Source organism: Balaenoptera acutorostrata, chromosome 12 (assembly GCF_949987535.1).
Source record: "Balaenoptera acutorostrata chromosome 12, mBalAcu1.1, whole genome shotgun sequence".
NCBI classification, from domain to species: domain Eukaryota; kingdom Metazoa; phylum Chordata; class Mammalia; order Artiodactyla; family Balaenopteridae; genus Balaenoptera; species Balaenoptera acutorostrata.
Genome location: NC_080075.1, coordinates 75,288,350 through 75,824,798, shown reverse-complemented (window position 1 = coordinate 75,824,798; position 536,449 = coordinate 75,288,350). Strand labels below are relative to the sequence as shown.

The 536,449-nt window shown below is 39.2% G+C and overlaps 14 protein-coding genes and 1 pseudogene across 37 annotated transcripts; 6 read left to right on the top strand and 9 right to left on the bottom strand.

Annotated features, from left to right (window-relative positions):
• Window positions 1–1,321: 1,321 nt before the first annotated feature.
• Window positions 1,322–155,364, bottom strand: ATAD2B (ATPase family AAA domain containing 2B). 2 transcript variants are annotated; one of them, XM_007183456.3, is made up of 28 exons: window positions 154,810–155,364; window positions 141,590–141,741; window positions 135,407–135,456; window positions 134,900–135,053; window positions 133,543–133,645; window positions 131,342–131,450; window positions 127,939–128,055; window positions 124,347–124,422; window positions 115,904–116,002; window positions 114,215–114,326; window positions 113,699–113,814; window positions 112,045–112,219; window positions 104,235–104,323; window positions 96,069–96,228; window positions 91,055–91,145; window positions 85,298–85,609; window positions 82,830–82,965; window positions 67,802–67,988; window positions 57,406–57,591; window positions 47,648–47,783; window positions 45,414–45,610; window positions 41,698–41,857; window positions 19,465–19,587; window positions 16,138–16,275; window positions 11,684–12,367; window positions 8,672–8,799; window positions 8,259–8,387; window positions 1,322–5,183 (listed from the first exon to the last, which is right to left on the bottom strand). In XM_007183456.3, exons 1-28 carry the CDS (start codon window positions 155,023–155,025, stop codon window positions 5,142–5,144), a joined length of 4,377 nt encoding a protein of 1,458 aa, XP_007183518.2. In that variant the 5' UTR covers window positions 155,026–155,364; the 3' UTR covers window positions 1,322–5,141. The 2 variants fall into 2 exon arrangements, with proteins under 2 accessions (XP_007183518.2, XP_007183519.2); XM_007183457.3 differs by having other exon boundaries at window positions 45,429–45,610.
• On the bottom strand, window positions 98,615–99,281 carry LOC103006983 (28 kDa heat- and acid-stable phosphoprotein-like). The gene has a single exon (XM_057558326.1). The coding sequence runs from the start codon at window positions 99,230–99,232 to the stop codon at window positions 98,684–98,686; it is 549 nt and encodes a 182-aa protein (XP_057414309.1). The 5' UTR covers window positions 99,233–99,281; the 3' UTR covers window positions 98,615–98,683.
• Window positions 155,365–159,980: 4,616 nt separating the features above from the next.
• On the bottom strand, window positions 159,981–161,841 carry LOC103006691 (phosphatidylinositol 5-phosphate 4-kinase type-2 gamma-like). The gene is given in 3 exon segments (XM_057558391.1): window positions 159,981–160,232; window positions 160,537–161,596; window positions 161,598–161,841. Coding segments are annotated over 2 exon segments (1,266 nt in total). The 5' UTR covers window positions 161,823–161,841; the 3' UTR covers window positions 159,981–160,232; window positions 160,537–160,555.
• Window positions 161,842–173,984: 12,143 nt separating this feature from the next.
• On the top strand, window positions 173,985–227,959 carry UBXN2A (UBX domain protein 2A). Of its 3 annotated transcripts, none has more exons than XM_007183452.3 (7): window positions 173,985–174,158; window positions 192,268–192,322; window positions 200,576–200,714; window positions 206,512–206,618; window positions 211,301–211,438; window positions 212,613–212,771; window positions 218,246–221,776. In XM_007183452.3, the coding sequence occupies exons 2-7, from the start codon at window positions 192,282–192,284 to the stop codon at window positions 218,436–218,438; spliced, it is 777 nt and encodes a 258-aa protein (XP_007183514.2). In that variant the 5' UTR covers window positions 173,985–174,158; window positions 192,268–192,281; the 3' UTR covers window positions 218,439–221,776. The 3 variants fall into 3 exon arrangements, with proteins under 3 accessions (XP_007183514.2, XP_057414080.1, XP_057414079.1); XM_057558097.1 differs by lacking the exons at window positions 173,985–174,158; window positions 218,246–221,776 and adding exons at window positions 174,343–174,596; window positions 222,710–227,959; XM_057558096.1 differs by lacking the exon at window positions 173,985–174,158 and adding an exon at window positions 174,343–174,596.
• On the top strand, window positions 226,313–238,998 carry MFSD2B (MFSD2 lysolipid transporter B, sphingolipid). Its single transcript, XM_057557902.1, has 15 exons — window positions 226,313–226,485; window positions 227,479–227,572; window positions 227,951–228,094; window positions 229,270–229,394; window positions 229,917–230,040; window positions 230,356–230,434; window positions 230,525–230,655; window positions 232,519–232,609; window positions 232,726–232,847; window positions 233,277–233,360; window positions 233,661–233,741; window positions 233,970–234,079; window positions 234,448–234,591; window positions 234,981–235,151; window positions 235,973–238,998. The coding sequence occupies exons 1-15, from the start codon at window positions 226,313–226,315 to the stop codon at window positions 235,995–235,997; spliced, it is 1,698 nt and encodes a 565-aa protein (XP_057413885.1). The 3' UTR covers window positions 235,998–238,998.
• A 4,983-nt stretch (window positions 238,999–243,981) lies between these two features.
• On the bottom strand, window positions 243,982–262,240 carry WDCP (WD repeat and coiled coil containing). Of its 2 annotated transcripts, none has more exons than XM_057558793.1 (5): window positions 262,207–262,240; window positions 253,443–255,255; window positions 247,677–247,794; window positions 245,776–245,862; window positions 243,982–245,596 (listed from the first exon to the last, which is right to left on the bottom strand). In XM_057558793.1, the coding sequence occupies exons 2-5, from the start codon at window positions 255,234–255,236 to the stop codon at window positions 245,553–245,555; spliced, it is 2,043 nt and encodes a 680-aa protein (XP_057414776.1). In that variant the 5' UTR covers window positions 255,237–255,255; window positions 262,207–262,240; the 3' UTR covers window positions 243,982–245,552. The 2 variants fall into 2 exon arrangements, with proteins under 2 accessions (XP_057414776.1, XP_057414777.1); XM_057558794.1 differs by lacking the exon at window positions 262,207–262,240 and adding an exon at window positions 262,160–262,176.
• A 1,602-nt stretch (window positions 262,241–263,842) lies between these two features.
• Window positions 263,843–274,214, top strand: FKBP1B (FKBP prolyl isomerase 1B). 2 transcript variants are annotated; one of them, XM_057557886.1, is made up of 4 exons: window positions 263,843–264,006; window positions 267,554–267,601; window positions 272,434–272,546; window positions 273,567–273,753. In XM_057557886.1, exons 1-4 carry the CDS (start codon window positions 263,970–263,972, stop codon window positions 273,609–273,611), a joined length of 243 nt encoding a protein of 80 aa, XP_057413869.1. In that variant the 5' UTR covers window positions 263,843–263,969; the 3' UTR covers window positions 273,612–273,753. The 2 variants fall into 2 exon arrangements, with proteins under 2 accessions (XP_057413869.1, XP_007183512.1); XM_007183450.3 differs by having other exon boundaries at window positions 263,846–264,006; window positions 273,612–274,214.
• A 3,510-nt stretch (window positions 274,215–277,724) lies between these two features.
• Window positions 277,725–285,368, bottom strand: SF3B6 (splicing factor 3b subunit 6). The gene is made up of 4 exons (XM_007183449.3): window positions 285,226–285,368; window positions 282,495–282,613; window positions 278,169–278,307; window positions 277,725–277,994 (listed from the first exon to the last, which is right to left on the bottom strand). Exons 1-4 carry the CDS (start codon window positions 285,253–285,255, stop codon window positions 277,905–277,907), a joined length of 378 nt encoding a protein of 125 aa, XP_007183511.1. The 5' UTR covers window positions 285,256–285,368; the 3' UTR covers window positions 277,725–277,904.
• A 130-nt stretch (window positions 285,369–285,498) lies between these two features.
• LOC103004046 (protein FAM228B) lies at window positions 285,499–357,538 on the top strand. Of its 11 annotated transcripts, none has more exons than XR_009009860.1 (10): window positions 285,499–285,619; window positions 319,526–319,654; window positions 331,959–332,027; window positions 333,819–334,010; window positions 334,673–334,753; window positions 338,653–338,740; window positions 338,835–338,991; window positions 347,942–348,049; window positions 354,313–354,946; window positions 357,432–357,538. XR_009009860.1 is itself a non-coding variant. In XM_007183445.2 (9 exons), exons 1-9 carry the CDS (start codon window positions 319,224–319,226, stop codon window positions 354,317–354,319), a joined length of 921 nt encoding a protein of 306 aa, XP_007183507.1. In that variant the 5' UTR covers window positions 319,095–319,223; the 3' UTR covers window positions 354,320–355,426. The 11 variants fall into 11 exon arrangements, 2 of the variants coding, with proteins under 2 accessions (XP_007183507.1, XP_057413867.1); XR_009009865.1 differs by lacking the exon at window positions 285,499–285,619 and adding an exon at window positions 285,633–288,282 and having other exon boundaries at window positions 319,524–319,654; XR_009009864.1 differs by lacking the exon at window positions 285,499–285,619 and adding an exon at window positions 318,529–318,607 and having other exon boundaries at window positions 319,524–319,654.
• Window positions 286,093–292,363, bottom strand: TP53I3 (tumor protein p53 inducible protein 3). Of its 3 annotated transcripts, none has more exons than XM_057557883.1 (6): window positions 291,885–292,363; window positions 291,461–291,603; window positions 289,530–289,797; window positions 288,146–288,319; window positions 287,062–287,258; window positions 286,093–286,275 (listed from the first exon to the last, which is right to left on the bottom strand). In XM_057557883.1, exons 2-6 carry the CDS (start codon window positions 291,596–291,598, stop codon window positions 286,093–286,095), a joined length of 960 nt encoding a protein of 319 aa, XP_057413866.1. In that variant the 5' UTR covers window positions 291,599–291,603; window positions 291,885–292,363. The 3 variants fall into 3 exon arrangements, with proteins under 3 accessions (XP_057413866.1, XP_028022617.2, XP_007183505.2); XM_028166816.2 differs by having other exon boundaries at window positions 288,146–288,358; window positions 291,885–292,359; XM_007183443.2 differs by lacking the exon at window positions 291,885–292,363 and having other exon boundaries at window positions 288,146–288,358; window positions 291,461–291,616.
• LOC103002756 (chromobox protein homolog 1-like) lies at window positions 309,047–310,307 on the top strand. Its single transcript, XM_057557885.1, has one exon. It carries the CDS (start codon window positions 309,227–309,229, stop codon window positions 309,905–309,907), a length of 681 nt encoding a protein of 226 aa, XP_057413868.1. The 5' UTR covers window positions 309,047–309,226; the 3' UTR covers window positions 309,908–310,307.
• Window positions 313,045–318,564, bottom strand: PFN4 (profilin family member 4). The gene is made up of 4 exons (XM_007183444.2): window positions 317,543–318,564; window positions 317,114–317,251; window positions 316,200–316,305; window positions 313,045–313,190 (listed from the first exon to the last, which is right to left on the bottom strand). The coding sequence occupies exons 1-4, from the start codon at window positions 317,657–317,659 to the stop codon at window positions 313,162–313,164; spliced, it is 390 nt and encodes a 129-aa protein (XP_007183506.1). The 5' UTR covers window positions 317,660–318,564; the 3' UTR covers window positions 313,045–313,161.
• LOC103002755 (protein FAM228A) lies at window positions 355,431–377,059 on the top strand. 2 transcript variants are annotated; one of them, XM_028166813.2, is made up of 7 exons: window positions 355,431–357,500; window positions 358,773–358,964; window positions 360,916–360,996; window positions 362,333–362,420; window positions 362,539–362,695; window positions 365,612–365,755; window positions 374,357–377,059. In XM_028166813.2, exons 2-7 carry the CDS (start codon window positions 358,797–358,799, stop codon window positions 374,520–374,522), a joined length of 804 nt encoding a protein of 267 aa, XP_028022614.2. In that variant the 5' UTR covers window positions 355,431–357,500; window positions 358,773–358,796; the 3' UTR covers window positions 374,523–377,059. The 2 variants fall into 2 exon arrangements, with proteins under 2 accessions (XP_028022614.2, XP_028022613.2); XM_028166812.2 differs by having other exon boundaries at window positions 357,434–357,542.
• ITSN2 (intersectin 2) lies at window positions 369,563–532,251 on the bottom strand. Of its 6 annotated transcripts, none has more exons than XM_057557880.1 (40): window positions 532,109–532,251; window positions 505,966–506,029; window positions 484,350–484,442; window positions 482,235–482,298; window positions 481,095–481,258; window positions 479,545–479,751; window positions 479,316–479,412; window positions 478,348–478,487; window positions 473,183–473,246; window positions 472,501–472,638; window positions 471,767–471,852; window positions 470,809–471,071; window positions 469,798–469,947; window positions 467,418–467,558; window positions 466,897–466,984; window positions 461,019–461,158; window positions 459,884–459,964; window positions 450,138–450,274; window positions 446,385–446,521; window positions 445,239–445,336; window positions 436,958–437,127; window positions 436,505–436,649; window positions 433,725–433,930; window positions 431,690–431,754; window positions 429,493–429,659; window positions 415,844–415,889; window positions 415,642–415,763; window positions 413,826–413,922; window positions 413,205–413,396; window positions 394,555–394,676; window positions 391,928–392,034; window positions 390,470–390,653; window positions 378,282–378,380; window positions 376,444–376,611; window positions 375,824–376,039; window positions 375,131–375,252; window positions 374,324–374,406; window positions 371,592–371,675; window positions 370,966–371,139; window positions 369,563–370,455 (listed from the first exon to the last, which is right to left on the bottom strand). In XM_057557880.1, the coding sequence occupies exons 2-40, from the start codon at window positions 505,994–505,996 to the stop codon at window positions 370,298–370,300; spliced, it is 5,046 nt and encodes a 1,681-aa protein (XP_057413863.1). In that variant the 5' UTR covers window positions 505,997–506,029; window positions 532,109–532,251; the 3' UTR covers window positions 369,563–370,297. The 6 variants fall into 6 exon arrangements, with proteins under 6 accessions (XP_057413863.1, XP_057413862.1, XP_057413861.1 ...); XM_057557879.1 differs by lacking the exon at window positions 532,109–532,251 and adding an exon at window positions 531,993–532,085; XM_057557878.1 differs by lacking the exon at window positions 532,109–532,251 and adding an exon at window positions 531,794–531,868.
• Window positions 384,186–385,781, bottom strand: LOC103003026 (importin subunit alpha-1-like; annotated as a pseudogene).
• Window positions 532,252–536,449: the final 4,198 nt, after the last annotated feature.

Sequence of the window (536,449 nt, the reverse complement as noted above, 5' to 3'; positions counted from 1 at the left end):
CCAATGCAGGGAACACGGGTTCGAGCCCTGGTCTGGGAGGATCCCGCATGCCACGGAGCAACTAGGCCCGTAAGCAACTACTGAGCCTGCGCGTCTGGAGCCTGTGCTCCACAAGAAGAGAGGCCACGGTGGTGGGAAGCCGGCGCACCGCGATGAAGAGTGGCCCCCGCTTGCCGCAACTGGAAAAAGCCCTCGCACAGAAACAAAGACCCAACACAGCCAAAAATAAATTAATTAATTTTAAAAAAAATTAGTCTCTCACTTTACTGTAGCTTTGAGTCCAATAGAAACTAAAACTGGATACATAAACCCAGCTTCATCCTTGGAGCCCTCAAAACTTGACTGAGACTCAAATGCAATTATAAACTCTCTAAGCATTCAGATAAAGCTTTATTTTTTTAAAATAAATTTATTTATTTATGTATGTATTTTTGGCTGAGTTGGGTCTTCGTTGCTGCACACAGGCTTTTTCTAGTTGCAGCGAGCAGGGGCCACTCTTTGCTGTGCTGCATGGGCTTCTCATTGCAGTGGCTTCTCTTGTTGTGGAGCACGGGCTCTAGGTGCGCAGGCTTCAGTAGTTGTGGCATGCGGGCTCAGTAGTTGTGGCTCACGGGCTCTAGAGCACAGGCTCAGTAGTTGTGGCGCAAGGGCTTAGTTGCTCCACAGCATGTGGGATCTTCCCGGACCAGGGCTCGAACCCGTGTCCCCTGCATTGGCAGGCGGATTCTTAACCACTGCGCCACCAGGAGCCCAGATAAAGGTTTAAAAAAATCTGTTTCCCAGGTTTATCATTACCAGTCTTTTGATATAGACAATCAAAAGTAAAAATTAGGGACTTCCCTGGTGGTCCAGTGGTTGAGAGTCCACCTTCCAATGCAGGGGACGTGGGTTTGATCCCTGGTCGGGGAACTGGGATCCCACATGCTGCGGGGCAGCCAGGCCTGTGTGCCACAACTACTGAGCCCACACGCCACAATTACAGAGCCCACGTGCTCTGGAGCCCATGTACCACAACCAGAGAGAAGTCCGTGCGCTGCAACAAGGGATCCTGTGTGCCGCTGCTGGGACCCAATGCAGCCAAAAATAGATAGGTAAATGAATGAATATCAAAAAAAAAAAAAAAAAGTAAAAATTATACAATCTGTAAAACCAAGAAAAACAAAGTCTTACTCAAATTCAAACAGTTCCTTTTTACTGTGAAAAAAAAAAAGGAAAAAGAGAAAATTAAAGATTTATACACAGGAAGATTAGTATACTAATCTTGGGACATGAAAAGGTGTCTCACGGCAGACAGCAGAAACATGGGCAATCTAAAGCCAAGAACATTCTATTCGCTTAAAGCAACAAGCCCCTCAAAATTCTGGTATGAAATCTCTCTCCACATTTAAATTCTATGTATTGTTCAAAATACACTGATAACTACCTGATCAAAGAGAAAACAGTATAGAATAAGTGAACCATACTACCTGATCGTATATTGTAGCATAGTCTTCCAATTAGAAAAACAAATTTCAGAAGTAATCCATTTGCTTCTATACAACGACTTTTAGACAATCTTCAACTGAAGTTAAAACCACACTTTCTCAACAGAAAAACTTTTAGATAAAAAATACTGAGGGCTACTAAAATCTAAAAGAATCATATAACAAGATTTTTGGCGTGCTTAATAAACATCAATACGCCCTAGCTACAAAATGAGTTCAGCTAGAAAAGTAGCATTGCATTTGCAGCCAACAGTAATCGTAATTAAGCTAAAGAAAGACATGTTTTTCTTGTCATCTTTATTCAAGTATTTCACAGCAGTTATATTACAAATTACAGTAAATGTTCAAAATTCCAGAATTCAAAAATTAAATAATTTATTTCAAACTAATGTAAAATGAAGTCAGATGCGAAATATCAACTTAACACAATTCTAAATTAAACTACAAACCCAAAACAGACCATAGTTGATGAAGTCTACTTAATCTGCAAAGTAGACATACATGACTGAAACCGAAGAGGACTCCCAAAGTCTAAATAACCAAATGTACAAAATAACAAAAGATGTAGGTACAAGTCCAAATTCAAGCTTACAATGTGATTACAAATAATAATTATAATAACAATGGCATTCAGCTACGGGACCTGACACTGAAGATACCTACCGAATAGCACCATAGCTGAACCAACTTAATCAAAAAATGGGAAGATATTACCACCCCACTCCCTAAAAATAAAATCCAGTAAACCTACAAATACATTGGCATATGAGAAAAATCAAGTCACGAAAGGACATAAAACAAACAAACAAAAAATTAATCACAGGTGAGATTCAAGCTCAAAAACACAATTCCACAGCCATCAGTTTCAACCCTAGTACGGTTCCATCGTCTTCGAAAGGCTCCTATGGTCCCCACAGCTGAGCATTAACTACTGTTGGGCTGTGCCGTGATACGTATTTTAGTGATCTGAGAGCAAGGTTTTTACACAGGAGCTTATCATTTATAATGCTCACAATAGGAAATAAGAACAGAGGTCAATTTGTACATATTTTTGCCAATGCTATAAGGCAAAAATTAAGAACTTACAGAAAGGTAAACAAAATTGAGTCCACTTGGATAATTTCACAAGCTGCTTTAAACTATAGAACCACCAGGTATCTGTAAAATAAGAAAAACTGGTATAGTATGTGGGGGGAAAGGGGCCAGAGGAGTTGGTACAATTTCACCTCATTTTTCTCCCCTTGGCATTAGATTGGCTTTCTCTTTAAGACCTAAACTGTTCAAAGTGGCAGTTCCTATCATACTGAGGTTGCTGCCTATTTCTCCATCTATATCAAGGTTAAAATTAAAAAGCTTGATCTTTTGGAAGCATTTTAATGCTAAACAGAAATAAATTTCCCTTGTCAAACTCACTGATGGCTAAGATCTTAATTAACTTGTACAAATTTAGTAAACTACTAAGAACATATGCATTTTTTTTTTCCATTCACAAGTGCTGCTGTTACTTGAACAGAATGCTTCTGAATTAGAGTAACTGGAATAAATATTTAAAGAAAAATAGTGCAGCAAGAACCTGAGACTTGCAAAAAACCCTTTTACCAGAAACTTGCTACAAAAAATCTGCTACATCTTATTTCATCAAATCTTTAAATTCTGTAACAATTTCCATCAAAATACAAAATGCTAATGTATTAGACTGTAAAATAGCTTGAACTGGTATGATGGTAATAAATACTAAAGTAAGCATGAAAATCCTCCCAATAATCAAATTAGAGGTTTCAAATAACCTCCCCTTTAAAATTGGTTCATCGTTAATCGCACTTGCCCACCTTAAAATACAGTGTGTCTACATGGGTAGTATCTTGAATTATATATGACTAACTGAATATTATGAAAACTTCCTAGGTATAAAGAAAACAAGTGGCATTATTTAAAAATTAAACTAGAATTAGAAGGCATAAAATGTTAATGTAAATGCAAAGAAGCACTTCAGATTACTGCAGTAGCCTTGGCCCAAGTGTGCTTTCTGCGCTGGCGTCCAGCACCCTACAAAGCCAGAGACGAGGAGACAAGTACCTTAGCTTCAGCATGTAAACGGTGGCAAAGTGAATACAGAACTCTGTAGACACTGTTGGTAACTAAAATACAAAAAGCTGAGGTAGCTCAGTATCTCTGCAGTAGTCCAAGACCGTTTGCTCTAATTAAAACCCAAACTACATGTGTTGCATATATTGTAAAGACACACCTGCAGCTAACAGCTATAATGAATGAAGATATCAAGAAAACTTGTCAAAATTTTCTACTTTTTTGTTTAAAAATCATCTGATAAAAAATGTCACTGCACTCCCTTTGTCTCTTTGCAACTGCCTAGACTGTGTCTCTGAATTTGTAGAAAGTTTGTGTAAAACTAGTAACCCATAATTAATTTTAGATAAGTACAAGTCACAGAAATCGCTTAACAAGATCCAAAACAGGTTCCAATCAAAATGAATAGTTGTGAAGGTAAGCTTATGATAAGGGATTTAAACATTAATACTGTTATTCAAGGACCATACCAGAGCTCACTTGCAACTATGCATATAGAAAATGAATTTTATGGAGCTTCTGACAAATTCCTCTCTTTTCTGTCCATTTGGCAAGTCCTGGCTTTAAACCAAAACTGTAACAATTTAGTATACATGAAAATCATTCTTCTCGGGGAACTCAAACATGAATAACTATTAAACTGCCATTGACAGAAGAAAACAGAATGTCACTCTATTTTCTGACCATCATTGTCATCCATACCAAAAAGGGTGTGTGTTTTTTGATGGCCTGTGAATTTTTTTTTGTTGTTGTTTTATTATATGTTTCTTAAACAGAAACGGACCATACAGGAAAACTTACCATTTTAGTATATTATGTGGCTTAACCACTGTCTTGATCGAGTTTTGAAAACAAGATAGGCATTTTATACCAAAACACTGGTTGCCTCTTAATGATACAGAGTATCAAAACTTATTTTCAGGGTTGTGACCAAAGAAAACATTCTAATTCATTTGCTACAAGTAAGCCCATCCTTGTGTTTAGCCTTATCTTTCTCGAATAAAAAGGCACATTAAAGGCAGTTCTAAAGAGCCTAATCTAATTTTATCCAGTTTCTTCAGTTTCCCACCAGAATATACCATAGCCAACTTTAAAACAGGCTTCAGTCCGTTACCCAGAAGAAAAAATAAAAACAAATACGATAAAAGGGGGGCGGGGGGGGGGGTACAGGTTGCCCACTGTTTAAACAATTCAACACACTTAGAACTGCCCCATCCAGTTTCCTCGTGTTTGCTGGTCTGCTCCCTAAGAGAGGTCTCCAAAAGAGAGTGCACAAAAAGAGGAGCAGAAGTGAGAGCAGTTTCTGTAGCACCAAAATCTCCAATCTGTGGGGTTGTATTTTTTATTTGTGGAAAATACAACATGTTTCTGAAGTTCTGTTTGGTTCTTGTAGGCTGGTTGGTTTCAGGTACCTGAGACAATAGCACCAAATTCAACAGAGAGAAAGAATGAGTGAGAGAGCACTTTACACCAAGGCTCTGCACATAATTGGTGCGATTTGAAATTGAATGGCTCAGAAGACTGCTCTGGCAGGAGCAGATTGGAGAGGATAAACCACTCTTCTTGAAAGGTTCATAGGAATGTCTCAAACATATGAACTGTTCTTTCCATCTCCTATAAGGGGGGAAAAAAGTACATGTTATCTATTAAAGGAAAGACAAAAGCATTACAGAAAAATTCACTTCAAATTAACTTTCTAGATAAAGAATTTTAGATACAAAGTTAAGCTTTAAATATATTCCTGATTACAATACCATAGCTACTGTGTAAGGCTATCTGCCCTAGACACTTCCAAATGCCTCCTATTTTACATTTAGGCTAATGAGGATGATGCCAGCAACGGTGAGTACTTACTGTGCCGAATGCGGTACTAAGAAATTGACACGCATAAGCACTCTGCCAGCTAAAAACAGCAGCCAGGATTTGAATACAGGTAGCCTCACTCCAGAGCCTGCACCCTTCCTGACTCATTATATTCGACTGACTCCCAAAGCAAAATGAATGTATTCAGTATAATAAAACTGGTACCCAAAGTAAAACGCACCCTGCTCCCAGTGCTACTCACTTCAATCAGAGCTGAAATTAAAAAAGAAAAAAAAAAAAAAAAAAGCCAGAAAGAGTCGATGCCATCAACACCAGGAATGCCACTCACTGGTGATTCTGCTATAGATTCCTTCTCTCCTAAATGAGACCCCTAGATTACAGGGTTCCAAGACCCATACTGCAAGATGTTTCAACTGCTGAAGAGTATTCAATCCATTCACGCTCATCAAATGTCAAGCATGTGAACAAAGAAGTTCTAGAATTTTTAAAAAGTAAAGAACTCTACCCCACACATTACATTCAGATGGGCAAATGTCAAATACATCTAAGGGTTTCCCTGGTGGTGCAGTGGTTGAGAATCCGCCTGCCAATGCAGGGGACACGGGTTTGAGCCCTGGTCTGGGAAGATCCCACATGCCGCAGAGCAACTGGGCCCGCGAGCCACAACTACTGAGCCTGCGCGTCTGGAGCCTGTGCTCCACAACAAGAGAGGCCACGACAGTGAGAGGCCCGTGCACTGCAATGAAGAGTGGCCCCCACTTGCCGCAACTAGAGAAAGCCCTCGCACAGAAACGACCCAACGCAGCCAAAAATAAATAAATTAATTAAAAAAAAAAAAAACTAAGACATTTGGTTTTCCCGTCCATCTTTAAACACCTCCAAAGAAATTATATCCTACCTCTCTACAGAACTAACAGGCCATACTAACAGATTATCATCTGATCAAAAAGTTCTTATAAATGACCAATCAAAATTACTTCTGCTAAATGTTTCATCATGTTACTGAGTAGGAGAAAAGTTCTGTTATAAAATACAATATCCAATACTATCCCAATTTTTAAATATATATTCACACTTTTATACACATTATGTACATCTAGACATTTTTAAAGGATGGAAGATATTCTAAAAGATTAACGCTGATTAGTTTCCTCTAACTGGTGGGATATGGGTGACGTTTTTATTTCTGTTATTTCTATATATTGTATAAGGTCAGTATAGATTCGTAAAAATGTGACTCATAAAAATGTGATTACAAAGTAACTTTTAAATGCTCTCTTGCTTTGATTCAAGTCCAATACAGGCATACCCCCGAGATGTTACGTTCCAGACGAAAGCAAATAAAGTAAATCATACAAATTATTTAGTTTCCCAGTGCATATAAAAGTTATGTTTACACTATACTGTGTAATGGCATTATGTCTAAAGAACAATGTATACACCTTAATTTTAAAAATGCTTTAAAAAATTTCTTAAAAAAATGCTAACCATCATCTGGGCCTTCAGCAAGTCGTAATCTTTTTGCAATAACATCAAAGATCACTAATCACAGGGACTTCCCTGGTGGCACAGTGGTTAAGAATCCACCTGCCAATGCAGGGGACATGGGTTCGAGCCCTGGTCCAGGAAGATCCCACATGCCACAGAGCAACTAAGCCCATGCGCCACAACTACTGAGCCTGCACTCTAGAGCCCGTGAGCCACAACTACTGGAGCCCGCGGGCCACAACTACTGAAGCCCGCGCACCTAGAGCCCGTGCTCCGTGACAAGAGAAGTCACTGAAATGAGAAGCCCGCGCACTGCAACGAAGAGTAGCCCCCACTCGCCGCAACTAGAGAAAGCCCGCGGGCAGCAACAAAAAACCAACACAGCCATAAATAAGTAAATAAATAAATAAATAAATTTATTTTTAAAAAATCACTAATCACAGATCACCATAACAAATACAATAATGAAAATGTCTGAAATATTGCAAGAATTACCAAAATGTTAACACAGAAGCACGAAGTGAGCAAATGCTGCTGGAAAATGGCAGTGTTGACACAAACCTTCAATTTGCAAAGAACGCAATATCTGCACAGTGCAATAAAGCAAGGTATGCTTATATTCTTTATTACACATGCAAAATAATCACATCCTCTACACACAAATCTTTTACTAGAAATACTTCTTGAGAGCAGAGACTTTTGTCTTATTTTATTTGCTCAGATGACCTCAAAAAGAAGTGTGACTTAATCATGTAAATTATATGAATAGAGATATAAGCTCGTATTTATAAAAAACTCTCTTATGGCCCAGAGTTGTCCAGAAAGCGAATGGTTCACCTCTAAAGTGTCTAAGCACAAGGACAACCACTCCTTCATGTGGTTATTTCACAGGACTGGATCTGATTAAATGAGATGACTTCTAAGTTCTCTTCCAATCATTAATAGGGTGGCCAGTAAGTCTCATGGCCCATGCCAACTCCTTTTAACCAGCAGTGGCTGCCTAGGGAGCAGTGGTAACACGGACCGTGAGGCCATGCTCACATTCAATAGGCCCAAGTGATATGCTTAATCGGTCAAGTCAGTGATAAGTAAGGGAGGGGAGAGCTGTGACATGCTCACCTGTGTATCTGCCAACCATGAATCTCTGTGTTTTGATAAACAAAGAATCCCAGATTACTTCTGTCGTCCTGAGACAAAATGGTACCAGGAGTATATTTTTGTAACTCTTAATGATTCTTCTAATCTTAAATCTTCAAACCACTCTTCAGTTACTTGGTGAAAGATTTAGACTAAAATAACTTTTTTTTTTCCTCTTTTCTTTGGGACAAGTAAAAGCACATATTTGTTTATTCCACAGATGAACTAATAAGCACTCACCTCTGTAAGTTGTGATTTGTCATAATCTTTACGGTGACGGTAGATGCACTGACTAAGAAGAGAATATAATCTCTCAAGTTGATCAACTGCCAGATTGTTGCTTTTATCTACCAACAAATCAAGCAATTTCTAAGAAAAATTAAGAGAAAAAAGAATAAAATGAAATTTGATTTCATTGTTCAAACTGAAACGGTTCCACATGCTATGGTGTAATAGTGACACCTGAGTTTAGAAGATTCCAGGGCTTAGTTTATTACCAAGAACATTCTCATATTTCTAAACCCCTCAAAACACACACAACTCTTTTTCATTAGCAGCCCTAAAGTACTTATATTCCTAGGTTAAAGCAAAAGATTATCAAAACTAGCTTTATTTCCATTCATTTAAAACTGCCTGGGAAGAGCTAAGCTTACCTTCAATCTCTCATGATCAACTATAAGAGGTGGCACAGGCTCAGATGGCTCTTCTGGAACCAGTTCCAGGCTTGTTGTTTTTGCCTGCTCTAAAATTAACTTACGATATTTCTTTACTTTAGAAGCACCTACAATTGAAAAAAAAAAAAAAGCACCGCAGCAAATAAAAGTTAAGAAAAATCAGACAAACAATTATACATTCTTTTACCCACCACAAATCCTTTTGGAATAAGGGTGTAATTCTTTAAATAATAAATTATTTTTTTGAGGGGGGTAAGACTAAGCATCCCAGATAAAAGAGAACTAGACCACAACTACGAAAGCCAAGTCATACCAGAATATCATCTTAACAAACATATCCCCTAAAAGGAAGATAAGAGTAATCTTCAGCTCTAAGCAGTAACTTATAAACTGTCTTCATTCTCTGTATGATAATCATTTTAAAATCTGGAGCTCTCAGAACTAGAAGAAAGGAAGCAACCTAGAAAAGCAGATACTAACATAAAGTGAGGCCAACCTGCCTCGTATTTGCCTCCCAATGCAAAACATTTTCTTCAACATTGCCTGAAATGTCTTACTTTTCTCTGTTATACTGCCTGTATTACACAAAATTTTCTCTTAAAAATATAAACCCATTAAAAATGCAAAAGGTCTAGTGTCCTTCCCTACTACCTTAGAGTGAATTAGTATAATCTAAATTACTTTCCTCCCAACATCTTGCTGAGACCAGCCACACTGAAAAAACAGAAACTGTGAGGTCGCTGCGTATAACTTGACAGCGCCCGGCACTGTGATGGGTAGGGAGGGCAGGTAAACCATCAAGCCTTACGCTCCCTAAGCAGGAGCACTCTTAGAGGAGGCCGAGGGGGGAGGAACACAAGGACAAACTTGGACTGTTTCAGAACTTGATACAGGATCTGGCCCATGCTCAGGGCCACTAAGGAGACCCTTCCTCCTCCCTCCTCCCTCCTGCATTAGTCCTCTTAGTCCCAAGTCTTTAAACAATTCCTTTTCCTCAATGCCTGCTATATAGATAAATAATAAAAGAACCAAAATGTTGCCTTCAAAAACATATACCCTGGGCTTCCCTGGTGGCGCAGTGGTTGAGAGTCTGCCTGCTAATGCAGGGCACGCGGGTTCGAGCCCTGGTCTGGGAAGATCCCACATGCCGTGGCACAGCTGGGCCCGTGAGCCACAACTACTGAGCCTGCATGTCTGGAGCCTGTGCCCCGCAACAAAAGAGGCTGCGATAGTGAGAGGCCCGCGCACCGCGATGAAGAGTGGCCCCCGCTTGCCACAACTGGAGAAAGCCCTCGCACAGAAATGGAGACCCAACACAGCCAAAAATAAATAAATTAATTAATTAATTAAAAAAAAAAACATATACCCTGATATACCAGAGAAATTTTATATTTCAGAAAGCCTTTAGAGTGAAAGCCTTTATTTATAGTTCAATTAATATATGCTAGGAGTTTTGTTAAGACCATACGGATCCTCATTATTACATCCATGGACTTCTAGAGGCCCAAGAACCTGAATTAGGAACCACTACACTAGGTTACATTGCCCTGACAGTTACAAATGAAAGCTTCCAGTAAAGCTTTTACACAACAAATATCTTTAAAGCTTTTAGATCACCAGTTGAACATAATATTCATTTAAACCTTTTCTGCAGCTTACTAAAATCTCATAGTGAACTAGCATTAAAAAGAACTTCTCCTCCCCACCCACTCTGCCTCATAACAGGAATCTCTCCATTTTCCCCACTCTGCCCCATTCATTACTTAACTCTAGCTTCAACACATTTTTTTAAGTTCTGTCTATATGATAGCCCAGGATAAATAATGCTCTTAAAATTGCTTGCTATTATTAAACATTGGAGAAAAAGAAAAATTCTCAACAGGCAGCATTTAAGAACCGTACCTCTCTCTTTATCCATTAAAAGAATTCTAAGACTTTGAATAATACCATCCTACTCTCTAATTCTACTGGAGGGCTCAAAAAACTGGTATTAAAAAACTTTTCTCACATAGCCCAAATCCCAGGCTAACACTATACACTCCACACAATTTAGAGAGCATGATACAATTTCAAGATAACCTGGTATAAGAAGAGTGCTTATTTGGAAAGGAAATTCAGTACACTGAGCAGAGTAGATCTCTAAATCACCCCATTTCACTATGGGCTAAAGAATAATGATAAACAACAAAGCGGGGCCAGAAACCCTCAACTCCCCCTTTCTGCTGCTTCTTAAAAGAATCATATACCCAAAGCAAGTCAGGAGTGGGCAGAGTGCTCTGACTCTGCGAGAATAAAGTAACTTTGACAGTGAGGATTCTGCTGCTTTCTTCCACCACTGGTCGTATAGATAGAGTCTCCTAGACTAAACATCCCTCAGATTCAACTAACAGTGACCGCCTGGCATGAATATACCTTAGTATGTGCCAGGTACCAGGAGAGACGATTAATATACATGATTTATATAATCCCTGCAGTGACACCATTCTGAAGTTTAATTTAGAAGATAAAGGACACGGGGTTGGAGAATATAAGCAACTAGCTCAGAGTCACATGATTATAATGAACAGGAGTGGTAATTTAATGTGGGTTTATATGACTTTACTATACCATACTGCTACAGTATCCAAGTCTTCTCACCCACCCCCACCCCACCCCAATAATCCTTCTGTTAGAAATCCATCTTCTTAACACTTGTGGATCTACTCAGCTTTTAGTCATACATCCATTAGGACAGGGGTGATAATCAGGTGGGAGGCAGAAGAGGAAGCAGCCAGGTAAGCAATGCATTCTGGACCACAAACCCTCTGAGACATTCACCAAAATTTATTATGCATGTGTACACTTTTCTAGGGAAAGGGGTGAAAACTGCAACAGAGTCTCAAAGGGGTATAATTATTTATCAACTATTGCTACTGGGGGCCAGATAAAATATGCACTTAATTAACTCTGGAGTTAAAACCTTCAGGAAAAATTTTAAAACATTAGCTCTACCTTCTTTATCCAGTTCTGCATCTTTAACCTCCGCATCAGGGCCAGGTTCGAACTTCTCATTATTGCTACATTCCACTGCCTCTAGTTTCTCAGGATCATCTCCATGATTTTCTTTTGAAGTTTCTGGTTTTTCTTTTGACTGGTCCTCCAGAAGATTCTTTTGTTCAGAACTACATTTGTCTCCACTACCACAGAAAGAAACTACTTCAGCTTTGCCATTCTGACACTCCAGAAGTGGTATTCCTTCAAAACTGTCAGTGGAGACCTCGCCGTTTAGACAGCTTCCTTTAAGGAAAGACTCTTTCCTAGATGTCTGTTCTGGATTTAGAGAACTGCTGCTGTTGACGAGTAGAGACTCATTTGAACTTTCCTCTTCAGTAGATGCAAAGTTCTCTTTTGTGCCCGCTCCGTTGTTAAGCCTCTGCCCCTGGTCCATGTCCATGATGTCACACGATGATTCATCATTGGTCATAGATAAGTCTCCAGTCTCCTCTCCATTTTCTTCATGGCAGTCAGTGCTTACCTCAAACTCTCCATTTTCTAGCAATTTCCTGTCCTCCATATGATTCTCATAGTCAGCAAATTTGGTGTCCTCTTCATCTTTTTTTAAATTATTGACTTTCCTTTTCTTAATAATTCCTTTACCCCACTGTGATCGCCGCCTTGATTTTCTCCGAACTCGAACTATTTTACAAAGAAGGGAAAAAGATATGTAGAACTTGGAATGCAATGCTTGTTTTACAAATGTTTATTAAATAAGACCCAAACAAAAGTAAACCCATACTAGCGTAACACAGACAAAAACTACTTAGCTCTTGACATCCATGCTGACTAATCCTCACAAACTACAAGTAAAATGGATATGAAGTCAGGGATGAACTCTGAAGAATGAAAGAAATTTAAATTTATTTCCTATATGAGTTTACTCAGCACTCACTTTTTACCACTGCCCTGGATTCTACTTTATAGCTGTTCCTAATTCCTAACATACAGGGGCCAAGCGTACTATACACACATTTAAGGAATGACCACATTACCAAGCTGCCTGGAAGGTTTGGGGCTATAGCCCTGGACTTCCACCAGGAAGATGAGTGCTTTGCCAGCAACATCACCCAAAAGCTCCTAAACCATGAAAGAAAATTAAAGTATTATCCACTATATGAAGAGAGAATAGTTACAGGTATCCCTACAAAGCAATCTCTACTGCCTCTCCTTCCAGAAGAAATAGAAGCCCTATGAAGGTTATATAGACAATGTGGTTAGCCAGCTGTTAGCCATCTACCACAAATGGTTCACCTATCAGGATCAATTTCTTGCAAAGTTGTTATTTGAAAATATGTAGAAAAATTAAGCCCTCTGCTATCAAGGCAGCAACAACATTAACAAACAATGAAAATAAATATTTGGTCAGTTATGTGAAACGGGAGACCTACAGAAGTTCTAGGGACTACACTCTTAGATGTTAGAAACTATCATGAGCTTTTACGAGTAGATAGCTGGTACTTCCAGGTAATGATGGACCCAGGAATCATTAATTTCCCATGTATGTATCAAAGGTAGCTGGTTATGCAAGTCGATCCCATTGTCCCTTAAATAAAAAGTTAAGTTTTCTTTTGCAATGTGGGACATTTTCACAAAGAAATTTAAATACAAAGTTATTAAAGCAAACTAGTTAAGCTAGAGACCTATCACTTCTGGTGTCGAACACCGAATTCTAAACATTAGTTTGTTGAAAGCCATCAGAGTAAAAATAATTCATTTTTTTCCAAGGCTATAAATGTAATGTCAAATCTGGCTTAATTTTAAAAGAGATAATGTATATTTTTAATATGTCAATGTTGAAAGCTTCCTGGGCAAAGACATTTTAAAAAGAAAATACAAATATGAGACCACTAAGTGTAGATTGTTTAATCCACAGTTTAAGAACTGCTTTTGAGGGCTTCCCTGGTGGCGCAGTGGTTGAGAATCTGCCTGACAATGCGGGGGACACGGGTTCGGGCCTGGTCTGGGAAGATCCCACATGCCGCGGAGCAACTAGGCCCGTGAGCCACAATTACTGAGCCTGCGCGTCTGGAGCCTGTGCTCCGCAACAAGAGAGGCCGTGATAGTGAGAGGCCCGCGCACCGCGATGAAGAGTGGCCCCCACTTGCCATAGCTGGAGAAAGCCCTCGCACAGAAACGAAGACCCAACACAGCCATACATACATACATACATACATACATACATACATACATAAAAATTTAAAAAAAAAACAACTGCTTTTGAAAGGCAAATAGAGGAGAATCTGGTCTTAAGACAACCCTCACTTCTTTACTCTAGCACTTAATATGAACTTGTGATCTAGCAACAGTATATAGTGTGTTTACATACTTTTCCCATCCTTTCATCTTTAATCCTTACTGAGTCTCTGTAAAGACACCAAGGTATTCACAAGTGTTGACAAATTTTGTCATAACTATCACTCTTCTTTCTCATCTAAGAATAAATCTACTAAAGGTTTCTAAAATCATTTCCAAAATTCAAGTTATTTAGTCACTTGGCTCAAAATTTATTTTGCCTTCAAAACTGTACTATCATTACCATCATCTCTCCATTCCTTTATCCCCTATTAATTTCTATTTTTACAATTTACAGTTATAGGGTAATTGGAGATGAAATTTCTATATTAGTCTACTTTTAAAAGCACAGGCTATAGTGATAGGCATTCATAAGCATTCTATTACTTACATGAAAAACTAATCCAGCCCACATTAAAAGTGTAAGAGAAGTATTCAGCTTGCTCTTTCTCTAAAATGTAGAACTGTTAGGTTTTACTACCTGACAAGTCACTCCTGACATTGTGTCCCTGCTTATTCTGCAATAACCGAAGGTACAAGAGGTTCCCTTTTTCTTTCCTCACTACGCCATGGAGCCCTACAGCAAGAGGCTGGACCCTGCCTGATCAGGAGCCAGCTCAATTACTTAAAATGTACTCATACCCTAAGCAAAGGTTAGGAGCCCTTCTGAAGTAAGTTTATTTCTAATGCTTTCATCCCAGCTACGAAAAAGAAAATGTTCTTATTTGGGGAGAGGTCAAACTAGAGATATTTTCCCCGTCCTTTTATAAGCACTTCTAATGCTTAGTATGATTTTGGTAAAATAAGAGGAATTGGTTATATACGTGCCACAAGAATAGGGATTTTTGTTTTAGTCACTGCTCTATCCCCACAGCACCTGGCATGTGGCAGTATATATTTACAGAACTAATCTTTAATATACCCACTTCCTTTTTCAAGGGTGCTTTGTGTGAAAAGCCCATTTAGAGGCACAATCTTTAAAATCAAGTTTTATAACATCTCTGAGTTTGTTTCCAAAACTAAGACCTTAGAAAAGCAACTCTTCCAAAGGGAGATTTAGACATATGATTTAAGTAACTTAATGTAAAACAGACAAATGATGAGTCACATATGCCATCTACTGGTAAGAGAAAACAGGCCTCACATTTGTAGATTACAATAATATTTTAATACTTAAAGGAAATTAAAACTGCTTGAGGCCAATATTCAATGTGTTTTAGTTAGTAAATATTTTTATCAGTTGCAGAGAATGTAGGGATTTCAAGGTTTAAATTAGAGTGCTGTGTTACAGAATCCAGGTCACGATCCAAGGTACAACTAGGATAAATAGCTTAATCAGTTTCATGGAACTAAATGCACCATTAAGTCCTTCAAATGTTCTCACACATGAATGCCACTTATCACAAAGAGAACAAGATAAAAAAAAACTGAGTCTGGTTCATTCATTCAAATTCAATGCCACTGGTGAAAGAACTTATTATGGCCATCTTTACTGACAGTTGGAGCAGAATTACCACCTTTATATCAGAAGAACAGCGTATATCTTCCAAAGATGGCTATCTTTAGTGAAACATAAAGATTGTTATTAGGAAGATGCTGTGTTTATTAACATTTGTCTTTTAGAAATTTTACAGATCACCATGAGTGAGGAAAAGTGAGGAGAACCCAGAACACTGAATTTTCCCCCTCTAAATACATCTGACTTAAACAAAACCAGTTAAAGAAGGCTACACAGATTTTTCTCAGAAAAATCAACTTCCTGCTGTCAATTCAGTCACTCTCCTAAGCCAGAGTTTCCATTTCCTACCATAACAAGAACATTCGCATAACATACAGCAAGGGGTTGGAGGTGGGGTGGATAAAAAAATCTACTGGCTCCACATCTCTATCTAAAAACCAAAGTTTAAAACTGAAGATATTCAAATCTAGTTCAATTACAACAGCAAGCACTGAATGGAGATAGGAGAAAAGCAAATAAGGTTAAAGAAATGTATTCTGATTCAGCATTTTACCCCACAAGCTCTTAGCAGCCCTTTGGTATATGTGCCCAATTCCTAACACATCTGCCTCATTCGCAGTTGTTCCCACTACTGGATAACATGATCTCAAATACTCACATGCACATTTATTTGCAGAGCTGTGCCAGATATCCATTGGATTTCTTTGTTTGTGCCGAAATGCCTCTTCAACTCTAGTTTCCGCCTTTCGAGCTCCAGTACCATGAGGATTTATTTGTTCTGCTGTTACCGATAAGCCTGCAAGCAGAAGATAAGCAATACCTATTTAAATATTCCCAGCTACATAAACCAACAAGGTTAAAAAAAGTCTGAAATACAAAACTGAATTTTAACGTCATTAATTATACTTGGACAGTTTGTAATTCGGATGAAATAGTATCTTTTGATTTAAGATGGGAAAGAAACTAGATATAAAAGCATAAAAATAAAATGGCAGGCCATGCTTATTTACACTTACTCCCCAAAGGGCCCTGTGTTTACTCATTTTACTTTGCAGAGGGATACATTTCACATTTTTATGACTTTGAGACAGTAAGATTATATATAGTCTAAAAATCATGATTCCTGCCATCTTAGAAAGTATAAGCATATATTGGGCCACTGAATCCCATTCATATGAACTGTTTCCATCTGACATTAGCTGGCTGTCACACCACACTGCATAAGTTTGGTTTTCGTGCACTGATCTTCATAAAAATAACCATTCCATCTCAATTCTCTTTACTAGATTTCTTTCTTCTATGCCATCCTTAAATGTTGCCTTCCTTAAATGTTTCTAAGGGCGGTCTCTGGAATCCCTTTTCTTCTCACTTTAATCTACACCTTCCACCACAAATATTCATGCCTTCAGCTCCTACTGGCGTTATATAATTATTCCCAAATTACATCTTTAGTCCAAAACTCTCTTGAGCTTCTGATTCATATCAGTTGCCTACTTGATATCACCAACTGGATATCCTAGAGATAGGTCAAATTAAAGATAACTGGTTTCTCTTTTCCCACCAAAAAAAACCTGTCCTTATATATTCCCTCTCTCTACTGGTGGTATTAGCATCTACTTAAGTCATTAAACCAGTAACATGGCAGCCAATTTTGCCTCTTCCTTTCCTTCACAATGCCCTCCACCCCTGCAGCTGCATCTCTCTCATGTTAATCCTACCTTCATTCCCACTTCACTAATTAAAGCTCTGGACTACTCCAACAGCCCTCCCCCCACCAAAAGCTTTACTGAGGTACAATTTACACAACATAAAAATCACTCATTTTAAGCATACGATTCAGTGATTTTTAGTGAATTCACAGAGCTGTGCAATCACCCCAGCAATCCAATCTAGGTAACTGTTCCAGGCAACCACTGGTCCACTTTTTGTCTCTATAGACTTGCCTTTTGTGAGCATTTCATATAAATGGAATCATGCAATATGTGCTCTTTTGTGACTGCCTTCTTTCACTTAGCATAACATTTCTAAAGTTCATCCATGCTGTACCATGTATCAGTACCTTATTCCTTTTTATAGCTGAGCAGTACGTCACTGTACAATATACCCTGTTTTGCTTCCCCATTCATCAGTTGACGGACATTTGGGTTGTTTCTGGTTTTTAATTGTTGTGAATAATACTGCTATGAACATTCACGTACAAGTCTTTATATGGACATATGTTTTCATCTTTCTTGGGTAGACCCCTAGGAGTAAAATCACTGGGTCGTATGGTAAATATTACGCTTAACTTTTTAGAAACTGCCAAAATGTTTTCAAAACTGGCTCCAACAGCTTTTTAACTGGTCTCTCATCCTCCGACCGAGCCACATTGAGACCTTGCTATTTCCTGCTGCCAAAGCAATTTACCAATCCATTCCACTGTTTCAAATACTTCTATGAATCCTACTGACTATGGCAATTGTTCTCAAACTTTAGTGTACATAAAAACCACTTGAGTTTGCTGAAGCGCAGATTTCTCGGCCTTACTACTCTCAGAGAATCTAATTTGCTAGTTCTAAGCTGATGTGGGTAATAAACACAAACACATTTTAAAAAACATAGACCTGGGCTTCCCTGGTGGCGCAGTGGTTGAGAATCTGCCTGCCAATGCAGGGGACACGGGTTCGAGCCCTGGTCTGGGAGGATCCCACATGCCGCAGAGCAACTAGGCCCGTGAGCCACAATTACTGAGCCTGCGCGTCTGGAGCCTGTGCTCCGCAACAAGAGAGGCCCGCGCACCGCGATGAAGAGTGGCCCCCACTTGCCGCAACTAGAGAAAGCCCTCGCACAGAAATGAAGACCCAACGTAGCCATAAATAAATAAATAAACAAACAAACAAACAAACCCAAAGTTTAAAAAAAAAAAAAACACTGACCTACAGGATAAAGTCCAAGCTCCTTAGCATGACATTGATTCATTCAAATATTTATAAATAGCCTGTTGTATACCAGAGATAGTTCTAGGGACTGCAGTAGAGCTATGAATAAGACATTCACAGCACTTATATTCTAAATAAGGAGGAGAGAGACAACAACAGTAACAAAATACCAAGTGCTATGGTGACCAGAGCCTAATAAGATTAGGTGGCCAGGGAAGGCCTCTCTAAGGCAGTGGAAGAAAAGCGTCTTCACAACTTCAATGTCCTGGACCCAGCTCACCTTCTGAGCTCTGTTTCCCACCATTCTGTACATCTTTAGCAATACCAAACAATTTGCAGTTCTTCCGATACACCACGTTATTTCACGTCTCTGCGCCTGTATACGTAGTGTGCTGTGCTTACAGTACCTCCTCCTTCTCCGTCACTGCCTCCCTTCCTCTACTTCACTAGAGACAACACTTCTATATTCATTCCCCAAACTCTGACCAAAATGCTGGGTTTCCTACCAGGAGGCCTCTCCTCTGTGCTATGAACATGCTTCAATCAGTGCATATGCCACACTATACTCGATTTGTTTTACACTTACTCTCTCCTACTAAAGTGTGAGTTCCTCAAGGACAGGATTATATATAGAACGAACAAAACACATCTGCTAATTCTGTGTTTATACTAACAAAATTGCACATAAATTCCAATAGGTTTAAAAAAAAAGTATTCCTAAAAAAAATTTTTAAGTATCGGTATTAGATATAAACTGATGAAAATAAACCCTCTTCAAATATGAAAGCCTATCTAAATCCTTTAAGAACAGAAATCCATAACTAAAGATATATGCCTGCAAAAGAAATTTCACTAAGAAGTACTTTATTTCTGTAATTTGCACTAAAACTGTTATAGAAAGTAAAATTTTAAAACATCTTTGAGAATTTACATGACATTTTCATATCAGAAATTAAGGATGGGCCTCAAAATACATTTTCATAATACCAGCAACTGTAAAGAAACACCATTCAATGACATTCAATGATCTCTTATTCTTCAGTAGCAAGTTCATTTCTATAACTTACCTCTTTTTATTCTTGCTTCCTTAATTTCTTCACAGAGTTTATTAAATTCTGGATCCAATTCAGCTGCAATGATGGCATGCGCAGTGTCCTTCAGGGTACAAGCCCTGTGCCTAATTATTTTATCTGTTAAAAAGTTGGTATACATTTATTATACATACAAGTGAAATAACATGAACAAAGGGCATCTTAAAAAGGAAAGGAACACAAACATTTAAATAAAACTGTGACTGCAACGAGAAGCCTGGGCACCTCAACGAAGAGCAGCCCCCCGCTTGCCACAACTAGAAAAAGCCCACACACAGCAACACACTCAACACAGCCAACAAAAATTTTTTTAAAAAGACTTTATCAAAATAATTAATTAATTAATTAATTAATTAATTTTAAAAACTGAAAAGCATTTCTAGGCAGGAAGCAAGCTCATTTAAATGATGAGCAAAAAATAAATATAATAAGTTAATCAAGTTGACAATCCTCTGAGAACTATACTTTCAGAACTTCAAAGTACTAAGCCTACTTAACAAATCATTACCTCAAAGATACGGCTTTATTTTATATTTTTCAAAAATGTATGACATTCAATAAAAAATTTTAAAAGATTTACAGGATATTCACCATATGTCCAGCACCAGAGCTACCATACTGAGATTTCAGAAAACCTTACGTAATTTTCTCCATGAGACAAAACTGGTCAAAACTATGCTAAAGTAAGGGTGACTGATTAAAAAGTTGTGACAGAAACAGACAAATACAATAAGGCACTCTAAGATAAGAATGCAAGATGACATAAATTGCAGGTAGATCTAGAAGTGCATACTCTGTTCTAGGTAAACTATACCTAAAATTGGTACTAAAAGAAGAGTCTCTGCTTTACATTAACAGAGAAGTCCTCATTAACTAAAAACACGCATAAACAGTGCTCCCTAGAGCTGTGCAACTCCAAGATATTAAAAGTCAAGTTAATATATCAAGGTCACTTAATTTGTAACAATTTAGCACTAGCATCTAAGTCACAAAATAACATCTGCTTTTTCATCTCTAGTAAAGACAAAAAGTATAAAGATGTATTTTATTTATAACTTTTCTTATTAGAAAGTCTAATAGCTCACTGTAGAAATCTTATAAAAACAAACATGCAGCACTCAAAAAGCAACCCACTGGTATATTTCCTTCCAATGTATTTTCTCTAAACTTTCACTCAATAAATATTGTCAACTGTACCAGGAAGTAAGTCAGGTGATGGCTACACAGTAGTGAACAAAACAGACAGGTCTCCACTTTCAAGGAGCTTTTCAGAATAGTATAGGAAAGAGGTATTTTACCAAATAATCTCATATACACATATAAACACCTCCTACCCCTCCCTCACCCCCCAAAAAACCTGTAACAGCTATGATGAAAATCTACAGGATACTGGTGTGAATACCAATTTTGAATGGGCAAGTCAGGAAAGACTCCTCTGAATTAGTGGCATTTAAGCTGAGACTTAAAGCATGCACTGGGGTAGCCACTGACAAAGGGAAAAACCACTGCAGGTTCAGAAAATACCATGTGAGAAAGTTCCGGAGTAAAAAGATCGTGGAGATTTTAAGAAACTGAAAGGTAGCCTATGTGATTAGAACACAATAAGCAAGAGGCAAACGGGAATCTGACCATATTGAAAGGATTTTACATCTTATCCCAAGAGCAATGAAAAGTCATTGAAAAGATCCAAGCAGAGAAATTACATGATTTAAATGCCCATCTTTGAAAGATCTCTCTGGCTGTTCCCTAGAGACTGGATTGAGAGGGTCAGGCATAAAACCAGGGAGTATAATCGGAAGGCTCTTTTTAGTGAAAAGAGAAGAGAGAACTGAACCAGGTAATGGTGGTGGTAGTGAAGGAAAGGAAGACTACAGCTTTGAAATGTGTTCTCAATGACACAACTTGGTGGTAAAAGAGGGGATGAGATAAGCATCAAGGAAGATTCCCTAGCTTCCTGCATGAAAAATGGGAGGATGGAAGTACCACATACAAAAATAAAAATTAAAAAAAAAGGAAAAAAGAATCCTAGAGAATAAATAGAAAGGAAGTAGGAAAAGAAGTTAGAGATACGTGCTAGTTTAAAGACTTTAGTTTTGACATGACTAATAAATATCCAAGAGAATCTGAGCCAAGATGGCAGAGTAGAAGGACGTGCTCTCACTCCCTCTTGTGAGAACACCAGAATCACAACTAGCTGCTGGACAATCATCCACAGGAAGACACTGGAACTTGGCAAAAAAGATACCCCACATCCAAAGACAAGGGAGAAGCCACAATGAGACGGTAGGAGCGGTGCAATCACAGTAAACTCAAATCCCATAACTGCTGGGTGGGTGACTCACAGACTGGAGAACACTTATACCACAGAAGTCCACCCACTGGAGTGAAGGTTCTGAGTCCCACGTCAGGTTCCCAAACTGGGGGTCCGGCAACGGGAGGAGGAATTCCTAGAGAATCAGACTTTGAAGGCTAGTGGGATTTGATTGCAGGACTTCGAGAGGACTGGGGAAAACAGAGACTCTACTCTTGGAGGGCACACACAAAGTAGTGTGTGCATCAGGACCCACGGGATGGAGCAGTGACCCCATAGGAGACTGAACCAGACCTACCTGCTAGTGTTGGAGGGTCTCCTGCAGAGGCAGGGGGTGGCTGTGGCTCACCGTGGGGACAAGGACACTGGCAGCAGAAGTTCTGGGAACTACTCCTTGGCGTGAGCCCTCCCAGAGTCCGCCATTAGCCCCACCAAAGAGCCCGGGTAGGCTCCAGTGTTGGGTTGCCTCAGGCCAAACAACCAAAAGGGAGGGAACCCAGCCCCACCCATCAGCAGTCAAGGGATTAAAGTTTTACTGAGCTCTGCGCACCAGAGCAACAGTCAGCTCTACCCACCACCAGTCCCTCCCATCAGGAAACTTGCACAAGCCTCTTAGATAGCCTCATCCACCAGAGGGCAGACAGCAGAAGCAAGAAGAACTACAATCCTGTAGCCTGTGGAACAAAAAACCACATTCACAGAAAGACAGACAAGATGAAAAGGCAGAGGGCTATGTACCAGATGAAGGAACAAGATAAAACCCCAGAAAAACAACTAAATGAAGTGGAGATAGGCAACCTTCCAGAAAAAGAATTCAGAATAATGATAGTGAAGATGATCCAGGACCTCGGAAAAAGAATGGAGGCAAAGATCGAGAAGATACAAGAAATGTTTAACAAAGACCTAGAAGAATTAAAGAACAAACAGAGATGAACAATACAATAAATGAAATGAAAACTACACTAGAAGGAATCAACAGCATAATAACTGAGGCAGAAGAACGGATAAGTGACCTGGAAGACAGAATGATGGAATTCACTGCTGAGGAACAGAATAAAGAAAAAAGAATGAAAAGAACTGAAGACAGCCTAAGAGAACTCTGGGACAACATTAAAAGCAACAACATTCACATTATAGGGGTCCCAGAAGGAGAAGAGAGAGAGAAAGTTCCCGAGAAAATATCTGAAGAGATTATAGTCGAAAACTTCCCTAACATGGGAAAGGAGATAGCCACCCAACTCCAGGAAGCACAGAGAGTCCCATACAGGATAAACCCAAGGAGAAACATGCCGAGACACATAGTAATCAAACTGACAAAAATTAAAGACAAAGAAAAATTATTGAAAGCAGCAAGGGAAAAACGACAAATAACATACAAGGGAACTCCCAAAAGGTTAACAGCTGATTTCTCAGCAGAAACTCTACAAGCCAGAAGGGAGTGGCATGATATACTTAGTGATGAAAGGGAAGAACCTATAACCAAGATTACTCTATCCGGCAAGGATCTCATTCAGATTCGATGGAGAAATCAAAAGCTTTACAGACAAGCAAAAGCTAAGAGAATTCAGCACCACCAAACCAGCTCTACAACAAATGCTAAAGGAACTTCTCTAAGGGGGAAACACAAGAGAAGAAAAGGACCTACAAAAACAAACCCAAAACAATTAAGAAAATGGTCATAGGAACATACATATCGATAATTACCTTAAACGTGAATGGATTAAATGCCCCAACCAAAAGACATAGACTGGCTGAATGGATACAAAAACAAGACCCATATATATGCTGTCTACAAGAGACCCACTTTAGACCTAGGGACACATACAGACTGAAAGTGAGGGGATGGAAAAAGATATTCCATGCAAATGGAAATCAAAAGAAAGCTGGAGTAGCAATACTCATATCAGATAATTAGACTTTAAAATAAAGAATGTTACAAGAGACAAGGAAGGACACTACATAATGATCAATGGATCAATCCAAGAAGAAGATAATAATTATAAATATATATGCGCCCAACATAGGAGCACCTCAATACATAAGGCAACTGCTAACAGCTATAAAGGAGGAAATCGACAGTAACACAATAATAGTGTGGGACTTTAACACCTCACTTACACCAATGGACAGATCACCCAAAATGAAAATAAATAAGGAAACAGAAGCTTTAAATGACACAATAGACCAGATAGATTTAATTGATATTTATAGGACATTCCATCCAAAAACAGATTACACTTTCTTCTCAAGTGTGCACGGAACATTCTCCAGGATAGATCACATCTTGGGTCACAAATCAAGCCTCAGTAAATTTAAGAAAATCGAAATCATATCAAGGGTCTTTTCTGACCACAACGCTATGAGATTAGAAACTAATCACAGGGGGAAAAAAAGTAAAAAACACAAACACATGGAGGCTAAACAATACATTACTAAATAACCAAGAGATCACTGAAGAAATCAAAGAGGAAATCAAAAAATACCTAGAGACAAATTACAATGAAAGCATGATGATCCAAAACCTATGGGATGCAGCAAAAGCAGTTCTAAGAGGGAAGGTTATAGGTATACAAGCCTACCTCAAGAAACAAGAAAAATCTCAAACAATCTAACCTTACACCTAAAGGAACTAGAGAAAGAAGAACAAACAAAACCCAAAGTTAGCAGAAGGAAGGAAATCATCAAGATCAGAGCAGAAATAAATGAAATAGAAACAAAGAAAACAATAGCAAAGATCAAGAAAACTAAAAGCTGGTTCTTTGAGAAGATAAACAAAATTGATAAATCATTAGCCAGACTCATCAGGAAAAAGAGGGAGAGGACTCAAATCAATAAACTTAGAAATGAAAAAGGAGAAGTTACAACAGACACAGCAGAAATACAAAGCATCCTAAGAGACTACTACAAGCAACTCTATGCCAATAAAATGGACAACCTGGAAGAAATGGACAAACTTTTAGAAAGTTATAACCTTCCAAGACTGAACCAGGAAGAAACAGAAAATATGGACAGACCAATCACGAGTAATGAAATTGAAACTGTGATTAAAAATCTTCCAACAAACAGAAGTCCAGGACCAGATGGCTTCACAGGTGAATTCTATCAAACATTTAGAGAAGAGCTAACACCCATCCTTCTCAAACTCTTCCAAAAAACTGCAGAGGAAGGAACACTCCAAAACTCATTCTATGAGGCCACCATCACCCTGATACCAAAATCAGACAACGATACTACAAAAAAAGAAAATTACAGACCAATATCACTCATGAATATAGATGCAAAAATCCTCAACAAAATACTAGTAAACAGAATCCAACAACACATTAAAAGGATCATACACCATGATCAAGTGGGATTTATCCCAGGGATGCAAGGATTCTTCAATATACACAAATCAATCAATGTGATACACCATATTAACAAATTGAAGAATAAAAACCATATGATCATCTCAATAGATGCAGAAAAAGCTTTTGACAAAATTCAACACCCATTTATGATTAAAAACTCTCTAGAAAGTGGGCATAAAGGGAACCTACCTCAACATAATAAAGGCCATATACGACAAACCCACAGCAAACATCATTCTCAGTGGTGAAAAACTGAAAGCATTTCCTCTAAGATCAGGAACAAGACAAGGATGTCCACTCTCACCACTATTAGTCAACGTAGTTTTGGAAGTCCTAGCCATGGCAATCAGAGAAGAAAAAGAAATAAAAGGAATACAGATTGGAAAAGAAGAAGTAAAACTGTCACTGTTTGCAGATGACATGATACTATACATAGAGAATCCTAAAGATGCCACCAGAAAACTACTAGAGCTAATCAATGAATCTGGTAAAGTTGCAGGATACAAAATTAATGCACAGAAATCTCTTGCATTCCTATACACTAATGATGAAAAATCTGAAAGAGAAATTAAGGAAACACTCCCATTTACCATTGCAACAAAAAGAATAAAATACCTAGGAGTAAACCTACCTGGGGAGACAAAAGACCTGTATGCAGAAAACTATTAGACACTGATGAAAGAAATTAAAGAGGATATCAACAGATGGAGAGATATACCATGTTCTTGGATTGGAAGAATCAATATTGTGAAAATGACTATACTACCCAAAGCAATCTACAGATTCAATGCAATCCCTATCAAATTACCATTGGCATTTTTTACAGAACTAGAAGAAAAAATCTTAAAATTTGTATGGAGACACAAAAGACCCCGAATAGCCAAAGCAGTCTTGAGGGAAAAAAACGGAGCTGGAGCAATCAGCCTCCCTGACTTCAGACTATACTACAAAGCTACAGTAATCAAGACAATATGGTACTGGCACAAAAACAGAAACATAGATCATAGGAACAAGATAGAAAGCCCAGAGATAAACCCAGGCACCTATGGTCAACTAATCTATGACAAAGGAGGCAAGGATATACAATGGAGAAAAGACAGTCTCTTCAGTAAATGGTGCTGGGAAAACTGGACAGCTACATGTAAAAGAATGAAATTAGAACACTCCCTAACACCATACACAAAAATAAACTCAAAATGAATTACAGACCTAAATGTAAGACTGGACACTATAAAACTCTTAGAGGAAAACATAGGAAGAACACTCTTTGACATAAATCACAGCAAGATCTTTTTTGATCCACCTCCTAGAGTAATGGAAATAAAAACAAAAATAAACAAATGGGACCTAATGAAACTTCAAAGCCTTTGCACAGCGAAGGAAACCATAAACAAGACAAAAAGACAACCCTCAGAATGGGAGAAAATATTTGCAAACAAATCAACAGACAAAGGATTAATCTCCAAAATATATAAACAGCTCATGCAGCTCAATATTAAGAAAACAAACAACCCAATGCAAAAATGGGCAGAAGACTTAAATAGACATTTCTCCAAAGAAGACATACAGATGGCCAACAAGCACATGAAAAGCTGCTCTACATCACTAATTATTAGAGAAATGCAAATCAAAACTACAATGAGGTATCACCTCACACTAGTTAGAATGGGCATCATCAGAAAATCTACAAACAACAAATGCTGGAGAGGGTGTGGAGAAATGGGAACCCTCCTGCACTGTTGGTGGGAATGTAAATTGATACAGCCACTATGGAGAACAGTATGGAGATTCCTTAAAAAACTAAAAAATAGAATTACCATATGATCCAGCAATCCCACTACTGGGCATATACCCAGAGAAAACCATAATTCAAAAAGACACATGCACCCCAATGTTCACTGCAACACTATTTACAATAGCCAGGTCATGGAAGCAACCTAAATGCCGAGAGACAGACAAATGGATAAAGAAGATGTGGTACATATATACAATGGAATATTACTCAGCCATAAAAAGGACCAAAATTGGGTCATTTGTTGAGACGTGGATGGATCTAGAGACTGTCATACAGAGTGAAGTAAGTCAGAAAGAGAAAAACAAATATCGTATATTAACACATATATGTGGAAACTAGAAAAATGGTACAGATGAACCAGTGTGCGGGACAGAAATTGAGACACAGATGTAGAGAACAAACGTATGGACACTAAGGGGGGAAAGCGGCAGGGGGTGGTGGTGGTGGTGTGATGAATTGGGAGATTGGGATTGCCATGTATACATTGATGTGTATGAAATTGATGACTAATAAGAACCTGCTGTATAAAAAAATAAAGTTAAAAAATTAAAAAAAAAAATCCAAGTGGAGATATCATGTAGGCAAATGAATATAGATCTCGACAATTTATGACCAAAAGCCACAATGTGTAATCTGTATTTACTATTTAAAATTTTGTACTTCCCTAAGCCTTAAAAAAAAGAAAAAAGATTATGGCATAAGAGACATATAATAAACTGCACATATTTAACGTATACATTGTGATATGCTTTGACATAAGTACAAATCCATAACATCATCATTATATCAAGATAATGAATATATCCACCATCACCAAAAGTCTCCTTGTGCCCCTCTGTCATCCTTCCTTTCACTCTTTCCACAACCCTCCATTCCCAGGGAACCACAGGTCTGTCTACTGGTACCATAGATTACTTCATATTTTCTAGAATTATGTACACTATAATATATATTGAATCGCATATATATTCTCTATATATTAATGTATATATAATTCTAACATATTTATAAATACATATATAAATGGGGTTATAAAGAATATATTCTTATTTTGTCTGTATTCTTTTACTTGACATAATTATTTTGACATTAATACCTATTGTTTTATATAATATTGTATAGCAAGTACACTTCAATTAAAAATTAATTTTTTAAAAAATAATAAAAATACCTATTGTATTGTATGCATCAACCCTCCATTCCTTTTTATTGCTGAGTAATATTCCACTATTGGATATAACACTATTTATCCATTCACATGTTGATGGACATTAGGGATGGTTCTGGGTTTTGGCAATTATCAACAACGTTACATAAATATTCATGAACAAGTCTTTATATGGACATATGTTTTCATTTCCCTTTAGTTAATATTTAAGAGTGGAATGGCTAGCTCAACAATGGGTGTATGTATGTTTAACAATCTTAAAACTGCCAAGCTTTTTCAAAGTTGTACCATTATATATTCCTACCAGCAGTGCATCACAGTTCCAGTTCCTCCACATCCTTGTCAACACTTGGTATGATCAGTCTTTTTAATTTTAGACATTCTTATAGGTGTTTAGTGGTATCTCATTATGCTTTTGACTTGCATTTTGTTTAAGATTAATGAAGTTGAGTATACCTTCATGTTCTTATTTTCCCTCTGTATATCATCTTTGGTGAAGTGTCTTCAAATCTTATACCTATTAGTTTAATTGGGTTGTTTTCTTATTATTAAATTTTAAAAATAAACTTATTTATTTATTTATTTATTTTTGGCTGCGTTGGGTCTTCTTTGCTTCACGTCAGCTTTCTCTAGTTGCGGCAAGCAGGGGCTACTCTTCATTGCGGTGCGTGGGCTTCACACTGTGGTGGCTTCTCTTGTTGCAGAGCATGGGCTCTAGGCATGCTGGCTTCGGTAGTTGTGGTATGCGGGGTCAGTAGTTGTGGCTCGCAGGCTCTGGAGTGCAGGCTCAGTAGTTGTGGTGCTTGGGCTTAGTTGCTCCACAGCATGTGGGATGTTCCCAGACCAGGGCTCGAACCCGTGTACCCTGCATTGGCAGGAAGATTCTTAACCACTGTGCCACCAGGGAAGTCCCTTATTAAATTCTGAGAATTCTTTTAATAGTCTGGATACAAGACAGCTTTTATATTTAAGGTATATTATCCATTGAGATTCTTTATATATATAAGAAGTCTTTTTTTTTGCATACTTATATCCAATTGTTCTAGCACTGTTTGTTGAAAAGACTACTTTCTCCACTGCACTGACTTTGCACTTTGTCAAAATGCCACTGACTCTATATGTGTGGGTCTCTTTCAGGACTCCATGTTATTCCATTGCTCTATTTGTCATTCTTTATGCCAATATTACACTGTCTAGATTACCCTAACTTTATGTCTTGAAATAAGGTGGTATTAAGTCCTCCAACTCTGTTTTTACTTTACAAAGCTGTTTTGACTATTTTAGATCCTTTCCATTTTCATATGAATTTTAGAATCACCTTGTCCATTTCTATAAAATGCCTTCTGGAATTCCGACTGAGGTGGTTCAATTTGAGAACTGACATCTTCACAATGTTGAGTCTCCCAATCCATGAACACAATATATCTCTCAGTCTATTTAGGTTCTCTTTAATTTTTCTCAGCAATGTTTTATAGTTTTCAATGTATAGGTCTTGCCTATCTTTTGTCAGATTTATCAACATCTCATGTTTTTTCATGTTAATGTAAATAGTAATTTAAAATTTCAATTTGCTATTGTTTGGGGCTAGTATTGTATTTCCATAAATACAACTGAGTTTTGTATATTGATCTTGTATCCTGCAACCTCACTAAACACACCTGCTAGTTCTAACAGTGTCTTTGCAAATTCCATAGGATTTTCTCTGTAGACATCATGTTGTCTACAAATGAAGAGAGTTTTACTTCTTCATTCCCAAACTAGATGCCTCTTATTTCTTTTTCTTACCTTACTGCACTTTCTGGAACCTTCAGTATAATGTTGGGTAGAAGTGGTAAAAGTGGACATCTTTGCCATGTTCTTGATCTTAAGGGGAAGCATTTAGTCTTCGGTCATTAAGTATGATGTGAACTGTAGGCTTTTTGTTCATGTCCTTAATCAGACTGAGGATGGTCCTTTCTACTCCTCGTTTGCTTACACTTTGTACTCAGGAATACCTATTGGATTTGTCAAATGCTTTTGTGCACTAACTGAGATAATCACTTCTTAGTCTGTTAATACAGTGACTTACATCGATTGGTTTTCAAATTTTAAACCAATCTTGCATTCCTTGCATATTCAAGCAGGAATAAACCCTACTTAATCACAAGGTATTATCTTTTTAACATATTAGATATAACTTGCCAAAATTTTATGTTCATGAGGGATACAGGTCTATAGTTTATTTGGTCTTTTTTTTCCCCCCCTTGTAATATCTTTTTCAGAGTAATGCTAACTTTATAGACTAGGTTGGAAAGAATTCTCTCCACTTCAATTTTCTGGAAAAGTTTGTGTAGAACTGGTATTATTATTTTCCCTAAATGTTCAGTAAAATTAACCAGTGAAGGCATCCAGCCCTGAAGTTTTCTTAATGGGAATGTTTTTAACTGTTAGTTCAATTTCTTTAATAGAAAAAGAATTACCTATTCACATTATACATTTCTTCTTTCATGAGCTTTTTTTTTTTTTTTATCTTTCAACAAATTTATCCAATTTACTGAAGTTGTCAAATGTATTGGCATAAAGCTGTTCATAAAGTTCCCTTACTGTTCTCTTAATATCTGTAGAATATGTAGTAATGTTACCTCCTTCATTCTTGTTAATGGTAATTTGTGACTTCTCGTTATCCTGACCAGCTCCACTGGAGATTTATCAATTACCGATCTTCTAAAAGAACCAGCTTTGCATTTCCTTGGTTTTCTCAATTTTTTTTCCTGTTTACTATTTTATTGATCTGCTCAGATCTTTATTATTTCCTTTCTTTTGCTTACTTTGGGTTTCATTTGCTCTCTGTTTCCTAGTTTCTCAAGTTGGGAGTTCAGATCAGTTATTTGAGACTTTTCTTCTTTTCTAATTTAAGTATTTAGTGCTATAAATTTCCGCCTAAGTAATGCATTAGCTGCACCTCATAAGTTTTTATATTTTCATTTTATCCACTTTAATAATTTTTAAACTTCTCTTTTGATTTCTTCCTTGATCCATGGAGTTATTTAGAAGTGTGGTATTTAGTTTCCAAATATCTTTTCCAAATAACCTTTTGTTATTGATTTCTAATTTAATTCCATTGTGGTCAAAGAACATACTTTGTATGATTTGAATCCTTTTATACTTAATAAGACTCATTCTGTGGCCCAGAATATGTTCTATCTTGGTGAACATTCCAGTACACTTGAAAATAATGTGTATATATGTTGCCATTGGGAAAAGTGTTCTATAAATATCACTTAGATAAAGTTGATGGATAGGGTTGTTCAAGTCTTCTATATCTTTACTGACTTTCTGTGTACTAGCCTTATCTAGTTTTAAGAGAGGGATAATAAAGTCTCCAAGAAATTACAAATTTCTCTATTTTTCCTTGCAGTTCTATCAATTTTTGCTTCATGAATTTTAAAGCTCTGTTATCAGAAGCAATAAATATTTAGAATTATTATGTGTACTTGATAACTATGAAATAATCTTCTTTAACCCAGGTATCTTTGGCCTGAAATCAACTTTGATATTTATATAATCACTCCAACTTGGTATGATTATGGTATTTCATGCTTTTAATCTATTTGTAGCTTTATATTTAAAGTGGGTTTCTTGTATAAAAAAACAAAATACTAATTCAAAAAGATATGCACCCCAATGTTAATAGCAGCATTATTTACAATAGTCAAGACACAGAAGCAACATAAGTGTCCATCAACAGATGAATGGATAAGGAAGATGATATATATATATACATACATATATATATACACACACACACAGAACATATATATATATATATATATATATATATATGGACTACTCAGCCATTAAAAAAATGAAATTTTGCAATTTATGACAATATGGACAGACCTGTAGGGTATTATGTTTAGTGAAATGAGTCAGAGAAAGACAAATACTGTATGTTATCAGTTATATGTCGAATCTAAAAAATAAAACAAACAAATGAATATAACAAACCAGAAACAGACTCACAGATATAGAGAACTAGTGGTTACCAGTGAAGAGGGAAAGGGGAGAGACAAGATAAGGGTAGGGGATTAAGAGGTACAAACTACTATGTACAAAATAAGTATGCTACAGGATATAATGTACAGCAAAGGGAATATAGCCAATATTTTATATAACTTTAAATGGAGTATAATCTCTAAGAATTTTGAATCATTATGTTGTATAATACTATAAATCAGCTATGCCTCAATTTTTAAAAAAGTATATGGGAGGAAAGTGAATGAATGAATAAGTTTTTTAAAAAAATAACCTTAAATAAACAAACAAGAAAGTGGGTTTCTTGGAAAGGAACTCATTAGTGCAGTAGGTAGAGTGTCAGCCTCATCAAGTGGGTTTCTTGTAGGGAGCATATGGTTGGGTCTTGCTTTTTTATCCAAAAGACATTCTCTGCCTTTATTTGTGATGTTCAAGCCAGGTATCACCAAGTTTTCCTGTATAAGGCCAGAGAGTAAATATCTTAGGTTTCTCAAGCCATAAGGTCTCTGGCAAGTATTCAAAGCCGCCCCTGTAGCATAAAAGCAGCCCTAGACAACATGTAAACAAAGGGGCATGCCTGTGTTCCAACTATGAAAACTTCATTTACAAAACCAGGCAGTCAGTTTGACTGTAGTTTGTTGATCCCTGGTTTAGCGGATCATTTGGTTTTTATATAATTTATGTGATTATTAATATGCTTGCTATTTACTTTCTACTTGTCCCACATGCTCTTTGTTCCCTTTTTCCTCTTTTTTCTCACTTCTTTTGGATTGTGTACATTTTTATGATTCAGTTTTTCTCCTTGTTGGTTTATCACCTCTAACTATTTGCTACACTACTGCTAGCCCTATATAAACATCAAGGAATGTTCCCTCTCTTTCTCCGGCCTCAGGTAGTTTCCTCACACATATGTGCTGATCATTATTCAGCTAGCTAAAGACTGGAGGAGGCTCTTCTGCAGATCTCCAGAGTGCTCTCTCTGTGCAGCTTTCTCCTTCCTGGTACTCTGCCCTGAGAACTTGATCCACTTTGGCCTCCTTACATTCCCAGCAATTCAGGGAGACTTCCAGGCTCCGCCTGGCTTCTTCCTTCCCGTACCACAGTCTGGAAGCTATCCAGGCAACTATAGTGCTCAACTTGTTATTAGAGTTTCCCATCCTTCACAGATCATTTCCATCGTTTCCTGATATCCAATGTCTTCAAAATTGTTTTTTCAAATATTTTGTTCAGTTTTTTTTTTCCATTGTTTCAGGCAGAAGGGGAAATTCAGTCCCTTTTAATCCATCTTAGCCAGAATCAGAAGTCGCCTGATATTTTAAAACATTCTTTGAAAACCAAATTTTAATGGTTATGTGACAATCCAAAGAAAGATGAACCTTAATTTTTCAAAATTATTGCTCTATTGTTGGAAGTCTAAAGTTCCTTCAAATTCTAACAACTACAAACAAAAAACTACAATGAACATCCTGAGAAGGAGCTATGCTTTCAAGCTGATAATTGTAGCCCAAGCAACTTTCTGCCACTGGCTTTCCATTTCAGCTTGAAAAAAGCTAAAAAAAAGGATAAAATTAAATATAAAGGCCATGTATCTAGCACATTATACTCTAAAATAACTCAGTGATCTTTCTTTTTGTTTTTTTTTAGACACATGCTTCCCACCCACATTCCATTCCCCAATTAAAGGGGGGAGAAGAATGAATTAATTAATTAATTAAGAAAAGAATTCCATAAAAATTTCCCACTGGTCTGAAGGACAAGGAATTTATTCTAAAGAGCATCTGTGAGGACTTCCCTGGTGGCAAAGTGGTTAAGAATCCGCCTGCCAATGCAGGGGACACAGGGTCGGATCCTGGTCTGGGAAGATCCCACATGTCACGGAGCAACTAAGCCCACATGCCACAACTTCTGAAGCCCACGCACCTAGAGCCCATGCTCCACAACAAGAGAGAAGCCACCACAATGAGAAGCCCGCGCACCACAACAAAGAGTAGCCCCCGCTCGCTGCAACTAGAGAAAACCAGTGCTCAGCAACAAACACCTGGCACAGCCAAAAAAAAAAAAAAAAAAAAATTAATAACAAGAAGTTTTTTTAAAAATAAATAAATAAAAGATAAAGAGCCTCTGTAGGAATTCCCTGGCAGTCCAGTGGTTAGAACTCCATGCTTTCACTGCTTAGGGCCCAGGTTCAACCCCTGGTCAGGGAACTGAGGTCCCACAAGCCACACAGAGCGGCCTAAATAAATAAATAAATAAATAAATAGCATCTGCATCTGACAAGGTAATGCTTTTTACATATGCCTATCATTAAAATTCTTTTTAATTATTCTTAGCTTAGAACAGTGTCTAAGTTTATACATAGCATAGAACTGTAAGCTCACAGATTAAAATTAGAAGACATGTCCATATCTTGGATCTTCATCTTTTTTGATGGGCAGGGGAGTCATCCTGGATCTTATAAGCTTGTGATAAAGGTGGAAAAGTATACATGTACACCATTTTGTATGTAGTTGTTCAGAGACCCTCTCATGGCCACCAGACTTAAATTCCTTGCTTTAAAATTATACATGAATAATAGCTACATATTTACCACCAGTTCTTTTATTTTGTCTCATCCGTTAAAATCTTAAGATTCTCCAAATCCATGAAATTTAAAAGTAACATAAGCATAGCAGAAAAACCCCATACATACTGGCTTTGAAGTTAAGACAGATCACAATCCATTCAGTTGTGCCATATGATATTTGTGGGTTTGTTCACAAATCACATAACCTCTCTGAGACCCAATCTCCTGATATCTATAAAATAAAGATATTACCACCTAGCTTTGCCTTCAATAAAAAGTAATGGCTATTAGAATAAACTGGTAAGTATTAATAAAATTAATACAATCACTACTTTTATGAAGGTAACAATTATTTCAATGTGTCTATGTTTCTTTTGTATTTTGGTGAACAGAAGTATATTAGCTGGGTTTTTTTCAACAAAATTATTAAGAAAGATTAATAATATTTTTTTAAAAACTGATTTTTGGGGGATGATTTTTCATCCTAAATCATTTCATAAATAAGAAATTTTACTGTATTTACTGGTTCATATCTGCATTATGTTATTATGTCTCCATTTTATAATTTCTATGTACTCTGAGACTCCTTCAGTTAGTATCTAAGAAGAGGACAATTCATAAAATTTACTCACTGGTCACATTTATTAAGAATATGCTCCATACAAGATGTCTATACAGACCCTGTTCTCAATCAGCTTAGAGTCTAAAATACAGGATAAGGATATGTAAATAAGTAATCACTCCAGGAAAAAAAAGAAAGGAATAAGTGTCTCAGAAAAGTTACATAGTGTTATGATTCCAAGACGAAGGGATTACTTGTAACTGGACGGAAATCGGAAAAAACTTTCATGAGCATAGCATTTAATATTCCTTGAAGGATAAGTGGGATTTTAAAAGATAAGCATGGTTTTAAAATGATGCACTAGGTTTTCTTGTATATAACTTACATCTCAACAAAATTGATTTAAAAAGAAAGAATGAAAAAAAGAAAGAAGAAAGAAAGAACGAATGTACACACTCTCAGCAGAGGCAACACATTTAACAAAGGTACTGGAAGCACCAACAGTTAAGACTACGACTTAAATTGAGAATTGGGACCCATATTCCCTTGAGGAGGGGTCCTTCTAGGCTGCCCTCTCTTTTCATTCTGTATACTGCCTATGTGATCTCATTCACCCCTATACACTTATGACTCCAACCAGGTCTCTTACTCAAACTTCTATCTCTGAACCCCCATATACAACTACTACACAATGTCTGCATTTTATCTGGGTGTACCAGAGGTAACTTACATTAACACATCCAAAATTAAACTTAGCATACTGCCCATAAACCTGTTCCTCCATTGGTTTACTTGTCAGATTCCTAACACCCAGACCACAAAAACTCAGATGTCATTCTAGATTTCTGTCGGTCATACATAATTGGTTGGTCACTAAGCCCCCTATGTTCAATCTATGTTGCCATAGCAAGTGAATCTTTTTTTTTTTTTGGCCGTGCCACGCAGCTTGTGGGATCTTAGTTCCCTGACCAGGGATTGAACCTGGGCCCCAGCAGTGAACGCGCTGAGTCCTAACCACTGGACTGCCAGGGAATTCCCCGCAAGTGAATCTTAATTGGTCTTCCAACCTCCATCTCATCATTCCCTTGACCTTTAATACTGCCTATAATACTATACTCTTAAATGCAAATCAAATCAAATCACTTTCTGTCTCAAAACCACCCAGTGGCCCCTTATCATCTAGAGAATTAACTCTGAAATCCTTACAGAGGATCAAATGAAGATAGGGAACTTACTATGACATTTATTTATCTGCAGGACTCCCCGCTAAGAAGCCTTTAGGCATCTCTCAGGCCAGAGCTGCATATCTCCAGCACTGAACACAATTTACACACAGAAAATATTTCATAAATGCTCAGTAAATGGAGATTCAGTGAGTAGAGAAGTGAATGAATTTCTCACTACTCCTCCACAGACACTCTACTTTCCAGCCATATTCTCTTTTTTTAATACCTTTGTACACTACTTTTCTCAGCCTAAAATGAATGCCCTTTTTAATCCTGTTCATCTCCAGTGTCTTCTCCTCTGTGCTCTACTCACACTGTACATATATCTAATACACACCTTATGAAACTGCATTACAATCGTCTGCTGCTGCCTCAAGACAAAATTCAAAATCGCCACCTCTATGCTATCTCTACACCTTAATAATCTATTACAATTACCTATAGTTAGATATTTGTCATTCCTATAAAACAGTGAGTTTCTAGATAGGAGGGATTGTGGCTTATTTATTAACTGTTATGGGCTGAACTGTGTTCTTCCCCAAAATTCATATGTTGAGACTATAACCCCCAATATCTCAGAATGTGACTGTATTTGGAGTAGAGACTTTAAAGAAGTAATCAAGGTAAAAGAAAGTCATAAGAGTAGGCCCTAATCTAATCTGATTTGCGTACTTATAAGGAGAGGAAATTTGGACACACACAAGAGACACCAGGGGTGCATGGACACAAAGAAAAGACCATGTGAGGACACGGCAAGATGGTAGCCTCCGAAAACAAAGGAAAGAGGCTTCAGAGGAAACCAAATCTGCCGACACCCTGATTTTGGACTTTTAGCCTCCAGAACTATGGGTAAATCAATTTCTGTTGTTTAAGCCACGTAGTCTGTGGTATTTTGTTAAGGAAGTCCTAGCAAATTAATACTATAACATATAGCATAATGTCTGTCACATAGTAATTATTCAATATGTATTACTGATCTGAATATCTCCATCTCAAGAGGCAAGGGCTGTCACAGTACTCTAAGCACTCAGCTCGGTAACAGCACATGATACTTACAAATACTAATAGAAAATATGAATGAGTTTGACTGAAGCATAGCCCTAGAGGGCTCCAAAAGCTGGGGTGAATCTGTGAGCTTTATTCCTAAACAACTGGTACAAAACAGAAGATTTTGAGAATACTACAAGACTAGGGCTGAAATTTCATCAAAATCAGCTAAATGAGGGTATGTATGTGAATGCACTTGAGGGCTAGAGGGGGCATGTGGTACAAGACAAAGAATGGGGAACAGTTAAACATAAAATATACCACATATTTATAAGATAATAATTAGGATCAAATATCTGATACTAGTCACATTTAGAACCTACAAACTAAAACTCTTCTGGCTAACATATTTAATTTTTGTCCACTTTATCCTCAAGGGAGAATCTGGGTAAACACTTAGGCAACATGTACAGCTTCCAGAATGTTGGCTTTTGTCTTCTATGTACATGCTAGTTTTTTTCCCCAAATGGCCAAGTGTTCTGCAAAACAGAACACTGTAAGCTTTCAAATACTCATGGGAACTTGTAAAAGTAATACAACATTCATGTAATTTCCACTTGCTACACAACAGACCCTGAGGTTATTTTCCTAATACATAACAAGTTGTTCTGTTGCTAAGAAGAAAAAAAGGGCTCTTGACTGAAGATATGAAAAAATCTGAACAGAGCCGAAATCATGCTTTTGAATTATATGACATTTTTTGCATCTAAAACAGTGAAGAAATAAAGTTACAAGTGTATCATGTCAACTCTAACTGTGAGATAGAGCCATATTCTTTGATTATACAACTGCATTCTGTAGTAAAAGGTTATTATGCACCAGAAATCATTGCTTCTTTCATAAAAGCAATATTATTTCAATGTGGTTATAATTAAGTTACACGGGGCGGGGTGGGGGGAGAATCTGGATTGACCCTTTCTACTGGCTTTTTCTAAACGCTCAAATTCATTTTTCACTATCAGTCCCTAGATTTGTTCCAAAATAGGATTAAATTTTAAATGTGGTCCAGGGAATATACTAATAAGCACAAAGTACAAAGGGTCATTCTAAAGCAAATATGTAGGTACCCACTAAGGAAACAACTTATAACAAATTAAAGCATAATTTAAATAATAATGATAACAAGAATAAATATATGAATGACTAAACTTTATGGAATACTTCTCACATCTCAGGCACTATGCTAAGGGCCTAACATATTCAAGTTGAACCACATGAAAATGGCAATTTCATAAGGTTTAACCTAATACATTTTCTCATCTAATCCTTACAACTACCCAGTGACAAGAGTACTATAATTATCCCTATTTGCAGATAAGGGAACTAAAATTTAGAGGACTTAACTTGATCAAGTTAAAGAACTAGGAAATAAAACTGGGACTGAAGTCTAGGTGTACGTCCAAAGCCCAGGCTCTCCTTACCTATTGCACAGTTTCAGTAACCTCTATGTCTTGAAAAACTAACAGGATGAGAGCGTAGGCACTCAAGTACTCTCACACACTGCTCAAGGTCACTATATAGACACTTGTGCAACTGTACCTTCACCAAGAACGCAGCAAGGGAATCAAAGGAGACTGACATCCAGCCCATTCTTTACTAGCCAAACTGTGGCCCTGTTGCAGATGCCATCTACACTGAAAAGGAGATTCTCTCAGTCACACAAAACTGCTATATTGGTTAACAAGTGACCCTGATGCTGCTAGAAGATTTTTTAAATTGTGAGAAAATTTTAACAACACAGTTTAAAAGCCTTAAAAGAGATTATTATACAATCTTTGATCCAGAAATTTCACTTCAAGGAATTTATCTTCAGGAAATAATTAAGGATATACATAAAATTTATGCCATATTCATCAGTGTTATAATAGAGAAAAAAGCTAAAAAATCTAATATGTCCAACAATAGGGTAGTAGCTACTATAATACATCCATATGATAAAAATTATGTGGTAAAAATACATTAACTCATAACCTTTTCACAAAATATTACATGAATGAAAATGTTTACAAAAGTTATATTTTCATTTTAGTAAAAATATTATTCATACATGTATTTCATATATAATATCTGTGCATGTGTATGTGTGACAGAGAGAGAGAGAGAGAGAGAGAGGGAGGGAGGGAGGGAAAGAGAAAGAGAGAAAACACTAAATAACAGGATTATAGGTTGCTTTAATTTTCTTAATTTTTATCCTCATAAATTTTTCTATATGATATACAATGAAAAGTAAAAAAAAAAAAAAAAAAACCTAAACAAACAACAACAAGATATAAATGTCCTGATACAAAGCTTAAAAACTGTTAGATACCAAGAGTAGCTATATAAAAGTTTATTCTGCCTCTTAACTTGGAATTAAAGTATGTAATTTACTGTGGTCTAAACTGAGACAAGAAATACTTAACTTCATGTAGAAATGAGAAATCCAGGTCATTCTAACAGGTGGCCTGAGTTAAGAACCACTGCCCATAAATACAGACACAAAGCAGAAACTGTATTCTGAATATCTTTAGATAACTGAAAGTTTGCGTTAATTTTTTAAAAATAAAAAGCATCTTAGTTGTATATCATCTGTGAAAGAAACAATTCTCAACAGAGTAAGAAAAAGAGTAATGACCCCTGCCAGCTGGGAAAGGGCCTAGCACTATCGGCCAGGCCTTGGTGTATTCATATGAAACATAAAAACAATTTTAGGGACTTCCCTGGTGGTCCAGGGGCTAAGAATCTGCCTTCCAATGCAGGGGACGCAGGTTCCGTCCCTGGTCGGGGTACTAAGATCCCACATGCCTTAGGGCAACTAATTCCACGCGCCGCAACCGCACGCTCTGGAGCCCACGTGCCACAACTAGCGAGAAGTCCGCAAAACGCAACGAAGATCCTGTGTGCTGCAATTAAGATGCAACACAGCAAAATAAATAAAATAATTTTAAAAAATGAAAAATTAAAAAAAAAACTTAAACAATATTACAGAACACCACTCTGTGACCATGGTGGATCAAGATAAAAACAAGACCACTCCATAATCATGTCTGAACACAGACAAAGTATGAACGCTGTCCTAACCACAAAAATAACCAAATATAGTCCTATCCTGGGTAAGCTGAATGACTGCTGCTTCTTTACCAATCACAACTTTAGCCCTGCTCCATTCTTCTTGCCTTCCAGGTTCTTAAAATACCTAGTCCCCGAATTATTCCCACTTCCTAAGAGCATCTAATCCACTGCAAAGCCCTACTTCCTTAAACCCTCCCCAGAATCACTTAATGCTAGCTCAAATCCTATATGGCTCCCCATGATATACATTCTCCTTTATTACAATGTATCAATAAATTCATCTTGTTTAACTACAGATTATTCCTGGAGGTCTCCCCTGGAGGGCATTAACAGAGTTGGGACTACAGATTAGAGTACAGGGTGGGATTAGGAGTAAACTAATAAAATTATATAAAAATACATGCAGTCTATAAAACAGATAACATCTATCTACCTAAAGGAGGTCTTTTGATAAGTAAACTTATCCACAATAAGTTTCCACAAATTCGAAATTACCAGTGTTTATCAGCACTGGTGATGTTAACTAAATAAACAAATCTTAAATTCACAACTATTCAGTTTTCCATCTTACCTGAAAAAAACAAGAATCTAAGTATAAAAAGTGAAAGGTAAATCAAGAAACTAAACCCTGAACATAATACTTAGAATAATAAAATCCTCTAATCTAAATATATTATCTAATAATTTAATAAATGAATTAGCAAATATTATATATAGGATGGATAAACAACAAGGTCCTACTGTATAGCACAGGGAACTACACTCAACATCTTGTGATAAACCATAATGGAAAAGAATATGAAAAAGAATATATGTATAACTGAGTCATTTTGCTGTACAGCAGAAATTAAACACAGCATTGTAAATCAACTATACATCAATAAAATTTTTTTAAAAGAATAATAAAATCCTCTAATTTAAATATATCATTTAGTAATTTAACAAATGAATTTAATAATTAAATATTTAAGTATATTATTAGTTCCTCATCAAGAAGTTTCTAAATACAATAATATGTCATTAAGATTAATTTATCTATCTGAAATACAGGCAAGCTTTATTTAAATTTTAAACTATCTTCTCATTGATCACCAAAGTCAACCTTGCCCAGTGCATCCTTACCTCCTGGGTCCTTATCTGGATTGTACTCTAAAGCATTGCTACAGATGAGGTCAATATCTTTCAGGAAATCCTTAGCAGTCAGGTAATTATGCTTATCAATCTTAGTGATTACTGTTGATAAATCCATTGGTTCCTTGATTACTTCAAGATAATCTGAAACCTAAAACAGGATATTTTAATGAAAATTACTTCTGATATTTCATATAATCTACTCATAAAAACATAAAACCATACAGTTATTTTTAAATTAAATCTAGATATCTAGGAAATAATTATAGATAAGGATAAAATTATAGAGCAATTTATGCCACTAAAGATACTATGTCATACTTTCCATGAAAAGCTTCAGTTTCAAGTCACAACTAAATCAACTCTGAAAAGTCTCTCATCTTGAAATATGAAACAAACTGTGTCAGCTGTCTTTTTTTTTTTTTTTTTAAATCCTTTGGATACATCTGAGAAGAAAATGTATCGGTAAAAATACCCAATAAGCATCAATAAATGTTACCTCAAGAAAAAAATTTTTTAAGGAAAATAAAAAGAAACACAGATTTTCTTTTCTTATTATTAGAGATGTTCTCGGGTAAATCTCTTTAAAATCTCTAAACAAAAAAATTATCTCTCTTTTTCAGTTTTCCAGGATGAATCGTTTCATGGAAAGAGTTTTCTGCTCCTTTGGATTCATTACAAACATTCTGAGTCAACTATATAACAAAAGTAAGTATTGCTTTCATAACTAGAAAAAATTTACTGGCCTTGTCCCTAAATATAAACAAATCTACAAGCAAAAAATACATTTTGCTCAGTGTGATTTTCTGGGAGATAACCCAAAATAGAGATATTGGTCATGACTGCCCAATAAGTTGTATGTTTTATATCATTTGACCAATAAGAAAGCTCTTCCAACCTATATATCTATAGGTATACCTTGTTTTATTGCACTTGCCTTTACTGTGCTTTGCAGATATTGCATTTTTTAAGAAATTGAAGGTTTGTGGCAACCCTGTGTTGTCAGATGATGGTTAGCATTTTTTAGCAATAAAGTATTTTTTAATTAAGGTATGTACATTTTTTGTAGATATAATACCATTGCATACTTAAAGAAGACTACAGTGTAGTGTAAACATAACTTTTATATACACTGGGAAACCAAAGAATTCGTGTGACTCACTTTATTGCAATATTCACTTTACTGCAGTGGTCTAGAACTGAACCCACAATATCTCCAAGGTGTGTATGACTGTATTGTCTTCCTTAATACAAATCTCCAATCAAGTAATTAGGTCTGACATAAACACAGTCTTAGAAATGTCTAATTAGTCCGGGGCCAAATTCTGGGAATAGGGTAATTTCTGTTCTATGAAACTAAAGGCTAGTTTTCTCCATTGCAGATGGCACTGATGCTTTTTGGGGATTTTTTTTTTTTTTTTTGGCCTCGGCATGTGGGATCTTCCCCAGCCAGGGATCAAACTCATGCCCCCTGCATTGCGAGCATGGAGTCTTAACCACTGGACTACCAGTGCAGTTCACTGATGCCTTTTTTTAAATTTACATATTGAATATATATTCATATGAATAAATACACATATATGCATATACAAAAACATATGCATATATATACACATACATATTATTTATATGTTTTTAAATTTTTAGGTAGGTGTGTGTGCATGTTTTAATTTATTTTTCATTCTCTAGGAGCTAAAAAGCCCGCCAATCTCCTTATAGGGGAGATAGTGGAGCTATACTCAACAAGGAACAGTTCAGAAGCTATTAGTTGGATCCTTGGCTCTGACAATTGACGTATTGTGTACACATGGAAAACATTTTATAAACTTTTGCACTATAAAAATTTATATTACTAAAGACCATAAAATTTTAGCACCTATGCTTAATTTTAAATTCAACGCTTATTTTCTAAACTTTTGTTTCCTCTGCCATTTGCTTTGGAATTTGATAAAGTTTTTAGACATTTCAAATTCATTATTTTAATACAAGTTTTTGTGTTTTAGGTTATCAAAATGTTATCTTAGTCTCCCCTCTCTATCTGTCCCAGAGACCCCTAAGTTTTCAGCCTTAAAAGTAAACAAAGAAGCAGCAGCAAAATGAACCTGAGAAAGCAAAAAAAAAAAAAGGAAAAAGAGAAAACATAACCCTAAAATTAAAGTTTTAACTGACCAACATCTTCTATCCCCTTCCACTGCCTTACCATCACTTATAAAACTTTCACTCTATCACAGATGGCATTTGAAATCTGACAATCTCTTCTGGTTAGACAGAAAAAGTTTTCCTGGACAAAGGCAAAACTGGTACACTCCCAGCACAGGAGGCTGACTTGGGGGCAAGTTCTTATCAATTAAGTGTCAGAGTTCCCATACCCAATTTGAAATAAAAATAAACATTTATAACAATCTTTAAAGTGGGCTGATAGTTTTAAGACTTTCTGAAAATACCATGAGGGAAAAAATATGCTTCACAAATATAAAATATGTATTAATTGCAAGAGCAAATAGGCAAGTCCTGTCATTCCAGCAGAAAAAGATGACAGCCGTGATATAAAGAATGTGGACTTCGAATTTGAAGAAACATTGAGTGTTGGCTGCGTCACTTGCCAATAAGCCTCAGTTTCTTCAACTGCAACATAATAATGACCTTGTGGGGTTGCTGAAAGGATCAAATGGCTAAAACTATGTATTGTGGATAAACATACAAATAAAATTAAACATAGTCCCTTTATTCCCAAAAGGGGGAGGTGGGGGGAATAGATATTTTCAGGTTTTCCAAGGGGAAAAAACATAATGCTAGCCCACAGGCATAGATGAGGTAATGGTTCCAAAGGAATCTGCTCAGATCCAAGAGTACAGATTTCACAACGAGGACACAACATTAAACTCTGCATCACTTCATAATTCAAATTTAAAAAAAGATGAAGAAAAAAATTAAAACTAAAAACACCAAAGCTGTTCAAACATGGAGTCTGAACTATAAGAAGAATGCCAGTAAAGACTGCATTATGTGCATCCACACACTATATTATCCCAGGATAAAACAAAACAAAATAAAATTTATTCTACAGTATTATAGTAGATTCCAAATGGAAAATTTCTTTTCTCATCATCACAAACCATGCTCCCACAAGGACACAAAACAATACACGTAGAAAGTGAGAAATTTTCCACTCGGAGCGGAGAAAATTCTTGGAGAAAAAACATGTCTTGGAGAGAAAAATAATAGGCTGTGCTTATAACCTCATACAGCATCTTAGTCACAGACATTTCCAAAATATGAAAGACAAATTTCAGGTTTCTCAGCTACCTCTTTCAGTAAGGTATACACAATTTGGGAAATGCCAATTTTAATTGGTATTGATTGGTTAATACCAATATTCTTTTGGAAAGCAGGATTTATCCTGGAATAAAAATAGTCTAGTATGGACATTTCACTAAAGTAACTTTTAATCCTCTTCTTAAATTGAAGAGTAAGAGATCACAAAGATCAATACTAATCAAGAGGACATATACAAATTGTCATTAATTTCATCCAAAAGTCACCAGATGTTTGCTGATGACATCGGTAGTTATCACATGGATTAAAATTTTACAGGCTAGGGGTAATATTCATCCATGCCTTTGTTTTTTTCCTTCCAAAAAAAGATGTCAACATTTTTTTCTTTTAGCCAGTTCAACTTCACTGTTTGCACACTACTGAAACAAGACCTCTTCAATATCCACCGGTTTGCTGAAGATGTTAAAGCGTTTATCTGTGGCCAGCCTCTTGGTTACATCCCTGAGAAACAACCGCAACTCTCTTAAAGTATTTTCCTCCTGGTCCTCCATCCGAATTTTTTCTGATTCTGATAATTGACGAGGTGGAGAAGGTAGTGCAAGTGGAAGAACTTCCATAGCACAAAGACCTAAAGAAAGTAGAAGAAAATGTTAAGATTCCAACATGGCAGGGTCAGGACCTCAATTACTTTTCTGGCACTCTCTCAAAATGTTTTTTTAAGAAAAGGAGAATTCCAAATACATGTGAACCATGTGAATTCAGCAGGTAAAAATTTGAATGGAAACCAAAAGTACATTAGGGAATAGCTTTACTTTTACAAAATAACTTACAACAGGACGTCTTTAAAGCACAAATGATACGATTTTAAATAATTTGATTCTGAGATATTATTTACATACAACTTTAAGAAAAAAATTTCAAATCAATGTAAGTATCTTAAGGCGAAGTACTTGTATACTGATTTGCTGAAGTCAACCTTATTTAAAGATGTTTCTCAAAATGAGGTTGCCTTATATGCATGAAATTTAAACGGGCAAGGAATAATTCTTTGATCCTTCCCATTCCCAAAGACTTCTAACTTTAGACAAGTCTCCTACCCTCATATTCTTACTACAACACAGTTGGGATAGTAAATGGCACCTGCAGGGAGTGGAAAAAAAAAATAGTAACTAAAAAAAGAATCCCAAAGCATGAAGAAGATGGAAAACCCAGGCTTAAGTGTTATATATAAAATCTATGGTATTCACTATCTACTGTAAAACAAACAAAACATCTTCTTAGAAGGTAAAGTATTAACTTGCCTAACCATAATGCTCTCTAATTCCTTAAAAGATTTTCCTGATATCACACTGAAGCTCAGGATTAAAATCCTAAGTATTCTCGTCGATTTCTAAATAGCCCCTAAGATGAAAAATGAAAGTCAACAGGAGCAACTCAAAAAGAAAAAGAATTATGTTCAGCCTTAACATAGCCAATTCAGATATACGGGACTGAAATATGTCTAGGAACATGCAAGATACTTTATTAAAATGAATCATTTTAATAATGAAATATTTTAAATGCTGTTATTTAGATTAACAGAAGGCAACAACGAATAATCAGAAGGTATAACTTCCATGTTGAATATTCCAAGGTTTCTATGGGGAAAACCCCACAGCTACAGTCATTTGATAGATGTTCATCTCAAAAGCACTGAGAAAATGTGAAAAGGAGCCACTAAAGGACAATAGAATTATTGAAGTATTGGATAATATAGCCACTGAAAAACAAAGTATTGGATAATATAACCACTGGAAAACAAAGAAGTATGAAAAAGCAAGGAGTTGGCAGGGATGGGAAATGTATTTAATATCCTATAAGAACAGCTACGAGAAACATAAAAAGCAGAACGAAAAGAAAGAGGCTTAAAATTTTTTTTAACAAACAGGACTGCTATTTTCTAGAAGAGGATGAAAGATTAGGCAAGGGGATCTTATCTTTTTGCACCTTTAGTTTTAAGAAAAGAAACTCTCTTTTGAATGACTTAGCATGCAGTCCTTACTTAAGTCAGGGGACTGAAAATCTAATTTTGAGGCCCCTCTTAATGCTATTAGGCCCAAATCCAAGAAAACTCTAATGCTTAAAGAAAGCCATGATAGATTTCCAAGTGCCTAGCATAATATATCTAACATAATAGGTGCTCAATAAATATTTGAAAAATCAATCAATAAATAAAATAAACCAGAAAAGGCAAATGTTCTAACCAGTTCTTGGCCCAACAAAACCACCCTGGCCCAGAAAGCAATCAGCACAACACCTGTTGTTCACAACCTGACAGTTTGAGTCCTTAGTACTTAAAGTGACTAAAACACAGCAGAACCAAAGACCTTTTTTTGAGCCTCAGAATGTGAAATCTACCCAGAGCATCTGGATTGAAGTGATAAGGAGACTACTTCATAAACAGTCACTCATTAGTAAAGCTTTAACAATGAGGCTGTACTTCCCAATCTCCTCAAGTCAGGTAAACACAATGGCCACTTCCACATGTGTTCATCTAAAGTTAAACAGAACCTGAAAAACTGTCTTCATTTCCACAAAGAAATGGGTTTTTTAAAAAGATGACTGCAAGATAGGGTATCTCTTAACTCCAACCCACCCATTTTCCTAAAGGCTTTAGGAACTTTACCAGTGTGTTTCCTTCGTGGTGGAGCCATTGAGGCCTGATTGAGAATCAGTTCTTGGAAAAACTTTCTTCTGTCCTCTTCAATAGGCCTTTGAATATACAAGACCTCTTCGTACTGTATTCTAAAGATACATTTAACCTACACACATACACACACACACAAAGACATTAAATATTTAGAGAATTAAAAGCTTACATATTATACCAAATTATAATTTCTTCAACTTCGGTACCATTTTCAATGTTCATTGAACATTCATGCGCGGTTAAGGTTAACCTAGTCTTAGGCTATGCTGTTGAGAGGTTCAACCTCATGGAATAAACAAGAATGAAAGAATGATCCAGTTGCTCAAGTCATTAATAAATTATACTATAATATAAAAAAGGATAGTTGATTGTAATAGTCAGATGGCAACAATCTCAAAGAGCTGTTGCATAAGAGCTGAAAAGTAATTATCTACAACTTATTTACAATAGAGAGCTGAGAGGATGCTAACAGCATTGCCTGATCTTAAGCTGTTTCTGTGTACTTCCTATCCACCAACTTCCCTTCCTGGGCTCTTTCCCTACTAAGTCTATTCTACTGTATCCTCTGGAATCCTGAGTTCATTGCAGAAAAACTATACCTCCGATCTCACCAAAGAATGCTCCACAATGACACCACCTTCCATGCAAAACTCCCAAGCAAAATTAAGCCAGTCATGCTCATATCCCTCAACTCCTTCCAGTTAGTGATCGCCACCTCTCCTTTGTTCACCTGCTCTATAAAGACGTTGACACCAGATGTCCCCCTTGCAAGATATGCTGTTTAAATCCTCTTTACATCATCCACATTTGTCGATACACTTTATTTAATTCATGTTTTCCTAGGTCTGTTTCCTTCTTCAAGATACTAAACTCCCTGAGAACAGAACTCATCTGTTTTCCTATACCAACCACCATGCCTGGCACCTAGCAATGCTTAATAAGCATATACTGAATGAATAAAGCTTGTGATTTTGTTACCCAGCCCACATCAAATTGGAAACTGCACATAAAAAAGGGGAAAGGTCACTAATATGGAAAGAAGTACCAACCATGACAGTGTGGAAATACTGGATTAAAATTTAAAACATCAGATCCTAGCCCAAATATAGGTACATATTTCTGGTAGACTTTGGATAGTCCATTCAATTTGTTATGTCTAGCCACTTATTGAACTGCAGACTGTGAAATGAAGAATTACTTAAATATTATTTTAATCTATCTTTGTAACAATGAGGTAGGTAGGGAGTCCCTCATTTTACAGATGAAAAAACCTAGGCTTGGAAAGGTTTAAGTAACTGGCTTGAGGTCACAAAGTGAATAAATAGAGAAGACTAGATTATATAAGCTCTGAAGGTCTTTTCTAACTCTAAAATCCTAAGACAGAGAAGAGACAATGAAAAGTAGCCACCAGAATTCAATATTTAGATGGGAAATTATTTACGTCAACCCAAAACCAAATCCTTAAAGAGTTTACATAAAATTTCACCTTGTGACCTTCCGATATTTTCTTTGAAGACTACCTTCATGTAAAAACCCCTCCAATTCTTCGATCTATATTTTGCTGGCCTTCCCCCTTCAAAGTTCTGGCAAGCAAATTTACCACTGACCATCCATCATGTGTCAAATATCATGCCAAACACTGCAGTCAAAAACCTGAAGAAAATAGGCTTACTTCCTGCTGTCAAGTCTCTTCAGTCTCATAAGAAAGCATTATGATACCATGCCAGAAGTGTTATAACAGAGGTAGTGAAACAGAGGAGACCCTGCAAGGGGCATGGGTGAAGAGGCATTAGATAAGATATAGCAGAAAATGCTAACATTAACTGGGTCTTGAAAAATAAACAGAACACAATACCCTAGAAGTACCAGGATTTTGTTCAAGGGTAGTAAAACATTTAATTTGTTTTAAATACTCTTCCTTCTGATCATTTTTCAACATTGTGTTGAACCTGGTAAATGTAAAAGCATACCAAGAGCAAGTCTACAATAATCCCCCTGATATCAGCTTTTCTGATTATTACCAACAGCTTGTTTTTCTTTAAATTCACTATCTTCTGACATTCCCAGCCTCAAACTTCATACTGCAACAAGACAAACCTTATATAATTCCCTCAACGAATCATGTTCTCTTTCACACTGGTTCACAACAGTCTTTATAGATGCTACTCACTCTTTCCTAAACTGTTTTTTTGGGTTTTTTTTTTTTAACTCTCTACTCAAGCCAGTGCTTTCTGGGTGATGCTTTCTCTGACTTTCCCAGATAAACTTAGACATACCTTCTACTATCTCTCATTAAACTTGTTTTAAGTTCAATAATTTTTAGTAAATTAATTCAGCTGTGCAACCATCACAGGTCAGTTTTAGAATATTTCCATTACCTCCAAAAAGTTCCCTTGTGCCCATTTGCAGTCCATCCACACTTACACTCCCAGCTGACAACCAATGATTTGGTTTCTGTGTCTAGAAATTTGTCTCTTCTAGAAATTGCATATCATAGAATTGGTAGTCTTTTGTGTCTAGTTTCTCTCACTTTTAGCGTAATATATTGAGGCTCACCCACACTGGAAAATGTATCAGTAGTTCACTCCACTTATTGCTGAATAACATTTCACTCTACGTATATATACGACATTTTGTTTTGCCAATCACCAATTAATAAATACTTGGGTTATTTCCACCATGATGAATAATACTAGTAGGAACACTGGCGTACAAGTTTTTGTGTGAACGTATGTTTATATTTCTCTGGAGTAGTTACCTAGGAGTGGAAATGTTGAGTCATATTATAAGTTTACGTCTAACACTTTAAGAACTGCCAACTTTTCCAAAGTGGCTATACCATTTTACAATTCCACCAGCAATACACAAGGATTCAAGTTTCCTACATTCTTGTCAACACTTGGTGTTGTCTGTCTTTGTGATTATAGCTATCCTAGTTGGGTGTGCAGTGGTATCTCATTCCTGAATGACTAATGATATTGAGAATCTTTTCTCATGCTTATTACCCTAAGAATATATATACTCTTTGATAAAATGCCTATTCAACCCTTTAGCCCATTTTTAAATTGTAGTTTTCTTTTTAAATCTGTGGTAAAATGGTCATAACAAAATTTGCCATTTTAACATTTTTAAGTTGTACAGCCTGTTGCATTAAGTGTATTCACATGGTCGTGCAGTCATCACTACCTATCTACCTTCAAAACTTTTTCATCCTCCCCAACTGAAACTCTACCCATTAAACATTAACTCCCTACACTCTCCCTTTCCCCAGGTCCTGTCAACCACCATTCTACTTTCTATCTCTACGAATCTGACTACTGTAGGAACCCTGTAAAGAGGGATCATACAATATTTGTCCTTTTGCGACTGGCTTATTTCACTTAGTATAATGTCCTAAGATTTACCCATGCTGTAGTTACTCTTGTTGTAGAATGTGTCAAAATTTCCTTCTTTTTTAAAGCTAAATAATGTTACACTGTATGTATATGCCACATTATGTTTATCCATTCATCTGTTGATTTCTACCTTTTGGCTACTGTGAATAATGCTGCTAAGAACATGGGTATACAAACATCTGTTTGAATCCCTGCTTTCACTTCTTTTGGGTATATACCCAGAAGTACAATTGCTGGATCATATGGTAACTTTGTTTAATCCTTTAAGAAATCACCACACCAAACCATTTATTTTCAACGGAGGCTGCACAATTTTATGTTTCCATCAGCAATGCAGAAGGGATCCAATTCCCTCACATCCTAACCAACACTTGTTATTTTCTCTTTTTATGACAGTAGCCATCCTATTGGGTATAAAGTGGTATCTCATTGTGGCTTTGATTTGTATTTCCATAATGATTAGTGATGTTCAGCATCTTTTCATGTGCTTTATTGCCATTTGAGTATCATCTTTGGAGAAAATCTATGTAAGTACTTTGCCCATTTTTGAACTAGCTGTTTGGGGTTTTCTCTGTTGCTGAGTTGTAGGAGTTCTTTATATACTCTGGGTATCAACCCCTTATCAGATATATGATTTGCAAATATTTTCTCCCATTCAGTGTATTGTCTTTTCAATCTATTAATAGTTTTATTTTTGATGAAGTCCAATTTATCTATTTTTTCTGTTACCTGTACTTTTGGTGTCTTATCCAAGAAATCACTGACGAATCCAATGTCATGGAGCTTTTCCCCTATGTTTTTTCCTAAGGGTTTTATAGTTTTAGGTCTTTTTTTTTTTAATTTATTTATTTATTTTTAATATAAACATTAGTATTTAACATACCTTAAAATAGTAATAATTCATGTTCATTTACTATACCATTTTTAATTTAAAAAAAAATTTGGGAGGATCACCTTCCTCTTAAATTTTAAGAAATCATAAAATTGTTTTACAACCAAAAATTTAATACTAAGATATTTCTCTTGTATACATGATCATTTATCTGAGTTTTCAATGTCCCTACTTGATGTTTCTACTTAAGTTACTGATTTTTACCTCCCAGATCCCACCATAAACTGAGAGACACAAAATGACATGAAATACTGAGAAGACAAAATACTATATGTAATCTTTACTTTCATCAGTGTAGCTGAGGAGATATTTCTTTAAAATTCACTTCTAATATACTGAATTATACCATTCTGAGCCTGCCCATAATTTAATGCCAAAGTACATACTGTGAATCTCTTCAGAAATTTAAGTGCAATTCCAAAGTCTGCTTTCCTTCCTGCAAATATTTCCACTTTTATCTGCTTCCTTGTTTAAAAGTCTCTTTACTATGCTCAACCTTTGATTCTTTTTTCTAATTCTCCGGAAGAGAAATAACTTGCAATTCTCATATATAGCAATTAAAATTCTCCAAATTCTCAGAAAAGGTCTTCAGGGTCCACAGAAGTAAATTTACTTACACTAGAATGTTGCAAAAAAAAAAAAAAAGACGCATGAGGCTAGGCAGGAGTTACTTAAAGCCTTTGTGATGATTAAACAGTTTCTTTTTTCGTGCAACAAACATTTACTAACCTATTCCACTGTGTCAGGAAGCGAAGGGCAGTAAGACAGTCCCCTCCTCTCAAAGAACTTGTGGTCTAGGTCAGAGAGTCTCAAATGTTTTGGTCTCCACACTTTATTAAACTCTTAAAAATTACTCAAGAACCCAAAAGAGCTTTTGCTTATCTAGATTATATCTGTCAATATTTATGTACTAAAAATTAAAACTAAGAACCTTCCAAATTATGTATTCATTTAAAACCTATTACATTTAATGTTAACATTAAAAAATATATTCTTCTAATGAACTTATCTACGAAACAGAAATAGAATCATAGACATAGAGAACAGACTTGTGATTACCGAGGGAGAGGGTTGGATTGGGAGTTTGGGATTAGTAGATGCAAACTATTACATATAGAATGTATAGGGGTTCCCTGGTGGCACAGTGATTGAGAGTCCACCTGCCAATGCAGGGGACACGGGTTCGAGCCCTGGTCCGGGAAGACTCCACAGGCTGCAGAGCAACTAAGCCCATGCACCACAACTGCTGAGCCTGCGCTCTAGAGCCCGCGTGCCACAACTACTGAAGCCCACACTCCTGGAGCCCGTGCTCTGCAACAGGAGAGGCCACTGCAATGAGAAGCCTGCGCATTGCAGCGAAGAGTGGCCCCTGCTCGCTGCAACTAGAGAGGGCCCGTGCGCAGCAACGAAGACCAAATGCAGCCAAAAATTAATTAATTAATTAATTTTTTTAAATTAATTTTTTAATAAAAGAATGTATAAACAACAAGGTCCTACTGTATAGAACAGGGAACTATATTTGATATCCTGTGATAAAGCATAATGGAAAAGAATATGAAAAAGAACGTATATATGTATAACTGAATCACTTTGCTGTACAGCAGAAATTAACATAACACTAAATCAACTATACTTCAATAAAATAAATATAAAATATATATATATTCTTTTGAAAGACATATTTTTCCAAAATATAAAACATTATATATATATTTTTTAAAAATTTAGTGAGAAAAGTGGCACTGTTTTACATTTCTTCAAATCTCTCTTATGTCTGGCTTAATAAAAGACAACTGGATTCTCATTTTCTGCCTCTGCATTCAATCTGTTATAGTAATGTTGCTCTGATTCGTATACATGAAGAAAACCCATATTCAAGAAGATACATAGTTGCAAAAAAGAGGAATGTGACAAACCTCTGAAAGTCTCGTGGGGCCCACAAGGGTCCTTGGGCCACACTTTGATAACAGCTGGTCTAGAACAATGATTTCCAATGGTTTTTTTTTTTTTTGATGAAACACCTAATCAGTAAAAAAATCTGAAAATACTACCTCCAGACTTGACACTTGTGCATATCAAACTCAATAAATGATACTTTAAAAAAAAGGACTTCCCTGGTAGCACAGTGGTTAAGAATCCGCCTGCCTATGCAGGGGACACGGGTTTGAGCCCTGCTCCAGGAAGATTCCACATGCCGCAGAGCAACTAAGCCTGTGCACCACAACTACTTAAGCCCGCGCGCCTACAGCCTGTGCTCCGCAACAAGAGAAGCCACCGCAATGAGAAGCCCGTGCACCGCAACGAAGAGTAGCCTCCGTTCTCTGCAACTAGAGAAAAGCCGGCGCACAGCAATGAAGACCCAATGCAGCCAAAAATAAATTCATTAATTAATTAAAAAAAAAATACTCCCTCCAGTATATACATACTTACTTAAATGTACTATTCTACTAATATTACTATTTCTATTATGAAACATACACACACATTTTTAAGATAATATGAAAAATAAAAGTGAATAGAAGTTCTAATGTTTTTCTCAATATCCTAATGCATTGTCTTACTTTGGGATTAGAAAAGGGAGAGCTATACAAAGACACATTTATAAGAGAATTTTAAAAGGGCTCCAAAAGATGAGATTGGCACTCTGTCCCACAAAAAGAAAACATTTTTGTATCCCTAATATTAGTCCCATGATGACTAATTTTTTTTGTTTGGTGTCATTTTTAAAAATTGAGTGGAGAACCTTTTCTTTTCATCTCTGAATGAGTTTATTTTCTGATGAGAACAGCAGCACTTATTACAGAAGATTTAGAAAACAGGTAACAAAAATAACTATAATCTTAAGACCCAGAGATAATTACTATTAACATTTCTATTAATAGTTACATATACATAGTTTTTTATATATGACTATATAACATATAATTATTTCTATATAAACCCAGGTAATGCCATATATATTGATTTAATATCTGCAATTATTAGCAATACATTCAAACATCTTTTCATGACATTAAATGTCTTCTATATCAATATTTTTAATGGTCTCATTGTATTTCATGGAAGGAATCCACTAAAATCAATCCCCTACTCTAGGACATTTAGTTTCCAATCGATGAAGAAAGGCTATGATAAGTACTCTTGTACTTTTTGTGTTGCCTGTGCTGTATCTTTATGTTTGTCCATGAAGAAAGGCCATGATACTTTCTGTGTTGTCTGTGTTGTATCTTTTTTATCTATGAAAATCTACTTACCTATAAATGGTATTGCTGAGCTAAAACGAATAGACATATTTAAATCTATTACTATGAACTGTCCTGGAGAGAGTTTATCCAACTTTTTTTTTTTTTTTGGCCTATTTGATAGGTTAAAATCTGTATCTTACTGTTATTTTAACTCATCATTGTATTTTCTTAAATACACTATAGTAACTGGCTATTTCTTTCTTTCTTTTAGAATCACTTAGTTTTTGCTACCCACTGTCTACTTCATGTCTTCTTCCATAGATCTGGCACCTTGCTAACCTACAGTTACTCAGTCTGCAACTCTCCATGCTTTTCATTCATTTACCAAATATTTATCAGTACGCGCTAAGTATTATTCACTACTATTTCAGTCTGTGACCTAAACAAAGCAATATACTAATGGCAAAGCTGAAATTAAAATGAAAGCCTTGTGGGCAGAGGAGGCTTTCCTAAGGACAATTAGTATAAAATGTTATGTAATCAGTAGTCTAAGAAAAACCCCATAATCTTCACCCACAATGTGAATATCCATGATAGCTTTAGTAGCTATTTGCTATAATAAGGGCAAAGAATACAGAAGACAAAGTGGGGGGGGGGGGGACCTGAAATTTCAGGATTCAATGTTAGTAAATTTTTAATATTTTAGCTATTAATTAATGTTATTGGTAAACAAATAATGAAAAAAGCCTACTCACCAGTAGGCTTTTTGAATCCACTAAAAATTATAACAATATAGCAACATTGAAAATATATAGATGCAATGTTAGTTTTTTAAAAAACTAAACCAACAATAAAATCACATATGCAAATAGACAACAAGAATAGGCAAAATTTAAATTGTTGTGTATCAAGAAGATAGGTTCAGTAAGACTTTTATTTACAAATTTTTCAAACAATATAAGGAAACTTCAGGTAAGTATATATTCCTAACTAGAGCCCTTAATTATCCCAATTTTCTTTATTTTTTATAAAGTTATAATAAAACTAGTTGACAGTGAGGATCTAATTTTTAAAAGTGGCTCCTAGGTTATGTCCAGGTTCAGTCCACTCTCCTAAATCAATTTCGAGTGCATTCTTACTTTATAATACTAATATAATACCAAACATATTATAGCTCTGTAGCTTCCAAAATAAACTCACATATATTGTCTCACACCAACAAGCCTGTCTGTTATTATCCACGTTTTATAGGTGAGGAAACTGAAGCTACTCTAGGTTCAAATATTTATCCAAAATCAAAAGACAAGTAAGTCCATACCAAGGTTTTTCTCTTACTACATACATCTTTCCACTAAACTTCATTGCTCCCTGTGATAAAAAATATATTTTTGATAAAAAATATTTTGATTAATGGTCTCGAAATAATATCAGATTCTGAATAACAAAAAATGAACTAGTCTACATTTAATATAATTCTTACAAGAGTAGTAAGTTGTACAAATACAGTTTAGCAACAAGATAGATAAGAGCTAAAACAGAACAAAAGAACTTGGTAAAAAAAAAAAATCTGAATCACAAAATTCTACATAATCAAGATTTATATTATAGCATTTGAAACATGTAAATTTTTTATAAGAACTGTGTTGCCTGGGCAAAATATTTCTAAGCATTTCGAAAGGAGATTATTTCAAAACCTAGTAAGCTCAGAATGTTAAAATAATTTCTTAAAAATCAATTTCATTCACATGAGTTGATCTAATTTTTTTCTGAAACAACTGTGATTTTTATCTTATACTCTACTATTGAGTTGGATTTGAATTCAAACGCTAAATATCAGATTTGAAAAATATGCACAGTCATAATAATCTTCAGCTTAACATGATGCTACCAATGAAAGAGCTGAAAGGTCAAATCTCACCAAATAATCTAACAGGTGATAAGAACGAGAAGGATAATTATAATGGCATTGATGATGATACAGCTAAGATCTTCTTAGTAGGTACTATATATGTCGAGGTCCAGTCTAAGCATGAATTATCTCAAAATTCACATCACCGAGAAATATATCAAAATACATACCAAAAAAAAGAAACTGAAACTTAAAATGTTAACTAACTTAAGTCACATGGCTAATAAGTGGTACAACCAAGGCATGAACCTTGACAGTACTGATTTTATAATAACTAAAATGTGTCAAATTTACAAGGTCATCTATTTTAAAACCATATAATAAGAAAAGATAAATATTTAATGAGTTCTTACCTCTTCAGGCAGTTCACTGTACATGGTTTCAGAGGTAGACAATAAAAATATGGGTGAAAATGACGGTATATCTTGTAGCAAAGTCAGAAAAGTTGCTCTCACAGTTTCACTGACAGCTTCCCACCAATCACCAATGTGAGGCATGTAAACAATACTAGGTACTGTTCTTCGAGCTTCACGAAAAATCTAATTAAGGAAAGAACTGGCATTAAAAATTCAAATAGATATTATTCTGAAGTCTACACAGTAACCCCCAAATACATTAAATGTGTCAGGCCTGTTACTATAATTACTTTCAGCCCCGGTATTTAAGCTGTTCAAGATATGATGCACAAGCCATACATACAGCTTCTATCTACCCTTACCCCACCTAAGAAAAGGAGTATTTTTTTGTTATTTTATTATTCCTATTCAGTATATATTAATAGTATAAAGGCATCAAATTGTTCCACTTATCTATCATATAAATAAAGCAAAACATCACTATAAAATATGCTGCAAATAAAGAGATAAGCATGTACCTATATGTCACCCACTTAAGAGTGATTATCAGGAAGCACAAAGAAGAAAAAGAGACATAGTTTACATGTTCGTGCACATTGGCTAAAATCACTCAACATATGAATTAAATAAATATTTTAACCAAGATGAACCACCCTAGAGCTTAAAATTAATGAACTATCTGCTGAACCACTTATTTACCTCCCATTACCTTAATTCAATCTTCTAAAAAATAGTCACAAAATACCCTTAATCTCTAAAGAAAAATAAATAAATTAGCTAAAAGCTATGAGATACTCCCACTTCAGAAAATAGAAAATAAAGTTCCCTCAGGTGTTAAAAAGAGTCTTAACCATAGCTTCAGTCACAACCTGCCAACACATGCCAATAAAGACCAGGTTGGCTATTAATAAGTTGCCAAACAGAACTACTGCCCTTTACATAAAAGTCAACAACAGCTCAACAGCCCATCAACAAATTCTCACAGATTATTATGACATCTCTTAAATGCTTTTAACGAGCGTAAGAATGTTAAAAATGTCTATCTTTCTTCAATTTAATTTGAGAACTCTACTTCTAAAATTCTCTACTATTTTCTCTTAAACACATTTCAATTAACCTATATAATGTACAAGATACAGAAATAAGAATCAAATAATTTAAATGATTAGGATTATCAGAAACATTCCTAAAATTCAAAAGGATTACTTTTCTTCAATGAGTAAGTCTACCACTTGCATGAATTTTTTTAAATACTATATTTTATATAGCTTTAAATCTCCTGTGTAAAATAAAATGTACTGCCAATTTAATAATAAGCCAGATGAAAGATACTCAAATAAAATTTTCCCCCAAATCGGAAATGTAGATGTTATGATCACTCACATCAAAAGTAACATTTGCTCCTTCCCTTCCTTTAATATTTGCATATCCACCAATCCAGAACAGTTGTACAGTACAACTCCTTCAGGACTCTCAAATTTTGACCTTTTCTGCAAACACGCACCCTCTTATCCTGGATCTTGAAAATCCAAGGATTACTGTTTTCCAAAGTTCATGTAGAAGATTCATAAGAGAAAAACAAGCATAAATATTGGCAAAAGGAAGGAACCACACAGGAGCACAAAGGCAAGAGAGGCATTTGATTCCAAAAAAAAAAAAAAAAAATTTTTTTTTTATTACATGCCACCCAAATCAGGCATGGTATGTGGAAGACAGTGACCAACACCTGTTGCTGATAAAACTAGGGGAAGTCAGCAGGGAGAGAAAGGTGATTATATGAAAAAGACTAACAAACTACACAGCTTACTGAGAAACCTCACAAAACTACCTACCCTAATTCAGCCATGCAAGTTACCACATGCCCAGGGAGAGACGAGACAACATGCCTTTTTTAAAAAATGAAATACTGCCTTGCAGTCTAGTATTTGTAGGTTAGGTTTTCTATATATGTTGAGAACATCTAGCTGCTAGCAAATATCAAAGAGTATGGGCAAAGCAACAGAAGGTTAAGTGATAATAAATAAAAAACTTTACAAAGCCAGAAGTTAAACAATGCAATACTGTAGGTGTTTTAAACTTATGTGCAAGGCTGAACTAGATACATATGGTTTTTTTTTTTTCTTTCCTTTTCTCATCCAAACCTCGCAAAATTAGCAAACTGAACATAATAATGATACTCTAGTAACCTTTTTATTTCCAAAGACTTTAGGAAAGTATCTTTATAAGTAAACTTTTTAAAATTATATTTGAAAACCTAGAGGGGGAAAAAAATCAGGAAAAAAGTCTAAGACAAATATAGAAAAATAAAAAGGCTCTGCCTTTCTGGTCCATGAATATATAATTACATGGACTGAGAATTAATCTAACTATATGCAATACCAACAGCCAGGGAATATTTTCGAAATTTTCTCTGAAGCCTTTAAAGGAAAAACATCCTTAATTTCCAGAAAAATTTAAAAATACTACTAAAACAAGTTTCCTTTTTTAATTCCTTACCCCATGTTATCTCAGAATATTAAAATAAACTTTCATATTTTCTTTAAATAGCCAAGCTATCCTAATTCTCCTGTTTTTGAAATGAAATTTCAGAAAGAATAGAGTCTGAGAATAGTATTTAAAAATTCAGAAAAAAGTTTAAACCTATTGTGATTTTTCTATAATGTAAAATCGGCTCCTCAGCAGTTTGCTGGTAATTTTTGAAGTTATGGAATAAGATACACTCTGTGAAATCAATTAACCAGATATCTCATAGTAGAAAAATAAAGCCTAGTTTTAGTGAAGCGGCAACTGTCTTGGGAACAAGTGATGCCATTTGATAACTAGAAAAATACTCACCTACAGGGTGTCTTGGATTGGTGGATGTGCAAGGTGTAGTAGAAAACAGAAAAACTGTTATAGAGAAAAAAAGACAGTAGGCCAAATTACTGAACCAACCGTTTCAAAATACCTCTGACATGACCAGCACTCTTGCACAAATAAAATGAACGTACACCAGTGTATGTGAATGTTCATTTTGATTCTTTAAACAATGTATTTCTGGCCTCTTCTTGTCCCAGACATCATAGTCCCTTATATAATTTTTTTTAAGTTTCTTTATTTAAAAAATATCAAAAACTACTTTCTCTGAATATTAATGATATGAAAGGCAAAAATCAGGCCACTGAAATTAGAAGTATCCATGCAAGGAAGCACTAACAATATAAACTGCACCTATATTTATAAGCGTCCTTATCTCAAAAGCTAAATTTCAAATCAGTACGTTAGATGCCAAATTAAAATGTTCAGTGCATGAAAATTCACTGTATCTTTAAAAAATGAAGAATATACAGCCCATAATACAGCCATTTTCATTAAAAACTGAAAACTGGAATAATTTTAAATACAGAGGTGCATGAAGCAGAAACCTCCAAGCCAGTACAGCTTTCACTTTCCTAAAAGGGGCTATATGAGAAAAACAACTTTTTGTCATCAATAAATTTCCAGAATTTGTCTTGGTCACGTTACAGTATTAAAATTATAAAACACAGGTAAAAGAAAAATCTTGGGGGCTAAATTTGTTCTCAATTTTTATAAAAATTAAAAAGCACTATTTAAATAAGTTTAACTCCTTAAACCATGCTATCAAAACTGTTAAAATAAATCATATGTCTCCATTACTGATAACTTTATTATATTTGTCACTTACTCCATTTATGTTCTATTGACCTAAGATTTACTGAGCATCTCTGTGAAAAGAAGGCACTGTCTGGGATCTGAAGATTCAGGATTCAAGAAATAAAAAGCTCAATTTCTTTACAAGCATATAAAATCAGCCTGTTTTAAAACACAACTATACTAGAGTTTCTGAACAATGGATTTAATACAAATCAACATTTCTTGAAAATTAAAAACACCCAAATTCCTTTTCTGACATTTTCATTGCTAAAAACGTCAATAATGTCAGTAAATGTGATACAATTTGGGCCAGGATAATTTAATTTGCTTACAATTCAAAAAAAAAAATGTGCTATGGTAAAACACAGATGTGTACCCACGTGCACAAACACAACAGTATCCAAAGTACACACAGACTGTTATGGAGAAACCCAGAAATCCTTTTTCACAAACCAAGAGCATCCAAAGTATACACATAGGTAAGTATATTAATTCCTTAATGCCACATAACCAAAACACATTTCCCCTGAGAATTTCCAGATACAATTTCTTTCTAGGGAACAAAAAATACTAAAGTTTTCACCCCCCAAAATACCTTACTGACCATGTGAAATTACTCATAACACCATATAGTACCCAAACTCCAAAGCTTTGAACAGACCATATTTAAATTTATCAATTCAATCATACCTCTGTATTAATGAAAAAGATTAAATATAACACACTCATCAATCCCTTTTTTCCTAAACCAGCAGTAGAAATAATACAAGAGGGAAAAAATACATATGAAAATGTCAGTAAGGGGACTCACAGTTGTTGCTATTTTTTTTTTTAAGAGTATTAATACAGTAAGTCTTTTACTACAGACACTAACATCTCTGACCTTGTTGTAGGGTTCAATAATTACTTGTGAACTTACTGGGACAACCATAAATCTTCCAGGCTACATCAGTTTCCATTCTCCTTCCAGAGCCTTTGGAAGACTATGAAATGCTCAGTAACATACATACACACATGCTCACACACATACACACACAGAGCTACTTTATGAACTCTGGCAATTGTTTCAGTTATAAATGTCGAACTACTGTCCAGTGATCAGCTGAAGTACTATATTTCAAAGTGTGATTTACTGAAAACCTAGAATAGTAACAACTGGGATGCATGTTTGAAGTGCAGATTTCTGGGCTTATCCCAAATTTCATGAATCAGAATCTCTGGGTGTGGAGCCAGGGAATCAGAAATTTTAATAAGCACCCCCAGGAGATTCTCATGCTCATTAAATTTTAAGAAACAATGAGGGACTTCCCTGGTGGTCCAGTGGCTAAGACTCTGTGCTCCCAGTGCAGGGGGCCCAGGTTCAACCCCTGGTCAGGGAACTAGATCCCACATGCCACAACTTAGAGTTCACATGCCACAACTAAAAGATCCTGCACGCAGCAACAAAGATCCCGCGTGCCACAACTAAAGACCCGGCGCAGTCAAATAAATAAATAAAGATTGAAAAAAAAAAGAAAGTAAGAAAGAAACAACAAGAAAACCCTACAGCAGTCACTAACTCCTCTACCATTTTTCATGCAACTGATAATATTAATCAATAGCTGGGGCATTCAGAAGAAGAAACAGAAGTTTTGTCATATATCTGCTTGTGTGTGGATGCTTTAAAGAATGGCATAGAATTAAACATGGTCTCCATGGTATAAAGAAATATGAAGTAGGGCCCTTCCCCCCTTTCCATCTTATCACACACATAAATACAGATCTTTAAAGGTGATTTAAGACTTCTTTCCTTTAAAACTACCTTTCGTGTTCATGTTACACTATTAAATAACCCAACTTAATTCATATTACATATCTTAGAGGCAGGGGAAAAGAAAATCACAGAAGAATAACTTGCCACAGACCAAACCCTTATATTCCACATCTATTTAGAGATGATTCTACCTATAGAAGGACTAGCTACAAAGAGAAGTAAAGCAAAAGGGAAGAAAAGAAAGGGAATATAGAACTGAAGGGTAGAGAGAAGGGGTTTTTTATCTTTCCAGCATTTCAGCACCTGACTTAGGCGCTCTCTTCTCTGGGACTTTTATACCTACTTATACCCAGGCTTGCCAATCTCTACAAATTAAGAAAAAATTCCTCAGTTTCATTATATAATAGCCTCTTTTTGAAGAATTTTCCAGAAAAGACAGTATTATGTTATATTATATTATAATAAATAATTTTAAGTATGCACTTAAAATACAAACAATCAGGGATTAACCGTGACAGTTTACGTGGTCTCTGGTCAGAGTTCAGGGAAAGTCTGAGCTTCAGCTACCATGACTACAAAATTCTGACTCAGTGCCTCGTTAGATTAGACATCCAGGTGGTGGTCACTCAAGAATAAGCCCTACTTCCAACCCAGAAGCTCAAAGGTGAAAGCAGAGAAGATGAGATGTCTTGACATACTAGATGCAATGTAACACAACCAAAACAATAAATGGAGGGTTTTTGTTGCTTCCCACCACCAAGTGACACTTCTCTCCACCCTCCTCACCAACATGACAGAAAAGTAGTAAAAGCCAAGATATGTGAAAGAGACCAAAGAACATGCAGTCAGAATTCAAATTTAGCCCAATGATGCCAAGTAGGATTCAGAGAAAAAAAAATCCCAGGATTCCAAAAAGATCAACATATAGTTTACTACAGTGCTTCATATTTCCTTACCTAACATTAAGCCAGTATTGTGTTTGTGAATATACACACACATTAGCCATAAGGAACAACTATAGACAGAATGTTCCTCTTTCAAAGTGATTTTATCTTTCAGTTTGTTTGATACTGTCAAGTATACATGTAAAAAGAAACAAAAAATTCTAAACCATAGAGCAGAGTGTAAACTAAAATGACAAAGTTTGTCCATTCCCCAAATCCTCCAAATTCCTTCCCCCAAGCCAAAACAACGATTATTAAGTTTTTTGGGGGTATTCTTGGATAAAATTTCTACTTATATATAAACATTAACATATATTTTTAAGGTTTTTTTTTACATGAAGAAGATCATACTTAGATTGACTTACAACTTGCTTTTTCACTAATATCTCCTTCACCTTTCCATATCAGCCTATGTAAATCTACCTCATTCTTGTTAACGACTTCCTAGTATTCCTTTGTTACTATACTTTATTTTAGCCAGTCCACCATAAAAAGGACATTTAGTTTGTTTCTTTTTGTCTTATTTTGTTTGGTAATTCTACACACAATGCTTTGATGAATAACCTTGTACATTCAGCAGTGAATACTTATAGCTAATATATCTTCAGGAAATGTTTTTTAATGTAAAATTCCTGGGTCAAAAGATACTTGAAAGTTTAAAAGATAGTTCCAAACTACACTCCAAAATCAATAAATAAATTTACATTTCTACTAACCAAGTATGAGCACCCATATCTCCAATATTAGGTTTATCAAGCTTTTCATTTTTACAAGCCTGATAGTTGTTTTAAAATAGCATCTTTCTGCTTTAATATGCTTCTTTTTTTTTTTCACTTATAAGTAAGGCAAAGAATCTTCAAATTTTTATTGGTTGCTTTTGCTACTTTTTTCTCCCTATAAATGTCATGCTCCTATTTTGCCAATTCTTTTATTAGGTTGTTATTCTTTCTTCTTCCTGATTTTAACATATCTTTGTATAGTAAGGAAACTTGTCCTTGACATGTGTTGCAAATACAAATTTTTACCAGGTTATGTCTATTAATCTTATTTAAAGAAAGTTTCTTGTCATGTGTAATTTAAAATTTTATAAAGTCCAATTTGTTCTTATCTTTATATGTTTCCTGGCTTCCATTCATTGCTTTGAAATTAAATACTTTCTCATGTTCAAGATAATATACTGACCTTGTGAATTATCCTAACACTTTTATAGTTCCACTGACAATAGAATTTATTTTGGGGCTAAAGAAAAAGGTAGGAAATCCAGTTTTGTTTTTTCTTATTCCCTTCATAGAGCCAGCCAGTTTTCTAAGACTATTAAATAATCCATCTATTCTATGATATCAAATGTCATCATCATCATCATATACTCAACATCATCTGATACTAAATTCTATTTCTACACAGGCCTAAGCACGATTTCTCACATTTGTTCTATTGTTTTGTCTATCCCTACACAGGTACAAATACTTTATTACCACAGTTCTATTACATGTGTAAACATCTGGTAGGGATTCCTCATTACACTTTTTTCTCTAGAATTCTCCTTGCTGTGCTCATATTTACTTTCTAGAGGAAACAAAGAGCCTTTTTTTAATGTCTCCTCTTAAATTTGGAGGGATTATAATTATAATTGCACTTAATTTATAGAGTAATTTAGAAAAGAACTCATAGCTATCCAATGTTGAGTCTTCCCAGCCATTAGCTGTGAAAGGAGCTGCAGCAGTAGTGACAAACATGATGATAGCTGTCGTTGTTGAGTACTGTATGCCAAGACTATTGGACGAGCTTGTTTTAATAATCACAGTAATCTTATGTGGTATCATTATCTTCATTTCATAGACGAGAAAATTAAGGCTCAAATAGGTTAAGCAACTTGTCCAAGGCCACAACCAATACACAAGTAGCTGAGATTTTAATCTGTGCAATATGACTTGAGACTACACTCTGAATTACAGTAATTAAAAACAAGGTGTGTCTTTCACTTATTCAACTGTCCTCAAGTGACTTTTTAGCTTTCTTCTTTTAGGCCATGCAAATTAATTGTTTAAGTTAATTCCTAGGTAAACTTAGTTGCTATTTTAAATGGGACCTCTTCTTCCATTACACAGTTGACCCTTGAACAAGGCAGGGGTTAATCTATGTATAATGTATAGTCAGGCCCTCTAGATTTGCAGGTTCTGCATCCACAGGGTCAACCAAGCATGGACCTTGTTGTACTGTATTTACTGCTGAAGAATATCCATGTATAAGTGGACCTGTGCAGTTCAAACCCGCAATGTTCAAGGATCAACCATATTTCTAACTTGTTATTGTTTGTATAAAAGAAAACTATTGATTTTATAACATTAACTTTGAAATTGTCTGCCTTAAAGAATTCTCTTATTGGCCCTAACAGTTTTTCAGTTAATACTACAATCATATCATAGGCAAATATTTATAACTTCAGTGTGTTCATTCCAATATTTATATTTCTCCACATGTAACTGAATCAATTTTGCATGCCTTAGTGATGGTATATTACTCTTTCAATGTGCTACTAGATTCCATTTGTAATATTTACTTTATGACCACTGTCTAAGTGAGATTAGACTACAATTTTCTTTGTATTTCTTTCAAAGGTTTAGCATCACTCTTTTTTTGACTTCACATCTTTCCTTCTTTTTCTATGCTTTGGAAAAGTTTAACTGGCATCAAAATAATCTTATCCTAAAAAAAAAAAATAATAATAATAATAATAATCTTATCCTTTAAGATTAAAAGAATTCACCTGTGAAACTGTTTGGATTTAGTGCTTTTTGACACTCAATTTCTTCTTCCACAACTACTGTCTATTTAGATCCTCTCTCCTCTGAAGTCAACCGTGTTAATTTATATTTTCCTAGTAAACCACTTGGATTTATTTTAAATGGTACCAAGTAATTCTCTTACTTGCATAAAAACTGCAATAATTTTGTCTCACTAAAAAGGAAAAATACGAGCAAACATATAAATCAACATTATTGGAAAACACAGCCAGAATAAATTAAATGTACAAAACTTGGAGAAAATTACTGGTATATAGTTTTTTAGGCAGGCCATGGGTTTTGGGAAAAAACCTTTAAATAGGGCTTTAGAAGTAAGTGAAGTACCGCTAGGATGTTCATACCCAAAGAATTGTAAATAAAAGAGAAATAAAACTGACACTATGAACTGTTTAAAAAAATCTATTGCATGCTACAAGGTATAGAATGGTTTTCAATTAGATAGTTTATGTATTAAATATTTATGAACTATAACTGAAAAAACAACAAAACTGCGTGCAGTGCTCTTAAGTGTTACTACTCCAGCCATCTAATGTCTAAAAGTAGGCTAAATATCAAGTAGAAAGTGACATTCAAACACTTAAGGAGCACTTACTATGAGCTGGGCACTGTGTCAGAGACACATAAATGGTGAAGACATGGTCTCTTGGTTCAAAAAACTTATTCCCTTAGCCCCTAGTTCCAACATGACACACTTATAGTAAATTCACAGGTATATATTAAAACGTCAAGAAATATAAACAGCCCCACTAGAATTTTGCTTCACAAGCTAGCAAATATAAAGTAATTGAAAATCAAATATCAAACACACTTGATTATTGATACAAATATATATAATTTTAAAATTGCTATCACTTTTCTATACTAATTTTAAATCCTGGCATTCTCAAACTGGGTATCATTTCCCTTACTATGATAAGGCTGTAAGTACAGACAGAAGTCTAAAGAGGCCCTGAAAAAAGGGTCAGAAAAAGGCAAAAAGAAGCTCCCTTTCTACACTGTTTAATGAAATGAACCTTTAATACAAGAAATAGGATTATTAAAATTTCAGAAAAGAATGAAGTATCACAGGAAAAACAATGAGTTCACTTTAAAAAATCAAAAGGATCCTCTGCCTTAATATTAGAATGTTAATGAATAACCAACAAAAAGTTAATATTCATATTACTGTTTCTCTGTAATCACTACCAAGATATAAACAATAAGAAAGTAGGAAGTACTTTGATACAGTACAAACCTACCTGTGCACATGATTCTTCAGGTGTTTTGGCACTAACTGAATAAAGTGCTGGGAGATCTAGTCTGTGCACAGAGAACTTTTCTAGAGTGTGCAAAAGTGCTGGAGCAAGGTGAGAAGTTTGACCTGAGCCTCGTTCTCCAGACAGCAATAGTCTTGGCCTGTAAGAGGTTGGCTGATGATATGGTGACCTGCAATACACATAAGACATAATAATTATTTCAAAACCATATACTCTGAAGACCAAAATAAAATATTAGGAAAATATTTACATAAAAGAATGTAATACCAAATTAATAGAACTTTTTTTTACCTCTCTCATTTTTTTAAGTACAGCAAATCATTTTTTCAATAATTACAGTTTTAAAATATTGATCTCTCTGGCCATATTAATACCAAGACATGAAAGTATAGAAATCCATCCTAAAAGAAAGTTCATCCTATCATACCACACATATTAACTTGGAAAATGCTTCAGACACTAAGTACGACTTAGTTATTAATTATCCCAGGTCAAATGTTAAGAATTCCACTTCTCCAACAAAGAGGTACATCTAAAGATTACTCAAAATGTAGGACTTTTTTTTTTAATGGTTAAAATGGTAAATTTTATACATATTTTATCACAGTTTTTCTTTCTTTCTTTTTTTTTTTTTAACATCTTTATTGGAGTATAATTGCTTTACAATGGTGTGTTAGTTTCTGCTTTATAACAAAGTGAATCAGTTATACATATACATATATTCCCATATCTCTTCCCTCTTGTGTCTCCCTCCCTCCCACCCTCCCTATCCCACCCCTCTAGGTGGTCACAAAGCCCCGAGCTGATCTTCCCCTGTGCTATGCGGCTGATTCCCACTAGCTATCTATTTTACATTTTACCACAGTTTTTAAAATAGGAAAAAAAAAAAGTAGGACTCTTTCAGTGGTAGCAATTTTGTTTCTAGGCCAAAAAAAACTAACTGTTCTTATCCTAATATATGACATCTAAAGCCCTACACCAGAGAAGGCAAATTTAGGATAACATATTAAAACAAACTCAATTAGTATTTTCAAGATTCTACAGCACCATTAAAAAGATAAATGAAAAAAGTTTATCTAATATCACTATAGATAATGCAGGAAATTCTAAGCAATGCAATAAGAATAAAGCAAATTTAAAAATGCAACTAACGGAAAGAAATTGAACAAACACTGTTACTTGTAAAGAATATGATTATACACTAGAAAATCCAAGAGAATCAACTAATGACTGCCATAGTCTACCAGCAAAATAACAAGACTGAAGATGGAAATAGAAAAACCAAAAGATTTTCCTAAACACTATCAATAACCAATATAAAAAAGGAAAGAAGATTCTATTCACAACTGCAAAAATACAAATGATAAACAATATTAAATAATCTTAACGAGAGAGGTATGAAACTAAATAGAATACATCATGAGCCTGAATATAGATGTCAATTCTTCCCATGCATTTATACCTAGCTATAGTTAACTATATACATATGGTTGGTTTATAGAATTTTATTTTATAGATTTTAAAAATGTAAATCAAAATCCCAAAAAAGATTTGAGCTGGGGGGGAGATTTAAAACTTATTTGCAACATTATATGAAAAAATAATCAAATAAGAACATCAAGGGGACTTCCCTGGTGGTCCAGCGGCTAAGACTCTGCACTCTCAATGCAGGAAGGCTGGGTTCCATCCCTGGTCAGGAACTAGATCCCACATGCTGCAACTAAGAGTTTGCACGTCACAACTAAAAGATCTCGCATGCCACAACTAAAGATCCTGTGTGCCGCAACTAAGACCCAACGCAGCCAAATAAATAAATAAATATTTTTTAAAAAATTAAAGAAAAAGAACATCAAGAAAATTTTGGATAAGTGTGCTAGCTCCAATTTCAGAACATTTAAACCTGTTTTAGTAACTAGAACTTCATACACACTTCTTGTTTAATTTTCTTAACAATTCTATGAAATACATAAGTTTCCTCTTACTAAATAGATAAAGAACCCAAGGCTAAGAGAGGTTAGGTATAAGATTATACAACTGGGTGTCCATATAACTGCAAAGCCCAGGTTCTAAAACACAAAGTTAAGATGCGCCCTACTTTATACGGATACATATTACAGAACAGAATAAAAGAATGAAGAATACACCAAAGAAAAGAAACACAGATCAGTGGAACATAGCAGCCCAGGAAACAAATCATAGTAACTGAAAGAATTTTATATATGATAATAAGCATAAAAATAAATGGAACAGGAAGGGATTAACCAAGATGGCGGAGTAGAAGGACGTGCTCTCACTCCCTCTTGCGAGAGCACCAGAATCACAACTGGCTGCTGGACAATCATTGACAGGAGGACCCTGGACTTCACCAAGGAGGATACCCCATGTCCAAGGACAGAGGAGAAGCCACAGTGAGACAGTAGGAGGGGCGCAATCAGAGTAAAATCTAATCCCATAACTGGTGGGTGGGTGACTCACAGACTGGCGAACACTTATACCACAGAAGTCCACCCACTGAAGTGAAGGTTCTGAGCCCCACGTCAGGCTTCCCAACCTGGGGGTCCGGCAACGGGAGGAGGAATTCCTAGAGAATCAGACTTTGAAGCCTAGTGGGAATTGATTGCAGGACTTCGACAGGACTGGGGGAAACAGAGACCCCACTCTTGGAGGGCACACACAAAGTAGTGTGCGCATCGGGACCCAGGGGAAGGAGCAGTGACCCTGGGGGAGACTGAACCAGACCTGCCTGCTGGTGTTGGGGGGTCTCCTGCAGAGGCGGGGGGTGGCTCTGTTTCACCGTGGGGACAAGGACACTGGCAGCGGAGGTTCTGGGAAGTGCTCCTTGGCGTGAGCGCTCCCAGAGTCAGCCATTAACCCCACCAAAGAGCCCAGGTAGGCTCCAGTGTTGGGTTGCCTCAGGCAAAACAACCAACAGGGAGGGAACCCAGCCCCACCCATCAACAGTCAAGTGGATTAAAGTTTTACTGAGCTCTGACCACCACAGCAACAGTCAGCTCTACCCACCACCAGAGCCTCCCATCAAGCCTCTTAGATAGCCTCAACCACCAGAGGGCAGACAGCAGAAGCAAGAAAAACTACAATCCTGCAGCCTGTGGACCAAAAACCACAGTTACAGAAAGATAGACAAGATGAAAAGGCAGAGGGCTATGTACCAGATGAAGGAACAAGAAAAAACCCCAGAAAAACAACTAAATCAAGTGGAGATAGGCAACCTTCCAGAAAAAGAATTCAGAATAATGATAGTGAAGATGATCCAGGACCTCGGAATAAGAATGGAGGCAAAGATTGAGAAGATGCAAGAAATGATTAACAAAGACCTAGAAGAATTAAAGAACAAACAAACAGAGATGACCAATACAATAACTGAAATGAAAACTACACTAGAAGGAATCAATAGCAGAATAACTGAGGCAGAAGAACGGATAAGTGACCTGGAAGACAGAATGGTGGAATTCACTGCTGCGGAACAGACTAAAGAAAAAAGAATGAAAAGAAATGAAGACAGCCTAAGAGACCTCTGGGACAACATTAAACGCAACAACATTCGCATTATAGGTGTCCCAGAAGGTGAAGAGAGAGAGAAAGGACCAGAAAAAATATTTGAAGAGATTATAGTCGAAAACTTCCCTAACATGGGAAAGGAAATAGCCACCCAAGTCCAGGAAGCACAGAGAGTCCCATACAGGATAAACCCAAGGAGAAACACGCCGAGACACATAGTAGTCAAAGTGGCAAAAATTAAAGACAAAGAAAAATTACTGAAAGCAGCAAGGGAAAAACGACAAATAACATACAAGGGAACTCCCAAAAGGTTAACAGCTGATTTCTCAGCAGAAACTCTGCAAGCCAGAAGGGAGTGGCATGATATACTTAAAGTGATGAAAGGGAAGAACCTACAACCAAGATTACTCTACCCAGCAAGGATCTCATTCAGATTCGATGGAGAAATCAAAAGCTTTACAGACAAGCAAAAGCTAAGAGAATTCAGCACCACCAAACCAGCTCTACAACAAATGCTAAAGGAACTTCTCTAAGGGGGAAACACAAGAGAAGAAAAGGACCTACAAAAACAAACCCAAAACAATTAAGAAAATGGTCATAGGAACATACATACCGATAATTACCTTAAACGTGAATGGATTAAATGCCCCAACCAAAAGACATAGACTGGCTGAATGGATACAAAAACAAGACCCATATATATGCTGTCTACAAGAGACCCACTTTAGACCTAGGGACACATACAGACTGAAAGTGAGGGGATGGAAAAAGATATTCCATGCAAATGGAAATCAAAAGAAAGCTGGAGTAGCTATACTCATATCAGATAAAATAGACTTTAAAATAAAGAATGTTACAAGAGACAAGGAAGGACACTACATAATGATCAAGGGATCAATCCAAGAAGAAGATATAACAATTATAAATATATATGCACCCAACATAGGAGCACCTCAATACATAAGGCAACTGCTAACAGCTATAAAAGAGGAAATTGACAGTAACACAATCATAGTGGGGGACTTTAACACCTCACTTACACCAATGGACAGATCATCCAAAATGAAAATAAATAAGGAAACACAAGCTTTAAATGACACAACAGACCAGATAGATTTAATTGATATATATAGGACATTCCATCCAAAAACAGCAGATTACACGTTCTTCTCAAGTGCGCACGGAACATTCTCCAGGATAGATCACATCTTGGGTCACAAATCAAGCCTCAGTAAATTTAAGAAAATTGAAATCATATCAAGCATCTTTTCTGACCACAACGCTATGAGATTAGAAATGAATTACAGGGAAAAAAACGTAAAAAAGACAAACACATGGAGGCTAAACAATACGTTACTAAATAACCAAGAGATCACTGAAGAAATCAAAGAGGAAATAAAAAAAATACCTAGAGACAAATGACAATGAAAACACGACGACCCAAAACCTATGGGATGCAGCAAAAGCAGTTCTAAGAGGGAAGTTTATAGCTATACAAGCCTACCTAAGAAACAAGAAAAATCTCAAGTAAACAATCTAACCTTACACCTAAAGAAACTAGAGAAAGAGGAACAAGCAAAACCCAAAGTTAGCAGAAGGAAAGAAATCATAAAGATCAGAGCAGAAATAAATGAAATAGAAACAAAGAAAACAATAGCAAAGATCAATAAAACTAAAAGTTGGTTCTTTGAGAAGATAAACAAAATTGATAAGCCATTAGCCAGACTCATCAAGAAAAAGAGGGAGGGCTTCCCTGGTGGCGCAGTGGTTGGGAATCTGCCTGCTAATGCAGGGGACACGGGTTCAGGCCCTGGTCTGGGAGGATCCCACATGCCACAGAGCGGCTGGGCCTGTGAGCCACAACTACTGAGCCTGCGCGTCTGGAGCCTGTGCCCCGCAGTGGGAGGGGCCGCGATAGTGAGGGGCCCGCACACCGTGATGAAGAGCGGTCCCCGCACCGCGATGAAGAGTGGCCCCCACTTGCCGCAGCTGGAGAAAGCCCTCGCACGAACCGAAGACCCAACACAGCCAAAAATAAATAAATAAATAAATAAATAAAAGGAATTATTCTCATGGCCTGTCCAAATTATAAAAAAAAAAAGAGGGAGAGGACTCAAATCAATAAAATCAGAAATGAAAAAGGAGAAGTTACAACAGACACCGCAGAAATACAAAGCATCCTAAGAGACTACTACCAGCAACTTTATGCCAATAAAATGGACAACCTGGAAGAAATGGACAAATTTTTAGAAAGGTATAACCTTCCAAGACTGAACCAGGAAGAAACAGAAAATATGAACAGACCAATCACAAGTAATGAAATTGAAACTGTGATTAAAAATCTTCCAACAAACAAAAGTCCAGGACCAGATGGCTTCACAGGTGAATTCTATCAAACATTTAGAGAAGAGCTAACACCCACCCTTCTCAAACTCTTCCAAAAAACTGCAGAGGAAGGAACACTCCCAAACTCATTCTATGAGGCCACCATCACCCTGATACCAAAACCAGACAAAGACACTACAAAAAAAGAAAATTACAGACCAATATCACTCATGAATATAGATGTAAAAATCCTCAACAAAATACTAGCAAACAGAATCCAACAACACATTAAAAGGATCATACACCACGATCAAGTGGGGTTTATCCCAGGGATGCAAGGATTCTTCAATATATGCAAATCAATCAATGTGATATACCATATTAACAAATTGAAGAATAAAAACCATATGATCATCTCAATAGATGCAGAAAAAGCTTTTGACAAAATTCAACACCCATTTATGATAAAAACTCTCCAGAAAGTGGGCATAGAGGGAACCTACCTCAACATAATAAAGGCCATGTATGACAAACCCACAGCAAACATCATTCTCAATGGTGAAAAACTGAAAGCATTTCCTCTAAGATCAGGAACGAGACAAGGATGTCCACTCTCACCACTATTATTCAACATAGTTCTGGAAGTCCTAGCCACGGCAATCAGAGAAGAAAAAGAAATAAAAGGAATACAAATTGGAAAAGAAGAAGTAAAACTGTCACTGTTTGCAGATGACATGATACTATACATAGAGAATCATAAAACTGCCACCAGAAAACTGCTAGAGCTAATTAATGAATATGGTAAAGTTGCAGGATACAAAATTAATGCACAGAAATCTCTTGCATTCCTATACACTAATGATGAAAAATCTGAAAGAGAAATTATGGAAACACTCCCATTTACCATTGCAACAAAAAGAATAAAATACCTAGGAATAAACCTACCTAGGGAGACAAAAGACCTGTATGCAGAAAACTATAAGACACTGATGAAAGAAATTAAAGATGATACCAACAGATGGAGAGATATACCATGTTCTTGGATTGGAAGAATCAACATTGTGAAAATGAGTATACTACCCAAAGCAATCTACAGATTCAATGCAATCCCTATCAAATTACCAATGGCATTTTTTACGGAGCTAGAACAAATCATCTTAAAATTTGTACGGAGACACAAAAGACCCCGAATAGCCAAAGCAGTCTTGAGGGAAAAAAATGGAGCTGGAGGAATCAAACTCCCTGACTTCAGACTATACTACAAAGCTACAGTAATCAAGACAATATGGTACTGGCACAAAAACAGAAACATAGATCAATGGAACAAGATAGAAAGCCCAGAGATTAACCCACGCACCTATGGTCAACTAATCTATGACAAAGGAGGCAAAGATATACAATGGAGAAAAGACAGTCTCTTCAATAAGTGGTGCTGGGAAAACTGGACAGCTACATGTGAAAGAATGAAATTAGAATACTCCCTAACACCATACACAAAAATAAACTCAAAATGGATTAGAGACCTAAATATAAGACTGGACACTATAAAACTCTTAGAGGAAAACATAGGAAGAACACTCTGACATAAATCACAGCAAGATCTTTTTTGATCCACCTCCTAGAGTAATGGAAATAAAAACAAAAATAAACAAATGGGACCTAATGAAACTTCAAAGCTTTTGCACAGCAAAGGAAACCATAAACAAGATGAAAAGACAACCCTCAGAATGGGAGAAAATATTTGCAAACGAATCAACGGACAAAGGATTAATCTCCAAAATATATAAACAGCTCATTCAGCTCAATATCAAAGAAACAAACACCCCAATCCAAAAATGGGCAGAAGACCTAAATAGACATTTCTCCAAAGAAGACATACAGATGGCCACGAAGCACATGAAACGATGCTCAACATCACTAATTATTAGAGAAATGCAAATCAAAACTACAATGAGGTATCACCTCACTCCTGTTAGAATAGGCATCATCAGAAAATCTACAAACAACAAATGCTGGAGAGGGTGTGGAGAAAAGGGAACCCTCTTGCACTGTTGGTGGGAATGTAAATTGATACAGCCACTATGGAGAACAATATGGAGGTTCCTTAAAAAACTAAAAATAGAATTACCATATGACCCAGCAATCCCACTACTGGGCATATACCCAGAGAAAACCGTAATTCAAAAAGACACATGCACCCGAATGTTCATTGTAGCACTATTTACAATAGCCAGGTCATGGAAGCAACCTAAATGCCCATCGACAGATGAATGGATAAAGAAGATGTGGTACATATATACAATGGAATATTACTCAGCCATAAAAAGGAACCAAATTGAGTCATTTGTTGAGAAGTAGATGGATCTAGAGACTGTCATACAGAGTGAAGTAAGTCAGAAAGAGAAAAACAAATATCGTATATTAATGCATGTATGTGGAACCTAGAAAAATGGTACAGATGAGCCAGTTTGCAGGGCAGAAGTTGAGACACAGATGTAGAGAATGGACATATGGACACCAAGGGGGGAAAACTGCGGTGGGGTGGGGATGGTGGTGTGCTGAATTGGGCGATTGGGATTGACATGTATACACTGTTGTGTATAAAATTGATGCCTAATAAGAACCTGCAGTATAAACAAACAAACAAACAAAACAACTAATACTAAACTTTCACTGGGTTATTTGTATGGAAATATGTTAATATAAATGTTTCAGACATTACATGAAATTTCTAAAAATCTTATATTTGTATTTGTATGGAAATATATATGGAAATATGTTAATATAAATGTTTCAGACATTATATGAAATTTCTAAAAATCTTGTATTTGTATGGAAATATGTATGGAAATATGTTAATATAAATGTTTCAGACATTACATGAAATTTCTAAAAATCTTATATGTTCTGGTATAATGTTGTAAGTAATAATCCTAGTTATTACTTTAAAATGTATATCTCAGAAATAACTAATTTTCTTGTCAACTGCATTATTATGAACTTTCATCAACTCTTTAACTGTGGTCATTTTTAAGTCTTTTGTCATTTACAGACAGTTCTGGGTGTACACTGATGCTTTTGCAAATATGTTCCTATAAAAGGGTTTCATCTTCAAGAAATTCATGGAAAAGACTCTGACAAGTACAGGTTTCTGGTAACTGACTGTACTGCTGAACTGAATGAATAAGCATTTTCAGAACTCTAATGAAAAACTGATGAACTCATAGAAGTGCTAACAAAAGATCAAGATGAAAAAAAAAATTAATTACATGGGACTGAGTGAACTGATGAGGATGAGTATAATTTTTGTGACTTTCTGTCTGAATTAAAAAAAAAAAAATCCCACAAGGACTCAGAGGCAAAGAATATACAAATCAATTTTCACTGCAAAGTAAAGGAGCTGTTACAGTGGAGGATTACTGGACTGAATGTCAATATTATGACATAGTATGAGTGTGTTTCATGTTTGGTAATTGCAATCATTGTTGCTTTTGTTGTGGTCATCCATTTACAATGCTTGGTGTCAGTCTATTTATCTCTTGTAAAAATAAAATACAGTGTGTGTGTGTGTGTGTGTGTGTGTGTGTGTGTGTGGAAAAAAAATAAATAAATAAAAATAAAAATTAAATAAATAAATAAATAAATGGAACAGAGATGAATTATAACACAAATATTGTTTTAAAATAGGGAGGGGGCTTCCCTGGTGGCGCAGTGGTTAAGAATCCGCCTGCCAGTGCAGGGGACACGGGTTCGATCCCTGGTCTGGGAAGATCCCACATGCCGCGGAGCAACTAAGCCCGTGTGCCACAACTACTGAGCCTGTGCTCTAGAGCCCACGAGCCACAACTACTGAAGCCTGCATGCCAGAACTCCTGAAGCCTGCGTGCCTAGAGCCTGTGCTCCACAACAAGAGAAGCTATCACAATGAGAAGCCCTCGCACCTAAATGAAGAGTAGCCCCCGCTTGCCACAACTAGAGAAAGCCCGCGCACAGCAATGAAGACCCAATGCAGCCAAAAAATAAATTACTTAATTAAATAAATAAATCTATTAAAAAAAATAGGGAGGATTCAGATCCTCATTTCACAAAACAAAATGAATTCTAACACAGAAACAAAGAAAAAACAAAAGATTCATGTATTTTTAATTCATAAAAATCTAAAAACTTTTGTTACTCAAAAATTACAGGGGCTTCCCTGGTGGTGCAGTGGTTAAGAATCCGCCTGCCAATGCAGGGCACACGGGTTCGAGCCCTGGTCCGGGAAGATTCCACATACTGCGGCGCAGCTGAGCCCGTGAGCCATAACTACTGAGCCCATGTGCCACAGCTAGTGAAGCCCACGCGCTTAGAGCCTGTGCTCTGCAGTAAGAGAAGCCACGGCAATGAGAAGCCTGCGCACCGCAACGAAGAGTAGCCCCCGCTCGCTGCAACTAGAGAAAGCCCACGCCTGGCAACAAAGACCCAATGCAGCCAAAAATAAATAATAATAAATAAAATAAATATTAAAAAAAAAAAAAAAAGAATTAGGTCTTTAAAAAAAAAAAAAAAAATTACAATCTGAACCAAACAGCAAACACTCAAATGAGACAAATAATTTGCCATTAACAGGATTGGTTCTTAATGCATAAAGAGCTTATATGACAGTATTTTAACAAAAAATACCTTCTTATACAAAGAATGTAGACAATTCAAAAAGAAAATAGAAATAAATAACTTCTTAAAAAATGTTCATTCATTTAACAATTTTAGAATGCTTCCTACGTTGAACGCCTTGGCCTGTGGTATCCAACAATACCAGTTACCATAGAGCTCATAACTCAGTGCATTTATTGGAAAAAGGAAGTAAATTACTATAATTCAGTGTGATTAATAAGCAGCACTCTTTAAGTACAGGGTGCTATCAGAGACTCATAAATGGTTTTCCTGAAAAAGTGTTATGAAAGCACAAACCCAACAGATCGAAGGCAGAAAGGATGAATTTCAAGAAACAAAAACAGGATGTACAAAGGAACAGAGGCTAAAAAAACCTCTTGGCCCTTTGGGGTAGAGGATATAGTTCATTACAGCCAGCTTCTTTTAAGGTTTTAGGGTAATGTAAGGGTAAAGATACTGGGGTAAGGGAGGGGAAGGGGGAAGGAGAATCAGACTGTGAAGGGCTATGAAGGGTTCTGTAAACCACGTTAAAAGTTGGAATGGACACTGAAGACAATGAGGAAGCATTAAGATGCTTAAGCAGGGGAAGTGACGTAAGCATACACATGTCTTTGGATGACAACTCTAACTCAGCATGTCAGTATAGGAAAGGGTTTTGAAAGAAGGTGAAACAATAGGAAAGATGACCAGTTAGGAGTCTGCTATAATAACCCAGGCATGAGATGTTAATAATAGTATAGACAAGAACAGTGTCAGAGGAGGTAGAAGGAAGAGCTTGGAATTAGACTTACTTAGTAAGAAAAATCCATAGGACTTGGTCATTTACTAGATATAGAAGGGAAGAAAGAGGAAAGAGTTGAGAATGATGTCCAATTCTAGTTGGGACAACTGAATGGATGGTAGCTCATAGGACTCATAGGAAGAGAAGGAAAGACACAAGCCAGCATATACCGAAAGATCTGTGACACAACAAAGGGTGATAGGCAACTGGACAAAGTTTAAAGCTCAAGAGTGATCTAGGCTTGAGAAAGACTTGGTAGTTACTAACAAAGATGAAAAATAATGAAAACAAATGAAAATATTGAGAAACATCATTTATCTGTTAGATTGATAAATATTAGAATACCGTTATTAGCAAATAGATGATGGGAAAATTGGTATTCTCATGAATAGTGAGAATGGAAAAAAGTACAATTTTCTGAAATTAAATTTGGCAAGTATGCCAAATATATGCCAAAATGTATATCCAAGGATATTCTGCAATTCATCCCAAAGATTCCCTTACTTCTTAGTGTTCTCTACATTTCTTCCCATACTACTTATCTTCTAACATTTCATCTATCACACTGATTGTTTTATTGTCTGCCTCCATCTAAAATGTAAGCTGAATAAGGGCAGGGATCCTAGTATATTTGGTTCACTGACATATTCCAATTACCTAGGACAACATCTGGCACATGATGGGCACTTTGACAAAATATCTGTATGAGTGAATGAATATATGAAAGTGCAAACGATTCAAATAAATAAGAAGATATTATTTTCATCTATCTAGTTGGCAAAGATTTTAAAAGACAAACAGTGCTCAGAAATGACAAGGGAATAGAAAAAATAATCCTCTCATACATTAGTGATGAAATGTAAATTGGTACAACCTTTCTGGAAGGCAATTTAACAATCTCTATCAGGTTTTGAAATGTATATACACTTTGACACAGCAATCAGTTTTTAAAATCTATCTTAAGGTCTGAATCAGAAAATGTTATAAAGATGTATACTTAGAAAGATGTCTATCACAGCACTGTTTATAAATGAGGAAAACTGGAAATTTCCATTTTTATCAATAAGGTTATATAAATTATGAAACATCCAAAAAAAATACTATGCTGCTATTTTAAAAGAATGACATTAAACGTATACTGACATGAAATAACATTCCCAACATAGTGGGGGTGAAAGCAAGTTACATTAACAACCTTACAGGAGAATATAATTTATATAAGATAATATATGGGTCTGTCTATATGGATAGAGAGAATATGGACGTGTGGTCACCAAAATGTTAACACATATTACCTTCAGGTGCTTGGGCTTTAATTTTTACTTTCTTCTTTATACTCTTCTTTTTTACTTGAATTTTCTACAGAGTATATCATCTTTCTAATCAGAAAAAACAAAGCTATTTTCATTTGGAAAACCTTAAAAAGTTCTGTTTCTAATCCCCTTATGGTAATATACAATAAGAAAGAAAACTTATTTTCCATCATAAGGGTTCTCTACCAGATTGATAGGCCTTAAATAGCTTGACTTCAATTTCATCTTAAATCTAAAGAAAAGGTTGCAACACTGTTTTAGGAAACTATTCCCAGAAAAAGAAACCCATCATCAATGCCGGAGCTAGTGTTACTGACACCAGCATTAAAGTCATGCTTTCTACTTGTCTAGAATCTTTTTTGTATTAATCTGGCATGCTAACACATGTTGCTCGAACAAAAAAGCCAAACCAAACCAAATCAACAACAACAAAATACACGTGTAGTCCTTATTAAAGGCTTATGGTCTAAAGTAAATGCTTCTTGGAAAGTGTGAAAAATCGTATCATCCAACCTACCCTAAAAAACCCTATCTACATATTAAGCTCAGAAATCAATTTGGAAACCACATAGTACAAGAGAAAGAATATGATCCCAAGAAACAAACAGTACCAAGTCTGCCCCCTACTAACAGCATGATCATGGGCAATTTACTTAACTTCTTTGTATCTCAGTTTCCTCATCTATAAAATGATGATACCACAAATGCTAATGACTGTTGAGAGGCCTATATGTATTACTATATACGAAGTCCCAGCTTTATATACCTACCACATGTCTACTTTGTAATGAGCAACAAATGCTAACTCCTGTACCTTCATACTCAAAAGGACAGCAAATGCCACCATTTTTTCTGTGAAGCATTCCTGGACTTCCCTGTGGAAGCTTCTTAGTTCTGCTTTCATAACACTTTAGCCATATCACAATGTTTGTCACCCCCAAGAACAAGAACTCTTCCAGAGTAAGAACTATGTTATATCTTATTCATGCTTCAAGCACCTAGTACAATGCCCGGCACAGGGTAAAAAAAAAAAAAAGGCAGAATGAGTGAATAAATAAATAAAGTAATTTATCAAAACATCTTTAAAAAACAGCTCATTCTAGGATATAGCTGTCTCACTATTAAATCAAAGTCAAAGCAATGAACTAGAAAAGCATATGTGAAAGAGGTTAAAATTAAACCAATTCCTTGAGAAAGGCTAAGCCAACCAAAATAAGCCATACCACTGATATACATTAAATCAGTAACAGAATGTTCTTAATGTAAAATTGAAAAATTGATAGTTTCTTAGCTCCTACTATGTATTTCAATTCAAATAACTAAAATTGTCAAAACAAACAGCATACACATGGCACACAGGCTAGCCAGGTGAAAGTCAGAAAAAAATGATTATTTGGTTTTCCCTTAGCCATCAATAAACAGATCTGTAAAATTACTGAAACAGTTTAAGAAAACTTCCCGGAGGGCATAAAAGAAAGGCTCTGGAGTGAAGAAAAAAGTTTCTAATAGAAGAGCTTGCTGTTAAAGAGTAAATTAAAGTAATTTAGTCTCATTTTAAAAACTAAAAAACAAGGAAGGGTTATCAATGCAAATAATCAAATTAACATTTCACCAAAATCTACATGGGAAAAACTTCGATTAAAGTTAAAGACTTAAATTTGTTCAAAATATCTCTAAAGAAAAATTACTTAAAAGTATACACAATCCAGTGTCTTCTAATAAAAGCCCTATTAGACCTACTTGACTGGAGCATTATGGTTCTTTAACTATCATGATAATTATGTAAATGCAAGTGATGATGCTGTTAGTATTTGAAAACTATTTAGCACTAAAATTGTTTACCCATTGAAGTGCACAGCAAAAGCTGCTTTAGCATAGACAAAGGTAAATATAAATAGAAAAAACATAAAATCTAAATTAGGAAAGTGTAAACTAATGAGGTTCTGGAGAATCAGAAAGTTATTTGTTTAGTTACTGAGCAATTTCTAATTCAAAACCTCTTTAGTACCCTTAGAGTCCTAAATTATCATATGAAACTTATTACAATCAAAATATTCTAGATCATGGTAAATATTTCATTTCTGTCCACTTTAGTTCAAATAAAAAGCAATAAAATTGGGGACATGGGTTTGCTTTCTGAAGGCAACCCTTCCTTCTACCCTACTTTAAAAAAAAAAAAATCCCACAATCATTTTAGGAAAAAATATCTTGAGTTGACCAATGAACTAATTTATTACCACACAAAAACACAGACACAGTAAAGTTTTCCAGAATTGTGTCCAAACAACAGAAAAACGAAGTCCTCCAGGTTACAACTAAAAGTAAAAATATACTGTAGTTCTAACTATAAAGTAGTAAAAATCACTCTAAATTGAAAGAAATTTCAATTTAATTGAAATCAATGATATAAATTGCTTACATTGTAAAATGAAGGTAAGGTTTATGTACAGCAGCAGCTGATGACTGTTTCTTTGGTGATCCTGAGTGACAACTGGTCTCGAAAATTGATAAAGCATTCTCATCTTCACTATCATCTAAAATCAGAGTTTCTATATCTGTTTTAAAAAAAAAATCACAAAGATTATGAGGCTTAAAAAGTCATTTAATATTAGTGCCCTACCAAAGCTAAGAAAAATTGGTTTAAAAATCAAGTGGCAAAAACTAATAAGTTATCCATCAAATAACACAGATTGTCCAGGGAAATTGACAAACTACAGTATTCTGAATAATTTATAAATGGAACCAATGTAATTTTTTCACCTTTACGGACTACTTAAGTGTTATGAGATGCATTTTGGGAGACTACAAGAACAGTGGAAAAGAAATGGCACTCTCATAAAATACTCACCTACTTCGTAAAAATTTCTAAGTTAATTTTGACCAAAACCAGTACATTTAATATAAATAAGATGGTTTAATTAATAGAGTAATTGAGGTATGGCCCAGTTCTTACAAAAGCAACAAGGAACAAACTGACCTTTATTGTTTCACATGGCACACACACACATATTTCAAGGAAAATCTAGTCTTAGTTAAGAAGGGACTCGGGAATTCAGTGGGAAAAAAACCAATCTTAAAAAATGTACTCATTCAAGTAACATTGGGTCTTAAGTTATTGTTCGATGGACTAAGGGGAACTAAAATTCCTATTGAAAGTGCCATACTTCAAAATTTATCTGGACTACAACCTAAAGTATTAATAGCTGTAATTCATACATACCTAACAAAAGTGTCAATTCATTCAATAAAAAGCAATGCTACATGTGTAGGAGAAATGGGAGGAAATTAAGATTGACAGAAATCATACCCTTCCCTAAAAAAACAAAGAAAAAAAAGAGGCATGCTTTCTAAAATGAGATACTGAATTGTGCTGGCAGACACAGATTTCAATGGCTTTTAAAAGCCAAGTATTTAATACAACTAGTATTGTAAAAGTTAATCAGAAAATAATTGAGTACCATGTGATTGATAATTTCATATATAAGGAAAGGATACTTGTCTAAGAAAAATATTAAAGACCAAAACAATCCAGAATACTATATCTAAATAACTAAAAAACAATTATTAATAATCAAAGAAAATTTGGTTTCTTTCCTCCACTGGTATGTGAACAAAAAAAATGAAACTAAAGCATACTTTATACTTATGGGGAAAAAATGGTAAGAAAACACAGATAATAATGCCATAAAAAAATTCTCAAATGCAAGTAAAGAAGTTACAGTCTCTCAGAAGAGAAGGTAAGATTTTTATGACCTTCTAAAGGTGACATAGTCTTTTAAAAATTAAAAAAAACTTGGGAAAAGATACATATCCTTAGTTTTGAAAATCAGAGATAAGAAATGTACAATGCATGGCAGAGTAGCTGGCTCATACATAATATTTGTTCTCCTCCTTATGTGACAGATTTAAGAAATCAAGTAATCGATGTGATATTTCATGAGAATCTACCCTAAAAAAAAGTTTCTGAAAAATATATATATGACAAGCAAAATTCATTGAATATCGGTGATTTTTACTATACATAACAGTTTAACCATTATAATTCATTGGACAATTTTTTATACAGTGCAGACTACATGTTAAACAAAGAAAATGAGGATAATTTTTTAAAATTACTGTCTCTTCTAAGTTCATGGGCTTTTACTTTGATTAGCACAGGAACCTAGAGTTTTCCTGTATATGCGTAACATTTTTAAAAGTAGCTTTCTGTTTTTATCTCAAATCCAAACTACAATCTTGAGGCCAGAACTCAAGACCTTCTATAATCAGGTTCTAATTTACTGCCCTACTAGTAATTTACACTCCATTAGCGCAGCACACTGCAGAGTGCTGTGCCAATAACAACAGTATGATGAGTTGAATCCAGAAGGACATTAGAGCAACATGGTTAAGAGCATGGGCTCTGGAGTCAGGCTCCCTGGGTTTGAGCAAGACCTAGAACTTACTGAGTGACCCTTTACGTAAGTGAACATCTTCATTTTTGATAGAGTAAGAGCACCTACTCCCAGGATTGTTATGAGGATTAATAAATGACAATTTATGTAAGGGCTTTATAATAATAAAAGAAATGTAAGCCAATACTATCATAGCCAACTTTTCTAAAGATGGTAACACTCCCACATTAAGATAGTCAGAATGTCCCAAGAGTGAACAAACAGAACAAACATCCATTCATTCTTTTTACGGACACTGACTAGGCAACTACTGTGTGCTAGACAACATGCTAGGCCTAGAATATACAGTGGCCAAGGAAATGGATACATTTCCTATATTCGTTGCAAATACAAAAGAGTAACACATAAATAACCTTATAAGAAAACTCAGAATTTATTTACTTATGCCTGCACTTGTTTCATTTTAACAATATGAAAAGGTAATTTACACTACCTTCTTTCTTGTCACTCTGGCTAATTTCAGCATGAGGAAACACTTTTTGCAAGACTGCTAGGATGTTGTTGAAGCTTCTTTCCAGCAGCGGTCTTATGATGGGGGATAGTGCATGTCCCGAAGACATGACAGCACGCTGGGAAGCAGGCACAATATTCTGCATTGCGTGGTAAAAATCTTGGGCGTTGAGCACTATTGAGGAAACATCTAGCTGCAGTTTATGACTGCTAACATAGATCTGGGGGTAACGCCTCCGCAGGGCAATCAGGGCAGCTTCAGTGCACAGGGCCTTGATATCAGCTCCGCAATAGCCTAATGCACAAAAGGAAAAGGATAACAAAGGTAAGTCCATTTTTCCAAGTATCAACTCTATTTTGCAAATATGCACATCTTTATCTAAAATAAAATACTAAATCAATCATGTGCAATTTCACTAGCAAAATGAAAAATGACCATTTAAAGTCACCTAATAAAACTGTTTACTCATTAAGACTAAAAATGTTTTGAATATTTTAATTAACAAACACATGAACTAATGATATTAAAAGAAAACAAGTCATATATTTTGTGCCAAAACCACTGATTATAATGTACATCTTTCTTCAGGAAAGGTTTTAAAAAAAATAGTTTTATATCAATCCTTCATCAATATTTCCAATCATTAGTTTAGTCCTCATGACATTACAGTTTTCTATAAATTTTCCTAATATTACTAATTTCCAAACACATATAATGGAGCAGTACAAAGTAGTATACATAAGCGGAAACTTCAAAATCAGAGCTATTCTACTACTAACTCTGAGTGCAACCCACAAGCAGGTTAATATCTTATTACCCCCAAAACTATACTTTAAAGTTATGATCATCCCTGATAGTTCCAAAGGTATTACAGGGAATGAGAATCCATTACATTTCTATATTATCTTCCTTTTTATATATATATTTAGTTTAAAATGATTGATAATCTAGTTCACAGGGCTACAGAGATATGAGGTATCATCCATTACCCATATTTAACTGATCATGTAGTTAAACAACAGATCAAGCCACCAGTGCTCTGAAATCATTTCATTCATTTGAGCAACAAATACACAGAAAAACATATGAACTGTTAGGTCTTTACCACAAATGGGAAGAAAACCTCAAACTAGTCATGGTGTTTTTTTATATCACCAATTAAACCTGCATTTGGCCACCTTTATCAGTTATGCCAGCAGGGGGAACCACTCGAACTAGTTACAGAACATTAGTCCCTCAGCTCTTCAAAGAGTGGTATCAGGTTTATTTATCTTTTTATATATCACAATGACCTTGTAGAACACTTAAATACTGAAATTAAAATGGTGATTAGATAGGAAAACTACGAGCAGAGAAGAAATAGTACCAGACTAACTGGCAGAAAAAGAACATTAAGGAACAAAACCATATAAATCAAACTGACTCACACATTATAATAAATTCTATCCCTATATCCCTCAGTAGGGCAAATGATCACGTTAATCAAGTCCTACACATAACAGAAAACTCCTCACCCTGCTCTCCTTTTTCCCCAGCACTTACCACCTTATCATTTACCTATTATGTTTACTGTCTGCCTTCCCCAACTAGAATGTGACCTCTGTAAGAATAGGGGTATTTGTTTGTTTTGTTCGCTAAATGTATCTCAACTACCAAGAACAATGCCCGGCCTGGCATTCAGTAGATATCCAAAAAATATTTCTTGAGTGAAAGAATGAATGAAAAAAGAAAAGAGTAACTCCAAGGTTATAGTTTGGAAACGTAAAACTATTAGGTTACCATGTATTACAAAAAAGAGGGGGATGAATCATATCTATTAGGCTTTTCTTTTTCTAAGAAATCTAAATTCTTTTATTATTAAACCAACTTCCTCACTGTAACTAAAAATTTCAATGAAAATTATGAAGTACTATATTCATAAACATTTATTCAGAGGTAGGGGAAAACTTAATATGACCTATGAGAATTTAATTCAGAAAACTATAAGCAGATTAAGCATTAACACTGCCCCATGACAGCAATCAATCTCCCAAATTCTTCAGAATAACCAAGTTTACCACGTCTCTCATTTTATTTTCTATTTCTCAATGAATGAACCTGACAAAAAGTATCTTTTCCTGTTCCATGCATATCTGTTACATTAGTTCAACAAAATAACTGTAGAACACCAGCTCAGTTATAAACAGTTAACTAAATAATCCATTTCAGAGGAAGTAAAGAATAAACTACTGTCTTCAAAAAAATATAAACCACATTTCTTTTTCTTCTTTAAAAGTATATATACTTAGTGAACATACTATATGACCCTATTTTTAAGTGCAAAAACCTAAATTAAAAAGGAAAAAACGTTCAAAAACAATGCAGAACAAAAAAAAGCCACTAAAAGGTATTTTATGTAGTAAATGTTGCCCATAATATTTATGTTTGACATAATAATATAAATAGCAATGTATTGTTCATTTTTTCTTAATTTATTAAAGGTAATTTTAAAGCTTATCAACACTAATAGATTCCATTTAAAGAAGTAAATTTTCTTCACTGGGTTAAATAGATGTTTTATATATTGACACATTTTATTAACAATATCAAAAAATCACATTTGTTAATATCATCACCAATCTCATCGCTAAAATCTTTTAAGTGCTGGCAAGCTGTCAGCTCACAATGACAAATATAAGTCATAGAACGCCCTTTGAGAACTGCTGTGTAGCTTATAATCCCTTTTTTGGTTTTAAAAAAATCCTAATTTTTGCTTGCAAGTTTGAATTTCATCATTAGTTATAAACTAATCCTTGAAAAAAATAAAGAAGTAAATTTTCTCATGGATTATCATAACCAACAGACTATAAATGATAGGAATTACCTTCTTTACATTTGTTTGTGAATGAGAATTACTAGTTTATATCTGTGGTTGTCAACCTTGACTAGTCATCCGAATAAACAATGAAAATGAGTCAAAAATAGATTCCCAACAAACTTAGTGAATCAGAATCACTAAGTGGTGGTTTAATATCATAAATATGTATTTTGAGAAAACTTTACAAGTGATTCTGATATACAAAAAATTTGAGAACTACTGAATTAATAATAATACACTTTCCTTACTAGACTCTAAAACAAAATTAAAGGTACATCATAACCATGGCTAAATAGGTTATATTAAGGGTGACCACATGTCCTGGTTTAGGCCATTTGCCTTGTCATAATTAACAGCGTATTTTTTCACTCTCAAAAGGGTCCTGCTTTAGAAAAATAGACGATATGACTATTCCAGAAATACTGAAATACAGCCTTTTGAGAGTCAAAAGCTGATGTTAAATATCAATATCTCTTCCATAAGAATTCCATAACTATACTAGTTCTACCATTACAACTCTAATAGTCTGATGAACACACATAGCTAGATACCAAAGAAAACGCATTCCTGAATACTGCTATTAAGATGGAAATTTGTCTGAAAGAATGAAAATACAAGCTACTCAAAGAGGTTATAAACTAGAGAAAGGTAATAAAATTTTATGAAGTTACTTTTTAAGTAAAATACCAAACAATGAAGGTCCACAAGCTAAGATGCCACATTGACAGATACCCTTTCATTGTTTTGGCCCTCTTAGTGAAAATGAATAGAGAAATATGATTAGATTGAAGTTCTTCATTAAGCTTAAGCGCCTACTATTTGTGCACAGGTTCTGGATACCAAATTATTTGAAGACTACTAAAAATCACACCTATTATGCATGCAAACCTCCAAGTACTTGGGAATTCATTTCAAGGTAAAAGTTACCAAATCCATAACCTCTAACAAGAGGTCAACTATCTTTGCAGTCGTTCATTAAGACTGCATACTCTTTTGTTAGGCATAAATTTCATTCAACTGAACCCATACGTGTTAAAACATCTTTGGGATACGTAAGTGCTAAGCTCATAATGAATTAAAAATTTATTGCTATTTCGTTCCTGTTTGAAGACCTGCATTTTCTTTTTTCTTTTTCTTTAATGTGAACTGGTTTCTTAAATGAAATAAATGTCACAATCAAAATCAGAAGTCAGTTAATTATAATGGATTTTTATGTCACTCTCCAGGAAGAAAATAGAGTATATATAAGCAGATTCTAAACCAGCAACGCCACCCCCAAAAAAGGCAAGAGAAGTTTTTCAGTCCTATAAAAAAGTATGTCTTAAAATTTTTTTAACTTAAGAAACTGACTAAAAGCTAAAATAAATAACTTGGTAAAATGAGAAGGAGTGGCCTTTCGAAATGAAAAAGGAAACTGAGAGTCTAATATTTAGGATGAAGAATTAGAGTATATAATATTTCAGATGGTAGATAGGGTAAAAAAGTAATTTTAAAATTACTCTTAGGGAATTTCCAAAATTATTTGAAGACTTCTGCATATTTCAGTTAAGGATCATTCTGTGACAAATTCACAGACGAATCTACAAATATTTCCCATTCTGATCTGTACTCTAACACAATAATATCATAAAAGTAACAGGAAATAAAAGGGGTCAGATTTCAAAAAGGGCAAAGACTGGATTTTGTACCAAATACCACCCTCTCCCATAAAGCAGCACAAGGCTTTGCAAAGGTCAAGCCAAATTTACATGAAATGGGTTTGGCGCATGCTCTCTTATACCAGGCAAAGCTTAAACTGGAATAGTGCTGGAGAGATTTACGTTTTCTCCTCACCAGAAGATGTCGAGGTCTTTGTGGTTCAAAAGCTGAGGTATGCTGCTTCGGAGATGGAGGTCCCTGTGGATGAAGAGGATAATTCGGATGTAGCTAACTGAATGGACTAATGTTCTATTTAAGTTTTAATTATTTGATGGTGGATCACAATGATTTTTTAACTAAGTTGTTCTTTTTGGTTTTGGTAACTTTAAAGTTTTCCCAAGTAGATTGCTGATTGTTAGTGGACTTATTAGGGAGACTTCTTCATAATGCTTAAAAAAATTTCACGGAGAGATTTTTTAATTTATATTTTTGAGAGAATGAGAGGAAAATAGACAAAAGACAGAAAAAGAATGAAGGAAAAATACCTGTGTGTATATTCAGTTGCTTAATACCACATTCATTTTTATTTCAGACCTAATTAGAGCCAAAACCCTGAATTCTAAAACCTCTGAATTCCGTCTCCTATGTATGATCATGTATGTACATAAAACACTCTCACCGTATCCTTTTAGGACAGTAGTGTTCGTTCACTCTGTAGGAGATCTACTTTGTGCATAACTTAACATTAACTTGGAGAATTTTACATTTGGGGAAATACTAGCAGATGTCATTAAGTATTTTCTTTGAAGACTCCTCTCACTCAACTTCTTTCTAAACCACCGGCATGAGGATGAGTCCATCATGTAATCTGTGAAGTAAAAGACTACAGTCCTGCCCTATACATGGACCTTCACCTCTTGTTTAAGCTTATTTTTCTTAGTAAAACTTCTGAAAGGGAACAATTCCTAAAAGGAGACACTGTAGTAATACTGGAAATCCAGCACTCAATGAAAGGCATATGACCACTGAGCTTTGATAATCAAAACACCTAATGGCAGCTAAAATTCTAATTTAGAAGTGTTCAAACTTCAAGTGAAATGTTTAAAATAATATTTACATTTAAAGGCAAAGCCATCTATTGCACAAAAACACAACTATACTCATTCACATTCCAAACATAAGGGGAAAGGGAGGCTGATCAGAACAAACAATGACAATCAAAAGATTCAAACAGTAGCACTCACCAACACATTTTTCAGCCAATTCACCTAAAAAAGCATCTGACAATTTTGGATTCCAGTCCCTGGTATGGATCTGTAAAATGTGTTTTCTTGCCTAAGAAGAAAAGTACAGATAAATAAAATCTTGCCTAAGGAAAAAAGTACAAATAAATAAAATATCATCAACCCCAAAATGTATTAGATGGAACAAATTTATCAACTAACCATATCCCAGAAAAGCAACTGTTTATTTTAAAAGAAACATAAACAGCTTGGCATCCACATCAACTCTGATTCCCATAATAACCCTGTGAGCTATGTAGCAGAGATCTTTGTTTCACAAACTAAGATAATTAACATCCTGAGAGGTAAAGGAACTTGACTAGTGGCACATATGACTACGTGACTGATATAGGACTAGAACTCAAAACTAAATTTCACTTTCCTCCACGTCATTTCAAGCATTTGAAAACATGTAAACAAAAAAACTTTAATGTGTTATAATAATCATAACTTTTAAACAAACCTTATATTTAGATTTCACAGGCCTTTTGGTCTCATATGCATAAAGTGTCATTAAAGTTTTAAGTTGAAGAAGTTTTCAATTAAGTAAAGAAATATAATAAACATTATCATCTTGTAAGTTAGTTAATGTTTTCACATTTAATATATAACAAGGTAATCTCCATAAATATTAATTGAATTCACTGTAAAACAAAGGTCTAAACAATTTTACCTTGATTTTTTTCTTTCAAAATAGCATTCTTTACCTTAAATCTAACTGTATAGCACAATCAAAATTTTAACATCTTGGTTCCAAATTAAATGAAATTTCTTTTTCTCCCACAGTAAAAAAGAAACACTGAAGTATGAGTCCATAATCACCTGAAAAGTCACATCAGAATTTTTTTTTCACATTTGCCTTCTTTCAGGGGAAAAACAATGCTTTCTAAAATTGAGTATACTTGTTTCCTCAACACTGCTACTTGAGTTTCTTGAGACTATGAAAAAGCAAATTATAACCAAGATGATAATATTATTGCCTTGGTGAGGAATTTGGGGTCTAGCACCAAAACAAAAAGAACTTGAAAGTTGTCAAGATAAACCTTGCTCAAAAAGTTGACAAAATCTGGAATCAATAGCTATTGCTTCAATTCCAAGTTCTAAGTTAGGCGTTCAGCTACCAAAAATAAATCAATGATGTAACAAATATTTTCTTTCGACTTGAAATATCTGCCTGAACAGATACTAAAAAAATATAAAATCAAGGCCCCCAAAAGATATCATTCTGAGAGCTTATATAGTCTAGAAGATGACATTAAGAATCTATATAGACTTCATCAGCAGAAGGGGCGCCACTCATTCAAGACCCTTAGAGAATCAGAAACACGGCAAAAAAAAAAAAAAAAAACTAAGCTGGAAGATATCTCAAAAAAGATCTATCTGTATCCCTTCATTTTACAAAATAAGTAAAGATTTAGAGGAAATGAAATTAATTACCTAAAGTCAAGTTATTGTCAGGTCTCTGAGACATTTAAGTGTCTTTCTCTTTTTCTATATAAAGAGTCTCCTTTCTTTATCATAAAAACAAGAAACAGAAGAAATTATTTAAATCAAGAAATGTTTCATTATGCTTTACTCTATATGGCATATAGAAGAGTAAATCATATGGTTTCTCCTAATAGAAAGTAGCTTCCTCTATTATTAAGAGTCAAAGGCAAACTCAGGTCACTCATTCTTTAGGATTCATGAATATACACATAACATTTATAACAATAATCATACTGCTGCTGATGATAAACAAAAGAAATTAAGCATTACTGCATAAAGAAGGTACGTGCTATTTTATGGTAATAAAGAGTTAACAAAATTATTAAAATCTGGCACCAAGACTTACTTTTACTTTTTTTGTTGTTTGTTTTTTACTTTCACTTGCTCAAATAGCAAGAGTCATGATATTCCACTTCTCAAACTGCATGCTAATATTAGACACTGACTGGTATCAATTTAAATTAACGACCCAAGTGGAGCCTTATGACTGCCCTTAACCCTTCTCTATTCTATTCATGAGGCTATCTTCCAGCAGACTAGTTCATAGCTTCTCTGTCTTCATGCTCAGCCTCTCGTTCAGAACTTGCTTCCTAATCCACTGAGAAAACTGAAGCAATCAGAAGAAAACTTCCAAAGATACCCCATACCAACTCTGTCCACCTGTCAGCATGTGTACCCGCAATATTCTGTCTTCTCCCTATTATAACAGATGAACTATCAAATTCCTATCTATAGTCATTCTCGGGACTTCCCTGGTGGTCCAGTGTCTAAGACTCCACGCTCCCAGGGCAGGGGGCCCAGGTTTGATCCCTGGTCAGGGAACTAGATCCCACATGCCACAACTAAGACCCAGCGCAGAAAAATAAATAAATAAATTTTTTTTAAATTAAAAATAAAGTCATTCTCATCACTCATATATTAAATCCAATCCCCCTTCTCACCTATCAAGGCAAGAAGATAATTCTCCTTTCTCAATTTCACCACCAAAATTTCCTTCCCTACTGGATATTTCTCCCATCTTAAAAATAACAAAACACCTCTCTTGTCCCCAATTTGCTCAACATCTCACCTCAATCCTTTGCTTCTTATTACAGCAAAACACTTTGAAAAATTTATCTCCATTCACTGTCTCCAATTCCTCCCCTCCCATTCTCTTAAACTAACCATATTCGAGTCAAGTTTTTTGCACCCACCACTAATTGAAATTGTTCCCATCAGGTTTCACCAATGACCTACATAATGCTAAATATGATCGCCAATCTTCTGTCATGTGATTTAATTTAGCAACATCTGACACAGTTAATTATACCTTCCCCATTGATATAGTTTCTTCACTTGGCTTCCAGAATCCCACTCTCCTAGTTTTCCTCTTACCTTACTGACTGCTTCTTAAGACAGAGGAATTGTATCATCTAGTCTCATGACCTTAAATATTACCTAAGGAAAAAAAGGTGAACAGCCAGTCTAGGCTTTTTCCACAGACCCAGGCCAAGAAAAATGATCTTAGGTTTAGGTCTCAAGCACCGTTTTCTTGAAACTTAGAAAGTTAAAATTAACATGGAAAACTATGCTCAAGATCCATACTTATACAATATAGTAAGCCACAGAACATTTCCATCGTCACAGAAAATTCAACTGGACAGTACTGTTCTAGACCTCATTTACTGTTAAATCTCTGATTTGTGTGGACTATACCTGAATTGTGAGGACTATGGTTGGCATATGAGGCCTACATGACTAGGACAATATAGAAGAGAATTGGAAAATCAAGGTAATGGCTTTCCTGTGCCAAAATGAACACTGGCTGTGCCCCTTAGAGCTAATAAGCACACTCCCCATCTACTGGTAGAGCCTAAAAGATGTGCTTGAACTGTTGTAAGATGTCCCTAACGAGATAGCTGATGCTTCCCCATGCTGCAGTAGACTACTTCAGTCTTGTCTCCTATAACTAATCGTACCTCTATGCACTGGTACAGCCCTAGAAGCTCACTTGGGTAACAAAAATGATGCTGTATACACTATGTTTCCTATCCTGACAAAGCTAAATAAACTTGGTGCCCAAAAAAAGCCTATAAGTTGGATCGTCAATCCAAAACTGAGACAGATATAGTGGCTGTTCAGACTGTCGAACTGAGGTAGAGACTGCTCTACACAGACTGCTCTATACAGCAGAGCCATTGCCTTCATTTCCCTATAGTCTACTGTACTGTACTAATCACTAAGCTTCTCACATCTATGTACATAAATGAGGCATTTTACAGAGATCCAAAATCAAAGCCATATAACAGCAAGTGCTCGTGTGTGTGTGTGTGTGTGTGTGTGTGTGTGTATAAATATATATAGTCATATGCAGTATCTTCTCTGCTCTCTTTTGGTTATATTTATATAGGTATGTGTTATAAAGGTTCTAATTAGGCTTGATATGTTTAATACATGCAAAGCATTGTCAAATACAGAATCTTCTCTGAATATGTCCCTCCCTCTCAAATATAAATGTGCAGTGAAGACGACAGTCAATGACTAAACTGGTCAAAGACTAACCAAAAAATTGCCAAGTAAAAATAAGGAAAAAGAACTTTGTATAACATATTAAATAACATTTTACATAGTCAATGACTACACATTGCCCTGTTTTAATTATGGTTTTTTTTTATTATGTTCTCTTTAAAACTACACTATAGGGCTTCCCTGGTAGCGCAGTGGTTAAGAATCCGCCTGCCAGTTCAGGGGACACGGGTTCAAGCCCTGGTCCGGGAAGATTCCACATGCCGTGGAGAAACTAAGCCCATGCACCACAACTACTGAGCCTGCGCTCTAGAGCCCACAAGGCACAGCTACTGAGCCTGCGTGCCACAACTACTGAAGCCCGCGTGCCTAGAGCCCGTGCTCCGCAACAAGAGAAGCCACCGCAATGAGAAGCCCGCGCACTGCAACACAGAGTAGCCCCCACTTGCGACAACTAGAGAAAGCCCGTGCGCAGCAACGAAGACCCAAGGCAGCCAAAAATAAATTAATTAATTTAAAAAAAAAAACTACACTATAATGAATAGCGTTTGCTGCTTTTAATTAAATAAGATGTTACAGCCACTTCTATGAGAATTTGCATATTGGGCTCTTATTCATAAAGCCACCGTTACTCTAAAAACGTTATTTTTATGGGAACAAAGCTACTTTGGCAAACAAGAGACATATAACCTGTCATACAAGATAATTAATACAATGTGGAGAACTAAAGAAAAGAGTGAGCATCTACAGTAACCTAAAAATCATACCCTTACTTCCTAAAAATCATAAACTTTCTGATAATTGTTAACAAAAAAGATTATTCAATAATTACAAGAATTTTTTAAGTAGTAACTAAGATATCCAACAAGCACAAAATTTTGAAAATGACCACTCATAAAATACCACTTTCAAAGTATGTATACATATATATATATTTCATAATTAAGTCACAAATAAATCTTAATATATCAAAAACTCTTACCTTTTGATCAGGAAGGTTGAAAAGAAATTCTCTGTCAAAACGACCAGGTCTCCTGAGAGCAGGATCTATAGAATCAAGTCTATTTGTAGCACCAATAACAACAATTTCACCCCTATTGTCTAGTCCATCCATAAGAGCAAGGAGGGTTGACACTATAGAGCTGTAACAAAATTTTCAGACAAAATTTTCAATTTTAAAAAGGGAAGAAAGAAAAAGTTGCAAAAATTGCTGCTTATACTAACTTTTATCAGTCTTAAAGACTAAAAAAATGGATTTTTATATCCATGTTCACAAGTAAAACTAAGTTCCATTTAACTTTCTCATATTACTCTAAACAGGTTTAAGTCTTCTGCAGATATAACTGACATACAATACACTGAATATATTTAAAGTATACAAATTGCTAAGTTTTGAAGTATGTGAAACTATCACCATAATGAAAAAAAGTAATATCCATCATGCTCTTCTTCATGCCCTTCAAAATCCATTCCCCACTGCTCTTCTTTGACCCAATCCCCTGGCAACCACTGATCTGAGTTCTGTCACTATAGATTAGCTTGCATTACCTAAAATTTTATATACATGGGATCACACAGTAAGTACTTTTTTTTTCTGGATTCTTTCCCTCAGCATGATTATTTTGAAATTCACCACATTGTTGGTTTAACACTAGTTTATTCCTTTTCATTGCTAAGCAATATTCCATTTTATGGATGGATCCCAATTTGTTGATTCACATGTTGATGGACATTTAGACTGTTTCCAGTTTTTGGCTATTACCAAAAAAGCTGTGAACATTTATACAGGTCATGAAGATGTTCCCATAGGTTTTTTCCTAAAAGTTTTATACTTTTACCTCTTAAGCTTAGGCCTTCATCCTCTTAACCTTTAATGTTTACAGAATCTAAAATAACATCATATTTTGTATTCCTAAATATTGCTTTATCAGTGTCTTTTTTTATCATGGCCAATTATGCAACAGGTTTGTCAATTTTATTTTTTTCAAAGAAGCGACTTTCTAATTTCCTGATTTCTGCATATCTCTGTTTACAGTTCATATATAGTTAGCTATAATTTTTTATTTTACTAATACCATAGATTACTTAGAACAATAGTTCTTGATAAAAAACAAAATTCTCTGCTTATCTTTTTGTCATTTCTTTTTTTTTTTATAAATTTATTTATTTATTTTTATTTTTTATTTTTTGGCTGTGTTGGGTCTTCATTTCTGTGCGAGGGCTTTCTCTAGTTGTGGCAAGTGGGGGCCACTCTTCATCGCGGTGCGTGGGCCTCTCATTATCACGGCCTCTCTTGTTGCGGAGCACAGGCTCCAGATGTGCAGGCTCAGCAGCTGTGGCTCACGGGCCCAGCTGCTCTGCGGCATGTGGGATCTTCCCAGACCAAGGCTCAAACCCGCGTCCCCTGCACTGGCAGGCAGGCTCTCAACCACTGCGCCACCAGGGAAGCCCTGTCGTTTGTTTCTTATATTTTGTATATTACTAAACTTTGGAAATTAGTTGTGATTTGAGGCACAATGTATGGCCAATTTTTATAAATGCTGTGTTTGTTTGAAAACAGTGTTCATTCTATATTTGCCTTAGATAACTATGCCCATAAGATCAGATTCATATAATATAGTTGTTCAAATAATCTGTAGAGAATTTATTTTATGCTCATTTGGTCTATTAATTACTGAGAGGTACATGATATCTCTCACAATGATTATCAATTTGACTCTCTGCAGTTCTGTCAATTTTTGTTTTATACAGTTTGAAATGTAGTAATTAGGGAATTATAAATTTTAAACTATTACATCTTTCAATAAATTGAAGATTTTATTATTGTAAATTGATCCTCTTTTTATGTATAATAATGCTTTCTGTCTTAGTCTCTTTTGTCTAATATAGCAATAGTAGCTTTCTGTTAGTATTTCTTTTTTTTTTTTTACGATAATGTCAAGTTTAATTTGCCAAATATACAAGTTGGACTTGTGGAGCATGTTTTGCCTGGGTGCTACACAGTAAACAGGTTTCTTGAAATGATCCATGGGCAGGGTTAAGAATGGGCCTGGGGCCTGGCCAGAGTTGGGGGTAGGGAATAGGGTGGGAAGGTCAGGGGGGAAGCCTCAGTCAGAGGGGACTGGCCGGGGATGAGCCATGACCCTCAGAGACCCACGGCCCTGGCTCCCAGGTGACAGCCCCCCTGATCGGGCACCCGGGCAACACAGACAGGGGGCCGTCCATCCCAAACTTGTCAGCAGCTACTGCGGCTCAACTGCCCCCTACCCCGCAATCTACCAGACAAATGGAAGCTCTTCTTACCCCACCTCCCAGGCACCCCCCAACAAGGGTTCTGAATTCTAAAAACAGCCAAAACATTCAAACGGTTACATATGAAATGCTGTCCTGCATCTTTCTGTCTCAAAGATAGCAGCTGCCCCCTCCCCCCACCCACCATCCCCCCAAACGATTTCTGTGCCAAGATGAAGAGGAGCCGTGGGGGGCTCCTCGCCGCAAGGGGCTGCTGCAGTGGCGCCGGGGCACAGGGCGGGTGAGACACATTAGAGGTCCTGGCAGCACGGCCCAGTTCCCTGCTATCTCCTCCCACAGGCCGTGCTACTTATTCAGGGAGAGCAACTGCATTCGTTTTCCTGACAAAGCTGCATCATCTTTTGCTTTCCTCTCTTCTTCTTTCTTCCTGGCAGCCTCCTCCCGCTGTTTCCGGATGATCGCCAGCCGGGCAAGGTCGGCCTTGGCTTGCTCCGTCTTCTCCGCTAAATGCATTTTCATGTAACGCTCTTTTGCCTTCTGCTTCTCGATTTCTTCTCTTTCTCTCCTTGAAAGTTCCTTGGGCCCGTCCAGGTCCAGCTGTGTGACCTTTTTGGTTGTCTGTGCCACCCGGTTGGGGTTCTCAATGCCGATGAGCCCTTCTACACCTTTGCGCTTTTGCTGGTAATCATCTTCTTCATCCTCGCTCTCATCTGAGTCTAGGGACATTTTCTCCTTTTTGGGGTCACCTGCAGCCCCATCTCCACCTTCTTCTCCTTGTTCCTCTTCTTCCCTGGCCTTCTGCTTTTCAGCCTGGAGCTGTGCGCCGATCTCCTCGGGGCTCGTGTACTGCCTAGCCCGGCCTTTGTGGCCTCCCTTTCTCCCTCCTTTAGGCATCGCGGCTCCGGTGGCTGCGGCGGCGGCGCCTCAAACTGACACTGGAACCGGAAATACCTCCGCTTTCTGTTAGTATTTACTTGACACACTTTTATACCATTTTATGACTTTGACTATTTTGGGCATTTTACATAAATGAAACAGTACAATATGTTATCTTTTGTGTCTGGCTTTGTTTCAACTAGCATAAAGTATGTGAGGTTCACCAATGTTACATGTATAAGATAAACACATGTAGCATGTGTCAGAATTTTATTCCTTTTGGAGGCTGAATGATATTCTACCATGTGGATATACCACATTTTATTTAACCATTCATCCGCTAATGGACATTTGGGTTATTTCCATGTTATGGCTATTATGAATAACACTAATGTGAATATCTGTGACTAAGCTTTTGCATCCCTTTTTCCCACCATTTGGAACCTTTCTTATATGTATCCTTATATGTATTGATAGTTACAGTTTCACAAGTAAATACATATGTTAAAATTACCAAGTGTACTCTTTAAGTATATCAATGAGTATATATAGTATTCTGTATCAATTATACCTCAATAAAAGAGCTTTAAAAAAAATCAGTAGTAGGGCTTCCCTGGTGGTGCAGTGGGTAAGAATCTGCCTGCCAATGCAGGGGACACAGGTCCGATCCCTGGTCTGGGAAGATCCCACATGCCATGGAGCAGCTAAGCCCATGCACCACAACTACTGAGCCTGCGCTCTAGACCCCGCAAGCCACAACTACTGAAGCCCGCACGCCTAGAGCCCGTGCTCCACAACGAGAGAAGCCACCGCAACAAGAAGCCCATGCACCACAACGAAGAGTATCCCCCGCTCGCCACAACTAGAGAAAGCCTGCATGCAGCAACGAAGACCCAACGTAACCAAAAATGAAAATAAATTAATTAAAAATTTTTTTTAAAAATCAGTAGTAAAATAAAAAGGAGATTCTAAAGTATCTCCAAATATTCTCTTTAGAAAAGCAAGAAATGAAAAACATAAACAGAAAACACACATAAACAGAAAACAAACATGAAATGGTATTCCCCAAATCATTTGTGTCAATGATTACATAAACATTAATGGATTAAACTTTCAAATTAAAATGAAGAGATTGTCCAGTTAGGAAAACAAGACCCAACTATATATTATCCACAAAAGTAATACTCTAAATATTAAGACACTGAAAGGTAGGTAGTAAGTTAATGGGAAAAAAAATGTACCAAGCAAAAAACATCAGAAGTCTAGATTAGCTTAATCATTATCTAATCATTAGATAATCATTTCATTAGATTCTAATGAAAATAGATTTCAAAATAAAAAGTATTAACAAAGATAAAGAGGGGCATTCATAATAAGAAGGCAACTTCAAAATAAAGACATCCAGAATAATAAATGTGTTTGCACCCAAAACAAAACTTCAAAATAAATGAAACAAAAACTGGCAGAATTAAAGAGACAATTCTACAATCATAGTTGGATATTTTACCACATCTCTCTAATGTTCATAAAATAACTAGACAAAAAAAATCAGTAAAAACACAAAAGATCCTGCATAACATTATTATAACCCTGCCTTACTTGATATATAGAGAGAATATTATACCACAAATAGCAGAATACAAATTCACAAGACAGACAATACCTGGGACATAAAGAAAACTGCAGTGAATTTAAAATGACTTTAAGAGTTATTGTTTCTGACCACAATAAAATTAAATTAGAGAAACTAATACAGTGTTTTATGTTAATTATACTTCAATTAAAAAATTAATTAGAAACAGTAAGATAAAAAACACAACTTGTAAACTAAACAACACACTTCTAAATATTCATTGTGTCAAAGAAGAAATGACAAGAGGAATTGGAAATTATTTTGAACTATAGGACACTGATTATATAAGAGGTCAAAAACTGGGATGCAGCTAAAGCAGTGCTTAGAAAGAAATTTATAGCTTTCAATGCTTATATTAGAAAAGAAAGTTTCAAAGTCTAAAATTCCATCTGAATAATCTAGAAAAAAAGAAAACTAAACCTAAAGCAAACAAAAAACAAACAAACAAAAAGCTAAGAAAAGTCATAATGCATATTGCTAAATGAAAGAAGCTAACCTGAAAGATTACATGCTGGGTGATTAAAACTACATAGCATTATGGAAAGGGCAAGGGTAGATAGTAAAAAAAATCATTAGTGCCAGGGACTGAGGGGGTGGGGTGGGGAGGGAAAGGAGGGATGAGTTGGTAGAGCACAGAGGATTTTTAGGACAATGAAAATACTCTGTATGATACTATAATGACATATGCACATTATTATACATTTGTCCAAACTCATAAAATGCAAAACACCCAGAGTGACTACAGACTTTGTGTGATTATGATGTGTCAATCAATGTAGGTTCCTCAATTGTAACAAATGTACCCTCTCTGATGAAAGATGTTGATAATGAGGGAGGCTGTGCATCAGTGCGGGCACAGAGTAAATGGAATAATCTCTGTACCTTCCTCTCAATTATGCCGTAAACCTAAAACTGCCCTTTAAAAAAGATTTTTTTTAAAAATTACAAAGAACAAGGTTGGGGACTTATACTAATAAGACTCTATAAATCTCTCAAGTAATTAAGTCAATGATATAATGATAAACCTAAAGATCAACGGAACCAACAACATTGTAAAGCAATTATACTCCAATAAAGATGTTAAAAAAAAAGAGTTTGGGATTAGCAGATACAAACTACTATATATAAAATAGATAAACAACAAGGTCCTATAGATAGCACAGGGAATTAGAGTCAATATCTTATAATAAACTATAATGGAAAAGAATATGAAAAAGAATATATATATGTATAACTGAATCACTTTGCTATATACCAGAAACTAACACAACATTGTAAATTAACTATACTTCAATAAAAAATATAAAAATTATTTTAAAAATTTGTCAGAAAAAAAACAAAAAAAATCATGAATACGAGCAGGGATGTAGATATAAGGCTATTCATTGCAGCAAAGCCTAAAGACTGAAAAATAGAAACAATCTACATATCTAACATTAGAATATTATTTAAAGGTTTATTCTTCCATAAAATGGCATAGAATATAGTCAATCAATTTATTGTAGATTAATGCTTAATAACATGACAGTTGTTTACAATAATTATTACAAATACAGTATGTTACAAAGCAGAATTCACAGTTTGATCTAATTTTGATTAAAGAGTAATGTAACACAATGTTAAGAGTGATTATTTCTGTGTGCTAATTTTACTTAAATTTTCCATATTGTCTTACTTTGCTTATTTTTTTAAATGTTCAACTTATGAGGTGATTTAACTTAATAATGAGAAAATATTTCTAAAACCAACATAGCAAGTTAATTTTTTATCTGCTTGCTAACAATTGCTTACAATTATACCTGAAATTTAATGAACACATAAATAAATTCTGATGACTCACTGAAAAAAAAATTACAAAGAACAAGGTTGGGGGCTTATACTAATAAAACTCAATAGAAATCTACCAAGTAATCAAGTCAGTGATACAAGGATAAACCTAAAGATCAATGGAACCAACTAACAAGTCTAGGAATAGACAACTTGATGGTCAATTTCTGACAAAGATGCCGAGTAATTCAATGGAGACAAGGTAACCTTTTCAATAAATGGTCTTGGAACAACTGGAAAAAAAATATGGAAAAAGTAAACCAGTCCATACCTTGCACTAGCTATAAAAATTAACTCAAACCCTTACCTTATACTGACATATGAATGTTAACTTTAAAACGAATCATTGACCAAAATTTAAGGGCTAAAACTACTAGTATTTTAGAAGAAAATATAGAATTGTTGACAAATTGGTTTAGGCAATTATTCTCAAGACACAAAAATATATACCAAAAAAATTTACATTTACATGGGCTTCATCAAGACTAAAACCTTTTGATTTTCAAAAAGTCATATTTAAGAAAAAGGCAAGCCAGACTAGTAGAAAACTTTTCAAAACATAGATCTGACAAAGGGCTTGTTTTAAGAGCACATAAAAAAAATCTTACACTACAATGAGACATTCAATATGATTTCTCTTTTTTTTAAAGGGTAAAATATTATAACAGACATTTCACAAAAGAAAATATGTAAATGAGCAATATGTGCGTGCAAAGATGCTCAATATTATTAGTCATCAGAAAAATGAAAATTAATCCACTACTACACACTCATTACAATAGCAACAGTTAAAGAGAGTAAAAATATGAAATGCTGGCAAGAATGAGAAGCATCCCAAATCCTCATACATTACAGTTAAAAACAAAAAATGGTAAACCACTTTGGAAAGTAGTATCAATTTAAACAAACATTTACCATAGGATTCAGCCATTTCTCTCTAAGGTATTTACCCAACAGAAATGAAAACATATGGTCCCATGAAAATGTGTATGCAAATGTTCACAGCAGCATTATCATAATAGCCAAAAATAGAAGCAAACCAAATCTCTATCAGATGAATTAAACAAATTGTGGTACACATACAGACACACACATACACACAGAGACACACATGTTGCCCAAGGACTACTACTCAGAAATTAAAAGGAACAAAATATTAGTGTATGTGACATGGATAAATTTCAAAAACATTACGCTAAATCAGGATTAGGCATCTTTTTCTGTAAAGGGTCAGAAAGCAAATGTGTTAAGGCTTTGCAAGTCATATGATCTTTCTCTCACAACCCCTCGCTCAGCTCTGCTCTTGTAGTGCAAAAGGAGATATATATAATGCAAAAAGCAATGAATATGGCTGTGTTTCAATAAAACTTCATTTACAAAAACAGGGAGAAAATTCGGCTCATGGGTCGTGGTCTGCTGACCCCTGTGCTAATGAAAGAAGTCTTCCCCAAGGACAGAGGTCACACCTTATAAGCCTCATAGCACTTATCCAAGGGCTAAATCTAAATACGATGTCAACAAATGAAAAGAATTCAACATAATCAGATTAGGAAAAATTACCTGTGGATCTGATCTTGCCTGCTAGAGCGAACTGGAGCTAATCCATCTATTTCGTCAAAAAATATTATAGAAGGTCTCATCAAATATGCCTAGTATAAAAAGAAAACAAACATTATTTATTGTATTAGTTTTCATTTTTAATTTAATTACTGTATTTTCTTAATAGGTAATATAAGGAAATGGTACAACATGCAGCAGGTAAGAAAGATTATACAGGAAAAAGGAAAGCTCCTTATCACCCCAGACTCTAACCACAAGGTCTCCACCCAGTAGACAACTACTGTTTTCAGTTTGTTTATTCTTCCATACATGTCATTTATACACATAACACAAACATGTATTTTTAAACACACAATTTTTTAAACACATTTAAACACACTATACATATTGCTTTTATTGTATAACACAGCCTATTTTATGTTATTGATATATTTTAATTAGCTTACATGTAAGTACATAAAGATCTGCTGCATCCTTTTTTAACAGCTACAAAATGCCCCACTGTATGGATGTGCCGTAATTAAACGAGTCCCCTACTCATGGACATTTAAGCTGTTTTCAATCTTTTCCTATTATCAATAATGCTTGAACAAATATCTGTGTACATTTAACATTTCACATGAGTATAAACATATCAATATAAAAAATTATAAAAGTGGAACTAATGGTTCAAAAGGCATGTGTCATTCCTAATTTAAAAACTTGCAAATTACCTTCCATTGATGTATCAATTTACCCTTCTCACCAGAAATATTTAAGACTGCTCACCAACAATTTATTATCAAACTTCTTGTTCTTGACTAACTTCTTAAGATAAAAGATGTTACCTCATTTTCATTCTAATTTTTATTTCTATTATCAAGGAAGATGAGCATTTTTCATATCTTAAAAGAGCCATTAATATTGCTTTTTCTACACAAGTTCTGTTCATATCCTTTGCCAATTTTTCTATTGGATCATTGGTCTTCTGCTTACTGATTTCTAGGAGCTGTATTTACTTAAAAATTAGACTCTCTCTATGAAGGGAAATGAAAATATTTTTCTACAAAGGGTATCATCTTTTGGTTTTGCTTCCCATATTCTGTTGCCATGCAGAATGTAAAAAAAAGATTTTATATAGTGGATTCTTTTCTTCCATAGTTAGACTTTCCCTACTCTGAGATTAGAAACGAAATTCTCCTGAGTTTTCTTCTGGTACTTTCACAGTGTTATTTTTTCTCACTAAATCTCGGATCTATGTAGGAACTTGATTTAAGGTAAATAAATATTAGATTACAAATGAAAACTGTTATATAACTTACTCAAATTAATATAGTTTATTTTCATTTCAAAATTACTTAAAGCAAATTCTTAGTTCACAGGAAGGTCAGCTTATTAAAGAATGGATACAAATTTTTCATTTCTCCCTTACTGATAACGATATTCATTAAACTTCCAGTGTTCTCTAATAATTTTTTTTAATTAATTAATTTATTTATTTATTTTTGGCTGCATTGGGTCTTTGTTGCTGCGCGCGGGCTTTCTCTAGTTGCAGCGAGCAGGGGCTATTCTTCATTGTGGTGCACGGGCTTCTCATTGCAGTGGCTTCTTTTGTTGTGGACAGAGCATGGGCTCAGTAGTTGTGGCTCACGGGCTCTAGAGCACAGGCTCAGTAGGTGTGGTGCATGGGCTCAGTTGCTCCGCGGCATGTGGGATCTTCCCGGACCACGGCTCGAACCCATGTCCCCTGCATTGGCAGATGGATTCTTAGCCACTGTGCCACCAGGGAAGTCCCTCTAATAACTTTAAATGAAAGACAGTTCAACCACAAAACTTCGGTTTTTTTGAAAAAAAAAAACTTTATGAGGCTAGAATTACGTAATAAGAGAAGAAGAGTAAAGATTTAATCATTACTTTTACATATATGAAACACAGCTCTTTTTTAGAACTATGGCCTCACACAATTGCAAAAAGGAAGTACAGTGTATTTAACACCAGTTATTGTGATAAGCACTTTACAGTTGACCTTTGTATACATGGATTTTTTTCAGTAAATATATTGAAAATATTTTGGGGGAGATTTATGACAATTTGAAAAAACTCACAGATGAACTGGGTAGCCTAGAAATAGTGAAGAAATTAAGAACAAAGTATGTCATGGGTGTATAAAATATACGTAGATACTAGTCTATTTTATCATTTACTACCATAAAATATATACAAATCTATTATAAAAAGTTAAAATTTATCAAAACTTACATGAATAAACACTGTACCTGCTCCATTTACAGTCGAGAGAAATGTAAACAAAGATACAGTATTAAATCATAACTGCATAAAATTAACTGTGGTACATACTGTACTACTGTAATAATTTCATAGCCACCTCCTGTTGCTATTGCGCTGAACTCAAGTGTTGCGAGTATCCACTTAAAATGCCGTGTGATGCTAATCTTCTCCTCGTGAGCAGTTCCTCTCTCCAGTAAATTACATATCACAGTAAAAAGTGATCTCTCTTTACTTAAAGTGATGTTGCAAATTTTTCTTTGTGTTTACTGCAATATGGTAAACTTTAAATAACACCATGGGACCTATACAAAGTGCCACTACTGATGCTGGAAGTGCCCCCAAGAAGCAAAGAAAAGGCATGACATTACAAGAAAAAGTTGAATTGCTTGATATGTACTGTAGATTTAGGTCTGCAGCTGCAGTTGCGGCCATTTCAAGATAAATGAATCCAGCGTAAGGGGTATTTAAAAAAAAAGAAGAAGAAAAGGAAATCCCTGAAGCTCTTGTTGCAGCTACACCAACAGGTGTGAAACCTTGAACTTCTTGCAAAATACCTTTTTATCTCATATTGAAAATGCAGCTTTTATGTGGATGCAGGATATAAGAAAAGCATTCTTGTATACTCTACTCTAACTCAAGAAAAAGCAAGGTCATTCTATGAAAACTTAAAGCAAAAGGAAGATGAAACATCTAAACCTGTAGAAATTAATGCCAGCAAATAATTTTAGATAGAGGTATGTGCATAGGATAGGGAGGATGAATTACAAGGATTTATGGTGCTGGATCATATTACCAGGAACACAGGAGTGAATTCCTGCCCCAACCAAAAGGCATTCGTGCGGATTTTTTTTTATTCAAGTTAACTGGCTATTCCAAAGTTGTTTTTTTTTTTCCTATTTTTGATGATTGGAGCCCTTCAGATGCATGATGGAACTGTGTTTTGCATTTTTTGGTAAAAGGAGCAAAGCGAGGACCTGGAGATATACGCTGGAGCAATCTCCTTGGAAGGATTCAGCATAAGTAGATGGTAAACATTTACAGGGAAAAGGGAGGGTTTGTTTGTTTTTAAACATTTATTTATTATTTATTTATTTTATTTTTGGCTGCATCGGGTCTTAGTTGCGGCACGCAGGATCTTCGTTGAGGCATGAGGGACCTTTTGTTGCGGCACGGGGGCTCTTCGTTGCAGCGCACAGACTTCTCTCTAGTTGCAGCATGCGGGTTTTTCTCTCTCTAGCTGTGGCGCATAGGCTCCAGGGCTCATGGGCTCTGCAGTTGTGGCGCACAGGTTCCAGAGCGCATGGGTTCTGTAGTTTGCGGCATGCAGGCTCTCTAGCTGAGGCACAGGAGCTCTGGCAGGGGCTTAGTGGCCCACGACATGTGGGATCTTAATTCCCTGACCAGGGATCAAACCCGTGGTCCCCTGAACTGTAAGGCGGATTCTTTACCACTGGACCACCAGGGAAGTGCTGGGGTTTGTTTAAAATAGTAAATCAGTAAGTCACTTCTAAATTTAAAGAAAACAAAATTGGAGTTGAAGAATAAGTAGGTTTCCAATTGGCTATTGCTATTTTTCTTTGAAAAAAATAAACATTTTTTTAAAAATTAAAAAAAAAAAAAAGTCAAGGTAACAGAAGCACCGTCTGCTGACCAAGAGGCAGCAAACAAGTTTCCAGACACAATTAAGAAAACCATTGATGAGAAAGGGTATCTATCTGCCTGAACAGGTTTTTAATGCAGACAATAGTGCCCTATTCACATTTATTCGTAAAGAAGAGAAATGAGCACCAGGATCTAAGGCTGGAAGGGATAAGTTAACTCTAATGTTTTGGGCAAATGCAGTCGGGTTTACGATCAGGACTGCCTTTATCTATAAAGCTGCTAACCCCCGAGTCTTGAAGGGAAAAGATAAACACCAGCTGCCAATCTTTTGGTTGTACAACCAAGCCTGGACAATGAGAACTCTTTTTCTGGATTGGTTCCATCTATGCTTCATCCCTGAAGTGAGGAAGCATCTTTCCAGTAAGAGACCCACTTTTAAAGTTCTTTTGATATTGGACAATGCCCCTGGCCACCCAGAACTCGATGAGTTCAACACCAAAGATGTCGAAGTGGTCTACTTGTCCCCAAACATAACAACTCTAATTCAGCCTCTAGATCAGGGGTTCATAAGGACTTTTAAGCCTCATTACAGACAGGACACTATGGAAAGGATTGTCAACACTATGGAAGAGAGCCCCAATAGAGAGAACATCATGAATGTCTGGAAGGGTTACACCATTTCTCTCCATTATTGTTAGAAAAAGTCATGAAAGCCACCAAGCCCAAAACAATAAATTCCTGCTGGAGAAAACTGTGTCCAGATACTGCGGGTGACTTCACAAGATTTATGACAGAGCCAATTAAGTAAATCACAAAAGAGATTGTAGATATGGCAAAAAAAAAGGTGGGGCATGAAGGGCCTCAAGATATGAATCTTGGAGAAACTCAAGAGCTAACAGACATAACACCGGAGGCACTCACAGAAGACGAAATATCCGGAAGATGGATATGAGTGCTTCTGAACTAGTGCCAGGCAATGAGAAAGAAGATGAGAAGAAGCAGTGCCAGAAAACAAATTGACCTTAGACAATCTGGCAGAAAGGTTCCAATTACTCAAAACTGCTTTTGACTGCTTTTACCACATGGACCCGTCTATGATATGGGCACTGAGACTAGAGCAAACAGTGGAAGAAGGATTGGTACCATACAGAAACATTTTTAGAGAAATGAAAAAGCAAAAAAGTCAAGCAGAAATTATGATGTATTTTCATAAAGTTACACCAAGTGTGCCTGTCTCTCCTGCCGCCCCTTGCATCTCCTCCACCTCTTGCACCTCTGCCACCCCTGAGACAGCAAGTCCAACCCCTCCTCTTCCTCCTCCGCCTCAGCCTGCTCAACATGAAAGTGACAAAGATGAAGACCTTTATGATAATCCACTTCCATTTAATGAATAGTAAACAATCATCATTCTGTACAGTTAATAAACTTTCTATTATGTATGTGTGCCAGTGTCTTCATGTGAAAATCTAGTAACTGTACAGCGAGAACTGTATGAGACATTTTTGTCATAATTACCACTTAAAGTATTCATTGTGTAGACTATCGTGTGCAAGACTTGTACTGAAATGGCCAGCATATCCTTACATAGGTATAAGGTGAGTGATATTTAATAAAAAATTAATAATGTGTTCATTTTCTTACAGTTTTATACCTTTGCTTTCGGAGAACTATATTACTATACAGCATGCCCTTCTCTCGTAATTGGAGAAGCTGCATATCAGCCAATCATCACAGGTAAGAGTTTTTTTCCTAATATAACATTTCCATTACTGTATTATGAATATGACTGTAATTTGTGTATGCCATAAAAATTCTATAACAATTCATTCACTAGTGTATAGGCTAGGCTACCATGAAACAATCATACTGCTGCTTCTTTGTTATCAATGCATGAATCATTATACCTGTAATAAATATGAATTTCTTTTTCATATTATCTTTTCATTCTTGATGTCTAGTGTTAGTAATATGTATAACATCTACAGTGTTTTGTATCATATAAGACAATACTGATGTAGGTTGAGAGAGAGAATTCATCTTGTATTCAGGCAACGTAAAATTTTGGTTGTGATAAATATAGTACAGTACTGTAAATCTTTTATGATTTTCTTAATAACATTTTCTTCTCTCTAGCTTACTTTATTGTAAGAATACAGTATATAGTACATAATACAAAACATACGTGCTGTTTATATTATTGGTAAGGCTTCCTATCAACAGTAGGCTATTAGTAGTTAAGTTTGCGGGGAGTCAAAAGTTATACACAGATTTTCAAATGCACAGAGATTAGTGCCCCTAACCCCTGTATTGTTCAAGGGTCAACTGTATACACTTCCTTCCGGTGAAAACTCACAGTAGTCCAGTTAGATAGGTATTATTTCCCCCATTTTATAGAGGAGGCAAATAAGGATCAGATGCTTTCATTTACTTAAAGTTACATACTTACTAGTAAAGCTAGATATAAACTAACACTTTTCTGACACCAAAGGCCTAACTCTTAGCCAATATATTGTACAGTCATCCCTCAGTATCCATGGGAGACTGGTTCCACGACTCCCCGCAGATACCAAAATACGAGGATGCTCAAGTCCCCTATATAAAATAGCATAGCACAGTCAGCCCTACATACCCATGGATTCCACACTTGTGGATTCAACCAACCGGAGATGAAATTGTTGCCTGAATCCATGGATGTGGAACCAGCAGATATGGAAGGCCGACTGTACCTCCTTCATTTCATTTAGTGAATAGATCATATACTTAATTTAGGAATGTAGACTCTTTACATTTAAAAAGACAAAAATGACTATGAGCAGTTTTTTTAAAAAGAAAGCAAACATTTCAAATACTCTTACCCACAAAGAAAACTATGAAACAAATAAAGTAAATATAGATTTAAAAAACAGATTTATGCTATGGTTTTGAATGAAACCAAGAGACATTCCTATCCCAGTAGGAAGTGGTAAAAGGAATAACTCTGTCAAAAATTTAAAATTAAGTCATGGACAATTTGCCAGCATTCCCAAGCTAACTCTTCCCTAATCCACCGATGTTATTTTATATTATTTTCCAATTATTATTAAATTCTCTTGAAACATGAAGACTGCATATGTTTGACTTCCCAATAGACATTGAGCACCTTGAGGCTAAGAATTTTACTTTATTCCTCTTTCTAGAGCCCCCATTACCTAGAACACAGCAGTTTTTAATACTAATATAACTAAAAATAATATTTGAAGTGCTTTACCAATTACAAAGGACTTTGATACACATCAACTCAGTAATGGGTCTTCAACAAACGCTTGCTGAAAGCATTTTTTTAAATGTCATGTGAATTTCCTTAGACATAACAAAATATAAGTTGCATTACCAAGTATGACTGACTTCCTTCAGTAGCTCAAACAATTAAAAGTAAATTTATAACAGGACTAATTTTTATAAGTATTAGGAAATGATATTTTTAAAGTTACAGCCTACATGATATTATTCACTTACCTTACTCTGCCTTTTAAAAGCATTCACTTAATACTGAGTTCTTCCAGTACCATATTTACAACTCATGAAAATAAATAATATACTGCTTGCTGAGATTTTCTTGCACAGATATTTAACTTTTTATGCTTGTTCTACTTCCTCAGTTAGATTATAATCTAGTGATATACATGTTATATCCAGGGTTCTCAAAAGCACTTAACATGGTATTATATGCCTAGTAGCCACCTCAGTAAATATTTTGTGAATCATCTTAAATTAGTACTAGTGAAACTGCTATTAAGTACCTCTAAGGCATACAAATTCATATTACTGATCCTAAATTTAACATTGGAAATTGACTGGAATTGATTGGAAAATATGACTCGTCATGAACAGTTTGTATTTATAGACCAAACGTGTGAAGTATTCTAAAGAAGATATTCTCGTATTACCTGACTTCACTTACCTGATCAAAAAGAAGCCTAAGTTGCCGCTCAGATTCGCCAACCCACTTACTTAGACAGTCTGCTCCTTTTCGCATAAAAAAAGCCACCTTTTTGTCTCCTTGACTGCACTCATTAGCTAACGCTCTGGCAACCAAGGTTTTACCTGTGCCAGGAGGGCCATAAAACAAACAGCCCCTAGAGGAATAAAGAATCAATAAAAGTAGATAAATGTTACCACCAGCACTAATAACCAATACAAAAGCATGCACCTCCCATATAATTTTGTACTAATGTATATTTTTTTATTATTAGACACTGATATAGCTTTTTGTAGTATACAGACAAAAGTTTCACTTTGTTGAGAGTCCTCAAGGATGTTCTCAAAGAACCAAGCTTTGGTACACAAGAAATAGTTCAATCAGAGTAGAGAGTAATTTGGCAAGCTACATCAAAATTTTAAAGGTACTTTCCCTATGACCCAGAAATTTCACATTTTAGATTATATCATGTAGAAATAATCAAAAGAAAGTGATAAAGATAGATTTTTTAAAAAACCTAAATGCTATCTACTAACAAGGGACAGATAAATACACCACTACATCTGTAATTTAAACACTAGTATGATGTCAAAAAGAATAATACATTATTTATTGATATGGAAAGGTGTCTATAATACATTGTAAAGTGAAAAATAAAGTTACATAAGGGTATTATTGAATAATCTCATTTATATTAAATGTTTAAATGTGCATAACACAGGCAAAATATAAACTTAATATATGCATACATATATAAAAGAAAGCTGTTCATCCCTAAGGAGTAGGATTACTTTCTGCTTATAATACTTTTTGTTTATCACTCTATTTTTTAAAGTTTCTCCCAAGGCTATACTACTTTAATGGCTTTGAAAAAAATAACAATTATTTTTAAAATTCAAGTTATATCATATAAGAAGTAAATAAATTGCTACTATGATTTCTAAAAGCCACTGCAGAATTACAGGCCAACTCTTAACCCACTCAAATAGAAGATGACTCTTTAACAAGATTTTCTACATCCTTAAACACATGAATAATAAATTAGAAACACATGAATAATAAATTAGAAATAAAAAAGGATATTTCGCAGTTTAAGTCTATATGCACATCTTCAAAGTATTTTATTCTGCCCAATTTCCTTTGACATAATTTCTCAGCCTTTCCTAATAGTTAACTAGCTAACCACCTCATGATCAAACACAATTAACCTGATCATAAAAATAAACTATCAAGCTTACCATTTCAAAAATACCACATCAATGAGTCAAAGAAACACTTCGCTGAAACTGTGCTTTCAAAGACTAACCAGTATACCGTATCAAACTGAATGCTATTAGGAGACCAAATTAAGGAAAATCCACTTAGGCAATCCACTTGTAAATTCAAGGCCTGCGTAAAGAATCTCATTCTGTGTCTGACTCTTAAATGCTGAAATATAAACTTCAAGAACACACTTAGTACCACAGCTTTTGAGCCCTAAATAATAAAATTTCATTCCTAATTCTCATTGCTATAACACATCAAATAAATACATATGAAATATTTATAAATAATATTTAGATTTATAATCATCTACTAATTGAAATTTGATAAATTAACAGTAATAAAAATAATAAACATCTAGGACATTACTCACCTTGGAGGCTGAATTTTAAATTTTTCAAAAATTTCTGGATATAAAAGTGGAAATACTACCATTTCCTTTAGTGCATGAATATGATGGCTCAATCCACCTATGCTATCAAACCGCACCTTGGAAAGAAGTGGAAAAGTTTATTACAAAATAATTTTAACCGTATATAGATTTCTTTTTAATTTATGAGATAATCTTATGATTCCAAAATACATGCCTGCAGCAGGAACTGAAGCTTAAACATAAAGTTCATATATAAAGTTAAACAGAGTTCAAAAAACTATACTTTGGGGAATTCCCTGGAGGTCCAGTGGTTAGGACTCTGCACTTCCACTGCAGGGGGCACGGGTTCAATCCCTGGTTGGGGAACTAAGATCTCGCTTGCCGCGTGACTAAAGAACAAAAAAAAAACCCCACTAACAATGGTGATCTTCTACTTCTATTGTGTGTTGCGTTAGAAACAAGTAATGACCTTTAAAAAAAAAAAACTATTTATAGAAAAACATTTACAAAACTTACTGATTTATCAATGTTCATTGGATCAACATCAGCCAAGCTTGCACCCACTTTGACACGTTCTCGGAGAATACCACTAGCTAAATCTTCTGCTCTTAAGTTCATAGGCAAACATCTGAAATTCATAAACATTCAAGTACATAGCATTAAAAGTTTCATATTCTTAATGTCATAAGCAAGTTTAAATCTTTGTTGACACATTTTCATCTTCCTCCCTTTTCTCATAACCCAGAAAATGCCAAGAGATTTCATATTTTTAAACTATTTTTCCTAAATTCTTTTCAACAGGACAGAAATAAATTTATTCACTAGAGAAAGCAAATAAGATCATGAATCTCTTTGTCCAAAAAGCCCAATCTAGTCTAAATTAGAAAACTTAACAAACCTGATATTCCACATTATATAAGCATAAAATAAAAAGACCTACTATAAATACTAAAATACATGGCATTAAATGAACTCAAGCTTTATCATAACATTTAAATTTATCCTCAGATATTATGTGGGTATGTCTACTCAGTTTACATGATTGAAGAAATAAATTTCCCTCCCTTTTATTCAAGGGAAACCAATTTTAGACTCTATTTTGAAAACTAAGCATTATCTTTTGTGTAACTACCTTAAAATACATTTTTAGCTACTTAAAATCCTATACGATATTAATGTAATTACCCCTAAGAAAATATAATCTACTTCCTGTTTTAACACTGCATAAACACCAAAAGATGACATAAATAGCCTAAAAAAAGTATAGCTTCTACAATGAATGTACTTTCACTGACATTTCTGAATCCTAACTTACTTTAAAAATCTATTTCCAAAGCAGGTAACAGAATAATTCAGATTAAAGAGGCATTAAATTCTTTTATTTAAACTTAGATTTTTCTCTTACATTTTCTTTCCATCATCCACATGTGGAACTCTTTTTAGCATACAATCTACACCAACCCAAACTTGTTTCCAAGACCAGCTAACTGAAAACTTGGTATTTCTACAATAGATATATAATGCCAAATTATAGAAATGCTTTCCTAAACGTAAAATTTCTAAATAAAATGTACCGCTAGTATTATAAATATAAGCTAGAAAATTAACTTAAATTTTAAAGAATAAATTATAATTTGATGCTTTAATAACTTACTAGACAAAATACTGATTCTCTCCCCCACTGAAAACTCTCAAGATTTTAGTGAGCCATGTAGCAATGAGTCATTGACTCTAGTTAAGCAAAGACCACCAGAAGCACTCATTAAACCAAAGCTAAAACAAGTTTTCCAACATAACCCAAGGGCTCCTGAAATAATTCCATTAAAAACAAAATCTTACTCTTGAGTGCTATAATCATTATAAGCATCTAAAATCAACCTCATTAAATGGATTTGGATTAGAGGAGATGTACTGAAGAAGAGACTGTCCAAGAGGTTGGCCTCTTCCCCTGGCTCTTTCTTTACCTTCCCACACACTATTTTATTGAGTACTTACAAAGTAAGTATTTATGGGAAGTTTCCCAAGGTTAGATTTCTACTCTAAAAATTACTAAGTAAATACCAAGTTAGTGTATTACTCTAGACTAAAATATGTGTTAAGTATCACTGTTAGCAAAATGGTAGTACAGGTAAGAATCACATTCAAAAAGTTTAAACTGCTATTCCTTTTTTCTATCATGGAAATAATAATTAAAACTTTACTAACCTATTTCTTGCTCTTGCCATGCTCTTTGATTTCCTTCTTTCAAAGCGTTCTTCATCAGAAGAAGTTGTGTCACTACTATGAATGGCATGCTTCTTTCTCCTATTTAAAGAGAGTAAAATCCTTAAAATCATTACAGCAGCAAAGGGCTTTTAAAAACACATTCTGAGCATCATATCTACTATTAGCTCAGTAGAAAATATACACAGTCACTCATTCATTTGGCAAATATTTATTAAGATCCCTATGCTCATGCAATTTACATCTGATGAAGTAAAAATATGGTAAGTTCTACAGAGAAAAAAAAAAAACAGGAGGAGGAGGAGAGGGAGGCTATAATTTTTTAAATAGGGTAGTTCATAAAGGCATCAAGCAACAAATTGAATTTGCATCCAAATTTAGGGAATGTCTATCACTGATTGATAAATACCATCAAACTCTTATTAGAAAAGAAAGTTTATCTTTTTCTCTTCTTATTTTCCCTTTCCCAAATAATCAGAAAACAGTCCAGACACTAAAGAAAATAATATATTGGTTTACAGAGAGACAAGGGTTTCCTCTTTCCACTTAAGACTTATATCCTGTTTGAATTTCTTACAAAATGTATAAAGTATTTTTGATGAAATAAACAAAGAAATAGCTTACAAACAAGCAGAACTACTATGGAATGAGTAGATAATGTATGAAGCTAAAATCATCCTCGAGGAAAAATAATACTTAATAAATGCTTCATTATTAATATACTTGATGACATCTCTATGATACCTATGGTAATCATACAAAATGGAATCATTGTAAATTAATTTACTTCAAACTCAAATTGGCTTTCAAGGATGGTCCACAGCCTGTGCATCCCTATTTTACTGCAATTCCCACCAACCACAATAGCAAACCCAGATTTTCCCCAACTCTCATTAAGATCTTTAACCTGTCTAATATTCCTTCTCCTGATTAATAGAAGTCCCTTCATTTCATCCTGCATCAGTTTTTAATGTCTCCCAAAATTTCAGGCAGACTGTTGCAATAACTACCTACTCAATCTTTGCAATTTTGGTATTTACCCTCTCTCCTACTTCTTTCTCTCCATCAGGAAAATGCCTGTTTCCAAGTTTCTTATTTACCCTGTGTGTGTGTGTGTGTATGTGTGTATGTGTGTGTGTGTGTGTGTGTGTGTGGTGAGCCTAATATATAAAAATGTAATATATCTGAAAATAGCACAAATGAGGTAGGCAGAAGCAACAGTGTAAGTATTGGGCTAAAGAAATGATTCCAGATGATAACTCAAATGCACAAGAACAAATGAAGAGAACCAGAATAATAAAATAAAAGTTACTATCCAAAAGCTATAAGCATGCACTTGATTGACTTTCTTCTCTCAACTTTTTTAAATAACAGAGAATTATATAAATAACTTTAATAATGTATTGCTAGGTTTGTAAAATGTATAAACGTAACATGTATAACAATACCACAAAAAGCTGAGTGGACCTTAAAAGGGAAGGGTCCACACCATATACAAAAGTAAGTCAAAATGGATCAAAGACCTAAACACAGAGCTAAAACTATAAACTCTTAGAAGAAAACACAGTAGTAAATCTTCATGACAGCAGATATGGCAATGGATTCTTAGATATGACATGAAAAACACGAACAACCACAAAAAAGATAAACTGAACCTCATCAAAATTAAAGTCTTTTGTGCTTCAAAGAACACCATCAAGAAAGTAACAACTCACAAAATAGGATACAATATTTGCAAATCATATATCTGATAAGGAATTTGAATCTAGAATATATAAAGAGCTCTTAGAAGTCAATGATAAAAAGACAACCCAATTTTTACATAGGCACTGGACACAAAGAGACAGTTCTGGGCTTCCCTGGTGGCGCAGTGGTTAAGAATCCGCCTGCCAATGCAGGGGACACGGGTTCGAGCCCTGGTCCGGGAAGATCCCACATGCCGCAGAGCAACTAAGCTCGTGCGCCACAACTACTGAGCCTGCGCTCTAGAGCCTGTAAGCCACAACTACTGAGCCCAAGTGCCACAACTACTGAAGCCCATGCGCCTAGAGCCCGTGCTCCACAATAAGAGAAGCCACTGCAATGAGAAGCCTGCGCACCGCAATGAAGAGTAGCCCCCGCTCGCCGCAACTAGAGAAAGCCCGCACACAGCAACGAAGACCCAACACAGCCAAAAATAAATAAATAAAATAAATAAATTTATAAAAAAAAAAAAAAAAAAAAGAGACAGTTCTCAAAGGAAAATTTTAAAATGGCTAATAAGCACATGAAAAGATGCCTCATATCATTAGTAATCAGGGAAATGCTATTCAAAAACCACAATGAGATACATTTCATACTCATTAGGATAGCTAGAATCAAAAAGTCAGACAATATTAAGCGCTGGGGAGGATGTGAAAAACTGGAAGTCCCATACACTGCTGGAGAGAATGTAAAATGGTGTAGTCACTTTGGAAAACATTCAAGCAGTTCTTAAATGATTAAGCATAAAGTAATCACATGACCCAATAATTCTACCCTGAGGTATATAGTCAAGAGAAATACAAAAATATATCCGAGAATTCCCTGGCAGTAGAGTGGTTAAGACTCCGTGCTTTCACTACCAAGGATGCAGGTTCGATCCCTGGTTGGGGAACTAAGATCCCACAAGCCACGCAGCGCGGCCAAAAAAACAAAACAAAACACATATATCCACATAAAAACTTGTACATGAATTTTTATAGCACCATTATACATAAAAGCCAAAAGCTGGAAACAACTCAAATGTCCGTCAACCAATGAGCAGATGGACAAAATGTGACATATTCCTACCTTGGAACATTATTTGACAATAAGAAGGAAGGAAGTACTGATAAATGCTTCAACATGTATGAACCTAGAAAACATGTAAACTGAAAGAAGCCAGTCACAAAGACCACATATTATATTCTCATTTTTACAAAATGCCAGAATAGGCAAACCTATGAGGAAAGAAAGTAGATTAGTTGTTGCTTAGGACTTAGAGGATAGGGGTAGTGGTAGGAAGGTTAGTGTTAAAGAGAACAGGTTTTTTGCTAAGCAGATGAAACAGTATTTAAAATTGTCTGTGGCAACAGTTCCATAGTTTTCTGTGAATATACCAAAAAAAAAAAAAAAAAAAAGCTGAATTATATGATGTGGATCTTCATAAAGCTTTTTTTTAAAAAAAAAACCTAGGTGAGACATCAGTGATGCTATTCCAGTCCTTCGTGGCTAGAGCATAGTTTTTACTAGATAAGAAACTGTCTTTTGGATATGTAACTATTTGCGAGCTAATTATGTTTTTTATTTTATTATGTGTTTTCACAACAAATGTTTACCAAAAATATCATGGAAGAGACTCAAGATAATACGAAATAAAAACAGAATGCTATGAAAAACCAGAGAACAAGAAAGCTATTCAAAAAATTTTTTTAATGTTTGCCTAAATAAAATTGCAAGAATGGAAGATAAAAAGAATAAAATCTCACAGAAAAAAAAAGGGGGGGCTTCCCTGGTGGTGCAGTGGTTGAGAATCTGCCTGCCAATGCAGGGGACATGGGTTTGAGCCCTGGTCTGGGAAGATCCCACATGCCACGGAGTGACTAGGCCCATGAGCCACAATTACTGAGCCTGCGCGTCTGGAGCCTGTGCTCCACAACAAGAGAGGCCGCGATAGTGAGAGGCCCGCGCACCGCGATGAAGAGTGGCCCCTGCTTGCCGCAACTAGAGAAAGCCCTCACACAGAAACGAAGACCCAATACAGCCATAAATAAATAAATAAATAAATACAAAATTAAAATTTAAAAAAAAAGGGGGGAGTGCAAAAAAGACAAAGAAAAATGAGAGAAAAGGCAAGTGCCACAGAGGACCAATGTCCAATGTTGGACTAACATAACAGTAGTTATTAAGCAGATGAGGAAAAAAATGAAGAGAAGAAACCTAACAAAAAATAATACAAGAAAATATCCCAGAGTTGAAAAAAGAAAATCTCCAAACCAATAGGGCCTAGAGCAAAAGGCTCAAAAAAAATGAACAAACGAACAAAAAAATATATATACACACATATATATATATTTATGTGCATCTACAAAGAAACAAGATATTAAACCAGACTGAATTCTCAACAGCAACAATATGTCATGGAGTACGGTGAAGCAAGAACTTTAAAGGTTTAGAGGAAACCTATTTGGATCTAGAATTCTCTTAACTCACAAAACTACTGGGAACTATGAAAATAAAAGACATTTTCAAAGATGCAAAGATGCAAAATTGACTTCCACACATTCTTTCCGAGTAAATTACTTGAGATTATATTCCTGCAAAATGAAACAGTAAAGCAAAAAGGAGAAAGACATCAGATCCAGTAAGTGGTGGATCCAAACAATGAAAGCAATCTTAAGTCCTACAGCAGTCACTTTGCAGCAGGTCTAAAAAAGTATCCCCCCAAAGTGGAACAGAAAGATGACATTAGGAGAGATGTCATCTGACAAAAAAAATATGAATGTTTTGGTATGTTCAGAAGCTTGGAAAACTTGAGACTACTGAATGTTAAAAAAAGGAGAATTCTTGGGACTTCCCTGGTGGTCCAATGGTTAAGACTCCGAATTCCCAATGCAGAGGGCCGGAATTCTGGTCAGGGAACTAGATCCTACATGCCGCAACTACGATCCCGCATGCTGCAACTAAAGATCCCACATGCCTCAATTAAGACCCAGCGCAGCTAAATAAATAAATTAATTTAAAAAAAAAAAGAACTCTTGAAATTATCACCTTTACTGAGACTATCAGGAGATCTCATTGGGTCCTTTTTCTCCATTTACATGAATCACTTCAAGAAGCCCCACACATTCCTGTCCCTGCAGGAATATGTAGGCTGTGCAGAAGGTGATACAATCGCCCCCATTCCTATCCCTTTGAACTCTACGTTCCCCTTCAACCCACTATCTTTTTCCAAGCATTTGTCACCATCTGACACACTATGTTTATGTATCCATTAGTTTATCTCCCTCTAGTAGAATGTAAGCTCCGAGAGAACAGGGATTTTTACCTTTTTAACTTCTGAATATCCAATGCCTTGAATGATATTTGGTGCGTACAGAAGATATACAACATACATTTGTTGAATGAAAGAATAAACTTAATTCCAGGAGCATTTCCCATTGAGTGGCCAGAGGTAGTAATAAAATCCACAGAGGATATTTAACTCTAGCACTCTACATAGCTCTATGATGAAAAACACTGTCATTACTCATAGAAATGTAAAAACTATTCATTGGTTTTCAACTCTTAGAATTAACCTAGAAATAAATCAAGTAAGGCTTAATAACTGTCCCAGAACAAACTATAAGTGTTATCAGTCTTGGCAATATAAAAATGTAGAAGGAGTGAAGTGGAGAGAGTGGATATTAAGGTCCTAATCTTAAAAGTGAGGAGTCAAAAGATACTGTCTACAGTTAATGAAACAAAAATGGAGATTCAAGTATAATGATTCAAATTTCCTGTGACCAAAGAAGAACTGAGGTTAGTGTTACAACTGTATAAGGCTGAGGAAGAAATCAAAAGACAAGAAATAGAATGTCATTTATATAGTATATGGAAATAGCTATCAAAATAACCAAAAGCAGAAATGTTTAAATTGATTGCTAAATGACAAGATTGAAGGTGAGGAAAAAAGGGTTGGGGAATATTACTTTTATTAAACCTAATCTACTAGCTATTTGAACCAAGTCTATGTATTACTTTGATAGGAAAAATTAAGTACAGAAAAAAGATCATCAGAAGCTAAGATTCAACACTGAAGTAAAAATGGCCCAAAAGCTGGTTGAGGTACAAAATCCTTAATCAGAACAGAAACCCTAGGAATTCCCTGGCGGTCCAGTGGCTAGGACTCTGCACTTTCACTGAGGAGGGCCCGGGTTCAAACATGGTCGGGAACTATAATAAAATTCCACAAGCAGCACGGTGTGGCCAAAAAAAAAACAACCAAAAAATCCTATTAGCCCCAATGGCAAGATTATTAACAACCACGAACCCTCAAAGATATACCATTACCACAAAATATATTTCTTAATCATCAATCTTAATGGGGACATGCTAGAGGCATTCCCAGTAAAGAAGTGGGGTACAAAATTAATATACAGAAATTAACTGTTCTCACATATAGAAATAACCACCTGAGAAAAAATATAAGAATGAAGAATGGAATAATGGGGGGAAAAAAAGGACAGGGGCATCTTTTATGTAATATAATATTTATACATTATATATAATTTGATAATAAATGTGGCAACTGGTATCAATGGAGAAGTTATAGACTCATTCAATAAATGAGGTTGGGACAACTCATTTTCCACCTGGGAAAAAAGTTGGATCCATACTACAAATCTCACACAAGGATGAAATTCAAATGGATCAAAATTAAAGAGTAAAAAATGAAACATTAAAAATAAACAGGGCTTCCCTGGTGGCGCAGTGGTTGAGAATCTGCCTGCTAATGCAGGGGACACGGGTTCGAGCCCTGGTCTGGGAAGATCCCACATGCCACGGAGCAGCTGGGCCCGTGGGCCACAATTGCTGAGCCTGCGCGTCTGGAGCCTGTGCCCTGCAACGGGAGGGGCCGCGATAGAGAAAGGCCCGCGCACCGCGATGAAGAGCGGTCCCCGCACCGCGATGAAGAGTGGCCCCCGCTTGCCGCAACTGGAGAAAGCCCTCGCACGAACCGAAGACCCAACACAGCCAAAAATAAATAAATTAATTAATTAATTTAAAAAAAATAAAATAAAATAAAATAAACAAAGGTTGTATATGCATAACTGATTCACTTTGCTGTACACCTGAAACTAACACAACATTGTAAATCAACTATACTCCAATAAAAATTAAATTAAAAAACAATCAGTATACTAAATGGGAAAAAAATAAAATAAAAATAAACAAAGGTGTACTTCCTTACAACTCTGGATTTGGGAAGGCTTTTCTAACTATGATTCAAAATCTAAAAGCCTTAGTAGGCTGATAAATTTTACGATATAAAAATAAAAATTTTCTGGTAAAGACAACCAAAAGCAAAGTTAAAAGACAAACTCAGACCTGAGGAAAAAGACTGGCAATTTGTGACAAACGACTGATCTCTCTACTATATAAAGAAAGAACTACTAAAAATAGGTTAAAAAGCAAGAACCTTCACATGGTCATATATTTTTGTAAAATTAGCAATAGTTATTAAACAAAAAAAAGAGAGCAAGAACCTATTAAAAAATAGGCAAACTTTACAAACAGACATTTCAGAAAAAAAGTAAATGTCTTTTAAACATATGAAAAATTACTCTCATGAGAGATACAAAAATAAACCTAGATTTCATTTTCAATTCTCAGACTGGCAAAAATCCAAAAGTTTGAAAATATGTTTTGCCGGCAGAAATATGGAAAAATTGGCACTTTGATACATTGCTGGGTGGACTGCAAACTGATTCAATACCATTGAAGGTCATCAAAATTACAATTTCATATTCCCTTTAACTCAGAGATTCCACTTCCATGAAATTATCCTACAAATATACTTGCACACATGTAAGATGATGATTATGCAAGGGTATTCATTATATTGTATTTTAGAATAGCAAAAGACTGAAAGCAACCTGACTCTCAATAAAAAACTAATTTAAAAATTACAGTATATCTATATTATACATAGTAATGTTACACAACTATAAACATAAATGTGAAATTTCACTAAAATGAAAAGACAGTTAAAATAAATCAAGTGAAAAATACAAGGTGTGGACAATGTGCACAGTATATTTTGTGTAAAAAGGAGGGATAACAATCAATATATGTATTAGCACATATATACATACATATACATGAACATATTCTTTAAGGATATACAAACCAATAAAAATGTTTCTATGGGATAGTGAGAGGTTACTGAGGCTAGAAAAAAGCTTTTCATGTTTATTTTTTTAATTTTATTTTTGAGCCATGGGGAATATATTACCTTTTCAGAAAACATAATAGACAAAATAATATTTCAAACTCAAAAAGCCTCCTTTGTATACCTAAAAGAAAGGGCAAAAGGAAACTAAAAGTAGCAAAGACTAATTGAATCAATGCACCCAATGAAAGCAATGTGAGTCTCTTAGATTCAACTCTACTAAGAGACCAGAGAGCTGTATAGCTTTAGGGAACATAACTGTTAAAACAAAAACCACTTTGGGCAAACTGAAACAGGAAGATAATAGTCACATATAGGGTAAAAACTATTAGTCACTACAGAGAGATGCTATTTACTTCTTCATTGGCGTTGCCATTAACACCATCAATACCTATATTCTAACTGTAAGGCATTATACTATGTATTACTTAAAGGAGGTATCTAAATGATAGATGGAAATATTTCCTCCTTTCAAAAACTAACAAAACATACCTGATATGACTTCTTCTTGCTGGAGATCTGTGAATATCAAACAGCGTATTTTCCCTCTTTTTTTGATGAGCTGGTACTGAAAGAAAAAAAGAAAAAAAAAGACAACATAGAAATAACTGATAATAAATTGATAAAAAGATGTATTAAAGAAGAAGACAGGGCTTCCCTGGTGGCGCAGTGGTTGAGAATCTGCCTGCTAATGCAGGGGACACGGGTTCGAGCCCTGGCCTGGGAAGATCCCACATGCCGCGGAGCGGCTGGGCCCGTGAGCCACAACTGCTGAGCCTGCGCATCTGGAGCCTGTGCTCCGCAACGAGAGAGGCCCGCACATCGCGATGAAGAGTGGCCCCCGCTTGCCACAACTGGAGAAAGCCCTCGCACAGAAACGAAGACCCAACACAGCCAAAATCAATCAATCAATCAATCAATCAAACATACGCATCTGATTCAAGATCCTCATTAAAAAAAAAAAAAAAAAAGAAGAAGACATTAGTTCTGTTAACTTTCTGAACAGAAGCCAGTCATATGTCTTCAAGTCCTAAATGCTGCCTAGAAGAAGCACAACAAAAATTAAAACTTTGTGGTAAATACTGTAAGTTTCAAATAAACATTCTAAGAAAGAATGTTAAGCTAAATCTTTGTGACTTTGGGTTAAACAAAGATTTCTTTGACACATCACCAAAGCACAACCCATTAAAAAATTTTTGAGAGCGACTTCCCTGGTGGCACAGTGGTTAAGAACCCGCCTGCCAATGCAGGGAACACGGGTTCAATCCCTGGTCTGGGAAGATCCCACATGGCTTGGAGCAACTAAGCCTGTGTGCCACAACTACTGAGCCTTCACTCTAGAGCCCGCGAGCCACAACTACTGAGCCCATGTGCCACAGCTACTGAAGCCCAGGTGCCTAGAGCCTGTGCTCTGCAACAAGAGAAGCCACCGCAATGAGAAGCCCACGCACCGCAATGAAGAGTAGCCCCCACTCTCTGCAGCTAACTAGAGAAAGCCTGTGCGCAGCAACAAAGACCCAAAGCAGCCAAAAATAAATAAATAAATAAATTTATAAAAAATAAGGTTTTTCATAAACTGAAATTCATCAAAATTACAAATTCTTCTCTTTGAAAGACATTATTAAGAGAATTTTTTTTTAATAGTAATCTTTTATTTATTTATTTATTATATTTATTTTTGGCTGTGTTGGGTCTTCGTTTCTGTGCGAGGGCTTCCTCTAGTTGCGGCAAGCGGGGGCCACTCTTCATCGCGGTGCGTGGGCCTCTCACTATCGCGGCCTCTCTTGTTGCGGAGCACAGGCTCCAGACGCGCAGGCTCAGTAGTTGTGGCTCACGGGCCTAGTTGCTCCGTGGCATGTGGGATCCTCCCAGACCAGGGCTCAAACCCGTGTCCCCTGCATTAGCAGGCAGATTCTAAACCACTGTGCCATCAGGGAAGCCCAAGAGAACTGTTTTTAAAAGCTACAGACTGAGAAACTATTTACAAATCACAAGGACTGATACCTGAAGTACATAAGGAACTCTCAAAACTTCAATAATAAAAAAACAAAGAGCTGAATTGAAAAAATGGGCAAGAGATTTGAATATTTCACCAGAGATAATGTTGGCAAATCAGCACGTAAAAATATGCTCAACATCATTAGTAATTAGGGAAATGAAAATTAAAACTACAATAAATATGTACTAAAATTAATTTGAAAAAATGACCACACCAAATGTTGGCAAGAATATAGAGCAACTGAAACTCTCATACACTCTTAGTGAGAATGTAAGCAGTATAATCACCTTGGAAAAGAGTTTGGTAATTTCTTAGAAACTTAAACATACACATAATCATAAAACGCAGCCATTCCACTCCTAGGTGTTTATAAGAAAAATGAAAATATATGTCCAAAGTCTTGCAAACATATGTTCATAACAACTTTATTTATAATAGCCAGACACCAGAAACGTCAACAATCCAAATGTCCATCAACAAATGAATGGATAAACAAATTGTGATATACCCATACAATGGAATGCTACTCAGCAATAAAAAGAAAAACACTACTGTTATAGTCGACAACATGTTATTATTATTATATTGAGTGAAAGAAGTCAGAGAAAAAAAAGAGTATATACTGTATATAATATTAAAGAAAATGTAAACTTATCTATGGTGACAGAAAGCAGATGAGATCTGTCACTGCCTGAGGGTTAGGAGTGGGGAGACAAAAGAAAGTTAGGAGTAGATTATAAACAGGCAGAACGAAATTTGGGGGAGTTGATGAACATGTTCATTACCTTGAGTGCGGTGACAGTTTCATAGGTATATCCCTCAGTTCAAACTTGCCAAATTGTACACATGAAATATTATATATGCAATGGCAGTGAACTACATATAAATTATACCTCTTTAATAACGCTTTAAAAAGAAAAAACCTAGAAAAATGGCTCACAATCTTTTTTCTGTCCCAACATACCTCCCCCATTATTAACAGGGCTATCTTTGACAGTGATTCCTAACTGGAGTAGAGAAATGTCTACATACTTGGGCAAGCTTCTCGTGAAGTAACTCTAATAATTCCAGAGAATCAATCACTGCTTCAGAGCGTTAAGAATTTGAATAAAATGATCCAGGTTCTTCCTTGAAAACATTATGCTAAGTGAAAGAAGCTAGACACAAAAGGGCACATACAGGCAAATCTATCGAGACAGAAAGTATCAATACATTAGCGATTGCTAAGGGCTGTGGGGATGGAAATGTCCTGGAATGAGATAGTGGTGATGACTGCTCACCCTTGTGAATATACTAGAAAGCAATAAATTGTACAGATTAAAAATCAGCAAAACCTAGCAAAAATGGTGAATTTCATGATATGTGAATTTTATTTCAATTTTTTAAGAATTGGAGGATGGGCTTCCCTGGTGGCGCAGTGGTTAAGAATCCACCTGCCAATGCAGGGGACACAGGTTCGATCCCTGGTCCGGGAAAATCCCACATGCCGCAGAGCAACTAAGCCCATGCACCACAACTACTGAGCCTGCGCTCTAGAGCCCGCAAGCTACAGCTACTGAGCCCATGTGCCACAGCTACTGAAGCCTGAGCGCCTAGAGCCCGTGCTCTGCAAAGAGAAGCCACCACAATTAGAAGCCCGTGCACTGCAATGGAGAGAAGTCCACGCACAGCAACGAAGACCCAACACAGCCAAAAATAAATAAATAAAATTTAAAAATTTAAAAAAAAAGAATTGGAGGAAATCAATAGTGATGGAATTTCCCAACAGCTGGGAAGAAAGTCAATAAAACAGTACCTGTGGAACTGATTACCTGTCATTAGATTTAAGAGCATTAAGATAAACTTTTTCCTTCTCAAAAAAAAAAACAAAAACAAAACACAAACAGGTTACTGGCCAAGTTGCCCTTTTCTGACTTTAGCTAAATTATCAATACTTAACCACTTGGAACACAGAGAAACTTGCCCTAAAGAACTGCTATAAGAGATTTCATTCTTTTAAATTCAGCAACACTGATTTTTTTAAGGGGTGGAGTAGAATAAGCTACTCCACTACAAAAAGGAAAGAAGTTACTTAGAGTCTCTTACCTATTGGAGGTGCTTGGTATCGATCCACTGTTTTTCTTTGTCTCAAATTATATGGCCTGTCGTTTTCTTCTCCTTCTGCCTCTTCAACCTCAATATCTCCATCTTCCTCTTGAGATTCTAGTTTCACACACACACACACACACACAAATACTGTTTTAATCCACAAGGATTGGTCCACTCTAGAACTGAATATTTATATTTTAATTTTATTCTTTCTGCACAAGTGAGCTTTAAAAGTGTCAACATTGTATGATACAGCATAAATCAATACAATTAAAAATGAACCCTGATGGGGACTTCCCTGGTGGCGCAGTGGTTAAGAATCCACCTGCCAATGGAGGGGACACGGGTTCAATCCCTGGTCCGGGAAGAGATCCCACATGCCGCAGAGCAACTAAGCCCTTGTGCCACAACTACTGAGCCTGCACTCTAGAGCCCGCGAGCCACAACTACTGAGCCCTCGAACCACAACTACTGAAGCCCACACGCCTAGAGCCCAGAGTCCATGCTCCGCAACAAGAGAAGCCACCTCAATGAGAAGCCCGTGCACCACAACGAAGAGTAGCCCCCGCTCACCGCAACTAGAGAAAGCCCGCGTGCAGCAACAAAGACCCAACGCAGCCCAAATTAAATACATTAATTTAAAAAAAAAAGACAGATGTAAAAGAAAATGCCTTTCTTACAAATATTAGTTCTCTGCTAAATATATCAATATGATCATATTTGAGCTCCTGATTTACCTATGACCTTTCAATCTTTCTGTATTACCTTTTTGGTCAAACAAAGCAATAATAGAATATGATTCAAAACTTTATTACAGTACACTTCATTCAATGCCCAATTAACCACTGAATAAGGTCAGTATTCACATACTACTTGATAGTTCAAAAAAAAAATTCTTAAAAGATAATTACTAATCTTACAGCAAGAGCAATTTTTGTTGGGCTTCCCTGGTGGCGCAGTGGTTGAGAATCTGCCTGCTAATGCAGGGGACACGGGTTGTAGCCCTGGTCTGGGAAGATCCCACATGCCGCAGAGCAACTAGGCCCGTGAGCCACAACTACTGAGCCTGCACGACTGGAGCCTGTGCTCCGCAAAAGAGAGGCCACGATAATGAGAGGCCCGCGCACCGCGATGAAGAGTGGACCCCACTTGCCGCAACTAGAGAAAGCCCTCCCACAGAAACGAAGACCCAACACAGCCATAAATGAATAAATAAATAAATAAATAGAATACCATGGCCAAAAATTAGTTAAAAAAAAAAAAAAAGCAATTTTTGTTGGCAGTATAATGGTTTGTTAGGCCTGTTGACAACAGGTAAACACAGATTAGTCATTTTGGTAGAAAAATTCAGGCAGGGATTGGGAGAGAGCATAAAGCAGATTTCTGGGGTATTGGTAATAGTTTATGCCTTGACATGAGTGATCGCTTTATGATAATTCACCTAGCTATACATTTAAAAAATAAATTACGGGACCTCCCTGGTGGTGCAGTGGTAAAGAATACACCTGCCAGGGCAGGGACGCAGGTTCGATCTCTGGTCCGGGAAGATCCCACATGCCATGGAGCAACTGAGCCCGTGCGCCACAACTACTGAGCCTGCGCTCTAGAGCCCGCGAGCCACAACTACTGAAGCCAGCGTGCCTAGAGCCCGTGCTCCACAACAGGAGAAGCCACCACAATGAGAAGCCTATGCACCACAACAAAGAGTAGCCCCCGCTCACAACTAGAGAAAGCCCGCACGCAGCAAAGAAGACCCAATGCAGCCAAAAATAAATTTTAAAATAAATAAATAAATAAATAAAAAGTAAATTAGAATGTACATAAATTCTAAAAGTTTATTTTTAAAACGTGGTTTGGGGGACTTCCCTGGCAGTCTAGTGGTTAAGACTCTGTGCTTCCAATGCAGGGGGCACGGGTTCAATCCCTGGTGGGGGAACTAAGATTCCACATGCTGCCCGGCGTGGCCAAAAAAAATAAATTAAAAAAAAAAAAAAAAAAGCACTTTGGCTATAGCTATAATGTGACATCTATTTATAGTTTAAAATAAAAGTCTCATGAAACTTTATAAGCTTATGGTCCTCAAATGCAATGTACTTTATGATTAACTTTTTAACCACAGGAATTGTCACTATAACACAATCACATTAAGACATTGGAAAAATGTTAAAACTGTCAGCCATGCTCAGTGAAATAAGAAACTAAAAATGCAAAGGACTTTACAATTTACTCATGTCATCTGAAAGCTTCCTGTAAGTTTTTTCAAATGTTTATTATTAAGTTATAGAGAAAATCAGCAAATACTGTATTACTTAACTAAATAACACTATAAATCACTTGCACCCAAATAAGTTTCCTTAAGCCTTCAAAAAAAATTACTTTTTGAAAAAAAACCTTGCATTATTTATTATGGGAAGAAATTCTATACATGGCAAATCTACTCTGGGAAATCTACAAAGATGTTCAGTTAAAGATAAGGCAAAAATCACATTATAAATCTGTCTCACCTATACTGATTTTCTCCAAAGGAAGTAATACAGAGGTTCTAGCTCTAACAACAATAATATCTGCTCAATAAAATACCTTCATTAGAAATATCACCTCTTCAAAACTTGCTAATAATATATTAATTACAGAATTTGAGAAAAAAACCCATTCTTCTCCATCTAAGCTACACAAATAGTAGAACTAATAAGATTCCCTGGTGAAATACAACTACCTTGCATTTACAGTACACCAAATCTTCTGAAAATCCATTTTAATAAAGAAGGTTAACACCTACAGAATTAAATCCTATGGATGCACTGGTCATCAATTTATAATCCTTGGGGCAAACGTGCTTTCATCTGTTCCCAGCTCCAGCCCGACAAATCCAGTCAGGATTCGTCAATTCAAAACCCAGACAGGCCTCAGAAAAGAGCAATACAACTCCCTCCACTAGTACTGGCTGTCTCTCTTTCTCTTAACTGTACCATTTACTACTCCTCTGTCCATAACTAAATTTGAGACCCAAATAATCCGAGATTTAGAGGCTATGGAAAGAAGGTGGCTATGGACACAGACTTCTAGTTAGAACATAGCTAAATACAAGAGGCCTCACCTAACAAGCAAATCAGCCCATGGCAAATGCTACACCAGATTAGGTCACTTAAGGACTACCAATAGCTACTAATAAGATATATTACATAACAATGCATAGTGTACAGCAAAGGCATTTTTCCAAATGAAGAAAATGAATACTCAGAAATGCCAATGGAATAAAAATTATTCCAAATTATGTAACATAGACCTCTAAAGCCAAAAATCACCCATCCTGCAATATTACACATATATTACTTGTACATATTTTCTTCCCTCCCACCTGAACTTTGTAGAATTTATTTCATAAGGTGCTTTTACAAACCTTCTTCTTCACCCTCAGTAGAGACTTCATGATGATTTTGTATCCCATAACTATTTCTTCTCAGTGACTTTCTTCGCCTTTTCACTCTTGAATACATATCCATGTTTTCCTTTTAAAGAGAGAAATCTGTCAAATATTAACATGAATTTTATTCCCAGCTATAAATATCATTAACCCAATGGGACGTGCCCATTCAATAAAATTTATTGAGGACCTATTTGCAAGGCAAAGATTCATGAAAATGGATCTTACTGAATTCATTACATGTAAGAAACAAGAGGAGAAACAAATAAAACTTATAAAATATTAGAAAATGTAAAACTACAATGCCATGGACATACTTTCTCCCTTAAGCAAATTACAGCCTAATAGGATAAAACAAGTCAAGTAACAGGTAACTATAAAAGAAAGTAGAGGGCTTCCCTGGGGGCGCAGCGGTTAAGAATCCGCCTGCCAATGCAGGAGACACGGGGTCGAGCCCTGGTCTGGGAAGATCACACATGCCACGGAGCAACCAAGCCTGCGCACCACAACTACTGAGCCTGTGCTCTAGACCCCGCAAGCCACAACTGCTGAGCCCACGTGCCACAACTACTGAAGCCCGCGTGCCTAAAGCCCGTGCTCCGCAACAAGAGAAGCCACCACAATGAGAAGCCCGCGCGCTGCAACAAAGACTCAACACAGCCGAAAATAAATAAATAAATAAAATTTATAAAAAGTAATAATAATAAAATAAAATAAAGTAGAACAAGTTTAATGCCATAAAGAAAGATACATGGGCGTTCACTGGTGGCCTAGTGGTTAGGATTCTGGGCTTTCACTGCTGTGCCCTGGGTTCAATCCCTGGTCAGGGAACTGAGATCCCACAAGCAAAAGGTACAGAGTAGTCTAGAATTCAAAAAGATTAATCCACCCCCGCTGGCCGTGTTTGGGGGAGGAGGGGAGGAAGCATCTGAAATGAGCCTTGAAACAAAGGTAGAATTGCATCAGTCCTTAACCAGAAGTATTAACAGGAGTAAAAGATAGGAGAACAAGAATGATTCGTTTACATTTGGGCAATGGTATGTGAGAAGATAAAGTTGAAACCAGATTATGAAGGTCAAGGTGTTTTTAATTAATTCAGTACACATTAAAAAACCATTAAAGGGGGCTTCCCTGGTGGCGCAGTGGTTGAGAATCTGCCTGCTAATTCAGGGGACACGGGTTCGAGCCCTGGTCTGGGAAGATTCCACATGCCGCAGAGCAACTAGGCCCGTGAGCCACAACTGCTGAGCCTGCGCGTCTGGAGCCTGTGCTTCGCAACAAGAGAGGCCATGATAGTGAGAGGCCCGCGCACCGTGATGAAGAGGGGCCCCCGCTTGCCGCAACTAAAGGAAGCCCTCGCACAGAAACGAAGACCCAACACAGCCAAATAAATAAATAAATAATAAAATCATTTAAACATAGGTTTAAAAAAAAAAAAAACCATTAAAGGGACTTCCCTGTTGGTCCAGTGGTTAGGACTCTGCCCTCCCAATGCAGAGGGCACAGGTTCAATCCCTGGTCGGGGAACTAAGATCCTACGTGCCGCACAGTGCCGAAAAAAAAAAAAAAAGACCATTAAAGGTTCCGATGAGAAAAGTGACAGAATCAGAGGTGGACTTTAAGATGACCCTCTGCAGAAGTGTAGAGGGTCTTTTGGGGAAGCTTGTGGCAAGCGGGGTAAGGATAAAAGAAGAAAGAAGGGCTTCCCTAGTGGCACAGTGGTTGAGAGTCTGCCTGCCGGTGCAGGGGACACGGGTTCGAGCCCTGGTCTGGGAGGATCCCACATGCCGCGGAGCAACTGGGCCCGTGAGCCACAACTACTGAGCCTGCGCATCTGGAGCCTGTGCTCCGCAACAGGAGAGGCTGCGATAGTGAGAGGCCCGCGCACCGCGATGAAGAGTGGCCCCCGCTTGCCGCAACTAGAGAAAGCCCTCGCGCAGAAACGAAGACCCAACACAGCCAAAATAAATAAATAAATAAATAATAATTAAAGGTGCTAATAATTTAAAAAAAAAAAAAAAGAAGAAGAAAGAAAACAATAAAATCCCAGATTAAACTGGAAACGAAGAAGGAACAATTCTGTTAATTCAAGAAAATCCAAATGCTGCTCTCTCTCTCTCAATTCCTCAGTCCAAATAAAAAATACGTGCAAAGATTGTTAAAGTTAATATACTCACAAATTCTGTATCTGTCCACATTCGAAGCCGTTCTACTTCTCCTGATCGACGATTCCTTCTAATGTTTATGTTGTCCATTTCCTGTAGTACAGCTTCAGCAGTACTACAATTATATAATAAAACTAGGGTTTAGACAACCGTGGAATCAAACACTGTGTCATACATGTAAAAGAGCTCTTCGCCAACGCATAATTAAATCATCTCTGATATGTAACTGTACCTAACATCCCAATTAATATCTGTTTCTGAACTGGCATCCACCAGAAGATAATGCCTCAAAAACAGATGGAAACAGGGAATTCTCAGGTGGTCCAGTGGGTATGACTCAGCACTTTCACTGCTGGGGCCCAGGTTCGATCCCTGGATGGGGAACTAAGATCCCAAAAGCCATGCAGCACAGCCAAAAAAAAAAAAAAAAAAGATGGAATCAGAACATCTTCTACCTTAATATAATAAAACTTACAAATATAAGACCTTTGTTTATAAGTCTCCAAATATTTAAATTCATAATGCTACTACAAATAACTGACTACCAGACCTAAGGCACTGAAAAAAAAATAATTCAAATCTTTTTATTTGAAGATGGTATTAAAAATTGTATAGAAAAAGGATTTGTAAAAAGTTTAAAGCTAATATAAGGTTAACTGAATAGAAACTTTTAGAAATTAGAGGACACGGACATCCACAAAATATATGGTAACGTTGGCATATTTTATGTTTTAAACACACACATAGCCCAGATACTGATCTAAGTACTTAACGAATAATAACTAATACTCAAATTTGACACTACCACTATAGAATATAATTTCTTCTCCTTTCAAATAGCAATTACACTGACCTCACTTCTCCAGGATATGGCAGTGATTAAGGAGGATGATTTATTACCTGAGAAGAATAAAGTTTCATTGCATGTAGACACTGAGCAGTCAGCTAGGCTACATCCAACATGTGCAGCCTCAAAAGACTTTCAATTCAGAATCTTGACTAAGTAAAACTATGCCTACTATATATCAATAATGAAACTTAATGCTGCTTGAAAATTGTCAAAAAAACAAATGTTAAAGGAGCAAATATTAAAGGACTATAGTAGTGAAGTCAAAATAAAATTATTTTTATATTATCTATGCACAAGAGCTTTATAAAGTATGAGAAAAAATGAGCTATCACATGAATTGTATTAAATCTAATAAAGTAACTAGAAACTGACAATCATTGCTAACCATGGTTAATTCAAATTAAGTTTTTAAATAATTGTATTGATTGCTAAGTCAGTGCTTAAGTTACTTTTTAAAACATAACTGGCTTAAAAAAACCAACAGTTACATGAAACTACTGACTGCAAAAGCATTCATACCTATTTACTAGTTGATCAAATAACAAACTCTGGTTCACGCTTTCAAATCTGTTTTTCCTGGAACGACAACTTTTTCTGACTTCCATGTCACCATTTATACAAGAAAGGTCCCCATCTCCCTTCTTTTCGCCTCGAAGGGGATGGCTTCGAAGGGCTACAAGAAGAGAGAAATTTCCATTTCAAAGTATAGAGTATAAAAAGAAAGAAAAAAAATCAAAAATTACTTTTAAAAGACTATAAAAATCTTACTATAACCTCTTAAATGGCTTTAATATCCAAAATCTAAAATTTCTATAACTGTTTACAATCTGCCATAATAATTTAAATTATTTCAGTTGTACTGATTTCTCAGTGTTTAACAATTACATATTTACCATGACTGAAATCCAGTCACTTCCAACAGTATACTTAGCATACTAGTAAATTACGCTATTTTACCCCACTTTAATACTCTTAACAACATTATAAGAATTTCAATACTAACCAGTTTCATAACAGAATACTCACATAAGCTACTATGTCCGTTTGGTAATGTAGCACCAGGCTGAGAAGTTAACCTAGAACACAATTATATTTAATATGCAAACACATCAACATTCATTTAAAGAAGCAAGAAATGCAAATACTGGTAGAATCATTTTAATCTTTAAAATGTCAGTAATGTAATATTACTTTTTTAAGAGTAAAGACATTTTTTTACCCTACGACTGATAATATACCAATTAATAAAATATACGAGCTAAGAGTCGTTTCATTACTTCAAGAAAAGTTTTAATAACAGATTATAAACTGAACTTACTGTCTTCAACTCTATAAATTAAAATCCAATGAAAAGGCTTAAGCTTGATATGTATCATAAAGTTAACTGATGCCATAAGTAACAATGGTCACAGACATTTACTATTGGTTTTTGTTGACAACATAAAATTCAAACAATGACAAAGTTATTCAAATGATAAACTGTAAGATGAAAAAAGTATTTGAACACCAACACCATTTAATAATTTCCCCAAAGTATTATATTACACATTCTAAACTAATAAATGAAAACTTAGCTAATTTCTCAAAATCCATTGTACAACTCTCCCTTTTGGTGGAGGAACAGAAATGTTAAGTCACTAGAAAGATACTTAAAGGGTCATTAAAACATGAAGACTTATGAAAAAAGTCACAGTACACCTTACTATAATTAGAAATTCAAAACCAAAAACTAAATTGTTACATAGTAAAAGAGCTATCAATTTAAACTTACTAGGGTATTATTTGAAATATCCAACAATTATCATTTTCAAAGATTAAAAAAGGGGGGAGAGAGGACATTCAAAAAACAGTACACGTGACTGTCATCTGCTTATCTATGTGGTTTGCACAACATTTTTTAACTAAAATATTCTAACATTTTTGGTTATTCCAGCACGCTTCATGTAAAATTATAAATGTTAAATGTTATAAATATTAATTATAAATGCCCCTGTCTAATAAACCTCACAGATAGGATGACTAAAGGTATGAACAAAAACTATTTTGTGCCTTCAGACTATCAAAAACACAAAATAAAAAACTCCATCCCTCCTTTCCCCATAAAAACAACACAACCATCTTGTTCTAATATACTACCTCTTAGAAAGTATCTCATCTTTAGCACCTTTATATACAAATACACAATCCTCCTGGTATATGAGTTTGACTATAAAGTAATAGAACTGATGTGTTAACAGGTCATTCCTTAGAAGATTATACATGTGGAACTCCCTAGAAACACTCTTAACATCCACTTAAAACCACATAGAAAAATAATAAATATAGTTTGGCTTTGGACCCAATACAACATTAACTCAGTTTAATCACTTAATTCACAAGTCTTGGCTCCATATGAATTTTAGCTGTATGTAAGACCAAATGGTTGGAATTTTACACACCTAAATTATTCAAAAGAATAAGATGCTAACCCTAAAATCATTCTACAAAAGAAATCTAAAACCTTTCTGAACAATAGTAACATCACTGTGATAAAAGCAAAATAATAATTTTTGTCCCTCTAAAGAAGACAGTGCTTACTTGGCTTTTATTTCATTGCTAATAAAAGATCTATTTTAAGGTGGGGGGAGAAAAAAAAACTTGTTCTTCAATCAATCCAATTACCAATTATAGTTTATTGTCATCATTTTACAATTATCATTTCTCTTTATAAAAAGGAGATAGAATATGAAATACTTGGGTATAAAAATAGAGAATATTGGGGTTTTAAGGGTTGGTCTGCCTATACAATAATAAAGGTGCCTAAAAAGTCTCTTAAATCAATGTTGCCAAAAATTAATCACTTAAAATGTAACCAGGTGGGTTCACACTGCTTAAATTAATCCTCTAATAAATCCTTTATGATTATGAAGTCTCCTTTATTTTTAAAAGGGGCTGTGACAAAAATAAACTCAAAATGGATTAAAGGCCTAAATGTAAGGCCAGACACTATAAAACTCTTAGAGGAAAACATAGGCAGAACACTCTGTGACATAAACCACAGCAAGATCCTTTTTGACCCACCTCCTAGAGAAATGGAAATAAAAACAAAAATAAACAAATGGGACCTAACGAAACTTAAAAGCTTTTGCACAGCAAAGGAAACCATAAACAAGATGAAAAGACAACCTTCAGAATGGGAGAAAATATTTGCAAACGAATCAACAGACAAAGGATTAATCTCCAAAATATACAAGCAGCTCATGCAACTCAGTATCAAAAAAAACAAACAACCCAATCCAAAAATGGGCAGAAGACCTAAATAGACATTTCTCCAAAGAAGGTATACAGTTTGCCAACAAACACATGAAAGAATGCTCAGCATCATTAATCATTAGAGAAATGCAAATCAAACTACAATGAGGTATCACCTCACACCGGTCAGAATGGCCATCAACAAAAAATCTACAAACAATAAATGCTGGAGAGGGTGTGGAGAAAAGGGAACCCTCTTGCACTGTTGGTGGGAATGTAAATTGATACAGCCACTATGGAGAACAGTATGGAAGTTCCTTAAAAAACTAAAAATAGAACTACCATACGACCCAGCAATCCCACTACTGGGCATATACCCTGAGAAAACCATAATTCATAAAGAGTCACGTACCACAATGTTCACTGCATCTCTGTTTACAATAGCCAGGACATGGAAGCAACCTGTGTCCATCGACAGATGCATGGATAAAGAAGATGTGGCACATATATACAATGGAATATTACTCAGCCATAAAAAGAAATGAAACTGAGTTATTTGTAGTGAGGTGGATGGACCTAGAGACTGTCATACAGAGTGAAGTAAGTCAGAAAGAGAAAAACAAATACCGTATGCTAACACATATATATGGAATCTAAAAAAAAAAAAAAAAAAGTCATGAAGAACCTAGGGGCAGGATGGAAATAAAGACGCAGACCTACTAGAGAATGGACCTGAGGACAGGGGGAAGGGGAAGGGTAAGCTGGGACAAACTGAGAGAGTGGCACGGACATACATACACTACCAAATGTAAAATCGATAGCCAGTGGGAAGCAGCCGCATAGCACAGAGAGATCAGCTTGGTGCTTTGTGACCACCTAGAGGGGTGGGATAGGGAGGGTGGGAGGGAGGGAGACGAAAGAGGGAGGAGACATGGGGATATATGTATATGTATAGCTGATTCACTTTGTTATAAAGCAGAAACGAACACACCATTGTAAAGCAATTATACTCCAATAAAGACGTTAAAAAAAAAGGGGGTGTGAGTGGGGGATTATTTCCCTATATCTCTGTATCCTAAATTTTTTAAATGGAGACAGTATCACTCTGCATTAGATAATTATTACATTAAAAGTTTCTACACCTTTAATTATGTGAAGCACACTACAAATGCAATATCAGACTCAAAAATCATTACTTATTCTCCCTTTCCCACATAAACCCAAGGCATTCAATGATTTATGAGAATTTTAAACCTCAATTCAGCAAAAGCAATCATTTGGAAAGACTTTAACCACTACCAGCCTTCATTCTCATGAGCCCCAGCAGTGGTGATTACATTTCTGCCTCACCTCACTACTCCCTCATCATCTGACCACAAAACAAAATTTTCGGGACTTCCCTGGTAGCACAGTGGTTAAGAATCCGCCTGCCGATGCAGGGGACACGGGTTCGAGCCCTGGTCCAGGAAGAACCCATATGCCGTGAAGCAACTAAGCCCGTGCACCACAACTACTGAGACTGCGCTCCAGAGCCCGCAAGCCACAACTACTGAGCCTGCGTGCCACAACTACTGAGCCCGCGCACCTAGAGCCCATGCTCCGCAACAAAAGAAGCCCACACACTGCAACGAAGAGTAGCCCCCAGTTGCTGCAACTAGACAAAGCCCACGCACAGCAACAAAGACCAAACGCAGCCAAAAATAAATTAATAAAAAATTATTTTTAAAAAAAATAAGTAAGTTATTTCACCAATCAACAGGAGTTTCTTTAAAGAATTTAGTGGTTGTTGGGCTTCCGTGGTGGCGCAGTGATTAAGAATGCAATGCAGGGGACACAGGTTTGAGCCCAGGTCCAGGAAGATCCCACATGCCACGGAGCAACTAAGCCCGTGCACCACAACTACTGAGCCTGCACTCTAGAGCCCGCGAGCCACAACTACTGAGTCCGTGTGCCACAACTAGTGAAGCCCGTGCGCCTACAGCCCATGCTCCACAACAAGAGAAGCCACCGCAATGAGAAACCTGCGCACCGCAATGAAGAGTAGCCCCTGCTCGCTGCAACTAGAGAAAGCCTGCACGCAGTAACGAAGACCCAACGCAGCCGTAAATAAATCAACAAAATAAACAAATAAATAACTTGTTTTAAAAAAAAAGAATATAGTGGTTGTTAACAAAGTTCTTTAGGATTCATTATTTTTCATAGCTAATACTAATTCTTATCTATATTCAATTTTCCTCCAACGAATTGTATTTTAACAAATTATTTTTGTGAAAGAACTTTTGTGAAAGTCATTTTACCTTAGATGCTCCTAAGACTTTAGAGTACCAAAATAAAGGAATTAGGATTCTCAGGTTCATAACATAAAAATTAATACAAGCCTTCAAATAAATCCTGATTTTTGTATTTATACTATCTCAAAATCTAAAATATCTTTAACTACAAGTTTCCCTAAAATTCAATTCTGTTGAATCTGATTGGTCAAATGGCATTTTCTTTTCAGGTCATCTGAAACACTAAAAGAGTCTAATTCTAACAGTGTAGCACTTAATCACATCCCTTGATGAAAGTTTAACTCAAAAAACTTTTAAAATTGTGTGAACTGCTAAACATTATTCTCCTGACCAAAAAAAAAACCAGTAAATTTTATTAGTATTCATTATTTCTTAAGCTTTTTATTCAAAATGTACTTAATATTTTTTTAAAGGAATATCAAACTCTAAGGTACCTAAATGGAAGCAAAACTCTCTCCCCTCAAAAAAATTTTAAGCCTTTTTACATGAAAGACATGATCAAGATTAATTTACATAAAAGATTTGAGTGGCTAAGATGTGGGAAAACTACGGTATCAGAGACTTACACCTGAATTAAACTGTTAAAATTATCTTACAATTAAAGGTCAAACTTTTAACACTACAAGAACACTTTTTAGAACATTTACTAGAAAAAGAAGCTTGATTCACTCATTTAATAAATACAGGATACAGATTATAACAGGTAGATCAAGTGTAGAAGTGTAATTAAAGGGCTGTACTTATTTTAAGTAACATCATTATAGTTATCTGGATCTGTTTCATCTCACAGATGAAGGAGTATGGTAAAGTTAAAAAAAAAAATCAATAGACTATGATTCACATAATCTTCTACTTAACTCCCAGAAAATGCAAAATTAAAAATTTTAAATACATATTAAAATAGGTAAAGACTCTTTAGAGACTAGTAAATGTACAATGCCTGTTAAAATCTATATAACTGCAAAGATTATTTTCATTAAAGCCTAAGAGTATCCCGAATTTACCTACACACATAAAATCAAAATACTGTCAAAAAGGAATTCCCTTTTACTTCTGGTTTGCAGTTGGCACATCGTTAGCACTTCTACATCAAACACTGGAAAAAAGAGAAGCTAAAGACTCTAAGCTCAAAATTTAAATCTTTTCTGAGTGTGTGTACACCTATCCTATCTACATTAAATTAGTACCACTTACTTTGGTTAAGTGAGTAAAATTGTTTTCTAATACATATCGAAACAGACACAAAGCAAATTTAAGTTGAAAACAACCAGATAGATGAAAAGATTTCTTTAAAAATTAATTTAGATTTTATTACATTTTAGTATACCAATTCAAGTGGAATACTTAATAATTTTAGGAAGGGGAGATTTTATCTTATTTTCAAGTAAAAAATATAATTTTAACCATGTTTTTATTTAAATTTTCAGGACTATAAACATGTATGCACATTCAAGACCTATCAATATTCTTATTGTTTTAGTAATATTAGTTTCTATTACATACTACATATATTTTTGGCATATTTATAGAAAATAAAATTACATACAGAAATTATAAAATAAGCTTAATACAATTTATAAGTATCTCTAGCCAGGTGGCTTTACAATTTAAGAAAATTAGCAATTATCAGCCCTGAATCACATCAAATAATTCATGAAAAAACAATGGAGGAGTTCTCCATTCTCACCTGGCCTGTCCAGTTGATATGTTCCATTCCTCTCGCTGACCAGTACTTCGTGATTTTGATTTGTCTTTGCAAACAGAATCAGGTTGTTTCAAAGTGCGTTTAGCTGGAGGAGACACATGGCTATCACTTAAACTACCATCAACTTCAGCTTTCTGAAAGACAAAGTTTAAAATGTATTTATTATCCTATTAAAATTCACAGAATTCTTAAATTCTTGGATAAAGTACAGTGCTTATTCAACCAATAAACATTTACTGAAGGAATCTCTCTACAAGTGTAGCAAAATGTAATAATCTGTAAATACAGAAACAAAAAAGTTAGAAAGATAAATTTATCCTCAGAAAAGTATGTTTAGTTTGTTTTTATTTTAAAATAGTTTCAAGCCTACAGAATATGTGTAGATACAACTTTTTATGACATGATTCATCATTCCTCTCCTAAATACTCCAGTGTGTAACTCCCAAAATAAGAACACTCTGCTATATTAGCATCATTCAACCCTCCCAATTAGGAAATCATCATTGATATAACACAGAGCCAGTCCATGGACACATTCAAATTTTATCAAATGTCCCAGCAAGGTCTCTCTTTCCTTTCTGGTTCAGGATCCTACCCAGGAACATATATTGTATGTACTTATCAGATCTCCTCTGTCTCCTTCTATCTGGAACAATCCTTTAATCTTTCCCCATTTTCATGCACTTGACTGTAAAGAACATAGGCTTTTTATTTTCCAGGATGACTATCAGTCTGGGTCTATCTGATGTTCCTCGTAACCCAATTCAGGCCATAACATTCATAGAAAGAATATACAGACATGATATTATGCATACTATACCTACCCATCATTAGGTATAACCTTGATCACGTAGTCAAGTTGGTGTCTGCCAGGTTTCTCCACCATAAAGTCACTATTTTTCCCTTTGTATTTGATTAGTTTATGTGAAATCATTCTGATAATTCACAAATATCCTGTTCCTCATCAAACCTCCACCCACTAGCCACAGCATTCATTGACTACTCTTGCCTTTATCCAATACCATCATGGTGGTAATTATCTAATCATATCACTCCTATATGTTTTAGTTGGCATCCTACTTTAAAGAATTTTCCCGGGATTTCCCTGGTGGTCCAGTGGTTAAGAATCTGTCTTGCAATGCAGGGGACACCGGTTCAATCCCTGGTCAGGGAACTAGGATCCCACAGGCCACGGGGCAACTAAGCCCTCACACTCTGAAGCCCACACACCGCAACTAATGAGCCCGCGTGCCACAACTAGAGAGAAGCCTGTACACCGCAACAAAAGATCCTGAGTGCCACAACTAAGACCCGATGCAACCAAAAACTAAATAAAAAGAATTTTCCCTCCCCAACTCTCCTTACTCAATTCATTCATTCATTTATTTATATCAGTATGGATTCATGGATTCTTACTTTATTCTGTGGGTTTTAATCCATTACTCTATTTCTTTGCTCAAATTATACAAGATTTGGCCATCAGGAGCCCTTTCAAAGTGGTTCCAATATTCTTTTGACATGTCCCCATCATTGTGAGTACTTCCTTACTTTCTGGCACAAAAGAAATCTGTAGGCTCATCTTGTACTCTCCCTTCCTGACCCTAGAAATTAAGCTCAGGTTCCTTTTAGTCAAGGATAGTATTCAGAAATCAAGATCTGGGCACTTAGGTGTGCTCAATGTTACTGGGGATTCACTACTATTGAGTCCTCTCAGCAGAGAAAGCTAGGAAATATATTAATTTATATAGATACATAGAAATATAGACATCTATACCTATTTCTTTATCTGTGCATAAACAATAATTTAAAAAATGCGTGTACACCAACGCTTTCAACTAATTCCATACCTTAAGTTTCTTTCTAGACTCTCCCTTTTTATGTTTGTAAGTCCTTTCCAATGAGAAACACAGCTTCCGTTATCTTCAAATACATTTATTCATTTGTTCTTTCAATTAATTAATTTGTTTAATGTAACCAATCTCTCAACCCGAGACCTCCATCCATCACACTTCCGCTAATCCCTCCCTAGCTTCATGTCTTCAAACTAGGGGAGTCACTGTCTCTGAGGAGCAGCTTTCCTCTTCGCCACCCAATTCCTTGGATGCTGGACAGGTGGGGAAAAGAGTGGAGGAAAGGGTTACCTTTTCTTTAGAGAAGATTTAATTCATATGCTAATACTTTATCACTTAAGATTATAGATCAGTATTTCAAAAGCATGTATGATCATTTTCAATATACTACCATTTAAACATTTTTGAGTTATTTCCCTTTATGCTACAAATTTCTTTTAAGAAAAATATATAGGGACTTCCCTGGTGGTGTAGTGGTTAAGAATCCACCTGCCAATGCAGGGGACACGGGTTCGAGCCCTGGTCCAGGAAGATCCCACATTCTGCGGAGCAACTAAGCCCGTGCGCCACAACTACTGAGACTGCGCTCTAGAGCCCACAAGCCACAACTGAGCCCACGCGCCACAACTACTGAAGCCCGCTTGCCTAGAGCCCGGGCTGCACAACAAGAGAAGCCGTCGCAACAAGAAGCCTGCGCACCACAACAAAGAGCAGCCCCCTCTCGCCGCAACTAGAGAAAGCCCGCGTGCAGCAAAAAATACCCAATGCAGCCAAAAATAAATAAATTTATTAAAAAAAAGAAAAAAATATAAAAACTATCCATTCCATAAATGTCATTTCTGTATCATATGTTCCCAAAGCAACACAACTACATTACACAAATAGTCAAAATGTAGCCACTCGCAAACATGAGAAATACTTGCAATATATGTTTAAAGGATCCAAGTATAACCTATAGAATTAATATCCACTTACTAAAATGTTTTTCACAAAAAGACCAATTTTTTATTTTGTGCTGTAATACAATTTACCATGAACTAGTTTTAAAGCCACAAGACCACATTCGTACTAAAAGGCACAAAGGAAAAAACAATCAGAAATTCAAACATCAAACTGTCCATAAGTAAGGATAATAAACATGTTAGTTGTGTAACATACACCTCCGCTTATTAGTTTAAGTTCCCCAGAAAAACTAGCTACTTCCAAACCATCCCACATAGAGGTGGGAAAAACCATTTAAGATGCAATTTAATCATGTAATAGTATTTAACAGTAAACATGCTTAATGTACTTAAGAAATGGATGTTTCTTTTTCTTTTTTACTTTATTTATTTATTTATTTATTTTTGGCTGTGTTGGGTCTCAGTTGCGGTGCACGTGATCTTTCACTGCAGCGCACGGGCTCTTCGTTGAGGCATGCGGGCTTCTCTCTAGTTGTGGCGTGCAGGCTCCAGAGCACGTGGGCTCGGTAGTTGCAGCTCGCGGGCTTAGCTGCCCCATGGCATGTGGGATCTTAGTTCCCCGACCAGGGATCGAACCTGCGTCCCCTGCCTTGGAAGGCAGATTCTTAACCACTGGACCACCAGGGAGGTCACAGAAATGGGTTTTTAAAAATTGTATTATTTCACTTCCTCAGGCCCTTGCCTTCTCCAACCCCACCCTTTAACAGAGTAAACAGAGAAGCTCAGACATAAGTTAACTAACTCTAGCCCAAGGTCATATGGCTAACAAATGACTGACAGAACTTGAGAAAAAAAAAAAAAACCTAGAATTTAGGTCCTTCCATTCCTAATATTGTTCTCTGTCTACTACCTCAGACACTCCACCCTAGAATATTTATAAAATACCAAGGTTAAAGTGTGCCTCAAAGGTCATCTTACTCAACTACTGATCCAAGACTTGATCAGCCTCTACATTTGTCACTTCAAATGTGCTGCACCCCTGACCCATCCAATCAGAAACCATTTTTGACAAGATTCCCCAGATAATTCTTCTACACATTAGTTTGAAAAGCATTACTATATAACATATTCAACAAATAAGTCACTGAGGAAGCACTGTCATATGTTCTAAGCTAAGACATATTTGTGACTAAAGAAACTGATACCTGTAAACTACTTTACCAATTTAGATAGTCCAAGCCAGCATTACTCCTAATCAAATCCCACCACACATCCTTCAAGACCCATCTGTCCCTCAAAAATCTTACCTGAAGAATCTAACCTAAATTGACCTTTTTCCCTCTGTAGCTGCAACTCTACATTTTGGCACTTAATTATATTCAATTTAGCATTATGTATTTACCATCTTTAAAGTGTCACATCCAAGTCTTAACATTCGAGCAACATTTGAAGTTCTTTAATTATAAAAAATACTCTACTTCTTTTTAATTCCACACAATACCAAGAAAAAAAAGGCAAGACTTTCCCAAGTTTGTTCTGTAAATTAATAGAAATCATTAGGAGAAACAAAGGAAGGCTCATGGACAAATAAATTTGAGAAACAATGAGGTCCAAGGTTTTTTGCTTCAGGACTTGTAATAGTCTTTAATATGTTAATATGCAGGGATTTCCCTGGCAGTCCAGTGGTTAAGACTCCAGGCTTCCAATGCAAGGGGCTTGGGTTCAATCCCTGGTCAGGGAACTAAGATCCCACATGCTGCGAGGTGCCGCCAAAAAAAAAAAAGTTAATATGCAGTATAGCTCTAAGTATGGAAGACAGTATATAACATTTCACAAGCTTATTGGATCAAGCTCTTTTTTCATGGAGCATCTGTAGGTATTGAAGTTTCACAAACACACTCTGAGAATAAGTACTATGTACCTACTGAATTAAAGACAAAATAGTAAAATATTTGAAGTCTAGCCATTTTTTAAATAATGTGAGTTATTATATAACTCTTTGAATATCCATTTAAATGAGTTTGTGTTTATTTATTACTCATTCTCTCATGTTCTACTGGCTTTTTACAGTTGCATTCAGGAGTGTCTCTCAAAGTGTTGTCCACATACTAACTGAATCATAAAGCACCTGACTTCTCATTAAACAAACATAACCTGCTAAACTAGAGCTCTGGAGGTGGGATATTTTAAATGAGGGCCTCTGAATGATTCTTAGTACACGAAAGTCTGAGGACCTCTGGCATATAAAACAGTTCAAGTATAATATGACGCACATCATCCTAACTGCTGCACTGCACTACTGTACCACTCTTACAATGAAAGGGTTTCAATCGTGACTTGGCTCAGTGACAGAGACCTCAGAATAAATAGCATTACAAAAGACTCCTTCCCTCCAAAGAAATATAGGGATTTAAATAAAGCAAATAACCAAAATGTAAATTCTACAAAATAATTACTTCAACACCATTTAATTAACTTCAAGCTTCGGGAAAGTTTTTACCTACAAACCTGATACTAACAGTTCACCTTTAATAGGATGATCATAATGCTCAACTTTAACTTCTTCAAAGCATTTTACTAGTTAATTATAACCTAACCCTTTAAGGGAAGGCGTTGCCAGTTTCAGGACAAAAATATTTAAGAGAGATTATGCAACCTACCCACAGTCATTTAGCAATATGTGTCAGAGTGATTACAATCCACAGGCAGGAAAGGCATCTCAAACTCAGGGAATAATTTCATTTAACAAACATTTGTTGAGGACCTACTGGGTACATAAGACATGGGGGTTGGGGGGGGGATGGTAAAAAAAGATTAAGACCTACTTACAACCCAATACACAATCTGTTGAGTTCACAAACAGTCACAGTAATGATATACGGCATATTATAGTAAGTACTATAATAGAAATACACAATTCTCTGAAAGCAAAAAATGATAATTGCTAACAGAGATGAAGGAAGACATCATAAATCACATGGACTTTATTTTGTAACAGTAATGTAACACATAGAATGGTCAGAGGAACATGATTCAAGGATGAGATAACTTCCAAGAGAAGTATAAGAGTAATAGTGTCAAATCCTACAGAAAGTAAAAGTACAATGAAAAGTTAAGTCATCCCCACCTAACTGACTTTTTCTCTTAAACTCTAACCTTCTAAAATCAGGCAGAAAATTTTTCCAATTTACAGAAATGATTTTCTCCTTGAGTCTTAAGAGTTTCTTAAACCATACTCATCAGCTACCACAAATACTGAACACTATTGTACCATAAATCTTGTAAAAATAGGTAAAAGAAGTTGAAAATAATAAAACAGAGAAGAATTTACGCTGCCCTGGTTTTCAGGGAAGGCTTCCTGACCAGATCACAATTTGTCAGAAATCCAGAACCTGTACTTTAATGTAAAGACAAAAAGAATGTACCCAAGTACAGCATTAAAAAATGAAAAATTCAAGGAAATAAATGAATTAGCAGACCAATAGATTAATTCAAGTCTTGATGATGGCCTCATATAGAATTGTAAAAGTAGAAAATAAGAAATTGATTACAGAAAGCTGAATAACTAAAATATTAGTAATACCAGTATTCAAAATAAAGACTGGGCAGGTGTAAAAAGTGGTTTTTGTGTTTTAGGAGCTATGGAGGAAGGTGAGGGGACGGGAGGCATATGTTGATGGGAGAAATGTAACAGTGAATTCCAATTTTGAAAATAAGGTTTAGAATTCTAGCCAGAAATCTAGGGAGATGTCTATCAGACTGTCGGAAATGCAGTTCTGCGATAGAGTGATGTGAGGACTAGAGATAGATATGAAATTGTAATAAAAGCGTCACAAGTAATAATATATAGAATAAAAAACAAGAGGGCAAAAGTCAAAACCTTTAAAAAATGCCTACATTAAAGGGATAAGCAGGCTTCCCTGGTGGCGCAGTGGTTGAGAATCTGCCTGCCAATGCAGGGGACACGGGTTCGAGCCCTGGTCTGGGAAGATTCCACGTGCCACGGAGCAACTAAGCCTGTGAGCCACAACTACTGAGCCTGCGCGTCTGGAGCCTGTGCTCCGCAACAAGAGAGGCCGCGATAGTGAGAGGCCCGCGCACCGCGATGAAGAGTGGTCCCCACTTGCCCCAACTAGAGAAAGCCCTTGCACAGAAACGAAGACCCAACACAGCCAAAACTAAATTAATTAATTAATTTTTTTTTTTTTTTAAAAAAAGGGATAAGCAGAAAGGATCTCATATAAACTAAAGAAAAATACAGTGTCTCACTCAAACAGGGGGAGTGGAAGTTGGTTCCAAAAAGACTAAACAATGGGGCTTCCCTGGTGGTGCAGTGGTTAAGAATCCGCCTGCCAATGCAAGGGACACAGGTTCGAGCCCTGGTCCGGGAAGACCCCACATTCCACGGAGCAGCTAGGCCTGTGTGCCACAACTACTGAGCCCACGTGCTGCAACTACTGAAGCCCATGCGCCCTAGAGCCTGTGCTGTGCAACAAGAGAAGCCACCGCAATGAGAAACCCGCACACCGCAAGAAAGAGTAGACCCCGCTCACAGCAACTACAGAAAGCCCGGAAGACCCAACACAGCCAAAAGTGAATAAATTAAATTAATTAATTAAATTAAAAAAACAAAAAGACTAAACAGGATGAAAGCTGATAAACATGTGGATTGGTAATTAGGAGGTCACTGTAACTTCTTTTTTTTTTTAATTAATAGACTTTAACTTCTTTTTTTTAAAGTATTTATTTATTTATTTATTTATTTATTTACGGCTGTGTTGGGTCTTCGTTTCTGTGGGAGGGCTTTCTCTAGTTGTGGCAAGCGGGGGCCACTCCTCATCGCGGTGCGCGGGCCTCTCACTATCGCGGCCTCTCTTGCTGTGGAGCACAGGCTCCAGACGCGCAGGCTCAGTAATTGTGGCTCACGGGCCCAGCTGCTCCGCGGCACGTGGGATCTTCCCAGACCAGGGCTCGAACCCGTGTCCCTTGCATTGGCAGGCAGACTCTCAACCACTGCGCCACCAGTGAAGCCCAACACTGTAACTTCTGATAGGGCAATTTCTGCAAAATGCTGAGATGGAAATCACTAAGTGAAGAACCCAGTGAGCGGTAAGAATGTACAGCTGATAAACTACAGAGCTACTCTTATGTGTCAGAATTAAGAAGAATAAGATAATAGGCTTAAAGAGGTTACAAAGTCAAAGAAGGCAGTGAAGGATTTTCTTTTTTAAAAAGAAGACCTGGATTCTTGTAAACAGAAGAAAAGGAACCACAGAAGAGAATAAAATACAATAAAATTTTAAAGAGGGTAATTCCCTGGCGGTCCATGGGTTAGAACTTGGCGCTCTCAATGCCGGGTTTGATCCCTGGTTGGGGAACTAAGATCCTACAAGCTACACAGCAAGGCCAAAAAAAAAAAAAAAGAGCAAGATAACTGATGAGAAAAAGATCCTCAAGAGACAATAAAAAACAGAATAGGAACTGCCAACAGGTTAGATCAGAAAGTATATGGGTGCAATCAATATTTTCCAATTTCCTTTATAAGACAGGCTTTTTTTCTACCTTTCTTAAAAATAGGTACTCCTGTTTTCATGAGAGAGCTTAGAAGTTCAATTTCTTTTTCTTTCATTTGTAAAAAGAATTCACAGAGGCAGCAGTTACCATGACTTCAGGAAACAAAACTCACACTGCTGTTTATTTTCTTAGAGCCAGTACTATTCTACAAAGTCCTAAAACTTCAGGCACACAAAATGTCCCAAAATTTCCTCAAATATCCCAAGAGCAATGGCTTACTAGTTTAATATTTCTAAACAATCATCATGAAAGAAAACAGAAAGGGAAAAAAATATATAGAAGTGAGCTGAGGAGTTGTAAAAAGATTAAAATAGCCTATTGTAGTTTAAACTGCATTTTTCTTCCTGGAAGATAGTTCTTTCACCTGAAAATATTATATTACTTAAAATGACAAAGAGGGACTTCCCCGTGGCGCAGTGGTTAAGAATCCTCCTGGCAATGCAAGGGACATGGGTTCGAGCCCTGGTCAGGGAAGATCCCACATGCCACGGAGCAGCTAGGCCCGTGCACCACAACTACTGAGCTCACGTGCCGCAACTAATGAAGCCCGTGCGCCCTAGAGCCCGTGCTCCACAACAAGAGAAGTCACAGCAATGAGAAGCCTGTGCACCACAACAAAGAGTAGCCCCCACTCGCCGCAACTAGAGAAAGCCCGCGTGCAGCAACGAAGACCCAAAGCAGCCAAAAATAAATAATAAAAAAAAAAATTTTTTAATGCCAAAGAGACAATGGGCATACTGAAAAATGCCACAGACTTAAAAGTTAGACAGAACCAGTCTTATATTGCAGCACTACCATTGTAATTCAAAAGCTACTATTTACCTCATAAGATTGTTAGAACCAGGTGAAGAAGTATAAGTAACAAATATTACACCTGCAGCCTGACAGTGGATAAAGTCTCAAGTAAGGATACTTGTTTGGCTTTGTAGTATTAACATAATTTCATAAGCTTATTAATTATCTTCAGGGATCCATTCCTTCCACAAACAAAATTTATTAACACCTGTTACTGTGTTAGATACTAAACATACTTGATGATTAAACACTCTGCCCTTCAAGAAACTTAAATCTTAACTCCTTAAATCGGCCAGTAAAAGGTATATAAAAACTTAACAGTGCTGAGAGTATTGGGGAGTGGGGTGCATATTGATTTAGCCTATTTATAGAACAATTTGGCAAAACCTATAAAAATTTAAAGTACAGTATACCTTTGACTCAGTATTTATTTCCACTTTGCCTAGAAGAGAAAGGTCATTTTATGTGACACTATTTATAATATTAAAAACATGGAGACAATGTAACTGTGTACCAATAGGGAAAAGTTAAAGTGATGGTGTAATGATACAACAAAATGTTAAAAAGCCAGCAAGAAGGACAGATATGAAAGAATGTACATGATACATAGTTAAGTAGAAAAATTAACTATCATAAATAGTATATAAGGTATGATTCTATTTCTGTTAAAAGTATAAACATATAGGGAATTCCCTGGCAGTCCAGTGGTTAGGGCTCCGTGCTTCCACTGCAGGGGCCAAGGGTTCGATCCCTGGTCGGGGAACTAAGATCCTGAAAGTTGAGTGGTGCAGTCAAAAAAGATAATAGGGGCTTCCCTGGTGGCGCAGTGGTTGAGAATCTGCCTGCCAATGCAGGGGACACGGGTTCAAGCCCTGGTCTGGGAAGATCCCACATGCTGCGGAGCAACTAGGCCCGTGAGCCACAACTACTGAGCCTGCGCGTCTGGAGCCTGTGCTCCGCAACAAGAGGGGCCGCGATAGTGAGAGGCCCGCGCACCGCGATGAAGAGTGGTCCCCGCTCGCCGCGACTAGAGAAAGCCCTCGCACAGAAACGAAGACCCAACACAGCCAAAAATAAATAAATAAATAAAATTAAAAAAAAAAAAATCAAACAAATTTACCTATAAAGTTACTTAAAATATGTATTTTGATTCTCTCAACTAAGATGTGGATTCAAAAAGCTCAAAAAACACAAAAAGCTAGTGACAAGCCAAAAGTACCAACAAACAGGCCTAAAAGAGGTAGAAAAAGAGTTGAAATATTTTCAGACTGCTTTCCAATTCTGTGGCTACAGTATTAGTTTGCTGAGAGTGACTCTTAGGTGTGGCAAATAAATGCTAATTACTGACGTTTAGATTAACCTAAAAGAGGTTAAGTTTTATACATGTTAAACAAAAACGCGAAGTATCAATATATAGCAGTAATATTATACAACTAACTACAGAGCACAAGTCAACTTGACATTAAAGAAGTACAGGCGCAAAAAAATCATTCCAATAACCTACAGAATGTATCATGTGTGTATTTCCCCACCCTATTTTCCCTTTTGGGGGAAAAGCAAAGCTATGACAGATCGCGGTCCTAAAGCTTTTTAGAGCAAATAAAATGTCTCTAGACACAGTGGGTGAAATAGCCTAAAAAGAGTCAGGGCCGAGGGGGGGTGTGGAAATCAGCATCAACTGTAAAGTGAAGAGTATCACACAAAAATTGAAAAAGGGGAACCTCTTCAATTTATATCGTATCAAGAGGAATACATTTCTTCCTACAAAAATAAGTCTCCTAAAGCAACGGCATGAGCAACCCCATTTTCCACCAAGTAAGTCTTTGCAGATGACAGCAAATTTCTAAGACACCACAGACCCAGAGGGTGCCTTTAAGTACACCAGAAAGGGTGAAACAGGAGGGCTAAATTCTTGTAACATAAAACAAACTTGAAAGGAAGAGCTTACCAAACTCAAATCAACCCATTTCAGAAATATGCAACAAGGAAATATACAGCCGGCTTCATAAATATACATCAACTTAAATTCAGAATTGTAACTTATCTTCTTCTAAAGGACCAATCACAACATAGGATTAGTAAATTTCTCGGAGAAAGGAATTAGATCATTCCATCATCTACTAGCGTCAGAACACAAACCTTCTTAAAACTGAAAAACAAATGTTTCAAAGTAAATTTCCACTGGCCTGTTGTTCATGGTCTTTCAATACATTTTAAAAAGATCTTTGAAACAAAGTTTCATTAGTATCCTTCTAGAAAGAGCTCTAATATCTTTCATTCTTCTAGCAATTGAAAAGCTACCGCATGTTCATTTCTACATTAGATTATTGATTCCTTGCCTTTTAACATCTCCATAACAGCTGCTTGACAAATTACCTCACCTTATTCCTCAGGGGGTAAGGACAGCATAATATCCATGAATTCAAAAATGGGACCACAAAATGATCAGTGACAGATGAGCTAATTGATTCACATAAACGAGACACTGCTGTAAGCCTGCTAGGCATTCATAGCATTATACAACTAAATGCTTACACTCTAAATATTTTATTTGTCCTTAAGGATACAGGACAAACCTTTCTTAAATTACTTTTATTTTAAAATATATGTTAGCTTCAGGAAGTCAGTAAGCTTGTACATGTTTGCAATAATTTCTACAGAAAGTCTAGTTTTCAGAATAATTATTCTGAATAGTTTGCACAACTTTCAGATTTAGCTTTCTTATTTCAACCTAAGAGAGCTATAAGCTCCAAGGTAAGTCTACTCATAAAGCAATTTTTAAAATATTTTCCAGATTTTTAGCAAAATAAAGGCCAATTATATTTTCAAAGATACAACACATTTCAGAGAAGTACAGTAAAATGTCTCTTGTATTTGCCTTGGTTCATTCTGATTAGTGTCAGAACAGTATGAGATACAGAGAAAAAAATACACGCAAACATAATCTTGTAGACCCCTACAGAAAATGAAATATTGCTTTCCTCCCCTAAGAATAACAAAATGGTGTGGATTTAAAGGAGTATGTTAAATGAACAATTTCCAGTCAAATTATTCTTAGAAAATTAGCCTCTCTCTAGACAGAAGCAACACTCTCTTTTCTGAATTCATAACCCATCTCGTAACACAACCTTATCAATTCCTTTAAAGTGATAAAACATACGTGCTAGCTTAGAGCCTTACCCTGTAATAAATTTCAAGATCTACCACTTTAAAAAAAAAAAAATACTAAATCATCACCGGTCTTCTTCAAATGTCACTTTTCGCAGTAGTGGGACGATGGTGTTAAGTCACCTTTTATAAACTATTCCCAAAGCAAAAATGGAGACATCCAAGACACCAAACAATTTGGAGATGATAGTGCCTACTATCAATAATATTCGACACGTTTCTTTCGACGTGCCGCTTTTGTGACCTGAAGGCTCTACTAGAAAGCTCTACCGAGTCCCTGCTAGAATCCTGGTTATCTGACTGGCTGATTCTCCAGCTAAACATCACTTTTGATCGCTCCTGCCTGGAGAGGCGATAGTGTTGATTTTGTTTTTAAAGTTGGTGTCAGAGCAGCTCCAAACTTTTTTCACCATCCCTGCCTGGCTGCCAACTGGAGCTCTCCGTTCACTTCCTCACAAACTTGAACCACCCCCAAACAGTTTGAGTGGAGTTAGACACCGGCAGGAGCTCACACACTTACAGGAAGGGTTTGACACCGCATAAAACTTTCACTTCTCCTCTCCAACCCTTCCACCCGGGAACTCTGGCCCTTCGCTCTTGCTCCCCTAGAATTCCCCTCTCAGGCAGGACAAGGACACGGAAAGCAGGCTGTTCTAATGTCCCCGAAAAGACACCCCCCCCCCCATAGCCCTCTCCCCTGGACTCAAGTCCTGTTCTTTACACAAAAGAGCGGGGCCAGCAAAGCTGTCGTGGCCCTACCTAGCCGGCTGCCATCCTCCAACACACCCGCAGACCCGGTCTCCGGCCGCCCGAGCGGTCTCCACTGGAGGCTTGTTGCCCCAACCCGGCCAGACAAAGCCCCAGCGGCCGGGCCGACTCGCAAGCCTCCGGACTCGGGCTGCCGCGCTCTTACCCGGGCCTCATCCAGAGCGACGCCGGCGCCGCCGCTTCCCCCGGCCTTGGCGGCGGGGCAGCTGGCAGCGCGGGTCTTGGAGGAGCGGGTCCGAGAGGAGATGAAATGGCTGCTGCCTCCGGTCGCCCCAGGCTCTACTCCGGCCCCAGGCCCAGGCCCGGGCCCAGGCGACTTAGATCCGAGAAGGCGCAGAGAGCTCTTCCGGGTGTTCACCATGGTCCAGCCAGGAGGACGGGGTCCACGCCGCGCTCGCGGCGCCTGCCGCGCCGGGGAGAGCCGAGGAAGGCCGGCCCGCCGGCCGGGCAGTCAGGGCTAGTGGAGCCGGGCCGGGAAAGACAAGACGACCCGGACTCTGCGCAGCGCAGACGAGGACAGGCGAGGGTAGGGCAGAGGAAGGGAAGTCGGCGTGCGAAGGCAGGTAGCGGGAGACGGGAGCGATGCTCCAGGCCGAGAGCTCAGACCCTCCGCCGGCTTCGACCTACTCAGCGGGAGCCGAGCGGAGCCGCCATTTCTGCCCCTTTCTCTCCCGTTCTCGCTCTCGAGCTCCGTGCGTCAGGGCTCCAGCGCCGCAGGGCCGACGAGACCTCTTCCGACTTGGCCGCTGCGGGGCGCTGCAAGGCCGGCCAGCCCTTCCCTTGCCGGCTCTCCCTCCTCTTCCCCCGCCCCTCCAGTAGGCCCCGCCCAACGGCGCGCCGTCAGCTCTCGGCGGCCACGGAAGGGACGCTCTGGGCTGTTTCAGCTCTATGGTTTCCAGGTCTGGCTGCCTCCTAGAAGTGGGGGGACGGGAAAAACCAGAATGCGCGCGGTACTAGCTAGCGAGCTGGAGTCGGTCGTGGAGTATTCGTAGCCTGCCAGGCCTGACTACCCCCGCACCCCCAGCATCATCCCAGGTGGCCTCGATGGAGCGAGGAACGACCCGAAAAGGCAGGGGATGGAGGGGGACCGGTGAAGACGAGGGCGCGGTGACCTGAGTTGGAATCCCAGGGATACCCAAGGCAAGACACTGAACTTGAGTTGTACTTTTAACGGCTGTAAAAATGTGAATGATAACTGAGATAAAATATATCTGTGCCGTATCTGGCACACGATAAGCTTAAGAAAGAGCAAACGCTAGAACCCTGCCTCTTTAAACAAAGCAAGGCACTGCCGATTTCTATAACCTTAGCCAGACCTAAGGCGTAGTCACGAAGAGTGAATTCTTCGTACTAAAGCCTCCTTTTAGCACTGCTGCCCCGCCCGCGCAAGCATTAAGAATACAAAAAGCTGAATACAAAGATATAAAATGTGTGATTTAACTTTCAAAGAAAAAGATTAAGGGACGCAATTAATATGAAAAGCTATGATGTAAGTAGAATTATGTTCATTTCCAAAAATTGCCTAAGAAAAGTTGATCCGACTCAAGAAAAGTCCTGTAAAAATAAACAAGCTGCATCAAAATTAGAAATTCCAGCCATCCAAGCTCCCAGTTGGTCAACAAAACTGCATAATGCAATGGGAATGGAAATAGTTTTTCTCTTGGGGAATCAGAATAGATTCCAGGAAAGCAGACAAGTCCCTCTTACACTAATTTGCATACCACACCCTCCCCAGAACACTTCACCCACAATTTAAAACCGGCCTCTTTGGGTGTGGAGACCTCATAATGGAAGACCTGAGTTTTCCTGTGTCAATTACCTATGAGATCATTGAACAGGATAAACAATTTCATTTCCTGCAGAAAGAGGCTGGCTTTAAATAATACTTGAAGTGTCCTGAAGAGGTGTATGGTATGCAAATTAGCACACAAAGGACTTGTGTGCTTTCTTCCTTTGTTTCTGTGTTTGTATTTGTAGTCCTAAATTGAGAAAGCCAGATTGTTATTCAGGTTATGATAACCTATACCATTTACTAACACCAAATGTTTATTCTAACCCCAATTGCTGTTAGATTCTCTGTCAGGCCAGGAAATGGAGATTTTTTGAAAACAACATAGTTCTGGCCCTCAAAGAGGTCACAGACAAGGAGGGAATGGAGACAGGCAAGGAACCAGTAAGCTGCAGAACAATGTGATTAGAAAGAATAAGCCAGAGGGACTTCCCTGGCGGTCCAGTGGCTAAGACTCCCAGCCCCCAATGCAGGGGGCACAGGTTCAATCCCTGGTTGGGGAACTAATATTCACACATGCTGTGCCAGCCAAACAAAAGAAAGAAAGAAAGAGAGGGAAGGAGGAAGGAAGGAAGGAAAGAAAGAATGAGGCAGAGACCTCTAATTCAAGCAGGGAGCTTCTGAGAGGTGATGACTCCTGAGATGCATCTTGAACCACGAAATGGAGAAAGGAAACATGGACAAAAGGAAGGAAAGCTTGAAAAAGATACAAAAGAGTTGCTTGTTTTACACAGTATGACCTGAAGAAAATAACTGAAAAAATCAATTAAAATCGTTTTTAAACTTTACTTAAAACTATATGAGGGGGCTTCCCTGGTGGCGCAGTGGTTGAGAGTCTGCCTGCCGGTGCAGTGGACGCGGGTGCGAGCTGTGGTCTGGGAGGATCCCACATGCCGCGGAGCAACTGGGGCCGTGAGCCACAACTACTGAGCCTGCGCGTCTGGAGCCTGCGCTCCGCAACAAAGAGAGGCCTCGATAGTGAGAGGCCCGCGCACCGCGATGAAGAGTGGCCCCCGCTCGCCGGAACTAGAGAAAGCCCTCTCACAGAAACGAAGACCCAACACAGATAAAAATAAATAAATAAATAAATAGATAGATAGATAGTTTAAAAAAAAAAAAAAAAAAAACTATATGAGGGCTTCCCTGGTGGTGCAGTGGTTAAGAATCCGCCTACAATGCAGGGGACATGGGTTCGAACCCTGGTCCGAGAAGAACCCACATGCCGCAGAGCAGCTAAGCCCATGAGCCACAGCTACTGAGCCTGTGTGCCACAACTACTGAAGCCCGTGCACCTAGAGCTCTTGCTCCACAACAAGAGAAGCAACCCCAGTGAGAAGCCCATGCACTGCAACGAAGAGTAGCCCCTGCTCACCGCAACTAGAGAAAGCCCACGCACAGCCAGGAAGGCCCAACGCAGCCAAAAATAAATAAAATAAATAAATTTTTTTAAAAAACTATGAGCTGGCAAGATACTAAGGAATACTTAGACCAAAAACTAAGTCACAGCAGGAACCCAGAAAAGCAAGCAAAGCTCTAAAGACAGCTTTCACTTTCAGTACATTTGCTCAACTCCAGTGAATTTGATCTTCTATTTCCTCTGCCTACAGGAGATAGGAAAGACAGAAGACAAAGTCCAGAACCTGCTCAAGTTACAGAGTCTAATGTAATAACCCTGCAAAATCCTGGTACAAAAAGGATACACCTAAATATAAGGGTGAATTAGAAATCAACCAACTGGGACTTCCCTGGTGGCACAGTGGTAAAGAATCCGCCTGCCATTGCAGGGGACATGGGTTCGAGCCCTAGTCCAGGAAGACCCCACGTGCTGCAGAGCAACTAAGCCCATGCACCACAACTACTAAGCCTGAGCTCTAGAGCCCATGCACCACAACTATTGAGCCCACGTGCCACAACTACTGAAGCCCATGCGCCTAGAGCCCGTGCTCTGTGACAAGAGAAGCCACCACAGTAAGAAGCCCACACACTGCAACAAAGAGTAGCCCCTGCTCGCTGCAACTAGAGAAAGTCCACGTGCAGCAACAAAGACCCAATGCAGCCAAAAATAAATATAAATTTATTAAAAAAAAAAAATCAACCAACCAAACTTCCCATCACTAATCTCCAGGAAGCTGTAAGGAGAACTGCCTTTCCCAACATTTACACTAAGAATGAGAGGGGAAAAAACATATCCCATAAGAATTCAAAACAACAAACGGATCCTCAGATTTACAGCCTAAAGTCACCAAATCTGATATGTATGAAAAACCTCAGGACGATAATTTATTTATTTATTTATTTATTTTTGATTCAATAATTTATTTTCTATACAGTGACAGCAATGGGAGTACATACACAAGATCTTTTTTATTAATTAATAAAACAAAAAAGATGAAAAAAAACAGAAGCAACAAATGAAGAAGACCATAATGCTTATGATACATCAGCCACATGGTCAGAAAACCCATTTCTAAAGAACAACAGTTGCTGGTGTCATGGAGTTTTATTGCGTTCAACAGGGGAAAGGTAGATGGTTGGAGTGAAAAAGATCCATCAGCCTCCTGACAGGAACATATTATAAGGACTCTAATCCTTAACTAGGGACTCCTCTTGTCACTTCCTTTGGAGCAGAAGATGCAGGGGCAGGAGGAATTCTCCTTTATGACCTCATGACTTCTTGTGAGACAGATCAGTCCAGGCAGATACAGAGCAAGAGTCTTTGTACCCCACAGGCCACTTGCTGGTGCCCATCTTTATGTTTTAGAGAAGTGCAGAAGCCTCAGGGGGGATGTAGGATCACAAGAAGAATGGCTGCCTGAGCCCCAAGGGCCTTGCGGGGAAGGGAGTACACTATCTCAGCTCATCAGGGTCTGCTACATTCTGAGAATATCACATATTAACTCACCTATCTTTGGAGGGGGCTGGGTTATGGCTCTGACTCCTCTCTGGGGGTGGAGAGTGAAGATGACAAAGGCGGCCATCTGTCCCCTGAGAGACACAGTAGCAGTATAAGACGAACAGAATAACAAATCCAACTGGAAAAAGGGTTTGAGAAGGACAGGGGAAGGAAGTATGTTAGGGGCACACTTCCAGGAAGCAGAGGAGGTTCCCACACGTGAGACTTCCGTTCTCTTGAAATAACCAGGGTTAACCCAGGTAGAGATATTCCCTTCTGCTGAGTCTAAAACCTTAGGGGTGGCTAGACATGAAGAAAGGAAATTTAACATGGGGAGTGAACCTTATACCCGTGGCTCATCCTCCCAGCCTCCAGAACTGGCCATACCCCCACTGAAGGGTTCCAGCTCCAGGAGGGATGTGAGGTCCTGGTGAAGAACAGCAACAGTGAAACACCTTCACCCAGGATTCAACACTGTGGCCATCTCTGGTGGGGGTGAAAGTGGAGCGAGGGAAGAGACTGGAGAGTAGTCAACCCTCACCAGAGACCTCCAATTCCCTGCATAATCACAAGAGTCCTCATAGGTCCCACCTCCATGAGCTGCCAGCCGGCCCACCATTCTCCACCCCACCCGCATAAGATTGGCCATATCCCATCGTATGTGTGCATGCCTGCACCCACATCTGTAGTATTTTGAAAATCTTCCATCCCAGGGCCTACCAGGAAGGAAGTGTGCCACAGTGAGCTCTATAAAGTTATCAGCAAAATTCAGACACTCTTGGTTCATCCCACACAGCAAGGTGCATCCAGAGTAGCAGCTTGAGCCAGGTCCATCTGTCCAGTCAGGTCCTGAAGATGGCAAACAACACCCTTCCCCCAGCTCCTCCTATGTTATGGAAACAACAGGACATTTTACAAAGATCAAGGCACTTGGGAGAGAGTCAACAGTAACACTCTAATGAAGCAAGCAGACTTGTTGGAGGGGAAGGGAGAAGAAAAGGAAGAGGAGAGAGGACAATGTATTTCTGAGGGCCAGGAAGAGCCTACTCAACAAGACTGACTTATTTGGATGGAAGGAGCCTGCAGCCTGAAGTTAGCAAAAGAGAAAGAGCAGAAGTAGTGGCCAGAATATCCACAATTCCCCCAAGCCTCTCAGAACCCCACCACCTGGAACACAGAGCAGCAGTCACCATGGAGTCAGGCAGTCTATTAGGCAAAGATGTTGGTAATAAAATCCAGGAATCGCTTAGCACACTGCTCAGGATGGACAGTAGAAATCTCTGCCCCCGCCCCATGCTTGACAGTTTTGGCTGCGTGAGCTGCTTTCTTCTTGGCATCATACTGTGTCAGGATGTCAATGAGTCCCATGAAATACACCTCCTTCTGAGGGGCCCCCTCAGCACTCCGGATGGCATAGACATCAATGAAGGATTCAAACTCTCCAGGGCCCAGGGGCCGGTGGGAATGGATGTAGCTGCCGATACCCTCAGGGGAAATGCCATAGGAGCCCACCAGAGCAGGAGGTCCGGTCAGGGCACAGTCCCCATCCCCCTCTGACTCCTCCTCCCGCACAGGCCCCTCCTCCTCCGGTTCAGAGCTGCGAATGACGTCGTGGATGCCCAGCAGAAGGCTGTAGTCCATGATCCTCAGCTGCACTAGGAACTCCACATCTCTCTTTAGCTTCTCTAGAAAGACTTTCTTCTCCTCTTCAGCAATATAAACTTTCTGGTTCTGGTGGAGAAAGTCCATATCCTTAAGGGTGGGCAATTCTTTAAACTTCTCCTTATCGCTGGCTTCCCTGGACACTAGGGAGCCCTTGAGGTCATACTTCCTGTGCACAGGGAGACGGTGGCTGAACATGTTGTGCATCACAAGCATGTAGCTGTCTTCCTTGTCCACGCTAACCCGGTACATCCCCAGGAACGGGGGCAGCAGTGTGTTGCCATGGCACTTCACAATGTACTGATGGTAGCTGGAGAGGTTGCTATGCGTGTCAGCAGTGTCCTCACTGGATACTTCTTTGATGACCAGAGTCCGATCATAGGAGATAAGGAAGCGACCATCACTGCCTTCACTTTCACTCGGGGGACTTCGGGTAAGGAACACCAAGTAATCCTGGTCATCAATACCAAATCGATCACGCAGGTTCCTGAAGACCTGGGGACAATACTCCTTGAACTTGAAATGACTGGGCAGATTTTCCCTGCGGAAAAGGTGATTGTTGACCTTGATCTTGGAGCTGGCCTTAAAAGTCATCTGGCAGCAGCATCACCGGGGGAGGCACCTGGCTGAGCTCATTGATCGAGTGGGCTACGCCCCACAGGAACACGCCCCTCAGCGGGTCGGCCGCCCGGAACACCTTCACCTTCTGCTGCACGAAATGCTTCTTTTTGGTTTTGGAAGCGAAGCCGAAACCTGTGCCGGAAGCCGCTGTCGGCGCTGGTACAGTGGCCGGCGGGACAGAGGAGGACGCCATAGTCTCCCGCACACCCAACCGAGTGCAGGACGATAATTTAAATAGGCTTAAGTCAAAAGTGATCCTAAGCACAAAGCAAAGGCAAATGTAAATTATCTCCAAAAGAATGCACCTTCAACAGGATATGCAAAAACTCATGAATATGACTCAGTTAAAAAAAAATCATCAGGGGCCATCAAAAATAGCCAACACATACACACACAAAAAGCCAGCCAGCACAAAAGAATAGACAACAGAATGAGACCCACAATTTTATATTCAGATATGTAATATACGTCAAAGATTAGAAAATATTAATAATAAGCAAAAAATGACAGTAAATTTTAAAAGAATGAGATAGAACTTATAAAAATAAAAAGATTAGAGTTAGAGGTGAAGCATGACCTAAACAAGAAAAAAACCAATAACTTAGACCTCATCAAATTTAAGACTTTTGCTCTGTGAATGACCCTGTAAAGATTATAAAAACCACACAACAGACTGGAAGAAAATGTTTACAAACCACATATCTCACAAAGGACTCATTTAAATATAAAAAGAACTCTCAAAATTCGGCATTAAAAAAAATCCATTAGAAAATGAGGAAAAGATCAGAAGTTATTTCACCTAAGAAGATATATAGATGGAAATTAAACATATTGAAAGTTTTCAGGGGACTTCACTGGTGGCACAGTGGTTAAGACCCCATGCTCCCAATGCAGGGGGCCTGGGTTCAACCCCTGGTCAGGGAACTAGATCCCATGTGCATGCCACAACTAAGAGTTTGCATGCCACAACTAAGGAGCCCGCGTGCCGCAACTAAGACCCAGCACAACCAAATTAAATAAATAAATAAATAAAATATTTGAATAAAAGAAAGATTTCAACATCATTAACCAATAGTGAAATGCAAATTGAGACCATGATGAGTTATTATTACACACCTGTTAGAAAAACTAAAAAAAAATAGTAACAATACCAAATGTTGGTGAAGAGGCAAAGAAACTGGATCATTCATTCATTGCTGGTGAGAATGCAAAATGGTACAGCAAATCCCAATCTGAAAAGCAGTTTGATGGTTTCTTAAAAATCTAAATATACACTTAACAATACCATCCAGCTATTGCAACCCTGTGTATTTATTCCAAAGAAATGAAAATTACATCCACATAAAAACCTGTAGACCATAGTTCATTGCAGCTTTATTTGTAATAGCCAAAAAAAAGTCACTCATAGGTCAAAGGTTAAACAAACTTTGGTACATCCAACACTGAATACTACTCAACAATAAAAAGGAATTAACTAGTGATATATACAAAAACGTATGAATCTCAAAGGCATTATGCTTAAGCAGAAGGAAGGAAATCATATATATGACAGCATAAAACAAAATAGAAAGCAAATAATAGAGAAATTAAAAATCAAAAGTTGATTCCTGGGAGTTCCCTGGTGGTCTATTGGTTCAGATTTGTCACTTTTACTGTGGAGGCCCGGGTTCAATCCCTGGTTGGGGAACTGAGATCCCGCAAGCTGCGTGCCATGCCCAAAATAAAATAAAAAATCAAAAAAGTTCATTCCTGTAAAAAGGAAAAAAAAGAGAGAGAAAGAGAGAAAGGAAAGATAATCCACTAGCCAGACCAGTCAAAGGGGGAAAAAAAGCAAGCAGACCCAAATTACAAATTTCAAGAATGAAGTATAAACATCACTCAAGATTTTAGACTTCAAGTAGCAAACTATTTTCTTGTTATAAATGGCCAGTTTGTAAATATCTCAGGCTTTGCAGGCCACCCATGGTGTATTTCACATACTCTTTGTTTTGATTTGGTTTTTGGTTTTTTGTTTGTTTTTTAACAATCCTTTAAAACTGTAAAAACCATTCTTAGTTCACAAATGTACATAAATAGGCCACAGACTAGATTTGGCCCACAGGCTGCTAATTGCCAACCTCTACTATAAATTTTAAAGGGACAACTAATAAATAATAAGGAACAACTTAACTTTATGCCAGTAAGTTCCAAAACATGGGTAAAGTAGACAAATTACCTGAAATAAAACTAATTACTAAAGTTCACTTATAAAGAAATAGATACCCATATTATTAATTAAAGGAATTAAATATGTAATTAAATACTATCCCACAAATGTTACACCAGTCCCAGATGACTTCACTGGTGAATTCTACCCAATATGTAAGGAAAAACAATACCAGTTTTACCCTAACCCTAACCCTGATTCTTTTGGAATATAGAAGAAGAAATATTTCTCAATTCACTTATAAAGTCAGCATAACCCTTATATTAAAACCAATAGCATAAAAAAACCCACAAACTAATTATTATACATATATAGAGAGAGAAAAAAAAATTCCTTAACAAAATATTACCAAATCAAATCCATGAATATATAAAAAGAATGATAAATCATGGCCAAGTGGGATTTACCCCAGGAACACAAGATTGGTTAAACATTTGAAACTGAAATAATCAGTGTAATTCATCATATCAACATAATAAAGAAAAAAAACCATAAGGTCATCTGAGCAGATCTAAAAAAACATTTAACAAATTCAACATCCATTTGTGACTTTAGCAAACTCAACAAAGTAGGAATAGAAGGTAACTTCCTCAGGCTTATAAAGAGCACCACAGGGACTTCCCTGGTGGTCCAGTGGTAAAGAATCCTCCTTACAATGCAGGGGACGTGGGTTTGGTCCCTGGTCAGGGAACTAAGACCCCACATGCTGCAGGGCAATCAAGGCCGCGTGCCACAACTACTGAGCTCGCACACCTCAACTAGAGAGCCTGCGTGCTGCAAACTACAGAGCCCACGCACCCTGGAGCCTGTGTGTCACAACTAGAGAAGGGAAAAAACCCACATGCCACAACTAGAGAGAAACCCGCATGGTGCAATGAAAAATCCCGCATGCCTCAACGAAGGTCCTGCATGCTGCAACTAAGACCCAACACGGCTAAAAATAAATAATAATTTTTTTTAAAAATCCTATATCCAGCATCATAATAAATGGTGAAAAGTGATTTCTTTCCCCCTAATTTCAGGAACAAGGCAAGGATGTCTGCTCTAATCATTTCTATTCAACACTGGACTGAAAGTCCTAGGCAATGCAATAGGAAAGAAAAGTAAATAAAAGGTATATAATTTGGAAATGAAGAAGGAACTATTATGTCCTATGATAATCTCATGAGAAATCTTAAAAACAATAATAATCATAAATAAATAAATAAAGTAGTAGGTCTAATATGTGATAAAATTTAGCAAAGTCACAAGACAGATCAATTTATAAAAAATTTATTTCTGTACAGTTGTAATAAACAATATATAATCTATATACTGAAAACTAAAAAACACTGCTAAGGAAAAAAAGGAAGATCTAAATAAGTGGTGAGATTTACCAGATGACTTAATATTGTTAGGATGAAAATTATTATCCCCAAATTGATCAACAGATCCAAGCCAATCCCAGTCAAAATCCCAGCAGACATTTTGTAGAAATTGAGAAACTGAATCATCACCTAAACAATCAAGAAAAGACAAAAATAGAGAACTTAACACTACTTCATTTTAAGTCTTACTACAAAGGTATAATAATATAGTGTAGATATATAATCAAATAGCTCAATGGAAAAGAATAGAGTCCAGAAAGAAACTCACATATATGGTTAATTGATTTTTGCAACGAGGACAAGGTAATTAATAGAGAAAGGATAGCCTTTTCAATTAATGATTCTACAATAGAACAACTGTATATCCCTGTGGCAGGGGAGGGGGGGAAGCCTTGACCATTACCTCATTGTATGTAGAAAGAATAACTTCAAATTGATCACATACTTAAACACAAGGCCAAAACTATAAATTTTTTACAATAAAACCTACCGTGGGGTAGGCAAAGTCTTATTACAAAGGACACAAAAATGGGACTTCCCTGGCGGTCCAGTGGTTAAGACTCCATGCTTCCGTTGCAGGGGGCACTTGTTTGATACCTGGTCAGGGAACTGAAATCCCGCATGCCACAGGGCGTGGCCAAAAAAGAAAAAAAAGGACACCAAAACATAAACTATTAAGGAAAAAGTTGATAGATTGGGACTTCACTTTGAAAAACACTTTTAAGAAAATTAAAAGGCAAGCCATGGGGAATTCCCTGGCAGTTCAGTGGTTAAAACTTGGCACTTTCACTGCTGTGGTAAGCCACAGACTGGGAGAAAGTATTGATAAAAATAAGAACAGAAAATAATGATAATAGAATATAAAGACTTAACTGAAAGGATAAGCAAGGACAAAATTAGTTGGTTTTTTTGTTTTTTTGCTTTACTTCTGATGACGTTAAGGTAGACACTGTAACTCTATAAGGAGGTCCTTAGAGAAGAGTTGGTACTGATTCCATAAGTATAAGATGAGTTCCAAGAGACAGTATTTCTAAGAAGCATGACACATTTTATGAACACTGAATCATGAGACAAAATCAGAATTGGTGACATTAGTATTTTATACTCTCCAATATGATAACTACCACATATGGCTATTTAAATCTAAATTTAAGGGGCTTCCCTGGTGGCACAGTGGTTAAGACTCCGCCTGCCAGTGCAGGGAACACAGGTTTGAGCCCTGATCCGGGAAGATCCCACATGCCACAGAGCAACTAAGCCCGTGCACCACAACTACTGAGCCTGCACTCTAGAGCCTGTGAGCCACAACTACCGAGCCCGCGTGCCACAACTACTGAAGCCCGCACACCTAGAGATCATGCTCTGCAACAAGAGAAGCCACCGCAATGAGAAGCCCACACACCACGGCGAAGAGTAGCCCCCGCTTGCTGCTACTAGAGAAAGCCTGTGCGCAGCAACAAAGACCCAACGCAGCCAAAAATAAATAAATAAATAAACAAACAAATAAATAAAAAATGGATCGAGGGCTTCCCTGGTGGCGCAGTGGTTGAGAATCTGCCTGCTAATGCAGGGGACACGGGTTCGAGCCCTGGTCTGGGAAGATCCCACATGCCAGGGAGCAGCTGGGCCCGTGAGCCACAACTACTGAGCCTGCGCGTCTGGAGCCTGTGCCCCGCAACGGGAGGGGCCGCGATAGTGAAAGGCCCGCGCACCGCGATGAAGAGCGGTCCCCGCACCGCGATGAAGAGTGGCCCCCACTTGCCGTAACTAGAGAAAGCCCTCGCACGAACCGAAGACCCAACACAGCCAAAAATAAATATAAATAAATAAATAAAGTAGCTATAAAAAAAAAAAAAAACAAATGGATCGAACACCTAATGTAAGAGCAAAAACTATAGAATGCTTAGAAAAAAACATAGAGGAAAATCTTCATGACATTTGATTTGGCAATAGTTTCTGCCAAAAGCACAAGGGGAAAAAAAGAAAAAACAGATAAACTGAACTTTATCAAAATTAAAAACTTGTGTATCAGGGACTTCCCTGCAGTCCAGTGATTAAGATGTCACCTTCCGGGCTTCCCTGGTGGCGCAGTGGTTAAGAATCCGCCTGCCAATACAGGGGACACAGGTTCGAGCCCTGGTCTGGGAAGATCCCACATGCCATGGAGCAACTAAGCCCATGTGCTACAACTACTGAGCCTGCGCTCTAGAGCCCACAATCCACAACTACTGAGCCTGAGTGCCACAACTACTGAAGCCCGCGTGCCTAGAGCCTGTGCTCTGCAACAAGAGAAGCCACCACAATGAGAAGCCCGCGCACCACAATGAAGAGTAGCCCCCACTCACCGCAAGTAGAGAAAACCCGCACACAGCAATGAAGAGCCAATGCAGCCAAAAATAAAATAAATAAAATAAATAAATTTATTAAAAAAAAAAAAAGATGTCACTTTCCAATACAGGGGGTGTGTGTTTGATTCCCAGTGGGGGAGCTAAGATCTCACATGCCTTGTGGCCAAAAAAACAAAACATAAAACAGAAGCAATATTATAACAAATTCAATAAAAGACTTTAAAAATGGTCCACATCAAAAAAAATCTTAAAAAAACCCCAAAAACCTTGTGTATCAAACTTCACTATCAAGAGAGTGAAAAGACAACCCACAGAATAGGAGAAATATTTGCAAATCACATACCTGATAAGGTATTAAAGTCTAGAATACATAAAAATCTCCTACAACTCAACAATAAAAAACAACCCTACTTAAAAATGGGTAAAGGACTTGATTAGACATTTCTCCAAAGAAGATATACAAAAGTTAATAGCCGCATGAAATGATGTTCAACATCATTAGTCACTAGGGAAATACAAATCAAAACCGTAATGAGATACCACTTCACACCCATTAAGATGGCTATTTTATAAAAAACAAACAAAAACAGAAAATAACAAGTGTGTTGAGGATATGGAGAAATTGAAACCCTTGTGCATTGTTGACTGGAACGTAAAATGCTGCACTTATTTTACACCTTGGCAGTTCCTCAAAAAATTAAACATAGAAATACCATATGGGGACTTCCCTGGTGGTCCAGTGAGTAAGACTCTGTGCTCCTAATGCAGGGGGCCCAGGTTTGATCCCTGGTCGCGGAACTGGATCCTGCATGCATGCCACAACTACGAGTTCGCATGCCGCAGCTAAGAAGTCCGCATGCTGCAACTAAAGATCATGCATGCTGCAACTAAAGATCATGCATGCTGCAACTAAGACCTGGTGCAGCCTAAATAAATAATTTTAAAAAAGAAAAGAAATACCATATGATCCTCCATTAATCCCATGTCTAGGTATATACCCAAAAGAACTGAAAGTAGAGACTTAATTGGATACTTGTACACCAATGTTCACAGCAGCATTATTCACAGTAGTCAAGAGGTAGAAACAATCCAAATGTCCATCCACAGATGACTGAATAAACAGAATGTGATATATATTGAATACATACAATGGAATATTATTTAACATAAAAAGGAATGAAATTCTGATATCATACAACATGATGAACTTGTAAAACATTATACTAAGTGAAATAAACCAGACACAAAAGGACAAATATTATATGATTCCACTTATAAGAGGTACCTAGAATAGGGCAACTTCATAGAGATAGAAAGAGATTATCAGAGGCTGGAGGAATGGGGGAGTGGATTGAGGAGTTATTGTTTAAATGGATACAGAGTTTCTGTTTGGGTGATGAGAAAGTCTTGGAAGTGGATAGTGGTGAGTTGCACAAGATTGTGAAAGTACTTAATGCTACTTAAAAATGGTAAAGAAGGGCTTCCCCGGTGGCGCAGTGGCTAAGAATCCGCCTGCGAATGCAGGAGACACAGGTTCGAGCCCTGGTCCGGGAAGATCCCACATGCCGTGGAGCAACAAAGCCCACGAGCCACAACTACCGAAGCCTGTGCGCCTAGAGCCCGTGCTCCGCAACAAGAGAAGCCACCACAATGAGAAGCCCGCGCACTGCAATGAAGAGTAGCCCCCCGCTCGCCACAACCAGAAAAAGCCCGCACGCAGCAACGAAGACCCAACGCAACCAAAAATAAATAAACAAATAAATAAATTTAAAAAAAATGGTAAAGAAAAAAAAAAAAGGACTTCCCTGGTGGCACAGTGGTTAAGAATCCACCTGCCAATTCAGGGGACATGGGTTCGAGCCCTGGTCCGGGAAGATACCACATGCTGCAGAGCAACTAAGCCCATGGGCCACAACTACTGAGCCTGTGCTCTAGAACCTGTGAGCCACAACTACTGAAGCCCACACGCCTAGAGGCCATGCTCCGCAACAAGAGAAGCCACCGCAATGAGAAGCCCGTGTACCACAATGAAGAGTAGCCCCTGCTTGCCACAACTAGAGAAAGCCCACGCACAGCAACGAAGACCCAACATGGCCAAAAATAAAATAAACAATAAAATTAAAAAAAAGCAACTGAGCTTATTAAAAAAAAAGATCATATTAAAAAAAATGGTAAAAAACCAAACCAAACCAAAACAATAACAAACACCCTACAGTATTTTGATTATTGTTCTATTGTTACAGAAGTCAAAAAATAGATCAGCAGAACAGAACACAGACCCAGAATACAGGGCCCAGAAACAGTCCTCAGCATTGATGGGGATTTGGTATATAAGGTAGCATTACAAATTTGTAAGAAAAAAAGGACTGTTTGATAAATGGTCTTGGGACCATGAGCTCTATCTATTAGATACTACACCAGATAAGTATACCTAGATCTAAGTCCAAGATGTCAACTTGTTCTTTAATAAGCAAGATGGAAGGGCATTAAAATAGATCATTCACTGAATATAGTTAAGCAGATTAAAATAGAAGGTTAACTACAGATGTACTAATACCCCCTTCCCAGATGCCCAACTAAAAGATTAATAGGAAACCAATAAACAGATTTGCACTGAAAAAAATCAATCAGTGTAATACACTGAATTAATAGAATGAAGGAAAAAAAACACACACGATCATCTCAATTGACACAGAAAAGTATTTGACAAAATCCAAGAAACTTTCATGATAAAAACACTCAACAAACTATGACTAGAAGGGAGTTTCTTCAACATGAGAAAGGGCAATCATACTCAATGGTGAAAGGTTAAAAGCTTTCCCCTTAAGATTACGAATAAGACAAGGAAGCCCACTTTTGCCATTTCTATTCAAAATTATATGTGAAGTTCTAGCCAGAATAATTAGGCAAAAATTTTAAATAAATAAGTAAATGCCATCCAAATTAGAAAGGAAGAAGTAAAACTATCTCTATTCACAGATGATGTGATCTTGTATGTATAAAATACTACAGAATCTATTTTAAATTTTTTTATTTTTATTTGTTTTATTTTTTGGCCATGCTGCACGGCTTGCAGGATCTTAGTTCACTGACCAGGGATTGAACCCGGGCCCCAGGCAGTGAAAATGTGGAGTCCTAATCACTGGACTGCCAGGGAATTCCCAAGAATCTATTTTTTAAAACCCACACAACTATCAGAGCTAATAAATGAATTCAGCAAAGATACTGTATACAAGATCAACACACAAAAATCAGTGGTATACACTAATGATGAAAAATCCCAAAGGAAATTAAGAAAGCAATTCCTTTCACAACAGCATCAATAAAAATAAAATACTTGGGAATAAATTTAACCAAGGAGGTACAAGACTTGTACACTGGGGCTTCCCTGGTGGCGCAGTGGTTGAGAATCTGCCTGCCAATGCAGGGGACACGGGTTCGAGCCCTGGTCTGGGAAGATCCCACATGCCGTGGAGCAACTAGACCGGTGAGCCACAACTACTGAGCCTGCGCGTCTGGAGCCTGTGCTCCGCAACAAGAAAGGCCGCAATAGTGAGAGGCCCGCGCACCGTGATGAAGAGTGGCCCCCGCTTGCCGCAACTAGAGAAAAGCCCTTGCACAGAAGCGAAGACCCAACACAGCCAAAAATAAATAAATAAATAAATAATTAAAAAAAAAAAAAAGACTTGTACACTGAAAACTACAAAACAAAGAAGACATAAGTAAATGGAAAGATGTCCATATTCATGGTTTGAAAAAACTTAACAGTGTTAAGATGTCAATACTCGAATTGATCTACCAATTCAAAGCAATTCCTATCAAAATTCTTTTTTTTTTTTTTTTTTTAACAGAAAAGGAAGAGCTGGTCTTAAATTGCAAGGGACCTGGAAAAACCAAAACAATTTTTAAAAAGAACAAAGTTGGAGGACTCACACTTCCTGATTTAAAAACCTACTACAAAGCTGCAGTAATTAAAACATTATGGTACTGTAAGCAGCTCTTTGCAGATCAACCTCAGCAGAAAACCCCCTTTCTTGTCATTTTAGCAAAGCTATACTATAACTAATTTTTAACCCCCATGCTCTACTCATCTCTGGCCCACACACACCTTTCAAATCTTTTAATCACACAATACTTTGCCTAACTTGTCGGTTCTTTCCATAGATCAAAGAAGTCAAAATGAAGAATAAGTAATTAACAGATGACCAAATCTCTTCCCTACCTTCCCCTTCAGTAATCTCCCAAACAAACTGTGTGACCAAACTGTGTGAACCAAACTGTATGATAACATCTAGAGGAAGATCACAAGAAGTCAATGAGCCTGCAGGCAGGTGGGGGATGGCAACGACTCTGACCCCATATCTCAATGATTAACTGAGATTACTTCCCTCCTTCCCTTTAAAACTTTCATGGCTGAGCAGAATTTTCGGAGGTGGTTTTTGGGGGACCTTGAGTCCACCATCACCCCAGATTGCCAGCATTCTGATTTTTGTTTTAATAAATTCATTTATTATTTATTTATTTTATTGTTGGTTGCATTGGGTCTTCATTGTTGCACGCAGGCTTTCTCTAGTTGCAGTGAGTGGGGGCTACTCTTTGTTGTGGTGCGTGGGCTTCTCATTGCAGTGGCTTCTCTTGTTGAGGAGCACGGGCTCTAGGCACACAGGCTTCAGTAGTTGTGGCATGTGTGCTCAGTAGTTGTGGCTCACGGGCTCTAGAGCGCAGGCTCAGTAGTTGTGGTGCACGGGCTTAGTTGCTCCATAGCATGTGGAATCTGCCCGGACCAGGGCTCAAACCCGTGTCCCCTGAATTGGCAGACGGATTCTTAACCACTGCGCCACCAGGGAAGTCTCCGGCATTCTGATTAAAGGCACCTTTCCTTTGCTACCAACATTTGTGAGTATGTAACTGACTTTGTAAGCGGCAAGCAACAGAACCCCCATTGGATAACAGCACTGGTGTAAGGACAGATATATAGATAAATGGAACAGAATTTTGAGTCCAGAAATAAACCAACATATCTAAGGTCAGTTGATTTTTGACCAGGGAAGAGTCCTCTCTTTATCAAATGGTGCTGGGACAAAAAAGAACAGGAAAAAGAAGAGGCCTCACATAAAGGCCATCCATAGAAAAGTCTCTTTGCCCTAAGGAATCAAAGTAACTCCTTACCAGTGGCTTCAACAGACAAGATTTCTGGAGAACTGGTTTGAAAGTTGAACTCACCACGGGATCCCAGAATTGCTCTCCTGAAGAAGAGTTCAAACGACTCACAGGGTGCCTTTACCTGTGTGGGGATAGCAGGGGTCTGTAGGTGAGGCCCAGTATCAATCTGAATCCCAGCACTAAAAACTATCAAGTAAAAGGGAGATGGGCTCTGTGCGATGACCTAGAGGGGTGGGATAGGGAGGCTGGAAGGGAAGCGATATGGGGACATGTGCATGCATATGGATGATTTCCTTTGTTGTGCAACAGAAACTAACACAGTATTGTGAAGCAATTATACTCCAAGATCTATTTTTTAAAAAAAAGGAAAAAAGGAAGAAAAAGATAGAGAGTGAGAGAGATAGAAAGGGAGAGAGAGAGACAGAGACAGAAAGAAATAGGAAGGAAGGGAGGGAGGGAGGAAAAAAGGAACAAAGGATGCACCTTTCACTGAACTGCCTGACCCAGTAGAATATTCCTGCTGTAACAAATGTCCCTTAGTTTAAAATAATAAATGTTTTGTCCAAGTATTTATGTAAAAAAAAAACAAAAAACTGTCACGTAAAAACAAATAGGGAAATAGAGATTATATTTGAAAGGATTATTGGGGGGAGGGGGAAGACTACTGAAATAGGGCTGGAGGACAATTACAATGCGGAGAATGTTCAATTGTGAAAAACAAAATCCTGGATTTAGATAAAGAGAGACTTTATTGGAAAGGCTTATTCCAAGAAGAGGAAAAGGAACTACTGCAATGGGGTTTGGGGGATGAGGCAACAACCATCGCTACAGGGGAACGCTATGACCGTGAAGTCTGCAACTGTCTCCAAGGTCAGACAGAAAATGGCCCTTCTTGTATAGGGAGGAGCGAACAAAGGTTACAAAGAACTGGGTGTGGGGCACAGTGGAATGGGTGGGTGGAGGTGGCAGTGATCGCGTGGCAGATCAGAGTGGTTTACATGGAGGTCAGCCTATTTTTCAGGAGTGATGGTGAAGGATCGCTTGTACGCTGGATCAGGATGAGAGTGGGTCAAAGTTTAGGAGCCCAGAGGAAGGAGAGAAGCTTAAGTTTGGTCAAAACAAGGTAGCTGGTATTTTGTCCAGATTGGTCAGTGAGAACAATCAGTAAAGCTAATCATTTATGAGGCAAAAAAAAAAAGGGAATTTGGAGGGTCTATGTTTGACCTTGTCATAGGTAAACAAGGGGGCATCCCTGAGTCTTATCTAAACCACGTGGGGAAGGGTGGTTTCTTCCTTGCTGTCAGCCCTTTCAGGGGCACGAAAGGATGGGAGGATTTTTTTTAACCGTCGCTTTCCAGAATCACAGGTCTCAGGTGAAGTTCAACATGGTCAGAATGCAGGTAAATCTCTCCACGGATTCAATCAGCGGCTGACGACGTACGGAGGTAAGTTGATGCTGGGTTCTCAGGTGGGTAGCTCTCTGCATTTTCCGCGTCGGGTGAAGAGGCAAGGAGTAGCAGTGCCCACGGGAAGAAAGAGGCGGCCGCCATTAGCGCGGGTAACGCTGCGGCCCGAGGCGGCCGGCGCCGCCAGCCCCGCCCCCGCGCGCCCTCGCGCGCCCCCCGCGGCCCCGCGCGCGCTCTCGGGTCTGCGCAGAGCCGTCCTCGGCGCGTCCTCGGCGCCGGGCGGCAGTGACCAAGTGGGGTGCGCAGGGTTGCAGCGGCGCGGCAGTCGAGCTTGAGAGGGTCTGGGGACAGCAGTGCTCCCAGTCTGAGGGGCGGCGGCGCGGCGGCGGCGGCGGCGCCCGCGGCCCCTGAGCGAATTGAGGACGAGGCCGCGAGGCGACGGTGTGGCGGGGCCCCCTCCAGCGGCCGCGCCCGGAGGTGAGTTTCCTGGGGCCGCGCCGCGCTCGGCTGGGCCGGCCGCCGGGGGTGGGCAGGCGTTTCCCGGGCGGGGCGGTGGCGGTCGTTGGGTCGGGCCGAGTCGCCGCACCCCGTCTTTGTCTCGGTTTCGGTGCTCGCGTCTGCGACCCCGAAAGGGCACAGTCGCACGACGGCCGGGGCGGGACTCCTGGTCAGCGCAGGTGAGGCGCGGCTCTGGGCCCGCTGACTGCGCTGCTTTCCCGAGCGGCGGACTCCGGGAAAGCGCCGCGGTGGTTTTCTCTCTCTGCGAGCGCTCGGAAACTTCGAGTTCTCTATTCTCAAAATGTAGAAGTGCAGTACAGAAATCCAGAGCATGTCTTGTTTGGGGTGGACATTTCTTCGGTAACTTCATTAGCTGGCTCCCGCAACTCACTTTTATTTTGTAGGCTTGATGGTCTCTGTTTTCATATTTAATTTTTTTTCTCTGTGTCCGTTTTTATTTGCAGTTTGTTATTTGTTAGCAATGACGAACGTTAGTGTGGCATCCAGCGTTGCTTCCTTCGTACTTATTCGAGGTCATTGAAAGACAGGTGGGACTTCCCTGGCGGTCCAGTGGTTAAGATTCCGCGCTTCCCTTGCAGGGGGCGCGGGTTCCACCCCTGGTCGGGGGAACTAACATCCCGCATGCCGAGCGGCGACCAAAAAAATAAATTTAAAAGAAGTAATAATGAAGATAGGAAATTGACAGTCTGTGTTTATGTCAATGTGGAATTGTAAAGTGTGACAGATTGTATAAGCGACGTGAAAACCAGCTTCTTTACTTCATAGTCACAGCTCAAGTGTGCTTTTGGACTGTTTATAAGGTTTTTAATTATATTGATACTTTAGTTTTAATGGGAAACTCTTTAAAAGTTGATGTTGTGTCTTCTATGTAAATATGCTGAAAGTCATATTGATTTAAAAAGCAGTTAAATCCAGTCAATGTTGAGCACGTATGTGTAACACTGAAGTTAGAGCGAGGCACTGATCTAATCCAAAAATGAATAAGAATTGTGTGCAGGATGGAGGGAGTGATTAAGCACACAAACAATGATGCAAGGCAAAAACTACAACGCGTTGAGCACTGACTCTTAGCCCTGCGTGTGGTAAATACTTTACATGCATACTTTAATTACTTAATATTTAATGCTAATTGCCTAGTTTATCATCCGAGTGTTTTTAGTACCTGTTGTGTGCTGAGTACTAACGATATGATTGATGGTGACCATTATAGGTTTTTGGCTTTAAAGACTTTACATTGTCATTGGAGGACACAAGTAACCACACAAGTGAATGCCAGTCTACCTAGAGAGAAGCTAAAAAGGAAGAATGTAGGGTGTGTGAGAGCGTGTAACCGGGGTACATATCCCAGCTGAAGAAATCAGTTAAGGTTTCCCTAGGAAAGTAATCTTTGCACTCAAGTTATTATGGGTAAGTAGGAATTAGGTGAAGGTGACTCCCAAAGGAGGGAAGAAAGGTCCAGGTAAAGGAAATCAGTTGCACAGAGGCTTGGGAAGGTTTTGGGAACTGAAGGTCAGAGCAGTTGGAAAGAGTGTGGAAAGCGAAAGGGGGCTGTGGTTAGGGCCCCAGAGATGATGTGGGGCCTTTTAAACAAAGGATTTGGGACCAGCTTTTTCTTTTCTTTTTTTTTTTTTTAGAAATTCACGTTCTTTTATTTATTTATTTATTTATGACTGTGTTGAGTCTTCGTTTCTGTGCGAGGGCTTTCTCTAGTTGCGGCAAGTGGGGACCACTCTTCATCGTGGTGCGCGGGCCTCTCACCATCGCGGCCTCTCTTGTTGCGGAGCACAGGCTCCAGACGCGCAGGCTCAGTAATTGTGGCTCACGGGCCCAGTTGCTCCGTGGCATGTGGGATCTTCCCAGACCAGGGCTCGAACCCGTGTCCCCTGCATTGGCAGGCAGATTCTCAACCACTGCGCCACCAGGGAAGCCCTCTTTTCTTTTTTTAAACTTTTATAGGAGAGTTTTCAAACCACTCAAATGTAGTGAGAGAACATTGCAGTGAACTCCCCTGTCATGTTATCCAAAGGATTTAGACCTTATTTGAACAGTAGTGGGAGGCCCCTGAAGGATTTTAAGCAAGGAAGTCCCACAATCAAATTTGTATCTTAATCAAAAAGGTCACCCTGACTCCTGTGTAGACACTGAATTGAATGCAGACAAGAATGGATGTGGGGAAACCACCCAGAGATGGTTGTTGGGACTAGGTTTGTGGCTGTGATGGTAGGGCAAATTCTAATGTAACAGGGAAGAGCCAAATTGGACTCCATGTTGGATCTGTTTCTTTAACCTTTGCTTTCTGCTGCTTTTGTTCACTAAAAGAATAGTGTGTATACATAATGCCCTGCCTGGGGGAACCCTGCCCCTCTGCCTGAAGGTTAAACCAAAATGCCTTTGTTCAGGGAAACATCTGGACCCTGTCCCACCTGTGGATGGCCACAAGAAAGAAGAAATTAACACATCCCCTCCTCGAGGCTGGCCATTCCAGGGGATATTTGCAAAACTTATGGCCTTTTTACTTTACTTCCTCATCTCCTCCCCCTCTCTGTGCTATAAAAGAAACTGACATCCACACCCCTGGAAGATGGTTTTTCAGAGACACTTGTCTGCGATCTTCTCGGCTTTCCGAATAAAGTCGTGTTCTTTGCCTCAGCACCTTGTCTCTGATTTATTGGCCAGTTGTGTGGCAAGCAGAGCGAGCTTGGACTCGGTAACACCAAGAGTACATAATTGATCTCTCCTTGCTGTGTTAGTAATTCTATATTCATGCCTTTTGGAAGAATTATGGAAGGTTTTCTTAAGATTGTATTTGAGATGGGTTTTGCAAGGTAAATAACATTTCAGTATGGAGCCCATTCTGAAATGAGAACATCTTGGTGTCAAGAGGATGGCTGACTCAGCAACCTTAACAGTTTCTGCAGAAGTTTCACCTTTCTCCTAGGATTTTCTCATTTAAATTACTTTTGTCACTATCACTTTGGTCTTTGGGAGCATATAACTTCCCTTATTAACAATGTTTTCTAGAAGACAACAAAAATGTATTTTCTTCATTACTGCAATTACAGCTAAGATAAGCTGAAACTTCCCAAAAGATTTCATTTTATTGTTGAATACGTAATAGTTAATAAACTAGAATTCACAAATATACAAATAAACTGTCTTTTAAAGTGTTTAATCTGATGCTCCCGTAGTTTGCTCTTGGAAGCCTAATCCTATTCCATAGAAGATGTAACTGAAAGGTGATCCAATGGTTTCTTTAAAGAGAAACTTCAGCTTCTACATAGCAGGCCTAGTGGCATAATATCTTGATGTAAATCCATAATCTTAAAGACAATAGCCCGTAGTATATGTTTATAAAAATAAGTAAAATTTGTAATATGCAAATTTTTCTTTCAAATTCTAATGTATACATTTAAAAGACTACATTTCTTAGTAGTCTAAATCTGTTTTGACTGAATTTTCCTTTTAGTCGATATGTTCCAAGAAGCTCAGTCTACTCTGGCTCCTGACTGATTTTATTACTGCAGTTGTTGGGAGTAAGTGAGATAATATTTGAGAAGGTATTGAGTAAACTGTGATATACAATACAAATGTAAGATGGTAGTGGTACTAATTAGGAGTAAACTGAAACAAAATGAAGGAAATTCTGTTCATCTGTCCATTCTGATGCCCAGCCTCATACTGGTAACTAAGATATTGGTCAGATGGCTTTTTTATTCTCTACATACAGTACACAATGACTTAGGTTCATTCGTGTCACATGACTGATGATTGTAGACGCTCAATAGATATAAATTTTACATGGTCCATTTCCGTATTACTAATTTATGGTAGGAAATACCTAAAATAATGGTGACTTTATGTCCATTATAGAATGAGTTTTTACTTCATAATTCTATGCCAAGGAAAAACATTCAGTATGTTTTTCCTTGTTAGTCTGTAAACTCCCTGGTGATAGATACTGTGTCTGTCCTATTGACTCTCCTATCATTAGTTCTAAACCAGTGCTTTACACACAGTGGTGGGAGGTTCAATAAATATACAGATGTTGTTTAATTAGTGAAATCAAAAGTAAAATTTCATAGCCATGCCAAAATTAGAACTTTTTAAAAATCATTATTAAAAAAAATTTTTTTAGTTTTTTTTTGAGTTTTTATTTATTTTATTTATTTTCCTTAATTTTTTTTTGGCTGCGTCAGGTCTTAGTTGTGGCACATGGGATCTTTGTTGAGGCATGCAGGATCCTTTTCGTTACAGCGCAGGTCTGCTCAGGTTTCTCTAGTTGCAGCGCACAGGCTTCTCTCCAGTTGTGGCATGCAGGTTTTCTCTCTCTAGTTGTGGTGCACAGGCTCCAGGGCATGTGGACTCTGTAGTTTGTGGCACGCGGGCTCTCTCATTGAGACACATGAACACAATAGTTGTGGCACGTGGGCTTAGTTGCCTCGCAGCATGTGGGATCTTAGTTCCCTGACAAGGGATTGAGCCCACGTCCCCTGCATTGGAAGGCAGACTCTTTACCACTGGACCACCAGGGAAGTCCCCAAATTAAAACTTTTGAGACTTAAGTCTGAAGGTGTTTTCTTACCATAAGTCCTTGTAACAGAGGTTATGATTGTGGGCTGGGAAAAGAGAAGGGAGCATAACATTATTGTATTCTCATTATTGTATTTCTTTTGTTCTCAAAACAACCTTCTTAGGAGGATAATTATTTCCAAGTTACAAGTTAGGCAACTAGGACTTAGAGAAGTTAAATAACAACACTTAAGCTCAAAAATGATGTAGCCAGTATTCCAGTACAGGATACTTTGAATCCAGAGTCTGTTCTTCATTCTCTTTTGCTGTCATGAAACAAGTAAAAACAATTATCAGTAGCTTATAACTACGAAATGATGAAAAATATTAGTAATTTGCTAGAGAACAGTAACCTATTAACAGGAAACATAGTGAGATACTTTAAGGATGGCTACTCCTTGCTTTGCGCTTGCTAAGCACTACAGAAGAAACAGGAAATGTGTAAGTTGTGATACCTGTCTTCAAGGATCTTGGATCTAGTAGAGCTAAAAGAAACAATAGTAAGTAATATCAGACAATATGATTTAAATGCCAAAGATCTAAATGCTTTAGGAGAGGCTTATTAATAAGGGTTTACTACTTCACCTTTACAGTAGGAGTAGATCTTGAGCTGGAACTTGAAGGATAATTTAGATTTGAATGCCTAGAAGTGAGGCAGGAGATAGATGGGCTCCAGGCTAGGCATTTACAACTGGCCTTCTGTTCACACCTCCTGGGGTGAGAAGAAGATGGGCTCCAAGGTGGACATTCATTACCAGCCCCCTGTTTACACTTCCTGAAGCAAGAGACAAACGGGCTCCGGGACTACATATTATGACCGGACTTCTGTCTGTATTTCGAGATCTGCACCTCGTTATAAAAACCAGCAACAGGAGTAGGGTAAATAACCAGACATTGGGCATTTTTATGGCAGGGACAGAGTGGGACTAAACCCTATTAAAGGATCAAGAGGTCATACACTTCCCATCATTGGGACAAGGGAGACATTACGCATGTGCAAAAGCCTTCATGGGATCAAAAAGGCAGGGAATGCCAGACCATAGTTAAGTCTTGCTATCTCCTCCCAGAGGCCTTCGCGGTGGGATCCACCTTAACTTAAGGGTGTGTGCTCACCCAGGGGAGGGTCCAGAAGCAAATTAGCCATGGGGTCAAAACACTACTATTGGCCAAAAGAAGACAAAGACCTGGAAGACTGCCCCCTTATAAAGGATTTAAACTTCCCAAGGGCACTACTCTCTCTGAGTTCCTCCATGCGTCTTTCCGCATGTACTTTGTTTTTCCAGTAAACTTTTTGCTTTTCTCTTTACCTTCTGCCTCCTTGCCTGAATACTCTCCTGACAAGGCAGGTAAGAAACAGGGACCCAGGCCCTAGCTGCTGGCCCCTGTGGTCCAGTGGTTAGGACTCCCTGTCCCGGAACTAAGATCTTGCTTCCTGCTACTGCTTGCTGCTGCTTGCTGCAAGCTGCCGCTTACTGCTGCCTGTGTCCAAAATCAGAAGGATGGTTACAATGTGAACAAAGAAGTGGAATGAACATGTTATGTTTATGACACAGTCAGGATCATATCTAAACTAAAGGATTATTTTAGAGTAGTTGAAAATAATGTTGGAAAACTGTCAACTGAAAAGCAAACAGCACCACCAGAATGTAATGTCCACAGGGGCTGGGATCTGTCTATTTTGTTCAGTATGTATCCCAAGCACCTAGAATCATGCCTGGTATATAGTAGGAGCTGAATAAATATACATTTTTAATATTTTAAACAACTTTATTTAGGTATAATTAATACGCAGTAAGATGCACATATTTAACATACCATGTAATATTTAAAAATGAAGTAGTATTTAACTATCTATTACTGGTTCTTAAATAAAAAAGAAGCAAATAAGTCAAAATATAAACTTTTCTGAAATCTGGGACTTCCCTGGAGATCCAGTGGTTAAGACTCTGAGTTCCCAGTGCAGGGGGCACAGGCTCCATCCCTGGTCTGGGAAATAAGATCCCACATGCAGCGAGGTGCAACCTTAAAAAAAAAAAAAAAAAAAAAAAAAAAAAGCTTTTGAAATCTGAATAGTTGGGATGGGTGTTTATATTTTTCTATTCTTTTGTGTATGTTTGAAAGGGAAATAATTTATTTTTTATTTTTATTTTTTTGGCCGCAGTGTGCGGCTTGTGGGATCTGAGTTCCCCCACCAGGGATTGAACCTGGGCCCACGTCAGTGAAAGTGCCGAGTCCTAACCACTGGACTGCCAGGGAATTCCCAAAAAGGAAGTAATTCTTAAAGTGAAGCAATTAAATAGTTTTAGAAATACGAGATTTGAAGGACAAGGTCTTAGGAGAAAACCATGAAATTCTGGCTTTCTGAATATATTTTCCGTTGGTTTTCTGGTTTTTAAATTTTTTTTAAATCAAAACAATATATAGTTTAAAAGGCAAATATGTAGAGTCAGAAGACTTAAAACTAAAAGTGCTCCCACTCCATTTCCCTAAAGACAACTGCTTTGAACTCATAGCTGTTTCTTATGTAGTTTACAGCCGTATTTCTGAACAGTATGTGTTTTGAGTTATTAATTTTGAACATTGCGTTTTGTATTGCTGTTAGGATAGATAACTGTTTTAGCTCGATTATGCTGTCAACTACAAATTGGCATTTTCCATTGGCACTTGCCATCTACCTCTACAAGGATTAAATCATGTGCTGCTACAGCTGCTGATTTTCAACACCCCCTGAAAGGAGTTCAGGGTGCAGAGCAGAAATGAGGCACTCTGTGCTCTGGGAAAAACTGGCAGAACAGGTCTGCAGATAGGTATTTTCAGGGGCTGATTTTATGAGCCCAATTCTTGTATCTCCTAATATCTAGAAAAACACTAAAATCCTTCATGGTGACATCTACTCCTCGTGACTAGCAGAAACCTTCTGCAAAAAAGTCTGTGCTGGATTGCATGTACTCCCCCTTCACCAAAATCGCATATATACTGACCTTACCCCCTACCTCTTTGGAGCAGTTTCTCAGAGCTACCTGGGATGCTGTCTCCTGGGCTGCAGTCCTTATTTTGCCCCAAATAAAACTTAACTCAAAACTCTCACATTGTGCATTTTTTTAAGTCGACAATGCTTATCCCCTTTTCCTTTTCACATTCTTTTAATGGCTTTAGCTAAGTTTTTTCCATACCATAAACAAATATATACACTATTTTTTTTCCCTTTGGACCTCAGATTTATCCTTGGCCCAGAGATGACATAATTATATTTATCTAATAAATGTAATAAGCACTTGCAAACTCCAGAGGACATTGACAGTGCTGTATCTTATATTTAACAATCATCTTTAATGGTTGCATTTTTAAAGCATACAGTTTATTTAATTGTGTAATCCATTTAAGATGTTATACATTTTTGATATTTTAAAAAATATCTCCCCCCTTCTCTGATTTATTATTGATACTTTGTAAATCTAAAGCTTAATCCAGTGCCTTACATTTAATAAATATTGAGTAAAATTATTTGGATGAAATAATAGTCTGTTTTCATTTTTTAAGTCTAGGGAATAATTTTGAAGAGCAGTACAGGAGGGATTAAGAAGTCTTTAGAAATACAGAATACCCCTTGAGACAATAAAGACATCCAATTTGCCTTGATTGTTGGATGCCATCTTCTCTGATGTGGCTCTAGTAACTCCTACCCAAAAGCTAGCTGAAAGGCTAAAAGGCAGCCTGTGCAGTTCTTGTTGGGGGTGCTGCTGAAGGTGCCCTCCCCCACCTTATGTTGGGTACTGACTCCTCTGCCTCATTGCATTTCCTCATTTTTCCTCCCTTTCAGTTTCTCCCTGTCTTTCAGAATTGCTCACAATTTTGTTACAAAAAGGCTAAGAAATAAATTGACTAACAGTTTATGTTCAATTCGTAATGAAAACAATAGAAGCATTTAAAACAGTTTTCAATGATATTTTCCAGAGCAGACTCTACTATCCTACTTTCATTCCTAGCAAAACAGATGCTAAGTGGGAATTAGTGCTCCAGCCGAATTGGCTGTGGTTATGAGCCCAGTTCCATTAGCAGCAGGAAACTGGAATGGAAGTCAGGACCTAAGATCATTCAGACTGATGTTATCTGGTGAAAGGCTGCTGCTGGATCCTCAGTTACCCAGATTAAATCCACCTGCAGATACTTCGGAGACTTTTAAGTGGGAGCAGTATGCTACTACTTCTAGTGGCCATTTTCTGTTTCTCATTGCTTTGAAATGGGTCTGGTGGATCTTAAGTGGCTATTACTGAGCAGGTCTGCGCTTTGTTTAAATATAATTAATACTTACATTTTTTAATACTTATATTTTTAAATAGAGGTATTTGCTTTTTTTTTTTTTTCTTTTTATTTATTTTTGGCTGTGTTGGGTCTTCGTTTCTGTGCGAGGGCTTTCTCTAGTTGCGGCGAGCGGGGGCCACTCTTCATCGCAGTGCGCGGGCCTCTCACTGTCGCGGCCTCTCTTGTTGCGGAGCACAAGCTCCAGACGCGCAGGCTCAGCAGTTGTGGCTCACGGGCCCAGTTGCTCCGCGGCATGTGGGATCCTCCCAGACGAGGGCTCGAACCCGTGTCCCCTGCATTAGCAGGCGGATTCTCAACCACTGCGCCACCAGGGAAGCCCCTGCTTTTTTATATACATATTCTCCAGAGAGAATTTAAGAAACATATTTGATATATTCTGTTTGAGAGTTGAAATTTTTTTTTTTTTTTTTTTTAATTTTATAGCTACTTTATTTATTTATTTCTTTATTTTTGGCTGTGTTGGGTCTTCAGTTCTTGCGACGGCTTTCTCCAGTTACGGCAAGTGGGGGCCACTCTTCATCGCGGTGCAGGGACCGCTCTTCATCGCGGTGCGCGGGCCTCTCACTATCGCGGCCCCTCCCGTTGCGGGGCACAGGCTCCAGACGCGCAGGCTCAGCAGCTGTGGCTCACGGGCCCAGCTGCTCCGTGGCATGTGGGATCTTCCCAGACCAGGGCTCGAACCCGTGTCTCCTGCATTAGCAGGCAGATTCTCAACCACTGCGCCACCAGGGAAGCCCTGCATATATTTTTAAGATAGTTCTTTTATCCCAATTTTTATTATGAAAATTTCAAACATATATAAAAATGTGGAGAATAGTAAACTCCCATGTATACTCATTACCCAGCTTCACTAATTATCAAGTCATAGCCATTTTGGTTTCAATTATACTCTCTCCACTCCTCACTCCACTTGATTATTTTGAAGGAAATTCTAGTTATTGGGTTTCATCTAGATATTTCAGTATGTAGCTAAAACAAGTACTTTATTTATTTATTTTTGGCCTCACCACACAGCATTCAGGATCTTAGTTCCCTGACCAGGGATCGAACCCATGCCTCCTGCAGTGGAAGCACGGAGTCTTAACCACTTGACCGCCAGGGAAGTCCCTAAAACAAGTACTTTAAAAAGCTACAATCCCATTGTCACACCTTTAAAATTAACAATTGCTCCACATGTCATCAAATATCCATACAGTGTTCAGAAGTTCCTGATTCATAGCTTTTTTCCATTTAGTTTCTTTAAATAATAACATAAATATGGTCCATATGTTGTAATTAGTTGATATATCTCTTAAATATTTAAAAAGATTATTTCTACTTCTTTTTTCTCCCTGGTAATATATATATTGAAGAAAATGGATCATTTCTCCTGAAGAATTTCCCGAGTTCTGGATTTTGTTGATTGCGTCCCTGTGATGTCATCTGATCATGTTCCTCTGTGCCCTATATTTCCTGTAATCTGATGTTTAGACCTAGAGGCTTGAATGAATTCAGTTTCATTTTTAGAAAGAAGTCTTCACACGTGGTGGTTTGAGCTTTCACACTGAGGCATATATTTATGTTTGTTTTCTTTGTGTGATGTTAGCAGCCACTGATATCATTGCCTAGGTCTGTTTGCATTAGGGGTTGCAAATTGGAGATACTCTAATTCTATAAACCTTCATTTAGCTGAATTCATTTATAAAGGAAACTTCTTTTATTAACTCTTTGATTACTCTGAGTTAGTTCATACAGGAAAGGCAGGATGAATACTTGATTCTTTCCCTTATGTGCCAGTTTTCAAAATAAATTGGTACCCTACTGTTCTGGAAAGATGACCAGTGAATAGTTTCTGTGTTTTAATGAGTATCAGTATGAACTTGCATTTGATGTGTTTCAATTCATGTAGCTGTTTTTCAGTCCCATCTTTCACTAATGGTAGCCTTTTCAAACTGACTTCTGAATCCTTTTTTTCGTTTTGTTTTGTTTTTTTTTGGCTGTGCCTTGCGGCCTGGGAGATCCTAGTTCCCTGACCAGGGATCGAACCCAGGCCCCCGCAGTGAAAGCATCGAGTCCTAACCTCTGGACCGCCAGGGAATTCCCAACTTCTGATTCCTTTTGACATTAATCCAAGATGTCAATACAAGGCATAAAGTGCATATTTCTTGCCCCAGACCTGGAGACAGCCATTTCTCTAAGAAACTGATTCCTTTTGGTGGGAAATAGTATTTGGAGACCACAAATCTGGGCGGTAGGTGTGCTGTGCTCATTGTTGTCTGATTGCGTATTGCTTTTTGGCCCTTTCAGTGGACAGAGCTACTATGTATTTTCTCAACAGAAAATACAGCGTAAGTTCATAATGATGTTTCTGATTTAAAATATAAGATTACAGGATTTTTGCTTGGCTTCTTTGATTTTTATATTTCTATCTCTTTACTCTTACTCTGAAAAAAAATCTTGGTTTTTAGGGACAGATCATAATTACGTCTTTGCTTTATCTCAGTGTCTCTCAACTTCAACACTATTAACATTTTGGGCAGTACTTTCTCGTGGGGGCTGTCTTGTGCATTGTAGGATTTTCAGCAGCATCCCTAACCTCATCTACTAGATACCAATAGCGCCCTCCACCCCAGTTGTTGTGACAGCCCAAAAATGCCTCCGGCCAATGCCAGATATCTTCTTAGGGGCACTGTTGCCTCCTGGTTGAGACCCACTGCTTTATCTTTATACCATACTTTTCATATAAACAATACTAATATATTATTGCTAATAATATGACTACTAGAAACTTCATTTTTCCTCTTTGGGTTCATCCCACTAGGATATATGGTAAAATTACCATGTTTTAAATTTACTTGAAATAATTCCTCTCTGTCAGTTCAGTTAATTCGTTTCATTTTTACTTTCAGTTTATAGGGATTGCTTTTTTAAAATTTAACTTTGTTTTATAAGTGCATAAAATATTTGCATGGGTCCAAAGTTGATCTAAAAAACAAGATACATTCAGAGAAATCCAGCTTCTGCCCTTACTCCCTTCACCCAGTGCACTCTCTCCCACTTTATAAGTAACCTAATTATTTATTTTTTGGTTTACTTTTTCATTTTTTCCTAATGTAAACAAATATACGTATATTCATGTCCACCTCTTTGTTAGATAAACAGTACCATATCATACATATTTTTCTCCATTTTGCTTTTTTCACTTAACAGTACATCCCACTGTGTGGATTTACCATAGTTTATTCAAGAAGTCCCTATTAATGGACAAGTTGAGGTTTTTTACAGGCTTTGCTGTTACAATCAATGCTGTAAATAATTCTACAGTGAATAGTCTAGTGTATTCACCTTTTTATATTTTTGCTAAAGTATCATTGGGATGGATTTTTAGATAATGGGATTTCTAGATACACGTGTCAAAGAAAAAACAGAGCTGGACAGTAGTTAAAGCAGTAAAACCAGATTCTGTTCAGGAACTATTGTGAATAGGGGAAAAGAGACCTCAGTGTGGAACTGGACTCGATTCTGAATATAACATGGACAGGGGCTTCCCTGGTGGCGCAGTGGTTAAGAATCCGCCTGCCAATGCAGGGGACACGGGTTCGAGCCCGGATCCGGGAAGATCCCACATGCCATGGAGCAGCTAAGCCCGTGCGCCACAACTACTGAGCCTGCGTTCTAGAGTCTGCGAGCCACAACTATTGAAGCCCGTGTGCCACAACTACTGAAGCCTGTGCGCCTAGAGCCTGTGCTCCGCAACAAGAGAAGCCAGCACAATGAGAAGCCTGCGCACCGCAACAAAGAGTAGCCCCCGCTCGCTGCAACTAGAGAAAGCCCATGTGCAGCAATGAAGACCCAACGCAGCCAAAAAATAAATAAATAAATAAAATAATTTTTAAAAAAGATGGACAAGTGGGGATTTATAGTCAAAGAGCAAGGTAGGGGTCAGTGGATGGAAAATTACTAAGGGAAACCTCAAAGGTAAGGGGGGATTCTTGCTAAACTGAACTACAAGATTCTTGCTGACGGCAGGCCAGGGTGATCAGTATCATGGCGGGGTTGGCAGGGGATTGCGGAGTGAGGAATTTGATCAGGTGTCAAGGGTGGAGGGATTCTGGGTAAAGCTGCTTAACAGGATTCTTGCTAAAATTGGGCTCTACAGGAACAGAAATGGAAGCCCAAGGTCAGGCCTCCTTGAGAAGATGCCTCAGAGGAGCCTAACTACGGTTTGGTCAAGGAGAGATTCTTTGTCATATGCATAGGTGACTAGGTAATGCCACATTCCCTTCCCCGGATATGTGCCATTTTGCATTCCCACCGAAAATGTTTGAGGCTGTTTCCCCACACTCTCAGCAACAAAATGTGTTGTAAGACTTGTAAGTTTTTGCCAGTCTGATTGGCGAGAAATGGTATCATAATATAGTTTCAATTGCATTTATTTCATTATAAGTGAGACTGACATCTTTCCACATATTTTAGGGCCATTTGCTTCTCTCTTTCTGAGACGTCTCTGTTCATATTTGTTGCCTTTTGATTGTTGGCCTTTTTCTTCTCTGTATCAGTTCTTTATATATTAACCTTTTAGTTGTAATGCCAGTTCCCTTTGTTTATTTGTTTGTTTTTGTTTGTCATCTGTGTTTTTGTAGAAATTTAAAAAAAATTTTTTATTCTTACATAGTTAAATATATCAGTCTTTTCCCTTATTGCTTCTGGATTTGAGTTATAGGAAAGTTGTCTTCTCTTCCAGGTTATAGGGAACTTTATCATGTTTTCTTTAATAATTAAAAAGTTTGCCTTTTTTAAAGTTTTTTTTTATTGTGGTAAAATACATACACATATAACATAAAATTTGCCATCTTAACCAATTTTAAGTGTACAATTCAACAGCATTAATAATATTCACAGTGGTGTGTAACCATTACCACTGTCCATTTCCAAGACTTCTTCATGGTCCCAAACGGAAACTCTGTGCCTGTTATGTAGTAATTCCACATTCCTCTCTTCTCCCAGTCCCTAAAAACCTCTATTTTACTCTCTATCTCTATGAATTTGCCTTGTATGAAATATCGATGTAACTAGAATCATGCAATATTTGTCCTTTCGTATTTGGCTTAATTCACTTAATATTTTCAAGGTTTATCCGTGTTGTAGTATGTATCAAAACTTCATTCCTTTTTACGGCTAATTAATATTCCATTGTATGTATATACCACATTTTGTTCAGACATTCATCTGTTGATGGACATCTGGATTATTTCCACCTCTTGGCTATTGTGAATAATGCCTCAACCACCAAATGCTTTTCTACAGCAGCTGTACCGTTTTACATTTCCACCAGCAATATTCCGGTGTTCTGATTTCTCCACATCCCTGTCAACACTTACTATTTTTGTTTTATTAAATAATAGCTTTTTTTAAAAAATTTATTTATTTATTTATGTTTGGCTGCATTGGGTCTTCGTTGCTGCGTGCAGGCTTTCTCTGGTTGCGGCGAGCAGGGGCTACTCTTCATTGCGGTGCGCGGGCTTCTCATTGCAGTGGCTTCTCTTGTTGCGGAGCACGGGCTCTAGGCGCACAGGCTTCAGTAGTTGCAGCGTGCAGGCTCAGTAGTTGTGATTTGCGGGCTCTAGAGCCCTGCCTCAGTAGTTGTGCTGCCCGGGCATAGTTGCTCTGCGGCATGTGGGATCTTCCTGGACCAGGGCTCGAACCCGTGTCCTCTGCATTGGCAGGTGGATTTTTAACCACTGCGCCACCAGAGAAGTCCCAATATTAGCTATTCTGATGTGTATAAAGTGGTATCTCATTGTGACTAGTGATGTTGAGCATCTTTTTCATGTGCTTATTGTCTACTCATATTTCTTCTTTGGAGAAATGTCTGTTCACATCCTTTGCCCAGTTTTGAATTGGTTTGTTTTCCCTGCTGTTTTTAAGTTGTATTTTTCTTGATTCATCATTTGCTTGATAGCTGTAAACCTTTGACTACTTTCCAGAGTTCTAAGTTGGTCCTAATAGTTTCTGCTTGTTTTTCAATGTTTCTGTGGGGACAGGAGCTTGGAGCTGCCTATTCTTTCATTTTGCTGACATCACCCTCAGGTTCAATTTTTAAATTTTAGATCTTGGATATATCTGGAATTTATCTTGCTAATGGTGATTCCATATGACTGTTGAATTTATTTAAAAGTCCATCTTTTCCTGATTTTTTAAGATCTAATAGTATGGACTCCTCATGGGTTTTTGTTTTATTCAGTGAGTTATAATCCATTAGTATCATTATTTACTTTGATGTTCCATTTCCCAGACTTGTCCAGTGGGAACCCCTTCAGGTGGCTTCAGTGTCCTTTTGATATGTCTTCATCATTCACTGAGCACCATCTTACTTTCTGGTGCAAGATATTTCGGGCTCATTTGTTCTTTCTCTGTCCCAGCCCTGGAATCAGCCTTTTCTCTAAGGAGCCATGATTCCTTTTCTTGGAAAACTGTATTTAGAAGCCAAGATGTAGGCTTTTGTTATGCTTATTGCTTCTAGTCTGTCATTGCTTCCAGGACCTCTCAAAGGGCAGATGGCTTGGACTCTTTTAAACATTGATTTGTTTCCTTATTTCTTATATTATTTTTGTTGTAAGGGCAAAAGAGTATTGCAGAAAGTTTGGGAAAGAGAGAAAATTATCCACAATTTTTTATCCCCCCCCAACAATAACTATTTTCACTCTTGCTTCTCTCCATTTTTAAAAAAAATTGATTAATTTATTTTTGGCTGCATTGGGTCTTTGTTGCTGTGCGTGGGCTTTTTCTAGTTGCGGCGAGTGAGGACTACTCTTAGTTGTGGTGCGTGGGCTTCTCATTGACGTGGCTCCTGTTGTTGCAGAGCACGGGCTCTAGGTGCACAGGCTCAGTAGTTGTGGCTCACGGGCTCTAGAGTGCAGGCTCAGTAGTTGTGGTGCATGGGCTTAGTTGCTCCGCGGCATGTGGGATATTCCTGGACCAGGGCTCGAACCCGTGTCCCCTTCATTGGCAGGCGGATTCTTAAGCACTGCACCACCAGGGAAGTCCCTCTCCGTTTTTTCATACACATTCAATTTCATTCCTAGTGAATGAATAATTTTTGTTTCTTGTATTTTCACTTATGTGACATCTTTTTCTATTTGGCTACATAAATTGCTTCATAATTATTTTTAAGGGATACGTATTATCCCATCAAGCAGCTATATCATGACCATTTACTTTATTTTCAGTTTTTCCTAACGGATAACAGCTGTGGCAGACATATTTTATGTATATAGCTTACATTGTTGTTCTTTTAAGTTCCCAGAAATGTGGAAGATCATGGTCAAAATATTTATACAGCATGTAAATACATCTGGTCAGTTTGCTTTCCCCCAGAATTGTAAGAATGAGTTTATATTCCCTATTTTTATTCCCGTCTTGTCCCTAGATTCTTCTGACCAATTTTTTTTCTTTTTTTTTTTTTTAGATTCCATATATGTGTGTTAGCATACGGTATTTGTTTTTCTCTTTCTGACTTACTTCACTCTGTATGACAGACTCTGCAGACCTACTAGAGAATGGACTTGAGGATACGGGGAGGGGGAAGGGTAAGCTGGGACAAAGTGAGAGAGTGGCATGGACATACATACACTACCAAATGTAAAATAGCTAGCTAGTGGGAAGCAGCCGCATAGCAGAGCGAGATCAGCTCTGTGCTTTGTGACCACCTTAGAGGGGTGGGATAGGGAGGGTGGGAGGGAGGGAGATGCAAGAGGGAAGAGATATGGGTACATATGTATATGTATAACTGAGTCACTTAGTTATAAAGCAGAAACTAACACAACATTGTAAAGCAATTATACTCTAATAAAGATGTTAAAAAAAAAGAATATTGACAATAAAAATCATCTACATTGGGAAAAAAGAAAAGAATGAGTTTATATTGATTCGATATTTTGTTACTATTGGAGATTGAGTGAAATGTTTACATTCACTTTTGTTTGTTATTAAACCAAAGCATACATTATTATTATTTTTTTTAATAATTTTTGGAGAACTGTGTTTTATTTATTTATTTATTTATTTATTTATTTATTTATTTATTTATTTATTTTTGGCTGTGTTGGGTCTTCGTTTCTGTGCGAGGGCTTTCTCTAGTTGCGGCAAGCGGGGGTCACTCTTCATCGCGGTGCGCGGACCTCTCACTATCGCGGCCTCTCTTGTTGCAGAGCACAGGCTCCAGATGCGCAGGCTCAGTAGTTGTGGCTCACGGGCCTAGTTGCTCCGTGGCATGTGGGATCTTCCCAGACCAGGGCTCGAACCCGTGTACCCCGCATTGGCAGGCAGACTCTCAACCACTGCGCCACCAGGGAAGCCCCATACATTATTTTTCATTATAAATTTTTTTTTTTTTTTTTTTTTTTTGGCCGCGAGCACTTGCAGGATCTTAGTTTCCCAACCAGTGATTGAACGTGGGCCCTTGGTAGTAAAAGCACAGAGTCCTAACCACTAGACCTCCAGGGAATTCCCCTCATCATAACTTTTATGAAATCTTTCTTTTGTCAGATTATCCGAATCCAAAATTTACTTTTTATTGCTTTACTTTAAGTGAAAGTGACAGCTTTGAGTTAGGTCACTTGTTCTTAAGACCCCTTTAGTGCTACTTTAGGAGTACATAATAACTTAATGGTAAAGAATCTTAATGCATACGTTGGAATGAATTTATTTAAAATACTGTATTAAGAACTTTACCTTATTTTTCTTTTTACTTTTACAGTAAGGCAAAAGAGAATGAAAGAAGTAGATAATCTTGAAAGTATAAAGGAAGAATGGTGAGTTAATTTATGCATTTTTTTGTTATTAATGCCTTTGTTACTGTCTTTCTCTATTTTTACATTTCACTGACTTAGTAAGTTTTCATTATGATTATCTGTTAAATACCTAATAGTAATGTACTTCAAAGTTTTTTTTTCCATAGCTGCATTAAATGGATTTTAGTGAAGTTATAAATCTTTCTGTGATTAATTTTTTTGTGTTAAATTTCTCTCTGCCCACTTATTATTTCTTTTATTTAAGAGGGAAATTAAAGTAACTATTTATTACTTAATTAGCCTCTTGTGTTATACTATCTTGAAATCATAGTGTAAATATAATGGCTTTGGAATCAGATAAACCTAGGTTTGAATCCCATCTCTGTCTTATACTACTTCTCTGGCATTTGAGCAACTTAGGTAGATTCTTTGAGTTTCAGTATCTCATCTAAAAAGGAGGAGGTGTACATAGATACCTGAAAGGTTTTTGTAAGAATTAGATAGCCAATTTAAAGCACTGAGCGTTGTATTAGCATATAGCAGGCACCCAATAAATGGTAGGTGCAAAGTCTCTCATTCTTTTTTTTTTTTTTTTTTTTTTTTAAAGTTATACAATTTTTATTTATTTATTTATGGCTGTGTTGGGTCTTCGTTTCTGTGCGAGGGCTTTCTGTAGTTGCGGCAAGTGGGGGGCCACTCTTCATCGCGGTGCGTGGGCCTCTCACTAACGCGGCCTCTCTTGTTGCGGAGCACAGGCTCCAGACGCACAGGCTCAGTAGTTGTGGCTCACGGGCCTAGTCGCTCCGTGGCATGTGGGATCTTCCCAGACCAGGGCTTGAACCCGCGTCCCCTGCATTGGCAGGCAGACTCTCAACCCCTGCGCCACCGGGGAAGCCCCTCTCATTCTTATTAATACAAAATTCTTTATTCTCACTTCTCTGAAGTGGAATATTTTGTATTATGTTCTTTGTTTTAAATATTTGAAAAGGTAAATATCTTTCATTCATAGTCCATTTAAGGAGACAGGTAAGTATTTACAAATACTTTGTGAACACTTTCTATACCGAACAAATATTATTTATTATTTTTTCACTAGAGTACTTACTATTTTATATAGATATCTGATACTAACTATATAATTGTGAGGTTATGTCAGGAGCCCCTAAGACTGCCTCCAGATGTGATGATTTGATTAGAGGATTCACAGGATTCAGCTTATAGTCATACTAATGACTAAGCTTTATTGCAATGAAAAGATACTTTGCAAGGGGGTGAAGTCCAGGGGAAACCAGGCATAAGCTTCCAAGAGTCCTTGCCCAGTGGAGCCACCAGGACACACACTTAATTCCTCCAGTAATAAGTTATACAGCACGTGTGAGATGTTGTCTACCAGGGAAGTTCATTGGAAATGAGCCTTAGGGTTTATACTGGGGACTAGGCACATATTAAAATTCCATACTCTCATGAGAAAAGTAAAAAGGATAGCAACAGTTAGGCCTGCTATGTTAACTCTTTTCTACACAGAAATAAGTTGAATGGCTGATTGATTGATTGATGGATTGATTTTTGCCGCACCTTGTGGCTTGTGGAACTTCCCCAACCAGGGATCCAACCTGTGCCCCCTGCAGGGGAAGCGCGGAGTCTTAACCACTGGACCACCACGGAAGCCCCAGTTGAATGACTAATTTTTTTTTTTAAATTTTTATTTATTAATTTTTGGCTGTGTTGGGTCTTCATTGCTGCACGTGGGCTTTCTCTAGTTGCGGTGAGCGGGGGCTACTCGTTGTTGCGGTGTGCAGGCGTCTCATTGCGGTGGCTTCTCTTATTGCGGAGCACAGGCTCTACATGTGCGGGCTTCAGTAGTTGTGGCTCACAGGCTTTAGAGCGCAGGCTCAGTAGTTGGGGCGCCCAGGCTTAGTTGCTCCACAGCATATGGGATCTTCCCAGACCAGGGCTCGAACCTGTGTCTTCTGCATTGGCAGGCAGATTCTTAACCACTGCGCCACCAGGGACGCCCTGAATGACTGATTTTAAAGAGTAAAATTAACTTAGGACTGCTAACAGTTTTGTGGAGACGTAATTCACATACCATATAACTCATCCATTTAAAGTGTACAACAGGGACTTACCTGGTGGCACAGTGGTTAAGAATCCACCTGCCAATGCAAGGGGACACGGGTTTGATCCCTGGTCCGGGAAGATCCCAGGTGCCGCAGAACAACTAAGCCCGTGTGCCACAACTACTGAGCCTGCACTCTAGTGCCCGTGCCCGTGCTCCGCAGCAAGAGAAGCCCGTGCACTGCAACGCCGAGTAACCCCCACTTGCAGCAACGAAGACCCAGTGCAGCCAAAAAAAAAAAAAAAAAAAGTATACAATTAAGTGGTTGTTAGTACATTCATAGAGTTGTGAAACCATTACCACAGTCAGTTTTATAACATTTACATCACCCAAAGAGAAACCCCATACCTGTTAGCAGTCACACCCCATTCTCCTGTGCCCTATGCCTGACAACCACTGATATACTCTCTGTCTCTATAGATTTGCTTATTCTGGGCACTTCATATATATGGAATCATAGAATATGGGGTCTTTTGTGACTGGCTTCTTTCATTTAGCATAATGTTTTCAAGCTTTATAATGTTATAACATGTATCAATACTTTGAATTTAAATAATTAGTAAGGGGCTTCCCTGGTGGTACAGGGGTTAAGAATTCGCCTGCCAGTGCAGGGGACACGGGTTCAAGCCCTGGTCTGGGAAGATCCCACATGCCACAGAGCAGCTAAGCCTGTGCACCACAACTACTGAGCCTGCGCTCTAGAGCCCGTGAGCCACAGCTACTGAGCCCAAGCACCACAGCTACTGAAGCCCACATGCCTAGAGCTTGTGCTCCGCAACGAGAAGCCACCACAGTGAGAAGCCTGTGCACCGCAACAAAGAGTAGCACCCACTCGCTGCAACTAGAGAAAGCCCGCATGCAACAACAAAGACCCAGTGCAGCCAAAAATAAAATAAATAAATTTTAAAAATAATAATAGGGGCTTCCTTGGTGGCACAGTGGTTAAGAATCTGCCTGCCATTGCAGGGGACACGGGTTTGAGCTCGGGTCTGGGAAGATTCCACATGCCGCTGAGCAACTAAGCCTGTGCGCCACAACTACTGAGCCTACGCTCTAGAGCTCGTGAGCCACAACGGCTGAGCCCGCGTGCCACAACTACTGAAGCCCGTGCACCTAGAGCCCATGCTCCACAATGAGAGAAGCCACCACAACGAGAAGCCCGCACACCGAAACGAACAGTAGCCCCTGCTCACCACAACTAGAGAAAGCCCACATGCAGCAACGAAGACCCAATGCAGCCAAAAATAAATAAATAAAATAAATAAATTTATTTTAAAAAATAATAATAATAAATAAATAGTAAGATGTCTATACAAGAATATTAGTAATAGAGTTTATAATTTTCTTGGTAACAAAAATAGATTTTGTTAGAAACAGCAGTCCAGTAAAAAATGAAAAGAAGACTGATTCCCTAAGTGTATCAGTTGCTCAAAGATTATAAATGGTGAAGATTCATATTTACCATATGTGCTTCCAAAGCGTAAACAGATGCAAATCTTTCACCTGTTTGAACTACAGCTAGCTGATAACCTTATTTATGTAAAACACAATAGTGAATGAGAAAGTGAGCAAAAGAGGCTTTTCTGAGCCAGGAAAGATGTTTCCTATTACCTTTCCTGAAGTTTTTGTACTTTTTATTATTAGAGAAACCCCTAGGACTTCAAGACTTTTACTTAACGTAACCCCTTTGATAATCTGGTTTCAGAGTTCTAAAGAAGAGTATTGATATTTGCATCACAAAATGATAATAACAAGTAAAGAAAAGGATGACAGAGTAGAAAACAATGATGAAATAATTAAGTTGTATGTATTTAGTATTGATACACTATTTTTAACTAGAGTTTACATTTGGGTCTGTTCTTTGGAGTTCTGTGGAGTTTGACAAATGGCGCTAATGTGTGTAATGTTGCACTTTTAATTCCATATACCAATTGTTAATTGCTGGTATACAGGAAAGCACTGGCTTTTGTATATTACATCTTGTGTCCTGCAACTTTGCTATAAATGCGTATTAGTCCCAAGAGTTTTACATTGTTGTTGATTCTTTTGGATTTTCTATGTAAACAGTCTTGTTACCTGCGAAAAGACAATTTTTCTTCCATCTTGACCTGTATTTTTTTTTTTTATTTCCTTTTCTCGTCTTACTGGTTTAGCTAGGATTTCCAGTATGGCATTGAAGAGGAGTGGTGAGAAGCGGCATCATTGTTTTGTTCCTTCTCTTAGGGGAAAAGCATCTAGTTTCTCATCATTAAGTATGACATTAGCTTGAGGGGGTTCCTCTCTATTCCTAATTTGCTGAGAGTTCTTTTTTTTTTTTTTTTTTAATTAATTAATTAATTTATGGCTGTGTTGGGTCTTCGTTTCTGTGTGAGGACTTTCTCTAGTTGTGGCAAGCGGGGGCCGCTCTTCATTGTGGTGCGCGGGCCTCTCACTATCGCGGCCTCTCTTGTTGGCGAGCACAGGTTCCAGACGCGCAGGCTCAGTAATTGTGGCTCACAGGCCCAGCCGCTCTGCGGCATGTGGGATCTTCCCAGACCAGGGCTCGAACCCATGTCCCCTGCATTGGCAGGCAGATTCTCAACCACTGCACCACCAGGGAAGCCCTGCTGAGAGTTCTTATCGAGAATAGGTGTTAGATGCTTTTTCTACATCTGTTGATATGATCATATGATTTTTCTTCTTTAGTGTGTTGATGTGGTGGGTTACATTGATTGATTTTCTCATGTTGAACCAGTCTTACATACCTGGAATAAATCCTACTTCGTTGTGGTGTATAATTCTTTTTATATATTGCAGGATTCAAAATATTAGTATTTTGTTGAGGATTTTGCATTTAAAAAAAAAGTATTTATTTATTTGGCAGTGCCAGGTCTTAGTTGCGGCTCAGGGAATCTTCATTGCCGTGTGTGGGATCCTCGCTACGCATGCAGGATCTTTAGTTGTGGCACGCGGGAGGCATGCGGGATCTAGTTCCCTGACCAGGGATCGAACCCAGGCCCCCTGCATTGAGAGCACAGAGTCTTAACCACTGGACCACCAGGGAGGTCCCAAGGATTTTGCACTTAGGTTCATGAGAGTTTTGTCTGTAGTTTTCCTTTCTTGTAATGTCTTTATCTGGTTTTGGTATTTGGGTAATGCTGTCCACATAGAATGAGTTAGAAGTATTCCCTTCCACTTTTATTTTCTGAAAGAGATTATAGAGAATTGGTATCAATTCGTTCTTAAATGTTTGATAGAATTCACCAGTGAAATCATCTGTGCCTGGTGCTTTCTGTTTTGGCAGATTATCAATTATTGATTCAGTTTCTTTAATAAATGTAAGCCTATTCATATTGTCTATTCCTCCTCATGTGAGTTTGGGTAGATTGTGCTTTTCAAGGAATTGGTCCAGTTTATCTAAGTTAATCAAGTTTGTGGGCATCCATCTCCAACACACTGTACTCTGAACCTCTTAAAAGCCTAGACTATTTCTTATTCATCTTTGTGTCTTCCCACCTAACATATAGTAGGTACTCAAATATTTGGATGACTTGTGTTAGCATAATAAGGTTTAGTAGAATTTATAGACCAAATATGTGTGATAAAGGACTAAAACTTCAGCTACTCTGGATGCTCAGCTTTATTGGCTTTGTACTTAGTACTTAGTAATTAGTAATTAAGTATAAATTGCTTTCTGAACAGAAGAAACAAATACCAGAAAGCACAAAGTGGTTGTAATGACATTATCATCTAATATTTAAGAATTTACTACGTGCCAGCATGTGTACTGGTACATACAGTATACCAGGTATAAATAGGCCTTTATGTGTATTCACATTTAATCTTAACAACAACCATGTGAGATAAGTGGTAATACTAAGACATAATATGGATTGTCTTAAGAGTATATATAGAGAGAATTACCTAGAAGAGTAAAAAGAATATACCTAAATTTAAAAATTGCCCTGCTATCAGCATTTTTATTCTTTTAGTTAATTATTTTTTTGGCTGTGCTGGGTCTTAGTTGTGGCACATGGGATCTTCTTTGCGGTATGCAGCATCTTTAGTTCTGGTATGTGGGATCTAGTTCCCTGACCAGGGATCGAACCTGGGCCCCCTGCATTGGGAGCACTGAGTCTTAGCCTCTGGACCACCAGGGAAGTCCCTGCTATCAGCATTTTATTAACAATATAATAGTGACTATTTTGAGAGACAGTCTAGCACAGTGATTAAGAGTAGAGGCATACGGGCATTAGGACTTCCCTGGTGACGCAGTGGTTAAGAATCTGCCTGCCAATGCAGGGTACATGGGTTCGAGTCCTGGTCCAGGAAGATCCCACATGCCGAGGAGCAACTAAGCCCGTGCGCCACAACTACTGAGTCTGTGCTCTAGAGCCCGCGAGCCACAGCTACTGAGCCCGCGTGCCGCAGCCACTGAAGCCCGCGTGCCTAGAGCCCATGCTCCACAGCAAGAGAAGCCACCTCAATGAGAAGCCTGCGCACCACAACGAAGAGTAGCCCCCACTCGCCGCAACTAGAGAAAGCCCGTGCTCAGCAACAAAGACCCAACACAGCCAAAAATAAATAATAAATAAATAAATAAATTGAAAAAGAGTAGGGGCATTAGAAGCCTGAGTTCAGTTTCCAGCTCTGCCTCCCAATAGCTTTGCGATCTTGGGCAAATTACTTAAGCTTTTTCTTTACCTAGTAAATGAGGATCAAAACAATATGTGCCTTTTAGGTCACTGTGAAGATTGAAAGAGTAAACACATGTAAAGCGCTTAGAAAGGTTCCTAACATGTATTAATAAATGCTTAGTAAATATTAGCTATTAAGAGAGGCTTTATAATGTATCATGGCTAGGAGCATAGACTTGGAAGACAGATTAACAGCGTTTGAATTCTGTTTCTGCCACTTACTAGCTGTGTAATCTCTAACATGTAACTTAACCTCTTTGTGACTCATTTTCCTTATCTATAAAATGTGGATAAAAATATCTGCCTTGCAGATCCTGGCACAGTGTAAGAACTATAAAAGTGTTGATTATTATCTGAGAAATCTGAGAAATTATCTCTCAGTACATTTATGAATTTTCTATGTGACTTTAGAAAAGATCAACCAGAAACCATCCTTTTATCAAACAAAATCTTAGGTAATATTTCTTTTATGACAAAATATAAACACACATACACATACAAAAATAGTAGATGGGGTGGGCAAAATGGAGGAAGGTGGTCAAGAGGTACAAACTTTCAGTTATAAAATAAATAAGTCATGGGATATAATGTACATCATGGAGACTTTAGTTAATAACACTGTACTGTATATCTGAAAGTTGCCAAGAGAGTAAATCTTGCAAGTTCTCATCACAAGGAAAAAATTCTGTAACTATGCATGGTGATGGATGTTAACAATTAACTAGACATTGTGGTGATTATTTTGCAGTACGTACAAGCATTGAATTATGTTGTATACCTGAAACTAAAATAATGTTATATGTCAGTTGTACCTCAATTTAAAAAGAAAGAAAGAAAAAAAAAACCCGGTAGAGTATTAAACCACTACAGATGAAAGTCTTGAGTGGGAAATTTCATTCTGAAGTGTGCAAAGGAGCATAAGTATGATTATGACTGTTCCTCACACCTTACCACCTTTAGTTTCAAGAGTGCTTTGTGTTACCAAAAAGTACATAGCAACCCCTCTTAAAGCCATTTTGAGAGCTTTACAAAGAACACGTGTTTTTACTCTGGACCGGTGGTTTTCAACCTGGTGAAGTTTTGTGCATCCCACCCCCAGAGGCCATCTGGCATTGTCTAAAGATGTTTTTTATTATTATAACACTGGGGGTTGGGGGATGTCCATGCTACTGGCGTCTAGTGGTTTAACGGCCACAGATGCTGCTAAACTTCCTACAGTGTACAGGACAGCCTGCCCAACAAAGAATTAACCCTCCCCAAATATCAGTGGACTGAAGTTGAGAAAACCCTGCTCTGGACCACAAGTGTTAATGACTTCCCGAGGCCACATATCTACTATGTTAATTCAGAAGAGAGTCTCAACTGCAGGCATGGAGGTAGCGTGTCAGTTCTAGATCCTTTAACTAGAAAAATTTGTGTAAATTTTTAGAGAATTAGTGGTTAATAGTGCTTATTTTTCTTTTTTGTGTGTGTGTATAGGGTTTGTGAAACAGGATCTGACCACCAACCTCTTAGTGATAATCAGCAAACAAATTGTGAATATTTTGTTGACAGCCTTTTTGAGGAAGCTCAGAAGGTTGGTGCCAAATGTGTGTCTCCCACTGAACAAAAGAAACAGGTAAGTGTCCATAAATTTTTTCTTTCCCAGTGCTTCTCAAAATATGGCCCTTTAGAGGTCAAAACTGTTTTCATAATAATAGTAAGATATTATTTACTTTTTTCAATGTGTTGAGTTTGCACTGATACTGCAAAAGCAATGGTAGGCAAAACTGGCACCTTAGGAGGAATTGAGGCAGTGATACCACTCTGAACCAGTAACTACTGTATTCTTTCCTTGAACTTGCAGGGGGACAAAACACTCGTTTCAATTAAAAATTTCCTTGATGAAGCAGTAAAATTTACACATTTCATTAAATCCCAACTCTTTAATACACATCTTACAAATATTCTATGTGATAAAATATGAAGTGTATGTAAAACATTTCTACAATATACAGAAGTATCTTAAGGAAAAGTACCATTGCTTGAGATACAAGCTGGACACTCTGCTTTTTTTAAAATTTATTTATTTATTTATTTATGGCTGTGTTGGGTCTTCGTTTCTGTGCGAGGGCTTTCTCTAGTTGCGGCGAGCGGGGGCCACTCTTCATCGCGGTGCGCGGGCCTCTCACTATCGCGGCCTCTCTTGTTGCGGAGCACAGGCTCCAAACGCGCAGGCTCAGTAGTTGTGGCTCACGGGCCCAGCTGCTCCATGGCATGTGGGATCTTCCCAGACCAGGGCTCGAACCCGTGTCCCCTGTATTGGCAGGCGGATTCTTAACCACTGCACCACCAGGGAAGCCCTGGACACTCTGCTTTTTCATGGTGTACTGTTTTTACATGAAAGTGATTTACAGACAACTAGTTATTCAGTCTTGGATATTCTGCAGACATTTTCTCAAAATGTATGAAGTAAGTCTGACACTTCAAGGGAAACAACTTACAGTATTTGTTGCAAATGATAAGATATGATTTTATCAACTTTTTTAAGTGAAAGTAAGAATTTTGATAAACTGCCATCATGCACTTGACAGCTTCCCAAAACTTAAAAGATATTTCTGATAGGATTATTGTCATATTAATAAATATACCTTTAAGTTTCAGATTCCATGTTCAGATTCTCAACTAACTTTTTTTTTTGAATAAATTTTTTTATTTTTCATTTACTTATTTTTGGCTGCGTTGGGTCTTCGTTTTTGCACGTGGGCTTTCTCTAGTTGCGGCGAGCGGGGGCTACTCTTCGTTGCAGTGTGCATGCTTCTCATTGCGATGGCTTCTCTTGTTGCAGAGCACAGGCTCTAGGCGCGCAGGCTTCAGTAGTTGTGGCACGTGGGCTCAGTAGCTGTGGCTCGCAGGCTGTAGAGCGCAGGTTCCGTAGTTGTGGCGCACGGGCTTAGTTGCTCCGCAGCATGTGGGATCTTCCTAGACCAGGGATCGAACCTGTGTCCCCTGCATTGGCAGGCAGATTCTTAACCACTGTGCCACCAGGGAAGTCCCTCAACTTTTTTTTTTTTTAATTGAAGTACAGTTGATTTAAAATGTTGTGTTAGGAAATTCCCTGGCTGTCCAGTGGTTAGGACTCTGAGCTTTCCCTGCTGAGGGCACAGGTTCAGTCCCTCGCTGGGGAGCTAAGATCCCACAAGCCACGTGGTGTGCCCAAAAAAAGAAAAAAGTTGTGTTAGTTTCAGATGTACAGCAAAGTGATTCAGTTTTTTTTATATATATATATATTATATATAAAATATATATAATATATATAATGTATATAAAATATATATGATATATATAATATATGTAAAATATATGTAATATATATATTCTTTTTCAAATTCTTTTTCATTATAGGTTATTACAAGATAGTGAATATAAGTTCCCTGTGCTATGCAGGAGGCCCTTGTTGTTTATCTATTTTATATGTAGTAGTGTTTATCTGTTAATCCCAAACTCTTAATTTATCCCTCACCCCACCTTTCCCCTTTGGTAGCCATAAGTTTGTTTTCTATATCTATGAGTCTGTTTCTGTTTTGTAAATATATTCACTTGTATCATTTTTTTAGATTCTACATATGTGTTATCATGTGATATTTTCAACTAACTTTTGAGATACTACCACTTACTACATTTTGATGTAGTATCTTGGAAAAACTATTAAAATGCTTCTTTTTGCAACTACATATCTGTTTGAGGCTTGATTTTTTTTTTTTTAAATGTACTTCAATCAAAATGCCATATCACAGCAGACTGAAGGCAGCAGCAATTATGAGAATCTAGCTGGCTTTTCGAAGTCAGACATTAAAGAGATCCCTTTACTCTTAATTTGCCTTTAAAATTTTTTTTTTAATATATTTTTTATTTATTTATTTTATTTGGTTGCACTGGGTCTTAGTTGCGGCAGGCGGGCTCCTTAGTTGTGGCATGCAAACTCTTAGTTGCGACACGCATGTGAGGTCTAGTTCCCTGACCAGTGATCGAATCCGGACCCCCTGCATTGAGAGCTCGGAGAGAGTTCTTTAGTTCTTCAGACTGAAGTCTGAAGGACTTAGGTTGAAAAATAGCAGCCCGGTTCCTCCATGGCCGTGATATCTACTTCCCAGAGGTAATCACTACCCAGAGGTAGTCTTAACTATTTCTTCTTGTATAAAGACTATATTTCTCATAATATACTAATAATGATAGTTCTTGATTTTTTAGTTTTTTCAAATTATGTATTGACTTTTTAAAAATAGAAAATGAGAATTTAGCTCTTATTCTTCCTTCCCCTCATCCCCAAACCACCTCCTCTCATTTGACTAACATAATTATATCATAATTTGGGATTAAATCAGTTATCATTGTTTATATCTTTATGACTTTGTAAATACTGTACAGCATCACTGAGTCATATAGTGTGTTATATTTCTTTTCCTGACTGCCTTTTAAATTTTCATTAGAATTAATAGTTTTTTCCCTTCCATATTGCCTTTATTTCTTTGTGCCTGTCATTTATTCATCCCCGAACTCTGATAGCAGGCTGTATCTTTTTCCAGTATGTTTGAACATATTAGATAATTTTACCAGTTTAATTTTTTCTGCAGGACAACTGGTGGAGGCCTTCTTTCTCCGATGTCCTCTAGGGGAGTTACACTGCTGCTGCCCTGGAATCTATGATCCTGAGCACTTTATTTATCTCTCCTCTCACTTCTGGTGCACTGAATTCTGTGCCTCTCCCAACCCCTACCCTGTATGTTTCCATTTTTATGAAGCCAGTCTTGAGGTGTTTTATGCAGAAAGTGCGTGTAAAAAGAGTGCATGGGAAATGGATGGCTTAAAACCTTGCGCACCTGAATTTGCCTTTATTCTGCCTTCACACATGATTGATAGATTGCTGTTTTGGCATCTGAGCCTGTGTGTGTGGCGTGTTTTTGCTCCCTGCAACCTATTAGCATCTTTTCTTTAATCTCCTCATGTTCTGATGGGCCTTGGTATAGATTCTTTTTCATTCATTCAATACAGAAACTTGTATATTACTCTTTTAGGACATTTTCTCATGTTGCTTCTCGATATTTTGCTCCCCTCTGTTGTCTGTCTCTCTATAATATTTTTACTTAGATAATGGATCTCTTGGACTGAGTCTCTTATTATTTCTCCTGTTTTCCACCTCTGTTGTTTTGTTCTATTTTAATTGTAATATTTCTTCAACCTTATATTCAATCCTTTTATTTAATTTCCATTTTAAGTTTCTAAGAGCTCTTTAGCTCCCTGAATATTCCCTCCTACTCCCTTTCAGACATCCTCTCTTATATAAGTGTATTAATTATCATTTTTGGATTTTTGTTTTTAAGTTTCTTCTGTTTTCCTCAGTGTCTTTTTTTTTTTTTTTTTGGCCGTGCCATGCAGCTTGTGGGATAGTTCCCTGACCAAGGATTGAACCCTGGGCTCTCAGCAGTGAAAGTACCGGTCCTAACCACTGGACTGCTAGGGAATTCCCCTCCTCAGTGTCTTTATGTGCTCTTTTCCTATTTGTTTTGTTCTCATTCTTTTCTCTTTTTTTAAATTAATTTTTATTGGAGTATAGTTGATTTACAATGTTGTATTAGTTTCTGCTGTACAGCGAAGTGAATCAGTTACACATATACATATATCCACTCTTTTCTAGATTCTTTTCCTGTATAGGTCATTACAGAGTATTGAGTAGGATTCCCTGTGCTATACAGTAGGTCCTTATTAGTTGTCTGTTTTATATATGTGTTAATCCGAATCTTCCAATTTATCCCTCCCTGCCACTTTCCCCATTGGTAACCATAAGTTTGTTTTCTACATCTGTGACTCTATTTCTGTTCTGTAAGTAAGTTCATTTGTACAATTTTTTTATTTCTTATTCTTTTCTGTGAGTACCATGAGAGCAGAGTCTTGGCAGTTTGGTTACAGGTAAAAAAAAGAGGTAATATAGTATAGTGGTTGATAGTATGGATTCCAACCCCAGCTCCACCCTTACTGACTATGTAATATTGGGCAATTTAATTAATCTTCTGTGTTTCTATTTTTCCATCTATAAAAAGGATAATAATAATAATACCCACCTTGTGTGGATTTTAGGAGGATTAAATAAATTTATGTAGGGAAAGTACTTTAAACAGTTTTTGGTACATATAAGTGTACACACAAGTGCTCTCTCAGATAGGTACGTAGACAGACAGATAGACAGGCAGGCAGGCTAATAATATATGCTATCATTATTGTGATTGTTTTCCCTAACATCTTAATGGAGTGTCTGTTACATATTAGTCACTCAGTAAACATATGCTGAATGAATAAATGCTAGAGACAAGGGAAGGCCTCTAATAGTCTATTTTCTTAAATGGTTTTTAATCAGTCCTTCTGTGTTCAGCCTGAAGCATCCCTGCATTCTACTGTATTTCTGAACCTTTCTGTATTTCTACAGTGACTTCTTTGATTGAATGAGTGAATAAATAATGTTCTTAGGAGATGATCAACAAGATGTTGAGAGATGAAATATTGATAACAGTAACACTGATAGTTTATATTTGAAGGAATAGCCATTAATTACTCATAGTTTTTTTTTTCCCCCTTTATTATTCTTAATGTTCAAAGTCTAATGTTCAAGTCATTTCAAAGTCCTTCTCTAACTGTTGAGAAGTCTGTTCTGGCCAGAAAGCTTTAGTGTCCTCTAAGACAGGGCACAGAATATTTTTGCAAATGAGCTCTCTTAAACAAAATTATTAATGAATTATTTTAAAATATTATTCATTATGAACCATATTTTATGTGTACATTATAATTTTTGATATTTTACATTTGAAGCTTGCTGTTAAGAATGGTATATTTAAAAAATGTGTAGGGCTTCCCTGGTGGCGCAGTGGTTGAGGACAATGCAGGGGACACGGGTTCGAGCCCTGGTCTGGGAAGATCCCACATGCCGCGGAGCGACTAGGCCCGTGAGCCACAATTGCTGAGCCTGAGCGTCTGGAGCCTGTGCTCCGCAACAAGAGAGGCAGCGATAGTGAGAGGCCCACGCACTGCGATGAAGAGGGGCCCCCACTTGCCGCAACTGGAGAGGGCCCTCGCACAGAAACGAAGACCCAACATAGCCATAAATAAATAAATAAATAAAAATTAAAAAAAAAATTTGTAGCTGTGTGTGGTAATGGATGTTAACTACACTTATTCTGTAATCATTTTACAATAGATATATATATCAAACCATTACGTTGTATACCTAAGACTAATACAATGTTATATGTCAGGTATATCTCAATTTTAAAGAAAAGATTGATACATAAAATATACACTGATAGAAGAAAGTTTCAAGGGACTTTTAGTTTATTAGTACATTTCATTTATTAACATGATGCATTTTTTTCCTTACTGCTTTGCAGGCAGATATAAGTATAAAATTATGGAAAAATGGATTCACAGTCAATGATGATTTCAGAAGTTATTCTGATGGTGCAAGTCAGCAGTTTCTGAACTCCATCAAAAAAGGGTAAGCAATCTTTGTAAATAGAAGGATATTTTATTTATTTATTTATTTTAAATTAATTTATTTATTTTTGGCTGTGTTGGGTCTTCATTGCTGCTCGTGGGCTTTCTGTAGTTGTGGAGAGCGGGGGCTACTCTTTGTTGTGATGCGCGGGCTTCTCATTGCGGTGGCTTCTCTTGTTGTGGAGCACAGGCTCTAGGCGTGTGGGCTTCAGTAGTTGTGGCACGTGGGCTCAGTAGTTGTGGCTCGAGGCCTCTAGAGCGCAGGCTCAGTAGTTGTGGCGCAAGGGCTTAGTTGCTCCACGGCATGTGGGATCTTCCTGGACCAGGGCTTGAACCCGTGTCCCCTGCATTGGGAGGCGGATTCTTAACCACTGCACCACCAGGGAAGTCCAAGAAGGATATTTTAGATATATTTCATTTAGAAGATTCCTTTTAATGTTGTTCACATGTTCCTATGCATTCAAAGACACTTTTTCTTTTATAAATTCAGATTTTTTTCATAAGATGAGTTTTCTTAAAAGACCACAGCTGTAATTTTGAAGGGTCAGGAATTTGAACTCTGACCAACCAAAATCTGACTTAAATTAATTCACTTTGCCAATTGTTACTTAATACCACATAACATCCTACGTGTCTTTTTTTGGTTTTTTTTTTTTTTTTTTTAGCTGCGTTGGGTCTTCCTTGCTGTGCGCAGGCTTTCTCTAGTTGCGGCGAGTGGGGGTTACTCTTCGTTGTGATGCGCAGGCTTCTCATTGCGGTGGCTTCTCTTGTTGCGAAGCACAAGCTCTAGGCACGTGGGCTTCAGTAGTTGTGGCACACGGGCTCAGTAGTTGTGGCTCGCGGGTTCTAGAGCTCAGGCTCAGTAGTTGTGGCACGCGGGCTCAGTAGTTGTGTCACACGGGCTCTAGAGCGCAGGCTCAGTAGTTGTGGCACACAGGCTTAGTTGCTCCACGGCATGTGGGATCTTCCCAGACCAGGGCTCGAACCCGTGTCCCCTGCATTGGCAGGCAGATTCCTAACCACTGTGCCACCAGAAAAGTCCCAATATAATATACATATATATATATTATTTTAATTTTGACTGTCTTGGGACTTACCTCGTCATGCAGTGGTTAAGAATCTGCCTGTCAGGGCTTGCCTTTTGGCACGGTGGTTAAGAAACCGCCTGCCAATGCAGGGGACATGAGTTCAAGCCCTGGTCTGGGAAGATCCCACATGCCTTGGAGCAACTAAGCCTATGCGCCACAACTGCTGAGCTTACGTGCCACAACTACTGAGGCCCATGCTCCTAGAGCCTGTGCTCCGCAACAAGAGAAGCCACCACAATGAGAAGCCTGCGAACCACGACAAAGAGTAGCCCCCACTAGCCACAACCAGGGAAAAGCCCACATGCAGCAACAAAGACCCACTGCAGCCAGAAATAGATAAATAAATAAATAACTTTATTTTTAAAAATAATAATATGGTTAAAAAAACTTTTTTGACTATCTTGAAATACTTGACTATATCTGCATATTGTTTTGTTACAATGATGACCCATAATTTTTATATATATGCTTAGTTGTTGATAATATGATTATTTCTTATGTCTCCCACTATCAAAAAATATCTGTGACTATCCTTGTATTTAATTTTTTTAAAAATAATAACTTTATTTTTTAAATTACCACTTTATTGAGATATAATTAGCCTACCATAGAATTTACCCTTTTAAAGTATACAATTCATTATTTTTTAATATATTCACAGTTATGCAACTATCAGCACTGTTCATTCAGGAACATTTCTTCACCCTAAAAGGAAACCCCATACTAGTAATCACTCTCCATTTGCCCCTCCTCACAGCCCTGCGCAACCACAATCTACTTTCTACTTTTATGGATTTGCCTAGTTTGAACATTGCATATAAATGGAATCATTTTATGTCTGATTTCTTTCACTCAGCATAATGTTCTCAAAGTTCATTCATGTTGTAGCTTTTAACAGTTCTTCATTCCTCTTTATTGCCAGATAGTGTTGCATTGTATGGGTATACCACATTTAGTTTATCCATTTATCAGTGGATAGATATTCGGGTTATTTCCACATCTTAGTTATTACGAATAATGTTTCTACGAACATTGTGTACAAGTTTTTGTGTGGACATATGTTTTCAATTCTCTTAGGTCTAGGAGTGGAATTGTTGTTAACTCTGTTTATGAAGAACTGCCAAACTGTATTCCAAAGTTACTGCACCATTTTATATTTCCACCAACAGTGTATGATAGTTCCAGTTTTTCCATATCCTTGCCAACACTTGTTAGTGTCTCGTTTTTTAAATTATAACTATCCAAGTGAATAAGAACTGGTGTCTTGTTGTGGTTTTGATTTGCATTTCTCTAATGACCGGTAATACTGAGCATCTTTTCATGTACTTATGGACCACATGTGTATCTTCTTTGAAGAAAAGTCTATACAAATCTTTTGTCCATTTTTTTTTTCCCTTGCCTATTTTTAAAATTGGGTTATTTGCCTTGCTGTTGAGTTGTAAGAGTTCATGATGTATTTTGGAGACAATATTCTCTCCCATTCTTTGTGTTGTCTTTTCATTTTTTGATGATGTCCTTTGAGGCATAAAAGTTTTAAATTTGATGAGGTCTGATTTATCGATTTTTTTTTTTTTTTTGGTCACTTTTGGCTCTGGTGTTATATCTAAGAAACCATCGCCTAATTCAGGGCCTTGAAGATTTTACTCCTATGTTTTCTTTTTTTTGTTTTTTAATATTTTATTTATTTTATTTATTTGGCTGCGCCAGGTCTTAGTTGCAGCATGTGGAATCTTTTAGTTGTGGCATGTGGGATCTAGTTCCCTGACCAGGGATCGATCCTGTGCCCCCTGCATTGGGAGCACAGAGTCTTAACCGCTGGACCACCAGGGAAGTCCCTTACTCCTATGTTTTCTTATAATTGTGCTTAAATTCGAACTGAACCTCCGATTGCTCTTTCATGATAGATTGATAGAAAGAAAATTAATGAATAAAAAGCATGAACATTCAGCAATTGATGCTCATATTCATGCTTCTGCTTTCCTAAAAAGATATACAAAATTAAATATCTGTCCTATGACACTGTCCTTAGCACATGATTTTATGTGTAACATCAATTTAGTTGTGCAATGTACTTATTTTGGTCAGTTTTTATTTCAGAAGGGTTGATAGTATTCTACATCTAACCAATTTTCAATATATACATACACATATACAGGTCTGTATATATGTATATGTACAATGTATATACAGATTTTAAATGTCTCTATATTATATAATATAATTAATTTGGAATCTTTTTCAAACTAATACAGAAGTTGGAAGTGTGGTACAAAGAACTTTTCTAAAAGCATTTGAGAGTAAGTTGCTAAAGTGATGCCTCATCATCCTGAATACTTTAGTTTGTATTTTTATTAAAAAGGAAATATATTTTCCTATGTAACCACAATACAACCATCTATTGATGTATAATATTATTACCAATTATTCCTCAGAATGTATTCAGGTTTCACTTTTTATCTTAATATTATCCTTTATAGCAAAAGCATCCAATTCAGAATTACACATTGCTTTTAAATGTCATGTCTCTTTAGTCTCCTTCAGGAGGGAACAGTTTCTCAGTTTTTGTTTTTGTCTTTTTTTAATGACCTTGACACTTGAAGATTATGGGCCCAAATTATGTAGAATGTCTCTCAATTCAGATTTATCTGATTTCATCCTCATGATAAGATTAAATTACACATTATTTGTAGCAATATCACAGAAGTAATGCTATCCTAACTTTAGTAGTAAGTTGTTCTTTGCTTTTCTTTATAATTTTTTCATTTTATGTTTTTTTGAACTCTATGTAAATGCAATATGTTTATTTTTTGTGTCTACTCAGCTTATTTCTTTGGGATGTTCATCCATGTTGTTGCATATAGTTATAGTTGGCATGAATCCCAGAAGCAATATAAGAAAGATAAATTTGATTATGTAAAATCAAATGCCAAACTGGGAATACTTGTTTCACATATATCCTGTAAATGGAATATATACATATTTCTTACAAATCAGTAAGAAAAAGATGAAAAGAGTATTTTATATGTTTGTACCATTTGATCTACTTTATAACAGAATAACAGTGTGCGTGTGGTAAAAATGAATGACATATATCCATATACTAACGTGAGAAGATTTCTGTGGTATATTGCTTTTTTTTTTTAAAGCAGTTTGCAAAATACAGAATAATGTACATAGAATGATACCATCTTTGGAAAAAATATAATTATTATGTGGAATTTTACTATATGTAGAGAGAAAATTTAGGAGATACACCCCAAAGTTTTTTATTAGAGTGAGAGTGGAATTATAAGGGCTGTCACTTTTGGGGGAGGTGGGCTGTCATTTTCTTTCTTAAATCTATATGTGTTTACATTTTTTTATGTCTTGTTTTTCTAGAACCAGCATGTAGCTATATTTTCATTTTAAAGAATGAAATAAGAGCTTGATTTTTCTCTAACTGTATTATTTTAAATACATTTAGTTTTTATTGTATAGAATATATATGCCTCTTATTTCTGTATATTTTTCTATTCTTTTTACATGCACAGTATGTTTTTCAGAGAAAGAAAAAACATATTAGGGGCTTTATCACTTTCTTTCTTTACTTTCCAAGGGAATTACCTTTAGAATTACAGGGAGTTTTTGATAAAGAGGAGGTCGATGTTAAAGTTGAAGATAAGAAAAATGAAGTATGTATGTCAACGAAGCCTGTGTTCCAGCCCTTCTCAGGACAGGGTCATAGACTGGGAAGGTGAGTAGGCTCATGATCTGTAATTTCCATAAGTAGAGGTTTGACTAATATTCAGCCTGTCATTATTTTACTATGTAGACCACATATATAGAGTTACCATTTCTCCCATTGGAAATGAGATTTTTCATGTTAACTTTTATGAGAACTTCTAAGTCATATTCACCTTAGTGTAAATTAACATATGCTGGCACTACACTAAAAAGTCATGGTGGCTTTTTTGGTTTTATCTGATCAAAAGTGCCTGGCCTAATGAGGACGTTGGGCAAAATTGGGTGGATAAATCATTTTTTCTCCCTTGCACCCACCACTTGAGCTTTGCCATTAATGTCAGAGTACATAGGCTAGCGTTTGGACATAGGGTTCTGTATTATAGTTACCAATGCCTTCAGCATTGTGTTCTCTGATCATTATCTGAATTTTGAGGTAATAAAAGTGAAACAATGCCTGATAAAGTTAGTATCAGTATCAGAGCCTTTAATTATTGGGTTGGCCAAGAAGTTCGTTCGGGTTTTTCATAAGCTCTTCCGAAAAACCCGAATGAACTTTTTGACCAGCCCAATATTTTCAAACTTTGCAGTATTCATCTTATCTAATTATGCCTATGGCAGAATATGCAAAGAGGTTAAATATAGGATTGCTTTCATTTTTATGAATTCTCATATATTAATTATCAAGATTGGTACGGTATATAAATGCATATTCATCCACACATGTAAAAATATCCCAATGTGACTTTCAGAGTGATGAGGAAATACTTTGTTTCCTTTCATTTCCTTTATAACCCAAGGACTGTTCTCTACAGAGAACTTATAATTTCTTTTAGAAATTTTAACCTGGGGGGTAGGTAAAGGTAAAGCCCATAGATCTGTCAGCACTATAAAATTGTTCTGTAAGGCACTATTCAAATACATAAGTATACTCTTCAAGTATACTTACGTAACAGTCCACAAGCTTACAAATTACTTAGATGTGCATAATTTTGTTAGATTCCTATAATCATCATGTATGATGGATATAACTGATATTAATATCTTTATGTGTTAGGGAACAGCTGTGACTAGCTAAAATCTTCCTAAAAGCTATACTTACTGTAAAGTTTTTATAGTAATTGTTTAATGATAAAGTTCTGCTTAATGAAAAACATGCATCTGACTTGTTGTCTGCATTTTCTTAGTGCTACACCAAAAATTGTTTCTAAAGCGAAGACTATTGAAGTTGAGAATAAAAATAAGTTGTCTACTGTCCCACTAAACAGTCTGGAACCCATCACTAATATACAGATCTGGTTAGCCAATGGGAAAAGGATTGTCCAGAAATTTAACATTTCTCATAGGTGAGTCTTCCATTTCATTATTTGTCTGATTTGTTCCCTAAGTTTTAATTGTATTTCTTCTTTTCAGGTCAGTCAACAGCTATTTTTAACAACTAAGGATCTTAATAAATAGTTCTCTAAATATAATGTTTCATGACAATGGAAATTCTTGGACATTAATGAAGTATTTTCAGTCTGTTTTATGGATTATCATTTCATTAGTTTTCCTGCTTACCTAGATACATAATTTTTTAAAAAATATTTTTCATTGTTTATCTGAAATGCAAATTGAAGTGGGCATCCTGTATTTTTTTTTTTTTTTTCATTTATTTATTTTTGGCTGTGTTGGGTCTTTTTTTCTGTGTGAGGGCTTTCTCTAGTTGTGGCAAGCGGGGGCCACTCTTCATCGCGGTGTGCGGGCCTCTCACTATCGTGGCCTCTCTTGTTGCGGAGCACAGGCTCCAGACGCGCAGGCTCAGTAATTGTGGCTCATGGGCTTAGTTGCTCCGCGGCATGTGGGATCCTCCCAGACCAGAGCTCGAGCCTGTGTCCCCTGCATTAGCAGGCAGATTCTCAACCACTGCGCCACCAGGGAAGCCCTAGATACATAATTTTAAAAGAATTATTTTTAATATGTTTTTAAGTTGATCATTAGCATTATGTGTGTATTTTTCTGTTAATTGTAGAAAAGGAATGATAATACAGGAAAGTACTGAAAGAAATTGAAATCAAGTTAAATTCCATCACCCAGAGATAATCACTACTACTAGTTTGATGGATTTTTCCAGTCTTTTATCTCATCTTAAAATGTTTTTTCATTTTAATTAAAGTAGGAACATATTGTATATAGGTTTCCAAGTCCCTGGGACCTCCTTTAAACTTTTTACATCTTCCCATCATTCTTTGAGCATTTTCTTGTTTATTGGCACAAAATTTTTTTTCAGGTTCGTTCTGTACGTTTTCTAAGAAGCCCTGGTTCTTTTTAGTGGCCAAGGGTATTGAGGATCTGGTTACTAGGTATACTTATTGCCACCATTCCCAGGCCCTCTGAGTGGAAAGAGCTACAGGTGTCTATACATACATACACATATGCATATATATACACACACATTTACATCTGTATTTCTATATCTTTGCATAGCGAAAACCATGAGTTCACATAGATACCTCTAATTTCAGTTCACCACCACAGGGTTTATTCTAGTTTTCCCCTTTCCGTATTTGTAACTACTTCACTTTCTTCAGTTTAACTTTCTTCAGTGAGAAACTTGGCTCCAGTTATTCTCAATATATTTATTTATTTATTTATTTATTAAATATTTATTTATTAGTTGCCCTGGGTCTTAGTTGCGGCAGGTGGGCTCCTTAGTTGTGGCATGTGAACTCTTAGTTGCGGTATGCATGTGTGATCTAGTTCCCTGACCAGGAATTGAACCCGGGCCCTCTTCATTGGGAGCACGGAGTCTTAACCTCTGCACCACCAGGAAAGCCCCCAATATATTTATTTATTGATCAGTTCTCCTACATGTAACCAGTCCCCTTCTTCTACTGCTGCCTCCTCTCCAGCCTGGAAGCCTTCCTCTTCCTGCTGGGTCTCTTGACACATCACATCATGCCAGTGACCTGTTTGCCCTCCTGGGCCCTGGCAGTCAGTGCTGCCTATCCTCCCCCATGAGTGGTCACTCTCCACCTCTTTCTGGTTCTGAAACACTGCAGTCCCTCCTCTGTATGAATGCTCTTTTTATTCTGCTTGAGACAGCCTGTTGTGCACCACCTCTCCTATATTCCTAACCCAACTTGGCTTCTGACACTCTGCACTGAACACCTCTTCTGTGTGGACACACTCCTAACCCTGCTCGTACTGCAACCGCCCCCACCTGCCTCCCTCTACATGGGCGCCCTCCTCGTGCTGGTCAGACTCTGACACCAAGAAGATGGGCCGCTTTCCTGTGCAGCGTCCTCTTCACCCAACCTGGACTCGGATTCCCTGATCTGGGCCACCACAACTCCCTCTCATATCTGGCCTGTATGCCAGTAGGTTCTCATTATTATCTATTTTATACATAGTAGTGTATATATGTCAATCCCACTCTCCCAGTTCGTCTCACCCTACCCTTCCCCTCTTGGTAACCATAAGTTTGTTGTCTACAACTCAGGTTTGTTTCTTTTTAGGGAAATAAAATATTTTAATCCCAACTTCTTTGTCTAGAAAAATACTTCTGGCATTTTCAGTAACAAATAGTCACCTACCATTTTTTTCCCTGACTGACTTGAAGCATTTAAAAACCTTTGACTGGCCAACGGTATTTAATTAAGTGATAATGAACCAAGCTTTGTTGTTTTTTTTTAAATTATTTATTTATTTATTTATTTATTTGTTTGTTTGTTTATTTATTTATTTATGGCTGTGTTGGGTCTTCGTTTCTGTGCGAGGGCTTTCGCCAGTTGCGGCAAGTGGGGGCCACTCTTCATCGCGGTGCGCGGGCCTCTCACTATCGCAGCCTGTCTTGTTGCAGAGCACAGGCTCCAGACGCGCAGGCTCAGCAATTGTGGCTCACGGGCCTAGTTGCTCTGCGGCATGTGGGATCTTCCCAGACCAGGGCTTGAACCCGTGTCCCCTGCATTGGCAGGCAGATTCTCAAGCACTGCACCACCAGGGAAGCCCCAAGCTTTGTTTTTTAACTGGAATGTTTAGTCCAGTTTTTATAATGTTTTATAATATCCTGAACTAGTTAGGTTTAAGGCTACCATCTTGCTCTTTGTTTTCTCTTTACCCCATGTCTTTTTATTCTTCGCTCCTCCTTTCTTGCCTCTTTTTGAGCTTAATGAGTATTATTTTTTATCCTCTCTTAGCTTTTTAGATTGGCATTTCTTTATTCTCATAGTAGTATTGTAGAGATCACAGTACCCATTTTTAATTTTTACTGCACGGTTCCTTTAATCTTTTTTTTTTTTTTTTTTTTTTTTTAGAAATTCACGTTCTTTTATTTATTTATTTATTTATTTATTTATGACTGTGTTGAGTCTTCGTTTCTGTGCGAGGGCTTTCTCTAGTTGCGGCAAGTGGGGACCACTCTTCATCGCGGTGCGCGGGCCTCTCACCATCGCGGCCTCTCTTGTTGCGGAGCACAGGCTCCAGACGCGCAGGCTCAGTAATTGTGGCTCACGGGCCCAGTTGCTCCGTGGCATGTGGGATCTTCCCAGACCAGGGCTCGAACCCGTGTCCCCTGCATTGGCAGGCAGATTCTCAACCACTGCGCCACCAGGGAAGCCCTGCACGGTTCCTTTAATCTTTAGTGGGGTTTTTTGTACTTATATTCTTTTCCATAAGCTTTAGCCTTTCGTTATCCAATTTTTGGTACCCAAATAAATACAAGTGACCATTTTCTTGATTTTTTTGGTAACCTGCACAGGTTAACAGAGTGGCAATTGGTGAATTTGATTGAATGGGAAAATTCTGTCTTTGGTGATGCCATATTTCATTAATTCTTTTTTTTTTTTTTTTAAATTTTATTTATTTATTTGTTTGTTTATTTATTTATTTATTTTTGGCTGTGTTGGGTCTTCGTTTCTATGCGAGGGCTTTCTCTACTTGCGGCGAGCGGGGGCCACTCTTCATCGCGGTGCACGGGCCTCTCACTGTCATGGCCTCTCTTGTTGCGGAGCACAAGCTCCAGACACGCAGGCTTAGTAGTTGTTGCTTACGGGCCTAGTTGCTCCACAGCATGTGGGATTTTCCCAGACCAGGGCTTGAACCCATGTCCCCTGCATTGGCAGGCAGATTCTCAACCACTGCGCCACCGGGGAAGCCGCACTAATTCTTGTTTGCACATTTTTTCACATTTTAGCATCTCTGAAATGGGGATGCATCCTTATAATTTCTTGTTGGCCATATGGCAGTCATGACACAATTGTCTTTGCCTTGGCATCTGCCTCAAAGCATGCAGAACAAGTGTCAGCTCAATGAAAGATCATCCCAGAGACAGCAGTGGAGCACTTTTCAAAGTACTGCTGTATCATCAACACACCCGATGATACTGAAGGGAGTATTATATGGAAAAACATGTACATCAATGACTGAATCAGAAGTGATTTGAAGGATCTGAGTCTGAATAACGTTCAACTGTTAGGAATGACTTAACCATTTTATTCTAATCTTATTTTGGAAGTAAGTAATTTGATGAATGTTTGTGTGAAAATTAGTTAAAAGTACTCTTTCAATAAATATAAAAATTCTAAGTGTTTAAGAAATTATTTTGTCATAATCTGGATTTTTTTAACTTTTAGTAGTATATAAAATGGCAAGTCTTAGAATCAGTGGCATCTCAGGGGTTTTTTTTTGGCCGTGCTGCCTGGCTTGCAGGATCTCAGTTCCCCGACCAGGGATTGAACCCAGGCCACGACAGTGAAAGCCCAGGATCCTAACCATTAGGCCACCTGGGAACTCCCAGTGGCATCTTAATTTCTATGAACTGTATACGTACTTTCCCTTTCTATATACACACGCATATACTTATATGAACATAACTTTGAGCTGCCTTCAAGATTGCAGTGATTGGGAGGACTTCCCTGGTGGCGCAGTGGTTAAGAATCCACCTGCCAATGCAGGGGACACGGGTTCGAGCCCTGGTCCAGGAAGATCCCACATGCCACGGAGCAACGAAGCCCATGCGCCACAACTACTGAGCCTGCACTCTAGAGCCTGTGAGCCACAACTACTGAGCCCATGTGCCACAACTACTGAAGCCCACACGCCTAGAGCCCGTGCTCCGTAACAAAGACAAGCCACCGCAATGAGAAGCACGTGCACTGCAACGAAGAGTAGACCCCGCTTGCCACAACTAAAGAAAGCCCGCGTGCAGCAATGAAGACCAAATGCAGCCAAAAATAAATAAAAATTTAAAAATCACTGTTATTAAAAAAAAAAAGATTGCAGTGATTATATTACATTATAGTGTTCATTATACTAACTGAAAATCTACCTGCACTGGGTTAAGAATTTTCTTGACTAGATTTGAAGCACAGCCTGACGTCGTATTGAAGAGATACGGCCTGTGTCTGTGTAGGATTACTGGTTGGACCATTTCTGATCCATTCAGAGCAAGATATGTAGATTTTTCTGTTATAGAAACTTTCAGGCATATGCAAAAGCAAAGAGATGATATAGTGATCCATCATCACTCAGTTCCCACTGAACTATGTTAAGCAAATCCCAGACTTCATATAGTTTCATATGTAGATATTTCAGAATGTGTTTCTAAAAAATAGAGACTCAAAATGTAACTATAATACCCTTGTCACATCTAAGATAAGGAATAGTAATTCCTGACTATCATCAGGGGTGAACCTTTGAAAGATAGCCCAAGTGAGTAGTTATATCATCATAATTTGATTATTCTGTATTAACATAGCCAGGTATCATCACAAGTTATTACCTTAAATTAGCTAATTCAGGTTTTCATAAAATTATATTAATAGTTTGTACTATTTTGCAGGGTAAGCCACATCAAAGACTTCATCGAAAAATACCAAGGATCTCAAAGAAGTCCTCCCTTTTCCCTGGCAACAGCTCTGCCTTTCCTCACATTGCTAGATGAAACACTCACACTGGAAGAAGCCAATTTACAGAATGCTGTAATCATTCAGAGACTCAAAAAAACCGCTGAACCTTTTAAAGAACTTTTATAACATTGATTTTTGATACACTAAGTGGAAAGTTTCCAGAAAAATGATGGTCATAAGTGGACATGCACACCAAAATGGGGAGGAAGTCAGATTTGCTGGGCTTTGCACTATTTAACTCCCTCCTGATGAGAAGATTTTAAAATAAGTACAAGTAAGGAAAATAAACTATGACTGGAAACTATATTCAATGAACTTTTCCCAGAAGGCTACTCAGAAAGAAAAATAGACTTATTTTCAAATACCAGTTATTTAACGTAAAATATATTAAATAACTATATCATTTAAAATCTTAATAAGGTATAAATTAGCAAATATGTTCATAGCATCTTTCATTCAAACATCATTCCCAAACAGCAGTGGTTTGTTTAAATGTTAGCTGTCTCAGATTTTTTTAAATAGCAATACATTAAAAAATTATACATGGCAGGTTAAAAACATCAATGCAATTTTTTTATATGTATCTGAAATACAATCAAAAGGCTGGAAGGAACTGCTTTCACCACAGCTATGCCTAAACCTCAGAAGTGTTCCCAATTTGCATTGTCTAATGGCAAGATACACTCAAATATTAACTTGGCAACAGTATCTGGGATGTATTTTCATTTAAGAATAAAATTGTGTAGCTTAGTATAATGTCAGTATCAATCTGCTGACATACATTTCAACATTTTCAAAACGTATAAATTTAAAAGAATTCTTTTTTCTCTAGGAACCGCAGTTTATCCCTTACTTTATTTTCTTTCAAAAATTAGGGGTTCTTAGTTAACATTTGGAGTGGGCCATTTGTTTGCCACCACTCACGTAGAATCTAATGCTAGTGTTGTCACGTTACTAATTGACATTTTTTAAATGCGTCGTGTAAAGTATGGTTTTCTATTTCATACATCACACAGCCCATTTATATATCAAAGGATTATTTATTACATTCTGATGTCACTAAGGAAAACATGCTAGATTTTTAACTAAAACTGGTTATACTTCAGTATTTCCCTGTCAGGTTAAATCCCCTTGCCTGACAATAAGTTTAAGAAGCTTTTTGCAGACGATCTACTGAATTATATTTAAAGTGAAATATACATTGAATGTGCCAAGGAACTAAGTGGCCATGCCTAACAGCAGTAATGTTCATAGGGTGCTGGATGTCTGCTGGAAAGAGCAGTTCTCAAACTTTTTGGTCTCAAGACCTTTTGTTTATGTGGGTTATAAATACTAATATCATATTTAAAATAAAAAGTTATAAAATATTCATTAAAAATAATAAACGTGTTAATATAAAGAACATATTTATGAAAAATGTCTAGTTTCCAAAATTTAAAAAGATTTAGTGAGAAACGTGGCATTGTATGTCATTTTTTGCAAATATCTTTACTGTCTGATTTAAAGAAGACAGATGGAATCTCATCTGCTTCTATATGTCTGTTGCAGTATCACACATCATGTAGCCTATAGTAAATGCTACTGTACAGTCATGAGAAAGTGAAAAAAAGCAAATAACATCTTAGTATAATTATGAAAATAGTTTTGACCTTGCAGAACCCTTGAAAGAGCTAATCTTATAAAGCAGTGATTTGCAGTGATTCTCAAGCCTTAATATGGAAGAATCACTTGGGAAGCTTTTCAGAATGCCTATTACCTGCCACCTACCACACACATTTTAACGATTCATTGTATTTGGGATGGGTTCCAGATGTCTACATTTTTAATCTCAAGTAATTCTTAGGTATGTAGTAGGAGAACCAGTCTTCAGGAAATCCTGCACTAAGCTTCCACCCTAATAAAATAAAACCTTCGTGCTGCACCATGGACAGTGCAAGACTCAACTGAAATCGGACTGTTAGACCTTTAAATTTTATTCCACCAGTTTGTTCTTAGACTGTCCTCCCACCCTTTAATTCTGAACTAATCATAAGATAAACCTGTGCTTTATCTTCTGTAAGCACAGCTGAGACAAGGCTGCAACATTTAAATGAGGTTTTTATTAAAGGCTCAGGGATAACAAAAGGGAAATATACACATAACTAGATGACCTGATTTATAAGATATATCTTATGTTTGAAGTTCATTTTAAGAATGCTTCCTTTTCTGGCTCTCAGCCTTCTAGGTGGTAGAGGTCTTTTTATCAGTAAGAGAGGGAGAACAAAGGAGAGCCTTTTCCTTTTGTCATTTACCCTCAGAAATGAACAGATATATAATAGAAAATATTTATTGTCTGTAACATTTACGGCTGTGGTAGAGCTGTCTCTTCAGTAAAACAAAAATAATGGCATTCTTAAAAAAGTGAGGGGATGGTAAAATCAGATATAACGTAAGTCATTGTTAATATATTTTCAAGAATCTGTAAGAAAATGTTTCATATAGGCCTATCATGAAGCATTTTATAATTTTCATTTGCATAAATATAAGTCAATTTTTGACTCTCCATATATTTTTATAAAGGGACTTCTTGTTGGAAATATTTTTCTTGTACATAATAAAAAGACCTCCTTTGTAGATTTTCCAGTTTATAGTAATTATTAACCAGAAGACACATTAGAGGTTTTCTTGTGTGTACATGCAGAATACACCCCAGTGAGAAGTTCTGTAGAGAAAGACCTGTCATCAGCAAGAACCCTCATTTTTGTAACTGTGAAAACTCTAATTAATGTGGATGATATTCTTAAAGGTTTTCTAAAGTGAGAACCATCTGATAAAGCTTTTTACATTAAAGTTAAAAATTCTAAAGTTGTTAATTAAAATTTGTAGAATACCCAAAACATGTTGACTTTAGAAAACAAACTGAATTTAGTAAGGGAAGGCAAACTTGAAAATAAAGCCAGCATCTTAGATGTGGAATACAATTTGACCTAAGTAGTTGTTTCAAAAGAGTCATCAATCAGTTTAAAACCATTGTTGGGGGTCATATGCAGAAGTACATATCTAATTTTACAGATACTAATTTATTGGTTAAATTACTATGCATTATCCAGGTTATAAAGGTGATCTTATTTATTTTATATACTTCTGTCTTTCAGAATACTTTTCATTATACTTAATTGTGTTGAAATTATGTATGCATCTATTTCAGTGCCTTAAAGTATTTTGAAAGCAATCTTGCTAATGGTTTAAAGAACTGTTGTCTTCAAGATGAAATATTGTTCATTAAAAGGATCAGTGAGATAATTTACATTTGTTTGTTATGAAATAGTTACATATGGATGCATTTGTCATTTTTATTTGGCAGAGTCATTCAGTTTGAGAATCAGCAAACATTTATTAGGTGCTTTCTGTTTGCCAGGTACTTTAACCAATGTTACTTTCATTTAGTACTCAGAAGTGTTAAAATGTGATATTTTTAATACTAACTCAATGGTTGTGTTTATTTCTTACACCATCCTTTGTGTCCTTAGTTGAACTAGCGTGAAGAATCCTTAGTAAGATTTACCCCTTTGCTCTTAGTACAAACCATTTAATTTAAACATTGCTCATCACACTGAATCTTCAAATAGAAGTGGCTTATTCAGTAGACTAATATTTGGCTCTTTGTCACTTGATTTAAATGTATGTTTTTTGCACAGATAATTCATATTCATTGGAGAAAATTATACAGTTACGCTAAAATGATCTTTAGCTCACCTATTATTCCACCATTCAGAGATAACCACTAATAACATATCGGTGTGCATCCTTTCAGATGTTTTTAAGTGTATCAGTCTTTAGTTTTGTTTCAAAAGGCAGGCTTCTTGATTATTGTCGGCCTGTTTTATTTATTGAAGTCTATTTGTCTTTAAAAATTGCATTAGGAATATACCATCACTTTAAGCAGAATAGTACCTGTTAGGGAAAAAAATGCCTTTTAGTTACATTTCTGTGCAAAAAAGGGAGGGAGGTGTTTTTTTTTTTTCTGTTGCCCACTTCCCTTCAAAAGTAAAATTGTGGTAGTACATGCAACACAGTATAAGTATTATGAGTGAAGTGTTTCCAAACCTGCTGAAATTGCATATAAAGTGTTGTGTTCAAATGTAAATTATCCAAAGAAACTCATCTTGAGTTTGTTTAGTTTCCAAGAAATTAAATATTTAACACATGCATTACCTAGTTATCTTTGCACTGTTTGCTAGGGCTGCAATCAAGGAAACTGAAGGTACCCATTTTCTAGATTAAGGAATTGAGGCATAGAAAATGGGATGACTTGCTTTATACTGGGTAGTGTATACTTTTGGGTTAGATTTAGATGTAATAGGAAATCCACACTAATAATGGCTTACAGAATACATTTTATTTTATTTCCCATGCAGAAGTCCGGAGGGAAGTAGTTCAGAGCTGCTAGATCAAAAGTCATGACTCCAGTATTGTTAATCTGCGGATCTCAGCACCAGTTAACTTGAGATCTTCAGATAGCCTGTTGGCACCAGCCATCACATTTGCATTTCATCATTTCATCATTTCATCCAGTAGAAGAAGCATATCCATTCCCTTTTTTAAAAAAGCTATTGAGATGTAATTCACATAGCTTACAATTCACCCATTTAAAGTGTACAACTCAGTGTTTTTTTAGTATATTCACAGGATTGTGCAGCCATCACAATCTGATTTTAGAACATTTTTATCTCTAAAAGAAACCCCATTAATAGTCTTTCTCCACCCTCAGTTCTAGACAGCCACAAGTCTACATTCTTTCTATAGGTTTATTTATTTGGACATTTCATGTAAATGGAATCATACAATATGTGGTCTTTTGTGACTGGCTTTTTTCACAACATAATGTTTTCAAGGTTCATCCATGTCGTTTTTATTGCTGAATAATAGTCCATTGTATGAATATTCCTAACATCCTAAATAGCCATTAGTTGATGGACATTCGGGTTGTTTCCACTTTTTAGCTATTAAAAATAGTGCTGCTATGAACATTTGTGTTCAAGTTGTTGCATGATCATGTTTTCATCTCTGTTACATCCTCAGGAGTGGAATAAATGCTGGGTCATATAATTTCATACTTAACTTTTGAAGAACTGCCAGACTTCTCCAAAGCACCTGCACAGTTTACATGCCCACTAGCAATGTATGATTTTCCACATTCTCCCCAATGCTTGTTACTGTCTTTTTATATAATTATAGCCCTCCTAGTGGAGTGGTATCTTGTAGTTTTGCATTTCCCTAATGACATGAGGTTGCCTATTTGTCTGTCTCGGAGAAATATCTATTCAAATCCTTTGCCGAATTTTTAATTGGGCTATCTTTTTACTGTTTAGTTTTGAGTTCTTTATATATTCCAGTACAAATCCTTACGATTTGCAAACATTCCTCCCATTCTGTGGGTTGTCTTTTCACTGGTTGCATAGGTTACAACACAAAGTTTTTCATTTAGATGTAGTCCAACTTATGCTTGTGGCATCCTATCTAAGAAACATTTGTCTAATCCAAGATTATGAAGATATGCTCCTGCTTTCTTCTAAGAGTTTTATAGTTTTAGCCTTTACACGTAGGTCTGTGATGGGTTTTCAGTTAATTTTTGTATGTGATGTGACCCCTTCCCTTTTAAGGACCTTTCTGGGAAATTGCCTACACCACTCAGCTTTTTTTCACTGGCCAGGACTTAGTTACATGGCCGTACCCATTATCTGTATGAGGCTGGAGAATGTGTATTTCGGGCATCCTATATCAATTTTTTAAAGAGGGTTGTAAGCCTACTCAGTCATAGTCTGAGCAGGTCAATTCTATTGCTTCGTTTTTCTAGTGAACTTGTTTGTCGACTTTCACGAGGATTTAGCAGGCGAGTTTAGCGCGAACGGCCGCCGGCTCTCACTCCCTCGGAGACCAACCCCAAGGAAAACGGTCCCGAGTGACTTGCCAGCCTTTCACCCGGCAAGTGTGGGCTCTGGCGTTTTTCACTTTGGGAAACCGAACCTGCGCACTTCACGGTTTCCCTGTTTTCCCGCGCGTTGCCCCCGGCCCGGGGCGCGCCCGCCAGCCCGCCCCTCTTCGCGCCGCGCCCTCTCGGCCCGGGAGCCGCCCTCCCCAAGGGGGCGGCCGGGCGATAACACCGAGGGCGACGGCCGCAGTGCGCGTGCAGCTGTGCGCCATGGCAGTGTCCCCCGAAGGGACCCCGGCCCCGCCAGTTGAGACGCCGCCGCCGCCGCCCCCGCCGGAAGCGCACACCTTGGAGCCCGGTTCGGTGAGCGCAAAGCGAGGGGCGCGAGGGGCGCGGGCGCTGGGCCGGAGGGGCCCCGGGGACCTTCCGGGCGTCTGGGCGTAGGCCTTCAGCCAGCCCGGGCAAGCCTCCAGCTTGTTGAACTGCCCCTGGTGGGGTCTGACAGTTTAGAGCCGAGAGGCTTGAGGGTGTTCCGGAGCCCCAAAGAGAACAGGATGGGAAACCGAGTCCTAGGCAAGCGAAGGAAGCTGCTGATTCCTTCACCTAGACAGGCAGGGCCAGGGCCAGTCTAGGGCTCTTGTCCGCCACACTCCAGGTCTTCCCCAGGTCCCCTGCACCCTGGGCAGGCAGGACGTTGAGTTGTGCGTGAGGAGGCTGCCTCCCTTCCCCAGTCTCCGGGCAGGTGCTGCGGGCAGCCACAGCGACCCTCTCAAACCTGGCTTCCTCCAGGCGCCAGGCTGTCCTTGAGGAGACTGCCTCTAGAGATGTCCTTTCTGGCAACCAGGCTCCCAAGTGAGGGTGGCGGGCAGGCGGGAACCTAGGGGCGCCCTCAGCCCCTCGCATCCCCCCTCCCCCCACCCCCTGGATGGGGCTGGGGCGCATGTCATTCAGGGTGGCTGTGTTGGAGAGGAGTTAGGATGTCTGAACTTTCCTGCCGAATGCAAAAATCCACTGCCCGCGCCCGCCCTGTGCTCAACGCGTTCATTCTGTCTGTGGCTTCAATTCCCTATGCTGACTCAGTGCTTCCTCTCCGGCACCTCGGAGCAAAAGATTGTGGCCTCCAAGAAAAAGCAAGATTAAGAGGCCCTCTGGGGACTCTCACTTCCCAGGGAAATGTAGAAATTCAGGGTGAGATGAATGGCTAGAGGGGAAACATGGTCCATGAAATGCTAGCACTTAATTCTCATAACAACTCTGTGAGGTGTATTATCCCCATTTTAAATGTGAGGAAATAAAGCTCAGCACACTGAGTGCCTTGTCCTGGGTCACACAGCTAGAAATGGCAGAGAATTTGCATTCAAATTTGTCGAATTTGTCTAACTCTGAAACTTGATCTCAGTTGACTGTGAAGGGCTTATGATTTAAGTAGGTAAAACTGTCCTCAAGATTCCGAGATTCTATCATATACCTAGTTTCAGCTGGAATGTCTGTTTCAAGGGCCTTCTATGTATCAGAAACTTAATAGGTATGTTTCGTGGGAAACCAGAGTCCCATTATGGAGGGGGCAGGGTGGGGGGAGAGCTATCATGTTGGATTCTGCCTGTTGTTAAGCTTTCTGGAAGTTGAAATAGTGTTCACAAAAATATCAGAAAAGGAGACAACATCCTGCCTCATGTGTGGGTAGGAAGAGTGCAGAGGACTTGATAAACCCTTATCTGGGAAGACCTTCCTTTCATTTGGGGTGTCTGGCAAGATACAAAAATGGGTGAAGCCGTGGTCCTCTCCACTCCCCCTCCCATCCCCGGGCAAAAGATGAAAAAGAAGGATTCCCAGCGTCTTTGGAAGAAATAGCACTTTCCACAGTGTCTTCGTGGCATTTATTCTTTTAACAAATATATATATTGAGTGTCTATATGCCCAGCATTGTTCTAGGTACTGGGGACATGGTGGTGAATCAAAGTTATATAGTTCATGCTCGCAGAGAGTTTATATGCTGGTGGGGAGAGGCAGGAAATGAATAAGAATATATCCTGTAGTAAGTACAATTGAGAGAGAGAGTTGGGTGGTCAGGGAAGGCCTCTCTAAAGAGATGACATTAGGCTTCAGCCTGAATGGCAAGGAGTCAGCTCTTGGAAAGACTGAGAGGAAGAGCCTTCCAGACAGAAGGGACAGGAAGTGCAAAGGCCCTGAGGCAGCAACAGAAAAGGTCGTTTTGAGTAACAAGAAGGAGGAGGCTACCATGGTTGAAGAGAGCTATCTGAAGTGAGGTGGGAAAGGGAGTGGGGGCTGATTGGGTGGGCTCCTGTAGGCAATATGGGAAGGACTTGGAGTTTTATTCAAACTGTAATGGCAAGCTGTTAGAGGGTTTTTTGTTTGTTTTGTTTTTTTAAATTTATTTTATTTTTATTTATTTTTTTGGCTGCGTTGGGTCTTTGTTGCTGCGGGCGGCCTTTCTCTAGTTGCGGCGAGCGGGGGCTACTCTTCCTTGCAGTGGCTTCTCTTGTTGCGGAGCACGGGCTCCAGAGCGCAGGCTCAGTAGTTGTGGCGCACGGGTTTAGTTGCTCCGCGGCATGTGGGATCTTCCCGGACCAGGGATCGAACCCATGTCCCCTGCAGTGGCAGGCGGATTCTTAACCGCTGCGCCACCAGGGAAGCCCTATTAGAGGGTTTTAAGCAGAGATGAGACACAATCTGATTTATGTTATGAAAAGATCAGTTGGGCTGCTGGATGGAGAGTGGATAGTAGGGAACGAGAGTAGAAGCAGAGAAGCCACTTAGGAGGCTCTCACTGATAGATTAGACAGGGGAATTGGGAAAGAGGAATCAAGGATGACTCCTAGGTTTGTGGCCTGAGCTGCTGAGTGGACATTGGGGCTATTTAATGCAATGGGGACAATAGGGTTAAGAGGTTAGGACAATGGGATGGAAATCAGGAGCTGTGTTTTGACCATGCTAAGCTGAAATGCCTGTTTGGCAACCATGTGGGGCTGTAAGTAGACAGTTTAATTTCGAGTCTGGAGTTCACTGGGTAGCTTAGGGATATATATATATAGGGATATACACACACATACACACATATGTGTGTGTATGTGTGTGTGTGTGTGTATACACACACACATATATTTGGGGTCATAAGCATTACTTCATTTTAGTGGTGGGTTGGTAAACAGTCTCTCCAGAAAAAAAAAAAAAGCTCTGATTTTTGCTGTTTACTGATTTCTGTGGTGTAAATACTCTCACCATGGCCGATTTCAGGCTGCCAGTAACCACTGGCTTGCAAAAGTCCCGAATATTTAACAATCAGCTCCGGGAGCCATTGCCTCATTTGCTCATCAAAACATCCCTTGAAGTTGGCAGGAATATCCATTTGACAGATGAGGCTTAGAGAGATAAAGTGATTTATTCAAAGTCCACACAGGAAGCTGGTGGCAAAGTTAGGGGCCTCCTGACCCCCAGTTCACTCTGGCTTGCTGACTCGGAAAATAAAACAGACTGCAGCAGGAAGCACTGTGGGGAAATATAAGGAAGAACTTCCCCCTGGAAATGCTTAGAGGTCATGGTTTAGGATTTTTTTTTTTTCCTTTTTCTGTCTCACTTCCTTTTAAGATGATTTGGGACAAATTAGGACTGAGAGGTTGCTGGAAAAGCCTTCAAGACATAGAGACCTTAGGATGCTTTTGGAAGTCAAGGGGCTGGAGGGAGTTGTTGTGTGTCTGTGGGGGCTTAGCTCCTGTGTCTCCCCCAGGACAGTGGAGCTGGTCGCCTCTCATTCTGTACGAAGGTGTGCTACGGCATTGGAGGGGTCCCCAACCAGGTGGCCTCCAGCGCCATAGCCTTTTACCTGCAACTTTTCCTGCTCGATGTGGCACAGGTGAGTGTGGGCAGCAGCCTCGGGGGCCCCCTGCTTCCATCTTCCTTGGTGTCTGGTCCTTTCACCCCACCTTTACTTCCACCCCCATCATCCTTGGTAGATGGTACTTCTGACCCAAGCTTGAGAAAAAACCAAATGCTATTGAGGGCAGCCTCCTCAAGGATGTTTACTGCAGGCTGTTTGTAGTGGAAAAGTGGGAAACAACATGAATGCCCCAAAATATAGAAGTAGTTGGAAAATAAGTTGGGCTATATCCACATAGTGGACTACTGTGTAGTCACTCAAAAGAATGAGTTAGATCTATACCAGTTGACTCAGAAGGATTTCCATGATGCACTGTCAAGTGAGAAAAGTTAGTTTTAGAGAAGGGTATATAAAATGATCCTATTTTAGCAAAACAAAAACATGCCCCATATATGTGGGTACATGGGTATATATATGGATGTATATATGTCTGTACATGATTAAAGGATGAGCATGGAGAAAGTAAATTCCGGAAGGATATCCACCAGTGTGTTAATGTTGGCTATAGGAGGGAATGGTGGAGGATAGAGGGTAAACAAAAAAGAACTTTTTAATAAGGTATCCATGATTTATTTATTTATCTTTCCGTGATTTTTTAAAATGACACTGATATGATCCCATTTGTGTAAAATTATAAATTGCAAATGCACATAAGGAAATGCAGGAAAGGATGATCAAAATGCTCCTGGTAGTTGTCTCAGGATGGTGGGATTTCAGATGAGCTTTGCTCAATATTTTTCTGTACTGTTTGAATGTGTTTATAATGAGTGTATCATTTATGTAATCAGAAAAATCAATAAAACATTTTCATTGTGAAACACAAGGTCTGCCTTTGACTGTCAGCTTCAGTGCACCCTTCTTGCACTGAACCCTTCAGGGGAGGATCTCTCAAGTCTTCTCCAAAAGTGACTGGGCATAAGTATAACAGGAATGTGCTAGGGTACAGCTATCACTCCCTCCCTCTTCTCTACTGGTGCAGATAAGCCCTCGGAGCCTTCTGGATTCCTGTCCTGGGGAAGAGACCAAAAAACCTTTGCACCGTGGCTCTGGCCCCTGCCAGTTTCCCAGATCTTCCTCCTGATGGGCGGGCAGGCCTAGACACCCTCTCTGATTCTGCCGGCCTTGGCTGTCCCCTCCCCTGTCCCTTTCAGATCCCTGCTGCCCAGGTGTCACTTGTCCTGTTTGGAGGGAAGGTGTCTGGGGCAGCTGCCGACCCTTTGGCTGGGTTCTTCATCAACAGAAGCAGGAGGACAGGGTCTGGACGACTCATGCCCTGGTGAGCAGCCCCATGGTCCTCAGGATCCTGGCACCCACCCCTGGCTTGAAGTCCCTGTGTTTGTCACATCTGCTTCTTAGTGGATGGTTAGAGGACAAGTCTGGACAGTAGGTGACAGGAATGGATCGGGTCTGACTGAGTCATGCAGGTGTTCAGAGACCTCTCCCTCACCTGGTGGCACGGAGCTGGACGAACCCTCCAAGAGTCGCAGGCCTGGCCCTGAGGGTCTAGGAGTGCGGCCAGGCTGAGCTGGGTGTCTTGGAAGGTCTCACAGAGAAGACGGGATGTGCCTGTGCCCCCTGGGGACAGGGAATGGCACCACCCAGCCACTAAGTGCCCCAGCGCCCACTCCTGGCCACCTCTCCCCCTCCATGGCTCCCACCCTGAGAGCCCCAGCCCAGGGCTTCTCCAGGGGCCAAGAGCTCGAGGCCAGAGGGGTGAGGTTGCTCCAGGCCCACCCTTTGCGTCCTCGTCCTCTGTCCTGGTGCCGCGGGGCGCTCCACCTGGGCTGTGCTTCCACAGGGTGCTGGGCTGCACGCCGTTCATTGCCGTGGCTTCCTTCTTCCTGTGGTTCCTGCCCCCCTTCACCAGCCTGCGAGGCCTCTGGTACACAGCCCTCTACTGCCTGTTCCAGGCGCTGGCCACGGTAAGCAGGTGGCCCCCTTCCTCGGCCTGGACTCCTGGAACCCCAGTGCTGGCTGGAGGCCCCTCTGAAGTGTGTGTGTGCTGGGGGTAGGGGTCCAGGTCCCCGCTGCCCACCTGCTTACCAGGTGGCCACCGACCATTAGCTTTTCTCGTGGGCTCTAGGCTGGGTGCCCCTCCTGTCCCTCAGCCCCTAACTCCGGGTTGAGGGGATCAGTGGGGACGTGCCAGCCTGGCGCAGGCCTGGCCTCGGGGAGCTGCTGGCCTGGGTTGGCAGTCTGGCGGTAGGCGCCATCCTAAGCTCTGCCCGGTGCCCCAGTTCTTCCAGGTGCCCTACACGGCACTGACCATGCTCTTGACCCCCAGCCCCAGGGAGCGGGACTCGGCCACCGTGTACCGTGAGTGCAGGCAGGCATGGGGTGGGGCGGGGTGGGATGGCTCTGCCCCTGGCCCCACGAGCTGTCACCTTGCTCCACGCTGTGTCCCAGGGATGACCTTGGAGATGGCGGGGACGCTGATGGGAGCCACTGTGCATGGACTCATCGTGTCTGGTGCCCACGGGTCCCACAGGTGCAAGGAGACTGCGCTCCCAGGACAAGTGGCCGTCTCCCCCAACGCGGTGAGTGCCCAGGCTACCCGGACCCCCTGGGACCCCCGCTTCGGGGTCACTTCTTTCTTCCAGGGCTGTTTCTCCCCCAGGTCTCTTCATGGTTGTTTGGGGGCTCAGCTCTGCACACCAGGCCCTCTCATTCCTTCCCTGCTCCTGTAGCTGAGCCCATGCCCTCCGTCCTCCCTGCTAAATCTGCTTCTGCTGGGTGCCTTCTAAACATGGAGTCAAACAACAGATCAGCAGGCCATCTGGAGGGGAGGAGGCGGACCCCAGAGAAGGGACAGGGGTGGGGAAGGGCCACAGGCAGGGACAGGGGAGAGAGACAGCAGAACGGTTTGGTGTCCTGGCAGAGCTCTGGGCAAAACCTGACCTATGACCCGTCCTACCCATCCCTGAATGGGCGACTGCCGACGCCAACCCCACCCCCAGTGTGAAAGGGTTAGTACCCCTTCCTGTCTTCTCAAAGCAGGTCCCTTTTCAGCAATTAGGGGACGTGCATCTATTTATCCATCAAGTTCATCTTCTATCCCCCCACCCCACCCAGCCCTTTCTCCTTAAGCAAATGACATCACTCACCTCCACCAACATTTGGGAATTAATGGTATGAGAATAATACCACCAACACCCATGGTTCACCACCCGTAAGAAAACATTACAATGAAGTCCTTGTGTACCCACCCATCCCCAGACCCATCTGTAGCCCAGCTACAGAATTTGCCTGAGTACAGTGCAAAATGAAGCTGTAGAGCCCCAGAGAGAGTGGGGAAGTCAGTTTCCCCTTCCCATGGCCTACTGCCCCAATCTAGGGATTGCCTGAATCTGGGTCGGGGAGAGACTCTGCCCAGTTGCCCTCAAACCCCATCATGGTGCTATGAGCCTGGGATCAGAGGAATTGCGACCTGCAGATTTACCCTCCCCGCTTCCATGCCTAGGCCCCACTGAGGCCTCTACAAGTGCCCTCCCCAAAGCTACTGGGTCACTGTCTGGGTGAGGGTGGAACAGAGGGTGGCAGTGGCCTTGGGTTGGGGAGCAGGAGGCCGGGCGGGGCCTGGGATGCCAAGAAGTAGGGAGCAGGAGGCTGAGAACCCACCCACCCCGGGAGGTGGAGCCTCGTGTGAGCCAAGGCGAGAAGCATTCAGGTGCCTCTTGGTAGTTCCAGCTCTGTTGTTCCACCGACTTCACTTACAAAACACAAATTCATAGATAAAATCATCACGAATTTCAAGACAGCAGAGCATTAACTCCCAGGTGCAGTGCCTTCTGAACGTGGGACCCTGCGCAACTGTGCTGGATCCACACTGGTGAAGAAGCCCTGCCCATCTCCCTCTTTCTTCCCACACCAAAGGGAACCCCTATCCTGAATTGGGTGACTGTTACTCCCATGCATGCCTTAAATGTATTTTATTACATATGTGTCTTCCTCTGAATGTTAGGTAGCACCGTTCTGGTTTTGACATTTATCTGCGTCATCATGCATCACACTGTCTGCTCATGGATCTGTCTCCCCACCCACTCCAAGCCCCTTATTGTGGATGCACAGGATCACTTATTCATCAACGTAACCTCAGGGTCTAGCATGCAGAAATCAGCCCCAATGAACGTTTGCTTAAAAAAAGAGAGAGGCGAAGGGGGCTTAGACCCATGGTGGCATGGATGCCCGCAGGAGGCAGAGGGTCAGCAGAAGGACCACTCTGGGCCCTTAGATCTCCCTCTCCTGCTGGGCTGGTTGGGAGGAGGGGCACCCAGCATCCCTGGGCTTGGGCCGAGGGTCCCTCTGCTCCCATTGGGAGGTACTCCTGCCCGGCCCCTGGGTATCCCCACCTCCGTGGGTTGGAGACATCACCCCCACTGAAGTTCTGTCCTGTCCCACAGACTCGTCTCTACTGCATTGCAGCCACTGTGGTTGCTGTGACTTACCCCGTGTGCAGTAGTTTGCTCTGCCTGGGGGTGAAGGAGCGACCAGGTGGGTGCGGGGTGCAGGCAGAGTGTGGGAAGCAGAAGCTGCGGCCGGGCTCCTCTTGGGCGTGGGTTTTGGTTTTGAACTCCACCAAGCCAAGATGTCCCCTTCCCGTGTTGCAGATGCTTCTCCCCGAGCCTCCGGCCAGGGCCTGAGCTTCCTGGCTGGGCTACGCCTCACAGTCCGGCACCCGCCCTACCTGAAGCTGGTCATCTCCTTCCTGTTCATCTCGGCAGCCGTTCAGGTACCTCTGGCCAGGCTGATGCCCACTGGCTTGGCTCTGGCCATACTGACCCTGCGTAGGTTCAGGTGTCTCTCGTCCCCACCGCACCAGAGAGAAACAAGTGGCTGGCAACCCCCCGGCGAGGCTGGTGCTGGGAGGAGAGAAACCTGCCTAGAGCTTGTGGGGCTGCGCAGGGTCGGGGCCCAGACACCAGGAAGCTGACGGTGTCTGGGGTGGTTCTCAGCTGTGCCGGGGAGGGGGACTAGGAATGGCGTTTATACCTGTGTCAGGGATGAGCGTCCTTTGTTGGGGAGGGGACTGCGTGATGGCGGCAGGAACCGGACGCTTGAGGTTCCAAAGGGGAGGCCAGACTTGAGACCTTGGCCTTGCCCTTGACTTCCACGTTTCTGCCATTTCCCATACATGCCCACTTGCTGTCGACCTCCTCAGGTGGAGCAGAGCTACCTGGTCCTGTTCTGTACACACGCCTCCCGGCTACATGACCATGTGCAGAGCCTGGTGCTAACCATCCTGGTGAGGGGACCTGGGGCGGTAGAGGCAAGGGCGCTCGGGGGCCTGAGTTGGGGATGTGTGATCCTTGACATGACACACATAGCCGGACTTCCGGTGGTCAGTGTTCTGGACTCTGCTGTGGTCTTGGTCACCTGCATTTCAGCAGAGGGTGGAACTGGGGCCAGGGTCATATAGTTCACAGCCACTGTTTCCAACCAGGGGGCAAGGTCAACGTCAAGCGTCCCACCTAAAAGGGCTTTGAGGGCCTGGCAGAGGCGCTGGCAGCGTGTCCTGGGCTGTGATGATTCTGTCTGCTCACAGGTCTCGGCAGTGCTGAGCACCCCGATGTGGGAGTGGGTTCTGCAGCGATTTGGGAAGAGGATGTCGGCCTTCGGGATCTTTGTGAGTGAGGCAGGAAGCAAGGCCTGGAGGGATTGGGGGGGGGGCAGTGACCTTGGAGCCTGAGCCTCCTGGGGGCCGGCAGGGCCGCGTCTATATTCACCGCGTGCTCAGTGTCTAGCACAGGACCAGGAGCAGGGGGTCATCAGTGAAGCGGTGAGTGTGTGAATCACAGAGCAGTTGAGCGGGGGGTGCAGGTGGAGGGAGCAGCTAGTGTGTCTGTCTCCCTAGGGGATGGTGCCACTTGCAATCCTGCTGGCTGCTGTGCCCACAGCACCCGTGGCATACGTCGTGGCCTTTGTATCTGGCGTGAGCATTGCTGTGTCCTTGCTGCTGCCCTGGTAGGCTGGGTGAAGGGAAATGGGAGTGGGAGCCTCACGTCCTTCCTACTGGGTATCCCTCCTTCACATCAACCTGCTGTCCCAGGCCCCTTGTGCACAGGCTGTGCTGGGGAGGGGCTCTCCCCCTTGCGGGAGATGGAGGCTGCCAGTGCCACCTGTGGAGCCCTCCTGAAAGAGCGCCAGGCGGCGGGAATGGTGGACAGTTGTGCGTTGGGGAAATAGCACACTTACTGCCTGACTCTCTGTGGGCCGGTCCTGGGCAGCGGGGACCCAGGGGTGAATCTGACTCACTCTCTGTCCCCAGAGAGCTCCCAGGCTGGTGGCTGTTGAGGGGATAAAAGGGATAATTCTGCAGCCCCCTCCCCCAGGTCCATGCTTCCAGATGTGGTGGATGAATTCCAGCTGCAGCACCAGCACGGCCCAGGGCTGGAGACCATCTTCTACTCATCCTATGTCTTCTTCACCAAGCTTTCAGGTGCAGGCGCCCTGGGCATCTCCACTCTCAGCCTGGAGTGAGTCACAGAGCTGGGCTGTACCAGAGGCACAGAAGGCTAGTGGTGTGGGAAGCAAAGGGCAGAGTCCCCCGCCTTAGCCAGCCAGGGGTCACCCGTGGGTCCGGAGGGTGTGTGGGAACCTCCACCCTAGCTTTCTCTGTGCACATGACTGGGAGGGACCCTTCTTGGTGGCTGTACCCCTTCTGAAGCCTCTGCTTCCCACATTCTCAGCTTTCTCTGAACTCCTCCCTGGTCTGTTCGTTCCCTCACAGTCCCATCCCCCATAGTTAGGCTGATCTGGCCAGGAAACTATCCAAGTTTCAGGATAGCGTGGTGGTTGGGCGTTTGGGACCCCTCCGTCAGGAAGCCAGGCTCTGAGCTGGATGCGTGGGATGGTGTTTCCCCAGCTTCGCAGGGTATGAGTCAGGAGCCTGCAAGCAGGCGGAGCAGGTAGTGGTGACCCTCAAGGTCCTCATCGGTGCCGTGCCCACCTGCATGATCCTCATCGGTCTGTGCATCCTCATGGTCAGCCCCGCTCCAAAGGTGCCAAGTCGGACCAGCTCCCGCTCCCTTGGGAGGTAGGCACCTCTCGCACACGGGTATACACAGGAGGGCTGCCAACGCCCGGGAGGCAGGCAGATGTGCACGGCTCTCATTTGGTCATCTCCACCTGATGTCCCACAAGCATGGCAGTCAGTCTTAATGGGCCCCAAACCGAATTTATCTTCTTCCCCAATCGCTGCTCCTGCTGTGCCCCGGTCCCAGTGAGTGGCACCACGTTCCAGCCTGGGAGCCGAAACCTGGGAGTCGTCTTCCACTCTTCCCCCCCGCAGGCTGCACTGAGCAGCTCTCTCTGACCTTGTTCTTCCCCCTGCGAACCACCAATCCCACTGCCCGAGGATCATCTGCCCACTGTCTGGCTTTCGCAGTAGACTGTGGGGACCTTGAAAGCTGGGTCTGTTTTCTTCATTTTTGTGTCCCAAGAGCTCAGCCCAGAGCCTGAGGCCAAGCAGGCGCTGCAGCGTCAACACGTCTGGTCCAGCAGACGTTCATGAGCCTTGTCCACGTTTTTGCCGATGCTCACGCATTTACAAACACGAGTCCATGTAGATACAGAGGACCACGCACGACAGGCAGGAAGTGGCTTTGTCATGGGTCCCTCACTGCTTGCTGTGGAAGGCCTGGGACTCCAGCCCATCTTATTGAGATCATGCGCTACACTCGGGGAATAACACGTGGATGGGGAACTGCTTGGTGGGACTTGGAAGAACAGGGGTTTAGCTTCATTCACAGGGTTGAGAAGGGGAGGAGTTGCTAGAGAGACAAGGAGCAGCCACTGACACTTCCACGGGACCCCACCCACCTCATCCTTCCCTTTGGCTTCTTCCCTTTCCGACAGGAGGACCAGCTACAGCCTCGCTTGAATTTGAGACTCCTGTGAGCTGGAATGGCAGGAGCAGCGTCTTCTGGGCTCCAAGCCCCCCTTTCTTCTCAGCCCTTCGGCACCCCTGCTTCACAGTTTACACACGACCCGTCTTTTCCCCTGGGATATGGTGTCTTCAGTGGCTCTCCTGAAGAGAGTGGCCTGGGCTCCAGGACCCCCGCCTGTCATGTCTTGCCTGTTGACTGCAGGACATCTCAGACAGGCCTGTGCCCCTGACTACCCAGCTGCAGGCAACCTGTGACCTGGAAAGCATACCAGTAGCAACTATTCCTGGAAAAAGGAAGCCCCTACCAGCCTGGTCTGCAGACTTCCTGTGGGAGCACCAAGCCCACCAACCTGCTTGGATGGCAAAGCTACCTGACAGGACAGACACACAGAACTCGTTTCCCCTGATGTTCCACTGGATGTCTGAGAGAGGCTGACAGCACGTGAGCGGGCAGAGTGGGGACAGATGGACATGCTGGGATGTCCAATTAGGAGAGAGACAGATGCAGCGAGGCCAACAGACCCCAGAGGGAGCGAATGGGGCCAGTGGTGGGGATAGACTGAGCAGGGCATGAGGTGTCTCTTTCCCTTTGTACAGCTGAGCTGATGACACTGTTTCTAGAAGTGGACACTGACTGATACTGAGCCACCGAAGATCCATCATTTTTATCAACAAACGTTATTTTTGTGGAAATATTTTTCTGAAAGTTTATCTTTTTTTTTTCTGGCTGTGCCTCACCACATGTGGGATCTTAGTTCCCCGACCAGGGATGGAACCCGCGCCCCCTGCAGTGGAAGCGCGGAGTCTTAACCACTGGACGGCCAGGGAAGTCCCCTGAAAGTTTATCTTATAAAAGCACAGGAACCACCATTTTCTAGAGGCCATGTCTTTGGGGAAGAAAGATCCACTGAGATTCATTTTCTCAGAAACAAATTAAAGGGTTTATCTTCTATTGAGTCTGTAAAATTTGCCTGTGGCCAGCCTTCTCATCCCACCTCCTGGGACAGCCCTGTCCCGAGGAGGGAAGGGGACGGTGCCTGATGTCACTGAAACTGGCTATGGCCCATCAGCCATATGTCCCAGAGTCTGCATTTCCTCAGACCAGAGATGCCATGTGGGAGGTGGGTTCCTTCCTTCCTTTGGAGGAGAAAAAAAGTTGAGACTCCATAGTGGCCAGGTAGCTCATGTGGGTTTGGGGCCTGGGGAAGAGTTGAGGGAACTGTGGGGGCCCTGATGCCCCAGCAACTCCTCCTAGAGAAGCCCAGATACCTCAAAGGAGACCAGGAGGTGCAGACCTGCCCCCCCACATTTCTCCCAGCCCCCAGCCCAGTCCCCTCCTGAGCCCACCGCCCAGGGCTAGGCCCCCTTCCACTTCCTCTTTAGACCTCTGGCTGCCTCTTAGGTGTGAGATTAGACGCGAGGTCTAAGACGGCCAGAGCTCAGACACACTCAGGCAGGATGTGCTCCTCAGAGCTTAAAGTGTTCAGCTTCCTCTACAAATGCTACAGCACAAGAAGGAACCTGACCTCAGAGAGAGAGTGCAGAGTGTGACCCAGTCTGTCTGATGCCTGAACTTTCTGGCCCCGTGACATTGACATGGGCATCTGATCCTTGAGGTCACAGGGCTCCAGAGAAAGAGCTGGGCTCGGTCTCTCTTCCTTGCCCATCTGACCGATTCAGGAAGGGGCTGACAGGAAGCTCTGCTCACCCCCCGCCATGCACAGGCACACACACCACACACATACCTCACACATTGCACACTCACACACACCCACACACGCACACATACAGAACAGTTTCTTAACACTGGAAAATCACTGGCCCTGTGGAGACAGTACCTGGTATGAAAGAAGGCCAGGTAGTTTCTACCATGTTGTTATGCTGTGCTTTGGAAACCTGGGCAACGCAGGTGGGATCAGCAGCTCGTGCCACGTTTTATGTCACCTGTACTGTTTCCCAGGAGTGCAGTCTCAAGGGTCAGAGCTTCACTGTACAAAGACAGATGCAGGGGGCCACCTCGGGGGGTTAGGGGTTAGATCTCAGAGACAGGAGGTAATCATGGGCTGGCCAAAAGGGATTATTCCATTTCTTCTTCATAGCAGCCCTATGAAGCAGGTACTATGATTCTCATTTTCAGATGAGGAAACAGGCTTAGAGAGATTAAGCAACTTGCCTAAGATCAGTTGGTGGTAGAAACGGTCTTGTACCCAAGCTGGCCTGATTCCAAAGCTTGTGGAGCTAGCCAGGGCTTAAAATAATTTTTGGAGGTATGGCTGATCCAGGACTTTGGTATCACAGGACCACTCCTCCTCTGAAACCAAACGCCAGCATCCCTGCCTCTGACTCTATGCTTCGATTCCACTGTAATTCCATTATTCCTACTCTTCGACCTTCGGCTCACATTTGCCCACTGAGCTCCCCCCATATCCATGTCCCTCTCCTGACACCCACCCTCCTCAGAGCCCATCCTCCTTTATCAGAGGAAGAAGATGTCTCCTTGCCACCACGGCCAGCCCTGGGCCTATCGCCGGCAAAGGCAGACATCTCCCCTTGCCCCTTCCCTCTCCACGACCTTTTCCATCCCCACTTAAATCCAGGAGAGCATGCCATCCACTTGCTCAAGACCCTCTCAGCCCCACCCCTGCATCCCATCAACAGTCCCTCAAGGTCTCACAAGATCAGGTCTCTCCTGAAGTATCACTTCCTCAGGGAGGCCTTTCCTGCTTCCCCACAATCGCCTCCTCCACCCCCAGGTCTCTACGCTCCACCCACTTTGCTTGTGCTCAGTAGAACCCACCTCCACATACAACTATATAGTTATCAACGGCTTTCTTGTTTATTGCTTGACACCCCTGTTAAAACAAATGTCATGAGGGCAGGGACTTTGACCGCTACATCCTCAGTGCCCAGAAGTGAACATTCAACATGAATAAATGTTTGCTAACTGAACAAGTGAATGTCCATGGTGCCCTCATCCTCGAACAAACAAAAACAGCCTTTCCTGTTCCCTTCACTTTCTCCTCCTCTTCCAATAATCGGTTTACTCTCCTCCCGCCACCCGGCTCCACAGCGTTGTCTCCCGTCTCCTGACCCTCACCTGCCATTCCCTCCTTTTTTGTGTGTGATTTTTTTTAATAAATTTTTTTTTTAATCTTTATTTTTGGCTGTGTTGTCTTCGTTGCTGCGAAGGTTTCTCTGGTTGTTGTGAGCAGGGGCTACTCTTCATTGCGGTGCGTGGGCTTCTCATTGCGGTGGCTTCTCTTGCTGCGGAGCACGGGCTCTAGGCATGCGGGCTCAGTAGTTGTGGCTCACGGGCTCTAGAGCACAGGCTCAGTAGTTGTGGCACATGGGTTTAGTTGCTCTCTGGCATGTGGGATCTTCCTGGACCAGGGCTTGAACCTGTGTCCCCTGCAATGGCAGGCAGATTCTTTTTTTTTTTAATTATTTTTTATTTTTTATTTATTTATTTATTTTTTAATTTTATTTATTTATTTATTTATTATTTATGGCTGTGTTGGGTCTTCGTTTCTGTGCGAGGGCTTTCTCTAGTTGTGGCAAGTGGGGGCCACTCTTCATCGCGGTGCGCAGGCCTCTCATTATCGCGGCCTCTCCTGTTGCGGAGCACAGGCTCCAGACGCGCAGGCTCAGCAATTGTGGCTCACGGGCCCAGTCGCTCCGCGGCATATGGGATCTTCCCAGACCAGGGCTCGAACCCGTGTCCCCTGCATTGGCAGGCAGACTCTCAACCACTGCGCCACCAGGGAAGCCCGGCAGGCAGATTCTTAACCACTGTGCCAACAGGGAAGCCCCTGCCATTCCCTCCTTAACCCACTGAACTTGGCCTCTGCCTCCCCACTGAGGAGACAGTGCAGCCTGGCAGGCGCACTCCAGCATCGGAGAAAGGGAGAAGGGAGTTTGTATGTTGCTTTCCTCTCTTAGTGGTTTTAGTCAACTTTTTAAAACAAATCTGATCCTCCATTTTTTTTTAATATATTTATTTATTTGGCTGCGCCAGGTCTTAGTTGCAGCAGGTGGGATCTTTAGTTGAGGCATGTGAACTCTTAGTTGCAGCATGAGGGATCTAGTTCCCTGACCAGGGATCGAACCTGGGCCCCCTGCGTTGGGAGCACGGAGTCTTAACAACTGGACCACCAGGGAAGTCCCTCCATTTATTTCTTGAAAGAAATGTGTACACTGTTACCTACGTGTTGGGACAGGTCTGATGATTAGGTGGGGTAACACTGACCAAGGAAACCTCAATCACAGGTAGCCATAATGCTGACCATGTGTCTTCAAAACCCTGTCCTCCTTGGCTCCCTTACCTCCCTCCCGGTTCTCCTCCACCATCTCTGACCATTCATTTTCTGACTTTTCCATTGCTTCTTCTTCCTTTGATGCTCTGTGGTCATCTTGGGCTTCCCAGGGCCATGTGATTTCATTCACTACCACCACCTCTACCCCACTCTATTTCCAACCCTGAGCTCTCTGCTGACCTTCAGGTCCCCAGAATCAAAGATCAGATGCCCATCTCAGTGTCCTCCAGGCAGTTAAAACATCACATGTCCAAAATGGACTCCTCACCTTCTCCCCACCCATGTTCTGTCTCCTGCATTTTCAGTGAATTTACATCAGCATCTAACCAGTCACCAAAACCCAAAACTTGGTCTCTTCTTAGTTTCCTTTCTCTCCCATTCACTCCACCATCCCATTCCCCATATATACCGAGTATGGATTAAGCAAGGGAAAGTGTTGCAATTTGTGGGTTCTACAATTATCAAATGGTAGAAGTTATTTGAAATTGAACAGAAAGTTGTAACACCAGATATGGATGGGTGTGGCTCATAACACACACAGCAAACTGATGTAGCTGATTGTTAGGTGTTTGAGATGTGTATATATGTGTATGTATGTTTGTGTATCCCTATGGGGCTCAGTTCAGCTGGGTACAGTTTTCTGTGTTCACCTAGTGTTTCTTAAGGACAAAACTGGTACACAAGCATAAGGAAATTCAAGTTATGCTCTAATAGTTCCCTAATATAGCAATTGTGTTGGAACAAATTTGTTTTCAAAACAAACATTATAACAGAACTGAGTGTGTATGTGTCTGGGTGTAAATATACAGAAATCCTAAATGGTCTCATAAATATTAAAGGAATAAAATAAGTATTTTTAAACATTCCCACAAAGAAAACACCAGATCCAAATTCTATCAAACATTCAATCAAGGATCATTCCTATCTTATGAAAACTTTTCCAGGGAATAGAAAAAGGCATACTCAGCAACTCATTATACCAGGCCAGAATAAGCTCGAAACCAAAACTAGACAAGCAAAAGCAAACAGAAAGGAAATTTGCAGGTTAATCTTACTTATGAACATAGAAGCAAGAATCCAAAACAAAATATTAGCAAACTGCGTCTGGCAATGTCTAAAAAATAAATACATCATGAACATTATTGGGTGTATTCCAACAATGCAAAGTTTGTTTAATGTTAGAAAAATCCATCAAGTGATATTCACCACATTAACAGATTAAGGGAGATAAAAATTACAGTCTCAATAGATACAGAAAGAACCATTTGATAAAAATCTAACACCCATTCATGATAAAAGTACTTAACAAACCAAGAAGAAAAGGAAATTTTTAAACATAAGAAAGGGTATCTACCAAAAACCTAGGGCAAACATCACTTTTAATGGTGAAACAGTTCCTTTAAAATCAGGAATAAGGAAAGGATGCCCACTATCCACAAAATTTTCACTATTTGTGAATGATATGATCGCCTACATAGAAAACCCAAAGAATCTACAGATAAGTTATTAGAATTAATAAGACAGTATAGCAAGGTAGTTGGAGATAAAATTAACAAAAAAGAATTGTACTTTATATGCAACACTTATAAAATATAATTTTTAAAAAATATCATTCACTGTAGCAACAAAAAATATAAAGTACCTAAGAATAAATGAACAAAATGTGGAAAAACTTCTGCTTCTGGCCATGATGGAGCAGTAGAGACCAGATCTCACCTCTTGGCTGGTTTGTTAAAAAACAAACAACAAAAAAAAACTGGACAGAATATATTAAACAACAGTTTTCAAGGCACTGTACAGGCAACAGTGTACAGCTGGCATCAGGCAACAAAGGAGTAATCTCTAAGAGAAGGGAAACAAATGAGGTGAAATTTACAACTGCCCCAGTTTACTGCCTTGAGAATTTCCAGATGACAGTGAAGAGAACCAATTTAGAGTCCAGAGGGCTCCCTGAGTTGAGAAGACAAGCTGGAAGAGACCAAAGTGGCTAGAGTTTGCAGGACAGAATAGTGGAGGAGTGAGTTACTCCTCAAGAGAAAACTCGGGAGATTTACAGAGGGTCCCACTCAAGTACACAACAGAATGTTGATTAAAGAAATGTGAAAGACAAAACTTTCATAAAAGGAAAGATAAATGTGACTTCATTACATTGTAAATCAAGTATACTTCAATTAAAAAAATGTGACTTCATTAAAATTAACTATGTTTGTTCAATAAAACACACCATCAAGGAAGAGAAAAGACAAGTCACAAACTGGGTGAAGATATTAGCCACATTCTAACAACATCTAGAATATATAAAGAATCCCTACAAGTTGGTAACATAATATTGTAAATCAACCATACTTCAATTTAAAAAAAGAAGAGAATCCCTACAACTCGACAAGAAAAAGACAACCCAATAGAAATTTGGGCAAAAGACAAGAACAGGCATTTTGCAAAAGAGAAAACTGGAATGACCAATAAACACATGAAAGATGCTCAATTTCATTGTTGGTCCAGAAGTAAAAATCAGGTTAAAGGAGAAACCATTTATAACTATTGGAGGGTCATAAATTAAGAACCCTTGAGCCTACAGAGCAACAGGAGCTGTTGGGAATGAAGACTGATATAACCACCTTGGAAAATAACTTGAATTTACATACACCCTGTGCTCCAGCAATTCCACGTCTAGATAAAAGGCCCTAGAGGGACTTTTTAAACACCTGCATCAGGAGACATTTAATAAGAATATTCAAAGCAATATTGTTTATAATCGCAAAAATAGAACCAGGGGACAATCCAAATGTGCACAGCAAGAAAATGGAAAAATTGTGGTAACTTGAAACAATGAAAGCAATAGAACATACACATAACAAGTATGAACCTTAGAAACAATACTGAGTGAAAAAAAAGGTTGCAGAAGAGTACATACAATAAAATACCACTGTATAAAGCTCAAAAACATTACATTATCTAGGCCAATGTGTATACGTGATCATGGTGAAACTCCTTTTTAAAAAGAAAAAGGGAATTCCCTGGTGGTTTAATGGTTAGGACTTGGCGCTTTCACTGAGGTGGCCTGGGTTCAATCCGTGGTCAGGGAACTAAGATCCCACAAGCTGCACAGCGGGGCCAAAATAAAATTAAATTAAGAATAAAAAATAAAAAGAAAAGAAATGAAGAAATGATAATTTACAACAATCTAGAGATTAGTCACCTCTGGGGTGGAGTTACCTCTATGGAGAAGGATCCAGGAGGGATACACAGGGAGTTTGAATGGTTCCTAGTAACGTTCTGGTTCTTAAATTAGGTGGTAGGTGGTTCACTTTATTGTTAAGCCTTCCTACACCTTACATCTATTGCATTTATCAAATAATACCGTACAAAATGTTTTAAAATGTGGGCGCAAAATAGGATTTATAAATAATGTCTTTATGCAAAAATATTCTCAATGTAACATTAAACAATAATTTAAAGAATTTAGCTCTTCTCTCCCTGTTTCCTTCTCTCCCAAAACCAACAAATACTGGATTAACTTCTAGGATTCCAATGATTATAAATAGTAAAGGCCAAGGAAACATCTTATGTTTGAGAGTTGTCATGGAATCAGATTTGCCGGAAAAAAAAAAATTTATGTTCTGGACTCTCCACCAGAAGAAATACAAAGAAAACATACACATATGTAAAATCAAGAACATTCCTTTATACCAGAAACAATCACAAAGCAAACACCATCAAAACATTCACAAAAGCCACAACAACCATTAGTGATTTTATTGAAGACTCATTCACAGGATTCTGACCAGCGAAATGATTATAACATACACGTTGAGTGTGGCACCTACACTGGTCTTACTATGGGGTACCCCAGACCCCCTCTTGAGGCTTCACAGTTCTATGCTTTCACCCCACCCGGACACTTTCTTTGAAAATGGAAGCAGGCCTCAGACTGTCCTCAGCCAATGCTCTCAGGCAACTGATTCCAGACAAGGGGGCTCCACTTCCATTATCCCAGCAGCTCCTCTAATGCATTTCAATCACAAAGTGGGCCCTTGTTTCTTCCCTATCCCAGTTCCACCTTCATAAACTGTAACAGACCAACAGGAGTCCTCAAGGGTACAATATATTTCTTTCCAGATGATTTTAAAATAAAGGGTGAAAAAGATGCACTTGAGCTCTTATGCATCTGAGCTCCTATGGCTGAAACAATTTATCTGCAGATGTGCTCTGACCAGCTACACACTGATCTGTTCGTTATGCTGCAGTGACTGAAGCTTATGACTATCTGAAGGCAGTGAGAAATGGTGAGTCTATCTGAAGCTGGAATCAGGGCTCTTTCCACTATGCTAAGCTGGCGCTTTAGCCCATAATTATAATAAACTATCTCAGATTCAGTGAACCCTCTAACTTTCTGAAATAAAAACTTTCTCTCGCAGATTCTATGCTGGTCTCTAAGACTTGAATCCGGGGGGTGGGGGGAAGAAAAATATTAAAATTAAAGTGACAATTTAAGGGAGTTGATTACTGGGAAAAAAATAGGACATTTTTATGATCCCAACAATGGGGGGTGGGTAACCTATCACGGAGAAAATCATGAGTGGCAACAGCACAAAATCATGCTGTAGGCCTCACCTATGCTTGGCATTATACTAGTAACATCAGGACACACTCAAGTGTGGTCCAGAGGGAGTCAAAGCACCTGAAATTTCATTTGAAATTTGCCCAGGGACAGTTTTTAGGAGTACCTGGAACTATGTCAGCCAGAATTTTCTAGGGAAGCGAGAGGGTTAGGTTTAAATCCTGGGAGGTCCAGCCAACATGAGAACTACTTTCTGTTCTAGGTAGCCCTGGGAGCAGAAGTCAATCGATTTTTTGTCTTCCTTTGAGCTCTGCTGATTTCTTCTCGTTTGGGGTAAAAAGACAGGCTGCAGCAGATGTTCTCCAGCACTCCTCACACTCAACTTCAAGCCAAGAAAAAGATCTATAACAATGCTGAGGTACCTTTTAAGTGCTTCTAAGGGCTTTAACACTGTTTTGGGCAAGGGACAAAAAAACCTCAGAGAAACCACAAAACACAATCCATATGGCAACATAAAATCGCTTTGCGCCGGGAATTCTGCCCTTAGACAAAACCACACAGTAATGAACACATAAATAACCACTTTCTGAGCCATCTACCAAAGACTGGGCTCTGCTGAGAGTAGGCAATGTCAGCCTGGGGAGAGAGGAGGCCGAGCCAGCCGTGGCAAGTTCTTCACCTCCCAGCGACAGTACAAATCCCAGCTGGGGAACGTCCACCTCAGAAAACAGATCTTGCTTTTAACAACCTCATCTGAAAGGCTGTGCAGCAAATATTCTGCAAACGAGAATCAGACTATACTGTCAAAATGGTTAGAACAGCGGGTGGCATCTATGCTTTGGGCAGTATGTCTCTAAAAGACTTCAAGAGACAGGGCCCCTAAAGTCATTTGACCTACCATCTCTTATGACTATTTCCTGTGTGGCTGTGAAAGTTAAGGGGATGAAGCCTTCGCTATCAGCACAGAGAAGGATCCAGTGGGAGTCTGCAAAGTAAAATAAACACATAGGCAATTTAGGATATCCTGTCTTATTCTATAAAGAAAAATATGACAAATACAACTTTTATGAGGAAAAGAATGTAGTAGCTGATGAACCTGACCATCACAAGACATTACAGAGAATGGGGAGACGGAGGGACCTGGTATAAAGTTAAGGTCAGGTTACATGGCAGCAAGGGGATGTTGATGACAGGCATAGCTAAGGGACATGTATTTTCACCCAGGTTAGGCATTAATCACTCAGTGCTATGCATTTGAGCTTGTGTGTGCATGTGTGCACACAGGTGTTAGGGGTTGTGTATGGTGTTCCTAACTTATATATCAATACATGCTGTTAAGCAGTTTCTCCAGAAACTATGTGAAGTTGGGAACAGCTACTCTTTGGAGGAAACTTCTATATTCTTGAGATCCATACCAGCCTCTAGACACCCAAGGAGGCTGAGCTGACTAGAGCTAGACTAGAATGGCCTAGATAATCCTAGTTTGTTCTGGGGTAACCTAGGGCCACTAGCATAATACATACCTGGACTTTCTCTGGTTATTTCGAGTCTACTGTGTCTCACCTGTTGACCCTGTAATTTCACTTCTAAAAATCTACACTTTCCAAAAACATGTAAAATATGCAGAGAGGTTTTTATTAGGGTTATTTATGATAATGAAAAATTGGAAACCACCTAAATGTCAAAGAAAACATGGCCAAGTAAAATATGGTATTAAAAGAGTAAATCCTCATCACAAGGAAAAAAAGTTTTTTCTATCTATATGAGGTGATGGATGTTCACTAACTTACAGTGATCATCATTTCATGATGCATGTAAGTCAAATCATTATGTTGTACACTTTAAATTTATACAGTGCTGTATGTCAATTATATCTCAATAAAACTGGAAGGAAAAAAATATATGGTATGCCCAGGATAGACTATTAACCCAGTAAAAATAACAGTTATGAAGTCATATCATAAATGCATGTGTCAAAATAGAAAAATGCTGATGCTACCATGTTAAGGGGGAAAAGATGAAACAAAATTCTGTGTTCAGTGTGGTGTCTGTCCTGAGGACTCAGGCATAAGAAAACCGCCATGCTCTCCACTGGAAGGAACACAGGCGTGACTCAGTCCCTTGCCACCTAGGAGTATCCTTCACGCCCACAAGTCTGCTGCATATTAAAATGACAATTCCTTTAAGAAATATTCTGTGGGAGTTCCCTGGTGGCCTAGTGGCTAGAATTCTGGGCTTTCACTGCCATGGCCGGGGTTCAGTCCCTGGTCGGGGAACTGAGATCCTACAAGCTGCATGGCATGGCCAAAAATAAAAAAGAAAACAACAAGGTCTACTGTATAGCACAGAGAACTACATTCAGTGTCCTGTGATAAACCATAGTGGAAAAGAATATTAAAAAAAAAAAGAATGTATATATAAAACATCCACACACACACACACACACAAAAGAAATATTCTGCAATGCTGTATCTTTATGTTTTAGTGCAACAAGTATATATGAGGTTTTTATGTTATTTCCTTGCAGTTGTTATATATTGCTTCCTAACTCTATTTGGTTTTTTCATGTGTACATTTAGGTTTTCCAGCTAGGTTGTAAGTTCCTTAAGGGTAGAACCCATATTTTCCATGTATTTTGACACCTATAATAGGCCTGGGCATACAATAGGCAATTAATAATACTTTTTAACTATCTAATGAATCACTGAATGGTTGGTACACTTCATTTTCATTACCAGTGAAAGTTACAAAATAGAGGGAGGGGGTGTCAGGTAGAGTCAATTTCTGAATTTTACCTACCATGCAGCATTTCAATAAGAGAGAGGCCAAAAGTCTGCTGGACTGTACTGAGTCTTAGCTTGCCGTTGCAGAGAAGCACGGCTCTTTTTTCTACAACAGGACCTAAAAAATAAGATTTCTTCAAATATAAAAATAAAAGTTGTTAAACTGATTGCAGAAGCAATGGAGTTAACATTTCCTAAGAATAGAACGTGTAGTTTTTAAAATTCTTATCTATTACCGCTATCAACTAGACTTCAGTTTTAAATAAGGAGCTTTTTGCTGCATCATTTAACACAACTAAAGAATCAGACAAAACACAACCCCTAATTTCCTTTTGCTCTGTTCTTCCCCAGTGTTATGTCCTTATTACTAGGAACTGGCTTTCCTAGGACGTGACTAATAACACTATAGGATGATGGATGGCAGCCTGAGAGATAAAATCTGACGGTGAGGAACAACTGCTTGGCTGTTTTAGAAACAGGTGTACCTTGGAGATACTGCAGGTTTGGTTCCAGACCACTGCAATAAAGCTAGTATCACAATAAAGTGAGCCGCATGAAAGTTTTTGGTTTCCTAATGCATATTCTACAGTCCATTTAAGTGTGCAGATGCGTATGTCTAATAAAATAATGTACATACCTCAATTTAAAAATGCTTTATTGCTAAAACATGCTAACTATCATCTGACAACGCAGGGTTGCCACAAACCTTCAATCTGTAAAAAACACAATCTCTCTGAAGTGCAATAAAACTATGTATGCCTGTATAACTAAGAAGTTTTATGTTTTCTTTATTGGGGAAAAAATGCCAAGAAAGACTGCCCTAAGTCGTGGAGTAGCAGAGGATTTGCATAAGCAAAATAAACTGTGGTAAAAATTCACTTAGCTTAGAAAACGTACAAATAACAGTGATATTTAAATTTTAAAAAGTTATATTAAAAATTAACGCATCTTTGAAAATGTTTCCAAATACCCATAGAGAAAGAAAATATAGAACAATTATAGCTCTAATTTAAGACACTTTGAGTCCAAAGGTATATCCATAGAACACAGAATAAAAAATATAACTTCTAATTCTATATTATGAGACAATATCTTCATGTAAGCATTTCTTAAAGTTTTATAAGTTATGTGTCTAACTTATTTTCTTGTTAAAGTTATCACTACTCATTTTCTGACTACTAAGAAAAATAATTTCAACGATAAAAGGTAAACTGTACTCCATTTGTGGTAGGATGAACAGCTCAAAAGATGTGTGTCTACTATGTAATAACATTTTAAAAGACAGCACATGAATAAACTGTAAGGGCCATAAGCAACTAATTATTCATCTTAACTCTTATGAAATGTGGCTTCTGATATTATAGGGGGAAAAACTCTTCATTGCTTTTATTTTGTTTTTCTTTTACTTTTCTCATTACAAAAGAAATATATGCTCAACATAAAGAAAACAAATTTATAATGCGGAAAGTAAAGTACCCAAAATTCTACCTCCAGAAGTACTTACTGATAACAGCTTGGCTGAACTAGCTCATTATAAACTGAGAAACTGAAGAATTGAAAGGCAAGAAAAACATTTCTTTTTACTTTAAAAAAAATGCATTTACAAATATAAATATTTGTAAAAATATTTGTAAAAAAGTATATATTGTTTGATAAAATAATCTATTTAGGGACTTCCCTCGTGGCGCAGTAGTTAAGAATCCGCCTGCCAATGCAGGTGACACAGGCTTGAGCCCTGGTCCAGGAAGATCCCACATGCCACGGAGCAACTAAGCCCATGCGCCACAACTACTGAGCTCACATGCCACAACTACTGAAGCCTGTGCACCTAGAGCTCGTGCTCTGCAACAAGAGAAGCCATCGCAATGAGAAGCCCAAGCACCGCAACGAAGAGTAGCCCCTGCTCGCCACAACTAGAGAAAGCCTGTGCACAGCAACGAAGACCCAACGCAGCCATAAATAAATAAATAAATAAATAAATAAATAAATAAATAAATAAATAAAATAATCTATTTAAAGAAAAATAAAATCAAACAATTAGATATTATATCTTTTAGATCGACAAAGGTTTTAGTAAATGCATAGAAAAAAATGGAATAAATACTTCCATTACTAACTATACCTGTGGTTTTCTCTAAGGGTTTGGTTATGAAGAATTTTTACTTTCAACATTAAATATTCTTGGGAATTCCCTGTGGTCCAGTGATTAGAACTCTGCGCTTTCACTGCTGAAAGCCCAGGTTCGATCACTGGTTGGGGAACTAACATCCTACAAGCCACGCAGGGTGGCCAAAAAAACCAATAAACAAACATTAAATATGCTCATATTGGTTAAATTTTTTCTTCAGTGAGCATACATTACTTTTGTAATTAGGAAAAAAAATACTATGCATCTGTAAAAAAAAATTTAAAAAGCTCTGTGTGCTGATACAGAGAGTTCTTGAGACTATGTAACTAAATGGAAAAAAGATGCAGAACATTGTATATAGTACCTTACCTTTTGTATAACAAAAGGAAAATTAAAAATAAATAGTAAGATCTGCTAATATCTGAATAAAGTAATAAAAATAAAAATGGAAAAAAAAAAAAAAAAGGTTACCTAGGACTTCCCTGGTGGCACAGTGGTTAAGAATCCGCCTGCCAGTGCAGGGGACACGGGTTCGAGCCCTGGTCCGGGAAGATCCCACATGCCGCGGACCAACTAAGCCCGTGAGTCACAACTACTGAGCCTGCTCTCCAGAGGCCGTGAGCCACAACCACTGAGCCCGCGTGCCACACCTACTGAAGCCCATGCGCTCTAGGGCCTGTGCTCCACAACAAGAGAAGCCACCGCAATGAGAAGCACGCGCACCGCAACGAAGAGTAGCCCCTGCTCACCACTAGAGAAAGCCCATATGCAGCAACGAAGACCCAACACAGCCAAAAGTAAATAAATAAAATAAATAAATTAAAAAAAAAAAAAAGGTTACCTATATGAGGTGAGGGGAACAAGCTGAACAAGGATGGGGTGAAACTAAGACTTCTCAGTATATACCTTTCTATTAAAAGAATGTTTTGTTTTTTAAAGCAAGTAAGTGAATTGCCTATTCAAAAAGAGAAATAAAAAGGGAAAAAAGAAAAAATATTTGAAAAGTCATGGGAGGAAAAAAAAATCCAAACTAGATTACACACTTATAAAGTACTATAATTTTTAAAATTAAAAAATCTGTTTATTGAAAATACACTGAAAACTTCATGTAGTTAATAAAGCCATTTAAATATTTGTTTTGGCTGAAGACAATGTGGGAAATATCCTCTTCAAAAATCTAGGATTGGGATGTTAGATGTTTATAAATATTTGTTTCAATTAGCTTTGGTACATAATATAACTAAGATCCCTAATGTGGCTGTGAAATTAATTTAAAAAATTTTTTTATATCAGTGACTTAACTGATTTTTAACTGATTTATTTGTGATTTAACCGGTTTGGGGGACAATTTAGGAATTTGAATAAGAACTAGGTATTAGATGATATTAAGTAATTATTGTTAATGTTATCAAGTATGATAATGGTACGGTGATAATTAAAGAAAATGTGCTTACACTTTAGAACAACATCCCAAAATACTTACGGGTGAAACACCATGATGTCTCTACTTAGAAAAATATTTTAGAAAACAAAAAAAAGAAGCAATTATGGTAAAATGTTAACACCCATTAAATCCAGGTGATAGATATAGATAGGGTTTCATTAGGTATTCTTTCTATATGTTTACAATTTTTCATAATAAAAAATATATTTTATGTGTTTGAAATTTTTTATACTAAAAAAATTTTAATTCAATTTTAAATTAGTGTTTGGTTCTTTTAAAAACCTATGTCCTTGAGTCAAACAGTAGTTTTATGAAAAAACTAATTAAAATATCTCTTTTGACCATTATTTAAATAGCAATTTACATATTATTATTGATTTCAATACCAACTTTCTGCAAATATCTTTTAAAACAAAGATATATAAGTCCACAGTAATCAAATCAGTGTGGTATTGTTAAAGTTCTAGATAAAGAGACCAGCATTACAGTAGCTGAAGAAGAATCCAGAATTAGATCTCAGTATATGTAAGTTTATATATGACCAATGTGGTAGATCAAGTTCAGTGGGATAAAGATGGATTTTTAATAATGTTGGTAGCACAACTGGTTATCTAAATTTCAGAAAATGTTAATAAAGGTTAAAAACTTAAATGTAAAAACAATGTAGTAAAATAATGCAAGAAAATCTAGATTATTACATATATATCAATTTCTATAATATAAAAAAGCTCTTGTAAACTGATAAAAATAGGAAAAAATGAGCAAAACGCAATTCACATTCAATTGGCCAAAAAACATGACAACATACTCAAATTCACTAATAGTAAAGGAAATACAAATTAATAAAAGTGAAATACCACTTTGCACTCATCAGATTGGTGAGGAAGTGAGGAAAAGGACAGTCTCATTGGTCGCTGATGGACATGTGATGATGCCTTGTTTAGTAAAAAATCTTTGAAAGGCAATCTGTCAACTCTATTAAAAGTAGAAGCATATATGTATGTGTGTATATATATACTCTTCAAACTTGCACTTCCACTTCTGGGAACCAAGCCAACAGAAATAAAAGAATGAATACAAATAGATACATATGAGAATACTATTGCAGCACCATTTGGAGTGCCTAAGAACTGAAAACAAAGTGAATGTCCATCAGCAAGGGAAAGGCTGAATAAACAGCATACTCCCAGCGTGAAGTAAGGAATGCACCATATGACCCCATTTTTGTAAAACAACGACAAAGTCACCACCAACACCCCCTCACCTATATACCTACGTATACAAAGATCTGTGTAAGATTATATGAGTGTGAAATAAAATACGAAAGGATCCACATTAAGCTGCTAGTTAAGGTGGGTTACAGGGAGGAGGAGCAGGGCCAAGTGTGATGCGAAAGGAGTGTTCATGATAAAAACAGATATGGTATGATCCCACTTATATAATATTTTATGTTTGCGTATACAGGCATAAACAGATGCATTAAAAATTTTTAACGAGGGCTTCCTTGGTGGCGCAGTGGTTGAGAATCTGCCTGCCAATGCAGGGGACACGGGTTCGAGCCCTCGTCTGGGAAGATCCCACATGCCGCGGAGCAGCTAGGCCCGTGAGCCACAACTACTGAGCCTGCGCATCTGGAGCCTCTGCTCCGCAACAAGAGAGGCCACGACAGTGAGAGGCCCGCGCACCGCGATGAAGAGTGGCCCCCGCTCGCCGCAACTAGAGAAAGCCCTCGCGCAGAAACGAAGACCCAACACAGCCAAATAAATAAATAAATAAAATTAAAAAAAATAAAAAATAAAAAATTTTTAACGACTATAACCTCTCTTATAACAGCATATTATAAGATGCTGTTATAATCTTATGCTGTTATGCTATTATAAGCTCTCTTATAAACAGAAGAGTGTCTGCAATTGCATAAGGAAAAGGTTTTCGCAATGAAACAGCATGAATTAAAAAAATTTTTTTCTAAACATACATTGCCAGAATGAGTGCAATCATTCATGTTTTCACACCACGCACATGATAAAATCACGGTGTATACTGGTATGTGTGCCCAGCCAACCAACCTGGAAAGGTATAACAACTTGCCTGAATATAACATGTCCAGGTCAGTGAAGTTCAATAAGAATACTACTTCCTCATCAATAAATTTCTCTTGCAGTACCTACTGGCTGCAGGAGCCAGTGGTAGCTCCTCAAAGGAGAAGTTACCTGGCAAGTGATGTGAACATAAGGCACATCCTGAGAGAGTGGATACACTGGAGAGGATTTCTTTCCATTACGTAGAAAGTCTGAGAGTTCAGAAAGATGCTGCTGCACTTCAGTCAGGTTCCTAGATAAAATTTCCAGTATCTGAGATAGCTGGTAAGTTTCCTTTTCCACTTGTAAGTTAGGAGGTCCCGCGGTACTGGTGTGGTCTGGTGTGCCGCTGGGTCCAGGCAGTGTTACCGACTGGTTAACAGGCCCGGCATCTAGAGTTTCTAGGGCTGTGGAGCCATCACAGATACTGGATGGAGGACTTTTGATTTCTTGAATAAGAGTTCTTCCAGGCCTTCCACTTTGACTGGTGCTATTAGCTGTTAACAAGAGCCCTCCGTTTTGGTGACAAAAATCTGGGGAAAGACTTTCAATTAGGTTTTTTCTATTTGCTTTATTTAACAGAGTACTGAAAGCAGAGTAACCACTCTGGTTTTCATTCAGCGTCATTGGAGAGTCTTCTTCCAACATAACTTCTCTAACAATCAAACGAATCATATACTGATCAGACTTTGAAGAAAGAAGAAATGCCGAATCACTGGATTTCTGTTTTCCTATCAAAATTAACAATAATTTATCTGTCAAGAAACTTATGCCTTTTGGTCTTTCATTACTCTCTAACTGAATTTGCTGGATGTTTGGCATAAATGATGGAATGACAGAATAGATAAAAATTATATTACACGTATTGGAAGCCACTGCGACTACCTGTGCTTTAAGATTAAACGCTATTAGATCAGGAACCAGAATGCCTGGGATGGTGACTTTTCTTTTCTGGGTAACCTCCTTCTCAAACGTCAAGAGGACCAAGTGTGAAGAATCCAGGCCAGTTCCTGTCAAGTAGTCCTTTTTTCTTAGACAAATAAGAGAACTAGCCTCAGATTTAGATCTATCAAAGTGTATATGAGTTAGATCCAGAGGATCAGAAAAGGATGAAGAAAAGGGAGAAACTGGTGTTTCAGAACTTGTTTCAGAGGAAACTTTGTCAATAACTGGTAAAGTATACAGACAAGTGCCTTCACTACTAGGGGGAACATCAAAGGTTCCAGATGCATTTAAGCCACAAATCTTATCGAGTGGAAGCTCAGTGGCTATAGCGACCTGTGAGTCCACAGTGGCTCCGATTGAGCGCACGTAGCTGTCCACATCAAACACTGGGCAGAAGGAGCACCTGTGAAGAGTCTTCTGAGCACTGTCCCAAATATAAGAATGCACGCTGCTGCCTACGGCCACCACCAGCCTCTGGCCATCCTGGGTCCAACATGCACAGTGAATGAGGCCTTGGGTGCTGATGTCCACTTTGACCCGGGAACTGTCCCAGTGAACATTATGGAAAACGGAGACATCCTGTGCAGTCAACACAGTCAGGAGAGCACTTTTTGGGTGCCACACACAGCCCTGGGGAAGGACAGGGAGTGACTGACTAATCTCACAGGTCTGAGACATCAGCCATTTGCTTGTCTCCGTAGTGCTAGGACACAGCTGCCACACGACGACATGCTTCTTGTGCTGGACAGCGAGCAGAGCAGGTGTGTCAGCTGTACCAGGTGGGGCCCAGGACACCCCATACACATGTTCAAATTGTCCAATGACCGCTGAGTCCCCAAACCTGGCCTCTCCACCGTGAAGGTGTAAATCAGTCAGGACTACCTGATTCCCATCAGTCCAGGCAAGGCCGTGAATTGGGTGTATTGCTTGATACAACGCATTCAGTCCAGTCCTGAGAAGTTTTCCTTTTCCCAACTCCATCCTTTCTGATAAAGGTTATCTGAAATAATTAGGAAGTTATACCATGAGAATACAGTCAGACAAATTCAGGATGTAGTACATTTTACAAGACAACTGGTTTAGCCCTTTCACAGGTCATTACTGTGAGAGGATAAAAGGATGGGAGGAATTTGGCAGATTAAAAGACTGCCTGGCAGTGCTGAGAAATTATTTTTCCTGCAAAATAAGGTCAAAATTTTGAAACCTAATGAATAAAATGTTTTAGTAAAATTTTAATAATGGGGATGAAATTTCAGATTTTGTTGTTGTTCCACAGGTTCATTCTATGACTGCCTCTGTGGAATACTGTTTTTTTTTTTTTTTAATTCATTTTATTTATTTATTTATTTATTTAGGCTGCATTGGGTCTTTGTTGCTGCGCGTGGGCCCTCTCTAGTTGCGGCGAGCGGGGGCCACCCCTCATTGTGGTGCGCAGGCTTCTCATCGCGGTGGCTTCTCTTGCTGTGGAGCACGGGCTCTAGGTATGCAGGCTTCAGTAGCTGTGGCGTGTGGGCTCAGTAGTTGTGGCTCGCGGGCTCTAGAGCACAGGCTCAGTAGCTGTGGCACATGGGCTTAGCTGCTCCGTGGCATGTGGGTCTTCCCGGACGAGGGATCGAACCTGTGTCCCCTGCATCGGCAAGTGGATTCTCAACCATTGTGCCACAAGGGAAGCCATACTGGTTTTTAACAGTTGGCTATTTATGCAGCCAAACGTATATTGGGGGCACCTCTAGTTCAAACTTCCTTGATCACAGAATTGGGATACTAAAAATCAGCAATACAGGCAAAATAGTAATGCTTATGGTAGCAGTTTTTGGTTCAAAATTCCAAGCCACTCATAGGAGATCAGGTAAACAAAAAATGCTTACTAACCCTGTGTCTCTTTAAGTTACTATAATCACAGTGTTTTTACTGTAGCCTATGATACTATGATGAATTAGAAAGAGCCAATAAAATATGCAAGATGTACATAAGGCCAGAAATGAGTCAACTCATCATGGAGTTGATCAATACTGCAGATGGCTGCCTAAAGTCCTTCTGTAAACAGAATATGTAACAATTACATATATAATAAGATCATAAGTGTGCATAAAGATTAAAATCTTGTAAAATTAAATGCCAAAACCTAATTACAAAATGCATCATATTTGAAAGAGTAATAATTTTTATTGCAATTAAGGATCCAAGATATTTTAAAAGACCCTCATTTTTAAGGCTTACAAATAACTTTATTTCATGTATATTTTTCTTTTAGATTGCTTACATCTGACTCTTGTCAGTATGCTTTATTTCATTTCCTTCTTAACACTGAAGGGAAAGCAAATGGCAACACTTAAACTCCCGTTTGTCACCAGTTTAAAATATGGTAGAGCCTTACTAACTTCCATCAATTTCGATGGTAAAATTTTGGGGTTAGCCTTTCTGTGAAATGTGAGACGTCAAAACTGAGGAAATCAGGATGACATTGTTATTGACTATGCAAAAACAAACCATATTCTATAAACACACTCAGATACTACCTGAATTTGCTGGGCAAATTAGAAGGAAAGGAAGGGAATAAACATGTCCAGTATGTGCCACACATGGTGCTGGTCACCTAGAATCTGATACAACCCTTGTAACAGTCCTGTGAGGGTAGCACTGTTATTCTTAGGTGAGAGACAACAGATCTGAAGCTCTAAAAAGTTAAGAAACTTGCCCTTCATATCTTATAACAAAACACCTTCCAGACAGATTAAAGATCCAAATGTATAAAACAAAAATTAAGAGATTTAAAAGAAAGACTTTTTACACTACTATAGAAATACTCAAACATGTATATGTATGTGTATAAGGATTTACTATAGCATTTTTTGTAACAGAAAAACCTAAATGTACATCAATATGGAAATAAATAAAAAAATAAGGAAGCTCCATGAGTACTGATATGGAAAAATCCCTCCCCCAAAAAAGCAGTGAAATTCACAAGATAACATGTTTGGTAAGCTACTATTTATGAAAAAAAAAAATCCACCTCTATATGTCCATATACGTGTGTTTGTATATATTTACATAAAGATGCAGAAAAAGATCAGAAATAACACATACCAAACTGTTCACAGTACATACTGAGATGGAGTGAGGTGGTAGAAGAAAGAAGGTGGGACCCTATTTACTTATTTCTGTATTTTTTGGAAAGACTGTTTTTATAATAAGTATATATTCAAATAGCCCTTTTCTAATTGAAAAAACAAACTAAAGATTCAAATGTACAAAATACTTAATTTATAAAAAGTTCTTGGGACTTCCCTGGTGGCAAAGTGGTTAAGAATCTGCCTGCCAATGCAGGAGACACGGGTTCGAGCCCTGGTCTGGGAAGATCCCACACGGTGGGGAACAACTAAGCCTGTGCGTCACAACTACTAAGCCTGTGCTCTAGAGCCCGCGAGCCACAACTACTGAGACCACGTGCCACAACTACTGAAGCTTGCGTGCCTAGAGCCTGTACTCTGCAACAAGAGAAGTCACCACAATGAGAAGCCCGCGCACAGCAACAAAGAGTAGCCCCCGCTCGCTGCAACTAGGGAAAGCCCCCGCGCAGGAACGAAGACCCAACGCAGCCAAAAATAAATAAATAAATAAATAAAAAGTTCTTATAAGCCAGTTAAAAAGACAAAATTTTAAGTGGCCAAAGAATATCAACAGGCAATTTACAAAACAATTATGATGATCAATAAACATATTCTAAATGATGTTTAATCTTATTAGTTATCAAAGAATTGTCTAAACTTGCAGTGTCCATTTCTTCACCACTCATTCTCTTCTTAACCCACCCCAAATTGACTCCACTCCCAACTCTTCTCCAAAACAACTCTCACCAACCCACCAGTGCTATCCACGTCACTGAATCAGATGGACATTTTTTAACCTTGTTTTATTGTACTTAGTAAATGTCAAAGACAGAACTTGAGAAGCTGCCTTCAGACTCTAAATCCAAAGAAATGTATTCTCTACCGAACTGGACGATTTGCTTTTAACTTATCTGCAAATTTTTTCTCATTCCTCTTTGCTAGCTTCATCCCTACTCTTAGAATCTTTTACTAAGAGGGAATGGTCTGTTATACTTCTTACACATGAGGTGAGGTTAAGTGGTTCTACAGTGGCTTGCTAAATGGAAAAATATGTCTTCTGACATTACTAATGAAGAAAACTGCCATCTCAAACCCGTTGGTCTTGTATAAGATAATATATGTTTTTCCCTAATATCTACTTATGCACTTTAAAAAAAAAAAGACTTTTATCGATAAATAATGCATGATACATTTTCCTGGAAGAGAAAATTCCTAACGGGCCAATTACATCAAAAGCAATTTATATATGTTTTAGGCCACCCAAGTCAGTCTAATGTCATTGAGGGTGTGTATGGCCAGGGTTAGCACAGTATAAGGATTTGTAAATAAAGGAAAAACAAACTTGATAATAAAGTTACTGAGATTTTTTAGAAGAATTAATTTTAATATTTTCATCTTTACTAACAAGAAGAAATATGGTAAAAAACTAAAAACAGAGTTACCATATGATCCTGCAATCCCACTCCTGGGCATATATCCAAAGAAAACTCTAATTCAAAAGGATACATGCAACTTAATGTTCACTGCAGCACTATTTACAATAGCCAAGACGTGGAAGCAACGTAAATGACCATCAACAGATGAATGGATAAAGATGTGGTACATATATACAATGGAGTATTAGCCATAAAAAAGAATGAAATAATGCCTCTGCAACAATATGGATGGACCTAGAGATTATCATACTAAGTAAGGTAAGCAAGACAGAAAAGACAAATATATGATATCACTTATATGTGGAATCTAAAAAAAAAAGACAGAAATGAATTTACCTACAAAACAGAAATAGACCCACAGACGCAGAAACTTACGGTTACCAAAGGGGAAAGGACGGGGTGGGGGGTGGGGTTTAAATGAGGAGGTTGGGATTAACGTATATATACTACTATATATATTGATGTAAGATGTTATGGAAGGGCCTCCCTGGTGGCGCAGTGGTTAAGAATCCGCCTGCCAATGCAGGGGACACGGGTTCAATCCCTGGTCTGGGAAGGTCCCACATGCTGCGGAGAAACTAAGCCCATGCGCCACAACTACTAAACATGCGCGCTAGAGCCCGTGAGCCACAACTACTGAGTCCACATGCCACAACTACTGAAGCCTGCACGCCTAGAGCCCGTGCTCCGCAACAAGAGAAGCCACCGCAATGAGAAGCCCGCGCACCACAACGAAGAGTAGACCCTGCTCGCCTGAACTAGAGAAAGCCCGTGCGCAGCAACGAAGAACCAACACAGCCAAAAAAAAAAAAAAGATGTTATGGAAAAACCCGAACGTTTTGGCCAACCCAATAAAATAGATAACCAACAAGGACCTACTGTGTAGCACAGGGAACTACACTCTATATTCTGTAATAACCTATAAGGGAAAAGAATCTGAAAAAAAAAAATATATATATGTATATATATAATATATATATATATATACTGAATCACTGTGCTGTACACCTGAAACTAACACAACATTGTAAATCAAATATACTTCAATAAAATTAAATTTAAAAATAAAAATTATGAAAAATTTCCTCAAAAGCCCAATGATAATTACAAAAATCTCTTCCAATCCTTTCTACTCCCATTATTAGTCAGAGTCCTGACCACCTCTTCCTTTTTAGTAGGGTAGGACAAGGAGAAGTCCTCTTCATTTCAGTCTCTTCTTTCCCACAGAGCCTGGACTCTGTGTGTTGGGTAGAATTATCTTGAAAAGTCACAGCTCTGGTAATTTTGCATTTCTGCTCAAATACCTTTGATGAGTCTCCACAGTCTGTGTATATAAATGTTTAAGCAAAGCACTGAAGGCCTTAAATTATCTTATATTGCTATACCTTTCCAACCTTATCTCCCTGATCATAAAGGGCCTGCTAAATAATTTGGAATTTAGAGGAACCAGCACACATTCATGCAACAATGTGCAGAATGGACCTGAGAAACTAGGAAGCTGACAAGTTTAATAATGGGCCATGAAATAGTTTGAATGTCAGGATGAGAAAGTGAGCCAAGTTTGTAGCTACCTCAGTAGAGAAAGAGGGCCAGATTCAAGAGATATTTCTAAGGCAGATAAAATCGTTATCAAGTAGGATAAGTGGTGAGGAAGAAAGGAGAATTAAGGATAACATGCAAATTTTTAGCTTGGGAAATTGCTGAACCATTAATCAGAGATAAAGAAGACAGAGAACGCTTCAAAGGTAAGAACAGTGTGTAGTGTGTGTTAAGTTCAGTATTAGATGTGCTTCATTTAAGATGTTTATAGGGTAGCATTGCAACTCAGGCAGTCAAGAGGTAAGGATTTGGGAGACACTGTTATAGAGTTGGTAGTTAAAAGATCAGAGAGCCAAGAGGACAAAGGCTGAAATGACCTTCTGGTGCTCCCCAATTATTTTGTATGTTTTAAAATATTTACAATTTGCCTGAAGCTAACTGTATACCTGTTGGTCTCTCAACCCTCAGACTATAAGATTTCGCAAATCAGGAGCCCTGGTTGTTTTAGGAAGAGAAAAGCTGACTATATTAATTCAGGGGAGAGTTGGTCAGAACCAGGATCTGGTGCTCAGTCTATGGCCATTTAATTCTTCTGTTTTTAATCTTCTTTAAAGACAACTCATAGTGAGAATCAAGGGGCTCAGGTGAAATGGAGCACTTCCAGTAGGTTGAAACAGAGTTACATACTCCCCAACTTGTTTTTCTAAATTTATTGTGTTTTCACTATAAAATAATTCCAAGTTCTTTACACTTATTATTGTTTTAAATTAACACACAAGAAAGGTCAAAAGGACCTAGAGATTGTCATACTGAGTGAAGTAAGTCAGACAGAGAAAGACAAATCCCCATATGATATCGCTTATATGTTGGATCTTAAAAAATGGTACAAATGAACTTATTTACAAAAGAGAAATAGAGTCACAGATGTAGAAAACAAACATGGTTACCAGGGAGGAAAGGGGGGAGGGGAAGGGATAAATTGGGAGATTGGGATTGACATATACACACTACCATATATAAAATAGATAACTAATAAGGACTTACTGTATAGCACAGGGAACTCTACTCAATACTCTGTAATGACCTATATGGGAAAAGAATCTAAAAAAAGAGCGGATATATGTATGTGTATAACTGATTCATTTTGCTGTACAGCAGAAACTAACACAACATTTTAAATCAACTACATTCCAATAAAATTTTTTTAAGAAAGGTCAAAAGGTAAATTCACACACACAAAAAATTCATCCAAAGAAAATTATGACTACATCCCTCCAGATATTTTTCTATGCAGTTTGGGTTAAACTTTTTCAATCATACTGTACAATTACATATCACAATCTTTTCACTTCACATTATATATTAGGATTTCCCCATGTTATTTAAAGACTTTATAAATTATTTTTAGAAGCCACTTAATATTCACTTTTCCTCACTGTTGAGGAAGTTCCATAATTTTTCCTTACTGGTGAGATACCTGGTTAGAGCCAACTTTATCCTTTTAAAAATAGCGCTGGGATAAAGGTGTTTATGCATAAAGCATGTTTTTCATTTTGAATGGCTTCCTTAGGATATATTCCCGGAAGTTTCACTCGTGAGTCACAGGGAATCTATTCTCTGGTTTAAACCCACTCCCTGCTCGTCCGCATCCACCAGCCCTCGCACGCGGCCCCCCACCATTCTCTCCATCCTCTCCGCACACCTGTGACACTTCCTCTTCTCCCCCCTCCCCCAAAGTGCCTGTCCTTCCACCTCCCTCCCCGCCCACCTACAGCCTCCCCACAACAGCCAGGCCGGGAAGCAGTGCAGACAAAAACACCTTTGGTCTCACTGCCCCACCGAAAATCAGTCTCCGCGAGGCCGTACCTGCTCACAGACAACGGATCCGAAGCCCTGAGCGGGGACCGGAAGCATCGACTCCCAGGCCCCTGATAGGTGAGCAGTGGCTGGGCAAGCTCGGCAATGCCCCTTGCCTATTGGCTATTGCTTGTGTCCCGTTATGAGACGGTCTTTTCCATTGGCCAATAAGCTCGGGCTTTGGCGCACGGACCTCTGGGAGTTGTATTCCCCGTGAAACGCCAGCGAAGGTAAGCCTGCTACAATTTCTCCCTTGAAAGGTGTAGCGCCTTCCCCCACTTCTCATCGGTTCTCTTAGTCTAAGAAGGAGTCCGGGAGCCCTAGAGTCAGCACGGCTTCTTAACCTTTTTAGGGGTGCGGGGGTTGTGGGGGGAAGGAGTCGAGGACCTCTAAAATAAGATAAAATCTCCTCAGAAAAATGTTATTTTCCGTACACAAAATACTGAAGCCGTTCCAGGGACCTGTGCTAATTACAAACCGTTATTCTACACTTACCCCAAAAGTGCCTGACCATGGCCACAGTTCAAGAAGCTAGTGCGTCACTAGGCTTAAGACCGGCTATACCCCTGGGAGACTCTGGGCCACGCCTTGGGGCCGCCCATGGGGAATTTCAGATCCCGACCCTCACAGTACAGTTGAGCATCATGTTTCTTGAACACACAGCCAGCCCTCCTTCAGCGATGCTGATAACCTGAAGATTCTGCCCCGACCATCTGGGAGAGAGGGAGAAGAACACCTCTAGGGCCCACTCTACTTTGCTCAGGCTTTTCTCCCCCTGCCTATCTTCCAGCACCATAGCTGGAAGAATCATAGCTTCATATCAATTTTTGCAACAATGCATGAAGAATGAGAAAAAGAGAGAGAAAGTCCCACTCATTTTTCAAACAAATGTTACCTTCTCCAAAAAGTACCTTTCCAGATTCTTGTGTCTCCTTTGGGTGGAGGTGAAGGGTCTGGTAGAACTCATTCATTCATTCATTTATCCCACAACTTAAATCACTCCACGCCGTCGTAACTGTTTGTGTCCCTGCCCATCACAGATTCAGTTCCTCGAGGACAGCAATTCTGTCTTAATTCAGCCGGTATCCCCAGGGCACAGTTCTCTGCCTTGAAAGGTGGGAGTCCACCTGTGCGTAGGTCAGAACTACGCAGGAGGGAGAACAGTGGTTTGGGGGAGTGGGGGAGAGTCAGTAATTACTCGCTTCTCCTCCACCCCCCGCCCCCACCCCTCAGCTTGCCCCTGCAGATTCGGACAGCCTAGCTGGGGTGGGTACCTCTCTGGTGCTTCCATGACGCTCTGAACGCTATGGCAGTGAACGCAGTTAATGAAAGTGTTGGTTTAGTTGCCGGCCTTCTCCCCCAAGTCTGTGAGACCGAGTTGACCGGCCCCCCTCACCCCAGCTTAACACAGAGTAGGTGCTAGATAAATATGTGTTGAACGGATGGATGAATGAATGGCTGGATAGATAGGTGGGTGGATGCACGAGTGTCTGCATGCCTCCCGCAATAGCCTGGTCAAGCTCCCGAGCAGTCGCGTCAGGGTCCCTTCCCCCGAGCCCCGCCCCGGTCGACCCCACCTTTCCGCGCCGCTCCGCCCCGCCGCCCCCTTCCCGGTGGCCCCTCCCCGCGCAGGTCCCGACTCCAGCCGCACCTCCTCCGACTCTGCAGTGGCGGCGGGGTGGCGAGCCGGAGCGCCAGCGGGCCAGGGCCGGAGCCGAGCCGGGGTCGGGGAAACAGCGGGGACCCTCGGAGGCGGGGCCAGTGGGACCGCGATGGGCGTGGAGATCGAGACCATCTCCCCGGGAGACGGTACCGGGTGGCGGAGCACGGGGAGGAGGAGGGGTCTCGGGGCGGAGCCCGGCGGGCGGGGGTCCGATTCCGAGGTGGCGCGGAGGGTGCTGAACAGGGAGAGCTGGCCTAGGATGGGGGAGGCGGGAGAAGACCCTAGATGGGACTGTTGGATGTCTAGCACACATCCTTCGCCATCCCCTTACGCGCCTGCTCACCTAGAGGAACGAAGGCGGAGGCTGGGAGGCTGGGGTCTGCGGCCCGCCACCGCCCCGGGGGCCTCGGGCTGCCGCTGCCCGCGGCTGGAACCGCTCGGTTATCCGCTACTCCTGATTTCCTAGGGCCGTGTTTTAGCTCCGCTTTCCCTGCCCTGCTGGGTGAGCTCTGGAAACAGGGGAAAGGAAATGCTGTGGGGTCTCTTCTGCTCGGGGCAGCCCCCTTCTAACGCGCCCGCCTCCCGGCCTCTGGTTGGGCGGCCCCCTGCGATCTGGGCGTTGAGACGCTGTAGGGACCGAGCCAGTCTGGGAATGGAGGAGCGCTTCTTCCACTGCCTCTGTATCTTGCTTTATCCTCCCTGCCCCACTCAGCCTCTCCGGCCATCCTGTACACTCCCATGGCTTTCATTATGGGCTGCAAACCGATGGTCTCCAAACTTAAGCCTCCAGCCCAGGCCTCCAATCTGAGTTCCAGGTGGCCCATTTATCCAGCTGCTGCTCAGCCTCTATCTGGACATCCCACGGATCCCTCAAAGTCAGCAAGTCCAAAACAGAACTCATGCTCCTGGTCTTCCCCACTCCCTAGCACTCCTCTGTGTTCCCTTGTTTCCTGCCTCAGGATTGGCACCAGTCACTTTCCCAAGCCAGACGTTACAGGCATCGCCCTTCTGTAATTGAGTTTGGATGTGCCAGGAGTAGCTATTTCTTTATTTCTTAAACCAACCTTAATTCAGACTGGAGCCCACATTTCTGCAGGATTTGACAGGCAAACTGCATGTCAGACATTATTGACACTCCCCCACCCCCAGGAAATTGGAGGGACTCTTGGTTCCTGGCCACCCTTATTGAAGAGCAGTGGTCCCTAGAAGTCCCAGCCACAACCTTGGACCACCCATGGGCTACAGGCTTCTTTTTCCATACTGGGAACCATGGTGCTGCATCCCAGGAAACATCTCCCTGAGGCCTTTTTACCCCCCGGGGCACTGCCATAGAGTTCTACCAGTGGCCTCCAGGCCTCTTCTCCTTTCCCTGGTTCAAAGAAGCCTTTCGAGTTTTCTCTCCTTATCCTCCCTCCCTGGCTAGACAAGGGGCATTTTCTCTTGAAGGGGGATCAGATTTTTAGGGAAAGCCTGGAGGAACTTTGGCCTTCTGCTTTTAGCTCAGTCTAAACCCCTGAGTCAAGAAAGCACAAAAGAGCCAGCTACCATGCTATAACCCAGAGGGGCAATGTACCAATTAATATTTCAACGACTACGCTGCAGTGCTGGGGATGCCTGCCTTGGTGGAGCCCACTCCAAATCCTGCCAAGTTCTCCTGCTGAATATCTCTAAGGCTCCATCTCCTCAGCCCCTGCCCTAGTTCAGGCCACCATCATGTCTCACCTGGATTTCTGCACAGTCTCTAAACTGGTCTCCCCACCTCCATTCTCACCTCCTGGCCTTTCATCTGGCCTCCCACCTCACCCCCACCATTTTCCCCACCACAGCCTGAGCACTCTTTAAAATGCATATTTGACCATGCCCCTCCCTGGGCATAAAACGTTTTAATTAATCTTCCTTTTTCTCCAGGCAGACAGTGATACAGCCTCCTGTTACCTTCCACGCTAGAGCCTCATCTCTTACTACCAGTACCTACCCCCACCACCAACTTTTCCTCCGGCTTTATCGAGCTGTCTGCCAGTTGTTAAACACACCAGTCATTCTGCAAATATTTATTGAGCATATACTGTGTGCTAGACCCTAGGATTACAGCAGGGAACCAGACAGGCTCCCACTACTGCTCGATTTGAAGCCTTTGAACATGTGGTTCACTCTTCCCAAATTATCTCCCTTACTTCCTTGGTAAACTACTCATCTTTTAAGACCCAGTTTAACCATTATCTCCTCTCTGATACTTTCGCTGCTGCTCAGTCAGTTGCTCCCTCCCAAGGGCCCCCATCTAAAATGTTGGCTCAGCTCTTAGCCCTCACAAGGCTTTAAATCCCACTCAAATTTATACCTCCAGTGCAGACTCTCCATCTGTCTACTTGTAGTACAAATTCACATGTCTAAGAGGCATCTTAAGATTGCCACCTGCACAAATCTGTTCCTCATCAGTCTTCCCCATCTCAGGAATCAGCTCCTCCATCCTTCTAGTCGCCCAAACCTAAAACCCAAGCATCGTGGTTGTTTTCTCCTTCTCTCTCATCCTGGACCCCATCTCCACGCCATTAGCATGCCCTGTCAGCTCCAATTCCAAAGTATATTTCCAATCTATTTTACTCTCTTCTCTGCTGCCAACCACTTTAATTCAAGCCATCATTGATTTTCTGTCTGGATTATTGCAACAGGCGCCTAAGTGTCCATCCTACACACAGCAGCCAGAATGATCTTATAAAATCTTAATTCAGATTATGTCATTCTCTTGCTTAAAACCTCCAGTGCCTTCCTGTTGCACTTAGAATTAAATCCAGCTCTGCAAGGCCCTGTATGATCTGGCTCTTTCCCACTTGTCTCCACCTCCTTCCCTTCTTTCCAGTCATCTAGGCTCCTTACTGTCTTGTAAATGCACTGATCCTTTTCTGCCTCATGGTTTGTGTGCTTGCTGCTCCTTCTTCCTGCAGTGCTTTTCCCAGCGTATTGCTCATCCTTCGAGTCTCAGCTGAAATGTTATCTTCCCTGAAAGCCTGTCCTGGACCACCCATTCTAAAATGGCCTGTCCCACTGTATCTCTCTGTAATTTATCATTGTGTTTATTTTCTTTAGAGAACTTACCACAATCTATATTGTCTTGTTTATCTGAGTATTGTTTGTCTCCCTCCATTAGAATGTAAACTCCAAAAGAGTAGGGATCTTGTCTGTATAATTCACTGGTGTATCCCGAGATCAGGCCCAGGCCTTGCACACAGCAGGTATTCCGTAAATATTTGTGAATGATTGTGTTTATTCATCCTTGTGCACAGTCATCACCCTGCATTATAATCTATTATTTGTGTGTCTGTTTCCCTAACCTCATTGTGAGTTCATAGATTGCTCTGTGTCTCTGGAATCTAGTCCAGGCCTGGCAGAGAGTAGGCTGTCAGAAAGGTTCGTGGAATGAACGAAGGAAAGTAAAAAGAGCAATCAAAGAAAGGAAAAGGACCAAGAGAGAGTGGAGTTGTGGAACCCAAGGAAGTAAAGTTCAAATCAAGGCCAGAGAAGTAAAGTGACTAATCTGGCTCGTACAAAGCACAGAGCCAGAAGTGGAACCATGGGCATCTCCATGGTATGGAGGGGAATGTGGGCCAGAGCTGTTGGTCACAATCACACCTGAAATGTCCCAGGCGACTTTCTCCAATGCGCTGTTTGTTCATCTATCCTCATGTCTCCTTGCAGGAAGGACATTCCCCAAGAAGGGCCAGACGTGTGTGGTGCACTACACAGGTAGGCTTCACTCCCTGAGCCCTCATCCAGACCTGCCCCTCCCCAGGCAGGTCTCTCCTCTGATACTCCTCTCCAGAGGTATCAGCTCCCCCAGACCAGGCCCAGAGCCCAAGGCAGCCAAGCCTCCCTCTGACCAGCTATCCCCAACTCCTCCCAGCCAGCCTTGAGGGAATGAGAAAGGGGGCTTGCAAGGTTAACCCCTGCCCTCTTATACCACCTCCATTCCCCTTCTGTCTGTTGCAGGCAGGGTGGAGCCCTGGCCCTCCTGGTGCTGTCCGATACTTGGAAATTCCCCTCACAGCTCTGAGAGCCCTGACCCTCCCTGCAGACTCCCTTTTCATCCTACAGTGTTATTAGAGCAGTGGAGGTCAGCTTCCTGAGAATTCCCTTTCTTTTTTCAGAAACAGACTATTCAATTCAGCCTACTGTTATTGATCACCTACTGTGTGTGAGATGCTGTGCTGAGCAGTAGGGGCACAAAAATGAAACCAGAGGATCCCTACCTTCATTGGGCTGGGGGGGTGGGGGAGGGCAGGAAGTCAACTGGAGGCTCTGACGCAGTGCCAGTGCGAGGTGCGGGTGGCAGTGGCTGTGTCAGGGTGCTGTGCGGCCAGAGCAGGCCCCGCCTCTGCTGAGCCCTCTTGGATGATCTGCACTGGAAGTCCAGGTGGGCTGAGATCCTGAGGACCGCTGGCGGGAAGATTACAAGCAGATGTTTGTTCCAGGGGTTGAGTGCTCTGCCTTGTGACCTGCTTCCCAACGTGGCAAACTTGGTGACGGCCACTTAGCAGACAGCAAGGCCAGTTTAATTCCTAGGACATAGTCCGATGGGGCCAATTTTAGCAGTTCTCTGGGCCAGTGTGAAGTGCCAGGTTGATTCTAGGCAGACAGTGTGGGTATTTCTCAACAGCTGTGTTGCCGGTCGCTGACGTCAGTGGGCTGGAGCTGTGTTTTATCTCCTGGTGATGTGGCCTAATTACCATGAGTCTTCTGGGGCCTCTGACCTGTGTAATTGATTTATCTGTTCTACATGTTGCAGACAGACCAGTCCTTGTCAAGTTACTCAAACCACAACATCCTTTTGCAAAGACCTTTCACAATACATACAGACAGGAGGCAATGTGCATTAAACACTGACATCAGCCATGAGTGGCTCTGCTCTGGGGAGCGACTGTCTCATCAAACCCAGCAGGAGGCTGTATGGGACTTTTTGGTAAACTTTTTTATTACATATAAATACGGTAGAGAATATAACTCTAAGATGTACAGCTCGATGAAATTTTTCTAAAGTGATCACACTTATGTAACCACCCCCAGATCAACAGACATTTCCAGCACCCCCAGGACTCTCCCTCTTGCCTCTTCCCAGTCATTACACCTCCCTAAAGGTAAACAGCATTCTAACTTTTTGTCCCTGTGGATTGATTTCACCTGTTTTTGAACTTCATATAAATGGAATTGTAGAGTCTGAACTCTTTTGTGTTTGGCTTATTTCACTCATTATGTCACTTTTTTCACTTTTTATATCTGTGAGATTTATCCAGAGTAGTTTGCTCTTTTTTATTCCTGTACAAATCATTGTATGGATATATTGCAATTTATTGTTTCTACAGTAGATGAACATTTAGATTGTTGTTAGTTTTTAGCTATTATGAGTTGTGATGCTTTTTGGTGCAGACGTGTAGACATTCTGGTCGGCTATATATATGCAGAAGCGGAATTGCCGGGGCACAGGGTTATACCTATGCTCAGATGTAGCAGATCCTGCCAAACAGCTTTCCAAAGTAGTTGTGCCAGTTTCCACTGATACCAGCAATGTCTGAGCATTTCAGTTCTACATCCTCATCAACACTTGGTGTTGTCAGGTTTTTGTTTTGTTTTTGGCCTGCCCTGGCGGTTTTGACTTGCACAGCCCTGATGATTAATGAAGCTGAGTACCTTTTCATGTGCTTCCTGACCATTTGGATATCCTTGTTAGTTCGCCCAAATTTTGTCCACTTAAAAAAAAAAATGGTGGTCTCTCTTTTTCTTATTGATTTGTAGGTGTTCATCTGTATCCTGGATATGAGTGCTTTGTTGGTTACACCTATTCCAGACATCTCCCATGCTATGGCTTGCCTTTTTACTCTTTTATTGGCATCTTTTGAACAGAATTCTTAATTTTAATGAAGTCCTACATATCAGTCTTTTCTTTTGTAGTTAGTACAGTTCAGAAATCTTTGTCTATCCCTAGGTCATGAAGATGTTCTTCTATTTATTATTTTATAGAAGCTTTATTATTTTATCTTTCATATTTAGGTCTGTGATTCATCTGGAATTGATTTTTATGTGTGGGTGAAATAGGGGTTCACTTTGACGTTTCATTTTCCCCCATATGCATATACAGTCAATCCAGCAACATTAATAAAAAAAAATCATCCTTTATCCATTGCATTCAGTGGCACCTTTGTCAAATCAGGTCACCATGTATCTGTGGGTCTGTTTCTGGACTGCATGGTTTTGGATGAACCTGCAGCAGTAGATAACAGTATATGGTCTGAAGTGGATTAAGTCATATGAAACCTGAAGAAATTGGGGAGTGAGCAAATCAGTCTTTAAATGGAGTGTGTGAATGTGTGTGTGCACATATCCATATGTGTATTGTACAAGTATGTGTCTGTGTGAATGTATTATATCTGTGTATCTAAATATTTTCCTAGCATCTGGCCATCGGGGTTTTCTTCTGAGGGTCTATGCATATATGCATGTGAGCATGCATGCGCATCTCTGAATATCTTAGCAACCTGTGTGTATGCATGAGTTTGTATTTGATCTCCTATATTTGATACAGAAGTATCCATCTGTGTGCATCTCTGTGTAGCGATAGAGTTTTCTTCTTTGCCTGATTTAGTACCCAGGGCAAGAGCACAATTTATTCTGCCCAGAAAATAGGTAAATAAGAATGTCTCCTGTATACATTTATGTTGTAGAAATTAGGAAGTGGAATCACAGATGCTCAGACACTGAGCAGGCCCAGACCTTTCATGTTACACATGGCAAATCTGAAGCCATGAGAGAGGAAGTAATTTGCCTCACTTCACACAATGAGTTAGTGTCCGAGTGAAGTCAGAGTCCAGTCTCTGAACTTACAGGCTAGGCCTTTCTCTGGTCCCAAATTGCCTTCTGTTGTGGTCCAGGGGCCACAAGAAGTCATGGAATAGCATCATTTACAGAATGTCTGATCTTTGAACTAGAGACACCAGTAAGAACAGAAAATAGAAAAGCAGCTCTTGGGTCTTAGGCAGCTGGACTGAGACAACACATGTACATCAGGGATGACAAGGTATTTGCAGCTGGAGGCTGAGAGATGCTCCAAACTGCTAAGACAACACTCAGGGTGTTCTGGGTTCACATATCTCTTTTGTATGAGGTCTGGAGGCCACCACTGACTGGCTGGGTCACTTTTTTAAAAAAATTTTATTTACTTATTTATTTTTGGTTGTGTCCGGTCTTAGTTGCGGCACGCGGGATCTTTCATTGCGGCACACAGGCTTCTCTCTAGTTGTGGTACGCACAGGCTCTAGAGCACGCAGGCTCAGTAGTTGCAGCTCATGGGCTCTCTAGTTGTGGCACGCAGGCTCCAGAGCGCACGGGCTCTGTAGTTGCGGCACGCGGGCTCTCTTGTTGTGGTGCATGGGCTTAGTTGCCCCGCGGCATGTGGGATCTTAGTTCCCCAACCAGGGATCGAACCCGTGTCCCCTGCATTGGAAGGTGGATTCTTGACCATTGGACCACCAGGGAGGTCCCTGGCTGGGTCACTTTACAGTTACAGTTCACTGTAGTAAAGGATGATATGACCTTTGGGTTTTGCGTGTTGGGGGAACCTTGGGCAGACCAGATGCGGACTCAGCCTGAGGATGAAATGCCTGGGAAAACAGACCTTCAGGTTGAGGCAGCTCCATGATAAAAGTTGCAATGTGCAGAAGTACTTGAGACCTGAATAGGGCAGGGAAGGGAAGGAAGGGGAGGGCAGAGAGAAGGTTATCAGGCAGACAGTAGCTAGATCTTAAAGTGCCTGGATACAATGTAGGCATTTGGATTCTGCCTCTGGGGAGTTACTGAAGTATTTTAAGCAAGGGAGTAATAGGATCAGGTATGTGTTTAAAAAAAAAAAATCATTCTGGGTACAGTATGGAGAATGGAATGGAGGAGTAAGAACAGAGCAAAAAGACCAGTTAGAGTTGGTTCCTGTACACAGGTGAGATATGATGGTGGCTTGATAAGGACACAGGGTGGTGGTGATAGAAATGGAGAAAAGAGGGCTTCCCTGGTGGCGCAGTGGTTGAGAATCTGCCTGCCAATGCAGGGGACACGGGTTCGAGCCCTGGTCTGGGAAGATCCTACATGCCGCGGAGCAACTAGGCCCGTGAGCCCCAACTACTGAGCCTGCGCGTCTAGAGCCTGTGCTCCGCAACAAGAGAGGCCGCGATAGTGAGAGGCCCGCACACCGCGATGAAGAGTGGTCCCCGCTTGCCACAACTAGAGAAAGCCCTCGCACAGAAACGAAGACCCAACACAACCAAAAATAAATAAATAAATAAATAAATAAATAATTAAAAAAAAAAAAAAAAAAAGAAATGGAGAAAAGAGCTGGACTCCAAAGATATGTAGGACTTAGTGATAGGCTGTATGTGGAAGCATCCAGGTTTCTTGCTTGGCCAACAGGACGGATGGGGAGGACTGAAAGACAGAAGGTTTGTACAGAATAGGAATTCCATTTTAGACATGTTGAACCTGAACTGGGAGTTAGCTCATGACCACAGTTCTTTTCCACCCTATCCTTGCTTTCACAGGAATGCTCCAAAATGGGAAGAAATTCGATTCATCCAGAGACAGAAACAAACCTTTCAAGTTCAGAATTGGCAAACAGGAAGTCATCAAGGGTTTCGAAGAGGGCGCAGCCCAGGTAGGATGAGGATCCTTGTTCAGGGGGATTTGAGGAGCTGGGGGTCTGGGCTCGGCACTCTGCCCTCCACCCTCACCCTATCACAGACCACTACTGCTTTGACTCCACTGTCAGGGCATGGCGATGCCACCTAGTTTCAGTTCTGGCTTTGTGTCCCCACCCTTTTAGTTGCCAGCATGACTCCTTTCTGTCACTGCGGGCTCTCATCCCAAGCACATCTCCCCAGCTAGTTCTGAGCAAGCCTGTGAGCTACCAGCTGTTTGGGACTGAGGCAGCAGAAGAGTTGGGGTGGGGTAGGCCAAGGTGATTTTTATTTTAAACTTAAAAAAAAACGCCCAATTTCAGACTTGCAAAAACATTGCAGGTAAAGTACAGTTCCCATATACTCTTTACCCAGCTTCCCCAAATGTTAATGTTTTACATAACCATAGTACAGTGATGAAAACCAGGACATTAACATTGATACAATACTATTAACCAATCTATTCAAATTTTTGAGTTGGTTATTCAAAATTTTAAAATTGATTATTCAAATTTCACCAGTTATCCCACTAATGCCAGACAAGTTCTTGAGGACTGCTGTGATGAGCCCTGGTTCAAACTCTTCTTCTTTGCTCTATGAAGTCATGTGATGCTCCTTGCTGTGGCCTCTAATCTCTAAATCTCTCTAATGAACTGCTTCTATCACCTACTTGAGCATGTACACGTACATGTGCTCTTTATACACCTCTTTAGGCTTCTTTGGAAGAAGGAAAAATTATGAACAAATAGAAGTGTTGGGCCATACGCTAATTGAATAAGCAGCAGTGTTTGCTGGATGAATGAATTTGAGACTACTTTGTAGAAGTTATTTTCCCGCAGTCAAGTCTCTTGTTAGTCTGAGGCACAATCTGCATTTGTTACAACTCTTAGCATCACTTCAGTGTGCCACGTATAAAACTCATCTCAGATCTTCAGAGTTACCATGAGGATGGTTTGGGAAAATGCCATAGTTATCTTACTTTTTTCTTTTAAATCAAGCTGGGTCCTCTTTCTCCTCTCCCCATCTGCCCCCACCCCTGCTAGATGAGCTTGGGGCAGAGGGCGAAGCTGACCTGCACCCCCGACGTGGCGTATGGGGCCACGGGCCACCCCGGTGTCATCCCTCCCAATGCCACCCTCATCTTTGACGTGGAGCTGCTCAACTTAGAGTGAAGGCAGGAAGGAACTGAAGGTGGCTGGAGATGGCTGCTGCTCACCCTCCTAGCCTGCTCTGCCACTGGGACGGCTCCTCCTGCTTGGGGCTCTTGATCAGTGCGCTAACCTCACTGCCCCAACGCATTATCCATTCTCTCTGCCCAGGTTGCTCTGTATGTGTTCCGTCATTGTTCACGCGCATCTTTGCTTGAGGAAACTTCAGTTGCAGATTGAAATGTTTCAGGTTGTGCATTTTGCGTGATGCATGTAGTAGCCATTCCTGATCACAGAACAGATTTCTTGTTCGCACAATCTACACTGCCTTACCTTTACTTAAGCCAGACACACAAGGTGCTCAGACATGAAATGTACATGGTGTACACAGAGGGACTTGAGCCAGTTGCCTTTGCTGTCACTTTCTCTCTCGGAAATTCTGCTGACTTAAACGATGTCCTTTTTGGAAATGATATGAAAAATAAAGGCTCTGTGCTTGACAAATTCCTGTCCATCCTTATTGAAGGTAGAAAGTGCTTTAAGGACCACATAAGTCAGTTGCCCTTGGGAAAAGAGTGGAAAGGAGAAGTAGCCAGGAGAGTGATAATAAATACAGTACAGGTTTCCCCCACTATCTGAAAGTAGAGAGTAGAGCATTCCTATGAAGCCTTTTGTAAGCTGAAATGGTATAAAGGGAAGAAGCAATTACCTGAGGGCACATCTTGCTTACAGATGCATGAAATAAATCGAGATAAAAGCACAGATGCTCACAGACACAGTTCAAAGCTATGACAGCTTGATGCCGAGATGCTGAGTATAGTTCTCGGGGAAGGAGCTTGGTGGTGTCACTTTCACCGCTCAGGGTTCATACTGCCTCTATAATGGCTCTGAACGCTATTTTTGCTTTTCTCCTTTTTTCATAAAAGCAAAAATCCTTTCTGGATTTCTTTCGTGCAGCAAAAACAGGTACTCCTGTAGGTCTTTCCTAAAAGTGAATTACCGTGAAGTGAACTTTCGAAAAGCAGGGGATACCTGTAGCTCCGACGTACCTATTGTACTTGCTGGGCCTTGTTCTATTTTTAATTTTTTCTAATTTTAAAATAAAATTACCACCAATCCTCTAAGCAGCCCCACAAGGTAGGTTATGACTTGCCACTCACCTCACAGGCTCAGAATTCCCCTCTGAGTAACTAAAGGAATACATTGTGCTCAAAACCCACAGTTTAGCAATCAAATGTGGGATGTGAACACTTTAGGTGATCAATCATGAAATCTACATTTGGACTTAGAATAAGAGGGATGAGCTCCCTTCTTGGAAAAGATGGAAAAGTACATTTTGTGCACCTAAAGAAATGAGGGTGTGTTAGGCCTCAGAGCCACACAGTAACTCACATTAGGAAGTTACTTTTGAAAATAAATGTGTGCTTATTTTCATCTAGATTTGCTCTAACATTACAGTGGGGAATTACTTCTGAGAAGAATGTATGATTTTGAACTTGTTTCCACATATGCTTCTTATTTTCATCTACATTTACTGTAACTTACAGGACTTTCCAGTTAGGTTTTACAACCAGCCTGCTTATTGATATGCGTTAGTGTACGTCAGGGGAGCCTGTGGCAATGTAGCTAAGAGATTTTTCTTTTAGTTGGCATGGGTGAGAAAAGCTCTTGGCCATAGTCAGAGTTATTCGGTCAGCGATGTCTTGGAATTGTTTCAAGACTGAGGGAGGGGCAGGTAACAGGTACTGTTAGTTTCCTTCACAGACTCACTGATAACACGTCACACGATGATACATGTGATATGGGGACACAACATCTTGATTATTTTATGTATCCCTTTTGTCTCCAAGAAGTCCTGGCTGTATTCCCCTGCTGAGGACTGAGGAGTTAACGAAGATGCAGTGCTTTAAGATGCAGGAAATGAAATGAGAAAGGGACTGCTTTGCTTTTAATCACCAGTCCCTGTGCTCACCTCTGCAGTGGGACCAGACCAGTCAGAAGGTGCTGCACTCATTCCTTTCTGGGGGGTTCCCTTCAGAATGTCTTGGTTCCTAGCTTTCCTCAATGATACAAATGTCTATATTTCTCAGAACTCAGCCTGTATAAAAGACAGTCACGTTTCCTGCTGTGACACCAATAGGATAACTAAAAATAGCACCAAGGACCACTTCAGGTGCCCATTATGGAGTCACATAAAAGATCTCAGTCTAGAGTATTTACAGCCAACGTGGTAATAGGAGACACTAAGAAGAGGTGGGGGGAAAAGCAAATACCTACTGGCTAGCACCTGGAGAGGATATGATGCTAGGCTTCACAGGCCCTGCTTTACTGACACTCTTAAAACTGCGCCTTCAACGCCTGGTGCAGAGGACTGACTGTAACTATGTCCTCAGCATTTTACTACACACAGACGTGGCACAAAGCAGAGGCTCAGTATTTGTCCACTGAATTAAAGTTCTTGTAACATAACTGGAACAGGCTAAAAAATTTCCAAACAATTAGAGGGCATTTTTTTAAACTCTTAACTTCAGGTCATGAAATTCAACTAACAGATATATTAATCAAAATGATAGACCAGCCGTAACTGTCAGTAGAAGGAATTTCCCCTTTTATTAATTTAAAACAACTTATACTAGGGGCAAGTCAGTCTGCCATTTAGACAAATCACACTATAAGTCTAATTTGTCGTCCCCTTACAAAAGTCTTTTAGAAAATTCTTTTTACATTTGTAAATACCTAAAAGCACACTGTGCATTACAAAACTTAGTAAGAAACTCATAAAAACATTCACAAGAAAATGACAGCTGTGGCTCCTTTGTCAGCTGCCTGCCCTTATAGAAATGACTCTTTCTACTCTTTAACAGTGCTTTCAAAAAGCACTCAGACATAATTAATAAAGAAGACATTTCTTCATTTTCAATGGTAGGCTTTGAGAAGACAGTACAAAAAGTATAAAATAGCCCATTTTCTTACAGTAATGTTAGATTTGAAAGCTAAATGCATTTAAAAGTAGAATAGGCTTTTGTCCATTTAAATGATTCAGTGCTTGTACCCTTCAAATTGATTTTGGGTTATAGTTATATACAAAACAATTAGTCCATGTTTTTCCATTTGGCCCATGCCTAAACTATAAAAAGAAAATTATAGCTATCTCCTCCAAGCTGCTGAGCTATGATGAATGTGGTAATAACCATACTATTTCCACGCCATGGGAGTCTGTGATTATAAGAATAAACATTAAGTATTTTATTTATGGCAAAGATATACTGTGAGCTAAGGTCCAAAATACACACAGACACTTACTAACTAAAGGGAAAAGTACATAAATACATCTTAGACGTGTAACAACAAATACCACCACCCAAGCAGCTTGCTCTCACATTTCTAACCACGTGCTGTCATCTGAACGACCATTTCTAGAATAAACCTGTAAGGACAAGGGCACCCATATTGACAAAGGTATGTCGTTAACTGTAAAGCAAGTATTCAAGTGTACTCATGTGGCTAATAACTAGCTGATGTAAAAAAGCAGCTTTTGGACTTCCCCGGCAGTCCACTGGTTAAGACTCGGTGCTTCCAATGCAAGGGGCTCGGGTTCGATCTCTGGTCGGGGAACTAAGATCCCACATGAGGTGCGGCCAAAAAAGTATTTAAAAAAAAAAAAAAGTAAAAAGCAGCTTTTTATGTAAGCATTTTATTCATTCACTCAACATGATACGCTTTGGATCTGCAAAGTGGAGATACCTACACCTTCACTAAGTTGTTATGGAGATTTCATTGTTAATAGACATTCAATAAATGACAGTACTCTTAACAAGTTCCTTTGATGGCTAAGCACTGTACTGGTCACTGGAGGCATTAAGAATATCAAAAGGTCCCCATCCTCAAGAAACTCAGTCTCTAGGACCACCTACCACTGAACAATTCTTGATATGGTTCAACTGCTGTTTTATTATTTTTTTTTCTGGTATAATACAGGAGGAGAAATTTTAAGATAAAACACCGACATGTTTTACAAAAAGCTACAAGTTTATTAACATAATATATTCTAAAATATATCAAAGTTTCAAGCAGGTCTTTTTGAATCTCAAATAAGAAATCACAACATTCACTATTAATTGAAAAAAAAAGGGTAGTGGTGGTCATTCATGGGTTTTAAACAGTCCAAAATGAAAATGCAGAAAACGTTTACTTTGGTGGATCTGTGTTGATGCCATATTTCTCCTTGAGAAGCTTCAACTGTTCTTCCTTCTTCTTTGTGTCCATCTTCTGAAATGCCTGAAAATGTGGTAAGCACCAAAGTTAACAGTTACCAATCTACAGTCAAATGAATTTCACCAATAGCAGTAGCTAGAAAAGAACTCAGGGTACACATCTCCCGTAGTGGTGGTACAGCTCTCTACTAACTCTTACATGGGTTCCCCACGTGATGAGAACCGTGGCCATACTTACCCTGTTGGCATTATAGTACAAAACCACGAGGTATCTGTTGCAAACATTGAATCCTGACAGGTGATCACACGCGTTCTTGGCATCAAAGATGTCTTCATAGACCACATAAGCTGTTCCTCTAGTTTCAGGTGTGTTCCCCCTACCAAGTTGAATCGGACTTAATTAAAATACACATTTACCTGAAAACCACTAGAAGAAACAGATACTATGGACAGGTATGCTGGATGAGCCTATAATTTCTCAAAATATGTAATTTTTGTTTTTATTTTAAGTAAAATAACTCAGGTTAAACTTACTGTTATATCAAGAATACTAATATGGCTATAAAGCAATAGCAGCAAAGAACTAGCTTGAAACTTTCACAGTTTTCATGTTCACTGCTCTAGTCTTTCCTACTTCTCATACTAAGAATCAATTTTCAGTTTTACACTGGAAAGTATGCTACCTTAGGAGTGATAGCTGTGATTAGTCAGCAATGTCTAGAATGGGGTTTTTCTTACTATGCATTTATGCAACAGAACCAATACTTTAGTTATTTACCACACTAGTCCCTTGTTTCTAAAGATTTTGATTTTCTCCCTCACTCTAATTTTAGTTCCAGTCCTTAAAAATAAGACGACCTCGGGATCTCCCTGGCGGTCCAGTGGTTAAGACTCCAAGCTTCCACTGCAGAGGGCACGGGTTCGATCCCTAGTCAGGGAACTAAGACACATACCACACAGCGTGGCCAAAAAAACCCCCCAAAAAACAAAAAAAACCACAAAACAATCTCCATCAATGTAGGGAACAAAAGTTTCTGGGTAATATTTTACTAAAGTTTACCAAATCCATAAAAATAAAACCATTTTGTGTCTGTAGAAGGAGGTGGGGTTGGAAGGAAGCCCCTACCAGGAGGATAGCAAAATTATAAATGATACACAGGAAAAAAAAAAAAGATACACAGGAAAACAGCAACCACCATTCTTTATGGCCAGGAAAGGATGTCCTCCCCAATGTAAAGAGCCAATGTAGTTTCTTCCACTTTTCTTAGAAGATTCATTGCTTGCTTGCTTGTGTATTTACTTATTTATTTGGCTGCACCACGTGGCATGCGGGATCTTAGTTCCCCAACCAGGAACTGAACCTGTGCCCCCTGCAGTGGAAGCTTGGAGTCCTAATCACTGGACCACCAGGGAATTCCCCCAAGATTCATTGCCCTTTTAAAACAAGAGTCAACTCCCAACTTTCACACATTCATTTTTAATAATATCTGCACTTTTATGCATTACACAGCCCTGTGTAGCTGGAGAAAAGGGCTGGGTTTCTGGAGGGATTGGGTTTGAAGTGTGCTTGTTGGTGGGGTTACCTGTGAGCCAGAGCAGAATGCTGGAAGGTGGCTGGAAGTGGAAAGCGGAAGCTGGATCTCACTCATGGATATGGGGCTGCTTCTTGTGTAGGTGTTCCTTGCCACCTCCTCTCCTCACCTCACCAGCTTCCGTTAGGGGGGGGAGCTAGGGAAGTGTGAGGAGCAACAAACTGCAGGTGGCAGATGGCCATGTGCTTGTGAGTGGGGACAGCTGGCAGAGGTCCCATTCAGCTTATGCTCCGGTAAGCTAAAGATGGATCCCCTTTCCTCCATCTGTGTTCTATCCACCCAATGCAACTGCAGAATAAGGTTTATTAACTGCCACAGTCCCTGCAGAGGGTCAAGGAAAGGCAGTGGGCCCCACGGGAAGGGGAGGCACCTGCCTAGATTTGCTCTAGGACGAGACTACAGTCTTGGGCCCTAGTCAGAGCTTGTGCTTCCTGTAAAAGGGGATGGGATAGGTATAGGGCGCCGGGGTGGCTGGAGGGTGCCAGTGTCATCAAACACTCTCACTTTGTCAGGTTACATGGGCCTGATGAAAAATTTTATAATATTCTTTACTCTCTGCAAATAATCTAACAACTCTTGGATTTTTGACTTTTAACCATTTTCTAGAATGCTTTAGGTATGAAAATTGCGACTACCCAAAGGAAAAAAACACTGTCCCAAAGATTTTCCCAAAACGTCTACCTAATTTTTCCTTCAGAATAAAACCATAAAAAACTCAACAATTTAAGTTCTTTAAGGGCAAACATGACCTTATATTTTATTTTACTCCCACAGTGCTATGCATTCAGCAAGTGCTAATAAGCATTTGAAGGGTGGAGATCTACTTTCTCCTATCAGTTCTCTCACACATCTTTTCTCCGGGAAGCTAACAAAACAAAACAAAACAAAACAAAACAAAAGCATCTCTCTTCCTTCCTCTTACATCATCTTAGGAAGCAGAATAGGGAGAGGCGCTAATTCCATTTTAAAGACTCTCCATCTCAATTTAAAAAAGCAGTACTGATGAACCTAGTGGCAGGGTAGGAATAAAGATGCAGACATAGAGAACAGACTTGAGGGCACGGGGACGGGATGGGGGGGGGACTGGGATGAAGTGAGAGAGTAGCATTGACATATATACACTACCAAATGTAAAATGGATGGCTAGTGGGAAGCTGCTGCATAGCACGGGGAGATCAGCTGGGTGCTCTGTGATGACCTAGAGGGATGGGATAGGGAAGGTGGAAGGGAGGCTCAAGAGGGAGGGGATATGGGGATATATGTATACATATAGCTGATTCACTTTATTGTACAGCAGAAACTAGCACAACATTGTAAAGCATTTATACTGCAATGAAGATGTTAAAAAAAAAAAAAAAGACTCTCCATCTCAAGCGCCCCAGCCCCTAATTATCAACCTAATATCTTGACCTCCACATTGTAATTTTAATTAAAAACATGTACTTGCTACCTACTATATGTTAAGCACTGAGTCAACATTATTTTCTTGATTGGTGGTAAAAGTTTAAAGTGAAAATAAGAAAACCTAATCGTGTAACTTAACCTCTCTGAGCTTCAGCTGCTTCATGTGTCAAATAGTGACATCAGGCTCCATCACCTGTCCTACCTTACTCATGGCTTTAATAATCAAAAGGTGTAACAAGTATGAAAGGGCTTTAAAAAGTTCAAAGCACCGAGAGTCTGCTACATGCCAGGTAAGGTGACCAATTATGCTACATGTGAGGAAAAAGCTGGGCAACTTGTCTAGGGTCACATGGCTAGTAAAAAGGCCTGCAGCAGAATCTTGTCTCCTGAGCCCCAAGTCAGGGATTCTTCTGTACACTATTCTTGTATGTCTAGAACAGGAGTTCTCAACCTAGAGTCCATGTACCCACTGAAATCACTTGCAAAATGTTGTGTGTATTCTGTAGAAAGGGTCAAAAGCTTTTATCAAATATGCAAAGAGGGTTCCTAAAAAGGACAGCTGCTCTGTAACACTTCATTTTCATCCCTGTTTGAGTACCAATGATGATACATTTCTAGCTCTTGGTTTACTTTCTGGAGGGACAGTGATCATTGTAAAGGAGAGTCCTCAAGATCTCAGAGTTCTAAAAGCCACGGAGGAACTCTCAAGTCATAAAAGAAAATGTATTAAGAAAGGGATATCCCAATTAAAAATAAAAAGCTTAGAAATCCTCTTAGATGGACTCAGGTAAATGGCTTATGTATACTAGTTAAAATGACAGCAGCTGTGGTACTGTGTAGAGATTCAATTTAGAATCAGAAGATTTTATCACTAAATAGCTGTGTGAAGCTAGAAAGGTACTTTACTCTCTAAGCCTTAGTAGTCTCACCTGTGAAATAGACACACTCTCACCTCCACACAGGGCTGTAGTGTTGGTGATGCAAACAAAAGCACCTATTACGACAACTGGCATATAGCAGATGTTAAACATCGTTTGAAGGTATGAACCCCAATCTTTAGATTAAATTAAAACACGGATTTATGTTATAATTATTTTGCCCTATACTTTTAAATCTTCAATAGAAAGCTATAGTTGAAAAAAAAAGCATTTTTCTCAGTTACTTTTATATCCCTTTGCACAGCTTATTCAGAAATTCTGGAATCAGTAAAGGAGATGGTGAAGAGTGTTGAGAGAGCTAGAGTTAATGCATATAAAAACCACAGTAGAGTACTTCTTAACAAATAGTAGGTATGTAATAAATGTTGGTTCTTTCTCTTCCCATCCATTCCCCTCAAACCACTCATTACTACTTCATGCTCTCTATAATTTCACAACTACCATTCTTGGCTCTCACTGAGCTGGATCATGAGGGTCTCTGTAGGTCCTTTTGCCTTGGTCTCTAGGCTCTTGGTTAGGCCCTCTGTCAGCTATAATTCTGAGATTATAAATTACGCAATCATTTTCTTTTCTTTTTTTTTTCAATCATTTTCTTTTAAACGACATTTCAAAAGTCTCAGTAAGACTCACACTCTGATTTGACGAATAGGTCCATATTTCCCAAATATATCATACATTTCTTCAGCCGTGATTTTGTAGGGCAAATTTCTTATATACAAAATTCGATTTACTTCAGGTGGAAGTCGAATCTAAAATGAAAAATAATGTGTTGTTATTATAATCAGAGGCAGGAGTGCTATCATTTAAAAAAAAATTCTCATAATAAATTCTAATAAAGATGATGCATAATTTTTATAAGCCAAGAATAAGAATTATAATCTGATATTACTGAAAATGGCATGCTCTTTGGAAAAGCAACTGGGCATTGGTTTTAGGGAGGACTATTAGTAGGAACTAATAAGGGGCTACTACAAAACCCCGGTTTTCAGTCACTACAGGTAAACAAAGATCTCCAACCTCATTTAAAAGTCCTCAGTGCCACAGACATGTGTGGGAAAGAACAAGGGAACTGTTCCTGTCTGCTGGATAATAAAACTCCCACTGATGACCATTCTCTGGTCTTCTCAGGAATTTGTTCTATCAATGATCTCTTTCTTTTGAATTTACAGCCTTTCCCTCACCATTGGCTTCTTTTATTACTCATGTGAGCAGCTGCTTATGTACTCCCAACTGTTAACACAAAACACTTATTTGGATCCCTCTTCATTCACTCAAATATTTAATGAGTGCCTTCGTTATATATACACCAGGCAAGGTATTAGGATTACAGAGTGAAGGAAAAAAGACAAGTTTTCTGCCTTTCCTGAATTTATCAGCCCTCTGTTTGCTATCCTATCTTGCTCCTTTTTTTTCTTTTCTCTCAGTCAAGCATCTGAAAAGAGGCAGGTTATACTCACTGCTTCATATTCTTTACTTCATAACACTCATCAACCTACCACAATCTAGCTCCTACTCCAGCACGCTGATGAAAAATGCTTTTATGCACTAAGACCTTTCACTTGCAGTGTTCTTTGTTTTTGCATTAAAAAAATTTTTTTTGGAGTATAGTATTCAATTCTCATCAACTTAATTTCTCTGAGGCTTCTGACATTGTTGACTATTATGTTTTTGACTGTTCTTGACACTCTATTTCCTTGGATTCCTCCTAACTCTCTGGCTAGTTGTTCTCAGTCTTCTTTGTCATTAAGATAGGCTCTTCCACAGAGTTTCACCTTTAGACTTCTTTTCTTGACTCTCTGTATACTCCCCTTAACTCTACATTCTCTTAACCACACACGTTTTCCACACTGAGTTGATGACTATCAAATATGTATCTCCCGTCCAGATTTCACTCCTGTGCTTCTTATTAACATACTTAATTACATACTAGACATTAATTTGCTCAATAACTATTAAACTGACAACTACTTCAGGCATTAACCTAAGTGTTGTATAAATGGAAGAATAAGATACTTATTCCCTGCCCTCAAACTAGTGGTGGTGACAAATGGTAAACAAATAAGTACAATAAAGTTTTAGACTTTAAGATTTAAGGTTAAGTTCAAATAGATGATAAACACTGTCAGACAATCACAATATACTTCTCTAGTAAATCTGCTTTCTCACTCTGCAAGAGACTATATCACATTTTCCCTTCTTTCCTCAAACCTTACCATCACCACTCCCTCTAACATCCGAGCTGAGCTGTATCCTCTCTTCCCTGATCATCCCAGGTGATAACCTTGGCTCTTGCTTATTGGAGAAAATAGATATGACCAAATGGTAAGTACCTTATATTCAATATACATTCATCCATATCCAGCCACTTTCCCTCTCAGTGCTATGCCAACCCCTCACCTACCCCAAACTACTCCTGAACTTAACTCACCTTTCTCCTACATCATCAGTTTCTCCCGCTCTACTGGATCATTCTCATTGGCATACAAATACACCTTATATCACACATCCTAAAAAAAGTTAACTATCATCCAATTTCTCTTCTCCCTATTTACGAGAAAATTTGTGGAAAGAGCTGTCTCCATTTTCTCAACTTCTACCTTCTTTTCATCCCACCGCATCCCACATTTCATCCACTGAAATGATTATCATCAAAGTTACCAAAAATCTTCATCTCACTATATTTAACTGTCTTCACCTTACTGTACCTCTCAGCATCTTAAGAGCTGACTACTCTCTTTCTCCTAAGACAATTTTTCTTAGGTTTCCATAACACCCCGACTCCCTAATATTACAATGTAAGCAGCAGGCCTTTCTGTTTTATTCTAGGTATCTCCGATACCTAGACTAGTGTCTGGCACATAGTAAGTGTTCAATAAATATGACTAATTTATTGTATCCTATCTCTCAAGTCTGGTATATACTAGGTGCTCAAAATTATCACTGAAAACATTAATGAAGGATCCAAAAAGCTCCACGATCTGAGGAGACTTCCAGGTTCCAGCTGCCTGTTAAGCATAAGTTATTTATTGCGGACTCATCTGTGCTACCGACTTTTAGACCGAGGAGAAGATCCTGACGCCAGGTCCTAGGTGCAGGTGAAGCAACACAGGCTGTTAACACTATCACTGACACTAGGATAACAGACTTAAAGGAACTCTCAAAAGGGGTAGGGGCGGAAGTGTGGCTCAAGGAGCACATCCCTAAGGACCGGTCCAGGATGGAATCCCCCCCTGACATGTCAGTAACTTCTGGGCTTCCCCGCCTAGGGGACGGAGGAGGGCCAAGAATGCTCTGATTACGCCGCTGAGAAAGCCCAGCAGCGAAGTGCTCCCCCTCCTCGGCAGAAGTCCCAGACACTCACGTTCGCTCTCTTGGCCGCTTGCATCGCCATCTTGGCAGGCTGATGAGGTTACCGCAGCAAACACTTGAATTCCTCCGCACTCCTCCGGAGCTCGCTCAGCTTCGAGTGCAACAAGCCGTCAGACGCAAGACAACAACGTCCAGACCCCGCCGGAAGCTGTTCTAACACACCGGAATACCACCGTCTCACGCCGAAACGTGCTGACGTAGTCTCCCCTTAGGAAAAGACTCCGGGGCAAAACGGGGCTGAGAGACTTAAGAGGCCGGAAGCTTGAAAGGCGGGGCCTGGGCTTAAGAAGGGGCGGTGTTCCGGTCGGGGCGGCCCAGAGCAGCGGAAGCTGGCAGAAGGGGGTGGGGCCTGAGGAGAGCTGTGAGAGATGGGTCTGCGCCTGGTTGAGTTGCCGGAGAGGGCGGGGACTAGAGTGGGGTCCGGGCCTGCGGGGCGCGCGTTGCTGTGCAGGGGACGCGTGGGTGTGCCTGGGCCCCTGACAGTGCACGAAGCCGAGCCTGCAGGGTTCTGCCTGGTTGGGTCGTGGCCGACGCTGTACTCCGTACCCAGAACCCCTTGCGCTGGCGCAGCCCCCGAAGTTCAGCATCACCTGACCGGGCCTCTTCTGTAATCCCCTCGGCGATGCCCGTCCCGACTCCCACCTCACCCCCACCCTGACGGCCCCAGTCCACGCGCCACTCTTCAAGTCCACTCTTTATTTCCTTAGACCGGCTTTACACTGATCATTTGAGGCTGGGAGAGGAATGGGGATTACAGGCGAGCCTGGTGTAGCACCCGGTCGCCTGAGTACTGTGAATTTTCTCCAAGTTTGCTCTTGGAAGACCTGAGGTAGCCTTGTCCTGTACTGCCCCTCCTCCTTCAGTGGGGCAGCTCCAGGACGATTTTGCCCACATTCTTGTTGGTCTCCATGTACGCATGGGCTTCTTGGATTTCAGTTATGGGGTAGACTCTGTCCAGAACCGGCAGTAAACGTTGAGGGTTCCCCGTGGAGAAGTGAGGCAGAATTTGCTCTGTGAAAGCCTTCACCAGCATCTGCTTGTACTAAGATAAGGAAAAGGAGACCATCAGCCTGGACAGAGGCCTTACCTTGCCACTCCCCACCCTGCTTAGTCTTTCTGCTTTCTCTGAAACTTGTACACATCTGAAAAGTCACACAAGGGTATGTAATCCCTTCACTACCAGCATGTATGTGCATGTCCCTAGATTTGCAAGCTCTGTTCTGTCCCAGATAAAGACCAAAGCTTGGAGAAAATGTTAGTGTCACTGAAAGCTGAAGGGCTGTTTTTAAATAAAGACTTCCAAGCAGGAGGCAGCCACAGACAGGACTTAATATAGGCTCAATTCAAAAGGGATGCTTAACCTCTGCTATCCCCCAGCAGGTGTGAAACCCTGTTACGAAACTCCCAAAGCTGGCACCTGCTGGAATGCCACACAGAAAAGATTTCATGAATGTATAATCTGTTAAAGGTAGAAGCTTACTAACCTTACTTACCTAAGAGGCTTTCTTAGCACACTGAGAACACTTCTGCCTTTGAAAACAAAGTCTTGGAACTATTAGTAGTATTTCCTAATATGGTCAATGCTTTGTTCATTGTTATAAAGTTTACATAATACATTACCCTCTTTCCAAGATGTTGAGGCCTTTATCAACCAATTTTAATTAGTTCTGTGAAATTAGGTTACCTATTTATCCACAGAGGGGCAGGTTTCTATTAATACATAGGCTCTCTAACTTAATATATGATCTTACTTTCTCAGGATTATGTGAATGAATCACACTTTAATGGATCATAGTTAAATCACGTTTTCTTTTCACCCATCACTCACCTTTTTGTCCCTAGATCTTAGCAGACTGGTGATCAGACTTCCTCTTTTAAAAAGCAGCTTTGAAAACAGAGGCCCACTGATGTCAGCACCTCCCATCAGACCATAGAGAACCCAGCGACCATCAAGAGCCAGGCAGTTGACATTTTTCTCCCAGTAGGAGCCGCCTATGCAGTCTAGAATAAGGTTGACTCCAGCGCCTTTCACATGAAACACAGATATGTGATGCTAGTCAGACACAGAAAGCTTGGTGTAAAGTAAGATTACATGGTATATTTGTGGAAATATGGGTATAAATAAATACAAGTGCAAGCAGTAAATCTATAGGTTGGAACTCAAAACATTGCTTATAGAAACATGGTTGTAAATGGAGTTTAGTTGGCTGAACTCTATTATACATGTGTGATATAGTTCATATTTTATGATCCCTGCCACAGCAGGAGGGAAATGGGGCAGCACCACGATCTGGTATTTCCCCTGACCTCCACGTAAGTAGAGAACCCACTGGCACCCAGGGGAACAGGGGAGATCCACCCCAGGCTACAGGACAGGCTAGTCCATATCTAAGTTATCAAGTGTCTGAGCTGGGCTGCCTGAATCATGGCTTTGCTAGCTTTGTTTTCATCTCTCCTTTTTGACTCATGTGGAACAGTGGAAGGGTATGAGCCAAATATATGCAGATTCAGTTTCAGAATATAGAGGCATACACATCTACTCACCCATTTAGGGAGCTACCTACCCAAGCCTACTCTGATCAGCTCCAAACTGGTTTCTGCTCCTGTTAATTCACTGCAGAGTGGCTGGTTGGGAAAAAGAGGTCCTGAATAATTCCAGGCCAACTCTGTGTGATTATCCACTTTCTAAAAAGTGTATGAATCATATCACAAGAATGCACAGGAAAATCATCTTAGTCCTAAATACTGCCTGCCTGTCTCCAATGGTCAAACACCAGAGTACTAGAATTTGGCCTGGGCAGTTTTTGTGCTTTTAGCAGAGGGAAGACAGATCCAGAGGCAACTCTGAGGCTGGTGAGGATTTTATTTAATCATCTCTGAAACTCCCGCTGAATTGCAGAAGCTTTATTTACCTTTGCTGAATTTCAGTGTTGCTTCAGAAAAATCCTCTTCTTTGTAATTGAATCCAGCAGCTGCTCCGAGCTTTTCTGCCATTTGAAGCTTGTGCTGGGAGCCAGCTGTGACCAGAGGAATAGCTCCAGCCATCCGGGTAAGTTGGATGGCAGCTGTGCCCACACCACTTGCTCCTGCATGGATTAGCACAGAGTCTCCAGCCTGAACATTTCCTGCGACACAAAGTACAGGAACCATTTTCTTTACTTTGCAACTGCTACGCATTCTCCACATAGGCTTATTCTACCATGATCACCTGGCCCTGGGACCACCAAATGTCAAATCTCTGGCTGTTTTGAGAGAACATATTGACTTTTTGTCTTACTGCCTCTGGTCAGAGTGGGAAACAACTTTTGGAAACAGTTATTAGCAGCCACATCCATAATCTCTGTTTTACCTATGAAATAATACCAAAACATATCTCTGACCTATATCTGAGTGAGTAAGAATAACCACCATTCCCGCTGTCACTACCTGAAGCCAGCCCCTCTTCAGTCTGAAACTGGCCTCCAGCTGGTCTCACAAATCCAGGCACCGCACACAGCCACCAGGCTCCTCCTGAAATGGAGCTTTCATTATGTCACTTTCTCCTCAAAATGTCAAGTGGCTCTTGATTGGCTTTCGTGTCAAGTCCAGATAGCCTGCCATTCAAGGCCACCACAATCTAGTCCCAGTCTCATCTTTCATAAATTACAATTGTCATCCTTCACTTCTGAGTGAAGCAGCTGATCTCACCTTGACCAGGCCACCTTGGTATGCCATCTGTCCATCACAGCTCTACCACCCTTCAAGGCTTTCTGTTCCAGAAAGCCTTCTCTGACCACCTTTGCCCACACCAACTTTTCCCATCTTGAGCTTCTATTGTAGTTAGAGACAGGGCCACCCTTCCAAACACTGGGGTTGTCTTGCCAGTTACACTGAGTTCCCCAAAGCCAGGGACCCTCATGTAAGCTCTTTGCTGGCCTCAGTGGGATTGGGGAGGAATTAAAGAGTTGATTGAATGGCTCCTTCTCCTGTGCTAGTGCTCCCAGAGAGAAGCTTAGCATGACTGAGAAGCTGGGACTATTGCTGGGCTTACAGTGTGAAGATGTGCACAGGCTTTTCATCCAGCGCTTTCCAGGTTTTCTATGTGCTAACCATGATTTTCAGCCTCAATATTGCTGCACAGTATGAGGACCTGATACTACTGATGGTAGAGTAGGCTGAGGTGCTGGGGTTGGGTGTGGCTCAGTGGCCAGATCAAAGCTGCCCTGCAGGACTGTTGGGTTTTGAGGTGGCTGAGTCATGAAGAAATTGAACCATGCTGTATGGAGTGAGCATGAGGTAGGGTGGGGTGGTCCTTACCCAAGAGATGTAACAGTTGGAAGGCGGTGAGCCAGGCCTCTGGGATGGCTGCAGCCTGGGGCATGGTCAGTCCTTCCGGGATGGGCATGAGGAGCCCTTCAGGGACAGTGACATACTGAGCCTGGCCCCCGCTAGGCAGCAGAACCATGGCTGGGTCCCCAATCTTCCAGTGTCCCTGGCAGCCAGGCCCCTGCTCTGCCACGTGTCCAGATGCCTCGAGTCCCAAAATGTTGCTGGCTCCTGGGGGTGGGGCATACTGGCCTTGTCTCTGCAGAGAAAGGGTGCACTAAGTAGTAAACATGATCAGAAGTCTGTGTGTCACCATCCCTGGCCCTCTTCCCATAGCCCCTTTTTTATTTCAAGACAAAGTTCAGGGTAAAGTTAGGTTTTTTAATTCAAGAAAAAAGAGAAGAGAGGTGATTTGTTTCATGCAAATAAGAGACTGTAGTTCCCATAATCAGTGGATGTCTAACTGGTAGAATCCTTCGCTATTTCTCTCATCTAAACCCCTTGTTTTACAAATGAAGAAACTGAGACCTGGGCAGGGAAATGACTCGTCCAAGGTGGCAAAGCAAATTAATAGCAAGACTGGGAATAAAACCGTGGACTCCTTTTCTTTTTATTTAATTTAATTAATTAATTTTTTTATACAGCAGATTCTTATTAGTTATCTATTTTATACATATTAGTGTATATATGTCAACCCCAATCTCCCAATTCATCCCACCACCACCCCTGAGCCCCCCCCGCCCCCCCCCCCTCCGCTTTCCCCCCTTGGTATCCATACGTTTGTTCTCTACATCTGTGTCTCTATTTCTGCCTTGCAAACCAAACTGTGGACTCCTTAATGATAGTTCTCATATATCAAGTGCCAGGCTCTGTACTTGCTCAACACAATCCTCAGAAGCCTCCAACCAGACGCTTGAGACCAGAGGGACTGAACTAGGAGTGTGTATCCAAACCATGTGAGGAGCTTTTTCAAAGTACACATGCCTGGGTCCTGGTCCTATTTATTTTGAATAAGTGCCCCCTGTGATTCTGGTGTACATTTCTTAATTCAAAAAATGCACCTGGCCTAGTTTAGTGCTTCAAAAAGAAGTCAGAAGAAAATTCTTAGAGTACTGCCCCCTGCCAGCTCTGGGACCCTCAGAGTGGAAAGAATACAGACTTTGGAGCCTTAAGACAAAGACCTCAATTTGAATCACAGTTCCCCTGGTTACTAGTGTGTGGCCTTGGGGGGACTTCCCTGGTGGCGCAGTGGTTAAGAATCTGCCTGCCATTGCAGGGGACACGGGTTCGATCCCTGGCCCAAGAAGATCCCACAGGCCACAGTGCAACTAAGCCCGTGCGCCACAACTACTGAGCCTTCTCTCTAAAGCCTGCGAACTACTGAAGCCCGTGTGCCTAGAGCCTGTGCTCCACAATAAGAGAAGCCACCGCAACGAGAAGCCCGCGCAACGAAGAGTAGCCCCCACTGGCCGCAACTAGAGAAAACCTGAGCGCAGCAACGAAGACCCAACGCAGCCAAAAATAAATAAACTAGTGTGTGGCCTTGGGCTCATTGCTGAACCTCTCTGACCCTCAGTTTCTTTATCTGTCGAATACAAATGGTGAACAGGGCTGCCTGAGGAGTAAAGGAGATAGAGCAAGGTCTAACGTGCGCACACACCCTCAACAAATGGTAGTTCCAGTCTCCTTATCTGGAAACCTGAGCAGACGACGGTTTGATGCAGGGTGGACTCTGCTGTGCACATACCCTTGTATTTTGTGTAAACAACGGAGGCTAAGTGGTTCCAGTTTCAGAACCCCCAGCACTGCACATCATGATGAGCATTAATGGTAGTGCCCTAGGTCTTTCCTTCATCTGGTGAATGTTTATTGAAGAACTTGGAGTCCCGCCCAGTCCCAGCTGCTGCCAGACCCCTGGGTACCTGGAGTAAGTCCGCCCGGTTCAGGGCGCTGGCTGCCACCTTCAGGAGGACTTCACCCTCTCCTGGGCTTGGCTTGGCCACTTCCTTCAAGTAAAGGTTTTCTGGTCCTCCCGGCTTCTCAAAGTGCACAGCTAACATGTTCTCTGAGGACACAGGGTAGACCGAGGTTCTTTGAGGGACGCAGCGACCCCTGCCGGCCAGCGGCCTCCCTCAGTCCGTCCGGCTCCGGCCCCCGCCCCCTGAGCTCCTTCCCGCGGGGACCCTGCAGCCTCCGGACCGACCCCACGCGGAGGACACAGACTGGGACGAGGTGCAGAGAGAATGGCCGTGCGGGTTGGCTGCGGCGGAGCAGGAAGACACTGAAGAGCGTCAGGCAAGTTTCACTCCCCCGCCCGGGTCACTGGAGCCCGTGAAAGTTACTTACTTGCTCCGGGTGGGCCCCTTTGCTGCTCCGGGTGACGCGGCGCGGTCCTGCGCCCCCTGCGAGTCCTCGGAGCAGAATCCTGGAGCAGTGGCGCTGCCTCGGCCACCACCACAATGGACAGCTAGACTCTGGGTAGTGCAAGCGGTGGGGCTGACCCTCCCCTTCTTCCTTCTCCTCCTTGCCCTTTAAAATGCAAAGCTAGTGGCGGCAAATCAGATTTTCTTTAACTTTGAGCCTCTGGAATCTAGTCTTTCTCTTGGTTTGGCGTGAAATGCTGTTCCAGCCCTCACTTTGAGAAAACTTTCCTCTCTAGGCAACAAGACGCGAACTCTTGGCAGTCGATCGGCCCATTTCCCAGTCAGACCAGGCTTTTAGCCCATTGGCGCTTTAAGTCTGGCTTCCTGCCCTTCTTGTGGGCAGGCGTCCCGAGTAGGGTGGGCAAACAGGGTGCTGCTCAGAAAAAAGAGGAGCATTAGGGACAAAGGGAAGGTAAAACAGTCCCGGGATTCTTGTCACTTCTGCGGTTCTTCCAGTCTTTCCTGGGGATGAGGGAGCGGCCTCTGGAAGACGCTGCCCAGTGAGGCAATTTAGCCTGGTTAAAAGCTGTATAAATAGGCTACATCAGGGTTTCTCAACCTTGCCGCAATTGACATTTTGGACTAAATTTTTTTATTGTGAAAGACTGTCCTGTGCAGCTTGGGATGTTTAGCAGCATCCCTGGTCTCCACCCACTAGATCAACAACACCCCTATCTAGTTGTGACAATAAAAAAATGTATCGGGCTTCCCTGGTGGCACAGTGGTTAAGAATCCGCCTGCCAATTCAGGGGACACGGGTTCAAGCCCTGGTCCGGGAAGATCCCACATGCCGCGGAGCAACTAAGCCCGTGCGCCACAACTCCTGAGACTGCGCTCTAGAGTCTAGAGCCCACGAGCCACAACTACTGAGCCCGCGTGCCACAACTACTGAAGCTCGTGTGCCTAGAGCCCGTGCTCCACAACGAGAGAAGCCACCGCAATGAGAAGCCCGCGCACCGCAACGAAGAGTAGCCCCCTCTCGCCACAACTAGAAAAAGCCCGCGTGCAGCAACGGAGACCCAATACAGCCAAAAATATATAAATAAAATAAATAAATTTATTAAAAAAAAATGTATCAGCATTGCCGGATATACCCTGGGGGGCAAAACTGCTTCTAGTCAAACACCACTGGGTTAGAAGAATACACACGTATGTGTGCCTGTATAAAAACAAGATAGGTAGCTTTTTTTTTCCCCCGAAGTGCTTTATAATTTACCACCTCTTCTCTTATTTGATCTTCATAACACTTTACTAAAAAGGAACTGAGATGTAGCAAGATTAATTTGGTTTCAAGTGGCACATAGCTGATGAGTGTCAGAGCCAGGAATCAAACTCATATCTCCTGGTCCTTGTCCAGGGCTCTGTAGTAGAAAGAAAGGCTGCCTGGGGCAACAGTCTCTCCTATCAATTACAAAACCTCCTTTCTCTCTTTATTTACATCCCTCTGCTGAGTACACCTCTTGCAAGAAGGGTACCCAAATTACATATTTTTATAAGGCCTGTTTTCCAGAAATGCCTGTCAGCCGCTGTCCCTCCTCTTGCCATCTATGTCAAAGCCATCATTGCAAGAAAAGGGACAGAAGAAGCTGAACAGTGTATTCAGGGAGAAGGTCCATATGAGACTTTTCTGGAAACTTTGTGGTGGGTATTTCTTGCTACTTTTGTGGGTAGGCTCTAGTGTCTCAGAGGGACCATGTCCCAGGGAGGGCAGGAAACTTCTGCTGCTGGCTCCCTGGTAATTAAAGGATAAGATCCAAACTCAGTAGTCTGGCACTTGTGGTCATATTCTCTCTCTCCTTTCTAGAGAAAACCTACTCATTCTTCAGGACCCTGCTTATGCATCTTCTCTGAGGATTTTCCAGAGGGCATTTTCTCCCCCACCCTTACCTCTTTGGTCTAGGTAAGAACCAAATTTGAAGAATAGTGTCAGAGTTTCTGGACAAGGAATGGAAAACAATGGACCCTGGGAAAAAGCTTGACTTGTAGAGATTTATAGGAAGGTGACTATCTCTTAAGAGTGTAAGCCAAGTCTCTAGCTTAATGGCTGGGCCCTCGCTGTCTTTTGACAGGGAGTCAAAAGAGCAAGGCGTCTTCTTGACATTTTATATACCCCCAGCCTACAAAGGTAGAGACCACTTCCCCTTTCACCATCTGTGGACCTGTCGTAGTAGTTTAGGGTGTTCCAGCAATCAGAAAATAACTCATCTAATGGGAGCCAGCTGCCAGTCAAGATCTGTTGGAATGAATTAAATATATGCCCAGCAAAATAGAGCAACTGGCAGATTCTTAACCACTGGGCCACCAGGGAAGTCCCCCGGGTCTTTTTAAATTGTATAAAATCTTAGAGTATGTGGAAGAATAAACTCCCCCAAATGGCCAAGAAATATATGAAAAACAATAGTAAGGAAGACATATTACCAGATGTCAGAAAATATTGTAATGATGATAAAATGACAATATAGTACTTACTTCTGAGGTGGTCCATAGAAGTAAAAAACACCAATATGTAAGGACAGACAGAGAGAAATGTTTATTGCAGCATTGATCACAGTGACAAAAATCTAGAAACAAAATAGATCCCAACACTAGGAGAATGGCTGAATAAATGATGAATACTGTGCATCCATTTGAAAAATGACCAAGAGTTATAGCAGTTGTCACAGAGGGATTTACATGAGAGAAACATTGTGGTAAAGTAATGACAAAACATCCGCATACACATATACATGACTACACACACACACACACACACACGAGTTACGTGAGCATGGAAAAAGATACGGAATCTTTTTATATATATCATTATCTTTTTTTTTTAAATAGAGTAACAGACCAACCAAGATGAACCACACCCCCTTTTTTTTTTAAAGGGAACTCTATTTATTTATTTATTTTGGCTGTGTTGGGTGGGTCTTCGTTTCTGTGCGAGGGCTTTCTCTAGTTGTGGCAAGTGGGAGCCACTCTTCATCGCAGTGCGCGGGCCTCTCACTGTCGCGGCTTCTCTTGTTGCAGAGCACAAGCTCCAGACACGCAGGCTCAGTAGTTGTGGCTCACGGGCCTAGTTACTCCGCGGCATGTGGGATCTTCCCAGACCAGGGCTCGAGCCCGTGTCCCCTGCGTTGGCAGGCAGATTCTCAACCACTGCGCCGCCAGGGAAGCCCTATATCATTATCTTTATATGTAAGTTGTTTGGGGTTATCTGGAAGAGGGTGATGTCATGGGAGGTAAGGAACAATAAAAAAGGAAAAGAGAAAAAAAGTGTATAACTTTTAAGCACTTTATATGTAGCGCTATGTAAAAGCAATTAAATAAGCCTTTAAAATTAAGAAAAAAAATTGAGGAACGTTGAATGTTCCCACTGAACCATATTTCCCTGTAATCACAGCCTATGGGTAGTCCCCTCGCACACTGACTTTGGGTTTGACCATGTGACTTGCTTTGGCCAATGGAACAATGAAAAGTGCTTATAGGGAATTCCCCAGCGGTCGGGAACTAAGATCCTGCAAGCCGCGCAGTGCGGCCAAAAAAAAAAGGTGGGGAGGTGCTTATATGTTGAAATTGCCCTCTCTTGCTACTGGAAACTTTTCCACTGTCATGTGAAGAAGCTTCTTGAGCTACTCTACCAGAGCCTGAGACTTCATGGAGCAGAGACAAGCTGTCTGAACTGAGCTGCTCCGGACCAAATAGCCCCAGATGATTTGCCAATTGACTGCACCTACATGAATGACCTACCGTGAGATCAGCAAAGGAACTTCCTGATCACAGACAGCAAAGGAACTAATCACAGACCAAATTATTGACCTACAAAATTGGTTACAAGTAAAATGATTATTGTTTTAAGCCACTAATATTTAGGGGTTGTTTGTTATGCAGCAATAGATAATGGATACAAAAAGTCTCCTCAAGAAGAGGCCTCCTCTCCTCTATTCTATCATAATACATCTCTTAATAACACCTGTAGCACTCTATTGTCTGACTTTCTTCCCGACCAGACTGTGGATCTCTAGAGTATCCTAGTCATCTCAGTATCCCCTGTGCCTATCACATAAGTGTTCAATTGAGATATGTTGACTGAATGAATGATTTCAGATTTAACTGGGATATCGAAGAGTTTGAGCCATTGAAAAAGGCCAGGGAGGGAAGTGCCAGCATTTTAAGAAGAGAAAATCCATGGGAGAAGTGGGGACAGCTGTATCTCTGCTGTAATTACCCCCTCTTTTCTGTAGGCCAGGGAGGTGAAAAAACAGCCCCTTTTCCACCCAGCACTTTTATTTTGACCCAAGAATGATTTACTTTAGGATACCAAGAATGATTCTCAAATCTCAAGGAGTTTGTGATGTTCAGTCTGCTGAGGATGGAGTCTGGCCTCTGCAGGTCTGAGCACTATGTGGGTAAGGAACTGTTCTCAGGGTAGACCTGCTCAGAGAAGTAGGCCATTAGCATGGGCTAGAATATGTACAATATTTCCAATCTGTTTCTCCCCCTCCCTCCCTTCCTCCTTCCCCCTTCCTCCCTCCCTCCCTTCCTTTCCTTTCTTACTTTAAATATTCATCCATTTTATTCACAGATAATAATTGAATGCCCACTGTTTGATAAACACTGTGCAAGGTGATGGGATAAAATGATGAGGTATGGGAGGTTGGGCAATATAAGTAGAGAACACTTTTTAATAACTTAAAGAAACCTTTTTTTAAAACTTTGAAATAGAAATATTCAAACATATATAATGCAAAAGAATGAAGTTGGACCCTTACCTTACAGTATATACAAAAAATTAACTCAAAATGGATCAAAGGCCGAATGTAAGAGCTAAAATTATAAAACTCTTAGAAGGAAACATAAAGGAAAAGCTCATGACTTTCGATTTGGCAATGATTTCTTGGATATGAAACAAAAGCACAGGCAACAAGAGAAAAAATAGGTAAACAGGACTACATCAATATTAAAACTTTGTGCATTAAAGAACACATCCACAGAGTAAAAAGGCAACCCATGGAATGGGAGAAAATGTCTGCAAATGATACATCTGATAAGGGGTTAACACCCAAAACATATATAGAACTCCTACATCTCAACTGCAAAAAACCCCCAAGACAACCCAATTGAAAAATGGGCAAAGTACTTGAATAGACATTTCTCCAAAGAAGATATACAAATGGCCAATAAGCACATGGGAAGATGGTCAACATCACTAATCATTAGAGAACTGAAAATCAAAACTGCAATGAGATACCACTTCACACTCATTAGGATGGCAATTATCAAAAACCAGAAAATAACAAATGTTGGCAAGGATGTGGGGAACCCCTGTGCACTGCTGGTGGGAATATAAAATGGTGCAGCTGTTATGGAAGACAGTATCACAGTTCCTCAAAATATTTAAAATAGAATTACCCTATGGTCCAGCAATTCCTCCTCTGGGTATATACCCCAAATAATTGAAAGTAGGGACTCAAATAGCTATTTGTATAGCAATGTTCGTAGCAGCATTATTCACAATAGCCAAAAAGTGGAAACAATCCAAGTGTCCATCAATGATGAATGAATAAACAAAATGTGTTACATACGTTCAATGGAATATTATTCAGCATTAAAAAGGAAGAGCGTTTTGACACATAGTACAAGATGGTTAAACCTTTTTTTTTTAAGTCTCAGGGTTTTTTTTAATATTAATTTATTTATTTAGGCTGCACCGGGTCTTAGTTGCAGCACATGGGGTCTTTTTTTTTTTTATGAATTTTTTTTAAAAATTAATTAATTTATTTATTTTTGGCTGTGTTGGGTCTTCATTTCTGTGCGAGGGCTTTCTCTAGTTGTGGCAAGCGGGGGCCACTCTTCATCGCGGTGCGCAGGCCTCTCACCATCGCGGCCTCTCCCGTTGCGGAGCACAAGCTCCAGATGCGCAGGCTCAGCAGTTGTGGCTCACGGGCCCAGTCTCTCCATGGCATGTGGGATCTTCCCAGACCAGGGCTCGAACCCGTGTCCCCTGCATTGGCAGGCAGATTCTCAACCACTGCGCCACCAGGGAAGCCCCACATGGGGTCTTTAGTTGCAGCATGTGGACTCTCAGTAGTGGCATGCAGACTCTTAGTTGCGGCACGCATGCGGGATCTAGTTCCCCGACCAGGGATTGAACCCGGGCCCGCTACATTGGGAGTGTGGAGTCTTACCCACTGGATCACCAGGGAAGTCCCAACATGGTTCAACTTTGAAGACATTATGCTAAATGAAATAACTGGTCACAAAAGGACACTTATATGTCCACTTATATGAGGTACCTAGAGTTGTCAAATTCATAGAGACAGAAAGTAGAATGGTGGTTGCCAGGGGCTGGAGGAAGAGGGAAATGGGGAGTTAGTGTTCACTGGGTACAGTGTTTCAGTTTTGCAAGATGAAAAGAATTCTGGTAATGGACGCAGGTGATGTTTGCTCAAAAATGTGAATGTACTTAATGCCACTGAACTGTACACTAAAAATGGTTAAGATGGTAAATTTTATGATTATGTATTATTTACCACAATTAATAATAAATAAATAGGGAAGTGGAAAAAACATATAAAAGTATAGAGAATAATATAATGAACCTCTGTATGCCCGTCATTCAACTTCAACAGTTAACCCCTGGGCAGTCTTATTGTGTCACATCAGGAGAGACATAATGTCTGGTTGAGTCTCATTTCGTGTTGTAAGACATCCTGCATTCAGGTATTGCCAGGTGGCTCACTTCATTATGAAGTTCCCCCCATTAGGTTTTTCACCTGATCTCTCAGTAGCCATAGATGATCATTCTGTAGATCAGTTTTCTCCAGCTTTATTGTGCATAGGTATCACCTAGGGATCTTGTTAAACCATGTATTCTGATTCAATAGGTCTGAATTGAGGCATGAAACTCTGCATTTCTAACATGCTTTCAGGTGAAGCCCGTGCTGATAGTCCATGGATCACACTTGGAGTGGCAAGGGCCTAGATTATTTCATTAGGGCTTTCCTTTCTTTCATTAACTAATATTTGGTTACTGTGAGCCATAGCTTGTACCAAAAAAGAAAAAATATATAAACGGTATTTACCAAGCTTCAAAATAATGATTTGATTTCCTGGCATCTTCCAAAGATGACTTATGATTTTTTAAAAAAAATGTAACATTATAAATCATAGACTTTAGCATAGCTGAGGAGTTTCAACCCATTACAGTTATTATTCTTTTTGAGGCTCAATTTGTCTCATTTTTGGCCAGTGGGGCCTTGCTTTTTGGTATGGCAAGATGTTTCAGGCTCATCTTGTACATTTCCTGCTCAAATCTGGATTCAGTCATTTCTCAAAGGAGCCTGGTTCCTATTATTGGAAAATGGCATTTAGAGACCACAATCTGTACACAAGGGATGCCTGATTGCTATGGCTCTTGTTTCTAGTTCTTACTAATGGACAGAGCTAGGAAATAACTATTTTTTTAAAAGAAACATCAAGAGTTTCAACTGATATTTCCAATTCAAATTTAGGATTATAGGGTTTTAACGTAATTCCTTTGAGTTTATATATATATTTCCTGAAAATCATGGCTTCTAATGATCTTAGTATACTTGTTTATTTGATTTAATCTATGCTATATTCATATAATTGTTTCAGAATACAATTATTATTAATAGTAACATGATCACTGAAAACAGTTTAAAATTTCATTGCTGTTCTTTTTTTTTTTTTCTTATTTATTTTCATTTTGGATGATCTGTCCATTGGTGTAAGTGAGGTGTTAAAGTCCCCCACTGTTATTGTGTTACTGTCGATTTCCTCTTTTATAGCTGTTAGCAGTTGCCTTATGTATTGAGGTGCTCCTATGTTGGGTGCATATATATTTATAATTGTTATATATTCTTCTTGGATTGATCCCTTGATCATTATGTAGTGTCCTTCCTTGTCTCTTATAACATTCTTTATTTTAAAGTCTATTTTATCTGATATGAATATTGCTACTCCAGCTTTCTTTTGATTTCCATTGCATGGAATATCTTTTTCCATCCCCTCACTTTCAGTCTATATGTGTCCCTAGATCTGAAGTGGGTCTCTTGTAGACAGCATATATATGGGTCTTGTTTTTGTATCCATTCAGCAAGCCTGTGTCTTTTGGTTGGAGCATTTAATCCATTCATGTTTAAGGTAATTATCGATATGTATGTTCCTATGACCATTTTCTTAATTGTTTTGGGTTTGTTTTCATAGGTCCTTTTCTTCTCTTGTGTTTCCCACTTAGAGAAGTGCCTTTAGCATTTGTTGTAGAGCTGGTTTGGTGGTGCTGAATTCTCTTAGCTTTTGCTTGTCTGTAAAGCTTTTGATTTCTCCATCGAATCTGAATGAGATCCTTGCTGGGTAGAGTAATCTTGGTTGTAGGTTCTTCCCTTTCATCACTTTAAGTATATCATGCCACTCCCTTCTGGCTTGTAGAGTTTCTGCTGAGAAATCAGCTGTTAACTTTATGGGAGTTCCCTTTTATGTTATTTGTCATTTTTCCCTTGCTGCTTTCAATAATTTTTCTTTGTCTTTAATTTTTGCCAATTTGATTACTGTGTGTCTCGGCATGTTTCTCCTTGGGTTTATCCTGTATGGGACTCTCTGCACTTCCTGGACTTGGGTGGCTATTTCCTTTCCCATGTTAGGGAAGTTTTAGACTATAATCTCTTCAAATATTTTCTCGGATCCTTTCTCTCTCTCTTCTCCTTCTGGGACCCCTATAATGCGAATGTTGTTGCGTTTAATGTTGTCCCAGAGGTCTCTTAGGCTGTCTTCATTTCTTTTCATTCTATTTTCTTTATTCTGCTCCACAGCAGTGAATTCCACTATTCTGTCTTCCAGGTCACTTATCCGTTCTTCTGCCTCAGTTATTCTGCTATTGATTCCTTCTAGTGTATTTTTCATTTCAGTTATTGTATTGTTCATCTCTGTTTGTTTGTTCTTTAATTCTTCTAGGTCTTTGTTAAACATTTCTTGCATCTTCTCGATCTTTGCCTCCATTCTTTTTCTGAGGTCCTGGATCATCTTCAATATCATTATTCTGAATTCTTTTTCTGGAAGGTTGCCTATCTCCACTTTATTTAGTTGTTTTTCTGGGGTTTTATCTTGTTCCTTCATCTGGTACATAGCCCTCTGCCTTTTCATCTTGTCTATCTTTCTGTAAATGTGGTTTTTGTTCCACAGGCTGCAGGATTGTAGTTCTTCTTGCTTCTGCTGTCTGCCCTCTGGTGGATGAGGCTATCTAAGAGGCTTGTCATTGCCGTTCTTTTTGTTCCTAGGATATATCCCCAAATAAGGACATACCACTCAAATTATTGTTTTTAATTTAGCATCACTTGAAATTATTCCTTTCTGTGTGGCTAACCTATCAACTGGAAACACAGTTAAGGATATTTCTTTAATTTTGCATTTTAGAGATTCTTTTTTTTTTACATTTTTAAGTTTGTTTTGAAATTATGTAAAACATTTACATGGTATCCAAATTAAATCTTCAAAACAGGGTACATTCAGAGAAATCTAGCTTCTATACCTGTCCCTTCCACCCTGTTTCCTCCTACTCCCTAAGGTAAACATTGGTTTACCTTAGTTTTTGTTTTATTCTTTTTTTCTTTTTTAATATTTATTTATTTATTTGGCTGCACCGGGTCCTAGTTTTGGCACTCGGGGTCCTAGTTGTGGCATGTGGGATCCTCGTTGTGGTGTGTGGACTCTTAGTTGTGGCATGTGGGATCCAGCTCCCTGACCAGGGATTGAACCCAGGCCCCCTTCATTGGGAGCGTGGCACCCTAGCCACTGGACCACCAGGGAAGTCCCTTGTTTTATTCTTCTATTTTTAAACAATAAGCAAATATGTATAGATATGTTCACATATTTTCCTTTTCTAAGATAAAAATGTAGCATACCAAATATATTGTTCTGTATTTTGCTTTTCTCTGCTGAATAGCATATTTTGGAGATTACTCTATAGCAGTTTATGTTCCTTTTTATAGCTACATCCATTGTGTGAATATACAAAAGTTTATTCAACAAGTCCCCTCCTGATGGATATTTGGATGGTGGTAGAGAGAGCTGAGATAGAGGAAATATGTTTGAATGCCCTGTGGCTGGAGGAGGAGCAGGGTGGGAAATGAGGCTGCAGAGATAGGCATGGGTCAGTCTATGCAGACTTGTTGGCCCTGTAAGCTTTTTACTATTACTCTAGAAGGAATGGAAGACTACTGAAGTGTATTAAGCAGGGCTGTGACTTGATTAAATCTGCATTTGAAGAGCTCACTTTTACTGAAGCATAGTGTGTGGGTTAGAAAAGATGAGTGAGTGTAGAGAAATCTTTTAGAAAGTATTGCAGTAGCCCAGGTGAAAGGTGATGGTGGCTTGGACTAGGGGAGATGGCAGCACAACAGAGAGAAAGGGAAAAGTGAACGGTATTTAGAAAATAAAATTGACTACTTAGTGATCTTTCCGATATGGAGCTATAAAAAGGGTATCAAGCACGACCCCGAGATTTCTCACAACACCCCAAAGAGGCAGGCAGGTTATGAGGTCCAGATGGAGAAACTGAGATTCAGAGCTAAATGCCTTCTAGGACCTCAGAGCTAGTCAATGCAGAGCAGCTGCTTGAACTCAGGACTCCTGAGTTAGGCTGTCTCAGCAACACTCTCACCTAAAGGCTTCCATTGAAAGAGGAGGAAAAAGGGCAACAAATGGAGAGAAGGAAGGACACTGTAGAAATAGCTGGGCCTCACAGGAGAGAGAAGGAGGTATTGCTACAAAGTTGTAGGGGAGTTTATGAGGTTTCCCTTGGTGCTGCACAGACTTTCTCAATCTCTGAGTGCACTAACCTCCCAAAGGGTCAGCAGAGAGTTCTGCTGCAAACCCCAGAAAACAGGTTTGATTTTCTTTTTTTTTTGAATGTATTTTATTATTTTATTTTATATGTATATTTATTTATTTATTTTATTTTTGGCTGTGTTGGGTCTTCATTGCTGCGTGTGGGCTTTCTTGTGTTGTGGCACACGGGATCAGTAGTTGTGGCTCTCAGGCTCAGTAGTTGTGGCTTGTGGGGTCTAGAGGGCAGGCTCAGTAGTTGTGGCGCATGGGCTTAGTTGCTCTGTGGCATGTGGGATCTTCCCTGACCAGGGATCGAACCCGTGTCCTCTGCATTGGCAGGCGGATTCTTAACCCCTGCACCACCAGGGAAGTCCCAAGGTTGATTTTCTTAAAACAAAACATCCCCTGTTCCAACCCCTTTTTGTCAAAATATAAATTTTGGGATTGGGTGGTGATTTTCAGATGAACTGGTTGCAGTGGCAGTATTCCACAGTCCTCTACGTCTCTGGCCTCTAGAGGGACTCCCCAAAGGTTCATGTTTTAGCAGAACAAGAAAGATCTTCTGTGTTAGCAATGAGGTGGAAGCATGTGTCCCAGAAACCCAACTGATGTGAGGGTACAGCTGCTGCTGCTTATCCTGAAAGGTAAATGGAGGTGGGGCTATAATCTCTCTCAGATGTCCTCTGAAGGGTTCTGCGCAGTTCTGCTGAGTCACCTTAACACAGCAGTTTCTGTGGTAACCAAGCCCAAGCTAGGGCAGCCCCGCAGCTCAGTGGTGACTCATGGTTCTGGAACAGCCTAAGGGCTGACCTTTCCCTAGAGAAGCCGGGGCAGTCCACCTCTGGGTACTGTGACAGCTTCTGTCCCTGCATGACTTTCTCTGGGCTCTTCCTCCCCTCTCTCCATGGGTACTCCATCCTGAGGTTGGCGGGGCGAATCCCAGGAGCAGGGATTCAGGAAGGCTCTAGGAGAGGAAAAGGCTTGGAGTCCGCTTGGTGGAGTTGCCTGTTTGGTTACCTGCCCCTGCCATCTTCCTGGGCACATGGGCCCAGGGCATCCATATCGCTCAGGGCTCAAGACATTTCTTACTCCAGGCAGTGGTTTTCACACTTTTTTATTTGCAAATAGACAAAAATCCTTTTCAAAAACTATGTGTCCCCTCTCACATTTTTAAGTTGAGATCTAAAATATTTCACCTTAAATTTAAGTAGTGTAAAAGATATGATTTCTGGTCATAAATACTGAATTTAAAACTCTTATATCAGGCTTTTAAATGTGTGAAGTGGAATTCAGATTTCAGAGCAATTTGATACTATAATCATCCACTAAAAAGTACCCAAACAAGTTCTTTAAACAGTTAGAAGTTTTAAAATTTCATTTTTCTTCCAATATTTATATTTTCATTCTACATAAGAATTATATCCTGCTATATTTTATGCTTTATTGATCATTCTTATCTGCAACAAAATATATGTAATCTGACATTAGTTTAAAATTTTATTTTCTGTGACCATAGGGCTATAAGTGTTAAATTTCTTCTGGATTTAATTATCATTACAATCTTATTAGTGCACAGCTGATCAAAACAACATATTTTAAATTATTTTTATGTTATTTAAAGTATTATTTCAGGGGAATTTCCTGGCAGTCCAGTGGTTAGGACTCTGTGCTCTCACTGTCGAGGGCCTGGGTTCAGTCCCTGGTCGGGGAACTAAAATCCCATAAGCCACATGGTGCGGCAAAAAAAAAAGTATTATTTTAAATATTAGTAATTATTGAATATAAAAAGTAAAATTTTATTGGACCGTTGGTGAAGCTGAATTTTTCCAAATAATTATTATATCTATGGATGGATATTAATTATTGCTAGAATGAGACTGGGCTCAATGTTAATTTCTTTCTGTTTTTCATTTTTATGGACAAGCTCTGAGAAACCTAATTTGCATAAATTAGATGGGAAAGAAATTTCATTATAGGAATGTCAGCCAATTATTTGAATACCTCTGAGTTATATGATAAAAACCATATAATGATCTATCATCAAAAACTATTTTCAGTGATCTATTAGCTGGCAACTTAATTAGGTATTCCTTCAATTTTGTTGAAAGCAAAGATTTGGAAACCACTCAACCTGTAAAGGATTAGTTACCCAGTCATAAGTGTCATTCCGGTTCTCAGCTTCTGGGATTATGCCAACAAAGCTTTGCAAAGATTTATCAAATGATTATTAATTATTTCTGCTACTTTTTCACTTAGAGGCACTTTATTTTTATTTATTTATTTTATAAATTTATTTTATTTATTTATTTTTGGCTGCATTGTGTCTTCGTTGCTGTGTGTGGGCTTTCTGTAGTTGCAGCGAGCGGGTCCACTCTTTGTTGCCGTGGGTGGGCTTCTCATTGCGTTGGCTTCTCTTGCTGTGGAGCACGGACTCTAGGCGTGCAGGCTTCAGTAGTTGTGGCTCACGGGCTCTAGAGCACAGGCTCAGTAGTTGTGGCACCTGGGCTTTGTTGCTCCGCGGCATGTGGGATCTTCCCAGACCAGGGCTCGAACCCATGTCCCCTGCGTTGGCAGGTGGACTCTTTTTTTTTTTAATTTAAATTTATTTATTTTTATTTATTTATGGCTGTGTTGGGTCTTCATTTCTGTGCGAGGGCTTTCTCTAGTTGGGGCAAGCGGGGGCCACTCTTCATCGCGGTGCGCGGGCCTCTCACTATCGCGGCCTCTCTTGTTGTGGAGCACAGGCTCCAGACGTGCAGGCTCAGTAATTGTGGCTCACGGGCCCAGTTGTTCCGCGGCATGTGGGATCTTCCCAGACCAAGGCTCGAACCCGTGTCCCCTGCATTGGCAGGCAGGTTCTCAACCACTGCGCCACCAGGGAAGCCTCGAGGCACCTTGCTTAAATTGATATACTCAGGAGGATATGGAAAGTAAAAGTGTTAATTCCAATACACTTTTGCTAAGACAAGTTTTTGGACCAAATCCTTTTACCTTATCATGTGCTTTAAATATATTTTTATTAGGGGAGGGGAGGGGTAAATTGGGAGATTGTGATTGACATATACACACTACTATATGTAAAATAGATAACTAATAAGAACCTATTGTATAGCACAGGGAACTCTACTCAGTACTCTGTAATGACCTATATGGGAATAGAATCTAAAAAAGAGTGGATAACTGTATATGTATAACTGATTCACTTTGCTGTACAGCAGAAACTAACACAACATTGTAAATCACTATACTCCAATAAAAATTAATTTAAAAAATAAATACATTTTTATTAATATTTTGGAGTTGTAGACTTAACCCATTTATGAAAAACATCTGTGACATTCTTATTGGCAAAGCCAGCCATCATTGTTTTAAACTAATCAGCCAAGTCAAATTACTTTGTATCAGAAAAGATTTCTCATTTTTCAAGTAATCTTTTTTTTTTTGGTGTTTTGGCCACGAGGCATGTGGGATCTTAGCTCCTCAACCAGGGATTGAACCTGCACCCCCCGAATTAGAAGGTGAAGTCTTAACCACTGGACTGCCCCGGAAGTCCCTCAAGTAATCATATTAATTCATGTCCTTATGATAACTGTCTTGCTTCTGAATTTTAAGAAACATAAAGACAGGGAATCTTTCTCTCCTAGATGAATTATGATACAAAGATTTTCACTGTTTCTCAGTGATGCTCTTTTTGCAATATTCTCTTGGGACTCTTCTTCACATATGATGTATTTTTGACACTGGAGGATGGAAGAGGTCATTAAATTTAAAAATATTGAGAGTTTTCCTTTCCTTTCCTTCGGCACCCTGCAGTTTTTACCCTCCAAGCCAAGCATCACAGTAAGATTGGGGCTGGATGAGAGTAGGCCTTTCTTTTGTATATTGGGAGAAAGGCGGTTGGAGATGGGAGATGGAGGAGAAGAACTGGCATTACTGCTCAATCACAGCAGCTAAATTTTAGGAAAGTACATATGGAAGTTGAAGATCTGGGAAAAATGAACCCCTTAAGTCCATTCATGCCTGTATGTGCCATTTAAAGTCTTTGTGAACTACCAGGACACATTTCCCTTGTTTGGAGGCTGCTGTTTCAGAAGATCACCTGCTCCCTGGTCACTTCCACAGGTACTGTGTCGCTACCATCAAAGGGTCCCTTTTGTGGGTCCCCATGAGTAGCTAAGCCCAACTGGAACTTTGTAGTGAGAACTGTAGGAAGCAACTGGACTGCCTTACATGGGAGGGTTCCAGACAATGAGGCATTTGCCTTGATGAGGTTTATGAAAAAGGCTCCCACTAGGCACCCAACAGTGCAGTGTGTGTGTGTCTGGGAAATGCTGGTGAGTAGCCAAGAGGCTTCATGATGGCCTTTAGTACTTTCGAGATCACTGTGATCCAGGGTCAGACCTTCTGCCTTGTAGGCTCAAAACCCCAGCTTGTCAGCATGTGGAGAGTAGGTGTACAGTCCACATAACTAAGTTACAACATTCAGATGTCAATGTGCTAATTTAAAAGGAGAAATCATTGGCAAGAGGTCTGACCCCAAAATCTATAGGTAGATCTACATGGAAAGCCAAACGGTGAGCGAAGATTCTGGACAAGGTGGGATGATTGAGATGAATTGAATGTTTAATACTTAATCTGAGATGAATTGAATGTTTAATACTTAATCTGGCTAAGACAGCAAGATATAGCCACCTCTATACCTGGTACAACCTTGCCATTAAGATCAGAAGTGATATAATAAAATATATTTAGCCTTTGTCCCTGGTTCCTGGCAGAGAGTTCCTGAAACTCTTGGAATTTTGTGAATGATAGGAGTGTCTTTTGTTATTCATGCTAATGAGGGGCTGGATATCTTTAGAATGGGGGCTAGTCACTAGTCGATTAGATTAGAGGGTTGAAATTTTCAGCCTCAACCCCTGATCTCTGGGGAGGGGAGAGGGACTGGAGACTAAGTTCAATCAGGTGGCCACTGACTTAATTATTCATGCCCACTAATGAAACCACCATATAAAAACCCTGGAACAATGAGGTTTGGAGAGCTACCCAGTTGGTGAACACAATGATGTACTGAGAGGATGGTGCACCAGAGCATGGAAGCTCTGAGCCCGTTCCCCACCTCCGGTACCATGCCCTAAGTATTTCTTACATTTGACTGTTCCTGAGGTGTATCCTTTATAATAAAACTGTAATCATAAGTATGGCACTTAAGTTCTTCGAGTCATTCTAGGAAATAATCAAACCTGAAGGGAGGGTGGTCAAGGGAACGCCCAAATTTGTAGCCAAGTCAGAAGTGTAGGTAATCTGAGGACCTGGGAGATGTGGCTGGCTTCTGAGGTGAAGGCAGTCTTATGGGGCTGAGCCCCTTCACCTGTAGGGTCTGCACTAACTCCAGGTAGTTAGTGTCAAAATGGGACTGAATTGTAGGACACCCAGTTGCTGTCAGAAAGTTGCTGCTAGAAAATACCAGACAACTTGAATTGTTTGCTCAAAGATCCTCCCACCTGGAATGGCCCAACCAGCCTTTGCTCCCATGACTCCTTATCTAGGCTTCCCTGGCTGACCAGCTTCCACTTTTTATGGTTACATCTCCCTTCTACACACATCAGCATGTTCAGATGTTCTAGTCTTGTGGGCCTGAGTGCTATCCTTTGCATGTCTCTGCTGTAGTCCACTCTGTTTTGATAATATAGTGTGACTTTAGCCTGAAGCATTGATAGCCCAGCCTTCTGTTTAGCTCTGGGCCTTGGCATGCCTGGACTCCTTTGGAGTTGTATCTAGAAGTCCCCAAATGTTTCCTGGCTTGTCCTGCAAACCTCATGAGTATCTCTGTATCGTACAGGAGCAACTGTCCAATGTCACCATGATGTAGCACTATCTGGATTCAAATAGTAACCTGCCTCTCTGGTCTCTGACTCAGCCAGTTCAACTGACTGCATTTCCTCTCTTTCTCATTTACTGAGGCACTTGGTAAGATTGCCTCAGACCCAATCCCACAAGCATAGGAAACTGATGAGTTACAGCTGAATTACATATAACTCCCTCCCCGCCCACCTACTCCCACAAAAAACCCTGCCTCTTATTAACCATGGTGTAAAACTTCTCTGTTAACAAAACAAAACAACAACAACAAAACTACAGAGAGCTGTAAAGTTGCTCATACTCTGACCCTGAAACTCCACTTCCAGACCTAAGGAAATAATCAGAGACACAAAGAATTATGTAAAAGTTGTAAACTGCAGTGTTATTTATAAAGTGGAAAAGTGGATATAACATAAATAGCTAACAAAGAGGAATACTATGTGATATGCAATGATTAAAATATTTTCTAAGCAATTTTAAATGAAATACAAGATTTTATAACACTATGCTATATGAACAGGGTGGGTTGTCAACCATTTGTGTTGATGATTTAGGTTAGGTTAAAATGTATATATTATGGTCGCCACTCCCCTGGCCGGCCCGACAAGACGCGCCAGTAGCGCGGCACTGATTCCTCTCGGGCTCGTGGGCGCTGCTCTGAGCAGCGTCACCCTTTATACCAGAAAGCTGGCAGGCACTACGGGGAAAAAACAAAACAAGAAGAAAGTGGAGGAGGTGCTAGAAGAAGCGGAAGAAGAATATGTGGTGGAAAAAGTTCTCGACCGTCGAGTGGTAAAGGGCAAGGTGGAGTACCTCCTAAAGTGGAAGGCGTTCTCAGATGAGGACAACACATGGGAGCCAGAAGAAAACCTGGATTGCCCCGACCTCATTGCTGCGTTCCTGCAGTCACAGAAAACAGCACACGAGACAGATAAATCAGAGGGAGGCAAGCGCAAAGCTGATTCTGATTCGGAAGATAAGGGGGAGGAGAGCAAACCAAAGAAGAAGAAAGAAGAGTCAGAAAAGCCACGAGGCTTTGCCGGGGGTTTGGAATCAGAGTGGATTATTGGAGCTACAGACTCCAGTGGAGAACTCATGTTCCTGATGAAACGGAAAAACTCTGATGAGGCTCACCTGGTCCCTGCCAAGGAAGCCAATGTCAAGTGCCCACAGGTTGTCATATCCTCCTATGAGGAAAGGCTGACGTGGCATTCCTACCCCTCTGAGGATGAGGACAAAAAAGATGACAAGAATTAACTCTCCTGAGTACCAGCCCCTGTCACATCTGACTGTGGGTTTCAAGTGGGGAAAGAAGGAGTTCTACTTGTCTTGACACCATAGAGGGGGCTTGAGAAGATGTCCTTTGAAGAGCCAGTATAGTTTCTGTGCCCTAAATTCACTAAATTACTTTAAAGCCGCTCCATGCTGTATAGTTTGCACACCCATCCCAGTGGAGGGGAAGGAGGGTCAGTGTTTCAAGGCAACTCATTCTGAACTTTGCTGAGAAAAGCAAAGGGCCTTCTATGAAGGACAAAACTTGCAGAATGGGATGTGGGAGAGCAAAAGATATTGTAGATCTTCAAAGAGCATCTCCACAACCCACAGCCTTCTTCCCAGTAGTGTTAACTCTGCATTTTTACAGCGTAGCATGTATGTAGTTTTTGGCTATTTCTGGTGTATTATTTGGGGTGGGAGGGATGGGGTGGGAAAGAAGGGAGATGGGTTAGGATCATTTTTCTTAAAATTTGGGGCCTGTTGGGGGGAAATGGTGAAACAAAGGAAAGAACAACTAATGATGATTTTGTTCTGTGTCCAGAATATTTCATCCTTTCAAAAAATGTCATTGGCAATCTACATGAGGACCGTGAGAGACTGTTTAAAAGCTGTGAATGCCTGAAACTTAGAAGCCAAGGTGTTCCCTGCCTGAGCTTAACGCTGTTCCCAAAAAGCATTAAGCTTTGGTAACTTCTTAACTTTCCAGTTAAGAAGTTACCAAAGCTGCCATTTGGGGGATGGAAACTGGTTGAGAAGGAAAAGTCTTATTGGAGTGTATACACAGGCAGATCATTCTGTCTTAAAGGGGCTAATTCTTGAAATTGACAAGAAAACCCTTTCTTTTCCAATTTTGAAGTTAAATATATCAGCTTCTCCATCCAAGCCACTGGCTGAAGTATTTGGGGAAGGGCAGAGGGTGGTATAGGAGATGGGAGAGTAGGCAAAGACAAGGGCCGGTGCTCTTAGGGTGGAAAACTCTTGGAGCCTCTGTTTTTTGAACTTTGAAACCATTGGTGGCAGGGTTCAGTCACTGACAGCACAAGTTCACTGAGTCACTTCAAGAGTTGAATAATTTCTGAAGCCCTGGTCTCAGGAGAAGATTAAATTTTTATACTGGGGCAGTGGTTCACCTTAAAACAAAACAAATTTTTTTAATCCTAAGAATTAACTAAAACCCCAAATGCTGTCTTGAATCATGAGATCCATCAGTTCTTGACATCATTTAGACCTGCATCTAGAACTCTGTTGTAAAATCTTTTTAGGCATGTGTTAGGTTTCTGTGAAAACTTTTGTTTAAATGTTAAACTTCATACCAACACTGTCAGTTTTTGTCTTAATAAAACTATAGATTTATATTAAAAATATGTATATATTATGTGCACTGAAAAAAGACTGGAATAAGAAAAACTGTCAACAGTTGTTTTCATTTAATGTGAAATTATGAGTAACTTATTTTCTCAAGTGTTTTTATGAGTGTATATTACTTTTGTAATCAAAATTATAAAAGTTTCATATAAGTACTGTTTATACCACAGCACTGCTTGATGTCCTTTGAGTTACCCTGAAGAAAGTAGCCTTTTCTCCTTTGGCCCCATCCATCTTCCCAGTTTCATTTATCATTCTCTCATACATACTATTTTCCAGCCACACTGAACTTCTCACCATTCTTTTCACACAACAGGAACTTGCATATGCTATTCCTTAAACCTGGAATGCTTTTTGCTCTCTTCTATACTTACTTATTCTTCCAGATTCACTTCAAACGCATTTCAGGCTCCTGAATGCACAGTTGATCGCTTCAGGCTTTACAGTTCTTTTTTTATATCTGTTACAGCATTTATCACATGGTAATGTGACTCAATTATAAATTTTCTTCACTAAATTGTAATCCTATCTGCAGTGGGGTGTATATATTATTTACTTTTGTATCAACAGTACCTAGCACACAGTAGGCTACTCAACGAATGCTAAATAAGTAAATTTTAAATGTACTTTTACCTCTAACTCAGAAAAGAATCAAGCAGCTGAACAGATAAATGAATGAATGGACTAGTGGTCAGCTTGACCACCCAGAACAAATCTGTAGTTCTTGGCACCCAAGCTCAGAAAAGGAATTGTATTGGAGGTAAGCTCCTTGAAAGGATGTTATACAAAACCTGAAAATGGGAGAATTTTATAAACATTAACAAAAGACACTTTGCCTCAGATAGCATGCTTTTGGAATTCAGAAAACTGCATGATAATGTCAAGAAATGCCAGTGGCCTATGGTATTCCCTCCCTAGGGACACTTGGAGGCTGTATAAGCAGACTGGCCTGGGGTTGCTATTAGGAGAAAGAAAGATGCACCATGGCCAGGAATGATCAGGGTAGAATCCTGAATTTTCAAAATAGGTTATATATACTCTCTACCCTCATCGTTCTGATCATCACCCAGGAGGTGACCAAGAGGAGATGAACCCTTTCTGGGGAAGGTTGTATTCATTGACCACACTAAGTTGTGTGGACTAGGAGGAAGTGACGGAGGTGGAGTCAGAAATCTTTTTGAGTTGATTTTTGGGAAGACCTTTCCAGTGCTCAACAAAATCAGATGCCTGCATATGGTGGGGAGTGCGGAATGTCCCTCAGATACCTTGATGAGTGGCCTGTTGTTGGGTGGTCTTTACATTGGTTCCCCTTTTCCCCAGGTCCCACAGGGGTGATGTGGACCAGATAGATGCCACACATGCAGTGAGCTGCACTCTAGGACAGGAACACTGAGTTCAGGGAATCTACCTCTTTCAGAGCAAGCAGTAAGCAAGCTTGCTCTTGGTTCTGAAGGGAGACATCACTTCATTTTTCAAGGTGGCTTCCTGCAACATAACCCTGAAATGGTCTGCATGAAGAGTGATTAGGGCCTTGTATTCTCGGCATACCCAGCAAGATGTGTGGGAATACAGAGACTCATGGAGGAGTCTCCCAACAGATATGCCCTGTGAAACTATTAATGCCTCACATTCATGCCAATGACCAACACTAAAAAAAAAAAAAAAAAAGGAACAAATGAAGTGGACTAAGTAATTCCAATTAAAGAAGAGGATCTCTTGAAATAAGAAAAATTGCTTCCTTAACTCATTCTTCCTTTTCAGTATCTTCTGCCTAGTATTTTTCAACCACAATATAAGGCATTACTTTTTCTTTAGGATGTATAGTTTTCTTCTAAAATCATAAAAGCTGTCTTTCATAGTCCTCTGACGACTTAATTTCCTTTTCTTCTTAGATATTCTCCTGAAAGAAAACAGAATATGGTTATTACTTACGAACAGTACATTATCACAATATGATTCATTCATTTATTCCATAAACGTTCGTAACTACCATATACTAGGCACTGTGCTAAGTACTTGGAGATACAAGGATGACTGGATAGTTAAGACCCAATCCCTGACTTCAAGGAGTTCATTGTCTATTAGGGGATATATATATATATATATATATATATATATATATATATATATACATATATATATATACATACACATACATATATATACATATATACATACACACAATGTTCCTAGAATCTTCCATAATAAAAAATTTTAATAGTTCTTTATTTCCCAAATTTTCTATAATTGTCATGCATAATTTTTGAAAGAGAAAAATGTAATTAAAAGAAAAACAAGTCAAGGAAATAGAAGTAATGAGACATGAGGGAATTCCCTGGAGGTCCAGTGATTAGGACTCGGTGCTTTCGCTGCAGTGGCCCAGGTTCAATCCCTGGTTGGGGAACCTGCAAGCGATGTGGGCGCAGCCAAAAAAAAAAAAAAATTGAGACATGAGATAAGTAACTGGCTCCTGAGTGGATATCCGCCTCATCCATCCCTCATGAGCATTCAGTCACTTCCAGGATAGCCTATCCCTTCCCAGAGTAGTGAGATCTTAGTGGAATGATGTCAGCCCTGTCCTTCTAAATAACACACATTCTTTGCAGTCTCTTGTAGCCCTAAGCTCTCTTTAGTGCCAGCCACAGAATCTACATTACAGTGGTCAGGCAACTTCTCTGGTCTTCTCCACAGGATACCTGGGGAATTAGCCCTGGGCCACAGCTGATAGGATAGAGTCTGGCCTCTTTAGAGCCTAATTGCTCATCTTCTGGCTTCCTTTTCTGGATAGCTTTAATTCGATAATTAGCCCAGATATACAAGTCTCCGTTCTGTCCTCCTGCTCCTGCCCTACTCTACTGAAACTGAACCTCCCTTAAATCCTGACACCTGCTCAGGAAAGATCCTCGGTGGTTGTAATTGCCTGTTCCTCCCATGTTGGAGTTCACCCCTCCTGTTAGGTGCTTCCTAAGTTGTGTCTTGCCTACGCTCAGTCCTATTTGCTCCTAGAATACCTCCTTGCCAGCTGTGTAGCATGGTTTATGACAATCCATGCCAGGGAACTATTTATGACAACTGTGAAGGTCCGTACTTATATACATTTTGTGAGTGTGTAGTTTCTGTGACGGTAGTTAATTTCTCAATTAATCCTTTAAGATTCAGCTGTCTGAAAAATGGTATAGATGATCTTATTTGCAAAGCAGAAATAGAGACACAGATGTAGAGAACAAACTATGGGTACCAAGGGGGAAAGGAGGGGGTGGGAGGAATTGGGAGACTGGGATTGACATATATACACTATTGATACTATGTATAAAATAGATAACTAATGAGAACCTACTGTATAGCACAGGGAACTCTACTTAATGCTCTGTGGTGACCTAAATGGGAAGGAAATCCAAAAAAGAGGGGATATATGTATACGTATAGCTGATTCACTTTGCTGTATGGTAGAAACTAACACAACATTGTAAAGCAACTATACTCCAATAAAAATTAATAATAAAAAAAAAAGATTCAGCTGTCTGGAGCCCTCCCAGATTCTGCTAGGCAGAGGTCATTCGTTTATCTGTTCATCAAACATGCATTAATTTCCTACTCATCATTAGACACTGTTTTAGGGACTGGATTAAGACGAAATTCTTGCTTTCTAGGGGCTCACAATCAAGGTAAACAAAGGACTCTAATGTCAGTAATAATAAAGGTATGCATAAAATACATAGCACAGTAGAGAGAAGCCCAAGATCTGATTTGGGTTTTCAATGATGATTAGGAATTTGCCAACTAGATGTGAAAGGGCAGGGACAGAAAGGTAAGATATTTCAGGCAGATAGGGCAGCACATATCGTATAGAGGCATGGAAGGCAGAGACTATCTTAACCAGCTTTGATTTCCTAGTTTATTAGGATAGTGCAGTGCACATACATGTAGGTTGTCACTGAGAATTCGTTGAAAGAATGAAAGATTGGCTGCTTTCCTCACTAGCAGAAGTAGATAGAGGATTCTACTATTTCAAAGGAGTGTTCAAGCAACTCCAACAAAAACTTTTTTTTAGAAATTTAAATTTAGGGGACTTCCCTGGTGGCACAGTGGATAAGACTGCGCTCCCAATGCAGGGGGCCTGGGTTTGATCCCTGGTTGGGGAACTAGATCCCACATGCATTCTGCAACTGAGAGTTCGCATGCCACAACTAAGGAGCCTGCCTGCTGCAACTAAGACCTGGTGCAGCCAAATAAATAAATAAATAAATATTTTTAAAAAAAGTAACTACTAAAACTGCTAAAAAAAAGAAATTTAAATTTAGATTAAAAAATCTAAACACAGATACAATTTATCGTTTATTAAGCTCAACTCTCATAATTTCCCAGTTAGTTCTACATTAGATCTTTATTTTAAAACATAGAGACATGGAAGGGGAATGCAGCAGATACCAATAAGCCTGGCTCACAGTAATTTCTTTTTCCGTAGAAAATCCTTTTATAGAGGATGGCCCCCAGCAACTACATCTCTGCTTTTTCACCCTGCCCTTCCCACCTCCTAACCCCAGCTGACTGATATAAAGGTAAACTATATGCCCTAAGACTTGTCAGATCAGGGTTCTAAAAGAAATTAAGAGATAGGATGCAAGGCTCGACCATGACACCACCAGGAAAGGAGGCAGTCTGCAATGGGATGGAACAAAGCTGACCCTCTTAGGAGAGACTAGAGAAGAGTTCTAGCAGTGTTCCAGTCCCTGGAATCCATTTTCCTTGTGGCTCAGCTGCACTCTGTCCTTTCACCGGTTATATAAGTAACCCCGGTACCCTTCCTATAAATTCCTCCTTTCTACCCTAGCTGGTTTGATTGGGTTACTTGCAGTCAGAAGAGTTGACTACCACAGGGAACAAAGACAGGCATTGGGAGCAAACTTACCCAATTTCTCTGTGGCTTCCACACAGACACTAGGATACATGCCCTCAGTGTAAGTTGCCACCAGAAGATACAGATGGGTCTTCACAACAACCACACCAGTGTTTTCCTGGATAAAAATAAAACAGAATGCCCTTCTCTTGGTTCTAATTACAGGACAAGAAGTTAGGCGCCAGCCACATTTTTCACCGTTTCCTGACTTCCATATTCATTATGTTTGTTTTTGGACTCTCCACTCTTTTTCACTAATTTAGCTGTCAAAAAGTTTTAGACTGTTGTAATAACAGCATGTGTATTCTGAAAAAAGCCCCCGAATTGATTGTAATATACCCCTATCCCAGTGAGAACAACAGATGTCATGGAAAGGAAATACATTTTGGAATTAGATAGCTCTGGGCTTGAATCCCAGCACCTCCATTTTCTGCTGTATGACTATGGAAGAGTTATTTAACCTGGTTAAGCCTCAGTTTCCTCATCTGTAAATGAGGCTACTTAGTTTATAATGTGGGTGAAGTGTGCCTAACCCATAATATAGGGCATCCAGAAATATGACTGTCATCCCCTTAATTCCTTATAGGCAACAGTGAACCAACAGACGTTTTAAGCACAAGAGTAATATCACTTTGTTTTTTAAAGAAGGAGAATGTAGAGTATGAGGGATAATTGCAGTGGAGAGAGACAGTTCAGGCAAGGTTCAGTTGATAAATTCTGGAATGAACATTTCTCAAAACCAGGCTCTCTGTTAGTACTTTCTTTTACATGTTCCTTCCTGGCACTAGACTGCTATTTCAAACATTGCCATTGCAGTAACAGGCTTAGTCTGTTTTAAAGACAGGATCAGGAGAGGCACTGAAAATTGGAGTCAAATTCTTTTCTTAAGGTTTTTACAAAGTTGTCTTCAAAACTTGAACACTCACACTCTTAGCATAAAGAGAATAGTCATCTGCCCGGACACATTTGTAGTCCTTCTCCTTGAAATACAATCCTTCTCTTCTGGTTTTCAAAGGGTTCTTGGCAAATCCATTCACAAGTGTTCGGACATCACTGGGCATTACCTGCGGAGGTTAAATAGACTAGAAGTTGGCAGCCTATGGTGGGCTGGCCAAATTTGTCTCACTACCAGTTTTTGTAGGCCTGCAAACGAAGAATGGTTTTTACATTTTTAAGTAGTTGAAAAAAAAATCAAAATAATAATATTTTGTGATATGTAAAAATTACATGAAATTCAAATTTCAGTGTTCATAAAGTTTTATTGGAACATAGTCACTCCTATTCTTTTATGTACTGTCCATGGCCTTTACAGAAAAAGACTTAAACTCTTATGCCCAAACCTGTTTTTTTCTTACACTAAATCCAGGTGATGCTACACATAGGCTCTGCTCCTGGAGTTTGATGAGGGCTGCACTGTCCACATGCTTTGTTCCCAGGAGTGTATCTAACAGTAAGTTCTGCAAATGGCTCATACGCCCTCAGCCCTGAAAAAGGGAACTGCAGTTGAAACGATCTGCTCTGGCTAGCTTTTAAAAGCCCTGTGAATACAAATGTCCCTAAGACACCCCGGACAGCTTTAATATCAGCATGTGCACTTTGAAAAGATGAAGGGTGAAAATGGAGTTCCATCATCCAGTGCCCACCAATACTCAAGAGGAAAACAGAATCATAGAAAATCAGTTCACAGAGAGGCTTATGAGTTTGGAAAATCACAGCTCGTAATTTTCTATGTCAATGGTTTGCATCAGAATCACCTAGGATTAAAACTAAAAAAATAAAAAACCTGACGAAATGGAGAACTACTGAAGTAAACAAGACTAAATGAGATATACTGGTCATGAGTCCTCACGTTCCTTTCCCGCTGACCAACATCAGCACCAACTATGGACACTGATCAATACCCCAGGGGACTAAAAACACCTGAAGGCACCTAAAGTGACATTTTCCGCACAAGTTCCCAAGTCTTCTTGGGCCCTCCTCATCGGGACAAACTCCACAAACACTCGTCATTCCAAGGGATCCTAAGGGCAGGAGCCCCTAGCCCGCCATTCCCTTCGCGGCGATTTGGCCCACGGGGGTTCCCTGGAGCGGGGTTACTGAGGGCGAGGGAGGGTGTGTTAATGTCCAGTCTGGTTGGCTGCGGAGACGCACAGGAGGGGCAGAGGGTTTGGGGGATCGCGGCGGGCCAGACCAGGAGAAGCCCCCTGGCTCTCGGTAAGGAGCCCAACACTCAACCAACGGCTGGCTTGAAGCGCATGCGGCGGTCAACGGACGCGGGGGGAGGCGGGGCGAGAGGGCGACGAGCCCAGCTATTGGCTGCGGCAGTTGCCCGTCACCGAGAAGCGCTACAGCTCCGACCGCAGACCACGACCAGCCCTTGGGCGCCAGAGCTACGACTTTCCTGGTTTCTTCTCAGCCAGGCGAGTCTGCGGTAGCGCACTTGCGCTGGGCTCAGGGACACAGCGGCCGAGTCTCCGGACCGGGAGGTCCCGCGAAATTCGGAGTTCTTCGGCCGCCTCGGCGGCGCGCGGCCTCCTAGTCCGCCGCGGCGGAGGGGTCGCGGGGTGCTCCGACCGAATCTCTGGACGCGAAACGTTCTTAATCTACCGCGGCGACGGGCGCGAGCTGACTGGGCCTCAGGTGGGACGGGCTCACTCTCCCGCCGCAGCCGACGACTCAGGCGCCGTGGGCTGTCGGGCCCGGCCCTGTCGTGGTGCCAGAGAACCGAAGGCCCTGCTAGTCGAGGGAGGGGAGCTGAGGTACCTGTCGCGGCCTGCAGCTTTTCCTCCAGGCCGGGCGGAGGCCACACGCACCTTGCCAACGGGGTGGGAGGGAAGGGGCGGGGTCGTGGGTGCTCCTCCCTCCCAGGCACGGGCTGGACGGGGCTGAGGGGCTGGGGGTGGCGGTTTGAGCCTGTCAGAGCTTGAAGACAAGCTGATTGTGTTCAAAGGCCCTTCCTTCCTTCTCTAAGAAGCCCATCCTGGGTGTGCTTCAGGAACCAGAAGGCTGCAACTCTGCCCACTCCGAAAACTGCAGATGCGACTCCTAGAGGCCAAGCTGAGAATTGCCACACCGGCTCCATTGGGCCACGTTGTGGGAAGCCTGGGATTCGAGGGGACGGCGGGTGGGTCTGGAGAGAGCTCCCCTGCTTAAAGGAGGCTGGTTCGGAAGACAACAGCAGAAGCCTGGGTGAAGGCCCCTCTTCTTAGGGAAAGCGTGGGTGTCTAAAGTTCAGAATCCGTTCCACGTCCGTTCATGGCCACGAATAGTGATTATTAATCAAATAGAAGAGAGAATAAATCTCAATTCTCGTTACTAAGTAAGCTAATTTTTTAGTTTTTCTAGGGGCTCTGTTATTTGTGACCACAATGAAAAGTTCAGACAATGATGATGTGATAACTGACAGACTTCCCAAACTCAAGAGCTCAAACGAATGGCTGGAGCCCCAGCCACTTTCCTTCATGGAGGTACAGTAGTAATGGCGTTCTGAAGTTTATACTTGGGTGGTTGCACTGACAAGTGGCCTGTGCTAAATATATTATTCTCTGTGTTTTCTATTCTATTCTTTATTATCCCTTTCTTTCTATTAAGCTTGTGTTTACTTTGCTCTCCATTTTCAGTTTAACATGGAATCATAGGTCATTGCTTATATACCTTTTCTAGTATAACAAAGTTATAAAGTTTCTCCTGAAGCACTGCTTTAACTGCATCACCCAAATGTATATATGTTGTGGTTTTTTTTTTTTTTTTAATTTTATAGCTACTTTATTTATTTATTTATTTATTTATTTTTGGCTGTGTTGGGTCTTCGGTTCGTGCGAGGGCTTTCTCTAGTTGCGGCAAGCGGGGGCCACTCTTCATCGCGGTGCGGGGACCGCTCTTCATCGCGGTGCGCGGGCCTTTCACTATCGCGGCCCCTCCCGTTGCGGGGCACAGGCTCCAGACGCGCAGGCTCAATAGTTGTGGCTCACGGGCCCATCTGCTCCCTGGCATGTGGGATCCTCCCAGACCAGGGCTCGAACCCGTGTCCCCTGCATTAGCAGGCAGATTCTCAACCACTGCGCCACCAGGGAAGCCCTGTGGTTTTGTTTTTTTTAGATTCTTTTTTTCTACACAGCTTTATTAAGGTATACTTGATATACAATAAACTGCATGTATTTGATGTGTACAGTTTGATAAATTCTTAGCTATGTATTCACACATGAAGCCATCACCGCAGTCAAGACAGTGAACATATTCAATACTCCCAAAGTTTCTTCATTGTGTCCCTTTGTGAGTGCCCCCTCGCTGCCTGCTTTCTATCACTATATTTTATTTTATTTTTCTTAAATTTTATTTTAATTTTTTAAATTATTTTTTTGAATTTTATTTATTTTTTATACAGCAGGTTCTTATTAATCATCCATTTTATACATATTAGTGTATACATGTCAATCCCAATCTCCCAATTCATCCCACCCCCCCACCACCACTTTCCCCCCCTTGGTGTCCATATGTTTGTTCTCTACATCTGTGTCTCTGTTGCTGCCCTGCAAACCGGTTCATCTGTACCATTTTTCTAGGTTCCACATGTATGTGTTAATATATGATATTTGTTTGTCTCTTTCTGACTTACTTCACTGTGTATGACAGTCTCTAGATCCATTCATGTATCTACAAATGACTCAATTTCATTCCTTTTTATGGCTGAGTAATATTGCATTGTATATATGTACCACATCTTCTTTATCCATTTGTCTGTCTCTGGGCATTTAGGTTGCTTCCATGTTCTGCCTATTGTAAATAGTGCTGCAGTGAACATTGGGGTTCATGTGTCTTTATGAATTATGGTTTTCTTTGGGTATATACCCAGTAGTGGGATTGGTGGGTCATGTGGTAATTCTATTTTTAGTTTTTTAAGGAACCTCCATACTGTTCTCCATAGTGGCTTTATCAATTTACATTCCCACCAACAGTGCAAGAGGGTTCCCTTTTCTTCACACCCTCCCCAGCATTTGTTGTTTGTAGATTTTCTGATGATGCCGATTCTAACTGGTGTGAGGTGATACCTCATTGTAGTTTTGATTTGCATTTCTCTAATAATTAGTGAGGTTGAGCAGCTTTTCATGTGTTTGTTGGCAATCTGTATACCTTCTTTGGAGAAATGTCTATTTAGGTCTTCTGCCCATTTTTGGATTGGGTTGTTTGTTTTTATGATATTGAGCTGCATGAGCTGTTTATATATTTTGGAGATTAATCCTTTGTCCGTTGATTCATTTGCAAATATTTCTGCCATTCTAAGGGTTGTCTTTTTGTCTTGTTAGTAGTTTCCTTTGCTGTGCTTTTAAGTTTCATTAGGTCCCATTTGTTTATTCTTGTTTTTATTTCCATTATTCTAGGAGGTGGATCAAAAAAGATCTTGCTGTGATTTATGTCAAAGAGTGTTCTTCCTATGTTTTCCTCTAAGAGTTTTATAGTGTCCAGTCTTATATTTAGGTCTCTAATCCATTTTGAGTTTATTTTTTTTATGGTGTTAGGGAGTATTCTAATTTCATTCTTTTACATGTAGCTGTCCAGTTTTCCCAGCACCACTTATTGAAGAGACTGTCTTTTCTCCATTGTATATCCTTGCCTCCTTTGTCATAGATTAGTTTACCATAGGTGTGTGGGTTTAGCTCTGGGCTTTCTATCCTGTTCCACTGATCTGTATTTCTGTTTTTGTGCCAGTACCATAGTGTCTTGATTAGTGTAGCTTTGTAGTATAGTCTGAAGTCAGCTCCGTTTCTTTCCCTCAAGACCACTTTGGCTCTTCAGGGTCTTTTGTGTCTCCAAACAAATTTTAAGACTTTTTGTTCTAGTTCTGTAAAAAATGCCATTGGTAATTTGATAAGGATTGCATTGAATCTGTAGATTGCTTTGGGTAGTATAGTCATTTTCACTACATTGATTCTTCCAGTCCAAGAACATGGTATATCTCTCCATCTGTTTGTATCATCTTTAATTTCTTTCATCAGTGTCTTATAGTTTTCTGCATACAGGTCTTTTGTCTCCCTAGGTAGGTTTATTCTTAGGTATTTTATTCTTTTTGTTGCAATGGTAAATGGGAGTGTTTCCTTAATTTCTCTTTCAGATTTTTCATCATTAGTGTATAGGAATACAAGAGATTTCTGTGCATTAATTTTGTATCCTGCAACTTTACCACATTCATTGATTAGCTCTAGTAGTTTTCTGGTGGCATCTTTAGGATTCTCTCTGTATAGTATCATGTCATCTGCAAACAGTGACAGTTTTACTTCCTCTTTTCCAATTTGTATTCCTTTTATTTCTTTTTCTTCTCTGATTGCCATGGCTAGGACTTCCAAAACTATGTTGAATAATAGTGATGAGAGTGGACATCCTTGTCTTGTTCCTGATCTTAGAGGAAATGCTTTCAGTTTTTCACCATTGAGAATGATGTTTGCTGTGGGTTTGTCGTATATGGCCTTTATTATGTTGAGGTAGGTTCCCTCTATGCCCACTTTCTGGAGAGTTTTTATCATAAATGGGTGTTGAATTTTGTCAAAAGCTTCTTCTGCATCTATTGAGATGATCATATGGTTTTTCTTCTTCAATTTGTTAATATGGTGTATCACATTGATTGATTTGTGTATATTGAAGAATCCTTGCATCCCTGGGATAAATCCCACTTGATCATGGTGTATGATCCTTTTAATGTGTTGTTGAATTCTGTTTGCTAGTATTTTGTTGAGGATTTTTGCATGTATATTCATGAGTGATATTGGTCTGTAATTTTCTTTTTTTGTAGTATCTTTGTCTGTTTTTGGTATCAGGGTGATGGTGGCCTCCTAGAATGAGTTTGGGAGTGTTCCTTCCTCTGCAGTTTTTTGGAAGAGTTTGAGAAGGATGGGTGTTAGCTCTTCTCTAAATGTTTGATAGAATTCACCTGTGAAGCCATCTGGTCCTGGACTTCTGTTTGTTGGAAGATTTTTAATCACAGTTTCAATTTCATTATTTGTGATTGGTCTCTTCGTATTTTCTATTTCTTCCTGGTTCAGTCGTGGAAGGATATACCTTTCTAAGAATTTGTCCATTTCTTCCAGGTTGTCCATTTTATTGGCATAAAGTTGCTTGTAGTAGTCTCTTAGGATGGTTTATATTTCTGTGGTGTCTGTTGTAACTTCTTTTTCATTTCTAATTTTATTGATTTGAGTCCTCTCCCTCTTTTTCTTGATAAGTCTGGCTAATGGTTTATCAATTTTGTTTATCTTCTCAAAGAACCAGCTTTTAGTTTTGTTGATCTTTGCTATTGTTTTCTTTGTTTCTATTTCATTTATTTCTGCTGTGATCTTTATTATTTCTTTCCTTCTACTAACTTTGGGTTTTGTTCTTCTTACTCTAGTTCCTTTAGGTGTAAGGTTAGATGGTTTATTCGTGATGTTTGTTGTTTCTTGAGGTAGGATTGTATTGCTATAAACTTCTCTCTTAGAACTGCTTTTGCTGCATCCCATAGGTTTTGGATCGTCGTGTTTTCATTGTCATTTGTCTCTAGGTATTTTTTGATTTCCTCCTTGATTTCTTCAGTGATCTCTTGGTTCTTTAGTAACGTATTGTTTAGCCTCCATGTGTTTGTGTTTTTTACATTTTTTTTCCTGTAATTGATTTCTAATCTCATAGCGTTGTGGTCAGAAAAGATGCTTGATATTATTTCAATTTTCTTAAATTTACTAAGGCTTGATTTGTGACCCAAGATGTGATCTATCCTAGAGAATGTTCCGTGCGCACTTGAGAAGAAAGTGTAATCTGCTGTTTTTGAATGGAATGTCCTATAAATATCAAGTAAATCTATCTGGCCTATTGTGTCATTTAAAGCTTGTGTTTCCTTATTAATTTTCTGTTTGGGTGATCTGTCCATTGGTGTAACTGAGGTGTTAAAGTCCCCCACTATTACTGTCTTACTGTCGATTTCCTCTTTTATAGTTGTTAGCAGTTGCTTTATATATTGAGGTGCTCCTATGTTGGGTGCATGTATATTTATAATTGTTATATCTTCTTCTCGGATTGATCCCTTGATCATTATGTAGTGTCCTTCCTTGTCTCTTTTAACATTCTTTATTTTAAAGTCTATTTTATCTGATACAACTATTGCTACTCCAGCATTCTTTTGATTTCCATTTGCATGGAGTATCTTTTTCCATCCCCTCACTTTCAGTCTCTGTGTGTCCCTAGGTCTGAAGTGGGTCTCTTGTAGACAGCATATATATGGGTCTTGTTTTTGTATCCATTCAGCGAGCCTGTGTCTTTTGGTTGGAGCATTTAATTCATTCACGTTTAAGGTAATTGTCGATATGTATGTTCCTATTACCGTTTTCTTAATTGTTTTGGGTTTGTTTTTGTAGGTCCTATTCTTCTCTTGTGTTTCCCCCTTAGAGAAGTTCCTTTAGCATTTGTTGTAGAGCTGGTTTGGTGGTGCTGAATTCTCTTAGCTTTTGCTTGTCTGTAAAGCTTTTGATTTCTCCATTGAATCTGAATGAGATCCTTGCTGGGTAGAGTAATCTTGGCTGTAGGTTCTTCCCCACTTTAAGTATATCATGCCACTCCCTTCTGGCTTGTAGAGTTTCTGCTGAGACGTCAGCTGTTAACTTTATGGGCGTTCCCTTGTATGTTATTTGTCGTTTTTCCCTTGCTGCTTTCAATAATTGTTCTTGTCTTTAATTTTTGCCAATTTGATTACTGTGTGTCTTGGCGTGTTCCTCCTTGGGTTTATCCTGTATGGGACTCTCTACGCTTCCTGGACTTGGGTGGCTATTTTCTTTCCCATGGTTGGGAAGTTTTCGACTATAATCTCTTCAGATGTTTTCTCGGGTCCTTTCTCTCTCTCTTCTCCTTCTGGGACCCCTATAATATGTGAATGTTGTTGCGTTTAATGTTGTCCCAGAGGTCTCTTAGGCTGGCCTCATTTCTTTTCATTCTTTTTTCTTTATTCTGTCCCGCAGCAGTGAATTCCACCATTCTGTCTTCCAGGTCACTTATCTGTTCTTCTGCCTCAGTTATTCTGCTATTGATTCCTTCTAGTGTAGTTTTCATTTCAGTTATTGTATTGTTCATCTCTGTTTGTTTGTTCTTTAATTCTTCTAGGTCTTTGTTAAACATTTCTTGCATCTTCTCGATCTTTGCCTCCATTCTATTTCCGAGGTCCTGGATCATCTTCACTATCATTATTCTGAATTCTTTTTCTGGAAGGTTGCCTATCTCCACTTCATTGAGTTGTTTTTCTGGGGTTTTGTCTTGTTCCTTCATCTGGTACACAGCCTTCTGCCTTTTCATCTTGTCTATCTTTCTGTGAATGTGGTTTTTGTTCCACAGGCTTCAGGATTGTAGTTCTTCTTTCTTTTGCTGTCTGCCCTCTGGTGGATGAGGCTATCTAAGAGGCTTGTGCAAGTTTCCTGATGGGAGGGACTGGTGGTAGAGCTGACTGTTGCTCTGGTGGGCAGAGCTCAGTAAAACTTTAATTCTCTTGTCTGCTGATGGGTGGGGCCGGGTTCCCTCCCTGTTGGTTGTTTGGCCTGTGGCGACCCAATACTGGAGCCTACCTGGGCTCTTTGGTGGGGCTAATGGCAGACTGTGGGAGGGCTCACGCCAAGGAGTAGTTCCCAGAACTTCTGCTGCCAGTGTCCTTGTCCTCGCAGTGAGACACAGCCACCCCCTGCCTCTGCAGGAGACCCTCCAACACTAGCAGGTAGGTCTGGTTCAGTCTCCTATGGGGTCACTGCTCCTTCCCCTGGGTCCTGATGCGCACAGTGCTTTATGTGTGCCCTCTAAGAGTAGAGTCTCTGTTTTCCCCAGTCCTGTCAAAGTCCTGCAATCAAATCCCGCTAGCCTTCAAAGTCTGATTCTTTAGGAATTCGTCCTCCTGTTGCTGGATCCCCAGGTTGGGAAGCCTGACGTGGGGCTCAGAACCTTCACTCCAGTGGGTAGACTTATCTGGTATAAGTGTTCTCCAGTTTGTGAGTCACCCACCCAGCAGATAAGGGATTTGATTTTACTGTGATTGCGCCCCTCCTACCATCTCACTGTGGCTTCTCCCTTGTCTTTGGATGTGGGGTATCTTTTTTGGTGAGTTCCAGTGTCTTCCTGTTGATGATTGTTCAGCAATTAGTTGTGATTCCGGTGCTCTCGCAGGAGGGAGTGAGAGCACGTCCTTCTACTCCGCCATCTTGAACCAATCTCACTATAGTTTATTTTGCATTTAAATTTTTTTATACAAATGTAATCTTATGGTATGTATTATTTTTGTCTGGCTTCTTTCATTCAGTATAATTTGCATTTCATCCATGTTGTTTCATGTTTCAGTACTTAGTTCCTTTCTTTTTTTTTTTTTGCTGAATGCTATATACCCCAGTTTGTCCATTCTGTCATTGGACATTTGGGTTGCTTATAGTTTTTGGCTATTACAAATAAAGCTGCTAGGAACATTCATGTACATGTCTTTATATGGACATATATTTTCATTACTCTTGGGTAAACATCTACTTGTGGAATGCTTAGGTCATATGGTAAATGAATTTAATATTTTATGAAACTGTCAAACTGTTTTCCAAAGTTATATTTTATATTTCCACTAGCGGTGTATGGGAGTTCCAGTGTTTCACATCCTAACCAGCGTTTGGTACAGTCTGTGTGTGTGTGTGTGTGTGTGTGTGTGTGTGTGTGTGTAGTCTTTTGAGTCGTTCTAAAAGATGTAGAGTCACATTTCATTGTGTGGTTTTTTAAAAAATTAAAAAAAAAATTTTGGCTGTGTCGGGTCCTAGTTGCACCTTGTGGGATCTTCATTGAGGCATGTGGGATCTCTGTTGTGGTGCGTGGGCTTCTCTCTAGTTGTGGAGTGCAGGTTTTCTCTTCTCTAGTTGTGACGTGCAGGCTCCAGGTTGTGTGGGCTCTGTAGTTTGCGGCATGCAGCCTCTCTAGTTGAGGTGTGCAAGCTCAGTAGTTGTGGTGCGCGAGCTTAGTTGCCCCATGGCATGTGGGATCCCAGTTCCCTGACTAGGGATCGAACCCTCGTCCCCTGCATTGTAAGTCAGATTCTTTACCACTGGACCATCAGGGAAGTCCCTCATTGTGTTTTTAATTTGCATTTCCCTAATAACTAATGATGTTGAGCCTCTTTTTATGTTTTACTTGCCATTTATATATATTCGTTGATGAAGTGTTCGTTCAAATATTTTGTGCATTTTTTAATTTAAAATTCACTACCTTAAAGTGTACAATTCAGTTGTTTTTAGTATATCCACAAGGTTGTATAACCATCACCTCTCTAATTCCAGAACATTTTCATCACCCCAAAAAGGAAACTCATACCCTTTAGCAGTCATTTTCCATTCCCTTCTCCCTTGTTCTCTGGCAACTGCTAGTCTACTTTCTCTTAGATTTGTCTATTCTGGAGATTTTATACAAATGGAATCATGTAGTATGTGGTCCTTTGTGTCTGACTTCTTCCACTTAGCATACTGTTTTCATGGTTCATCCATGTTGTAGCATGTATCAGCACTTCATTCTTTTTTATGGGCAAATGATACTCCAGTATATGGATATACCACATTTTATTTATCCATTCATCAGTGGATGGGCATTTGGATTTTTTCTAGTATTTGACTATTATGAATAATGCTGCTGTGAACATTTGTATACACGTTTTTGTGTGAACATATGTTTTCAGTTGTCTTGGGTATATAACCTAGGAATGGAATTGCTAAGTCATATGGTACTTCTGTGTTTAACATTTTGAGGAGCTGCCTACTGTTTCCCACAGTGGCTGTACCATTTTACATTCTCATCAGCAATGTATGAAGGTTCCAGCTTCTCTACTGCTTAGAGTTCATTGAACCTCTAGTATCGGTGAGCGTATAGTTCCCAACACATTTGGAAAAATTTCAGCCATCCTTTCTTAAAATATTTTTTCTACCCCACCCCTTCTCCTTTTGGGAAATAAAATTACATGTTTAATCGCCTGCTTTTATAAAGCTATCCCATAGCCCACTGATTATCTGTTAAATTTTGTCAGACTTTTCCTCCCCTGCATTTCATTTTGGACAGCTTCCATTATGATTTTAAGTTTACTAATCATTTCTTCTGTAATATCCAATCTGCTGATAATCCTGTCTGGTGTATCTTTCATTTCAGGCATCGTGGTTTTTAATCCTTTAAGTTTTTAGGGGGTCTTTTAAAAAATCTTCCAAGTCTCAAAACGTCTGCTGTTTTGTCTAGCGAATGCACTTATGAACTATTTTAATGTCTTGGTCTAATAATTATATCATCTGTGTCATTTCTGGGTTAGTTTTTAAAAAAATACTTATTTATTTGGCTGCGCCAGGTCTTTGTTGCTGGGTGTGGGATCCTTAGTTGCGGCATGTGGGATCTTTAGTTGCGGCCTGCAAACTCTTAGTTGCGGCATGTGGGATCTAGTTCCCTGAGCAGGGATCAAACCTAGGTCCCCTGCATTGGGAGCACAGAGTCTTAGCCACTGGACCACCAGGGAAGTCTCCTCTGGGGTAGTTTTGATTGATTCTTTTCACTAGTCAAATTTTCCTGCCTCTTTATATGCCTGGTGATTTTTTTAATTGGATGCCAGACATTGTGAATTTTTCCTTGTTGAGTGCTGGATATTTTTGATTTCCAATAAATAGGCTGAGCTTTGTTCTGGGATGCGGTTAAGTTACTTGGACACAGTCTGATTTTTTTCATATCTTGCCACGAAGCTTGGTAGACAGAACTGTAGTATCATTTAGCGTATGGCCAGTTTTGCTTTAGTACTTATTTTGAAAAACCCCTCTAAGTAGTCAACTCTGTTTTGTGCACCATAAAGTTTGTCGCCCTGGCTGATGTTAAGAGGAATAACTCCTGAGGTTGTGTGACCTCTAGGGATTGTTCCCCTAATCCTTTCAGGTACTTCTTTGCCCAGTGTTTCTTTGGGTAGTTTCCCCACATGCATACAGTGTTCAGCATTCACCTGAAGACGCAAGGGGGACCCTCTACAGATCTAATCCTCTGCAGACCCCCAAAGCTCCTTCTCTGTGTGACTTTCTTCCCTCTGGTACTGTGCTCTATGAACTGTAGCTACCCTGGCCTCCCCAGACTCCCAGCTCCCCTCCTCATTTCAGGAAGACAGGTGGATTCCACCTGATTTCCTCCTCTGTGTGCCACAGTCTGGAAATTCTCTCCAGGCTCTAATGAGCTATTTTAAGGCTCACCTTGTGTTCTGTATCTTAGGGGCCACTGTCCTTCATAGCGTGATGTCCAGTATCTTGAAAACTGTTGTTTCACTTTTTTAAAAAAAAATTATTTATTTATTTATTTATTTATGGCTGTGCTGGGTCTTCGTTTCTGTGTGAGGGCTTTCTCCAGTTGCGGCAGGCGGGGGCCACTCTTCATCGTGGTGCGTGGGCCTCTCACTGTCGCGGCCTCTCTTGTTGCAGAGCACAGGCTCCAGACGCCCAGGCTCAGTAGTTGTGGCTCACGGGCCTAGTTGCTCCACGGCATGTGGGATCTTCCCAGACCAGGGCTCGAACCCGTGTCCCCTGCATTGGCAGGCAGATTCTCAACCACTGTGCTACCAGGGAAGCCCCTCACTTTTTTTTTTTTTTTTTTTTTTTAAGGTAGTAGGATAAATCTGTTCCCTCTTATTCTATTTCGTCTGAAAGTGGAGGTTTTCATCTCACCCATTAGTTCTTCAGTCTTTTTTTTTTCTTTCTTTCTTCCATCCTTCCTTCCTAACTTTCTTTCTTTCTTTCCTTCCTTTCTTTCTTCTCCTGTTCCATTCTTTTATTTATCACTTCTGGGACTCCAGTTATCAACTTGTTGAACCTTTTGTTATTGTCTCATAAGTTGCTACAACTCTATTCATTTTCCTATGTTTTTTCTTCCTGTTTCCCAGACTGGATAAATTCTAATGATTTGAATTCAAGTTCACTGACTCTTTTTATGTCATCTTCAATCTGCTGTTAAGCCCATTTAAGTTTGTTTGTTTTTTAAATTTAAGAACTGTATTTTCCACTTGGTTATTTTTCAGTCTCTGTTTTTCTGCTGAGGTTTTCTGTTCATTCATTGTGAGCATATTTTCCTATAACTTCTTAAACATAGCTATAATAGTTGACCTAAAATCCTTGTCTGCTAATTCCAACATGTGGGCCATCTCAGAGCTGGTCTCCAGTTGATTGTCTTTGTTTTAAGTATGGGTCACGTTTTCCTGTTTGTCTAGTGATTTTGGACATTATGAGTGATACATTGTAAAGGGTCTGGATTCTGTTTTGTTCTTCTGATTAATACTGAGTTTTTGTTTTAGCAGGCAGTTAACTTGCCTGAACAGGAACTCTGAACTTTGTCTCTCCTGCAGTTGGCAGCAGGTGAAATCACTGTTCAGTCTTTTTTAGCTTTAGCTGGGCTCCACGGAGTCAGCTTTGTGCTTATGTAGTTCAAGGGTCTGCCAGAGATTTGGTCTGCAGAATTTGTGGCATTCTGTCTATGGCTTTCTCCTTTCAGGTATTTCTCCTCTCATTTTCCTGCTGCTATGGTTGCCCTGAACTCTGTCTTCTAATTATTGAATCTGTAAAACTGTGTATTTCTGTCTGCGTTTGAGCTACCTTGTTTAGCTATGACTGAGGCCTGCTGTTAGACAAAAGTCCATAAAGAACTGAAAACTTTTCCAGTGCTGTTCTCTTTTTCCAAGTGTTGACTACCCTTTAGTTTCTTCCTGCTCTGGGTCAGTCTCCAGTGTCTTCAGGTGGTTGTTTTAATATTTCAGTACTCATCTTGGTTTTGAGAGCAGTAGATTTGCTAGGAATAGCAACTCTGTGAGGCAGAAAGAACAAAGAAAATGAATTTGGAGTTAGATACATTTGAGTTTGAATTCTGGACTCAGTGCAGGATTTTCTAGGCCTCTGGTTGTTGCTTAACTCCCTTGAGCCTTAATTTCCTTGTGTGTTAATGGGGAAGGTTAGTTCTTAGATTTTGAGATTTTACTCATCTATTCTGGAAAACAAGGGGAGTGGAACGGAAGACAACTAATTCCAATGACAGTTAATTTGAGAATATTTTATTTTTGTGTAATTATGAGAGGATTTCAAAGGCCCATCCCAAATGTCCACTTTGGGACTCTTTTATTATTAATCATTTTTTCCATTGTGGAAAAATTATATCATAAAATTTACTCTTTTTAACTATTTTTAAGTGTGTAAGTCAGTGATGTTAATTACATTCACATGTATGCTAGAAATCAACCTCTTGCATTTTCTGACATGTTTAATTGTGGAAGATTTGTTATGAAAATGGAAAATTTTAATTTTATGAGCTATTTCCTGAAGATTGTGTTGCTTTAAAATACTGAAAATGTGGCTTGTTCATAAAAAGTATTAATATTTGATAACTATAATGACTAAATGAATTCAAATAGAATTCATTCATGAGTAAATGAATTCAAATAGAGGCCTGATTGTATCACTTTATAGTATGTGAAAAAAGATGGGTTTTACCTACCATGTGTGTCTGGGCAAAGTCATTTGACCATATTGGGACTCAAAATGTCTGTGATCTGAGTTATTTTTTCCCTAGAATGAACTGTAGCTGAGAGCAGAAAGATTAAAATACTCTTTAAAAAGTACTGATGATATGATTTGAAGTAGAAAAATTGGATTGACAGAGAACTTTCCAGGGATATGTATGTCACATATAAAATGAGTCTAGGTAGTATTAATAGTTTAATTTTCAAATATTTGATTTCAAAATGTCATTCTGTCATTTTAGGCATTAGCTAAAGAAGATATTGATGCAGCTATTCAATCAATATTATACAGAGAAAATTATATAATTAAGGTAAGAATTGGCTGCAGAATATGTCTCAATTAAAAATTAAACTTTGTTTTTCCATTTCAGATGTAGTGCATTGTCATTATAAAAATTTTAGAAAATATAGAAAACAATTAAACACTCATTAGCCTTTAGGATTGAACTTAAAAGAGCTCTGAGATTGCTTTAATTTAGTTCCTCTCTTCGTATACTTTGTGAGGACTCTTTTATAGATACCTTATAAGAGTTTCCTCCTACTCACTTGTTCCTTCATGTTAATGGGGCTTCTGTGGAGTCACTATGTATTCTTAAAAGCTTTAAGAGCTGTTATTGGAACACACTGACCAATTATTACTCAGGTATACATAAGTAAGAACAAAGCTTTAACTGTAGCAGGATGGGCTTAATTATAAGACAAGATGAATGTCTATGTGAAGTGTACTAAACACTGGAGTGGGTAACCTATTTTTGTTTTTAAGAATTTTCTTTAGAGTTGTTTAAAAAGGAAAGGAACTGTTCATTGAGAATGGTTGAAATGTGCTATGACCTGAAGTTAGGGAGGGATATCACCTGGAGAAGATTACAGGGTTTTTATTATTTTATTTTTTTCATTTTAAATTTCATGTTGTTGATCCTAGTAATCACATGATTTCGTTTGCTAGATGAAAGGTACATGAGAAGTTTTCGTGAGAATGATTTAGTTTATAGCCTAATTTAGGCATTTTCTTTGCAGGCTACTTGTCATTTTTACCAGGTTGTGCTACTGTTCTGTCTTTTTTTTTTTTTCCCCATAGAATATTCTTTTTCTTTTTTTTTGTACTGTGCTGTGCGGGTTGTGGGATCTTAGTTCCCTGACCAGGGATTGAACTCGGCCCCTCGGCAGTGAAGGTGTGGAGTCCTAATGACTGGACTGCCAGGGAATTCCCTCCATAGACTATTCTTCTTCCTCATTCTTTGTCATTCCTTCTCTTCCTAGATAACTCTGTTCTTTAAGGCCCATCCCAAATGTCTACCAATTTGGAAATCTTTTAAAAAATTTAATTATTTTTCTATTGTAAAATATATATAACATAAAATTTTCTTTTTAACCATTTTTGAGTGTACAATTCAGTGACATTAATTACATTTATGTGTTGAACAACCATAACCACTATGTATTTCTAAACCTTTTTCATCACCCCAACCGAAACTTTGTACTCATTAAGTAGTAACTTCCCAGCCCTCCTTCTGCAAGCCTCTGGTAACATCTGATTTATTTTCTGTCTCTATGAATTTGCCTATTCTAGATATTTCATATAAGTGGAATCCTACAATATTTATCCTTTTGTGTCTGTCATATTTCACTTAGCATATTGCTTTTAAGGTTCATCCATGTTGTAGCATGTGTCAGAACTTCACTCCTTTTTATGGTTGTATAATATTCCATTATACGTATATACCACGTTTTGTTTATACCTTCATCTGTTGATGAACACTGGAGTTGTTTCCACCTCTTGGCTATTGTGAGTAATGATGCAGTGAACACTGGTATACTAGTATCTGTTTGAACCCCATATATCTCTTGCTACATGGTGCCTCCTCCTGTTGTTTTGTAGATTTGTTTTGTAGTCTGTCTTCCAGGGAGAGCAGGCATGTTGTCTAATTTATTCATGTATTCTTTGTTTCCAGTATTGTGTGTGTCACACAGTAGAAGCCAACCAAATGATTTAATTAATGGATGATTTTGTGGGTTATTCTTATGAATATAAATTAAGTTTAAATTTTGGAACAAGAAAACTTTAAGATAATATATTTGTCTTTCCTATCACTGTTTACTAGGAACTAGGTAAGTATTTAAAGCATCATGACTTCTTAAATGCAAGAAGAAAAGAGATATTATATAAAAGATGGGTTGATCATGTGGCAGATCCTCTCCAGAAGAAAATTATAGAAAATGTTACTTCACATAAGAAGATTAAAAAAAGGAGACAAGAGGAATTAGATGGTTTTTTAAAATACGTAAATAAAAAGGTACTAAGAGATCATTTGTTACTTTTTTCAGTTGCTTTAAAAACTGTAGTTATCTTTGTTTATTTATAATCATCCAAACAGCCTGCCCTTCCCAATTCTGTATATGTGTAATCTGTACTCTGTTATAGCACATACTATTCTTAAATCCAGGGCATATGGAAAGGATGGAGGGAAAGGGTTAGGTCTGGATTTAAATGTGTACATTAGAATAATTTTTCTTTCTTTCTCCTATGTAATTGTTAATTTTATATACCAATTAAAATTGGACTCTAGGTTCAAGATATATGTTTTTTTGTTTTTTATTCTGGAACTTGATTATTTACAGAGCTATAAAATATTTCTGTTCTCCTGGCATTTTTAAGAGATCTGAGATGTTTGAATATTAAGTATCTAAAAACAAATTCCTATATCTTTTAGTGTTGCAACATCCTTTACTAAAATCTTGAAAATTTTAAGTAGATTCCTTCTATCACTATAATATTTCTTACTTAGATACATTAAATTTAATTTCCAATTTGATCTTCCCTTCCCTTTTGCATTTGTCATTGATGCCATTTCAAAGCATAAGAGTGGAACTGTGTGTTTGACTCTTGAGTCCTGTTATGCTCAAAATTAATTATGGATTTCTTGTTCTTATGTGTGGTTTTATTTCCTTCCTATAGGGAAATGCATTTATAGAGCATTATGATCCAAAAGAATATGATCCTTTTTACATGAACAAAGAGGACCCAGATTTTCTGAAGGTAGATTTCTTTCTTTTTTTAAAAAAAATTTATTTATTTATCTATTTATTTTTGGCTGCACTGGGTCTTCGTACGTGCTTTTTTCTCTAGTTGCGGCGCATGGGGGCTACTCTTCGTTGCAGTGCTCGGGCTTCTCATTGTGGTGGATTCTGTTGTTGGGAGCACGGGCTCTAGGTGGGCGGGCTTCAGTAGTTGTGGCACACGGGCTCAGTAGTTGTGGCTCACAGGCTCTAGAGCACAGGCTCAGTAGTTGTGGTGCATGGGCTTAATTGCTCAGCAGCATGTGGGATCTTCCTGGACCAGGGCTCAAACCCGTGTCTCCTGCATTGGCAGGCGGGTTCTTAACCACTGTGCCACCAGGGAAGCCCCTGAAGGTAGATTTCTAATTTTAACTTTGGTATTATGTGGTTTGTTTTTTTGAGCAGTCCTAATATATAAGTAGTCCTTTAGTGATTCCCAACGAATGCAGTAACATCTTAAGAATCATGTCCCATCTCCATATCTTAGAAAGGAACAAAAAAGCCAAAGTCCAAAGTAAATTAAACCTCTGTAAAATTTGAAAATATTGTATAATAATTGGGTAATAGATAATGTTAAAAAATTTCATAGACTTTTAAATTTGTTACAAAAGTAATATATTTTTATGATATATAAATGAGAAAATCAATTTAAAAATAAAGAATAAGAAGACCACTCAAAATTCCATTACCCAGAGTGAACTCATGAACATTTTTCTGTATATCCTTCAAGACTTCTTTCTAATTGTAAACCAAGTATACTTCAATTAAAAAAACAAAGACTTCTTTCTATGTGTAGGTATATGTACACATTTTTATTTAACAGGAATGGGATCATACCACACATTAGGTTTTAAAATCTTCTTTTTCTCAGTAGTTTATGATTTGCTTTCTTTCTTTGTCAATAAATATAAATAACAATTGTAATCAATGCATGGTATTCTGTTATTAATAGCTAACTTGCACTGAGGGATTAACCACATGTTAAGATTTCTTTTTACTTTATTTCAGCATTCACTGATAATTTACAAATAAGGCAGGTGAGGCACGGGTAGGTTAAGTTACTTGTCCAAGGTTACACAGTTGTAAATAGCAGAGTACGGGTATGTTTCTAACCACATATACTATCTTGCTATACCACCTTTTTTTTTTTTTTAAACATATTCCTTATTTTGAACCTCTAGATTTTTTTTTTAAAATAAATTTATTTATTTATTTATTGGCTGCATTGGATCTCCGTTGCTGCGCGTGGGCTTTTCTCTGGTTGCAGTGAGCGGGGGCTACTCTTTGTTGCAGTGCGCGGGCTTCTCATTGCAGTGGCTTCTCTTGTTGTGGAGCACAGGCTCTAGGTGTGCGGGCTTCAGTAGTTGTGGCTCGCGGGCTCTAGAGCGCAGGTTCAGTAGTAGTGGTGCACGGGCTTAGTTGCTCCGCGGCATGTGGGATCTTCCCGGACCAGGGCTCGAACCCGTGTCCCCTGCATTGACAGGCGGATTCTTAATCACTGTGCCACCTCTAGATTGTTTTTGACCTATTGTTATCATAAATAACATTATGATGAACATCTCTGTAACTATTTCTTAATTTTTTCCTTTGGGTAAGTTGTTAGAATTGCTGGGTTAAAAATTATGCGTGATTTTAATTCATATCACAAAATTGTCCTCCAGAATGGTTATATAAATTTGTACCTCCTCCCGAGAATCTATTTTTTCCACACTTTTGCTAATAGTGGATATTATTAAAGAAAATAAAACAAAAAACCTACCTTGAATCATAGACATTTTATACTGCTGGTAGTTGCAGGGCAAAGCAGTCTTTTAAATTTTTCCCCAAATTGAGGTGTGTGTATGTGCTATTGTCCCTATTTTTATAGGTCAGAGTTAAACTGAGAGTGTAGAGTTAGATCCTTAGACATACTAACTAGTAGCATACCTGGTAAGGGTTAGAATTGGGATTTAAAACCAGATCTTTTTTTTTTTAAATAAATTTATTTATTTATTTAATTTTTGGCTGCGTTGGGTCTTCGTTGCTGTGTGCGGGCTTTCTCTAGTTGTGGCGAGCGGGGGCTACTCTTCGTCGTGGTGCGCGGGCCTCTCATTGCAGTGGCTTGTCTTGTTGCGGAGCACGGGCTCTAGGCGTGCGGGATTCAGTAGTTGTGGCTCGCAGGCTCCAGAGCGCAGGCTCAGTAGTTGTGGCACATGGGCTTAGCTGCTCCGCAGCATGTGGGATCTTCCTGGACCAGGGCTCAAACCTGTGTCCCCTGCATTGGCAGGCGGATTCTCAACCACTGCACCACTAGGGAAGCCTGAGACCAGATCTTTTGGATACCAGAATTCCATTCTGTTCTTTCACCATGTTGCCGCTCTAAATGAAGCTGATAGGTGACCTCTTAAGGTAAGCTGAGCACTTTGAGGTTATAGCAGCAGTTCTCAAAGTGAGGTACATAGACCTTTGACAGCCCCGAAACCCTTCTAGGGGCTACATTAGGCCCAACCTTTTCATAATAGTGCCAAATTTTATTTGCCTTTTTCATTGTGTTGACATTTGCACTGATGGTACAAAAGCAATGTTGGGTAAAACTGCTAATACCTTAGAACTACTTAAGTCAGTGTTACCAGATTATACTGGTACTGTACTCATATTCTTCACTGTCATGCACTCACAGTAAAAAAAAAAAAAAAAATTTCAATTTCACTTAAGAATGTCCTTGATCAAACAGTAAAAAAATTATTAATTTTATTAAGTCTTACTCCCCCCTTTTTTTATTGAAGTATAGTTGATTTACGATGTTATGTTGGTTCCTGGTGTACAGCAAAGTGATTTGGTTTTTTATATATATATAGTTTTTCAGATTCTTTTCCATTATAGTTTGTTACAAGATACTGAATATAATCTCTGTGCTATACAGTAGGACCTTGTTGTTTATCTGTTTTACTGTATGTAGTCGTTTGTATCTGCTAATTCCAAACTCCTAATTCATCCCTCCCCTCCAAGTCTTGGTCTTTTCTACATATCTTTTTAATATTCTGTGTGATGAAATGGGAGGTATGCAAAGAGCATTTATGCATACTGAAATACAGTATGATTGTTTGAATTGTGAGCTGAACTGCCTGATTTTTTTTTCATGGAACATCATTTTTACTTGAAAGAATGAGTTACAGACTATGTTTATTAAGTCTTGGGTGTTTGGTAGACATTTTCTGGAAAATTAATGACGTGAGTCTGTCACTTCAAGAAAAACAACTGACAGTATTTGTTGCTAATGATAAAATGTGAACTTTCAAACAAAAATTTGAATTTTTGAAATATCATACCATCATATGTGACAGTGTTCCAATACTCAAAGACTTTACTGATGAGACTGGTGATATTAATGAATGTGATTATTGTATAATGAAATGTATTAACATTTGGAACACCTCACATAACTCAGTGATCTAATTTTCTCTAAACAACCAATTCATGATATGGATAAAAGATTCATTCAGAGTTCAAGTTCAGGATGGACCAATGGATTTTAATGTAGCAGAGTTTGAATAATTCATTGATATGGTTTCAGATTCTACATCATAACTGACCTTTAAGAAGCTGCCACTTGTTGAGTTTGGGAATAGTATTGATATCTAAAAAGAATATCCACAATGATCTGAAAAGGCTATTAAAACAAGAGCTAACCATGCTTCTTTGGCTGAAGGACCTTGCTAGGAGATGTATTGGAGTGCCACCATCTCTTTGTAATGTGTTAAATATATATAATAATTAGATTGCTGTTAGTTTGTAGATATTGTAATCTTGATTCTTCTGGCATAAGAGCCATACATGGATGCTTAGAATAGACTGAAAAAGAGCTGCAACCCAGTCCTCAAAGAGGTGTTTTTCTTGTAGGTTACAATCCCACCATTTCGTGACCCTTTGAAAAAGGCACAATATGACAAAGACGATGGAAAAAGAATTCTTCTGCAGTGTGAGACTGGTACTTAGTTTCTAATTGTTATGTGGTTTCATAACCCAAGAGCAGTGGGAGTTGCATTTAAGGATGCTAATTTAGCTTGCTAATCTTCCTACAGGCAAAATATTTACAATGAAAGAATTTAAAGAGGTTGAGAAGGCCAAACTGCATTCCAGATTTCCAGGAATTTCTAATTCAAGGCACTTTATGACTCCAAATGAGTGGCTTAAACTGCCTACAAACTACATAGAAAGTGAATTTTGTAAAAGGAGCAGGTAATGGTTAGTATAATAGAAATTATGGAACCTCTTCGAATTTGAAAACTGTTTCTTGAGACAGTGATATATATATTTTGTCATAATTATGATTTTTAAAAAATATTTCATTTTTCAATGAGAAGTCTACTGTAATTCTTGTCTTTGTTCCTCTGTATGTGATGTTTCTTTTTTCTTGGGTACTTTCAAGATTTTCTCTTTGTCTTTGGTTTTCATTAGCTCGTCTATGATGTGTGTAGGTGTTTTTTCCCCTTCCTTTTTTTTTTTTTAATATTTATTTATTTATGGCTGTGTTGGGTCTTCGTTTCTGTGTGAGGGCTTTCTTCTAGTTGTGGCAAGCGGGGGCCACTCTTCATCGCGGTGCGCAGGCCTCTCACTATCGCGGCCTATCTTGTTGCGGAGCACAGGCTCCAGACGCGCAGGCTCAGTAATTGTGGCTCACGGGCCCAGTTGCTCCGCGGCATGTGGGATCTTCCCAGACCAGGGCTCGAACCTGTGTCCCCTGCATTGGCAGGCAGATTCTCAACCACTGCGCCACCAGGGAAGCCCTCCTTTTTGTTTTATCCTACTTAGGGTTCACTGAGATTCTTGTATCTGTGGTTTGATGTCTTTCATTATTTGGGGGGAAATTCTAGGCTGTTATCACTTCAGATATTTCTTTTTTTTTTTTTTTTAATTTTTTTTTTCAAGATAACACTTTATTTTTTTTTAAAGAAATTCACGTTCTTTTATTTATTTATTTATTTATTTTATGGCTGTGTTGGGTCTTTGTTTCTGTGCGAGGGCTTTCTCCAGTTGCGGCAAGCTGGGGCCACTCTTCATCACGGCGCGCAGGCCTCTCACTATTGCGGCCTCTCCCGTTGCGGAGCACAGGCTCCAGACGTGCAGGCTCAGCAATTGTGGCTCACGGGCCCAGTCGCTCCGTGGCATGTGGGATCCTCCCAGACCAGGGCCTGAACCTGTGTCCCCCGCACCGGCAGGCAGACTCTCAACCACTGCGCCACCAGAGAAGCCCCACTTCAGATATTTTTATGCCCCATTCTTCCTGTGTGTTTTTAAAAAAAATTTATTGGAGTATAGTTGATTTAAAATGTTGTGTTAGTTTCTGCTGTATAGCAAAGTGAATCAGTTATACATATACATATATCCACTCTTTTTTTAGATTCTTTACCCATATAGGTTATTACAGAGTATTGAGAAGAGTTCCCTGTGCTATACAGTAGGTCCTTATTAGCTATCTATTTTATATATAGTAGTGTGTATATGTCAATCCCAGTCTCCCAGTTTATCTCTCCCCCATGTTTTTTTTAACTTAAGTGTAGTTGATGTACAATATTATATAAGTTTTTCAGATGCACAATGCAGTGATTCACAATTTTTAAAAGTTATACTCCATTTATAGTTATCATAAAGTATTGGCTATACAAAAATACCCTTACAGCTTACTTATTTTATACATAGTAGTTTTTACCTCTTAATCCCCTACTCCTGACTTGCTCCTTCCCCTTTCCTCTCCCCACTGGTAACCACTAGTTTATTTTCTGTATCTGTGAGTCTGTTTTTTTTTTGTTGTTGTTGTTATAGTCACTAGTTTGTTTTATTTTTAAATTTATTTATTTTATTTATTTATTTTTGGCTGTGTTGGGTTGGGTCTTCGTTGCTGCACGCAGGCTTTCTCTAGTTGCGGCGAGTGGGGGCTACTCTTTGTTGCGGTGCTCGGGCTTCTCATTGCAGTGGCTTCTCTTGTTGAGGAGCACAGGCTCTAGGTGCACGGGCTTCAGTAGTTGTGGCATGCAGGCTCAGTAGTTGTGGCTCACGGGCTCTAGAGTGCAGGCTCAGTAGTTGTGGTGTATGGGCTTAGTTGCTCCACGGCATGTGGGATCTTCCTGGACCAGGGCCCGAACCTGTGTCCTGCATTGGCAGGCGGATTCTTAACCACTGTGCCACCAAGGAAGCCCCTGTTTTATTTTTTAGATTCCATATGTAAGTGATATCATACCATATTTGTCTTTCTTTGTCTGACTTATTTCACTAAGCATAGTACCCTCCAAGTCCATGCATGTCGTTGCAAATGGCAAATTTTCATTCTTTTTTTTCAAGGCCGAGTAGTATTCCATTTGTGTGTGTGTGTGTGTGTGTGTGTGTGTGTATATCACATCTTCTTTACTCATTCATCTGTTGATGGACACTTAGGTTGCCTGTATATTTTGGCTATTGTAAATAATGCTGCTGTGAACATTGGGATGCTTTTGTTTTTTTCAGATACCCAGGAGTGGAAATGCTAGGTCATATGGTCGTTCTGTTTTTAGTTCCATTCTTCTTTTTTTTTTTCCCTTCTGAGACTCCAGTTGTATGTATGTTAGACCACTTGATGTTGTCCCTTAGCTCTTAGATGCTCTGTTTTTATTTATTTATGTATTTTTTCTTCTTGTATTTCAGTTGGACAGTTTCTACCCACCTATCTTTAAGTTCACTGAGTCTCTCCTCAGCTGTGTCCCATCTATTGATCACCATCAAATGAACCTTTCCTCAGCTTTGCCTTATATACTGAAGAGACCATCAGAGGAAATCTCCATTTCTTATGTGATGATTTTTATTTCTAGTATTTCCATTTGATTTTTTCCACATAGTTTTAATTTTTCCTAAAATTCTCCATCTGCTCATACATATTGTTCATCTTTCCACTAGACTCTTTAACATATTAATCATAGTTATTTTAAGTTCCTCATTTGAGAGTTCCAACTCAGGTTCATTCTGAATCTGGTTCTGTTGACTGCTTTATCTCTTGACAGTGGGATATTTTGTCTTGCTTTTTTTTGGCATGTCTTGTAATTTTTAATTGAATGCCAGACATTAGAGGTAGAATAGTGCAGACTGAATATTTATGTCTAGAAATGAATATGCCTTTTCTTCTGTCAAGCATTAGTGTGGAGAATTGGGCTTATCTAGTCAGAAATTGAGCTGGATTTAGGTATTATTATTGCTATTGTTACTTTCAATGAATCACAGACTTCAGATGCCTCTAGTGGTGGGCTGTTGTTACCTTGTGCTTAGGGTAGGGGCTGGGGTACCTGAGGGGTTTTCTCAGGTGTTCGTGTGCCCTCCTCAGTTTTTGGCTGTCCCTGCAAGGCTGCATCACAGAGGTGGAGGGAGTGAGGTGTCTCCATGGTCTTGCTTCATCCCAGAAGTATTCTTTTTTTTAAAAAATTTATTTTAATTAATTAATTTATTTTTGGCTGCGTTGGGTCTTCATTGCTGCGTGCGGGCCTTCTCTAGTTGCAGCAAGTGGGGGCTACTCGTCGTTGTGATGCATGGGCTTCTCGTTGCAGTGGCTTCTCTTGTTGCAGAGCATGATCTCTAGAGCGCAGGCTCAGTGGTTGTGGTGCACGGGCTTAGTTTCTCCGCGGCATGTGGGATCTTCCCAGACCAGGGCTCGAACCTGCGTCCCCTGTATTGGCAGGTGGATTCTTAACCACTGCACCACCAGGGAAACCCCCGCCAGAAGTATTCTGCTGTTGCTTGTTGGTAGGCTCAAAGAGGGAGGCAAAGGAATGTTCTCTGTTTTCTTTTTCCTAGCCTCAGTTTTAGGCAAGCCTTATATGCTTGGGCCTCAGGAGTAGGGTTTTCTTAGAGTTCCTTTCTCTTCTCCCTATAGCACCCAAACACTATCTTATGTCTGTGGTTGTTCTTGGATGGTAGTTTCCTGCCCCTCTTCCAACAGTAGCAGACCTCTGCTGGGTATAAGTATAGGACTCTGGGCACAAGGAAATTTCTTGTGCCTCCTCCTGGGACAGAGGGTTTTTACTCCTATCCCTATCTTAGTAACAATAGAGCCTTAAGTCTGCCTGGATATAAGAGGATTTCTCATCCCTCCTCCAGAGGTAGATAGATTTTGCTTTTACTCCTCTCCCAAAAGCACTAGATCTTTGCTTATCACCCTGAAAAAGGGTTTGCTTCCCTACCCCAGCAGCTTAATGCTTTGCTTTGTAGGGGGGGAAGGATCCAGGAAAGTGGGAGGGGCACTTGTTTACCTAGCACTGTCAATCTCTTCCTGCATATCTTTGCCTCTAATGGGGGTTTTCTCTGGTTTTCTGCTCTGTGCCCAGTCTTCTTGTTAGCACCTGGTGCAGGCCCTTGGAAAAGCGCTTGCTCATGAGTGTAAATACTTCTTGTATGAGGTCTCCCCAGCTATTCCAAAATGACATGCTAGCCCACACTTGGACTTTAAGGATTCATTAAAATTTTAGCTGATATCTTTTAATTATTAGGCTTTATTTTTAAGAGCAATTTTAAGTTTATCAAAAATTTAAGCAGAAAGAGAATTTCTTTATATCCCGTCCTCCCCGTTCCCCACTTTAGTTTCCTCTATTAACATCTTGCATTAGTGTGGTACATCTGTTATATTTGGGAACCAGTATTGATTCATCCTTAAATGGAAGCAGAACTCTAATAATTTTCTTATTTTTAAAAATTTGCTACAAATGGCACTGTAAATGTTAGTAAAACACAAATAAACCTTAAGACAGAATTCTGAAAGAATGGGCTTTCTACTTTTTTTCACTGTCTTTGAGAATCATAAGCCTAACTCTAGTAATTAGGTAGGGTCCACCCAAACCAGGAATCTGTTTATAACAGATTTAACTCAGGTTGTATGCGAAGGTGATGATATTGAGAATACTGATTTTATAGTGGGCTAATAATGGGCATATGGTAGGTTTCAATTGCAGTATTTTATTTTCATCCTCAGGAAGGTTCTGGAGATGACTAATATGGTAAGGAAAATGTTTTCTTTGGATGATTTTCTGGATTTTTCTCTATGTCTCACATGGCTCCACTCTCGTGGAGGCTAGTATGTTTGGGGAAGACTGGCTTATTTGAGCCCTTTGTATATATCATATGTAAATATCTTATATATTAATACTTTTAATACCTCTTTCATATTTTCCATCGCCTTTGGTAATTTCTTGGGATATATTTTCCAGTTTACTATTCTTTTTTCACTGTGTTCAATATTAAAATTTTAATTTCTGAAATTTTCTCCCCATACCCACCCCATATGCTTGTTCATTCCTGATAGGCTCTTATTGTTTTCTTGTCTTGGTGATTGGATTATTTATTTTTTTAAACATTTTATATATTGCTATTCTACATTCTATATTTGATAATTCCAAATTCTGTATTTTGGCGGGATGCTAATAAATCTTTTGTTTTTCTCTGCTGACTCTCAATTATAATGGTTTGCTTTCTCGTATGCTTAGTGAATTTTATTTGTGAGTTCATTTTATCTTTGGGTGTCCTATTGGCCTAAATTGGGGAAACTGTTCTACACAGATGATTTGCTTCTGTTTCTGCCCCTGCCAGTAGCTGGGATGCCATCAACCTGGGCCTAGCCAGCTCCCTTCAAATGTGTAGGGTCAGTGTGGCAGTCTCAAGTGTAGTGTCCCCACCTTATAGCTGGCATAGACAGGGCTCAGTATTCTGTTAACTCTGTTATTGGCATCTGCCCTCAGGGATTATTATCTGTTATTCCACCTGCCCTTGCTGCCCACCATTATGGCCCTAAGTTCCCACGCCTCTAGCCTCTACTACATTTGTGTGTGTGTGTTTTTCTTAAAGACCCCCCTCCTTCTCTTGTAAGACTAGTGGCACCTTGAAGGGTACATTCTATCCAGGGTCTAGTTGTTTGAAGTAAATGGATTCCCTCAGAGCAGTGAATTTCAAAATATACAATAACGGCTTGTAAAGACTTACCAAGGTATACATAGGCATGGATAGTTTTAAGGGTCTCAACTTCCAGATTCTGAAGTCTGTATGTACTCTTTCCAGAAGTTGATCTGGCTGAGAGTAAGCCTGCATTCATATGACTTCTTATCCCACTTTTTAAAAGAGAGGCATATCTTTCAACCTGGGTGTAAAAAATTTTAAGGTACCAAATAAAGGGACAAATAAAAATACTGGCTTTTGAGAGACTTCCTTTAATGAAGAAGCAAGAAAACTTAACCCACAGGTCTTTCTGTATTTCCCTGTCATATATATTATATTTTACTTTAATTAACTGATTAATTGATTGATTTAAAGGCATGCTACAGAATCAGGGTACTTGGTCTGTGTTGGGTTGCTTTGAATTTGGAGTAGCTAAAGCTATATAATTTAGTGATGCTTCTTTTATTTTATTTATTTAATTTATTTTTTAATTTTAAAAATAAATTTATTTATTTATTTATTTTTGGCTGCGTTGGGTCTTCATTGCTGTGCGCAGGCTTTCTCTAGTTGCTCAGTAGTTGTGATGCACTGGCTTAGTTGCTCTGCGGCATGTGGGATCTTCCCAGACCAGGGCTCGAACCCGTGTCCCCTGCATCAGCAGGTGGATTCTTAACCACTGCGCCACCAGGGAAGTCCTGATGCTTCTTCTAAATATAGCTGGAATGTTTTCTGGTACTGTCAGAATTTCAAAATATAATAGCTATAATCCTCTGATAACAGTTTTTTGTGATTACTTTCAGATTTGGTGTGCTTTATTTAATATGGTGGTTAAAATCTATTTTATCAAATAATATCCTAAAATTTTCATTGCTTGTAAGGCCAACACTCATTTTATCTTAATGAATATTTGATATTTAAAAAAATCTATTAACAAGATATAAACTTATTTAAACTTGCAATGAAAAATTGTAGGTGTCAGCTTTAAAATGTTCAAGGGGTTATGTGGTTTTTCAAAACTCTTTTAAGGAGTATATAAACAAAACTGCTTGAAGATCACTGCCTCAGAGCTCCTAGTCAGCCATTATTATAGATAGTATATTTTTTGTTCATATATATGTGTATATATATATTTATCTTTACATGTACTGTAAATTCCTTGAGGATAGTAATTGAGTGGCATAAAGTGCTTGTTTTGTGGACTAATGAAGTAATGAGCAGGGAGGGGGGAGGCCAAAGACCCTGCTATATAAATCTAGGTCACTGGAAGGATGGAGGTGCTGTCAGCAGAAGATGGAACATAGGAGGAGCAGATTCAGAAATGCAATTGATGAGTTCAGTTTTGTTCATACTGAGTTTTATATACTGGTAGTCCTTTCAAGTAAAGATGTATTACAGGTTGTTGGAAAAGTGAGACAACAGCTCAAGGGAGAAGGGGATTTGAGGTTGGACAACTAAAAGAGTTGTTCACTTTGGAAATGAGAGTAAAAGCATAAGAATGGATTAGATAGGCTGAGGAGAGAATACTGGGAAAAAGAAAAATACTGAGATGAAAGGTTGTGCTATAAAATTTAGGAGGTGGGAAGGAGAAAAGGAGAAAGAAGCAGTAGTCTGTGATTTGCCAGATATCAGGAGAGGAAAGGGTGACAAGAAGGATCAGGCACTATGCCAAATATAGAGAACTGAGAGGAGGCCATTGGATTCGTTGACTAAGGACATTCCTGCCCCTACTTTTAGTTGGCTCTGAGCAAAAGGAAAGGTAGTTGAGAAGGTCGAATCCGATAATACTCTTCTCATCCAACCTTTTCATTATCGTTTGGTACCCTTAGTATTTACTCTCATCTCAAGGTTCTGCCCCAGGATAGCTTCGACTAAGAATGTTCTTGCAGACAAATGGGCCACTGCATTAGCCCTTCTCAGATATATTAACACAGGAAACCCTTTTGTCCTCTTGTTAGTAGTGCTTTATACCCTAATCTAAACGTTTGCCATACCGATTTCTTTTACTCAAAACATATTTCAAAATCCACATTCTCTAGGAAGATTCATTCTGATTAAATCAGGATCAGACTGATCCTTTCCATTAATTCTTTGTGTGGCTATTTGCATGCTAGGTGTACTGAGTATGTTAGTTACGATAATGGCTCTTGGTTTCAGACAACTGAAGCCACCCCAGAAAAGGATTCATTTATTGAGGACTTACACCGCTCATGAAATCATTGGGAGGTCTTAAGAAACAGGGCTGAATTTCAGAAATAACTCCCAAAATCACAGTGTAGAATTGGCTGGCCAAGGGATGTGTTGTTTCTGCTATGATCGGGAAACTGCAGAATCAGGAAGCTGCTGCTCCAGTGGTTGGTTTAGAACCCCACCAGCTCTGCTGTAATCTGTGTCAGCAAAATGGATGCTCCTCACAGGGCCAGTGTCACCCTTCCAACCAACTTTTTTTTTAAGATTGATTAATTAATTAATTAATTATTTAATTTATTTTTGGCTGTGTCGGGTCTTAGTTGCAGCACGCAGGGTCTTTCCTTGCGGCGCACAAGCTCTTTGTTGTGGTACGTGGGCTTCTCTCTAGCTGTGGCCTGTGGGTTTTCTCTTCTCTAGTTGTGGCGTGCTGGCTCCAGGACGTGTGGGCTCTGTAGTTGTGGCACGCGTGTTCCAGAGCGCGTGGGCTCTGTAGTTTGCAGCACACGGGCTCTAGTTGAGGTGCACAAGCTCAGTAGTTGTAGCGTGTGGGCTTAGTTGCCCAGTGGCATGTGGGCTCTTAGTTCCCTGACCGGGGATCGAACCTGCGTCCCCTGTGTTGTAAGACGGATTCTTTACCACTGGACTACCAGGGAAGTCCCCCAACCAACTCTTGATTGGGGCAAGACTAGATGGATCTAAGGCACCTGCCTGCCACCTTATGGCAAAGGAGACTGGGAAATGGGGTGTTTGGGTTCTTAGGAAAAGCATTTTACGTTTATGCTTGTAAATGACAATCTCTGTCACTTCTTTTTACATTTAGAGCATAAGCCCTAGGATATAGGGAATACTTTAAACTTTGCCTAGCTGATTCTAGGGTCTCAGTAAATAGTAAACCAGTCTCTATCATAGCAACTCTGGAACACCCAAGAATGCACACCAGTTTGAAGTAATGATATTTTGGACAATATACATAGCAGTCAATGTAGAACAATGATTTCTGTATAAATGCAAGCTAGTATTGTTTTCAGAACATCCTCTCACACCTGTTATCTTATTAAAGGTTAAAAGTAAAAGTGAATTTTAACGAAAGTAGTTTTGACTTGAAACCCTCTGCAAAAACTCCTCATCTTCTGGAATCCCAGGAAGAAGAAAAAGCAGTTGTTTACAAGTAAGCCTATTATTCCATAGCTTTGTTCTTCTTTCATTTAACATGCTTGGCTGTGTTTTCATCCCCTGCCATCATTTTAAGTTGCTGGAGTCGGTGCCAAGGAATACACCAGGCTCTTGTGGCTGGACATCAGGCATTTCCCACCACTGGGAAAGGTGGTAACTTTCCTCAGCTTTTTCTGGTTTTAAAGAACAGACAGCTGACACATTCAGAAATAACCAGCATAGACATAGAAAAAAGTTGTTAACAACTCGTATTAAACTTAAAGGTTAGGAGGTTTTTAATTGAATTAGAGCGGTAAAAATGGAATTTTGGACTAATTCTGGTGGGTAGTAGCTGTTACAATATTGTACCCAGGGTGAAGAGAGGTTATAAGCAGAAAAGTGGTACATACTGCTGTGTGTGTAACATGGCAAATCATCTCAATTTACTAGTTAATGGAATTAAAAGTAAGAGATTTCTTTACATAGTTATATAACTGGTTAAGTATCTGATTAAAAGTAATGAGATCCCTCAGACATTGTTTTCTTGGTTTTTTTTAACTTCTTTGTTTTTTGAATTTTTTGAATTTTATTTTATTTATTTTTTTATACAGCAGGTTCTTATTAGTTATCTATTTTATACATATTAGTGTATATATGTCAATCACAATCTCCCAATTCATCCCCCCCCCAACACACACACTTTTCCCCCTTGGTGTCCATACGTTTGTTCTCTACATCTGTGTCTCAATTTCTGCCTTGCAAACTGGTTCATCTGTACCATTTTTCTAGATTCCACATATATGTGTTAATATATGATATTTGTTTTTCTCTTTCTGACTTCACTCTGTATGACAGACTCTAGGTCCATCCACGTCTCTACAAATGACCCAATTTCGTTCCTTTTTATGGCTGAGTAATATTCCATTGTATATATGTACCACATCTTCTTTATCCATTCGTCTGTCGATGGGCAGTTAGGTTGATTCCATGACCTGGCTATTGTAAATAGTGTTTCAGTGAACATTGGGGTGCATATGTCCTTTTGAATTATGGTTTTCTCTGGGTGTATGCCCCTCAGACATTGTTGAAGGGAATGTAAAATGGTGCAGCAACTTTGGAAAACAGTTTGTCAGTTTCTCAAAATGTTAAACATTAAATTACCAAGTGACCAGCAATTTAACTCCTCAGTTTCTATCCAGGAGAAATGGAAATATATGGCCACATAAAGGCTTGTGTATGAGTGGGTGTACATGGCACCATTATTCATAATAGCCAAAAAGTGGAAACCATCCCAATGTTCATAAAGTGGTGAATGGATAAACAAAATGTGGTACATCCATACATGGAATATTATTTGGAAATTAAAAGGAAAAGAAGTACTTACACATGCTACAACATGGATGAACTTCAGAACTATTATACTCAGTGAAAGAATACAATCACAATTTTTATTCTATTTATATTTAAGTGTAATGTTCAGCAAAAGCAAATCTATAGAGACAGGAAGTTGGTTATTGGTTGCCTGGGGCTGGAGTTGGGAATGGAGAGTGACTGTAAGTGAGCATGAGGTTTTGGACTGATAGAAATGTTCTAAAATTAGATCGTGGTGGTGGTTACACAACTCTGGAAATACACTAAAGATCATTGATCTGTGCATTTAAAATGGGTGAATTTCATGGTGCATAAATTATATAGTAAAACGTTTACAATTAGTAAAACTTGATAATAAAAAAAAGAACCTAGCAAGGCAGAAGATAAGTGAGCTTACGTGATGTTTAGGAGGTTGGCTTACAATTCTCTCTTCCTAAAAAGCCCAAAAGTAAGCTGCAGTAGTTTCCCTTTCCTCATTCTGAATAAACTCAGAATTTGTTGAATAAATACAATGTGGCAGAAGCCAGAGGGCTCTTAGAGATGCTTGATTCTGACATGTCCAGCAGAGAGAACAACTGGTTGCCTCATGAGGGTCTTTTTAGTGCTTTAAAGAAGAAACAGATAACCGTTAGAGATGGTGCTGGCCATTGTGGACTTCTCAGTGTTTTTGAGGTGTGGTTTAACACTTTGCTGCTTCTTTGAATGGGAGCTGAAGCTGAGGGATAATAGGAAGTATTGAAATTAAGCCCTGTTCACGTGGTAGCTGAAGGCCTTAAAAGATGGAATGCTTTAGCATCACTCTTGTCTGTTAGGCTCCAAAAGAGTAGTAAGTTCCTCTGCAATCTGTAACTGCCATGGTCTCATACATACTTGTATGAGTCAGGTTTTAGGATAATAAACATCTTAATCCTATTTAATTTTTATATATTGTATAAAAGGAGAGGTTTTGTCCTTTAATGTCTTTTATAGCAGAGTGTGACTCAGATATGAAGGAGAATATTGCATTGTTGGAGTACCTAGGGACTTAAACTAGAGGCTTAAACTCATGAGCTCCCCCTGGAGGAAGGAGGAAGATTATATTTTCTTCCATGAATTAGGGAAGCATACCAAGTACGGCATCGAGGTGAAAGAGGCATATTTGTCTTTGATAGAGTTAGACCTTCCCAGGGAAGCCACAGTGGACACCTCTGTGAGGGGGTCATATATGCCAGAGAACCCTCACTCAGCTATTTGATTAAGCAGCAATGAAATTTCAGATGAAAATGTTACTAGAGCAAGGTAATGCTATTTATTTGGGTTTATTTTTCATAAAAATGTGTAAATTCATATAGAACTCATCAGCTTCAAATTTAAATAAAATAGTAAATGCTACAATTGAGTTGATAGGATAATTTTTTCCTTTCTGGTTCCTCCCTCTGGAAACACAGGGTCATCCTTTCTGGAAAAAGAACCTCTGTGTTATCAGGAGGGATAGAATCCAAGTCCCAAAGAGGCCAACTCTAAAGGGCACTTTTCTTCCTTGAACTTTCTCGAGCTAGGAGGTAGACAGGGATGAGGACCAGGTTGCGGTGAGAGCTGGTGTAGTTCCATTTTGTAATACACAAGGCAGCAATTGCTGATACCAAAATCTGAGCAGCTGGGAACAACTTCTCTGTACGGCAGTCTTCCCGGAAGACAGGAGGCAGTGGGCAACCCTCCCTACCCTCTCCCCCTGCCAAAAGGGAGTGAGTAGAAGAAACTGAGGCAGGTGTCCTTGATTCAGAGGGAATGAAGAGAGTTGCCCCTGGCAGCTGCACAATAGAGGTATCCTCTAGAAGGTGGACTGTAGGATTTCCCTAGCTCCCTCTCCTGATTTTGCCCTTCTTCCATCCCTCCACCATCTCTACCATCTCTCTACCACATTTACTAGTTACCACACCCAAGCCAGGCCCCAAATTTTGTTCCCCTTAATTTAGCCAAGAAAGGCAAAAATTTTCAAAAGGACCATATACTAAATTAAAGTAGTAAAGTTTAAAAAGTAAAATAAAAGTCCCCAGATGTAAAATGTATAGAAATACAGTTGTTCACAGAGCACAGATTTCTCATCCTAAGCTGACTGTGGTTAAACTTGGTGCCATCTGACTAGTCTAGGCTAGCCTACTGCTTCCCGGTCTAGGGGCCACTTCCCTTCAGTTCCCTTCTCTACACCCTGTGTCCCGAGTCTCTGGAGTGTAGCTTCTTCCAGGAGTGGATTTGAAGGAGAAGTCACAGCCTATCCTCCCCATCTCCCAGTTAGAAATCAGTAGGGAAATGGTTCGTTTGTCTGAGTGTACAGTCAATCTATCATTCTTCTTTTCTGACTCTATTTCCCTACTCCTAAAGGATAAGGGGGCTACTTTTTTTTAACTCACGGTAAACGTATTAAGACTTAATTTTGTGGTTTCACTCCTTTTACTGTCATGTTTTAGTATCCTCTCATGTGCTTGCTTGCTTTCTTCCTCAAATTTTAACAAGAACCTTCTCTGAACCAGGCAGTGTTTGAAAGACTGGAGACTAGAGGTAAACAAAACAGATAAATCTCTGATCTCAAGGAGCTCACATTTTGATGGGAGACAGACAATAAACAGGCAAATATATAATATCACTTGAGCTGGTAATAAGTACAATGAGGAGAATAAAACAGGAAGTTGCTGGAGAACTACCCAACCAAACGGGTTTAAATGGACAGTGAGGAAAAAAAATACAATAAGTTGCTTTGTAATCATACCCTACACACCCTTCTTATGTACTGTACTGGTTATGGGTCTCCTGATATAACCAGCCCCAAACAGGATTATTCTTTTTTCTTTTTGGCCACACCATGTGGCATGTGGGATCTTAGTTCCCCTACCAGGGATCGAATCCGTGGCCCCTGAAGTGGAAGCACGGAGTCTTAACCACTGGACCACCAGGGAAGTCCCGAGGATTAGTCTTAATTTTGCACTTCTGTCCCTCTTCCTGCCAAATTTCTCTTAGTTCAGTGAATAGGACTATAATCCAAAAAGGACCCCCAGGATAAAAGTCTAGGAGTCATTTTTTATTTCTTGCTTTCACTCAGTTCCTGTGTCTTATAGGTAATGAGCTCTGTTAGCTCGTTCACTTCTCAGTTCTTCACTACTACCACTGGTTCAAGTTTCTGTGATCTTACCTGGCCTATTGCATTAGCCTCCTAACTCGTTTTCCTGCTTCTGCTCTCGCCCCTGTATAATCAGTTCTCCATGCAGCACCATATTCTTTTAAAAATGTTAATTAGGGCTTCCCTGGTGGCGCAGTGGTTGAGAATCTGCCTGCTAATGCAGGGGACACGGGTTCGGGCCCTGGTCTGGGAAGATCCCACATGCCGCGGAGCAACTGGGCCCGTGAGCCACAGCTACTGAGCCTGCGCGTCTGGAGCCTGTGCCCCGCAACGGGAGGGGCCGCGATGGTGAGAGGCCCGCGCACCGCGATGAGGAGTGGCCCCCACTTGCCGTAACCAGAGAAAGCCCTCGCACGAACCGAAGACCCAACACAGCCAAAAATAAATAAATAAATAAATAAAGTAGCTATAAAATTAAAAAAAAAAAAAAAAAAAAAAAAAAATGTTAATTAGATCAGGGCTTCCCTGGTGGCGCAGTGGTTGAGAATCTGCCTGCTAATGCAGGGGACACGGGTTCGAGCCCTGGCCTGGGAAGATCCCACATGCCGCAGAGCGGCTGGGCCCGTGAGCCACAACTGCTGAGCCTGCGCGTCTGGAGCCTGTGCTCCGCAACGAGAGAGGCCCGCGCATCGCGATGAAGAGTGGCCCCCGCTTGCCACAACTGGAGAAAGCCCTCGCACAGAAACGAAGACCCAACACAGCCAAAATCAATCAATCAATCAATCAATCAAACATACGCATCTGATTCAAGATCCTCATTAAAAAAAAAAAAAAAAAAAAAAAAAATGTTAATTAGATCAGAATTCTCCCCTACTCAAAACCTTCTAATGGCTTCCCCTCACACCTTGAATTTTATTCTAGCTCCTTATCATGGCCTCTAAACCTCCTATACGATTGGGCACCTGCCTCCTCCCCACCCTTATCACCTGCCTTTCTTTCCACGCTCACTATGTTCCTTTTCTTGTTCTGTGAACACGCCAACCTCACTCCCATCTCAGGCTTTTGCGTCCGCCAGTCCGTCTGCCTGGAACACTCCTTCCCCAGATCTCTCCATGTCTCCTTTTCTCAGGTCACTCAGACTTCTGCACAAACATCATCTCTCCAGAGAAGGCTTCTCTGACTTCTCTACTTAAAATACTCTCCCTCATCCATTCCTCCACCCTCCCACCTCCTTTACCTGTGGAGAGGTAGGATCCAGGACTTGAGGTCAGGACAATCCATCATTATAAGAGGAAGGAAGGCAGAGGACGTAGACTTAGATGAAACCAGCTTGGTGAATTTTGTGAAGGAAGATTGTTTACTTCTGTTTACTTTGTTTTCTCATGTAAGTCAGAAGGTCATCCATCAGCTGATAGTGAAGGTGGACAGAGATTCAGAGGTTTGAAAAGAGAAGGGAAGAAAGGAACCTAGTATTTTATAAATCACAATAATCCTAGTGTAAATTAGCACTCCAGACATACTGACATCAGAAAGCAGGACCATAGGGGGTCCCTCAAATCATATCACACATCAGTGCTCTACCCCACCTATAATAGAGTTGGCTCTGTCCCAGAAGCTCTTTGTTTCTTAATCCAGATAGAGTGAGGAGAGGCTGAGTCAGGAGATTTAGGTGAGGACCCTGCCTCCAAGTCATTTAGCGCCAACAGGAGGGCTAGGTTTCAGGGAGATCAGCTCAGCTAAAGCAGAGGAATTCTTTCTGCTCTTGTAAGCCCCTCATCCCTGTATCAATTACACTTTTCTGTCATTTTCAAAAGGTTTTAGCAACCAAGGAGCACACACCCTGAGCCTTGACCGGTAAAAGAGGACACAAAAGAAGGCTGCTTCAAAGGAAGCCATCTGCCAGCAGGAATCATTCAGGATGAGGACCAGGAAAGACACTCAAGAATTGTTCTATGTCTAAGAAGAGCATCTGCAATAAACTTCATCTTTTGAGTCCAGTGTCTGTATGATAATTAAGAAATGACAGTACTGTATATTGACAGTTATTGCAAATGTATTTCCCCCAGGAGTTAAGAAATGTTGCCTGAAAGATACAATAACAATACTAATAGCTACTTTACTTAGCGCCCATCTCAGTTCACTTGCTCTTTCCCTAAATTGTCAGGCACCCTTAAAATCCACACCCACATATTCTCCCCAGGTTTCTCCAACAGTCTTTAGAAAATTTAAAAATTCATTTTGATTACCCACGTGCTGATTCTGAGTCTGCAAAGTTACAAAAATTCATTTTGATTACCCCTCTGGCTCATGTTGAGTTTGACTCCTAGTCACAGAAGACTTAGTAGGACCTGGAGCATAGGAGGAGAGACTTTTGTTTTCCTTAGGTAAAAGGGGCACTAAAAATCAATCCTCGCTTCTACTTGTAGCCCTGGATCATACAGATAAATGGTAAGTTCTCTTTAGGATTAATTTGCATGACCTGAATTTATATATATGTATATTTTTAACTAAAACCTGGGGTGGTGTCGGATTGGACGGTTGAAGGCCCGGCGGTTGAAGGCGCGTCGCGCGGAGGGGCCGGGGTGGCGGCAAGGCTGAGCCGGGGGTGGGGGACCGGCTCCTCCTCTCCGCGCCCCCTGTGGAGAGAGGTGTAGGGGGCTTGCGGGAAGAGGGGCTGGGGTCTAAGCGTAGTGCTTTAATTTGTTTTTAGAGGAGCTCCCCTTCCCCTCCCAGAACAGTGAGTCGCCGTGCCACTGGCCCCGGAGCGCCCCGAGTGCAGACCCGAGGTGGGGAGCAGAGGGCAGGCCTGCGGCGGTGTGGCCCAGGGGGGCCCAGCCCCGGGCAGACCCTGAGGCGTTGCCTGATTGGGTCCTTAAGGCCATGGGTCGGGGAGCCTAATCACCCCCTTTTTGAAACAGGTTTAGGGGCCCCGAGGATTTATTTTTTGTTTGTTTTACTTACCGGGTCTACTAAGTGGCAGAGCAAGGATACACTGCTTTCTGAACTCGAAAGACGTCACTTTTTCAACTGTAATCACCTATCTCTTCAATTTACTCTTTCTCCCCTCGGGGATTCTCTTATTTATGGCTGCCACGGAAATGTCCAACTACGATAAACATTTTGGGCCAGATCCCGAGTCAGTTGCTTTGATGGAGGTAAAATAATGTAGCATTTGGGGGCTGCCTTTGGGTGGTGGGACATAAATCCCTTGAAATTAGGATCTATTGTGTCTTAATCACAGTTGTTTTTCCCAGAACTAGAACAGCGCCTGGCATAGACTTGGCTCTCAAAGAATTCGCCGAATGGGAATGGCCAGGGATCGCATTTGGCCCAGGGTGGTTGTAGTGTTTCCCGTGGTCACCGCAGCGTCAGGACAGCAACAGGGCGGGCTGTGGGTAAACAGCAGTCCCTGAGCTGCCCTGCGGGAGAGGCGGGGGAAGCCAGGTCTGGGCTTGCCAGTTAATTCTTGATACTCCAGGGTCGACGGTACAGTAATGATTTTCTCATAAAGTCATTATTTTATAGAGAGAAGCTCTTGGATATTTCCTCTATTTTACCGCTTTTACTGTGGTGGCAGTAAGAGTGGTGAGAGAGAGTGTGTGTGCGCGGGCGCGTGTGTGTGCGCGTGCACAGAAAGGTGGATTTCCAAAGTGCTGCTAGAAATCATTAACATCTTCCTTATATTTTCTGACAAAATCACCAAGAAGGAGCTATCGAAAACTATTTCCTTAAACGAAAAAAAGGTGGTTCAAAAATCTGACAACCAATAGTGTGTATAACATTTGCTAATAATGTTAATAGGATGGCTAAAAAAAATGTGATTTCTCAAGATGATTGTCAGTGTATGTTTTTACTTCTTCAGATAAATTGATTTATTCTAAATTTGTGTTGTATTAGGGGAAAACATTTAATTGTTTTACATGATTTTTCAATTTCCATCTTAAAATAAGTGTAAGAAGACTATTTTAAAGCAAGAGTCTGTTTATATTATCAAGAGAGTTGTATTTTGGAGAAGACCCTAGTTAGCTGTCTGAATATCATTTTAGATTTCATGTGAAGCTGTTAAATATATGGGTAAAAATACAACTCTCCCTTTTGAGATTTCTCTTATTCACAGATTTGGTATTTGAGTTTGAGGTTTAGTTTATTTTGATGCACTCATTGTGGCAGAACTGAAAGACGAGCCAGAGATTGAATAACATAGTTTTAAGAACCTGTATCACTTTATACTAGATAATTCTTTAGGTAACAGAATTTCTCTTCCAGATGCTGAATTTTATCTGTCCCTACTTAGTTCTGTAACAGTAAAAGCTGGAAGATCAGTTCATAGTGATCCAAATGACAGCCCTAAAGTAAGGATTTACGTGCATCAGCTTTACCCAAACTCATAATGGAAACAGCAAGTCCCTAGATGTAAGACCATCTTGGTCCTCAGCCAGGAGTTCCTAACTAATTGGCTCTGGACCCGTTGAACTAAATCAAACTTCTGTAGTTTTGACTTATAAATAGGTTTTAACTTATAAAGAGACCTAGCAGAAGTCAGGAAACTTCAAGGGCTTTTAAAACATACCTACAGACTGCCTATAAAGACGCTTCATTTTATAGAGGATCCCTTTAATTAGTAAGCTTTCTTGGTACTTTAAAAATAATGGTGTGATGTAAGGGATTTGATTCAAAATAATCTGGGTGGGGGGCAGGGGAGTGAGTAGGGATTTGGATGAAATAAGATCAACTCTGAGTTGATCATTGTTGAACCTGGGTGATGGGTTCATGGAGAATTGTGTTTGAAAATTTCCGTAATAAAAAGTTACAAAATATGTTTTGAGGTACAGATGTTAGATTTACACTCAGACTATTGGTAAAATACACTGAGTTTTGTCACTGCTTTGTTTCTTCAGGATCTAAATGCTTATATTTAATTCTGTAATTTTAGGCATTGGCTAGAGAAGACATTGATGAAGCTGTATACACGATATTATTTAGAGAAAATTATGTTGCGAAGGTAAGAGTTGGCTACAGAGAGTGGATTCCAAGTGTGTTCTAGGTAAGCAAGAGTGATACAGAGCAGTGTGGCCAAGAGGATGTTACCATGTCAGAGAGATTCATTTTTCTGGGAGAATGAACCTCCTCTGAATCACCCATTCATACTACATAGATCTGAGATTGTGCCATGTCCTTGCAGAATCGCTAAGAGGTTGGGAGTCCCAGATCGATCCTTAAGGGATCTGAGAGATTGTTCTAACTGCTCCCTGTCTTTGTCCTGGTACTGAATAGAAATTCTTTCCTAAAATTTACCTCTCTCTCATATGTTCCCACATCACAGTGGGAATATGTAAAGCCACGAGAGATGAATTAGTATTTAAGGATAATGACCAATCAGTACTGATCGTCACTATGGAATTAATAAATTTTTTTTTCCTAATTTATTTATTTATTTATTTATTTTTGGCTGTGTTGGGTCTTCGTTTCTGTGCGAGGGCTTTCTCTAGTTGCGGCAAGCAGGGGCCACTCTTCATCACGGTGCGCGGGCCTCTCACTGTCGCGGCCTCTCTTGTTGCGGAGCACAGGCTCCAGACGCGCAGCCTCAGTAGTTGTGGCTCACGGGCCCAGTTGCTCCGCGGCATGTGGGATCTTCCCAGACCAGGGCTCGAACCCGTGTCCCCTGCATTGGCAGGCAGATTCTCAACTACTGCACCACCAGGGAAGCCCGGAATTAATAAATTTAAGGAGGTTTTCATCTCAGTGAGAGGGGTTGAAATTTGGTATATAAGACGTTAACATTTGTACTGTGACTTATAATTTATAAAGGAAGTTTACATATATTCTCATTTGAGCATCAAAAGAGGTAGGTGGGTTTACCCTCCTTTATAAAAGAGAGAGAGAGGTGCTGACGCAAGTCTAGTGCTCTTTCTACCACTTTTATCACAGTCTTTACTGATGATGAAGGCTGGAGACATGGAATGGTGACCAGGGAATGCTTTGAATTCTTAAAAAGAAGCAGGAGTTTTCTGAGTTAGGAGTGGTTTGGATGTGGTTTAATCTGGAGGCACAGTTGTGGTGTAGAACTGTTCATGGGTTCTTTCTGCTCTGTGCTCTCAGGTTCTCTTTCTGAAATTTATACGGTTCTTCAGATATCTTATTCTATGACTTTGCAGCCTGAATGTGCTGAGAGCTTAGGAGTGGGAACAAGTGTTCCCCCCCACCACTTATTCAAATGAAAATAAATGGAAAACTTCTTAATAATTTGTTTTCCTTGTTTGTATCTCTTCCTTAGAAATTGGATACGTATTTTTAGCATATGGATGTTTTTAAGGAAAGAAGAAAAGAGTTGTTACATAAGAAATGGACTGAAAATGTTGCAAAGCCTCTTCAGCAGAGAATTATGGAAAAAGTAATTTCATATAAAGGGTTGGAAAAAACAAAACAAGAGAATTCTGAATATTTTTTAAAGCACACAAATAAAACGGTATGAGAATTTTTTTTTTTTTTGGCAGCTTTAGAATCACTGGAGCATGGGGTTTTTATTTTTATTTATTTTATTTATTTATTTTGGCCATGCCACAAGACATGTAGCATGTGGGATCTTAGTTTCCCAGCCAGGGATGGAACCCATGCCCCCTGCAGTGCAAGCACGGAGTCTTCACCACTGGACCACCAGGGAAGTCCCATGAGAGTTTTTTTTTAATGAAGCATTATTTGAAAAGTTGGGTCAGCATTTTCATTGATGCAAAGAGTCTCAAATTTATTTTTGTATCTAAGATGAATTCATGGAACTGTAATACAACCTACTGCATTTTTTGACCTGAAATTCCAGGTAGAGGGAATAGAAGTGTTGATTTGGAACCAGATTTATCAGGAATACTTTCAGGTGAATGTTAATAGAATAACAGTGGCTTAAACCATAAGAACATTTATTCGTTAATAAGAAATAGAGGGATAGGTGGTCTCATGGTGGGTTCTGGCAGCATAACAATGTCATTAGTTATCCAGGTTTTTTCCTGTTGTTCTATTCTGCTAGCCTGAATATTTTCAGTTTATGCCCGTCACCCTCACGTTTGAAAGCACATTTGGTTGCTTACAGCTCCAGGTATTAGGTCTGTGTTCAAGGCAGGAAGAAAGGGTGAGAAATGATGCCAGGGAGTCCTTTTCTTACACCTCATCTCATCCTTTGATCAAGAAGCAGAAAGAGTCCCCAGAAGCTCCTAGCAGATTTCCCCTCAGGTCTCATTGGCCATAACTGGGTCACACCCCAAGTCCTAGCTAAAAGCAGAGCCAGGAAAGAGTGTGTCCCTTTCCAATCTCTCTAATACGTCGTGGGCGAAGGAGAAGCGGTTTAATGGCTGTTGAGTTAGCCAACCATTAGGTGAAGGGATCAGATCACCAGTTTATACCCTCTGTTATTCAGTTTGGTTTTACAAAACAAGAACAAAATTTTGGCTTCTTCTATGGAAGATTTTTCTATTTTAACTTTGAGATCAGGACCCTCTTTTGAAATTAAGGCCTACCTAAATTTCCAGGTATTTAGCAGAGATCTAGAGTAGTTTGACTGGAATGTTAGAGCATTTAGGTATATTTACTGAGCAAAATTTCTGGATGTGTATGTTAACTACTTCTTCCTAAATGCCCTAAGAGACAGAGCTCAAGGTTGAATCCAGGTCACTTTGAAACCAAAGTGCAACGTCTTACAAGTATACCCAGAAATGTGATCACACAAGTGTAGGATGGGGAAGCCATGCCTTAGAAAAGCCATGCGTTGAAGTCCAAGAGATTTAAAATGACAGTAAATTCAATGTGAGTCAGCCATGTGAGCTGGCTTCCAAGAAACCATCTGAGCTCTTAGGCTGTATTGAGAGGCAGTGCTTCCAGTGGGAAGCATCAGGCCTAACCTGTCCACCTGGGGATAGTCACCAGTTACAGAACCTTTAGAAGAGGGTGGAGCTGGACAACACTTCACAGGAGGAAAAGTGGAAAGAAGTACAGCATATTTAGCCCAAGGCAGAGATGATACAAGGGGAAATGAAACCTTTAAGTACATATTGTAAAAGGCTGACATGTGGATGAAGGGTAGATGTGTTTTGTGTTGCTTCACGGGGAGAACTGGCAGTGACAAGGCAGACTTCAGCTCTGTCTTAAGGACAAGCTTTCTGGTGGTTAGAATGACCAAGAGAGTACTGCCTAATGCAGCAGAAGGTTCTCAGACAAGGCTAGTGGACGACTTGAGACTAAAGCTGGATGATTACTTCTCCCAGAAGGTGGTGGACTCACTGCAATCTCAATTACTTCTGAGGTTTCTTCCAACCCTTTGAATCTATGATTTTATATAAGAAATGGAATAAAGTATTTGGCTTTTTTGAATCTTGCAAAAACACGTTTAAATGTAATGCTTTGCTCTTAAGTGTACTTTTTTTTTTTAAAAGGAAATTATATTTGGAGACTTTTATGATCCTGAAGTATACAATCCTTTTTATATGACAAAAAAGGACTCAAATTATGGAAAGGTAAGTAAGTTTCTTACTTTTACCTATTTATTTGTAGAAGCTCTGGGGTTGGGGAAAACCTGGTCATTTTAGAAGTCTCATAGTTATTCTGCATTCATTTTAAAAAAATTCACAAAAGCATTTCCTCTGAGTTTTAGATTAGGAACCCAAAGTAATTTCGACTACTTGGGAATTGACATTGTGAAAAAGGCACTTGCATGTGTGTGATAATTCGTCCATTCATTCATTCATCCATCCACTCACATTCAGCAAACTGGAAGCCCAGGAGGTAGGGGAAGATAAGTGGGCAGTGAGTGTGACGAGAGTGTCACAGAACCAGCACAGGGAGAGCTCCTTTCTAGGGGAGGTGAAAGGAGGGATGCAAGAAAGGCCGCCCAGGGAGCCAGTAGTTGAACTTGTAATGAGTCTTCACATTTTAAACCGATAATATAGGCGTTAAAATTTTGAGATGTAGGTTTCAGGTTTTTTACTCCTGTGTAGCAAAAGTGACCATCTGATAATACTACTCATTAAAAAAATATGTGTGGCTCTGAAGACAAAAGTGGTTTATTTTGCTTCTCCCGGAAACCAAGGCAGATCATGGTTGTGAAGATAGGAAGGTTCTTTTGGCTCTGGGGGACTCACTGTATTGTGTTGGGCAGTCATTATGCTGTCTCCTCATTCAGTGGATGGTGTCCTTGCAAATAGCATTGGGTCAAGGTCAGGTGTGTGGGGAAGTAAACGAGGGGAAATAGTCCCTCTGTCTAAAGCCTATACTTATGATGGGGGAGGAGAAAATCACCTTCCTCCACGACCTCTGTAGCTGGTCCCTGACCCTCAGCACACTGATGTTCTCCTGCCCCGCGGTTCTCACGGGCCCTTAGAGACCAGTGGTCAGCCCCCAAGGGGGCGCTCTTCCTCCCAAGCTGGCTTAGGGCTCTGCCTTGTGCTCCTAAAGCACCCGAGCTGACGCCTCTCATGACAAGGTGGTCGTTGTCTATAACTTGTCTGTTCTAGACTGAGAGATCCCCAAGGACAGGACCTTGCTGGGATGCAGCACATGGTGGCATTAGCAGATATTTGTTGACTGATGCAGTGATACTGTAGAACTCTGAACAGGAGTATGTGTCTTCTCTTTGGGTGGCCCTTGCTCCATTCAGCCACTTAAGGCTCAGTGAAATATCCTAGTGTGAGGCAGCTGGCATTTACGCTTCCCTTGCTCTGTATGACGTTATTCCTGGGTCCTTCTTCTCAGCCGAGTTGGTGTAGAGTAAGGCCACACTCGGAATGCTTCAGACAGATTTAAAATGCTTAACACAAACTGTACTTGGGTCCTCAAAGAGTCATTTTCTCGCAGGTTACGGTCCCACCGTTCTGTGATCCTCTGTTTAGAAGACATCGAGAGTTGGATGAAGAGCGGAGGGCTGTTTTTCAGTACAAGACAGGTACTTTGTGATCATGGGGTTTTGTCTTTAGAGACTTCAATTGTCAAGTGATTTCCTACCCCAAGAGTGACTGGAGTTGACTTTAAGAGTGTTGATTTAGATTTTTATCTTCCTGTAGGAAAACGATGTACCTTAAAAGAATTTAAAGAACTAGAGAAGGCCAGGCAGTATGCCAGATTGCCCCAGCTGACTTTCAGTCTCCACAGAGTGGTTGCAAAAGAGCAGCCCAAAGCTTCTGCAAGGCCTGTGGGAAGCAAAACTCGTAGCAAATGCAGGTAAAGGTCTTTTTGCTGTGTCCATAGTTTTGCCTTTTACAGAACATCATATAGTTGGAATCACACAGTATGTAGCCTTTTCAAGATTTTACTTTCATTCTTAAAGGCTGTTCTCACAGGATTAAGAATGTTAGGTTGGCAGATATTTTCTTTCAACATATATCCCCCTGTCTTTTGCTCTTTCAATTGCCCATCCTACTGTTGTTCCTTTGAAGATAATTGTCTTTTTCTCTGGATGGCTTTAAGATTTTCTTGTTGTCTTTGATTTTAGTAGCTTTCCATGATGTTTCTAGATGCGGATTTCTTTTTATTTATCCTACTCAGGATTCATGGGTCTTTTTGTATCTGTAAAGTGATATCTTCAGTCAGTTCTGGGAAGTTTTCATTCATTTTCTCTTTGATTGTTACCTCTGCCATATTCTCTCTCTACTTTGTTTCTGGTACTCCAGTTAAACATATTTTACATTTTCTCATTGTACTCCCTGTCTTTTACCCTTTCTTGTGTATTTCCCATTCTTTTTGTTGCCCCATATTTGATACTAGGTATTTTTATTAATTATCTCTTCAGTTGTGTCTAATAATCTGTTGTTAAACCCACCCACTGAGTTCTTATTTTCAATTGTTTTATTTTTATAGTTCTAGCATTTGTTTTATTTGGTTCTTTTTCAGATGGGTTTTGGGGAAGGCTGTCTATACTCAGGGCCTGGGGGACCTATTTCAAGTGCCCTTGTTTGACTCCCCCCTCCCCAGGGTGGGGTGGTGTTCAGAACAAGGTTGACTACTCACCTTCCAGGACAGCACCAGGCCTGGGAGGAAAGATCCACCAAAGGTTTGCCGGGGGCATGGAGGAGTCAGTCCCTGCTACCTGATGTTGGCCAAAGCTCCCAGGGCACAAAGTAGCCAGAGATTGCCAGCTCATTCTGGAAGGGCTCTTTCCTCTCTGGAATTGTTTACATTGCTGTCCAAAGACTTTAAAACATGAATTTTGTGGGGCTGGGAGGAGGTGAATTCTTTTTATTTTTCTCTAGTTTTTGCAGCAGGAATGTTAGTCTGTGCAGACTTCTAAATTCTCCAAAAAAAAAAAAAAAAAAAAAAAGAGAGAGAAAGAAAGAGAGAAAGAAAAAAAAGAAAAAGTCCTGTTGTGTTTTCTTGGTGTTTCCTTTTTATCCCCCATCCTGAGTTTTGCTGGAATGAACAGCACTACTTTGTTTCTGTTTTCTTGTGATTTGGAAGTTTTATGTTCTATTTCTGGTTTCATGGTTTCTTTATCAATTTTAACAAATACTTTTATTTAAATGTCAATAATTATATAACTCCCTATCCCCTAACAAGACAAAGACTTTATATTGCTTTATTTCCTCATCTCCCTTCTCTGGCTCCTCAGCCTTTATAGATGGTCATAGCTCCTTAACTGGTATTCTGCCCTTGGGTCTGTCTCTTCTGATGGACTCTCTACCTCTCCATCTTTTTGAAGTGATCACCCCTCCCCAACAGAAAACCCTTCAGTAGCTTCCCATAACCCTTCCAATAATGTCCAGACTCAACATAGCACATAAGGTGCCCTCTGAGCCCTGCCACCTTTTCTGGCTTCTTCTAAAAAATCCCCACTCCCTAAAGAAAAGAAATACTAAAGCACAGAAATATCTGGGTCAAGTCAGCACTTGAGAGGATTATCACATGATGATGTACCTCTACCTCCCCCATTTGCGTCTTGCCTCTGCAGGAAGCCCCTTGAGGGCAGGGGCTGCTAACTTATCTTGGTGCTCCCAGCACTTAGCTGGAACATTGTAGATGATGAGTAAATGCTTGTGGGATGAATGAATGAATGAAGGAAGGCAGGAAGGAATGGAGGAATGAAGGAGGAGGTGATTTCTCTAGATGGGCCTGGGCTTCCCAGGGCAGGAGTGGAGACAGCCCTGGGAAACATTCTGAGAGGACACTCCTGGAGGTGCCTCAGGTGGCTGTTCAATAAAGTAAGAAAAGGACTTAAGAGCAAGGTGGCTATGTTAGAGACAGTTTGATTACAAAAAGCAGAGTCCTTCTCAAGTTAAAAAAAAAGGCAAGGGGGCCTGGGTATGTTAGAAAGCATCAGTCTGTCATGGAAGCCACAGTCAGTGTCTCCGTCTGTTCAGGCTGCTATAACAGGATACGAGACTGGGTGGCTTATAAATGACAGAAATATATTTCTCTCAGTTGTGGAGGCAGGGAACTCCAAGATCAAGGTGCCGGCAGATTCAGTGTCTGGTAAGGACCTGCTTTCTGGTTCACACTGTGGAAGGGGTGAGGGAACTCTCGTAGGCCTGTTTTATAAGGTCACTAATCCCATTTATGAGGTCTCTGCCCTCATGACCTAATCACCTCCCAAACGCCTCACCTCCTAATAACATCATATTGGGGGTTATGTTTCAACATCTGAATTTTGGGGGGACACAAACATTCAGACCATAGCAGTCAGGAAGATAGGCCACTTGAGGGACCACGAGGCTGGTCCTTTCCTCTTTGGGACTATGTGGCATTCGTCATAGCTTCTCTTTGTGAACCTGCTTCCTTTCTCTTTCTCTGCTTTCTTGTGCATGTCCTGGAAAATGGATGCCCTGGTCCTGCCTTTCTGCTCTGAGCCCTCTAAGGCTGCCTGGAGCCCCTCTGTCCCAATTACAACTCTAGGGACTGAGGCTCTGGGCCAGGTGCCTCAGCCACAGCCTGAGAAGGTTATATGACTTACTGCCTAAGAGTGGCATCAGCAGAGGTGTGGGTGGGGCAGACTGATTGATTGACAGCTACCAAGTGATGTTTTCTCAGTCTCTCTTTTTCATAAAGTGAGTATTGAGTTCATTAACTTAATTTTCAGACAGTTATTGAATGGTACAATTCTGTTTATACTGAGTTAAGATAAATTTTTTCTGCTTTTCTTTGCAGTCCTGAAAAACTTGTCTGTGCAGAAGAAAAATATCCGCCTGATAAAGAGAAAACGACTAGTGACCTAAGTCAGACTGTTTTGAAAGGCAGTTTTATTCCTCGAAGCTTGGCCAGGAGAGTAAAAAGCATGAAAAGAAGAGTCTGGTGAGCAGAGATCTGGGGGGGAACAGGGCTGGGATGGCAGAGTTGTGTAACATCCGACAGATAGCAAGCAGAGTCCAGAATCCATTGACAAATCCCTTCCTCTCGGACAGACTCCGAGGGCAGAACAGGCAGTAGTAGCCAAAGAAGGGAGTGAGAGAGAGAGGAGCCAGAAGGAGGATTTATTTCATGCAGAAGAAGTGGTGGGGTCTCTTCTGGGCTCAGTACTGCTGCATGGACAGGCACCCTTCAGCAGGAGAGCCTTGGGTGAAGACACTGAGAAAGGAGATTGTGGGACCCCGGACCCCACTTCTGGGGGACAGATTGTGCCCTTCATAAGGTGAGGGAAAACGTGGCCAGAGGGGATCTTCCCTCTAAGATATCATCAGCTCTTTTTTTCTGAGTTTTTGCTCTCCTGCCATTTTCCTACCATTTACTGCTTATTACATCCAAACCAGACCAAAAATTTTATTCTCCATAGTTTGGTCACAGTAGGTGGGAATCTTTTGAAATGAAATTTATACTAAAAAAAAAATTAGGGCAAAATGATAGTTTATATATATGAAAGGCCTTTACATGAAGGAAATTTCCATGCACAGATTTCCTACCCAGAGCTCACACCCCGGTTGGCACAGCTGACAGCTCACGGTCTATTTCCCCTTCCATCCTCTCTCCCACACCCTGTACCCTAAAGCCTGAGGGTTAGGACTCTTCCAGGGAAGGCTTCGGGCACTTGGTAGGTAGTGGGTTCCTGCCGTTCTGAGCGAACTGTAGATTTTTGCGTCTCTCCTTTCACTCACCAGCCTGGCTCCTTCCCTCCACCACACACAAAGCGTGGGGGGCTGTCCTTCTCTCTAGCTTGAAAACCTTGTTAGATAGGTATTTTGTGACCCAACTCCTACCCAGTCCCGTTGTTCTCCTGTCTGTCCAGAGAGAAACGGATGCCTCTTATGTGGAAAGTTACCTCTGAGCGTGATTCTATCTGAGAGCACGGGGAGCCAGCCCCTCAGTCAGGTTTGAACGTGACTGTGGTCAGCCAGGCCCTTACGGTAGGGCAGCCTAACTGTTGCTCCCAAGAGATCAAAAAGTGGAGTGTGGGTTACGTACACTGGAAGTTTATTTTTTGCTCCCGTACCAGAGCCGGTGGGTCAGCAGGTTGGCAGGCCGTCCCTCTTTCATGCAGTCTTTCGGGCGCCTGGCTGAAGGAACGTTTCTCATCTCCAGCACTTGGCTGCCAAGCTTGCCCCAGGAACTCATTCCTGTCAACCTGAAAAGGGAAGAGGTCATGGAGGAGGTCTGCCCTGGGGGTGTAGGTGGGCCCCCAGGACCAAGTCACAAGGCGGCCCCTAACTGCAGGGGGCAGGGGGTGCTGGGAAGAGTAGTCCCTGCTGCTCAGAGCACAGTGGCAGGGAGAGCTGGCGTCTCATGGACAGCTGGTCACCTCTGCCACGCCACAGAAAGTTAGTGCTGTGTGGAGTCCAGAGACACGGGAAGCCCTGTCTGAGAGGTGCAGACCCCAGATGGAGTGAGGCTAAGGTGAGGGGAGGGCTGGCTGGGAAGCTGCCTGGAAGATGAGTGTCAGTTGGAATCAGCCGGGAAGTTCCTCCCTGTCCCGTGAGCCCCTCTTCCCCACCCTACACTCAGCTCTTCTGTCAATAGGTTTTAGGAACCAGACGGCCCAGACCCAGATCCTGGGCAGCTGGGGAAGGCCAGCAGAGGCGGGGGTCACAGCCCGTGGAAGGAAGAGTGATGACAGCAGAGGTCCTGGGGCGGCACCCGGCCACCCCCGGAACTGCACCCCATAAGGGGCCGTTTGTAACAAAGCTTTGCTGACCTTTACTTTGCAGTGTCTCTACGACAGTTAAAACGCTGCCAACATTTTTTCTCTCCAAAAGTGGAAAAACAGAAGAAAGAAATAGAAAGTAGAAGATCAGCAGTTTGCTTTGCTCAGTGCAGCTCAGCCTGACCAGCCAGACTTTCCCTAAATTGAGGAATATCCAAATAATAAGTTGCTGTTTATTGAGCTCTCCTTGTGAATCAGGAACTGCGTGAGGTACTGTGTATTCATTTAAAAAATTTCCCAGCAAGGTAGTATTATCACCTCCCATTACACAAAGCTCAGAGGTTTGGTAACTTGCTCCAGGTCAGCTGCACGGTTTGAAAGTGGTGGTGTTCTCTATCCCACGTCCAGTCCCTCTGGTGCCAAAGCACACGGTCATTCACCAGGGCGCACGCTCTCCTCGAAGCCACTCAGACTTTGTGATGTTAGACTGCTCAGAATTTGGGTCCCCTTTCAGAGGGTGGAGTTGTCCCGCTTGCCCGCCTGGGCACCCTGATCCTGTAGAGCACAGGAGGGGCCTGCTGGGCCCTCCTTCAGCCACTCAGTCCTTCCCCCGGAGGGGTAGGTAGTGTAAGGTAGTCCCTTCCTCGCCCTTCAGAAATCAGGCTCCCGTTTTTGTCAGGAGAGAATGTGATTTCTTAAGGAGCAGTGCCATGTTCCTCCATCAAAGGGGGTGACTGGAGTTGCTGGAAGTACTGCCATTAACTATCCTCTGTAACTTCATAGTTGTCTGACTCACCGCTTGCAGTCTCCTCTGTCCTAAGTCCCACAAGAACGCTAACATATCTAGACATGGAGACATGGCACTAGCCACCGTTCATCCCAGTGAGGAAGTCCCACAGTCCCAGGAAAGGATTATCCTATAGCTATTGTCACAGGTAACCCCAGGACTGGTTTTAAGCCTGACCCATCAGTGGCAGCTGTATGCTTTGAAAGTCAGCTGGTCAGAGGCAGACTTGTGAACATCAGCCCACAGCTGCCTCCATAACCAACACAGCTCGAGTCTCAGAACCCTGTAGAAGATCAGCAGTTTGCTTTGCTCGGTGCGGCTGAGCCTGAGCCTGAGCAGCCAGACTTTCCCTAAATTGAGCAACATTCTTAGTTGTCTGGGTTCAGATATTGAGTGTCTCTTCCTTTGACAAGGGCATATTTCTTTTAGGTCTGTGTTTTAGCCCATCAGTGCCCAGGGTCAATACCTGGAATGATGGATTTTTTTTCCTTGAATATTCTGAATTGTTTTCCAGTTTTTCTTTGTCCAGTGATTATGTTTAGGCAGAAACAGGGGCTATGGTGGGGGGACGTTTGAATCTTTCCTTCTAGCTGCTAGAGAACACTTGCTCCCTGAGAAATCAGGACTTCTGCAGCCTGTGTGATTCCTTCCAAAAGGCAGATCTTTTCCCAGTTGTACTCATTAACCCAGGGATTTAGTGTGTAAGAAAGACCTTATTTTTATCAGTGTTCAAGACAGAGTTCACATTTCAAAATCCAGAGGCTGAGTAAACAGCTCTGACAGGTGTGGATGTGTCTCTGACAGCACAGGGGCAGGGGGAGGGAGACAGGTGCTTCTGGAGCTGGAGGGGCTGAGGGACCTGCTGATGATCTTTAATAGTTGTGCATTTTCTTCACGGCTAAGCTACCCCTGAGGTAGAGTCTACTCAGCCAGGCAAACAGAGGCACTCAAAAGGGAACGCTCTAGCTCCCACAGAGATCATCCATTCTAGCCATCAAAGAAACCAAGCCCCAGAAACAGTAGGTCAAGTGACCAGAGTCACAGAGCAAGTCAATGGCAGTCAGTCAAGATGAGGCTCTGGGGTCTCCTGACTACTCCCCTGCCACATTCTGTCCTTGGTTTTTCTCACTATTGCAGAAAGGAGATTTGGATTCATTACAAGCAACCCCTGAAATTACCTTTTAAAAGCCTTTCACATAGAAAGTAAATCAGTCAGGCTTTGAAGTTACATTCATAAACTTATATTTTTATTCTTTCTGTACATATTGGCAATGATAAAGCTTAAAGATGCATGTCCTATGACATGCAAAAACAAGGAATTTACATAAATAATTTATACTTCAGAAAATTAACGTTGAAAAATATTTTCCGCATCATTAGAGTTCACAGTATTTAAAGTAAATCAAGCTTTCCCCCTTAGATTTCAAACTATATTGTCTCAGCAGAGAATGATAAAATCTAATCAGGAATAAAATGATCAAGTTCTGTTTTTATTCAGTGCACAAGTGGACACTATTTCCGTAATCATCAGGCTGTTCCCACGCTGAGGCTGCAGCATTTCTTCCCAGTCCTTCACCTCCTGAGTGGCTGTGACCCAGCGGAGGTCACGTGGTGTGGAATGGTTACAGCGTCACCCAAACCACCCACAGTGGACACATTCAACCAAGTGGTAACGTCTGGTGGTCTGATGCCTCATTTCCACATAATACTTTTTATAGCCCTGAAAATGGAAATCCTGGCATCTAAACACAGCCGAACATGTTAACACTAATACAAGGCACTGTGCTGTGGGGTTTGGTTTATTTATAGGGAAGGTCATGTTTGCATAGATTGCTAGCCTTTTAGTGTGCAATAAAATAGAGGCCCCAGCACGCGTGGCCTTGTGATGGATGAAGCGGCGTGACGCTCCGCCAGCTCAGGGACAGCACCGGCTATCTTCTCCAGCCCCAGCCTAGTGAGCAGATCCCTAAGGCCCCTACAGGACAGTTTTTTGCTCAAAAAGCTGCAGGTCAAAGCGGACCCAGACCTCCCCAGTGGGGACCTCATGCAGCAGGAGTCGGCGGGTTGTAGGGCCTTTGCTTTCCTGTTCTGTTCGAATTTTTGCCACTGGAACTTCAGTGCGACCCAGGAAATCTGGTGAACAGACAAGTGAGAGTCAAAAGTCTTGTTAAAAAACTGTTAAAAAAAACTATCACAGGAGGAGTGTCTGAAACAGGATTCATAAAACTTTCAAATTCAAAACAAGTAGCTTCTTTTGGTTAATGGCTGTTGGATACTGTGAATGGATGGATGCATGCAGAACAAGGGATTTGTGTGAGGGAAACTCAGACTGCTGGGAATCCAAGCCTCCTTGGTCAGGGAATGGCTCACCCATTCAGTAGGTGCCAGGAGCACAGCGTTTCCATTAGGTAAGCAGGGGTGACTGGGGTCAAAGACCAGAAACACACCTGAGGCCATCCCCCTTTCCCCTGAGAAGGTACCCCACCTGCAGCCACTGAGAGCTGCTGAGGACCATGGCCTGTGTCACTGCCCTTAGGTGTCTTGGGGTGAAAACAAGGCTGAGCACCCTGCTTCCAGACCCCAGATCCTAGAGTACGGGGGAAACTTCATATCCCCGCCCCCACCCCCCGAGTTATACTTTACCATCTGGTGAAAACTGGTCTCTGTCGAACATGGTAAGACACAACACATCCTGATAAAGATCCTTAATAAAGAACTGGCAGTTAAAATTCCACTTGGGATTTAGTGTGTCCTGAAGGGTTCTGGTGGTGTAGCTCTGGGAGCCCATGCTGATTTCACAGTATGGATTGCTCTTTCCTGAACAAAAACAAACCAGTATACATGTGGCATGTGACAGTAGGGCCTCCTTTGAGCAGAAGCAGGATCTAAACAGATGTTTCTCTCTCGACCATGGCCGCAGGGGTCACTGCCTGAGGGTCTGCATCTGCCTTGTGGTCTCTGTTCCCAGTGCTGACAGCATCATAAACCTGGGGAGGGACTGACTGGGGGGGCTCGAACGCCAGGGCTGCTCCCCGTGAGCATGTGTCAGTGCAGCTTGCTTCCTGCTTTCTCCACTCAGAAGCACTGAGGAAGGAGGCATCGGTATTTACTGGGAAACTAGAGTGATGATAATATTGGTCCAATAACCATTTTAGAGGCACTGGAAATACTGACTTTTTAAAAGTGTTCCATTATTCAATGTTCAGAAGAGTCATCAGCAAAGAGCAGGGTAGTTATTACCACACCAGTTGAATGAAAGAAGCGTTTACCATTTGGTTTACAGGCTTTTAGTTCTGTAGCTTCAATGACATGCACCATCAGACGCCCGATGCCTGAAGACTTTTGAGAGCGAGCTACAAAAGAGGAAGACGAGTGATGTTAATTTCTTCTCTGAGAATGCAGACAGCACAGTGATGACGCTAAGCTGTAGATACTCACAGTCTGTCTTTCTGACCAACGCCAGCACTCCCCACCCTCACCTGCCACTGAACTGGGCCTGGCAGCATCTGGCTGCTCTGTGACTTTGCCCAGGCTGTGTCGCCTGCTGGGGTACCTCGCCACCATCTCTGCCCATCTGCATCCTACACATCCTTCAACATGCAGGTCCAATCTCACCTCCCGGATCCCTTCCCTCCTCTGTGCATCCCGTAGCCTGCTGGGTCTGAACTTCGGTGTCAGTCCATCCCCTCGGTCAGGAGGGGCTATGGCATAGCACAGATTGTTTACTCCTCCTTGTATTAACCCCTCAACTGCCTAGCAAGAAGTAATAGTAGTAACATCATCATACATTATATTCATTCAGCACTTAAAAGCAGCTAATATTTATTGGATACTTACTTTGTGTTAGGCATGTGCTCGACTTTTACATAAGTTACATTATGTAAACTGCACATTTACTCTACAAGGTAGCTCTTGATAACTGCCATTGTCATATATGAGAAAACTGAGTCTTAGAAATGACTATAACATGCTTATGTCACAGAGCTTCTAAATGGCAAAGTCAAAACTTAAAACATCAGATACCAAAGGCCACGTTCTTTTTTTAGAATTTATTTCTAATTATTATTTTTTTTGGCTGTGCTGCGTGGTATGTGGGATCTTAGTTCCCCAACCAGGGATTGAACCCGTGCCCCCTGCAGTGGAAGTGGACTGGACCACCAGGGAAGTCCTCAAAGTCTACTTTCTTAACCGCTCACCATAATTCCAATTACATGTAAACACTTTAGCTTATAAACTTTTACTTAAGACCTTATTCTATTTAAGGAGGTACTCAGAAACACTTTTAATATGGAGAGAAATGAGTTAGTGAACTCAGATTATCTTGGTAACTATAAAGTTAGTTAAGCAGGGTTTGCCCTTAGGGGTTTAAAAACTAACAGAAAAGCTGCTTGGTGAGCTACTGACTTTTCAAAGCTCAGGGCAAGTAGAACCTTCTCTGTGAGAAGTGGCCCACCCCTCGTATGTGCCCACCCGCCCAGCAGGCACTTGCATTCAGTTCCCCTTGAAGGCAGGGCTGGGCCATATTCATTTTGTAGGCCCAGTTAAGCCTAGCACAGGGCCTGGCACAGAGTAAGTAATAAATGTCTAAAGAATGGAACACATGGAAAGTGCATAACAATATGTACAGATAATGGTGTTAAGCAAAACTAACAAAGAAAAACTTTGATTTATCTTTGACCAATCAGATCATTATATGCTTTCTGAAAAGATTCAATCATTGATTTTTCAATAGCATGCCTTTAAAGTACCATTAAAATAAGATTCAATTAGCAAAAGCCAATTTACACGTACCTTTCAGGAGTATATAACAAAATAAGGGAAACCTGAGTTAAAAGACATAAAGAGCTGCAACTCCAGCAGCCAGGAACCTAAGTGGGAGGACTGGTCAGGGAAGGGCCTCGTGCCATAGCCTGGTGGGAGACTGGAGGGTCTTAATAGGGCTGTGCCACCAGGAGAGGACAAGACTATGCATATGGGGAAGAGAGCCATGGAGAGAACATGCGGGACTCAGCAACTGTCTAGAGACGCGGGGGGAAGGGAGTGGTCGGAGAGCACATTTCCAGTGTGCGCCCAAGGACAATAACTACCGTCCACTGAGATTCTCGGGAGGAGCTACTTCTGGAAGGAGGTTAATCCCATGGGAGGAGTGGTGCAGGTGTTTCTGGAGAGCAGGGGCTGCAGGGACAGCAGGCCAGCTGTGACTGCTGAAGCTGGGGTGACATTAGGGAGAGAGGCTCAGAACTCCCGGGGTACGGTGGGAGGAAGCAGAGCTAGGAAGGAAGGAGATGATGAAAGAAGATCTGATGGTTAGAAGGCCCCTCAGGGGTGTCATGGGGTCCAGGGGAGGGAGGGGCCTCAATTTCCTGCTGTTGGGGAAAGCGAGCCAAGTTGTTGGGGGTGGTCACTGACGTCGTGTGAGCAAGCCATTCGCACAGAGTGATGGGACAGCAAGCGGGGTGAAGGGTTCTGAGTGTGGGGTCCCGGCCCCAGTGCTTGGAGAGGGAGGCTGGCTGGACCTGGAGGAGGGCTGGGGTAGAGGCTGGGTGGGGGGGGAGGAGGAGCAGAGTGTGGATGAGCTGAGGGGAAACAGGCCGTAGAAGTGAAGTTTGATGGAGCAAAATGGACCAAGCAGAGGCGGGGCTAGTTATGCAAAGGACAGACCCCTCCTCCTGGAAACAGGAGTGAAGAGCGTGTGTGGGGCGAAGGGACAGAGACTTTGCCACAGAGAGAAGGGAGGTCCCAGGGCTCGCACTGGATGACCCCCGTCTGTGTAGGGGGCAGTGGGGGGGGGGGCTCAGGGAGGCCCCCAGGAGGTTTGAAACGCCTGCAGGAGGCCAGCGGGCTCTGCCGAGCTCGCTCGCGGCAAGTCTGGTCTTTCAGGCTGTCCCTGTTTATCCCCTCACTGCAGGAGCAGCAGCCTGTGCCCTGAAGCCGGGACCCCGCCCAGTGCCCAGGGCCCCCCCGGTGGCTGGTTCCAACCCTCCCAGGCACCCCCGACTACCTTGATAAGCCTTCTCCCGTTTCTTCTTTTCAGTGTCGATGTACTGCTCAGATGCTGCCTTGATCTTCTGGACCCAGGCCGTCCTGGAGGAGAAGCAGAGAGCGCCATCGGGCAGATTTCTCACACGTCTTACAGGTCCACCAGGAGCCCCAGAGCTCTGTGCTCGCTAACCTTGGCTTTGAGAAGTTCCCAATCATAGACTTCACAGTAATTCAACGGAAGAACTTGTTTGCTAATTGAGGATCAAGCTTGAGAATTTCTAGAAAGTTCTTGACGGCACCAGGCACTTGTCAGGTGCTGGGCGCACAGAGATGGAAGATGCAATGGCAGCTCAGCACGACAAATGACAGGTTCTATTGCACAGAGAGCTGTGCACACAGCGGAGGAGGAGCTACACCCAGAGGACGCGTGGCTGGCCAGGCAGGGAGGGAGGAAGGCACCCATGCAGAGGGCAGTGGGGGAGGGCAGACAATCCGGCTGGAGTGCAGGGGTGGGACTGAGACCCAGAGGCACGGGATAGCCCCAGAGAGCAGGCGAAGGAGAACAGACTGTCCCTGAGGGATTGCAGTAGGAAGTGAGGTGTTGGCTCTCCCACTTCAGAAGATCCCGAGGAGAGGCTGGAAGCAGGGAAATGTGTTAGAGGCGTTTGCGGTAACCTGGCACGTCTAAACCGAGGCCTGCCAGTGGGACTGTGGTGGAGGGGGAATGAGTAGGGCGTGAGCACGGGCTGGAGGTGGGTTTACGGCGGAGGGAGAGGTCGGGCTTTCTCCTAGGCCCCAAGGCAGGTCACGCGTGGTCAGGACTGACCTCTCATTAACGTTGTCTGTCCGGAGGGTGTAGACCCGGTCAATGTGAGAAATGTGGAAGACAGGTTCATCGCTGGAAGGGTCTGTGGGCAGTTTCACCAAGGCTTCATTCAGGAAAATGGGCTGAAAGAATTAGGGCCAAAACACAGGCTGTGAAATGGGTCAGAACACTCCTCCCTCCCACGTCCAGAGAACTGTCTGTTCTGAAGAGCCTTGTAGAGGGGTCCAGCTTCCAGAGTCCTTTACTTAGGAGAAAAGAAACTGCCTCTGTTTCGTGAAAGTAAATATCTAGGGTAGATCAGATGTTACTAAAGTGGGGACAGGAGCTCCGAGTGTCTGTGACAGCTCACGTGACAGGGTCTCTCCTCCAGGCACTGACACTTGACCCTTCGTGTCAGCCTTGGTTTTACGGAGAGACCCGATGCTGAATGTGGATGGAGGCGGGATCACACATCGTGTTTGCTGGGAAGGAAGCTGGAATCCATAGCTGGAATCCAGCTGGTGGCTGTCAGAGGGCAGTGAAGGCCCAGCCACACTAGCCTTCTTCCCTGGGAAGTGACAAAGGAAGCGTGAGCCGTCTGGAGGCAGGTGGAGAGAGTCCCATGAGGACAGGAAAGGCTCAGGCTGGGAAGGAGGTCCTTAAAGGAAACACCTCGTTGTGCTCTTGATGTACTGCCAGGAACGTTACACTTACCATTTTATACATTTTGAACTGAGCGTTGGACTTAGAGCTGAAAAGTTTCTCCGAGCCCGAGGAAACAGCAAACTGCTTGACCATGTAGGTGAGAAGCAGGAAGTCATTGAAGAGGAACCCGTGCAGCTCCTTGTTGCTCTTGGTCTTGTACAGCTTTCCGCTGTGCAGGAGCTTGCGGGGCCCCAGGCAGTTGGTGAGGGAGTTGAAAACAAGTTGCTTAAAGAGAAAGAAACTGTCACTTTGTAACTCCCAGCACCCCTGGCGAGGCCAGTGCCCTGGACCTGAGGGAGGTGCGGTAGACCCTTCTAGGTGGGAATGTGGCTGTAATCATTCACTTTTACACAAAAGATCCTTACATTTATTTCTCTTCAAAGTTCAGACTGGCACAGTGAAAATAATTACTTACAAAACCACAGAATACTGATTCTACCGGCTGAATTCAAAGAACTCAAAACACCTGTCTTTATGAGAAAGGAAGATGACAACCCAAGAATGGGCAGGATGGTGCGTCTGCATGGGCTGAGCGGAGGCGTAGACTGTCTACACTAGGGGAAGGCACGAACCTGGTTCCCCACCCGGAGCCTGCCTGGCGGCACCCGGCTCAGCCCCACAGGCCTCACCTCCGCGAGACCTTCACACTGCACGTGAGTCTGGATCCACTCCAGTCGGTCTGAATTTTCCTTCTCCCGAACGCCTTCATTAACTTGCGAGCAGAGCTCCTCTGCCCGCTCGAGGGCCAGCTTCAGAGAGGAGTGGTCTACGTGATTTTCTGGGGTGTTCTCCAGAATCTGGAAGAGAGGGGGCTGCGTCATGTGGGATGTCTTACGTCTTCCACCTGCCCTGCCAGCTGGGTGCTGGGCGCTGGAAATACAATAGTGGGCGAGACAGTCGTTTACCCTTGAGAGGCTCAGGGCCCCTGAGTTCTCGGGGAGACAGGTGACTCAGTGACAAGAGGGTGGGCCAAGCGCTACGTGGACCAAGTGCCCTGTGGGTCTCTGGTGGCTCTCTAGCTGGGTCTGGGGATAGGCTGTATATGTAAGGGTGCCTCCCTACTTCCCCTAGTAACTTAAGCCATGTGCCTTTAGGGTGAACCCTCCAGTATAAACTGGCTGCACCTTTGAGAAGTATGTTAACTTGGTGACTAGCAACATTTCATTATATTTTTGGGGTCATTGATCCTTCTGAGAAATCTGCTGAAAGCAATGAATCCCCTGCCACGGAAAAAACACAATAAAACCATGTTGTCAGCATGTAGGAAAATGCATTCATTTCATTGGAAAGTGACTTCACACTAATGTTCCAAAGGTAAAGGGATAGATGCAAATTTGTGTGGTCCCTCTGGAAATTAGTGGGCCCATCAGTAGACGACTCCTGTGCTTCATTTACAGTTCCAAAATGTGAAAAAGCTCTGAAAGCCTAAAGCTTTTTTCATTACTCATTTAGTGGCAAAACTTGACCTAAACTGAAGAGATGTACTTTTTAAGTCTACTTACAGTGATTATTCATGAATTTCACTGTAGGACTATTAATGTGTTGCTTATCGGTGCTGCCCAGGCTTTGTTGGGGTGTCATGTAACATACAGCATTTGAATTACATTCTGAATTCTGAAACACATCTGGCCCCAAATATTTCAGGTAAGGGACTGTGGATTAATGTGTATTAACAGGTCCATTTGGTATCAGAACTGTGACATTAGCTCTGTAACATAAGGTCTATATTGAGTTAACATGGCTTACAGACCAGAGATCAAGGCATCATCAATAAAAGCAACAGTCTTATATTATTTCTACTGTTTTCCTTTGTAAGAGGATTAAAATTACCTCAATGATTACCTGTGGAATAATACTTTGAAAGTCTGCCTTCTCCTTAGAAGGCATATCAGCTCGAGAGGCCAACATTGTTGTCTCAGAAAGATGAGTGGAATTGTAGAGGGACTGCGTAGTCAGCCAGCTGAGGCAGGGTACAGCCAGGGGACGATGAGCTGTCTAGGACACTGAGTGGAGACTGCTGGGACGTCTAGGCTACACATTCAGCTGGTAGATGAATTCAGATCTCAGCAGGAAGACTGGACCCCAAGGTCATACTAACTGTGGACTCCTTCCACAGCTGGAGACCTAGAGGCCGTTGCCCTGCCTAGACAACATACACTCATGACCCTGAGAGGCCAGGGAGCTTCCTGGGAAGGGGGAGGACAGGTAACCCAAATGACCCTGGATACCTCTTTTATTTGCCCACTTCAAGGATTTATCCCTTCAGACTGCATGTGTGTCCATGGGCGCGTGCGCACACACGTGTGTGCGTGCACACACACACACACACACACACACACACACGGTGCCTGGTCCATCAGACAGTGGAGTAGGACCATGGGGTGGGTGGCTGGTGTATTTGGAGGCTCCCTGACTATCAGCATCTGTGAACCTCAAAGGGTCCTGCTTCTCCCAGCTGGGCACTCACACTTCTGATGAGGAGGGGGTAGCGGGTGATCCTCTGCATGGGCTTCAGCAGGAAGCTAGAAAGGGGCATTCCTTTACATCGAGGGTCAGATGCCAGCTTCTGCAAAATAATTGAGAGGATTGTGAGGAAATCATAGCCTAAGGAAAACAAGGAAACATTGGCTATTCTCCTGACTTTGACCACCTTTTAGATTTCTAACTTCTTTTAAATACTCAGGATCCAAAATGATACGTATCAGGTTAACAGCAGGAATATCCCACCTCATGTGCCAAAGCCAGCAGATGCTTTCAATTCTTTCTTACGTGCGTTTGACAGCCTGTGCAATCCCTCCCTCCCATTGCTTCCGGAACCAGACTGTCTTCCCAGCCCACTGACCCTCTCAGTCTTCCTCACTCCTTTCCTCTCCTCTGCCCAAGATCCCACACGATTGAGCCCCACAGTGTGACCCAGACCAGCTGTGGAGCTCTACACTTGCCAAATTACTCTCCGTCTCACCTGGATGTCCCAAAGGCACCTCAATACCCCAACATACCCCCAAGTGAAGTCCTCGTCTTCCCTCATAAAAGCATCCTCTTCTACCCCTATTCCTTCCAGAGTTGGTAGCACCATTCTTCACACACTCACCTTCCCCCACACATACCTAGGAGTTACCACTGATGCCAGTCTGTCTTCTAAGTAGCTCTTGATCTCCCCCATCCCTGCCTGCTCATCACCCTGCTTCATTCATAACAATACATTTACTGAGCACCTGCTATGAGCCAGGCTCACAATGTCCCTTCTACTCTTCCTTCACTTGGCTAATTCATATTCATCTCTGAAGACTCAGATTAGCCTCCTCCAGTCCAGGCTCTCCCCTTCTTCACGCCTCCCCTCCTTTTCAGTGATCCTTCGCAAGCCCCCAAGGCTTCCTTTATCATCGTGCCACATCTGGACTGGGTAACACAGGTAGAGGCATCACATATGAGGTGTCTGCATAACTACCACCCAGACTGTGAACTCCAGGGTGCCAAGGACCACGTTTATTTGCTTCTGCTCCTAGGACTAGTACAGGACCTAACAGAGTAGCTAGTACTCTAGTATGATCATTTCAATGACTGAAAAATAACACATTTACTATAATTTACCTAATCATTTCCCACTATGGGATGTTAAAATTACCCCCTCCTTTTGTTTTTGGATATATATATGTTTCTAAGATAAGCATCTTCATGGTATTTATTTCTATATTTTCTGAGTCTTTTTAAAAAGTGACATTTTAGAACACAGCTTGTTAGATCTGCTTTTTAATGTAATCAACACCACACCTTTCATTATGAGACTAAACACTTTATTTTTGCTATTGTTACAACTGTGGTGACACTGACGTCCTATTTACATCCTATTTTTTTAATTCCTATTTTTATCACTATTTGAAAAAATTTTTAATCTTTTACTATGCTTTAGAAGGTAAATGTCCTATATTTAATACTACTATTATTTTAAAATGTTCACATATACTCATAATTCCACATTTATCTAATTATTCTGATTAATGTTTGTTTCTGTGATCTTGGTTTCTTTCTATGTTTCTTCTAGTTCATTTCTAGGCAACACCTTGCCTCCCACCAATTGAAGGGCTCTGTCCTCAGTGCCTTATACTGAACCATTTTTACATCCCTGAGATCATCATAAGATAAATAAATAAAATTAGCATTTATTGAATGCTTACTATGTGCTGGTCTCTGTGCTAAAGTACTTTAAAAGTATTATCTGATTATCTCCAGGTGAGAGATGAGGGGACTTAAGGCACCAAATGTTAAGAAACTTGTCCTGGTCACACAGTGGACCATGATGGGGCTGGAATTTCAGCCCGAGCAGTCCAATTCTGAAGGCTGTCTTGTTCTGAGCATGAAACTGTGTTGCCTCCTGGAATTGATCCTATTTGGTTATGACAGACTCTTCTTTTCATGTAATGCTTAATTTTATTCACTGTTATTTTAATTAAGATTTTAACAACTATATTTATAAAAGATATTCAGTTATAACTTTTTTTTTCATTTTTGTAATTAAACACAAATACAAAAACAGGCCTTGGGGTTAGAGTCACTTTTGTCTTATATAATGAATTAGGTAGGCTTTCTATTTTTTTCTGGGATCTGTAACAGTTTATATAAAATGGAATAATCTATTCCTTTATTGTTGTAAAGAATTCACCATTAAATCCATCAAGTGAAACTAGCTCCTCTTTTGGGGTAGGTTACTACTCAGTTTTTTCCCTTGTTTAATATTATCTTCAGATTTTCTCTTCTTTTTTTAAACATCTTTATTGGAGTGTAGTTAACTTTAAAATGTTGTGTTAGTTTCTGCTGTATAACAAAGTGAATCAGCTATATGTATACATATATCCCCATATCTCCTCCCTCTTGTGTCTCCCTCCCACCCTCCCTATCCCAGCCCTCTAGGTGGTCACAGAGCACCGAGCTGATCTCCCTGTGCTATGCAGCTGCTTCCCACTAGCTCTCTATTTTACATTTGGTAGTGTATATATGTCCATGCCACTCACTTTGTCCCAGCTTCCCCTTCCCCTTCCCATGTCCTCAAGTCCATTCTCTACGTCTGTGTCTTTATTCCTGTCCTGCCCCTAGGCTCATCAGAACCATTTTTGTTTTTTTAGATTTCATATTATGTGTTAGCATACGGTATTTGTTTTTCTGACTTACTTCACTCTGTATGACAGACTCTAGGTCCATCCATCTCACCACAAATAGCTCAATTGCATTTTTTTATGGCTGAGTAATATTCCATTGCATATATGTACCACATCTTCTTTATCCATTCATCTGTTGATGGACACTTAAGTTGCTTCCACGTCCTGGCTATTGTAAATAGTGCTGCACAATAGACATTGTGGTACATGTCTCTTTCTGAATTATGGTTTTCTCAGGGTATATGCCCAGTAGTGGGATTGCTGGGTCATATGGTAATTTTACTTTTAGTTTTTTAAGGAACCTCCATACTGTTCTCCATAGTGGCTGTATCAATTTACATTCCCACCAACAGTGCAAGAGGGTTCCCTTTTCTCCACACCCTCTCCAGCATTTATTGTTTGTAGATTTTTTGATGATGGCCATTCTGACCGGTGTGAGGTGATATCTCATTGTAGTTTTGATTTGCATTTCTCTAATGATTAGTGATGTTGAGCATCCTTTCATGTGTTTGTTGGCAATCTGTATATCTTCTTTGGAGAAATGTCTATTTAGGTCTTCTGCCCGTTTTTGGATTGGGTTGTTTGTTTTTTTGATATTGAGCTCCATGAGCTGCTTGTAAATTTTGGAGATTAATCTTTTGTCAGTTGCTTCGTTTGCAAATGTTTTCTCCCATTCTGAGGGTTGTGTTTTCGTCTTCTTTGTGGTTTCCTTTGCTGTGCAAAAGATTTTAAATTTAATTAGGTCCCATTTGTTTATTTTTATTTCCATTTCTCTAGGAGGCGGGTCAAAAAGGATCTTGCTGTGATTTATGTCATAGAGTGCTCTGCCTATGTTTTCCTCTAAGAGTTTTATAGTGTTTAGCCTTACACTTAGGTCTTTAATCCATTTTGAGTTTATTTTTGTGTATGATGTTAGGAAGTGTTCTAATTTCATTCTTTTACATGGAGCTGTCCAGTTTTTCCAGCACCACTTATTGAAGAGGCTGTCTTTTCTCCACTGTATATTCCTGCCTCCTTTATCAAAGATAAGGTGACCATATGTGTGTGGGTTTATCTCTGGGCTTTCTATCCTGTTCCATTAATCTATATTTCTGTTTTTGTGCCAGTACCATACTGTCTTGATTACTGTAGCTTTGTAGTATAGTCTGAAGTCAGAGAACCTGATTCCTCCAGCTCCGTTTTTCTTTCTCAAGATTGCTTTGACTATTCGGGGTCTTTTGTGTTTCCATACAAATCGTGAAATTTTTTGTTCTAGTTCTGTGAAAAATGGCATTGGTAATTTGATAGGGATTGCACTGAATCTGTAGATTGCTTTGGGTAGTACAGTCATTTTCACAATATTGATTCTTCCAATCCAAGAACATGGTATATCTCTCCATCTGTTGGTATCATCTTTAATTTCTTTCATCAGTGTCTTATAGTTTTCTGCATACAGGTCTTTTGTCTCCCTAGGTAGGTTTATTCCTAGGTATTTTACTCTTTTTGTTGCAATGGTAAATGGGAGTGTTTCCTTAATTTCTCTTTCAGATTTTTCATCATTAGTGTATAGGAATGCAAGAGATTTCTGTGCATTAATTTTGTATCCTGCTACTTTACCAGATTCATTGATTAGCTCTAGTAGTTTTCTGGTAGAATCTTTAGGATTCTCTATGTATAGTATCATGTCATCTGCAAACAGTGACAGCTTTACTTCTTCTTTTCCAATTTGGATTCCTTTTATTTCTTTTTCTTCTCTGATTGCTGTGGCTAAAACTTCCAAAACTATGTTGAATAATAGTGATGAGAGTGGACATCCTTGTCTTGTTCCTGATCTTAGAGGAAATGGTTTCAGTTTTTCATCATTGAGAACAATGTTGGCTGTGGGTCTGTCATATATGGCTTTTATTATGTTGAGGTAGGTTGCCTCTATGCCTACTTTCTGGAGAATTTTTATCATAAATGGGTGTTGAATTTTGTCAAAAGCTTTTCTGCATCTATTGAGATTACCATATGGTTTTTATCCTTCAATTTGTGAATATGATGTATCACAATGACTGATTGGCATATACTGAAGAATCCTTGCATTCCTGGGATAAACCCCACTTGATCATGGTGTATGATCCTTTTAATGTGCTGTTGGATTCTGTTTGCTAGTATTTTGTTGAGGAATTTTGCATCTATGTTCATCAGTGATATTGGCCTGTAGTTTTTTTGTGTGTGTGTGTGACATCTCTGTCTGGTTTTGGTATCAGGGTGATGGTGGCCTCATAGAATGAATTTGGGAGTGTTCCTCCCTCTGCTATATTTTGGAAGAGTTTGAGAAGGATAGGTGTTAGCCCTTCTCTAAATGTTTGATAGAATTCACCTGTGAAGCCATCTGGTCCTGGGCTTTTTGTTTGTTGGAATATTTTTAATCACAGTTTCAATTTCAGTGCTTGTGATTGGTCTGTTTATATTTTCTATTTCTTCCTGGTTCAGTCTCGGAAGGTTGTGCTTTTCTAAGAATTTGTCCATTTCTTCCAGGTTGTCCATTTTATTGGCATATAGTTGCTTGTAGTAATCTTTCATGATCCATTGTATTTCTGCAGTGTCAGTTGTTACTTCTTTTTCACTTCTAATTCTGTTGAGTCTTCTCCCTTTTTTTCTTGATGAGTCTGGCTAATGGTTTATCAATTTTGTTTATCTTCCCAAAGAACTAGCTTTTAGTTTTATTGATATTTGCTACTGTTTCCTTCATTTCTTTTTCATTGATTTCTGATCTGAGCTTTATGATTTCTTCTGCTAACTTTGGGGTTTTTGTTGTTGTTCTTCTTTTCTCTAATTGCTTTAGGTGTAAGGTTAGGTGGTTTATTTGAGATTTTTCTTTTCTCTTGAGGTAGGATTGCTATAAACTTCCCTCTTAGAACTGCTTTTGCTGCATCCCATAGGTTTTGGGTCATCGAGTTTTCACTGTCACTTGTTTCTAGGTAATTTTTTTTTGAAGTAAAGAAAAAGGTGGAATTTAATCTTTATTTACAGGACACTGCAAGGTATGAAATTCCACATAGAAATAAGAAGCCCATTGAGAGGAGAAGCTTCATACAGTATGTACAGTTTAGAACTGTTCAAGTATAGTTTCTTTGTAAAAAGTGCTACAATAACAAACCACACGTAAAAAGAGTTCTTAGTAGAGAAACAGTAAGACAAACTTCTACCAAACATAGTATACAACAAACAACTTTATGCCTCAGAGGTACAATCTAAAAGCTGAAGGCCCCAGCAGTGCCATCCTGAACTTGGAATGTATACCCTTCAGAGGTAGTTTCCAGCACAACATTTTGATCTTCCTCTTCTTCCACAGAGAAATACTTCTCAATCAAGTTTAATGAAGCTTTGTACACAGACTCATTTTCATGGTTTTGTACAGCTTCAATTTTGTCCAAACCTCCACATTCTTCAATCATTATACTAAGTTTCTCAGTTTCACCTAGTTTCTCAGCAGCCTGAAAGATATCTGAAATGGCAGCCAGAATAACCAGAATAATTTTGGTGTCTTTTGCAGTTAGGAGGTTCATCAATGGTTCTATTATGCCACAATGAACAAGGTATACGATCTGCTCAACTGTTCCGCCACTTGTATAGTGGGTCACAGCCCATACAGCTTCCTTTTGTGTCTTAAAGTCTGTCTTAGAGAGAACGCCAACAAGGAATGGGACTAATCCATGATTTACGACTTGTTATATCTTGTCCTGGCGGGCAGCCGTGATGTTTGACATTGTCCACGTAGCTTCCTTCTGAATATTAGTTTTGGAGTTTGTTAGCAGGCTGGGAAAGATGGCAAGTGCTCCTGCATCCATTACAACCTGAGTCTGTTCATCTGTCCCAGTGACAATATTCCCTATGGCTCTTAGCATGGGAATCACAATTAGCAATTCAGTAGCTCCTAAAAGCTTCACAAGTTGGGGTACAACCCCAGTTTTCACAACCATTTCAATCCATTCATTTGGACCATTGGTAAGGTAGGAAATAGCCCAGCAGGTATCAGCTAAAACTTCTGGATCATCGTGATGCAGGAGACGAACTAAAGTAGGAAGAATTTGCTCAACAGCGTCTAAGGGGGGGGTGCGGGATTCTTGTTGTGACAAAGATTTGAAAGTGTCCAGGTAAGATTACGTAAGTAACCACATGCTAAAGATGATGTATCAGGAACCGCCAAAAGTGCCAAGAGCGGGTCAACTGCACCATACTTAATAACCAAGTCTCGGAAAACTGAGCCATCACCTGCAATGTTTCCTAGAGCCCATACAGCTTGTTCACTGATGTGAGCATGGGGAGATGCCAACAGAGAAATGAATGCTGGGATAGCACCTCCATCTACCACAGCCTTGGTCTGTTTTGATGTCCCGGAAGCAATGTTAGTGAGGGCCCAAGCAGATTCAAACTGAATGGGACTACAGTCAGTTCTGCCCAAGAAGGACACAGTTTTGGAATCAAACCAGCCCAGATTATGCTGTCTATTGGGGGCTGTTTTTCCCTAGAAAGCAGTTTCCTAGCAGCTTGAGTAGCTTGGAGCTGGCTTTCCAAATGGTTGCTATTTATGCCTTTGACAATGTCATCAACAGACCAATTTACAGCGCCCTGGTTGTTGTGGTTCTCCTGCAGTGGAGAAGCAGCATCATCTGGAAAAGAGCTGACATTTCTCCTTTTCAGCATCTGGTCATCCTTCTTAGCTTTCTGGAACTCCACATTAACCTCTATGCAGTGCTGCCTCATTTCTGTACTGTCTTTCCCCTTGTTCCTGAATCTGTTAAGGCAGGCAGCTGGTGAATTAGCATTCTCATTGGTGGACATGGTTATGAGACAAAAGGAGAAAGCTACACAGCTGGCTCAAGCTTCCACAGGAAGTGGTGTGGGGCACACAGGCTGAGGATCAGCTGCCCTCAAAATGTCCACCACGGTCAGCCTGAGGACGGTATCTCTAGGTAGTTTTTGATTTCCTCTTTGATTTCTTCAGTGATCTCTTGGTTATTTAGTAGTGTATTGTTTAGCCTCCATGTGTTTGTCTTTTTTACAGTTTTTTTTTCCTGTAATTGATATCTAGTCTCATAGCGTTGTGGTTGGGAAAGATACTTGATACAATTTCAATTTTCTTAAATTTACCAAGGCTTGATTTGTGACCCAAGATATGATCTATCCTGGAGAATGTTCCATGAGCACTTGAGAAGAAAGTGTATTCTGTTGTTTTGGGATGGAATGTCCTATAAATATCAATTAAGTCCATCTTGTCTAATGTGCCATTTAAACTTTGTGTTTCCTTATTTATTTTCATTTTGGATGATCTGTCCATTGGTGAAAGTGGGGTGTTAAAGTCCCCTACTATGATTGTGTTGCTGTCAATTTCCCCTTTTATGGCTGTTAGTATTTGCCTTATGTATTGAGGTGCTCCTGTGTTGGGTGCATAAATATTTACAATTGTTATATCTTCTTCTTGGATTGATCCCTTGATCATTATGTAGTGTCCTTCTTTGTCTCTTGTAATATAGTTTTTATTTTAAAGTCTATTTTATCTGATATGAGTATTGCTACTCCAGCTTTCTTTTGATTTCCATTTGCATGGAATATCTTTTTCCATCCCATCACTTTCAGTCTGTATGCATCCCTAGGTCTGAAGTGGGTCTCTTGTAGACAGCATATATATGGGTCTTGTTTTTGTATCCATTCAGCCAGTCTACGTCTTTTGGTTGGAGCATTTAATCCATTTACATTTAACATCATTATCGATATGTATGTTCCTATTACCATTTTCTTAATTGTTTTGGGTTTGTTTTTGGAGGTCTTTTCCTTCTCTTGTGTTTCCTCCCTAGAGAAGTTCCTTTAGCATTTGTTGTAAATCTGGTTTGGTGGTGCCTAATTCTCTTAACTTTTGCTTGTTTGTAAAGGTTTTAATTTCTCCGTCGAATCTGAATGAGATCCTTACTGGGTAGAGTAATCTTGGTTGTAGGTTTTTCCCTTTCATCACTTTAAATATGTCCTGCCACTCCCTTCTGGCTTGCAGAGTTTCTGCTGAAAGATCAGCTGTTAACCTTATGGGGATTCCCTTGTATGTTATTTGTTGCTTTTCCCTTGCTGCTTTTAATATTTTTTCTTTGTATTTAAGTTTTGATAGTTTGATTAATATGTGTCTTGGCATGTTTCTCCTTGGACTTATCCTGTATGGGACTCTCTGCGCTTCCTGGACTTGACTATTTCCTTTCCCATGTTAGGGAAGTTTTTGACTATAATCTCTTCAAATATTTTCTCAGACTCTTTCTTTTTCTCCTCTTCTTCTGGGACCCCTATAATTTGAATGTTGGTGCGTTTAATGTTGTCCCAGAGGTCTCTGAGACTGTCCTCAATTCTTTTCATTCTTTTTTCTTTATTCTGCTCTGCGGTAGTTATTTCCACTATTTTATCTTCCAGGTCCCTTATCCGTTCTTCTGCCTCAGTTATTCAGCTACTGATTCCGTCTAGAGAATTTTTAATTTCACTTATTGTGTTGTTCATCATTGTTTGTTTGCTCTTTAGTTCTCCTAGGTCCTTGTTAAACGTTTCTTGTATTTTCTCCATTCTATTTCCAAGATTTTGGATCATCTTTATTATCATTACCCTGAATTCTTTATCAGGTGGACTATTTCCTCTTCATTTGTTTGGTCTGGTGGGTTTTTACCTTGCTCCTTCATCTGCTGCATATTTCTCTGGCTTCTTATTTTGTGTAACTTATGACCCCTTTAGGGTCTCCTTTTCACGGGCTGCAGGTTCGTTGTTCCTGTTGTTTTTGGTGTCTGCCCCCAGTGGGTGAGGTTGGGTCAGTGGCTTGTGTAGGCTTCCTGATGGAGGGGACTGGTGCCTGTGTTCTGGTGGGTGGGCCTGAATCTTGTCTTTCTGGTGGGTGGGGCTGCATGTGGCAGTGTGTTTTGCGGTGTCTGTGAACTTAGAATGATTTTAGGCAGCCTCTCTGCTAATGGGTGGGGTTTGTGTTCCTGTCTTGCTAGTTGTTTGGCATGGGGCATCCAGCACTGGAGCTTGCTGGCTGTTGAGTGGAGCTGGGTCTTAGCGTTGAGACGAAGATCTTTGGGAGAGCTCTTGCCAATTGATATTACATGGGGCTGAGAGGTCTTTGGTGGTACAATGTCCTGAACTCGGCTCTCCCACCTTGGAGGCTCAGGCCTGACACCAGGCCAGAGCACCAAGACCCTGTCAGCCACACAGGAGGTTAATTAACTGTGTGTATACTACATCTTCCACCAAAAATGCTGTTTCATGAAGAGGCCTCCTAGAATCACCTAGAAAAAACCACCTATGTTTTCTTAAAGGAGTTTTATGGTTTCAGGTCTATGTTCAAGTCTTTAATCTGTAAGCAAAAACATCATACTCTGCAATTCTGCTGCAAAGCTTATAGACTTCCCTGTACTTCTTCCACTACTTGGAGTGGCAGTAGACATTGGGCTGGCTGCAGTATTATTCATCTGTGGCTTAAATGGACAGGTCACTTGCTGGCTTTATTCCAGATAGCTCATCTCTGCTCTAAGAATACTTGTAGACTTGGCTGCATGTCCCGCATAGAGAATGTGTGGGTAGAGTTGGTGCGGTTTCTGCGGTGGTGGCCCGGGACATGCTTGGAAAGGGGCGGGTGGGGGCCTGAGAGTGTCTAAAGGGAAAGGGTGGCTGGGCGCGGACGGTGGGGGCAAGATGGCACGAGCCTGACTCTCTCTAGATTTTCTATACTTATTGAACCAGTTTTCAAACTTTAATAGAAAACTATAAGTTTTGTTAATGTTTTCAGATTTATTAGCATATATTTTGAATTACATACACTTTTAAGAAATAACTTTGTATCTATTCTTGTTTTTTTTTTTTTTTTTTAAATTTTATTTATTTATTTATTTATTTATTTATTTATTTATTTATTTATTTTTGGCTGTGCTGGGTCTTTGGTTCGTGCGAGGGCTTTCTCCAGTTGCGGCAAGTGGGGGCCACTCTTCATCGCGGTGCGGGGACCGCTCTTCATCGCGGTGCGTGGGCCTTTCACTATCGCGGCCCCTCCCGTCGCGGGGCACAGGCTCCAGAAGCGCAGGCTCAGCAGCCGTGGCTCACGGGCCCAGCCGCTCCGCGGCATGTGGGATCCTCCCAGACCAGGGCTCGAACCCGCATCCCCTGCATTAGCAGGCAGACTCTCAACCACTGCGCCACCAGGGAAGCCCTCTATTCTTGTTTTTACTTGTGGTTTTTTTTCTCTTTTTCTATTAGATTTAGCGGAGTTATATTTTATCAGTTCTTTTCACTGTACCTGTTTGCAGACAGACTGATATCATTTGTGCTTTTATCTTTATTACTTCCTCTATTTTCCTCTTAGAATTTTATCCTTTGCCTATATATCTTATATTTTATGCTTATTTTTCCATTCTTTTCTGATAATAAAAATATTAAAATTATGCATTTTCCCATAAAGTACTACTGGGGCTGTATAATATATCCCACTATGAAGCACTTCACAACAACAGCAAAAAAAAATGCAGAAAAACCCAAGAAAACAGATTTTTCTTTCATTTCCCTCACCATTTTAACACGTGTAGTAATAGTTTCTATTACTGAACAGCATCAATAAAAATGACTTATCAAAATGTGATTTTCTATTATGATATAACCAGACATATGAAGCTCATTGCTGTATCACTCTAAGGTTGTTGCCGACTCATTATATTATATACAGTGAATATATACATAGTGTACTTTCTGAGTACAGTTCTAGCATTACTTCTCCTTACCAGCTGCTTGTTTTTAATTTATGACCATGGCATCATGGAACCAATTGTTTTCTGTCTTCTCATTGGTTTCTGGAAGGTTTTATGACAGCTGCGTACACTTCTTGTATATGTATAGGATCACAGATGCGCTTTTTATTTGTTATCCTAATTCCTGGTGTCACCATTTTTTTTCCTACTCTCATTTCCTTTTGTCCCATTTTATTCATACACTTTTTTTTTTGGCCGCACCATGCAGCTTGTGGGATCTCTGTTCCCCGATCAGGGATTGAACCCGGGCCACGGCAGTGAAAGCACCAAATCCTAACCACTGGACCACCAGGGAACTCCCCATCCACTTATTTTAAATTTTATTTTATCTTGTTGCATTTTATATGTTTAAGTAAGCTATTTTATACTCCTTCTGGAATAAGATGGGTATAAAATAAATACAGTTTACAAAATTAAGAAAGTGACATTCTGGACTTTTTGGAGTATAAAGTAGCTGATTTATGTAAGTAGGCTTAAAAAAACACTCTGCTATTTAAGATGGGCAAAGTCATGGTCCCAGTGCCAAGAAAAATCAATTCAACATGAAAGGCAACTCAAAGCAATCAGAAAATTCTTTGCCATATTTGTGTTTCCTTTGGAAGGTGATGGAGATGGCCTTTTCCACTGCTGAGATTCCCCACCATGCCGCCATACCCCCCTGCCTCCTGGCTCAGAACAAGGCTGGCCTGCCTACATTACCAGAATGGAGTTACCTTTAAAAATTCTTTGAAGTCTGTGTGTTCATCTGTCTTCTGCTGTAACAGAGCTGCTCCATTCAGCTGACAGCTGCAGAACCGGATGTAAGCCTGCATGTGGGACAGCTCAGCTGCCAGGATGTCCCCAATCATCTGCACGGGCATCTTCTCACCCCCAGTCTTCTTCCGTACTCGCAAGGCCCTGCAACCAACACACACTCTCACTTCCCATTTCTAACTGAATGTGCTTTGCAAATGAAGGATGAATACCTTGCGAGACTAATGGTAATGACAACCAGTGAGTTACCTAAAAATCTCTGGCACCATGAGGGAAAAGTCAGGAGGAGGAGGCAGCGAGGGCCTAAAGCCCTGCCTGCCCAGCCAACCTGGGTGAGCTGCTAGAAAGAAGAAGAAGAAAATGAAGTCTGCGCACTTGGGTGTTCCTAGGTCTTTGGAATTGTTTTGGATTCAGCTTAATTTCTTAGCAAAGTTTCTTTTGAAAATTTTCTAACTTGTTTTCAGCTGAAGCAAGAAGAAAGAAATTTCCACCCTCTGTAAGGGAAAAAGGGGAGCAGGTGCCCACAGAGGCCAGGTGTGGAGGCGGCATCGTTCCCGGAGAGATGCTGAGCCCCAAGGAGGGCGGAGAGGCAGCAAGTGCTGGGACTGCTCATGCCTCCCCACAGAAGCCTGTCCTCATGGGCATAAGGGACAGAAAATCACCGAAGGGAATGGAATTTCACTCTGGACTTAGGAGAGTGCCAGACCAGCCAGTTATGTCTAGGCCATGAGCTGCAGCTTCTCTCCTGACTCTGTCTGATGCAGAGTCAAGTATATTTTGGAACCATATGTTGACATATTGTTTGTTTAATGATTTAAGTTTTCCTTTGCTTAATCAAATATTTTCTTTGTTATATTTCTTTACTTCAATAATTATGCATTTCAGAGTTAGAGAGCATTTCATAAAATGATAATAAAATTAAAAGCCTGAGGCAGGGACTTCCCTGGTGGCGCAGTGGTTAAGAATCCACCTGCCAGTGCAGGGGACATGGGTTCGGGCCCTAGTCTGGGAAGATCCCACATGCTGTGGAGCAACTAAGCCCATGCGCCACAACTACTGAGCCTGTGTTCTAGAGCCCGCGAGCCACAACTATTAAGCCCGTGCGCTGCAACTACTGAAGCCCGTGCACCGAGAGCCCAGGCTCTGCAGCAGAAGCCACTGAAATGAGAAGCCTGCACACCGCAATGAAGAGTAGTCCCTGCTCACCACAACTAGAGAAAGCCCGCATACAGCAACGAAGACCCAACGCAGCCAAAAATAAAATAAATAAATTTATATATATTAAAAAAAAAGCCCGAGGGAACAGAAAACAGTGAAAGTTCTTTGCTAAGCAGCCCTGGCTGCAGAGAGTTAGGTGTGAGTCTCAGCCCTGGGGCTGGGGGCATCCACTGCAACGACAGGAGATGCTCACGACTCACTTCAGCAGCTTCGTGTTAGACATGATGAGCTCCTTCCAGTTCACAAAGATCAAGGCCATTTCTCCTTCAGTGAGAAAACCTGGTTCTGCCATTCGTTTCTGAAAAACCTAAATTCAGAACACAAGGGAAAGAAGTCAGCTTAAGTGCAGTACACACAGCCTGTGTGGTCTAAATAAAACATTATCTTCATACACTAAAACTAGGAAGATCATGGCACTTTTAAATAAACATATTGTGACTGTTAAATTTTAAATTGCAAAATTTCCCTACTTTTTGCTCTTTCGTCTCCTATCAGGGCTGATTCTAAGGACTGAATCCAGCAGTCTCATCAAGAGGAGGAGATTCTCATACCTACCTCCTCAGGGTGTTAAACAGGCTAAATAAACCATGGGCATAAAGCACCCACACACTGGAAGAGCCTTCAGCACTGAGGGAGCATGACCGTGGTCAGGCAGAGCACCTCAGGGGTCTGGAGGCAGTTGGTGAGAAGTGCACCAGAAGAAAGAGTCATGCCTTCTCCTATCCTCAAGACTGGCCACCAAGCACATGTGGATTTCAGAGGTTAAATGATAACACTTTGGTAATCCATAGCACTTAAGGTTTCACAAAGCTCTGATATGCACATACATGCATATGCTGGTGTGGGTGTACATGCACACGTGTGGGTGTACATGCACACGTGTGTGTGTGGGTTTCTCAATTAACTTCATAGATGATGTAGGTCATGCTGACTCAGGTATTATTATTCCCAATTGACCCACGAAGAAATAAAAGCTGAGAGAGTAATTTGTTCAAGGTCACAAAGCTAGAATGTGGAGGAGCCAGAACTAAAACAACTTTTTGATTCTAAGTTCAAGTTTCCACTGAACAACTAGGGAATGACTTTAAAAGCCTTACGGAAATGGTGAAGTCATCTGAGACAACTCTTCTCACGTGAAATCTCTCCAAAATACACATGACGTTACCCTCCATTGAAACTGTTCTAAATTAATGTTTACTGCATTGAGTTGAACCTGGATTCAAAGAACTCAGATAAAAGTGCCTCTACGGTTCCAGAATCAGACTGAAGATGTCTGGACACTCCTATGAGGGAGAGCCCTGGAAACTAGGTCGATCTGCTCTGAGGTTGCTCTTGAAGGCCAGGGAAAGCATCTGATTGTCTGTTCTTTCATTCGCTGATTAATTTATGTTACTGTTTATTCGTTCTGCTTACCTGCTTTGTGCCAGCCTCAGTGAGGTAAGCAGAGGAGGATGAGGTGGCTGGGTCCTCTGGGGACCTCCATGGGGCCCTCCATGGGAACGGTAATGAGAAGCCCTTGCCTGTGGGCAGTGCTTTTTACCCTAACCCCCTGACCCCAACATGATGCCTCACCCCTCAGAGCGTCTTGTGAGGTGCACAGAGTGAGAAGAACCAAGCCCAAGTGGTTAAGAGGCCGGCCTGAGACGGGGAGAGCACCTGGCCCCCGTTCACCTTCTGTGCTAGTCAGAGCGGTTCTCCACACCCATTACAACCCCTTAGGACTGGAATCGGACCAGCAGCAGGGCTGACACTCGTAGGGGTTAATCAAAAAGATGGGCTTTTCTTCCAGGCCATCCATCCTGGTGAGGGAAGTGCAGACATAAACACACCTGGCCACACATAAATTCAGTCCTGTTGGGAAGGCCTGTAAAGGGCCAGGCTACGTTTGGGGTGTAGGACGAAGGACACACAGTCTCTGCCCTCAGGAGCTCACAGGCTGGGGGAAGAAAGACGTTATCAACCGAGACCTGCAGGACAGTGAACGTCTGAGAGGAACGAGTGTGCCATGTCTGAGATCCCAGCCCGAATTCAGGGGAGAGAACGAATCGGGGGCAGGCCTTGCTGGGGCAGATGCAGGACTCAGCTTCTGCACCGTGTGCTCTCGAGGTCACGGCCACGTAAACAGTGCACCTGTTGGGCCTGAGTGGGGACACCTGTTCTTTAAGTGTTTTTTTTTTAAACTGGTCTCATCTGAGGGCCCTGACACATTTCGTGGGAACTGAAAGCCATGGAAACAAAAGCATAATAAAAGTATAAAATCTTTGTTTGCTCAAACGCGAATCATTTAAAAGTGCCACTCTAACGGCCGTTGTCTGCTTAGGGGTCACTGGCAACATTAATAGTCACAAACACAGTAAATATATGAGATTTGGGACCTATTTTACAGTACGCTGTTTGGTTTTCCAAACTGATATAAAGGTTAGGTGAACACTCCCACTGCCTCACAATTCCTCTGCAAATAATTAAACTTTATGAAAGCGTCAGGTGCCAGAAGAGCAGTGCAGACATCGTCAGAGAAAAGCCTGAGGCAGATACATTTGCTGTAGAGCCTTCCCACCTACTCCGTACCCTGGTCTTTCCTGATGGGGCCTCTACCACATCCGACTGAGGCACTGAGTGCCTTTTCTCTCTCTCTTCACTCTGAATTACCTAATCTGGAGAAAGAGCTGACTTCAGATCCTCAAGGCCTCTCCAAGGGTCAGAGGAAGCATTTTGAGGGTGTGAGCGCTCCCATCACTGCTTGAGAATTCCCTCGCCAAAGGTGGTACCTCGCTACGAGGCCCCACCGCCTAAGGAGCCGGCAGAGCCCGCGGCGCCCCTCACTCACCTCCACGACGAGCTGCAGGTCATTCACGTACCGCTCCTCAGTCTCAATCAGCTCATGAATGTAGCCCTGCCTTTTCCTCTCCACTGGCTGCATGGTGTCCAGGGTTTGGAGATCTGCACACCCTGTGGAAAAGCAGGGTAGAGTTTCAAAATATATTTTATCTTCTTTGGAGAAAACAGACATGAATCATCAGATACACGGGGTTTGCAAATGCTGCTGGGAAAGAACCACACGGCCTGCCAAAGGGCCCTGGGACTCGGGCGAACAGCGCACACCTGCGGAAGCGGGATTAACCACCGGCCACTCCAGAGCTCCAGAGCTGCAAATTAGCAACACCTTAACTAGTTGCAACGCCTGCGATGCTCGGTGTGGTCCCAATTTCTTTTCCAAATAAGTAATGACAGAATGAAGGATTTTCAGAAATGGCCTCAAAGAAACCAGAACTGTGCAGAGCCTTGTGAAGAATCCACGCTATTCTCACCATCTTGAGACATTTTCAAAGTATTGTAATGATTAAGTGAACCAAATGCTGGAGACCAGTGTTTTCCAAACTGCAGGTCATGAGCTATTGGTGGGCCAGTCTATCGATTTTTTTAAACAAAAACAAACCAAAATAAATAACTAGAAACTACCACGTGCACAGGATCTGTAAGTATTGTCCTGTGAAAATTTTTAGTTAGGTATGTATTTGAGGATGTAAAATGTATTTCTTACTGTGAGCCACTGTTTAAAAAATGTTTGAGAAACATTTCTCTAGATTTCTCAAAGTTAAGTGCTCAGTTAGGAAAACTAAAGTCTCCAGGGCCCAGCAGTTCCCAGCAAGAGCACTGTCTTAACCCACTGGAACAAAGAACTGGTGGTTTGGGGTACACTGCAGCCACGGGGGCTTTGAGGGCAGTCCCTGGCCATCGCGCATGGCATCAGAGTGAGAAGTACCATAGTCACTTCCGATCAATGTGCAGGCACATGGGAGCTGAGCTCACTGTCGTGCTGGGAAGTGACGTTAACCCAGAGTCATTCAGTAAGAAGCTGAGGGTCTGCCTTACGCCCAGTGGGAGGGGAAAGGCCTCAGAAAGCCCCTCCTCAGGCAAAAAGAAAAAGCAGGTAGGTGCCCAGCAAGGGACAACGTGAGGCGGTAGCAGTGCACGTCCAAAGCGGGAGAGACGGGAGGCAACACGAAGGTCTGGGGAGTGGAGGAAGCAGGAGCAGGGCCGGCCCTGCGGAAACTCCGCAGCCCGCAGTGTTCAGACCGAGGCAGACGCCCTGCATGGGGACAAAGGCACAGAGCCACAGAGGCGGAAAACGCCAGGATCAGACCAGCCTTTTAAGGGGGGGTTCTCTTTCTGTTTTTGATTTTTTATGTATTTTGTATAGATTTGGGCTTTCAGAGAGTCCTCACGAAGACAGCTGTTCTATTTTCTGCACATGCTGCCGACAGCTTTAAAAAAAATTACTCCCACAGTCAAACAACAATTGAATAAGGCAAAAGTCACGTTTGGCGCTACCAAGATGAAATCGCAGTGCCACTCATGTTCAGACTTATCCAGCTTTTCAGGGGACTGTGTTCCATCCTGTTCCGCCAAGGAGACGTGCAGGAATGAGCGAGAGCTGGGGACGAGCAAGGCTAACACAGGTCCCTGCCTGACCCGGCTGTGTGCAGCCAGGAGGCTGGACGCCAAGGCCGACGCCTGACGGGGAATGTTGCTGATCACGTCGCCACCCAGCTGACGCTGGTGGAGCAATCGTAACAGCTTCTAAGGTTGCCCTACCACTTTGCTAGTGGTTTACAAATCTCGGTCCTTCACATTCTGCCACATCCACATACTATCTCTACTATTATTTATGTAATATTTTTGTTCATGTTTGAGCTAAATGTCTAGGAAATCATGGGTTTGATGTGTTATGTTTCTTCTAATAGTCACTACCATAAACATATAACCATTAAAATAAATCGAGTCCTCCTGGGCACTATTTTGTGGGCCATTGTGTTGTGCACCACCAGGATATCACACTTTGGGAATCAATGATTGATGTTAAAACCCACAAGCATTGGCCTATCTATTCAGTATCTTAGGATAATAGGAAAAGTCTCAGGTAGTTTATCGTTTCTAAGGCTGGGACGTACATGACATTAGCTTCATCAGGATGAATGTGGGACAATCCTTGTACTCCGCTAGCTGACACCTTTGCATTTCATTACAATGGTTCTTAAATTTTTATTCTCCAAGTTTCCAACCTGACCCCTACCCCCACTTTCAGATGCTCTCACCTCTGACATAAGGGGAAAAAAAATAAAGGCACGATGCCCCTTCTACTTCCAGCCCCATCTTCTTACTCACTCATCCCTGTACTTCCTTCCCGTGTCAGGGGGTGAGGGGATCCCTACTTCTTCTAAAGCCAGCATCCCTAAACTGCCCCCTCCTGCAGGACCCTTCCCTGCCCTTCACACTTCCATCTTCAGTCTTCACTGGTCCCTCTAGTCTGTGAACATGGTTATGTGTCCCTCCTACCACAATATTTAAAACAAACAAGCACCCTTCCTGCAACCCTGCTCCCTCCACAAACACCTGTCTCTAGTCTCATTGCCAAATGTCTGACAGTAGAGGGGTCTGACACTCACTCCCCCCGCCCCCAGCTCTCTCTGTCACTTCTCCAACTTAAGGTACTCTGGTTTCTGTCCCACCACTCCACTGACACTGCTCTTGTGAAGGTAATGATGACCTTGAGCATGGCCAAGTGCAGAGTCCCCCTTGGGAGCTGGCGTCCTCCTGCACCTGCCCAGAGCCCTGACACCTGTAATGAGCTGCTGCTTCCAACACTCGAGTCTCTCCCTCAGCCTTTGTCACTCTCCTCTTTCTGGTGTTTCCTTCTGCATTTCTGCCTCTGACTGCCTCCAGGCTCTCTGGTCCCCACAATCCAGCAAATACTAAAATGTGTTCCTGGCATTCCTGACCTGCAAGGTCAAACGAATCTGGCTTTGCATTTCTCTGCTAGGGTCACAAGGCACATCCGCATACTATGCTCTGAGAAACCCTGCTCTAAAGAAACATTTAATTTGAGTGAACCCAGAGTTCCCAACACTTATTTGACCATAGAACCCTCTGTTTTGAGGGGAGAGTGAATCTTCTGAGAACTGAGGAATTAGGGTTTGTGGATAGAATACACCCCTCTGCCATCCTCTACACCTGCACTGTCCAATACAGGAGCCATTAGCAACATGTGACTACTGAGCACCTGAACCACGGCCAGTCCAAATAGAGAAGAGCTGTAAGTGTAAAATATACACCGGGTTTCAAAGACCCAGTAGAAACATCCCAGAATGTAAAATAATGCATCAGTACAAAAGTTATTATACCGATTACACATTGAAATGATAATATTTTGGATAATGCTGGGTTAAGTAAAACTAATTATTAAAATTAATTCCATCTGTTTCTTTTTACTTTTTAAAATGTAGCTGCTGGAAAATTTTAAATTACATATGGGCTTGTATTTGTGACTTACATTATATTTATATTGAACAGCTCAAGCCAGCCTCTACATTTTTTATTATGTTCTTTCCCTGACAGAATGTTCAATGACTTCTGTTTTTTGCAGAATGAAGTCCTAGCTCGGGGGGAGCACAGGGCTTCGGAGTCTCCGTAATCCAGCGGCAGCCTGCCTCTGACCATGCAGCCCACCTTCTACCCACCCTGGCCTGGGCTCAGTCCTCATGATGTGCTGTACAAACTGTCCATGGCCTGGCTGTTTCCACTCCTGTTGTTGCCTCTGTCCATGGCCCTTCTCTGCACAGAAGCCGTCTCACTACCTCTTCAGGGTGCAGCTCACATGATCCTACTCTGGGGAAACCTTTTCCATCCCCGTCCCCAGACTGCCTCTCCTTCATGTTTTCATGGTACTGGCTTGCGTCTATATTTTATTTTATTTTTTGCATCTATATTTTAATACTTCCTACAATGTAACGTGTATTGTAGTTCTTCTGTATATAGTTAGTATGTCCTTCTCTCCCAGTGGAGGTTAGGGACTGTGTCTAACACAGTCCATAATATCAGACTTAGCAATGTTTTGACCACCGAGGTCAGGAAATACTTGTCGAGTGGAAGACTACTGTGTTGTCCCCAGACCCATTTCTCATCTTTCCCCTGCTCTGCTCCATACTGCAAGGAGGCCAACCTCTAAGGCTACTTTTGTCAGCTCTTTTCTTAGTTGACTTCTGCCTGGGTTTGGCTAATAAGAGGAGACTGAAGACTACAGGGTGGACTAGGGAAAGAGTCCTCCTGCCAGAATGGTGAGATGACAAGAAAGCATTTAGTCCCTGCTGGGTAAAGAACAGAAATGCTGGGGCTGCATCTCACATAAATGTGGAGTTCAAGAATTCCTCAACTCATGAATTAACACAAAAATTGGTCCCTGGCTGGTGAGAACTTCAGGGTGCTTGGCCAAAGAAAATGTACAACTGGTCTGGAGGGTCATTCTCAAAACCTTGGTTCCACAGGATTTACAGAGAAAAACTAAGTCTCGCTAAAGATGAGTTCAAAGTAAAAAATTACAAAAAACAAGGAACAATCAACCATTCATAAAAAACTGAGGATTAGAGCAAAAGGAGATGTAAAATATATATGTTTAAAATAACTCAAGACATATATGAAGGATTTGAAACCCTAATTAGTCTTAAAAACCCAACAGGAAGATTTGAAACAGAAACAAATAAAAAAGTAAATATTATCAAGGAAATAATAAATTAATAGATGAGGCAGCAGATCAAACACATTGGAGGAAACAATTAGTAAATCTGAAAACAGAGCTGAAGAAATTACTTAGAATGCAGCCCAGAAAGACAAAAAGATGGAAAACATAAAATGAAAGCTAAAAGATATGGAGGATGGAATGACAAGGCCCAACATACATCTAATGGGAGTCTAGGAGGGGAGAACAGAAGGAAAGGGAAGAGGTAATAACTGAGATTATAATGGTTGAGAATTTTCTAGAGTTGATGAAAGATATAACTCCACAGATTCAGGAGGAAAAATGACTCCTGATTAGGGAAAAAAATAAAAATAAACCCATACCTAGACTATAAAACACCAAGGAAGAAAAAATTTGTTGAAATAGTAAGAAAGAAAGAGCAGAATAACTATACAGGAACAGCAATCAGACTGGCTGTACACAACTCAACCCAACAATAGGGAGTGTTGAGAAAAAATAACTGTCAAACTAGAATTCTAATTACACTATTGTTCATGGAAGAGGGAGAAATAAAGGTATTTTCAGGCAAAGTTTGACAGCATTTACCACTAGCAGATTTGACTAAAGGAACCATTAAAAAAAATGTACTTTGGGAAGAAAAAAATTGAATAAAAAGGAAAAAAAGAGGGGCTTCCCTGGTGGCACAGTGGTTGAGAATCTGCCTGCCAATGCAGGGGACACGGGTTCGAGCCCTGGTCTGGGAAGATCCCACATGCCGCGGAGCAACTGGGCCTGTGAGCCACAATTACTGAGTCTGCACGTCTGGAGCCTGTGCTCCACAATAAGAGAGGCCACGATAGTGAGAGGCCTGCGCACCGTGATGAAGAGTGGCCCCCGCTTGCCACAACTAGAGAAAGCCCTCGCACAGAAATGAAGACCCAACACAGCCATAAATAAATAAAAATAAATAAATTTTAAAAGGAAAAAAAGAGATGTAAGGAGTGGTAGAAAAAAAATAAGAAAAAGGAATGGTGAGCAAAAATACCAGTAATTATGTGGAAAAAAAATTATTGACAGTAAAAATAACAATAATAATAATGAATAAGTTGGTGGGATAAATTCAATGTTAATTTTTTTAAAAAGAAGCAAAGAAACTGCATGGTAAATGGAAAATGTCAAATAAGCTAGATATAAATAAAAGTATAAAATAGTTCTAATAAATATAAGTGGCTTAAATCTGTCAGTTAAAAGAGAGACTCTAGATTGGACAAAAGAATTCAGCTAGATGCTATTTACAAAGACACCAGAAACGTAAAGTTACAGAAATGTTAGAAGTAAAGGGCTGCGGGACTTCCCTGGTGATCCAGTGGTTAAGAGTCCATCTTCCAATGCAGGGGATGCGGGTTCAATCCCTGGTCAGGGAACTAAGATCCCACATGTCACAGGGGAACTAAGCCTGTGCGCTCTAGAGCCTGAGTGCCACAATTAGAGAGCCCACGTGCTGCAACTCCTGAGTCTGTGCACTCTGGAGCCTGCATTCCACAACTAGAGAGCCCACGTGCTCTAGGGTCCCCACACCACGACTAGGAAGAAGGCCATGCACTGCAGTGAAGAGCCCACATGCTGCAACAACAAAAAAAGATCCCGCATGCTGCAACAAAGATCCCATGTGCCTCAACTAAGACCCAATGCAGCCAAATAAATAAATAAATAAATAAAAGACCTAAAAAAAAAATAAAGGGCTGCAAAAAACTATACAAATGCAAAATATAAAAGAGCAGTGGGGGAAGATTCATTAGCAACAAACTAGGCTTCCAAGGATCTGTATAAGATGACATCACAAACAACTCATGAAAATATAATAACTCTTATTTGCAACTAATGGGAGAGCCTCAAAGTGAGAAATAAAAAACTGATAGAATTACCTCCCTGATAAATTGGGAGATTGGGATTGACATATACATGCTACTATATATAAAATAGATAACAATAAGAACCTGCTGTATAGCACAGGGAACTCTACCCAATACTCTGTAATGGCCTATATGGGAAAAGAATTTTAAAAACAAGTGGATATATGTATATGTATAACTGATTCACTTTACTGTACACCTGAAGCTAACACAACAGGTGGATTGATACTTTCCTTCTTCTTACACCTCACATTCAATCCACCTGTGGCTCTATCTTCAAAACAGATAATAGTGGTCCATAATCTGACCACTTCTTACCTCATCCACCACTGTCATTCTGATCCAAGCCACTGCCATCTTTTGCCTGGACTGCTGAACGAACCTCCTAACAGGTCTCTTTGCTCTGCCCCCTGCCCCCCAACCTCCAATTTAATCTAGCAAGCCAGAGCTATCCTATTAAAACATAGCAGATCATGTCACTCCTTTGATCAAAACCCTTCAATGGGTTCTTCTCACTCTGAGCAAAAGCCAAATTTCTTACAATCAGCCCACAAGAGCCTAAACGGCCTCCCCCATCTCCGCAGATACCTCTCTGTCCTCATTTCCTCCTCCTCCTGCTCCTCCCTTGTTCCAGCCACACTGGCCTCTGTGCTGTTCCTCAAGCATTACAGGCATGCTCCTTGCATGTCCTGTTCCCTCTAGAATGCCTAGAATGATCTTCCAGGTATCCACATGGCTTCCTCCAGATAGCCATCACATCTTTCAAGTCTTTGCTCATATGTCACCATTTCAGAGAAGCTTTATCTGAGTAACCTGTTTAAAATTGAAGTCCCTCTGGATCCACCTCTCCCCACCCAGCACTCCCTTTCCCTAACCTGCTTTATTTTTCTAAGATACTACATACTTAATTGTTTTGTTTGTTTTCTGTCTTACCCTACTCAAATGTCAGCTCCAAGAGGGCAGGAATTTTTGTCTATTTTATAATCTGCTATGTCCCCCGTGCCTGACACATAATAGGTTTTCAACAAGTATTTATAGAATGTGATATAAAGATACACTCTGATATAGTACACTGATATTAACTATAGGCAGTCAGAGAGAATGATGAAAACTTCCTGGGAAGTACTTTCTGGTAGACAGGAAGAATGGGAAAGTAGGAAAAATGAGAGATCATGGCTACTACCATGTCAAAGTTCCCAGAGGAATAATTAGCGGTAGGCTGGGCCACAAGACCCCTGACACTTGTGTTTAGGATGTGGAGACTGAGAGACAAAATATGAATAATGAATAATGGTTATGAAAACTGTGTCCCACTACAGCTGGGAACCACCATTCTAAATTACAGTGCAAGCAAGCAAACAAGATAGCTTAGAAAGGAGGAGAAAGATCTGCGAAGATTCCAAAAAGTGAAGGACAAAAGGCAATTTGTGATGACTGATACAAAGAGGGCTTGTTCAGATTATGTCATAAAGTCCCAGAATAGTCCTTGCCCATTCTGAGGAGACCAACGCCTCTGAACAATGCTATTCTCTGTGTGCCCAAAATTAAGAGCCAGAGTATCACATAATGGTTTTCAGTCTGTGTTTAAGCTCAGTGAAAAGATGAGATTTTAACAGTAAATCCAGATGACTCAACTGCATGCATTTTCTGAAGGCTGCCTTTAATACTGAAGTTTCATCAGGGCACTGGAAATTACTGGGTATCTTATTTTGTAAGAGAATCACCTTTTATCTGCTTGGCAAATATTTACTGAGTGCAAACTGTGTACCAGGTAGCATGCTCCCACCCATGAAGCCATACATATTTGTGGTTTCGTTTTTGGAAATTTAAATAATTCTTGAACAATTTTTTTGTGTCTTTTTTGACACCTGTCAAGTTCTATGTCATCAGGTGTTAGGTTGCTTGTTTAAGCACAAAAAGGGCTATTTTTGTTATAAAATTGGGCTGTTTGTGTGGTTCTAATGCTGCAGACCATCAGAAAGCAAAATATTTGACTATCAGAAAATAGACACATTCTAGAACTTACAAAAGCAGCTCTGTTGACAAATGCAAGTGGATTTGCATTTATCAAAAACAACCACTTTTTTAATTTTTATTTTTGAATCTATGGTAGAATGTTATAAGCCTAAGGACAGCAAAGACCCCCCCCCAACAGTAGACAAAAGTGCAGATTTTGGCCTCAGAAAGCAATTAGTTCAAGCTGATTTTTGCATCACCTTCTAGTCTGCCAGACTTGACCCTGTATCACTGACTCAACTATTAATGTGCTATTCAGAATACAGAATATTACGAAGAGATGTCATGAAACAGTAGTTTCTTCATGTTCACCCAGCACAGAACTTCCAGTTTTAACAATACTAATAACCAACATGTGTGTCACAATTTACAACCTCTGATCAATTCTCTGATTAACAAATATAACTTTGACTCCTACTGTATAAATACATGGAGAATCTGAAGCTTTGGTGGTTAAGTAACTTACTGTAGAATTTAGAGCTACTAAATACCTAAATCTAGGTCTCTTGATTCAAGTCTTACACTTTGAAATGCCAGGCCACTTTAAATGATGCTTACACTGCAATCCTATTTGAGGTGAAACTCTGTCACAACAGCGTGTACAAACCTAACGTGGTCTTAATGCTTGTTGAACTGAATTCTAGAGGAAAAAAGGTTTTAGTATAAATACGTGGAATGCCAAAGAGCCCAAAGCACTGAAAACCAACAGGGCCCTTATTTGCCTTTAACTCTTTTTTGTGTCTACGTAACATAATTGGTCCCTTTACATACCCTTCTACTTGGTTGCATATGCAATTAACAACTTGTATCTAACAGCTAATTTCAAATAGACTGTACCCTTCAGTGCTCTGTATCAGTACGTCCATTACTACAGAACTGACCTGGGGCAAAAGGGGTTTCATATGCACATATGTTTTTTTCTTGGTATTACTAAGCAGACTGCTACACCTCTACTTTACCCAATGGTATGATTATACAACCCATATTTTCCAACTTGTTTATGACTACATAATACTATGCCCAAAACTGCTGAGTCTAGGACACACTAATTCTATAGCACTGCCTGACTCTGATTTCATGGTGGTTAACAGATGACCACTGGTGACACAGGGATCCCAGTAGCAGGTCCTCCCAGTACCTTGAAATGTAACTTGACCAGCCTGGATTCATTTAAAGCAGTTAATTCTCTTTACTCTCTTCTCACCTATATCTTGGAATTTAATGATGATTGTTCTAATTTTGTGATCTGAAGTAACAGCAACTCCAAGTTAGTGAGAAGTGGCTAAGAGCACCAGCTTTGGAGTCAGATGCTGACACAAGTTTTAACTCCATCACTTACTAACCCAGACACACACCCAAAATGTTTAGTCCATCACTTAGGACACAGCAAATGCTTGGTAAATGTTAACTGTAATTTCTAGTATCTATGTGTTAGACACCGAACTGGTATTTCATAAATCCCTTAAGTCTCATCTGTAATACAGGTATTACTATCTTCATTATACAGATGAGGCTAAGGCTCCTAGGGGTGAGCTCACAGAGTCACGATCCAAAGCAGCCCGCCCACTACACTTCCCATTACACTCATTTTAACACTCTTTGATTTTATCACTCTAAGTGATTCTGCCTTTGACAACAGCATTAAAACATTTCTCTTAAGCACCTCTTTCATAATTTGTTGTTCTCGTTTAAAATAAAGTTTTAAAAGTGATTATGAAGATAATTTACTCAATTTAAAAATGGGCAAAGGGGACTTCCCTGGTGGTGCAGTGGTTAAGAATCCACCTGCCAATGCAGGGGACATGGGTTTGAGCCCTAGTCCGGGAAGATCCCACATGCCGTGGAGCAACTAAGCCCATGCACCACAACTACTGAGCCTGTGCTCTAGAGCCTGCGAGCCACAACTACTGAGCCTGCGTGCCACAATTACTAAAGCCCGCACGCCTAGAGCCCGTTCTCCACAACAAGAGAAGCCACCACAATGAGAAGCCTGCACACCACAGCGAGTAGCCCCCGCTCGCCGCAACTAGAGAAAGCCCGTGCACAGCAACGAAGACCCAATGCAGCCAAAAATAAATAAATAAATAGATCGATAGATAAATAATGGGCAAAGGATCTGAACACACATTTCTCCAAAGAAGACATACAATGGCCAACGAGCACATGAAAAGATGCTCAACATCATTAGTCATGGAGGAGGTGCAATTCAAAACCATGAGATATCACTTCATAGCTACAAGGAAGGCTTTAATAAAATGCCAAATAATAACAAGCGTCAGTGAAAATGTGGAGAAACAGAAACGCTTGTACACTGCTGGTGGGAATATAAAATGGTACAGCCACTTTGGAAAACAGTCTGGCAGTTCCCCAAAAAGTCAAACCATTTGACCCAGCAATTTCACTCCTAGGTATATACCCAAGAAAGACGGTGATGTTATGTCCATGCAAAAACTTGTATGCAAATGTACATAGCAGCATTATTCATAATAGCCAAAAAGTAAAAACCCAAATGTCCATCAATTAACATATGGATAAATAAAATGTGGTATATCTAAACAATGGAATATTATTTGGCCATAAAAAGCAATGCAATACCGGTATGTGCTACAGCATTATGTACCTTGAAAAGATTATGCTAAGTGAAATAAACCAATCACAAAAACCCCACATATTTTACGGTTCCATTTATATATGTCCAGAGTAGGCAAATACATGGAGCCAGAGCACAGATTAGCTGGGGCTGCAGGGCAGGCGGGGTGCACAGGAAGATGCGAGGGTGAGAACTAATGGGTTCTGGGTTTCCTTTTGAGGGGATGAAAATGTCCTGTAATTGATTGTGGTAATGGTTGCATAACTCTGTGAATATACCACTGAATGGGTATAGTTGGGGGAACTGTATGGAATGTAAATTATATCTCAATAAAGCTGTTACCAAAAAAGTGATTATGTTCAGCTTTATCCTTCTAGATGTTATTCTTAGAGATTCTTATCCTTGTTTATTAAATTCAGTCCTTGCCTCCTCATCTCTGATTTTTCTTCTTGCCTTTTCATTCGTTCAAATGGTGGTTGTACTGCAGGAACTTATTATGAAAATGGTGGCAATAGTAGCACCCTAGTGTAGATAGAGGTTAAGAGCATGGACTCTGGAGTCGGACCACTTGGGTTTGAACCCAGCTCTACCACTGACTATCTGTGTAACCTTGAACAAGTTATTTAACTTCTCTGTGTTTTCATTTCTATGCCTGTAAAAAGAAAATAGTAATGAGGTAATACATTTGAGGGCCTTAGAAAGGTGCCTAGACTAATAAGTACTCAATAAAGAGCACTGGGACCTCCCTGGTGGTCCAGTGGTAAAGAATCTGCCTTACAATGCAGGGGATGAGGGTTCGACCCCTGGTCAGGGAACTAAGATCTCACATGCCACGGGGCACCTAATCCCGCGTACCACAACTACTGAGCTCGTGCACCTCAACTAGAGAGCCTGTGTGCCGCAAACTACAGAGCCCACACAACCTGGAGCCTGCACGCCACAACTAGAGGGAAAAAACCTGCACCCCACAACTAGAGAGAAGCCTGCATGCCACAACGAAACGTCCCGCACGCCTCAACGAATATTCCGCGTGCTGCAGCTAAGACCTGACACAGCCAAAGATAAATTAAATAAATAAATAAAAAATAAATCTTAAAAAAAATAAAGAGCACTTTTCCTTTTTTCTTTTTACTGGTATGAGCAATGGTTATATAGCTAGAACTTCATTGATTTTATAAAAATGGTAGCAATATTAGCACAACAATCTCTTTATTTTCCCAGAACCTTTGTTTCCTGTCTTCATGGGTTCCTTTCACTACCTAACCCTTAACTGCTGCCAAGGTTCCCTCAGAAACAAGTCTTAACTCAGTTTCATGACTTTTTCTCCACCTTGGCTTCATATCAGAATCACCTGAGGAGTTCTTAAAAATCCCCACGCCCAGGCCCCACCACAGGCCATTTAAATCGGGATGCAGGCATCAATAGCTTGTTAAAGGTCCCCAGGTGATTCCAATGAGCAGCCAAGCTAGGAATCTCTGGTTTAGCCCTCGGTCTGCTCTCATTCAGTGTTGCTGGCTTTCCACTTCCACTCCAGCAATAATGAACTTCTTATAAATGCACCTCTCCTCCTCCGCCTGGCTGCTCCTTGTCTCCATCACACTCTCCACCATCCCACCCTCCAATCTGGCTTACTCCTACTTATGACTCTGGCAGTTGCCTCCTCCAGGAAGTCCTCCCTAATTCACCAATCTACGGTTGAGTTAGGTATTCCTCCTCTGTACTCTCTTGGTGCCCAGTAAAATCTAATATCAGTGTGCTTAGCAGGCTGTTCTATACTTATCTGCGTACGTGCCTGATCCCCTCACAGAGTTAGGCACTACCTGAGGCCAGGACCACCTGGCACTCATTTTCATATTCTCAGCACCTAGTACTCTGCATTTGCTTATGCAAATACTCAACATATGTTAGTTGAATGACTTTCCAGAGATGAGGAAAGATTTTGGAAAGAGATTGTTGATGTCAGACATTGATGGATGGGTTGGATTTTGATCCATGTTTTTTTTCACTCAAGGTGAAACCACCAACTTGATTATTTAACTGTAAAACTCTGCTTAACTATGGTACCCCCCAAGCAACCACTTCAATTTCTTTCACTGCATACAGACTCTTATTTTGTACTAAAAATATCTTAGTCTACATTTGCAGTGAATATTGTAAACTCCTTCCAATCTTTTTGGAGAAAAAGTTGGAATAAAAATTATAAATAACATAGTCTATTATTATCCTAGATTATATTTTCTTTTACTTTCAAATCAAAATTTCTTTTGCTTTTGAGATACATATGCTTATCTTGGATCAAACTATCTCAATCTTTACCACTTAAAATTTTCTTTTGTCCCCCTACTATAAAACAATTTGCTGGTCTGGACCCAGAGACTATGTTAAGGAAAAAGAGACATTCCCAAGAAATTCAATCAGGACTACATATAAACAATTAGTTTTAAAGGATGCTTCAAAAGAAATACACAATACAAGTAATGTAGTTTGTGTCCTTTTAATAAACACACTTGCATAGTTATATTACAATTTTGTAAAAATAAAAATGGATGACCTCATGCCAAGCGTTTCCAGCATTTGCACAATCTCAAGACCTTTAATACTATAGTTTTCAAGACGCACGAAATAAAAATTTAAGGCAAAAAAACAGCACTTTGCAACAATTTAATAATTTATTACATTACAGTAGCATCACAGCAGCATCCAATAATGCCACTTCAGGCAAAAGTCTCTCAGTATTTCCATTATAGATTCTATTTACAAGAATTTATAACCTGGTAAAATTCATCCTAAGAAAACTTGGCAAATAAAACTTTGGACTGAAATTGGCATTTCTTTCTCTACTTTTCCTTCCCCACTTCCTTTATTTTAAACTATCAGTATTCATATTATATTTTAAAACACTAAAATAGCAGTTACATTGTTTTAATAGTTGTATTATTTTAAAATGATTCCTTAGGATAAACTTTTAGAGGAAACTATACAACAGGTAGGGTTGATTTAGATTTTCAAGTTTTCTAAAAAAATCAGCTTTGGTCTTAGAACTGATTTTTTCATTGCTGAAAAACCCATCAGGTTTAATCATATATCTTAAAAATGATTATCACATATTGCAATTTTTAAATAAATTTTCATTCTTTACCTCCTATAGGGTTCAGATTTGTTCATTCTAAAATTTTATGTTCCTGATAAACTCCTTCCAATGTTGCTTTCTAAGTAAATGGAAAGCTGCCTCTTATACTGAATGAGAACAAATACGTGGCTGAATACGAGGTATTGCAAAGGACTGCATGCTCTTTTAAGAAGGACAAGTTATTATTATTATTATGTCATACCATTTCCTTTACTTTTAGTTTCTTCTCAGATATATTACAAAATACCTAAACAAAGAGAGGTATTTCTGTAAATACAGTAAATTTATTTCCCAGACACTCAGCTTAAATACGCCATTATGTGATTTAGTTCATAGGTACCTGATGAATATATTATTTGCGAATTGATTTACAGACACTAAGCTCTACCTGAATGTCATTCTTAATAATCTATATCAGTGTAAAAGTGAAGCAATTTGAGCTACAAAAATACTTTTGAAATAATTTATCAGTGTATTAAATAAACCCAAATTCAAAATTATAAGGAGAAAATGTTATACCAAATCATGTGACTAATTAAGTGGTCTAATTTCTAACCTCAGGGTCTAAAATGGATTTAAAGTAACTGCCCTTAATTTGAACCCAACTAATGGTTGCAAAAGCAGAAAGTTCAGAAAATAAAAGGCAAGACCAAGTAAACTGTACAATTTAGAAGATCAGCTGAATTCACAAGGACTCAGTCTTTACACTCCACCCTTTAGTGACTGCAGGCAAATCTGTTATGCCACCTGTAAAATGGTATTATTGCTTTCCTATATGTCATATTTTATAAAAGTATCATGATGATGCCAAATGCTAAAAGTTGAGGTGGTCTGATAACTAGAAATCCCTGCCTCAGGGAGCACACATACATATCACCATACATCCCAATGATGTGAAGTATTTTGGAACACAGACATTTGAACTTTGTGACGTTCTAACTAAACTGTTGATTCTTTCTCAAGTGTTGTAAAGTTATGATTTAGGCAATGTATGACTAAAATCATTCATTTATAATGAATAGGCTCATTTACACAAATATTGCACAAAATATGACTCTAACTTAAAACTCAGATATATAAAAACATATTTCACTCTTCTTAAAGAACTCTGTGAGGAAATAAGACTCTGTGATTGTATGTACACTTTTCCTGATAATACTTGGACATTCATAAACAGTAGATTGCACTGCAGTTTGTAAACATTTTAAATTGCATAAACTTCTCATTGATTTTCAAATATAGCTTAATACTGTCCACTAAAACTCCCTTTTGTTTCAGCTAAGTACTCTCACGTTTATTAGTTTATAATAATGTTTATTATCTTTAAAGTTTTCCATTCAAGGAAAAGAAGTAAAATCCTATGCCAAAGTAGCCAATGTGGTTGAAGAATAGATAGTAGCCAGAGAATTCTGAATGGTAAAATCAACCCTCTAGCCACAAAGCAGCTTCATGGACATAGAGGAATGCCAGCTCACACATCTTTCCTTCACTGAATTCATTCTCAACTAGATAGAGACTGTCTGCCTGCTTCATGGGCATTTAAATTCTTCAAGGATTCCTTATGATCTTTACTAAATACATTAAGAAGAGTGTCAACCAGTGTCCCTTTGTGACCTGGGACAAGTAGTCACCTAATTAAAATAGATAACATGAATTCTGACTTCAAAATGTACAGATATAAATGCTCTAAGGTAGGGAAGGTTTCATATCTCACGGTCAATTAAAGGGAGCCTTTCATTCCTCAGAAATAATCCATTTTTAGCTCATTAGTAAAGAAGTAACAACTGACCGCTGCAGCACATGAAGCTTCTTCATGAGCCCAGACCACAGAGCTCCCAAGGGAACTCCCATGTACAGGACTCATTCTTGGGCAGCTGGAACAGATAAAACATACCCTAATATGCCCCACATATTGCTGCGGCAGGCCACTTTCCTCTTCTGTGAGATAAGAAAAGCTCCCTCAAAGTGTTATTGCTCCTACCCCAAAATACACAGAAAATAGAGAAAAGGATATTTCCAATTCTTGGCCTTTAAACAAATTTAAATATTGGTACTCATAGTGGCATATTAGAAAGTAATAAACAGTGCATATTGAGGGACCAATCGCATATTGAACCAATTAAGAGCTCACTGTGATTAGGATTAGATCAAACATAATAGCAAAACATAAGCAATTCTGAATTCTGTAATGAATATACATGTTGCAATAACATTAGAAAAGCATGGCAGCCCATTCCAAACCAGCGAGAATAATTTGTGCAAATAGTGGGTCTTTGTGTGTTTGAACTCCCACCATGTAAGAGCAAACTCAACATGCATGCTAATGACCTACAATTACCAAATTAAAAAAGAAGAAAAATCCTAAAGGATGCCAGAGTGAACAGCAGGGAAAGCCACACAAAGACCCACTATCCTTTAACTTGTTACAAATAAATTTTAACTGTAAATTAGAAACACGAAGAAATAATCACAAGTGGCTCTAACATTCGAACGAAGTTAACGAATTGTGTAGGAGATATTTGATCAGGGCTGCCTGCCCTGCCTCCACGCTAGAGTCAAACTTGGATAGTGGGTCTCTGGGGTGCTTTCACACTGGAAGACAACATTGGGTCCTATAAAAAGAAAAATGAGGAATAAAATGAACATAAAGCAAATCAAGTGGGTGAGAAAAAATTCTACTGATTACATGCAACATCAACAAATTTGAACTATTAAAATCCTCAACCTTCAGAAAATATCCTAACTACATAATAAAATGCAAGTAATATTTATAAGGGCTACAGAAACACAAATGATAGTCTAAAACTTAACCAGTTTTCACTGACTCATACACTCCTGGCTGTTCTTCCTTTAGAACAGCTTTTATCTGTTCTTTGTATTCCTTATTATATAAGACTTAATTGGAAAAAAGTTCCGCCACTGAAAAACAAGATAAACAACAACAAAACGTTTGGAAAACTATCACTTTACATTGTAGACACTATAAAAGCCAAATGTACTGACAAACCAGAATGCCTCCAGGGATCACTTAGTCAAAGATCTTCCAGACCCAGTAGGTTTGAAAAGTACCTTCCTCTCTCAGGTCCAGGAAAGACGCCTCAGGTATTTCTAATTAATCAGATAAACTCACAAGCACTGAAAACTGCCAAACCATCAGCAGAGTTTAAAAATGGTCATTCATTTAGGTAATCCAAGTTGTTATAATTTTCTTTACTACCTCTCCTGAAACCCTGAGATACTTTTAGGAATATTCAAACCATAAAAAACTGGACTCCACCTCCAAATTGGGAAATTCAGTTGCTTTATCTAAAGAAAAGTCTTCTCCCAAAATCAGAACGATCTTATAAGCTCTAAAGTGAAAATAATGCACTAATATTTTAAAATTATAGATATAGTACAAAGTAAATTCACAATACTTGCACTGAATCATAAACACATCTCAGCTTTTTACCATTTATATGTTCTTAGAAGCTAAGTTAGAACGAAAGGCTAAAGCTTTTAGATAATTTCACAAGAATGATAAAAATATAAATCATGATATATTTTATTTAAAAAGACAAAAAAATCAAAAGGGTGGGGAAAAGTGACATCTATTTTATAAAAGTAAAAAATATTTCCAAGTACTGTTTATTCTCTGATTATTAATGCTATGCTTATTCTCAAATATAAGAAAGGCTAGGTAACTACCAAGAGATAATTTTATGTAATACCAAATCTCATACATTGAGATCTGGACCCTTGTTGTAAAAGTAGTGAAATAGATCTTAATTCATATATCTCTTGCAGTATGAGTTATCTACCTAAAAAAATCACCTAATGAGTTTTGCAAGCACCTTATTTATAAAATAAATTTTATAATTTTCTTTTAAATTTTCTCCTAACCTGGATGATGTGTAAAAATGTGGGAAATAAATGAGAAGGTTGCAAAATTAATAGCACCTATACACTAAAAAGGTCATTTTGAATAGGTGAATAGGGTAATTGCCAGCTACTCTTTATTAAGCTGAAAAAGGCTGGTGTAAAGGGAAGTTGCAGTATAGACTGTTATCATACCAAAGAACCCATGAGAGAATTAGGACTTTTTTCAGATAAAATCTAATAGTAGGGTCTGAAGCTAGGAAAAAAGTATTTGAAAAAAAGCAGTATAACTTCTTATCTTGTGAAAGTTTCCTGTTATATTTTCTTACTTTAAACGTTAACATAACATTTGCTAAGAGTGCTAAGTTTAAGATCTGATTCAGAGCAGCAATGAATGCAGTGCTGCACGTTAAAGCTTATGCACTAGTTAAGAAGTAAATAATTTGATATAACTCACACTGCTGACTTGGATCCGTGTCTGTCGTCATCTTAACATAATTTGAAGGAAAGAGACCAGTCACCCCATTGATTTCTCCTTGCCACCAGTCAGGATCATCTTTGTTCAAAACATTAATAAGTTGTCCCTTGGAGAAATTGAGCTCATCCTCATTATTTGCTATATAGTCATACATGGAGATCACCTGACACACTACCAGAAAAAGAACAACAAAGTAACAAATTAAACAAAATAATTATTCCTACAAGGATCATATGTTAAAATTCAGCTAAAATTTCCCTTTAGCTGTTTTCTCCCACCCTCCTTCCCCCATTCCCTGTTTTACAAAAACAAGAATTTCCCAAATGCAGTTAGAAATCCAAGCGGTTGGTTTGCTTTAAAGTATGACGGTATAGCAATTAGAATATTTCAAGGAGTGAGGTAGTTCAAGTATCACCGAACAGTTGGCTGTTTCTACACAGAACTTTTTAGAAAGGAAGTTCTCATTGCAATATTACTTTTAGGCAGAGGTAAGGAAAGAACAAATTTTAAAATATTTTTCAAAGAATCAGCGAATCTAAGAAGTGCTAAGTTTTAACAAAACTTCTCTAAGATGAAATACAAGTTAACCCATTTCCATACCAGGATGAAAGGCAGGTGTAGTTCTTTCACTACTTGGACCCAAAAGTTTAACATGGCTGGCAGGGAACCATCCCTTCTGTCGCTTTTTTCCTCTGGCCTATAAAATTAGCAAAAAGAATATAAAAGATGAGACTAAAGACAATTATTGAGACATAAACTAAAAATGAGAAAAACCCTGGCTGTGTAGTAAAGAATTTAACCTTGCCCAAAGAGAGGTCTGGTCTTTGCCTTTGGCTCCTGGAAGGTAATCTCTAAACCTCTGGAATGTCTTGACTGTTAAGAGTGTCTCACTTTACGTGGGGGCCTTAACCATGCCAGATAGCCTAACGATGTGATTTATGGTGGGCCCTCTGGGTCATAGTATGAACTCAACCTCTGGAGGGACTGGAGACTGAGTTCAGCCATGTGGGCAGTCAACTGTGTCTATGTGATGGAGCCCCAATAAACACTCTGGAAACCAAGGCTCAAGTGAGCTGCTTTGCTTGGCAATACTCCATGGCTATTGTTGCCAGGAGGATTTAATGATGTCCATGACTCCATGGGCAGAGGACAACTGGAAGCTCTGTGTTTGGAATCCTCCTGAACTCTGCCCCATACATCTCTTCCCTTGGCTAATTTTAATCTAAATCCTTTTGCTGTAATAATCCATAACCATGAGTATAATAGCCTTCTGTGAGCCCTTATGGCGAAGTACTGAACTCGGGAGTGGTCTTGGGGACCTCCAAGCTTACGACTGGTGTTGGAAGTGAGGGTGTCTTGTGAACACCTGAATTCTGCATCGGCCTTCCACGTCAGTATTAAACAACTGGAAGATTCAATATGCATCTCAACACAATTTGTAGAAGTCTATTTGGAGCTCTTTCAGGCTCAAATTTCTCTGCATATTTCACACAAATAATATTTATAAACTAAAAAAACCTTTCTAATGTTCTCCTAATAAGTTCAAGTCAACACTTAATGATATAGCTCACAGTAAATACCTCTTGGGGCTTTGCTAATAATTAATCAGGAGATCATAAACAAAATTTGTGGAAAGCCACATCTCCCACTTAGTTGGGTCAATCTTCAAAGCAAATCAGAAGGTGAAATTTCAGGGGGTTAGTCAAGAAGATACTGAATTTTGAACCTCCACTGCTCTTTAGAAACTGTAAGACCCTGATTTGCAAGAATGACACTAAGTTAATCCTCCATATTACAATCATATATCAATTTCACATAAAAATCCAGCTCTTATACCTGTCATCATCTTTTAATCCTAAAATGCTTTTTAGTTTTAACTAGTAAGGAAATTTTAGGAGTGAGAAAAGAACTCCTCTTTCTGTATCAAAACATGCAGTTACTATCTCTGTTAACATTTTATGAAAAAACCAGGCTCATTTACTCCTGCAGTTCCTTTCCTTGCACTGCTGTTTCAAAAACATAAGACTACGGGGGTGGGGGGGACAGTCCAGTGAGTAGTATTTTCTTAGCACTCAGCCTGGAAGTTATACCACAAGCCTGGGGTTATCCCAGGCAAAGATGATGCTAAGCTTTCCTCTAAGAAGGTGTCCTGTGGTTTATTAAAACAGCTTTACTGGAAAACAATTATGTCTTTAGGGAAATTACTCTTCATATTGTTACTTGTAACATCAACTGTGCTAAAAATAAACAGGGAAAAGACAAGAGAGAAACATAAGATACTAAAATGGTAATACTGACTACCTCCAAGTGGTATGATTATAGGTGATCTAAAGTTTTTATTAACCTTATTTTTCTAATGAGCATGCATTCATTACTTTTATAATAAAATTAATAAACGTTATTTAAAGGTTATTACCTGTAACTCCCCTTGCCACCAGCCACTTGTATTTTTCTTTAGAATTAATATTAACTGTCCTGGTGCAAGGCTAAGCTGTTCAGAACCAGAAGCCACATATGCTGAAGTTACCTGAGCAATCTCTGAAAAGAAGAAAAATAAGAAACTGAATTCAAGACTATTAAACACTTTAGTAGTTTTTCAGTTTCATTATTATACATACCAGGTTTCTTGTTTGATGTTCCAGATTTGCTAGCACTCCCAAAACCCTGTAAGGAAAAGATATACTGTTTTATCATTTTCCAACAATCTAGATGTAAAAGTACAAAGGCTATTAGGAACTAGAGATTTCTAATTCCCAGGGTCCTTGTTTCTTTCAAGTAAGAGCAAAATAATGATTAACCTTACATTAACCAAATAAATTAAGAATCCAACACTTATGGGGAGATCTGGTTCTGACAGAATACATTATATACAAGTAGCTGATGTTGGCATCCACTGACTCAACAGGAATAGCTCATTTTCTGAATCTTTCCTGAATATTAAACGTAAACACAAATATATTTCATTTATCAATGGGGTTAGAATCGATGTCTACCACATATAACAAATGTGCTCTGGGTATGTTAAGGCATATGTGAGTTTAGCTCCTGCTGCATACAAGGTAATGTTATTTTAAATTTTTTGCCATGTTCCTCCGAACTTGACCTAAGAACAGAAAATGCATACCCCAGCAACTATGACCTGTTTGACTTTATAGGATGAGCAAGACAAGGGAAGCAGTTAAAATTTTTTTTCTCTTAGTGAACACAGCTGTAGTAAAAGCACTCAAGCAGAGTTGATGGTAGTCAACAGCTAACATTTTTTGAGTACTTACTATGTAACAGGTAGTGTTGCAAGAATTTTACATATATTCACTTAATTTTTGCAATAACACTATTAAGTAATTATGAGTATCCCCATATTACAGAGAAGGAAACCGAAACACAGAAAGGTGAAGTAACTTGTCCAAGGTCACCTAGCCTCTAAGTGGCAGAGCCAGAAGCCAACCTAAGCAGTCTCAGTGGTTCTCAATGTGTGGTTTGTGGATCCCTGGGGGCAGTCCTTCTAGCCCCTTTCAGGGGTCTGGAAGATAAAAACTATTTTCATAACAGTACTAAGACATTATTATTTGCCTCTTTTGCTGTACTGACATTTACACTGGTGGGTAAAATTGCTGATGTCTTAGCACAAATCACAGCAGTGGTGCCAAATAATACTAGTAGTCGTAATACTCTTCACAGCCACATGCTCACAGGAAAACAAGGCCAGTTTCACTTAAGCATGTCCTTGGTCAAGCAGTAAAAATTTTACTAAATCCTAATCCTTGGATACACATCTTTTAAAAAGTCTGGGTGACTAAATGAAGTGTGCCCAAAGCATTTCTGCTGCATACTGAAGTACAAGGGTTGTCTCACAGAAAAGCCTTAGGTGATTAAATTGTGACCTAAACTAGGTGTTTCATGGAACAGCGTTTTTATTTGAAAGAATGACTAATGACAAATTATTCAGACTTGAGATTTAGCAGACATTTGCTGAAAGATGAATAAAGTAAGCCTGTCCCTTCAAGTTAAAGAGCTGACAGGATTTTTGCCAACAATAAAACTCAAGCTTTCAAGGGAAAACTAAAATTTGGGAAAACTGGTATCTACCACCATGAGCTTGACTGCTTCAAAGTACTTAAGGACTTTTCTATGTTAACAAATATGATTTACTTTGTTTTGAAGTATGGTTGATTTACAATGTTGTGTTCATTTCTGTTGTACAGCAAAGTGATTCAGTTATACATATATACATTCTTTTTTTTTAACATTCTTTTCCATTATGGTTTATCATAGGATTTTTTAAAAATTAATTAATTAATTAATTAAAAAATTTTATTTGGCTGCATTGGGTCTTCCTTGCTGTGCACAGGCTTTCTCTAGTGGCGGCGAGCAGGGCTACTCTTTGTCTAGGCGCGCGGGCTTCAGTACTTGTGGCTCTCGGACTCTAGAGCACAGGCTCAGTAGTTGTGGCACACGGGCTTAGTTGCTCAGCGGCATGTGGGATCTTCCCAGACCAGAGCTCGAACCCGTGTCCCCTGCATTGGCAGGTGGATTCTTAACCACTGTGCCACCAGGGAAGTCCCTATCATAGGATACTGAATATAGTTCCCTGTGCTGTACAGTAGGACCTTGTTGTTTATCCATTTCATATATAATAGCTTACATCTGCTAACACCAGCCTCCCACTCCATCCCTCCCACAACTCCCTCCCCTTTGGCAACCACAAGTCTGTTCTCTATGTCTGTGAGTCTGTTTCTGTTTCATAGATAGGTTCATTTGTGTTATATTTTAGAGTGCACATATAAGTGATACCATATGGTATTTATCTTTCCCTTTCTGACTTACTTCACTTAGTATGATAATCTCTAGTTGCATCCATGTTGCTGCAAATGGCATTATTCCGTTCCTTCTTATGACTGAGTAGTATTCCATTCCATACATACATACATACATATATATACATACACACACATATATATATGTATATGTACCACATCTTTTTTTATCCATTCATCTGTTGATGGACATTTAGGTTGTTGCCATGTCTTACCTATTGTGAACAGTGCTGCTATGAACACAAGGGTGCATGTATCTTTTTTCTTTTAATTTTTATTGGAGTATAGTTGATTTACAATGTTGTATTAGTTTCTGCTGTATAGCAAAGTGAATCAGTTATACATATACATACATCCATTCTTTTTTACATTCTTTTCCCATATAGGTCATTACAGAGTATTGAGTAGAGTCCCCTGTTCCCGGTAGGTCCTTATTAGTTATCTATTTTATATATAGTAGTGTGTATATGTCATTCCCAGTCTCCCAATTTATCCCTCCCCCTGCATGTATCTTTTTGAATTATAGTTTTGTCTGGATATATGCCCAGGAGTGGGATTGCAGGATCATATGGTAATTCGATTTTCAGTTCTCTGAGGAACTTCCCCATACTGTTCTCCATAGTGGCTGAATCAATTTACATTCTCATCAACAGTGCAGGAGGGTTCCATTTTCTCCACACCCTCTTCAGAATTTGTTATCTGTAGACTTTTTAATGATGGCCATTCTGACCAGTGTAACGTGGTACCTCACTGTAGTTTTGATTTGCATTTCTCTAATAATTAGCAATATTGAGCATGTTTTCATGAGCATATTGGCCATCTGTATTTCTTCTTTGGAGAAATGTCTATTTAAGTCTTCTGCCCATTTTTTGATTGAGTTCTTTGTTTTTTGTTGTTGTTGAGTTGTATGAGCTGTTTGTATATATTGGAAATTAAGCCCTTGTCTGTTGAATCATTTGCAAATATTTTCTGCCATTCTGTAGGTTGTCTTTTCATTTTGTTTATGGTTTCCCTTGCTATGCAAAAGCTTGTAAGGTTGATTAGGTCCCATTTGTTTATTTTTGTTTTTATTGCCTTGGGAGACTGACCTAAGAAAACACTGGTATGATTAACGTCAGAGAATGTTTTGCCTATGATCTCTTCAAGGAGTTTTATGGTTTCATGGCTTATGTTTCAGTCTTTCAGCCACAAATGTGATTTTTTAAATATTATATGATGAAATGTAGCAATATGGGGAATATTTGCATAATTCAGTGATTCAATATTTCCCAAATGACCAATGAATGATATTATCATATTAAGTGTGCAAAACAGACTGGTGAATTTTAATGTTACAATAAGAAATGTTCACTGATATGGCTTCAGATTCCATGTTGCAACTAACCTACAACAATTTAGCACTTCTCAAGTTTTTTTTTTTTTTTTTTTTTTTTTAAATCTATGTTTATATATAAATTTATTTATTTATTTATTTATGGCTGTGTTGGGTCTTCGTTTCTGTGCGAGGGCTCTCTCCAGTTGTGGCGAGCGGGGGCCACTCTTCATCGCGGTGCGCGGGCCCCTCACTATCGCGGCCTCTCGTTGCGGAGCACAGGCTCCAGACGCGCAGGCTCAGTAGTTGTGGCTTACGGGCCCAGTTGCTCCGCGGCATGTGGGATCTTCCCAGACCAGGGCTCGAACCCGTGTCCCCTGCATCGGCAGGCAGACTCTCAACCGCTGCACCACCAGGGAAGCCCCACTTCTCAAGTTTTGATGTAGTAATATTGAACAAGAGTATCTGCAGATATCTGCAAATGTTACTAATATATTTCTGTTTCCTCTCATATCTGCGTGAGGTTGAATTCTCTTCATATACTTCAACAAAAAGAATATACCATTCTTTTCACTAAACTTTTTTGGGGAGGGAGAAATACATAGTTATTTTTCATTAAAAGCATGTTATTTGGGGCTTCCCTGATGCAGTAGATAAGAATCTGCCTGCCAATGCAGGGGACGCGGGTTCAATCCCACATGTCCGGGAAGATCCCACATGCCTCAGAGCAACTAAGCCTGTGCGCCACAACTATTGAGCCTGCACTTGAGAGCCCATGAGCCACAACTACTGAAGCCCGTGTGCCTAGAGCCTGTGCTCTGCAACAAGAGAAGCCACCACAATGAGAAGACCACACACCGCAAACAAAGAGTAGCCCCCACTCGCCACAACTAGAGAAAGCCCACGTGCAGCAACAAAGACCCCACACAGCCAAAAATAAATAAATAAATAAAATAAAGACAATCCTGCAGCCTGTGGAACAAAAACCACATTCACAGAAAGATAGACAAGATGAAAAGGCAGAGGGCTATATACCAGATGAAGGAACAAGATTAAACCCCAGAAAAACAACTAAATGAAGTGGAGATAGGCAACCTTCCAGAAAAAGAATTCAGAATAATGATAGTGAAGATGATCCAAGACCTCGGAAAAAGAATGGAGTCAAAGATTGAGAAGATGCAAGAAATGTTTAACAAAGACCTAGAAGAATTAAAGAACAAACAAACAGATGAACACTACAATAACTGAAAAGAAAACTACACTAGAAGGAATCAATAGCAGAATAACTGAGGCAGAAGAACAGATAAGTGACCTGGAAGACAGAATGGTGGAATTCACTGCTGTGGAACAGAATAAAGATAAAAGAATGAAAAGAAATGAAGACAGCCTAAGAGAACTCTGGGACATTAAATGCAACAACATTCGCATTATATGGGTCCCAGAAGAAGAGAGAGAGAAAGGACCTGAGAAAACATTTGAAGAGATTATAGTCAAAAACTTCCCTAACGTGGGAAAGGAAATAGCCACCCAAGTTGAGGAAGCACAGAGAGTCCCATACAGAATAAACCCAAGGCTCAGTAATTGTGGCTCACGGGCCTAGTCGCTCCGGGGCACGTGGGATCTTCCCAGACCAGAATAAACCCAAGGAGAAACACGCCAAGACACATAGTAATCAAATACGCAAAAATTAAAGACAAAGAAAAATTATTGAAAGCAACAAGGGAAAAACGACAAATAATATACAAGGGAACTCCCATAAGGTTAACAGCTGATTTCTCAGCAGAAACTCTGCAAGCTAGAATGGAGTGGCATGATATACTTAAAGTGATGAAAGGGAAGAACCAACAACCAAGATTACTCTACCCGGCAAGGATCTCATTCAGATTCAATGGAGAAATCAAAAGCTTTACAGACAAGCAAAAGCTAAGAGAATTCAGCACCACCAAACCAGCTCTACAACAAATGATAAAGGAACTGCTCTAAATGGGAAACACAAGAGAAGAAAAGGACCTACAAAAACAAATCCATAACAATTAAGAAAATGGTAATAGGAACATACATATCAATAATTACCTTAAACGTGAATGGATTAAATGCTCCAACAAAAAGACACAGGCTTGCTGAATGGATATAAAAACAAGACCCATATACATGCTGTCTACAAGAGGCCCACTTCAGATCTAGGGACACATACAGACTGAAAGTGATGGGATGGAAAAAGATATTCCATGCAAATGGAAATCAAAAGAAAGCTGGAGTAGCAATACTCATATCAGATAAAATACACTTTAAAATAAAGAGTGTTACAAGAGACAAGGAAGAACAATACATAATGATCAAGGGATCAATCCAAGAAGAAGATATAACAATTATAAATATATATGCACCCAACATAGGAGCACCTCAATACATAAAGCAACTGCTAACAGCTATAAAAGAGGAAATCGACAGTAACACAGTAATAGTGGGGGACTTCAACACCTCACTCACAACAATGGACAGATCATCCAAACAGAAAATTAATAAAGGAACACAAGCTTTAAATTACACAATAGACCAGATAGATTTAATTGATATTTATAGGACATTCCATTCAAAAACAGCAGATTACACTTTCTTCTCAAGTGCGCACGGAACATTCTCCAGGATAGATCACATCTTGGGTCACAAATCAAGCCTCAGTAAATTTAAGAAAACTGAAATCATATCAAGCATCTTTTCTGACCACAACGCTATGAGATTAGAAATCAATTACAGGGAAAAAAATGTAAAAAACACAAACACATGGAGGCTAAACAATACGTTACTAAATAACCAAGAGATCACTGAAGAAATTAAAGAGGAAATAAAAAAATACCTAGAGACAAATGACAATGAAAACACGATGATCCAAAACCTATGGGATGCAGCAAAAGCAGTTCTAAGAGGGAAGTTTATAGCTATACAAGCCTACCTCAAGAAACAAGAAAAATCTCAAATAAACAATCTAACCTTACACCTAAAGGAACTAGAGAAAGAAGAACAAACAAAACCCAAAGTTAGTAGAAGGGAAGAAATAATAAAGATCAGAGCAGAAATAAATGAAATAGAAACAAAGAAAACAATAGCAAAGATCAATAAAACTAAAAGCTGGTTCTTTGAGAAGATAAACAAAATTGATAAACCATTAGCCAGACTCATCAAGAAAAAGAGGGAGAGGACTCAAATCAATAAAATTAGAAATGAAAAAGGAGAAGTTACAACAGACACCTCAGAAATACGAAGTATGCCAATAAAATGGACAATGTGGAAGAAATGGACAAATTCTTAGAAAGGTATAACCCTCCAAGACTGAACCAGGAAGAAATAGAAAATATGAACAGACCAAACACAAGTAATGAAATTGAAATTGTGATTAAAAATCTTCCAACAAACAAAAGTCCAGGACCTGATGGCTTCAGAGGTGAATTCTATCAAACAGAGAAGAGCTAACATCCATCCTTCTCAAACTTTTCCAAAAAATTGCGGAGGAAGGAACACTCCCAAACTCATTCTATGAGGTCACCATCACCCTGATACCAAAACCAGACAAAGATACTACAAAAAAAGAAAATTACAGACCAATATCACTCATGAATATACATGCAAAAATCCTCAACAAAATACTAGTAAACAGAATCCAACAACACATTAAAAGGATCATACACCATGATCAAGTGGGATTTATCCCAGGGATGCAAGGATTCTTCAATATACACAAATCAATCAATGTGATACACCATATTAACAAACTGAAGAAGAAAAACCATATGATCATCTCAATAGATGCAGACAAAGCTTTTGACAAAATTCAACACCCATTTATGATAAAAACTCTCCAGAAAATGGGCATAGAGGGAACCTACCTCAACATAATAAAGGCCATATACGACAAACCCACAGCAAACATCATTCTCAATGGTGAAAAACTGAAAGCATTTCCTCTAAGATCAGGAACAAGACAAGGATGTCCACTCTCACCACTATTATTCAACATAGTTTTGGAAGTCCTAGCTATGGCAATCAGAGAAGAAAAAGTAATAAAAGGAATACAAATTGAAAAGAAGCAAAACTGTCACTGTTTGCAGATGACATGATACTATACATAGAGAATCCTAAAGATGCCACCAGAAAATTACTAGAGCTAATCAATGAATCTGGTAAAGTTGCAGGATACAAAATTAATGCACAGAAATCTCTTGCATTCTTATACACTAATGATGAAAAATCTGAAAGAGAAATTAAGGAAACACTCCCATTTACCACTGCAACAAAAAGAATAAAATACCTAGGAATAAACCTACCTAGGGAGACAAAAGACCTGTATGCAGAACTATAAGACACTGATGAAAGAAATTAAAGATGATACCAACAGATGGAGAGATATACCATGTTCTTGGATTGGAAGAATCAACATTGTGAAAATGACTATACTACCCAAAGCAATCTACAGATTCAATGCAATCCTTATCAAACTACCAATGGCATTCTTTACGGAACTAGAACAAATCATCTTAAAATTTGTATGGAGACACAAAAGACCCCGAATAGCCAAAGCAGTCTTGAGGGGAAAAAACGGAGCTGGAGGAATCAGACTCCCTGACTTCAGACTAAACTACAAAGCTACCGTAATCAAGACAATATGGTACTGGCAAAAAAAAAGAAACATAGATCAATGGAACAAGATAGAAAAGCCCAGAGATAAACCCACGTACCTATGGTCAACTAATCTATGACAAAGCAGGCAAAGATATACAATGGAGAAAAGACAGTCTCTTCAATAAGTGGTGCTGGGCAAACTGGACAGCTACATGTAAATGAATGAAATTAGAACACTCCCTAACACCATACACAAAAATGAACTCAAAATGGATTCGAGACCTAAATGTAAGACTGGACACTATAAAACTCTTAGAGGAAAACATAGGAAGAACACTCTTTGACATAAATCACAGCAAGATCTTTTTTGATCCACCTCCTAGAGTAATGGAAATAAAAACAAAAATAAACAAATGGGACCTAATGAAACTTCAAAGCTTTTGCACAGCAAAGGAAACCATAAACAAGATGAAAAGACAACCCTCAGAATGGGAGAAAATATTTGCAAACGAATCAACGGACAAAGGATTAATCTCCGAAATATATAAACAGCTCATGCAGCTCAATATTAAAAAAGCAAACAACCCAATCCAAAAATAGGCAGAAGACCTAAATAGACATTTCTCCAAAGAAGACATACAGATGGCCAAGAGGAACATGAAAAGTGCTCAACATCACTAATTATTAGAGAAATGCAAATCAAAACTACAATGAGGTATCACCTCACACCAGTTAGAATGGGCATCATCAGAAATTCTACAAACAACAAATGCTGGAGAGGGTGTGGAGAAAAGGGAACCCTCTTGCACTGTTGGTGGGAATGTAAACTGATACAGCCACTATGGAGAACAGTATGGAGGTTCCTTAAAAAATTAAAAATAGAATTACCATATGACTCAGCAATCCCACTACTGGGCATATACCCTGAGAAAACCATAATTCAAAAAGACACATGCACCCCAATGTTCATTGCAGCACTATTTACAATAGCCAGGTCATGGAAGCAACCTAAGTGCCCATCAACAGACTAATGGATAAAGAAGATGTGGTACATATATACAATGGAATATTACTCAATCATAAAAAGGAACGAAATTGAGTCATTTGTTGAGACGTGGATGGATCTAGAGACTGTCATACAGAGTGAAGTAAGTCAGAAAGAGAAAAACAAATATCGTATATTAATGCATATATGTGGAACCTAGAAAAATGGTACAGATGAACCAGTGTGCAGGGCAGAAATAGAGACACAGATGTAGAGAACAAATGTATGGACAACAAGGGGGGAAAGTGGTGGTGGTGGTGGGATGAATTGGGAGATTGGGATTGACATATATAAACTAATATGTGTAAAATGGATAACTAATAAGAACCTGCTGTATAAAAAAATAAATAAAATAAAATTCAAAAAAAAATAAATTAAAAAAAAAAGAAAAAGGTCAGCAGCCAAGGAGGAAAGATAAGGACTCTAAAAGACTGTCAATTTATTAGATTAAATTAAGGTGTTCAAGTTAGTAAGCAAGGGGCTTGGGAGGCTCTAGGATTTTTGTTTTGTGATGTTTTAAAGTTTTTAATATCTTCAGAGCTGAGTTACATATTTGGTCAATCAATGAAAAACCTATAGAACATCTATGATTTCAAGTTCTTAAAATGAAAAAGACTCAAGCCCAAGGAATATTACATAAGGGAGTATTTTGGCTAAGACAAACAGGACTTGAGTAATATCTTCCTCTGTTTCTCAAGAATAACAAAATCTACCTTCTGCTTTTGGATGTAGTGTTTTAATTGTAGTCTACATCATTAATATAAGGATGTTAGAAGGGGAAAAATGGTCTTTTTTTTTTGGGGTAGTAATTTTGCTGGAGTGAACTGAATAAATGGCAATAACTCTTTAGGGAATTTTTAAGAAAAAGGAAATTATCATGATCAAATTCTTAACTAAGAAAGCAATGTAAGTTACTTTATTCTAAATTAGCACTTTACAATAAGCACAAAAGCAAGGATTTTATATTGTTTTCCTAGCTGCAGAAGATTCTATTCAATTCCATGAAATACTAAGGAACAAAGGACTAGTATCACAGAGTGCCTACTATGTGGTAGGCACTGCGTAGTAACTTACACTGCATGTAATCCTCAATGAGGTACTAGTATCCTCATTTTTCAAATGAGAAACTGTGGTTCAGAGTAGTGAAGTAACTTGTCTGAGATAAAATCCAGATCTGTTTTAATCCAAGGCATGCAATCATCCCACCTCCCCACTGTGACCCCAGGGAGTTAGCTAGTGTCTGATGATGGATATGACACTCAAAAACATATAACCAAATTAATGCTATAAATGCCTTTAGAGATACATATCTTGGTACTTAAAGGAGAGAAAGAGAGAGCGATCTCACAGAGCTGGAAATGGCAAGTTCAGGCTTAGCCTTCTCAATAGAGAACAGTCTGGAATTCCTTGGCACAGCAGAGTGGCAACCACCCAACCAGAACCCTTCAGCGCTGCCTCAGAGTCCTCAGAGACCAGTAGAGACACATCCCATCAGGACACGGGAGCTAGTTGAGTGTCCCTGAGAAAAGGCTAGGCCCAGCACAGTTCCGGCTTTGGCTACGCATACCTGCTTGCTCTGGCTCTTGCCTGGCTCGCCGGCGGCACCCATCTTATTCACTTGCTACTTTTTTCACTAATGCTGCCACTCGGGGTTTTTCTCGGTTCCTCCAAGCTCTCTCTCCCTCTCCTCTCACCTTAGGGCTATTGCACATGCGTCTACCTGAAACGTATTCCAGTCTATCAGGATTTTTAGATGGAATCATCAGAAACCGACTCTGGCTGATTTAAGCCTAAGAGAAATGGAGTGCATTGGGTGGCTCACAGAATTTCCAGGAAGGCTGCAATACGAGGTTTGGAGATTAGGAAGAGACAAAGCAAAGCTGGACAAACAGAACTTCAGGCAAAATCACACCCAGAACCAGCCTGAAGAGGGCTCCGTTGCCTTTGCCTCTGAATGCAACGCTCCCTTAGACAAGGATATCCTGGACTCACTGCTCCAGAAACTGAATGTTGCTACCACACTCATTGCCACCAAAAGAAAATTCTCAGCTCTGCTTTTTGGTATCACTAGTTCCTGATTCACTGCCTTAGACAGATGACTCTGACCAAGCCTGGGTCATGTTCCCAAACTCTAACTGCAAGGAAGGCTAGGAAAGTGAGTAGGTGGGCTTTGGAGAAGCCTGCCCCTTACCAAGACTCACACCGTGGGAAGGAATTCAGAGAAGGAATTCAGATGCTAAATAGCCAAAAAGTTCCACCCCTCATTTCTTCCCCTGCTTGCCTTTTCAAGACTGGCCTCTTTACAATTCAGGTCTTTGTTGAACCAGCTCCTCAGAGGCCTTCCCTTGACCACCTCATCTTAAAAGATCTTCAGTCTGTTGTTACCTGCACCATGTTTGTTCCTTCACTGTACTTATCACAGTCGATCATCATTTATTTGGACTGTACCTTTCATGAGAACCTTGACTGCTCTGTTCACCTGTTTCCTAGTGCCCCGGACCAAGCCTTACACAGATGCTCTCAGTGAACAGCTGTTGAATGAACGAGTAAGTGCATGAATACTTAAGAAGGCAGAGACTCTCTCTGCTTAATTTTCTCTAGGTTCAATGTAGCTTTACGTTAAAGGAGTTTCCATACATTACACTGGGAATTAATCGAATTACTTTATAGGTGCAGTCACAGTCTTATTAATCAGTACAATACCATGTTCCATTTTGTATTTCCATTATTATTATTTTTTACTTGAGTGGTAATGTTTATCTTATTGGCATGAGATCATGCAATGGATTTTCACTAGGCAGTTTCTGCTCATAATTGGCCACTTTTCTTACCTGAACACATAGAGATTTAAAAATACGTTTGAAAAGGTATATCTTGCTCTCTGTAACAAATCAGGTATAATCTTGTGTGCTATTATATGCCAAGTGTTTTCTTATAGAGAACTTCATAATCGAGATCCAGACGTGGCATTAATGACTAATGACTTCCCGGCTATGTCAGGATCTGAGATCATTAAACCTTTTCAGGAATGTCTTCCCCACCACTACACTGTTAAGTCCCTTAATGGTGCCTTAATTGGGGCTTTTATTGACTGCAGCAGCTCAGTAAATGTTTGTAATTCATCATTAGCTTTACAGTAATGAGTGTAGCCACTCAGTCGCCACTTCCAGCAAGCTGGCTCCTGGCTCCGTGCCTCTGGACTTTGAACATGACTCTGGTCTAGAATCTTATAGATCTTTGCATTTTACAGAATGTTCAACAGAGGCTTGGACACATATTAATTATTACTCCGTTGAATGTTGGCTACATGAGGTTAGTGGCTATTTTAAAGTCTCTTTTAAATGTGTCTGTGTTCTATCTCCACACGTAACACAGTGCTTGTAAACACTGCCTATAGAACTGCATCTGGCTCCTTGTCCCACCACCCTGGCAAGTCTAGAGTTTATGCTAAAAGGGCGAATCCCTTCTAAGGGTCCTTATCCCACTCGCAAAATTGTATACAATATTTTGTGTGTAGGTGAATTTACTCAAGGAGAGGTTGTAATTTTCACCAGCCTCTCTGAGTTAGAAAAGTTTAAGAAATACTGCTCCAGAGGCTTCTAAATCTCCAATTGTCTGTCAGAAGTAGAGGTGGAGAAAAATTCTATCTACATGCACACTTCCTCTCTCCCTTTATTCCTAAAAGAGGAGAAGTAGTGGTAACAGTAATGATAATTATAGTAATAATAAACGTTCATTGGACACTTACAAAAAAAAATAATAAAAAATAAAGTGGGATAGGTTCTTAAAATGAGGAAAAAATAATATATTTATACATATGTGCTTATGACTTTTATGTGCAAGAGAATATAAATTTTAAAAAAATAAAGTAAAATAAAAATTTTAAAAAAGCAAGTTACTTATGTCATCATATAATGGGTTTAATTTTGTTATTTCAAAATGAATTAATAAATATTTTTTAAATTTCTGTTTTAATTTCTAATATGGAAAGTACTGCTAGATATAATCCATATATTTTCAGAAACTTTGGAGTCCCTAATAATTTTTAAGAATGTAAAAAGTTCCTGAAACCAAAAAGTCTGAGAACTGCTGCACTATATCATACTAGTGGTGGGATGAAAAGCAGCAGGAACTCAGAGTGTGGGCTGGGTCACATTAATGTCAGAGCCTTAAAGATTTACAGACTTCTTCAAGGCGGTCTCTTGTAAGCCTCCCTGAATCCAGACCATTCCCTAACTTCAGTTATCATGAGGCCCAGCCCTATCTATGGCTCTTGTCCTTGGAATTTCATAGAAAGAGTTTTGCCCTTATCTCTCTAACAGGATCCCTATAATAAACTACATTTTACTGGAGCTACCTTAAGTGGTTTCCTTGTAACCAAAGCAGCCTGACCAAAACCATACACATGCATCTGTTTTAAATATGAACCCTGATCAACAGGAATGGAATGCTTCTGTTTCTATATCAAAATAACTCTACCTCGTGATCTTTTGGTTTGACGTAATTTGATGGAAAAATTCCAGTTCTATCCCCGATACTTCCTGTCCACCATTCTCCATCTTTCTGGGTCACCAATATTTCTTCACCTTCAGTGAAAGTCAAATCTCCAGGTTCTACACTTGAATACGGATAAAGTGCAATATACTCTGTAGGAAACAAAGCAAAAAGAAACTAGTTTCGGTTGCAAGGTTACAGAAGTAAAAAAAAAAAAAATGTTGATCTCCAAGATCTTGAGTAATTTTGCTGGAAAAGACGTTGTGACTTAAGGAAACCTAATGTAAAGAGATGTTAAGGTAGAAAATGGAATGAAGTAATTATTTAGTAATTTCTTCGAAAAAGATTACGTCTTTGACTGAACATAACACTTTATCACAGGGTTTCTTTTTCCCCCAACTGTATCGTCATCACCATGATCATCACCATGATCATCATCACCATGTCACAGAGAATAACCCCAAAACTACAAATAGATATCAGTATCTTTACAGAGAGTCAAGACATAAAAAGTTTTTTTTAACCTTCTTACATAAAGTATAGTTTAATCTGCTAAATTCTTTTCTCTTTAATTCTTTTACATACAGTTATGGAAATGCCCACTATTCAGCTGACATCAGTACAGAGGCCAATTTCTATCACAATGGTCCAGCTCCTAGCACAGTGCTTGGCATAGAATAGATGCTCAGTAAATATTTGTTCATGAATAACCTTAACGGAAATGTTTAAGTTTTTATACTGGCTTTGTTTTTTTGTTCAGATGATTACTAGTACTTAGAAGAAACAGTCAATGACCAGGTTTTAGAAGTCTCTTTTTCTTTCTTCTAGTACTATTTGTATTTGTTGACATGAAATTTGCTCTGTAGATCATAAACTGGAGATGGCCAGAACCAGTACCCAGAAACTATTTACTATCCACATTCCCATATTATTCAATTTAGCTGACTTAACAAAACGAAAAATGATTACAAGGTTAAGGTATGTTGCAACAAGCGAGGTCCTTTCCAAAATGCTCCTCACCACTTTCCTAGGATCATTCCACTGCAGCTATTCCACAGTAAACCTCTGGTTCCAGCCTTGCCGGTGACTCGAGTTCCCTAACCTTTCACAGCTGAGCCTTGGCTCATACCTTTCCCTCTGTCCACCAAGCTTTCTCTTCATCACTAAGCAAAAACCTACTCATTGTTTAAGATGATTCAACATGGCCACCCCTTTGGATTCATAGGTCCTACTCAAAATTATGTTTTTGTTCATTCATTATATAGAATTTATTACAATTATATGCCTAGCCTTCCCATTTTACTGTGAGCACTTGGGAAATTGTATTTTATTCATCCGTGTATATTTCAGGCTCTAGCATACAATCTCTACTGTAGTAGATACTGAATAAACTGTTTAATTTACCATTAAACTGATTTTCTTGAGCAATATAAACAAAATGTACTTAAACTGTTCAACTAATTTTACAATGAATATATAATTCATTTATAAACCTATACAACTATTAAATAAAAATATTGTCTGAAATAAGGGTAGACATTTTTCAGCACATTATCAAAATTAAGATACTCAAACAACCCAAAGGGCAATAAAAAATTTCTTTGTAATATTTATGATTAAAGTGTATCTTGATTTCAAATCCTACTTAATGATTTATATGGTACACTGTAATTAAAATGCAATTCAGGGAATTCCCTGGCGGTCCAGTGGTTAGGACTCTGCACTCTCACTGCTGAGGGCCTGGGTTCAATCCCTGGTCAGGGAACTAAAAATCCCACAAGCCGCGCAGTACGGCCAAAAAAAAAAAAAACAAGTGCAATTCATAAACAACTAAATGTACTGAAATTTTCTTATATTCTAAACATCTATAATCTAGATATATAATAAAAGGAAAACAAAAAACTTCATGCTATCTCATTGCAACACTTATCTATGATTTTATTTACTGAGGCAGTCTATGCTGAATTTTTATAGTACTGATTTTCTAAAAGCGTCAAGTATTTTCAGCTATATATTTTCTATATCCTCAATATTCATGTGAAATAGAGCGGGAGCAGGTTTTCCTAACCTCACTTTAACAATGAAGACACAGAAGCAAGGAGAGTAACAACTGTGGGAAGTCAGATAATTAGTCAGTGGCTAATTTGACTTCCATCTAATTTATAAATTGCCAAAAGCTCACCTTCTCCCACTGTACAGGCTGCAGAGGTAGGTTTCTTGTTTACAGCTGCATACAAAGCTTCTGGTCTGCCAAATATACACACAAACAGATAAAAAAAATAATAAAATAACAAAAAAAGACATCAACAAGTAAGTAAACAAGAAAGGTGATTTGACGAAAACAGGAGGTTTTAGCAGTGCATTCTTTTAAGGGCTAAAATTAATTGAAATATTGTGTCAGTACACAGGCTAGAAATAGCATCGTAAGCAAAATCCTAGTGGATTAAGAACTGCCTACTTACAAACTACTAAATTTTTTAAATCTATTGAAGTAATTTCAATATGATTTATAAATAGTTTTTCAAATGTGAGATATTTTGCCTTTCTAAAGTAACTTAAAAGACATGAGACACTGGTAAGTGGGCAGTTATTTGGTAAAGCACACATGGGACTTGGCTCGGCTTAGAGAAAAATAAGGGCAATATATAAATTTTACTACTTGTTTAGAGCACAGTACATTTAAAAATATGTAAAAATAACAGAACTTTATTTTTACATTTTGGAACATACATAGCTTTTATTTCCAACTTAACCCAGGAAACTGTTTTCAAAAATCTGGAAAACTGTGGCATTTAAGAACTAGACATCTGTAGAATACACCAGGGCTCCCCAGGACCTGTGAGTAAATTGTATAGTGAAGCAGTTTACAGGTTAACAGAGTGGACCCTTACTACAACTCATGGGCACACTGAATGGACTGCCTTGCTGAATTCTCCATTACTGCAACATTTCGAGTTGCATGCCTCATCTGTTAGAAAAGATCACTAATTGAATGAAAAGTTAGAAGAAATGTCCTTTAAGGCATTTAAACTTAATCCCTTTGTGTTTAAGTTTTCCTTCTCTGTAAAATGCCATGGAGTTTAAATAAGGTAACTACTGTAAAGGGTCTAGCACAGCGCCAGCATACACATCAGCCATGTATTATTGTTGTTCCTGTTATTACACACTCTAAATCTAAAATTCCATGTCAGGCTGAAAAGTAAATTTCTGCATTTGAACTGAAAATTGATGCATAGAACCTTAGCACTGAAAGGATTTTTAAAGATTTTTTAGTTTATTATTTTCATTCAATCAATTAAAAAACTAGAGACTGAGTAGGTTACCCCATACAGTCTGGCAAAAATAGCAGAATCAGAACTCAAGGCTCTTGATTTCCAAAGACCCCGTTCCTTTTCAATAAATCATTTTGCTTTTCTATTTAGATCAACTTCCATATAAAACACAAGTGATAATTACCCACAGCTATATTAGAGTACTTATTTGTTTGTATTAAATATGTTTGATGACCTGACTCCCCTACAGACTGGGAAACAAAGGCCAGAGACCTTATCTGGTTTTGTTTTTTGTTCACGCAAAAGTTCATTCATTTGACTGTCCTTTCATTTGCTTCTCTCCTCATTTACTAAGCAAATATGATTGAGCAGCTACTATGCATTAAGATCACACTAGGTATGGAAACACTGAAAAATGAACAAAAAAGATGTGAATCCCACCCTCCTGGAGCTTATGACCTAATAAGGGATATAGGTAAGAAAGTAAATAACTACAACACAGTGTGTCATGAGCTGTAAGAAACGTGATGTTCAGGGAACTCTGGAGGACCAGAGATGGGAACGCCTCACTCTGGCAAAAGCGAGGCCCTCAGAATTGATTTGTCTAAATATTGACAATTTACAGTAAATAATAAGGGAGAAACCTCCAAAGGAAATGAAAAATAACTTCTCTAACTGACCTGATGTTAGTAATAAAGAAAGCAACAGATCTAAAATTTTAAGCACTTTGAAAACTTTAGGAATCTGAAATAACTAGAATAAAAGATATTCTAAAATTGGTACAAATCATCTGAGGTATGATTTTTTTCGCTCTAGGAATCACCCTTCTGATATCAAGCTCAAGCATAAACTTTTAATTTTCCTGCACAGCCAACTGTACTGTGGCTGACTCATCAGTGAAAATACCAACATCCACGCCTCATGTAAACATACAAAAATGCTTACTCTTCCCGCCTGACTTCACTCCCAGGGATGATTTTGACGTAAGATTTTGGAAACCATCCTCTTCCTCCATGCACCTCCCCAAACCACCAATTTTCTTGCTGCTCCAAGACAGTAATGATATCATGTTTTGAGAAGTTCAAGTGGTTATCTTTCTTTGCAGTCCAGGAACAAAGGGCCTGTGCTTTTAGGTTTTCTACAACCTGTCCCTGTGAAATCAAAACCACAAAATTAAAAACAAACAAACAAAAAACACAATGGTAACCATGATTTTTGTCTTCTAGTATATAACATACTTACTGTTCAAACAGCAGACCAGTTTGGTGTGGTGGTGACTTAATATCAATGGTGACTTAATCTACTAACCGACTTAAAATTATATATGACAGACAACCACCTGAATAGCCTTCTGTGAAGTTAAAGACCCAACACCTACCATTCAAGGAAACATCTTGGCACTAAGTATCACAGGTATGGAAGGTAAACCCTGGGTACTCAAGAAGTGTACTCATAGATCCATCAAGTATGTATCATAGAACAAATGAAAAGGGAAACCCTTTCTCTCCTCCAGTTTCCAAAGTCTCCTCACTGCAGTGGATTCTGTTTATTCCACTAGGAATGGAGATGCAGTTGTGATGGGCCTCCCTCCACTTTTCTGTTTTCTGTCTCATAATGTCTTCGTATTCTTATTCATCCTTCTTTCTTTCCTTCTTCTCTCAGAGGAAGGAGTGTTTTCATTTTGTTGATAGGGCTAGCCTCTTTACCTGTGCTCTAAACTTTCTATCATGTCCTCCCACCTTCTAACAATATTTTGTAACACTGTGAATTCTCTCTCTTGAATCTTTAATTTTCCACTTCTCTACTTACTTCTACTTCTTTTTTATAATTTTTAAAAAATATTTATTTGGCTGTACCGGGATCTTAGTTGCTGCATGCGGGATCTTTAGTTGTGGCATTCGGGATCTAGTTCCCTGACCAGGGATTGAACTCAGGCCCTCCGCACTGGGAGTGTGGAGTCTTAACCACTGGACCACCAGGGAAGTCCCCTTACTTCTACTTCTAACTTCCTTAAAGAAAGATCAGTCTTAAACTTGCTTTGCAATTTCACCCCTCAGTCCATTCTAATTTAGGTTCTGTAACCATCACAATACTGAATCTCTTGACAAGATCATTGATAACATCAGAGCCAAAAGCTTCTTGCAAACCCTTACCTTCGCTGATCTCTGAACAGTGCTGACATCACTAAAACCCCTGCAGTTCGTGAAGTTCACTCTCTGGTGATTTATGGCTCCTCTTTGGTCCAGTCTCTTTCCCTTCTTGTTTTACATGATTTCCCTAAATGATCTGATTTATGCCTATGATTTCTCAAATCTGTATCTTAATTATAACTTTATCTTTTGAGCTCCAGACTTGTAAATCAAGCTGCCTGCTGGGCCTTCCCAGCAGGTTGTCCCTCCTACAAATACCTAAGTTGCACGTCTGAAATGTAATCATTTTTAGAATCCACAAAACCCACTCCTCCGGTACTGCCATCCTCTCAGTTACTCAAGCTAAAGACCCTGAAGAGGCATGTTTAACTCCAACTTCTTCCTCACTCTTCACATTCAATGAATTGCCAATTTTGTGCTGACTCCTAATACTCTTTTAAGTCCATCTCCTCTTCTATATATTTTCATTACTGGTTCACATCATCAGTTACTTAGCTATTGTAATATCCTCCCTTTGTTGGTCTCCTCCATTTGCTTCCTTCCACCAATCTGGCCTCTATACTACTGCCAGAGTTATCCTTCTAAAATATACACTTCAACTCTCCTCTTAAAAACCTTCATGGGCTTTCCACTGCCAGTTGCTTAGCATGGTATTAAATGCTTCACAAATAAACCTCAACCTCTCACTCCAACTTCACTTAACCCTTTCGCCATGAATCCTGTACTCTAGCCACACTATAAACAATACTTGTTTCCTATAAGCTCCTCTTGTTAACATGACTCAGTGACTTTTCCAAAATTGTTCTTTCACAGGAATAACTTTCCTTCTTTGGTGAAAGCTTGCTCATTTTTGAAGGTTCGACTAAAATGCCTTACCTATTGTGAAGCCTGCTCCAATTCCCACAGATTGAATTGAAATGCTCTCTCCTCTGTATACCCCTCAAGATTTCATAAAATATCTTTATTACAACACTTCTCATACAGTTATTTATTTATATGTTTGTCTTCATTAGATTATGACTTCTTAATGGCAGAGTTTTTTTTTTTTTCCATTAAATTTCTAGCACATAATAAATGCCTGGAACCTGTGGTCACACAATAGACATTTTTTGAGTGAAGGACTCTATTCTGATGAAGTCTGCAATTTCTTTTTAATAATGTTAATGTACAATGCTGGCATCTTGGTTACATCTAAACCAGAGGCTAAACATATATATAACACAGCTCTCACACAAATGACTTATTTAAGGAAAACACAAACAAAAAAACCCCAAGCCCAAGCTCTTCTTACAATAACTACAAATTAAGACTATAATCAGATTTGTAAAAATGTATTTTGAGCTCAGAAACCTTAGCTGGTAGCAACTTGCTACTATGAGAATAAATTGTTGAGAAACCTCTAATAATAATTTCTTCAATTTCATATCACATATGAATGGTAAGAAAAGAAACTAAATGATACAAACTCTGGTTAAATGAGTAAATGATGGCCTTGTACAGAAATCTTCAATTCTATTTTATGTGAACCAGGAGCAATGTCAAAGAATAAAACACAAGAAAATTAAAGATACACACCTGTCCGTGAATAGGTGATGTAGATACAGGGGACACAGTGCGAGTAAAAGCTGATTTTTTCTGCCATGATGTGTTAACAGTTAGGCTTGAAAACGATACATTTTGATAATCAGTCACTGATGTTGGTTGATTTGAAGAAAGTGATCTATGAATATAACAATATGACATAAGTATACTTAATTGTTTAGAATCTAATGAAGTACTACCAATTTATCTATTTGTATATAATATACATTGTGTTGAAGCACAACTTAGGCAAAAAAAAAAAAATTTATGAACTACTGACCCATGTTTTTATTTACTAAACTTCAGAATTAAATTTGGAACAAAAGGTACTCTTAGAGAGTCCAGTGCAGATTACAATATGATTAAGTAGCAGGTTGACACAAATACATATTAGGTGTTCACACATTTGCAGAGACGTGTAAACTCCATTATTAGCTAAAAACTTACTCAGAAGTTGAGGTAGCAGATAAAGACACTGTAGGAGGAAGTAAGGCCTTCTTAGGCGACACAGATTTTTCAGACGTTATTTTTTCTACATAGTTGCATGGAAACCAGCCAAAATTTCCTTGAAAACTACCATAAAGCCAACCAGGTTCTCCTACGGTTTTTTCATCAACCTATGGAAACAAAAAGTAGGGTTAACAGTGGTTAGAAAGCCACTTATTTACAAAGGAAAGAGATGCAGACCACCCTCCAGCAGCCTAATTTTCAGAATTAAGTCTGTCTAACTAAACAGCTAAAGCACTTTCTACAGTAGATTATTATCTCTAATGACAGACAAGGTGCCTTTTTAAATTTAAATTTTTATATTTTATCCAAGTTAATACACAAAAATAGTTTACATTCCTATCAGAGTCTTTTTGAACTCTCTAGGAGAAATAGAAAACTTTTTCTGAATACTATTTTCCAACTGGTAAAACACAGAGATAATTTATAGCTTCATTTCTTCTCCCAGACATTTCCCTCCTACAGTCTGGCATCCTCTGTCCTCACAGCACCCCTTCTTCTGCTTCTTGGTCCTCTTTCCTTTAAACACTGCTGATACCTCAAGTTTTATCACTGGCTCTCTTACTTCATACTATACACTTCTGGAAGAGGCCCACTCACTTCTATAGTGATCAGTTCTTTATACGATATATTTGCAGAACTGACTTCTTTTTTCTAATGGGATAAGCCTGTACTTTCAACTACTTCCCAGATATCTTCAACTGGATGATCCATAGGAACTTCCAACTCAAGTCTAAGATTGAACTTGTTTTCTTCCCCAGTCTACTCCTCCTAAATTCCTGTATCTCTGTTATTCTTACCATCAAAGACTTAGTCATTCTAAATAAAAAATCTTTGGATAGGGAGGGTGGGAGGGAGAGAGATGCAAGAGGGAAGAGATATGGGGACATATGTATATGTATAACTGATTCACTTTGTTATAAAGCAGAAACTAACACACCATTGTAAAGCAATTATACTCCAATAAATATGTTAAAAAAAAAAACAACTTTGGCTCTTACCTCTCTTACACTTCCATATCCAAACTGTGTTGATTTTGCTTCTAAAAGCTCTTTCGAATTTTTTTTTTTTCAACCCTACCCTCCTAACCTACTTCAGGCTTTTTTCATTTCACACCTAGACTACTGTAATCTTTACTCATCCTTCAAGATTCTGTTAACTGCCCCCAACCTAGGTCATATCTCATACATACTGTCATGAGATAGCATGCATTATCATACTGTGTGATTCTTTATTTACATGTATCTCTTCCATTTGTCTGTGAGCCTTTTAATTGATACTCATTGTCCAGCATAATACATATTTGCTTAATTCATTGAATAAATATGCCAACTATGTCTCTGTTCTCCACTCCATTTTCTACACTTTTCAGATAACCTTTCTAAAATAGATTTGACAGTGTTTTATCTATCAAAATCATGTAGAATTTGTATGGTGATTCCATATCCATTAAAATTTTTAAAAACACTTTTTCTGAGGTATAATTAGCATATTATAAATTTCACATTTAAGGTATTAAATTTGATAAGTTTTGACATATGTATACAGTTGTGAAAAATCACACAACCAAGATAATAAACATATCTATCACCCCAAAATGTCTCCTTTTGCTCTACTGAAACCACGCCCTCCCACTCCTCCACTTGACCCACACCCCATCTCCAGGAAAACACTGGTCTGCTTTTTGTCATTATAAATTAGTTTGCATGTTCTAGAACTTTATATAAATAAAATCACACAATATACATCCCTTTCTGGGGGGTCTGACTTTTACTCGGCCTATTATTTATTATTATTTTGAGATCCATCCATGTTGTAGTGAATGTGAATAGTTCATTTCATTTTATTGCTGAGTAATATTACATTGTACGATGTACCACAATTTGTCTATCTGTTTACCTACTGATGGAAGATTGAATTGTTTCCAGTTTCTGGCTATTACAAATAAAGCTGCTATAAACATTTGTCTTTGTATGGACATATACTTTCAATTCTCTCGAGTAAAGATCTAGGAGTGAGAGGGCTGGCTCATATGGTAGATGCATGTTTAACTTATTTTATTGATAATAATGATTTTATTGAGATATAATTCACCATACAATCCTCCCACTTAAAGTACACAAATCAATGGATTTTAGTATATTCACTTATGCAACCATTATCACAATCAATTATAGAACCTTCTCTATGAAAAAGAAACCTTGTACTATGTTGTATCTAAGAGTCTAAGAAATCCTTGAGCAGCCCAAAGTTGTAAGGATTTTCTCCAATGTCTTTTTCTAGAAGTTCTACAGTTCTAGGTTTTACATTTCAGGATTTACCTCTGATCTATTTTGAGTTAACTTTCATATATGTTGTAAGGAATAAATCAAAATTCATTTTTGTGCATATGGATATCCAAATGTTCCAATGTCATTTGCTTTTTTGAAAAGACTAGGAGTTCCCTGGTGGTGCAGTGGGTAAGAATCCGCCTGCCAATGCAGGGGACACGGGTTCGAGCTCTGGTCCAGGAAGATCTCACATGCTGCAGAGCAACTAAGCCTGTGCACCACAACTGCTGAGCCTGCGCTCTAGAGCCCACGAGCCACAACTACTGAAGCCCGTGCGCCTACAGCCCATGCGCCACAACTACTGAAGCCCGTGCGCCCTAGAGCCCGCGTTCTGCAACAAGAGAAGCCACCGCAATGAGAAGCCCGCGCACCTCAATAAAGAGTAGCCCCCGCTCGCCGCAACTAGAGAAAGCCTGCGCAGCAACAAAGACCCAATGCAGCCAAAAATAAATAAATAAATAAATTTATAAAAAAAGAAAAAGACTATCCTTTCTCCACTGAGTTGCCTTTGCATCTTTATAAAAAATCAGTTATATAAATATGCAGGTGTAGATCCATTTATCTATTCTGCTCCACTTGTCTGTTTTCCAATCTAGATACTAATACTACACCATTCTGATTGCTATAACTTTTATAATAAGCCTTATAATCAGGTAGCATAAGATCTCCCACTTTGTTCTTCTTTTTCCAAAGTTGTTTTGGTTATGAATCAGCTTGCAAATTCTATTCTGTTCCACTTGTCTATTTTCCAATCTAGATACTAATACTACACCATCTTGATTGCTATAACTTTTATAATAAGCCTTATAATCAGGTAACATAACATCTCCAACTTTGTTCTTCTTTTTCCAAAGTGGTTTGGTTATGAATCAGCTTGTAAATTTTTACAAAAAAGTGGAGAAGTACTGAGATCTTCCTGAATGGAACACTTGTAGGATACAGCCTGAGGATTTGCCCAAACTGTTCTCATTTAAGTATTATTTCCTAAGCTCTGTATTTATCTAAAACAGAGATAATTTAGGAAAAAAAAAAAAAGATGTTAAAAATATATACATATAATATGTATAAAAACTCTCAATTAAAAAGGGCTACCATTTTAATACGCCTGATGAACTTAATGTGATTGAGAGACACTGATATTGCTGTTTGTTATCTTGTGCGTGAGACCTATTAGACGTGTGAAAATACTGACCCCTTGGAAAAGAAGTCTGTGTTAATATAATTGTACATTCTATGTTGTCATATGTAGCATATCACGTAGACAACTGTCTGGCTGTACTTGGAAGACTTTTTGAAATCTGATTGCTACTCAATGATCTTCTGTTTTAAAGAGTGTTAAACAGATCACATATGCAAGTAATAAGGCCAAAAATCTTAACACCAATGTATACAATTAAACCGCATAGCTTATATTCTTAAAAAAAAAAAAAGCCTGGTGGGAGTTTGATTGAAACTGCCTTGAAACTATAGAACAATTTGAGGAGAATTGCTTTCTTATCAATACAGAGTCCTCCAATCCATAAACATGGTATAGCTTTCCATTTATTTAGGTCTTCCATTCTTCTCAACAATACTTTGTAGTTTTCAATAAACAGGTCTTGTACATCTTTTGTCAGTTTTATATCTAAGCATTTCATATTTTTTATGTTACTGTAAATGTTATTTTTAATTTCAATTTCTGAATATTCATTGCTTGTATGTAGAAATACAACTAATTTCTGTATATTGATCTTGTTTCCTACAACTTTGCTAAACTCACTTATTACTTCTAGTAGCTTTTTTTTTCTTTTTAAGATTCTATGGGATTTTCTACACAATCATGTCTTCTGCAAATTAAATCTTACTTCTCCATTTCCAATCTTGATGTCTTTTATTCTATGCTGAGTCACTGCAGATCCATTACAATTTTTATCCTAGAAGATCCCATCTCTCTAGTTTTAAGCTTTTCAAAGTTCAAACTTCTTAGTGTAGAATTCAAGGCCTCTGAAATTGTGGTTTCTTTGTCAAGTACCAACTTACCTTTCTAGCTTCATCTCCTAATATTTGTCCCATATTCTAGGCAAATGGTTATGTGACATTCTTTAAACACACCAGGCGCTCACATGCCTCAGTGTTTTTGTTCAAGATATTCCTCCTGCCAGAATTTTGTCGAGTTTAGGCGAAAGAACACAGACTTTGGAGTTAAGAGAACCATGCTTCAGTCTTAGCCATGCCACCTGGCTGGTAATCTGCTGTAAGGTAATGAATGTCATCTAAAGCCTCAGTTTGTTCATCCATAAATTTGGGGGGAAAATACCTGCCCTACCTTCCTCCAGGTTATTCTGAGGATTAAATTAAGAATATTTATAAAAGTGCTTAGTAAACTGTAAAGCTCTAAACAAGTATAAAGCATAATACTTTGAGCCTTTTCTCCATCCTATCCTTGGGGAAAATGTTCCCAATGCTATTTGGTTGTGTTACTGCTTCATCTTCTGGGTTCCTATAGCACTTTATTTCTTTAAATGGTTAATCTAAACATACCACATTATATTTTGTTCAATTATACATATTTCTTTTTTCTTCCTAAACTTTGCCTTCCTTATTCATTTTTATATATCCCCAGTAGGCACATGGCTAGAAACTCAACAAATGTTAACTTGAATGGACTATTCTAAATTAGATAAACAACAGATTCAAAGTTTAATTAATAACAAATGGACTTATTATCAGGCAACTTCATTTGTGTTTCTGGTAAATAATTCTCATTTTAATGCCATACGTCTGGCTATTTATTACATCATTAATGAGATATTCAGAAAATCCCTCAATCTAAGCTGCTTTGGTTAACTACATAGATAGTATCATAACTATCTAATTACCATAAAATGGTGTTCTGAAATAGAACAAAAGGAACCATTGATAAAATATTATCCTGTAGATCTAGTTAAGACTAGTTTAAAATAGCTAATCCAGAGCACTAAAAATGAAGGCAAGAACATAATAAACCCTGAGGAATATGCAACCTAAACCTGATTTAAATATTTGGTCTAAAGGCAAGGAATCACTGAAAGGTATGAGTACTGGCATTCAAACACTAACTTCCTCCTTTTCTTACAAACTTTTAAAAGCAAAATTTCTTTAATACTATTTCCTAATATTTTCAACCTTCTGAAGAAGAAAAGGCCCAATCATTTATTATTCAGAGTTAGACCAGGTTGGCTCTGTAAGGGGTCAATTTTAACCAATTTCATACCTGTCGTTTATAATTCTAACTGATTTCTAGTTGTCAATTTACATAGAGAGTTAAACTAGAAAATTTTACATAAATTCTCACAGGCCTAGGGAAACTATTACTTCAAAAATAGCATTAACAGATAAGGATAGAAAAATAGGTTGTCATGAAAAATGTTGCCATGGTTCAGTGGAATTTATCATATTTTTCACTTTCACTCAAACCTCCTCTGCCACCTTCATTCATTAAGTTGACCAGATGTTGCCTCCTATCTTACCAACAATACAGAAGCCCTCAGATTTGACCTCACTTCTACCTCAGCACAAGTTATGATCCCATCCATCCCTTTGTCCAGCCCTCCAATCACAAAGGAAAATGTATATAGCCCTTCCACCTCCTCCTCTTCCTGTGCTATAGATCCCAAGCCCTCCAGATTATCAAGAATCTTCCTCCTCTCCATCCATTGGTCAGAACAGAGAGGTCTGACAGGGAGGCATGAGGTGCCTTCCTGAGTGCTCTGTGTTCTGTATGTTGAAGTGAGTGGTGGTTTCAAAGATCTATATACATGTACAAATTATTTGAGCTGTACACTTATGGTTGTACACTTCACTCAATGTAAATTACATTTTAATTAGAAAAAACACCTCCCTCCATTAGTGATTTACTCTTTCTGGTATGATTAACCCTTTTCCTCTGCAGATCCTTTCTATTATTTAAACTTACTCAAGCTTCTGCCAAGTTAAAAAACAAAAAACAAAAAACAAGAACAACTTCCCTCAACCCACATTCCTCATTATTTACCACCTTTGCTTCCTCCCCTCTTTCAAAAGTCAAGCTCCTTCAGAGAGTTTCATATATTCATTGTCTCCTCTTCCTCCCTTCGAACTGTTCCTCAACTCACTGAAATCTGGCTTCTTCCCCCACCACTCCACTCAACTAATACTCTTCTCCTCAAGGTTAACAATAACTGTGCTGTTGTTAATCTAATGGTCATTTTTTTTAGTACTGTCTTATTTTACATGTGGACTACTCTTCTCAAATGTCCCTGACACTAAACTCTGTTTTGTTCCTACCTCTAGTCATTCTTTTATGGCTCCCCTTCCTCTAACAATCCCTTCCATGTCCGTGTTTTTCAGGGAATGCATCCTCAGTCATCTTCCCCCTTCTTTATTACACACTTGGATGAGCTCTGCCACAGTCGTCTTCAATAACCATCACAACACACTGATGACATACAAACTGGCCTCTAGATATCTCTGGATATCCAACTGCTGCCTAGAAATCTGAAACTCATCCCAAACTGAACTCATTATAATTCCCACTTAAATTTCCTCCTTCTAATCTTCCTCTCTTAATGAATGAACACCATTATTAACCAAGCTGTCCAAATCAGGTATCTGGTAGTAACTCATGACTCATTCTTTACATCAAAGATTCGGCAGAGAACACAAGCACTCAAGAAACTCCAGCTAACATTATGTTCCTGCTGTCACTACCACCAGACTGGCTCTCTGACTGTGGGAGACGTCTGCTCTAAAGCTGGTAGCAGTCTACACTTTTCCTTCCTCTACTTCTTTAGGATGTCTGTCTTTCTCATTAAACTATAAACTCACTAAGAGCAGAGACTGTCTTGTTCACTATATCCCTAGCCTATCATAGCTCCCAACAAGTATTTGCTGAAACAAATAAAAGATATAACCAAAAATATAAGTAAGCTCTTGACCAAACATGCCCAGAGCTAGGCTACATTGCTTCATTCTTGGACACTACCTCATCATCACCAAGTAGAAGAGGAGGAACGGCAGGGCCAGAAGCCTGTGGACTCAAGCTCCTCAGCTGAGGAGCAGCTATGGCACTGTCAGTGTGGCAATGGCAACAGAAGGATGTGTAGCTGGGGATTGTCTTGAGCATTTGAATAGACGGTTCTGGTAAACCCTATTCCAACTATCATTAAACATTTGCTACCTAACTGATAAAATACACCAAACTGGTGACAGTGCAGGTTAAAAAAGAAAACAGACACTGGCTAGGTATTCTAGGTAATATTGCCTTTATTTACTAAGAAGAAAACTGAAGCCAGGATTAAAATTGAAGTCGGTATGCTTCTAAAGCCTGTATTCTTTCCAGTAAATCACATAGCTCTGTCAAAATGCTATTCCCTGCATCTTCTCTTATTCATCCATTTTACATGGTTTGTGATTATACAATAAAAATCTTTTTGTTCCAAGGAACAAGGGTCTGCATCTAGTTAGAGCTACAGAACCTAACTCCTTCAACTCTTTTAATGGTTGCCAGAAAATAACCAGTTCCCCCAAATTTCATTGGTAATTTATTAAAATAACAAAATATCACCTTTTATGACATAAAGCAGTATGGCAGAGTGGAAAGAACACTGGATTTGGAAATCAAAAGACATGTACTTGCACCCCACATTGGCAGTGTGGCAGTGTGCTGCTGACAGTTACAACTTGTGTTAAGTCTTCCTACCTAGAATATGGCAGTAATAATAACTGTCCTATGCAGCTCTGCGGTATGTCATAAGAACCAAATGAGGTAATGCTTAAGATATATTTTTAAAATGGTAAATCACTGTATAATAGTATACTCAATATTATTATAGAAAGTAATCTAGTACATTGCATTCAGCTTATTCATGAGAAAAAAAGATTTTGTTTCCTACCTGTATTATATCCCCAGAATTAAAACTCATTTCGTCATGGTTCCTTGCTTCAAAGCAATATAATGCTCTGTAATTTACCAAAGCACGGGCTGGCTCACCTAAAGAGAAGATAATTGTCATTATTTGCTTCTTTCATATATACACATTTTTGCTATGACTCAATAAAGAGCTTGAAAAGAAAAAAACTGAGCATCAAACAGTATCATGAAAATCCATTTAATATAGGCTTGTTAGAATTTAAATATTTTCAACAGTCACAGAATCAATACAAAAACAAACAAGGATATTCGTCTTAAGCAGGAGTCAGTAAAACAAAGAGATGGCTTGCAGGGTGCGCCATGCCCATGGATGAGGGAAGGTGGGGTGGTAACTGAGGTGTGTCGAGTGGAGGGAGACTAAGTTGCAAGAGGCTTAATTCGATCTGAGAGGTCAGAATATCACAGGGAAGAAGAGCACAAAAGGGAGGTCACAGACAGAAGGTTATAGTCAGTAGACAGGGTTGACTACAGATGTATCAGTATGGTTCCAAAAAAAAAAAACAGTACAAGAGTTCACAAGTGTACTAGACAATAGATGAAAGATATTTTACTTTGCTCATTTGTAGAATAAATGCTTTAACTTAGAAAATTTACAACACATTGTATCATTAATAAGGATTCAAAGGTTTATGCATTCAGAAGAAATACAATAATATTTAAAGTATTTTAGGAACGCACTCTGGGGTGTATCAAAAACAATGTATATCTTTTGAGAAAATTTCAGTGTGCAAAGACTTAAAACTTTACTGTTGCTTCATTAAAATAAACAGTTTAGTTACACTGGTGGAATAAAATATTTTAAACTATTTACTTCAATTATGAAAACTGTGTCAGGGTTTATGCACTGTTAGTGACGGCTATATTCTTTTCTTTGTGTTGCTTTAAGATTTCTACCCTGTCTGTTTTTTTTTTTTTCCTCAGTCTGTTTTAATAAACCCACAAACTTCTCATCCAAGTTTAATTTAGAAAAAGGTCTTTTCTGACTCTGATTAGCATTCATTTTAATTTTCTTCTTTTTTTGAACCTCATCAGAGTCTATTTTTCTCTTGTTGCTTTTGTTGCTCTGTTTCAGAAAAATCAAATCAATTATTTTCATCCTTATCCTTACTTTGTTTCTCCTCAGCTTTCCACTCCACTTCTTGAACTTTTTCTTGTGTTTTTTCTTCTTGGAGTCGCTTTTGTTTTTCTTCTTCCTCCTTTCTAAGATTTTCTTTCCATAAGTTTTCTTTTCCTTGTTTTGCTTTCCTTTACATGAAAGAAAAAGAGTTTGCATAATGTCCTCAATTTTTTTTTATGCAAAATAAAAATGTAATAGAAGATCTTGTCCCTGACAAACTAAAGAAAAATTATGTATTTCTTATATGTTTAAATTTAATCTTAGGGACTTCCCTGGTGGCACAGTGGTTGAGAATCCGCCTGCCAATGCAGGGGACACAGGTTCGAGCCCTGGGCCAGGAAGATCCCACATGCAGCGGAGCAACTAAGCCCGTGTGCCACAACTACTGAGCCTGCGAGCCACAACTACTGAGCCCATGGGCCACAACTACTGAAGCTCACGCACCCTAGAGCCTGTGCGCCACAACTACTGAGCCCATGCACCACAACTACTGAAACCTGTGTGCTCTAGGGCCCACATGTTGCAACTACTGAGCCCGTGTGCTGCAACTACTGAAGCCCGTGCGCCTAGAGCCTGTGTTCCGCAACAAGAGAAGCCACCGCAATGAGAAGCCTGCACACCGCAACGAAGAGTAGCCCCTGCTCGCCACAACTAGAGAAAGCCCGCATGTAGCAATGAAGACCCAACACAACCAAAAATAACAAAATTAAAAAAAAAAATCTTATATAGTTATATATTTATTATATATAGCAAAGAGATATTAGTAGGGGGGTGTGGAGAAACCATGGGGATCAGGGTTGAAGGGGAAAACCAATTAATCAATCACTTAATCAAGAGAGAAACTAAGCACAAGTAGATGAGCTAGGGAGTATGACTAACAATTTCTCACACTCTCAAATTTCTTCCTGCCAGCCAACCTCCCAAACACAAGAAAAATGTGGAAAAAAATTGTAATGGAACTATTCAGAAAACAAATCTAAAAATTATATCTGAATTTCCTTCCCTTCTCTCCAGATTCTTCACAAGGACTGCTGTCAAACTCTTATTCCCACTATCCTAGCTAATCCCTGTTTTCAGGATTTAGTCATTGCTGTGAAAATAGGAAATGCTGCTGGACAGATTATCTACTTCTTATATTATCATTTAAAAGTCTTTTTCATTTGTTAGATTTTAGATAATAGAGCATTTTTCCTCTATAGGTCCATACTTCTGTACATGTTTCTATGACATTTGATATAGCTGCAGCTTGGTTTCTAGCTGGTCAAGATGGTCTAAGATCAGCTTAGTTGTTTTAGTATTAGAATTAATGCTCACTGGAGTTCTCCTTGCTTATACTTTTTATGATCTTACTAGAGGCAGAGCAGTCACCACTAATTAGCACCTTCTTCAAGTCTCAGCACACATTATCAGGGGCTGTGAAGATTGTGACTGGATGCATCCCTAGGATTTGGGGGCATTTATGCCCCACCAAGGTGAAAGTCTTGGCTTAATTCCATATCTCTCTTCCTGTAATTCCTGGAGGAATTTGGAAATCCTGGATAATTCCAAAAACTGTAGACCCACTCAGTCATGAACCCTTCCTCCTCATCCCCCAAATGTCTTATAATTCATACTCCTGGTTCATTATCCCACAACTAACTTCCTCTCAACCCTTTGCAAATCCTCCTACGCCCTCTATCACTTGCAGAGTGCTTTCTCTAGCACTTTCCGTAACTGACATCCAGCTCTCCTTTGAGAGGCATGCTTCTCTTGCAGTCCTTAAGCAATTCCGACCAATATTCCCTTTCCCAGTTCTCAGTAACTTTCCCTGACACTCTCCCACGCCTAGGATGACCCAACCTACCTTTATTTAAATTCCCATAGCATTATAAACACCACTATCAGAGTACCTGCCACATATTTACTGGGATAGAGAAAAGACTAGAGAGTTAAGAGAATAAAAAATTAAATTTTGGTAAAGTTTCTATGTGCGTGTTTGTGGATGAGAAACTGGTCCACAGCCAGAAGATGCTTCAGAAGTTGGACAAAGAGGTCACATCTACAATGTGAAAATCTGACTATTACCAATAGCTTGGGACAAGAAGGCAACATACCTGAGCAAATGGCCAAGAAATAAAGATACAGTACTAACACCCAGCTCTGGACCAATTCTACATGTTCTGATTTCTTCCCTCTACTAAAGCAGGATAATGTGCAAAGACAATGAATAAAATGAAAATGTGTATTACTAATATGGTCTGTTGGCCTGAAAGGAATTGTGAGCAATGATGGAGATATATCAAGATACTTGCATGTGTAAGCAGAAAATTCTTATCTAGCACATGACAGTCTCCATCTCTGTCAATCAAGATTATTTACTACTAATGAATGAATGAATAAAAGTCGTTTTGAGGATGCTCTTCAGAAGAGTTAAAATAATATTTGTGGAACATTCTGCATGTGACTGGATTTATTTTGATGACTGCCAATTTCTTTGACAACTACTCATTTTACTTTTTAGAAATGGACTTATTATATCTAAGGGAGAGTCCAATAAATTCAAATAGAACTAAAAAAAAAACAAAGAAAGAAAATTCTAACACAGGGACTAGTTGCGCAGCACTGCACAGTTCCCTTGTGCAGTGTTAAGTGGCACAAGTTAGGTGGCAAATAAAAGCCTTCTTAATTTGAACTTTACTGTCTCTACATCTATATTATTCTGGTATCTCTTGTTAGGGAATCACAAAAGTAGTAGCAATATTCTTTAGAATAAAGAATATTATAGCCATTTGTTTAGCTGTCTGACTCTCCTACTAGAATGATGAGAAATCTAGGGGCAAGGAGTAACCCAGAGTCTACCTGCATCACAGTCAACAGTGACCACTCAGTAAAAATGTGTTAAAGTGGTTATTCTAAAGCCATTAAGAAAAGAGGCCTGCAATATGGTAATGTGTCTTTCTTGCCTTCCCAGTAACTATTAGCTCTTTCATAGACATTATTGTCTACTCTTCTCCAGGGCAAAGAAATGTTGGTTTGTTGATATTTGTTAACTAATTATAATAATTTCTGACACTAGAGAACTTGGGAGAAACATAGGAACGTATTAGAAATAGAATCTTACCGATAGAAAAAAAAATCATGCAAAGTCTCTAAATGAATGGTTCTAAGCTTCAGATACCACAACTGTCTCACTTTTCCTTGCTATAAATGTAGGCAGTTGATATAGCTCAGATATATACAAGGAAGCCTGCATCAACATGGCATTTCTACACTCAGTATTACACTATATAAAATTAAGTACTTGGTTTTTATGATTTTTCAGGAAATGGTAATGGATTTATTATGGAGAGATAGAAATAATGAGTGCTTATTACCTGCAAAACATTATACTTGGTTCTTTAGTCTTATTTAATTCTGAGTTACTTATGAGGTATGCATTAATGTGTCTATTTTTCAGATGGAAAAACTGAGGTTCCAAAAGGTAAAGTGACTTAACCAAGATCATCCAGATAGTAAGTGGCAGATCAAGAATTCTAAACCAGGTCTGACTCCAAAGTCTGTATTTTTCACTAATGGAACATAAAATTGGTTACTGTAAACTCAGTCCAAAAAAGAAGGACTGAACTTCTAAAATTTAGAATCTAATTAGCATCTTAGGATAATCATTTTATTCCCCTTAATTTTTCATAGTCAAACTAAAAATCTGGACAACAAAATTAGAATTCTAATAGCAATATAGTATAATAAGTTTATCAACTATATTACCTTGTAGCCTCGTCTTCTAGTTTCTTTTTCTGTATTAGCTCTGATCTTTTTCTTTCAATTTCCCTCAGTTTGTCACGTTTGATCTTATAAAGTTGTTCAAGGGCTAACTGCTGTGTATTGTAGCTTTCTCTCAGTTCCTAAGGAGAAGATAAAAAGTCAACGTGGCATTGATTTAAATACTTTTGTCTTATGCAAAAATGTGGCAACTGCATTAAAAGATAAAAATCATAAAGCAAGTTAAACTAAAGTAAAAAGATTAAAAGTCTTAAAAAATCTAGATGATTGAAAAATTCTTGAAAACAGTAAGTATTTAAGGTATGTGGCCACTGAGGACAAATGCATGTTAAAATCATCTGCTTTTATATTAATTCATTTCTAAGGAACATAGAATCTTTCACAAGCCAATTCTTTGATTTAGTACTTCATTTTCAATAAAAAAGCAATCTACTAAAAATACGGGGAAATAATTTGCTTGTTATAACATTTGAAGAGGAATTTTGTTCAGTCATATTTTTGACACATGTAATTTAACCAAGTTACCCATAACTTTTACCCAGTAAAATACTGAACTAAACACAGAAGCAATTATTCAATAATTTAATAATTATTCAATATTTATTTAATTTAAATAATAATATATTAAATAATTTAATAACTAAAAATGGAAAAGATAATGTCTACCTAAAACCATGACTAGAATGGGCCAAAATAATGAAAAGTATTCCAAACAGGAATTAAAATAAACAACTGTTTATTGAGCATCTAGCTCTGTGCAAAGTGCTATGAAGATTCACAGCGATCCAATCCAAGGCCGTCTGACTCCCAAGTCTATAGTTCTTGTCTTCAAAGAGTTCACAGTCTCAAAGTAAATTGCCAAAATCTGGGATATAGATAAGTGTCTTCGCAGAAACTTGTGATTATCTGTTCAGCATTTCCTTTCCCTCTTCTGCTAACAGCACCCTTCCTCCTTTTGGGAAGCTGATTTACCCCCCAATCCCACCCTTCTATGTGGTTTTGATGAGTCTGTCAGATTCAGTGCTCCTCCCACTCCCACCCAAGTGTGGTCACTTATCTAAACAATCACAGCACCTCACCTCCCTGGCAAGAATGACTGGTTCAAAGGATGTGCACATGATCCAGGCTGGGCCACAATCCCTTCCCGGGATTCAGATATATTGAAGAGGGGAGAAAGAAGTCTTTCCTTCACTAAACTCATTAAAATGGGATAAGGTAAACCTGGAGCTGCCCCACTTCCTAGTGAGGCCAGCAGGGGTAGGAATGAAGTCAAAACAGGAAAGAGAGAAGCAAAGATTAGAGATAGAGCTGGAGAGAGAGGGAGTGCTGGGGGAACCAAATCTCCAACTTCATTCCTGTGTCTAGGAACTGCCCCGTCTACTGATTCAGTCAGTGGTCTTAGTAGTCTTGCAATAACCACTCTTTTCAGCTTAACTATTTTGAACTGAATTTCTTTTACTTGGAATCTATAGAATCCTGAACAAGGGAGTAGAAAAAGCCTGGGATAAGGAAGAGGAAAAAAACCCAAAAAACTAAGAAACTCCCACAAAAACCTGAAATAAACAAAAGAGACCTCATGGCAAAGGTGGGAGCTTCGACATTTAGATAGAATTTTTTGGTAAAAGATGTCTTGGGGCATCTATCTACACACAAAAACAAAACTCCAAACCACAAACAAACAAACGAAAACGACCTAAGGTCTACTTCTTTTCAGGAATAAAAATATTTTATAGGTGAACCCTTTTAACTTGATTGAAATGGTAGATCTAATCTGAGTAAATGTGGTATCCAGAGACTATGTCCAAAATGTCGAAGATCAAGACTTGCAGCTTAAGACAACAAGAATACAAATACTACATTCATAGAAAAGTTTTCACAGATCTCAGCTTCTGTAGTTCTCTTTGTTGCACCTTTCTCTAAACTCTATTGACGGGACTTCCCTGGCAGTCCAGTGGTTAAGACTTCGCCTTCCAATGCAGGGGGTGCGGGTTCGATCCCTGGTCAGGGAGCTAAGATCCCACATGCCTCGTGGCCAAAAAACCAAAACATAAAACAGAAGCCATATTGTAACAAATCAGTAAAGACTTTAAAAATGGTCCACATCAAAAAAATCGTTTAAAAAAAACCCCAAACAACTATATTGAAAAGCAGAAGACTACAATGGTTACAATCTGTGGAGAAGCGGTGTGGTTTACTGATAAGGACTCATGGAGCATGGGTCTGGAATAAGAATGCCAAGGTCTGAATCAGGCTCTGTCTGTGACTAGCTGAGTAATCTTAGGAAAGTTACTTAACAGTTTCCTCATCTGTAAAATGGGGTTAATTATAGTACATGCCTCACAACACTGCTATGAGGACTGAATGGGTTAATACACATAAAGCGCTTACAATAGTGCAGGGCACACAGTAAGTCCTCAATAAATATTAGCTATATTACTGGCTGAAGTCATAAATAGAATTATAAGTTTAAAACGAGAGTAAAGAGGAGCCAAATTAATGTCTGATCTTAATATGGCTGTAAGGTTAGCCCCCTAACTTGTCCTTTATTTTCTTTTTTTTTTTTTTTTTTTTTTTAACTTGTCCTTTAAAATACTGTTCCAAGTCTTCCTTCATTAGCCCATTCCTCCAATGTGTGAGTTAACGAGCTTCCTTGCGCTCCCCAAGACGTTCTGTGCATTCCCCTATCGCAGGCAGTGTCTTCTGACTGTATGACTGTCTCCACTGAAGTGAGTTTCTTGACAACAGGACTGTCTTTCATCAAGGTATCCCCACACAAGAGAGAGCCTGGTACAGTGTAGTTATTTAATTAGTATTTACTGGATGAATGAAAATACATAAACCATAGTCTATGCATATTAATAAGATTTGAAGAGCACCACAGGGCTTCCCAAAAACATTTCCTCTGCCTGACTTACAATGATCCTAGAAATTCTTATCATTAGACTCACTCCTCTGAGTTAAGTCATGCTTCCAGGAGGTCCTGGTTAAATCTATCAGTTAACTATCACTTTGCTGTACAGCAGAAATTAACACAACATTGTAAATCAACTATACTTCAATTAAAAAAAAAATCTATCAGTTAACTGAAAAGAAGTAAACAATCTGCACTTACGAACAGAACTGTACTCCATCTTAACGGAATAATAGATCATTCTTTTCAGGTTAAGGAAGTTCTCTTCCATTCCTAATATGCTAATACCTTTTTCATTTTTTAATAATGAATAGATGTTAAATTTTATCAAATACCTTTTCTGCATTTAGTGAGATGAGCATACTATTTTTCTCCTTTAATCTGTTTATATGGCAAATTACAGTCAACAGTTTTATATGTCAAATCATCTTTGCATGGCTAAGATAAATCCAACTTGGTCATAATGGAGTATCCTTCTTATAAATTTCCATATTCAACTTCTCAATATTCTTTAGAATTTTTGCCTCTATGCTAAATTGGTCTATAATGATCCTTTCTTATACTATTCTTATCAAAATTTGAGGTTTATGATAGTTTCATACAATAAGTTGGGAATATTCCCTCTTCTACATTTTGAAACAGATGTGTAAGACTGGAGTTATTTATTCCTTCAGTAAAATTCTGGGTCTGGATTCTCTTTTAGGGAAGATTTTAAACTATGGAATTAAAATATTTTGTGACAATAGAGCTACCTAAATATTTTATTTTTCTTGAGCCAGTTTCAGCAAATTCTGATTTGTTCATTTCATATTTATGTGCAAAATTTTTCATAATAGTCCCTTCTCTTTTATTGTTTGCAATGTGTTTAGTTATAGTTCCTTTTCACTCCTTTATTTTTGTTTTTAAATTAAGTCTTGCCACAGGTTTGTTAATTTTATTAATCTATAAAGAGAGCCAAACTTTGGCTTTCTTGATTCTCTGTATTAAATATCTGTGTTCTGTTTCACTAATTTCCTTTTACTTTTTTCCCTTTATTACGCTAGTCTTTTTCTAGTTTCTTAAGTTGAACACTTAGCTTATAAATTTTCATCTTTTTAAAAAAAAATATAACCATTTAAGGTCAAATCCTGACTCTCTGGGTTGAATTTCTGCTTGCTACCTGTGTGACCCTGGGCAACTTAATTTACTCCTATGTGAAATGTGAACAAATAATAGAACCTACCTCATCGGGTTAATATTAAGGATTAAATAAATTAATATAAGTAAAACATTTAGAACAGTGCCAGTCACAGATAAAGCCTTTAATAAATCCTGACTATTATTAGTATATCTTGAGTTATGAATTAGAAAATAGTTATTGACTTCTGATATGGAATATGGGGAATCTGCTCATTTACACTATCCCCCATCTCCTCTCCATTTTCCAGTGTTTGTTATAATTTAAAAATATACTTATTCTTTTCATTTTCATAAACATTTGACAACATTTTGCAACTCAATTTTTCTCCAAGTTTTTATTTTGAAAACTTTCAGATCTACAAAAAATTTGACTAAGTTGAAGACGCTGATGCTTTCACCCCTAGAACTTCATCATTATTCTACGTAACTACGGTGTCAACGTCAGTACCAAACTAAAGAAATTTGACAGTGACATAATAATCTTAATATAGAATTCATATTCAAAAGATGTTCCCTCCCAATAGTGTAAATATTATCCTTAATAACAGCTTTTTTTTTGGCTCCATAATCCAATCAAGGACCATACACTTCATTTCGTCATTGTGAGAAGATTTCCTCCATCTTTTATGAGATTCACATTTTTAGAGTGTGGGTTAGTCAGCTATTTTACAGACCAAACCACAATTTGAGTTTGTCTAATTATTTCCTTACACTTACATGGATGAAATATTTTTGGCAAAAATAGTATAGAAGTGATGTGTCTTTTTCAGTGCATCATATCAGGAGACACATAATGTCAGCTTCTGCCATTTGGGTAATGTTAAATTTGACTGCTTGGTTGAGGATGGTTTACCAGTTTCTGGCCTGAGTATTTTCTTTGCTCTTCATTGCCATTTCTAGATGATTATTTCTTCTCACTCTTACAAACTCCATCTTTTTCTGAGGCGCAGAATAACAGCCAGCAGTACCACCCTCCCCTTCCTCTTTATTGTCATCTGTGGATCACCTGGTCACTGATCCTCATTCACTCATTTTCATTATTCTTCCAGTCTTTGACATCAACGTAGATGACCCCATCAAAACCTCAACTCAGACTGATCTCCTCAAACACGGGGAGGGGGAAGTGTAAGCCTGGATGAAGTGAGAGAGTGGCATGGACATATATATACACTACCAAATGTAAAACAGATAGCTAGTGGGAAGCAGCCGCATGGCACAGGGAGATTCGCTTGGTGCTTTGTGTCCACCAAGAGGGGTGGGATAGGGAGGGTGGGAGGGAGACGCAAGACGGAGGAGAAATGGGGATATATGTATATGTATAGCTGATTCATGTTGTTATACAGCAGAAACTAACACACCATTGTAAAGCAATTATACTCCAATAAAGATGTTAAAAAAAAAAAAAAAAGAAAGGTAGGGGTTGAAATAGTAACCTGGGAAATACCAGAGTCAAGTAACAACTAAGAACATGTGGTTTATTTGATGCTGAGTTGAAAACTGTAAGAACTGGTGTCCAGGGTCCTGATAGGACTTGAGCAGCGATAGGACTTGAGCAGCTCTGCTAAGTCACTCTAAGTGACCAGAAACTATGAATTCAAAAGCATTCTCAATGTTCATTCTTGGGGCTAAACATATATTTCAGCACACTGGAGGAAAATTTTCCAAGTGAATATTATACAGATAAGAAGGCTTAATTATCCCTTGGCATTGTTCCTTTCCTGCCTCAGAATTATTGAAAAAAATACTGAAAAACACAAATAGGATTTATGCAAATGTAAGTATTTGACATTAGATTTTCTGTATAGGTAGTTTTATAAAACATAATTATAATAAAGTGTATATGGTTTAAGAAGGTTATAAAGTTTAAAAGCATCACAGTAGGAGGATTACAACTTTCTATTGTGATAAAATCCATCAAAAATAAAACTTCCCATTTTGACTAAAAAAAGAAAAAACAAAACAACTGATCTCCTCAACAATGACTTTTTTTTTTACTCCATTTAATCCCTCATTTGCATTATTATACCCTGAATCTTGTCATCATCACAAAGAGAACTACCACTGATCAGTATCCCATTTTCCAAACATAAGTTCTTATTCTTCAAGCTTTTCTTATATATGGTACATCCATTTCAACAGGTTTCCAACCTGAGACCTCCATTCTGTTGACCCTATCATCCTCTCTTTTTTCATCAGCACCCCTTCCTCTCTTCATATCCCTTCATGTCCAGTACATATTTGAGTTCATGTTTATCACAATTACTGTGTTAAGATCTGTAGCTCCCTTGTTCCTCCCTCTCTGCCCATGTCTATTAAAACCTCAAACCCATATGAATCTATTAACCTATGTAATCATCCTTTTCCATGCTTACACATAAACAGCTGAATTTCGGTGGAGAAAAAAAAAAAGACACAATTAGGACTGCTGTTTTCAATTTAAATTCATGAACTCCAACTTCAAATAGGCATTCAACATTGCTCAGGACACCTACTGTTTTCCTCTACTAAGCTTGCACTCCCCACCCCCACTAAGATGTGTATTTCATGCCTACTTTTTACTCCTGAAATTTCCCAATCTTCCATTCATTCTTTTCACTACCAGCCAATAATCTTGCCTCATTAAGCCAGACTGGAACTCCCTCATCTTTCCATCTCAAAAGCAATAAAACTTCCTGCGTCTGTATCCATCTCCTTCTAGCCTAGTTTGAGTTATTCCATGTCCTCAACCACCCATGAAGACTCCTTGTAATGATCCAACTTGCTTCTGATTTTAGGTTTTGAAGCTATCAACTTCCTACTCTCCACCAACAAATTTAACCGACTTCACACCTATCTTATTCCCATATGCTACACTGGAAGTATTCTTTTTCTCTTGTCCTTCAATCTATGCTCCAGATTATATCTTAATCTGCTTCCTTGGGACTTTGCTCTATCAATTATCACTATTTTATACAGTCAGTCTCAATCTCTCACTTTCCTCCTCCTTCCCTTCCTCTCTCTTCTACTTTAACTCTTGTCTTTCTTTTCTTTCTTCCTTTTTTTGAATTTAAAAAATAGCCTTTACTTAAAAGAATAAATTACATGGAATCAGAAGTTTTCCTAAAACCTGGGATACATGGTTTTCTGCTGTTTTTTGACTAATTTCTTTCTCCTTTTTTCTCATAAACTCTATATACCAATACTAACTCTAAATGCTGTATATTTTTCTGACTGAGAACATTCAAAACCATTCATTCATTCGACAAGTACGTATTGCCACACATGATGTTCCATGCACTGTTCTAGGTGCTGGGAATTCACCAACGAAATATTTGTCTTGAGCTTGGCAATCATCTTTAAGACATTCAGATGGATAAGGTTAGTTACCTAAAAAGCTTAATTTTTTCCATTTCCATTCTTCTGTCCTAACAGAAACTATCCATCCCTCATGTACCCATATGCTGCACAAAAAGGTGATACCACTTTCAAGGGTGGTCCTAATTATTCTTTTATTTTTCAACTTCATTAAAGTATAATTGGTAAATAAAAACTGTATATAGGACTTCCCTGGTGGCGCAGTGGTTGAGAGCCAGCCTGCCTGCCAATGCAGGGGACACGGGTTCGGGCCCTGGTCTGGGAGGATCCCGCGTGCCGCGGAGCGGCTGGGCCCGTGGGCCGCGATTGCTGAGCTTGCGCGTCTGGAGCCTGTGCTCCGCGGCGGGAGAGGCCGCGATGGTGGGAGGCCCGCGCACCGCGATGAGGAGTGGCCCCCGCTTGCCGCGGCTGGAGAGGGTCCTCGCACAGAAACGAAGACCCAACACAGCCATAAATAAATAAATAAATAAATAAATAAATAAATAAATAAATAAATAAATAAAAAAAACTGTATATATTTAAGGTATACAATTTGCTGCTTCAATACACATATACACTGTGAAATGATCACCGTAATCAAGCTAATTAACATATTCATTTCCTCATATAGTTCCATTCCCTCCTCCCCCCCCCTCCTTCTCTTCCCCCCTCCGTCCCTCTCTCTCTCCTCTCTCTCCCTCCCTCCCTTCCTTCCTTCCTTCCTCTGTTTCTTTCTGTGGTGAGAATGTTTAAGATATATACTCTTAACAACAATACTGTATTGTAGAGTTGAAATTTTCTAACTATAGTCACCATGCTGTGCAGTAGATTTCACAATTTATCCCTCTTGCATAACTGAAACTTTGTATCCTTTGTCATCTTTCTTAAACAAAGTTTTCCTCATGCTCTCTTTTCACTCTCCTAAAGAGCTGTTCACACGCACTCCACCCCTCCTCAGCTCCCATTCATTCCTGATCTGCCGCAGTCCAGCCTCTGCTGGTCACTCAACTGAGATGGCACTTTCAGCAAGGTCTTCAAAGGTCTCCTTGTTGACAGTTCAATGGATACTTTTCAGTACTAAGTTAACTGACTGCTCTGTATCATTTCCAATGACCACAGAAAGCCTCTTTTCTTGCTTTCTGTAACAATAGTCGGTCTCCTGACCACTCTGACAGTATAGGTTTCATTCCCTTTTACATTCCTAAATTGCCTCTGATGAAACCTCAACAAGCAGTGAAAGGTTGGAAGGCAGGAAGCAGAAGGAAGAAAGAAAAACAAGAGACAAAAATAATCTGCTAGCCTGTGGAGAATCAAATGCTAACTCGAAGAATCAGACTTCTGTGTGTGAGTACAGTCCACAAATATCATCAAACTGCACTGTATACGTGAAGAAACTTAGGTTTACATTTCTGTGTGATCTGCAGCAAAAGTTCTAAGACCAGATAATCTGGCCATTCATGCTATAACCATAACGGAAAGGATGATACCATCTTTCCAACTGCCCTACCTTTGCTTAGGTAACAAATGAGCTCTACTTATGTTCTTGTCTTCATTGTGTATATATATGTAATTGCCCTATTGCCATCCATTTTAGTACTGAGTAGAATACAGTCGAAAATCTACTAGGGTCAGCAAGTGGTAAATATAAAGCAACTTTCTTTAAACTAAATCAAAATAGGAATTCACTGAATGTTTTAAATATTCTTTGTGCTATCTATACATGACAAAGTGAACTACTTATTTATAAATATGATTTAAACATTTTTATCTGTGGTGCAAGCATATCTAAATATGAGGCCTGATAACTAGACAAAACTAAAGCTGCACCTGCATTATTGGTTAAGATTTTTCCTTATAGCAGTATTAGGAAGCAGCCTGATATATACATGACATAACCTTGCACGAGATTTCAAAAGGTATAAGTTTTATTTTAAACAGTAATTTCAGTGATATGGGTAAATAATTTAATCTCACATTCCTTTAGTTTCCCTTTTAATTGAATGAGTAATCATCCCATCAGTTAGCCCAACTCACAGGGATGCTGTACGGGAACCAGGAAATATTTCTCAGTGTCTTGGGCTCCTCATGAGAAAGGTTACTCTGGGCAACCCTACTGATCCCTGGCATTAGACTCAAACAGGCAGTGAGACAGCAGAAGGATATTTAAGCAAGCAGAAAGAAAAATGTCTATACTGTATATGTTATTTCAAACAAGGATATTTAGATAAATGCAAAGAATAGTCTAGTTTTTTAAAAAAGAAAACAGTAAAGTAACTCAAAGAAAAGGAGCTAGATATTAGAAAATAACCTTAAGTAAGAGGAAGAGGTTGTTGAGACAGCTTAGCAGAGACAAAAGGCACTGAAGAAGAGAGTCATCCATATTCCCACACTGTAAGATAAGGCAGATAAAAAGCCAATTAAACTAGGTACAGATTTTTAAAAAAATAATGTAGGGAAGATAACTTGGCTGGTTTGTCTGTTCATCAATGACAAATTATTTAGTCTTCTTTAAATTTTTTTTCTACAGAACATATGCTTGTGTGGAATGTATTATTAACATTATTAACCTCAAACTTCCCTTTCTTAACGGAAGCCACCATGGTTTCTTTTACCATTCTGTTTACTCTATGGTTGGTGTAACATTATTCTAAATAAGTTAGCAAAATGAAAGTCACATGAAGAGACACAGAGCTGCCTGAAAAGCTTTGTAATACGTTATGCTCTAAAAACTTCATGCTTCATTAGCAAGGGAGTAACTGAAACTAGTCCCAAATTTTAATCATGTGCCATTACTCTGGTTGCTAGCTTTTAATATTTTCTTTCACGGGCATGGCTTCAGTATACAACTAACACTGCACAGAATGATAAGCATATGGTATACGTTTTGGACATCTGTTCTGCCACTGCAGCAAATAATGAATCATGAATCTACTTTTCATGCAAAATTTTTAGTGCCAAATTATGCTTTGGATTTCATTGGTTATAGCATCATTTCACAAAGGTTAATTAAATTGTAAAAAAAAAAAAAAGAATTTAGTGTGTTAAAAGAGCCTCTACAACCTGGACTATTTAAAATTTTCCATATTTCCCATTTTCAAATTTGCCTAAGATCATTCTGGCTGAGATCTAATACTGACAAACCTAATCTAATCTAATCCTAATACTGACAAAGGTAATTATTTTTTAAATGTATAGATGCCAATAAAAACAGTCATCAAAAACTGGAAACTATGGTAAATTATATATTTACACGACTCAATGTTTACAATACACAGACAACATTAAAAACAATCCTGCAATTCTGGTATAGCTCAAATTATAAAAATAAATTATGAAATGTACTATATATAACAATAATAGCTTCAGTTATTCATTCAATTAAATCAAAATAAGGAAGGTAAAAAGGCAGCTAACTAAAAATGAATATAATAGAAGATAAATACCTTTAGTTGATTGTTAAACGAATCCATTTCTGATAGCTTAGATGCAGTTTCTTTTTCAAGAGCATCTAATTGTTCTTTAAGTCTTTGGCATAATTCTTCCTTTTCTAATGATTTTTTATGAAGTAAACCAACTCCTAAATCTGAAATACAAACATCATACAGTTTACATTTGGTAGAAGTTCCTGTCATTACCAGTAATTAACATTTACTGTCTGGTCAAATTGGTATAACTAGAGAGCCAAAGGCTATACACACATAAGGTGGATCAACTCAAGGGAAAAAACAATCAGCAGTCATTTCCCTTTTTCGGGTATCTTGGACGATCCTCATATGGAAATGTTATAAGCACTGGTTCTGTACTCAAAAGTACTAGAACTTGAAGTGACGCTCCATTTTGGGTAAGGTGCTTCACCAATCCATCCGCAGGCTCTCCTATTCGATGGGCATTATGTATCACCCACCTCATATATGAGGTGATGATATAAAGCCATTAGTACAGAGTCTGGCCCATAGTAAATACTCAATTAATAGCACCTATTGTTAAAGAAGCTTTCTATTTATTCTCAGTGCTCCCAAGAATAGGGGAATATTCACTACAAGGACTCAACAAATATTACTAACTGGATCATTCAGTGGTATTATTTTAGGAGGTAGGAACAGACAGCTTCATTTTATATGACCTTTTCTTACATATTTAGGCAAGGATGAAAAAACTGGATGGAAATATATGATGCAGACTACATTTCAATAAATTAAGATAGCAATCTTACCATCTATTTAAATACAGCTGACCCTTGAACAACTCAGGGGGATTGGAGGGCTGACCCTCTGCTCTGCTGAAAATCCAAGTATAACTTGCAGTTGGCCCTCAGCATACGTGGTTGCAGTTCCTCCATATCCACAGTTCTAAGTCCTTGGATTCAACAACCACGGATCTGTGTAGTACTGTAGTATTTACTTATTGAAAAAAATCTGCATAGAAGTGGACCTGTGCAGTTCAAACCCACGTTGTTCAACGGTCAACTGTACATATTTTAAAACTTTACTGTATTTTTTAAAGTACAGAAATCTAGTACAAAATTCAAATAAAATGAAGCATATAGAGTAAAAAGTAAAAAAGTCTCTCTTCATCTCACCTCCTACCCCCCTCTTAGGTACTTGATATGTGCATATTCAGCATTTCCATGGGGCTTTAATGGGATCACGCTGTCTACGCTGCTTAGCAACTTCTTTTAAATTTAATAACACAGCTCACCATTAAAGACATCTAGATCTAGTTCATTCTTTAAAATTGCTCCCTGGTAGTCCACATTATGGCTATTCCGTAATTTATGTAACTATTCCCTTTTTGATTGCCATTTAGGTTGTTTCTGATTTTCTACTATTAAATAAAAATGCTGCCATAAACATACTTGTATGTACATTTTAACGCACACATGGAAGTATTTTAAAAGGCTAGGAGGTGAAAGAATTGCTACGTAAAAGGATGTGCACACTTTAAGTTTGGACAGAAACTGCCAAACTGCCCTTCCAAAAAGCTGTACCAGTAACAATGACACCAAATTACCTGTTTCTGCATATCCCTATCACCAGATACTATCACTCATTTTTCTTTTTTTTTAACATCTTTATTGGAGTATAATTGCTTTACAATGCTGTGTTTCTGCTTTACAACAAAGTGAATCAGCTATACATATACATATATCCCCATAACTCCTCCCTCTTGCGTCTCCCTCCCACCCTCCCTACCTCCCTATCCCATCCCTCTAGGTGGTCACAAAGCACTGAGCTGATCTCCCTGTGCTATGTGGCTGCTTCCCACTAGCTATCTATTTTACATTTGGTAGTGTATATATGTCCATGCCACTCTCTCACTTTGTCCCAGCTTACCCTTCCCCCTCCCTGTGTCCTCAAGTCCATTCTCTACATCTGCATCTGCGTCTTTATTCCTGTCCTGCCCCTAGGTTCTTCAGAACCATTTTTTTTTAGATTCCATATGTATGTGTTAGCATACGGTATTTGTTTTTCTCTTTCTGACTTACTTCACTCTGTATGACAGACTCTGCGTCCACCCACTTCACTACAAATAACTCAATTTAATTTCTTTTTATGGCTGACTAATATTCCATTGTATATATGTGCCACATCTTCTTTATCCATTCATCTGTCGATGGACACTTAGGTTGCTTCCATATCCTGGCTATTGTAAATAGAGCTGCAGTGAACATTGTGGTACATGTATCTTTTTGAATTGTGGTTTTCTCAGGGTATATGCCCAGTAGTGGGATTGCTGGGTCATATGGTAATTTTATTTTTAGTTTTTTAAGGAACCTCCATACTGTTCTCCATAGTGGCTGTATCAATTTACATTCCCACCAACAGTGCAAGAGGGTTCCCTTTTCTCCACACCCTCTCCAGCATTTACTGTTTGTAGATTTTTTGATGATGGCCATTCTGACCGGTGTGAGGTGATACCTCATTGTAGTTTTGATTTGCATTTCTCTAATATTAGTGATGTTGAGCATCCCTTCATGTGTTTGTTGGCAATCTGTATATCTTCTTTGGAGAAATGTCTATTTAGGTCTTCTGCCCATTTTTGGATTGGGTTGTTTGTTTTTTTGATATTGAGCTGCATGAGCTGCTTGTAAATTTTGGAGATTGTACCACTCATTTTTCATTTTTGCTAACTGGCAAAAAAATGCTTATTGTCATTTTAATTTGTATTTTCTTGACAACTACTGAAATCAAATAAACATCTATTTATATGGCCATCTACTTACATTTATCAGCCATCATCTTGAATTGTCTCATCTCAACCTTTGCTGGCTTTTTCCTCCTATTGGCTTGTCTTAGTTTCTGACTTGTATAAGCTCTAAATTCTTGTTGTATCATACATATTTCAATTTATTTTTTTTACTGTTTATGACATCTTTCATCATGAAAAAGATTTCATTTTTATTTCATCAAAAACTAAATATTTTCCTTCATAGCTCTACGTATTGTTTGAAGAGACTTTTCTGACACCAAGATTATAAAAATGTTTTCCTCTGTAACATTTTTTTCTAGAGTTATATTTTATGTTTAGCCTCCCACTTTACCTAGAATTTATATCTGCATAGAGTGAGGTAAACAGCTTCTTCACCCCCCTTTCAACTATCCCTCAAATCACTTAATGAAGAGATAGTAACTATTGAAAACCCATCCCTTCCCCACTGATGTTAAATGCCAACTTTATCTAATCCTAAATTGCCATATACATATATATATATATATATATATATATATATATATATATATATATATATATGGGCTTGTTTCTAGACTCTCTATTTAGTTCCAGTGTTCTGTTTCTATTTTGGATCAATAATACATTATTTTAGGTACTATACCTTTCATAACTCATGTTTCGGTATCTGATAGGGCTAGACTCCTCCCCCTACCAATGTTTTTTCTTTTTAAGTCTTGGCTCATCTTGTGTATTTTCTCTTCTAGGTTAATTTGTGAATTATCTTGTCAAGTTTCATTTAAGGAAACCGGAATAAAACTGAATATATGGATGAATTAGTAGAGAACAAAATAACATCTTTAAAATATTGAGCAAGTTCATTCAGGAATATAATAGGTATCTACTTATCAAGGAATCTTTTATGTCAATCAGTAAAGTTTTATGGCTGTGCATTTCTTCTTTGTTCATTTAACAATGAGAATGCTGATGTGAATGAGACCTTTTTTCCCCTTATTTTCTAAATAAATACTTTCGATATATAGTAAAGTTGCTGATTTTTATATGCTGATTTTGTATCCAGGCACCTTGTTAAATTGTCTTATAATTCTAACAGTTTTCCAGTATTTCAATAAATATTTAATCATTAAATTACACATCTGCTATATGCAAGGCCTTGCACTTTGTTCAATGGTAGGTAAAAGTGAAGGATAAGGCATGGGTCCTATTCTAGTCAAGGTGGGAGACAAGCAATGGGAAAAATAACAGTAAAAGAATATTCATTCTTAGTATTCAAAATGAGCATCAGTAATAATGGATGCTTTCATACTGAATGTGATCATATCACATCTATGAGCACTGTGTTAGGTAACTGAAAGAGGCAACATGGTAGTGTGGTGGGCTTTAGGAGTCAGACACACAAGAATTTGAGACCTACTATTACATGATCTTGGGTAATTACTTATTATCTGTGAACCTCAGTTTTTCCAAGCTGCACAATGGAAATAACAACGACTACTTTACAGGGTTGTTGTAAAAATGAAAGGAAATAATGCATGAAAACTACCTAGCATGGTGCTTGGCACATGGCTGATAATCTTAAATGGTTACTATTATGGACAGAGGAATCTAAGGGATACTGGGTACTCTGCAAACTCCAAATAAGAGCTTCCTATTCTAAACTGGACTACAGCAAAGATTAATAAATTTATAAAAGCTAAATTGGATCACATTCCACAGAGAAAGAGTAGCTCTACCAGGCCCCTAATAAGACATATTCTACATTCTCTTCACAATCCAAATACTAACAATGAAGATGACAGTATACTTTCTACCCTGCACAGATCAGGAGTGCTGCCTTATCCTACCTCTGGAATGCCTGTGAGGGGTAAGGTAGGAGCTGATATACTTCGAACGGCCAAGAAAAGCACCCTGTGCAAGGAAGATTGTCTGAGACGAGACATCGGTGGAAGGTGGGAGACATAATAAGAGTAGTTCACAAGATCAAATTTTCTATTCCTGGTATTTCTTCGATGTAAAGGGACCTTTACTAGAACAACAGTCCCAGCTTCTTTCTAACTCTTAAATACTTGGTGAGATCAAGATAAGGACCCGGGTGTACATAGCCCTATACCTTTCCTATCCCTTGCTTTCTTGAGGTTGAACTGCCTACAGGAATCTGCATTCTATTTTGTTCGTGCACCCAGTGTCTTACAGGGGCAGCTGTACTGCTCACAGATAAGCCATGCTGTCTAACATCAGCTTTATTAATAATGAGGTGATATTCTGGTCTCTCATGTCTTGCTCCTTTGCCTTATTTCTTAATTTGTTCAGAATTTGGGCAAAGAAGAGGGATGAACCTATTTACTGGCCCGCCTAAAAAACCAGAAGTGTAATAAAGAGCCCTAGAATGAAAAAACTGACAGATACTCAGTGGGAGACATTTAGGATACTTTAGCTAGTTCTAACACATTTGCAGAGTTACTTTTCTTTAAATAAATCTTTCTTCTGCTACATTGTTATTGGCATGCTATCCAATGTAGAGATTTTTTTTTTTCTTCAGTTTCCTGGTTGAGACTTGAATCAAGAGAAATATTATATTCTCATAAATTACACTGGAATATTTTGTTCCACAGGTGTCAGAGGGCCAAGGTGGTAAAATTCTTTACATGAATCACAAAGTTAGATGATATAAAAGGTCTGGGAAGAGCATACCAGTCTGCTTAGGCCTGTCACTGCTGTACACTATCACCCTAGAATCCAACAGGTTTGGCTCCATAGAAAAGTCCCCTCACGAACAGTTCTTTACAATTAGTGCAGGATTTTGCCAAAATGCACATATAGCCTTGTGTTCAAGCCAAACTGAGGTCTTGTTTAACTGTAATGTAACATTTTATTTGATTGATATTTGAAATATATAAATAAAAATGGTATCAAGACAGGAAGTCAGACCACAATTGTTATTTTATTTCTATTTACGTTTTATTGCTAAAAATGCTCCAACATGAGGTAATATTTTTCACATTATTTAAAAAATTTTAACTATAGACAAAAAATGTTATTTATAACAGAATAATGCTATTTTAAAACGTAACAGAATATAACTGATACATTCAGAAAAGAATAAAAGAGGCAAAACAAACCTTAGAGACTTACCAGGTGTGTTACTGAGCTGCATATTTTTAATTCTTTCATTTAATAATTGCTTCTCTGGCACCAAATAGATAAGCTTGTTTTGATATTCCTTATAAAAAGAAAAAGAAACTGTGTAATGTTGTCTAAGAATTTTCTGAAAATGTAAAAACATGATTTAATCACTCTTGAAACTTAGTATAGGAATAATACATAGAATAATATGTAAATTACTTACAACTTATGGATAAACTAAAATGGAATTAAATGATGTATTTATTTATTAAAGACTTAAAACTCAAAGTGGTAAATGCCCAGATATTGTATAAATATTAAGCAGAATTTAACCAGATGTTAAGCACAGTTTTAGGGAGTCCACGAGATTCCTGATATTGTACAAGATTGTGTATATCTACATGCCTTTAGGAAGGATGTCTATCAGAGGCTCAAAGGGGTTCATGCCCCCAAAAGTGAAAACCACTCTATTAGGAAGAATTATTAATAACTGCTCATGTTTAAGGACAATTCAGCAGCAAAGGACTTACCTGAAGTTCCTGTTGAAGCTGCCTGATTTCCATAATTTCCAGGTCACACTGCTTATCCAGAACTTCCAGCTCAGTCTTTTGAGTTTGCTTCCTGAGTCGGACGTCTTGAAGTCTGCCTGAGATCTGCTGATGTTTGCCATTCTACAGGAAGAGAAACATATGGTAACATAAAATGCTAATAGGAAATGTTCCTATCAAGAGAACAATATTTTTATTTAAATTCTAAATGTCATTTATCATTTATACTCCGTCTAAGATAAATGTCTAAAACCAAGTTAACTCAAAAGCGTTATTAGCAGGAAACGTACCACTGTGAGTGTAAGAGCCTATTAAGTTAAGATGAGAAAGCACAAACATAACACACTGAATTTTTTTTCTGAACTCAGCATTTAGGCACTAATTCATAATATTAAAATATAAATAATCTCTTAGAATAATAAGGAGGAATAAGTGTGTGCATATGACAATTAGCATTACCTTCTCTGAACTTCTATTTCTATCCTCAATGCTGCCATCTAATTCTTCTAATTAAAGTGTACAGGAGGGCCTTTTGGGGCCACACTACTCTTCTCTTATACCAATATTCCTTTCCCCTTGTTCTGAGAATAAGAGAAAAAAAAAAAACCAGAACAAAAAACAGCAGAGATTCTCAATGGAAGCTAATAAGAAGGGTGAGGTGTTATGAGCTGAACTGTGTCCCCCAAAATTTATATGTTGAAGTCCTAACCCTCAGTAACCTCAGAATATGACTGTATTTGGAGACAGGACATTTAAAGAGGTAATTAAGATTAAATGAAGTCTTATGGGTGGGCCCTACTCCAATCTGACTGGTGTCCTTATAAGAAGAGAACATTTAGACACAAAAGAGACAGCAGAGATGCACAGGCAGAGAAAAGACCACGTGAGGACACGGCGAAAGGCAGCCATGTGCAAGCCAAGGAGAGAAGCCTCAGAAGAAATCGAACATGCTGACACCTTGATCTTGGACTTCCAGCCTCCAGAACTGTGATAAAAATTGCCACCTGGTCTGTGGTATTTTGTTATGGCAGCCTTAGCAAATACAGTGGGGTGAGGAAAAATGAGGCTCCTGGTTAAAAATCACCAATAATGAAAGTTTTTACTGAAAAGTATGTTTCATATTTGAGAAATACACACGGAAGGGAATATGCTGTGTCCACCCTGGATATCATGTTGTTATCTTCAGCAAATGTAAGTATAGGCCCTGGACCTTTCCAGACTCTGCACATTAATCTATGCTACTGCTTGGTGTGTTACCCCAGTTCTTGGGGGAAAAACAATCAAAAGGTTTCCTCCCATTGTATTTTTAAGGAAAAATACACAGTCAATATAATGGTTCAGACAGATACCCAAGTAGCTACACAAAGAAGTTAAAGTTTTTAGGACTGTTTTGTAGTACTACGGCATGATTAACAACTGTGGTATGCTTTCCTATTCATTTGAAGGCATAAAATAGTACCTTTCTGATGAAAGATATTGTGATTTTTTTAAAAAATGTAATTCAATTCATCAACCAAATAAAACATTAGACTACAATTAAACAAGATGTAAATATGGCTCTACTATATAGCTACACATGCATTTTTTGCAAAACCCTACTGTATTATCAGGTCAGGCTTATGTGATTACAGGGTCATAGTAGAATAGTATGCCTTACTCAGACCCTTTCTATCTTCTCACTTTGCATTTCAAGCAAAGTCTTTTAACAGATACTCTGACATCTGATATGTAAAAACTGATAAGCATAATGGCCAATATTAGTTAACAACCATAGTCTTTTAGAACTGAAAGGAATCCTAAGAGATCATTCAGGTCAGCAGTTTCCAATTATTTTTTCTTTTTAGCAGTAGAATCCTTTTTTCCAAGCAAATTTTAGATAAAACTCCAATAGAAGTACAGCAGATAAATGTGGTGATTCTCTGTTGTGAAATGTGGGACGAAGAAGTGGGGAGAGGAGACGCTGTCCTAGCGCCTAGGCTCTCCTCTCCCACCTTCTGGTTATCCCTCTGTAGCCCACCTTCCAGAGACCAGTTTGAAAACTGAAAATCACAGAACCAGCACAAACTTTTATTTTATAGACACGCAAAGTGAGGCACAGAGAAGGGAAGATGTCTTGCCCAAGAGTACCTTGTTTATCCACATCTGAACTAAGACCACAATATAATTCTCAGCATTTCGAGTCACTATCCTTTTTTCGTAAACTATACTGTCTAAACTGTTAAAAAGCACATATGAAAATATGATTATTTAATTACATTAAAACATAACATATTCACGAGGTAGATTTAAAAAACAATAATATTTTTCAACAGGTAACTGTAAGCATCATTCAGATAAATTTCACTTAAACCTATAGCCATACCAGTGCTTCCAACTCGAGATGAAGGTTTTTCTTTTTAGAGTTTAACCTGACAATTTCTTCCTGTTCTTTATTCCTTCGATTGAGAAGCTCCTGTCTACGAATTCTCTCCCATTCTAAACGACGTTGTCTTTCAAGTTCCTGTTTTGCTGCCTGAAAATAATGAATTAAAGTTAATTTTTAAATTAAAATTTTGCCTCATTCAAAAACTGATGGAATGACAAAGTAAAGATGAGGCAGCATTTAGCACTTAGTGGGCTTGAGTTTCTAAGGGTAACTGGGCAAACTTAGTTTTATCAATGGGCCTAAACTAAAGACTTCCACAAAAGCAAATTTATCCACCAGACTTTCTGATTGCTTCACAGGGCCATCCTCTTGCTGTAGTTACTTTTCCCTTAATAAACAAAAGGATGACTTCATAAATGCAAATGTTAGTAGGAGTAACTGTACCTTTATTCTGTTATCAGGGAAGAAAAAAATTTTATTTACCTTATTTCAGTGCCACTGTAATTTACTGTGGTCCACGCACAGCCCCTGAAAACACAGCCAGGCCTCCCAGGGACCCCACACAGCACCAGTTATCCCAAGGACCTGCGCAAGCCCACCCTCGTGATCCCTCTCAAGGCCTTCAACTCCCCACTCTCTTCTTTCTGCCTCTCCAATTACTTGGCCTTTTACTCTGGATCCTAAGCTTACTTTCGTTTAATGACCTGATCACACTGACTTCTTCCTCTGGCTCCTCACTCAAATCAGCTTTGCAACCAATCTTGCACTGATTGAGATATCACCTGCAGACATGCTTTCGCTACCAGCTGTCAGCCCTGAAACCCCTCACAAGCAAGGACCCTCTATCTCTCCACAGGAGAAGGAAGATTCAGATTCGTACAGGGTAAGAATGAACGAATGATGCTGAGAAAAAGCACAGCAAAAATTACCATTTTTTATCCAATGAAATGTAGCCACTTACTAAATGAAATGATTTTCCTGGGAAATAGAATAACTTAAAAAAATAACCTCTCGTCTTTCTATCTCTTTTCTCCTTTCTTCCTCCCGCTGTCTCTCCAGTTCCCTCTGCTTCTCCAAGCGCTTTTCGAATTCCAGTTGTTTCTTCCATTCCTGCTCTTGGAGCTCCCTCTGCTTCCGCTCCCACTCCTCCTTCTCCTTCTGGGCTTTGCGCTCTGCCTCCCTCTGCTGCTGCTCCATCACGGCCTGGCGTCGCTTCTCCAGCTCCACGTTCCCCCGCTCATAGTTGGCTTTCCGCTTGTCCTCGAACGTAACTAGGTAAGGTATATTGTAAGCATTCTTCAACATCAAGCCTACTGAACCTGTAATCTAGTCTCAACGTCCTCATGCCTCGTGGTCACGTGACTGCTATTTCTCTGTGGATACTTCTCCAAAGGATAATTTTAACTCAAATATAAACAGTAAAATATTTACTTTCTTATAAGAATATTCATTTTTGGAAAACAAATCTCTAAGTTTGAGTCCATCCAAGAGAAAAATAATTTTACTATTCCTGCCAATGAAAATACCTTTCAATTTTTTTCTCAGCATTTTCTTCAAGGATAACCAAAGTTGTATGGCTATATATTTGTTACATTTGGTATATGTCATTAACTTTTTAATATTTAAAAATATCTACACATGTACTTTTTCAACCAGTATTTAAACTTTTTTTAAAGCTCAAGATTTTGTTACAAAGCTTGCTATAATGATTTTTCCAAAAGTGGGAGAAACACTTTAACTAGGACACCTAATACATACATTCTTGCCAAATATACATACCTGTCTCTTCCTCTCAGTTTTGACTATCTTAATTTTACTGATGTTGAAATCCATCCCATTCATCAAACAGTTTCTCGTACAGCATATAAAATATTCAGAATTTAAAAATTCTAAATATTCATTTATATTTCACAGTAAAATTTAAGAGAACTCACAATAAATATACAACTTGGACACTCGATGTTACCTGGTAATTTTTTCTGAGGTTCCTCTTCTTGTATTTTCTGATATGAAGGCAGAGTTCCGTTAATGGAATCAATTTGCTTTCCTCCTCTAAGAAAAGCAAACAACAAATAAATTTAGCATCATGAGATCTGAGAATTTTTAGACCAGACTATATAGACTACCACTGACTAGAGCAATTTAATATTTAGAATGTAATTAAAGATATTTAAAATATAGTGTGGTCTATAATTATACTGTACAGCAGTATATGGATTATCAAGCCAGAGAGATGTGGATTCAAATCATGGTTCAGCCAATTGCTATTCTTGAGTAAATTTATTCTTAATCTCTTTAGTCATCAGTTTCCTTATCTATAATGTGGTGAAAATACACACCTACTTCTTTTTTTTTTTTTTTTTCAGTTGCCCTTTGAACAACTTGGGTTTGAACTGCACAGATCCACTTATACATGGATTTTTTTTCAATAAGTAATACAGAACTACATGATCTGTGGTTGGTTGAATCCTCCGATTCAGAACCACAGATAAGAAGGGCCGACCATAAAGTTATATTACACACCTACTTCTAATATCTACTCTCTTCTCAGTGTAACTCATTAAATACCAAAATCAAATGGCAATGTAAATGTCTGATTTTCCACGAAACTGGAGCAGAGGCCTCAGGAAATCCCAAAGTAATAATCATGTCTGCCAAACATGATCAAAACAACACCCCTTCATCTACAGAGGCACTCACCTAAAAGACGGAGGGACAAGCTCCGGAGGTAAAGTCAGTGGCAATGGCTGTCCAGCTTTGGCCATATCAGTGAGGTGCATTGCAAGGATAAATTCCTCAGCTTTTAGCTGCCCATCACCATCAATGTCAGCCAGAGTCCTAAAGAAAATATGAAAATTCACAACTTAGAAATAAAGTCTATTTAGAGTAAAATATTTTCAGCAGAGTTCAATTTTTTATTTTTAAAACAAGAATAATGACAGTAGAACAGCTGGGTTAACATATTTTAGTGAAAAGTAAATACACACAGAAAAGTGAGCTAATTTTTACCCTTAATTTTCATATCACAAAAGAGAGGGAAGAAACGTTGAAATGGAAAGGGAAATATTCCTTCCGAAAAGGTGGCTTGTCTTGGTTCATGGTTAATTCACCCATCAAATCACATTTAGCTCCACATTAAAAATGAGATATTCTCTAATTCTCCATAGAAGGCATTATATAAAAGCAAACAAGTTTTACTTGTAAAGTAATTAAATGCCAAATTCTCGAGGATAACATTTTACAAAGCAATTTTATTTGCTTACAGCTTTGCATTGATTTTCACATGGCCGCTTTTATGGAATGTTTTTGAGTCACAAACTTTTACAGAAACAGTATAACAAAGAATGTATAGTTAAAAATCATAATCAACGGGCAAACTCACCAAATAGTAGCTAGCTGAGTTTGAGAAAGGTTTGACTGAAGAAGGGCATTTCTAGCTTGAAAACCTGATTGTGTGAGAAAAAGCATAAAAAAATTCTTTAGCCTCTTAAAGTCATGCAAACTTAAATAGCTGTACCCTTGAAATAACACTGCTGCTATCCTGGGATAGCACTGGCTTTTACCATGCACCAGACACTGAGCATTCGGTAATCATCAAAACAAACACATTCCCTGGACCAAGGAGTTTAAAAGTCTACAGTTAGTAGAATCAAGTGCTCCCGCATCCTTTCAGAAGATAATGGTACACACAAGTGACTGACACGAAGGACTAAGCCAGCGACACAGAGTATTAGAGGCCAAGCTGTCAAAGCACAGCTTCCTTAAGCATTTTCAGATATTCTCTTATCTCTCTGATCATTCCTTTGTCTCTACTCTTCCTCTTCTAAATGACGTGTAAATGCTGGCATTCTTCACAGATCTATCCTGGGCACTCTTTTCTCTCTGTGCATTCATATCCATTTCCATGACTTTAAGCAGCACCTAGAGGCTGAGGATTCCCAAATGTACATCCACAGCCCAAACCTCTCCTCTAAGTTTAGACTTCTATATCCAACTGAAAAATCAATGTTTGTATTTTATAAGCATATCAAACCAATCTTTCAATCCCCATCCAGACCCCTCTTCCTAATCTTCACCCAAATCATTCTTCCTCAGTCCTCCCTTCTCTCTGAGTGGTATCACAATCCATCCAGTGGCTCAAGCCAGAAATCAAAAAGTCCCCCCTGAGCCCTCCCTCTCCTGTACACCTATGTCCAACATCAAGTCCTACAGTTCTACATCATTGCATGTCTAGGTCCTTCTCACTTATGAAGTCGAAATCTAATGTCACCTTCTCAGAAAGGCCTTCTCTGTCCACCCTACCATTCAATACATTTCCTGCTTTTATCCTTTATATCTCATATCATAATTTGTAATGTAACATTTGCTTGTTTACCTGTTTGTCTATTTCCCCTATTATGCTAAGTTCTATGAAGACAAAATCCTTGACTGTTTTATCCACTAATGTATACCCCACACCTAGTAAATAGATGCTTAATAAATATTTACTAAAGTAATGCAGAAAATTGTAATCCAAAATTATCCTCTATCTAAGGTGCAACGGGGGCTTACTTATGTGATAGCAACTGATAATAACAATAGCTAACATTCATGGAATGCTTACTATATATGGCAAACTGTTCAACTTCTTTTCTCTCCCTCAGTGTGAGAAAACAAAAATATGTCTCTGTAACAGGCTCCTAATCTTCAATGAATATATTCCAGAACAGAAAATCCCTCTCTGCTTCAGAGGAGCATTCGCTCCTGGTGAGCTTGTCTGTGGCTTTCTAACCATGATGAATCCTGAGGCTTCTCTAGGGAAGGTCACCTAGTCAATAAAGCAGGTGCTACACCTTCCACTCTCAGGTGCCTAAGCCACAAGTGCCAGAAGAGTCAGCCCTACCCTGCGTTTAGCCTCAGTCAAGGACTCTCCAAACAACTCTGCACAGAAGAGATACAACTGCCAGCTCTTCCTCAGCAACAACTTGCACTACAAAGCCAGCACAGATGCCGTTAAACCCATTGCTTCACTGAGCTTTTTTTTTTTTTTTTTTTAATTTTATTTTATTTATTTATTTATGGCTGTGTTGGGTCCTCGTTTCTGTGCGAGGGCTTTCTCTAATTGCGGCGAGTGGAGGCCATTCTTCATCGCGGTGCGTGGGCCTCTCGCTATCGCGGCCTCTCTTGTTGCGGAGCACAGGCTCCAGATGCGCAGGCTCAGCAGTTGTGGCTCACGGGCCCAGCTGCTCTGCGGCATGTGGGATCTTCCCAGACCAGGGCTCGAACCCGTGTCCCCTGCATTGGCAGGCAGACTCTCAACCACTGCGCCACCAGGGAAGCCCTTCACTGAGCTTTGAACACAGAGATCTGGATAACCAAAGCTACATACTCTATATGGAACAAACTCAAATATACCACATATTATAACAAGCAATCAAATGTTTATATTATATAATTTTAAAATCTTTTCCATTCTTTTTTTATCTGGCCATTTAATAGAAATCACATAAGGGAAACAAACTGGAAATAGCTCACAGCCTCACTCAATTAATACTTCTCAATAGATTTCATATAAAAAGTGAGATATGAGGAGGTTTTTATGTTAAAAGGAGGATTCTTCCAATAAAGAAATGGCAGGCTATTTCAAACCTGAAGAAAGTTTCTATAAAGTTTCAGCTCTTGGACAAAGATAACAAAGCAGACCCCTCGCACTAGGCAACAGAGCAAACAACAGGAGGAAGGGAAGGAATGCAATGGTTAAAAGTGCACTGGTGGAAGGCTTAAATGTGTGCAGGCCATGTGAGTAATAGAGGCCAAAGAGAGGCAGCAGAGGAAGCTGCACTAAGGAAGCTCACTCGAGCATGCACGCTGCTGGTCTGCCAATCCTTTGGATATCCTACTTCCTGTGCCTAAAATGCTAGTCCCCCCACTCTCTACCAGGCAGTCTATTTGTCCTCTAAGATCCAGCTCAAATGTCACCTCTCCTGCGAAACGCTCTCTTACATCCTCAGCATTACTCACTTTCTCATCCGTATTAATCACAGCACTTATAAACCACTATTCACTGAGATTATGTGACCTATACTATGGGCTCTTCAAAGACATGGGCCATGTCTTCTTGTCTGCATTCCAGTGTCATACTGAGTGCCCAGAAGATATGTGGCTCAGGAAATATGTGAGTTGATGAATCAATCTAAATAAATCATGACTGAGGGTTTATGGGGAAGAGAGAAGGAAGAACAAAAGGGAAAAATTAGACCACTAACTGCTACATTCACTGAACAAAGCATACCACATAAGTCTAGGTTAGCCCTGTCCTCATATACGTGGGGCTCGTGCTCAGTTTCAGGACACCAGAGACAACTTCTTCTTTCAAAGAAAATCAATCCTTCCCTTAACTACCGATATACAGCTTTACTCTTGTAAGTCTAAGAATAATAACATTTTCTGAAAACACAATACACAACCTTCATGCAATGTGTCACATACAAATAAAGTAACATTAAGGGAACATTTCCTCACAGTTGGCTCCCCACTGCCCTTCATACTGCAACACAAACCCACTTTTGTTTATACTCTATGTTTGCAGTACATACACAAAGGGTACTAATTTTAGGTGTAATGATCAGTGGATTTTTACATGAGTATGCACACATGCAACTAACACCCACCTCAAGATACAGAATGTTTCCAGCACCCCAGAAGGTTCTAACATGGTCCCTTGTCCAACAGAGTAACTACACTATTCTGATTTTTATCACCATCAATTCAGCTTCCTGTTCTTCAACTTCATATAAATGGATTAAATATTATGGATCTTTTGTGCCAGACTTCTTTGACTCATGCAACATCTGTGAAATGATCCAAGTTGTTGCATGTATCAGCAGTTCGATCATTTTTATTGCTGCAAGGTATTCTGCTAAAGAAATACACCATAATTTATTTATCCATTCTCCTGTTGATGGACATTTAGGCTATTTATTTTTTGGATGTTGTGAATGAAGCTGCCATGAACACTTCTGTACATGTCTTTTTAGTCCACTTCTGTTAATCTGAAAAAAGAAACTTCTTCAATGCAAAATGTAGGGCCCAAAGAAGTTCATTTTTTCAAATATGAGAATTGTCTGACTTTATGTTAATCTTAAATACTATAGTTTGAATATCATTTCACAGCATCTAAGATGCCACTGATTATAAGACACTCCATTATTTTATGTAACACTAAGAAGGAAAAATCACTGCCAAAAAAAAAAAATGACACAATGCTAAGATACCACTGATGATAATACATATCCCAATTTCAGAGATGTTAAAATGCAAAAAAAAAAAAAAAGATTACTTAAAAATATAGTATAGTTCCACATAATTTAACAAAGTTCCAGAAATTTATAGTTCTTATATAATATTTGATACATATATAGTATAGTTGTAAGTTATGAAGTATACTAATAAAAGTCACCCATTAACCTACTATACAACTTAAGAACTAGATCGTTACTAAATTCTTTGAAGCTATCTGTGTTCCCTGATTTTATCTCCACGCTTCCCCCAGAAAAGGCAACTACTATCCTGAATTTTGTGTGTATAATTCTCGTTTTTTTTTTTAAAGATTTTATCACATAGATATGTATCTTTAAAGAAAATATTGCATATTGCATATTAGCTTGTCCAATCAATTCCAAAAGTTTTATTGCTCCCTTGCCCCAATGCACAACTAGAGACCCCATACTCCTATTTCATATACTGTTTTTCATCCTCCAAACATGTCGTGTACTTTCTGCTCTTAGGATTTCTTCCTCGTCACCCTCAAATGCTCTCACCTTCAATCTCTATCTGAATCCTAACTTTTTTCTTTCATGATAGGGCTTCAATGCTCCCTTCCTATAAGATGTTTTATCTTATTTCTTCAGTATTAATATCTCCTATTCTATGTTCCCTAGCACTTTAAAGCTGTATTATTTTTAAACACTCATTTTACTCTGTCTAAACTATAATTCGTTGTTAAGTGAAGAGAGAGGTGAAAGCTAGAAGATGGGAATTCTACTTGCCTATTACCCTCTGTTTATGTCCCCCTTCACTATCCTCAATTAGTGAAGTTTGGATGTTTGTTCTAGCATGGACTCAAATTTTCTATGCGGATCTCAGGTCAGGTTTTATGGCTACATTTGGGTTGGAGCTTCAAAGGGGGAACAATGCTCACATGAGGTGTTCAGAAGGACAAGCAGAGAAAGAACCAATGAGGAAGGAGACTCTCAGGGAAACTGAGCTGAAGCTTAGTGCCACACTCTCTTATCACATGAAGTTCTCCATTCCCTGCATTGGAGGATGATGTTTGACCTTCTCAAGGGAGAGGTCTTCTTTCCAAAAAGTTGGGTGTATATCTGTGTGCTCAACTTGATTATAAGAACTTTTAACTCGTACACAACTTAAACATTATTTGTATTTACCAAATGCCTGCTAAATTTTTTGGATGTTAAAATTTAAAATGAGCTACAAAATACAACTTCTAATAGAAGTCCATATAAAATCCTAACTCTCTCACATTCTTAAGTACTGTATGCCGCTTACCTGAGAGGTATCCACTCATGCTTTTGTCAAGACTATTAAATTTTTGCCGATATTTTAATCTTGAAGGCTGAGGAACTGCCCACTCAGAGGTCCCAGTCTTGGGTGAGTTCCCTGAGAGGGAAGCAGTTGAGGAAGTTGAGCTGTAACAAAATTTATTTAAAATTTTTGTTACTAAATAAAATACGTTAAGTCAGAGACAATAAGAATCATACCTTCTATAATATAACAGTAATTACTTTTATACTTGATACTGAAAAAAATTTAATCAATTATCCTTATTCTTAGGAAAGCAAATACCATATGAAGTATAGAACTACCATATACCAAGAACCTACTATGTGCCAGGCCCCACATTGTGCTAGGGTTTTTACAAATATTATTTCTAATTCTCATGACAAACTTAAAAGGTATTACTGTCTCCATCCTTTAGATGGACAAACTATGGCTCAGTGATGTTGAGAAAAACAAGGTCACACAATCAGTGAGTGTTTAAACAAGGATGCAGACATTGTTCTTCTGGGTCATTGCTTTAAAGAGTATTGTTGTGATTTATAAGAGTGGTGATGAATGAACATTGATGCTTTTGTGCTTTCTGAAATTTTAAGGACACTCAATCAGCAGCTTTTGCTCGAGAAATAATAATGTACAATGATAATGAGATGTTTTGAGAAATATTTTTGAAAGGAAAAATGTAGCTTTGTGCAAAAAATTGATTGATTAAAAATATAGCAGAATATTTTTAGTTTACATAAGATATATTTTTCAAAAGTAAAATACCACAGACAGTTAATAATTCTTAAATAAAATTATTTTATGTGAATTACAAATAGTAAATTTACCAAGTGTTTACATTTGGCCACTATAAAGTAAAACCTGGATAAGCTCAGAGCTTTAAAAAAAAAAAAAAGTCATTTGTTAAATACTCCTTATTGAAAGCCTAAAAAGTTGGAAGTTTTAAGTATTCATACCTACTGGATCCTAAATCAATCAGAGACTGGGCTTTCTGTATACTAGCACCACCAAATCCTCCCATCATCAGACTGTAAGACGACGTATGAGGCAATGCTAAAAAAACGAAAAAAGAAAAAGGTTCATACTAAACAATTTCACAAAGTATGAAGGAAATCTATCTATTGGGATGCAAATATAACAGTTTCTTCATATAAAATACTGAGTCATTAGAAACAAAGCACTTACTTGAAGAAGAATAAGGAATGGATAAAGGCTGAATGAGACTGGCGGTTCCATTTGGTAATGATGAAGTGCTAACAGAAGGCACTAGGGGAGCAGGCATCATTAGGGGAGGACGGGTGGTCCCTGAAGCCGCAGAGGACAAGGGAGTTGCTATGGGTGCGACCGGAGGCAGTGGCTGAGGAAGGGACAGATTGGGCATGCTTCCCATTCCTAAGGACAAAACAGAACACATTCCCCAGTGCTGCTAAACCAGTTATAAAACACATGACAGAAAACAAGTTCACAGTACAGTGAGCAGCTGCTATGTTACAGAAACACTGTCGGCAAACTAGTTTTAAAAACTTCACTAAAGCAGCTTGGACCCAGTGCAGTGCAGGAGGTAAGCTACTGCTTTTAATATCAATATTCTGACCTGTGTGAACTAAGCGAATGCCTACTAAGGAGTTAAAAATTCTCTTCTAGTATCATGAATAAAACTAAAGAGCCTTTTCCAACCAAATATTAGTATCCTCAATGAGAGAATGTATTACCTGATCAAATGTGGGGTTTGGGTAGGGATAATAAATACAGTGCTGTTGAGTTAACACACACACACACACACACACACACACACACACACAGTCACTCCCCAAACTCTCCCCTCCCCCCATAAAGGATGTTCTAAATACTGCATACTTTAAGAGAACCATTTATGCTCACACACTATGTGCAAGAAGAAAGCATGCCACACGTTTCACTTTTCTTATACGTAACACAATACATATGGATTCAAGGACAATTCTTTAAAAGGAACAAAGTGATGACTCATTTGTTTACTAACTGCAGAATATGAAGTACACTATATAAATATGGTTACACAAGGATTTGATATTATCTCTAGAATTCACTGCAATAGTGAAAGAATTTAGTATTTTAAGGTCTAACATCTGGAGTGGAAGAACATGTTTCAGATACACAGAGATATCTAATTGAATGTTCCGTTCCAATGAGTGCTTCTCACAAATAATAGGAAAATGGCTAATCAAAATTAATGGAAAACTAGTTCCCTCTGATGAATATGCAAATTAAATAGCACGAAGTCTCTAACTTTTAGCCCTAAATTTAGCTGGCTAATTAACCTTTAAAAAGAAATTACTACTTACGTATAATTTTAAATTACCCCCCCAAATCAAACCATTTCGAGTTTAAATTGTTCATATTTTTTGTTATGCATACAGAGTATAGAGGAAACTAATTAAGAATAGTATTTAGGATCAGCTATAACTAGCAGGATCATATAATTTATCATCCAACTGGGAATTATGAAAGGGAACACTAACCAGACTAGATGCCAGGACAACAGGCATAATCACAACTGTCCCTGGAAAACTGGGACACATGGACTCCCTAGCTACGACAGCGAACTTAACATTTCTAGTCTCAGACGTGGAAGTTAACTTGGAGTCTGGGGACTGTCATTTTATGCCAACAAATCCTTTTCTGATTCTCAAATATTATGCCTAGGAATCAAGTTTAACTATCAAATCCATCTAATTAAATTAATAAACACATACCAAAACGAGCAGAAATTAATGGAGAGAACATAGGAGGTTGTTTCATAATAGGGGGAAGAACCACGGGCAACTGTTGGCCTTGAAGCTTTAGTTTGATGAGTTTCATAGCTATGGAGAACTCTTGTTGATCCATCTTCCCATCCTTGTTCAGGTCTGATAAAGCCCTAAAAGGACAATGAGGGCGGTAGATTGTTTTGTTTGGTTTTGTTTTGATGTATTGAGCCCCCCTGATTTTAAGAGCTCAAAGTCAGTCTTTTATTCAGGATGGAACAGGGCCCTCCCCACAGAACCTGACAGCAGATCAAACTAATGCATCTGCTACTTAGTTTGGAGGGTGGTAGATTGTTATTCAGGGTCAACATTACTTTTGAGGAGGATGATAAAATGCAAACAATGACATAGCATTTACATGTAGATCATCACTTAATTAAATATGTGTGTGTATGTGTATAACAAAAAGCTAAAACCTGTACATTAATATATACTGACCAAAGATAGTATGTAATAAAATACTATCAGTCTATATAGTATCTAGATACCCTTGGGATGAATTCCACCAGTGCAGATGGAAAGAAATTATACAAGAGTATAACCACTGTAAACAATTTATTCATTTGTTCAAATATTTACTGAATGCTTGCTATGTGCCTGGCACTCTGCCAGGCATGGGAATATTCTGAATGGAAAGAAGGATGGAGTAGGGGTTGATGTTTATTGTAAATGCATTAAAAAACCAAAACCTTAGATATTATAAAGAACAATTTCTTTAAGGTAGGAATAAGGGAAGGGTGGGCTAATTTGGGGTTTATAGATGATGAAATAAATGAAACAACTACAAAATAACAGAATGAAGATCAAGACTCTTGCCAAATTGTAATTAGAAATTCTAAGGAAATTAGAAATTTATCCTATAGAACAAAACCCCAATTGACTTTTAGTCATTTACTCAATAAAATTTATTTTCTAAAAAGCTGAAGAAATACTCTTATTTCTTCTAAAAAGCTGAAGAAATACTCTTATTAACTCTTATTAACAACAGACTACAAGTAAAAACAACTTTATGTTAACACTAAGTATTAAAAACAGAACAAAGTCAGACTATCAGAAAGTTAAGCTCATCTACAAAAGAAAACATTTTACCATATTTCAGCTAAAATAGGAGCCGGCAGGCCTGACTGTAAGAAAAAGGTACGTGCTTGATCACCTGAAGACAATAAAAACAAAAAAATCAAACAGCGTATTAGTAAATGGAATTACTTTGATGCCTCTGAATAATAATAATGGCCAATAATAACAATGTTATTGATTTATTTTAATTACAATTATTATTATTTTTTATAAATTGATTGATTGATTAGCTGCGTTGGTCTTCGTTGCTGCGCGCGGGCTTTCTGTAGTTGCGGCGAGCGGGGGCTACTCTTCTTTGTGGCGCGCAGGCTTCTCATTGCGGTGGCTTCTCTTATTGTGGAGCACGGGCTCTAGGCGTGCGGGATTCAGTAACTGTGGCACGCAGGCTCAGTAGCTGTGGTGCCCGGGCTTAGTTGCTCCGTGGCATGGGGGATCTTCCCGGACCAGGGCTGGAACCCGTGTCCCCTGCATTGGCAGGCGGATTCTTAACCACTGCGCCACCAAGGAAGTCCCTAATTACAATTATTAAAGAAAAATTATTTATATTACTTTAATAAGACTTAGAGGTTTTAAAACAAAAATGTCACAACTGAAGTTATATATGCATTAATCAGTGATGAAAGGTTACATTATTCATCTTAGTTTTTCCTCATAATTGGGGTCTTATTTGATAATACACCTATCTAATAAAATTTATAGTTAAAAACACTATTCCCTAGAAGAGTTCTAATTAAAAAAAATGCCAGGTTTGGGAAAGATACTCCTCATGGGTGTCTGATATGTCCTATATGTCCTGCTGGGTATGCCAAGAACGTAAGATCCTAATTGCTCTCTACCTGGATCATGTCTCAGAATTGGGTTTGCAGTGAGCAGTCTTGAGGGATGAGGTAATGTTTCCCTCTGGGACAAAGAATAAGCTTGCTTACTGCTTGCTGAAAAATGGTGGGTTCCCTGAAGCCCGGTGTTCCTCTTCTATAACACAACCACTGCATGTGCAGCATCCTTCCGGGCCCTCTGCATGGCCCCTATGTGACTCAGGGGATGAGGGAAATGGACAGAAATATGCTGATGCTCATGCTACCAGCTGTGCCATTGGAAAGAGTGTCCTTGGTCTCTGACTCAGGAATTCTGGGTCTTCTGCCAGCATCCATGAGGCAGTAACAGACCAAATTATTACCTTGTAAGTAGGGTAATCAAATCCCAACCCGGATACCAGGTAAGGTAGTTTTTATTACAGAAGTGCAAATAACATTAAACTATAATGTTTAAGAGGATGGACTCCAAAGTCAGATTGAAAGGTTACCAAGCCCAGATCACCACTAACCATCTCTTAGGCAAGTTACAGAACACCTCAAAGTTTCAGTTCCATCATCTTTAAATACAGACAACGACAGGGCAACCTCACAGGTTTGTTGTGAAGGTTAAAGGAGATAGTGCATTTAGTATAGTATCTGAAATACAGTACAGATTTGGTAAATATTAGCCATTATATTTACTACTACTGTAAATAAAGCCCTAAGGTGCTTTAGCATAGAAAAGAAAGTTTCACTTATAGAAAAAAATTTGAAAGACACACCTAAATTAATCCTCTTTTGGTTCTGGGGGACTTCTTGCAAAACAAGGGCTATAGCATCAACAATCAATGCTTATAAAGCCTCTCAAAGACAGAGGACTAAATGTTAGAAAAACAGATTCCAGAAAAAAAAATTCTAGATTATTTTCAAGAAAATTGATCTGATATATATATATTTCTACTAGGTTTTAGTAATACTGATCATTATACTAGTAACTGGCACAACATGTTAAGAACACATTAATAAATCTGCTTAGGGAAAAAAGTCTCAATTACCTTGAGAAATAAATGGAAAACTTTCCAGATACGAGGTTAAAATGTGAAACTGGACAATTAAAGTTTAGGATCAGGAAAAGGTCTTCTATTATGTCAAATCCAAAGACAACAAATTAAGATGGTTCCAGGTAAAATAAGAAAGTCACATTTTAAAAAAATTCTAGAATTCTGATTGATATGAATTTTATCATTAAATAATACAAATTGATGGCAGTCAAATTAAAGCTAATTATAAGATACTACATGAAAAGGAGCATAATGTACAAATAAACACAAACCTGTTATGTAACCTCCTGAAGGTTTGAGGTTATCAAACTGCTTGTCATGCTTAGTCCGTTCTTCAGAGGTAATAGCCCACATGTTTGGCCCTCCTAAAACATAAATGAAAGACAAAGATTTTATAGTGTATACATGAGAATACTTAAATACAATTCCAAAATGTAAACAAGAATCACAAATATCCATTTAATGACAGTACTTAATACTGAAGTGACACAAAGAGGAAAGTTCTATCATAACCATACATAGCATGGCCCTAAGGCTTTTCACTCACTCACCCAATTAACATCTACTTGAACAATTACTGTGTACGACTCACTGGAAGTGGGCAACAAGCTAAATACTGGAAATGAAAAGATGAATAAAGTATTATTCCCATCCTCAAGGAACTCTTACTCTAGAAGATGACTACCAGCATTTACAATGTTAACCTGTGAAGCATCCTAAGCAGAAATACATACAAAAAGCTGTGCCAGTACTGAGTTAGAAGCCTCAGTGATGAGTTAACAGGAAATGTAAGACCGAGGCTAAACTAAATACCTCCACCAGCAGAACTAGCTGGTGAACCCCAACACACTTAGACTCTGGGTACTGGAAACAGCACAAATCTTTGTTACTGAGGATTCTGCCAAGTGGAGCCTTTGGCAAAGGGAAACAGCCTCCAGCTGGGTCTGAACGCTTGATCTAGGCAGGCCTAGTGACTCTCTGGCCTGATAGTCCCATTTGGGGGTGGGTCAAACTTAAATTCCACAACTAACAAGGTGAGAAGGACCCCCAAAAGCCTTGCTTGCCAAATGGAAATGGTATATTCAAGAATACAGGACAGCCTTGCCCCAGCGGCATTTTGGCTTTATATGAAAAAGTGGCAGCCAGTCCTCTGAGGGGAAACTTTATTCCTACTCCACTGTCCGAAGCAAAGCTGCTGGATCAATGAGGTTCCCTGAAATGCCTCAGCCTGGTTCACTAATGGTTTATAGAAGCTGAAGCTGACAGTGTCCACTGGGCTGCCATGACTGTTCAGCCTCAGAGCTATGCAGAACCAAAAGGAGACACAGTCATTCTCTTCAGTGGGCAGAACTCAGATTCTGGGGCTGTTGCCAGTGGCCCAGCTGTTTGGTTTGCCACTTGGAAAATTACAACTGACAGATTAAAGGTAGCCTCTCTGGGGCTGCAAACTGAAAACAAATTTTAATTGCTAATTGAATGGTCTGGGTCACTTATGTAGCTACCCATGGCAAGAGCCCATTCTCTAATTTAGACTGAAATCAGGCTTCTGATTAAGTCTGACTCTGTGTTTCTGATGCAGAGGATACCACTGCATGCCAGACTTAATGATTCCTGTCTAGGAGGTCTCACTGCACAGGACATTGCCCTTTTTTGGCTCTTGGCAGATGGACTACATCAAACTTTTGATCTCCCCCTAGGGCTACTGGTGGTTCCTCAAGGTGTTGACACTTTTTCAGGTTACCAATCAGCCCCCTATGTCCACACTATTGCGGCCCTTGAAAGTAATCTGTGTCATGTTTTTAGCTTTCTGGACTATTTGCACTGACGCTAATGAATCATTTATCAGAAAAGCTGTTCAACAATGCATTGATGATGTCTGACTCTGCTTCCATAACCTCCTCCTGGTTCACCCTACTCCTTAAACTAAGACAGTTTGGCTACTGAATGTGCTGTCCCTAAGAAAGGGATCATCATCGCCTCTTAGCTGGTTGGTGCATCCTCCAGGTGGCAACTCAGCTAAAAAGGGACCTAGAGGATTCAAAGTTAATTCTGGTTAGGGTTTACAAAAATGTCCCTGTCCCTCTTGCGCCTAACACCTCTAGATCACTAGAAATAGTGAAGTTATACCTACATGGAACACCGAGATCTTTTGGCAGTGGAGAGCAACGAGCAGGCATCTGAAGAGACATACCTTAGACCCCAAGAGGTATGGGAGTGGGAGAAGCATGACCTTTTCTCTTTCAGAACTGGCCCTGGAGTCTTCTTCCCCAAGGAGACTGCGCTGGTGTGGCTCTCCTAAACTGCTGGAAGCACCTTAAAATGTATGTGACTCTGAGTCTGCCATCCCCCACCAGATGGTTTTCACTACCATCTGATCCTCATCCATTCTCAGTCTTAGGCAGGCCATGTGCACCTGAGTCCCAGGGGTATGGATTTCTCTGTTCCTGCCCCTCCACCCTGGGGCATCCAAACTTCTCCTTGTATCTGTGATTGGTCTTGGGAAGCACTTTCCTGCTGCTCCACCAGCAGTAGTAGGAGTAATACCTCTGCTTGGTATTGGTATAGAATCTTAGACACAAGGTTTCCTTACCCAGCTCAGGGGTAGACAGGTTTTTCTTCTACCCTTACCCCAGCAGCAATGTGTCTCTGCCTGTGTCCTTGGGGTGAGGCTTTACTGACCCCCTCTCAGTGGCTCAAGGTTTTTACTTAATAGGAAAAAAAGATGCAAGGAAATGCATGGTACTTCATGTCTGTCTGCCTACAGCTGCCTGCAACTGAGGTGGGGGCTCTTTCTGGTCTCCTGCACAGCCCCCATCTTTCTCATGAGCACCCGGTTAATGCACACAGGAAACAGCTTGTAAGTATAAACTCCCATTGTGTCTATGGCCCCCAGTTATTCCAGACCAACATGCTGGCCCTCACTTGTCTTTCGGTAGTTCATAAAAATTTTATCTTATTTCTGTAACAAATGCCCTACTTAGAGTACTGTTTGCATCCATAAAGTTTGAGGTTAAATTCTGTGGAGAACTGCTCCAACTTCATTGGACTCATAGAAATCCTTCAATTTGCCATCAGTCCCATGTTCCACCCTGCATTCCAGCCCCCTTTACTCAACAGCTCTATTGAAAACATCAGTCCATTTATTTATCAAACATGACTCTCCTATGCCTATGTTGAATCCAATCTATTCTGCTTCAAAATTTCTAGAAACTTTCAAAGTTTCTGGTACACCGATGGTGACGCGATTTCCTAAAGCTACCTTGGATTTTTTTTTTTTTATGTTCTCTTTGATAATTTAAATAGGGTCCAGGAAGAGAAAGGCCAATAACATAGAATTAAATCACTATCTTCAAACAAGACTTAGTGTTGAGTTATGAGTGCATATTTCAATAGGAACAACAAAGCAGCTCCAGAGAAGAAGGTGGTATGAGAGGTCTAGAAATATTCTATGAGGCAATTAAGGAACTAAAGATATTAAGCCTGAATAATCAAAGGTTACAGAAGAAAAAGTAGAAAAAAAATATCCTTTTTAAAAATCGCACCAAAATACAAAAATACTTATGGATAAACCTGACCAAGGAGGTGAAAGACTTATATGCTGAGAACTAAAACACTGATAAAGGAAATTGACCGCGATAGTGAAAGGCTCGCGCACCGCGATGAAGAGCGGTCCCCGCACCGCGATGAAGAGTGGCCCCCACTTGCCGCAACTAGAGAAAGCCCTCGCACGAACCGAAGACCCAACACAGCCAAAAATAAATAAATAAATAAATAAAGTAGCTATAAGACAATAAAAAAAAAAAAAAAAGGAAATTGAAGATGATTCAAAGAAATGGAAGGATACGCCATGCTCTTAGATTGGAAGAATTAACATTGTTAAAATGGCCATACTACCCAAAGCAATCTACAGATTTAATGTGATAGGGATCAAATTACCCATGACATTTTCCACAGAACTAGAAGAAATAATCCTAAAATTTATATGGAACCATAAAATACCCAGAATTGCCAAAGCAATCTGGAGGAAAAAGAACAAAGCTGGAGGCATAACCCTCCCAGACTTCAGACAACACTACAAAGCTACAGTAATCAAAACAGTGTGGTATTGGCACAAAAACAGACATATGGATCAATAGAACAGAATAGAGAGCCCAGAAATAGACACACACCTATGGGCAATTAATCTTCGACAAAGGAGGCAAGAATATACAATGGAGAAAAGAAAGTCTCTTCAGCAAGTGGTGCTGGGAAAGCTGGACAGCTGCATATAAATCAATGAAGTTAGAACACACCCTCACACCATATACAAAAATAAACTCCAAATGGCTTAAATACTTAAATATAAGATGACACCATAAAACTCCTAGAAGAGAACATAGGCAAAACATTCTCTGAAATAAATTGTACCAATATTTTCTTAAGTCAGTCTCCCAAGGCAATAGAAGTAAAAGCAAAAATAAACAAATGGGACCTAATCAATCTTATAAGCTTTTTTAAAAAACTTTTTATTTTATATTGGAGTATAGTTGATTAACAATGTTGTGTTAGTTTCAGGTGTACAGTACAGAGATTCAGTTATACATATACATGTATCTATTCTTCTGCAAATTCTTTTCTCATTTAGGTTGTTACATAATATTGAGCAGAGTTCCCTGTGCTATACAGTAGGTCCTTGTTGGTTACCCATTTTAAATACAGTAGTGTGTACATGTCAATCCCAAACTCCCTAACCATCCCTCCCTCCCACCAATCCCCCCTGGTAATCATAAGTTTGTCAAACTTACAAGCTTTTGCACAGCAAAGGAAACCATAAACAAAATGAAAAGACAACCTATGGACTGGGAGAAAATATTTGCAAATGATATGAATGACAAGGGCTTAATTTCCAAAATATACAAACAGCTTATACAATACAGTAATAAAAAATAACCCAATCAAAAAATGGGCAGAAGACCTAAATAGGCATTTCTCCAAAGAAGACATACAGATGGCCAATAGGCACATGAAAAGATGCTCAACATTGCTAATTATTAGAGAAATGCAAATCAAAAACCTACAATGAGGTACCACCTCACACTGGTCAGAATGGCCATCATTAAAAAGTCTACAAATAAATGCTGGAGAGGATGTGGAGAAAAGGGAACCCTTCTACACTCTTGATAGGAATGTAAATTAGTGCAGCCACTATGGAAAACAATATGGAGGTTCCTTAAAAAACTGAAAATAGAGTTGCCATTTGATCCAGCAATCCCACTCCTGGGCATATATCCAGATGAAACTATAATCCGAAAAGATACATTCACCCCAATGTTCATAGCAGCACTACTTACAACAGCCAAGACATGGAAGCAACCTAAAGGTCCACTGACAGATGAATGGATAAAGATGATGTGGTATGTATACACAAGGGAATACTACTCAGCCATTAAAAAGAATGAAATAATGCCTTTTGCAGCAAGATGGATGGACCTAGAGATGATCATACTAAGTGAAGTAAGTCAGAAAGAGAAAGACAAATACCATATGATATCACTTATATGTGGAATCTAAAATATGACACAAATGAACTTATTTATGAAACAGAAACAGGAAACAAACTTATGGTTACCAAAGGGGAAAGGGGGTGGGAGAGAGATAAATTAGGAGTTCGGGATTAGCAGATACAAACTACTATATATAAAATAAACAACAACTTCCTACTGTATAGCACAAGGAACTACATTCAATATTCTGTAATAAACCATAATGAAAAAGAATATGTATATGTATAACTGAATCACTTTGTTGTACACCAGAAACTATCACAACATTGTAAATCAACTATACTTCAGTTTAAAAAAAAGATTAAAGACATGGTAGCAACTGTAAGTGTTTCTACAAGCTGTTATGCAGAATAAGAAGTGGTTATTTGCCTTCCATACATGAATTAGGAAAAGGACCACCATTTTGAAGAAAGTTAGGACTGTTATGAAGAGGGAATCAACCCCACCAGCAATTACTCTTTTGTTACCAGAGGTGTTAAAACAGACAATGGTCTACTAAACCTGAAAATGTCTGAGGGTCTCTCAAGCCATGAAAAACAAACAATGATTTTATGATCCTTTCCATTTGCTCTGAACATGAGACCCAGTCTCAACTCACTACCCCCAAATACATCTTCACTCTCTTCCTTTCATAGCTAAACGGCAGCAGTGGAGCATAAAGGAACACAGTGGAGGTTCTCCTCCTGTGTGCTAACCAGTTTTGTGACTTGAGCAGGTCTTTAAACTTCCTCATCCTTTGTTTCCTTACCTAGGACTTGTTGTAAGAATGGTGTATGTAAAGATGATTTCAAAAGTATAAAGTATGTAGCAGGCAATACTTGACTACCCAATGTCCTACACCAGAGATATGCAACCCCTGGCTGAATCACCTGGGGAGCTTTAGGAGAAAAAAAGCTATTCCAGCAGACGAAGTAAATCAGGCTCTCTGGGGAATGAGGCACAAGCTTCACAATTTTTAAAAAGCTCTCCAGGTGATTCTTTTGTGCAGCCAGGGTGGGGAACCACTGTCCTATACAAACCAGGTTTGCACCTTGCCTCCTCTTCTTTCTATCACTCCGCCGAATATTCTGCTCCACCTCTACCCTTCCAGCCAACTCAGGACAACTAGCAAATAATGCTGTCCAAAGGCAACAACTGGTGGCTGTCAAAGTGAATTACGTGGTCTCTTTCTCCTAAGGATGCCACAGGCATCTTGCAATTATACCCTGTTAAAAGATGAGTTAATCTTATCTTACTTTTTACAGATCTTTTTTTAATCCCCTTTACCCTACTGTTCTCTCAACTCTTGACCATCTCAGAGAAACAACCTTCCCTGTCTTATCATTTGTTTTTAAAGTCCAACAACATTAGCAGCGTAATAGTACTTAGCAGAAGCAGCAACTACTATTTACTATTACTTTATACCAGCAACCATGCTAAGCATATTAATATTACGTTTCATTTTTACAACAGTTCCGTGAACAAGGTTTACACAAGTTACAGACGAAAAAAACAAAGCTAGGGAAGTTAAATAACTGGCCTAACACCAGATAGCTGATTTAATTTTTAGCTAGAATCTTCCTGTACTTTAGAGTATAACTCCAAAGTTTCTGCTCTTAACTATTACACCATATTGCTTCCCTGACTACTTTGATATTTATTTTAGTTTAGTAGTATTATTTTTGTAATTTAAAAATGACAAGCAACAAAATGTAAAGGAGATACATATAAATTGACATTTGAATATAAAAATATGTGTCTCTTTTACATGTCAAAGCAAACAAATTTTCCCTTGGAATAATGTATCTTAAAAAATTTGGGGGGAAATTCCCTGGCGGTCCAAGGACTCCATGCTTCCAGCACAGCGGGCCCAGGTTTGATCCCTGGTGGGGGAACTAAGATCCCGCAAGCCACGCAGCATGGCCAAAAATAAAAAAAAAAATTTTTGAACACTGATTATATAACAAATATGTAGAAAAATGTTAATCGTGATACTATTATTTACTATTTAACAAGAAAGAAATCTAGGGGCTTCCCTGGTGGTGCAGTGGTTGGGAGTCTGCCTGCCAGGGCGGGGGACGCGGGTTCGAGCCCTGGTCTGGGAGGATCCCACGTGCCGCGGAGCAGCTGGGCCCGTGGGCCACAGTTACTGAGCCTGAGCGTCTGGAGCCCGTGCTCCGCAACAAGAGGGGCCGCGATGGTGAGAGGCCCGCGCACCTTGATGAGGAGTGGCTCCCGCTTGCCGCAACTGGAGAAAGCCCTCGCACAGAAACGAAGACCCAACATAGCCATAAATAAATAAATAAATAAATACTAAAAAAAAAAAAAAAAAAAAAAAAGAAAAATCTATACAAAACAAAAACCAAGAATAACAAGAATGCTGGTAGTGGATCCCTATCACAGAAAAGTAAATTCTTACAAACGCCATATACATAACATCCTCTTTCTCATCCCGTGACATATGTTCCCTTTACTTGGATTGCCATTCATATCACCGTCTTCCATTTCAAACTTTCTCTTTCAAGGTCCAGGGCAGGTGTCACTTTCTCCAGGAGGTCCCTGACACCGGCAGGTCCAATTAATTGCTTCCTCCTCTAGATTCTCAAGAGACTTCTCCATGCTTCTACAGAGCACTTAAAAAGGTTCTGTAATTGTTTTCTATCCATCTGTTCTACCAGACTATGAGCCCTTGGAGGACAAGAGCTTTGTGTGTTTATCTTTCTATGCTCGGAACTGGCAGAGTACCCAGCACAAACACTTAAAAATGATCGAGGAATAAATGTCTGAAAAAATTAGAGGGAGTAGAGAAAAAGCAGAGAGGCAAGATCAGGGCTTGGGGAAAGACAAGAGTCATTTACAAATCTTTCTGTTGTCTATCCTTCACATATAGTTATATCAGCTCTCTGTGGAGGTCTTTAAAGCTATATATTCAACATGGCTAATAATCATCTATACTTTATTTCTGATTACCTTTTCAGTTTACTCAGCTTCTACCAATAAGAAACCAAATATGTTTAGGTATGTAAACTCACACATATTTGCTGACTATAGTCCATAAAAATCTGCCTTACAAAGTTGTTTCCAGGAATGCATATCACTGAAATACAGGTGCCCACTATGATTTTAAACACTAGGTGGATTTAATATTTCTTAGCCTTAAATGACTGGATTTTTTTAAAAAATCTATAAACATCCTCTCTTAAAGACAAGATTTAAGATTAGAGTTAAAAATAAAGAAACAGGGAATTTCCTCACAGTCCAGTGGTTAGGACTTGGTGCTTTCACTGCGGTGGCCCAGGTTCAATCCCTGGTAGGGGAACTAAGATCCCATAAGCCTTGCATTGGGGGTGGGGTTGGTGGGGTGGCGGGGGAGGAAGGGAGGGAGGGAGGAAGGAAAGAACAGATGTACTGAAGAACTAAAGACCTAAAATAGCTAAACCTACACACTTTTTAAATAAATACCATAGGGCTTCCCTGGTGGCGCAGTGGTTGAGAATCTGCCTGCTAATGCAGGGGACACGGGTTCGAGCCCTGGTCTGGGAAGATCCCACATGCCACGGAGCAGCTGGGCCCGTGAGCCACAATTGCTGAGCCTGCGCGTCTGGAGCCTGTGCCCCGCGACGGGAGGGGCCGCGATAGAGAAAGGCCCGCGCACCGCGATGAAGAGCGGTCCCCGCACCGCGATGAAGAGTGGCCCCCGCTTGCCGCAACTGGAGAAAGCCCTCGCACGAACCGAAGACCCAACACAGCCAAAAATAAATAAATAAATAAATAAATAAATAAGAAAATCCTTTAAAAAAAAAAAATACCATACACATGGTAAAAAAAACCCTACTTTATTAGTTTATCATAAAATAAATAAATTAACCAATCATGATTCCTGTGACTAGGAAGGCAAGTAGTGTGGCTACAGAACTGATTTAATACTGTACGACTTTGGAAAAATGATGCTGATGATAAAAAAATAATGACCACAACAAAAAGGATTATAAAGATGGAAGCAACTCACCTTTATTGAGCCCTATCGGTCAGGGACTTCAAATACAGTAACTCACTGACTGCCACCACTACCTTATACATAAGGTACTACACTATTACCCCCATTTTACAGATGAGGAAACCAAAACTCATCGTGGTAAAGTAACTTGCTCAAGGTCACACAACTAACAAGTGGCAGAACTGAGATTAGAACCTAGGTAGCCTGAACTCTCTACACTACACTGTCTCCCAATGTACATAGATAAGATGTTCACACTCTCTGTACCTTGATTGCCACCTCTATAAACAAGAGTATTACCTAACTCCTCAGGGTTGTTGTAAGGATTACACGTAATATGTAATATATCCACACTAAAAAACACTAAATATCATTTTTTATCTATTAGACTGACAAAATAACTAGCTAACATTTAACAAAACTTACCATGTGTCAGGTACTTTTCTAAGAGTTTTACACGTATTGTTTCTATTAAGTCTCACAAGAATTCTATCAGGTAGCTATTATTACTATCACTGTTTTTCAGAGGAGAAAACAGAGGCATGGTGAGATTAAATAATTTGTCCAAGGTAACAAAGTCAGCAAATGTTAAAGGCAGGATTAGAATCCATGCAGGCTTAATTAAGGGTCTTAATCTGCACCTTGATGATAATTAAAAAGAAACAGACCTACAAATATGTTGTCAGTTGATTTCAACAAAAATATCAAGATAATTCACTGGGGAAAGAATAGTCTTTTCAACAAATTGTGCTTAAAGAACTGGACATCCATATTAGAAAAAAAAGAATCTCAAACTTGTACCATATACAAAAATTAACTCTAAATGGATCATATCTAATGTACATATAAGGGCTAAATTATGAAACTTCCTGAAGAAAGCAAAGAAGAAAATCTCTGTGACTTTGGTTAAGGCAAGACTTTTTAGGACACAAATGGCACAAACCATTAAAAATTTTTCAATAAATTGAACTTCATCAAAATCTAAAACCTCTGCTCTCATAAAGACAGTGTTAAGAAAATGAAAAGATAAGCTACAGACTAGGAGGAAATATCTGCAAAACATATGTGATAAAGGACATATATGCAGCATATCTAAAGAACTACAGGTTCAACTCAAGAAGAAGACAATACCTGCTTTTAAAAATGGGCAAAAGATCTGAATAGACACATCAAAGATACACAGATGGCAAATACGCATATGACAAGATGTTCAATGACACTGATCATCAGGGAAGTGAATACAAAAACCACAATAAGATATCACTACATGCCTATTAGAATGTCTGGAATTAAAAAAATAAAAATGCTGGCAAAGATGCTGGGCAACCAAAACTCTCACACATTGCTGGTGGGAAGGCAAAGAGATAATTTGGAAAAGTCTGGCAACTTCTTATGAAGTTACCATAATAACACCCCAACAATAACCCTTGGGGATTTACTCAAGAGAAATAAAGACCTATTTCCAGATAAAAATCTGTCATCTGATGGTTATAGCAGGTTTAGACATTATGTCTAAAGTTCCAAAACCTGGAAGTAACCCAAATGCCTTTTGCAGATGAATGGGTAAACAAATTGTGGTACACATTTATACAATGGAATACTACTTGGCAAGAAAGAGAAAGATATACGCAACGCCATGGATGAATCACAAAAGTATTCTGTTAAGTGAAAGAAGCCACAAAGATACAAAAGGCTTCCTATTGTGTATTTCATTTATATAATATTCTGGAAAGACAAAACTATAGAGGCAGAAATCTGATCAGTGGTTGACAGTGGCTAAGGGTAAGGTGAAGGGACAAAGGGAAATTTTAGGTGATGGAAATGTTCCATATCCCAATTTACATGGCTATATACATTTGTCAAAACTCATCAAACTGTATTAAAAAGAGGTGAATTATATCTCAATAAACCCAACTTAAAACAAAAATATAAAGCATCTAACACATGCCTGTCACATGGAGAGTGCTAAATAAATTAGTTTCCTTACTCAACCCAATCCCAGGGAACAACATAATTAAGGAGAAGGCAGAGCATTAAAATATTTCTCAGGCTCTTCTTGTGATAAAGGTACTCTTGCCAGAAAATACTGAAAGTGAGGCTTTTTAGTCAGAAACCTTACGACTATTTTAAGTCTGAACAGTCTGGTTGGGGAAGCTTGAGCTGCTCTAACATACATCATCCCCAGGCAGTGACAGACTGCTATCCTAAGACTACAGAGAAGTCTGTTGCAGCAGAAGGGAATCTGTGTCAATCCTTATCACATTATAACACTTTGTTATATACTACTATCTCCTCACCCTTCTTTGGGTACCTGTTTTTGCAGTGGCCAACTCACCCTATCTGATAATGCTTACTGCTTAGTTCTTCATGACTCCAACCAGCAAACTTGACACCTTCATATATTGTACATTCTTTCAACAAACATTTATAGGGCACCAATGTGTGTAAGGACGAGTGGTACAAAAATAAAATGAACCCCTTAAATGAGCTCAGAGACTTTCTAATATTTAAGGGACACCACCAGCCAAGAAAGTCACACACAACAATCATGATTAAATATTATCATGATTAATGTTACTAACAGAATAAAAATGTTCTAAGTCATATGAGAAGGAATAATTTTTAAGTAGTATCCAATAGTCTTCATATCTGAACACTTCCCCAAAAATGACCATATTAAAACAGAAGTTATTAACGCACTAGAATTTTACAGAAAGGAAAAGTCACATAGAAATAAGAAAACTATGAAATATATGTAATTCAAAGCCAATTTAAAAATAGTTGATCCAATTCTAGCTTTCTTATTTAGAATATATACTAACAGAACCTTTTAAAGAGCCAACAGTCTATTATTTTGAACTTCAAGTAAAATATATCCTAAGGTTAATCTACATTTATTCATAAGTCTTATAGAAAGGCAGGAAAATCTAAGTTTTGGGGTTGATGTTTTCAATATTTCCTTAAAAATCTAAAATCTTTTACATTGTCTGATGATCACTTTAGAAATCTATTACAATTCTATCCACTGCCCCTCAATTCATCACTAAATTGAAAATGTGGTATTTTCATAAAGATTTATGTTGCTTAGTCTCATCTACTGGCTCTGTCAAATATGTTCTTATTGTCTATGTAGCAGGAAAAATACACGTTTACAGAACATCCACGGTATGCTAGATCCCATGCAGTAAGTAGTGTCATCCCTGTTTTACATATATAGATATACATACATATGCATATGTTCATACACACACACAAATAAGTTCCACATGTTTAAGCTGCATAGCTGGGTAGTGGCACAGCAGTATTCTAACACATAATTCTGAACATACACGATTCAGAAAGGTTATATCCCACTTGTATGCTATAAAAATTAAATGATATCAGAAATAGTCTTCACTGGTACATTTCTCCAATTCAAAGTAATAGTCAAATGATATATGTTGACCCAGTACTAACTTAAATCTCTAAAACACAACTGGAATACTGGTGTAGACAGAACTAAAGTCTCAACTGTAGGGACCTGAGTAATAAATGCTTGGGTTGTTATATATGCAGTACAACACTACAGCTGATTCTACAGGTCCAAAGCGCAACAAAAATTTCTTAATTACACAGTTGAAAACAGTAACGAGCTCTAAAATTCTAAAAAGGTAATAAAGCTCTAAAATTAAAAATGGTATTTTTTTCCTCCTAAAGCCAACAGCTGTTCCTTTTCTCTCCTTCTCCCTTCTCTCTTCCACATTTTAGACAAAGCCACTGTCATGGACTTCAGCGCTTCATACTCACATAACCAGTCTTTAGTACCTCCATAATTTTGACTGAAACAAGCCACATTACACTACAATATCAACTGGTAGCAACATGTATCTGAAGTGGCCTCTTGCCTATCACCTTATGTCTCATATATCATGCCCTCTGTATTTAAAATTTCATTAAATTTTTGAAAAGCAGAAAGCAAACCTACCATGATTAAGGAAGGCTTTGGCAAGGATGATTCTGCTGCTGCAGAAGACACCAGAAGTAAAAATCACAAGTGGTTAAAAATACAATGCAATGATCTTTTTTAGTTCTGTTAAGGAGATGGGAGGTGAAGCAAACAGACTAAGAAAAGAATATCTGTTCAACAGAGCTTTCTGAGATGTATCTGCATTGTCCAATACAGTAGTCACTAGCCATACATGGATTTGAGCACTTGAAATGTGGCTGTGTGACTGAGGAACTGAATTTTTTATTTTACTTAACTCTTATTAATTTAAATTTAATTTTTATTAATCTAAATATAAATTTAAATAGCCACATGTAGCTAATGGCTACTATATTAGACAACACAGCTCTAAGAGCCAAAAAAGTCTAAAACGTCTATGGTTAGTCTCAGAATGATAAAGTAGACATGGCAAAATTTGAAGACTGTGTCAGAAGTATTAGGCAAATAGCTTGGTGTAGGAGGAGCACTTAGAGACAAGTTCCAATGGTACTGGGCATGAAAAAATTTTAACCCAATCAATAACTGAGAATTTATTAAAGGAGCAAACACTGCTTTTGAAGGTTCTGTGCTATACATGGATGCTTATTTCAAAAAGATCTTAAACCCTGAATTTGACTTAAATTAGATATATACAAGATTATCTTCAATCTTCAGCTACCTTATAAACTAAGTAGGAGGATAAGTACCTCCTAAGTACTAGAGTCTGCATTAGCTGTCAGTTCCTCAGAAGTTTAAAAAAACTGACAATTATGCAGCCTGTGGAAGGAAAACCACATTCACAGAAAGATAGACAAGATGAAAAGGCAGAGGACTTTGTACCAGATGAAGGAACAAGATAAAACCCCAGAAAAATAAATAAATGAAGTGGAGATAGGCAACCTTCCAGAAAAAGATTTCAGAATAACGATAGTGAAGATGATCCAGGACCTCGGAAAAAGAATGGAGGCAAAGATCGAGAAGATGCAAGAAATGTTTAACAAAGACCTGGAAGAATTAATGAACACCTAGAAGAATCAAAGAACAAACAAACAGAGATGAACAATACGATAACTGAAATGAAAAATACACAGAAGGAATCAATAGCAGCAAAACTGAGGCAGAAGAACAGATAAGTTACCTGGAAGACAGAATGGTGGAATTCACTGCCGCAGAACAGAATAAAGAAAAAAAAAATGAAAAGAAATGAAGACAGCCTAAGAGACCTCTGGGACAACATTAAATGCAACAACATTCGCATTATAGGGGTCCCAGAAGGAGAAGAGAGAGAGGAAGGACCAGAGAAAATATTTGAAGAGATTATAGTCGAAAACTTCCCTAACATGGGAAAGGAAACAGCCACCCAAGTCGAGGAAGTGCAGAGAGTCACAGGCAGGATAAACCCAAGGAGAAACATGCCGAGAGACATAGTAATCAAACTGACAACAATTAAAGACAAAAAATAATTATTGAAAGCAACAAGAGAAAAACGACAACATACAAGGGAACTCCCATAAGGTTAACAGCTGATTTCTCAGCAGAAACTCTACAAGCCAGAAGGGAGTGACATGATATATTTAAAGTGATGAAAGGGAAGAACCTACAACCAAGATTACTCTATAAGGCAAGGATCTCATTCAGATTCAATGGAGAAATCAAAAGCTTTACAGACAAGCAAAAGCTAAGAGAATTCAGCACCACCAAACCAGCGCTACAACAAATGATAAAGGAACTGCTCTAAGTGGGAAACACAAGAGAAGAAAAGGACCTATGAAAACAAACCCAAAACAATTAAGAAAATGGTCATAGGAACATACATATCGATAATTACCTTAAACATGAATGGATTAAATGCTCCAACCAAAAGACACAGGCTTGCTGAATGGATACAAAAACAAGACCCATATACATGCTGTCTACAAGAGACCCACTTCAGACCTAGGGACACATACAGACTGAAAGTGAGGGGATGGAAAAAGATATTCCATGCAAATGGAAATCAAAAGAAAGCTGGAGTAGCACTACTCATATCAGATAAAATAGACTTTAAAATAAAGAATGTTATAAGAGACAAGGAAGGACACTACATAATGATCAAGGGATCAATCCAAGAAGAAGATATAACAATTATAAATATATATGCACCCAACATAGGAGCACCTCAATACATAAGGCAACTGCTAACAGCTATAAAAGAGGAAATCGACAGTAACACAGTAATAGTGGGGGACTTCAACACCTCACTTACACCAATGGACAGATCATCCAGACAGGAAATTAATAAGGAAACACAAGTTTTAAATGATACAATAGACCAGATAGACTTAATTGACATTTATAGGACATTCCATCCAAAAACAGCAGATTACACTTTCTTCTCAAATGCACATGGAACATTCTCCAGGAAAGGTCACATCTTGGGCCACAAATCAAGCCTCAGTAAATTTAAGAAAATTGAAATCATATCAAGCATCTTTGCTGACCACAGCACTATGAGATTAGAAATGAATTACAGGGAAAAAAATGTAAAAAACACAAACACATGGAGGCTAAACAATACATTACTAAATAACCAAGAGATCAATGAAGAAATCAAAGAGGAAATAAAAATACCTAGAGACAAATTACAATGAAAACACGACGATCCAAAACCTGTAGGACGCAGCAAAAGTAGTTCTAAGAGGGAAGTTTAAAGCAATACAAGCCTACCTCAAGAAACAAGAAAAATCTCAAATAAACAATCTAACCTTACACCTAAAGGAACTAGAGAAAGAAGAACAAACAAAACCCAAAGTTAGCAGAAGGAAAAATATCATAAATATCAGAGCAGAAATAAATGAAACAGAAACAAAGGAAACAACAGCAAAGATCAATAAAACTAAAAGCTGGTTCTTTGAGAAGATAAACAAAATTGATAAACCATTAGCCAGACTCATCAAGAAAAAGAGGGAGAGGACTCAAATCAATAAAATTAGAAATGAAAAAGGAGAAGTTACAACAGATACCGCAGAAATACAAAGCATCCTAAGAGACTACTACAAGCAACTCTATGACAATAACATGGACAACCTGGAAGAAATGGACAAATTCTTAGAAAGGTATAACCTTCCAAGACTAGACCAGGAAGAAAGAGAAAATATGAACAGACCAATCATAAGTAATGAAATTGAAACTGTGATTAAAAATCTTCCAACAAACAAAAGTCCAGGACCAGATGGCTTCACAGGTGAACTCTATCAAACATTTAGAGAAGAGCTAACACCCATCCTTCTCAAACTCTTCCAAAAAATTGCAGAGGAAGGAACACTCCCAAACTCATTCTATGAGGCCACCATCACACTGATACCAAAAACAGACAAAGATACTACAAAAAAAGAAAATTACAGACCAATATCACTCATGAATATAGATGCAAACATCCTCAACAAAATACTAGCAAACAGAATCGAACAGCACACTAAAAGGATCATACACCACGATCAAGTGGGATTTATCCCAGGGATGCAAGGATTCTTCAATATACGCAAATCAATCAATGGGATACACCATATTAACAAATTGAAGAAGAAAAACCATATGATCATCTCAATAGATGCAGAAAAAGCTTTTGACAAAATTCAACACCCATTTATGATAAAAACTCTCCAGAAAGTGGGCATAGAGGAAACCTACCTCAACATAATAAAGGCCATATACGACAAACCCACAGCAAACATCATTCTCAATGGTGAAAAACTGAAAGCATTTCCTCTAAGATCAGGAACAAGACAAGGATGTCCACTCTCACCACTATTATTCAACATAGTTTTGGAAGTCCTAGCCATGGCAATCAGAGACGAAAAAGAAATAAAAGGAATATAAATTGAAAAGAAGAAGTAAAACTGTCACTGTTTGCAGATGACATGATACTATACATAGAGAATCCTAAAGATGCCACCAGAAAACTACTAGAGCTAATCAATGAATCTGGTAAAGTTGCAGGATACAAAATTAATGCACAGAAATCTCTTGCATTCCTATATACTAATGATGAAAAATCTGAAAGAGAAATTAAGGAAACACTCCCATTTACCATTGCAACAAAAAAGAATAAAATACCTAGGAATAAACCTACCTAGGGAGACAAAAGACCTGTATGCAGAAAACTATAAGACACTGATGAAAGAAATTAAAGATGATACAAAGAGATGGAGAGATATACCATGTTCCTGGATTATAAGAATCAATATTGTGAAAATGACTATACTACCCAAAGCAGTCTACAGATTCAATGCAATTCCTATCAAATTTCCAATGGCATTTTTTACAGAAATAGAACAAAAAATCTTAAAATTTGTATGGAGACACAAAGACCCCGAATAGCCAAAGCAGTCCTGAGGGAAAAAAACAGAGCTGGAGCAATCAGACTACCTGACTTCAGACTATACTACAAAGCTACAGTAATCAAGACAATATGGTACTGGCACAAAAATAGAAATATAGATCAATGGAGCAGGATAGAAAGCCCAGAGGTAAACCCACACACCTATGGTCAACTAATCTATGACAAAGGAGGCAAGGATATACAATGGAGAAAAGACAGTGTCTTCAATAAATGGTGTTGGGAAAACTGGACAGCTACATGTAAATGAATGAAATTAGAACACTCCCTAACACCATACACAAAAATAAACTCAAAATGGATTAGAGACCTAAATGTTAAGACCGGACACTATAAAACTCTTAGAGGAAAACATAGGAAGAACACTCTTTGACATAAATCACAGCAAGATCTTTTTTGATCCACCTCCTAGAGTAATGGAAATAAAAACAAAAATAAACAAATGGGACCTAATGAAAGTTAAAAGCTTTTGCACAGCAAAGGAAACTACAAATAAGACAAAAAGACAACCCTCAGAATGGGAGAAAATATTTGCAAACGAACCAACGGACAAAGGATTAATCTCCAAAATATATAAACAGCTCATGCAGCTCAATATTAAAAAAACAAACGGGCTTCCCTGGTGGCGCAGTGGTTGAGAATCTGCCTGCCAATGCAGGGGGCACGGGTTCGAGCCCTGGTCTGGGAAGATCCCACATGCCGCGGAGCAGCTGGGCCCGTGAGCCACAACTACTGAGCCTGCGCGTCTGGAGCCTGTGATCCGCAACAAGAGGGGCCGCGATAGTGAGTGGCCCGCGCACCACGATGAAGAGTGGCCCCCGCTTGCCGCAACTAGAGAAAGCCCTCGCACAGAAACGAAGACCCAGCACAGCCATAAATAAATAAATAAATAAAACTCTGTAACCATTTAAAAAAAAAAAAAAAACCCAATCCAAAAATGGGCAGAAGACCTAAATAGACATTTCTCCAAAGAAGACATACAGATGGCCACGAAGCACATGAAAAGCTGCTCAACTAATTATTAGAGAAATGCAAATCAAAACTACCATGAGGCATCACCTTACACCATTAGAATGGGCATCATCAGAAAATCTACAAACAACAAATGCTGGAGAGGGTGTGGAGAGTTCTTCTTGCACTGTTGGTGGGAATGTAAATTGATACAGCCACTATAGAACAGTATGGAGGTTCCTTAAAAAACTAAAAATAGAATTACCATATGGCTCAGCAATCTCACTACTGGGCATATACCCAGAGAAAACCATAATTCAAAAAGACACATGCACCCCAATGTTCACTGCAGCACTATTTACAATAGCCAGGTCATGGAAGCAACCTAAATGCCCATCGACAGATGAATGGATAAAGAAGATGTGGTACATGTGTACAATGGAATAGTACTCAGCCATAAAAAGGAACGAAATTGGGTCATTTGTTGAGACGTGGCTGGATCTAGAGACTGTCATACAGAGTGAAGTAAGTCAGAAAGAGAAAAACAAATATCGTATATTAACGCATATATGTGGAACCTAGAAAAATGGTACAGATGAACCGGTTTGCAGGGCAGAAATAGAGACACAGATGTAGAGAACAAACGTATGGACAACAAGGGGGGAAAGTGGCGGGGGGGGGTGGTGGTGGGATGAATTGGGAGATTGGAATTGACATACATACACTAATATGTATAAAATGCATAACTAATAAGAGCCTGCTGTATAAAAAAATAAAATTAAATTAAAAAAAAAAGTTTAAAAAAATTACTATCTTGGGCTTCCCTGGTGGCGCAGTGGTTGAGACTCCGCCTGCCAATGCAGGGGACACAGGTTCGAGCCCTGGTCTGGGAAGATCTCACATGCCGCAGAGCGGCTGGGCCCATGAGCCATAATTACTGAGCCTGCGCGTCTGAAGCCTGTGTTCCGCAACAAGAGAGGCCGTGATAGTAAGAGGCCCGCGCACCGCAATGAAAAGTGGCCCCCGCTTGCCACAGCTAGAGAAAGCCCTCGCACAGAAACGAAGACCCAACACAGCCATAAATAAATAAATAAAAATTAAAAAAATAAAAAAGATATCTTATTCCATAATTTTTAAAAAAATTACTATCTTTATTCCTATATACTACTCCTAAATTAACTTTACAACATTTTAGACAATTATTCAAGTAATCTTTTTTTGTTATTGAACATCATTTGTTTCCAATATTTTATGTATAATGCAATGAGCTACAAAGTGATCCGTAAATGTTCAGAGAATGGAAAAAAAAAACAAAATGAAGAAAGACCAGGTCTGTACTGATTTCTTTCATGTTCATTTTGTTTATAAACCTGCTTAACATGTTGGTTGAAGTTTATAACTAAACAATGTGTTTACAGCAAACTCCTTTGTATGGGGCATATAAATCCTCAAATTTGAGTAGAGCACATTAGTACTACAATTATTACCCTGACTCTAAACTTAACATTTATCACTCATTATTGAAAAAAAATTAATTTCAAAAAATTATCCATGGCCTCAAATAATCTTTATAATCCCATACCATTTCCAGAGAAGGACAAAGGCTCACATGTGAAAAGGCAAAAAACAACAAAACCCTTACCTCAAGTCCATCCTTAAATGACAGAATCCTACACACACCTGAATTTATTTTTACGTTTTATGCAAATAATTCATTTTTCTAAAACTTTTCTAAATCTCGCAAGGTCAATCCTGAGTCTTAAAACTTTAGATATACAACATACATTTTCTTTATTAACAATGTACTGATTTGGGCTTCCCTGGTGGCGCAGTGGTTAAGAATCCGCCTGCCAATGCAGGGGACATGGGTTCGAGCCCTGGTCCTGGAAGATCCCACATGCCGCAGAGCAACTAAGTCCATGTGCCACACTACTGAGCCTGTGTTCTAGAGCCCACGAGCCACAACTACTGAGCCCACGTGCCACAACTACTGAGCCCACGTGCCACAACTACTTAAGCCTGCTCGCCTAGAGCCCGTACTCTGCAACAAGAAAAGCCACCACAATGAGAAGCCTGTGCATCGCAACAAAGACCCAACGAAGCCAAAAATAAATAAATAAATAAATTTAAAACAACAACAACAACAAAAAACAATGTACTGATCTGGCCCTATGAGTGAGAACATGTTTTTTTTTTTTTTTAAATGTAACTGATCAAATACTAGATGGTAACATTAACACAATCCCTTTGTGAAGGTGGTGGAATTATTGGTGATTTTTTCCTCTTTTTTTCCTTCTAGTGTTCTTTACTATTATGGTTTTCAATTCAAGTGTTAAAGAGTTATTGACTGGACCCTCTATTTCTTTATATTTTTAATTAGCTAATAAAATTTACCTCAAAGTTAAGAACTCAGCATCTTTGATTTGTTTAGTGATTTAAAAATATAATGCATATTCTCAATTATAAATGACATACACAGTAACAAGACCTATTAAGGGTAATTAATGTGTATCTGGGAAATAAAGCTAGAATCAGAAAAAAAAACTTTAAAAACTTTTTATTTTTGCAATTACTTAAACATTTTCCTCTAATATGTTTCCTATTAAACAACTGGGTATAGGCATACATAATCCTTTATAAAAGGGAAAACGAACCAATTTTATATGTATATTAATAATTGAATATTTACTGGTTTAATCAGTTTACAATCATCTCATGCTATCAAAAACACCTTTAATATTCTCCACTTATGGCACTAAGCTTTTCGTCCTCCAGTTTTACGCATTAAACACAATGTTTGTTTAGGTTATCCTTAACTGCTCCAAGGCAAGCACCACATTCCAGATGATACTGCAGAACATGCTTATACTGAGCCGTGGGATTTACTGCATAATATTCTAATAGAAGATACATGCAGTGTTCTGAAATAAACTATCTAAATACTTTCAACGAGAATACTTTAAGTTTTTCATTTATAAGTTTAAGGAAAAATATCTAAATGGATATTTTATAACCTCTACCAAAGAAAAAAAATCTCATAACCTCTTTATCTTGCCACAAGCACGAAGCTACTTACCATTCAGAGCTGTGGGAAACTGAGCCATCATGGTCCTGAATTTTCCTTGCTAGCACTCAGCCATCTACAACATGAAAACATTGTGCCATTAATAACACAACAAGGGCAGATTGCAGCTTAGTGCTTCCGCTAAGGAGTAGGAATGTCTGTCCCCTTCAGCTCACACTTCCAGCAAAAAACAATGCAGGGCTTCGGCTGCTGCCGAACACAGAATTTACATTTGGGGAAGGGTAGGAGATTTTGTTGGGTAATGGTGCTGCCTTTAAAATAAAACTATTTAATAGAAAAACAGTCATATTTAATAGCAAATACTTAATAGAGAAACCTTTGGCATGAACCAATTTTGTAGAAATTAACTTGGGAAAGAGGAGGGTTGTTACAACTAGGCTAGAATTTATTTCAAAGAAATCAACTCTATAAATTAATTGTACAATAACATGGAAATCCATAATACTCTTCTTCAAAAAAAAAAAATCCCCAAACAAGAAAAATATCCAAAATAAATGTAGCATAGTTGTAATTAAGTTCTACAGGTTTATAAAAATGGACTAAAAGTAACTATTAAAACATGTATGTTGGGCTTCCCTGGTGGCGCAGTGGTTAAGAATCCCCCTGCCAGTGCAGGGGACATGGGTTCGAGCCCTGGTGCGGGAAGATCCCACATGCCGCAGTGCGCGGGCTTCTCATTTAAATATTAACATTTTTAGAAGCCTGAGGAAAAATGTTTGCACAAGTCATCTGAACAAAGAAGGCATAAAGAGTTGCATGTCGTGGTGGAAGGTGTCACCAGAGAAGTTGGCTGACTAGCTGCCAAGAAGTGTTACAAGGTACCATATCATAGTGAATGCAGTGTGCTCAAGGAGAGAGATGACTGTACCAGTAGGACCACCAAGGTAAGTCATGAAAAAACTGGTATATAAATCCAGTTTGTTCATTTACAACGATAAATTTAATGGCTAAGAGAACAAACAGCAGCTTTTCTTCCTATAAAGCAAACAATCATCTACTAAATTTTGGCCAGATCATTGCGTGGTGAGCAAAGGGATTTAACTGTGATTAAAATGCTTAACGGTATCAGGCATCAGCAGTCTGACACATCTACCTACACAACAGGGTAAGCAAGGACTGGGCAGCAGGGATGAGCAAACCCCCAATAATGCTTGGAATGGCACTGCCAGTTTTAGTCTTCTGACTCCCAGCTTTTCTGTATGTTACCATGATATACCACCCTCCCTCTCAAAGTGCACATTCTTTTTTTAAGCTTCACTGCAATGGAACTTTAAACCTTTTACAACACTTAGACTTCACCTGTCACTACACTCTTCTTAGGTAGGAGGAAATTTTACCCATGTACCAGTTAGTTTTCTTCACTCCTTTCTCAAAAGGTAATGTTAACTCCAGGTTTGGAGTTGCTTACTATACAGAAAAATAATACCTAAACTATGGTGGGGTGGTCAAGAACTCCTAGAGGAGGTACTGTGTAGAGCTTCAACAGGTGAGTAAGAATTAGTTATAACTATAATGTTAAGAACCTTGTACTTGAACCTGTGGCTGACAAGTTTTAAAAGGTTTTAAGGAGGGACACAGTCATATTTCACTTAAAATAAGACACTCAATTGTGAAGAAAAGGCCAAGACTGCATCGGGGAGATCAGTTAGAATATCTGGCACAGATGAGAATGCTATCTGGCACCTGATCTAGAACAGTGGCCTCAGGAAGAGAGGAGAAGGGATGAACTGGAGAAGCAATGAAGTGTTTAAAGCAGGTGGAACTCAGGGACTCTTTAGACATAAGAGATCATGGAGAAAAAGGAAGCAAAGAGACGACTCCCAGAATGATACTCTGTGAGACTGGGTGAAGCGTGGTGTCACCAGCTAAATAAAGTGAACACAGAAGGAAATTTCATAAATCAAGTTTTGATTACAACTTCCTCAACTATAGAAATTCTACAAACAAGTATAACACTTTTACCTCCCCAATTTTAAATTATTACAAGTAATGTTAAACCAAAATAAGCCAAATCTTGCAAAGAAACTACTGACTTAAGATATGCAGTAGCTAGGACCCCTATTTTATTAGGAGAGAATTTTTTCCCCCAAATTTTATTTTTTTTAATTTATTTTTTTAGGCAAAATATACTTTAATATATCTGAAAATACAGTTAACAATAATTGCTACCATAAGTATAACTTTTAAAAAGATTTCCTTGACTCCTTTTTGTTCTAATCTTCATTCTGCTTGATTAATTTGTAATCGCAAACTATTTACTTTGTACTCTAATATGTTTACTGCATCCACTTTTTTAAAATTAATGTTATTGGAGTATAGTTGCTTTACAATGTTGTGTTAGTTTCTACTGTACAGCAAAGTGAATCAGCTATACGTATACATATGTCCCCTCTTTTTTGGATTTCCTTCCCATTTAGGTCACCACACAGCACTGGATAGAGTTCCCTGAGCTATACAGTAGGTTCTCATTAGTTATCTATTTTATACATAGTATAAACAGTGTATGTATGTCAATCTCAATCTCCCAATTCATCCCACACCCCCCTCCTGAGATTTTTTAAATGTGGGAGAAATCCTCCAAAAGCATTACCTACAATGCATTTTATAACTGCATAAAAGCATGTGCATTTCCAAAGACAGCTTAAAGAAAAAGCACAGGCTTACAAAAGACAAATAAGGAATAGGATCCCACAGTCACAAAGCCTTTATCAGTTAGACCTAGGTCTAAAACTTACAGATCATCTATCTAGAACCTCTAGCTAGTCATCATGTACTCTGTGGATACAACAGAATGCCACATAACAAATGCTCAATAATCACAGGTATAATCCTGAAATAAAACCAAAGAAATGAATCAAATAATGTGAGGGGCAGGGAGGGCAAATCCTCTTAGAGAAGCTGAAGGTACTGGTATTACAGAATATTCTTCACCTGGTACATGGGATTTAGCCACCCATGCACACCGGTACCACATTATAACATGTATGTACATAGGTTACATCTGATTGACTGTGGTAACATCTGAATATGGTAGCATAATTTGTTGGAATCAATAAGCTTCTTTTTTAAACTTTTATATATGCTATATTTAGGAATTTTTAATGCAAAATATTACATTATCTTTGCCCAACTGTATCTGGATTGTTCAGATGACTTTTTAAAAATTTATTTATATATATGTTTGTATGTGTATATATATTTCAGATTATTTTCCATTATAGGTTATTACAAGATATTGAATATAGTTCCCTGCATTATACAGTAAATCCTTGTTGCTTATCTATTTTATGTATAGTAGTTTGTATCTGTTAATCCCATACTCCTAATTTATCCCTCCCCACTCCCTTTCCCCTTTGGTAGCTGTAAGTTTGTTTTCTGTTTGAGTCTGTTTCTCTTCAGTATATAGATTCATTTGTATTATTTTTTTAGATTCCACATATAAGTGATATAATATTTGTCTTTCTCTGCCTGACTTACTTCATTTAGTATGATATTCTCTTGGTCCATCCATAGAACCATTAAGCTTTTAAAGTCTACCATTTCATATCTGTTATGTTTATACCAATTCTCTCTGGCCTGTCGTAGAATAATTACTTCACGCTTAACAATTCTAATCTATATTTGCAGAGAAATAATAGTAACTGAAAATTTGAAAAATACAACAGATACATTTGATGTTTTTTTAAAAAATCAACATTTTTACATTATGTAATCATAAAAGTTACTATTTACTAAGTGCTTACTATCAATGCAGTACACTTTATTAATTATCTATCTGTCTTGTTCAATAGTCATTGAGAATCTAAAATATTTCAGGTTCTATACAAGGAGCTTCACACACAGGAGCTTGCAGACTAGTCTAACAGGTGCCAGACAATGCTAGGTACCTTTGATAATACTAATAATCCTCACAATATCCCTGGAGGACAGAGATACTGTACTCATTTCACACTTGAAGAAACTGAACTATTAAATTACTTGACAAAATTTAGTAAGTGATGAAGCCAGGATGCAATCCTAAACCTAATTCTAAAGCCCATGAACTTCCCATGGACTTTATCTGCCTTTTCCTCTCTTAAATGGGGATGATAATTAATGCTGAGTGGGTCACAGGTTCCTGCAAGCAGCAGATCAACTTCCTCTTGCTACATTTCTAAGGGAAAGAAACACAAGCCAGAGACGCCCTCCAACACTTAGGTCTACAGCAATCACATACATAAATTAGGGAGTGTTAAATTATTTCTTACCTCTTGGTATAACCCTCTGAGAGGAAGAAAAGGATAATCAGCATCTCCCCAGTTACAGGGCTGATGTCTGTTTCAGGCATGTATGATTGAAATCAGCATCCAATAAACACCTCTCTCTACTCCTTAAAGGGGGTAACGTAATGATCGGCAATCTTGGCAGTTTGCAGTTATCATATAATCTGAACACTGTGCTAATTATCAATGGTTTTAGAATATTTATGTGGAGATTTTCCTGCTCATAGATGGAGAACAGACATTGTTACCTTTTTAGAAACCAAGAAAATATGTGTGGTAGATAGCAGGCATAAGGCAAAGACCACTGCTTCAATTTAATATAATCCAAATGCAATTTGGAGAATGTGGTAAATATATTCATACTAAGGCAGAGAAAAGCAGAAATGCTTGAATAGGAGTAGGAAATCCTTCTTCTACAAAGGGTCAGTAAGACCCAGCAGGAAACAAAATTGTAGCCATTATAAATAAAAAGTAGTTCAATTAAGGTTGCATTTGTTTAGAAGCACAGAATCATAAGGAAACAATTACAGTAATTATTTAGTCTAAAACCCTCAATTTTCAAGATGGGAAAACTAAAAGACTTCTATGAGCTCAAATAGCTAGTCAGTAGCAAAACTGGTCCTAGAAACCACATTTCTTATGTCCAATGCTTTGTTTTTAAGTTTCCCAACTGCCTGATTATATCACCTGGGACATTTTCTAGTTCTACAGATTCCCAGGCCCATCACCGGGAGATTGTGACTCCGTAAGTGGGTCACTACATTAATTAGGGCATGAACCTCCTAAAATGGTCTTCCTGCCTTCCACAGAGCTACTACTTTTTTCCACAACATCCACTGATGCCCTTCTACTTAAATTCGCCCACTTATTACAAGTTGAAGCCCAAACTCCTTAGTATGAAATATGGCACCCCTGAAAATCCCACCCCAATCTACTTTACCACACGCACGTCTAGACACTTCCCCTAGATTCAGATGTCCTAAGTACACCAACCTTTCCTTGAAGCAGAGAGGTTTTTTTCACTCCCCTCTTCCTTTGTAAAGAGCTGTTCCCTCTGTCACGTTCACCACACTTTCTTCTCATTCTTCAACTCCCAACTCAAATGTCACCTCTTCTTTGGAAGACTTCTGTCCTCTCGGGTAGTTAGTCACTATCTCCTAGGTATGCCCATAACACTGTTCATGCCACAATAACTTCATTTATCATACTGTATCCCAATTTCACATGTTTGCCTGTTTCACTTGTTCTGGACACAGACCATTTTTTATTTACCTCTATGCTTAGTGCCTAAACCAGATCTACTTGCTAAACAAATGAACTGGGTAAATGAATAAGATGGTTGAGATATAGGGGGAAAAAAAAGAAAGCGAGGGAGGCATGGAGAAAGGTAGTATTGAATTGAATACGTATGTAGAAAAGAAACTGGTAAGAAAGCAGAGCAGGCTCCAAACTACTTCCTTGAAATCCTGCAGGCATCAGAGCTGTGGATTTTAAACCAAATTGTTCCTTGCAACATGGCCCTTCTGTAACTTGTTTATTTATTTATTTTCTTGTAAGTACACTTTTAGAGATAAAGGTTTATTTCCCATTGAATTCTAAAGGCTTTTTTATTGGGATGAGGAGAAAGGCTTGGGTTTTTCAATTATACTTTGAATTACGTTGGTTGAATGCTGATTAGTGTAAATAATTTTGACTGAAGGTCTGACATTCAAACGCAAGATAATCAAGTTCCTGAAGGCATATCTTGTAAAACTTTCTCCAGTGCCTCCTCCACTTCATGTGCTACATACATAAAAGGCAACTCTCCAAACTTGCTGATTAGTTTGGAAAAATGTTCTTTCCCCATCTGATTCCCAAGGAGATCAAGGTCAGTTCCACGAGAGAATGATTAAAGCAAAATACCTACTTCTTTATAGTTCTCGCAGTAATATGAAACTTACAGAGTACATATATTCTCCATACCTGTTCCCCATCTATCTATTCATTCATTTTTTCTTTCATCCACATATTTATTCATCAAACATGAATAGTCACAGAAGTCATGACTAAGCCATTAGTTTTGGCAATCTGTTGTGAGTAGTGTTCCAGTACGGTGAGCTGGCTGTAAAAGTCAAGTTGAAGTAGATTAGGCAGTAAACGGGAGGTGAAACGTAGGTGACTCAAGACGTATGTTGTTAAGGGAAGGGGAAAAACGGGTAGGAGGAGAGATAAGAGGCTTTAGGAAAGAGGAAAGATTATAAGGGTTTACTTTTTAGATGGGAGAACAAAACTACTTTTAGAGGAAGAGGGAGAGATTTAATTTTGAAAAGGGAAAAGGAAAGGAGGTTACCTAACAAAAGTCTGGGTCCAGAGAAAGTGGAAGTTGACAGCTCTAGAGTATAAAGTTAGACTCTGGGACAGAACAAAAGACAGGAAAAGTGGTAAGGATGAATATATGTAAGTTTGGAAGAAGAGGAAAAAGAAGTTGAGAAAATGAGAAAGTAAAGCTTTTCTTTGGGCCCAGACAAGAGTTCAAAGGGACAATAGTCCCAGGCCCCCAGGTTCCTAAACACAAATTTCTCTCTACAGGCCAAAAAAGAGAGGGTCACATGCAAATCAGTTCCCATGAATCAACCAGACATGTGCATTTCAAATTAGCTCATGCCTTATACATCAAAACATTTGTTAAATGAATGAATGTGGGGAAAAAATTTCTAGGCAGAGGTAATAGTACATGCAAAAGCAGAGGGAAGAGTGTGGTCTGGGAAAATAGGCGGCAGCTTATTCATATGAAATACTGAAGAGCTAACAACAATGCAAGGAACTGTAACAATAGCTGTAAAAATAAGTATTGCATCAATACTTAGCTAATACGAACCACAGAAATGATCCCTGAACGTATAGTCTTAATACCTAGCTAAAACAAATGTAAATCAGCACAACCTTTCTGGAAAGGAATTTGGAAACATATTTATAGGCTGCCTTATTACAAAAAGAATTAAAGCCCCCACAAAATACAAAACACATTTAAGTAAAAAGTAGATTACTAACTGAAGTAATATAGAAAATAAATGATCACTGTACTTCAAACTTTTGCATATGTTTGACATTTTTCATAATAAAAGTTGAAAAAGAAAACCAGCTTTTGACCTTCATGCATCTGACTTGACCACTGGCTCTCCTCCTTCACTGTTGTCCCCTACAATCACCAGAGTAATTCCTTGACTGCTTTAACACCTAGCTCACTATCTACTCTCCAGCATTATTCCCAAAATAATTCTTGGTGATGTCAATATTCACACAGATGATCCTGCCCATATCTTGGCCTCTAAGTCTTTGACCTCCTTTGTTTCAAAAATCTTACCCTCCATCTTATCTTAGCCATCTACTCCCAGGTCACACCCTAGGCCTTGTTATTACCAATAACTGTACTCTTCTGTAATCCATTTCAAGTCTGCCATGCCCCTTTCACCAGCACCATCTCAACAGCCCCATCTCTCCACTTTCCTAACTCCAACAATTCTTTAACCCTACCTGGACCTACAAACTATTGGTCTTATCAACTTTTCACTGTCCCTCAATCTTCCTTATATCCTCACACCCTTCCTGATGTCCCAACGTCCCTCCTTACCCAAATTAAATATCACAGTCCACCATTATAAGCAGTTAGTTGTATACACCCTCAACTTCACTCTCCTCTCTCGCTACATACTACAGATTTGGCAAAATCTCAGTCTTTTCTAAATCCAACTCTCTAGTTATTCCATGACTATATAAATGAAGTTGCTGACTGGTCTTACTTTAGATTCCTGAGCACTAACTCAAGTGGACCCTACGTCCTGCCTGACAAGTCCATGTTTCCCTAGTCCATTTGCTTTCCCACTCGCTTAGATGACTATTTCACACTTCACTCTTTCAGTCTCCCAGACTTGTAACATGTTACAAATACTTTTTATCCAGTTTGTTGTTGTACCAACTTTGTTATACCTTTTTGGCAATCTTTTCCTTTATGACTACTGAGTATGCTATCATGCTAAGAAAGGCCTGTCTCACATCAGAAAATTGCCCAAATTTTCTTCTAGTACCTGTATATTTTTCAAAACTTATATATTTGATCTGGATTTTTATTTTAGAATGGAAAGACAGATATGAGTCTAAATTACTTTCTCCACTCTTGCACCACTAGTGATGTCTATCACTTTTTCTGAGACCATTTATGAAATAATTTAGCTTTTCCTAATTGATCTAAAATGCATCTCTTTTCTTATACACTAAGTTTACTCACAGCCTATATTTCTGTTCTGAGGGTCTTCCTGTGTACTCCTATCTCAGGGTTCTAATTACCATAGTGTTCGAATATGCAAATCCTTCTCTACTCACTATCCTATTTTTTCATAATTTTTGACGCTATTCTCAGATGCGTATTTTTGCATCCTTCAGTAGATCCCTCCTCCTATCTCATTTATTTCTAGGTACTTTATGGTTATAGCAAAAATGACATACTAGCTTTATATATTTTTGGTATACAAGAAACATATTCATTTTGGTAAATTTATATTGCAATGAATACATCTGGTTCATTTGCCTGCTTGGTCCATGATTGTTTATCTCATGACAAAAACATCAGCCAAATTCCAATAGGAGAGCATACTACAATATACCTAACCAGTACCCCTCAAAACTGTCAAAGTCATCAGAAACAAGTAAAGTTTGAGTAACAGTCGCAACCAAGAGGAGCCTAAGGAGCCAGGACAATTAAATGTACTGTGGTATGGGGTCCTGGAACACAAAAAGGACATTAGGTAAAAACTAAGGAAAAGTAAATAAAGCATGGACTTTAGTTAATAATAATGTACCAATATTGGTTCATTAATTGTAACAAATGTACTGTACTAATGTAAGTTATCAATAACGAGTAGAAGGGTATATGGGAAACTCTGCTCAATTTTTCTGTAAATTTTAAACTGTCCAAAAAAAAAAAGTATTTCAATTTTTTAAAGAAGGCAAATACCACAGAAGTAGAAGGTTTAAGGTAAAATATGTGCCTTTAAATTTGGCAACATTCACCCAAAACAAAATACCACTTGGCCCATTTATAAGAACTTATCTTAAGAAAATAATCCAAAGGAGGAAAATAGAATGCAAAGATGCATATCACAGTGTCATCAACAGTAGAAAAAAATACAAATAAGGTAATTTATCTAACAGAGAAAGGAACAAGAAAATAAAGTTTTATTAACTTAGAATAATATGCATCTATTTACAAATGATAATTTCAAGGCCACAGTAGATAGGTAATCTTTATGATACAATGTCTTTCTAAAAAATACAAAATTCTAGAATAGGATACAAATATTCAAAATTGTTAGCACATGTCAAGAATTAGAAGAAAACCTCTTGAGGAAAATGTATAATAAATGTTTATTATACATTCACTAAATAATAATATTCATAAGTTTTATTTACAATAGCAAAAAACTTGAAACAACCTAAACATCTGAGAACAGGAGTATGGTTAATAAATCATAGCCTACTACTAGATAAAAACATCACAGCCATTAAAACTTATGAAAATTATGAAACAACACAGAAAAAAATAATCTTCCATGTAATGTGTAGACAAAAATCTACACTATGATTACAACTACGTAAAAATTATATATGGGTGTGTGTGCGTGTGTATAAACAGTTCAAACTCTAGCACCTACCTCCTCTTCCTGAAGGTTGGTGAGTGGGGCTGAAAATTCCCACCCTCTAATCCTCTAGGTCTCTCTGGTTGTCCAGCCTTATGCTGAGGCTATCTAGGGGTGCCCCTCTCAGTCACCTCATTAACATAAGCTCATGTATGATGGAAAGCAGCTTTCCTATCACTCAGGGAATTCCAAAGGTTTTAGGAGCTCTGTGCCAGGAATCAGGGACAAAGACCAAATATATTGGTATTACACTACATCGTCTTTTAACCCTATAGCCAATATCAATCACCCAGAGCCTCTCCCTTGTCAATTTCTTAGTCTATTTTAAACAATATTAAGTAACAAGTCTGTTTTACCAAAAACATTTAACTGAAATCACCAATCTCATCTCAAATCCAACCATGCTACATCCAGTGCTAAAACAGGAAAAGTATACTCCACACACACCGTACTGCAGAGGCCTAAAGAGACTGAATCCAAACTGATGCCACACCAGAGCAGGGCCCACATGGGAGAGCTTCTACCGGTTACTGGTAAATTCCAATCTCCACCAAAACAGAAACAGAACAAGAGAGTAAAGGAAAGAAAAACTAGTGGCCAATGGATAGAAAAGCATTCATACATTTTCTTACTCTGGCAAGCCAATTAACTCTTTTTTTAAATATCAATACATTTCAAGTAAAGCATGCAATCACTGCAGCAAAAATAACACTCTTAAATAGAACATCCCAATCATTCAAGAAAGTGAATATAAAATAATAAATATGCAATGAGGACTTTAAAGGCAAACTCCAAGTTCTGACAGGGACAAAAATTACCAGGAAAGAATAAAATAGAGATATTCTAACATGGAATGAGTCACACTTTAAAAAAAAGTGTATCCAGAAAACATCTATCACTGAACAGCAACACCTAACCAAAGTAAGGTCTCACTTTCCCCAAATACTTCAAATCACAAATTTACAAATTCTCTTCACCCATCTGAATTCTTTAATTTTGAGGGGTCATGGACTATTTTTTTTTTTTTTTAAAGAAATTCGGCAAACCCAGTTTCTCTCGGAAAAAACACAAATGCACAAAATGTGGCATACAATTTCAAAGGTTTCAGGCTTCCAAAGCCAATCTGTGGACTTTCAGAGATTCATGTATTCCATAGTTAAGACCCTTAATTAAATGTACACTAATACCCATTTAAAAAATTTATTAGAGTGGGATATCAGAGTGGAAAAGAATCTGTCCAATTATGTAGTCCATTCATTCTCAAACTATTCTAACCATGGCCCACCTAAGTGGAACAAGAGATCCAACCTACCCACTTGCTCCTATATTCCAGTAGAAAAATAACTTTATGATGAAGAAATTATAGCAATGAAACAGTTACACAAGAGCAGAATAGTCAACAAAATTAAATCTAACATTCTTTAATTACAGTTAATTCAAGAGTAGCAGAAACGGGAACCAAATCAAACTCAAGACAATCCAAGGATGCACTGAAAATAGTATCCATCAGTGTGGGCGTGCATAGTAGGAATTTTTCAATTCAATTCAGTGCTGCCCAAGTTTTGTAGAGTTAACAGATTTGTTAGAAGAAAACTAAGAACCCTCAGGAAGCTCTAGAAATTGACTAGTTTTAGTTTATGAACACTAAATTTCAGTAATCCTTAATAACTCAGATTATAAGTAGCCTATAGGAATACATAAAAATCGAAGACTATGGAAACGGAATAACAACAGCCCGCAAGAATTGAGGAAATGACTTGCATTTTAGTTTCATTCATCAGAAAAAGCCTTCTGACCTAGCATATGTCTTGAATTTATCTGGGACGCAGCAATAGAATCCAATAATTTTCAACCACTGTGATTCTGTGATTCTGCTCACCAACAGTATAAAATCTAATCTCCTACTAAATTGGATCCCTCATACCTTGCTGGTGAGAATGTAAAATGATTTAGCTGCTTTCAAAAACAATTTAGCAGTTCCTCAAAATGTTAAACATAGGTTACCATAAAACTCAGCAATTCCACCCCTAGGTATGAACTCAGGAGAAATGAAAACATAAACCTATGTCCATACAAAAACTTGTACACGAGGGGCTTCCCTGGTGGCGCAGTGGTTGAGAATCTGCCTGCCAATACAGGGGACACAGGTTCGAGCCCTGGGGTGGGAAGATCCCACATGCCGCGGAGCGTCTAGGCCCGTGCGCCACAACTACTGAGCCTACGCGTCTGGAGCCTGTGCTCCGCAACAAGAGAGGCCGCGATAGTGAGAGGCCCGCGCACCGCGATGAGGAGTGGCCCCCGCTCGCCGCAACTAGAGAAAGCCCTCGCACAGAAACGAAGACCCAACACAGCCATAAATAAATAAATAAATAAACACATAAATAAATAAATAAAAACTTGTACACGAATGATCACAGCAGCATTATTTATAATAGCCAAAAGTGGGAACAACCCAAATGTCCATCAACTGATGAATGGATAAACAAATGTGGTATACCCACACAATGGAACCTTTGGCCATAAAAAGGAACTAATTACTGATACATGCTACAACATGGATGCACTTTAAAAACATTATGGTAAGTGAAAGAAGCTAGTCACAAAAGACCACATATTCTATGTTCTCATTTATATGAGGTGTCCAGAATAGGCAAATTCATAGCGACAGAAAGTAGATTAGTGGTTCCCTAGAGCTTGGGGTATTGGAGGGAAATGGAGAGAGGTTGCTAATAGATATAGGGGGTTCTTTTGGATGATGAAAATGTTCTAAAATTTGTGATGATGCTTGTGCAATTCTGTGACTCTAATAAAAACCACAGAGCTGTAAACTTAAAAAGGGTGAATTTTATGGTTTATGAATTATATCCCGATAAAGCTGATTTTTTTTAAAAAAATCTAATTTCCTTCACATGGCATACAAGGTGTTTTAGGGTTTATCTTCTGCCTACTTTTCCACTCTTGGAATACCTTCCCCCTCCACCTCTGCCCCATCTTATTCCTATTCCCCCCTCTCTGAATCTGTGTAACTACCTACCTTCTCAGTGACACTTCCACTTACAAAAGCTTTCTTTGCCACATTCTCATTTTATCTTGTATATATCTCCATTAAACTACATACCAACTAGTAATGTAACCTTTGTTTTCATTCCTGCCCACCTCTATTAGACTGTGAGTTCCTGTGAACGTCTCTTCATCTTCATATACCTAGTGCTCAGCAGTCAGCCACATGGTAGGTACTAAAATATCCTTTAATAAACACAAATGCTTTGAGAGATTAGCATCCTTTCAACTGCACTGAGGACAAGCAAGTTGACAGTCTGGAACTTGAACTTTGAAAGCAGATCAACCGAGTTCTAATCCCAGTGTAGTTACTTCTTAGTTTAGCAGACTTCCACATGACATAGCTTCAATTTCCTAACCTATAAATGTGGATAATGCCAGGCTGTTTTAAGGCTCAGCTATCATGTCTGTAAAGCATCTGGCACACACAAGGTGATCATAAATGATGGCTATTACTACTATTATTTCAACATGATTTTCAACTATAATACAGTCAGCCCCCTACATATGAACCTTCAAGTTGCAAACTTTCAGATACGAACATGTGTTCGCATGTCCAATCACGTTAGTTCACATGTCGGGTGTACACTGTCACGTGCGTGCATCCTCTACAAGTGGTTGTGCTTTTGTGTACTCTACTGTACAGTACTGTATAGAGTTCAGTAGTACAGTATCTTTATTTCAAGCCCAGCATGTCCGGAAAAAAGCGTAAAAGCAGCACTGACAGAGCTGGTACTGCTAAGAAACGCCAAGCGATAACGATGGAAACAAAAGTGAAAATAATTGAGAGAGTGGAGCGACAAGAGGAAGAAGTGACTGAAGAACCGAAGAGATTCATGACACAGGAAATGGCAAGGGGATTTTCTTTATTTGAGGAGGCACTGTTAGTTTTTGATGCACAGGACCTGAACGTAGAATCGTACACAAAGGTTGCAGCAGCAGTTCAGAATGCAATCCAGTGCTACCGTGTCATCTATGATGAGAAAAAAAGAGCTACTACCCAAACATCACTGGATCGTTTTTTTCAAGAGGGTAGACAGAACTGAATCCAGCAAGGAACCAGAACCTGTGCCATCAACGTCAGGCATGGGTGAAATTGCAACTTTCCCTCCTTCTCCTATTGCTGACGATCCTTCAGCTCTACTATCTCCCACCTCCTCTCCCTCCTCCAGTCAGTAACTCTTCTTGCCTGTTCACTTGATGCCAGCCCCTGTATGCCAGCTGCTGTATTGTACTACTGTATTTGTCAAGGTACTGTACTGTAACATTAAACATGTTTTCTTCATTTTTTGTTTGTTTTTTTATGTATTATTTGTGTGAAAAGTATTATAAACCTATTACAGTTCAGTAATATATAGCCAATTGTGTTAGTCTGGTACCTAGGCTAATTTTGTTGGACTTAGGAACAAATTGGACTTACGAACACGCTCTCAGAACGGAGTTTGTTCGTATGTGGGGGATTTACTGTAGTTGGCTTGATTTCACTGAATTGGTATAACAAACCACAGTTGTACCAATTACTAATAAAAAGGACATGTTTTTCTTACAAATATTGATTATATTTGAGTAAAAGGTGACCACTATTTCTACCGAGAGGCTAGCACCCCAAATACACAAAGCATGTTGAGACTCAAAAGCTTCAAAAAGAGAACTGTTCTATACAAACTTAGTTCTTAGTTCTAGTTCTTCAACTTAGCATCTTCAGTTTAAGACGTCTGAATATAAATTGTAAGTTTGGACTTTTATAAATGTTAAGTTTAGCCCACAAAGAATCAACCAATAAACAGGGCAAAAAAAGAACTGGAATGGTAAACTAATACTGAAGTAGCTAGCACTCCAATTATATCAAAGATTTAAATTAAACCAATTTTAGAAGAATTAGTCAACAACTCTGAACAAGACAATTCACCCACACGAAGGGGGAAAATACATCTAAGAATAGCTTGTGACTCAGCCTGCACTGCTGTAAGGGGAGGGTTGGGGGAGCTGGCTATTTTGTCTATTCTCTTCTGTCTCATATCAGGACTAAATATTAAAGCAAAACTATTTACTTGAATGAGAAGTATAGAGGGAAAAAATTCAGGTAGATTCTTCACCTTCAAGTAAAATATCACCTCTTTGAAATAAAGATAACTTTCTAAGTTTTGAAGCCATGCAAGAAAACACAAAGGAAATAGCAAAAATTCATTTATATAAGTATTTTAAACTTCTGTTGAAAACAAAATTAAAAGATATACAATTGGAAAAAAATCACAACAAATATGACAGCCATTATTTTTAATATACAGAGAACTACTAAAATAATGAAAACAAATAAAAGACAATTTTCCAAAGAGGAAATAAAACTGGCTAATAAATGTTAACATCACTAATAATCAAGAAAATACAAATGAAGTTTTCTTTTGTTTCTCCTTATAAACTTATTTAAAAAAACCCCACAACAATAGACACTAGACAGTAGTCAGGGCTAGCAAACGTGAGAAGAGATGAGTACTACAGACATACTCATGGGGGTGCAAACTGGTAGAGCTCTTCAGAAGGCAGTGTGAAAATATACAGCAAGAATCCTAACAACGTTCTTATCCTGTAAGTCAATAATTTCACTTCTGGAAATCTGTCATAAGGAAATAATAATAAATGTGGGAAAGACTTCACTTACAATGACACTCACCGCAGTTATTATTAGTTACTACACAAAAAAAATTAGAAATAATATGAGCATCCAATAATGGGAGAACACACTGAGCCAAGTATTATGCTGCCACTTAAATTCATAATGATATGTAAATTATATCTCAATAACCTATTTTTTAAAAAACAATTTCAGCTAGACCATGTAATAACCTGGAAACTGGTTATGCTCTTACAATTTATGATATACTATAAATGTGTATTTATCATTATTAAAAATAACAGCGGCTAACAATCACTGAATACTTACCAAATACCAAGCCTGACACTCAGGTCTTTACTTGTCACTGTTATCTCATTATTATTGATATCATCATTATCAGGGCCATCCTAGAAGTCTGAGGCCCAGGGCCACTTACCCACTGTGAGGCTAGCCCAAGATAAATCACACTTTAAAGGAGGTCTCAGTGTAAACATTTTCATAGGCCCCGTGAGAATATTAAAAAAATAGTTTGAAGTTAAATTTTAATTATTTCAGAAAAGAAAGGTACAGTACCCCTGACCCACCCCCCTCCCTGCAAGCACAGCCCAGAGCAGCCCTAGCTGACCTAACCAAAAGACAGGTCTGATTATTATTGTTACATTTATTGAAAAGTCATTATGAGATGGTCACACTAAACATACATTATCTCTTCATCCTCATAACAACTCTAGGGATAAATATTATTATGAAATCTCCACTTTTTAAAGAAAAGAAAACTGAGGCTTAGTGAGATTGTTACACTCACAAAGCTAATGAAAGGCTAAGTTGGAACTAAAACCCCAGACAGCACAAGCCATGTTCCTAACTACAGTGTTGTACTGTAAAACATGTACGAAAATATATATGCAAAAACAAAGAGAAAAGAGAGGGTGGATGGGAGACACCAAAATATGGTTGTCATTGGTTGCTGGACTTGGAATAACTTTTTTCTCCTACTTTTTTTCCCTCTATTTTACAAAGTTTCTTCAATCAGCATGCATTATTTTCATAATGAAAAATAGTTTCAGTTACATGATGAGACATAAAGAGGAAATGAATTTGAAAAAATATCAAATTAAATGACAAATAAATTACGTTGTTAATATATAAAGTGCTCACTTGTTATTCTTCTAGATCAGCAGTCAGTATACCTCAAGATTAGGCTCGTGGAACAAGAGAATGTCCCTTAGTCTCTTATCAAAGCTAGAAGAACAGAAACGTAATGAACGCTGGAGAAAAAAGGAGTTGAGATCTTATCCAGTGCGCTGACAGCCAGGGAAAGGTGTGCAGGAACCCAAGTCTCCAAAGACAAAAGCTGCAGGGTTCCTTCTCTCCCCAAGCCCAAGGCTTCTACTTCTGGCAAAGGCTGCCAGTGGGCCTACCCCACCAAGTCACCAAACTTCCCTGGGCATTTCAAGATCTTACCAAGTTTATACCAGGACCCTCCAACTTCCCCTGTCCCCTCACACTGAAAAAAGGGGGAAGTCAGAAGAGAAACTGAACCCTGTTTCATAGCAGAAGAAATCTAGAAGGAAGATTTAAATATTCTGAACACTAGGTATGCTGGGTGAAAGAAGAACTTATTTCATCAGGCTTTCCCAGAGGCAAGGTTGATAATCCTCAAAATCACTCTAAATAACTTTCGGTTCCCAGAATGGGGAATTTCCACATCTGTTTTCACTCAGTTTTAGTCTCTGGGCCCTCCCTCTCTCCCTCCTTCCCCAATGGCCTTCAAAGCCCAGTTCCAAGGTTACTTCCTCAGTGTAAGTTTCTCTATTTTACATACTGGGAAGGTTGATTTCCTTCTTGGTATCACCAACATCATCATGAGCACCTTTAATTCAAATCAACAAATCTTTACGGAGTCATCAGAGGTATAGCACCTGTATAAGATGTGTAAGCGCAGGGAATACACAAGAGGAATAAGACCAAAATTGAGTACTGCATGTTAAGTGCTATAGGTATAAAGAAAAGACAGAAGATGGGCACCTAACTTTGCCTTGAGAGTAGAAAGTTGTTAGATGAGTAATCCCAGAGGAAATGACTCCTAAACTGAGTAATGAAGAACTAAACAATAGGTATCACGCAGTAGGCTAGGAAGAGAAAACAGATTTTTAGGAATTGGGAACAGAAGTGGTCAAGGACACAGAAGAAAAAACTGTTTGAAAATTTAAAAGATAATGTCAGAGGACTTTGTAAATGGAGCTAATAATAGCACCTACATCACAGGGGTGTTGTAAAAATTAAATGAGTTAATAAATATAACGAATTAGAATAGTGCTACACATGGGGATTACTACATAAATGTTAGCTATTATCATTATCATTGATAAGAATCAATTTACAAAACTAAGGAACAAACTTGGAAAAAAATTTACACCTATAAGCAAGAGTTAATATTCTTAATATATAAAGAATTCTTAGAAATAACCAAGAGATGAACATGCCAAAGAAGTGAGAAAAGGGCAAAGACAAATATTTCTCAAAGAAAAAAAAAATTTAAGTATAACCTTATTAATATTCAGAGAAAAAAAAATTAAAACAAGGGTCTCTATCAAATTATTAGATTAAAGAAAAAAAAGCCAGTGTTTCTGAGGATGTGGGGAATAGGACTGATTACATCTGGTAGGAGAACACTTTGGTACTGACAAGTTTTTCTAGAAGACAACTTGGCAATACATTTACATGGGCCTTAGGAAGTGTCCATACCTTTTGATCCAATACCACTGCAACTACTAGAAATTTATTCTAAGGAAATAATCATAGACGTAAACACAGATATGGTTACAAGGATGTTAACTGTGGCACAATTTAAAATAACAACAACAAAAAAACTATAAACTACCTTAATGTTAGAGAACCAATAAGAGACAATGATATGAGCACAGTACATAGAGTCAGACTAAGTTCATAACGTATGGCTGCCACTTATTGGCTGTGGGATCTTGGGAAAATTACTAAACCTGTCCTTGCTCAATTTTCTCAGCTGTAAAATAAATAATAAAAGAACAGCTCTGATAGAGAGGCTAAAGACTAAATGGGCAAAAATATGTAAAGTGACTCAAAAGTATTGATAACCAGGATATAGTAAATGCACAATAAATATTAGACATTATTAACATACTGTAGTAGCAAGGCAATATTATTAAGCCAATAAAAATTATATTGTAGATAAATATATAATAAAGTAGAACCATAGTTTTTGATAAATGCTAGTAAGCTAAAAAGCAGATTATATAAGTAGAGTATATAATTCCATTTTTCCCAAAGAAAAATTTCTAGAAGGAGATCTACTAAAATATTAACACTGAACATTTCTCTGGGTAATATGAATTAGGGACTATTATTTTCTTCTTTCAACTTCCCTGTAGCTTTCCAGTTTTACACAAGGAACATTATATTACTCATCACAATAAAAATGGTACAAACAAAAAGTTTATAGAATTTAAAAACAAACACAACATAGCACTTTTAGAAAAAACCAAATTAAGGTATCTATTCTAAACTATTTGATAAATCTCTGCTCTAGGTTCATGTTGCGCCTGAGGTTTTTTGTTTTTTGTTTTCTGGCTTAAGTTACTAGAAAACAGAAATATTAAGAGATCTGCTGGGTCCAAACCAAAGAGTAAATGATAAACATTTCTGTTAAATAACAATGACCTGAAATACTATTAAATTTACTCATAAAATGTGTACAATAATCCTTCCCCAATCTTGAATTCCTTAATAATTTTGAATGAGGCCAATTTACTTCTCTCAATTCACCCTCACCCACCTACCCACACATTCCCTAGCCTCATTTCCTACCTTACTTTTCTCCATGGCACTTAACAAATTCTAACTCCTAGACATTTTGTCTCTGCTCCCCCTTCTTGAATACAAGTAGCACAAGGGCAAGGTTTTTGTGTATTTTTTTCACTGTTTATATTCTCAGTGGTTGGGCCAGTTCCTGGCATGTAGACACTCATTATTTGCTAAAAGAAAGAATTAATTCAATACCAAGAACTACAAGTGATTTCTGTTGGGCTTAACTTTTTAAAGAGGAAAGACAGTGTTTGAGAAAAAAGAAAAGAAAGTTAAAGCAGGTGGCAGAAAATGTGGAAAGAGGGGTTGTTTTTTTCATTGAAGCCCCTGGAAAGACAAAGATGGGGTAAAGTCAACCTAATGAGGAAAGCAATAGCAAAGATGGATTTAAGAGAGGGCTGCAGCATGTACTTTTTCAAAATGGGATTACCACCAGGTTATAAAGACTATAAAACCCAGGTATTGAAAAGTAGTGTTCAGAAAGTTTTGGGTTATCTGTCTCTAACCTAAATGGCTCTTTCCATCTCAATCATCCAAGTGACTTAGCTTTCCAGGACCCAGTGGAACCCTGGATCCTGGATGTAGGAGCTAGTATGCTGGAAGAAGAAGGCAAAAACTCCAATCAGAATTATGGAATGAAGACCAGACACCAGAATAAAGGAGAGGTTAGTGAGGGAAAGCCTTCCAACACAGGTTGTCTAAGCATTTCACTGGAATTTTAGCAGAGGGAAAGCCTAAAATGTTTCTAGTGAGGAGAATAGAGTAAGGGAAATTAAATCTCAAGTCTTAACCATGACTTCTCCTCTACAATTCCGGTTTTTAGGGCTTACCACAAAGTTAGAGAATGAATGCTACACAAGTGTTCCCAGCCTGCATCATTCTCAGCAAACTTCATTAATCCTGAAGTTCTCACTTATGTTCACCAAAAAGTATCTCATACTTACTAAAATTAAAGTCACCTAATGTTACATAAATTGAGAAATTTATTAACTTGACCTACTTAATTATTTTATTTAAGCAGTCATTCTTAGTGTGAAGGAGGAGTGGTAGGGGGGTGAAGAAAGTGTCCAAATACGTATTTTAAGCAAAAATGAAACAATAAAGCAACAGTTATCAGTGTCCTCCTAACTGTCGGAGCAAACCCTGCTGGGTCCTTATCTGTGTGGACTCTGCAGTTTCACACTGCCACCGTCCTTGATCATTCTTTCCCATTATCAACCTCACACTAGCCAAGCACTCCTCACACTGAAAAGTAGAAGTTATTTAAGCATATGGATTCAAAGACTTTGAAGTAATAATCCAAAGCTGTTGTTTCTTTTGCAGATATACAACATTTTCTTCTTTCAGGCTATGTTTCCCCATCTCTCCCCCAACCCCAAATTAAGGGGACTAAAAGGGAAGATTCTTTGTTGGGAGGTGGGATTGTGGCTAAATTCTACTCTATTTTCCAGCCTTCTTTTAGGAATGTTTTGATGGTAAGATTAAAAATTAAGGGCTAATCATCATCAAAAAATCTACAAACAATAAATGCTGGAGAGGGTGTGGAGAAAAGGGAACCCTCTTGCACTCTTGGTGGGAATGTAAATTGATACAGCCACTATGGAGAACAGTATGGAGATTCCTTAAAAGACTAAAAATAGGGGCTTCCCTGGTGGCGCAGTGGTTGAGAGTCTGCCTGCGGTGCAGGGTACACGGGTTCGAGCCCTGGTCTGGAAGGATCCTACATGCCGCGGAGCAACTAGGCCTGTGAGCCACAATTACTGAGCCTGCGCGTCTGGAGCCTGTGCTCCGCAACAAGAGAGGCCGCGATAATGAGAGGCCCACGCACCGCGATGAAGAGTGGACCCCACTTGCCGCAACTGGAGAAAGCCCTCGCACAGAAACGAAGACCCAACGCAGCCATAAAAAAAAAAAAAAAAAAAAAAAAGACTAAAAATAGAACTACCATACGACCCAGCAATCCCACTACTGGGCATATACCCTGAGAAAACCATAATTCAAAAAGATACATGTACCACAATGTTCACTGCAGCTCTACTTACAATAGCCAGGACATGGAAGCAACCTAAGTGTCCATCGACAGATGAATGGATAAAGAAAATGTGGCACATATATACAATGGAATATTACTCAGCCATAAAAAGAAATGAAATTGAGTTATTTGTAATGAGGTGGATGGACCTAGAGACTGTCATACAGAGTGAAGTAAGTCAGAAAGAGAAAAACAAATACCATATGCTAACACATATATACGAAATCTAAAAACAAACAAACAAAAAAATGGTTCTGAAGAACCTAGGGGCAGAACAGGAATAAAGACGCAGACGTAGAGAATGGACTTGAGGACACGGGGAAGGGGAAGGGTAAGCTGGGACGAAGTGAGAGAGTGGCATGGACATAGATATACTATATACATTACCAAATGTAAAACAGATAGCTAGTGGGAAGCAGCCACATAGCACAGGGAGATCAGCTCTGCGCTTTGTGACCACCTAGAGGGGTGGGAGGGAGACGCTAGAGGGAGGAGATATGGGGATATATGTATATGTATAGCTGATTCACTTTGTTATAAAGCAGAAACTAACACACCATTGTAAAACAATTATACTCCAATAAAGATGTTAAAAAAAAAATAAGGCCTAAAAAGCTAATTTCTTTTCCAGTTACTAGGTTAAAAATTTTTTTTTAATAAATAAAAAATAAAAAGGAGACTAAGTTTAGTTTTGAAATTTCTCATCGACGTACGTTGGAATAATAACAGGTAACATTTATTAAGCACATATACTAAGCAGAAGTCACTGTACTAAGCACTTTATATTATATACAACAGCACTATGAGTTGGTAATGTTACTTCCCCCATTTTACAGATAAGGAAACAGAAGCTTAGAAAATTAAAATAAGTTGCTCAAGGTTGCTATTTAGTGTTGGAGTTGGGAGCAGGAGGCTTAACTTGAAAGCCTGTACTCTTATCTACCACAGTTAAGATAAAAATAAATAAAATTTTCATTGAAACACATAAAATGAATATGTATTAGTGAAGAAAAGGATCTAGAAAACATGAAACTGTTGCTTAAGTAAAACAAGTTAAATGTCTGCCATCTGGTATTAGATCCCTAAATGTCTACCATAACCACTGCTAAATAGCTTCACAAACAAATAAATCATTCAGTGTCCTGATATAGCTGCGAAATTAATTTTTAAGTGAATCTCTCAAAATAATACATTTGCAAAAGAAATATGCTGCCCTCTTAGAGTTGTAAAAATACATTATCTCTTGATGTATTCACTGCCCTACTTCTATTTCTGCTCAGTTTCCTCCCCCCTCCCCCACTTCCTCTCTGCCTTCAGATCCTTTAAGGCCCGTTCAGTTCCTCCTTCTCAACAATACCTATATGCACACTCTACTCAATAGGACTCTAACATTAGTCACTGCGCTCTGTAGTTAAAGGATGATAAAAAGTCAGGAATGAACTCAAGTAAAAGATACAGCGTTTCTGATGCATCTTCATCTTTAGAACTATTCTTTTACAGAACTAATCCTAAATATGATTTTTCTGCTTCACACTTGGAATCCACCTTTAACAATTAACACACACAAAAAAATCTGCCATTTTTTAGCTTTTCTTCATAAATAGTTATTCCATACATTTTTCCATAAATGTGGCACATATATACAATGTATATATGTATATATTGTATATATATATATTGTATATATTGTATATATACAATAAGGTATTGAAAAGATCAGAATATAAAAAAGAAAAACAAGCAAATGCACTGCTGTATGGTAATAAAATACCACATTTTGAGAAATGTAATTAGTTTATTTTGAATCATTCCTGGAACTTGTTAATATAAATGCTTTACAAGTAAATATAGTATATAAAAATGCTAGTTACTTATTGATGGAATAATATGTACTTTCATTCATCTACTCAACAAATATTTATTGAATGCCCAAATAACCTTTTGTTTTTGTTTTAATTTCTGAACCAAGATGAGTGTACCAGATAAGGGAACAGGTGCTGAAGTTAGAAGGATCCTGGTTTGCAACCTGGCTCCTGTAACTTACTAGCTCAGTGACCTAGAGCAGCTCAGTTAACCTAGAGTAGTCAGTTAACCTTCAGGTTAACATTTCATTTATCTATTTGATGGGAGGGAAAGAACTACTCATAGGGTCTTTGTGAGCTTCAAATGATTATATAGCACAGCACAGGGCCTGGCAGGCAGTAAGTGCTCAATAAATGACAAGAATGGTAAATACATTTTAATACTGAGGAAAGTAGCTGAGAAGGGAGATGACCAATAATGGTCTTTTTGTCTTAACTAGAAAGAAATTTGTGAAACTCTGTATTAAAGATACAATAAAATAAAAATCTTAGGGTTACGTAAGAAAATTTCCACTTTAAAAAAGAGATATGATAAGTATATAGAGTGAAAAAACTAAAAAATAAAGATAAGGCAGAAAGAAAGAAATGGGTAAAGAAGATCTTGAAAGCTGCTGAGTTTGGGTGACGGATGTATAGAGGTTCCTTTTACTATTCTGATTTTGTGAAAATACAAAAATTTTTAAAACCGTAATTCCAATCCCAGCACATGCCTAACACATTTCCTCATATTCAGGAGAGATCAGGATTTTACCCTTGAGATGTGCTGAACAAGAGTACCTCCCTGCTCAATAATTCAGTACAGGTCAAGTTTTCTCAGACAATTCTACCTTTCGTTATAAAGGTAAACAAAAGGAACAATTACGTGCATTAAAGTATAAAATGCAAGCTTTTCTGAGGCTCATTAACACTGCACTAAAACAGCAGCCATGCACATTTTTTCCATGTCCTCCAAAAAAACACAAAATTCTGTTTGTCCTTAAACGAAGCTTTTAAAAACAACTTCCACCTTACATACTTTTGAAATAATAAAGGATATATGTCAATCATATCTCAATAAAGCTGGGGGAAATAAAGAAATTACAAGAAAATCGTAGGCACAGCCAAAGAAACTTAGCACATCAGAATTGCTACTATCTTTAAATTCTGAGGGACGTCATTATTAATTTATGTAAAGGTTTTACTTGATGTTTCTAGATTGCGTTTAGGTTTTGCCACTGATTAACAACATAGCAAACAAGCACAGGGAGAGAGGCAATTAATTTTCTTAAGAGGCTTAAGAGGCTTAACCTACAGAGTCTAGGCTACCTAAATTAAGCTGACTGGGACAACATAAAATTTCAAGGCACACCTCGCCTATTTCTGGTTAAGCAAGTAAACACTAGTAAAAACAAACTAGAGCATTTAGTAAAGCAAACATTTTTGTGTTAACCTTAATTCCTATCACAAAGCGGTTGGCTCCATTAAAATATTCCTAATTCCTAAATAACACAAGTTTCAAATGAAGCATACTTGCCATCAGCAATCATTCGACGATAAAGCACAGGATTAATAAATCCAAATACAGCATCTTTCTACAAAATGCAAAGCCATCTGCAGTTTCAGCCTCGGTTTACCCATTCACTATGCATATGCAAGCGTCTTTTTTAAAAAAATTATAAAAGCAATAAACTTTACTCTGGTCCAAGAAATTACATCTCTCCGTGCTTCCTGTACACCCTGGAAGTCAATAACGCCAAAGTCAAATTGTAACATTTCCCAACTTTGGTTTAAGGTGAGCGGTGGACGCCGAGCATCCGCCCACTGGCCTCTCGTGACTCGGGCTACTTTGACGCACGGGGATGCGGCTCACCTGACATTCCGCACCAACCCTTACCAAGGAGGAAAGCCAACTCCGTGAAAATAAAATGGGGCTCCGAGGAAGTATGCGGGTGCCCCTCAGGGCTGGCTCTCTTCTGCCCGCACCCCGAAAGCGAGGGGGCCACGCCGCCCCCGGCCCGCCGCGGCGTCCGCACCTGCCAGAAGAGGCCGCGGCCGGGGGCCGGGGCTCGGCCGTGGAGAAGGGGCAGCCCGGCCCCGGCCCCTCGTCGTCCGCCCTGGCCCCGCCGCGGGGGCAGGAACCCGGCGCCGGAGGTTTCCGCCCGGCGCCGCCAAGACCGCCAGGGGCCTAGCTCGGGGGCCGCCCGGGCTCCCGAGGGCCCGTCCGCGTCGTGGGGAGCGCGTAGCTGCCTCCCAGCCCGGCCCGCGAGCCTCCCCGCGGCGGACGCCGCGGCGCCCGCACCTGCCCCGCGCCCTGCGGCAGGCCCGGCAGCAGCTTCACCCACCTGGCGCGCCACCGCGCCTCCCGCACGTCAAAGCGCGGCCCCGCGCCCCTCGGCACCAGCGGCGCGGGCGCGGGCGGACGCCGGGAGACCCTGCCCAGCCGCCACCGCCGCCGCCACCGCGCCCGCTTCGTAGTCAGGCCGCCGCCAACGAACCTGTTGCGCAGCCTGTCACGGCCGCCCGGGCTCCGCGGCGCCGCCTCAGCCCCACAACAACATGGCGGCCGCGGCCTCCGCAGGAAGCCGGGGGGCGGGGTGGGAGGCGACGGTCCGGGCAGCCGACTGCCCGCCCGGTGCCGGGCACCGACTCCCCCACCCTCGGGAACCCGAAATTGGCCCGGGCGCGGCTCCTCACCCCCAGAGCCCCAGGGCAGCGGACCCCGCGGTCCTGGTCCTAGTGCTCCGCTCTCCCCTCGGGGAAGCCCCGAAGCCCCGGACGCGGCAGCCCTTCCTGGAGGGGCGCCGACCCACCTAGCTCCTCCTCCGCGAGGTGACATGTTGAGGCTGGGTGGTGCTCTTCCCGCCGCCGCAGACCCCACAGTTTTGGAAAAGGGCCAAACGGTGTATGGTGCGTGCCTGCTGCACCTCCCGTGGCGCTCTCCCAGCAGCCTTCTCACTCACTACAGTATCTTCGCCGACCTGGGGGCTCGATTCCCCTGGAATGGGGAGTGGGGCGGGAGGAGGTTGTTCCCACCCTTGCTCATGGGTGTGTTGCAGGCCTTTCCCTCAGGTAGCGCAGAAGGACTCACTGTACCCAGCGGTGGTCCATGCAGCGTTCCTCACCCTCCTCCATCACAAACAAAAAAGGGCAAGAAAGGAGCCTTCCAACCCTCATCCACGCGCAGAGCAACTACCCCGTATAGTCTGGCCGAGCAGTAAGAAGATAGTCACCTCTCCGTGAACTCCACGACCTGCGGGTCTGCAGGTGCTGGACGTGCTTCCCCGCCCTGATAGCTGCCTGACAGGTGAAGCTCAAATTCAGTGTCTCTTTTTTCTCCCCTTTCAGCTCCTCGTCTCTTCGCAAAAGACTAGATAACACAAGTCGCCGCCATTTATGGAGGGCTTGCCCTTGACACAGCACTCCTTCAAGAGAAAGGCTTTTTGTTAGTTGGGGTTAGAGGAGTCAGTCGGTGGTTCCTCTGGGCATAAGAGAGTGGGGGTCCGAGACCCCGTTGGCTTTCAGAGACAGGGGCGGGGCTGGTCCCATGTGCAAAACTCATATCCCCATGACTTGTTGGAAAAGGAGAAATCTGTGCAGATCAGATGATCCCGTGGCTTGCTTTCATTCTACCTGTTGGGGCATGTGAAGGTAGCAAGGCTGGCTTGAGAGGCATGACTCCAAAGCCCAGGCCTATCTGAACTAGTCAACCAACTCATGTGAGGAACTTAGCAAACATCAGTGATGATAAACAGGCTTTTCCCCGCTCTCACACTCAGTGTTTTTCCTAACTCTTAGGTTTGGACCTGACCAAGACCTGACAGACAGGTCCTGAGCTTCAGTGACACAGAGAGACCTGACTCCTTTGCATTAGCCTAGGAAGTCCTTTATCTACTAGAGACCAGTCAGTCTATCCCTTATCTGCTGAGGACTAATCAGTCTGCAAACAAACCACCCAAGCTAGAGATAGCACTCTGGAGCACATAGTCTCATTCCCATGACAGACATCACCAGTTAATTGTGATTCCTTTCAGAGCCCATACTTCAGTCCAGGCCTCTGAATCCTTCTCAACATAGTGCTCCAGGGAGTTGGCTTGTAAGGTGAAACCTATTTTTAATTCCTGATAGGCAGATTGCTAGCCAGTCTCCATTTCCCTTCCATCATTTGATCAACATCATTTGTGTTTCTGGGTTCTGGACCTGATACAATTCAGCCTGAGTCCTCTTTCTTTCTGAAGGAGGAGCCAAATCCTTGGCAAGACAAAAATGCACTTTATAGAAAGGAATGGTTATAAAGAAGTAAAAAACATTTAAAAAGTCTTCGTAAAATAGACCAAAAAGCTAAGAACCTCTGATGGAAATTGAGGTCCTGAATACAACTGGGAGCCTATAGTACCCCAAACACTAAAACAGTTATATCCCAGGGTTCCATTCAGAGCTCTGAGGCCAGGTTGTCCATCCTATCCTACTCTTCAGCATTGATGATTCACTTAGGTGATACCTCCACCATCCCAGTTCTTTTTTTTTTTTAATTTATTTATTTTATTTTATTTATTTATTTTTTATTTATGGCTGTGTTGGGTCTTCGTTTCTGTGCGAGGGCTTTCTCTAGTTGCGGCAAGTGGGGGCCACTCTTCATCGCGGTGCGCGGGCCTCTCACTATCGCGGCCTCTCGTTGCGGAGCACAGGCTCCAGACGCGCAGGCTCAGTAGTTGTGGCTCACGGGCCTAGTTGCTCCGCGGCATGTGGGATCCTCCCAGACCAGGGCTCGAACCCGTGTCCCCTGCATTGACAGGCAGACTCTCAACCACTGTGCCACCAGAGAAGCCCCCATCCCAGTTCTTTGACTTCCTCTTCTCTCCACGCCTTGGAACTGTATCTATAATTTCTCTCCTTAGTATTTCCGAAATCCCACCATCTCTTTTTTTCATCTCCAGCACCAACTAGAAATCAGATACCTGGAGGAACTAAGTACTACCTAAGGCATATAGATGTACCTGCCAAGTCTAAAGAAGTTTAGGAATTATTGTAGGGTGAGAAGGTTGAGAAGTTAGGTAGGGGGTAGGTATGTTGCATTTCTCTTCCCCAAGTTCTGCCACAATTTAGGATAGATTCAAGGCGTGTTCCTGGTAACCTAGCTTTTACCATGGGAGCATTTACTCTCAATCTGTTTTCCTTCCCTGCACTGATCCTCCCTCCCAACCATATATATCCTATGTTCTAGCAATCTCTATTTCTGTTAGTTTTCAAAGATTCTGTCCTTCACCCCGTTCCTACCCAGTCAACCCACATAAAAATTCATAGTAATGGAAAGAGGCTAGAGTAGAGTACAGAAGCAATTCCAGACTCTAAGCATCTCATAAGATAAATATAGAGTAGGAAGAACTTGGAGCTCATATGTAATACCTCTACTAGTAATAAATCTCCCAAGACAGTGCTATAAACAATTTATAAAGAAATTAAGAGAAAAGGGGCAAAAAATAGTTTTTTAATTTACTCAGATACTTATTTTTGATGTGCTTCGTTTTTTCCTGATGATCCAAGTTTCCATCTGATAATATTTCGCTTTAACTGAAGAACTTCTTTTAGTGTTTTTTATAGTGCAGGTCTGTTGGCTACAAATCCTTTTAGTTTTATTTTATCTGAAAATATTTTTATTTTGCTTTCATACTTGAATGATATATCCCGTGAATATAGAGCTCTGGATTGACAGGGGAGTTTTTTACTTATTTATTTATTTAATTTATTTATTTATTTATTTTTGGCTGCGTTGGGTCTTCGTTGCTATGCACAGGCTTTCTCTAGTTGCGACGAGTGGGGCCTACTCTTCGTTGTAGTGCGCGGGCTTCTCATTGCGGTGGCTCTTGTTGCGGAGCACGGACTCTAGGCACGCAGGCTTCAGTAGTTGTGGCACGCAGGCTCAGTAGTTGTGGTTTGTGGGCTCTAGAGCGCAGGCTCAGTAGTTGTGGCTCACAGGCTTAGTTGCTCCGCGGCATGTGGGATCTTCCTGGACCAGGGCTCGAACCCGTGTCCCCTGCGTCGGCAGGTGTATTCTTAACCACTGCGCCACCAGGGAAGCCCAGGGGGGTTTTTTAGTTTCAGCATTTTAATAATGTTTTTCCATTCTCTCTGACCTCCATGGTTTCAGATGACCATTGGCTGTTGAGCAGATCATTTTTTTCCTCTGTGTAATATGTTATTTTCTCTTGCTGCTTTCAAGAGTTGCTCTTTGGCTTTGGCTTTCAATAATTTGACTCTGATGTACATCAGTGTGAACTTTTTTGTGTTTATTCTGTGTGGTGTTCATTTATAATCTTGTATCTGCAAGTTTCTGTCTTTCATCAAATTAAGAAAAATCTTAGCCTTTATTTTTTAAAATACTTTTTTTCTGCCCCATTCTCTCTCATCTTCTGGGATTCCAGTTACATGTATATTTGACTATTTGATACCATCTGGGGTTCATGTAAGATGTGCTTTAGCAGTGGAGCAGTGTTCCACCACTGAACACCAGAAAAACCTGGCTCTACCCTCCTGATCCTCAGGGCATCTGGAGATAGAAGTGGTGAGTAGTATGATTTTAAAGCTGTGCCCCCTCTACCTTCTGTCTTTCGTAGGAGTTAATCTGCCTCTACTGTTACTTTCCAGCTAGGGTGTCTCTTCTGTTCTCCTGTAGAAAATAACACAACCTCACCGTCTTTCCATGCCACTACCAAACACACACACACACACACACACACACACACACACACTTATATACTGTCACATTGACTCTATCCCTTCTGAGAAATAGATGGAAAGTAAGGTTTGACCCTTTTTTAGTTTCTTTTTCCTCTTAAAGCTCACAAGAAAGAATAGATGTGCTGACTGGTCCTTTGCATAAAGAACTAAAGTCAAAGTTAATCTGGGAAACCAAGCTGAGGCTGCCCTAGTTTCTGAATATAAAAACAGATGAAAGCAGGCCAGGAATAGGGGAGGTCAGGGTCCAGGAAAAGGCCTTGGGCTTCACTTGACACATACAGATGTACCTCGTTTTATTGCACTTTATTGTGCTTCACAGATACTGCCTTTTTACAAATTGAAGTTTTGTGGCAACCCTGCATATCAAACAAGTCTATCAGACCTGTTTTTTCAAAAGTATTTGCTCATTTTGTGTC

What these genes read in the sequence shown, in the direction of transcription:
- PFN4 (XM_007183444.2), bottom strand. Translation starts at nt 317,659, where the DNA reads ATGAGCCATTTGCAGAACTTACTGTTAGATACACTCCTGGGAACAAAG. An exon ending in TAGCATCACCTGGATTTAGT is followed by an intron (nt 317,252 to 317,542) that starts GTAAGAAAAAAA and finishes TAACCTCCGCAG; the next exon opens with GTAATGCCCAGTGATGTCCG. An exon ending in ATTCTCTTTATGCTAAGAGT is followed by an intron (nt 316,306 to 317,113) that starts GTGAGTGTTCAA and finishes ATTTTTATCCAG; the next exon opens with GAAAACACTGGTGTGGTTGT.
- ITSN2 (XM_057557880.1), bottom strand. Translation starts at nt 505,996, where the DNA reads ATGATGGCTCAGTTTCCCACAGCTCTGAATG. An exon ending in CATTCCTTATTCTTCTTCAA is followed by an intron (nt 479,413 to 479,544) that starts GTAAGTGCTTTG and finishes TCGTTTTTTTAG; the next exon opens with CATTGCCTCATACGTCGTCT. An exon ending in ACCTCAGAAAAAATTACCAG is followed by an intron (nt 471,072 to 471,766) that starts GTAACATCGAGT and finishes TACCTTACCTAG; the next exon opens with TTACGTTCGAGGACAAGCGG.
- TP53I3 (XM_028166816.2), bottom strand. Translation starts at nt 291,598, where the DNA reads ATGTTAGCTGTGCACTTTGAGAAGCCGGGAGGACCAGAAAACCTTTAC. An exon ending in ACCGGGCGGACTTACTCCAG is followed by an intron (nt 289,798 to 291,460) that starts GTACCCAGGGGT and finishes CTTTCTCTGCAG; the next exon opens with AGACAAGGCCAGTATGCCCC. An exon ending in CCAACTGTTACATCTCTTGG is followed by an intron (nt 288,359 to 289,529) that starts GTAAGGACCACC and finishes TTTGTGTCGCAG; the next exon opens with GAAATGTTCAGGCTGGAGAC.
- LOC103004046 (XM_007183445.2), top strand. Translation starts at nt 319,224, where the DNA reads ATGCGACTCCTAGAGGCCAAGCTGAGAATTGCCACACCGGCTCCATTG. An exon ending in AGCCACTTTCCTTCATGGAG is followed by an intron (nt 319,655 to 331,958) that starts GTACAGTAGTAA and finishes CTGTCATTTTAG; the next exon opens with GCATTAGCTAAAGAAGATAT. An exon ending in TAAAATACGTAAATAAAAAG is followed by an intron (nt 334,011 to 334,672) that starts GTACTAAGAGAT and finishes TCCTTCCTATAG; the next exon opens with GGAAATGCATTTATAGAGCA.
- WDCP (XM_057558793.1), bottom strand. Translation starts at nt 255,236, where the DNA reads ATGGAGTTGGGAAAAGGAAAACTTCTCAGGACTGGACTGAATGCGTTG. An exon ending in ATGTTCACATCACTTGCCAG is followed by an intron (nt 247,795 to 253,442) that starts GTAACTTCTCCT and finishes TTATATTTGAAG; the next exon opens with AAATCTTATTTTTTAGGTCC. An exon ending in GGAAATAGTCATAAGAGATG is followed by an intron (nt 245,597 to 245,775) that starts GTAGGTCAAATG and finishes CTGTTTTCTGAG; the next exon opens with GTGGACGTTCCCCAGCTGGG.
- LOC103002756 (XM_057557885.1), top strand. Translation starts at nt 309,227, where the DNA reads ATGGTCGCCACTCCCCTGGCCGGCCCGACAAGACGCGCCAGTAGCGCG.
- FKBP1B (XM_007183450.3), top strand. Translation starts at nt 263,970, where the DNA reads ATGGGCGTGGAGATCGAGACCATCTCCCCGGGAGACG. An exon ending in GACCATCTCCCCGGGAGACG is followed by an intron (nt 264,007 to 267,553) that starts GTACCGGGTGGC and finishes GTCTCCTTGCAG; the next exon opens with GAAGGACATTCCCCAAGAAG. An exon ending in TCGAAGAGGGCGCAGCCCAG is followed by an intron (nt 272,547 to 273,611) that starts GTAGGATGAGGA and finishes CACCCCTGCTAG; the next exon opens with ATGAGCTTGGGGCAGAGGGC.
- SF3B6 (XM_007183449.3), bottom strand. Translation starts at nt 285,255, where the DNA reads ATGGCGATGCAAGCGGCCAAGAGAGCGAAC. An exon ending in CCTATTCGTCAAATCAGAGT is followed by an intron (nt 278,308 to 282,494) that starts GTGAGTCTTACT and finishes TCAACTTGGTAG; the next exon opens with GGGGAACACACCTGAAACTA. An exon ending in TGTACTATAATGCCAACAGG is followed by an intron (nt 277,995 to 278,168) that starts GTAAGTATGGCC and finishes CCACATTTTCAG; the next exon opens with GCATTTCAGAAGATGGACAC.
- ATAD2B (XM_007183456.3), bottom strand. Translation starts at nt 155,025, where the DNA reads ATGGTGAACACCCGGAAGAGCTCTCTGCGCCTTCTCGGATCTAAGTCG. An exon ending in AGGCAAGATCAGATCCACAG is followed by an intron (nt 96,229 to 104,234) that starts GTAATTTTTCCT and finishes ATTTTGTTACAG; the next exon opens with CTCTATAGTGTCAACCCTCC. An exon ending in ACAAATCACAACTTACAGAG is followed by an intron (nt 5,184 to 8,258) that starts GTGAGTGCTTAT and finishes CCCCCCTTATAG; the next exon opens with GAGATGGAAAGAACAGTTCA.
- LOC103002755 (XM_028166813.2), top strand. Translation starts at nt 358,797, where the DNA reads ATGGATGTTTTTAAGGAAAGAAGAAAAGAGTTGTTACATAAGAAATGG. An exon ending in TAAAGCACACAAATAAAACG is followed by an intron (nt 358,965 to 360,915) that starts GTATGAGAATTT and finishes TTTTTTTAAAAG; the next exon opens with GAAATTATATTTGGAGACTT. An exon ending in AGGACTCAAATTATGGAAAG is followed by an intron (nt 360,997 to 362,332) that starts GTAAGTAAGTTT and finishes ATTTTCTCGCAG; the next exon opens with GTTACGGTCCCACCGTTCTG.
- MFSD2B (XM_057557902.1), top strand. Translation starts at nt 226,313, where the DNA reads ATGACATTAGGCTTCAGCCTGAATGGCAAGGAGTCAGCTCTTGGAAAG. An exon ending in TCCTGCTCGATGTGGCACAG is followed by an intron (nt 228,095 to 229,269) that starts GTGAGTGTGGGC and finishes TGTCCCTTTCAG; the next exon opens with ATCCCTGCTGCCCAGGTGTC. An exon ending in GCCTGGTGCTAACCATCCTG is followed by an intron (nt 233,361 to 233,660) that starts GTGAGGGGACCT and finishes GTCTGCTCACAG; the next exon opens with GTCTCGGCAGTGCTGAGCAC.
- LOC103006983 (XM_057558326.1), bottom strand. Translation starts at nt 99,232, where the DNA reads ATGCCTAAAGGAGGGAGAAAGGGAGGCCACAAAGGCCGGGCTAGGCAG.
- UBXN2A (XM_007183452.3), top strand. Translation starts at nt 192,282, where the DNA reads ATGAAAGAAGTAGATAATCTTGAAAGTATAAAGGAAGAATG. An exon ending in GAAAGTATAAAGGAAGAATG is followed by an intron (nt 192,323 to 200,575) that starts GTGAGTTAATTT and finishes GTGTGTGTATAG; the next exon opens with GGTTTGTGAAACAGGATCTG. An exon ending in CAGGGTCATAGACTGGGAAG is followed by an intron (nt 211,439 to 212,612) that starts GTGAGTAGGCTC and finishes GCATTTTCTTAG; the next exon opens with TGCTACACCAAAAATTGTTT.